Source organism: Lynx rufus, unplaced genomic scaffold (assembly GCF_022079265.1).
Source record: "Lynx rufus isolate CCGP_SWC_20201006 ecotype Redwood Valley unplaced genomic scaffold, mLynRuf1.p SCAF_8, whole genome shotgun sequence".
Lineage (NCBI taxonomy): Eukaryota > Metazoa > Chordata > Mammalia > Carnivora > Felidae > Lynx > Lynx rufus.
In genome coordinates, this window is record NW_025814896.1 from 73,634,244 (window position 1) to 74,108,669 (window position 474,426).

The following is a 474,426-nucleotide window of genomic DNA, read 5'->3' on the forward strand; positions in this document are numbered from 1 at the left end:
TTATGACAAAGTTAACAGGGAACTTGTTAAACCTGAGTTCTGAGGAGGGCGTTGGCGAACTTTTTCTGTAACGGGCCAGAGATAGCAAATATTTTAGGCTTTGTGGTCCAGACTCTCTCTGTGGAAGCTCTGCTCATTGTGTAATATAGAGGCAGCCATCGATGGCGTGTGAAGGAATGGGTCTGGTTGTGTTCCAGTAAAACTTTATTTATGGACACGGATGTGAATTTTAAGTCCTCTTCATGTGCCACATGATATTCTAATTTTTTTTAAATATTTGAAGTGTAAAATGTATCTTATATAGATCATACAAAAAAGGACAACAGGCCAGATTTGGCCCATGGGCCAGTTCAGTGATGCCAGCATAGATCCATAGATCATGGATTAGATATGCATGTTACTTGCCTTTTTTTAATCTGGGTATATTGACTGCATAGCACTTGTATATTTTCCTACATAAAGCAGCAAGGGATGTTAGTATTATGGGTTTTCGGTGAGCTGTGCCCATGCCTAATGTGATGTTAGTCCTGCACTCCACAGTTGACTGGCATTGGAGCTTTCTGGTTACTCCAGAGACTTTGCCATCCCTCACTCCTTCCTCTCTCATGCACTCAGGGCCATTTATCTCAGTGTGACACTCCCTTGTCCTTGCCTTACATAAGATTGGAATCATGTCTCAACAGATGATCCTGTCACCAAAATGTTTCATTAAGAAAAAGCATCTTGAAAAATAATCAGGATTGATTACAGCCTACTCTTGACAAAGCCAGCCAGATGGCAGGCAAGACTCACTCAAATGGAAAATAGCCAGCAATTCCAGAATCCCATAAAAAATGTGTATGCATGGGATATTTTGTACATAACTGCAGAGGTTGACCAATCCCTGATTACGAAACTTCACTTTGGTGGTACTGTCTCTCCTTACTATTCTTGCTGAGGATCTGCTGAGACCCACAGCGGGGAAGACGATGGGCAATGGAAGGAAAAGCAGCTGCAGCAGAAGACTGGCTTCTGTGGGTCATCAGGGACTAATGTCAACAGGTGTGATCAGGGAACCCCAACAAGACATGGTGGATGAAGCTACAGGCCATAGAGGATCATGAGTGTCAATCGTATCATGGTAAATATGGGTTTAAAAAAAAACGCTGCACACTAGTATTTTGAGGGTTGTACACATTTACCTTTATTGCTATAATGTGCTATTTTGCTTTAATTTTTAGTGATGTGGGTGGGTGATAATACTGGCCTCTGTATATCTGAAAAGTGAGAAGTAAGCAGTAACAAAACTGTCAGGGTATGTGATGGGTATTGACTGATTAAAGGTCACTTTTGTCTCGACCATTTCTGAAGTTGGAATGCATCTTCAGTTGATGGCCCCTCAGAGTTGTGTTTTCTTGGGGGTACTTGGAGTGATGATGCTTTTTATAGTTCCAGTCGTCTTCAGTGGATGAAATAGAGTGTATCAGACTGGGTGGTGGACACATTGTTATCACCAGGTGTTTGGCACTGTTAGGATTGGTTGTGTATGGAGGATCCCATGCTATTTCCCTCTGGATACATTATTTTCATTTCTTAGTTGGACTAAAGTATTTTCTTTGGTTTAGTGGTAAAATTCATATAGGAAAAGTAGGATTAAAAGCTTGAGTATCTTCCATTATTTAAACTGATTTTTTCAAGCATGACCCATAACCCAAAAAGCCATAAGAAAAAAAAAAGGAAAAATTATACTTCAAAGCTCAAGATTTCTGTCACCATTGAGAGTTATAGTGAAACCTTTCACTTTCCACTTCCCAACACTAACAATGACATTATCCTTTTTGAAACTTAAAGATGTCCCGTCTTTGGCTGGTAGAAGCCCCTTCCAGTTGGCTTCTGAGTCCTATTGATATAACCCTAGTAATCTTTGATCCTTTCTTCCCTCTCTGGCCTGACAAGCTGTCCCAGGCCCAATCCGGTACATTTCTTGCCTCAGACCTGCAATCAGAAGTCCCTCTAAGAAACCCTGGTTTCTTTTAGTGGAAAATGATATATCAGAACCACAATTTATATGCTAGAAATGCTCATTACTATTGGGTTAATCCTTTTTTCTGTGTGTATCAGTAGATAAAAATAATTCATGAGTTCATACTGCAACTCAGGATTGCAGTTTTTGACTTAACATATTCTATATTATGTCATAATCTTTTCCACCCAGAATCAGCACTCAACGATCAGGGGGCAAAGAATCAGAATATCCTATAACAACTCATGTGCTTTATCACCTATTACACACATATACTCCTCCGAGTAGCAATACTCATACCGCCACCAATACAATTACTGAGAGCAGTTGGTTGTGGGGTTTTTTTGGTTAAACCTTTTTATGTTGTGATAATTGTGCATTGATTCACATGTGGTTGTAAGATAGAATTCAGTGCACTTTAGCTTTGTCCCCTAATGGTGACATCTGTAATGTAACTGTAATAGAGAATCACATCCAGAATAGGACACTGATGCAGCCAGGACTCAACATTTCCATCCCTGCAGGATCCCCTCCTGCTGCTCTGTTACAGCCATACCTTCCAAGCAACCACCAGTCTGTTCTCAGTTGTTAAACATTTGTCCTTTCACAAATGTATCAATGGAATCACACCGATGTAACATTTTAGGACTGGTTTCTTTTCCCACTCAGCATGATTCTCTGGAGATTGTTCCAGGTTATTGTGTATCAGTAGTCACTTACGTTTTGTTGAGGAGCAGAGGTACGACTGTACCACAGTTCGTGGATTCACTTACTGAAGGACATCTGGGTCGTTTCCAGTTTGGGACTATTATGAACAGAGCTGCTATAACCATTCATGTGGGGCTTTTGGTTGTGGACATAAATCTTCATCTCTCTGGAATAAAAAAACAAAAAAAAAGATGCCCAGGAATGTCAAGAACAATTTTTAAAAATATTTTGTATGTGCTCTCTTCATTCCCCGCCGCACCCCTACGCTAGGTCGTTTGTAGCTAGCTAGGTCGTTTGTAGCTACCGTCTGGGCAAATAATTATTCCGCCCTCTCTCTCTTAATCCTTAGCTCTACAACTGACTATTTAACGCTGGCTTCATTTGGTTGTTTGGAGTGCGTCTGTTTCTAAGTAAGTGTCCCCCTCCTGCCACCCTCACCTCCCCTTATTTTCCGCCAGTTCTGAGTCAAGCACTTAAAGTGAAATGCCCTTTTGATGCTTTGAGGACTGAATAAAGATTTCCCAAGGGAGAAATCACTGCGCGTTCAGAGTTTTTCAAGATTTAGACCCACCTTAACTCAGGCTACCCTAAAAAAATGAGTTTTTTAAGTTAAAAAAAAAAATTCCAACAGGGTTGGCTGCGAGAAAGAATGCTACATCCTGTTTGGGGCTTTGAATGCTTCTTTTGTAAAAGGTCAGCCTTCTTCTGAAAGAAGGGATTCAGGAAGTGGAACTGGAGGGGCCTCCTCTCGCCCTTTCGTTTAAATTAGGGATCAAGCCGTGTGAGGTGCTAAGCTTCTCTTCCCTGCTGTGGAGGGTGTATGTTCACTGCAGCGGAGGGAGGAAGCGCCAGCCCGGAGCCTCCTGTGGGCTGGGCTGACGTGGGAGAGGCCGTGAGAGGGGGCAGAATTATGTGGCACAATTCAAGAGGCTCGCTTGCGCTCTTTTCTCCGCAGGGGGCGCATAGAGGAATGCCCGGGTTTCCCGGGGCACGTGGGGTTCGTTATCGGGGCTGTCAGCCTTCCTTTCAGACCTGCGGTCAGCTCTTCTCTCGGGGCGTGCTTGTCCTTGTGTAGCTCAGCAGCGCGGCAGCCAGAGGACACCTGTGCTCCCCTGGCCGCCCTGCCCCCACAGGCCTGCGCCCGCCTCGGTGCGCGCACACGGTGATGGCGGGGGAGGGGCGGGGAGGGGGGATTACGTCATGGCCACGAGAGTTGTGTGGGCTTGCGCAAGTTTCCACTCGGCCTTCCCTTCGCCCTCTGGATATTTATCACTCGTTGGGGGCCGATTGTGTCTGGGAGTGGGGATGCAGGAGGAGGCCCGGCAACGGGATTTCCAGAAACAGATTCTTTCTCTTGCACAAGCCCGCCAGCCCCGTCCAGCCGGGACTTTCTCCGCCGGGCGCGGCATCCTGCATTCCGGAGTCTGGGCGTTGGGTGCTCCCTGGGCGCTTTCTCCCCCGGAGCTGAAGCAAGCCTTGGCTCACAGCATTTCCTTGGAGAATCCACTCCGTTTTCAGTCGCAGTGAATTGTTTCCAACGTCGCAGGCCGTCGATGTTTTCATCTCCTGTCCAGGGCCTCCCTCTCAGGGAGAGGTCTGTCACAGTCTTCATTAAAATGGCCGTGAAGAGCGTGCATCTGAAGCAGTGCTGCAGATGGTGTACAGGCCCACCCCTTTCCTGCTGCCACCGTTACACGTCTGTCCCATCGCTCCCCCTGTCTTTCCTGGGTGCATGTGATTTGAGTCCTTCATGCGGCTTGCTTGGCCTCTGCTCTTCTGGGGAAAGGGCGTGGGCTCTGAGCCCAGACTGGCTGGGGTCGTGGCTCCTTCACCAGCCAGCCAAATGACAAGTGTTCCTCCCTGGCCGCCTTTGCAAAGCTCCTACTAAGTGCCATACACGTTGGGGAGCAGCTCCTGCGGACCTTACAGTATGCTACCCTCCTCACCATCTGCTTCATCTGAGCTGGCTCATATATACATATACGTATACGTATACATCATATACGTATACGTATACATCATATACGTATACGTATACATCATATACGTATACGTATACATCATATACGTATACGTATACATCATATACGTATACGTATACATCATATACGTATACGTATACATCATATACGTATACGTATACATCATATACGTATACGTATACATCATATACGTATACGTATACATCATATACGTATACGTATACATCATATACGTATACGTATACATCATATACGTATACGTATACATCATATACGTATACGTATACATCATATACGTATACGTATACATCATATACGTATACGTATACATCATATACGTATACGTATACATCATATACGTATACGTATACATCATATACGTATACGTATACTACATATACGTATACATACACATATACATACATCCCGAGATTCGGTGTTTACGTACAACACCCAGTGCTCATCCCCACAAGTGCCCTCCTCAATGCCCATTACCCATTTTCCCCTCTCCCCCCCGCCCCTCCCATCAACCCTCAGTTTTTTCTCTGTATTTAAGAGTCTCTTAATGGTTTGCTTCCTTCTCTGTTTGAAACTATTTTGTCCCCTTCCCTTCCCCCATGGTCTACTGTTAAGTTTCCCACGTTCCACATATGAGTGAAAACGTATGATATCTTTCTCTGACTGACTTATTTCACTTAGCATAATACCCTCCAGTTCCATCCACGTTGTTGCAAATCGCAAGATTTCAGTCTTTCTCATTGCCAAGTAGTATTCCACTGTATATATAAACTACATCTTCTTTATCCATTCATCAGTTGATGGGCATTTAGGCTCTTTCCATACTTTGGGTATTGTTGAAAGTGCTGTTATAAACATTGGGGTACATGTGCCCCTATCAATCAGCACTCCTCTATCTTTTGGATAAATACCTACTAGTACTATTACTGGGTCATAGCGAGCCTGGCTCTTTTTACCTTTACAAGGGGATAGAAGGAATGGGGCAAAGGCCATTGCACTCCAAAACTCAGTTCCCCCTCTCACGTGAGGTATGCTGCCAACAAGAGGCTTCTTTGGATTTTTTTTCCTAAAGATAATTTTATTACAGTGTTTCACAGTTCCGTGACAGAAAATCCACATCCAAGTGGTGCAAATACCAGGGAATTTGTCAGCACACCCAACTAAAACATCCCAAAGTAGGGCTGGTTGAAAGGTTGATTTGCTACCAAAGTTCTCTATCTTACTGGGACTCGATTGGATACATCTTTACTGTCTCAGCCCCATACCCGGCCATCATCAGTTTTGGCCTCAGGCTGTTTTCCCTCCTGATGATGGCAGCTGCCAAGGTAAGTTTCCTAAGAGGAGGGAAAAGGCTCTTCTTGTCCCAAACAGAACAAAGTCTGTGTTTCACTCTGAATAGATTAACGTATGTTTTGCGTCCATCCTTGAACCACATCTCCTACTGGAGAAATCACCTCAAGCAACCAGGGTGCCCTCCTGGTCTATCCAAACCGCAGGTCATTACAGAAGGAACATGGATGGTTGGGCCCTCAGTGTCCCTCACAACATCTGATTAAGAAAAATATGCCAAAGAATAACAATATCAAAGGGTGGCTTAGGTGAGGTAGAGTGGGGGGTTTGATGGAGGATGAGTTTGGGGGTGCTAAAGCCCCCACCTTCTTCCCAGCCCCCCAAATACTGCCTATTCTCCACAAGAAAGTGTTGGCTCCCGAAGGGGTGGGATCAGAGAAACAGCCACTTATTCTTTGGAAAGGAGAAATGCTGTCTCTAGAAGGACCTCCTCTTGAAGTTAGATTTGAAGCTGTTCATATCTTAAAGCACCGTTGCTAATGTGTCCAAGGTTGCCCCTGACTTTGCACTTGTTAATACTGCTACTGGGTCTTCCCTCTTAGGTGCTTGTTTGGGGTGCACCTGGTTTCGGAGAACAGATGCCAGTTAATGAATAGGAAGGGCCTGTAAGAGTCTGGTCCCACTTGCTACTATCTGGGAAGGAACCCTCTCCAGCAGTCACTGGGGAGTTACTTCAGACACTGGTAAGCTCAGGAGCAAAAGAAGCTAATAGGGTGCTATAAATTCATGAATTAACCAATGCTTGCTTATTATAAGGAAATGAATTTTTTTTCTTTTGAAATACAGTTCTCCAAAAGGTGCTTGTTATTTATGTGAGGAGTCCTGAGTGCCCGAGTTAATGGTTGGAACACCATTTGGCCAAGATACAATCCGCCATGGGTGAACAATGTCCCTGGGCGCCCCGCCTCTCCATGGAACAGTGCCTTTTTACTCAGCACTCTGTTTCTTACAGAGTCCTCATCATCGACAGGAGGTAAAGTTCCCCAGAGTATTAATGACTTAAAAGGCCAAGAGTCTGTCGTGTGACTGAGTTGGGGGTGCTGAGGCAGCGACCAGGGGAAGCCATTGGCTGGGATAAGAGAGCTTGGCAGAAGTGGGTTCCACTTCCCTGGGTCTCTGGAAAGGAGAGAAGCTGGAGTGTCTGACATTCCTCAGTTAGGAGGGGAAAGGGTTTAAATTCCATAGGAAAGCAGTTTGCAAAGATGAACCGGTCTTTACGTTATCTTTTTAATTTCAACACTTGGCATTTTTGTCATCTCTCTATCACTTGCCTCTTGGGGAGGTGCCCCACCGTGGGAACATAACCAGATGGCTCCCATTTGTGTCTCAGATCCTTGGGAGCTGAGACCAATGAAGGGCCTGTGTTCCACCCCACGGCTGTCTTGACAGCACCTGGGGCCCAACAAAGAGGAGTGCCATTTCTGCACTGGCTGTGACTGACAGCCAGCATTTGCTGAGCTCTTCCTGTAAGTGTCAGACCCTACCCTTAGCAATTCACATATGATGACTCATGCGACCTCACAATGACCCTGGGAGGTAGACACTTGTTACCAGGCGAGGTATTGTTACAGCTCAGAACACAACTGTTGCTGCAGGGAACTAAAGACAGTGAGCCAAGCCAGAGCTGGTAGAGAGCCGAGACCACAGCATCTCAGAGTGCTCTGGAGCTCTGACAAGGTCTGGCTGACCCCATGACTGACATGTCCCCCTGCCACATCCCCATGTGGCTGTGTTATAATCTTCAGCTTATAAAAAGGGTGTTTGCCTGGGATATCACCAGCATCCCGCATGGCCAGCCCAGGGCTATGTGAGTGGATGTGTGCCTGTGAACATATGTGTTTCACCCTTTGTTCTTCTCCAGATGGAATGACTTTGTCTTGCTAGTGACAACAGCTAGCATTAGCTTCATGCCAGATAGTGTGCTAAGCACTTGAGCTATTTCTTGGAATTCTCACGGCAACTCTGTGGGGCAGTGTTTATCGTCTTAGTTATACAGTGGAGGAAAGGAAGATTTAGAGAGTTAAGTGCTTGTGTAAACAGCAGCTGGAGACTCAGATTCTGACACGCCTTTTCAGAGGCCATACTCACTCTTGGACTGATCGCCTTCCTGATGTCCCTCACCTAGGTTGTAGACTGAGAAACAACTCTCGTGGAACCAGCACTAGCCAGTGGGGGACAGGGGGCGTCTCATGCGTGTAAACCATCCCCCTAAAGGTGGGCTTTTAGTGTCAGTCCACTTAACTGCTGCCCAAGCCTGGATCCTCAAAGTCTCAGCCCTTCTCTGGCTCCTCAGCACCCATGTTCCTCTAGAGTTAGATGTGCAAGTGGCAAGGTTGTTCTCAAAGGCATGTGCTACATATCTGGAGGGTGGTTGATGCTTGGCTCAGCCTTACAAATCTACAGCTGCCTAGATTTGGGCTGTCCCCGTGCTGAAGTCCTTTCTGGGTCAAATTTAAGGTCAGAAAAAGGACAGGGGGACATTATAAATATTTGGAAGGAAAGAAGAGAAGAGCGAAGAAAGGGTGGAAGGAACCTCCGACCAGCTGAAGTGCCACCTCAGAAAGGTGGCAAAATAAATGATAGCTCAGCATCAAACCCATGCCCATGTTTCGTACTTAAAACAAGAAAAGAGAAAAGATTAGCTCAGTCTCCGTGGACAGGTTTCTTTCCAGACCAGAGAGGTGGAGACAAGCTGTGGGAACTGATGGGCTCCAGCTGACATGGGGCCCCATCCTCATTCCAGCTCCCTGACTGGCCACAGGGCCCCTTTGTTCTCTGACATCTGTCTTTTCTTGTTGCTCTGATTCTGACTCTCCCTATTGTCCACCTTATTCCTCGACTGTCCTCCCCATGTGTGTAAAATCCTCCACAGTTAAACATCACACGTACTTATTCCGTATAGTATTTTCACTTAAATTTGTGTCACATTTTGTTATATTGCTACACTTTGTGATGCTTATTTCAAGGGTGATATATAATTTTCCGCTGGTCAATGCACCAGTAGTTATTAACACGTTCCTCAAATTCTAGGTTTTTAGCAATAAGATCACTCCCTGCCAAAGAGATTTGTATTCCTAAAATTATGGCTCTGACTTGATTCTTTCCAAGGACAGTTCTCTGGGGCCATTAACTCCCTCCAGGTAGGGCCACTTCGCAGACCATATTCTCCTATAGCTACTTCCCTCAGTGCAGGGTACACACCTCCGACACCAGCCTCTTTCCACCTTGTGGAAGCATTCTCTCAGGGGATTTGTTGCCCTTTCCAGCTTGGGACCTTGATCTCAGCCACACTGACAGCGTTAGTAACTTTATATTTCAAGAAATTGGGACTGGGTCTCGCTCCCTAAAATCTTCCACGGTCTTCATGCAATTGTTATCCACAACCCAACAGATTTTAAGACTGCATCAATAATTCCTCTCATACAAACACAGAAACAGTTAGGCTTCATCCTGACACACATCTTGCCATGTTTTCTTGGGAATCACTCGGAACATATTTACAGATTTTGCTTCATTTTCCTATTACCTCTTTCTAAACTGTCTGTACACTTAGTTAGTAGCTGTAAACAAGGATAACACTCTTGCTACGAATGGGATTGTTTTTATTTGCAGGAAGTGTAATATGCCATCTCAAGCTTGCTGTGAGGGTCTTTGACTACCAGCTAGGGTAAACTTGCTGTCCTGTGTTTGACATTTCTTTTTCATTTTGAGTAAATTTTCAGTTCATACCTGGATCACGAGGCTTCTGAGTCACGAGCCACAAAACCAACTCTGGCTAGTTTAGCAGAAAAGGAACTTATTAACACCTTCAAAATCTCTAAGGGGCCAGAGCCCCAGGCTGAGGGTTTTATAGCCAGGAGTGATGCCCAAAGCCCTGCTTGCGGGCAGGCTCCTTGAACTTGCCACTGGGCAAGGACCCACAAGTGCCCAGTCACGCTGCCTCGGGAACTCCTGTCCTGCTGTCTTTGGTGACAACATTTCCTGCATGGGCTCTCCTTCATATCGCCACTTCCGATTCACAGCTGTGCCACCTGCATTTCATTCCTGACTGGGGCTCTAACGCCAGGGAGGCTAGGGAAAGGCATCCTACTTCTCTCTAAAGGCAACCCAGTTCTGTCTAATTCTGCCTCAAGAGGTGCTGCATTCTGGGACACCTGGGTGGCTCAGTTGGGTAAGCGTCCGACTTTGGCTCAGGTCATGATCTCATGGTTTGTGAGTTTGAGCCCCACATTGGGCTCTCTGCTGTCAGCGCAGAGCCTAGGGTCTGCTTTGGATTCTGTGTCTCCCTCTCTCTCTGCCTCTCCCCTGCTCGCTCTCTCTCTCTCTCAAAAATAAACATAAAAAAAAGAGGGGGTGCTTGGGTGGCTCAGTCAGTTAAGCTGCCGACTTTGGCTCGGGTCATGATCTCATGGTTCGTGATTTCGAGCCCCGCATCGGGCTCTGTGCTGACAGCTCAGAGCTTGGAGCCTGCTTTGGATTCTGTGTCTCCCTTACTCTCTGCCTCTCCCCTGCTCACACTCCATCTCTCTGTCACTCTGTCTCTCTGTCTCTCTCAGTGTCTCCCCTGCTCACACTCTGTCACTCTCTTTCTCTCTAAAAAATAAATAAACAAAAAAAAATACAAAAAAAGAGGTGGTAGATTCTGTAAACATAGGAACATGGTTAAAAAACTAGGTGGCTGTATTAGTTTCCTTTTGCTGCTGCAACAAGTTGCTATAGGCTTATGGCTGAAAGCAATTCAATTTTATTATCTTACAGTTTTGTGCATTAGAAGTCAGACACAAGTCTTAGTGGCTGAAATCTAGGTGTTTGTGGGGGGGTGCATTCCTTTCTGAAGGCTCTAGGGGAGAATCTGTTTCCTTCTCTTTCCCTGCCTGCATTCCTTGGCTTGTGGCTCTCTTCTTTCGTCTTCAAAACCAGCAGTAATGGATACAAGTCCTTCTCAAACACAGCACTCTGAATGTCTACATCTCTCTTCTACTTTTAAGGACTCATGTGATAATATTGTGCCTGCCTGTATAATCCAGGACAATCTCCTTATTTTAAGGTCAGTTATTTAGCAAACTTTATTCCTCTGTCATGTAATGTAACATATTCCTAGGTTCTGGGATTAGGATATGGATATCTTTGGAGGGTCATTATTCTGCCTATCACAGGTGTCAAAAAAAAAAAAAAGGCAAATATCTACCACAACATCCGTAGCCTATTTATTTATTGAAGTCATCATGATTTTGTTATACATTGAAATACTTTCTCTAGATTTGTAACCTTTATCAGTCATAGAGAATCAAACTATTTTCCCCAGTCTGCTGTTTGGTTTTGGTATGGAATTGAAAAATGTTTAATATTAAGATCCATCCTTTTTTTTTCTTTGTGACTTTATTACTTCAACACTGATGACGTTCATCTTTCATAGATCCAATAACCTGGTTATTTCCTGCTTTTTCTTTAGTGCTTACACTTTCATAAATTCTTCTGAAGTTTATTTTGCTGTCTTTTATAAGGAGTACCTCTAACTTAGTTGTTTTTCCCAATTTCTAGCCAGTTATCACAATACTATGAGTAAACAGACTTCACTTCTCCTCTTTGCAACGTTAGAACTGTAATGTTTGATTTTTTGACATCTAATATTTATTTTTTTTTATTTTTTTTAAAGTTTATTTATTTTGAGAGACAGAGAGAGTAGAGGAGGGGCAGAAAGAGAGAAGGAGAGAGAGAATCCCAGGTGGGGGATGGGGATCAAATTCATGAACTGTGAGATTATGACCTGAGCCAAAACCAAGAGCCAGACGCTTAACCAACTGAGCCACCCAGGCAACCCCGAGCCTCTAACATTTATTAAACACCAAGTACAGTTAACATTATCTAACTTTTGTCTCATTGCAGAAACACAAGGTGAACCAAGGCCCCATGTGTTTAGTTCAGTGCCTAAACTTAACATATAGCAAGCACTCAGTAAGCATTTGTTGAAGGAAGGAAGGTGTATTAATAATAAATTTAAATTTCAGTCAGTTCTTATTGATTTCACAAATCCACCCTATAACCCTCTTTTCTGCATTTGGGGGCCTATTTCTAGTTTCTTAACTATAGATGTTTTTCCACCAGCACCACACATTCTATTGTCATTTTCTAATCCCAAGGGTTTAATACTGTTGTTTTCTTACCATTTTATTTTGTTGACATAGTATTTGATCAGGTTTGAATATCCATGTTCAGATTTGGAGCTAAGGAGGAATGAGAGAGGTGGTAGGCACGTGCCTGGTGGGGTTTGGACAAAGCTTTCAATTCTGAAGACTGTGATGGTCACAACTGCAAAAGAATCTAATAAAAAAGTCCCCTGAGTGACATACCTGTTGATAACTTCACTCACTAGTATAGAATTTTTCTCTCACAATTGAGCTTTGCACAATCATGTGCAATTTGAGAGGCAGTGGGAGAATAAACAGCCATTTAAAATGTAAGCACTTTTGGGGCACCTTGGTGGCTCGGTCAGTTAAGCATATGAGCTCAGGTGGTAATCTCACGATTTGTGAGTTTGAGCCGTGCCTTGGGTGCAGAGCCTGCTTCGGATCCTCTGTCTCCCTCTCTTTCTGCCCTTCCCCTGCTCGTGTTCTCTCTCGCTCTCAAAATAAATAAACTTTAATTAATTAATTAATTTAAAAAATGTAAGCACTTTTTTCTTCCTTCCCAGAAGGGTTTCTATTTTGAAGTGAAATTGTTTCTAGTGCCCTTTTTTGTTCCTGTAGATCCCAGCACAGTTAGAATGTTTTTAGCAATCCATGACAATGTCTCATTTGAAAAATTCCAACTCAGTACAATTTAAATTCTCTTGCATTGTTTTACCTACCTAGTTGTGAGTCAACAAGCATTCATGTATTCCATGTACCACTGGTATTTGTTTTTCATGAAAGTGAAGGAAGGGAGAATCTGAACAATCAAACGTGTGCCTCTGCTAGGTCAGCACAGATGTGGAACCTCAGACTGGTTAGTCCTTCATTTTGTATTTAATTAATAGCATCTAGCCCACAGATAGATAATCCACAGGATGATGAAAACTAGGGAGGACAACCTGTGGCCTGCTCAGCTTATTTGCAACTTCTATTCACAAATATATATGGGGCGCCGGGGTAGCTCGGTTGGTTAAGCGTTCGACTTCTGCTCAGGTCATGATCTCACAATTCACGGGTTCAAGTCCTGCATTGGGCTCTGCGCTGACAACTCAGAGCCTGGAGCCTGCTTCGGATTCTGTGTCTCCCTGTCTCTCTGCCCCTCCCCTGCTCTCTCTCTCTCAGGAAATAAATAAAACATTAAAAAAATTTTTTTTTTTTTAAATGAATGCTTTAGGGCACCTGGGTGGCTCAGTCGATTAAGCGTCTGACTTCTGCTCAGGTCTTGATCTTACAGTTAGTGGGTTCAAGCCCCGCGTCAGGCTCTGTGCTGACAGCTCAGATCCTGAAGCCTGCTTCGGATTCTGTGTCTCCCTCTCTCTCTGCTTCTCCCCCACTCATGCTCTGTCTGTCTCCCTCTCTCAAAAATAAGTAAACATTTAAAAAATACATTAATTATACTTTGGTCCCAGGTATAAATAAAATAGCTCTCTTAGAAAATGTAATAAGAATAATTTTATGTTTTAATTTTTGCATTTATCTTAATTTGCATTTTTGATAAAATATATTCAAATTTTGTATGCTTTCAATACATTTATATTTTACGTTCAACTACTTAGATCATTACTATCAATAAATTATATGAAAAGCTTGATGGTAACATCAAAATTAGTAATTTTTTTTTAACGTGTATTTATTTTTTAGAGACAAAGTACAAGCAGGGGAGGAGCAGAGAGAGCAGAGAGAGACACGTACACAGAATCTGAAGCAGGCTCTAGGCTCTGAACTGTCAGCACAGACAGAGCCCGACACAGGGCTTGAACCCATGAACCATGAGATCATGACCTGAGCCGAAGTCAGATGCTTAACCAACTGAGCCACCCAGGTGCCCCAAAATTAGTAATTTTTTAAAAAAAAAAGATGAGAAAAATATATTTTATGGAAAAAATATATACCTTATCAATTACATATATTTCAACGTTATTACTCATCTCAACATAGCCAGTCCATTAAAACACTATCCAGATATGTAGAATAACACTAACATTGAGTTATCTTGGATATTGTGGCATGCTTTTGATGGTATAGAATCCTAAGGCTTTGTGCATATTTAAAAAATGTTGTCCTTGTGGAGGTATATTTATCAAGGGAGTAGGATAAAGCATATTTTATCTATCAATATCTTAGACTGATTTATAACTTTAAAAAATCATTTCAATGATTTTTGGGCCTTCATTTGCACTCTTGCCCCAAGCCCTGAAGGAGTTGGGGGCAGAACTGTTTGGGTCTGTTGAGATAAGTATATGTTGCTTTCTCCTTTAAATTGTGGGAAAATTTAAGGTGGGAAAACCTGAGGGAAACCTGGGTGGCTCAGTTGATTAAGTGTCTGACATTGGTCAGGTCATATCTCTCCCTTTCCAAGTTCAAGCCCCGTGTCAGGCTCTGTGCTGAAGGCTCAGAGCCTGGAGCCTGCTTCAGATTCTGTCTCCCTCTCTCTCTGCCCCTCCCCCACTCATACTCTGTCTCTGTCTCTCTCTTGCTTAAAAATAAATAAACATTAAAATAAATAAATAAATTGTGGGAAAATGAATTGCATCTACAATAATATTATTGAACAAAATTTGTGTTCATAAGATGAACTCAAATTAGTCATGATGTATGATTTTGTTTGCTTTTACATTACTACATATGGTATACTAAATTTGATTTAGGATTTTTGCAGTCACATGGGAGTGAGACTGGCATAATTTTCCTGTCTTTATATGTTTGTGGTATGACGGTCTGATAGCTTTATAAATGGGTCAGAAAGTATTTTACCCATTGTGCTTTATGTTGTTTCAAACTTTAACATTAGGTCTATATAAGTTTAGAATTTTTATATATTCTTGATGAGTTGAAGTTTTTAAATAATATCTATTTACCTTCTGTCTAGTAATGATTTTGCCTTAAACTTTATTTTGTCTGATATTAGTTTTGTTCATTTGGCTAGTATAGAAATTTCATTTTGCTAATATTTGCCTACTGCATATTTTTTAATTATTGTTTTCCCCTGGTCTATTATTTTATGTTTTAGGTGTATCTTTTATATATACCATATACCTGGATTCTTAAAATTTTAAACCGGTGAACTCCGTGTTATTTTAAAAATTAATCTCTACACCCCACATGGGGCTTGAACTCATGACCCCAAGATCAGAAGTCACATGCCCTACTGAGCCAGCCAGGCATCCCTGGTAAACTCTGTTTTTTTGTTTGTTTGTTTTAATTGGAGAGTTTAAACTCTTTGTTGTAACTACTCGTGTATTGGATTTATTTCTACCATCATAATATGTGTCTTTGAAAAACAAAATCTCTCTAAGTGGCTGTATTAGTCTACTCAGGCTACTATAACAAAATACCACAGACTCAGTGGCTTAAACAATAGCAGTTAATTTTCTCACAGCACTGGAGGCTAGAAGTCTCAGATCAAGATGCTCTCGGTGAGAATTCGCTTCCTGGCGTGTAGACAGCCACCATCTTGCTGTGTGCTCACATGACTCTTTTTGTGCACACAGAGAGGTGTGGGGAGCTTTCTGGTGTCTCTTCCTGTAAGGACACTAATCCCATTGGATCCATCCTACCCTTAATTACTTGCTTAGAGGGCTCATCTCCAAATATAGCCATACTGAAGGGTAGGGCATAAACATATAAATGAGGGCTGGGGTGGTACATTAAGTACATACCAGTGGCATTCTAGATTACCTCTCTATATTCCAGAGTTCTACTTCTCTCTTTGGGTATATGCTCTATTCTGGAAGATCTTACGTTCTAGTGGGGAGACATAGACAATTAACACAATATTAAATAGAATATATAGTTATATTAAATCCTGATACAGAGGCACCTGGTGGCTCAGTTGGTTAAGCATCCAACTTCAGCTCAGGTCATGATCTCACAGTTCGTGGGTTTGAGTCCCACATCGGGCTCTGTGCTGACAGCTCAGAGCCTGGAGCCTGCTTTGGATTCTGTGTCTCCCTCTTTCTCTGCCCCTCCCCTGCTTGTACTCTCTGTCTCTCTCTCTCTCAAAAATAAATAAACATTAAAAACAAAAATTTTTTTAAAAGTCCTGATATATGCTGAAGAAACATTCGAGAGTTGTATGTATTTGAGAGGGGGTTGCAACTTAGGGGGTCCTGGAAATGGGGTCCCTCCGAAGAAGACATTTGAGTAAATTTCAAAGAAGTTAAGGAAATGAGCAATGAAGATAAGTAGGGAATTGTTCCAGGAAGAGGGAACATCCAGGGCAGAGGTTTTGGGGATGAAATGCTCCTGATGTGTTTGAGCAACAAAGTAAGGCCAGAGTGGCTGGAAAGAAGTGAGCAAGGGGAAGGGAAGGAGGAGGAGGTAGACAGGTAAGAGAGGCTAGGCCACAGGCAAGATAAAATTAGTACAATCCACCCACTTTGCAATCCAAACCATGTTTTTATTTCAATAGGCCATGGTAAGAACTTGGACTTATATGCTGAAGAAGAGAGGGGATCATGAAGGATTTTGAACAGAGAAGTGGTTTGGTTTTGTAACACAGCTTAATTCTAGTTGCTGTAGGGAATATCAACTGGGAGGAGGTGAGGCTGAGCAGTGAGGTACATACGTAGACCCTGGAGAGAACCGCCATTCTAGTGAGGAGGATCAAAGCAGGCTTTGGGCTTTTTCTCTTAACCTAGAAGTTACTTCAGTGTGTTGGAAAGCTGAGAGAGTCATCAACACAGAGAGAGGCTGCTTGACTGCCTTGCTGCAGAAATGAAAGGGGTGGGTCTTGGAAGGTTGAAGTCTCTGATGGGTCCAGTAAATTTAGCCTCCTCCCAACCATGTTCCAAACCAATGGGAAAATAAGAGGTATGTGGAGAAAGGCCAAAATATCAGGTATGTTACAGGGTCAAGGGTAGGTTAGAATAAGTGGCTTTATGTTGGGGCACATGGGCTTTGTAACGGAATCTGAGCATTAGACAGATGTACCTACCAGTTACAGAAAGTGCTGGACTTTCTCAGGCCTCATCCTGTGAGGGCAAGGCATTGTTGTGTTTTGTTTTGTTTTAAAATGTTTATTTATTTTTGAGAGACAGAGTATGAGCTGGGGAGAGGCAGAGAGAGAAGGAGACACAGAATCTGAAGCAGGCTCTAGGCTCCGAGCTGTCAGCACAGAGCCCTATGCGGGGCTCAAACTCACAAGCAGTGATATCATGACCTGAGCCGAAGTCAAACGCTTAACCACCTCCAAGCTCCACACAAGCAGACTGGGTTTCTAAGAACAAAATGGGTAGGGAGGGGCTGAGCTGAGCTTGAATTCAGACAGAGATCAAAAACGATACTAATTTAGCTCCAAGAAGAGGCGGGGCGGAGGGAGGGTACATGTCCTCTTAATATTGCCCAACTTTTCATTCTGTTGACCTCTCAGGTTTAATGACTGATGTACTGTGTAATTTAAGTTCTTCAGAATAGGCACTGTGATGTAAATATGTTCTTTAATCTACACTCTGTGAGTATTCAATTTTCCTAATTCAGGAATACACTCCATGGGTCATTTTGCTACTAAAAATGCTTCAGCTCTCTTAATCTCTGATTAGCAACAGAGGCTCTGTTAATTAGACAAATGGATGTCATCAATCAAATGAGAGGTATACAAGATGTGGGTTGGAAATTACAGACAATTCCACTATTACCTAAACAGGTTTTAAAATTTTAGTGATAGTGGATCATAACTCATTGTACAACCCAAATAAAAATTTCATGAGTTCATACTGAAACAAATAAATAAAGTTCTCCATTTAATGGAAATTAAACAATAAAGATAAATGATTGAATTAGAAACTCATCAATGTTACCCAAAATAGTGGGTGAGTTTCTGACAAACTGTATTTTTACATAGTCTCAAAGGTCTTTCCTGGACATTGTTTATTCATCCCGTGAGAGGAAAGTGGTGACTTCATAGTGAAGAATCTTGGAGTGCCCCATTGTAACCAAGCCGTCAAAACTAATATCACCCAATATTGGGGAAAACCAATATCATGTGCTTCCTGATATGATGCATAGCATCATTTCTGTAGCACCAAAAATATATAATCTTAATTTAATCACAAGGAGATATCAGACAAAGCCAAAATGAGGAATATTCTACAAATGAACTGGTCTTTACTCTTCAGAAATGTCAAGGTTGACAAAGGCAAAACAATAACTGAGAAACTGTTCCAGGCAGAGAGATTTCATGACCACATGCAGTCTGTGATCCTGGAATGGGTCCTGGACCAAGACAAAAAAAATAGGTATAAAAAACATTACCAGGGGGCACCTGGGTGGCTCAGTCGGTTAAACATCCAACTCTGATCTCGGTTCAGGTCATGATCTTGTGGTTTGTGGGTTTTAGCCCCGAATTGGGCTCTGTGCTGATGGCATGGAGCCTACTTAGGATTCTGTCTCTCCTCTCTGCCCCTCACCTGCTTGTGCTCTATCTCAAGATAAATAAATGAACTTAAAAAAAAAAAAAGAACATTACTGACACGATGACAAAATTTGAATATAGACTATGGATTAGCTAATAGGCAGGTGTAAATGTTAAATTTCCTGATTTTGATATTAGTACTGTTCTTGTGTAGGAGAATGTCCTTGTTCTTAGGGAGAAAAAAAAACCACTCTTGAAATCCTTGGTGGACAATTATTGTGCCTGAATCGACTATATCTTGTCACCATAATATTGTCATATTTGCATCTGGTTAACCTTCCATGCAGAGAACAGAGATGGGACTTCATAGATCCCAGAACAGGTTGTAGGACTGTGTCATGCCTGCTTGGTAATCAACATTTCCATGAGTGGAAGAATTCTATCTAAGACTCACTTTCCTTATAACTTGGTAGTGAGGTTACAGTGGAGGCCACAATTATTGGTGAAAGGAGTCAGTTATGAATAACAGCATCGCTTTATATGGGTTTTCCACAGCTGTTGAGTCTGTGATCCACCAGGGGGTGCAGCTATCTGGGGAGAGGTCAGCAACTCTTCCGGGAGGCTCCTGCTCCTGTCCTTGTGGACTAAGCCAGTTTCTTTGGGTGTCCTCGAGACCACAGGTGGGCAGGGGGGTGGATTTAGCAAAACTAAGGGCACTGATGCTACAGGACCCTCACTATTCAGCTCCCTTCCATGGCCCTATATCTAATTTTGTAGTCATCATTTTATGTTCCTTTTTCCTTAAACTGCTCCCTCCCTACAAATTGTGTAAGATTCAGGTCCCCCTAACCCTGCTGGGTAGTTTAGGTGTTGTCTTCAGAAGGCTCTGAGATGGATCAGAACTGCACACGAAGCCCCAAGGTTACTCTACACAGAGCTGGAAATTCACATCTGTCCTGTTTCCAGCCCGCATTTAAGTCAGTCACATTGTCTATCACCAGAGGTTCTTTGATGAGGGCAAATGCTGACAGTAAGATATGCCATACATAAAATGCAAACATTATGAAGAGGCCCCAGATGTGAATATAAATTCTTCGTCTGTTACAAATTGTCAGGGAGAAACGAAAGTTTAAAGAATAGACCTAGGGATATGGTAAAGTCCAAAGACAGTAAAGTCCAAAGGAATTAAAATTCGAAATCAGATAACCCTCCCCTTGAGTCAAAGTCCAAATAAATGGAAGTCTAAAATTGAAAACAATACATCTCTGCACCCCACTCCCAATTCCTAACAGCTCCCTGACAGATGGAGGTGTCTCCAGGCCTGGGTGAGTTGAGGCCCTTGTGGAAACTCTAACTTGGGCCATCTCTACCAGGAACGGAGGCAGTTCCACAGGGCACAGCCTTGGTTTCCAAATTGAGGAAATTAGTGACTCTCCAATCCTGGATCCATTTTCCCAGGAAAAATAAATAAATACATAAGTTCTTAGTGTTGACGGAGATCACAGCTGAGAAAGTGGTATCTAAGGAAAGGAAGATAGAAGAAAATACTTCCTGCCTCTGTAGTGGACCCCAAGTTCTAAAACAACATTCTGAAGGATCAGAGGTCCTGTGGAGCTGCAGGAGAACAGATGAAAGGTTGGAAATATAGTTAGGCGTTGCCTTTATTCAACAATTTACTGTGACCCATGGTGCCATACACTGTGTCAGGGTCTGGGGTGCAGTTGTGAACGAGGTGGGACTGTGCATCCCCACATGCATGTGGTCAGATTTCGCTTCTGGCTTGGAGGAAGAACAGCTTTGCCAGAACAGGATATCATCGAACTCATCTCTCCCCCTGCCCCTGTAACCAGGAATGATAGTGCATCCTAATTTTATACCAGAATAATCCACAAAGAGAGCACCTATCTAGGAGGAAAAAGGGAGAGAGTCACTGGGTGAGAACATACAAATAAAGAAGAAAAGCAATTAAATATTTGTGTCTTCTGACCTTCTAAACACTAAGCTGTGGCAGCCTGAGGGGGCTTCTCCAAGATAAGGTGTGCCTCTGTCCATCCTGACACCGATTTTCAGGATAGGGGTTCTTTATTACAGATCTTATTAAAGAGATTGCCTGCTTTACTCTTAATTTACTATTGTAAAAAAATGACCTTTTTCCAGACGCCTGGGTGGTTCAGTTGGTTAAGCGTCTGACTTTGGCTCAGGTCATGATCTCACAGTTCATGAGTTCAAGCCCTGCATCAGGCTCTGTGCTGACAGCTCAGAGCCTGGAGCCCACTTTGGATTCTGTGTCTCCCCCTCTCTCTCTGCCCCTCCCCCTCTCACACCCTGCCTGTCTCTCTCTTTCAAAAATAAGTAAACATTAGGGGCGCCTGGGTGGCTCAGTCGGTTGGACGTCTGACTTCAGCTCCGGTCATGATCTCACGGTCCGTGAGTTCAAGCCCCGCGTCAGGCTCTGTGCTGACAGCCTGTTTCAGATTCTGTGTCTCCCTCTCTCTCTGACCTTCCCCCATTCATGCTCTGTCTCTCTCTGTCTCAAAAATGAATAAACGTTAAAAAAAATTTATTTAAAAAGTAAACATTAAATTTTTTTTTTTAATGACCTTTTTCTATCATCTTCCTGCTGCTTCTCAAGGGCACAAGTCATTTCTCTTAGCTCTTTGCCAGCTGTATTGCTTTGAAACGCCTACCATGTTATTGGCACTGCTCAGTGAAAATACTCCTTCTAACGCATGTGTCTCACTTGAACATTTATCCTCTGCTACACTGCTGCTCCATCTTGAATTTCTGCTCACTGATCTTGACTGCGAAATGGAGTTATAAACAAATGCAGCTGTTTACATGTTAAATCCTTTCTCTTCACCTTTTTCTGGGCCTTGGAGATACACATTGTTAGGTAACTCATCAACCAGGTCTTTAACAGGAAGGAAGTTGCAACAGTTATCTGAAGGAAAATTGGATGTTAGATGCTGGAGCATACACAGAACACAGAGAACATAAACAATTCTTAATTTACCCTTAAGACATCTGTTAGTTTATATCAGGCTTTCCATTTCCCTCCGTCCCATCCCCCCTCCTAACTGCTCTCTCAGTGTTTGTATTCCCTGTCGTCCCTGTGGGTCTTCTTCACTGGGGTAGAATGCCCTGCTCCCATCCTTATAGTCAGGAGCTTGGGCAAGGTGGCTTTTTGCACCAGAACACTGTTGGCCACGTTGGTCAAAATGAACCAGCGCCCACTTCTATGTGTATCTACAGGAGGCTTGCAATGAAGAGGACACAGAATGACCTCATTTCTTGGCCAGGAGGAAAGGAAAGTAATATGGGTAATCTCTGTAGCAGCACCAAGGGATAAATCTCCACGTCTTTCCAATTCTCTTAGGAATCTTTATCTGTACAAAGGTAGTATGATAGAACCAATTAAATATGGAAAGTACTCAGACATCTGGCCAGGTAATTAAAACCAGCCACTGATTCAGGCATTCTGCCGATTTCTTCAATTTCCTTTCTATTTTAGGATTCTCACCTTTCCTCACCTGCGATTGTCAAAACAGAGTGAGTTAGCTGGGTGCACTGCTCACATCTAAATCAAGGACTGTTCTTGTATTTGTAATTCATCAGCATACTTTCACATTTCTATTTTTACAAGGTCCCATGGTAACATGCCTAAAATAGGCTGTGTCCACAAAACAGTAAAACTGATGGGAAGTGAACATTTAGGTCACCCCATTAATTGGCCATTGTGACACCATTAATGATTCCCCCCCGACTTAACAGTTTCAGGCCAATTTAAGTGTTAAAACAACCTGTATCCCCAGAAAACCTCAACTGGAAATTGTTTTCCAGGATAATAAAGCCACCAAAAGAACCAGATGTGATATATAGATAGATAGATAGATAGTCACTACCATGCCTCTAGCTGAGGTATAATCAGCTAGAAAGATATAACAAAAAGAGACCCCATTCACAAAACAAAGCACATCAAGTACTAAGGAGTGCTTTTAATGTGAAATACAGGTGACCTACAAGAAGAAACCTAACCAACCAATGAAATTAACAAATAAAAATGGTGGCAAGCTGCAGGAAGTGCTGACTAAATGGAAATGAGAAGCATGTTCCTTTTGGAAGCAAAAATATTAACAACAAAAAACAAAAAATGAAACACCAATTTATATTCAAACTAGTTCATAAATTTGACAAATTTCCAACAAAAACCATGGAATATTTTTGAAAGATAAAATTATTTACCTGAGGAAGCTGATGAATAAACCTCCAATTAAGAGGTGGCATCAAAGAAATGACCATAATAATCATGATGGGTTGGAGCACTGCCATTTGTGAAAAGATATTCTCAAACTTTCATAGAGAGTGTGATACTGATGTAAATCAGTGGACATAGTATCTATTATAGAAATGGACACTATTATGCATAATAGAACCAAAATATTATAGAACAAAAATATTATAAAGAAGGCCACATGATCAATGGGAAAAGGAAAGATTATTCAATAAAGGTTTGTAAGGAATGTGAGTAGCCTTAAAATTACCTATTCAAATCTTCCAACATTGTACACAGCAATTAGTTCTAAATAAAGAAAAAGGTTTTTAAATAAAAATATATCAAAATAGAAGAAAATAGAAGTGAATTTTTATTAGACCTCTGATGGAAGATGAGCAATGTCAAGGCATATAAAATAAATATGAATAGGGGCACCTGGGTGGCTCAGTTGGTTGAGGACCCGACTCTTGATTTTGGCTCAGGTCATGATCCCAGGGTCATGAGATTGAGCCTCGCATCAGGCTGTGCACTGAGCATGGAGCCTGCTTCAGGCTCTCTCTCTCTCCCTCTCCCCCTTCCCTGCTCACCTGTGCTCACTCTCTCTCTCAAATAAATAAAATTTTAAAAATTAAAAAAAAAGATATGAATAAAAACCTAATACTCTAAATGCAATAAAATAAAACAAAATGCAGATGACAGAGGAAAACTATTTCCAATGAAAAGGACACATAAGGTGGTTCACACTTGCTAATGACTAAAATATACTTAAAAACCTGTAAATAAAGAAAATTCTCTAAAATCTCCATATGGGCAAAAGACTTGAAAATGAAATTTTAGGGAAGAATTGAACTTGTCAACACATAAGTAGAAAAATGTTCATCTTCATTAGTTGCAAAAGAAATAGAAAGACAAGTTATAAAGAGATTCAAATTTAGCCTATTAGCAAAGATTCTTAAAATGTTAATCAATGCTAGTGATACCTTAATGAACCTGGAGTTCTCATAAATTTCTATGGGCAGCAATCCCTTTGGAAAACATTTAGACAGTACATATCACACGTCTGAAAATGTTTATACTGTTTGAAGGAGAATTTCATTTTTGAGGATCTAACACACAGATAGAAGACTTTTTATATAAACAGATGTATTGCATCATCATTTACGAAAGGATACAATAAAAAAATATTGAAGTGTTGGTGTGCCTGGGTGGCTCAGTTGGTTAAGTGGCTCTTGATTTCTGTTCAGGTCATGATCTCTCAGTTTGTGGGTTTGAGCCCCACTTTGGGCTCTGTACTGATAGCACAGAGCCTGCTTGGGATCTACTCTCTTTCCCTCTCTCTCTGCCCCTCCACTGCTTGCAATCTCTCTCTCTCAAAATAAATAAATAAACTTAAAAAAAAAAAGACAATCATCTCTTTTAAAAAATGTCAGAGTGTTCACCTCCAGGGAAATGGTTAAGTAAACCTTGGTGTATTCAGATAAGGGATACATATACTTTGTGATTACAAAGTTTATGCATAGAAAAATAATAGTTATGGGGCATCTGGCTGGCTCAGTTGGAAGAGCATGCGATTCTTGATCTCGGGGTTGTGACTTCAAGCCCCATGTTGGGTATAGAGATTACTTAAAAATAAAGTCTTTAAAAAAATTTAAAAAATAGTTGTATTAGGATTGAATGGTGAGACTATCAGTGGATTTTGGTTTTATTTGGTAACTTTTAGATAATGCTTCCTAAATTACATAGATGGTTTTTCTTTTTGCAGAAAAAATAAGATATACAAATAAACAAAAAGAAAAACATATGTGAAATCTTATCACCCAGAGGCAATCACTGTTAACATTTTAGTTCATGTCTTCCCAAACTTAAACAACTTACTTTATATTTTGAATAGGTGGCACACCAATATGGTTTAAAAACCAGAAAGTATAAAAAGGTATACAGTGAAGTTTCCTTCTTGTGCTTATTCCTTCCAACCCCAGGGTCAGTTTCCTACTCCTGTTCTTAGATTTTTAAATCCATTACACATACACGCAAATACAAATATAGATTTTTTCCCTTTTAACCCAAAGAGTAACATACCATACTCGCTGTTCTGAAATTGTTTTTTTTTAATTTAATATTGTATCAGGGAGCACTTTCGATATCAATATTATAGAACTTACTCATTTTTGAATAGGTACATAGCACTCCATTGTGTGGACATACTGGAGTTTATTAAACTAGTCCACTGTTAATGTCCATACTCTTTTTGTAGGTAAACTTTTTCTTTTTTTTAGTTTTCTACAGTTTCATAATTACCTTTCGTAAATTTACATTTTAAGAAAAAGGAAACTTTGGAGTCATAGGAATCTAAAAAGATAAGCCCAAACCCTGCAGAAACCTGCTACCATGAAGGCAACTCAATGTTCAGTGACATGGTATTATGACAATGTTCTGTGGAATAATCTGTCAGCATTTTCCGAAATAGGATTTGCAATGCCTAGAGCACCAGCCAGCCAGGCTTCCTGGTGGAGATGTCATTGAGGACAGGGCTGCACTGGGTGACATGTTTTTAAATAGCTCAAAGGCCAAAGCACAATGCAGGGTGTCAGGCATCATTCTGACATTTCAGCTGGATATAAATTTAGACCTGAATCTTCATTAAAATGAAATGTGTACACAGTGATGCTGCCCTTAGAGGAAACCTAGAGTAAATGCCATGTGTAATTAAGAAGGTACTTTGTTACCATGTGTCCAAGCTATCTATTGCTGTGTAACAAGCCATCCCCAAACATAGCAGCTCAACAACAGCTTGTTTCTTGTCATAATTCTGTGGGTTGACCTCCACTCCATTGGGAGGAACTTCTGCTCCATGTTGTCTGGCTGAGGTCACTCATGCTCTTTTACTCCATTGACAGCTTGGTTGGAGCTGGAAAGTCCAAATGGCTCCCATGGTTTCCCTCCATTTGGCCTTTCAAGGGCTCTAAATGAAGCATTCCAAGAGGACAAGACCCCATGTGCAAGTACTTATTAAGCCTCTGGTTGTGTCACACTTGTTAATGTCCCATCGGCCAAAGCCAGTCACATGGCCAAGGCCAGAGTCAAGGGCTTGAATACACAAGGGTGCAAATACCAGGAAATATTTCACTGGGGGCACCAAAGTAACAGACTGCCATACCATGTTTTTCTCTAATATTTTGTTTGAAAGGATGGGCTTATTTTCTTTCCCCTCTCTAATAAAGTTGCAAGTAGGAAGCAAGTAGGAAATAGTACCAGAGATCACACAAGTCAAGTTTCTCTGACTTTAAAAACCATTTGTCAAAAATCTTAGCGTGCAGCCAAGTAATGTTGATTACAAAGTAAAATGTGTAAACTGCAGCATAATTTTAGAAAGTGTCAGTTTATCCAGTTAATGGGAGACAAGCTTTACTATATAGATGGGTTCTTTTGTCTCTCCTTGCCCAAGGTTCTTAGGAGGATCTCTGCCTGTGGTTCCATATTTCTCTGCAATTTCTGCCATCAGGCTGAAGCAGGGAGACATGAATATGGATGGATGACACAGGGCCAACTGTCATGCTATGAAAGGGCTTCAGTCTCACTGATAGTAAGTAGAAAAAAGATGAGAAATGATTCTATCAAAAGCAAAGCATTTTCAAAAGCAAACTCAAAAAACAATGCTGTGTAGAAGATAAACAACTAATTAGCTGAGGGAAGCTAGCAAGAAACTTGGGATTTTGTAGATAAATTGAACTGTTTAGAAGGAAAAACAAAACAGATCAACCAGATCAACAGACTAACTGAATCTTGACCAGCTGGGAGCAGGCATGTTGATATGGAAAGTTATTTTGACAATTAAAAAAATTAATGACAGTGGAAAGAATGAATGTTGAAAGAACTGCTTAAACCCTGAGAAAGTTAGCAGTATCAAGAAGGAAAGACAAAAGGAGGATAGTAATAAATTAAAACCAAGCATCTCCTACAAATATGAGAAGATTAAACTTGTTCATGAAGGCTGTGTAATTTGGAATGATAATTTGTTAAGGCAAAAACTAAAAAGATTCTAAATGACAGTTAAACAAAATGAAGTGATTCATTGATCAAATTATTTGATTGCAACAGAATGAAAAACTGAGCAATCTGAGTTTTTCAAAATGTTTTTTCATTTATTTTGAGAGAGAGAATGAGAGTGTGTGTGCACTTGGGGTGGGGGTACAGATAAAGAGGGAGAGAGAGAGAATCCCAAGCAGCCTTCATGCTATCAGTGCAGAGCAAGAAGTGGGGCCCAATCTCATGAATCATGAGATCATGACCTGAGCTGAAATCAAGAGCCAGACGCTTAGCCGACTAAGTCACCCAGGTGCCCCAACAATTTGACATTTTAAGCAATAAGCCAGATATCCAAATTATACTGCTTAGCCCCAAAGTATTCCTCCTTGTCTGGGGTTGGCCAATACCAAGTACCATGCTTCTTCCTAAAAAAAGGTGAAACAAATGTTTCGATGAGTCTTTAGCTCATGTAGTTGTTGCCATGATGGTGGTTTGGTGGTGAGTGCTGATTTATTGAATGCACGATATGTGCCAGGTACTGTGCTAAGTGTTTTACATGCTTATTCTCAGTTTATCATCATCCTCATTTTACAAATAAAGAAACCGAGACACAGGGATAGATGTTAACTCCCTTGGTGAGAGTCACATGTTTAGTAAATGGTGGCGATAAGATCTGACCCAGGCAGTCTGACTGCATCCCCAACATTCTACTGATTTCAGAGCCCTATTAAAACAAAGACTGAGTAAATGAACCTGGGGTTCCCATAGCAACCAAAGAAAGGAATCTGAAGAGTTGTTGACATACCCATCTCAATACATAATCTGCAACTCTGATTTTCTTCTTTCTACTCCCAACCTTTTTTTTTCCTTCCCTTGGTGCTACTTTTACAAAGCACACAAGCTATCCAAATAATTCACTCTTTAAACCAACAGGATACTAGAGAAATGTAGCCCTGTAGATGTCATTTATTTACACTTTTTTTTTCATGTAGATTTGGTAAGGAAATAAACTCTGAATGTTCCATTTATTTAAACAGCACAGAGTTAGGACACAAGCTAGATCCCTGTTTTAAAGACACAGTCCTATGTCGCCATCTGGAGGAAGATGTATAAAAACCTCCTTTATCTGTATTTGGGCTGTCAGTCTTTAGCACCTTCATGACTCAACTGCAGATTATTATTTATTATGTACAGAGAGATAAAAGCAGAATTAAAAAACAAATTCTGTAGTTTACTTCATTGCATCCCAGTATGTCAAGAGGTCTAAAAACTATAGTTTAGAGAAAGAAGAGTGTTACGAAAAGTTGATTCTCACACTTTTAAGGAAAATGTGTGGTTTTCATCAAGTTCTAATGTATTGAGCTACTTTTTCATAAAATACTCCTGTAAGCACAGTCCTTGCTTTCTAAAGGTTTATGTTCAAGGAGGAGATGAAAAACCACATCTCTTTCCAAGGCTATTTCTGTTGGCATGAGGCCCCCTCTGTTCCTTTAGAACACACTTAGCTCTTTGCTGGCAGGACCCTGTCCATCTGGCTCACTCTATCCCTAGCAACCAGCAAGGTTTCTGGCCTGTCTTAGGCACTCAGTAAACACTTGTCAAGTGAATGTTTTCTTTTCTGTGTTCTCTTAATTAGCCTTTTCTGTATAACTGTGCAGATAGCCTAGAATATACCAAAACTCTTGGTCAGGCCCTGCCTGCTTGTTTTTTATCAGTGAACAAAATGAGATTTCTCCAAGGCAAGTCAGCCTCCAGGATTAAAAAAGTAAATGCCCCTTGATTTTCACAGGGCCTAAAATTCCATTATGAGCAACTCGCCTTTTTGAGTGTTACCCTTTAAGAATATCTTATGAAAATGTCACACTTCCTAGGAAAATTAACATCTTGAGTACTGTTAACTCTAATTTTGTCTGGGTCAAGGACAGCCTTAACCCCTGAGTACTCTAGGGACTGTGAAAGACGATTGATTGAGGTATGCGAAGAAAATACTACAATAGTATATGTATATAATTTATCTTTCTGTGTTTCCACATACATTGGCGTATTCACTCAAAAATTTTTACTAGTAAGTTTGAAGACCAACTGGTGAAGACATGACTTTGGAATTAGGCCTCAGTGTGAAGTTCTTTAACCTCTTGAAGCCTTTATTTCCTCTCTCATAAAATAGGGATAATAATTTTACTTTTGCAAAGTTGTGGTGAAAACGGAAAGAACTGCCTGTGAAGTGTTCTGCCCTGGGCCTAGAAAATCTTAACAATTCAGTAAATACAGTTGGCTCATAGGCCTGTGACCCGTGTGATCACAAAGGGTCCCATGACCAGAAGGGGCACGAGCTTGTTTAACGCTGTGCTGTCACTATGTGGAAATTATTCACAATTTTTGACCAAGGGCCTCGTATTTTCATTTTGTCCTGGGCCATGCAAATTCTGTAGCCGGTCGTGGTAAAGGGTGATTTTCACTGTTGGTCTAGCTAAGTTGCTGCCCTGGTTTTCTTGGTTATGGTATGAAGGTTCATACTCTGGTTCACATCACTATTTAAGCTTCTTTGGGCCACCTGAGATGCTCACGGAAGATGAGCAGTCTTTTTTTTTCTTCTTCTTCAGATGTAATTCACATACCATAAAACTTAACATTTGAAAATATACAATTCCACTGTTTTAAGTCCCCCCCCCCAGTTTTATTGACCTATAATTGACAACACAGTTTTAAGTATATTCACAAGGTTAACCCAGTCTTTTTTTTTTTTTTTTCAACGTTTATTTTATTTTTGGGACAGAGAGAGACAGAGCATGAACGGGGGAGGGGCAGAGAGAGAGGGAGACACAGAATCGGAAACAGGCTCCAGGCTCTGAGCCATCAGCCCAGAGCCTGACGCGGGGCTCGAACTCATGGACCATGAGATCGTGACCTGGCTGAAGTCGGACACTTAACCGACTGCGCCACCCAGGCGCCCCAACCCAGTCTTTTTAAAGAGCCCACAGTGGGAGTGAATAGTTCAACTCTGCCTTGTTTTCACCACTCTCTGAAGTAGGATGTCAATCAGTGATGTCAAATGACACGACTTCCCTGAAATACATATTGCCAAGAACAAACTAATGCTTTGAATTGGCCATAACGTTTTAGCGGTGGAAGAGGTCCTACAGGTCAGTCTGGCTCCTTCACTTTACAGTTGAGCAAACCAAGACCTGAAGAGACCGAGTGCCTTGTCCAAAGGCATGCAGAAAGTGATTAGGGCAGGACCCCAGGTCTTGTTTCATTCCGTGTGCCCCTGGCTCAGTAATTCTGCCCCCCTCCCCATTCAGATTGTTCACCTTTTGTCCAAGGAATAAAAACTCCTCACTAAAATGGAAGATCAGGTTGGTATTTGTAGGCACCAGAAGGGCCCTTCACAAAAGTAAGTTTTTTAGTTTCCTTTCCATTAGTAAAGTGTTTTCAGAAATCCGGGGTTTCAGGGGCCAAGCCATTTGATTTTAAATGTGTCTGTGGTTTCCTAACTCCAGGGCACAACTTCTTGGTTCTGAGGACTCTGCTGCTGTTAATTTGATGACATAGTACGGTGCCGTCTGTGTACAATTTAAAACCTTTTGGGCTACATTCAATAACGGTAGCAACTTAATGAATTTGTGGCATATTATTCAGCTCATTGAAGTCTTTGCATATAAGTAATGTTGATGCTTTTAAGGCCGTGGAGAATTTTTACATTGATGCAGCATCAGTTCCAACATATTCTACAGCTTTATCCGGAAACTTTGGTTCCATGAACAGATGCCAAATTCATGGCCAGGCAGCATATAAACACAGCAATAGTAACTCAGGCAATCACACAGGCTTGGGCATAACTAAGTTAAAATCTTATTTTAAATTCTTTGGTGGGAAACTTCTGTGGGCAGAAGTTTTAAATGTTGGTTATATTTACTATTATTGGCAGATATTTTAAATGTTGGTTATATTTACTATTATTAACAATAATAAACATTTTGGGTATTTACTATGCTCTGGGTATTCTCAACACTGCATGCATTATGTCAATCGCTGAATCCTCACATGTTTATGAAATGGTTATCAGTATTATCTCCACAACTTGCCCAGGGTCTCATATCCAGATGGCAGAGCTGGACATGAGTGCAGCCATCTGACTCCGGAGCCTGAGTCCTTAACCATCGTGCTGTATTTGCTGTTTCTCGTTGGAGGAAATAATAACCCAAGATTTTACTTGACCCATTTTAATGGGACCATAATAACAAAACACTGTGCACAGGGAATGGATAAACGCCTTCAGATGGAAATAAATCCAAAAGAAGATTCTGTAGAGGATGCTGTTTTTCTGATGTTCCACTTAGAATCTTGGCTGTGACAATCAGAGAGGAGGGGTCCTGTCCAGAGTCCTGGCTCTAACAGTATTCAAAGCAGTTTTTTAATTGGAAATATGAAACATATGGAACATTTCAAACATTAAAAAAGCAGAATAGGGGGCACCTGGGTGGCTCAGTCGGTTGAGCATCCAACTTTCACTCAGGTCATGATCTCGCGGTCTGTGAGTTTGAGCCCCGCGAGGGGCTCTGTGCTGACAGCTCAGAGCCTGGAGCCTGCTTCAGATTCTGTGTCTCCCTCTCTCTCTGCCACTCCTCTGCTCATGCTCTGTCTCTCTCTCTGTGTCAAAAATAAATAAACATTAAAAAAAAATTAAAAAACAGAATAGTATCATGAACCAACTTGTAGCCATAACCCAGCTTCAGTAATAACCAATTTAGGGCCAATCTGATTTTACCTATAGCCCCACCCACTTCTCCCTATCCTCTCCAGATTATTTTTAGCAAATTAAGCAAATTCAGACCTCAAAACTTTTCCCACATAAATCTTTCAGCATGTGTCTCTAAAAGATAAGATTCCTTTTAAAAAGCATATCATACTGCCATTATGACACTTAAAAATTAATACCTTTAAAACCATCAAATATTAAGTCACTGCTAACATTTCTATGGTATCTCATAGAGTTTTTTGTTTTTTTTGTTTTTTTTTTGTTTTTTTAAGTTTGTTCAAATCAGAATCCCAATAAGCTCCATGAGACTGGTATGTCTTTTAAGTATCCTTCTAATATACAGTTTCCCCTTCACCTCTCTCTTTTTTTAATGCTTATTTATTTTTGAGAGAGAGAGAGAGAGAGAGAGAGAGAGAGAGAGAGAGAAAGGGAGGCACAGACAAAGGGGGAGACAGAGAATCCCAAGCAGGCTCAGCACTGTGAGCCCAGAGCCTAAGGCAAGGATCGAACTCAGGAATTGTGACATCATGACCTGATTGGAAATCAAGAGTTGGTTGCTTAACCAACTGAGCCCCCCAGGGACCCCTCCACCTCTCATTTTTATTTCTTGTAATTGATTTTTTAAAATACCAAAAACAGGTTTTCCTTGGGAAATGCCAAAAGTCTGGAATTTGCTGACTGTATTCTGGTCATATTATTTATTATGCTCCAATATGACAACTGAAAACATTTGAATTTTTTTTTTTTTTTAACTTTAGACTCTATCCTCCGGGACGTGTCCATTTTATTCTTTTCATCCTTAGGTATCCTTGAGACTGTACAGTTGATCTTCCATGTTTTGAAATCTGTGTAGTTTTTAATTTGCATTTCTCTTATTTTGACCATTCCTTTTTTCACATGATTAAGGGCTATTTTGATTTCTTATGTGAAGTGCCTACTCACTTTTTTCCATAGAGTGAGGGTTCTTATTTTTGTCAAAATATTTTATCAAAATTTTTATCAAAAGAAGCTCATATATTAGAGATATTTCCCCTTTCTTTGTGATATTGATTACAAATATTTTTCCTAGTTAATAATTTTTCTTTTCACTGTCATATGGTATTCCCTGCCATGCAAAAAGTCTTCATTTTTTTGGTAATTGAATGCATCGATTTTTGCCTTTTTTAGTTCTGGAGTTTGCATCATGATCAGAAATGTTGCTCCAAGTTGTAGATGAATTAACTCATGTTTTTGTTTTATACTTCCACAGTATTATTTTTCCATTTATATATATATATTTTTTAAGTTTATTTTTATTTATTTTGAGAGAGGAGAGAGAGAGTGAGAGAGCACAAGCTGGGGAGAAGCAGAGAGAGAGAATCCCAAAACGTCTCAGTTCTGAGTCGGTTCTGCTCAATTCTGTCAGCGCAGATCCCAATGCAGGTCTTGATCTCATGAACCATGAAATCATGACCAGCAGGTGTGAGGTGTAAGGATTGGATCAAATTCTATCTTTTTCAGAACACGTTGTAAAATTCAGGACTTTATAAAAATAACAAAGGGATCTATTCGGAATGCCCGGAAGCACATTCTCTGCTATATTCAAAGTAGATAGTGAAAGACAACAGTAGAGTTCTGTTCCACTTCCAGCTCATCCTTACTGAGGAAATGGTGCTAAGGCCTAGCCTAGCCCTGGAGGCCGGGAGAATAATCCATGCTCTGCTCTCCTCGGGTCTAGCTTCCTCTTCTGTCAGATCTGACAGAATTTGTCACTGTCTTGTCCTCTCTAGGATCACTCTCTTGTCCTAAGGACAGTTACCCTGTGCAGCTCTGTGCTGGGAGTGTGGTTTCGTTGTTGCACAGGCCTTCCCTGGAAGCTATTCTTCACATTTACAAATGCTGATGCTCAGTTCATGTTTAAATTTTTTTTTTTTTCAACGTTTTTGGGACAGAGAGAGACAGAGCATGTACGGGGGAGGGGCAGAGAGAGAGGGAGACACAGAATCGGAAACAGGCTCCAGGCTCCGAGCCATCCGCCCATCCGCCCAGAGCCTGACGCGGGGCTCGAACTCACGGACCGCGAGATCGTGACCTGGCTGAAGTCGGACGCTTAACCGACTGCGCCACCCAGGCGCCCCGCTCAGTTCATGTTTAGTATGGAATTTCTGTCAGTTGATCTTTGCAAAGGGCTTTGCTTACCTCCCTGTTGTACTTGCTAACCTGAAAAGTGGTTTTGCCTCTGTTTGGGCCTTAAGAAATCTCTAACCTGAGAGTGCTTGTACATCAGCATTCTCTTGGCAGGCTGTATTCTCTCTGGTGAGTGAGGGAAAGGAAAGATTTTATTTTGCTACCTTTTGTGATAACAACAGCAATAATAATGATTAAAATGTATCGAATGCTTACTATGGGTAAGGCACCAGGCTTACCCCTAACACCAGCTGGGGCAAGGCAAGAATACTAAAGGGGTCCATGCTATATGTCTATACACTTAAAAGTTAGATATTGAGTAGACTATCACATATGTTCTTTCCTTTTACCTTGTCAAATGTGCCTTCATAATAACCTGGAAGGACAGATTTAAATGCAGAATTCTTAGAATTCCTTGAGTTCCATGCCAGAAGGTGACAGTGTGAGAAGAATTCGTCCCCTGCCTCTAGGCTGCCTCTCTTCTCATCCTACCTCCTCCTGTGTCCACGATGGGCCTTGCATACAAGTTTGTGGACATTCAGCCCATGTACCCAAGTTTCAGATACATGCCTTTCACTCCACAAATAGCTGTCCCTTCGGGTCATCCTCTGACCCAGGAGAGTACACTCCAGCGGAGCAGTCCAAGGTAACCCTATAAGTGGGCTCAGGGCCATTTGTGTTGATAATTCCAGTGTGTTGGATACTTGGAGTATGGTCTAGAAGAGATGGGGGAGGTGATGAGTTCTGGGTGGGCATATCTTTGTATTCCTGCAAAATCTGCTCCACAAGGAAAAGGAGAGTCCCTATGAGACTCCAGGTTGCTTTATATGTATTTAACTCATTCAATCCTTAACAACAATCCTATGAGGTAGGTGCTATTATGTCCATTTTACCAATGAGGAAACTGAGGCTTAGAGAGATTAGGTAAACTGCCCAAGGCCAAGAGACTATTAAATGGAAGAGTAAGGATTACAATTTGGGCAATCTGGCTCCAGAGCCTTGTCTTCTGAACTGAAAGGATTTCCCCCTCACACTGCTCCATGATACTTTCTGTGTAGCATTATTAATCCCTCCCCATAGCAGTACTAAGGAGTTATCTGCTTGACTATACAAGTACTCAACAAAGTTGTTAGGGATCTTCATCCTTGACCATCACTTGAACCTCCTTTACTAATAAAATTAAGGTATCTCTAAGATATTTTTCAGCTCCAGAATCCTGTGATTCTAGACATGATTACAAATTCCCCTTCAGTGTAAGCTTGAACAATGCTCCAGAAAGTGTACCTGAAGGCATTACAAAACTACTAATAATTAATAACAATAATTAGTAATAATAATTGTTAAATTATAATTATAGGATCCTACCTACCATTGAGATTACTACATATTTAAAACTTTGAAACACAAATTAACATCTTCTATAGGAACTTCTCATTGCTCTTAATAGGAAACACTGCAAAAATTTTACAGAAGACATATTAATTAGCCTATAGGGTCTACTTAGGAAGAATATATAATGATGTCAGATACAGTGACCCACATTTAACAACTAGATGTTACCCCTATTATAACTGACCTAAACCATTTCAAGTGTACTGAAAGTATGGCATATATTATTTGTTGTATGACTAATTTTTCATAGTCTCTCTTTGAGATTAGAGATCTCATACAAAAGTTTCAGTGGAGGCTTTAGTAGGAAGGAACACTGCAACTGAATTATTACCAGGAATAGAAAAAAAGAATTATACCAGGACCCATGTTTGGAGTACGGAATATCAAATGTGCTCAAGTTGGATGTCTGTACATTGCAAGTTGGTCTTGAGGTAAACTAGACTTTACATAGAATCATAGCTAATTACAATTTGAAAGACAGACTCTCTCTGGGTATCTGGGAATGCTTTTTAGAATAGTTGCTTTTCAAACATGGATTGAAGAGACCTTTTCCTACTTGTCTGATCTAGTTCTTTCATGTTATCCTTATTGAATAGAGAATATAGAGAAACTCTACCTTTAATGAAAAATCCTGGAAACTTTTTATTGATTTGATCTTAGACTGTAGTGTCTATTACAGCTCAATAGAGCTTCTTTATCCTTTGTTAGAAGTGTTTGAAAAGAGGTGGGGAAAAAACTTGAGAAGTTCTTTTCTCCACAAATGACTGATAAATTCCTATTTCTTTAGCCTTAGAATTTGTTCCTTCTGATGTGACTTCTATAGTTTACCCAAAATGTTTGATATTCCTATAAAAATATTTAACATAGGGTACATTCTGGATGATAGTCTAAAATGATAAACTTAAATTTTAAAATCAATCTTTTCCTCTGTAAATAATAATATCTTCTCTAAAAATGAGTGACATTTAAGGAGTTGCATGGAAATGGTTATTATGTACAATACACAGGGAATCAACATGCAACAACCAAATAAAATAAGTGAAACGCTGATTTTATTTTTATTAGTCCTATTGAAATTTACATACTATAAATTCACCCATTTAAAATATACAATTCAATGGTTTTTAGTATATTCAGAGTTGTGCAACCATCATCACAATGTAATTTTAGAACATTTTTATCATCCACCCCCAAATCCCATACCCATTAATAGTCACACACATTTCCCCCACCTACCCATTCTTTCTTGTAGAAAGCCAGTACTCTACTTTATGTTTATATAGATTTGCCTCTTCTGAACATTCCATCTGTAAATAGAATCATCCATCATGTGATCTTTTGTGATTGGCTTCTTTTGTTGAGAATATTTTTAAGGTTCCATGTTGTAGCTTGTATTAGTACTTCATTCCTTTTCATTGAGGAATAATATCTCATATGGTTATACATATCTTATTTGTCAATCAGTTGATGGACGTTTGGATTACTTCCACTTTTTGGCTATTTATGAGTAATTCTGCCATGAACATTCATGTACAAATTTTCATGTGGATGGATGTTACATTGCTTGGTATATGTCTAGAAGTGGAATTGCTGGGTCACATGGTGACCCTATGTTTAACTTTTTTGAGGAATTGCCCAAATGTTTTCTAAAGCAGCTGCACCATCTTATAGCCTCACTAGCAACATATAAGAGTCCCAATTTTTCCACATCCTCTCTGATGCTTGTAATTGTCTTTTTGATTACAGCCATTCCAAAGGGCGTGACGTGGTATCTCATTGTGGTTTTGATTTGCAGTTTTGTGGTGCTTAATGATGTTGAGCATCTTTTAATGGCCTGTTTTTAAATCTTTTACTCGGTTAAAAATGTGGACTCTCTGGGGCTCAGTCGGTTAAGTGTCCAGCTTCGGCTCAGGTCATGATCTCACCGTTTGTGAGTTCGAGCCCTGCACTGGGCTCTGTGCTGACCACTTGGAGCCTGGTTCGGATTCTTTGTCTCCCTCTCTCTATGCCCCTCTCCCACTCCTTCTCTGTTTCTCAAAAATAAATAAACGTTAAAAAATTTTTTTAAATGTGGACTTTAACCCCATTAGTTGATAGCTGGTAAAATATCATTGTCAATTTTTAGTAGTTCATTTATGATGAGATCAAGACTGCAAAGTCTAGCTCTAATAAATTGGTTAGCTTTTACAAAGAAAATGGTAGTTAAATAGCTACACTCATTGGTCCTAACTCTGTTGTGATCTGACAGGACTTTGATCTTGCCAGTTAAGAGGGTGTGCGTGTATCAACCAAAGGGTATGTCCTAATGACTCCAAATATTATTCCAATAAAAATGTAATTTATTATCAACACATATTTTCAAGAGCAATGACCTATTGTTTTATTGAAAATGGTACATGCTCATTTCAAACATTTTTGAACCATCAAAAAGATATAAAGAAGAAAGCAATAAATTGTTATAAACCTCACTTTTCCAGAAATAACCAGTTAGGTTTTGGGGAAGTATAATACTTCCAAACAGATACAGTTAGATTCAGGGTCAGATGGTTGAATGGGTAGAAATAATTTCATGAGAATGGGATCATATTATATCTGCTTTTTAAAAATAAAAAGGTTTTAACTTTACTTAACAATAAAAAAAGAAAAAAAACACAAGTGAAACTGAGGAATGAACAGAGAAAACTCTTTCTCTATAAAATTGATTCAAAGCTCACCTCCCATCTTTTTATCACGACTTCTCTAGTTCTGACCCTCTTGTTCACTTCTCGAGTTGCTGAATATCATCAACAGAGTTTTTTCATAAAGGACCCATGAGTGTGATAGTAGAAACTACTGAACGGCAACATTACTTTTCCACTGTTCAGTATAATAGTCCTGATTTTATTTATTTTTTTAAGTTTATTTATCTTGAGAGAGAGAGAGAGAGAGAGCGAGTGCTCACATGTGCACATGGGGTAGGGGCAGAGAGAGAGGGAGAGAAAGAATCCCAAGCAGACTCTGTGCTGTCAGTACAGAGACCAACTTGGGGCTCAAACTCATGAACCATGAGATCATGACCTGAGCCAAGATCAAGAGTGAGATGCTCAACCAACTGAGCCACTCAGGTGCCCTTAATACTCCTGATTTTAAATGTACACATTGCCCCCAAGAATACAGTGTTTAAGCATAGCCTCCCTTGCAGCTAGATGCTAAGTAAGTTCTGGCCAATGAGATATAAGCAGAAGTGTTGTATGAAAATTACAGAAAATATCCTTAGAGAGGATATGCCCATCTTCTGCTCTTCTTCCTGCTAGCTGTTACCGCAAATGTAAACACTGAAGTTTGATTTGTCATCTTCAACCATGAGGTGGAAGATCTGTACTGAATGTAGTATAACAACAAGATAAAAGGATTCTGAGCAGCCGACCATTTCCTTAAGCTGCTATACCTCCAGACTTTTTATGAGAGAAACTTTTTATTTTTGTTCTTTTTAAAGTCAATTTTTAAGGAATTTCACATGTGATTCCTTCTACTGCCAATCACTTTGGTTCCTCCAAAGTCAGAATCATAATCTTCAAAACAGCCCCTTTAAAAAGAACTTTTGTTCAATCCGCAATTGTCACTGTCAGTCAGTCCACAATTGTTTCTTTTGGGCTTCTTTTGATCTCCACTTGAAAATGGACATACTTCAAAAATTCCCCCCTGTAATCTTTGGAATCCAATTTCTTCAAGCAAATTACTTTAGGGCCCTAGAAATCAAACTGTAGGAAGCACATTGATTGCTATTTTGGCAAATGACCTAAAATATAAGTATTCTTTAATTGTTTTTAATGTTGAAAAGTCTTGTTACTTCCACTCTACCCCATGGGCCTAGCAGAAAATGTTACAGGTCTCATTGTCACCACTGCAATAAACTTGTGATGGAAGAAGCATAACTTGTATTTCAATGTAGCCACAAAATCTCTACCTTTTTAAATGGCTTATTTGGGGTCCTTAGTCATTTGCCATTAAAATTCATTATAATTGTCACAAGTGCTAAACAATGCCATTAGGTTCTTTAATGCTAAGAATGTCTGTTGCCTTTACACTTACACAATTTAGCTGTGTATAATTCTGATGTTATACTTTGCTCCTCTATCAGTATATATAGATACTATTTCATTTTTTCTGGCATTGGAGGTTGCAGGGCAGATAGCTGAAGCCAGCCTAATTTCTTTCCGTACCCATCCTCCATTTTTGTTTCTGGCTAGATCAAAAAACATTCTTTTCCAATCTTCTATTAAAAAAAATTCAAACATGAAGAAAAAGTTTAAAAATAGCTAGATTTAGCAATTGCTAATATTTGCTTTATTTGCTTTATTTCTCCTTATGCATATGTGCATGTGTGTGTTTGTATGTATACAGATAACACTTCTTTCTGAATCTTTTGAAAGTAAGTTGCCGACATAACATTTTACTCCTAAATACTTCAGGATATATTTCCAAAGAATAAGATTTTCTAAAAAATAACGAATTCCCTAATATCCTCTAGTGTCCACTTTGTGTTCAGATGTCCCCTATTATTCCTTCTACCCACACTATCTTTTGTAGCCTTAAAAAATACCAAAAGGACCCAAGATCTAATCACATTGTATTTAGTTTTTGTGTCTCTTTAGTCTCTTTTAAACAAGAATAATTCTGCACTTTGTTTTGTATTTTTTTGTTGTTTCATACATTTACTTTTTTTGATGAGGCCAGACCAGTTGTGTTGTATCCTCTCCTATCTTCTGGCTTTACCTGATTGTTTCTCCTTGTGGTTTCAATTAACTTGTTTGTTCACCTATCCCATATTTTCTGTAAACTGAGTTAGGTGTTAAGACATGATTGGACTTGGGTTCGATATTATTTGGCCAAAAATATTTTATGCAGTATTTCATATTGCATCATATCAAGAGGTAGAAGATGCAGTTTGTTCTGGTATTGGTGATACTAAACTGTTTTTTGTGTGTATGAAAAATAACTATATTTTCCAAAACAAAACAAAAACTTAGTAAGAAAAGTGACCCTGTTTTACAGTTTTGCAAATCTCTGAATATCTGGTTTAACAGAAGATGGAAGGAAACTTACATCTGCCTTGGCAGTCAGTCCACTGAAATATCACATATCATGCAGCCTCTGGAAAACATCACTACACTCTCCTGCAAGAATGAGATTTCAAAGACCAAATAGTGTCTTAATATTAGTATGGAAATAGTTTTGACCTTGCGGACCCCTTAAAAGCCCCTCAAGTACTCTCAGGGGTTCCTGGACCACACTTTGAGAACCTCTGCTTTACATTCAACAGACTGAGAAAAAAATTTTTTATACTAAACTGTTTTTTTTAAGATTTTATTTTTAATTAATCTTTACACCCAATATTGGGCTCAAACCCACAACCCTGAGATTAAGAGTTGTATGCTCCACTGACTGAGCCAGCCAGGCACCCCACTGATACTATAATTTGTTTGAGATTTTGACCTCCAGATCTTTCCATTTAAATGTACATAATCTGTGAGTGACTCTTTATTTCTTTTTTTTTTTTTAATTTTTTTTTCAACGTTTATTTATTTTTGGGACAGAGAGAGACAGAGCATGAACGGGGGAGGGGCAGAGAGAGAGGGAGACACAGAATCGGAAACAGGCTCCAGGCTCTGAGCCATCAGCCCAGAGCCTGACGCGGGGCTCGAACTCACAGACCGCGAGATCGTGACCTGGCTGAAGTCGGACGCTTAACCGACTGCGCCACCCAGGCGCCCCTGTGAGTGACTCTTTAGCATTACTCTTTCATCTAATCATTTTAGTGTACATTTACGACCTTTGTCTGCATCAATTACATCATTGAATAATTTTCTAAATCTACCATTTTTCTTACATTTATTAGCTGGTATCCTTAGGTAAATAGCTTTCCTTTATCAACTGAGGATAAACCTCAGTTCCCCCCAAAACACACAATAAATGCTTAAACATTTCCCTTTAATTACTAATTGGCAGAGTTGGTGCAATAGTTCTCTCTAAAGTTCATGAATGATTTTGAAGTATTATTCTTGAAGTTAAATAATTTTGCCTCCATGGAGACTTTATCATCTTTTTTTTCCTGGTATACACTGTATGCCTTTAATGTGCAGATTCAGTTAATATATTACTTTATTTCTGAATACTTTTTCTGTTCCATTTGTTGACTTTTCTAATTTAGGAATACCAATGATCTATATGCTGGATTAGCTTTGCTCTCTTAAGCATCATCTATTTCATTTTTTTAATGTTAATTTATTTTTGAGAGAAAGAGAGACAATAGCGAGTAGGGGAGGGGTAGAGATAGAGAGGGAGACAGTGAATCCCAACCAGGCTCCACACTGTCAGCACAGAGCCTGATGTGGGGCTTGAACCCACAAACCATATCATGACCTGAGCTGAAATCAGGAGTCAGACATTTAACCGACTGACCCACCCAGGTGCCCCTCATTTCTCTTGAATCTCCTTTTTCTCTCTGCATTTCTTGTGATAATTTCCAGTGTTTTTTCCATACTGGTAATTTGATTTCCTTTTTTTTTGTTGTTGTTCTGTTGTTTCAAAGCTATTCACTAGATCTGAAACTGTGTTTATATTTATTTTTTTAGCTTGGCTTTTATTTTTAGTATCCATCTTTAAGCTCTTGGTATTTTGTTATTGTGTTACTTTTATTATTTAAAATAAATTAAAGTTTATTTATTTACCTTGAGAGAGAGAGAGAGAGAGAGCACATGAGTGGGAGGGGCAGTGAAAGAGGGCAAGAGAAATCCCAAACAGTCTCTGTGCTGTTAGCATGGAGCCCAACTCAGGAATATCTCAGTAACCAGGAAATCATGACCTGATCTGAAATCAAGAGTTGGATGCCACCCAGGCACCTCAAGCTCTTGATATTGTGAGTTCATACTATAACTAAATTCTTCGTTGGTAGACAATCTGCTTTTTTGACATAAATTTTCTTCCAGATGGGGTTCTACATAATGTAACTTTCAGGATCTTGTTTGCATTGGTTATGCCCTGTTTTGCTGCTTGTTTGGTGGGACAGCTCTTTCCAGAATCATTTATTCTGATACGCTGTGCATGAATTTTTGACATACTTCCTACTTTATCTAGGAATAAGTTGATCTTCTTAGAGTCATAGTTTGGTGGCTGGGCATTGTTTTGTCTACTTTTCTATAGTCTAATATTGGAAAAGGATGGAGTAGGGACAAGGGTGAGATCTATTGGGATTCAGTATAGCCTCTGCTAGGGGACAGGCCTTTGCTCTTTCTTGAGAGCCTATGAAACATCCTGTTCCACAGCCCTTTCCATTCAGCCAATTATGTATCTTAGTTCCATATATTTTGGCTTATTCCCCTGGCTCTGCAGTCCCCTGATAATGGGCAGGTCCTGATGAAACTTTTTATTCCTATTGAAGACTACTGTTTTTATTGTTTTTCTCCTTGTCAAGGAAAAAAAAAATCAACAGCTCTCCATTATTTTAAGGATATAGTGGAAACCTCTAGGTTCAGCTCCATCCACAATCTAACCTTTCAGGTTTATGTCCCCTTTTCATCTTACGTGAATTCTCTCTCACATGGATTCTATTCACTGTTTCTAAATCTATGTTTTCCTACATCTATCTTTTTATTCCATAGACCCATGTAGAGTGTTGTTTATCTTGATTGATCTCAGTTCTACCCGTACTTCCTATTTCCTCCATGAAGTCTTTCCTGACTTATTATAACTGGAAAAGCTCTTCATCTTTTGAATTCCTGTATAGAATCTATTGTCTCTACATAATTCATTGGCAGTGTTTTATGGTAAGGCATTACTGGTCATTTATATTTTTGCTTATGTCTTAAATCTTCTTCAGGAATTTTGTTTTTGTTCTTGGTAGTGCCCTTATCTGCACAATGCCACCTCACATATTTGTAGATTCCTGTTCCCTTAAAAATAACATTGAAACCAATTCACATCTTCATTGTTGCAGGCAGCAACTGCTCTTCCAAACTCTGGCACTTCTATTCTTCTGGAGGTTTTCCTACTGCTCAGAGGGCTGTATTAAAACTTGAGGTAGTTGGGGGCGACTGGGTGGCTCAGTCGGTTAAGCGGCCTACTTCAGCTCAGGTCATGATGTCACGGTCCGTGAGTTCCAGCCCCGTGTCGGGCTCTGTGCTGACAGCTCAGAGCCTGGAGCCTGTTTCAGATTCTGTGTCTCCCTCTCTCTGACCCTCCCCCGTTCATGCTCTGTCTCTCTCTGTCTCAAAAAATAAATAAACGTTAAAAAAAAAAAAAACCAAAAACTTGAGGTAGTTGAAGAACTAGTTAAGTAGTTGCAGGAGAGCTCAGAGAGGAAAATAAACGATATGCTCCCAATATCCCTTCTATCATCCTTTGAGTCTTTAGTCACTGGAATTTTGAAATCTCTTTCCACAGGTCTGCTGTGGTCCCAATACGAAAATGGGCTACTCCGGAATTCATAGTTCACTTTGGGCAGTGGCATTCACAGACATCCGTGTTTGAAGGCCAAGGCTGGTTCTCACCTTCCCATTTTCAAAATCTGGTTGTCCTTCAATTCCCCAATCCCGTCGTAATTTAGGAGGTAGCTCTCGGAAGGCTCTGGTTAAGGCAGAGTGAGCCCACATCCCCCAGCATTTTTCTTAAATGTGGCAGCACCGCACTTTAACAGATTAGAACCCATCTGAACAAAAAGGAAAACTGAAGTAGGAAACAAACTTGGGCTCCAGTCGGCTAGCTAGAGTAACCCTCAGGCACTGGTGCAGAAGAAATTCTCGAGGCGGGCCATAGAGATTATCTCTACTCCAACTCCACTGCTCTTCTCCATAGATACACACGCACGCACGCCACCGCCTCAGTCACTTAGGGATCGCAGGGCGGTTGACAAGCGTTCGCCCTTGATGCGCCTTCCTCTGCTCAGCGGGAGAACAGGAGGCACCACCGACGCCGGTAATGGCCTCCGCACGGCCCCCTCTGGGCGTGCGGAATCCTGGGACTTGTGGTCCAGCTCCGAGGGCTCCCTAACCGAGTAGGCATTGAAAGGACTACAATTCCCAGAATGCATCGAGGAAGGGAGAAACCTGGGCGGGGAGAGAGAGGGGCGGCCCCAGGCTCTGGGGCGTCGCGGTTTCCAAGCGCCGTGATCTCGCCTAGTAACCGGCCGCCGCGGTTCCCGAAAGCTGCGCTGTGGCCCCGCCCCCGGAGCGCCCGCTGGAGGAAGAACCCGTCTCCCGCTGCGCCCCAGTGACGAAGCCCATCCTCGGGTGCGGGAGGTGGGGAAGGGAGGGCAGGCAGAGGATTTCGCTCGCCCGTGCGAGATCCGGGACGTGCTGGCGGCGCCCGCTCCGAGCAGAGGTTAGAGGCGGAGAGAGCGGGGATGCTCTGCAGTCTAGGCTGGATCCGGTGTGGGAGGAGTGCAGGACGTTGACAGGGAGGCAGTGCGCGCGGGTCGGGCTGTCCCTGGGGGCTGGCATTCCCTCGGACCTGCGGCAGCCGAAGCTAGGGTAGTGTGGGCGCACGTTGTTGGGGGGTGGGGGGCGCGGAGTGCGTCCCGGCCCCCACCCCCCGCCTGGCTAGAGGCTGACCTTTGAGCCCACGGGTCCCCGTAGCTAGTTCAGACCTTCGTGAAGCGGGGCACTCGATTTTTGCCACTTGTTAATTATTTAATTTCTTCGGGACCAGGAGCGTTAGTAGGTAGCGCTTTCCTGCCTCCAACTGCACTAGTGTCTCGTTTCCTCCAATTCAGAAAAATCTTTCATGACGCTTGCACTTGGAGTTGCTGATTAGTGAGAACTGCTAAGTTTTTCATGATTTTTTTCGGTCAAGAGAGGTTTCACGGAGGATGTGATTTTAAAATACTTACATGACAACTAATTGAAGCATCTAAAAAAATGACCGTTACATATTCACCCTGATTTAATGGGGAAACAGCAAGTATTCTCTTCAATCATATCAGCAACCAGAAGCATTTGGGGCATATTTCATATCATTAAGGAAATGGATCTGGAGGGAGAAGGAGAATAGTTGACAATTAAAAAAACAAAAAACCAAAAACCTTGGTTTAGTCTGGGGATCATTTTCTTGGACTGGTGACTTATACAAAAAATCTGTTTCTTTCTTCCTTTCTCCTGCATCCTGGGTATAGACTGTCAGTTTCGGATCCAAGGATGGTGATGGCAAAGCTTACCCGGGTTCTCTGTCAAATCAAAGCTGTCACAGAATAAATCCCGTTGCCTGCTGCGAAGCCCCCACGCACTGCAAACTTCAGTGAGCGAACTGGGTAATCAGTGTTTGGATATGCAGATCCCTGATTTAAAAGGCGGGGTGACCCCCCCAAGAACCTCTCCTGGGGGACGAAGCCCGCAGGTGCAGTGAGGCGTGTGCGTGCGGGTGTTGGCGCCCGCGAAGACGCCTTGCCCGGGGAGAGGGAGCCGGGGCGCCCGGCGGGGTCTGGCGGCCGCGCACTGGCGGCTCATCTCCGGCGGCGGCGGCGGATGATGGTGGCGGCCGGCGCACTGGGCTGTGTCTGTGCGTCGCCGCGGAAATCAGCGCCCAGCGCTGCACACTGAGCCCTTGCAGGTCCTCCGCAGCCGGAGTCTTGGCGAGGACAGACCCGGAGCGCAGGGGCCGCGGACCCGCGCGCGGGGGGGCCGGGGGACGAGTGGGGTCGGCTTATCATGGCGGATCGGACAGCTCCCAGCTGCCAGCTCCGGCTGGAGTGGGTGTACGGGTACCGGGGTCACCAGTGCCGCAACAACCTGTACTACACGGCCGGCAAGGAGGTGGTCTACTTTGTGGCTGGGGTCGGGGTGGTTTACAACACCCGAGAGCACAGCCAAAAATTCTTCTTGGGACACAACGACGACATTATCAGGTAAGGAGGTGGCCCGAGGTGGTGGGGAGGGGTTGGTATGGAGATTGGAAGCGTGGGGAGAAGGATGACCAACCTGGCTTTGCTGGGGTCAGATCTAGGAGCCCTGTGGAGTAAAGGATTCTCTCTGGAACTGCATGGAATTACATGGCTAGGGCACACACAGGGTGGGGGGTGAAGGTGGGGAGGGAGAGATTTCTTTCCTCTTTATTCCTCTGGAAGTCTTTTAAATCTCTAAGGAGTTGAGTGTCCTGATGTTTTTTTTCTTTGGTGCTCATTCCTGCTACAAGTGGAAGGATCCTGGGTAACCATCAAACACTTCTTCCTGCCCTAACTAGGTAAATGTAGGACCAATAATCTGAACTGTGGGTGTCATCTTTGGCAGGCTCCTCAGTAGGTTCCTCAACAAGCAAGAGGATTTTAAAAAATCTAGAAGAAATTTTTGCTACAGGTAATTTGGAATCTTCATCCCAGATGCTTTGAAACTGGAAAATTTCTGCACTGGGTGGGGAGTTTGTTCTCTAATATTTCAGTTGGCAGTGTTTTAATGCAAAAAAAAAAAAAGCATATTTATACACTAAATGGATGCTTCCACAACATCACTGAGGTTATGAAAGGCTGGCAGCTGCAGGACCACAAAATCCTACCAGTTAGTCCCCAGAATGACCAACATCTGCCGGTGAATGGCCAAGACTGATTAGAAAAACATGACTGGATAAATAGCCTTTTTAAGGGGCCCTCCCCATCAAATTTTAGAGGGGCATATTTGATTCTTGGCCCTGTCCTCTCATCTCTGGACCAGACGCATTTTCCTCCAGCTCTTGTCAGCTGCTTGTGTGACCAAACAAGGTGTGGTCCAGATGCTGTTCACAGGGAATCCCATGCAGCCTTGGGCAGTCAAGGAAGATTTCCATATGGGAGCCTCACCCACAGGGCTATTGACTTGCTGGGGGCAGACTACAACTGACAGCGACCATATTTGTCCCTTCCAAACTTGTATGTTCACTGATGTAGAACTTCTATCACATTTTCAGAATATTACCACTGTGCTCTAAGTTTGCCTTGCAGAGTGAAATAAATGGTTATGTGGCATAATGTAATGGTTTTGATTTCTCCTTGGGGAGAATGGTTCAAACATCTCACTGCCTCCCCCAATGTTCTGCTTATTCTAGAGCCTTTTTTTTTTCTGAGCCCTAAAGTTGAAAAATTGTTACAAAATGTAAAAACTTAATATTTACAAATACAGTAAGGTATATATTTTAAGAAAATCTTTTGACTTTTAGAAAATGAAGATTTTAAGTACTAGGAGCTCTATTCTTCCCAAGATTGGGTGTTACTGACATGTAAAACTTTCTTCGTGTCACATGTGAGAAAATCGCTTTCTTCTTTGCTCCTTAATACAATAATGGTTGTGATTGGGGCATCTCTCCTAGATCTGTCCTCTGATTGCCAGGCTGATGATTAAAGTCACAGGTGCAAATGATTAAAAGTGACTGGTGAAAAGGTTAGATGTTTAAAAATTTAAACCGGTTATGTTTTCTCTCTGTCTTTCTTAATGCGGTGCTTTCCATTACACCATTGAAAGAAGATGTAGCCCTTTGGGGGAAGGGAGAGAGTGGCAATTAAACAGAAAACTCCCTGGGGTTAAATGATATTATTGTGACAGTTCACTGAACTACTTTGAGGATTGGAACTCTTCATCTTAATTTTTTTCTCTGATAGGAAAAAAAAATGAAATGCACTGTTGAAGCTGAAGGTGGGAAAAGGGTGGAGTTGCAGTAAACCTCTGTTCTGACAGACAGCTGGACTAGAGGGGTTGCGATGATCTATGGCTTAATTAAACACTCAGATTTGAAGAAAAGGTGAAGGAAGTTGTTTATATGACTGGGTTTGCAGGAAGCCTCAAGTGATGCAAAGAAAAAAAAACGATTTAGCTTCTGTCTATTATGAAGGCAGTTGTATCTTTACACTGAATAGTGGCGTAGTGGTAAGCCTGCCTTCAGAGACTGGATTTTACTGCTAAATGTTTCATGATATTTGGGTCTGAATATGCACAGGTGAGCAGAATTCTTTAATATCCACGTATGTGTTTGCACATAGAAATAAAATTAAGTCCAACAGATTAAAAAACACAAACCACAGATCATTATGTAATTAAGAGCTGTAAAATTAGACTGTTTATGCTGTTACTTTGCTTTATCATAAATATGTATATATGATGTATAGACATATATATGTATGATATATAGACATATATATATAGACATATATATGTATATACATGTGTCTATATATACATCTTTTTTTTGGTGAATGCAGTACACAAACCATGTTTGTTTTTATCCTTAGTAAGTGAGACTCTAAGGTGCCATTTCTTTCATAATTTTATTCTCAGAAACACATTTGATATTTCAAATTAATATTGTAAATTGTTGGGAATATTCATGTATTAACTTGTGGATTTGGACAGGAAAATTATACTCTTTTATCTTTATGAATTTCAACTCTGCGCGTTCCTGTTCTACTACTGATTTCCCACTGAACATATTGCAGTTAGCTATTGAATGAGGAGCACTATAGCTAAGGTTTTAATGCAAAAGTGTTTTGGGTTTTTGGAAAAATTACATGAATGTCCAAGCTCCTAACTCTTAATTCCGAAAAATGACATAATGTTAAGTAATTGTCTATTTAGCTTTTGCCTTAGCTTGAAAGATATATTCATAAAGCATGTATTTCCTACTGCTTTATTATGCAACTTTCTCTAGAATATTAACTAGAAAGCAGCCCAACAAATATTGATACCGCATTCCATTTTATAAAAATGTGTGACCTCTGAGCTCACGATGAACTTTAATAATAATGTAGGATTTGGCAGAGCTCATTAGAGCTTAAGCGTATGTGTCCTCCTGTTGTGACAGACTATGTGTTTAGGTCAGATTTTTTAAAGCGTTGATATGTGAAGCATAATGTGATTTATTGGATGTGGAGGCTTAGTTTTATTCTTTTGAATGATTACCCTTCAATACAGATAACAGATTAGAGGATGATGCCATATTTTAGCCCTGATAACACTGTGACGGGACAGGTAAATACTAAACGCAGTGTTCGCTCTCAGGCTAACAACAGGGCTCAAATCAGGCTTACAGGCAAGGCTGGTAATAGAAACTGGAATAATTACTAACTTGGTTTCTACTTCAGGGAGCAGATCATGACACAGAAATGGAGTAAATGAAAGAAAAGGTCATGAACACATTTGCTCTTTGTCACCTCCCTTCCATTTTCAGTGACTCCATTTAAGACATTTGTCTCCTTACTCTGGATTGGTATATTGTTTCAGACTAGTTCCCTCTGTTTTTCTTTTTCTTTTTTTCCCCCACTCTCTTTTGCAAGGGAGGTTTTTCTGCAGTACTCTTTTAGAGGGAAGTGTATTGACTTTGACTTTGCTCACACTCACTTATGAACCCCACCATGCTGGAGTCATCCCAGTGAGGGGCTTGACCACTCAGGGCTTTGTTTATTTGTGAAATGGAGGTAATAATACCTCAATTGCAAATTGTAACTTTTGGAAGTAATGTATGCAAATGGTTTAGCCTGGGACCCGACCCTTAGTTGGTATTCCATAAATGCTCTTGGTAGTGGTGGTGGTGGTAGTATTTGATCAAAAGCACACACTTAAACCACAAACAAAACAGATTCTTCATTGTCCACAGGCTGAAGCTCAAACTCCGTAGCTTTCCATTCCCTGTGGCTCTAACCCACCTTTCTACCCTTATTTTCTCTTTTTAAATTACATATTGTTTGCTTCCCACTTGCCATTTAATAAGATTACTTTGTCCCTTCCTGCCTCACAATGGAATGATTTATCTTCCCGTCAACCCTTCTTCCCAACAATGGCACAGTGATGGGTTGTCAGATGGGCATGATTTTAAACTTCGATCTGCCACCGGTTGGGTGACTTGGGGAAATGACTAAACCTGTGTGAGCTTCAGCCATTATCCGTAAAACAGCTTCTCATCTATAAATTGGGGATTTAAAGGTATCTACCTTGTAGCTTGTGGCGATTACATACAAGGTGCCCCACTGTGTTTGGCAAACAGTAAGTGCCCGCTGCAGGGGGCCTGTAGTCCTGCACGGCCCCATCTGCTTTGGTTTTACCACTCCCAGGAGACCTTCTACCATCCCTAGATGAAGGGGTGCCTTGCATTCCTAAAGTTTTGCATCTTTCGTGACCAGTACTGCTCACTTAATATGTATCATTTAGTACCATTCTTTCCTTCTGAATATTTTCATTGATAAGTGTATATAAGATCTTTGAGGATGAGAATCAATTTAATAACCAGAGCCAACATTTTTTGAGTGCAGACTCAGCACTAAATGTGTGTATAGATTTACCTTAACCATCTTCTCAACAACTTCCTGACATCAATACTGTTGTTACCCCAGTGTACTGATGAGGAAACCAGGGCACAGAGATGTTGAGGATCTTGCCCATGGTCACTATTTAGCAGGCTATCAAATGGGAATTGGAACCCAAATCTGATTCCAAAATTGCTTCACTGTTTTACAAACTCTTTATTTTTCTCAGTTGCTGTGGTCACTACCACTGTGCCTTGTTTCTAATGAGTACTTAGGGAGCTTTTTGCTTCTTGTAACTCTGTTTATCAGTCCGGTGCTTTATTCAGGAGCATTTGAAGCAGATTGCTACAACTCAGTCTAGAAATGGAACCATGTTCAAGTTCACCTCAGGAACATTACCAGCTTTGAGACAATGACCTGAAACAATGATCTACTGGAGGTATTCTTTAGAAATTAAATTAAGTCTCAATTGTGATGTGGCTGAAATAATTGGTGCTGCAAACACAGTTGAACTTGCTGAATTTAAAAAGAGGGTTCTAACAGCTATGGCTGGGTCTAGAGTGTTGAGTAAACAGGTTCACATGAAGGCCTGGAGATGTGATTTCATATTCATTGACCAGTTTGAATAAGGGAAGCACGGGGGTAACTATAAAGGATGAAGCCCATATTGAGTTGAGTGCCTGTTTTGCATCAGAATATATATATATATATTTCATCTTGCATTTCCCTCTCCCCCAATTCTGAGATATAGTCTTCTCGTTTCACTCTGAGAGGGAATGGCTCTGAGAGGGAAGAGGCTCTGAGAAGGAAAAAGATTTAAGCAAAGTTATCTCGGTAGTACTATCAACTATTTGTTGGATCCTGTTCATTTGCAAGAGCATGAAGTGAAAGGTTCTGATGGAAGTTTATGATCTGTTCACAAATGATCTTATTATTGTTATTCTTACTAATAAGCTATAGTATATTTGGTGATTTTTATTAATATTTATTTATTCTCTAAATTGGGTACATTTTACTTGTTTATTCATCAAAAACTCATTTAATTTCTAGAAGGTACCAGATGCAGGGAGTGCGTCAGTGAACAAGACCACATTCTTGCCTCCGTTCTGGTGGGGGAGGCCAACAGTGAAAGAACAAGAAGACATGGCGAATAGAGATTGTAAAAAGTGCTGAGAAGGGAATGATCATAGAGAGGGGCTGGGTTGGTGGGTGCTACTTGTCATAGAATTCCAGAGCTGGAATTCTCTGTTCTCTAGGGAGATGGCATTGGAGCGGAGACCTGAAGGATGAGATGGGGCAGACAAGTGAAGATGGCATGGCAGAGGAGAGGTTACATACAAAGCACCAGGGTGGGGAGCAACGTGGTATACCCAGAATTCTGGTGTAGATACCCAGAGAAGGATCAAGGTCGTTGTAATTCTCATCCAGGTCATTAATGCCTCAGGGGTCTTGGTACCATATGTCCTAGATTTCCCTGGACAGTCACAAATATTCCATTCAATTATTGTGATAGATATCTTTGTTCTTATCATATCATGGGTGTCTATTTTTAATTCAGAATATATGACTATGTTTTTATTTAGAAAATATGGTTACTCCATAAAGGGTCATTGTTTGAAAAACGTAATAGCAGAATATACTCTCTTACAAAGAATGATATTGGTCCCACAGGCAATGGCCAATTGGAATGTGGATTATACTGTGGTAATTGAAAAACTGTCCCGTGACAGCATCTCTAAGCAGAGTTGTCCTAGGGCCTCTCCTACCCACCAGGATTTGGATCTGAACACTCTTGCAATGTAGGTGACATTTTTGCCACCAAGAGAAGGAAGCTGCTGGGAAAGCTGACTTGCTGGCTTTGCTTCTGGGACTTCCTCTTCCTGAAGCCATGTGGAAAACCATCCGTAAGCCACCAGACTCTGTACAACTTCAGCAGTCAGGCTCCTCTTGTAGGTTTAACGCAAGTTTGTCATATGTGGATTGGTCTTAAGTGTAATTAAAATGTTTGAGAGCAAACATTTCTTCTCAAATATCCTTGTTCATAGGAGTCACCTGAGCACTTGCTAAAATCTAGATTCTGAGTCAGTGAATCTTATATGAGGGCTGACAGTCTGCATTTCCAACCATCTCCCAAGTGATGCCATTGTTTCTGGTCCACAGGCCACAGCAAGATTTTAGGGACCTCACTGGTGTGTTTCAGAACTCAGTTGACCAGTGTTTTTTTCAACCCACGTGATATTTTCAGCTGGTGAAATAGACTTTTTAAAAAAAGTTTATTTATTTATTTTGAGAAAGGGGAGAGAGAGCACTCACACGTGCACAGGGGAGAGGCAGAGAGACAGAGAGAGAGAGAGAGAGAGAGACAGAGAGAGAGAGAATCTCAAGCAGGCTTCTCACTGTGGGCGCAGAGCCCAACATGGGACTTGAACCCATGAACAGTGAGATCATGACCTGAGCTGAAATCAAGAGTTGGACATTTAACCAATTTAGCCACCCAGGTAGCCCGTGAAATAGACTTTTAATAATATATGTAATCTATACATTTATTAAATTCTTAAATTAAGAGAATTGATGTTTTCATTAAGGTGATTCCTAGCCCCGTGTTGTAAATTCTCCAGAAAGAACCAAGCAGGCACTTGTTGGCTCAAGTTAAGGAAGTGGTGAGCTTGTCCCACTCACCAGGCAGTGGAAGAGTGTGTCCACTGCCTTCATGTAGACATACGTTTTTCTAGTCTCTTGAGTATATACCTAGGAGTGGACTTGCTGAATCATATGGTAACTGTGTGTTTAACTTATTGAAGTCCTGCCAGATTGTTTTCCAAAGCGATGTGTAATCCCACCAACAATGTCTGAGAGTGCCAGCTCTTCTGTGGCCTTGCCCACAGTTATGTTCTGTCTTTTTTGATAATAGTTATCTTCCTGGGTGTGAAGTGGTATCTCTCTGTGATTTTGGTTTTCATTTCCCTGATGACTAATAGTACTGACCATCAATTCATAAATGTATTGATGATTTGTATATTTTCTTTGGAGAAAATGTCTACTCAAATCCTTTGTCCATTTTAATTGTTTTTTATTGTTGGGTTGTAAAAGTTCTTTATGTATTCTGAATATGAGTCCTTTATCTGCTATGTTATTTGCAAATATTTTCTCCCATTCAGTGAGTTGTCTTTTCACTTTCTAAATGGTGTCCTTTGAGGCACAAAGTTTTAAATTTTGATGATGTCCAATTTCTTTTTTTTTCTTTTGTCCCTTGTACTTTTGGTGTTAAACTAATAAACCATTGCCTAATTTAGGGTCGTGAAGATTTAGGCCTGTGTTTTCTTCTAAGAGTTTTAGCTTTGACATTTAGACAGATGATACATTTTTAGTTAATTTTTATGTATTGTGTGAAGTAGGGGTGTCTAGCTTCATTCTTTTGCGGGTGGATATCTAGTTGTCCCAACACTATTTGTTGAAAAGCCTATTTTTTCCCCATTGAACTGCCTTGGACGGCTCTAACCTTTGAATTCCCCTGGTAGAGGGCCCATTGTTTTCATTTAGAAGATACTGAACATTTGGAGACCCAGAAACCGTGAAACAGTCATTAAAAAGATTAACCCAGAAGTAATAGAAATCTGAGGCTTTGGTTGCTATCCTGTTTGAAAAGATGGTGTTAGAAACTATAAGGATATTAAGATTTTTAAATATTTAAAGAATATAACTATATTTATACTTTGAGGAACCAGTGCAGTAGTTAGTAACTGCTGGTTTAGGAACCACCGACAGTCTATATATACGTTAGCTTTGTTTACTCCCAAAGATTCTTGCTTTTTAAAAATGAATTTTCAGCCTTCATCCTTGCTGCTCAAGACAGATCTATTGAGGCAGAAGAAGGGAAAGCAGAGGGAATAGTCAGAGAATGTGAATGTGCCCCTTGACCTCTACTCCTTTTTCAGTTCATTCCTTTTTTCCCCCAGTGGGAGGCAGGCACCTGGATGACCTAAACACAGAAATTGAAGTATTCCACAGTTACCCCCTGGTGTGTTTGTTTGTTTGTTTGTTTGTTTGTTTGTTTTTTGCCACCTCTCTTCCCATTAGCATGAAGGAGGGGAGTGGCAGGCCAGCAATACCTCCCTGAGATGAAAGAATCTTTCTCCTGACTGGCAGTACATAATACGTTGGTCAGAGAATTTTTCTAAAGCTATTGAGAATTGTTTTAAGGTATGAGGATTCTTGTTAAGTTTAGCTGCTACTCAACAATGTCATTAAAACATTTTTCTGTGTTCATTGTGAATTGATTCTATTGGTAAGATGAAAACAACATCCACAAATGACAGGATGCCTTCTAAATAAGCGATCAGTTGCAAGACTGAAACTTTTTCAAAGAAATCCAATTAAGGAGAGGATCATAAGGTGACAAGAGAATCTTTTGGAATTCAATTAGAGGGAGTGTGGCTGACCTTTTAGGCATTGTGCGGTTATTAGGGAGCTAGTCTTTCCCTAGTTCTTTCTCTTGTAAGAATCACAGGGATTCATACCTCTGCCTCTCTCTGGATAATATATGCTTTGATTTTTTTATGACTGCAGACTGTCTTCTTAACTCAATGATCCATTTTGCACATAGTCACCCCTCTCCAAAATTCATCTGGGCCCCTCAGCACACATGACTATCCAGCTTGGGGTCCTATAATACCAGTTGAATCGATTGAACTTTTGAATCTTAATTCCAAATTCCCAGGAAAGAGAATCTAATTGACTTAGCATTGGTCACCATGTCCACCCAGTCCAATCAGCAGTAGCCTAGAGGGTGGGACCATGTTTCAAAGGGCTGCCCCTTTAATAAAGTTTGTCTAAGACAACATCATACTCAATGGGGAAGAACTGAGAGCTTTTCCCCTAAGGTCAGGAACAAGACAAGGATGTCCACTCTCATCACTTTTATTCAACACAGGACTTCAGCTGGAAGTCTTAGCCAGATTGCAATCTGACTAAGATTACAATCTTAGAATACAAAAAGGAATAAAAGGTATCCAAATTGATAAGGAATAAATAAAATTTTCACTACTTGCAGATGACATGACACTATATATAGAAAACCTTGAAGACTCCACTGAGGAACTATTAGAACTGATAAATTCAGTAAAGTTTCAGGATCAAAATTAATACACAGAAATAGGTTGTTTCTGAAATACACTAATAACAAAGTACCATAAAGAGAAATTAAGGAAATAATTCCATTTACAATTGCACCAAAAATAATAAAATACCTAGGAGTGAACTTACCAAACAAGTGAAAGACCTGTACTTTGAAAACTATAAAGCACTGGTGGAAGAAACAGAAGATGACAAAAACAAATGGAAAGACATTCCATGCCATTGGATTGGAAGAACAAATATTGTTAAACTGTCCCAGTAACAATACTGGTAGTATTGTTAAATACTACCCAAAGCAATCTACGTATTTAATGCAGTCCCTATCAAAATACCAACAGCATCTTTCACAGAGCTAGAACAAACAATCCTAAAATTTGTGTGGAACTACAAAAGACCCTGAATAGCCAAAGCAATCTCGAAAAAGAAAAAACTGGAGGTACCACAATTCCAGACTTCAAGTTATGTTACAAAGCTGTTGTAATGAAAACAGTATGGTACTGGCACAAAAATAGACACATAGATCAATGGAACAGAATAGCAAGCCCAGAAATAAACCCACAATTATATGGTCAATTAATCTTCGATAAAGGAGGCAAGAATAGGTAGTGAGGAAAGGACAGTCTCTTCAACAAATGGCGCTGGGAAAACTAGGCAGCAACATGCAAAAGAATGAAACTGGGCCACTTTATTACATCATACATGAAAGTAAACCCAAAATGGATAAAGAACCTAAATGTGAGACCTGAAACCATAAAAATCCTAGAAGAGAGCATAGGCAGTAACTCTCTGACATTGACTGTAGTAACATTTTTCTAGTTATGTCTCCTGAGGCAAGGGATATCAAAACAAAAATAAAATATTAGGATTACCTCAAAATAAAAAGCTGTACAACAAAGGAAACAACTAATAAAACTAAGAGACAACATACTGAATGGGAGAAGATATTTGCAAATGACATATCTGATAAAGGGTTAAGTATCCAAAGTATATAAAGAACTTATACAACTCAACACCAAACCCCCTACTATAATCCAATTAAAAAATGGGCAGAAAACATGAATAGACATTTTCCAAAGAAGACCTACAGGTGGCCAGTGGACACATGAATAGATGCTCATCACTCATCATCAGGGAGATGCAAATCAAAACCATAGTGAGATGTCATCTCACACCTGTCAGAGTGGCTAAAATCAAAACACAAGATAATGAAACACCTGGGTAGCTCAGTCAGTTGAGCATCTGGCTCTTGATTTTGGCTCAGGTTATGATCTCACAGATTGTGAGTTTAAGCCTCACATCAGGCGCTATGCTGACAACATTAAGCCTGCTTGGGAATCCCTCCCCGCCCCCCCTCTCTCTTTCTCCCCCCCCCCCATTCAAGGTCCCTCGCTCTCTCAAAATAAATAAACTTAAAAAAAATTCTCTCTCTCCCTCTGCCCCTCTCCCCCACTTATACTCACTCTCTCTCTAAAAAAGCCCAAAAAACAAAACAAAAAGGAATAAAAACAAACAAACAAAAAAAACACAAGACAAAACAAGTGTTGGTGAGGATGTGGAGAAAAAGGAAGCCTCATGGACTGTTGGCAGGAATGCAAACTGGTACAGCCACTGTGATAAACAGTATGGAGGGTCCTCAAAAAATTAAATATAGAACTATCCTATGATTGATCTAGTAATTGCACTACTGGTATTTACCTAAAGAATATGAAACACTAATTCACCAGGATATTTGCGCCCCTATGTTTATTGCAGCATTATTTACATTAACTAAACTGTAAGAGCAGCTCAAGTGTCCATCAACAGATGAATGGATAAAGAAGAGGTGGTATTGAGATACAATGGAATAGCATTCAGCCAAAAAAGTAATGAAACCTTGCCACTTGTAATGTCATGGGTGGATCTAGAGGGCATAATGCTAAGTGAAATAATCCTGTCAGAGAAAGGCAACTGCCATATGATTTCACTCATACATGGCATTGAAGGAAGAAAACAGCAAGCAAAGGGGGGAAAAGGAAAATTAAAACAACAGACTCAACTATAGAGAACAAACTGATGGATACTAAAGGGGGGTGATTGGGGGGATGGATAAAATAGGCAAAGGGAATTGGGATTATACTTAATCTTGATGAGGACTAAGTGACATGGAAGTATTGAATCACTGTACTGTACACCTGAAACTAATACAACAGTATGTTAACTGTACTGGAATTAAAATTTAAAAAGAAAGATTGTCTAAGAAGGGAGGTATGGGCTGAGAAGGAATAAATGGCAGCTCTCCTAGAGGAGGTAGGTAAGAAAAGGAGGCAAATGATTTCTTGATAGATAGAAAAAACAGGAGAGTGATGAGTCGAAGGTGAGAAAAGGCAAGGAAAGAGGATATGAAGAGGGCTTTAAATACAAAATATTGGTGATGAAGGGGCACCTGGGTGGCTCAGTGGGTTGAGCTACCGACTCTTGATTTCAGCCCAGGTCGTGATCTCAAGGCTGGGGGATGAGCCCCGCATCGGCTCCATGTTGACTGTGGAACCTGCTTGGGATTCCCTGTCTCCCAGTCTCTTTGCGCCTCCCCCACTTGTGTGTGCAGTTGCTTGCTCTCTTTCAAAATAAATAAAATTTAAAAAACCCCAAAATATTGGTGATATGATACATCATGGGATTTTCAATTCTCATCTGAGGTGATGCCAGGGTGTGCTTAGGGAATGCTGTCCGATGGCTGGCGACCACAGCCTCGGAGGGTAAAGTGGACATCAAACATTTTCCTCCTGGAGTGTCAGTACTACTATCGAGGGTGTTGTCTCCCTGCTGGGGTCTGGTGGTAGAAGGGAGAGGGAAGTATATGGGAATGGGGGCTGATGCCAGCAGGTACCAGCGAGGTGGCCAGATGGCACTCATAGGAGGGGCCGGTGCAGCCTGCAAGATGATGGAGGTGCAGCTCTTTGCCAATTGGTGAAGAAATATTTTCATACTATTTACCTGACACACATACTGTTGCACATCTGCTGAACACCAGCCCTGGCCATGAGTGACATGAGTGGATCCTTAGATGATTTTGTGAGGTTGGCCATCTAACAGGTACTGAAAACGAATCTTCCTAAAGCCAGACTTGGACTCTGCTTAAGGCTCCCTGTTGCACAGGACAGGGTTCAGACTTCTTTCGCAGAGTCTCCAAGGCTTATAACAATCTGGTTCCTTGCCCCTCCTTCAGGCTGATATCTCTCCCTGTCCTAACATCCTCCAGCCACAACAAACTCCTTGTTGTTCCCTGAGCCTGGCTGCCTATTTTGTGTATCTTCGTCTTTGCATGTGCCATGTTGGCTCCCTGAAATGACCCTCACTTCTCTGCTTGTACAGTCTCTTTCTTCCTTCAATCTCAGTGTAGTGTCCTCTCCCCCAAAGCCTTACCTGACACTAAAGGGCCTATTTTAGGCCCTTCTTTCTCTATACATCCAGGCAACAATGCAAGTACCTGCCTTCTGGAGTCATTGGATTGTGTTGTGTTTGTTGGCTTATTCATCTCTCTACCTTACAGATCTTGACTTATAGATCTACTCTGATCTGAGTTCTGAGTGTGTCCCCTTGTGTCACATGCGTTGTGGGCTTAGTAAGTGCTTAACATATTTTTACTTGTGGTTCTTCATATCTCAAATTATTTGGAAGGAGTGAGGTGTAAAACAGATATTTCTATAGAACTCATTCCATACATACTTTGCAGAGAGAAAATCCTGAAGATATACTGTCAGCTGGCATGTAGAGGCAGGATGCAGAATCTTGTTTTTAAAAAATATTTGGGTGACAATAGTGACCTTCACTGTTCTTAAGTCAGACACCAAATCCTATTTATCTTCTTCCTCCTACTGTTTTCCTGGTCTAGATGGAAAATCTAGCCATTGAAGACATAACGTGTTTTTCTATTGAAATATATCCATGGATCTTATAATGAATGAAACACTTTTTTTGAATGACTTAAGATTTTTGACTGTGTTATGAGGAAAATCTTGATTTATATCCCTTTAGCTTTAGGAAACATCGTGATCTTTTAAGCAACTTTTGAAAACATGATGGAATGCTTGTAAGAAACATGTTTGCAGAGATTGTAAAGTAACATCTGCTGGCTCTTCGTTCCCACTCCAGAAGAGTTCCCCCCCCCCCCAAATACAGAAGTAGGTGTTCAAGGGCAGGCCTCCTGGGGCAAGTGACTTTTGAAGGATGAAGAGCAATTTGGCAAGCAGGTGGAACAGGACTAGGGAGGGAAGGAACACCAAGGAGGGCACAGCTTGTGCAGAGGCCCAGGGGCTTGGGAACAAGGTCTCCTGAAGGGAGAGGCAGTGGTTCAGTATTGCTGGAGTGAGGAAGATGTCGCGGGAGATGAAGCCGGTTACTGGCCTGGGACTAGATCACGAGGGCATTTGCAGTTCCCCCCACGAATTATGGGGACCAGTGGGAGGATTTAAACAGGGTGAGACAAGGCCAATTTACATTTTAGGAAGATCACTGAAGGCAGAGAATTTCTACTTTATTTATATTAACCTTTTCTTTGAGATTCCTCCCCACTGAAGGCTTTTTTCCTTCAGTGCCAAACTTCTCAGAAGCGGGAACACGGCATCATACGGGGGATGGAGTCCTGGGGGATCTAACACAGCACTGGCCCTGTCTCTAGCCAGATGAGTGAGTTTAGGTATGGTGCTTAATGTGGGCCTCATCTAAAAATGAGCTGGCAGACTGTGTGATCTCTAAGACCCTTCTAAAATCTTTTCTAATCAAAGTGCTGTGATTCGGAGTTGTCTCCATTTACTGCCTTCATATCCTTACTCACTCCTTAATGTAAAGAACTGGTTTCTCCTTCTACCAGCCACTGCAGTCATTTCTGAAGCAGCCCCAGTGACCTCCAGTGCTGAAGGAGGCCGCATCAAGCTTAACCTCTTCACACCATTGGGTACTGCTAGCCAGCCTCTACTTGACAGTCTCCCTTTTCTGTTCCAGAGGTTGTAGCCCCTGGTTTTCTCTTATCTCTCTGTCTGACCTTGGTCTTCTCTTCCCTAAACCCACCTTTTATGTGTAAGGACCCTCGACATTGCTCACCAGGTGTTCCTGCCCCAAATGCATGATCTGAGGGTAATCATGAGGAATACAAAATAAAGGACTTTCTTCAACACGGCTGGCCTGTACTTTGCAAAAAAAAAAAAAAAAATGTCATTCTCATAAAAGACAAGAGATTGTAGAGTGGTTCCATATTAAGGGGGACTAAAAAGATCCACCGTAGTGCAGTGTGAGATCCTGGATTGGAGTGGGGAGGATGGTTACAAATGATGGTATTGGGATAATTGGTGAGATTTGAAGATGGGACCACATTTTAGGTACTAGCAGGATTCGACTCTAGCAATGCGGTTATGTAGGAGAAAGCAGCAGGATTCTACTCTAGCAATGCAGTTATGTAGGAAAAAGCTTTTGTCTTAGGAGATACATGCTGGACTATTAAGGAGTGAAGAGTCATGAAAGCTGCGAATTGCTCTCAACCATTTAAGTAACAGCAGCAGCAAATATGACAACAATAATGTGTCTGTGTGTGTTTGAATGTGTGTCTGTGTCTGTGTTCCTCATGGCATCTGTTCTTTCCTCTTCTTATTCTATGCTCTTTCCCCAAGACCTCTTACATTGCCTCCTCCCTGCCTCCATTCTTGCCCTCACATTCTGTTCTCAACATGGCAGCCAGTTGATCTGGTTGCATTAGGAGTCAGGTCATGTCAATTCTCTGCTTGGAATCCTCAGACTACAAACCAAAGTCCTAATAATGGGCCTCTAAGCCTCTATGGGGGAATTTGGCCTACTGTTGTTACCTCTGTGATCTAAACTATTTTTTCCCCATGCCTTGCTTCACTCCAGCCTCACTGACCTCTTGACTGCTGCTTGAAAACCCAACTGCTTCTCTGCCACAAGGCCTTTGCACTAACTGTTCTTTCTGTCTGGTTCCTTCTTCCCCCAGACATCCATGTGACTTTACTCATCTCTCTTAGTTCCCTGCATCAATCAGTGAGGCCTTCCCTGATTACCCTATTTAACATTCAGACCCCTCTCCAACACATTCTTTATTATCCATCCCTGTTTTATTTTTCCCCTTAGTTCTTATTTATTTTGTTACTTGTTGTTCTCTTCACTAGAATCTAAGCTCTCTTTGGGCAGGACTGTTTTGTTCACTGCCCTGCCTGCAGTGCCCAGATTGGTGCCTGGTATGTAGAAGATACTTAATAAGTAATTTTTGAATGAATAAATGAACAAATTGTGTTTTCTCATTTAATATAACCCCTTTGGAATTTCTGCTTAGAATAGGACTTCTTTTTTGGATCCCCTTTGATAGATTGTGAAGCCTATGGATTCCATCTTAGAATAATGGGTTTGTTTGTTTTGTTCTATCCTTTGATCAAAGTGTAATATAGATACTGAAAAGTTCACATTTGGATCAGTCTTCACAAACTAATGCACCTATAAACCTCACCCACATCAAGAACCAGAACATTACCAGCACCACAGAGAACCTCTGGTGCCCTCTTCCAGCCGTAACCCCCATTGCAAAGGTAACTTCTATTCTGACTTTTAACAGGGTAGATTAGTTTTGCCTAATGTACTTTATTATTTTTTTTTTAATTTTTTTTTCAACGTTTATTTATTTATTTTTTGGGTCAGAGAGAGACAGAGCATGAACGGGGGAGGGGCAGAGAGAGAGGGAGACACAGAATCGGAAACAGGCTCCAGGCTCTGAGCCATCAGCCCAGAGCCTGACGCGGGGCTCGAACTCACGGACCGCGAGATCGTGACCTGGCTGAAGTCGGACGGGACGCTTAACCGACTGCGCCACCCAGGCGCCCCGCCTAATATACTTTAAAAAGGAATAGTACAGTATGCATTCTTTTGTGTCTGGCTCCTTTCAACCAACATTACATTTATGAGACGCATCTGTGTTTCTACATGATTATTCTCAGTTCGATACTATAATTTATTGATCCATTCTACTGTATCTGGGCACTTGTGTGGATTTTTGTTTCTTTTGGCTACTTCGCCATTCTAGTACAAGTAAACATATACATGTAATTCCACACAGGAGTGGTATTTCTGGGGCCCTGGGTGCACGATAGGTCAGTGTTGCTAGGCCCCCCATACAGTTTTCCAGAGTGCATATATCAATTTATACTCACACTATCACAGAATAATGTTTCTTAATGCATATAATATAATACATAAGGAGGATTATAAAGAAAATGAGCTGTTTTGAAATATAGTTATAAAACTGTTTTTAATATGTCATGGTGTATTACATGTGCTTTATTAACTCACACAACTGAAAGGTCTAGCAGTCTTAATAATTATGGATTTCAAAGTAGTGATGAATATACATGGTGTTTTAGGGATCTGCTACAGCTTTAATGTAATATGAAAATATCTGTGATGTTATTGGTCTCAGGGTGACAGGTGCTGCTAATACTACTCTAATTTGTTGCCTATATTCTGAATGATAGGCAATACTAAAGTCTGTTACAAGCTGGTAAAAGTAAAGATTTTTAGTAGTTTTTAGTCGGAGTACATAAACCTTCCTGAATTCTATTAAGGGGTATTTGGACTCCAGGTTAAGACCCTCTAGCTTAGAGGAACGAAAGTGATTTACAGCAAAGATCTCTTGAGTGTTTACTATGTGCCATTCACTGTGCAAGGTCCTGAAGGCCCATCAGTGAAAAATATGCATCTCCTCTCAGGAAATTTATGATCATGAGGGCAATATTCATAAATGAATGAGCGACTGGATATGGTGTGTTTAGTTCTATGATAGGTAGCTCAAAGTATATGAGAGCCTTAGGACATACACCTAACTCATTCATGAGAGGGGGTGGTGGTCAGAGAAGGTTCTCTGGAGGAAGGAACATCACTATATTTAGGCTTTGGGCTGATTACTATACAGTGTGGATAATGGATTAGTGTAGAGAAGAGGCACTTGAAGTTATTCAGGGGTGAGATCATTATGGTGGTATGCAAAAACACAGTGAATATATTCTGGAGATTCTAGATTCCTGGTGATTGGAGATAGGCAGTGGGAGAGAAAGAAGGTGTAAGGAAATGGTCTAGTTTCTGTCTTAGTCACCTAGTTGGAGGGTGGTTATTATTTACTGAAATAGATTGAGGAACAGATTCAAGGTCAGGCGGTGACGAGTTCAGCTTTGGACATAGTTAAATTGAGGTGTCTGTGGGACATCCAAGAGGTGATTATACATATGTATGGGTCGCTTGCTTAGGAGAGAGCCATGGGAGTTGCAGTGAGTATGTAGGGGTGGATGAGGTGTCTCAGAGGCCACAGGGAGGAAAGAGAAGAAGCCAGGGTCAGGATTTGAGGACAATCAACTTTAGTAGATCAGCAGAGAAAGAAGTGCTTGTGACAGATGGGAACAGTCACAGGGGTAGGAGGAAAACCAGGTAAGAGGGGTGCCCTGGTGGCCAAGAGCAGACAGGGTGTCAAAGAGACCTCAGCAGTCTGGAAAAGGGCCCCGTGTACTGGCTTTGAAAGATCAGTGTTGAATTGCTTTTACTACACCAACAGTGGAAATGATTATTTTTCTCTGGGTTGTACTTTTATCTGTATTTTAAACTTTCTGTTATAGCAGTTAGAATTCAAGGGTCATTTGCTTTTAGCTCTGCTTTTCTTCTTACATCTTCTTTATGTATTTTGCTCATGCTCCAGTGAGTTTTATGCTGCAGTGATAGTAAGCAGTCATCTCTGCTTAATGACTTCTGTCCTATCTGGAGCAGACTCTAGCTCTCTCTCTCTCACTCCCCCCCCCCTTTTTTTTTTTACTATACGAGATACTATTATATTGCTTCTTGGTAAAAAGCCTTCCGGATCTATTCTGCATAATAGACATGAATGCAATCACTTGGGCCAGGCTATGTTTATCTGTCCAGAGACTGCCCTGCTGACAATGAATTCATGAGTCATCCTTCTTGCCTGGAGTAACACTCAGCTTTTAGTCCATACGATACAATGTAATGGAAGAGATATAAACTCCAGAATGTTTTATAATTATTTTCATCCTGAAATGTCACTTGGATTTTTATATAATCTATAGGAGGAAAGTGAGAGGATGTTCAATTAAATAAACATGTGTTTAGTGCTCACTGTGTAAATGACAGTGTGTGGGCCTCAGCAGTGACATTTATCTAAGCAGGAAACATTGAGTGCCTCTCCCTCCCCGTCTCATCTCCATTATCCAGCCGGCCCCAAGTGAGGTTCCTCATGTCCTCTCTATCGTGCTGCTTCCGCCCTAGTTCATACCACTGTTAACTTTTGTCTGGACAGTTGTAGTGGCCTCCTTGCAGGTCTGCTTGCCTCTGCTGTAACTCCCCTACTCAATCCTCTGTTTAAAAACCTGGCTCAACTTTTAAAAAATACAGATTTATGAGCCCGCTTCTAAAAATTCTGATTTAGTAGGTCTGGCTAGGAGCCCTCCCAAGAAATTTTAAAGAATTTTCCCCTAGAAATACAGATGCAGGTGTATACAGACGTGCACACATGCACCATTTCCTTGCTCTCTCCATTGAGAGGACTGGCAAGCAATGACACACCGATAGCAAGAGCACATCTGGCACCCAGAACTTGTTTCTAAATACCATTCCCACTCCCCCCTCCCCCCTACCAAAAGTGAGAGTTTTTTTTTTTTTTCAAAAAGAAGCTGAGTCTAAGCCTAGGGCAGGGAAGATGAGTTTGGAATATCTTCTTGTGCCAGAAAGTACAGCAATGCTCAAAGAATAGGGGAGATATTAAAATGACATAGGAGCCAGCTTAAAGGAACTTCTATTGGCCACATCTGGGAAAATTTGAGCATGAATTATAAACCATTGAATAAGATAAAAATGCCTGCATCTGTAATGTTATTTTAAATTTTTTTTCAACGTTTTTTTTAAATTTATTTTTGGGATAGAGAGAGACAGAGCATGAACGGGGGAGGGGCAGAGAGAGAGGGAGACACAGAATTGGAAACAGGCTCCAGGCTCTGAGCCATCAGCCCAGAGCCCAACGCGGGGCTCGAACTCACGGACCGCGAGATCGTGACCTGGCTGAAGTCGGCCGCTCAACCGACTGTGCCACCCAGGCGCCCCTGTAATGTTATTTTAACTAATGAGGAGAAGAGAAAGCTCTTATTCTTTTTTTTTTTTTAATTTATTTCTGAAAGAGCAGGGGAGGGGCAGAAAGAGAAAGACACAGAATCTGAAGCAGGCTCTATGCTGTCAGCACAGAGCCCAATGTAGGGTTCAAACCCACAAACCGTGAGATCATGACCTGAGCCAAAGTCGGACAGTCAATCTGCTGAATCACCCAAGCGCCCCAAGAGAAACCTTTCTTTCTTTCTTTCTTTCTTTCTTTCTTTCTTTCTTTCTTTCTTTCTTTCTTAAATGTTTTTATTCATTTTTGAGAGAGAGAGAGACAGAGAGACAGAGAGACAGAGCATGAGTTGGGGAGGGGCAGACAGAGAGGGAGACACAGAATCCGAAGCAGGCTCCAGGCTCTGAGCCATCAGCACAGAGCTCGATGCAGGGCTCGAACTCATGAACCTTGAGATCATGACCTGGGCCAAAGTTGGACGTTCAACCGACTGAGCCTCCCAGGCTCCCTGAAAGCTCTTTCTTGAGTAAAACATCAACTATTAAATATAGATGGAATGATGTATTTAGAAAATCAATAGATGTTATAACCAGTGATGAAAGTTTGTTGAAGAACATGATGTTTACATAGTACTTCACCACAAGATACTTAGTGTAGAAAAAACTTGGCAGACACCACCTTAACCAGATGATCAAAGTTAACATTAATTATCAAAGTTAAAGCAATAATTAATAATCAAAGTTAATATGATAATAATCAAAGTAGCTAACACAACAATGACACAAACCAAGTTATAAAAAAAAGAAAAGAAAAGAAAAGAAAAGAAAAGAAAAGAAAAGAAAAGAAAAGAAAAGAAAAGAAAAGAAAAGAAAGCTTCCCAAACTGGTTCTGGGTTCCAGAATTCCTGCACAATACTAGCACTGAGATTATCCTTCAAAAGCACTGATCTGATCTGTTCCTGCCCTGCTTCAAAATTCCCGCTGGCTCTGTTGATTCTGGAATGGGATTCAAACACTCGAGCATGCCCACCCCCTACCTTTTTGCCATCGTCTCCTACCACAACTCCATTACCGCCCCTTCCCCACCTTTACTGCCATCACATCATACTCTTTGCAGTGACTCAGATGGTTTGCTCTCCGTTACTGCTCATGGCATTGCTGCTTAGAATGCCCTTCCCAGTCTGTCTGTGGGGCAGATTCATATTATCCAAGAGGCAACTCCAGCACACCATCTCTGGGAAGCTGGGGCTTCAGAGCTGGTCAGACCTAGGTTTGAATCTGTTTCTACCATTTATCGGTTGTCACCCAGCCAGTCTCAGCTTCTTTCTTGAGACCTGCTGGTAGGTTACTGTGAGAATTCAGTGAGATAATGCATGTAAGGAACTTTGCAAAGTAAATTAAAGAGAAATAGAGAAAAAGAGAGCTCACTAGGTGCTGAGTAAGTTTTAGAAACCCATACATGTATTTTACATATAAACATTTTCCTGATAATCCTGCAAAAATTTAAAGGTATAGTCACATATCTCATAATTAACAGACCCAGTTTGGAACTCATTTCTATTGGACTCCAAAGCCACACTCTTTCTGTTAGGTGGAAACAATAAACCAGGAAGGACAGGAGAGAGAGTCACAATCACCTTAGCTAAGTAGCCGAATGTGAAAATGTTAAGTAGAGTTGGAGTCTCTAAGTCACCCCTTCATGGGAGCGTGGACTGGTCAGAGCAGGTAGGCAGGTGGAGACCCAGAGTAGACAGTGTGTGAGTGGCTGGCAGAATGGATGAGGGTGAGAGTCCTGTCACAGACACTGACTGAGTGCCTGCCAGGAGACACTTGTGATTACCATATTTGCGACATCAAAGGACAGCACGTGAAGTGAAAAGGACAAGGGCTTGAGATAGAACCTGTGAGACACCCTTACCTTCAAGTTAGGAGCAGAGGACAAGGGGCACAAAGGCACGTGCAAAAGAGTAGGCAGACAAGAAGAAGGCAGGGAGTGCAGGGACTGGGGATCAGATGTGTTGTGGAAGGGCTCTTGCTGAGGGGATGGCAGAGGGGTCCGCTTTGAAGCTCAGCAAAGAAAGGGACCAGGATTAGTACTCAAAAGAGGTCAAGGGGAGAGCATTTTCACTCTAGTAGGGTGTGGACAGGACCCAGATGGCTAGAGCAATGAGTAAGAATAAACATGTGGAGGCAACAGCAAAATGTAGCCTAATTAGGGTACATACTTGGGCAGACACTTCCTGGTACCTGGGAGATTAGAAGAGCCATCTTGCTCATAGGCACCTATTCTGGGAGATAAACACCCCCAAGATGCTGTCTGTTTCAGTAGGGAATACTGAATGAAGGTACGAGTGACCATCAACTGTGTCTCTTCCTCCCAAACTGTCCTTAACCAAGAGGCATATCTGCTTCAGTGGAGCAACAAATCAGAGACTTGAAAATCCATGTATTGTTTTCTTTAGGACAGGCTTGTGATTTCATAGGCAAATATTATTTCAATTCAAGACTTGTACAATATTTGATTTAAATGCTTTAGAGAAAAGGAGAAAAGAAAACAGTTTTTTGTTGTTGTTGCTTGTCCTTATAGTCTGTCAAACTGCAAAGACTAAATTAAATTACAGGCTCAAATTTCACAAAATTCAGAGCTTATTAAAGAGAAAAGTAGAGGGGCGCCTGGGTGGCGCAGTCGGTTAAGCGTCCGACTTCAGCCAGGTCACGATCTCGCGGTCCGTGAGTTTGAGCCCCGCGTCGGGCTCTGGGCTGATGGCTCAGAGCCTGGAGCCTGTTTCCGGTTCTGTGTCTCCCTCTCTCTCTGCCCCTCCCCCATTCGTGCTCTGTCTCTCTCTGTCCCAAAAATAAATAAACGTTGAAAAAAAAATTTAAAGAGAAAAGTAGCTTTTCTCTTTAAGTCATTGCTTTTTTTTCTTGTTATTTTACAGATGGAAAATGATTATCTGCTTACAGGTATTTTGATTCCATACATGTCCTAGTTTCATCCAAATCTCAGAAGCTAATTCAGCAGCTTGGTTTTTCCTTCTGGGTGCCACAAAAAAGTGGAAATCATATTTCTAGCAATAAATCAATGAAAGTATCAAGCAGTAGCATGCCGTGAGGGATCTCGCAGAGGAGCCATATCAAGGAGGCAATCACTCAGGAGATCTTCCAGAAGAGCTTACAGGTTGTCAGTTAGTGGAAGTCTGAGTTATGTTTCTCCTGCTCTATGTGCATTTCAGAGAGACTGCAATATAGCATTGTATATTTTCCAAAACCTGTGCTCATTTGAAATGAACACAAATCCTTGGTCTTTTCCCTTAAACATTTTTGGGAATTGTAATTACAGGATTTTGAAAAGTAATTTCATGAAGTATCAAGGAGATACACAATATTTTGATAAATATGTAAATATATAAAGAGTAAGTAATAATAATTATAGAACTTCACCAAATGTCTCCATTATGTAAGTGAATAAAATGCTTCATTTGTTTTCATAATAAGGCCACCCTGTACAGTGACTTGAGAGTCTAAGGTCTTCACATGTTCAGAGCAGTCCTCTTTTTTTAAATTTTCTCTTAGAGAGCTAGAGAGAGAGAAAGAGAGCACGTGTAAGCTGGAGAGAGGGGCAAAGGGAGAGAGAATCTTAAGCAGGCTCCACACTCAGCATGTAGCCCAAAGTGTGGCTCAATCCCATGGCACTGGGATCATGACCTGAGTGGAAATCAAGAGTCAGACACTCAACTGCCTGAGCCATTCAGGTGCCCTGCCACTTTACTTTTCTTTCCCACAAAAGAAGCACATCTACCAAAGGGCATCTTTCTTTTCATAACAAGTGTGCTTTCTGAATAATAAGGTAAAAGGTCTGCTAGATTGATATTTGGGTAGTGGCGGATGAAAGCCAGAAATTATACTACAAGACAGAATCCCAGAAATTCACAACAGTTCAAATTAATAATGAGATCAAAAACTCTATTTAAATAAAATTAAATTAGTTTTGTTCGGGGTTCCAAAAACCCTGATATAGGAGCTAAACAAATATTTGTGAAATGACAGAAAACCAAACTGCTAACTCTTTATGTATTTCTGCTATAACCTTGCTTATTGCTATGTTATGAAAAAACTAGCATGTATGTCTAAAGCTCACACAATGAATGATCTTTTCTTTTTATGTTTGTTTTTGAGAGAGAGAGGGAGTACAAGCAGGAGAGGGGCAGAGAGAGGGACAGAGAATCCAAAGCGGGCTCCTAGCTGACAGCTGTGAGCCTGACATGGGGCTTGAACTCACTAACCAAACCATGAGATCATGACCTGAGCTGAAGTTGAACACCCAACCAACTGAGTCACCCAGGCGCCCCTAGTGTGATTGGTTTTATGGCATGTTATTTATCCTTGAGATATGTGGGGGGAAAAAATCTTTGAGGCATATGTGGAAGAATGTTAAAGAGTTCTTGTTTTCATTCCTGTACTTATTTTAATCCTATTTATTCATAACTTACATTATAGAAATTTATCTAGGATTACTACTTCATATTGTTACCTGGATTACAGAACTGAGCCACTATTACTCATCCTAATTTTGTGCCTGGTTATATTTTCTATAATTTATAGGTTAAGAATACTTCATTTTAATATATGCAAGGTGTTCCAGTAATTCTAGAGAAAACAGATTCCTTTCAGCACAGTTTATTACAAAAATTGTAAAGGGCAAATTGTTTATTGATTTTTGGCAAGCTACCAAAAAGAAATTACAGCTATTTGGCAGAAACCTCAGGAGAAATAAACAGTAAGATGACATAAGATATGATCAAAACTGTGATTCTTATAGTGCGAAAGAAAGACTCAATAAAGATTTATTTCCTTTTCATTGTCCCCATGCTTTCAGTTGGCATCATTTTTAAATGAACCTTAGTTGAAATTACAAAATAAAAATCACAGGTGCTATTAGAAAGTCTTAATAAGAACTTACATGTATTAGGCAAATATGGAATCTGGTTTTGGGTTTTCTTCTTCTAGCTGAAGGGTCAGAATCTCTTATTCATCATTGTCCACACATGCCCAGCACAACATCTGGCACGGGGCAGACACTGAATATATTTTTTCGACTAGAATGGACTCAGAGGCCAGAATCTCCCTGAATATGGATATCAGAAGGACCCTTGGGCTTCTAGTTCATCAATTCAGTCTCTGTTTTGTATTTCTACATTTTTTTTAATGTTTATTTACTTTTGAACGAGAGAGAGAGAGAGACAGAGCATGAGCAGGGGAGGGGCAGAGAGAGAGAGAGAGAGAGGGAGACATAGAATCCAAAGCAGGCTCCAGGCTCTGAGCTGTCAGCACAGAACCCAATGTGGAACCCACAAACCATGAGATCATGACCTGAGCCGAAGTCGGACGCGTAACCGGCTGAGCCACCCAGGCGCCCCTCTGCATTCCTGTTGATGGGCACTTTTATTGTCCACTGTTGCAAGCAATACTGTAGCACACATCCTTATATCTGCTCTCTAGAGTATTTCTGTAGCTGACATATATAGTAGAGTGGCTAGGGTCAGAGAATGTGTACTTCGTATATTGTGATAGATACTGGCAAATTACATTCCAAAAAGAGATGCACCGATATACATGTAGGAGAGTGACCTTCCTCTGCAGCTTCTACTGATCTGGCATGAGATTCACTTGAACTCCTCTGAAATCAGAACGAATGTAGACATTTTATAATTTAAGAAAGTGAGACATTTCTGGGTGAAGGTAAACATAAAGTTTCTTCTTTTCTGTTTGGTCCCTTTTTTTGAGAGACAGAGACAGAGCACAAGCAGGGTAGGGGCAGAGAGAGAGGGAGACACAGAATCCGAAGCAGGCTCCAGACTCCCAGCTGTCAGCACAGAGCCCGACATGGGGCTTGAACTCACAAACCATGAGATCATGACCTGAGCCGAAGTCTGACGCTTAACCAACTGAGCCACCCAGGTGCCCCTGTTTGGCCCTTTTAATGGTGATGTCTACATGTATAACATGTGAAGACTCACAGAAATAGATTCAGTTAAAATATTTAATAATAAATATTCAAGTGTTTTTGGCTTGATTTAATATTATTTTATTGATATCATAATATTATAATAAGAATTTATTTATGATATTGTCTGCAGAATACTTCTACTAATATATATTGTTGATGGAGAGAGAAGATAAAAATCAAGTTTTTGTACATGTACTACATTGGTTAATAATACATTATTATGTGCAAGCACATTGCTGGGCATTTTGTGTACATTATCTTATGTATTCTTCATAACAAGACTTTAAGATAGATGCTCCTATTCCCCTTTTACTGAAGGAGAACGTGAGGCCTAGAGAATTTAGTAATTTGCCTAAGAACAATAGCTAAAAACTGTCAAGTTGGGATTCAAACCCAGCCTCTCTTACCCCAGGCTCCAGTTGCCTAGTTTATCATTTACCTAATTGCCTGGCCTTTTCAAAAAAAAGTTTTTAAAGATTTTATTTTTAAGTAATCTCTACACCCAACATTGGATTTGCACCTACAACCCCGAGACCAAGAGTGCCATGCTTTACTGACTGAGCCAGCCAGGCGCCCCAAGGATATTTTCCAAAGAAAAATACTGGCATGCATCTAATACGAATACCCATTAAGGATACTTCCTCATGGCAATCAGAGTGGTCCCAGTTGAGGAATCTAGGTCTCCTCTCCCAAGAACTTGCTGGGCTCTAGGTCCTGAACAACTTTTTTCCTTGATGGATCTGCTGAAAGCAAAGGTAACAATCCCCATCACCTATCCCTTGAACAGGGCGCCCATTTGCTTTACCCAAAAAAGACATTGGTGATGACAGAAACACCGTGCTTGGGCACAGAGCAGGGCCCTGCTGCAGTGAGCTCCAAGACAATTCAAAGGTGTCCCTGCATCCCACATTCCCTGGCCCTGCGGCCCAGCTGGAAAGCCTGGGTTCTGGCTTCTAGACGTGGCCTAGAGAAAACTCGGGTGACATGCAGATTGATAATCCTTGTCTCCTGGGACTGGATTCATTTTTTAGACCCAGAATAGCTGACCTGGAAATCTACCATTCAGAGTGGTTCCATGGTCACTTATTCAGCCATCAGACCACACCCTGAAATACTTGCTCCTCTGGTAAGCCATAAGGAGTTGATGTGGGCAGCTAGTGGTTGGCATCACCACCACTACAAGTTTGTGATGTTTTCAGACTTTTGGGTCAGAGTAACAGGACCTAGTTTAAATTGGCCTGAGGAAATAAAGGATTTTAGTACCTTATGTCACCGGAAAGTTCCAGATTGGTGCTGACATCAGGGCCTACAGGGACTCAAATGACATTGTCAGTACTCTGTTAGACTCTTTGTCCAACTCTTGGCTGTTTCTCTCTGGCCATTGGCCTCCTTCTCCTTTTGATGACAAATTTCTTCCAAGCCAGGGGAGTGGGCAGAAGTGATGCCATGGCCATGGAGGGCTGCAGATTTTCGGCGTCTCAGCTCTGAGACCTCAGAGGAAACAGGGAGTTTTTCCCATATCAGATTATAACATTGCAGGGGACACTCTGTGATTTGCCTTGCAGGAGTCATGTGTCCATCCTTTGGATCTAGAATCTAGGTATCATGGTTGTTTAGCCAGTGTAAGGAATTGTGATTGACAGTCCCTCCAGAGCTATGTGGGCCGGGGAAAGGTTAATACCTACAAAAAGGTAAAAGTGTTAGTACCAGAAGGAGAAAGAAATGTTGGGTTGCCTCTCCAACATCTTTCTAATTTAAGAATAAAAGCCATTTTTATTTTATTTTATTTTGTTTTGTTTTATTTTATTTTATTTTATTTTATTAAGCCATTCTTAGTCAAAGGGCAGACTGATACGGGCATGTGTAATAGGGAATATGAAACCTACCACTGGTGTGGAGGACAGGGCTCACTTGCTTGGTTTAATTCCTGAGAAATAGACCAAGGGATGAGGGAGTTTGGGCACAAGCTTATTCTTGTCAGGGCTCTAATGGAGTAAAATGGAAGCTGCTTAACAGAAAAGTACCTTTACATTACTGAGCAGAAGTGTCACAAGGAACTTTAGTTATTTTATGCAAATCACAAGGGAACAGAGAGGATTAAATTAGCGGTTCTACATCTAGGGAAAAAAATAGGATTGGGTTTAAAGAAATTCACAAAACGTAGGACAGATGCTCTGCAACACACAGTATACCCACAACCTGTCCCCCACCTCCTTATTAAACTTTAGGTTCACTTTTAAAAATCGCTGAAGCTATTTTGTGGTGTCACATTTAAAATTTATTTTTCAGGGGCACCTAGGTGGCTCAGTTGGTTAAGCATCCAACTCTTGGTTTCGGCTCAGGTCATGATCTCATGATTCATGAGTTTGAGCCCCACATCGGGCTTTGTGCTGCCAGTGGGGAGCCTGCTTGGGATTCTCTCTCTCCCTCTCTATCTGTCCCTCCCCTGCTCTCTCTCTCCCTCTCTATCTGTCCCTCCCCTGCTCTCTCTCTCCCTCTCTCTGTCTCAAAATAAATAAACTTTAAAAACAAAAACAAAATAAATAAAATTTATTTTTCAGTTCAGACAGAATGTTATTCCATGTTGGCACACAGTAGCCTAAATGTTTTCCTGGTTGATCATGCAAGGTTTGGGATGCAGAGTGTTCTGTGCCATTTATTGTTGCCTTTTAGCTAATAAGTACCTCCAGTTTGCTTTCTGAAAAGAAAGGCAACAAGAGAGTATCAAAAACAGGATGTGAATTTTGTAATCAAGTCCCAAGAAATAAAGGCAATGGACCTTTAGGGTCTCATAATGATGTCTGAAATGTTTTAAGTGTGTGTATCCCATGGTGAGCTGCTTTTAAGGAAAACTTTCACATCCTCTGTTTGTAACTTAAGCTTCCAAAACTTTTTTTCCGCTTCCCCACCTTAAGGATGAGTTCATTCTAGGGCATCATTTCACCATGTCTAGCAGCCCAGTTACCCTGTGTTTTCAGTTACACTGTGTTTAAATTACACACTGTACTTAGATTTGTCAGGAACCTCACAGAATCTCAGGTCTTCTGTTTTCTAAGAGTTGCTCTCTTTCCCCATTATAATATCTATATATGCTCATTAGACACAAATTTGAAAATAAGACAAGAAAGAAAAAATTGCCCATAGTTGGACTCCAATGTCTGTCTAGATTTTTGTAAATGTTACAGTTTAAGTATATATATATAAAAGGCACACAAATTGTCAGTGGAACTTAGTAAAGTGAATACACCCATTTAACTACCCTAGAGATCAAGAAATACAACATTGCTATGCTCCAGAACCTCTCACCTGCCCCTCCCATCTTTATCCCTTCTTGAAGATAACCACTGCTCCCTCCCTTCACGTGGAGATGTTTCACTTGTCGAGGAACGTTATGTAAAGTGAATCATCATACAATATGTACTCTTTTGTGCAAGGCTTGGCTTGCCCAGCAGCTTGTCTAGGAGATCCATCTATGTTGCTGCATGTGGAAGTAGCTCACTCTTTTTCATTGTTGTATAGCATTCTATTACATGAATATAATTTCCTCTGTTCACTAGTGGACATCTGGGTTGTTTCCAGTTTGGGGCTACTATAAATACTACTCCCATGGACATTCTTTTTTTTTTTTTTTAATTTTTATTTTTGAGAGAGACAGAGCATGAGAAGGGGAGGGGCACAGAGAGAGGGAGACACTGAATCTGAATCAGACTCCAGGCTCTGAGCGGTCAGTAGAGAGTCTGACATGGGGCTTGAACTCAGGAACTGCAGGATAATGATCTGAGCTGAAGTTGGACACTTAACTGACTGAGCCACCCAGGTGCCCCCCATGAACGTTCTTATATATGTCTTTTGGAGGATGAATGTATGCTTTTCTTTTGGTATGTACCTAGACAATAGAGAAAGCATGTGTTCAGCTTTATTTAATACATATGCTACTTAACAGGTTGCCCGAGCGAGTGTGTTAATTTATGAATCAGCCATATATAAGAGTTCTAGTTTCTACACATTCTAGCTAATGCTTTGTATCATCTGTCTTTTTCAGTTTTTCAGTTTTAGCCATCTTTGTGGGTAGCAGCACATGGTACTTATGTTTTCTCTGGTAATCAATAAAGCGAGTACATTGTAGTCAGAATAATGTCGTTCAAAAGATGTCCATGTTCTAATACCTGGAACTTGTGAATCTGTGACCTTCCATCACAAAAGGGACTTTGCAGATGTTAATTAAATTAAGGAGCTTGTTAAAGCTCAATCTTAAATTGAGGAGCTTGTTCTGGATTATCCCAAGGGGCCCAATGCAATCATAAAGTCCTTACATGTGAAAGAGGGTGGCAGGAGAGTATGGGAAGGGAGTGTCATGGAGGAAGCAGCCATGTAGTGTGAGAGGCCCTGAGTGGCTGTTGTTGGCTTTGAAGATGGAAGGGGCCCACTAGCCAAGGATGGGAGGCAGCCTCTACAGAGTTGGAATGAATTCTTCGCTAGAGCCTCCAGAAAGAACACAGCACTGAGGGTATCTCAATTTTTGCCCATTGAGGCCCACTGTGAACTCCAGACTTCCAGAACTGTGAGGTAATACATTTGTGTTGTTTTAAGCCACCAAGTTTGTGGGAACTTGCTGTTAGGGCAGCAATAGGAAACTCATGTAAGCACCTTTTCATATGCTTGACCATTTGGATGCCCTCTTTTGCAAAGTGCCTGTTCAGGTCTTTTGAGCATTTAAAATAACTGATTTTCTTTTTCTTATTGATACACAGGAATTCTGTATATATTCCAGAGATGAGACCTTTGTCAAGTCTGTATTGCAAATATCTCCTTCCATCCTGTAACTTGCATTTTTACTTTTTTTTTTTAAGTTTTTAAACATTTTTAAAATTTATTTTTGAGGGACAGAGAGAGACAGAGCTCGAGCAGGGGAGGGGCAGAGAGGGAAACACAGAATCTGAAGCAGGCTCCAGGCTCTGAGCTGTCAGCACAGAGCCCAACACAGGGCTCGAACCCACGAACTGTGAGATCATGACCAGAGTTGAAGTCAGACGCTCAACCAACTGAGCCACCCAGGCGCCCCGCATTTTTACTCTTAGTGGTGCCTTTTGATAACCACAAATTCTTAATTTAATGAAGTCCAATTTATCATCCTTACGCTTTATGGTTAATACCTTCTATGTCCTGTTTATACAAGTTTAGGTCCTGATTTTATGTTGTTTACAACATAGATTGCTTAACTATTTCTCTTAGGTGGTTTCTTTTCTTTTCCTTTTCATAAATGAGGCTCCAATGAGCACTTTTATATAAAAGTCCTGTTCTGGATTTGGGATTATTTACTTAAAAAGTAGAATTATTCATTTATTGCTGTTCGTGTTGTTATTTTCTCTGAAACTTTTAGGAACTTCTCTTTATTCTTTTCATGCTGAAATTTAATAATCATATGCCTGTTTAAGTCTCTTTCTATCCATTGTTCTAGCCTCCTCTCTTGGGACCTTTCAGTTTGCATACTCATGAGCCTCAGTTCTGGAATGTTTTCTTGCATTGTTACTGTGATAATGTCTGTCATTCTCTCTGATCTTTTTTTTTTTTTCCCTCCAAAGTCCTTTTTAGTAGTTTTGAGACTTTCTATAGATTCATCTGTGAGTGTAATTATATTTTCCTTATCATTGTTATGTTTCCCATTTTCTGGTAGATTTTTTTCAGTTCTATCTTCTAAAACTTCTATTGAATTTTTATTTCGGTTACCATATTTTGTATTTTGAGAAGCAATTTTAAATTTACTGAATGTTTTCTTTTTATAGCTTCTTGTCCTTTTTTTAAAGATTTTTTAAAAATTATTGTTTAGAGAGAGAGCACAGGGGGAGGGGCAGAGAAAGAGAGAGAGAGAGAATCTCAAGCAGGCTCCATGCTCAGCACAGAGCCCGATGCAGGGCTAAATCCCACGACCCTGGGATCATGACCTGAGCTAAAATCAAGAGTCAGATGCTCAACCGACTGAGCTGCCCCAGCATCCTACAGCTTCTTGTTCTTGTTTCAGTATATTCCAAGCATTTTCTCTTATTTCTCTAGGGATATTAATTATTGTTTTTTCTTCTGTCCCTTTCATTGTCTCTATTACTTCAGCATATTCCTTTTTTTTCTCTCTATGTATTTGTATTGGTGTTTATCTTTTAGGTTCGAGGCTTTCATCACATGTTGGGTAACCTTTGGTTCCTTTTATATTTAAGAGCAAGACTCTGAAAAGCTTAGGGGAAGCTCTGTCGGGGGGTGGGGGGTGGGCAGGGCTGTTCAGTGGCCTTACCATGGGGTGCTGAGGAGGTAAGCCCGTTGTTTTCATTGAAGGATGATAAAATGTCAGAACTGAGAGGTATTTTCTCTTGCATTGGCCAGTTTTCCCAGAAAAGTACCTGAATCTCTTGCCTGGGGGTGGGATAGGTGGGCCCTGGGCCTATCTGCCAGGATTCCAATAGCCAAGTGGGGAGGGGTTTTACAATTAAGCAGACACACTTAACCCTCTGAATAGGCGTCAACCCTCTGCCCCGCTGGGCAACCTCCCCAGAGAGTAAACCTCTAGACTTCTGCTGGGTGGGAGGAGGGTATCTGGTGGTCTAACTACTCTCTAGACAAACTCTCAGCCAGTCCTCCTCTTTTCCCTCACCCTCATTCCTGCCTTCAGGGTGATCTCACACTGCTAAACCCTGAGCCTTTCCAGATTTCTGGCTTCCTCCCACTCCTCCTCTCCTGCCCTGTAGGCTTAGATTTCAACTTTCTTAAGGCTCTCAAATCAGTTACCACTTTATCATTTGCTTTTTGCCCCCTCCCCCTCCTTTTTTTAAAGTTTCTCTTGGATATTATTTCCTTTCCTGTTCTCTTTGTGAGTTTGTATCTTTTAAAACAAGTACCTATCTTTTTAGTTTGGTTTTGCGAAAAACATAGATGAATACTTTAAAACTAGAAGTCTTGTGCTGGACTTTTTTTTTTAATGTTTTATTTATTTTTGAGAGAGAGAGAGAGAGAGACAGACAGAGCATGAGCAGGGGAGGGGCAGAGAGAGAGAGGCACAGAATCAGAAGCAGGCTCCAGGTTGTCAGCACAGAGCCCAACGCGGGGTTCGAACCCACAAACCATGAGATCATGACCTCAGCTGAACTTGGACACCCAGCCGACTGAGCCACCCAGGCGCCCCAAGGACTTTAAATGCCAATGACTGTATTTTTCATTTCTACAAGTTCTATTTGGTTTTCAGTTTTCTGTGTTCTGTTTTATTCTCTATTATTCTTGCCATGTGGTAATTATACCTCCTTTTATCTTTTTATCGACTTTAAGTATATTTAGAATCTTTTAAATTGTTCTATTATTTCCAAGTCTTTGGGTTTGTGTGTGTGTGCTCATCTCGTTTGCTCTGTTTCCTGACTCTTCCTTATGGTGGTTTGTTTCCCTTTGTGGTATGTTTTTGGTGGGAGTATTGTTTTTTCTGGAAGTCCTGCCTGTCCTGGTTATGGAGACATCCCTACCAAGTCAGCTTAGCCTTTGCTTCTGTTTGGCCAGAATGTGCCCTATGGTTTCTCTTATTTCTGGGCCTCTCTGTATACATGTGGTTTCTGGAATGTTCTATTTTCTCATCTTTGCTTGGCTCTTACTCATCTCTCATGTCTCAGTTTAGAAATGATTTTCCCTGGGACTCTTTTCCTGATCTCCGTTCCCTATATTCTCCCTCAGTAGCCTATACTTCCTCCATCATAGCACTTCTTACCCTGTAATATAGTCACACATTTATTTCTCTCTCTTCTGCATGACTAGACTAAATTCTGGGAGGCCAGGATCATGTTATCTTATTCACCATTAAATGCCCAGTTCCTACCAAAATAGCTGGCTGAAACCAGGTGTCAGTAAATATTCTTAAATGAGTATGATGCTGTATCTTATTTTAAGAGGCTTTGCAGGAATGGATTACAGGTTGGTCTGAGAGCATTGTTCTTTGTCCTGGTTTCACTGCACTCTAAATGACAGTCCTTCATAGAACAACATAGGGTGATTCAGGGAGGCTACTGTCCAAGCAGAAACTGTGCATGGCTCATAGGTTGCCTTTTGGAGCTATAGACTTTCTTCCTGTTGTTATCACTTCCACATAATAACACATAAATGGATCCCATGCTTGAAAACAAAAAATTGTGGTGGAATGCTTGGCACTCAGCGTATGGTACAGCTTTCTACATGGCTCACTCTTCCCACCCACCAACAAAACCTCTCAGAGGGCATCACAGGGAGAGCATCCTGCAGTTCAGTGTGACTGCAGCCCTGGAAGATGGACAGACTGCTGACACTGACCAACTGCAAGCCTGCAGCAACCTCAGGCAGGTCCCCAAAGAGCACAGGAACCAAACCCTGCAGTGTGCCCACTACAGGCAAAATGGGCCATTGCAGCTAACTGGACTGAGGGCAAACTTGGCTCAGACAACACAGAAGAGCACAAGCAGACCACATAGGAGACATCCCCGGAGTGCCTGGTTCTGGTGCACTGTGCTCCAGGGAACCACAGGGTCTCTTCTTCATAAGGCCACTACTTTCAAGATGGTGAAGATGTAGCTGACTTTCCTAATACATAGAAACAGATACGGAGTTAGACAAAATGAGGAGACAGAGGAATATGTCCCAAATGAAAGAACAGGATAAAACCACAGTAAAAGAACTGAATGAAACAGAGATAGGCAATATATGCCTGATAAAAAATTCAAAGTAATGGTCAGAAGGATACTTACTAGACTTGAGGAAAGAATGGAGGATCTCAGTGAGACTCTCAACAGAGATAGAAAATATATAAAGGAGCCAGTGAGAAACGAAGAACTCAGTAACTGAAATAAAAAATACCCTAGAGGGAATCAGTAGGAGATTAGTGAAGCAGAAGAACAGATCAGTGGTCTGTGTGTCTCACTCTTATGCACAATGAAACAGCTTCCATTAAGTGAATGTTTTCAATTCATCTCTCATTTATGAAATGTGTGACTATAGAACAGCTGTGTAAAAACCTGTTGTAGTTATAGTGCCCTCTTTTCAGGTAGTAAGAAATGACACATTCTTAGTAGGTAAATAATAATGAGCATATCTGATAATTAGGCCCACAGTTTGCAGTGGCTTTGACTGGTACTTCTTATAGCTACCCTCAAGACTTGAGTTTAGGAATACTGCCTACTGTGTGTGTGTGTGTGTGTGTGTGTGTGTGTGTGTGTGTGTGTGTAAATAACTAAATGAATGAGTGATTTGAGTTTTCTGGAGTATTTCTTTTGGTAATACTAGAATTAAGAATAGTGGTGGTAACTTGTAAGGTTGTGGAAGAAAACTGTAAGGATCCACTTGTTTTGGAAGTAGCAGTAATATTTACTATTGTTTATTGAGCGCTTAGTATGTGCCAGGCACTCTTCTAAAAACAACATGTGTGAACTCATTTAAGTACAAAGAAAAATTGGATTTGCATCAGTAAATCTTTATCATCAAGCTGTGATGTGAGTGCTCAGGAAAGAGCCTTCAGAATCTGTTTGGAATTGGAGACATTTTAATTACATCCAAATGTTAGGCTGTGCTAAGGTGATAATTGCTGCTGTAAATCCTCTGACCGTGTTCTAGTAATTCCTAGTAATGGTAGACTGGGCACTTCGAGCCAATTCTCCCAATGAAGATAACTAAACAGTTAGATGAAATAAATAAATAAAATCTTCTGAAAAGCATCACAAAGTTAGTAATATAGTGAATAGTTACTAGAGCTGAGATTTCAGAGAAGCGGAGAATCCAGAGAGGGTTGCTGTTTTCTCCCTGGGTTATCTCTAGAGGAGTCTGAGAAGCTGGGCTTTTGGAGACCATGCTAAATGAAGAATATCATTTAGAATTTCTTTTAGTGTGGGTCTACTGGTGGCAAATCCCTCAGTTTTAATTCTAAAGGATATTCTTTAGGCAGAAGGAGAATGATCCTAGTTGGAAAGCTAGAGATAACAAAGACTAGTGATACATATGTGGATAAATAAACATTGACTATATGAAACAATGGTGGTAATATCTTGTTAAGTTTTAAGAATGTGTGTAATATTTCAGGGCACCTGGTGGCTCAGTCAGTTAAGTGTCCAACTTCAACTCAGATCATGATCTCATAGCTCATGAGTTCGAGCCCCATGTTGGGCTCTGTGCTGATAGCTCAGAGCCTGGAACCTGCTTCAGATTCTGTGTTTCCCTCTCTCTCTGTCCCTCTCCTGCTCTCTCTCTCTCTCTCTCTCTGTCTCTGTCTCTCTCTCTCTCAATAATAAATAAATTTAAAAAAATTTTAAAAAGATTATATGTAATATTTCAAAAATGTGTAACAACAATAGTATTTAAGTGAAAGGGGCTAAATGGACTTAAAGTCTTCCAAATTTTTTCTGGAAAGTGGGTGAAAGTATGGATTAACATTAAGCTTTTAGTGATGAAGGGTGTATGTTGTAATTCCTGGAGTAATGACCAGAAGAATTACAAACTAATAGAGCATAAAATAAATGTCATGATAAACTTCTGATCTTTTCTAGAAGATGTATTATTTGCCAACCTTCTTGCCAACAAGAAACTAGCCTTCTTGTCTTCCTAGTGCTATTTTCTTTTGCATTTAAGGAAATAAATTTACATATGTGAGAGAATAGTTCCTTAAATTTTACTAAAGAGGGTCAAAGAAAGTTGCAAATTAATGTATCCATTTTCTTTTCAGAAATTATTTAAAATAAGTGGATCCTTTCATCTTGCTAACTGCCTGTCTGTCCTAAATGTATTTCCCTAGACTTTGAGAGTTGTTTCTATAACCGCTATTGAAAAAGAGTTGATAATTTCAACTCTCTAGAGTCTGGCAACCTCAAAGTCTCTGTAGTAGAATGTCCCCTCCCGTCTTGTTTTGTTGTTTTATTTTTTTCTAAAGTTTATCGATTCACTTTGAGAGAGAAAGAGAGAGAAGGAGAAAGAGAGAGAGAGCATGAGCAGGGGAGAGTCAGAGAGAGAGAGAGAGAGGGAGAGAGAGAGAATCCAAAGAAGGCTCCACGCTGTCAGCACAGAGCCCAACACAGGGCTGAAAACCATGAACCTGAGATCATGACCTGAGCTGAAATCAAGAGTCAGATGCTTAACTGACTGAGCTGCCCAGGCGCCCCTATTGTTTTATTTTAAATCAAAGGTTTTTGAGAGAACTTTCTGCTGACATTCCTCTTCCCATCACGCAAATCTTCTACATGATCCAAGATTGAAGCTTGAAGTCATACAAACAAAATTAGGTGTAAAACTTGGGGAAACTTCCTTCCCTCCCTCCCTCCTATGTTCCTTTCCTTTCTTTTGAATGGTTTATTAAAATTTTTAAGTATAGATGAGGAAATAAGACAGTTAATTCTCTTTAGGAGTCAGCAGGATTCATTATATGCAAAAAGATCGAGATTCAGGCTATGATTCTGAGCCATTGTTCTGATGTATTAAAAGTTAGTAATTCAAAGTTAGCCTAATTTTCGCTCTTTCTCACTTTCTACCATTTTATAGTCAAATTGGCCTCTGTTTTAGATTCACTTGGTATTTAATTTGATCCATCTTTTTAATCTTTGAAAATTAATTTTTAATTACTTAACTAACACATGAATACATTTTTCTTTAAACTTAAAACATCCCAGATAAGGCTTTATTTTCTATTCGTGCTCTGCCTCCAGAATCTCCAGAAGTTAACCACTGCTATGAGTTTGATGTATATCTTTTTAGATCTTTATATTCACATATCTCCCTAAGAATTGACATGGTTCTTTGTGCATCGATTTTTCTTCTCTTTCTAAATAAATTCCCCTGCTGATAGACATTTAGGTTGTTTTGCTTTGTAAACAGTGTTTTGGTAAATACTGTACACATGGGAGAATGTACTTCTAGGGAAGTATCTAGAAGTGGACCTGGGCTACCTGTTTTCATTTGTGATATATTCTGCATAATTGCACTACCAAAAGGCAGCAGGCTAGAAGAGGACCCATTTCCCCACACCTTTCCCATATACGACACTGTCAAATGTAATTCTTTTTGCCAAATATAATTCTATTGGGGTATCTTTTCTTACATAAAGAAGTAAGCCTGTGAATGTTCCATCTTTTCCTCTCACAGAAAACCGTAACAGCTAACTGCTCCTCATGCCTTAGAATTAACAAGACTTCAGAAATGGTAGATGTGCACATGAGCCACCCCCCAATTCTTTCCCCTGCTTTGGAATGAAGGGACTGTATTTACTAATAGACAAAGAAATAGAATATATTTACTGGGACCAATGGAAAGAATGGAGGTGCCCTCTGTGTCTGGGGGAGCCCAGACATACAAACTTCCTGAATAAAGAGAAGAGATGAGGCTTAGCCTGATGAATGGTGATCAATGATGTTTTAATTAATCGGGGAAATTCTGAGTTCAGTAACCAGTTATCTTTGAGGTTTATGCCGGTGAAATTAATCCCAAGTTATTTTAAAACCTAGATTCTCAGCTTCTCTGCTTTATGATTTTAATTCCTGGTTTATTCGCCTGAGTAGTGTAGCTGAATGACATTGAATCTCATCATTGTTATGAAATTGAGAAGTTGTTTTTCATACAGCTATTTCATCTGAGAATATGATTTTAAACAGATTACAAATGTCATTGATACTCTGAGTATGTGGAGTGAACTTGTTCAGTGTTATAAACTTGAATTTTGTATGATTTTGTAGACTGGAGAGTAGAACAGTGAATAATATGTGTTTTTAAAAATAAATGCTGGGGCGCCTGGGTGGCGCAGTCGGTTACGCGTCCGACTTCAGCCAGGTCACGATCTCGCGGTCCGTGAGTTCCAGCCCCGCGCCGGGCTCTGGGCTGATGGCTCAGAGCCTGGAGCCTGTTTCCGATTCTGTGTCTCCCTCTCTCTCTGCCCCTCCCCCGTTCATGCTCTGTCTCTCTCTGTCCCAAAAATAAATAAAAAACGTTGAAAAAAATTAAAAAAAAAATGCTATTGCAAAAATGCACAAATTAAGGTGCCTATTTCTACTAACCTTGGGGAAATATCAGGGATTTAAAAAAATGTGGTTACTTCCATGTTTATGATTACTGATAAGAAAGTCAAATAAGGTATTATCCATTTTCAGAGGAATTTACCAGTTTTATCTAAAGTATGCTTTAATATATGAATGTACCTGAGATACCAAATATTTGCTTCATCATTTTGAAAACCACAATGGCATAAAAGTAGATATTTATGAATCACATGCAATTTGATTGAAAGTGCTTCTTTTGCTAATATGAATCATAAACTCAGCAGATATAGCTTGACCTTAATTTGTCTGAGTTCTATTATGGAAACATTTAAATGGTTTTAAAAGACTAGTTATAGGCACCTGTATTGTAAATTCAAAATATAAAGTCTTTTTCAGTTTTTAATTTTGAAATAATTTCTAACTTACAGAAAAATAGCAAGAATAGCCCATGGATTTCATCCATCTTCAGTATTTTGACATACCGGTTTTCCTCTTTTTTAGATACATATTAATGTTGCTTTTTTTCCCTGAATCATTTGAAAGTAGGTTGCATACATTATTCCTCTTTACTCTTAATACTAAAACATGCAACTTCAAGAATAAGGATATTCTCTTACATAACCACAGTATAGTTATTAAATTCAGGAAATTTAATATGATATAATACTTTTATCCAGTCCATATTCTAATTTAGTCAGTTGTCCCAGTAATTGCCTTTAGGGCAATTTTTTTCTGGTACAGGCTCCAGCCCACATCATGTATTGAACTTAATTGTCATGTCTCTTTTGTCTCCTTTCATCTGGAGAAGTATGTCAGCTGTTTTTGTTTTTGTTTTTTGTCTCTTAGGATACGGATGTTTTTGTGGAACACAGGACAGTTATCTTACAGAATGTCCTTTCAGTTGGGTTCATGTGTTTCCTTGTGATTAGGTTCAGTGTATGCATTTCTGGCTGGAGTACCTCAGGAATGATATTGTATCCTCCTCGGGGCATCACATCTGGAGGTGCCTGATGTGTATTCACCCATTATTGGTGATGTTAAGTTTGATCATGTTAAAATTGATCGTTAAAGTGTTACCCATTTTCCGTGCTGTATATTTACTGTTTTTCCTTTTGTAGTTAATAAATAATTTGTGGGTAAACACTTTAAGACAATGTAAATATCTTAGTCCTCATCAAGCTTCTCTCACCCCCAAATCTGGGATCCATTGCTACTAATTTATGTCTGAATTGATAATTTTTAACTCTATCATTCCTTCTATGTTTTATTAATCAGCATTCTGCTATAATGAAATACTTCCTGCTTTTATTTTATTTAGTTTGATGCTCAGATTATCCCCAGGTAGCTATTTCCTGCATCCTTTTCACATGCTCTTATAATTTTTTAATACTTTATTACTCTTTGGCATAATTAGCTATTTGAGGTCCATCTTGTACTTTCCATGCCCCAGTACTGGAATCAACCATTATTTTCCGAAGGAGCCCTTGTCCTTTTATTGGGGACTGGAATTGAAAGTCCAAGATTGTGATCACTGCTGAACTTCACTGCCATTGCTTCTTGATCTTTTCACCAGACAGATATGGGAAATAAATATACATACATATTCTCATAGATGCAGCTAAAAAATGAAGATATATTAAAAATCCTGAATTTATACTGATACTTCCAATTCCAACGTAGCTCCTACCCTGGGTTCCTCCTTGTCTTCCCCCATTCCTTATTTGTATCTCCTTCCTTCCATAGTGAAAACCTGGCTCACAAGAAACATTTAGTCCTTTGATCAGGTCTGCAATACATATAAAATAGTTTCAGGACTGCTATATACTGACTAAAAAACAGACCTACTGAAAAGAATTCAAATTATTTGCAATTATTTTACTTTCCTTTATATTGGAAGTAGAGTTCTGTATTCAGAAGTTACTTGGGTAAGTTCTGTTTTTAAAAATTTAGCATGGTAATGTTATTCATTTTAAATATAGTTGGGTTCATTTATTTTAATTTGCATTCAGTTTTAGGATCTTCCCCACCTCTCTGTTGATCTAATTTAATTTTTTGAATATATAGAACATAACATGATTTTATTTTATTTTTTAATTTAAATTTTAGTTAATATACAGTGCAATTTTGGTTTCAGGAGCAGTAATGTGACTTTAAAACTTGACTATAGAAAACAGTGTATACTCAGAAAAGTATGACAACTTCTTTACTTTTTTATTTTTTAAGTTAGTAATCTGCTCTTAAGGAATATTGATAATTTAAATAGAATAAATAGCATAGCATAATGATAATTTAAAATCAAGCAAGGCTAAAGGCCTTTGTGTTTTTTGATCTGAGTAGAGGATATTGGTGTCTCTTCTCTAAGTCATAGAAAAAATGTAGAAGTGAAATACTAGGAGCCTAAAAAACTGAATGTAGTTCAAAATGGTTAAGGTCCAGATTGGGAATAACATTAATTTCTTTGGAAAAAAGCCTCAGGAGGTTTGGGGACTCTGAAGAGCCATGGTGCTTTCCCGGCTAGACACTAGGGGGCGCGTTGGCTGAGATGCACTTGCAGGCCTCCTCTCTCAGGCTGAGTGTGGGAGGAGAGGTGCAACATCCCCAGCCCTGGAGGCCTCCCAAAACTTTCTTGGTGGTTCCGTGCTGTCTGTTAGATTGACCCAGGAATGAGGCGGAAGTTGATAGGGTAATTCTCAGGCCCCCGGTTCTTCTTCTTTGATCTTATCTGCGTGCTTTTTTAGTCCATGTTTTATTTTCCTTAGTTTGCAAGAATGGCTGAGTTAAGTAATCTGTCCAAGGTCATAATTCAACCTCACGCTTTTTAATGCTTTCATTCTGCCATTTAAAAAATGTTGTAAAGAACAACCATGTATACTGTGTGCCTGTCTGCATGTAAAATTAGATTGACTCCTAAAATTTCCTCATACCACACAAACTGGCACAAAGTGGCCATGGTAGAAGTATTATTAGTCATCCATTATGAAATCAGAAAATTCTAACTAGAGCCAATTAAAGTAAATATGGAATTAATGAGATTAGACCAAGAGGAAAAAAGTGAAATTTGTAATTAACTCAACATCTGATTCCCCCAAAGTAATCATAAATAAATTCATTATTCCTGGTTGCCTGTAAAACCTTGGGGCACTCCACGTGTATAAGGAATCTGAGGTACATTAACCTTAATTGCACTTGCTTGCCTCTTGTTGCTTATGTAGGCTTATTTGCATTGCTTACATTAATGCTTAGTCATTCAGTGGCTAAAGTGATATCCTCTGGCTTTCACTTTGAGAGAGACAAAATGGAATTGTGCCCTCATCAGTAAATACAAGGATGAACTGAAAGATGGACTTGATTTTTAAGAATATCACCTATCTCATCAGTGCAGTGACGAAATAATGTCCTCCCCATAGCAGAATTGAACCCAGGTTGGGGAAATGGGGTAACAAAAGGTCAAGGTGGCTTTTTCAGCTTCTATTCAGTGTATGAGTATAAGAGACACCAGATTCTCCTATTTAACTCTTCTGTTTACAAAATTGCTTATGGTAAAATTCATCCATGAGTGCTTGCATAAAGCTTTTACAGGATTTTCTTCCTCTGGGGTTGTTGATATTTGATTACTGGGAAATGGTGAAGTCACACATATGAATGCTTAGCTAATGTATGTGTTGGCAGTGTGTATTTGTTTCTTTTTTTCTCTCACTTTTATTTTTGCCATCTGAGTATTCTTTCTGTTTTCCACTTTATTATATAGTAACATTTTCTGGATACCTTACTTTGAGTGGAAAAATTACCTGTATTTTAGATCCAGGTGATTACAGAAGTTTTAGAAGCAGTAAATATTTTATTATAGTTAGCCTCTAAATTCTTATGTGTGATTGTGTGCGCACATAAGCATACCTTTAGAAATTATTTACAAACATATTTATAAGAACAGAAATGCTGTTAGATCTATATTTTTGGTATGGTTTGTCCTTATTTTAAGTCTTTAACAGTGGCTTAAAATTATTATGAATCAATTATGCATACTTGTAATCTTTAGCATTTAATTAAATATCTACCCTTTTGAACTGCTCTCTGATTACTTTATTGTATTAATTCTTTTTTCTCTATAAGTTTAAGGGAAAAAACATTTTATACATTCTTTTTTGTGTAGGTACTTAATACTCAATTATTATTTTTAATTCTTGGCCATTCTTTATGCACATATATTTTACTTCCTTTTTTAGTTTACCTTTTATTTTGAAATAATTTCAGACTTACAGGCATGTTCCAAGATTAATACAGCGACTACGCATATATGCTTCACCCCCATTCCCCAAATGTTAATATTTTGGCACGTTTGCTTTAATATTTTATCTTTTTCTTCCACCTCCTCCTTTCATCCATTCTTTCCACCCTGCCTCTCCCCTTCCTTCATCTACCTCCCTTCCTCCCTCCATACCTACTTAGCTATGTATCCAGCCATCTGTTCCTCTACCCATAATACACACACACACACACACACACACACATGCATACACATATATACAAGTATGTATATGTATATACATTTTTGGAGCCATTTAGAATAAGTTGTGGACCTGTTCTATAGCTCTTTTCCCTGATTACTTCAATGTGTAGTTACTAACAACAAGGACTTTTTTTAAACCTAACTACATACATTTCTCAAAATGAGTGAATTAACATTTAAATGACATTATTCTCTGATCTACAAATCTGATTAACATTTTGGCAGTTGTCCCAATAATATTCTTAAGAGCAAAAGAAAATCCCAGATCACGTGTTACATTTATTTAATTTTAATGTTTATTTATTCATTTTGAGACAGTGGGAAAGGGGCAGAGAGAGAGAGAGAGGGAGGGAGAGAGAGAATCCCAAGCAGCCTCTGCACTGTCAGCACAGAGCGCTATGGAGGGCTTGATCTCAAGAACCAGGAGATCATGAATTGAGCCAAAATCAAGAATCAGATGCTTAACCAACGGAGCCACACAGGCGCCCCATCTTGTGTTATATTTATATATCAAGTCTCCTTTGTCTCCTTTATTCTAGGACATTTGCTCCATCTTTCCTTGTCTTCCATGAGCTTCACATTTTTGAAGTATACAGGCCAGTTCTTTTGTAGAATGTCTCTCTCAGTTTGGCTTTGTCCAATTTTCCTCACAATTTGGGTTATACATTTTTGGCAGAAATATCACAGAAGTGATATTATATTCTCTGTACCTGTTATCAAGAGGCACATAATGTTGATTTGTACAATTACTGGTGATGTGAACTTTGGTGACTTATTTAGGTGGTACCTGTCAGATTTCTCATATAAAGTTACTATTTTATCCTTTGTAATTAAGAAGTATCTCTTGGGAATATACCTTGAGCCTATGTGAATATGTTTCTCATCAAATGTTCACTCGGGAATTTAGCATCAATTGATGATTCATTACTATGATGGTCTCCAAATGGTGGTTTTCTAATTAGATTCTGGTTATTATTTTGAGTATAAGTATCCTTTATTTAGCTTCAGAATTCTCTCATAGTTCTCTTAAAAATTTTTTTTTGTTTTTATTTATTTTTGAGAGAGAGACCGAGAGAGGGGGGGGGGGTGGGCAGTGACACAGAATCGGAAGCAGGCTCCAGGGTCTGAGCTGTAAGCACAGAGTCTGACATGGGGTTGAACTCACAAACTGTGAGATCATGACCTGAGCTAAAGTCAGATGCTTAACCAACTGAGCCACCCAGGCACCTCTCTCATAGCTCTCTTAAGTCAACACTATGCATTATTCTATTTGTGCATTACCTGGTGTTTACCACAAATAACTTCATGACGAATGCTTTTTTTGATGATAGAATCATCTGTTCCCCTTTATTTGTAATAGCCTGCTTTCACATCATTTTGTCAAAATTACTCTCCTTAAGTGAGGTGATCATGGTAGGTTTTTGTAGAGCATCTATTTGCTGTCACTGTTTCTTTGAAGCATCTCGAATCCTCTTCAGACACTGTTGTTGTGACAAAGTATTAACTTGTGCAGCATAAATACAGTTTAGCTCAGTATTAACATGACAGTTTGACAATTGCTAACCTCTTCAGGATGCTGTATCAATGAAGAAGAATCTGCAGCTAAGAAAATCCTAGATTCTCAGGGATCCACACAGAGATACTTTTGCAGTTTTATTATATGGTGATAAAGTAGAATCTGCTAGATAAAAATAAATAAATGTATGTAAGTATTTTTATCAAGACTGGAAAGCATATTTTATTTCATCTAAAAAAACACCCAAGCTTATACTTTTAGTCTGTAGTCTAAAAAGATATTTCACATGCAGATGATTTTATTTCTACTGTTTCTATTTTAATTTAGTTCTGTGTAACGCATATTTATTGAATAGCCTGCCTGGGCCTGTGCAGTAATTAGTAATGTGAAAAATAGGTATGTATATGTATATGTATATTATACACATTGCATGTATAACATACACACAGACACACACACCACACATATATACAGGTATGTATACATATTTGTATATGTATAAACATATGCAATTGTAGGGGCGCCTGGGTGGCTCAATCAGTCAAGCATCCGACTTCAGCTCAGGTCATGATCTCACAGTCTGTGAGTTCGAGCCCCACGTTGGGCTCTGTGCTGACAGCTCAGAGCCTGGAGCCTGCTTCAGATTCTGTGTCTCCCTCTCTTTCTGCCCCTCCCCTGCTCATGCTCTGTCTCTCTCTGTCTCAAAAATAAATAAAAACATTAAAAAAAATTAAACACATGCAATTGTGATAGCTTTAACTTGCAAAAAAATATTTAAAGAAATATTTTTGATTGATTTTTTGTTTCAAGTTTTTATTTAAATTCTAGTTAGTTAGCATATAGTGTAATATTAGTTTCAGGAGTAACATTTAGTGATTCATCCCATACATATAACCCCCCATGCTCATCACAAGTGCCCTCCTTAACACCCATCACCCATTTAGCCCATCCGTCCCCATCACCCCTCCAGCAACCCTCAGTTTGTTCTCTATAGCTAAGAGCCTATTTTATGGTTTGCCTTTCTCTCTCTCTCTCTCTCTTTTTTTCCCCTGTGTGCTCATCTGTTTCATTTCTTAAATTCCACATATGAGTGAAATTATATGGTATCTGTCTTTCTCTGACTTATTTCATTTAGCATAATATTTTCTAGCTCCATCCATGTTGTTTCAAATGGTAAGATTTCATTCTTTTTGATGGCTGAGTAATATTCCATTGTGTATATATACTGAAATACTTTTCATTTAATGTTAAATTCCCTTACAGACATCTGTATGATATTGCATTCTGGAGAAATATTCTTTCAAAGATTATGGAACTGTCTTCTAGGCAAGTTTTTTACATTGTTCAGGAATGGACATCCTGAAAGGTAACCTTGTGGATGAGATCATATTTGAAGGATTCTTCCTGACTTGTGATATTCCGTTTTAGTTCTCCTCCCTAAGCAGATCAGAGAAACAAATTTTTTGATGACTCACTGGTCTTTGAGAACACTGAAAACATTTTGTTTAGCTTCAGCTGATCCCAGCAATGCCACTCATTTATATTTTAATAATATTTATATCACTTATATTTTAATTAAAAAGATTCAGCAACTATCAAAGAATCAGACTGATTTAGCATTGTCTTGGCTTCTTATATTGCTAGAACTTACTGAGAGATATGGCATCTCAAGGATTATATGCAAGGACCTACTAAGTTTGTCCTCACTGCTATTCTTGTCAGTGGGAGTGAAGGCATTCTGAACTGACTCTTGAAAGGTTTTCAGTGTGGCAGGCAACACAGCAATTACACTTGTAAATGGTTTATTTACATTAAGTAGATTATATTTCATTATTGTATAGTCAACTTGTATAAATATCTGTCTGTGAAGTGTCCATCCGAATTTACTTTTTTCATGGAAAGCAACATAGTAGAGATATTAGGAGTCAGGAGACCCAGACTCTAGTCCAAGATTTGCTGTTAACTTTCTGTGTGATCTTGGACAAGCCACCATCTCCTGTCAATCTGTTTTCTCATTTGCAAAAAGTATAGATTAGATCAATTCTAAGGATTCTTACACCTCTTTTCTAGTTCAATATTTTTATGTAATTGGTTCTACTCAAAATTATATCTTTTTTCTCAGAAAATGAATGGAACTTTGGTTTCTATGCATATGAAAATCACACAAAATATTCTCAATCCAAAGTGTGTGGCATATTGGTTCCAACAGAAGTATGTCAGATTTATATTTCCATAATGCCAGCACATGTGGATAACGATGACTTAGAATCTTAGCATGACATGGAAAAATGTGGGATGGTTGTAACAGGGTTACAGGGTTGTGCCCTGTTGTAAATAGGGCTCAAATAGCTTCCCATTCAATTTCCTGCTTCTGATCACAGAGCTAGAGTTGATACAAGCTTACATATCTGTGAGAGTGGCAGGGATGTTGTTTGCATAAGATTTTGATTGTGCAGGTCTTAACTTTTAGCTGAAAGCTGGGCATCTGAGAACCACACCAGCCAAGAAGCTGGGAAATGACTTATGCTCATTAATAAAAATATAATGTACAGACAAGCTGGTTGAGATACCAGAATCTGATGGGACTTTGTAAATAAACTGGCAGAGATTTATATGAGTCAGCCTAGCTGCATTATGCACCTGGTGGGTTGTCAGGAAGCTTCGATGAACTAGTGATGTCAGGAGACTTCACCATAATTCTAGGCTTAAATATTGCCATAGAGGGTTCTGCAGAGGACATCTGATTTCACTTCAATTTATCTATCAGAGATAAAAGCGTCGGGTGCTATGGGACTAGGCCTGGAGGTAGAGAGTTTAATACCGTGCACCTGATCTACCATGGATTCTTATTCTTGAGAAATACTTAGGTATTGGTTTAAATAAATGTAAGAAATGTAAATCACAAAAGTAATACATGTTCACGGTAGACATAAAACAGTGAAAACTACTGAAGTGTATAAAATGAAAAGTAAGACTTCTTACTTTTGGTGCAGTGCTGGTTAAGGAGATGGTGAATTATAAATAGGGTAGCAATATAATTTATCATCCAAACCAGGACACTTTGAGAGACCCTAATAATTACACTGGAATAAGATATCAACTGGGACTATCCACACATATCATCACTCTAGGTTAACTTGGGACTACTAGCTATCCTGTTCTGTTCCATGGTTCCTGGCTCCTGTTGAATTACATGGTTATGAACTCTGCTGCATCTGGGCACTGGCCCTAAACTACAGATTCTTTTCTTGCTCTTTGGTGTTTCTAATAGGGAATCTGCATTAATTCTTAGGATAACCTACTAGCACTCAGAGCTCAGACTCTTACGTTTCCTTAACTCTTAATGCAAGAATAGTCCACGTTCCTTCTTTTCCACTTTCACTTCCTCTTCTCTCTTCAGTCAGCTCCAGTTGGGCATCTCTTACCACCATCCATCAAATCTGCCCTTGTTAATGTATGTAATAAAGGTATGCTTATAATTTCAGTATAGTTAACATACAGTGTTATATTAGTTTCAGGTGTGCAGTATAGCGATTCAACAGTTCTATATGTGACCCAGTGCTCTTCATGATAAGTGTACTCTTAATCCCCTTCACCTATTTCATCCATCACCCCACCTGCCTCCCCAGTGGCCAGAGAGCTTTGAAAAGAAGGTACTTTCCTATTCAAAATTGGCTTGAGGCATCACACTGCAGATAGAAAAAAAAAAAAATCCAAACTCCTTGCGTGGCTATCTGGCTTTTTGTTTAGCCCCTTCTCTTGCTCTCCTCCGATTGCTGAGCACTGACAACTCACTGGTTTTGTTGGTCCTCAGAGCCACCAAACTCACCCTATGTCATGGTCTTTGCACCTGCTATTCCTTCTGCCTGGGTTTTAATGCATGAGTGGTTTCTTCTCATTCAGGTTGTAGCCTAATTTCATCTCCTTGAAGAGGACTTTCCTGACTTTAGATAGTAGTAGTCCCTGTCCAAATCAGTGTTTATGCCATTACTTTATGTACTTTCTCTATAGGGTATGTATCTATTGTCATCTTCCACCTCCTTTGCCTACTAGAATGTAAACTTCTTACCAGCAAGGATGGTGTCTATTTTGTTTACTTTCGTGTCTCAGCACGTAGAACGGTGCCTGCTGCATGTTAGGCACTTGATTCTTGTTGAATGAACAAACACGGGTCACTCTGACCTGGGATGACTTGTGTCCCAGGCAGCTCTTCAACATCATGAGTGACCCATATTCATTTCAAAGCCAGCACTGTTTATTGTTCTGTCTCCTCTATCTCTTGTTCAGCCCTGCATGGTCTTCTGGCTGCGGGCCTTTGTAAGCTTTGTACATGCTTTTTCTTGTAATGATGTCAAATCATTATCTTCCCCACAGTGTTTATGTAGAGAGTGGCCCACTTGTTAAGACACCACTCCAGGCTGTTTGCTCCATTAAGCTAATTTGAGCATCCACGTAGTCAGTTTGAAAATTGATTCTGTAACTCCCCTCACCTATTCCTAAAGAGTTTTCATTAACTCAGCACTTTGTGGAGATGACAAAAGAATTAGTCAAGAGAAACTGAGCCCTGTCATCCATCCTGTGTAATTTATTGTGCTATCCTCATGGTATGCTACAAACTTGGCAGTTCTAATTACAGTTGGGGTTTGCTACCTACTCACCAGATTATCCCTAAGGCCCTTAACCTGCACTGGCCAGATTAAGTGTTCTTTGGTATTCTGGTCTCCAGTTCTTTTTTTCAGCATGCTCATTCTCTGTCATCTTCTGAGTCACCACGTCACTTTTTTTTTTTTTAACGTTTATTTATTTTTGTGACAGAGAGAGACAGAACATGAACGGGGGAGGGTCAGAGAGAGAGGGAGACACAGAATCTGAAACAGGCTCCAGGCTCTGAGCTGTCAGCACAGAGCCCGTCGCGGGGCTCGAACTCCCGGGCCGTGAGATCATGACCGGAGCCGAAGTCGGACGCTCAACCGACTAAGCCACCCAGGCACCCCACCACGTCACTTTTAATGCCCCAGGCACCATTTCTTACTCATACCAGAACAGATGCATTAATTGTAAGTATCTCATGCTCTGTCTGCAGTTATGCAAAAACCAATATTTAAACTATGTAGCTTTTCTGCCTCAACTAATCTTTATCAAGTATTTATCAGCTGCATTTCTATTGCAAATAGAAATATGCTAATTACATAAATAAATGCAAATGTAGGTAATTCTGGATGCAGGATGCCTTCTGTGAGAATGAATTCTCTTAATGACATTTTCAGAATGCCTTCTATACATACGTGTGTGTTGTGCGTGTATGTATATATATGTGTGTGTTACACACACATAGACACATATGTAGTTGGGGTTGAGACAGTTCCTCACAGTTGTCCAATAATCTGTTGACTGATGTAGTGTCCACACAGTTTCCTTGATGTACAAAATGACCGCACACTGGGCAGCAAGACTGCAGCCTAGTTTTCTACTCTGATGGTTTCATTTGTGTTGCCTCTTCAACATGAGGATTGGAATTGAATTGACTAGGCAAGCAAAGCTGAAAATTGAATTAATTTCAGGTTTGTAATGAAAAATGGGATCTCTCCTACTCAGTGTTAACTAGGACCCTGTGGGCTATACAAATGAAATTGACAGTCTCTCATTAAAATGAAATTTTCTCCAGTGAAATGTACTGGCACTAAGTAGTGTCTGAAATGCTTTATGCTCTAGGATCACAGTTGCCATAAGGATTATAAAACTGAGAGCGGTCTTTATGAAATACATAGAATCCACAGCATTTATTAAATTCGGTACAGTTTTGCCAAGTATTAATGGAATTCCTCCTCTGTGCCAGGCACTGTGCTAGGCAATAAGAATTAAGGATGGTCACGAATCATGAGTCTTATCATTGAAGGGCTTCCAATCTAATGGGAGAAATAGCTATCCGTAAAACCAAGTTCTAGTGTCTTGCTTAGTGGTGTGAGAGAAGTCCTGTGGAAATATGGAGGGAAAGGGGAATTAATTCCACCTGCTTGTCTTGGACCAAAATGAAATAGGTAATAATAGATGTGAACTTCAATGAATAACACCAGCCAGAGAATGATCATCCAGAACTGTGGAAATTACCAAACATTCCGTGTAAAGTAAAATACCGTGGGACCAAGTTTAACTTTAACTGTGTTTTGTTACCTTTAGAGAGATTTCAGAATTTCATTCCAGGATAAAATTTTCCCTGAACTGAGGCTACATTTTTGTTCATGAGAATAGCGAACATTTATTGAATACCTACCATGTGCTGGATGCCTTATGCACCTTCCCAGATACTACTCAACAGAAGCTCTGTAATGTAGATAATATTATTAAAATAGTTTAGATGGGAGAGGTCAATAGGCTGGCATATAGGAGGTAAATGGCAGAGCTGGGCTTCACACCAGGTCTGTTTGACTTCAGAGACCATGCTTCCTCCCCCAGCCCCAAGAATATGGTCTCTTTTACACACAGCTGTTATACGTGTGCCTGCTGGTTGATGCAAGTGATGCTGTAGGCAGAATCCACGTGTACTATTCTGGATTAATTTAACCAAATGTTACATTTGGCCAAGTCTTGGAACCAGGGTTTCCAATATTTTGTTGGCTCAGTGATCTGAGAGCTCAAGTACTAATGGCTCAGGACAGGACAACACTGGCCTATTCCTCTGTCCCCTTGTAAGAGGGCAGCTGACTCATGGAAGGTGAGGCCCAAATGCTCGAGAGTAAAAGGGCCCCTCAGCGATCCCAGCCATGCTGCCTCAGCAAGGGTCAGCCTTTGTGAACTAACTGTGCCACTAGAGGCTAGGGGTCTTTCCAGGTGCTGATGCTGCAGGCCTCTGGCTACACTAAGAGAAACCTTTTCTCTCAAGAGAAGCTAGAGGTACAGTAAGTGACCTAAGTTCTTAGGGATCCGAAGGCACCACTTAGCCGTGAGGCCCAGTATGTAACCCAAAACTGGGAGGACCAGTCATGTCAGAGAAGCTTCAGAATTGCTTTTTCCGGGGCATATTGTGTGCCTACCTCTGTCTGCCAGTATTCTCAGCCAGGCCATCATGCTGCTTATCTCACATCCATAACTGAGCCTGGTCTTCCTCTCCTTAGCCCATAGCCAGGGATGACTCCTCCCTTCCTCCCCCATCCCTGCAGATCATGCCCGAAGGGCGAGCTTTCTTCTACCTCTCATTACTCAAGACAGCAAAAGGCATTGCTCATATTTAGAAGGAATTGCGGGCCTAGAAGATTTATGAGCTGATATCTCTGTCTGTAGGCATAGCATCATTAAATAACTGCCTCCCATTTACATTGTCTAATCTCTCAGATCTCCAAGGGAGGAGCCATATCTCTGTCCTCTCTTGTTTAGTCTACAATATTTACAACTGGGAACTTCTTTCTTGCAGCTGACTTAAAGTCTGCATACTTTATTTAACATTCATATCTCTATTCTGTGCTCAGAAGAGATGGATAGTCATAATTTGTACTTCCGCTAAGCAAAGTTATCCCTAAATTTTTCTCTCAGAGGCAGCTCATTGTGGTATAAGATCATAAACTTGGGTGTCAGATCTGGATTCAAATCTAGTGCTGCTGCTTACCATCAGTTTGCCTTTGTGCACAGTTTAACTCTCAGTTTCTTCATTTGTAAAGTGGGAAAATATTAGCTACCTCACTGGATTAAGTATGAAATACTCCTTCTGATGACTGACACAGCCTCTTTTTATCTTGTTGCTTTGCTATCCTCAAGAAGGTGGCTGCTCCTGCTCTGGGCTTCATGTCTGCATTCCGGCCAGCAAGTAGGAGAAAGGGGGGCAAGGCCCTTCTCCTCCCGGTAGAAACAGTCCTGGAAATTGTAGGACTTCCATCTTCACGGTGTTGGGCAGAGCTTGGTTGCAGGCTCTCACTGGCGCCAAGGGAACCTAGGAGATATAATCTTTATTCCTGGCATTGTGCCCAGCTGACACTTGGAAGTCCTATCTCTGAGAAAGAAGGGAAGTAGCATAGGTTGAATTCCCCAGGGAGACAAACTTTAGGTTGTGGGATATTTATTAAAGAAGGGTGCTCTATGTGTCAGTAGTGATTGAAGAGAGGCAGAAAGAAGAGTCCCTGACAGCCTCAGTGGGCCACACAGGTTGCTTTAGAGATGAGATGGCCAAGCCTTTATATTCCTGTATTGATCAGTTGTTGGTTATGGCTGGCCTGGCAGTAGGTGTGACCTTGGGCAAGGCAACTCTTGTCAGTTAAAGTGACCCCTGAAGACCGGTAGCTGGAGGTTGTCTGCCAGCAGCACTACCAGCAATTGGGCCCACACGTGCTTTATGGAAGGGGATTCTGGATGACTTCTCTTGTTGTCTACCACAGGGAGAATGAGGGAGCTAGAATATCTGCCACACTACATCACAGAGTGGTTGTGAGGAACACACAAAATGTCGAGGGCTTTTGCAGAGGACTAGACTTATGGTAAGTATCCAGTCAGTCCTAGATGTGGTATCAGCATTTCCCTAAGTTATTTTTTATTTAATTTTATTTAAAAAAAAAATTTTTTTTAACGTTTATTTATTTTTGAGACAGAGAGAGACAGAGCACAAGCAGGGGAGGAGCAGAGAGAGAGGGAGACACAGAATCTGAAACAGGCTCCAGGCTCTGAGCTGTCAGCACAGAGCCCGACGCGGGGCTTGAACTCACGGACCGTGAGATCATGACCGGAGCTGAAGTCGGAGACTTAACCGACCAAGCCACCCAGGCGCCCCTCCCTAAGTTATTTTAATGGGATGTTTTTCTCCCATAGCATCCTGTGGGACTAAAAAGAATTGACCATCCCTAGTCTAATGATCAAATTTAGGAAATATTGGGTTGCATAATCTTTGATTTCTGTGGTTGATGTTTAGTCAAGGCCTCTTCTAGTGAGTTGCATTAGAAAAGAGTGTTTAGGGACATCTGGGTGGCTCAGCTGGTTAAACATCTGACTAACTCAGGTCGTGATTTCACAGTTTGTGGGTTCAAGCCCTGCACCAGGCTCTGTGCTGACAACTCAGAGCCTGGAGCCTGCTTAGGATTCTGTGTCTCCCTGTCTCTCTGCCCCTCCCCTCACTGTGCTCTGTTTCTCTCAAAAACAAATAAACATTTAAAAACTTAAAAAAAAAAAAAGAGTGTTTACATTGCTTTTGATTTTGGTTTTCACCAAAGTGGAAATTCAGAAAGAGCTTTTCTAAACTTAAGATTCTGTATCATTGATATGCATTGTTTCTGTTAGCAAATGTGTAACATAGAAATTTACTGAAAATAAGATTAGGAAATGAAAAAAAAATCATTCGTTAAACAAATACTTATTGAGCATGCACTCTGTGGGTGGGTCTGCCCCAGTCGTGCAAGCCAGGATCTCTCTCCTGTGCTCTGCCGTGCTTTCCTATCTGGTGTCAACTGTTTCCACTTCTGCTCTCTGTAGGGTGTTCTTGCAGCAGCCAGAGTGATCCTTTAAACGTTTAAATCAGTCTTCTCATTCCCTTTGTTCTCAATCCTGCGATAGCTGCCCAGCGTATTTCCAATGAAATTCAAAGTATTGGCCATCTCTTGCCAGGCCCTGCGGTTCTGGATCTTGGCCACATCTCTGATCTCATTTCCACCCAGCCAGTTTGCTCCAGCCATGCCGGCCTCTGTCGTCTGGCAGATATCCTAGCAAGTTCCTGACCCAGGACTTCTGTCCTTGTTCTTCCCTGTGCTGGAATGCTCTTTCCCTCTGTCTGTGCGTGGCTTGCTCCCCCATTTCATGCAGGTCTCTGTGCCCTGCTACCCTATCAGAGAGGCATTTCCTGAGTCCTCTGTCTAAGGTGTACCATTTGTCTCTCTGTCTCCCTCTTTCACCCCACTTTACTTCTCTTCATGGTGCTTATTATTTCCTGAAATTGTCTGTTTATTTGGTTATTGTTCATTGTTTGTCTCTGTAACCAGACTGTAGGATCTGAGAGAACAGGACTTTATTTTTCATACTGCTTTTTCCCCAGAAGAGTGTCACCAAGCAGGCACTCAATACATTTTTGTGAATGAAGGAGTGAGTATGCTAGTTTCTGGGAATTCAGTGATAACTAGGACAGTTGTGGACTCTGCCTTCATGGGATATATAGTCTACAACCAAGGCCTATTCGAACGGAAGGTGCAATGAAAATGATAGAATTTTCTCTTGTAGTATATTATAGTACTCAATAATTTTAATAGAGCTTCTAATGTTGAACTATCCTTGTATTCTTATGACAACCCTACTTGGTCATGATATACAACTTTTTATAGAATTTTGTTTGCTTATTTTTGAGAGAGAGAGACAGACAGACAGAAAGAGAGCATGAGTGAGAGAGGGGCAGAAAGGGAGACAGAGCATCCTGAGCATGTTCTGCGCTACACTGGGAGCGCAGAGCCTGATGCAGGGCTCAAACTCCCAAGTCATGAGATCATGACCTGAGCCAAAATAAGAGTCAGATGCTTAACCAACTGAGCCACCCAGGCACCCTGATGTACAACTTTTTAAAATGCTCTTCTTGGGTTTGCTATTATGTATTTTATTTAGTATTGGCATGTAAGAACAGTTTTCTGTAGCTTTCTACTATCTTTATCCAGTTTTGATAATCATTAACATTGTCATGGTTATATCAGCCTCATAGGAGGACTTGGGATACTATCTATCTACTTCTGTTTTCTGGAACAGTTTAAATAACATAGGAATCCCTGTGTTATCTAGGTTTGGTGAAACTTGCCTATAAAATTGACTTGATATCTTCATGTTGGGTAGAAGTTTGATTATCTTTATAATTTTTATGATTTTTGGCCTATTCAGTTAGTTTCATTTTTTGAGTACATTTCTATAATTTTATTTTCAAGAAAAGGTTTCATTTCACCAAGAGTTTTGAATATATTTTACATAATAAGTTCCTCAAGTTTTCTTGTATCTATAATTGTGTCTCCTTTATCATTCCTAATATTGCTTATTTGTGTTTTCTTTCATTGGCTTTAATCAAGCTTGACACAGTTTTACCTACTTTGTTGTTATTTTAGAAAACCACCTTTGATTTTATTAATCAGGTCTGCTTTGTTGTTGTAACAGTTGTTCTTTCTCTATTTTGTTGGGGGCCTCTTTTTATTCTACCACATTTGTGAACATAAGGATACATGTACTTCTGGACACAGCATTGCTGTCTGCCTCCATCCCTACCCGTAGAGACCTGGCATTACCACAGTCTCCAACTTCCTTCTCTTTGATCTCAACACTTACAGAAGGGAAGTTTCCCAGCCCTGAAGACGCATTTGGTGGACATCTTAAGGTTTTAGCATGGAGCCAAATGTCTTTTCACTGTCGGCTAAGTATTGGGGTGGGGGACTTTGTTTTGCAGGAGGTCATTTAATGGAGTATTTTGATGACTCCTGCTTCCTACCTTTGTTTGACTCTAAGCTTGAACTTTTATGCCCATATCTAGTTTGCAGTTTTTTGCTTCAGGTTCCATGTAAATTTGAGCCCTTTGCTTTCCGTATTCCAGATATGCCTCAAAAGGTTTAGTCTACTATTAGCACCCTTTTTCAGTATTTAATGTTCAGCAAAATAAGACTCTAGTGTGATCTTTTTTATTTTTATTTTATTTGAGAGAGAGAGAGAGAGAGAGAGAGAGATAGCATGAGCCGGATAGAGGGACAGAGGTAGAGGGAGAGAGCGCAAGAGAGGGAAGGAGAGAGAGAGACAGCATTAGCTGGACAGAGGGACAGAAGGAGAGGGAGGGATAGAGAGAGAGAGAGAGAGAGAGAGAGAGAGAGAGTGAGAGAATCTTAAGCAGGGTCCATGTGCAGCGTAGAGCCAGGTGTGGGGCTCAATATCATGACCCTGGGATCATGACCTGAGCTGAAATCAAGACTCGGATGCTCAACCGCCTGAGCCACCCAGGTGCCCCAACTCTAACATGATCCTGACAATGCAGAAAAAGCTCTGGAAATCAGAAACACAATTATTGTTTTTGTTGTGTCCTTAAGAGGCCTCATTTAACTTCTTTTGTTGTAATTGGCTATTTGGGAGAGACAGAGTTGTGAGTTCCATCCAGCAACTAGAATCCTTTACTCACCCTGAGAGTGACAATGACTCTCAGTGCAGTGATTCCAGTGGCAGAAGGAGCTTTCTCCATGCTTGGGATATTGGCATGGAATGTTATATTAATGCAAACTCACTTGGAAGTACTCACATTTTCTTCAGTGAAGAAATTATTTTATAGTATGATTTATTTATAGGTTTCTATTGCCTTCAAAATAGACTTTCTAAATGCATTTAATAAAATGATTGGGCAATATTTACATGTGAACTAATACTAATAGGAGTTCTATTTTCAAATCTAAGCTTATAACTAGGAGGAAAAATTATTTTAATGCTTAAATGAAAAGATAACCTGTAGTTTATCACGTAAACATACAAAAGATTAGAAATTTCAACTTGAGCAGACTTTCCTTTTTTTCTCCTCATTTAGACATGTTGGAATAAGAGTTCTTTTCTATTTATATGTACCTGGGAATCTCAAAATGTTTGATTTGTTTGGGATTATGTCAGAGTGTGCAAATCCAGCATTAATTTTCAAAAGAAAATGAGATAAAATCAATTTAAGACGACAGATGAAAGGTTTGTGTTAGATCCCAGTAAAGCTTATTAAGTGCTAAAATGTATTACTAAAGAAGGTTCTGAAGAGAGAGAGAGAGAGAAGATAGTTTTCTGTCAGGAAAGTTCCATACCCGCTCCCAAGGTGGGGCTGAATCATAATTTTGACTCCTAAAGCTGCTCTATTCCCAAGTGATGGTAATGATCATAGTCCATTTTTTTTAGTCTGCTTGAGATGTGGAAACCAGGCTCTAAGTCAGGTCCCATGTATCTCTTTTTATTGTTTTCAGAGAGAAGAGAGAGAACTGAAATATAATTAGAAGTGCATTTTAAATAATAAAATTTATATTTTTTAAATGTATAAAAGATCCTACTTTACACTCTTTATAATTGCGATGATAAAAAATGGTGACTACTTCATGCTTTTACCTGAGAAATAACAGAGCTTTGGAATTTGATTTCTTTAAGTACAGTGTAATAAAATCTGAGTAGGTGTTCTAAATGGTGGAGCCAATAGGTGAGGAAAACCATTGTGGTCACAGTCTCATGAGGTCATCAGTGGTAGAATTCAGGAAGAGAATCCAAGATCTTGACATGTTTCCCTTAGCCTTGTCTGACGTGGCACTCTTTGCTCTTTTAGAATATCCTTTAAAAAACCAAATCTTTACAAAAGTTGAAAAAGTTACACGAGATGATTGTAAAACTTTCAAATAATACAGAAACGTACAATGTGGAATGAGACTCTCCTGTACCCCCCAACTCCTGATCTTGTTTTTCAAAGGTCACTGTTCTTCAAGTTGGGAGTATATCCTTATAGGCAGTTATCTATGTGGATGCCAGCATATATGCATTTAACTGAGGGATGTTTTGTTTTTTACGGTTTTTCACTGTTATAAATATTACACAACTAAGAGCCTTTTAACTCAAATAGCATAATATTTATTGAAATGTAATTGGAAATCAATAATTAATTAGATATGATAAAAATTATTTCAGTCTGTGCCACTTAAGCCTGAACAATTTACTGGACTAGGCTGTTGAAAATGACATTTCAAAAACCAGAGTGATTTAATATCCCTTAGTATTTAAAGTGCATTGGCAGAAATGATGGGTATAGCTTTAGGTTTACACGAGTAGTTGGTTGACTGTACAGGAAAATTATTGACTTTCGATGCAGAGAACTTCTTTGCATGTTCTTGCTCTCCAAAGAGGGCTGCTCTGGGTGAGTGGTTCAAAACGGCTCTTCTTCCTATGCTCTCTATTTCTTTTCCCCAGAAATTAAGGAAATGATAATACCGGAGATCTGGAGAATTCAAGGTTAAAAAAAATACACAGTGGTTATGTCTTTCTCTAAGATAAGGAATAATAATTACAATTCTTTAGGAAAATACCACAAATCCTACCTAGTTTTCCAGTGGAATAATTGAACCATAGCTTTAAATATGCAATGGTGATCTGAACAAGGTATTTTCATGGAAACATGGTTAAAGGATGGTGCTTAAGAATAAACTGCATTTTTGCTTGTGCATCACATGAATAGTAGTTTAAATTCTGTGAATGCTGGAATTGTTGCAGGAGTATGGTAGATGGTTGGTTCTTGCCTCTAAGCAGTTGGCATGCTACTTGATTATAAAGGTCCAAATCCTATACTTGTTTACAATTTTTATTTAGGCAGTAGGAAAGCAATGATCATCTTTGATATTATGGGTTTGTATTTAAATTTTTTTAAGTTTATGTATTTATTTTGAGAGAGAGAGAGAGAGGAGGAGGGGCAGAGACAGAGACAGAGAGAGACAGAGAATCCCAAGCAGGCTCCCCTCTGTCAGGGCAGAGCCTAATGCAGGGCTCCAAATCACCAACTGTAGGATCATGACCTGAGCCGAAATCAAGACTTGGATGTTTAACCTACTGAGCCAGCCAGGTGCCCCGTATGTGAAATTTTTAAAGGTAATACTAGTGTATAGTTTTCTGTACATGAGGAGATACTACCAAATAATAAAAACGATTTGCCTTTATTGATTGCTAACTATGTGCCTGCACTTCTCCGAGCACTTAAGCATTGAATGATCCCCAAAACCCTACTAGATAAACCTATATTATCCTCACTTTACACATGAGGCATAGAAGGGAAGTATCTTACGCAAGGAAAGAGAGCTAGTGAGTGGCGGGACTGGCTAGGTGGTTTCTTAATAAGAAGATGCAGCTTGTGACTAGGAAATGGAAAACATTTTCATTCCCATAATTGGCTCACATAGAAATTAAAATATTACCACCATGCTTAAACAAAATGTCTGAAACTCTTGCCCAAATGATGGCAGTTTTCCTCTACTGGTGAACATTTTGAAATATAACTGTATCTGGGCAGTAGTGACAAATTATTGAGGTTAGTGAATCCTAAATATGTTTTAAAGCTTATATATATCTAATACTAAAAAGCATACAAATGTTATAGTAAAATACATGTATAAATTTACAAACACATTTAAAAATATTAAAAAATTGGTTCATATTGAGTTATCTTTGCTACTTTTAGTAATAGTACATGTAACAAAAAGGTTATGTCTTTCATGCCAACAGATTGCATTCTATGTTGTATAGAAATCAGGCATAAAATAATAAAACGTTAAAAATAAATCTGTGCTTTTACCAACTTATATTCTAAATTTCTGTATCACCTAATAAGGGTCCTTCTGCACCTATGTTAAATTTTAGCTCAAATATTAAATTTTCTTTTGTTGCTAATCTTGTTTGATGATTAGTTTGGTAATTAGTTTCCTTTGGTATTCCTCTAGTAAATGAAACCTTTAAAATATTTATAAAGCGTCATTTCATTTGTTGTGAAATATTATTTGGTGTTTTAAAAATCAAATTAAATATTGGGAAGCATGTTAAAAATGAGATGTTAGAATAATTGACATAGTGTTTTGAAATATTAGGAAGGTTTCTTAGGGAAATTGAAAAAGACATGCATTAAAATGCTTTTCCCAAAAGATTGGGATCACTTCTTTTTTCTTGATCAAATTCAGGGTCTTGCTTTTAATTTCAAAGGTCCAGTTCTTCTTGCTTCTAGAGCCCACCTAAGATACATGCACTGATCGTCCATTAATTACTATGGTCTTCTGGATGCTCTTTCGACTTCTCTAACAAGTAAAATGAACATGTCTAATCAAAGCATAAGGGGTTACAAATAACTCTACTGGATCAACTTGAATTTTTTTTTTTCACTAGGTTCTGTCTTTCTGTCTTCTTCTCCAAGATGCTTCACCCTTCCTGCCTTCATTCATTGCTCATCTCCCCAACCCCATCTCCATTTTGTAAACTCCTTACCTGATTAAAAGCCATAACCTCCACTATTGAGAATGTTTGCAGGGGATATTAGAGTGTTCTGATTAATTAATTTTAAGTTAATTGAGAGCCTATATATATATATATACATAAAACTTATTGCAAAAACCAGGTTTGAAGTTTTTCTAAGCTGTATTTTTACATTCTTCCCCAAGAAGTATATTTACTGAATATAAACATAAAGGTTATTATCTGTAGGTTGAGACAATATTATGTTTCAGACCTTTACTACCATCTGTCTATTGTGTAACCCATGGTAAGCCCCAGGTGTCTCATTTGTAAAGAGAAGATGAGGGTAGCACCTGCCTTAGGGCTGTTGGGATGATTAAATGAAATAATCCATGTAAAGGGTTTAGCATCCTGCCCAGCACACCGGGAAAGCCCAGTAAATTATAGATATTTTTATTGCTGTCAGTGACCGTTAGCTTTCTCCCTATGTATTATTCTACATGATGGGGAAGTTAATATATGTATATATGCGGGCATACGTTATGTCAATCAGTAAATAGTAACCGAGGAGAGCCTTATACTACATCATATCCTACATGTTACATGGAAGGATACTTTTTTACAATGCCTGAGAAATGTCACTTACAGTCCTCCTATCTTGTCTCATGAAACAAGATATTATTCATATATGATAGCATATGATATATATGCATATTTTTTGTTATGGATGATATATAAGTATGTAATGAAACAGTATAATATATTGCAAGCAAAAACCAAGCTTAAGTCTATATTTTAAATTTATACCTTATAATCTTCTCTTTAGTCAATATTTTCAGTAATCCTCTGAACATCACAAATAGTTTTCTGTATCACCATGTGGTCAGTTTGTGTCCAGCTTGTAAAATCTTTTTTCACATCTTGAACAAAATTATATTTGATTTTAGGAGCTTTTCTAACTAGAAAGGAGATGAAATAGAGACATATACCTGTTCTTAATCTAATTTTTAGAATGTAGTTGAATGTGGGTATCTGGTGTTGCACACAAAAATGTCCATAAAGTTAGTTGCTGTTTATAATGAATTGAGGCTAGCTTGACCCAACTGTGACAGAGTCATATACACTGAAAAGTTTTGAGGCTTGATTTTTTAAGTTAGTTAGTTAGTTAGTTAGTTAATTAATTAATTAATTAATTAATTTAGTGAGAGAGAGAGAGGGAGAGAGATAGAGAATCCCAAGTAGGCTCCATGGTGTCAGCATAGAGCCTGACGTGGGGGCTCGATCTCATGAACAGTGAGATCATGACCTGAGCCAAAATCAAGAGTTGAACGCTTAACTGATTGAGCCACCCATGCTCCCCAAGGCTTGATTTTTCAAAAAAAAAAAAAAATAGTTTTGGGGAAGACAAGCCTTTTAAATATGATATTAAAATTAGTCATTTTTTTACCACCCTAAAAATATTGACTATTTTTCATTTTGTATAAAATGAAATATGTCTCTGTTGGCATATATCATAATATAGTTGTAATGGGACTGTGATGCTATTTTATATTCTGCTATTTCATTTAATATTAATATAAGTAAATTCACATTGCAACATAATAATTTTAAATATTTGCATTCTAGTGTATCATGTTCATGTCCCATAATTTATTAAGCTGTTTCCTTAATGTTCCACCTTTATGTAGTTAATGTTTTTAAATCAGTTACCAGCAATTAACTCTATTATGGCTCTCTCTTTTATGTTAAATTAGGATAAATAGAAGTAGAATTACCATGTGAATTAGCATAAATAGTAATAAAGCTTTTGCCACACATTACTATGTTTCTAAAAGTGTTGTAATGTTTTACTATACCACCAAGAGTGAATATGTATAACCCTGCTTTGGCATCATTGGATATTGTATTTTTTTGCACTTTAGGAATGTAACATAGCTTTTAAAAATATTCTAATTTTGCGAATCAGGAATAAAAACACCTTCAGTTTTCTCTTGACCTCTTCTTGGGCATATTGTTTGTCCAGAATCCCTGTTCACCTTCAGAGCTGTATCATTTCTTGAAGTCCTTTGTCATGTTCCAGGCATTGTACTAATAATGCTCCCAGCAGCCCCATGAGCTAGCAATTCTTATGTCCTCATTTACAGATGAGGAAACTGAGTTGAAGGAGAAGTAACTGGCTCAAAGTTACCCAGCTAAATAAGTAGTAATTAGAAATTTGAACTCAGGCCATAGGATTCTAAAATTAAAACTAAAGTCTTCCTCCACATGTACAGATTTTGACATTGGTTCCATGTAATGCAAATATTTGCAGGAGTCTTTGCCCTCTTAAATGTTTAAATGTGTTCATTTTTAAAAATGCAATCCTTTTCTTGATGTCTGTTGCTTCAAAGCTAAGAAAGTTATTATCTTTAACATATCTGATAGTCTGCATTTTTTGCCAGTAATTTCAATTATTGTATTTATTTAAGATTTTGTGATTCCTCTGTAGTTCATTTTGGTGAATAGATGCTTTTGAACTCCCCTACCCAACATAATGTTTTAAACAATCCTTCCTTATTCTTTGTCTTAGAAATAAAAATTTATGAACTGTTAGTTTATGTGTATATATTTCTGTCTCTATATTTGGATTATTTCTCCACTGTCCATTTTTTCTCCTTGCTGTATTTGTCACTTATTTCTTGTTCTGGTGATTGGTTATGGTTTCGATACATGTAGACTACCATGCCAATTTACAGAATTTGTGTATTTACAGTTCATCATTGCTTTTGGGACTCTCTTGCTGGGCCACAGTGAATTAGATTCCTGGATCTTTTTGTTATTTTAGCTCTACTGTGGTCTTTGTCGAGTCAGACAGAAGACAACAGGATGGTTAGTATGTCATAGACAAAATTCTGTCACCTTCCTTCCATCAAAGATGCTATCTTTCCTCAGCAGAAGTAGGGAGTGAAGGACAGGGCATATGTGGCCTGGACACCCCTTACCACATTGTCTTGCTTATTCCAAATTAGACTTAACGTGACAAGAACTCACCTTTGAGAGAGCACTGCACCAGCGGTAACACGTAGACCTTGGACTGGGTGGAATTATTTTGGTTTCTTTCTAAAGACAAGTTCAATTTTGAAGGGCCTCACTTTTTCTAAACTAAGACGTAAACGCTACATAACATGTTATTTTAATTTTAGTTTTAAAAACTAAGATCATGAAGAAATGAAGCATCTTGATGAAATTTTGGGGGAATTTTCTATAATTTTACCTCAATTTGTCTATTTTGCACTGTCATGATTAAGATGACTAAATGTTGTGTAGATTATTGCATAATTGTGTCATTTGTAAAAATATAAGCTATTAGAGGTGTAAACAGAATAACTGTTGGGCTCAAAACCTGCCTCTACTTCCTGGCCTATCTAAACCTTCTTTCTACCACCACCCTTCCAAAATTAAATGCAACTCTAGCAGCCTTGCAGAATAATGTAAATCCTGGTTATAGCTTTCCTTAAAGAGGTTATACAGAGCTTTACACAGTATACCATTGAGCAAAATATCCTATTTCATCTGTCTTCCCAAAGTGCTTCCCCGTCCCGCTCCTCTTTGTTCACCATTCACGTTTGTTCCTATCATATCCTCTCTCATTCTCACTTTCCCTCTCTTCCCCCACTTTCTCCATGGCATCTGCTTTTTCCTCCTTTGTTTCTACTTCTTCCCTACAACTCCCTCCTGCTCATGAACCTCCCTGCTGGGTGCCGCCTCCTCGGAAGTATAGTCTGGTTTCCAGTTTTACCTGCTTTTCTCTGAGGAGAAGCAGAGCAAACCTCCTGGATAATAAAATCTTCTGTCTTACAGGGATGGAGCTAGAATGTATTGTGCTAAGTGAAATAAGTCAATCAGAGAAATACAAATACCATATGATTTCACTCATATGTGGAATTTAAGAAACAAAACAGATGAATATATGGGAAGAGAGGGGGAAGAGAAGAGAGGGAAACAAACCACAAGAGACTCTTAATGATAGAGAACAAACTGAAGGTTGAAGGAGGGAAGTGGGTGGGGAATGGGCTAGATGGCGGATGGGCATTAAGGCAGGTACTTTGTGATGAGCACCGGGTGTTGTAAGTGATGAATCACTGAATTCTACTCCTGAAGCCAATATTGCACTGTATGTTAACCAACTAAAATTTAAATTAAAAGCATATTTAACTAGATGAAACAAACAAAAAATCCTCTGTCTTATTAAAGAAGTGACAAAGAACATTAATAAATATTCAGGGAGACTTGGTTTTATAAGTGATCAGCCCACATAAGCCAGTTGCTTCCAGGAAGAAGCCAGGATGGTTGCGACCAGGAGAGAGGAGCTGGTTGGGCCTGTGCAGCAGACACAGGGAGCACTGGCTAGGATTAGCAGTGACTGGGGATGGAGTGGCTGTCGAGAGTGCTGTGGTAAAGCAGTTAACTGAGAGCATTTAAAGAACCTTCTGTTTCTCTAGTATAATCAATTTGAGATGTGCAAGGTTGGCAACAGAGAAGGTGAGGTGACTGGACCTTGTGGCTCCTCTGCTTTTCCTAAAAGATTTCTCCCTGTACTGCTTGAAGGAGGCTGCTCCCACCTTAAGTCTTTGGTTCCAGTCTTCCTTTGCTGCTCTTGTCTTCATTACCCTATGGCAGTAAAGAATGTCCTGGGCTGAGGTGTCAGAGTGCTTGGCAACAAACAGAATTTATTCTTGGTAGTATAAGCAGAAAAGTCACAGGTATTGGGATGTTCAGTGAGTCTCTAGAAGAGCCAGAGACCACACAACTCAGAACAGAGCCTAGCCACACTGGGCTCTCCCGCTCAGTTGCCATATTGGACTCCTACCCATGCCTGTAGTGAGTTGTGGTGAAGGAAGAGTCTGTTGTGCCCTCTCAGGGGACATCGGGGTGAGTGAACAGTTTGCACAAGATAAAACCCACCACACACATATCAAAGTCTTTAGATTCCTTCCTCTCCATTAGAGTAAGAATTTTCTGGCAAATAGTATAGGTCACCATCGAATCCAGATTTAAGTGAAGAAATAGAGCAAACAATTGCAATTACTCCCAGTTGCTAGAGAGTTGAATCGAGAAGCTCTGTTAAGACAACTGATCTGTAAAGCCTAAGTTAGAATCATGTTCTTCCCTTCCTTTAGAACGCTTTCCCACAAAGATTCTCCAAGCTTATACTGGCCAAGTGAAACTTGTTCAACTTTTACAAGTTTGTAAGTTTATAAAAGTATTGCCATTCTTTTGGCGTGTTAGCCTTTTTCTCTAGATTTTACTTTTTCTTTGGTCTCTAGTACAGTTGAGATCAGGCTGCGATTGTGGGTCTGTAAACAATGGTGCAGGTGTGGGTGGGACATGAGAAGACAGGTCCTCTTTGAGGGATGCATGCCTCAGGTAAGCTCTTATCTTGTCTCCAAGCAAGGCAGATAGTGCCAAAGGAGACCCATCTGGGCTCCAAGAAGTCATGATTGTGGAGGGGAGAGGGCTTTGGAGAAGGTCACTCAGAGGCTGGTAGTGCTCATATTGACCAAAAGCTCTCATTTTCCCATCAATATCCTAACTTTCATATAAAAATTTGGTTCCCCCTTGGTTTGGTCCTTGTCAACAACAGAGATGAAAGAAAGGAAATGAAACTTTATTTGTACCTAAATGTCAGGTTTTTTTGAGAAGTTCAAGAGTATTTATATTTTAAAAGGGAACCATAGGAAGATTGAATTGTGAAAAGACTTTAAAGTCACATAGACCTGAATCTGAATCCTGGCTCTGCATGTACAACCTATGTGACCTTGGGAAAGTTCCCTTACCTTTTCAATTGTCAGTATGCTTGTGTGTAAAGAGGGATAAGTATCTGTATCATCTGTATCCCACTGGAGTGTTCTTGAGGCTAAATGAGTTCTTGTGTAAAGTAGCACATAGTAATTGACCAAGAGATAGTAGATAGTAGTCATTCAATGGTTAATAAATGCTTATGGAATTGAATGCAATTTTTTAAATGCAATTTTAATTATAAAGTAGACCAACTTGCTAATGAGGAACTTAGAGTCATATGTATGGAGAGGTCTCTTTTGGTTTGGGGGGCTTTCTTGAGGTCTCTCAGTTCAAATTTTATTTAAGGTTTACAGTACCTTCTCTAAGGTAGCCCATGTGTTTAAATGGAATTTGTTCAATGTCTTTGAAATTTAGTGAAATGATCAAACAACAGTTTTTATTAGAAAAATAAATGGTTTGGGGCACCTGGGTGGCTCAGTAGGTTGAGCATCCAACTCTTGATTTCGGCTCTGGTCATGATGTCAGGTTCATGAGATTGAGCCGCTCACCATGCTCTACACTGACAGCATAGAGCCTGCTTGGGATTCTCTCCCTCTCTCTCTGCCCCTCCACACTCCCTCTCTCTCCTCCTCTCTCTCTCTCTCTCTCTCTTTCTCTCAAAAATAAATAAACGTTTAAAAAAACTGGATATTTGGCTGCTTTTACCACTTTGTAGAGTCTGACAGACTGGTGGATCAGTCATGATGTTGAAAGTTCTCAAAGGTGCTATTTCTGTACTTGTTTGGTTGTGAAGTGGTGATGAGTGTTAATTGGCTTTTTCTTTTTAATGATAAGATTTCTTTTTTTTTTAAGTTTATTTATTTTGAGAGAGAGAGAGAGCAGGCAAGCATTAGGGGGCAAGGGGCAGAGAGAGAGAGAGGGAGAGAATCCCAAGCAGGCTCCATACTGAGCCTGATGTGGGGCTCAAACTCATGAACCATGAGATCATGACCTTAGCCAAAATCAAGAGTCAGCTACTTAACCAACTGAGCCACTGAGGCACCCCTAATTGGCTTTTTAAATAGGACTAAATAGTCCTTTTTAAATAGTCCATCTCTTAGTCAATTAGTATAAAAAAGCTTTAGAACACAGAATATCTACAAAGACCATGATTTCTCTGGATCTTGAACATTAAATTCAAACAAGCTTCAGAGTATGTGTTTACCTCATTTTTTCAAAGCTACATACCTATTTGTATTATATTATTTTTACATGATGACAAATGTAAAGGTAACCTATACATTATTTGTTTGAAGAATGTCTTCCCAAATTTTAAATAGATAATAATATTAATTTATGTATCTTAAAACTCATTAATTACTATCATCTTAAATAGTAAAGATTGAATAATGGGCAGTTATTTCTAACAAGCCAGATAAAAAAACTGGGTTATTTTCTGTGTGTACAATGGCAATTTAACCATTTTATGATAATTTATCTCCCGCTGTTTTTCCACACATATACATATTGTTTTCATTGATACATTAGCAAGTTAATTAGGTTAAACATTTTATATTGTGCCCAAGAGAATGTTTGGGTAATTAATTTCAGATTTACTGTTGGTGGGGGTGGGGGGAAGCATCTTCATCTTGTGTTGTACTCTGAATAATGGAATACATTTACAAGGAGTGAGAAATATAAATGATATTTACATACTATTCACTTTTAATCTGCGTATGCATGACCACTTTGTTCTTTGTCATCACTACCCATTTTAAAGCTAAAAGGCCTGTTCTTGGGCACCTGGGTGGCTCAGTTGGTTTAGCGGCTGACTCTTGATTTCAGCTCAAGTCATGATCTCATGATTTGTGAGTTCAAGCCCTGCATCAGGCTCTGTGCTGACAGTGCAGAGCCTGCTTGAGATTCTCTCTCCCTCTTTCTCTGCCCCTCCCCCACTTACATTCTCTCTCTCAAAATAAAATAAAATAAAATAAATACAGACATAAATCAATAAGTAAATAAAGGGTCTGTTCTTATCTTGTGTCATGACATTCAGATATGAACATTTGGGAGCCAAAGACATAGTTCTAATAGACTTGGAAACAAAATCAAAGTTAGTTATATTTAAGAAATACTTAGCACCAGGCTTTGCCATGGTTGATCAGTCATTCCCAGGTCAATATCAGTACCCCATAATGTATGATGCAATTTATAATTTAAGTTTTAAGCTTTAAAATAAATATTAGCTACAGGCCTAAGTTACTACATTGCAAAAGTTTCTTCTGTACAAAAATAATATTGGTATCAAAAGAGTGGGGTATGAAGGGTTCAACTATATTTTCTGCTTTTCTTGAGTTGTGTTTGGGAACACAGATGAGGTGATGAGTAGATGCCTGATCAGGAAGTGCTATAGGCTGAATGTTTGTGTCCCCTGCAGATTGATATGTTGAAGCCCAGTCCTTAATGTATTAGAATCAGGAGATGAGGCCTATGGGAGGTGATTAGGTCTTCAGGGTGGAGCCATCAGGAATGGGATTCGTGCTTTTGTAGTCCCAACTGTCACCCCACTGCATGCTATTTCAAGTGGGCCTTTTTCTCATCTCTTTCATCTTTTATCAGCGAGGTGCTCACATTCAGTTCAGTGAGTGATTTCATTGGTAGTTTGCTAAGATGAGATGAGTCCTAGCTTTTGTTTTTGTTTTTCACATAAATCAATGCACCTTCAAGAGTAAAAGAAATCCAGCAGTATCGCCCCCTTTTGTATCTGTCATAGAAGATTATTCATCATTGGTAGAATTCTCTAGCAATACAAACCCTGCAGTTGGTCAATGTGTCCCCATCTTTAGTTCCAGTTAGTGCACTCTATAATTAGAAGGAAGAATTGCTAAGAGACTATAATAAAATATTTATCTTAAACAAACAAAAAGCCACACAAGTACCCCTTTTGTTCTTCTCTATTTATGTGCCTACGTAAAGCAAACATACCCGTGATGTTAGCCTGTGTGCTAGAGCCAGTGAAAATTGAAGATTTATATAATAGAATTATATTAAAAGTTCCATACTGTCCATCCTTCTGCTTGCCTTCCCCTCGTTAAGTCCAGCCCTAGGTTCTATCTCAGGTAGCTTGTGCCCTTGGGCAAGTCATTTCTCTGGCTTTGGCTTATCTATGAACTGTGAGTGTGGGATGAGATTGTATTTGGGTTTTCTTTTAGTTCATATTCTATGGAGTAATAAGTCTTGTTTCACCCAGAAAATCCCATCAGATCTCTTTAAGGTCTAGCATAGAATTTTTTACAGGGAGCTCTTCAGAAGCTTCCACATAAGCAGACATCAGAAGTCACCAGGACCTCCCAAAGTCATCCCCATTCTCTTCAACAATCTTTTTAAAGTTCAGAAATGTGATTTGTAAGAGGAGTAATAGAAGGAAGTTTAAATTACAGCACTGATGGGAAACATTAATCTTAAAACCATGTATTTCCTTACTGCTTTTCAACATCTAATATTTCCTCTTATTTCTGTTGTGTTGGGCAGAATGAAAAATGGATCTTGATACGTTTTGTCCCTTCACTTCTAGCCTACTTTGTTAATGTCCCTTGGGCTGTCTCTTTTAGTATTGGTGCCAATTTCTCTTTTTAGTAAGTTATTATGCACATCTTTGGGGATGACTGTCAAAATGCTTAATAAAAAGTTTATATCTAAGCTAACTCTTGCTTTGGGGCTTTGAGTAGGGAACTGGTGACCCAGCAATACTATGCCTACATATTTACCTAAGTGAAATAAGGACTTCTGTTCACACAGAAACCTACGTCACAAAGTTTATAGCAGCTATATTTATAATTGCCAAATACAAGGGGAAGAGTCAACTAAAAAGGGGCAAAGACAGAACTGTGGAGGGTGGCAGAACTGTTGTGTGTGTGTGTGTGTGTGTGTGTGTATTAATGTTTATTTATTTTTGACAGAGAGAGAGAGAGCGAGCAGCAGAGGGGTTTAGAGAGAGGGAGACACAGAATTTGAAGCAGGTTCCAGGCTCTGAGCTGTCAGCACAAAGCCCAACACAGGGCTCAAACTTTTGAACCACAAGATCATGACCTGAGTCGAAGTTGGCACCCAGGTGCCCCAAAACTGTTATGTATCTTGATTGTAGTGGTGGTGGTTATATGACCACAGGTGTTTGTCGGAACTCACATAACCATACATTAAAAAGGTTGAGTTTCCCTTTATTAAATTATAGCTCAATTTTTAAAAAAAATGAATTAAAGTTACTGTTAGAAAAGGATCTGGAAAGACAAGAATATTTCAACTATTTATTGAGGTGTTTTTTTATGCCTGATACTCTGTTGGGCACTTTGGGATAATATAGAAATAAAGATTTTATAGACAAAGAAGTCATTGTTCACAAGCAATTTATACTTTATTTAGGAGATCAAAATTTAGAATTTTTAAAAGGTATATTATTAGGACACAAAGATTTATTGGAAGCAGTCACTTTTTGCTGTTGTTGTTGCCAGACAGCTGGAGTTAATATAGGAGTGGGAAACCTGAAACATGGTTAAGAAATAAACAAGACATAAACAATGTTTAAAGTATGGCATCTGGGTTTTTTTATATGTTGGTTTAAATTTTTTTACTTTTCAACCTTGAGGGACAGGAGAGAAGAACCAAGTCATAAAATAAATAATAAAACACAGATTAGCCTTGTTTTTCTGAAAAGGTACAAGGTCAGTATTTATGAATTTAATTTTGGTGACAACACCACCTTTGATGACCTTTATTTCAAAGAACATTTACCTTACGAAGCATATCTATGTATATTTAATTTTTCTGTGCAATTTAAGAAAGTTGAATGATTACTATAAACACTAAATCCTGTTGAACTTCCTCACGCACACTCAGCACAGGCAATTATCATCTCAAAGACTTGGAAAGACTGCTGGTTGCCTACCAAATATCTTTTCTCACCCTCCTTAGCAACAGAACCCCATTTTTTTCAGGGTAGCAATGTATCCCTGAAAAATGGCATTTACCAGCCTTTATTGGAGTCAGACATGGCTGGGTGACACTGCATTAAGTATTGTGTGGATTTCCAGGAAGTCACTCATGGGGGAGCTGGCTCTGCTAGGGTGGTAAGGGCCATGGGACCTCTGCCTCTCCCCTCCTCCTGCTGCCTGGAATACAGGCATGATGGTTGGAACTTCAGACTAGTTTACTTCTCTCCCCCTGCCCCCTCGATGAACCCCTAGGGCACCACACTGTCTCCACACTGAGAGAAAAATTCTTTTTTTTTAAATGTTTATTTTGAGAGAGCCAGAGAGGGAGAGAGAGAATCCCAGGCAGGCTCCATGCTGTCAGTGCAGAGCCCAGTGTGGGGCTTGAATCCACAAACTGTGAGGTCATGACCTGAGCGAAAATGAAGAGTCAGTCACTTAACCGACTGAGCCACCCAGGCGCCCTGAGAGAAAAATTCTCTACTTAACAGTTGATGAACAGTCCTCATCACTGGTTTCCTTTAAATGGCTCTTCGACCCTCTCTCTTCACCTGCCATGGCCCAGTAAACATGAAAAAAGCTGATCCTTACTGAGCATTTAATACTTCCCCGGCAGTGCACTAAACACATTCCATACATCTTTTCATATAAGTCTCACGTCCCTCGGAAGCAAATCCTGTTAGTACCAACATTTCACAGATAAAGAAATTAAAAGGCCAGGACAGATTACCTAACTGGCCCCATAGCTTCGTTGCACAGCATGGGAGCTGGGATTACAGCTGAGGCCTCTTTGCTTCCAGACTGGCCCATAACACCATGCTGCCCGTTCATCTTCACTCAAACTTTTGTTACTATAGATCATTTAAATACATTAGAGACACCAATTCAGCACTGCAGAATCTATCCGTCACCTCTTTCTCTGCCACTGAGTATCATTAACCTATATTTTACAATTTTTTTTATAGCAAAAGTCTAAATTTGACCACTTGCCAGCTGTGTGACTTCATTATTAAAATATTAGTTCTCAATCCTCTTCTCTGGCAGAAATGTCTGAGAGTATATGTTTAAGGGGTGGAGAGGAGAGGGCAAGAGTCAACTCAGTTCTCTTTAATCCAAACCCCTTCCTCTACACCCCTCTGACTCCTTAAACTGGTCCACATGCTCTACGAGGGATCCTGTCTGTCTAATGTTTCCCCATAAAACCTTCTTAATGCCCAGCAGTCCCCTTTTCCTTTAAGTGGAGTAAGGTCTTGGTTTTCTATAAACATTTGGTGAGCTCAGGAATTAACTTTAATAATAAAAGGTACTAAGCATTCTTACATGACAAATGCCATATTTGTTGTGTTTTGTAAATGCCTAAAGGAGGGTCACTGTGTCAGTAGGTTCCAGGACTGGAACTGGCTCTATTATGACAGCAGCTAAATTCAGAATGCTGATTCACTTGTTAACTCTGCTTTGACCACACCATCTGCCATTGACCTATTCTTCTTTAAACTCCTTCATCAATGATAGCCTTTACCCCAGACTTTTGCCATATCATTCAGTTATTTGGCAACTGTGCCTGTAGGTTGGTTTTCCTTCTTCAACGAGGTTGTAAGTTTCTTGAGGGTATGAAACTAACATAGTGAGTCTTATCAAACACACATTTAGCTCACATATCCTGGAAAGAGAGAGGGTGGGGTGGAAGCACGGCTGGCCTCCTACCACTCCCTGCAAGGAGTGTATATCCCATGGAATGGTTTGGTTTCTTCAGGGGACCTCAGCACTGTTACAGAGTCATATACACCAGCCACATGCACTGCTCTTCCTGATGGTAAGCTAAGGGACTGACTAGAGCAAGATGTCAAATCCAGCCCCTTGTAGCAGATGTGACTCCACATATTCAGTACTTGATAACTGAGTGAGCCCGATTCCCTGGTCTCTGGAGGAAATAGTGAGGAAACGGAGGAGCAGGTTAGTGAGGTACATTTTCAATGTTTAAGACAAATGGTACTCATTTGGCTTCAGAGGAAGCTGCTTCTGTGGAATTTGCATAATTTCTATTTCATGGACAAACTTAATCAGCAGGTTGCAATCGTCAGCATTAAAAAACCAACACTAAAATGTAGATGAGATGCTCTCATTATCTAAATTTATTCAAAGCATTGGATACTAGATAAAATTATAAAAATAAATGAAACTTCTATCTTTCTATGTATGAAAGTTTAAGGAGATAAAGATTTCGAAAGATTCCGAAAAAAAAAAAAAGGCAAGTATGATACATAACCGATCTCGTGTATAATTAAAACCTCTAGGGTATCATATCTATATATGACATCTCAATATCTCTATATCTATATCTAACTTTAACCAAAAGTAGTCCCCTTGGGAATCAGTCTGATTAATGGATTCTAAAAATGACTGATGAGAGAGAAAATATCTCCTCCTGAATTTCCTATTCTCTTCAGTTCTTACTTATTACACTCAAAATAACATAATAAGGGCATAAAAAAGCTAAATGACCTATTTCTTTAGAGAATCTGTTTCTTAAAGGAGAAATGAAATATTCCCACTTCAGTTGGAATTCACGTTTATGTGATTTGTGCCTTTTTGAAGAGCATTGAGTAAATTGAGAGTTTTCGTTTTGGTTTTAGTGGATTTTTTGGTAAATTAAATCCTGTTTGAAATATGCTTGGAGATTTCACTATTTTAAAGGAAGATTTTAATCCTTTTATAAGAAAGGTTGAATATAATAAACATGCCTGAACACACACACACACACACACACACACACACGACTATCATTGGCTCAGCACCAAAAGACTCAGTTACAGGGCTTTAAGCATACTAGGCATACTAGGCACAACCCCACTTAGAAGAAATTTTCAGTTTGTGTTGTAGTGACATGATGTGAATGCATAGAACAAGCCATTTTAGAGCACCACCAGACCATATAGGATCCAGTGCAGGAGTAAGTGATTCAGACCAGCACTTTTTGCCTTTATTATGCTTCTTACCCTGACGCTTGAGTTATGAGGTGGGAGTGGGGGGCTGGGGTGGTCATAAGGGGGGAGGGGAGGTGTCTGGGATCTTTTTAAAAGGTAAAATCGGTCTGAAGGGGGACCCGAGGCTCTACATTTATAAAAAGCTTCACCTGTTGTCAATGCTACTGGTCTGAGGACCACGCTGGGGGCTAGTGTAGAACAATAATAACCATAGAAGTTCAAAGAAGGAAGAATTGATATGGTCTGGCATGGAGACCTCTCTCTGATCCTCTTTACCTTTAGTAATATGAATAGGTATAAATCAAATAAATAAAGTACTGAACTTTAGATTCTGAGTTAATTTTCTACATTTGCACCACAGTTGACTTTCTGAAAAATAATGGTATTTATTTGATTGCCCTATTTTTGAAAACATCTTTGGTCAGTCATTGTAAATCTACATTTGTGCATCACATCATGCAATGTAATCATGGGTCTGGATGTCTTGTTTATTTAGTGAGAAAATAATTTTAATCTCTAAGTTTATAGGAAATCATTTAGTGACTTAGAATTTTCTTGGGAGTTGTTTGCAGCTTGGTTGTCAGTGTTCTGAAGTTTCTTAGTGACTGTCTCAAGGATTTTGGATCATGTTCACATTTGATTTCATTGAACATGATTGTCTTGGGGAGTGCATGGCATTTCAGGCCCAACTGTACAGTTAGAGGGCAAAGGTTTCACATAAGACCACCCTTACCTCTGACACCAACTGCCAAGTTTGAGGGTTCCCAAAACCACTCTGTTTGGATGACTAGCTAGAAAGACTCATAGAACTCCCTGAAAGCTGTTATACTCACTGTTCTATTATAAGGAAAAGATACAGATTAAGATCAGCCAAAGAAAGAGGGGCATAAGGCAGAGTCTAGGAGGTTTCTTTTTCTTCCTTTTTTTTTTTTAAATGTTTTTTATTTATTTTTTGAGAGAGAGAGAGAGAGCATGAGCAGGAGAGGGACAGAGAGAGAGGGGACAGAAGATCCGAAGCGGGCTCCATGCTGATAGGCTAACAGCTGCAAGCCCGATGCAGGGCTTGAACTGATGAACGGCAAGATCACGACCTGAGCCCAAGTCGGACGCTCAACCGACTGAGCCACCCAAAAAAAATTTTTTTAATGTTTACTTATTTTTGAGAGAGAGAGAGAGACAAAGTGCAATCAGGGGAGGGGCAGAGAGAGGGAGACACAGAATCTGAAGCAAGCTCCAGGCTTTGAGTTGTCAGCACAGAGCCTGACACGGGGCTCAAGCCCACAAACCAGGCAATCATGACCTGGGCCAAAGTCGGATGCTTAACAAAGTCCACCCAGGCTCAGAAGTCTAGGAGGTTTCTAAATGCAAAGCTTTCATTGTCCTCTCCTTGTGGAGTGAGGGCATGTTACTCTTTGGATATTGATGTGTCACAATACATACAGAATGTTGACAACCAGGGAGGCTCACCCAGGCTTCAGTATTCAGAGGTTTTACTGCGTCTCCATGATTCATTGAGTGATTGCCCATGTGTTTGATCTCAGCCTCCAGATGAACTGTATGACCTAAATCCCCATTGTTGGTTGTATTGTTAGACTCTCTGAATGACCCAAGGCCCCCAAGCAGACAAAGACATTCTTATAAGGCATGACATTTTAAGGGTCCAGAGATTATCCCCAGTAGCAGAGGGCACATGCCACATCTTTTTGGACAAGACCACATTTTTTACTACACCTGGGAGTATTTAGATTCTACATATAAGTGAGATCTTATGTTAGTTGTCTTTCTCTGACTTATTTTGCTTAGCTTAATACCCTCTGGGTCCATCCATGTTGTTGAAAATAGCAAGATCTCATTCTTTATTTTATGGCTGAGTAGTATTCCAGTGTGTGTGTGTGTGTGTGTGTGTGTGTGTGTGTGTGTGTGTCACATCTTCTTTATCCATTTTTTTTTATCCATTCTTCATCCATTAATGGACACTTGGGTGGCTTCCATATCTTGGCTATTATAAATAATGCTGTAGTAAACATAGGGGTGCATTTATCTTTTTGAATTAGTGTTTTTGTTTTCTTTGGGTAAATACTGAGTACTAGAATTACTGGATCATAGGGTATTTCTGTTTTTGATTTATTGAGGAAACTCCATACTGTTTCCACTGTGGCTGCAGCAATTTACATTCCCACCAACAGTACATGAGAGTTCTTTTCTCCACATCCTCACCAACACTTGTTATTTCTTGTCTTTTTTATTCTAGCCATTCTGGCAGGTGTAAGGTAATATCTAATTGTGGTTTTAATTTGCATTTTCCTGATGATTGGTGATGTTGAGTGTCTTTTCATGTGTCTGCTTGCCATCTGTATATCTTCTTTGGAAAAATGACTGTTCAGGTCCTTGGCCAATTTTTTAATTGGATTCTTTGTTTTTTTTGTGTGTGTTGTATAAGTTCTTTATGTATTTTGGATATTAACCCCTCATTTGCAAATATCTTCTCCATTCAGTAAGCTGCCTTTTCATTTTGTTGATTGTTTCCTTTGCTGTGCAAGAGCTTTTTATTTTGGTGTAGTGCCAATAGTTTAATTTTGCTTTTGTTTCCCTTGCCTTAAAAGACACATTAGAAAAATGTTGTTAATGGCTGATGTCAAAAAAATTACTGCCTGTGTTTTCTTCTAGGAGATTTATACTTTCACATCTCACATTTAGGTCTGAAACCATTTTGAGTTTATTTTTGTATATGGTGTTAGAAAATGGTCTAGTTTCATTCTTTTGCATGTAGCTGTCCAGTTTTCCCAGCAGCAGTTATAGAAAAGACTGTATTTTCCCCCATTGTATATTCTTGTCTCCTTTGTCATAGATTAATTACTTATACAAGTGTGAATTTATTTCCAGGCTCTCTGTTCTGTTCCATTGATCTGTGTCTATTATTATGACAGTACCATGCCATTTTGATTACTACAGCTTTGTAGTATATAAATCTTAAAATCTGGGATTGTGATACCTCTAGCTCTGTTCCTCTTTCTCAAGATTGTGTTGACTATTTTGGGTCTTTTGTGGTTCTATAGAAATTTTAGTGTTTTTTTGGTTCTAGTTCTATGAAAAATGTTGGCATTTTGATAGAGATTACATAAATCTGTAGATTTCTTTGGGTGGCATGGACATTTGAACAATATTTGTTCTTCCAATCCATGAGCATGGAAATGTCTTTCAATTTGTTTGTGTCATCCTCAGTTTCTTTCATCAATATCTTATAGTTTTCAGAGTACAGGTCTTTTACCTCCTTGGTTAAATTTATTCCTTAGGTATTTTATTATTTTTGGTGCAATTGTAAGTGGAATTGTTTTCTTAATTTCTCTTTTTGGTATTTTGTTATTAGTGTATAGAAACACAACCAATTTCTGTGTATTAATTTTGTATCCTGTGACTTTACTGATTTATTTATTATTTCTAGTAGTTTTTTGGAGGAGTTTTTAGGATTTTCTATGTGTATTATCATGTCATCTGCAAATAGGGACAGTTTAACTTCTCCCTATCCAATATAGATGCCTTTTTTTTTCTTTTTCTTGACTGATTGATGTGGCTGAGATTTCCAGTACTATGTTAAATAAAAGTGATAAGAGTGGACATCCTTGTCTTGTTCCTGACCTGAGGAAAATCCCTCACTTTTTCACCACTGAGTAAGATGTTATCTGTGGGTTTTTCATATATGGTCTTAATTATGTTGAGGTATATTCCCTCTAAACCAGCTTTGTTGAGAATTTTTATTATGAACAAATACTTAATTTTGTCAAATGGTTTCATTGCATCTATTAAAATGATTATATTATTTTTATCCTTCATTTTATTAGTGTAGTATATCATATTGATTTATTTGCAAATATTGAACCATCCTTCCATCCCTGGAATAAATATCACTTGATTGTGGTGAATGATCCTTTTACTGTATTGTTGAACGTGTCTTGCTAATATTTTGTTGAGGATTTTTGCATCTGTGTTCATCAGTGATATTGGCCTATAATTTGTGTGTGTGTGTGTGTGTGTGTGTGTGTGTGTGTGTGTGTGTGTATGTGGTGTCTGTCTGGTTTTGGTATCAGGGTAATGCTGGCCTCATAGAATGTATTTGGAAATTTTCCCACTTTTCCTATTTTTTGAATAGCTGAGGAGAATGAGTATTAACTCTTCTTTAAATATTTGGTAGAATTCGCCTGTGAATCCATCTGGTCTTGGACTTTTGATTATTTGTAGTTTTTGATTACTGATTCAATTTCATTACTAGTGTTTCTTTCTGATTCAATTTTGGAAGATTTTTTGTGTCTAAGAATTTATTCATTTTCTAGGTTGTTTAATGTTTTGGCATATAATTTTCCATAGTAGTCTCTTATAATCCATTGTATTTCTATGGTGCATAATGTTATTTTAGTATTCTCTTATTATCTGTTTAGTCTGCAGGATCTGCAGTGATATCCTTTCTTTCATTCTTTATGTTGATAATTTATTTTTTTGTTGTTGTCCATTTATTTTGAGAGAGAGATCATATGCATGCATGCGAGCACAGGATGGACAGAGAGAGAGAGAGAGAGAGAGAGAGAGAGAGAATCTCAAACAGGCTCCACGCTCAGTGCAGAGCCCAATGCGGGGCTCTATCCCACGACCCTGGGATCATGACCTGAGCCAAAATCCAGAGTCAGATGCTTAACCAACTGAGCCACCTATGTGCCCCTATATTGATAATTTCTGTTCTCTCTTCCTCTTTTTCTCCCTCTCTCTTAAATCAGTATTTCTGGTGGCTTGTCATTTTTATTAATCTTTTCAAAGAACCAACTTTTGAACTGTTAATTTTCTGTATCATTTTCAGTTTTCTGTTTCATTGATTTCTGCTCTTACCTTTGTTTCTCCCTTCCTGCTTATTTTTGGTGTAGTTTGTGGAAGCCAATTTAAGGGTAATTTATTCCAATATTTTCAATTCTTTCTGCTTGCCATGATTTAATATTTAGGTAGTTCTGAAAATTTGTAACTTTTGAGAGCTTTTTCATTTTCTGATAGGTGTGTTCATTCATCTTTAAAAGAGTGTTATCTACTCCCTGTACACTGCTTAGATTTTTAAATAGTAGACTTTTTTTCTATTTAAATTAGCAATTCACATAAAACTTCAGTGAGTAAAAAATTTTCCACTTGATAATTATTTAGGACTCCTACATTTTTTTTTCCTGCAAATGGAATCATTAAAGAGAATACTACTTTTGGAGACATGGCAGTGAATAAGAAACTTGGCCCAATATTAGGCTTCAGATGTCATGAAAATTCCATGCGAATCTGTAATAAATGATTAATCTCTGCCAGTAACATTAATACTTAGATTTGAGTTTAAAAGAATATCTTGAGTTCACTCCTAAATTGAGTTAACTTTAACTTCAATTAATAACCCTTCTGTGAGTTCCTGTCAGCCCTTCTTTTCTCCTTCCCTCTGCAGTACCCATGTCTCAGCCCATAGCTAAGACCATTGTATCCTCTACCTGCAGACTATTCTGGCTGAGCTCCTGAGACAACTCTGATGGAGGTAGTTCTAGCCCCTTTCTTGGCTCCCTGAAACCCCTGCCTATGGGCTTGTGTATTGTTCCCCACTTTCATACCTGTGAGTTGAGGTTGCTAGTATGTACTCCATTCTTAAGTTCCCTTTAGGAACTTGTTAGTTACCTTCTATAAAATGTTAAAACCAAGAGGGTGAGGCTGGTGAGTCTGAAGACGTATCTTTTGGCTTTGGCCACTTCATCATGTAACTTCCAAATCTGTGTCTTTAGTCTTAACCTCTGTGCTTATTAGTTATCTTCCTTAATATGGGACCTTGCTCCTGGGCCTCCCCTAGTACCTATGGCATCGCTAAACACAGCTGATCCTTCCTCAGTCCTGCTTGGCTGCCTAGATTCTGAAACATTGTGCCTAGCTGTTCTTCATCTACCTCCCCATCTGTCAGACTATAGACCCCAGGGAACCTGGTTTCCTCTCCTCTTCCTGCCTGTCTGTCCCCCACTGTGAGCCCCTGCAGTGTGTGCATAGCTCCTAGTCCATGTGAATGAAATCCCAGGCTGAATCACACCTTTCTGTGCAGTCTTTTCACTTCAAGTAAATGGCATTGCTTTGCTATATCCTGAGAAATGGTCCTTCCAAACTGTTTGTACAACTTTAGAATTTTGAAATCTAACGGTGTACTTTGATGTTGACATTACAATAATGTGTCAGTTGTTTAAAATTATACGGATTTTAAAAAATTTGTTTGTTTATTTGTTTATTTAGAGAGAGAGAGGGAGAGCAAGTGTGAGGGGAGAGGGACATAGAGAGAGGGAGACAGAGAATCCAATGCAGGGCTCGAACTCACAAACCTTGAGATCGTGTCCTGAGCCGAAATCGGATGCTTAATCAACTGAGCCCCCCAGGCGCCCCTATTTATACTGATTTTGTATAATCTTTTCATGCATATGAGAATTTAATTTTTGTGCATTTATTCAGGTATGTAAGTGTCTGATGCCCGTACCCAAAAGAGATACTCAATAAATATTGTTTATTTTAGTTTCCTTTATTATGTGAGGTAGGAAGGTCTCTCAGGAATTTGCAATGGATAACAAATCCCTTTTCATAAAAAGTAACTTTATAAATATTTTGTTAAAATATAATAAAATACTCTAAGCATTGTATAACCCAACATACTAGTCTTCTCAAATCTAATATTTCAGTAAACACAAGCTCAGAATATTTGTAGTAATGATAATAATCCTAAGTTAATTGATGAAAATTTTTCATCCATATATGTTCATTACTGGAGGAAAAAAATAAACCATTGTCATTTCATAACATATCATAATCTTCCTGGCTTAATGAGAAAGAACATTCTCCAGAGAGCCAGAATGCCTCAGTGTATAGTGAAAGTGTGTAGATTGAAAGAACAGTGCCCTGGCATCTTCTACAGTCAGGAGGAGAGTATCTGCTGTGGAATAACTGAAGAGGACTTATTAAAGATAACCCCAAGGGAGAAAAGTGAACCCAGGAATGTTAAAATTACTGAGAATGCCAAAACCAGGAAAGCAAGGCTGGTGAGACTGGATGTATCATTTGGCTTTGACACTGGCATGACCTTCATCATGTACCTTCCAATCCATGTCTTCAGCCTTAACCTCTCTCCAGAGCACCAGACAGAGATTTCCTACCCCTTGCTAGACCATCTGAAGCTGCTCAAATCTCAGTCTATCCAAAATGGAAGTATTCATTATTTGAGCAGTTTTTCATCAGATCCCACTGTCTGTCAGGCACAGTGAACAGAAGAGACATATTCCCTGCCTACAGTTCATCGTCTCTCCCCATTGGCTTCCTTCCTGGGTTCCTTTGCTGTCCCACCCTGAGAACTGTACTCCATCCCATCCATTCCTCCTGCTGTTCGTCAGTCGGCTGATCCCATCTGTGAGGTCTGCCTCCATGTCTATCCTCCCCTTTGTGTCCCTGCCCACACTGCCCTGGTTCAGTGGCCTCCTAATAGTTTTTTTAAAAAATTGTTTTTAAAAATTGTGGTAAGAACATGTAACACGAGATCTACCTCCTTAACAAAAATTTTGAAGTGCATATTACAGTATCATAGGCACAGTTTCGTCCAGCATGTGTCTAGAACTTGTTGATCTTGCATAACTGAAACTGTGTACCTGTTGAACAGCAACTTCTCATTTCTCAATAGCTTTCGGAAAGGTCCCAGCATCCCCTCTGTTGATTGTTCATTCTCCTGTGCTTCTTATGCATCCCTTAACTCACTGTATTTGCTTGTTTGTCTGTCTCCTGAAGTATACTTTGGATGATGTGACATTACAGACTATCTTATTCTTCAGTATATCCCCAGTACCTCCCACAGTGGCATTCAGTAAGTATTTGTTGAATGAATGAATGAATGAATGAATGAATGAATGAAAACCAGTTTCATTCATGTCTTGGTAATGTGATTTAGTGAATATAGCATGGTATTTGAATTTGAGTCCCCTCCTTACCTGTGTTGTGATCTAGGCCTCACTTTCCTTATATTTATAATGAGTATGTGGGGCACCTGGGTGGCTCAGTTGGCTGAGCATCTGGCTTTGGCCCAGGTCATGATCTCGTATCCATGGACTCAAGTCCTGCATCGGGCTCTGTGCTGACAGCTCAGAGCCTGGAGCCTGCTTCGGATTCTGTGTCTCCCTGTCTCTGCTCCTCCCCTGCTTGTGCTCTTTCTCAGTCTCTCAAAAAATAAAATAAAACGTAAAAAAAAAATTTATAGTGGATATGTCAATACTACATCTTGTCCAGGTTGGTGTGAGGGTTAAAAGTATAATATATATACTTAAGTGATATAATAATATCACTTAAAAAATTATCAAGCTGCTTAAATGTTGTTATTAATACACAAAACATTTTTTCAGTGGCCTCCTTCTTTCTATTTTATTTGATTTTTAAAAATCTATTTGTTTATTTTAAGTAGGCTCCACACCCAATGTGGGGCTTAAACTCATGACCCTGAGATCAAGAGTTGTATTTGTCACCAACTGAGCCAGCCAGGCCTCCTGCTTTTCAAATTGAAATTTTTCAGTATAGTATTTATGCTAAGCATGGTTTGATGGTCAGCTTCTTCTTCGTCCTACATGCATGTGAACTCTGTCTATACTTCCTGGTTCTCATTTCCTGTACACTCTGGACACCCCCTGCAGGTAGGTGCATGCCTCGGTATCTTTGCTTATCTTGTTTCTCACCCTCACTTGTCTTCCCACCCCACAGCCTTTACCTAATACAGCCCTCCTAGGTCTAACTTAAGTGCCACTGTTCCTGAAGACCTCTATATCCTTCTATTCTTTAGCACCATTCAACACCTTGATTATTTTTCCTTTTATTATACAGCCATTGGTTCCTGTGTTGTCATTAATGCTATTCACAGATATTCCAGTTGTCTCTCCTTCCTGGCACAAGGTCTGATTGCACCTCCCCACCCTCTTAGAGTTAGGTATGGCCATGTGACTTGTGTTAGCCAATGAAATAGGAGTAGAAGTAATATGTGTTGCTTAAGTTTTAAAAGCCAGTGGTACTTTACCATGTTTTTTTCCTTCTGGCATGTTCAAGATAGTGGCCACTTGATCAGCCTAGTCCCTGAGAGAGCCCTTCTGCTGGACTCACAATAGCCAGGTAGCATGAAGAAGGACTAAGCCACTGAGACTATAGAGTTCTTGGTTACTGCAGCACAACCTAGTCTATCTTATACCTTGTTTACATGCATGTTTTTCTTACTGAATTTACATGTCTTAAAGTCAGGTTCTTTAACTCGCTGTATACCCACACTTACTTCTAACTTCCCTGTACCTAGTGGGTACTCAACATAATTACACTTGAATCTTCCTGGAATCCTGGAGAAAGATATTGGGGAAGAGCTGTGTGTAAATAATATTTTAGAGTATTACATTATATTTAGAATATTCATAACATTATGTTGGAGTAAATAGCGTATTTCAGAATCTTAGAAGGAAAGAATTTTGGGGAAGAGAGGAAAAGCTCCAGGGTGTAGCCATAGAAATAGATGAACTCTGCCACAGGGTTAGCCATATTGTCACTGGGGTGTGTCAGCTTTGTGCTTTTTAACATTGGCAAACAGGTTCTAGAAAGACACTTGAAGTTTTAGCTGTATCCCAACATATTTTCCATGAAATTATAAGATGTACATGCCATATTTTATTCTCTTGCTTTTTATTTCTAAGTACATTTTTTCATTTCTAGGTCAATCAGTAATTTGCAGCGAATTTTAAAGTCATTAGTATAAATTAATGCAACAATGTTGTACGGATACTTTTTCCTAGATTTATTAGTGAGAAATCTTGTTTTAACATTAATTTACAGATGTATTTTTTTCATAAAGGACCCGAGTCATTCTAGTTAGATAAATATACAATTTCAGTAGCATTAATAGGACTATTCATTTTATTGGCACGAAAAGAAGACTGGTGGTTCACATCACTTGAGTTTCAATCAGTCATGTCTATGATTCACTGGTATACCTTCCAAGCAGCTGAATTTGGGCCTCCATGCACAACTCTGTAATCCATTTTTCTAGAAGAGGAAATACTTTCAAGCAGTGAAAATTTGCCCCACCTCGACTCCTGTCACCAGTATTACACTCTCCGAAGGGATTCACTTGCAGCCTTTCTCTCTCTCTCCTGCCCTCTCTCTCATCCGTGAACTCTATGTATGTAGATCATATTTGAGATTGATAACTTCCCAGAAGATACGTTTTTATTTAAAGAATTTTGGCATTTATTTTTAAACATCAATAGACTATTTGAAATCTAATTTATATTTTTAGTTAGAAATCTATTGTTCTTGTTTGTTTTTTCTTTTTACTTTTTTTCCCTCCATGTTTCCAGTTACACACCTTTGCTCTTTTTTTTTTTTTTTTTTTTGAAACAAGGTTCTGCCTGGATCCATTCGGAGCAAGTGTCTCAGAGTAATATCCTCTGTTTTCAATCAGGGAGTCTGGTCGAGTCCTTGTGACTCTGGGATAAGTTTTGCCATAAGGCCCCTCACCATTTGGTTTCAGAAATCTATTGTTTTTATTTTATTTAAATTTACTGCTGAATCAATTCCACATACCATGATGTCATCATCCATGCTCTTGTGGGTAGATATATTGACTGCTTTCTTTCTTTCATTTTTCTTCTCTTCCTCTTCCTCTTCCTCTCCTTCTCCTTCTCCTTCTTCTTTTCTCGGTACAGCCATGCCCAATGTGGATGGAATCCCACAATGTAATGTTGAATGAAAGAATGTGAGTCCTAGAAAAATACATATAATAATACACCATTTAAATAAAGTTCAAATACAAACTTGCATACATGCATAATCAAACTATATATTAAAAAGACTAATGAATGATAAAGACAAAATTCAGGATACTGGTATTTTCTTGGGGAGGGAGGAGATGTGATTGGGGAAGGGTAGGCAGGAGCATCATTGTTTGGTAATGTATTTCTTAAACTGGATAATGGGCCCATGGGTGTTCATTTTATTGTTTATGCCTTATATATACATATTATATGTACATATGAGTATATATATATACATATTTATATGTTTGAAATATTTTATAAAAAAAATTATTTTCCCTTGTAAGCCATGTGCATAACATCAAAATTAAGGATTTTGGTGCTGAGAAGTAAAATAACCCTTTGACAAACTAGATTTTTAGGAAACCTTCTTAATTGACTGTTGGCATCCAGTAGATACTAAAAGAAGGATAATATAACTCAGATTATTAAACAACATCCCACAGGCCAAATCCAGCTGACTGCCTGTTTTTGTATGGTCCATGAGCTAAAATGGTTTTTGCATTTTAAAGTTCTTTTTAAATGAAATTTTCATTTTATAGAAAATCTTTTTTAGATGTTTATTTATTTTGAATGAGAGAGAGAGAGAGAGAGACTGTGTGGGCATGCAAACAGGGGAGGGGCAGAGAGACAGAGAATCCCAGGTAGGTTCCAGCTGTCAGTTCAGAGCTCGGCATGGGGCTTGATCTCACAAACCGTGAGATCATGACCTGAACTGAAATCAGGCATTGGATGCATAACCAACTGAGCCACCCAGGTACCCCTAAATGAAATTTTCATTTTGAATGAAAAAGATCCAGAGAAGAATAATATCTCATGACCTGTGAAAATTTTATGGTATACAAGTTTCAGTGTCTGTAAATAGAGTTTTACAGGAACATAGATGTGTTCATTCATTTACATATTGTTCTTGGCTGCTTTCACACTACTATGACAGGGTCAAGTAGTTGCAACAGAGACGCTATGGCCTTCAAAGACTAAACTGTTTACTATCTGACTCTATAGAAAAAGTTTGCTGGCCTCACATGTGATGGAAAGGAAACTGGTGTGGAGAGGTAAAATTAATTGGTTCTAAACTCACTTTGAATCTTGGCTCAGCTCCATATTATATGGTGTTCTCTGCTCCTCAATAGAACTTCTTTAAAAGGACAGTCAGTGTGAAAAGCACTTGCAAACCACTGGCACACATTAAAGGCTTAATTGTTTCTTTCCTTTTGAGATCAAAGTCTGTCTTATAATCACCTGAGGAATCTGAGTAAGACTTTTCTTGATTCCTTGCAAGTTTATATTAGTCATGTTTGGATAATTTGCATCTATGGACTGAACTTAGACAAATCACTTTATATTTTGAGCCTCACTTTCCCCATCTGTAAACTAAGACCATGACAACTATCCTCCAAGGTTATGGGGGGATTAGCAAAAGCAATCGTTGTTAGTTCAAGTCCTTTGCTTACAATCTGGTTATTTATATGGTACCTTTTTCCAGAGAGCATGTCATTCATTTGAAATCCAGCCTTTTTTTGTTTTGTTTTTGTTGTTGTTGTTTTGTTGTTTTTAAGGCCAGCAAGGGAGATGATCTAGAGGTATAGTGGTCAACCTGATCTAGGGCTTTGCCACTAATTGGGAGATTTTGGGCACAACACTTAACTACTCTGTGCATTTTTTTTTTTTTTTTGTATTTGAAGAAAGATCAGATAGCTGCCTAGAAGGATCAAATAAGCTCAGGACTTAGGTGTTAAAGGTATCCCCCACTATTCCATCGAAACAAAGCTTGAATTAAGGCGTATACTTTAGCCAAAATTTTTGGGGGGAGTACCCGTTTTAAAACTATGGACATTTTTTTTTATCATCAAACAAGTCCTAAAATAATCACCATATTCAGAGACCCCCACCACAGGGTGCTTTCATTATTCTTAAAACTAACGGACATCACTTTGCCTTCCAAGATGGTAAATTCTTTTCTGGGCCTGTTGACACAGCCCTTGCATTCTCATTGCACCCCCTGACATATCAGATATTGGGATAGGGAGATAGATGGACCACCATTCTGGACAGAGTGCAAAATTTTTGGCCTCAAACAATTTTTTTTTTAATTTTTTACCCTTAGTGGATAAAATCAGATATGGTAGAATGTGAGGGAGGTAGAGTACTCTGCACAGTACATGTATAGGACCCGTAGTTCCAGGCCAGCTAGACCCTTCTTTTTTTTTCTTTTAACTTAAATTTTTTTTTTTTTTTTTAGAGAGAGAGAAAGAACTGGGAAGGGAGAGGGACAGAGGGAGAGGGAGAGAATCTCAACCAGGCTCCACAGTCAGTATTGGAGCCTAACACAGGGCTTGATCCCACTTCCCTGGGATCATGACCTAAGCTGAAATCAAGAGTCAGATGCTCACCCAACTAAGCCACTCAGGTGCCCCCAAGCTAGACCCTTCTTGGAGGTTAAACCTGACCATGCAGGCAAAGCCTCTGGAATAGGAGCTGGCAGGGGACTCCCATTGCATTAAGGATTGAGGAGCCAAAATAGAGTTTTCCTTCATGTACTTTGTTTTCTTGAATTTACTTAACCCTGGACATTAATTTCTGCTCTGTAAAAATTGCTCATTAGAGTTGAAAATCATTTCCCATGACATATCTGAGATTATGAATTAATGCAAGTGGGCTAGGTTGGCTTGGACACTGAAAGGCTGCTTGCATGAATTCCTGTCTCTGGAGGGAGCCTTCTTTTAAAGTGGGAGTTTATTCATGCTTGACTCTTCTCTTGATTCATCCCTCTGCTCGGAGAAGGGCACGATTCCTTTCTGTAGAATAATACAATATCGACAAAGCTATTTTTCTCCTGGATGAACCACTTGTGCTGAACTAATATACAAAAGAAAATCATTGACCTTGAATTAGGCTTGTTTGCTGTGTTCTTGGCTTTCAAAGACCCTTTCTTCATCTCCGTTTAACATTTTTGCTATACAAACTCTTGTAAGGAATCTAATATGCAAGTTTTCAAAACCAGTATCACAAACATGGTTATTTTAAATTTTGTACCTAATTTAGTCATAAAAGCTTGAGGCCCCATGAATTAAAATGTTATGCCATAATTCCCAGAATGGCACTTACAAAATTGGATTTTAATCTTCTGGATAATTTTAAATAAATATTTTGGGGGAACTATTAATCTCAAGTACAAATTGCATTTTTCATGATCGTTCTTCTCTGCAGAGTTTATGACAGGAGTTATATGCATGAAGGGTGCCTCTATCATTTATGTATTCGCATACCTGTCTTCCTCTTATTCAGACATTTAGAGCTATGTGTGTAGATGTATTTACTGATTGAGCAAGTATTTATAAAGCATCCATTAGGTGCCAGGCACTGTGCTGATCCAGTGTCACTGATGAGAAAACAAACTAAAATCCCTATCCTCTTGTAGCTAACATTCTTTAGAAGTAATGGTAGAATTATAACGAGTCATCCCTAGAAGAGAAAGAATGAGAAAACATGTTCATTTCAGTTTTTATTTCCCACATCTAAAAACCAAAATAAATAACTTATCTTACATGTTTAAGGCTTTGTATTTAGTTCACTAAATTTAGTGATAATTTTAGTGGTCACTTATAACTTCTATTTGTTGAGTGCTCATTGAGTCCCAGACCCTGTGCTAAATGTTTACATTTACCCCATTTAACAGATAAAAAAAAAATTGAGGCTCAGAGAAATTACTTAACTTTTGACATTCCTATAGTCAGTAAGTGGTAGAGTTGAGATTCAAACCAAACACAGGTCTATAGGACTCCAAAGTCAGAGTTCTTATCCATCACGCACATTTCTTCCATTGAGGGTCACAGATCAGGAACTCAAATCAATGACATTACAATATACACTCAGAACAAGATCCTAGATGACCACCAGATCTAGAAATCACAGAGTTCACAAAAACTTGATATAAGTTGGGCATCATAAGTTAAAGATATGAAAATAAAATGTGATTCACCTAAGCCTGTATTGAGCATTTCCCATGCAAGGTACAGTGCCATGCAATGTGTGTGTGGATGAAAACATGTGAGTCTGTGTGTATGAGGGTAGGTGGATGAGTGTATGTAAGGGGGTCAGTGTGTGTAAGTGTATTTGTATTTGTGTGCTTTTTATGTGTAGTGGATGGTGGCATTATGAAATAATAATCAATAATCAGACTGTCCTTGTATAGCTCACAACATGAGATGCATGTTCAAAATAGGCCTAATTATGATTCTAGATAGACTGTAGTAAGTGAAGCAGTGAAGGATTACAGAGTGATTTCTAAACATTAGCTAGGAGTAATAGTGAGATTGCAGAAAAAGGGACAGATTTCATATTTTTAGTGATGTGCAAGATCCGATAACCTGAACAACTCTCCCACTGAGAATGATTGAAAATGCTAGATAAAATATTTAAAATATATTTTATTTTATTTCATTTTTTGCTCCTGGACTTCTTATTTTCACATTTGATTTTTTTTTAATTTAGTTAGCATACAGTGTGATATTGGTTTCAGGAGTAGAATTCAGTGATTCATCACTTACATAAAAAAAACCAGTGCTCACCACACCAAGTGCCCTCCTTAATACCTATCACTCATCTAGCCCATCTTCCCACCTCCCTCCATCAACCCTCAGTTTGTTCTTTATCACTAAGAGTCTCTTGTGGTTTGTTTCCCTCTCTTCTCTTTCCTTGCCTTTCCTATGTGTTCATCTGTTTTGTTTCTTAAATTCCTTATATGAATGAAGTCATATGGTATTTGTCTTTCTCTGATTGACTTATTTTGCTTGGCATAATACATTCTAGCTCCATCTATGTTGTTGCAAATGGCAAGATTTCAATTTTTTGATGACTGAGTAACATTCCATTGTGTGTATATATATATATATATATATACCACATCATCTTTATCCATTCATCAGTCAATGGACGTTTGGGATCTCTCCATAGTTTGGCTATTATTAACAATGCTGCTGCAAACATTGGGGTGCATGTACTCCTTCAAATCTTTATTTTTATATACTTTGGATAAAAACCTAATACTGCAATTGCTGGATAATAGGGTAGTTCTATTTTTAGTTTTTTGAGGAAACTCCATTCTGTCTTCCAGAGTGGCTGCACTAGTTTGCATTCCCACCAACAGTCCAAAAGTGTTCCCCTTTCTCCACATCCTCGCCAACACCTATTGTTTCTTGTGTTGTTAATTTTAGCCATTCTGACAGGTGTGAGGTGATATTTCATTGTGGTTTTGATTCGCATATTGTTTTCCTTTTATTCTCTATTTTTTATGGTTTTTAAAATTTATTTTATTACTTTTTCAATTATTTTTTTTTACTTTTTACTATTATTATTTTTATTATTTATTTATTGTTAAGTTTATTTCTCTATTTTGAAAGAGAGAGAGAGAGAGGAGAGAACGAGCCAGGGTGGGGCAAAGAGAGAGGAAGAGAGAGAATTCTAAGCAGGCTTCATGCCCTGCACTGAGTCCAATGTGGGGCTTGATATCATAACCATGAGATTACCCTGAACTGAAATCAAGACTTGGACACTTAACTGACTGAGTCACCCAAGTGCCCCTATTTTTTATTTTTATATATACATTTTATATATGTACATATTCTTTTAATTTTTATTATTTATTATTTTATTTTATTATCTAAGTTCTTTTAATAAACAGACTAAACACACCCACGATCTACTTTTTTTGTTTTTTTGTTTGTTTCTTTGTTTTTTGTTTGTTTTGTTTTCTTTTCTGGGCAAAATGATGAAATGGAGAAATCACCCTGAAAGAAAGAATGGGCAATAGAACTCATGGCCAGGAATTTAATCAACACAGATATAAGTAAGATGTCTGAACTATAATTTAAAACCATGATTATAGAATACCAGCTTGGGTTGAAGAAAGCATAGAAGACACCAGAGAATCCCTTTCTGCAGAGACAAAAGATCTAAAACCTAGTCGGGTTGAAATTGAAAATGCTATAACCAAGATGCAATCTGAAATGAATGCCATGATTGTGAGGATGAACAAGGCAGAGCAGTGATTCAGTCGTATAGAAGATAAAAATTATTGAATATAATGAAGCTGAAAAGAAGAGGGAAACAAAGGCAGAATATCATGATACAAGACTTAGAGGACTCAGCAACTTATTAAAGAGGAATAATATTTGTATCGTAGGAGTCCCAGAAGATGAAGAGGAAAAAAAAGGGGCAGAATGTTCATGTGAGCAAATAGATAAAAACTTCCCTAATCTGGGGAAAGACAGAGACATCAAAATCCAAGAAGTCCAGAGAACTCCCATTAAATTCAACAAAAGCTGACCATCACCAAGGGATATCATAGTCAAATTCATAAAATACACAGGTAAGGAATCATGAAAGCAGCAAGGGAAAAAAAGCCCTTAACCCACAAAAGAAGAAAGATCAGGTTCATAGCAGATCTGTCCACAGAAACTTGGCAGGCCAGAAAGGAGTGGCAGGATATATTCAATGTGCTGAACAGGAAAAATATGCAGCCAAGAACTCCTTATCCAGCAAGGCTGTCATTCAGAATACAGGGAGAGATAAAGAGTTTTCCAGACAAACAAAAACTAAAAGAGTTCATGACCACTAAACCAGCCTTGCAAGAAATTTTAAGGAGGGGGATCTTTGAGTGGAGAAAAAACAAATGAAAAAAGACCAAAAGCAACAAAGACTAGAAAGGACCAAAGAACATCGCTAGAAACACCAACTTGATAGGCAACACAATGGCACTAAATTCATCTTTCAATAATCACTCTCAGTGTAAATGGACTAAATACTCAAATCAAAAGACATAGGATATCAGAATGGATAAAAAAAAATAAGATCAATCTATATGTTTCCTACAAGAGACTCATTTTAGACCTAATGATACCTGCAGATTGAAAGTGAGGGGATCTGTCATGCTAATGGGCATCAAAAGAAAGCTGGAATAGCTATACTTCTATCAGAAAAACTAGACTTTATTTTATTTGTTTGTTTATTTATTTATTTAAAATCCAATTTAGTTAACATGTAATGTAATAATGGTTTCAGGAGTAGAATTTAGTGATTCATCACTTACATATAACACTCAGTGCTCATCCTAACAAGTGCCCTCCTTAATGACCATCACCCATTTAGCCCATCCCCCCACCCAACACCCCTCCAGCCACCCTCAGTTTGTTCTCTTTATTTGAGTCTCTTATGGTTTGCCTCCCTCTCTGTTTTTATCTTATTTTTCCTTCCCTTCCCCTATGTTCATCCATTTTGTTTCTTAAATTGCATATATGACTGAAATCATATGATATTTGTTTTTCTCTGACTGACTTATTTCACTTAGCATAATTCATTCTAGTTCCATCCAGATTGTTGCAAATGGCAAGATTTCATTCTTTTTGATCGCTGAATAATATTCCGTTGTGTGTGCATATGTTATCCATTCATCAGTCAATGGACATTTGGGCTTTTTCCATAATTTGGCTGTTGTTGATAATGATGTTAATAAACATTGGGGTGCATGTGCCCCTTTCAATCAACATTTTATATCCTTTGGATAAAAACCTCTAATATTGCAATTGCTGGATCATAGGGGAGCTATATTTTTAATTTTTTGAGGAACCTCCATACTGTTCTCCAGAGTGGCTGCATCAATTGGCATTCCCACCAACAGTGCAAGAGGGCTCCCCTTCCTCCATATCCTTGCCAACATCTGTTGTTTTCTGAGTTGTTAATTTTAGCTATTCTCACAGATGTGAGGTGGTATCTCATTGTGGTTTTGATTCGTATTTCCCTGATGATGACGAGTGATGTTGCACATCTTTTCATGTGTCTGTTAGCCATCTGGATGTCTTCTTTGGAAAAGTGTCTGTTCATGTCTTTTATCCATTTCTTCACTGGATTATTTGTTTTTTGGGTGTTGAGTTTGATTAAGTTCTTTATAGACTTTGGATACTAACTTTTTATCTGATATGTCATTTGCAAATAGCTTCTCCCATTCCATTGGTTGCCTTTTGGGTTTGTTGGTTGTTTCCTTCACTGTGCAGAAGCTTTTTTATCTTGATGAGATCCCAATAGTTCATTTTTGGTTTTGTTTCCCGTGCTTCTGGAGACAAGACAAACTAGACTTTATAACAAGGACTGTAACAAGAGATGAAGAAGGGCCTTATATCATAATTAAGGGGTCTATTCATCAAAAAGATCTAACAATTGTAAATATTTATGCCCCAACTTGGAATCACCCAAATATATAAATCAATTCATAACAAACATAAAGAAACTCATTGAAAATAATACAATAATAGTAAGGGACTTTAACATCTCACTTACAGCAATGCACAGATCATATAAGTAGAAAATCAACAAGGAAACAATGGCTTTGAATGACACACTGGACCAGATGGACTTAACAGATATATTCAGAACATTTCATCTTAAAGAAGCAGAATACACCTTCTTCTCGAGTGCACATGGAACATTCTTGAGAATAGATCACATACTGAGTCATAAATCAGCCCTTGACAAGTACAAAAATAACCAGATCATACCATGCATATTTTCAGATCACAATGCTATGAAACTTGAAGTCAACCACAAGAAAAAATTTGGAAAACCTTCACATGCGTGGAGGTTAAAGAACATCCTACTAAGGAATAATGGGTTAACCTGGAAATTAAAGAAGAAATAGAAAGAAATACATGGAAGCAAATGAAAATAAAAACAAAGTCCTTTGGGATGCAGCAAGGGCAGTCCTAATAGTAAAGTTTATTGCAATTCAGGCCTATGTCAAGAAGCAAGAAAGGCCGTAAATATACAATCGAACCTTACATCTAAAGGAATTAGGAAAAGAACAGCAAGTAAAGTGTAAAGCCAGCAGAAGAAGGGAAATAATCAAGGTTAGAGCAGAAATAAACAATATAAAAACAAAAAAAACAGTAAAACAGATCAACAAAACTAAGAGGTGGTTCTTTGAAAGAATAAACGAAATTGATAAACCCTAGCCAAACTTACCAAAAAGAAAAGAGAAAGGGTCAAAATAGATAAAATCACAACTGAAATGGAGATATCACAACCAATACCACATAAACACAAACAATTATAATAGAATACTATGAAAAATTATATTCCAACTGGAATTATGTTCAAACTGGGCAATCTGGAAGACATGAACAAATTCTTTGAAACTCAAAAAGTATCAAAACTGAAAAAGGAAGAAATAGAAAATTTGAACAGACCCATAACCAGCAAAGAAATTGAATCAGTATTAACAAATGTCCCAACAAACAAGAGTCATGGGCCAGATCCCTTCCCAGGGGAATTCTGGCAGACATTTAAAGAAGAGTTAAAAACTGTTCCAAAGAAAAAAAATTAAAGGAAAACTTCCAAACTCATCCTACAAATCCAGCATTACCTTAATTCCAAAACCAGACAAAGACCCCACTAAAAAGGAGAAATACAGGCCAATATCTCTGATGAACATGGGTGCAAAAATTCTCAACAAAAAACTAACAAACCGATTTCAAAAGTACATTAAAAGAATTATTCACCATATTCAAATGGGATTTATTCCAGGACTGCATGCTTCAATACTGACAAATCAATCAACACGATATACCACTTAATAAAAGAAAGGGTAAGAACTATATGATCCTGCGAATAGATTCAGAAAAAGCATTTGAAAAAATACAGCATCCATTCTTTATTTTTTTTAAGCTTATTTATTTATTTTGAGAGAGAGAGAGAGGGAGGAAGGAGCAGAGAAAGAGGGAAAGAGAAAATCCCATGAGGGTCAATCCCACAAACTGTGAGATCATGGCCTGAGCTAAAATCAGGACTTGGATGCTTAATTGACTGAGCCACCCAGGTGTCCCCAGTGTCCATTCTTTTTTTTTTTTTTTTGAGACAGAGAGAGACAGAGCATGAACGGGGGAGGGGCAGAGAGAGAGGGAGACACAGAATCGGAAGCAGGCTCCAGGCTCTGGGCCATCATCAGCCCAGAGCCTGACGCGGGGCTCGAACTCAACGGACCGTGAGATCGTGACCTGAGCTGAAGTCGGACGCTTAACCGACTGAGCCACCCAGGCGCCCCAACCTAGTGTCCATTCTTGATAAAAACCCTCAACAAAGTAGGGGTAGATGGAACATACTTCAATATCGTAAAACACATTTTTAATTTATTTCTGCATAAGCTGGTAAGTCAAGGAATGCTTAGAGGCCAAAAATGAAGTGGAGGTCAAGACCCAGAGAGATTAGTCAGTATTCAAGATGATCTTTTCTCTGGGGCATGTGCTAAACTCTGATGTTCTTGAGCTTCCATTTGGATGACCTCATGGTGACAGAGGAAAAATTGTCTAATAGCAGATGCTGGTGTAACTAGAACCCCAAAGACCTGGACCCACATTGTAATAGTAAACTAGAAACAAAACAAAACAAAGCCAATCCCTTGCATAAGAGGTTAGTAAGGAAGAGAGAAATAAAATCTCCTTTTTGAAAATTTATGATCATGTGATGGCTCTCATATAGGCTTAAAACACAAATTCACACTGCTGTGCGGTCTCACAAAACCTCACACAGTGATCCTTGGACAGTGGTGTTCCCAAGTGCCCAGAAAAGCAAGTATAAGTACTCTAAAGGAATGTACTTTTTCCCTGAGTCTCAAAGAAGTCCCACAGGTAAAATTCCAAGAACCACGAAGCTTCAATAAAAATAAATAAATAAGTAGGGGCTCCTGGGTGGCTCAGTTGGTTAAGTGTTCGACTCTTCGGCTCAGGTCATTATCTAATGATTTATGAGTTCAAGCCCCATATGGAGTTCCACACTGACAGTATGGAGCCTGCTTGGGATATTCTCTCTCTCTGTCTCTCTCTCTCTCTCTCTCTGCCCCTCCCCTGCTCACACTCCCTCTCTTTCAAAATAAATAAATAAACTTAAAAAAAGTTTTTAAATAAATAACAAAAATCACAATATATATAAGAAAATAAGACATCATAAGTGGAGATAGGAAAACGTAGGGAGTAGAATAAGGTCCATGAAGACTTTATATATTAAAAATGAGTATGATTAATGTTTAAAGAAATAAATAAGGAATTAAAATATGAATTAGGAGCAAGACACTATTTAAAATAACTAAGATTTGAGGGGTGCCTGGGTGGCTCAGTAGGGTAAGCATCTGACTTTGGCTCAGGTCATGATCTTATGGTTCATGGGTTCTAGCCCCCCGTCAGGCTCTGGAACCTACTTCAAATTTTGTCTCCCTCTCTCTTTGCCCCTCCCCTGCTCATGCTCTGTCTCTCTCTATCTCTCAAAAATAAATAAATGTTAAAATTTTTTTCAAATAACTAAGATTTGAAAAAGAACCAATTAGAGCTTTGAAATAAACAGCAGAATAAACACAATTGGATAAAGAAGGTATATCTGAATAAATGGTTTAGGACAGAGAGGTTTAGAAATGCCAAGAATAGAGTGACAAGTCTTATTAGAATTATGTATCTGGTGAGACTGAATTTCAAGATCAGGGACAAAATAAAGAATTTTTCAGGTAAAACAAGAATCTTTTCAGATCTCCACTAAAAGAATGTGAGGGATATACTTAAGATAGAAAGAAAATGATCTGAAACTGAAGTGTCTTAGAGGCAAGACAAATGTGAGCAAAGTAATTGGTCAATGTATATGTTTACAACTAAATAAACATTGACTGCATGAAACAATAATAATAACGTCTAACTTGTAAGTTAAAAAAAAAAAACAAAAACTAAAATAATGGTAGAATTAGAATGTGAGCCAGGACAGACAGGAGTTAAAAAGTGTTCTCAGGTTCTTCCATGATTAAAGAAGAAGGTACAGAAAACTCTTTTAACTTTAGATTTTTGTAAGAACATATGTTAACATTTCTAGAGTAATCAGTAAAACAATAGAATGGAGAAGTAGAATGAGAAAGAAACACACTTTAAAAAGATTAAAAAGGGAAGAAAAACTAGAAAACAAAAAAAGGATGAATAATGCATAAAATAAGTGGCAGAAATAAATCCAAAAATCTCAGTGATTATATGAAGTACAAATAAGCTGAACTTTTCCAGTTAATAGATACAGATTTTCACTTGAGGTTAAAAAAATCCAGCTATATCTTTTTTGAAGAGATACCCCTAAAGGTTAAGAATGCAGAAAGGTGGACGGTAAAGACAGGAAAGATATACCAGGCAAATTCTAGCCCAAAAGAAGCTTATGTAACTCAATATCTTATAAAATATAATTTAAAGTATGATCAAATACTAGGGATAAAGAGAGTAACTACATGATGATACAGTTGTTTACCAGGAAAATAAAAAGTTCTAAGCTTGTATGTACCTAATAAAATAGCCTAAAAAATGTAAACCAAAACTCAACAGACCTACTTGGAGAAATTGATCCATTCACAACCAGTGGGAAATACTGGCACTCCTTTCTGTGGTTGATAGATCAAGCAGTCAAAAAAAAAAACAAAAAAAAAAAAAACCAGCAAAGGAAGGAGCAGCTTGAAAGCCTCTTCTTTTTTTTTGGTCAGTCTTTTGAGAGTCCAGTCATCAGAAGAGTACTCCTCCTTTCTTCTCTTTTAGCCCTGCGGAGTCCAAGCTATAACCAGTCGTTTCCCTGGACTGAAGGTCAATAGTGCTCTTTGGCACCTGGTCTGCTAGAGGCAGAGGCACTAGACATTTGCCCAGCAGTTTTTTATGGAGATCATCCCTTCTCTATCCTAATTCATACCCACATGAAAAAGCCAGTTTGCTGATTCTGGCCCCTTCTAACTGGGCCTCTGGGATCACATATTCTTGTTTTACCATAGAGCACAGGTGGTTCAAAGATAGATGATCCCAAACCCCATTTTGAATTTTTTAAAATGTTTTATTTATTTTTGAGAGAGAGAGAAAGAGACAGAGCTCTAGCAGGTGGGGAAGGGGGGTGTGGGCATAGAGAGATGGAGGAAGGAATCTGAAGCAGGTTCCAGGCTCTGAGCTGTTAGCACAGAGCCCAACGTGGGGCTTGAACCAATGGACCATGAGATCATGACCTGAGCCAAAGTCAGATGCTTAACCGACTGAGCCACCCCGGTGCCCCCTGAATCCCATTTTGATCTTTCCAGCTGTTGCCCACATTACATTGAAGGTGTCGGCAGTGATGAGAGATAATGGTAGTGGTAGGGGGCATTGCTCTGCAACCATCTCTACTCAGTAGAGACAGATACACATGCAGATCTTAAAAAGATTTTAATTAGTCATTATACCAAGTTCAGTGTTAGCTCTACAATGATAGAATCCCAGCTGTTCAAAATTGAGGGTGGTGGTCAGGAGTCAAGCATGGACTTGCCGTTCTGGCAACATATGGGACTGAGGTGACAGACACATACCTTCTCACCCTTCCTGCTCCTCTCCAAACACCTAGAAATGCTGGAAAAAAACCTAACACCCCGGAGTAAAGATAGAGAAAAACTTGAAAAGGAGGGAAGTCAGGAAAGGAAGAGGAATAAAGTAAAAACAAAGGAAAGTGCTGTCAACAAAGCATAAAATAAAAACAAAGCTCTAAGTGCAAAAGTTGCCATAGTTCCCAGATGCTGAGGGGTTGGTCTTGGTAGCAACGTTTCAATGAATGTAAATTCTGATTACAGTCAACTCAGTCAATTAGATATGCAGATATGGCCTTTATTAGGAGAGAGTGGGGCTTCAGCTCAACCTAATGCTTAGCCTTAGAATAGACTTGAGAGGTTGGAGGTTGAGAGTGGCAATAAAATTTGGGGCTCTTTTCTAGCTTTATCTTTGCCTCATGTCTTCATCAAGCCACCCCTTACTCTTCTCCAGCAATTCCAAGTCCCCACTTATGATTTGGGCTTAATTATTTACTTTAGACACCAACTGATGAAGTGATCTTATTAAATTTGCCATTGTTAGGGTGTCTGGGTGGCTCTCACAGTGGAGCATTCGACTCTTGATTTTGGCTCAGGTCATGATCTTGCAGTTTGTGAGATCAAGCCCCGCTTTGAGCTCTGTGCTGACAGCGTGGAGTCTACTTGGGATTCTCTCTCTTCCTCTCTCTCTGCCCCTCCCCCCCCTCATAAATATCTCTCAAAATAAATAAATACACTTTAAAAAATGAAATAAATTGCCATTGTCAATGTGTTGGAGAATACCTTGCATTTTGACCCAGCTGGTTGGGAAATTAGTAAGTCAGAGGTTAACTCTGCATGCTCAAAGAATCAAAACAAAGTTAAATTAGTCATTTTATGGCACTCTCACAGGGCTGTGTGACTCTGTAATTTAAAAAAATCAAAACTGGCCACTTTTCCATTTAGATAACCATCTACATGGAGGAAGTACTTCCAGGGTTCTCCTTATCTTGTAGTATTATAATATCATGGATGTGAAATACATCTGGTTACCTCCCCCTGCGGTTTTGACTCTCCAGTCACGAATGAAGCACCATCTGAAACGCTTGGCAAAGAGCATTTTAAGGAAACGGAAATGACGAAATCATTTAGAATTCAACAATGCAACAACAGGCTGTTTAATACAGCCTTAGGATCTTGTGGCTCAGTTGGCATGGTGTTAACACAGTCATGAAGCTTGCCTTCCACCTTTCAGATCCCTTGAGAATATAAACTAGCAAATGAAGACTTACCCTGAAAAGAACTGCATGCTATTTTACAATAGAAGTAGAATATTCCAAGAGCAGAACAGATAGAGGTAGTAACATTTTGCCATCTGGCAAAGCCACTAGACCAGATGGATTCACTAATGACTTCTCTAAAGTATTTAATCAGACCTTACTGAAACACATAATCCTAAATTAACAGGACTTCTGCCAAATATAGCCCTCAATGCTTGAGTCATGCTCCTTGCTTGAAGAGGAAAAAACAAGATGAATAGCTCCAGAAAGCTGGGTTTCACATAGACCCCTTTCATTAGTGAAACTTCTCATTACCAAATTGTTGCGTTGGAGTCTTAAGGCGGTATTTCTCCTTTTTCAAGAATGAATTGTAAGACAAGCCATGCTGATCAAATTCATTTTATCAGTAACAATTGTACTTGATGAGAACATCTGGGGGTTGATAAATCTGACAGAGTCATCAGATATCCCTTCCTACTTCCTGCCTGTGGAAGACTTCTAAACCACCAGATACATTCTTTTTTGCATAAGTGAATCCATTTTTATTTCTCTGTAAGTGCTTTTTTGTTTTTGTTTTAATTTTATATTTGTATCAAAGCAATATAGATACACAAATCAAAGAGTACAGAAGGTAATTTTCATTACATAATGAAAAAAATGTAAATGTAAAAACAATGTAAATGAAAAAAAATGCCTCTGCCTTACCCTTTCCCATCCGCAATCTACTTTCCAAAGGAACACTTTTAACTCTTAGGACTGGTTTTTTTTTCTGATGGTTACCTCCACATCTCAAAACAGTGGGATTAACTGCTATTTTGTGCTTAATCTATTTTAGATATAATCCATGATTGACTTCCTTCTAAAATACTTGAGGATGTAGTTTACATATACCATTCTTATATTCCTTTCCTTCTCTTACACAAAGGGTTATTTTACTTTTAATACTCTTAACATTTACCTTTGTAACTTTAAGTTATATTTTTATACCTTTATTTTTGGGGTCATCAACTTTGGACAGTATCTCTTGGCTGCCACCTTTGTATGGTGAAGATACTGATGTGAATACTCTAGGATTCTTTCAGTCACTGTAATGTTTTTGAGTCATCCATGTTGACATGTATGTCAGTAGTTCGTTCTTCTTTGTTCCTGGGAACTATTCCACTGTATGAATGTATAATAATTTCTTTATCCATTCACCTGTTGATGGCCATTTTGTACATTTGTATAGGTCTTCAGATGCACTATTTCTCTTGGGTAAATATATGGAAATGGAATTGCTAGATCATATAGTAAGTATATATTTAACTTTATAAGAAACTGCCAAATACTTTCCAAAATGATTTATTATTTTATATTCCCATCAGCAAAGTATGTGCATTCCAATTACTCTACATCTTTTGCATCACGTAGTAATGTCAGTCTTACTAATTTTAGATGTCTTTGACAATGTTCAAGTGTTTTGGCCATATTTTAATTTTGGTTTTCTTCATACTATTGAATTATAAGCATTCCTCTTGTATTATGGGTAAAAGTCCTTTGTGAATTTTCTTTTCCAGTCCTTGGCTTGCCTCTTCCTTTTCCTTTTCCTACTGGTGTCTTTCAAAGAGCAGAAGTTTTAATTTTAAAATCCAATTTATCAATTTTTCTCTCTATGGCTCATGTTTTTTGTCTTCTCTAAGAAACGTTGTCTTTCAAAGATTCCAAAGGTTTAGCTATGTGTTTTTTTTCTATCAGTTGTAGACTTTTAGCTCTTATACTGAGGTCTCTGGTCTTTTGAGATAATTTTTGTGAATAATGAGATGTAAATGTTAAGGTTCTTTTTTTTCCATATGGATGTCTAATTGTTCCAGCACTATTTGTTAAAAAAAACTATCCTTCCCCCTTTGAGTTATCCTAACACCTTTGTTGGAAATCAATTGACCATAAAAGTGTGGGTCTATTTCTAGACTCAATTCTGTTCCATCAATCTATATGTCTATCCTTACGTCAATACTATACTGGCTTAATTCTGACTCTTTCCTATAGAGGATTTACACAGAACTTCCCCTTCTATTAACATTTTTACTCAGATTTATTGATTTCAGTAGTGGAATCTAAATTATCTGTTGATCATGAGCGGATTAGATTTTCAAAGTCTGTTCTTGTCTGATATATTTTCTCCTTAGGATAACTTCTTTAGAATACCAATCTTGTCCATTTTATGTGGTTCTTAACTGTTTAATTCTCAGAGGGTAGTCTTATTTTAAAATTTTGCAGGTTAGTTCACAATAACTTCTCTGGGGACTAGTTTCCTTGGCTTAGAATGTCAATCCTCAGGGGTGAAGGACAGGCTTCATATGTGTTTGTTTTGAGCAGATTCTATCACATAGCAGTTAATTAATAATAATATCTATTTGGTGCTCACTAGGTTTTAAGCACTACTGTTTTAATTACTGCCTTAGGATTTATTAAATCCTCACAGTTATTCCTACCTTCTTTCAGGTAGGTACTGTTATTATTCTTATTTTATGGAAGAGAAACTGGGGCACAGAGAAGTTGAGTAATTTGCTGAAGATGATTTGTGAGGAACTTTATGTGCCAGTGAGTAGAGGAGATATGCTTCAGTGATGTATTGATGACTGTTTAACAACCAGCTCTTAGAAAAAATGTACGCATATGCCCTCAAAGGTTTGTGATAAATTTTACTGGTAAAAATGATGGGTGGCACACAGTTTATAAGTAAAAAAATATATATAACCATCTGTTGTAAATCCCATACAGCCAATCGATTCCCTTAGAATGCTTTCATTGATTTTTGTTGAACTCATGTATCTGTGGCCAAACTTTGCAGTTCAACTATGATCTGACAAAGTCAGACAAGGAATGAATGCTTGATTACTATCTGGTTCAGAAAAGAAGTCTCTCACATCATTGACAAATGAGTGTAGTTCTGACATAAATGTTGGTATTTTCGACTATGTTACTAAGACAAAAGTGAAACCACAAAGACATATATCAGAACTTGAATCATTTGCCAATGATATGAGTGACTCCTTTGCTGAACTGGATGATATTTTTTGAATACTGGAAGAATATTTCTCATTTTTTGTGTTATTCAGAATGTAACAGCTACAGACATGACACCCTTTTAAGTTTATTCTGCATTATTAACATTTTATCTTTCTATGTCTTAAGTGCAGACAACCAACAAAACAACAAGTCAATCCTTAATTTGAAGTGTTTGTTGATTTCCATGATGTAAATGCTCCCGTAGCGGTACGTCACTCTATAGTATTTCTACCATAGAGAGAGGATAGTGGTAAATAACCTCAAGATAAAGTCAAATGTAGTAAAATAATTAGGAAATAATTAATTTTAGTATATATATTTTTGTTTTTAATATAATTTCTTTACTTGTAAGTTTATATAATTTACTATCTAACAGTGGTCGTGTTTAACAACTGATTCTCAGAATTGCTAACATTTAACAGCTCTGGCTGGTCAGTCTGAGCCGGCTTCAGCATGCCACTGCACGCTTTGATCCCAGGCAGCAAAACCACTATGCTCTTAACCACTCTTTGATGCGGTATTAAAGTATTGCTAGAATATGCTTCCATACCAATACAGGTATGGTGGTACTAAGCATGCAAGATATGTTGCATTTCTTCATTTTTCTAAATTGCATTAATTCCTATTAGATGTACCACTCATCAAGGTTGTTGAGAAGTCCAATGTGAGGGACCGTCATGTTCAGTCGTGGATTATACAGGTACCCTGAGGCCCACACAGGTCAAGAACATGGCAATGGACGATTGGTAGTCTGTACGTGTTGCCATCACTTCCATTCATCCTGCTCAGGCCCACCTGGGAGGCAGGGCCCTCCCTCACAGTCCCAGTGATGGTACTCCAGTGCTAAGGGTATCCTGGGGTACAAGGACTAGAGCACAGCCACCTCCGTTTGTGGCCACACTACCTCCAGACGACTGTGTTCAAATAAAGCCTTCCTTTGCCTTTTCTTCCTCCAGTGCCCATCCACTAAGGCTGGCCATTCTCTCTCCAGCCCAGAAAGCAGCCACCTCGCCGCTGTTCTCAGACAGTTCAGCCCAGTCACCAGGATGCACTTATGCCTCAACACTGGCAAACTTCTCTCAGTGTTATCTGTAGGGTAGACAAAGAGAAACCTTTCATGCTTTCCTGGTGAGGGTACTTTAAAAAAGAGATAATAACGTAAATTTATTACTTAGAGAATCACTGAAGCAGCCTGGGCAAAAATGAAATGAGGCTTTAAAAAGTGAAGTCAGAATAATGAACATTTTTCAAATGCTGGACTTGGAACAAGTACTCAAATATAATTTTTTGCCTTTAGGAATGATTAGTGTTGATTAGTGTTTTCTCTTTAACCTATATAAGCAAGCCTCCTTTCCACAACCCTATTAATTCTCATCTTCTCCTCAGACAACATATTTGGAAATCTTCCTAATTTCATTTGACATCAGAAAGACATGGTTTTGCCCTCCTGGCATGCTGGAGAAACAAATCAATTCCTTCTCCCAGATAGGGTGATGAAAGTCCTTCTCTGCAGTGCTTTCTATTGCTATGGTAACAGAAGATGGGATTTCCTAAGGGAACCAGATTTTTATATACACAGAGAAAAGCAGTTCTTTAAAAGCTTGATCCCTTTTTTTGTTGCTGTGTGTATAATATAATCAATGTAATAAACTGAGCACCAAAGAAAAAACAGAATGACACCAACCCTTTTTATATAGGTGTGGAATGAGACCTTTAGTGAAAGAGTCAATTTTTAAAGTTTTAATATTGTGGCATTGCTATTAAAACGATTTGAAAAAAAACAATTTGTAAAATTGCAAGTTTTCTTAGAAAAACAGAAGAGATGGGAATTTATGGTCTCTCTAATGGCAGATAGACTTAAAATATAGGTAAACAGCATCAATACTTTCTGTCACCAAGACTTACAACACTGTGATATGGTAAAGAAGATGTTGGGAAGTTCAACGTCAAACAGGTATTTTTGTGTAATGTTGGTACTTTCCACTTCTGTCATTTTCTCCCTGGAAGTACATAATAGTTGACCATTTCATAGATGAAATCTTATCAGAAGGAACTCAAGAGGCATGATTCTTTCCGTGACAGACCCTTAATCGGATAAGGGGACCTAACCTCTTTTAATCCATTGGCTCATCTAAAGGCATTACTGTAGGGTAGCTTTTTAGGCTCACGGCACTTCTGTGGAAGGAGCAGATTCTGAAGTATGCAGCAGGGGGTGGGTTTGGTCTTGATGTGAGGAAAATGCTACATATATACACATCTGTCACTTGAATGCCTCTGAACTAACATTCCAAACATGGTTTGGGATTTAAACAAAAGCAGATCCTGCTCAAAATGACTTTTCATGAAATTCTTGAGTTCCTGAATGCAAAGATGTGAGAAAGGACTAGATACTTTGATGGTAACTTCCAACCTGCTTATGCTGTCCCTGCTTCTGCAACTGCCCTATTACAGATACCTTTAACACTATGCTCTTGCAAATGCAGGGATTAAAGTTTGTTGGTTTTCCCCCCGGAAAAGGTTGTTTAAAAGTGCTGTTGAAATGATATGACAAATTTAAAATAAAAATAAAGTGCCACTTGGCTGTGCTCTAAAAGATACATGGATACTGTTGTTCTCTTATCAGGTAGCAGGAGTGATGTTTCTGGGGAGCTGATCGCGAGGTAACAAACGGCAAAGTGAATAAAGTCTGTGTTCCCTGTTCTCTTTATTCTTGATATGGACATGGATAAACAGGAACATTGGGAGTCATTTTAAGCAATCAAGTGGCATGTAAGCCAGAGAGGTCAGGTCAGAGACTCTCGGCTTACAAAAGGAGAAACTGATAACTGAAAATGTATGCAAACAGCAAAGGAGGAAGCTAGATCGGTGAATATCATGTGCTAGGATGAGAGGATATCAAGAACAGCATAAAGAAACTTCTGGCAAAAAATCCAAAAATGAAAATTTCCAATGTGAACTTTTTAATGAATGTGATAAATTTATGGGCTTTGGTATGAGGGAAAAGAACAATTAATAACCCGAGTAAAAATACTTGAAATCCATAATGGAATGTTTTTGGGTCACACTACTAACTGAGTAAGACTGGGAAGTTATTTTGAAGGCCTCTTTAAAGATTTGTTGAGGGCTCCTGGGTGGCTCAGTCAGATAAGCGCTGGACTTCAGCTCAGGCCATGATCTCACAGTTCATGAGTTTGAGCCCTGCATCAGGCTCTGTGCTGACAGCTCAGAGCCTGGAGCCTGCTTCAGATTCTGTCTCCCTCTCTCTCTGCCCCTCCCCTCCTCGTGCTCTGTCTCTTTTTCTCTCTCTCTCTCAAAAACAAACTTCTAAAAATTTTTAGAAAAAAAGAAAAAAATATATTTGTTGAAAGCTGTCTCTTTCACTACCCCCCCTCCCCCCCCACCCCCCCCCCCAATTCAAGGAAGTGAGAAAGGTCAGGAATCCTGACATTATAGTAAGGACAACTGCCTGGAAGAGTGATTTTTTTTTTTTTTAATTCTGAGTGCTTCAGGACCCCAGGAGTTTACCAAATATCTCAAGCATTTTAAAACAGAAGAAACAGGGGTGCCTGGGTGGCTCAGTCGGTTAAGTGTCTGACTCTTGATTTCGGCTCAGGTCATGATCTCATGGTTCGTGAGTTCAAGCCCCACATCGGGTCCTGTGCTGACTGTGCAGAGCCTGCTTGGAATTCGTTCTCTCCCCCCTCTCTCTCTGCCCCTACCTCACTTTCTCTCTCTCTCTCTCTCAAAATAAATAACTTTTAAAAAACTTTAAAAAAAAAAAACAGAAGAAACAGAAGCTGTGATCACAGCAAGAGTTTTGTTTGTTTCTTGATAGCGTCTCTGACCATCTAGGGGGAAAACACTCATTCCTCTTCATTTTCTAGTTCCTGTATAGAACTTACTGTCAATGTTGTCTCTTTAACAAATGGTGCTGGGAGAACTGGACAGCAACATGCAGAAGAATGAAACTAGACCACTTTCTTATACCATTCACAAAAATAAACTCAAAATGGATAAAGGACCTGAATGTGAGACAGGAAACCATCAAAACCCTAGAGGAGAAAGCAGGAAAAGACCTCTCTGACCTCAGCCGCAGCAATTTCTTACTTGACACATCCCCAAAGGCAAGGGAATTAAAAGCAAAAATGAACTATTGGGACCTCATGAAGATAAAAAGCTTCTGCACAGTGAAGGAAACAATCAATAAAACTGAAAGGCAACCAACAGAATGGAAAAAGATATTTGCAAATGACATATCAGACAAAGGGCTAGTATCCAGAATCTATAAAGAGCTCACCAAACTCCACACCTGAAAAACAAGTAATCCAGTGAAGAAATGGGCAGAAAACATGAATAGACACTTCTCTAAAGAAGACATCCAGATGGCCAACAGGAACATGAAAAGATGCTCAACGTCGCTCCTCATCAGGGAAATACAAATCGAAACCACACTCAGATATCACCTCACACCAGTCAGAGTGGTCAAAATGAACAAATCAGGAGACTATAGATGCTGGAGAGGATGTAGAGAAACGGGAACCCTCTTGCACTGTTGGTGGGAATGCAAACTGGTGCAGCCACTCTGGAAAACATTGTGGAGGTTCCTCAAAAAATTAAAAATAGACCTACCCTATGACCCAGCAGTAACACTGCTAGGGATTTACTCAAGGGATACAGGAGTACTGATGCATAGGGGCACTTGCACCCCAATGTTTATAGCAGCACTCTCAACAATAGCCAAATTATGGAAAGAGCCAAAATGTCCATCAACTGATGAATGGCTAAAGAAATTGTGGTTTATATACACAATGGAGTACTACGTGGCAATGAGAAAGAATGAAATATGGCCCTTTGTAGCAACGTGGATGGAACTGGAGAGTGTGATGCTAAGTGAAATAAGCCATACAGAGAAAGACAGATACCGTATGTTTTCACTCTTATGTGGATCCTGAGAAACTTAACAGAAACCCAATGGGGAGAGGAAGGAAAAAAAAAAAGAGGTTAGAGTGGGAGAGAGCCAAAGCATAAGAGACTCTTAAAAACTGAGAACAAACTGAGGGTTGATGGGAGGTGGGAGGGAGGGGAGGGGAGGTGATAGGTATTGAAGAGGGCATCTTTTGGGATGAGCACTGGGTGTTGTATGGAAACCAATTTGATAATAAATTTCATATATTAAAAAAAAAAAGAACTTACTGTCAGTGTGGAGAGGCAGTATGGCAGCCATGATTGGTGGCATCATTTGCTCCCTCTTTGGCAAGCACTTTGTTAGTGAATACTCTGCCACGTGAACTCTGCCTCAGGAACTATGTGTAGAGTGATGGAAAGAGCCCCTGCCCTCGTGGATCATACTGTCCAATCAGATCCTCTTTTTTTAGCACTTAGGACTCTAGGTGTGGTGCTAACTTGAGGGGGGTCTCCTTGGTTTCCCACTAAAAATTGGGTTAAGGCCATCTTTTCCCAGAATCAGGCCTCATAGGCTTTAAACTCTAGTGCTACAAGTTCTGTGACTTTAAAAGTTGCCCAAGCAAAAAATTTCAGTCAGCTCTGACATGCTCAGCCTTTTCCTTCGCTTTTGGCATTTTCAACCTCTTTACCTCTTTCCCTTAAATATCTCTTAACTGATCCTTTTTTCTGCCCCATCTACCTCTTCTTACCTCACTATCTGTCACCTGTTCCCTTCCTGGCCTCATGGCCTCCTCTCCTAACATTTCCCACCCATCTGTCCTTCCCACTGCCTCACTGATGTTAGAGTTACCTTACTAAAATATGTACCTGTTCATGTCATGTCTTCTAATAATTGTCAGTGGTGCCCTAACTTCCTGGCCTGCTTAAAAAGGCTTACAAGGCTGCCCTGGCTACCCATCTCATTTTCTGCTATTCTCTGCAAGACTAACTGTGAGTACCATCTTTTCACCTGGATGCCCTCTGCACCTTTTATGTATGTTATTTTTCTCTGATTGTCCTTATAAAGATTCCTGAGGATACATTTGCCAGCAAACACTTGTTAGATGGCCACTCAGATCTGGGGCACCCAGGTGTTTCTTATCCCAAGCCTCTTCTTACCAGTTTTTAGAATTCCCTAGATCTGTGAGGAGGGGCTTCCTCTGGGGAGAGTGGTGGAGGGTAGTACCAGGGCACCTGATATCTGCACTCTGAGCTGCTCTGGCGCTCAGCGCCTACCAGTGCATCCCCTCCCTGCTGGTGCATCTGGGTCTGCACTCACTCCCCCCACGTCGTAAGCCGCAGAGCACACCTGCCCCTTGTTTGCCGTTATGGGAAACGTGCACCACTCCCACCCCGCACAGGCTTATGGGCATCCAGAGCCCATTCACAGAACATTTGCTGATGGAGGGGGCTGGGGTGGAGAAGCCAGCTGACCCATCGCAGAACACTGGCAGAATGCTTGCAGAACGCTACCTCAGAGAGAGGGAGACCAAAGCCCTGAGAATGTTGTTCAGGGAGAGGCTCAAGGAACAGGAAGCACTGATCTCCTGGGACAATTCTAGCCACCTTACTGCTGCCAGGAGAAACCACTGGCCCTGAGGATGTACGATGATGGTGCATTCTTGTTGCTGTGGGCTTGGACCTTTGCACTTGTTGGATTGGGCCCCAGGGACCCCTGCAGAAGAAGATTGCTGTCTGAGCCCTTCTTCCTCCTGGAAGGTGGTAGACTTGTGGCTGGGGTATGTGCATTTCACTCCCTAGCTCTGGCCTCCAGCAGTACCTCCCAGCCTTTGGGCCAAAACCAGGTCCCCAACACCAGGACTGGCCCCTGGGACAAGTGCCCTACGTTGCAACTCTGAGTGGAGGGGAAGGGGCAGGAGGCATTGTGGAGGATTGGGGTTTGGCTTGACAGGTGATGTGAGCCAAACTTCTTATAGATTAATCCTTCATGAGGGGCCTCTGGCACCTGGGGCTCCCAGGTATTACTCCCTGTACTCCTCCACCGCCTCCTGCAGAACTCTTGAGCTCCCCTTAGATCAGACTTCTGGCAAGAGTAGTTGTGGCAGCAGCACTTGGGGCCTGATTTCTGGTCCTCTGGGCCCCTGATGCTCAGTGCCTCCCAGCCATCCTCTCCCTGCCCCTGCATCTAGCCCCATAATTGCACCTTCCTTCCCCACAGTGACAGAGCACCCACTGTAGGCTCCACCTGCACTCTATTTGTCTAAGAAGACAAAAACCCCATGTAGCACCCAGCCTGGGAGGAGAGTGCAGATAGAAGGCACCTCCAGTCTAGGGAGCAGTTCCAGGAACAAGGACGTGTGCAGTGACAGGTGTTGGGAGCTTCCGGGAAGACCAGCTGCACTCCAGCACCAGGGTGCAGGAGTCTGGGAGGACGCTCAATGCTGAAAGGGGATAGTACTCCCGGTCCCGTGCAAAAGACACTAGGTTTGGTGGAGGCCCAGGAAGGGAGCTTGGTGGAAAGAGTGCCGTGGGGTATAGTTTAGGGGCTTGGTTGCTGCAGAATTTGTGGAGAACACACGTGGGCCCTGAAAGAAGCAGGAAGTAATTTGTGTTTGAAAAAGGCACTGTATCCACCTAGCTGTGCATATGTTAATTGTATCTAGATGTCAGTTACACAAAACAATGATGATAATGATACTTGCTTTGAGTGCTTACTCTGAGCCGGGTGCAGTGCTGAATGCTCTGTGTTCTGTATATTGTCTACTTTTATGTAGTAACTCCATTTTCTAGATGAGGAACCTGAGGCAAAAGAGATCAACAGGCCCAAAGAACCAGAGGTCATAGGGGCATTGAGTGCAAATTCAGGTATCTGATTATAGAGCATTTACTTGTATTAAAATCATGCTGAAGTTGAAAAGTAAAAACAAAACAAAACTCTGCTAATTGTGTAAATAGATGCTGAAATCGGAAAAAGAAAAAAAATTCCGCTTCTATTGTGTAAACAGTAATCTGCTACTTTTTCATATAGGTATGTGCGCTTTTGTTTTTTTCAATTCCCAACACCTATTTTTAGAAAGGCACAACTTCTTTACACAATGATTATATAACATGAAGAGTCCTTGCTCATCTAGGAATAACAATAATGACATTTCCCCCTCTGGACTAGTACAGACTCCCTGAAATTCTTGTTGGCATTTGACAAAGTTTTATTTTGACTGGACTACAGAGGAAAAATGTTACAAAGACCACAAGCATAGTAATTTGTGGTTCTCTTGGTGTTACAGTGATTTGTGTAAAATAGGAATTGTCATTGAAAATGCATAATCTGTGGTAACAGACACAGAAACAGCACTTGACTCTGGGACCCCTTCGTGGTTTGAAATCCTAATGAAGTTGGGATCCAGCACTTGTGCAGGCAGGTTTAATTAATTCTGAGCAGCACATTGTCTCCTAGCAACAACGTTTTTTTCCCCCTCAAATTAAAGTCAAAAGCTAACTTGAAAAAGCTGAGTAATACTTTGAAAGTCATTAAGTAAATATCTTGACATAAAACAATTCTAGAACCATGTAGGTTTTCTAATCCTGGAATTATAATAGTGTCTGATTTTCAAGGTAACCAAATGGGTAAAATCAGATGAAATTATTGTTAAACTGTGCTAAGCCTCTCTTTTCCATTCAACATTTCCATCAGACCAGTCAGGTAACTTACTACTTTGAGGACAGTTCAGACTTTTTCTCTTGAGATTATCTTGCTAGATGATTGAGAAATAAATGTGGATAAAAGAAAATCAATATTTTTCCTAACTTTGTTCAGGAGGAAATGAAAAGAGGCTTTTTTATTTTTCAGCCTTGCCTTACACCCAGATAAAACTCTTGTTGCAACTGGCCAAGTTGGAAAGGAGCCATATATATGTATATGGGATTCCTATAATGTCCAGACTGTGTCTATTCTTAAGGATGTCCATACACATGGAGTCGCCTGCTTGGCTTTTGACTCAGACGGACAGGTATGTATCTTTTTCCATTTCTGTTTTCTGTAATGACTTCTCACGAGTCACCTGGAGTTACAGTGCATGAAGCTTATAGGCTCAGAAAGTCTACTAACCCTTGCCACCTCCCCTTGTCTGCCTCCTAGAATCATGTCGGATCCTTTTCCAAGCTGTGGCACTGATACCCAGCTCTGGGTAGGCCCCAGTTTTGGTTCCCCCAGTCTTAGCGTTGGTTGAAAAGCTTCCAGAAGGAAGTCATGAACTCATGCTAATTGGGTCCATCGTGACCCAGGTCCAATGTTAGCTTCCTATTTGGAATTAGTGTTGGCCCAAACGTTTTTCATATACTTCAAGCCCTGAGCATCTCCTTGGTTCCTTTTGCTTTGAGAATGTCCTCTCTTGATAATTCACCACCTCCTAATAATTCACTGAGAAAATTCTCTTTGACTTTTTAAGTTCCTCTTCTAACTCCTCCTTCTCCCTACCCACTCCCCACAGTTCAAGCTGCCACTGATTCATGAGTGTTTGTGAGTATCTCTATAGTGACCCTTACATGCATTCTCCCCTCCCATTCTCTGCCACCATCCTGTAAGTTACAAATCCATGTCCTGCCTGACATTTGAAGTATCCTCTGACTGGTCTCCACACAGTTTCTTGCTAATGTATTTCACCAACTAGAAAAAGTGTGAGAGCATTATTTTAAAAACAACCAAAGCTTGGAGAACTCCGTGAATAAGTCTATAATTTGTGTCTGGGTGTTGTAGGCTAACTGACTCTTCTAGCCTTGGCTTCGCTATCTCCTTGAAGTCAGATTGGACAAGGCGGTGAGATTCCTCTACCAGACCTTGCACTTTGGCTCCTCCAGCCCCTCCCTCATGCTGTGTTTCTCCATCTCTGGTGCCCTACTCACCTTCTTTGCCCCTTAAAATGATTCATTCTTCGAAGACATTTCAAAGGTCTTTAAGGGACATACTTCATGAAGCCTTCCCAGGACCCCTAACAAGCTTTCTTTCTTGCCTTTGACTTCCAGCAACCCTTGGCAGAAAAGGTTTGTTAACGTTACAGATGTCAGTTACATGTCCATTTTAAAAATATGTTACAGAAAGGGCAGTGCACACAGAAAGGCACCTTTCCTGGCTTCCACTGCCTCCACCTCTTAACTAGGGCTGTGACTTTTCCCCAGCCTTCTCCATGATCCTGGGCCACCCTTCCTCTGTATTTCTGCCAGTTAATATTTCATTCCAGGTTTTGGCAAATTTCAGCGTTCATGTTGTAAGTCCTTGCTGTGTAAAGACCTGTGAAATTCTTCACAGAGGCTTGACAGGCCTGAGAGTTTGGGGCAAGTTGAGTGGATCACGGGACTTGAGCTGGTTTGAGTCACTTTTTAAACAGCTTACTTAGTGTTTCCTGCTGTTTTGAGAGGTTAATGATCACTATTGCATTTTTCTTTCTTGGACTAGCTTCACTACATATGTAGACCCCTGGAATGTATAGTTTTTTTATTGTACTACTCTAATCACATCTACTTTAGTTAGGATAATGCATCCATTCCACTGTGATTCCATGTATAAGGAGAAATACCTGGGTAGTCACATTTGTCCAGATTTGTAGTTCCGGACTTCCTGACTAAATCAATGAATACCAGAATGCATATACAAGTCTAAGTGTAAATGTATGCTTAGATGTGTACTTATATGCACGTTGTCTGATTGTGTTTTTCTAGCAAACATTGTCAAAAATGTGTTCAGAAGCATCACAAGAAAATGCCATGCAGCAGAAGGAAATCCAGCTTTAATGTTTAATTCTTTGTCCATGTGATTTGTGTTGGAATCTTACTTGTTCACTTGTAGGTTCCATTTGGAAGGGTGACGTTGGGGGTGGACTGCATGGCACTTAACTGTCAGTTGAGAAGAATAACCTATTTGCTTGCTGTGATGAATTTCTTGGCTTGTTGATGCCTACTGCTTCAGATCTGCCTTATTCCTTGGACAGAGTTCACTGGAATCAAGTGATATTTAGAAAATGACAAATGGCCCATCACCTCTCCAACAACAAAAGGCAATAGAAATGCTTTTTAGGTAGCTATGGGGCCTGTCACTGTCTACAAATGAACAAAATAGATAACTTTTGGCTTTTTTTTTCCATCAGGAAATGTGGATTTTACTTTAGTGCCTGTGTTTATTAAAAAAAAAAAAAAGGCAAAAGAATAAGCCAAATGAAATTCACCACTTTAAGTTTTTTTATATGGATAAAAATGCAACCACATATTACAGTTTTCATTGCTTGAATGCACAATTAAAACAGGGGAAAAAACACCACAAAGACCCTCTTTCTTGAGGGCATATTTTTAAAACTTCCAACTATATATTTTTTATACTAAACATTACTAATAGAAGCCATCTTTACTGAAGAAACCTGAGTAATCCCTGCATAACAACACATATATACATGTAGCTATATGTGGCCATATGTCATCCCACATATATGTACACAAACACACACACTCAAACATAGTGAAACACATAAGCTCAGATACTCTTAAACTTGAGTGACACTGTATTTTCAAAACACTTTGACTTACATCATTTCACTGATTGCATTGACCCATACAATAATCCTACAAGGAAGACATAACAGATATTTTGCATTTATTTTACAAATGAGAAAACCTAATTTAATGAGGTTAATTAATTTTTCAAGATCTGGTTCCTCACAAGTCAAAACAGAAGCCAAATCTCATTACACCCATTCCAGACCTCTATCCATGACACAGGGCTGTTTCCTTAGGTGTGGCATCCTACTAGGTCCTCTGATGTTGGTGTTTCTAATACATATTTTGATAACTTTTGATGTTGTGTATACTTAAATGTGTTGAATTTTCTTTTTCCTTGAGAACGAGTTCTGAAATGAACCCAAAGAATGTAGACTGGAAGATGAAGTACCAGATTTCTTTTACCAGCAGTATATACTCTCTTTAGTCACCTGAAATGTTTGTGAAACTATGAAGATTAAGAATGAATGTAACGTTCATTTATGGGTTTTTCTTCCCTATGTGTTCGTCAATCCCTTTGATTTTAGCAGTTGGGCAAGGCTTTTAGATTATGGAATCCTAGATTATCTTTAATCTCACATTAACATTTTAAATTTAAAAATTAAAAAATCTGAACCTTGTCTTCAAGTTGTGTTCCTCTGATTTCACCTGGTTAAATCAGAGGCTTTGTGACAAACGAGTCACAGCTTTTGGTTTTTGAAATTGTAGTATATGCTAATGGAAGTCATCTGTGATGCCTTTAGCAGTGGACTTTAAATAGATTTTGAGAAATCATTTGTTTTTTTTTTTGTTTTTTTGTTTTTTTGCATACATTCAATGCCTGGCCCAGAATAGGTAATCAGTGACCATTTGTTGAAAGAAGACATGGATAGTCAGGAATGTGCCTGTCAGTTTCAGCTATTAAATTATTGTTCTTATTCTTAGCGTTTGGCCTCTGTGGGACTGGATGCAAAAAACACAGTATGCATTTGGGACTGGAGGAAGGGAAAACTTCTGGCCTCAGCCACCGGCCACTCCGACCGGGTAAGAAGAGCTTGTTGGATCAAGCCACGCAGTTTTTATAACTATGAGCGAATTGTGAAGTAGCTTCCCAGATTTGTACTATTTTTAAAAGTAAATTCTCCATGTAAAGATTTCTCCTACATATTCAACCTAAAAACTGACTTTAAAAACAAAAATCAATTCCTGACTAATAGCTGTGTTGGCATGATCTCTTCTGGTGATTGGATGCTTTCTTTAAACTGTTACTACCTTTCATAGGCAAAGCAAATTTTTGATATTGGCATCTAGCTTCTTCATCATAAAGTCAAAATAGAATTGAATTTTAAATTGTAAAGTTTTGATGTATTCCTTTAGAAATGGAATTAGTTGTTAGAAAATAATACTCACAAAATATGTTTACAGGTGTATACATTTTAACTTCAAATGAGTATAATGACAACTTAGGGATTTTTGTTATATTTGAGAATCTTAAGATTGTGCCTTGCTTATCATATTGAAGTTAGTGTGCTCAGAAATAATTTCATACAGTCATAGCAGGCAAGGTAGGTTATGAAGCAGGTCAGAAATCTATTTCTCCATTCTCTTGCATAATTAAAATAATGTGACCACTTTATTTTTTATAATTTCAAACAAAGTGAATTGGCATGATTATCTTACATTGATTAATAGTTTTGTATTTCTTCTCAGTGTAAGTGAGAATGAGGCCTGAATTAAATATGAAATTCATCATCTCTTCCTTAGTGTGAACTCTGAAAAATTTTTTTCAAATGAACAGTATATTCATTGAGGGAGAATCATAATTTTAAGGTGACCCGATAGTTGTTATGGCACATTTGAGCAAATTGTACTCAAGGATTAAGTTCTCAGAAAGTTCAGAAATGACCAGCCTTGGAACTTTAGTGTTGGAGGAGCTCCAGCACCCTTTTGTTCCCAATGGTTCCTACCCCTGGCAACATGTAAGAATTCCTTAGGGAGATTTTATAGTGCAGTGATGCTTGGGCTCCGCTCCCAGATTATTAACTTACTGGTAATTAATCAGTATTAACTTAGTACTTAATGAACAGTTTGAAAATACTTGTAATGCTCACATTTTGTATATTACTGTTTCTGCTTATGTGATAATCCCATCGTATCATATAAAGTAAGTTGAGTTAGACTAGATCAATGTGAATTTATTTCTTACTGTTTTGTTCATGTACTTTATACCTTCCACTTAGAAGTAGATTATGAAAAGTACAATGCTACTCTAGTGCAAATGTATAATTTTCAGATCCTAGAATGTTTTAATGAAATACTGTTCTTTTTGAACACTGTTCTTCCAGACTCCATGATTTGTCTGGGAGAAACACAGTGTCTCCCAAAACTGGGAGAACACAGTTTTGTTCTTTATTACTGGTGCCAATATGAATTATTAATGTCTCCTTATGGGCAAATGATTATCTTCAAGATTATTTTAGTGGAGAAAATACTTAATCCCTAGCACTCATTTTTGTAATTGAGTGCTCATAACACTCATTGCCCTCATAACAGAACTGAGGTGGTGTCATGTATTTTAGAGATGATGAGACTAGCCTGAGGTTGCATAGCTAAAATGGGCACTGGACCTTATTGAAACTTGGTACTTGGACCAAGTGCTCTTTCTTAGTGCTGTTTCTGTAGTCCTCCTTTTCTCTCTGATGATTGATCCATATTGCTCCTTCCTATGTGATGAGAAATTAGTGTCATGAGCTCTTTATCTGGCTTAGACATTGGCCCTAACAATTACTCTTTTTTTCTATTCGAGCTTCACAGAATGCGGTCCTTGGACTGACTGCATCAGAATCTCTCGGGGTCTGTTTAAAAATGCAGCTGCATAGACCAAATTTCAGACCCACTAGATACGAATCTTTCAGTTTGGCTGGTGAAATATGTATTTTGCCACAGGTGATCTGACCCTCAAGGTTGACCGTCTTCTCTTCCTTGTTCCAAAAATGGAAAAAGAACTGCCTGCAAACCGTCTAGTAGCTTTCCTTAAAGAACATTCAGTAGTGTTAATGGATATGTTTTCAGTTCCTTGGGGAATGCAAAATAGAATAGTATTTTGGGTCAGATTAAAATGAGAGGCTAAAGGACTATTTTTGGTGGGCTAATTTAGGTGCCAAATAAATGCCCCTGCCCATGATTACAAGAAAGTGTTGGCCACATTGAATTGCATTTGACTGTTAAACATTTTCCTACTCCAAATAAAACACTTCATACTTCTTTTGATTTTTTATTGTAAAGCTATGTCAAAGTATGTTACTAGCATTGTGTACAGGTATAGAAAAATTGGATCAAAAAATTATTCTAAAGCATTCCAATTTGTTTACTCTGGATGAACCAAGTTAAAAATATGACACCAGTTTGTCTCATTGATTGTGGTTAATTATTATTTCTTTATTCAGGTCTAAGGTAAGTAGATAGGAGGCAACAAAATATGTGTTAGCAATTCCTGAACCAACCCCAGAGCCAAATCGCCCATTTTTCAGTCCATCCAACTAACAGTGTATTCTAAATTTTGGATAGAGTCTTGGCATTTGAACTGATATCTGAAAGAAGGCAAAAACATATATTACCAACAGAGTAATTTTTAATTCTTTTAAACAGATTTTTGATATTTCCTGGGATCCATATCAGCCAAACAGAGTGGTTAGCTGTGGAGTAAAACATATAAAGGTAATGTGTTAATCAAATGCTAAACCAAATACCCCTAGTATTTCAAGGATTGCATGCTTTAAAACAGTTCTGATTTTAATATTGTAAATTAAGTTTTTACATTTTGATGAATGTTTACACATACTGCATATCAAAACATTTTCTGTCATGTTGAGAAGTTATTTTAGAAGGAACAGCGTTGGGTTGGACATAAAAATAGAGGGATACACAGTACGAGCCTACCTGAGCCATTGATTTTTAAATGCCTCTGTCTTCCCCTAGAGTACACAACCTCAAATACCACAGGTAGCCCAGGACCTACCTTTAGCTATTTGCTTCTTTCTACTTTGTTAAATGGGTAGCACAGTTAACACTATTAACTTTCTTTGCTCCAACATAGCAGAAATTTCCTCTGGACCCTGGGATGTGACCCAGAATCTTCTGTCTACAGATTTGTACACAATAGAGATTAAAGTTCATAACTGAAAGAGTGTGAGGATTACTTGCTTGACTACAGCATGTTTGGATCTCTGCTAGTACCAAATTGCTGCATTTTTGTATGAACGGAATAGGTATCTGTATTATTTCCCCAACCAACTCCTCCTGTTTCCCTGTTCTTTTGTTCTTTTTTCAGTCTCGTTTTTTATGATCCTTCCCATTGTTCTTACTTAATTGTTAGAAAGGGACAGATGATCAGATGTCCAGAAATAAATATAACAAGAGATATGCAAGACTTGCTTAAAGAATATTACAAAACTTCACAGAGGAATACAAAAGGCTTGAACAAATGGAGAGACAACCTTGGTTCTGGATGTGAAGTCTAAAAATTAAACACATCACTTCAATTATATTCAGTGCAATTTCAGTTAAAATCTGAAGAAGTTTTGTTATTGTTATCTGACATTTCCTTTTAAATTATTCTGAGTTAGTCTAGATGGATAAAAGAATGAGAATAACCAAGAACTTGAATAAAAAACGGATAATGAAGAGGAAAATACTGTATTTACTAAAGCATATTACGAAACTAAAATAATTAAAATGTATCAGATTGGGATAAGGATAAATAACAATACCCCCCCCCAAAAAAAAAAAACAAAGCTGAGAAATAGAGGTTATTATGTGTAAGAATTTAGAATATAATAGCATCTTGACCAGTGGGCCCTAGGACAGTTTGTTATCTATTTGGGAGAAAAAAGTTATATATCATTACTTCATACCGTACATTAAAATAAATTCTTTATGAATTAAAGAGTTAAGTGTTTAAAAAACTATAAAATAATTTTATGAATATCTAAGTAAATGTTTGACTGCTCTCAAGTGGGTGAAAGGCCTTTCTGAATGTAGAAGCAAAGTAAGAAACCATAAAGATAATATTAAAGATTCAATTATATAAACATTAAAACTTTCTGTCTACCTGCCCCCAACTGCTAAGAAACAAGAGAGACAAACCACACATGAGCAAAGTATAAGCCACAAGCGTGTTAGATAGAATTTTGGTTTGTTCTTGAAATGTAAAGACCTTCAGCAAACCTGTACAATGGAGAAAGGACATGTATAATTGACAAAAATGGAAACGTTGGCTACCAGATAGATGAAAATGCTAAATCTTCTTAGTTAGAAATAACAATTTTTAAATAACAATGTTTAATCCATCAGAATTAGGATTAAAGTGTATCCAGTGTTGACAAAGATTTAGTGACTGAACACTGTCAAACCTTGCTGGGGGAGATGTAAATGAGTACTATAGATGAGTATTTCTAGTCTTTCAGTCCAGAAATTTGATAATATCTATCGATAGCTTTAGAAATGTTAGTATCCTGGGGTGCCTGGGTGGCTCAGTGAGTTAAGCCTCCGACTCTGGCCCAGGTCACAATCTCCTGGTTTCCGGGGGTTCGAGCCCCACCTCTGCCTCTGTTATGATGGCTCAGAGCCTAGAGCCTGCTTCAGATTCTGTGTCTCCCTCTCTCTCTGCCCCTCCCCCACTCGTGCTCTGTCTCTCTCACTCTCTCTAAAAAGAGTAAACATTAAAAAAAAATTTTTTTTAATTAAAAAAAATGTTAATATCCTTTGAAGTAGTGATTTTTTTTTCAGTATTAGTATATGTGCTGCTGTGAAGAGAACACAGCCCATATTTTCATATCTTGGAATTTATCTCAAGGAAATTATTAGGAGTGTGAACCAGGATAGGTTCATTGCTGAATAACTTACCAACAGCAAATAAAACCAGACTAAAGAAGGCCTGAAGCCACCAAACCGCCCCCAGGTGGTTAAATACAATATGGTAGATCCATAGGAAGAAATACTATACAATCATTATAAGTCATGGTTTAGATGATTATTTAATGTTATTAGGAAATATTCAAGATTTATTTACAGTCTACTAGGTGAGGTAATTTTTTTTTTGATTTTTTTCTTTTTACTTTAGAAGTAAAGTATATTTTTGTATAGGAAATAAATTGGAAAGATACCAAAAAATGTTAAGCAGTTAACACTGGCTATGGAGTTTATGATTAAATTGTCTCTTTATTTTTAAAATTATTTTACAATAACATATATTTTTTCCAAAATCAGAAAAAAGTAATGAAAAAAAAAACAGAAGAAAAAAGATAAGCGTATAGGTTCTATTATTCAAAGGTATCAAGTGTCCTACCAATAATTCCCTTTATAATTTTTATTAATCAAAGATATATATCCATCAACATGAATTTCTAATCTGTCTGACAAATGGCAAAGGCACTGAATTGTTCTTTTACCCACAAGCAAAGAATTATGTGAGTTCATGATGAGACTGGTTTCCATCAGGTGATGGCTTTATGGAAGTCTAGGACTCTGATCACAGGGCCATCATCCAGTCTGCATATTCTACAGTGAGGAAGCCAAGACCCGGGCGGTTATTTGACTTGGAATCCTCTTTGTATCTCCTGCTTGTCTCTGGGAAAGCTGTTCAATCTCCCTGAGGCTGAATTTCTCTCCCAAAAAACACCCCCATGAAACCAGGGGTTTGTGGATCACTACTTTATGAGTGTGTTAAGAGTTACATTACACAGTGTGTGAAACCAGTAGGGGCACAATGTTACTTTCTTTTCCCATCTTCTGGGATCACAAAAATGGTGGTACAGATAAGATTTAAACTCAGTCTCTGGCTCCCTATGTAGAGGTCTTTCCATTGGAAATTATTTCTTCAATAATCTATTTTGGCATGATTTTCCCCCAAAAAACAAAATATTAAAAAAATAGATTAGCTGCTTAACTGATGGAATTCTCCAGCTTCTTCCCTGTTTGTTTTCATCCTTGGTTAACTCTTCTAATCAGTTAATTCCAAAAACAAAGACATATAAAACCCAGGAGCTTCATTTGAAAACACTAAGAGCTGTTTATCCCATTAAATTTGTTAATTATGGGGGCACCTGCGTGGCTCAGTCGGTTGAGTGTCTGACTTCGGCTCAGGTCATGATCTCACTGTTTGTAATTTCTAGCCCCACGTTGGGATCTGTGCTGACAGCTCAGAGCCTGGAGCCTGTTTCCGATTCTGTCTCACTCTCTCTGCCCCTCCCCCACTTGCACTCTGTCTCTCTCAAAAAATAAACATTTAGAAAAATAAATTGTTAGTTATGTTTTAGCAGACAGGCACTTTTTTTCTAAGCAAAATTAAGTATTTTTACCTCAAATGGAATAATCTCCCAATGCCCATCTACCCATCTTTATTAATTTTGTTTAGAAAGAAATCCACAACAGGGGCACCTGAGTGACTCAGTCGATTAAGCATCTGACTTCGGCTCTGGTCATGATCTCGCGGTTCGTGAGTTCGAGCCCCACATCAGGCTCTGCACTGACAGCTCTGAGCTTGGAATCTGCTTCAGATTCTGTGTCTCCGTCTCTCTGCTCCTCCCCGCCTTGTGCACAAGTGCTTGCGCTCTCTCTTTCTCAAAAATAAGTAAAAACTTAAAAAAATATTTTAAAAAGAAAGAAATCCATAACAAATTTTAGCAGGCTTCCAACAAATATTTTCACTATCTTTATTTTCTACAAGCAATTCCAGGATCCCCACTCCCCACCCCCCCCCACCCCCGCCCTGCAAAAACCTACCTAACAGCAAATGAATGATTCCAGTCACAAGCTGAATGCAAAATCTTTGATGTACTCCAAGAAAATATGTTTATGTGGCATTTTTGTAGCTAGGGTAAAATCCTTTGTGTTTTTGCAAATCCCCAGTGTTGGCAGACAGGCAAATAACAATTATCTGAAATGAAAGCTTGAAAACAGTAGCAGTTGATCATTGTCATGCTTGGTTGGTTTTACAGCAAATGAGCCTACCAGGTTTGTGGATATTGTTGATCCTTCTCTAGTCTCTAGTCACAGACAGAAGGGACTTTGGAGATTACCTAGGGCCAAATGATCTCCAAGGTATCTGCCAGTTCTAACAAAATTTGCATTACAATCTGGGAATGGAGACTGGGAAAGATAAACTACATCTGTTCTTTTGATGTGGATTTCCTGGTATGTTGCTATCCAAAATTGTCACTGTTTTCCAAACAGGAAGCGCTTTTCAGGAACTGAGAATTCAGAGATTTGCCATTTCTACAAAAACTCTCATACCTATCCTGGTGTTACATCTATATGTGCCTTTTTAGAGAGTCATTTGATTATTTGGAATGTTTCATGTTGGCCTTGTTCCGTCTGACTGGGTGATTTCATTAGAAACCTTTGTGTCTGAGAATAATGGTCTCTCTATGCTTTGTGGTTTTTCATTAGAATATTTCAGTAACTCACATCAGAGGTGCACATTCTAGAGTTAGATAAATAATAACTGCAAAGTAATTACCCTTCTTTAGGAATAATGATTTTAAAATTATTGTCCTTTTAATCTTCGTATATGGTGAGAAAAGGAAACATCTGCCTTTGGGTTTTGGCATGTTTATACTACCAGTAGGTGTTTACATTTAATAGTTTGTTCAGGTTCAAAATTATTTTATTTTTTTTTAAGTTTATTTATTTTTGAGAGAGAGAGCGATTACAAGCAGGGGAGGGGCAGATAGGGGGACGGGTCAGAGGATTCAAAGTGGGCTCTGTGCTGACAGAAGATAACCAGATGCTGGCTCAAACTCAAGAACCGCAAGATCATGACCTGAGCCAAAGTCCGACGCCCAACTGACTGAGCTTCTCAGGCACCTCTGTTCAGGTTCAAAGCTAATACTTAAATGTTTTCCCAAAGCTAATACATACTCCTCTTTTCCCCAAATCTTTTTGTTCTTTCCGTATTATACTTGAGTACCTTTTCATAGAAATAGTAAATACCCAAGAAACAAATCACTGGAGTTGACAGAAGAGAGAAGAATTGCTCCTTAATGAGAGAAGAATTCTATATTGTCTCAAGTGGTTGCACACCTGCCTCTCATCCTCCATAAGGGCCGTCACCTCCATAGCTGCCAGAGTCCTACACCTCCAAGGTAGTACAATCAGCCCAGAACTCCTTCCCTCAATACTTAACTAAGAGAGCCACCATTTTTCCTCTCCTAAGGCACAAAATATTTGGCTTGTCACTGATTTTTCCTCACACATTTGTCACCTGGACTTGCCTGATCCTGCTCTCCTAATCCCAGATGCACCTTGTTTCTCACCGCTGATCCAAATCCTAGCTTTGCTCATTCCAGTTAATTCAACATGGTTCTCTCTGAATTTTCTTGGCACTTGTATGTAGTCTAAATATGCTGCTTTGAAATTATTTCTGGTTTTATACGTATCTTCATTAGATTCAAAGTTCTCAAGGCAGGGGTGCCCAGGTGGCTCAGCTGGTTAAGCATCTGACTCTTGGTTTCAGCTCAGGTCATGATTTCACAGTTTGTAAGTTTGAGCCTGGAGTTGGGGTTTGCACTGACAATGCAGAGCCTGCTTGGGATTCACTCTCTCCTCTCCTTTTGTCCCTTTCCTGCTCTCTCTCTCCTCTCTCTCTCTCTCGTTCTCTCAAAATAAATAAACTTTTAAAAATGATTGAAATTTCTCAAAGCAAAGATCAAGACCTCAGTATTTTCTCATGTATAACCCCCATTGAATCCTTACCTTCAACAAACCATTTAGGCCCCCTTTCCCTCACTTCCAGGTGGGGATGATAAGAATAGCTGGTTTAGCCTGTTCTCAAGAGTATTATGAAAATCAAATAAATGTAAAGAGCCTTTATAAATGTTGAGGGGCTATATACTTAGCAGTAAAGTTATACCAGTTCATACATTTTAAAAACTATGGCAAAAAAAAAAATACTTGGGGCGCCTGGGTGGCGCAGTCGGTTGGGCGTCCGACTTCAGCCAGGTCATGATCTCGCGGTCCGTGAGTTCGAGCCCCGCGTCGGGCTCTGGGCTGATGGCTCAGAGCCTGGAGCCTGTTTCCGATTCTGTGTCTCCCTCTCTCTCTGCCCCTCCCCTGTTCATGCTCTGTCTCTCTCTGTCCCAAAAATAAATAAACGTTGAAAAAAAAAATTAAAAAAAAAAAAAATACTTAATTTCTGTATAGCCACAGAAGTCTACTTGTTGCTTTCTATAAAGTGGCTCAAGCTTTATGCTTAAGGTCTTTCACATGATAAATTATTCAGTGAAAATTGAAAAGCTTAGTTATTTGGCTATATGGGAAGATAACTCATTTAGGAAGCTTTTGAGTAAGATTTCTACAGTGAAGATATATAACATTTCAAGTTAGAAACACATGATATCCAAATACATGCATACACACACATGCACGCACACCAAAAAAACATCTGGAAGATACATCCATGTGTTAACAGGAGGCTGTAGATACTTCATTTTTCCTCTTTATACTTTTCTTTATTTCTAAACTCCTCTACAATGAACCTATACTGCTTTTGTAATTTGACCAAAAGTTAAAGACATGATGATTCACTCACTTTATTCCAACTCTGAGAACATTGAGCTTTTGTATTTAATCACCGTTAAACAATTAGCAAAGTTTGGAAATTTTGGAGCTTGGAAAGTTTTAATAACACTGCTAAAAGTGTTTATTGTGCTGCTAGTAGTTGGCTAAAAGGTTTTGCGATTCCATTGGTTGCCACAGAACAAGTTAAATTACGTGTGCCTAGTTCAGCTATAGCAAATTATATGAAACGTACTCAAATGTAAGCAAATACCAATGATGTGATGCATCAGGATGAATACGTTATTTTTGGATCTATGTATTTTAATCACTTTACAGTTTTGGACACTCTGTGGAAATGCCCTGACTGCAAAAAGAGGGATATTTGGCAAAACAGGGGATCTTCAGACCATCCTTTGCCTTGCATGTGCCAAAGATGACATCACCTATTCTGGTGCTTTAAATGGCGACATCTATGTCTGGAAAGGGCTCAATTTAGTCCGCACCATTCAAGGAGCACACAGTGTGAGTATGCCCATGTGGAAATTTGGTGATTATTAAATAAGTTGATATCACAAATAAGTGTGTTTTCCTGTTGTATTAAAATCAGCAGAACTCTGCTGAAAACTACCTAAACATTCATCAAAGATTTCCCCAATTATAGCTATTCTTGTTCACCTTAAAAGAAATAGTTCAAAAGCTCAATAATTTAATTAACCTTCACCTCAATCATTGATTGGTTGATTAGTGTTATTCATCCACATCTAGAAGAACAGGACTGTTTGATCATCAGTTTTATCTTATAGATCAGTACTTCTCAAATTTTAATGTACCTGTGAATTTCCTGGGGATCTTGTTAAAAATGCACATTCCGATTCAGTAAGTCTGAGATGATGCCTTTGCTGCTGGCCTGTGGCCCATATGTAGACAACTCTTGTTTTTACATTTGTTAGTAAGGGTAGATTTTCTGCACTCTGAGTAAGTAACCTCTAAATCCAAATCACAAGTTCTTAAAATGCAAACAGAAACCATTGACACACTTCTTTTTTGATGATCTGCTCTGTAAGAACATGGGCAAACTTTACTTCTGACCATTCTGCTCTCTTTTGACACCTATGATAATGGTTACACTGCTGTATCTATAGATGATAAAATGGAAATGCCCAGAAGAATGGGGAGATGTGAAAGCTAAAGCCTATTATAGTAAATGGAAATTTGGTAAACAATTTTTAGAAACTCACCAGACCTGTAGCTTAGGTCCTGACTCCAAATTGGTCCCCATTACTCTTAAATAAAGAAAAGTTTAAGCACATCTTAGCAAAAGAGCTGTAAAATTTTAGATCTTTCATTGGCTTGTATGTTGAACCAATTTTCTTGGCTTCACTAATTATGAAACCGATCTTGAAACCATTCAGAGGTCAGCATTTGTCCCCATGCATAAAAGCAGCTGCCTTAGTAACCTCATTTCTCTTCACACTGGATCTTAGGTCAACAGTATATTCTTAACAGCACTTCTCAATAGACCAGGTAAAATATTTTCCTGTGGAGAAGCATCTTTAAGTTACGGGACTATTTCAGGTGTGGGAAAAAAAAAAAGCATCTTCATATAATGCTTAACAAATTAACACAAATGTAATTTGTTTTCAATTAGGCTCAGGTGTTGCCTTCTTGAACTCATTGAGATGCATTTCAGGCACCTGTGTACCAGTAAAAGTGTTTCTGTTCCTAGCTCAAATATCTTTGCCTGATTATTTTGAGAAGTGATTTATATGAAACACCTCTGTTGTTGTCTTTTCTTTATAAGGATCAGTTGTCACCTAAAGGAGTTTGATCTTCATATCTACTTTAACCAAGGAATTAGTGAATAATATTTTTTTCAAATTGCCATCAGTTTAGTAATGGTAAAGGAGCATTTGAACTGATTTGCTTTGGTGGTAGTCATGATTAATTTTTACTTTAGCCAAAATGAAGGATATTATAAATGGCTACTTGTTCTATTGTCAGGATTGCAATAGAGAACAAGGTTTTTTGTTTGTTTGTTTTTTTACATTTATTTATTTTTGATAGACAGAGTGAGACAAAGTGAGAGCGAGGGAGGGGCAGAGAGAGAGGGAGACACAGGATCAGAAGCAGGCTCCAGGCTCTGAGCTGTCAGCACAGAGCCCGACGCAGGGCTCGAACCCACAGACTGTGAGATCATGACCTGAGCTGAAGTTGGACGCTCAACCGACTGAGCCATCCAGGTGCCCCGAGAACAAGGGTTTTTAAAAACATTTTTGTTTTTGCTTTTTTTTTTTAATCATGAAGCTCCAACTATAATGACTATTTAGAATCCTTCAAGTATTGAGTATAATCTGCCTTACTCAACAGGCTGGAATCTTTAGTATGTATGCTTGTGAAGAAGGCTTTGCCACTGGTGGACGAGATGGGTGTATTCGATTATGGGATACTGATTTCAAACCAATAACCAAAATTGATCTCAGGGAGACAGAACAAGGATATAAAGGTAATGCATGTGGTAATAATTACCCATAACTCTAAAAGTGTTAAATAACAATGTGAAGTTCTGTATTTGTATTTGTTTCTGTACCCATCTTATTCCGGAAAGGATTTAAGGCAGTTTACATAAATGGATTGCATACACGATCAAAAGTGTGTTAAAAACAAATGGATACCCCTTCTTTCTCATTTGCATGAAGGTATCTGTGTGTACTAGCAATGGTCCTGCTCCAAAGATCAATAACATAATGAGAAAACCACCGAGTGGTATCTTGGGAAATGAGACTTTGAATTATAAAACTGGGAAATTCTGGACAAGTTGGTGACCCTAAATGAGACTGCACCCAGCCTCTGAAAATAAGTAAATAAATAATTGCTAGGTAAAACAAGACCAAAAAATTAGCTTTAAAGTAGTATCTATCATAGTAGTAGAAGTTAACTTGGGATCAGGGCTGGGGACATGGATTCAAATCCAAGTTTTGCCTATGATAGATTTGAGTCAAATGTTTAAAAATCTCTGGGTCTCAGTTTTCTCCTCTCTAAGATGAGGATAATACTAGCAACAGCCACGTAGAGTTGTGTGAGGATTAAAAACATGTACAGAGTGCTTAGACTAAGTCATGGTATAATCAGCCCTCAATAAATATTAGCTATTATTACAATATACTGAGTATGTGTACCAGGCAATACAAAACAGTTTATATACATTTAAATTTTCATCATAGGTACCAGGCAATACAAAGCAGTTTATATACATCTATTTAAATTCTCATCATATTATAATCTCATCCTTACAGACAAAGAATTGGGGTTTGAGAGAATTTAAAGTGGAAATGTAAACAGAAAAGATACGATGAAGTCCTAGGCGATGTTGGTACACTAAGTATGTGGAGAGGGGGCTCTACTATTTGCTGCAGAGGGGCCCCAGACGCTACTCTTGGCTCCTCCAGCCATCGCTGAGGGAGGGGGTGCTCAGTACCGTGACTTATGCTGTCCACAAGATGAAAACTGACTCACTGCTCAGGTGAAGGTGAATTTCTCCCAGTGCTGAAATGAGAGAGAAATTTCCCAAGGATCTTCCTAGAGAGTGTTCTGTGACAGGAGACCCAAGTCCTCAAAAGGCCCGAAGTGAGCCGTTACTCATCATGTTCTTTTCCACGAAGCCCCTTGATGCAGGCTGACAGCAGTGTGGCTACAGAGGTTTCTTCAAAGGCCAAGTGGTCTGGTGGTGCTCAGAGCTCTCTGCTGACCTGAGGTAGATTCCAGAGGACTGAGAGAAGAATACTACCTATTCTTTAGGCCATCCTCCTTGAATAATATTGTTGTCAACCAAAACTTTCTTGAAAATTATGCAGTACAGAAGTGAGCTGGATCTTGTACTTCCTATATGTACTCAGAGTCCGGTTTCCTAAAATATCTTTTAAATACAAAAAGCTAATCTGGAGATTGGATTGTTATTTTCTTATGGAAGCTCAGGATCATGTTTGGATGCATTTCTGAATACCAGGTACAGGGGTCACCATACCAAGTTGTAAAATGTAGTGTCCACTTCATTGCATTGACAAGGAGACAGTTGAGGCCCTTTAGTTCTCTGCCATAGTGCATGAGCCAGTATAACTTTATTCAGAAAAATACTTAAAACAGATATGAGTAAGCAAGCATCCATAAGAGCAATGTAAAAAATATTGGTAAAGCAGCCAAAAATGTTTGACTTTGAATCATGAAACTTCTTGGTATATATTTCAAGGTAAATGGAGAGAAAATCATGTACTTAGACAAGAGATGAGTTAATTTACTAGGTGGGATTATTGACCATAAACTGGCTAGATGTTGGGGAGCATAAACCAGCAATGATGATTCCTTTTTGGCACTTTATCCAGCTCATCCAGAAACTATATCACAAAATTAAAAGATAGATTTTAAAGTGGCTTTCATAGCAGAAGCCATACTTACCGTGTTGTACTTTTCTACCTGATACTGAGTCCCTGACTTAAGGGTCTCAAAGGAGAGTTCACAAGCCAGTGCATAATGTGCATCCAGGTAAGTGGGGGTTTATATTGATTGCATGGCCAACTCCTGTCCCTGGAGTCAGAGGAAGATGGTCAGGAACAGCCTGCATTTTTTTCCACTCTCAACAGATTCCTACATACATGTCCCTGCCAAGGTCAAAGCAGATAGAGGTGGTGCATGGTAGACAGGAAGTGTGCCTGTACGTCATAAATGTGGCCTGTGGTGCCTGGGCTTACAGTTTATCAGGAGACAGACTGGCATGCATGCATTTGTAGATGGATGACCAGTGAGACAAGATCCCTATTTCCATGGGAGTAATGGACTGTGCTTTCAAAGGATCTTAAAGACCATGCTGCAGTTTGAACCCAAGGGAGCCTTGAGAAGTTGTGCCATTCCTCAAATGGCAGCCACTTTCCTGTCACCTTCTTGATTTTTACAATCACTGCTTACTACCAATACTCTTATTTTCTCAATATTTTATTTTAAATTTATTTTATTTTATTTATTTACTTATTTTAATGTTTATTTAGTTTTGAGAGAGAGAAGAGAGGGGCAGAGAGAAAGGGAGACAGAAAATCAGAAGCAGCCTTCAGGCTCTGAGCTGTCAGCACAGAGCCCTACGTGAGGCTTGAACTCACGAGCCATGAGATCATGACCTGAGCTGAAGTTGGACTCTTAACCGACTGAGCCACCCAGGCACCCCCAAATTGATTTTCATACATCTCTTTTTTTTACTTCTCCTTACTATAAACAGTAAAACACTTTTTAAAAAATATGCATCCTTTATAAAGCCTTCACTACTTTTTTAAACGTTTTATTTATTTTTGAGACAGTATAAGTGGGGGAAGGGCAGAGAGAGGGGAACTGAAGATCTGAAGCAGGCTCTGTGCTGACACCAGCAAGCCCAATGTGGGGCTTGAACTCATAAGCCCTGAGATCATGACCTGAGCCGAAGTTGAACACTCAATGAACTGAACCACCCAGGTGCCCCACCTGTCACACTTTGACAGTGTTGTAACAGAAATCCACTATGTACTGCCCAACTTGAAAAGATTTTTATTTGAGTCCTCTCTATCTTTTTTGGTGAGTGGGGAGGTGAGACTGACTAAAAGTTAATAAATATTGTTGCTCTTTTCAAGGAACCAGCTCCTGGTTTCTTGATCTGTTCTATTGGTTTTTTAGTCTGTTTCATTTATTTCTGGTTTAGTCTTTATTATTTTCTTCCTTCTACTGGTTTGGAGTTTTGTTTGTTGTTCTTTTTCTAGCTCCTTTAAGTGAAAGGTTAGGTTGTTTATTGAGATTGGTTTTTTTTTGTTTTTTTGGGGTTTTTTTGCTTTTTGGGTAGACCTGGAATGCTATAAACTTCTTTCTTAGAATAGCTTTTGCTGCATCCCAAAGATTTTGGACCTATATGTTTTCATTTTCATTCATTTCCATGTCATTTTGATTTTCTCTTTGATTTCTTGGTTCACCCATTCATTGTTTACTAGCATGTTATTTGACCTCCCTGTATTTGTGTTCTTTCTAGATTTTTTCTTGTGGTTTATTTCTAGTTTCATAGAGTTGTGGTCACAAAAGATGCGTACTATGACTTTGTTGTTTTTTAATTTGTTGAGAGTTGTTTTGTGGCCTAATATGTGATCTATTCTGGAGAATGTTCCATGTGCACTTCAAGAGAATGTGTATTATGTTTTAAGTTGGAATGTTCTGAATATTATCTGTTAGGTCTATCTTGCCCATGTGTCATTCAAAGCCACTGTTTCCTTGTTGATTCTCTGTTTGAATGATCTGTCCATTGATGTAAGTGGTATGTTAAAGTCCCCTACTGCAACTGTATTACTATTGATGATTTCTTTTTTGTTTATTATTAGCTGCTGTATGTATTTGGGTGCTTCTATGTTGGGTGCATAAATATTTACAATTGTTATGTTTTCTTTCGGGATTGTGCCCTTAATGACTATATAGTGTGGTCTTTGTCTCTTATTACAGTCTTTGTTTTAAAAAAATTTTTTTAATATTCATTTTTATTTTTGAGAGAGAGAGCATGAGCAGAGAAGAGGCAGAGAGAGAGGGAGACACAGAATTTGAAGCAGGCTCCAGGCTCCAAGCTGTCAGCACAGAGCGTGACACAGGGCTCGAACCCATGAACCATGAAGTCATGACCTGAGCCAAAGTCAGATGATTAACTGACTGAGCCACCCAGGCACCCCTTATAGTCTTTGTTTTAAAGTCTATTTTGTCCAATGTAAGTTTTGCTACCCCAGCTTTCTTTTTACTCCCATTTGTATGATAAATGCTTTTCTGTCCCTTCCCTTTCAATCTGCATGTTGCTTTTAGTTTGAAATAAGTCTTTTATAGGCAGTATATAGATAGGTCTTGTTTTTTTATCCATTCCATCACCCTATGTCTTTTGATTGCAGTGTTTAGTCCATTTATGTTCAAAGTAATTACTGATACGTATGTACATAATGCCATTTTATTGCTTATTTTATGGTGGTTTTAGTAATTCTTCTCTGTTCCTTTCTTCTCTTGTTCTTTTGTCTCAGTTTGTTGGCTTTCTTTACTGATATACTTGGATTCCTTTCTCTTTGTTTTTTGCATATCTATTAGTGGTTTTTTATTTGTGGTTACATAGCATCTTGTACATAGCATCTTGTGCGTAGAGCATCTTGTGCATTGATTTGTGGTTACATAGCATCTTGTACATAGCATCTTGTGCATAGAGCAATCTATATTAAGTTGGTAGTTACTGAAATTTGAATCCATTATTTACTCCTGTCCTCTCCTCAGGTTTTAGGTGTATTGTTTCATGCTTTATATCCTTTTATTTTGTGAATCTCTTGACTAAATTTTTTTTTAATTTTTTTTCAATGTTTATTTATTTTTGGGACAGAGAGAGACAGAGCATGAACGGGGGAGGGGCAGAGAAAGAGGGAGACACAGAATTGGAAACAGGCTCCAGGCTCTGAGCCATCAGCCCAGAGCCTGACGCGGGGCTCGAACTCCCGGACCGCGAGATCGTGACATGGCTGAAGTCGGACGCTTAACCGACTGCGCCACCCAGGTGCCCCAGAATTTTTATAGATATACTTAATTTTACTCCTTTTGTGTTTCCTACTCTTTGCATTACTGCTTATGGTCTTTCCAATCAGTCCCTTTTAACATTTCCTGTAGCACTGGTTTAGTGGTTGTAAGTTCTTTTAACCTTCTCCTTCATTTAAAAAAAATTAATGTTTATTTTTGAGAGAGAGAGAGAGACAGTGTGAACAGGTGAGGGGCAGAGAGAGAGGGAGACACAGAATCTGAAACAGTCTTCAGATTCTGAGCTGTCAGCCCAGAGACTGACGTGGGGCTTGAACTCAGGAAATGCAAGTCATGACCTGAGCTGTAGTCAAATGCTTGACAAATTGAGTGGCCCAGGCACCCCAACTCTCTCCATTTTGAATGATAGCTTTGCTGGATAGGATATTTTTGGCTTTAGGTGTTTTTTTTTTTGTTTTGTTTTGTTTTGTTTGCTTTTTTGTTTGTTTTTCAGCACTTTGATTATATCATGCCACTCTCTTCTGGTCTGCAAAGTTTCTCCTGAAAAATTAGCTTATAGTCTTACGGAGTTTCCCTTGTATGTAACTTTTATTTTCTCTTTCTGCTTTCTTTTTTTATTTTAGAGAGAGGGAGTGCAAGCAGTGGAGGGGGAAGAGGAGGGGAGAGGGAGAGAGAGAGATTGAGAGATCTAGAGATCTTAAGCAGGCTGCATACTCAGCACAGAGCCCAACACAGGGCTTAATCCCATAACCCTGGGATGATGGCCTGTGCCAAAATCAACCAACTGAGCCACCCAGGCACCCTTCTCTTTCTGCTTTTAAAACTCTCTCTTTATGACTGCTTTTCACCATTTTAATTACAGTGTGTCTTGGTGTGGACCTCCTTGGTGTGTGTGATTTTGTCAGGGCCTCTCTGTGCCTCCTGGATCTGGATTTCTGTTTCTTTCTCCAAACTGAGGATGGTTTCACCTATTATTCCTTCAAATAAATTTTCTGTCCCCTTTTCTCTCTCTTCTCTGTCTGGGATACCTATAATGCAAATGTTATTATGCTTGATGGTGTCACTGAGTTCCCTAACACTATTTTCATTTTTTATTATTTCTTTCTTTCTCCCATTCAGCTTGCTTGCTTGCTTTCCATTACTTTGTCCTCCAGATTACTGATCTATTCTTCTGCCTCCTCTAGTCTGCTATTTATTTTTTCTAGTGTATTTTTAATTTAGTTATTGAGTTCTTCACCTCTGATTGGTTCTTTTTTTGTTTTTGTCTCTTTAAGGGTCTCACTGAGGTCCTCCATTCTTTTCTCAAGTCCAGTGAGTATCTTTGTGACATTTACTTTAAATTCTATATCAGGCATATTACTTATCTCCATTTCATTTAGCTCTTTTGCTGTGATTTTGTTCTGTTCTTTCATTTGGCACTTCTCTGTGTCCTCATTTTGTCTAACTCTCTTTATCTATTTCTCTGTGTTAGGCAAGCCAGCTATTTCTCCTGTCCTTGAAAGTGGTGGCCTTATGTAGAAGAGGTCCTTAGTACCCTGAAGTTTAATGTCCCCTGTTTTCCAGAACCTGGCACTTCAAGGGTGTCTCCCATGTTGTTGCATGTGCCCTGCTGTTGGGGCTGAGCCACTTTTGCTTTCATTTTTGTCATCTGCATTAGGTCTCTTTGCCTGTTATAAGCAGTGTTTGTCCCATATGTTGTTAGTGGTCCTGTCTGGATCCTTCTTGGGCTTGAGTTCAGTCAGACCAGGCATTTACCAGAGATGCGGTAGCAGTGAACTGCAGAAGAACATGGGGGTGGAGTGCATGGTGTTAGCAAGGTCTGCTTGGGTCTACTGTGGAAGGGAACCTGGAGCTGAGGCCTTTCTGGAGGGGTAATATCCACAAGGGAACACAAGGGTAGGATGCAGTATTAAGCAAGGTAGGTAGAAATGTTCGTGCTGTTCTGGTTCCTGCAGGTGTCCATGTGTCTGGTTTGGGGATGGATGTAAGAAATAGTGCCTGTGTTCCTGGAGAAGTCGCCCAATGATCCTTGCGCCTCCTGCATGCTCTGAGATTAGTAAGCAAATTTCCTTCCTGTATACCACTGGCATTCTTCAAACTGCTCCTTTCATGCTATATCTCCACAGGGCTGTTTGTTGTGCTCTTTAAGGATGGGGACTCAGTTTCCTCTCATCCTCCTGGCTCTCCCAGAGCCAAGCCTGCTGATTTTTAAAGTTCCAGGTTTTAGGCCCTACTGATTGTAAGAACTCACAAAATTTGGCCCCTCTGGTTTTTGAAGCCAAATGTTATGGTGATTGATCTCTCAGTGGGTTCCCTGGTGTCAGAGTCTATTTTTCTGTTTTCTGTTCCTGCAGTATCCCTCCCTCCCATGGACAGTCTTGTGGGTCCATTTAGCTCCCAACCACATCTCTGCTCCTCCTATCCTCTTTGATGTGATCTCTTCTGTATATTTAGCTGAGGAAAGTTTGTTCTGCCAATCTCTGGGTCCTTTTCTGGGTTCCTTACACTGATGTAGGTATTATCTAGTTATATCTGTGGGTTGAAGTGAGCTTAGGATCTTCCCACTCCACCATCTTCCCCAGAAGTCTTCCACTTTAACCATTTCTAAGTGGATATAATCAGTGGCATCATTTAAGTCCATTCACACTGTAGTACAACCATCATGACCATCATCACCAGAACATTTTTCATCTTCTTAAACTGAAATTTCATACCCATTGAACAGTAACTCTCCTTTCCCCTCTTCTCTTGGCCCCTGGCAGCCACCGTTCTACTTTGCATTTCTATGAATTTGCCTGTTTTAATTACCTCATATAAATGAAGTCATACAGGATTTTCTCTTTTTTGACTGACTTCTCTTAGCATGTCTTCTCTTAGCAACATGTCTTCACATGTTGTAGCATGTGCCAGAATTTCCTAAGGCTGAATAATACTCTGTTGTATATACTACATTTTGTTTATCCATTCATCTGTGAAGGATACTTGCTTCCACCTTTTGGCTATTGTAAATAATGTGGCAATGAACATGGATGCATAAGTATTTCTTTGAGACCTTACATTCAGTTCCTTTGAATATGTAGATAGATAGATCTAGATAGAAGTAGAATTATTGAATCGTATGGTATTTCTATTTTTAATTTTTTTGAGAAACTGCCATACTGTTTTCCATAGCAGCTGCACTATTTTACATTCCCACTAACATGGCACAGAATTCCAATTTCTCTACATCCTTGCCAAATATTATTTTTTTTTACTAGCAGCCATTCTAATATGTATGAAGTGTTATGTCATCATGGGTTTGATATGCATTTCCCAATGATTAATGATGTTGAGCATTTTTTGATAAGCCTGTTGGCCCTTTATATGTCTTCATTGGAAATTTCTGTTCAAGTCTTTTACCCATGTTAGAATCAGGTTGTTTAGTGTTTTGTTGTCATATCTTAAGAGTTCTTTATATATTCTAGATATTATCTCTTTATCAGATACATGGTTTGCAAATATTTTTTCCCATGCCATACATTGCCTTTTCACTATGTTGATTATGTTCAAAAGTTTTTTTTTTTTATTTTGATGCCCAATTTTTTTTGTTACCTATGCTTTTGGTATCATATCCAAACAGTCATTGCCATAGATACTGTATCATGAAGATCCCCCCCCCATATTTTCTTACAATATTTTATGGTTTTACCTTTTATGTTTAGATCTTTGATCCATTTTGAATTAATTTTTTTTTTTTTTTTTTTGGAAAGAGAGAGAGAAGGAGTGAGTGAGGAGCGGAAACAGGGAGAAAAAGAATCTCACAAGGGGCAGAGAGAGAGAGAGGGAGAAAGAAAGGAAGAGAGAGATGCAGGGTTCACTGTACATGGGACTCATGCTTACCTGAAGCAGTGCTTGTGCTCACCCGAACAACGCAGGGCTCAAGCTCACCAGGGGTGGGGCTGGAACTTACTAACTGTGAGATCATGACCTGAACTAAAGTCAGATGCTTAACTGGCTGAGCCACCCAGGTGCCCCTTGAGTTAATTTTTGTATATGGTATAGGGCAAGGGTCTAACTTCATTCTTTTTTTCTCTAAAAAATTTTTAATAACCAATTTAGCAGTGAAACTTGACCTGAACTTAAATGAGGCTCTTTGTCTTCATATGTGTGAATATTCTTACACATCACTACAGAAATATTTGATTTCAAGGTGCTGCCCCAGACCCCATTGGATGTATTAAATGAGTCCAAAACCCAAAATTTTCTGAATTCCACAATTCCAAGTGCAACCTGCCCCAAGGAATCTCAGATATATGGGATAGTGGAACCCCTAAATGCTTTTCAGTGAAAAATTCTGGAATTTGCAAGCTGGTAGAGACATTGGATTTTGGAGTGTAGAGCTCTCACCTTATGGATGAATACAGTGAGGTCAGAGTCCTTGGCATTCAGCTAATTGTAGGATTCAGGCTCTCACTCCTATCTCACTTTAAACTTAACAATGCATTTTGAGTTTGATCATTTTTAAAACAAATTTATGATCTGCATAAAATAATGAAGCTTAAATGACTTACAGCGATACCAAAAAAGCCAAAAATAACTCTTAAGGCAACCAAAATGAATTACATCAATGGTAATAAAATACTTGGATATAGTGGTTGTAAATGATTATGTCTAAAGAAATAGGGTAATTATTCACACAGTATAGGATGTATTATATATTTACTCATTGAATAAACATTTATTAAGCATTTACTAAGTGTCAGATACATGCCTAGCAACTGGATGAGCTCATCTAAAAAGCATGTTTCAGGCATTTTACTTAGGAATTTTTTGTGTATTTATTTTAACTTCAAACACATATTTGTTGAATCGTAGCTCTCTCTAATAAACTATATAAACTTCAAATCCAGAGATGTCTTGTATTAGGTTAGGCAGCATTACCTCAGCATTAAGCAAGAGTAGGAGGCTCATGTCCCCTTACAAGATAACCCTTTTCATTACTTCTGCTGCCCCTTTGGTGGCCCGAACCACTGTCTTTAACATAGATTTCTGCAGTTGCTTTATATTTATACCTCGTGTCCCTGCTTCTCAGAATAGCAGCTACAGAGATTGTTCAAAATTTATGTGAGCCAGGGGCACCTGGGTGGCTCAGTTGGTTAAGCATCTGACTTCAGCTCAGGTGATGATCTCATCATGGTTCATGGGTTTGAGCCCTGTGTTAGGCTCCACACTGACAGAGCAGAGCCTGCTTGGGATTCTCTCTGTCTTCCTTTCTCTCTGCCCCTCCCTGACTTGGACTTTCTCTCTCTCTCAAAATGAATCAACAAAATTAAAAAAAATCTTACATGAGCCAAATCACATTATTCTTCTCGAAAAAGAGTCAAAGTCCTCCAGATGGCCTACGAACTCCTCCCCTTCATGCCTTCCTCCTTCCATTCTGCCCTCTGCCCTGGCTGCCACTGTCTCCTGTGAACTCTGAGCTCCCAGGCTGTTCTCTCTGCCTGCAACACTGTCCCCAGGGGTCTGCGTGACTACTGCCCTCCTCTTTAGGACTTAGCTCAGATGAACCTGTCCTAATGTCTTATTTAAAATTGAAATCCCCTCAGCCTCTACTCCCCCAGGCACTCCCCATCTCCTTCTGCCAGATGTCCTTCTCACCTTGTAACAAACAATATAATTTGCCTTTTATTATGTTTACTGCTCTTGTCTGTTTCCACAAGAGCAGGAAATTTTGTTCACTGATGCTTCCTAAGGGCTTAAAACAGTGCCTGGCACCTGCAGGTGCCCTGGAAATAGCTGCCAATGAGGGAATGAAAGGTGCGTTATGTGAGTGACTGGGGTGCAGAGCCTTGGGAAGGAGCACAAGTGACAAGGATACAGAGGGGGACACAGAGCTTGGTTCCTTTCTTTGGTCAGCCTGCTGTATTCAAGCTTAAGCCCTTAAACACCAGTGGTCGGAGGTCAGAGAAAGGTTTAGGGAGGCACATATCATGCCCATCACCTCAGATAGGTCACCCTGTTCTGGAGCACAGAGGGAAGGGTGGAGGACAGGATTGAAAGTGGCAGTCCAGGTTATTCTTCCCCACTAATCTTAATGCCCTTTGGCTTCCTCAAAGTACACTGAGGATCATAGAGTGAAGTGGTTCTCAGTCATGGCTGATTCTGTCTGCTAGAGGACAGTTGGCATTGCTTGGAGATGTTTTTGGCTGTCACAACTGTGGAGTGCTACTGGCATATCTGAGTAGAGACCAGGGATACTGCCAAACATCTTACAGTGACACCTTGCAATGATCACCATCACGAGGAAGAACTATCCAGCACTCAATGTTAAACAGTGCTGTGGCTGAGCAGACCTGGTATAGAATATTTAAGAGACCAACTCTCAAACCTGCGAGCACCCTGGTTTACAGTAGAAACAGAGAAAGCACCTTCTTTTGTTCTGGTGGTTCCTTGGCTGGCTTTCTTACCTCCCTCTGTCACCTCTCCCCCTGTCTGCCCACCATTGTCCTTGGGGCCAGGCCACCTGCTTCACTGTTGTTCTGCTCAAGAACTGGAGGTACTACAGGAGACCAAGCATGAGCAGAAGGTGGGATGGTGAAATAGGCCGCCAGGGGACATGTGCAGTGTTGTTTGTTCAGACTCAAGGTGGAATGTGCTGTCACACGAGCAGAAGCTGACTGTCTGGTTTGTTCTGATAGTAATTCCCCTGTGAACACTCTTCTTGAACATGTCTTAGATAAAAACCAGCCTGGGAGTTCCTTTGCTGTGTGGGTTTGGTCATGTGTTTCTGCCTTCAGAGGTCCTGTTAGGCTGTGTGGATTCTTCAGAGTTCCTATGGCCACAGGATTTGGAATTTTGCAATAGCCAAGGATTTAGTAAAGAGTAACTTTCATTATGAAGTCTGTTGGAATTCTCAGGCAGAGAGCCCTTAGAGACATGAGCAGCCGGCCATGAGTCCTTCCTGCTGCAGGAAGCCTGCAGACTAATTTAGGACTAGCCCCTGCCCAGCCTGTGGCAAGGCCTGACAACTCATGCAGCAGCTCCCAGTGTCCATGGAGGCCTTTGTGCTAAGTGCTCTGCAGGATCCCATTTTACATTTTTTCAAAATTTTTATTTATTTTTGAAGGAGAGAGAGACAGAGTGTGAGGAGGTGAGGGGCAGACAGAAAGGGAGACACAGAATCCGAAGCAGGGTCTAGGCTTTGAGCTGTCAGCACAGAGCCCGACGTGGGGCTCAAACTCATGGACCACGAGATCATGACCTGAGCCAAAGTTGGTGCCCAACCGACAGAGCCACCCAGACGCCCCTGCAGGATCCCATTTAACCCTTAACCGGGGGTCTCCAGGCATGGCAGCTCCCAGGGCATGAGATCTGTGTGGTCACAGGGCCCCCTTCTCAGAAGGGCTCAGCACTTGGTTGAGTGCTTTTCTGTGGCCATCTTTGAAATTCTTCATGATTTTTTTAACAAGGGGTCCCATGTTTGCATTTTGTGTTGAGCTCTGAAAATCATAATACCAGGCCTGTCACTTAGTTGTCTGTGCTCACAAATCCCTGGAAGATGCACACCTTCCCTCCCCCTAGTTTCCTCCAGGTTCCCAAACTCTGCCTTCAGCATTATTCTTAGGACATCAGGAGTCCCTGGCCTGCTCCAGACCCCTTTGGTGGCCTCAGCCACTTTATCCTAAGATGAATCAAGGGGCATCAGAGGTCCTTGCTGTCATGTCCCCATCCTCCCCCTACATTCCCTCCAACTGAGTGAATTCTCTCTTGTGTTTTTGTTTTTTTTTATTACCTTTTACCTCTTTACTTAGCGTGCTCCTTAGTAATCCATCTTTAATAAGGTTAGGTTTATAGGTGAAAGCCATCACCATATCTTGTTTCATTATTGGTACCATGTCCTGGAAGCATATCCACGGAGAAGGGCATTACCTTTGTGGGGAAGAGTGTTTGCTCCAGACTTGGTCTGCCCTAATCCTCATTTTTGTTCTCTGTCGCATGATCACTCTGGGACTTTGGGCTATTAATATATATGGTCATTGCTGTAATTTCATCATTTATTCAACAGGTATTTACCGTCCCCATTTAGGGCCTGGTGCTGTCCATGGGGCCTCCTCCCGAGTCGTGAACATTCCCAGCATATATGTGCGATTCTGGGCACAGGCCTGGGTAATGCCAGTGAGGATCATGCCTGCCCATTTACACAGCGGCTTGTTTGACTCAGAATTGACTTCTCATCATTGCACTTTCTTTTGCCTTCTGGTCATCAGACTTGGACTCTCTAATCCGCTAGGGCAGAGTTTTCCAACCTGTACCTGAAAAACCATTGCATTAGAATCAGCTGGTGATGTAGCTGGAAATCTGAATTTTCAACAATGGAACTAAATCTGATAACACACGCTGGCTTGGCAACCACTTGGTAGTGGTTCTCAACAAGCAGTCCTCTGCCCTGGGGTGCTAAAAGTACCTATGCCTAGCCCCACTCCCGGCCAACCAAGAGGAATTTCTTGTTGGGGCTTAGGCATCCATATTTTTAAAAAACACTTTTATGGGGCGCCTGGGTGGCACAGTCGGTTAAGCGTCCGACTTCAGCCAGGTCACGATCTCGCGGTCCGTGGGCTCGAGCCCCGCGTCAGGCTCTGGGCTGATGGCTCGGAGCCTGGAGCCTGTTTCCGATTCTGTGTCTCCCTCTCTCTCTGCCCCTCCCCCGTTCATGCTCTGTCTCTCTCTGTCCCAAAAATAAATAAACGTTGAAAAAAAAAAATTTTTTTTAAAAACACTTTTTACGTAGCCTGCTTGGGATTCTCTTTCTCTCTCTCTCTCTCTCTCTCTCTGCCCCTCCTCTGCTCGCATGCTCTGTCTCAACATAAAAATAAATAAAACATTTTTAAAAAATGCTTTTCTTGTAGATTATAATGCACAATGAGGACCGAGCAACTGCTCTTGTCCCTTTGCTGTATAGCAGACCTACGAGCCCTGGATTTAAGAACACAAATATCCCCCCACTCCCCCATCCACACACACACTGTCTTCCCTTCTTGGACCAAATAATTGGGGGAAAAGACCATTTTATTCCCCAAATAGTTTGTTCTGTCTTTGCGTGTTGGACCATAGCCTTTCCTTCCACCAGTCTGTGGTGCTAGCACATCAAAACAACAACAGCACCTAAGATATAACACAAGGAAGTAACTGCAACTTCTTTGTAGCTCCTGGTGTTAAATCTTCCTGGAGCTGGACTCGAACTGCACATACAGTAAGGTGCATTCCACTGAGACTAACAAAAACTTGCTGGTTAAGGTAACAACTCAGATTTATTAATTTCTTAAGTGCCAAACACTAGGTGAAGTGTTTAAATATATGATTGCATGGATTCCTCATAAGAGTGCTGCAAAGTATGAGTGCTGATATTCTCTCCACTTCACAGACAGGGACACTGAAGATTTGAAAGATTAAACAGCTTGCCATGGTCACAGCTGGGAGGGGTTGGGGCTGGCATATAAACAGCCCAGATACTCAACCACTTGGTGAACTAATGGAAAATAAGTAGTGTCCTCTAGGTCTGTATGGATATTCATGTACTCATGGACTAGATCTACCCCTGCCCTGGTTTCAGGACATGCGCCAAAAGGATTAGAAGGATGCTGTTTACCACTCATTCTCTGCTCTGTGTATGAAACTGTGCGAAGGGTTGGCGAGATTTTGGTCTTTGTTGTAGATTTTTGTTTAGGTGGGTGGTTGCTCTTTACTGCCATCTGCTGGCTATCTGGACCAAGCACAGGCCAGAGCCCCACATTTCTCATAGAGTGCCCAAGAAGGCAACCTCACCAATTCACAATGCCTTCGGCCCATACTGTCAAAAGTCTCTGAAACATACACTTGTCTAGAAGAAAAGAGAACTGTGATTTTAAATACTTAGGATGGTTTTTCCTGGAGCTCTCTTTATTATTAGTGGATTTCTATCCGTATTTAAAATAATAGCTTATGTTTTTCTGACTCCCATAACAGAAGACAAAAAGCAAAAATAGCTTAGTCATTTCCCAATTCAATGGCAATCTTGGCCAGTCTGGCTAGGAAACCACGATTACATTACTGTTCTCTGCATTTGTGTCAGAGAAGGTAAAACCGAGTCTTAGTAGACAATAGAAGAACAATACTGTCAGAATCCTGTCAGGGATCTGCCACAACACCAGGGACTCTCCAGAATGTACCCAGAAGAGACTTCGCTGTTCTCTTCACCAGTCTTGCATGCAGAACAGCAATTAGGTTCAGAAATGATGAAAATAGGATATTATTAGGAAACTTGAATACAGTTCTATGCCTGCTGAGGTGTTTTCAGGAAGTGATTCCTATTTTAAACAGTTACCTTGGATGTCAGAGTGGTCCAGTATCCTATCCATTTTTTTAGGTAGACTCCTGGGATTGACCTATCTGATGTGGCAAAACATAATTTATCTGTTGGAAGAACTAAGTATTTGTGGAGAGACTGAGTTGGTCTCTGAGAGAAAATGTTCACATCTCATTAAGTTTATATTGCAAACAATGAAAATGTAACAACGCCTTTCCTCCTTCTTTCTCCTCCCTCTGCCCATATTTAGTCAGAAATTATCCATATCAACTTTATTCTATTGCTTTTGCCTTCTGTAAAGCCTCTCCCATATGTTGATTAGTTGAGTGGAATCTTTTTTATCAAATGAAATCTTCTATGAAACAAATTGTGAGGTGCTGAGGGAAAACAGAGGTGGGATCCTCAAACTCTGACTCTTGGTCTCTTGATTTCCCACCCTCTCCTTGCCAAACCCTGTAGGCCCTATGGAGGAATCCAAGAACCCTCTGGACACAGTCTGAGAACACAGTGGGCACTGTATAACTTGACAGGCTCATCAGTCTTCATTGAGTTGGAAAGTTTTTCTTTGTTCCTAAACCTCTTTTTAAAAGACAAATCAAACATTGTAAAAATGTTAACATATGTCACTTCCAGGTGGCAGATTGTTTTTTATAATCTTTAACCTTTCTGAATCTGTTCCCCAAAATAAGTAGGTAAAAGAATAGTCGGGGTGGTGGGGAGAAAAAACTGTTTGTATACTGGACCAAATAAAATGCCAGATCTCTGGGAGAAATTTCAGTTTTCGAGCCATGTAGCCTCATGGAAGAGGACGTGCTGTTGGAGGCCATGGGGAGAACTGGCATACTCAGGCTTACGGGACAGCCACAGGTGCCAGGCCTGCTCAGAAAGGGGGAGTCTTGAAGACAGTGGAATTAGGAGGGGATTGGGGTTTGGCTCTTTCAATAACAGTTAAACACACTGCTGAGACCTGTGCGTATATCTGTACGTGTCCATCATTTTTGTTGAGATGTAATTAATATGACATCATCTCAGGTGTACATAATGATTCAATATGTGTATATATTGCAAAATGATCACTGCAGTAAGTGTAGTTAATGTCTGTCACCACACAGTTACAATTCTTTTCTTTTACTGCGAACTTTTAAGATCTACTCTCCGATCAAGTTACAGATACACAACACAGTGTTGTGAGCCTATAGTCATCATGTTGTTTGTTACATTCCCAGGACTTAACTTATTCTAGAACTCTATGTTTGTATGTTTTGACTACCTCTTGCCTACCTCGCACCCCCACCCCACACCTGAACAACCACCAATCTATTCCCTGTATCAGTGAATTCGGGTTGGCTTGTTTGTTTTTTAGATTGCACATACAAGTGACTTCATACAATATTTGTATTTCTCTGACTTATTTCACTTAGCATAATGCCCTCAATTGGTGTCTCCTTTTTTATGGCCGAATAATATTCCTGTGTGTGTGTGTGTATGCATGTATGCCACATTTTCTTTATTCCTTTATCCACCGATAAACCCTTAGCCCGAACATGGAAGCAGCCTATTGTAAATAATGCTACAGTGAACATGGAGTTTCATTTTCCTTTTGAATTAGTGTTCTTGTTTCCTTTGGGTAAATATCTGTCTGTGGAATTGCTTGATCATGTGTTAGTTGTATTTTTAATTTTTGAGAAACCTCCATGTCACTTACTACAGTGGCTGCGCCAGTTTACCTTTCCGCCAGCGGTGTACAAGGGTTCCCTTTTCTCCACATCCTCACCAACACGTTATTTCTTGTCTCTTTAAATGATAGCCATTGTGCAGTGGTATCTCATTGTGGGTTTGATTTGCATTTCCCTGATGATGGGTGATATCCAGCACTTTTTCATATATCTGTTGGTTATCTGTAGGTCTTCTTTGGAGAAATGTCTATTCACATTCTCTTCCCATTTTTAAATTGGATTCTTTATTTTATTTTATTTTTTTGCTTGAGCTGCATGAGTTATTTATGTATTTTGGATATTCACATCTTATCAGATATTTGATATGCCAATACTTTCTTCAGTAGGTTACCTTTTCATTTTGCTTTTGCTTTTGCTTTCGTTTGCTGTGCAGGAGCTTCTTAGTTTGAAGTAGTCTCAGTTGTTTATTTTTGCTTTCGTTGCCTTTACTTTTGGTGTCAGGCAAAAAAATCATTGCCAAGAGTGACTTCAGAAAGCCTACGTTTCCTTCTAGGAGTTTTATGGTTTCAGCTCTTATGCCCTTTTTTGTTTTTAAATGTTTATTTATTTGTTTTGAAAGAGAGTGTGTGTGAGAGTGTGAGTAGGGAAGGGAGAGAGAGAGAGAGGGAGAGAGAGTCCCAAGCAGGCCCCATACTCAACATACCACAATCACCATGAGATCACAACCTGAGCTGCATTCAAGAGTCTGATGCTTAACCAACTGAGCCACCGAGCTCATATATTCTTGAATCCATAAGGAGTTAACTTCTATGTACGGTGTAAGATAGTGGTCCAGTTACATTCTTCTGTGTGTGGCTGTCCAGTCTTCCCAACACTCACTATTGAAAAGACTGTCCCTTTCCCACTGTCCCTTGATTCCTTTGTCATAAATCAATTGACCATATATCTATGGGTTGCTTTCTGGAGTCTCAATTCTGTTCCACTGATCTGTGTATCTCTGTTTATACCAATATCATACTGTTTGGGTTACTGTAGCTTTGTGATAGAATTTGAATTCAGGAAGCATGTTGCCTCCAGCTTTGTTCTTAAGATTGTTTTGTCTATTCAGGGTCTTTCGTGGTTCCATACAACGAATTTTAGGGTTGTTTATTCTACAAAAAATGCCATTAGAATTTTGATAGGGATTGCATTGAAACTGCAAAGTGCTTTGTGTCATATGGGCATTCTACTTATTTTAACAATCTTAAATTTTTTCAGTTCATAAGCATGGAATATCTTTCCATGGATTTGTGTCATCATCAGTTTTTTTCATCAATGTCTTATAGTTTTTAGTGTACAGGTCTTTTACCTCCTTAGTTAAATTTATTCCTAGGTATTTATTCTTTTTGATGCAATTATAGGTGGGTTTGTTTACTTAATTTCTCTTGCTGATAGGTCATTTTTAGCATATACAAATGCAGCTGATTGGGGGTATTGATTGTGTCCTGCAACTTCATTGAATTTGTGATTAGTTCTAAATTTTTTGTTATCCTTTAGTGTTTTCTATATATCAAATCATGTTATATGCAAATAGTGACAGTTTCACTTCTTCCTTAACAATTTAGTTGCCTTTTACTTCTTTTTTTTGCCAAGTTGCCCTGAGTAGGACTTTCAAATACTACACTGAATAAATGGCAAGAGTAGGCATCCTTATCTTGTTCCTCATCTTAGAAAAAAGCTTTTAGCTTTTCCCCATTGAGTATAATGTTAGCTGTATACTTGTCGTATGTAGCCTTCGTTATGTTGAGTTACATTCCCTCTTTGTGTGCTTTGTTGAGAGTTTTTATCATAAATGAATAATGAGTTTTGTCAGATGCGTTTTCTGTATCTATTGAGATGATCATATGACTTATATCCTTCACTTTGTTAATGTGGTGTACCATATTGATTGGTACATAGATGTTGTACCATTCTTGCATCCCTGGAATAAATCCCTCTTGACCATGGTGTAATAATCTTTTATGGTATTGTTGAATTTGATTTGCAAAAATTTTTTCATGACTTTCAAATCTATGCTTATCAGGCAAGTGGCCTATATATTTTTTTAATGTATATAATTTACTGTCAGATTGGCTTACATACAACACCCAGTGCTCATCCCAACAAGTGCCCTCCTCAGTGCCCATCAGCCAGTTACCCTCTGCCCCACCCCCTCATCCACCTTAGTTTGTTCTCTGTATTTATTTATTTTAATTAATTTTTAAAATTTACATCCAAGTTAGCGTATAGTGCAACAATGATTTCAGGAGTAGATTCCTTAATGCCCCTTACCCATTTAGCCCATCCCCATTCCCACAACCCCTCCAGTAACCCTCTGTTCTCCATATTTAAGAGTCTCATGGTTTGTCTCCCTCCCTGTTTTTATATTATTTTTGCTTCCCTTCCCTTATGTTCATCTGTTTTGTATCTTAAAGTCCTCATATCAGTGAAGTCATATGATATTTGTCTTTCTCTAATTTCGCTTAGCATAATACCCTCTAGTTCCATCCACATAGTTGCAAATGGCAAGATTTCATTCTTTTTTATTGCTTAGTAATACTCCATTGTATATTTATACCACATCTTCCTTATCCATTCATCCATCGAGGGACATTTGGGCATTTTCCATACTTTGACTATTGTTGATAGTGCTGCTATAAACATTGGGGTGCATGTGCCCCTTCAAAACAGCATACCTCTATCCCTTGGATAAATACCTATTAGTGCAATTGCTGGGTCATAGGGTAGTTCTATTTTTAATTTTTTGAGGAACCTCCACACTGTTTTCCAGAGTGGCTGCACCAGTTGGCATTCCCACCAGCAGTGCAAAAGAGATCCTCTTTGTCTACATCCTCGCCAACATCTGTTGTTGCCTGAGTTGTTAATGTTAGCCATTCTGACAGGTATGAGATGGTATCTCATTGTGGTTTTGATTTGTATTTCCCTAATGATGAGTGATGTGGAGCATTTTTTCATGTGTCGGTTGGCCATCTGGATGTCTTCTTTGGAGAAGTGTCTATTCATGTTTTTTGCCCATTTCTTCACTGGATTATTTGTTTTTTGGGTGTTGGGTTTGATAAGTTCTTTATAGATTTTGGGTACTAACCCTTTATCTGATATGTCATTTGCAAATATCTTCTCCCACTCCATTGGTTGCCTTTTAGTTTTGCTGATTGTTTCCTTTGCTGTGCAGAAGCTTTTTATTTTGACAAGGTCCCAATAGTCTATTTTTGTTCTTGTTTCCCTTGCCCCTGGAGACGTGATGAGTAAAAAGTTGCTGCGGCCAAGGTCAAGGAGGTTTTTGCCTGCTCTCTCCTCAAAGATTTTGATGGCTTCCTGTCTTACATTTAGGTCTTTCATCCATTTTGAGTTTATTTTTGTATATGGTGGTAGGAAAGTGATCCAGGTTCATTTTTCTGCATATCGCTGTCCGGTTTTCCCAGCACCACTTGCTGAAGAGACTGTCTTTATTCTATTAAGTATTTGTCAAAGATTAGTTGGCCATATGTTTCTGGGTCCATTTCTGGTTTCTCAATTGTTTCATTGATCTGAGTGTCTGTTCTTGTGCCAGTACCATACTGTCTTGATGATTACAGCTTTGTAATATAGCTTAAACTCGGGCCTGTAAATTTTTTTGTGAAATCTTTGCCTGGTTTTTATATCGAGTTTATTGAGGCCTCATAAATCAGTTTGGAAGGGTTTCCTCCTCTTATATTTTTTGGAAGCATTTCAGAAGGATTGATAATAATTCTTTAAATGTGTAGTAGAATTTGCCAGTGAGGCCATTTGATACTGGGTTTTCCTTTGTTGGAGGTTTTTGATTACTGATTCAATTTCCTTACTCAGTATTGGTCTGCTCATATTTTCTACTTCTTCATAATTCAGTCTTGGTAGATTGTATGTTTCTAGGGATTTTTCCATTTCTTTTAGTTTGTCCAGTTTGTATGTATATATCTCTTTATAGCAGTCTCTTACAATCCTTTGTATTTCTGTGGTATCAGTTACAAGGTCTCCTCTTTCACTTCTGATTTTATTTAAGTCTTCTCTTGTTTCTTGGTGAGTTTAGCTTAAGGTTTGTCTATTTTGCTTTTCTCTTAACAAAAAAAACCAAACAAACAAACAAAAAAACACCCAACTCTTAGTTTTGTTGTTATTGTTGATATTTTGTTGATATTTTCTATTGTCTTTTAGTCTCTTAATTTATTTCTGCGATGCTCTTTATTTCCTTCCTTCTCCTTACTTTGAGCTTCATCTGTTCTTCTTTTTCTAGTTCCTTGAAGTATAAAGTTAGGTTGCTAATTTAAGATCTTTTCTGTTATTTAATGTAGGTTTTTATCTCAGTGAACTTTGCTCTTAAAACTGCCCTCGCTGCATCTTAAAGGTTTTGGTATGTTGTATTTCTATTTTCATTTTTAAAAATTTATTTTGATTTCTTGTTTGACCCATTGATTGTTTAGTAGCATGTTGTTTCATCATCACATATATGTGAATTTTCTAATTTTGTTCTTGTCATTGACACCTAATTTCATACCTTTGTGATCAGAAAAGATGTTTAGTATGATTTCAGTCTTCTTAAATTTGTTAAGAATTGTGGCCTAATGTGTGATCTATCCTGGAGAATATTCCATATGCACGTGAGAAGAACTCACCTTCTGTTGCTTTTGGGTGGAATGTTTTTTAAATGTCTTTTAAGTCCATCTGTCTAATGTGTCGTTTAAGGCCATTATTTCCTTATGATTTAATGTCTAGATCATCTATCCTTTGAGGAAAGTAGGGTATTAAAGTCTGCTACTGTATTGTATTGCTGTACATATTTATCCATTTAGGTCTGTTAATGTTTGCTTTATATATTTAGGTTTTCCTGTGATGTGTGCATAAACATTTACAAATATGTCTTCTTGCTGGATTGACACCTTTATCATTATATAATGACCTTCTTTGTCTCTTACTGCAGTCATTGTCTTCAAGCCTATCTTGTATAGGTATCCCAGATTTCTTTTGGTTTCTGTTTCCATGGAATATCTTTTTCTATCCCTTTACTTTTAGTCTTTGTGTGTCCTTAAATCTGAAATAAGTCTGTTGTAGGCAGTGCATAGATAGGTCTTCGGGCTTTTTTTATCCATCAGCCACCCTGTGTCTTTGGATTGGAGAATTTTTTCCATTTACATTTAAAGTAATTATTGATCGGTATTACTGTCATTTTGTTCATTGTTTTACGACTATTTTGTAATTCCTTTGTTCTTCTCTTGCTTTCTTCCTTTGTGATTTGATGATTTTCAGTAGTGGTATGCTTAGATTTCTTTGTCTTTACTGTATCTATTACAGTTTTGCTTTGTGATTGCCATGAGGCTTTTACAAAACAACTTATAACAGAATATTTTAAGTTGATAATAGTTTGAATGCCTAATAAAGCTTAACATTTTTACTCCTCCCTGCCCCCCTATTTTGTTTTTGATGTTACAACTTATTATCTTTTTTCTTTTGTCCATTAACAAATTATTATAGTTATAGTTTTTATTACTTTTGTCTTTTAACTTTCATACTATCTTTATATGTAATTAACCCACCACCTGTACAACATTAAATTATTCTGAATTGTACTCTATATTTGCCTTTACAGATGGGATTTAAACTTTCTTATGTTTTCCTATTATTGATCAGTGCCCTTTTATCTCAACTTGAAGAAGTCCCTAGAACATTTCTTGTCAGACTGTTCCAGTGGCGATGAAGTCTTTGAACTTTTAATTGTGTGGTGAAGTCTTTCTCTCTCTTTCAATTCTGAAGGACAACTATTACAGGTAGTATATTTTTAGTTGGCAGTTTTTTTCTTCAGCAAGTTAAATATATTGTGCCACTCCCTCTGGACTGCAAGGTTTCTGCTGAAAATCTGCTTTAAGTCTTAAATTGTTTTTCTCTTGCTGCCTATCAGATTCCTTGTCTTTAACTTTTGACACTTTAATTATAATAAGTCATAGTATAGGTTTCTTTGGGTTACCTTATGTGGAATTCTCTGTGTGTCCTGGATCTGGATGTCTGTTTCCTTCCCCATGGTAGGGAAATTTTCAGCCATTATTTCTGCAAATGAGTTTTCTGCCCCATTCTCTCTCTCTTCTCCCCTAGGGCCCTTATAATGCCAATGTTAGTCTACTTGATATTGTTGCATAAGTCCCTTAAGCTGCCTTCACTCTTTTTCATCCTTTTTTCTTTCTGTTGCTCTCACTGGGTGAGTTCCACTGCCCTGTGTTTGAGTTTACTGATGTTTTTCCTTCCTCATCTAGTCTGCTGTTGAACCCCTCTAATGTATTATTCAGTTATTATATTCTTCATCTCTGTGATTTCTCTTTCGTGCTTTCTTATAGTTTTAATTTCTTCATTGAAATTCTCACTTTGTTCATGCTTTGTTCTCCTGAGTTTGGTAAGCATCTGAATGGCTGTTATTTTTGAACTCTTTATCAGGTAGATGACTTATTACCAATTCATTGTGGTTTTTTCTGAGATTTTTATGTTGTTCTCTTGAGCATATACTTCTGTTTGTTCATTTTTTCCTTGACTCTCATTCTTGGTTTCTCAGCTTTAGATAAAACAGCCACCTCTCCAGTCTTAAAGAGATGGCCTCATGTAGATGAATCTTATTGGTTTTTTTTTTTTTAAGTTTTTTCTTTGTAATGTTTATTAGAGACAGAGCATGAGTGGGAGAGGGGAAGAAAGAGAGGGAGACACAGAATCTTAAACAGGCTCCAGGCTCTGAACTGGACAGAGCTGGACATGGGACTCGAACTCACTATCTGCCAGATCTTGACCTGAGCTGAAATTGGATGATGAGCTGACTGAGCCACCCAGGAGCCCCTGAATCTTACTGCTTAACGCTGCCCTAGCTCTTGATTGTCTTTCAAACCTTTATGATGGTATAAACAGCCTACTTCGTTCTTTGTCACTTCTGGTAGTTGAAGGTAAGCTAACACCTGTCAGTGTCCCAAAAGGTAGGATCTTAGCACCTATATTCAATGTGACTGGGAGCCAGACCTCAGACAGCAGCTTTTAAAGTAAACACATGTAGGGGCACCTGGGTGGCTCAGTTGGTTGAGCGTCCGACTTCGGCTCAGGTCACGATCTCGCGGTCCGTGAGTTCGAGCCCGCGTCGGGCTCTGGGCTGATGGCTCAGAGCCTGGAGCCTGCTTCCGATTCTGTGTCTCCCTCTCTCTCTGCCCCTCCCCCGTTCATGCTCTGTCTCTCTCTGTCTCAAAAATAAATAAATGTTAAAAAAAATTTTTTTTAAGTAAATACATGTAGCTATTTCAGAGAAAGAGCCAGAGATGGGCATTTTTGTTTGTTCTCTCTGCACTGAGCCCTGGGGTGATAGCTAGTTAAGAATTTTTTGTTTGTTTGCTTACCCTGCCATTGCATCTGTGAACACAAGCTCTGGTGGCTTTCAGAACCAGGTTATCAAGAGATGTATCCTTTGAGGGCAAGGTACAAAAGCTGGGGTCCCAGACCTGTGCATAAGCTCCTTTCTTGGAGACACTGATGACCTGGTAGGACAGAGGGACAGTGTAAAGATGGTACCCACCGGCCTCCCTGATCTCTGGAGAGGATTGCATTCAACCTCTAGATGTGTATTTATTTAGAAGTTGGCCCTTCAGGCCACAGCTTTGAAGATAAAGTAATTGGCCTTTTCTACAGAAAGATGGTACCTCAGTCTTCTTTGTCTCTGCTGCCTTAGGGGGTAGTTGATTAAGAATGGTTTCTCAGATTTCTCCATTTGCCTCCGGGTGTTGTATGTAAGTGATGAATCACTGAATTCTGCTCCTGAACCTAATATTGCACTGTATGTTAACTAACTAGGATTTACATAAAAGTTTGAAAAGGAAAAATAAATAAAAGTAAAATATATTTTATAGATAATGGAAATTTTATCGTGAACTGGACGATACCAAATTTTGTCAAGTATGGTTATGGTACTATGGCTATATCAAAGGTCCATATTATTAGAGATGCCAACTAAAGTATGGGAGGTACAAAATTATATGATTACTGAAATTTTCTTTTAAAAGAAAAAAGAAATAGAGGCTTATGTGGGAAAATTTGATAATTATTAAATCTGAATGAAGGATAAAAAATAAAACTGTTTTTCCATTTGTTACAGTCCTGTAGGATCAATGAATGTAGGCACTGCTGGCGGAAAGTTCAAGGGGTGACCCTTGGGCAGTAGCCACAAAAACCATGGTGTCCCTTGTATCTTTCCTAGAGATAACAGCAAGCTGGAAGGCAGAGGGAAGTGTCTATGTGGCACCCTCCAGCCTCTTCAGTCTTTGCAGAGTATTTCAGTAGGCCTCTAGATGTGTGTTAGGTTAGATGCCTGCCCTTCAGACTGAAATTTTAAGCAAATAGGCCTGTTTCACAGAAAGACTGGGTATTTCAGCTACCCCTGCACCAGACCCTGGAATATAGGCACAGTGAACCCACTGTTTTTCAGTTTGCTATAACCTTGTGGATCTTGTGGATACAAGCCCTATTGGCTTTCAAAACTAGGTATTTGGGGGGTTCACCTCTCAGGTGCAGGTCTTAAGTAGTGGAGTGCTGGATGTGGTGTTCAAACCCTCCACTTCTCAGAAAGAAGCTCATAGTTGTGAGCTTCCCAATCGTGGGTTACTGGCCCAAGGGTGGGATTTATATTGAGATTATGTCTGAGCCTACCCTACTCATTTAGATGTGAGGGTGTGTGTGTGTGTGTGTGTGTGTGTGTGTGTGTGTGTGTGTGTTTTGTTGTTTGCCTGATACATAGGAATTGTTCAAGTACTTTTGGATTTCTTTCAGAGGGAATTGTCCCATATGTAGCTGTCGATTAGGTGTGACCATGGGAGGAGGTGAATTCAGGATCCTCCTACATTCCATCTTGAACCAGAACCTTGTATATATCATTTTAATTGATTTTTGGTGTCTAAATGTCTGCTTATAAATGTCTTGCTCCTCTTTAGAATGTAATTTCCAATAGGGCATGGGCTGGCTTGTTCACTGTTCAAGCTCTGGTCTTGGGCACATGGTAAGCACTTAATAAAAATTGTTTGAATGAGTGAGTCAATATATCCCTCCTTTAAATGGTTTCATTGAGGATGAGGATATTCTTTTATTTCTTGGTTATCTCCAAGGACACAAGAAATGTTTGTGATTCTAATGTTTTATTTTATTCAGCCATTTTCATTGAGCATGTACTACATGTCAAACACTGTGGTAGGTACTGAGGATACAACAGTGTATAAAACTGAGAAAACTCCTGTATTCACAGACATTAGTGAGATGAAACGGACAATAAATATAATAAAAAGTAAATTATTTGAGATTTTACTGATACTGCAGTGGAATTAACATCCCTCTTTACTTCCTGTTTTCTGAAGAACAAGGTGTTGTACCTCTTCTGGAATAAAATCATAGGTGATCCTAAGGGAGGATCTGCTGGGAGGACAGCAGGGAGACAAATTGACTCCCCTCCTGGAAGAAACTGGACTGTGTTAATTAGAGAGTAGTAACTAAACCTCTAGAAAAGCGTGAGAAAGAGATGAGGACAAGAAAGGGACAGGGCAAAGAGATTGTTGCTATAAGGCAGAGTTGCCTGCCGCTAAGCTGCCCGCCCTGTCATTCTGCAGTCTTCCTCTGGCTGCTTTCACCACGTCCCTGTCCGTCCCAACCTTGAAAGCCTGTCACGATGTTTGCTAGAAAGGTTTTGAATGACCCTGAACTAACCGTTGCCAAGGTATCTCTACTTACTAAAAGCAGGAATAATAAATCTGCCGGTGTGCTTTCTCCTTCCATTTCAAGACATGTAACTGCATTCAGAGCAAGGGGTAAAGAGAGTTACTGCGTGTAAAAACAGGCTTGTGCCTCAAAAAAAAAAAAAAAATACTTTTTTTTTGTAAATAAATGCATCATCTCATCGGATCCTTTTAAGGCCACTGTGAGTTGATTAAAGTGAGGATTACAAAGTGTGCCCATATACCCCCAGTTAACCCTTCTTTTGTCCCAGCATCCCATTTGCTTTAGCATTTCTCCTGGATTTTTTTTTTATGGACTTAATTTTTTTAGAGCAGCTTCAGGTTCACAGCAAAATTAAATGGAAGGTATAGAGATTTCTCCTATCCCCCCTGCCACCATATATGCCCCGCCTCCCTGACTATCCACACCCCCCACCGGAGTGGTACCTTTGTTACCATGGGAGAAGCTACATTGATGCATCATCACTCAAAGCCCGTAGTTGGCATTAGAGTTCACATTCAGTGTTGTATATTCTGTGCATATTACATGCATAGTAACATGTATCTACCATGATAGTGAAGAGTTTCAGGGCCTTGGAAATCCTCTGTGCCCTGCCTATTCGTTCCTCTGTTCTGGACTTTTCATTTTGTAATGCAGTGTCACTATAATTTTATCTTTGAAAATATTTTGATAGAACTTTTTATTTTAACATGGTAAAGCTGCTTTCTTGGGGAAAAAAATAAACATTTTTGAAGTATGTAAATTTAATTTGACTTTCAAAGTAGTCACAATTTGGATGATAAATTACATGGTCTCCTTAATTATAGTCTGCATTTAATGCAGAGAAAAACTGGTCTCCAGAGAGAAAGGGACACTCCTGGTGTGTCTGGCCAATCAAGTGTAGAGCAGGACTAAAGACCTGTGCTCTGACTTCTGGTACTTTCTACGCCGAAGACACGAAGCCCACTGGGGAGACGACTCAGATCTCAAAGCTTACCACATCCCTGCCTTATTTACAGTACTTATGAAAGTGGGATTCTATCTGTATTTCTAATTCAGACCTGAGAAAACTCACCAAGTGAATAAATAATGTACCTGGTAAGCAACAAAACTGACAAGAAGTTCAAGAGATCACAAATCAGACAGGCAAATAAAGACCTGCCTGGAGAGTATGAAGTACTCCTGAGGTGGAAGAAAAGAAGTACTGTGCCTTTAGAGAGCATTGTATAAAATGTTAAGTGGGGGAAGAATAACATCTTCACTGACAAATGTTTGATGGTATTTTGAGACTGAAATCAGTTTCATTTGCATATTTCTGGGACATGGTACATCTGTTTATCCAGCAAAATGAGTCTAGGTTCTGATCATAGTAAACTTACCCGATATGACAATTAGCCATTCTGGAGTATCACCCACATAGAATTTTAACATAGTGTTAGGGGTGCCTGGGTGGCTCAGTCGGTGAAGCTGTCCGACTTTGGCTCATGTTATGATCTCGCAGCTCATGAGTTTGAGCCCCGCATGGGGCTCTGTGCTGACAGCTCAGAGCCTCGGGCCTGCTTCTGTGTCTCCCTCTCTCTCTGCCCCTCCCCCGCTGGTGCATGCTCGTTTGCGTGCGTGCTCTCTCTCTCTCTCTCTCTTTCTCTCGCTCTCTCTCTCAAAACTAAAACTAAACATTAAATTTTTTTTTGTTTTTAAGTTTTAATACAGTGTTAGCATCCTAAAGACTGAAGTGACTGTTAACTTTTCCGTAGTAAATCAGAAGTACATTATTTCAAAAAGGGATAGGTTTTCATAAAGTCCTATTTCTTCTCATACTCATTTTAAGATGTAGTATTTCACATGCATCCTGATGTAAAAACACATGGTTATCCTAAGTCAGACAGGAAAGAGTGACTACTCATGTGTAAAATCCAGATGGTGAGGGGTAAGGAAGTGGTAAATAATACAGGATGGCGTGTGGTGTTGGTGTTTCTCCTTCAGGAGTTTTTAAGATGTGTTACATCAGATGCTATCCTGGTGAAAGGACATGTAGGTGTTTTCCTTTCTTCGTCAATGGTGTGAATACACGCTTTCATTTTATTTAATTGCTTGTTTCCCTCAGGCCTCTCCATCCGGAGCGTGTGCTGGAAAGCAGACCGCCTCCTAGCAGGGACCCAGGACAGTGAGATATTTGAAGTGATTGTGCGCGAACGAGACAAGCCAATGCTGATCCTGCAAGGCCACTGTGAGGGGGAGCTCTGGGCTCTGGCCCTGCACCCCAAGAAGCCCCTGGCTGTGACGGGAAGTGACGATCGCTCTGTCAGGTGAGGCCTTGGCATTGGTGGTCGTCATGCACTGACTGCCTTGGGACAACACAGTTACTGTGCCCAAATTTGCTTGTTACGCAAGAGACAGATAAACCACAGTGTAGAACCACACGTGTTCCAAACAGAACATTGAGACACTGAGCCCAACCACACTTGGCTTCTTAGCATTTTGGTGTTGCCGCCTTTCTCTGGCTGTATCTTAAGTCGTGAAAGTGCTCTGAGTGAGTGAAAATACACTGCTTCTGGTTAGATAGGCTCCCAGTTCTCTTTCAATCAAAGATGAGAGCTCAGCACATTCATCTGTGCTAAGATCATATTTGCCCCTCATATGCTGGGTCATCTGCAGGGGGCTGCACATGGCATTTCCGTTTTCTCCTACCTTCATCTCCACTGGTGAATTCATGAACTCGTCTTCAAAAGAACTTAAGTTCTGATTTTCAGAGTTGCCTTCAGTATGTGAGTAAACAGTTCTTTCTTTGCAAATTCTCGAATGGAATTTTGGACATTGTCCTCAAATCAAAGTAAAGTGCTGGTTCCTGAGAAAATAGGCAATTTTATTAGGGCTTCAAGGATTCTTGCTGTGGATCATTTGTTATTCTTTGAGAGCACAGCATTGCATAAAATGAGCAATACGAGGACACCTCTGATGTCCTTGTGACTGTTCAAGGACTGAACACTGGGTTTAGAAGTGTGTGATGAAGTTTGTTACACTGACTTCAATATTTTTGTATTTACTGCTGACCTTTAAATGTGCCCAATGACAAGCAGGCCAGAAAGAGTGTATGCCGGTGGGAGGGAGAGGCTGGTCCATCAGTTTGTTGATTGATTACTGCTTCTGGGCTCTAGTAGCTAAATTAGAATTTTGTAGACTAGAAGCAGGTTCCTGCTTCTCCCTTGCTCTTACTCTGTATGTCTGTGAATCTGATCAAGACACGGTGTGCTCATTACTGAGGTATAATTTTAAAAGTAAATCCATTTTGTGATCTTTACCAGGCCCTGAAGCCCCATCAATCTAAAGATCAGTGAAAACACAGTGTGTCTCCATGTGGCATCAATGTTTATTTGGCTTAAGTTTCTCTTTACCCAACTTCCTCCTCTTCTCTTCCTTTTCCTTCCTTTACTCTGAGCTTTCCCCGAACAGGCAAAATGGTACCACCAACTCAAACACCTGAGATACTCGATTTATATTTATCCAGGTAGAAATGATTTCAAGAAAGTCTTTGGCTTTTGTATTTTGACAAATTAGTTGAGTCTCAAAATTGCAAACATCTCCAAGGAGCCCTGGCTGTCAGAATTTGTCTTATTCCTCTTAACCATTAATTTGGCTCAAATGACAAATGTTATTTTACACGGAGTATTGAAATTTAAGAAGGGTCTGACTCCTAATTTCTTGAGCAAGATCAGCTTAGTGACTTTATAGGATGGTACAGTCTACTGGGGAGTGATGGTTTCTGCATGCTAGTAAAGCAAAGCTTACGTTGCTTAAAATAGTACAAGGCTAAAAGCAGCATGAGATTATGAATAATGGACGAGGTATTGAAAGACTACCATGAGCTTTAGGCTGAACAGTGCAGGCTGCCTAAGGGATCAGTAAGCTCTTCACTGTGCAACTCTCCATTTTAAGGAGCATGCCCCCGTCCGTCCTGATGGCAGAATGCATTTAGAGAAACCGCACCACATGTGTGACTTATTCTTGCTTCCCTATGGCGGAACTCGAGATTCTCTGTCCCCTCTGGCAGATACTAATGTTTGTATGTTAAGAGAAGCCTGTCTTAAGAGTACTAACAGATAGAGGTCAGTTACCCAATCGCAACTGACATTTAAATGCTTATTTGCATCTTCAAATACGTAGTCCACGTTCACTTAGTCTGAGGTGCCTGGATTAGGTGTTCCAGGAGCTGCTGCAAACTGTGTTAGGGGCACGTGCCCCTTGACCTCCATTTCTCCAGCAGTAGCTGTGCCCATCAGCCAGGGGCACTTAAAGTATCTGCCTCAACCAGGGCGAGTGGATCTATCTGCAGTGGGACACCCAGAGGCCTTGTGAAGCATGACAGCAGGTGACTGTAGACAGATACTCTTTCTTGCCAGGGAGGCCAATAAATGTAATGTGTGTTTCCATTTATCTGCACTTAAATAACACAGTTATTAGAAGGACACTCATATTATTTTAAACAAACTAACAATAACACCTAGTAGTACTTCTTTTTCTCTAAATGTTATTAACAATTCTTGGTATAAATAAAGAACAATGTTTAATTTCCAAAGAGAATAGCAAGATGTTGTGTGAAGTAGTGTTTAAAATGTCTTTATCTGATTAATCTCAAAATCTTTGGAAATGGTTTTCTGGTCTTAGAGTTCTTGCTGGGGATTTCAAATGGTGCAAATGACCCAATGATAATCTAAACACCTTCTTAGATTGCCAGACATGCCATGAGGAAGGACACTAGTATGAAATTAGTGCGTCCTGTGTTGTCATCATCATCAGAGTGGTGAACAGCCTTCCAGCCTAGGGCTGGCTGATGGCTGAGAAACTGGTTTTGTTTTTACTTTGTCCTTGTGCTTAGGCTATGGAGCCTGGCTGACCATGCCTTGATCGCCCGCTGTAACATGGAGGAAGCAGTTCGCAGTGTGGCCTTCAGCCCGGATGGATCTCAGCTGGCCCTGGGCATGAAGGACGGCTCTTTCATTGTTCTCCGAGTCAGGCACGTGCTGCTAGGGAAAATGATAATCAGAAATTCTCTTGTGTTAAACTAGTTCTCCTGGTCACAATGTATGCCTGGACTTTAGGAAAAATGCATTTATTCTTTCAAGTAGGAACATTCTAGATTCAGTCACCGATCTGTAATTCCCAAATCCAAACACTCTGAAAATCCACCGTTCTTTGGCAACTTCTTTGACAGCACGTCTTGACCCAATGAACTGATCTGAGACTGTTTATTGCCTATTAATCTCCTAGTAGGAATAATTCTCTATAATGTGATTCACTACAAAAATATTAATGTTTTTAATATGGGGTGTTGCCCTAGCTCCTGTGGAGGGTATTACATAATATATTGTATATGAACCTTTCTAAAATCCACTGAATAATGAACTCCTAAGCTCATCTGGTCCCAAGGGGGTTTGGGCTTCTAGGAAGCCAAGAAAAGAGAAAGAAATGAGAAAGCAGTCTCTAGCAGTGCCAGATTTTTAGAGGTGAGCTTGAGTCAAAATTTCTTCCACCTATAATGAAAAATAAAATGGGATATTTCATATTTATTAACACGCTATATTTACTGGACAAAAATTATGACCCACGCTTGTAATTTCTCTAAATAACACTGGTTGTTTTTTATGGCTTCTACAATTTGTGATTACAGAAAGAAAATGCAGCTGTAAATTAGATACTGCATGTTTTGCACATAGAAAATTCTATATAGGTTTGAAAAATGATCTTGGCACAGTTTATTACACTAAATTCTCCTTACCAACCACACATAACTTAATGCTGGGTTGATGGGCAACGTTTTCTTTCTCTGCTTAGTGATGGTATGGAAAGATGGCCAGTTACCAGATTTTCTTTTCTTTTTGATGGATTTCCCAAGCCAAAACAAACAAAAATCCAAAAAACCTATTTGATGACATTAGAGTAAACATTATATTATATAATATATTGCTATTAACAAGTGATAGCTGGTGAGGGGAATTACCACATAGAAGCACATATTTGCCATCATGTATGCACTGATTGTGTTGGCAGTGGGTGAAGTCTTCGGTGCTGGCCTAGGAGACTGCTAGCCACAATTCTGTCTCGTGGTGGCAGCTTTCAAATGCAGGCAGCATTTCTTACCAGAACCTGATCGGAAAGGATACAAAATATTCCAGTGACATGACGTATGCATTGTTGACCTTTCCTGGTAACAATTAAATAATGACATAAGAATTTAATATTTAAAAAGAAATTTTCCTCTTATGCTTTTTGGACTTGCTCTTTTTTGCAACAGTAAGCATCAAGCTTCACAGCCACTGGTTACTTGATCTTAAAGTATAAAAAAGATGGTTGATGTTGATGCTACCCTTGGTGGACGTTTACCTTTCTCCAGGGCATGTTTTGAAAACAATTTTACAAACCCCAAATTTTTGAAGCACAAAGTTTTAGGGGAAAATAACAATTAAACATGAAAGCAAATATGCATTTCATTAAATTTTGTTTTGTTTTGTTTTTACTTTGGAAGCCCAGATAGTATTTAAAATGTTGGTTAATTTTGCCTAAATTGGCCACAAACTAAGTAAATAGTTTTATATTTTTCCCCAAAAGTTATTCCTTTAATTCTTACACGTGTTCTCTCTCTTTTGAAACATTTTTTTCTCTGACATACAAATTTTAAAACATGGCTTGGGGTTCCTATTTCTAGATTTGCTGCTTATCACTTTTTATTGCTGGTTTTTATTCTTATAGAGATATGACAGAAGTGGTTCATATCAAAGATCGAAAAGAAGTCATTCATGAAATGAAATTTTCTCCAGATGGCTCTTACCTCGCGGTGGGATCCAATGATGGCCCAGTGGACGTGTATGCCGTTGCCCAGCGGTATAAGAAAATTGGAGAATGCAGCAAGTCGCTTAGTTTCATCACACACATTGACTGGTCTTTGGATAGCAAATACTTGCAGACCAATGACGGCGCGGGAGAACGCCTGTTCTACAAGATGCCATGTGAGTCACGCAGGCCCTGGATGGTGGTGAAAATCAAAACTTTGAACCAGAGTCAGCAAATGTATGAGAATGTCATCATGACCTCAGGGCAAGGAATGTTTTCAGAAACACGACCCCCCAAATCTCACACTCCCAAAGAAAAGATAACTAAATTGGAACACGTTAAAATTTTAAAAAATACTGCACAGTGAAAGAGATCATGAAAACATGAGGCGCAGACTGGACGTAAATACTTGAAATGGTTATAATGGGCAAAAGATATATACTTAGAAATTAAAAGAATGCCTAAAGATAAGTGAAAGGAAAAATAGCCTAGAAAAATACTAAAAAAAAACGCTAAATATTTGAGGATCACAGTCCTTATTTACTATGATGATTTTATTCCAAAATCTGTGTTCTTCATAATTGGAAGCCCTTAAGGTATTATTTGGTGAAATATGCTAATTAGGATTTAAAAAACACAATTTCTATTTGTGACCTCCACTGTCTCTTTTAGAAGAGATTCATCAGACTTTGATAACATTCAGTAACATTTAGTTTGTAATACTAAAATGGTAGAAATAAAAGACAAGTTTCTGTATTGTAATCTGTGACTAATGATTTTTTAATGTAAGTGGAAAAGTATAATATTTAACATGAATCTTGTCCTCAAGTAATTATATTTCATCTTAAAATTTTTATTGAATAATTAATTTATATGTAAAATAATATATACCATCTAATGTAACTTCAGCTTTTTAGAGTTCTCTGCCCTGTCAAATCATTAGCACACCATTACTAGGAACATATTTCTGTGTGTCTACTTTCTTTGCTTGAAATTATTTCATATATATTTTCTGTATGTGAAAAATTAAGGAATACACATTTCTCACCTGCAGTAACAAAGTAAAATCCTCTCAGTGATAATATCACAATTTGCTATCTCATTCTCCCGTTAGTGAGCATTTAGGCTTATTTCCTGTTTCTTTGCTGGTACAGACCGTGCATCTCGAAATATCTTGGTACAGGTGGGATTTTCTCTTCTGAGTCACTTCCTTGGACGATATTCTCCAAAGGGGGAATGCTGGGTCAAGGACTGTGTTCTGTCAACTCTCTCATTTTATGGTCATCTTAATGAATTTTTATGTCATGCTGTTCCAGTCCAGAATTTCTGCATGCCAGTTTGGCAGTGCACCAGTAACGCATAAGAGCACCTACTCTCACAGATGATTCTTTATTTGAAAATATTTATTTTTGAAGAAGAAACTCTGAGGTGGTACACTAAATTGTCTTGATTTTGAATTTTAAAACTGTGTATGGCTGGACATTTTCCCAAGCATTTCTGTATCAGTGTGGTTCTGCCTTTGCATGCCCTCTGGGGACATCCCTCACCTGCTTTTGGTACAAGCCGGGAGTTGCCACACATTTGAGAACATATCGAGCACACTGTCAAGCTATTTTCCCCAACCACTTACAGTTTTCATTTTCTAATGCTTTTAAATTTAAAATCCATTAACTTTTCATACTAATTTTTGAGCCTAAATTTTTTTTTTAATTTTTTTTTTAACGTTTATTTATTTTTGAGACAGAGACAGACAGAACATGAAGGGGGGAGGGGCAGAGAGAGAAGGAGACACAGAATCGGAAGCAGGCTCCAGGCTCTGAGCCATCAGCCCAGAGCCTGACACGGGGCTCGAACTCATGGACCGCAAGATCGTGACCTGAGCTGAAGTCGGACGCTTAACCGACTGCGCCACCCAGGCGCCCCATTGAGCCTAAATTTTAAAAAATCACTTCTATGGTTCCTTGAATCATGAAAGGTAGAAGTCCAGAATAAACTTAGAAATCAGGCAAAATGTTGGTGACTAAATGTGATAACATATGATTGCGTAAAAGTCAATATGACTTTCAATAATCAAAGCATACCAGCTGTGTAGTAGTTTCAGATATTACATTGAGTACAGTGATCATTTTCTTTCTTGTCTCCGTATCTGAGTTTTGATCATACACTTTCTTTAAACCCTGCTGGAAGAAAAAAAAATCATAAATTTGGTAAAGAGATTAGAATCTACAGTTTCCTTGATTTATGGAAGTTTTTTTTTTTTTTTTAAACCCTCATATAGACCTCTATATGGAAAAGGAATAAAACAAATTAGAATATGCTTTTTATTTAAATGTAACATTATGTTGCTATGTATTGATTATTTTCAGCTGGGAAGCCTTTAACAAGTAAAGAAGAAATCAAAGGGATTCCCTGGGCCTCCTGGACATGTGTGAAAGGCCCCGAAGTGAGTGGAATTTGGCCTAAATACACCGATGTCACTGACATCAATTCGGTGGATGCAAATTACAACAGCTCAGTGCTGGTGTCTGGAGATGATTTTGGACTGGTTAAATTGTTTAAATTTCCTTGTCTCAAGAAAGGTAAGGCCAAAAGAGATATTTCATTGAATAAATATTTAATCTAGAAGGTGTACACAGTGTAAACCAGACTATTTGATATTCTAAAATTACTAATTTAAGGCAGAATTTGTTCACAGTTATTACTAACCAGTTTGTAATTCATAAGCTTCATGTTTTACATTTTAACCAAATCATAGTTTGTTTTGTTTTTATTTATGTGAATAAATACTCATAATTTAAATCACATATTACATTAAAATATTGTAATTAAAATTCTCTTAGGCTTCACTGCTAATTGTGCTTATACATGGAAAGCAAAGCAAAATCTTTTTAGATAAAATCTAAAAGTGAATACTCTGGTGATAACACAATTCGTGGACTGCTTGTTGTAGTGCTTATTTTGCAAACCCAATTTACATAACTGGTGAAATTTTTGAGAGTGAAGATTGGTTCAAAAGAACTCTTCCTCCTCTCACATTTTGTTGTTTTGTCTTACTGTTGTTAAAATGTTGTCGCTTTAATTTTTGTTGCACCTTTAGACTTTGTGGAATGTGACTGAGTTAACCATGTAATGACCCTGTCTTCTTTTTCCTTAAAAAGTTTAGACAAAGCCCATACACAGGCTTTTCTGAGACTCCCCACTAGCACCCTGAAAATCAGATGTTTGGAAAGTAATCATCAGGGACGTGTTATTGCTTGAAAATTCATTCACTTGAACAATTTTTAAATTAAGAAAGGGAAGGGATGGAAAAATGTAATCAGAATGTCATTTTCAGCTAACTGGCAGTTTTGAAGCAGCAACAGTTATGGTAGAGAATTGAACATAAAATGCACAGCAAACCATCATTTACGCTCGACAGCATGGCCATCAGTTTAAAATGCTTGAGGCACAAAATTACCTCCCCTGCCTAATTCACACTCTCCTCTCCCTAATGGGCTTTTTGAGTAATAGGGTGTGTCCTGTTGGATTGAGTAATGTACTTGCAGAACGTGAGTTAGGCAACCGGTCTGGGAACTGAGAAGAAACGTACATCCCTGAGGCCAGAAACAATACTGTTGGCCTCACATGTGAAGACTAGGAAAGAAGGTAACTCACCCAGAATTGTTATTTCCTGCGTATTCCCAAGCCTTGTAGAGTGGATTTGGGTCTAGAAATGGAGATCCTGAATGTATTGATAAGAATGGGGGAAGGGGGGTGGGAGGTGATGAATAGTGTTGCCTGTCCAAACAAGACCCCCTGATGGGTAAACTGACCCTGAGGATGATGGAACCCAGGAGACACCTGCAGAGTAAGGGGAGGTTGACTGCTGAGTGATGGTATCATGGGAATAATAAAACCCACCTCAGCAATCTGTGGAACTATTCGTATTCTCATAGCAAATTTACTTGTTCTACTCTTCATGGCAAGTGGTTTATAAATCTTGCAATTTGTCTCAGAGCCATTCAGGCTTTTGTGGCCTTTCTATGCCAGAACTACTGGCAGGGAAGTTTCTAAAGGGGGATTGTTGAAGGGAATGGTGACAATTGGTAGCTCTTGTCTCCCTGTAGCCCAGCGTATCAGTGGTGGGTAGTCCCCCAACTTTTGAACCTGTAAACAGCCAAGTATGAGAAGGGGCTAGTGACCATGAGAAGTGTAGAGACTGAGCAAATATTATAGTTCTCTGTGATTAAATCAAACTCTCAACCAAGTTCATTGACACATTTACAAGTACTTGTGTATAGGATTCTGCTGTATAGTATTGAGACGTAAATGTTTTGCAGTTAATGAAAATGACTACAATGGTTATTATTTTTACATGGTCAAACCAATTTTTCTCATTTCGTTTTGACAGTTTTCAAATCTTTTTATATACCTAGTATCAATCCTGATCATTTTCCCTGGTGTCGCTTAGACTACATTCTGTTTAACCATCATCGCACAGACACTTCCATGAGGTAAAAATCCAAAGCCTAGCTCATTGACATTTGCCGTGTCTTACCACCCCTTCTCCAAAGGAAGGCTCAAGGCTGAGGATCTCCTGTTTCACCTCTGTGCTGCTGCCCCATTAATCCTTCACACAAACGTGCACATGCACACACACACACACACACACACACACACACACACACACACACACTCATACACACTCCTTGAAGAACTCCCAAGAAAAATGTCCTGGATGTTGTAAGACATGAGTTGCATAAGGTCTGGGCCTTGAAGGAAAAAGCATTGGCCTCCAGTAGAGCTTGAACGAGCTTGAGGCAGTACAGAAACAGAAAGGTCAAGGTGGCCACAGCATGGTGAATGAGGGGAGCATTGTGTACTCAGAGTCTGCAGAGGGCAGTGGGGACTATGTCACAAAGGCCTTGTAGCCATTGTGAAAAATTTGGGTCTTCTTTTAAGTGTGGTAGGAAACTATTGAAGATTTAAAATGGAGGAGTGACATGACCCATCTAAGTTGTTAAAAGACCACTTTGATAGCATGTGGGATGAATTAGGGAAGTGAAGGCTCCAAGTAGATTTTCACATAAGTCCAGGTGAGAGATTTTGTGGCTTGGACAAAGGTATTAGGAACAGATGTGAATACAGGTGCATGAGGTTAGGAAACAGTGTCAAGGTAGAGCTGAAGGTATTGCTGATGGATTTGGATGTGGGAATAGAAGCAAAGAGCCAAGGATGAGTTTTGGGCGTGAGCAGTGGGGGTGTGGATGATGACACCACTTATGAAGATGGAAAAATGAGCAAGGAAAAAGGTGTGTGTGTGTGTGAGAGAGGGAGAGAGAGAGAGAGACAGACAGACAGACAGACAGACATGGGGATAAGAGAGAAGGGTAAGGGGCACTCCTTGGTCTGTGCTGTCCATGATAAGTTTGAGGCGCCAGTTAGATATCCAAGTAGACATGGCACACAGGCCAACTGCAGTCCAGGGAGAACTGAGAGCTGAAAAATGAATGTTCAGCAATTGAGGGCATATTGACAGTATGTAAAGCCGTGGGAGAGAGGACCAGCAGAGAGATAAGAGCCTTCCCTGTGGTTCAGAGAATAAAGAGAGGCCTTAAAAAGTGACACTATCCTAAGGAAAGCCTGGGAAGAGATGGATGTGGTTTTCATGTATTCAATAAATATTTGTTATGTGCTATTCTAGAGGCTGGAGATACATCAGTGAGTAAAACAAGCACAAATCCCTGTCCTCATGGAGCTTTTGTTCTACTGAAGGGACACAGTCAATAAACAAAATGTAAACACATCTGGTGAGAAAGGCTATGAAGGAAACAAAAGCAAACAGTAGCAGGAGCGCTCAAATCGGGCAGCTTGGTGGTATATTTTAAATAGCATGGTCATTTTCACCTTCATATAACTTTATTTTTTTAATATTTTTTAATGTTTATTTATTTTTGAGAGAGAGAGAGAGAGGGAGGGAGGGAGGGAGGGAGGGAGGGAGGGAGGGAGGGAGACGCAGAGAGAGGGAGACACAGAATCCAAAGCAGGCTCCAGGCTCTGAGCTGTCAGCACAGAGCCTGACTCAGGGCTCGAACTCACAAGCTGTGAGATCATGACCTGAGCTGAAGTTGGACACTTTATTGACTGAGCCACCCAGGCGCCCCACCTTCACATAACTTTAAATCATTACCTCTCCAATGGGTATTTGAATTTTAAACATGTTTTAGTTGAACAGGTGGCTTTCTCCCCCATTAAAGAGGCTCCATTACAGGGCCTGCAATAGGTAGAATGATTTCTGAAGGAGGATTGCTGGCCCCTGAAATCTCCCGTAGCCTTTGGAGTATGAGGCCTCCACACGATAGCATGGACCCTGCTTACTTCCCTGACTTCCTTCATGCTGCCGTGTACCAACTACATACTGGATACTTTACTGCAGTAGTTCAGCTACAACCATAAGTGCAAATAGCTTTTCTTCTGCATTCATGACCTTGGGGATGGTGTTTACTAAGTAAAGCAATCAGGGAACCAAATTTAATTCTTCCAGCTCTACATCCACATGACCCTGAACAGTAATTTGACTGTTTTTTTTTTTTCCCACAGAATGATTCTCTGTTTCCCTATTGCAAAGGACCACCTGTCTTATCTTGTATTTAAATAAGAATGTGTAAGATAATCATGCTTAAGCATTTTAGTTGCAGAATCAGTGAAGCAGTAGGCATTACTGGAAAAGGTTCAGATGTGTCTTCAGCTGCAGGACTTAAATTTTAAGGCCATTTTTAGCTTAATCCATACTGGAATAATTGAGATAATTTTTGGAGGCTTTGCTTGTTAAGATATATAATACTGAAAATTATGTTTTCTAATGTATTTAAAGATTTCACTTTTCAGCATGAATCAGAATGTAATATTTTAATCAATGAATTGTATTTTTTGCATTACTAATCTCTTCAAAATATCTTTTCAGGAGCCAAATTTAGAAAGTATGTGGGCCATTCTGCACATGTCACAAATGTCCGCTGGTCCCATGACTTTCAGTGGGTATTGAGCACAGGAGGGGCTGACCACTCAGTTTTCCAGTGGAGGTTTATTCCAGAAGGTGTCAGCAACGGTCTGCTGGAAACTGCACCCCAGGGTAAAACCAATTATAATTTTTCAAGCTTTTTTTTTTTTTTTGGCAATAAAAATTTCAAAGAATGTTCTAACATCTCTCCTGGACATAAAGAGTTAAAGCAATTTTTGAAAAATTCATCCCTATAATAAATTTTAAAATTAAAAGTAAAAACAAAACTTTTGAGTTATATGTGAATTAGTTGGTTAATTTCCTTCAAAAGATTTTGTTTATACCAGATGCCAGTTGAAGATCAAAGGTTTACATGAAGAATTAGCCTTTGAGAATGTCAGGAACAAATCTACCTCAGCCTCCTTAGGACAACTATAACTGTGGTGGGTCTACTCAGGCTGCAGGGGGACAGAGGGACAGAGTGACCTTAGGAGTTGGCTCCAGAGTGAAGTTCAAAGAATGGTCCACAGTTGGGACTGAAGTCTTCCAGTTCACTGGATATGTAGTCTTTTAATTTACTGTCATGCCAGCAGGAGTAATCAGGTAATAAAATTTGAAACCATGTGAGGAAATGTTTTCATTGGGACAATTTCTGCAGGGGTTTTGACCCTGGCAATTACTGCCACTTGGTAGATGTGGCAAAGGCTAAGAACTAAGTGGTTAGATTTCCCTTTATTTCAGCCTTCATTTTGGTAAAACGTTCCCCTGGCCTTGCCTTTTCTCTCTTTCTCTCTGTTTCGTTCTTTCCCTTTCTCTTTTTCTTTCTTTCTTTCTTTCTTTCTTTCTTTCTTTCTTTCTTTCTTTCTTTCTTTTATTCTCTCTCTCTCTCTCTCTCTCTCTCTCTCTCTGGCCCTTTTCAAAGCAAGATTTAAAACACAAAGATTTGTTACAGAAGTGTGGCAATGAGTTCTGTCTGCTGGGGAGGAGTGGGGGAGAATTGCCCAGGTCTGTTAACACTACTGTAAGGGGTGAGATGATGTGCTGAACTTAACCAAAAGATGGAAGGGATGGTGGCGGGGGGAGACGTTTTAAGAACCTACATCAAAGGAAAACTAAGCTATATTGATTTTTTTAATTTACTTTGCTAGAAGAAAGAAAATATTTTAAATAAATGTATAAGCTATTTTGGGTCTCAGAACTTTTGCTTGTTTCTCACGGGTTGTGTTTCTGCAGAAGGTGGCACTGATTCTTACAGTGAAGAGTCTGATTCGGATTTATCTGATGTGCCAGAGTTGGACTCTGATATTGAGCAAGAAACTCAAATCAATTATGATCGCCAGGTCAGTAAGCAGAGGGCCTCCTAACAAATGCCTTACAGCCCAGAATGTCGATCTCACTGGATTTGGATGTTGCACTAAATATGGCTGGTACTTGAGCAGAAGAGAATCCAGACAAGAATAAGGAAAATTACCTACTTCTTGTCTTTAAGCACAGATTGAAAATAAGGCATTTACCCATTCACATTATTAAAAAAATTTTTTTAGTGGAAAGTAGTACCAAATTTTTAAATTGAACCCATGACAGAGTTTTCTGCCTTTCGAGCGCCTAAAACTTAAAATATTTTTTTGCAGAAAAATGTGCAAGCAAGCTAAAGGATTCTTAATTTTCTTAGCAGATCTGAAAGCATATGTTTTCTGGGGTGCCTGGGTGGCTCAGTTGGCTAGGCATCCAACTCTTGGTTTTGGCCCAGGTCATAATCACATGGTTCATGAGTTAGAGCCCTATGTAGGGCTCTGTGCACTGACAGTGTGGAGCCTGCTTGGGATTCTCTCGCTCTCCCTCTTGCTCTGCCCCTCCCTCATTCATGCACACACTCTCTCTCTAAATATAAATAAATAAATAAATAATAAAATTTTAAAGCATGTTTTCTTTACAGAATTGGTAGCTTTAAAGCCATGGTAGTTTTCAAGATAACTAGCATCCTGGTTTCTCTCTCAACTTCCGTATACCGTTATCCATTTAATTGAAGTTAAAACCCAAATACAATACGTATGATCTCTCCAGTCCGAAATTATCGCTAGTAGAAAAGTTACACAATTTCAAAAAAATTGGGTCCTAGTTTTTTTAAAGTAGACATTTCATTTTAGTGCTGAACAGTGAGTGTTAAAGAGAACATTCCTTCATAGGAATCTGGAGACATCTCACCTTTTTTATGGTTGGTAACTGAAGGTGTTCTATTTTCTTTCTTGTCATATCATGAAAGTATGTGAAGCAGACTCTGTCAGTGAACATGGAGTAAGATTTCTGGTTTCAGACATAGCAAATGTCACTGTTGCCCATGGAGACTTACCATATAGGCCTGTGGCAGCTGCTGTGTATTACCTGTCTCTACAGGGCCGGATCCTGCTCTGTATATACACCAAATCCAACCTCACAATAACCCTGAGATGTTAACTATTTTGCCCACGTCCACCTCACCCGTAGTACTGAGATAAGAATGAGGATCTGGGCTGCTCTCCAAAGCATACATTCTGCATATTGCTTGGCTTTGCCACTGCGTAAGCACTGAAACTTTCCAGATGATAATTATCACTCATTGATTTAGTGTTTGAAAAATTAGAGGCAGTCTGACTGATGGTTTGGGTCAACTTCGTGACTAAGTCAGCTTGACCATGTGTTGATACAATGAATTATGCAACAAAACTAAAGATGAGGATTGAAAAGAAATTATTAACGTAGAAATATATACACAGTGAATAATGTTATGTCCTCATATCCAGGGGACATGGAATTTAAGCAAAGTGAACATAAAATTTAGGAAAAAAAGAAAAGCAATATCTTAGTTGGGATTTTTTTTATGTAATAAAAGGTGTTAGTCAAAGAATGAAAAGACTTGACTATACTGAAATCCATGCCTAGGATTTATATATTCTCCCTGGTATCTTAGTTTCTGAAGCTTTTGTCTATATTACTTGATTTACATTATTTTTTTGTTCTTGAATTACTCCTGAGCAGAAAGTTTTATTCTATTCTACAAATGAGAATCTTAGGTCCACAGAGTTTATGAGACTTGTTCCAATAACCTGTAGAAATGCCAAGACCAGAATTCAGTGCTCTTGAGGAGTTGATGAGCTGAAGAAAGCATCATGGACTCAGATGGATAATTAGCTTAAGATTTTACAAGCTTAATTCATTGTATCTGCAGTAGACAAAGCAATAATGAGGTATCTTCTGAATCCTTTTTTTTTAATTTTTTTATTAAATCTAAAACAGACTTAATTATAATATATCATCTTTCTAGTTACATAGCTTTATCAAATGAAAATTTTCCCTATGAAGATGAGCAATTACTAATAGATTGTACTTCATTTTGAATGTGTTAAATTGATATCTGTTGATAGTAGGGCATATATACATGGTAGCAAAACAGACTAATTTTTTATCTACATTTAAATTGTAGGAAATGTTCTCTGAATCAGCAGCACATTTTAGGTCCTAGGTTAGACCAAACTTTGCTCTAAATCTCAGAGTCTAATCTGTCAAGATGCATAAGATTATGACGGAAGATAATTCCAGAGAGTGATCACCATGATTCATGAGGTCTGTGTTTTGCAAATGAATCAAGAGATTTCTCACCTTAGAAAAAATTACAACAAAATATTTTATTGATTTTTATTGATGATTTTATCAAGTAATTTCCTTTCTTATTTACCAGAAAATTAATACCATATTTTCTGAATATGTATTATTTAAACTTAAAATCTTGAACCCCAGTGATTTAAAAGATATTTCAAGTTAGTTTTGTTCATTAGGAAGTAAAATGCAGTCTCATGTAGGTATTCAGTTCTGTTTATCTTTTCAAAGAAGCCACTCTTGTCTTTTCTATTGTCTGTTTTCTATTGTCTATTTCATTTATTTCTAATGGTTTAAAAAAATTTTTTTTGATGTTTATTTATTTTTTGAGAGCTAGGACAGAATGCAAGTTGGGGAGGGCCAGAGAGAGAGGGAGACACAGAATCTGAAGAGGCTCCAGGATCTGAGCTGTCAGCACAGAGCCCAATGCTGGGCTCAAACCCACAAGCCATGAATGAGATCATGACCTGAGCCGAAGTCGTCACTAAACTGACTGAGCCACCCAGGCACCCCTCTACTCTAATGTTTATTATTTCCTTCCTTCTGGTAACTTTGTGTTTAATGTATTCTTTTTCTTGTTCCTTGAGGTACATTGTTCCGTTGTTTATCAGAGAGGTTTTTTTTTCCTTAATGTATGTTTATATAGCTACACACTTTGCTCTTGGAACTGCTTTTGCTGTATCGCATAAGTTTTGTTACATTGTTTCCATTTTCTTTTGTTTCAAGATATTTTCTATGTTTCTATGTTCTTCTTTGATCCACTGGTTGTTCAAAAGTGTGTGGTTTAATTTCCACATACTTAAGAATTTTCCAGCTTTCTTCCTGTTACTGATTTTACTTTCATACCACAGTGTCCAGAAAATATACTTGATATGATTTCTATATTTTTCAATTTATTGAGACATGTTTTGTGGCCTAACATATGAGGCATCCTGAGAAGAATATGTATGTTGCTACTGAGACATGGAATGTTCTGGTTATGTCTGCTAGGTTACTTGGTCTGCAGTGTTCTTCATCTGCTGTTTCCTTATTGATTCTTAGTCTGGATCATCTATCCATTATTCAGAGTGACTCTTCCCGACTATTACACATTGATGTTTATTTCTCCTTTTAGTTCTGTTAGTTTGTGCTTTATGTATTTAGGTGCTCTGATGTTGGGTGCATATTTAAAACTCTTATATCTTCTTGATGAATTTGACCCCTTTATCATTATATAATGACCTACTTTGTCTCTTGTGACCATTTTTAGCTTCTCATGTTCTCAAAAACTTGATTTCCTACAGTTAAAGACCTCCTGAGAATGCCAAGATATTAATAATTTTGAAACCTGAAGAGTCTCAACTAAATGTTTCTGCTATGCTTTAAGGTTTACAAAGAAGATCTACCTCAGCTAAAGCAACAAAGTAAAGAGAAAAACCATGCAGTGCCCTTCCTCAAAAGAGAAAAGGCTCCTGAGGACAGCTTGAAACTCCAGTTCATACACGGGTGGGTGCCTGTCACCAGCCTTATCAGCAGAGCAGTGGGGTCCTCTCTTCTTGGTGCTGACCCACTTCAGGCTGGCTCTTCTCTCCAGTGTGTACTTACCTGAACTTGATATTTTAACCATGATTATCTGTCCAGTATTCTTAGTTGGTGTTCTCTGGCCATAACAGTGTGTGTATCTAGATGTTTCCTGCTTCAGTGACTTCCATGATGGGTATGTTTCTGTGGCCCATTGTTATCATGCTCCATTGTCTCTGCCATTGCTGCTCCCATTATCCCCATATCTCCTGTTCTATTTAGTTGGCTCCACTCTGACAGTATTTCCTTTAAACAATTTTGCTCACATATGGCCAAAATAATTTTGAATTTTGAAAATCATATCATACACAACCTATCACCCTTGAGGTTGACATCTAAAATTTTTTGGGGTGCCTGCGTGGCTCAGTTGGTTGACTGTCCCAACTCCAGCCCAGGTCATGATCTCACAGTTCATAAGTTTGAGCCCCACATTGGGTTCAGTGCTGACAGCTCAGAGCTTGCTTTGGATTCTGTGTCTCCCTCTTTGCCCCTTCCTGGCTCATGCTCTCTCTCTCTGTCTCTCTCCCCTTCAAAAATAAATAAACATTAAAAAAATAAAAAAAAAAGTTTTTTTCAACATAAGGTTAAATGATTGTGAAGAATATAACATCTAGTGTTTTATTAATACATCATTCATTTACGTGGATCAGTTGGAACCTAAATGTCATTGATATTTGTTTCTCACCATCATCAATTTTAAAAATACATGAGCTCATATTTCTGTTCCACTTCTCCCATAGAATATTACATGAATATTACACTAATGTAATATTTTTATGCTTGAAAGCCTTTTGTTGATCACCCTATCATACCTTCTGCGAGGGAAGAAATGTATATAAGTGCAGTTTAAATTTAATTCCCTGCAATCCTAAGTCTCTAACTCGTGTTATCTAGTATGGTACCCACTAGCCACTGAAAGCCACTGAGTGCTTGAAATGTGGCTAGTCTCAATGCACACGTGTTGTACGTGTAAAATGCACACTGGATTTCGAAGACTTAGCATGAAAAAAGAAAGAAAGAGATTTCATTAAATGTTTTCTATTGATTGCATGATAATACTTTAGACATAATGGGTTAAAAGTTCTTAACATTTTTCATCTGTTTGTCTTTATCTTTTTTTAATATGACAATAGAAAGTTTTCACTTACCCACATGGTTTGCATAATATTTCTATTGAACATTGCTGCTATGAGTGTTAATTTTTTTCTGGATTGAATTCTTATTACAACTATTAGTATTACAAAGTTTATCAGACCAACATAAATATAGTACAGATTCTAATAAGTAGTTACTAAATGTAAAAAATTTTATTGGAAAAAAATTAAGATTTTTTTCACTGAGTTCAGATATGCGTGTGTGTGTGTGTGTGTGTGTGTGTGTGTGTATTATTGCTAGATTGTGACAGTTTAGCATTGGTTCTATTCCCATTTTTCATTTTTTAATAGTTACAAGCACAGAGAGAGTTTATTTACATGAATGAGTAAAAGAGAATGGAAGCAACTTTATCATAGCAATGTTACTCAATTCTTTAATTTTTCTTGCAATACAGATGATCTATTTCATGATTTTGATACATCACACAATAATATAGTTTAATCTGCCACCTGTCAATTCAATCAAATCACTCTTCAATTTTGTTAAAAGCAAAGAATTGGAAATGACTTGACTTACAGAAGAATTTCATACCTAGTTGTTGGAATTATTCACTTTCAACATCCACACTTGAGTTTGTTTTGGTGTCCCTGGATGGTTTGATGCCCCAGGGTAATACACCACAGTGAAAGTCCAGGTGGACAAGAGGAATGACTTTCTAACATGAGAGGAAGGTGATTGAGAAAGGGGAGGTGAGAAGGGAAACCTCCCCATCGTAGATGTGTTCTCAGACTGGTCAGTTTTAAGAAAGAGCACATACATACAGGGGCACCTGGGTGGCTCAGTTGGTTGAGCGTCCAACTTGGACTCAGGTCATGATCGCACGGTCTGTGAGTTTGAGCCCCGCGTGGGGCTATGTGCTGACAGCTCAGAGCCTGGAGCCTGCTTCAGATTCTGCGTTTCCCTCTCTCTCTGCCCCTCCCCAATATGCTCTGTCTCTCTCTCTCGCTCTGTCAAAAATAAATAAACATTAAAAAAAAAAAAGGAAAGAGCACATACAGTAGTTGAGGATCTAGAAACAAGTTCTGTTAAAATTATCAGCACACATTAGCCCTGTTAGAGAGTTGCCACATGTCCTCAGACGCCCTCACACCCGTGTTGAAGACGACTGTCCTAGGCAGCTATGGAGATCCCTGGGATTCTCCTTGTGCATGTCCATATCAACATGTTAGCTTTACCTCCTGACCTCTCCTGCTCTGTTCGTTCACTGTTCATTCAACTACCATGCATGTCTTGGACCTGTGCTTCAGTTACAGGGGCTACGACTGTAGAAACAATCTGTTCTACACGCAGACCGGAGAAGTGGTCTATCACATTGCTGCAGTTGCTGTTGTGTACAACAGGCAGCAACACTCCCAGAGGCTGTACCTGGGGCACGATGATGACATTCTCAGCCTGACCATCCATCCAGTGAAAGACTACGTGGCCACCGGGCAGGTGTGTAGTTCTCCTCTAGGATGGTGGTCTAGCCCAAGAGGATTTCATTTTGAGTCCACTTTACATACTAGTTCAAGAAATACTTGGTAGAAACAAACAAGAGGCAATAAGCTGAGGATTCAGTAAATGCTGCGTCATTTCATGATAGTAGAAGAATTAACCAGTACATTACACAGCACTGTTGGGAAGCCTCTGAGAGATTTCCTTCTGACATGAGATCCATAAATAGGATTAGCTAAAACTAAAGTAAGTTCCATGGATGCAGTCTTAATATATTTTCCTCATCACTGTATACCCAGTACTTCGTATATCCTAGGTAACCAGTGAGTGTTTATTGAATGAACCATCTTTTAGTGCTAGTATAACATCTAGTGAATAGTTATTTTTATAAAACTTAAAGTCATGCATTTTGCCTAAATCATTATTTTATATTTTAACCGATATATTGGCTAACTTTGCTAGCCAGTGCATGTGTGTATACTTAATACACCACATTCTATACTGTATTGGTGTGAGGCAGACCATTGACAAACCAGTGCACCAGTAGCCATTCCAGGGGTAACTGGGGCTCCAGACACCAGTGAGGCAGTTGGCTGGATTCTGCCCAGTTATGTGCATTGTTTTATGTCCCATTTTCCCTTTTATAGTCACTACACCCAACAAGGTTCTTCTTTCCCTTACAATTAAGTGAGGAAAACCACTTTATTAAAATTTTGTTGTTGGGGATTAGTGTCAGAGAAGCTTGTATTCCCTCAAGGAGAATCCATCCTACCAACAGGTAGGCCATGAAACTGTCATTTCCTGGGAGGAAAAGCAGAGCCAGGCCTTCTTGGAATGAGTAAAATATTTGAGATGGTGAAAGAACTCTGAAGATATTGCTGTAACAACACACAGGTGACTTGCTTGACCAGGAAGTGGAATCTTATGCGGAGTTGGAAAGGCAGGAGAGAAAAATCTAGAACTCATACAAAAAGCACAGTGGACGTTTGACTTGCAGTTTTAAAGTACCTTGCCTGGGAGCCATGTACCAGGTTAGGCTGGGCTGGCCCCCAATTTGATGCCCAGAACAAGCCTCTTAGACTCTTTGTACCTCAGTTTTATCATCCTGAAAACAATGATTTCCAGGTGTCTTCCTGCTCCCCAAATGTGTGGATGTCTGGGCAGCACTTGACTCTAAGGAACTCTGAAAGTGATTCTAAGGCATCATTCTTGTTATGATTTATAAGTGGTTAATTACACTCATCCTATTATTTCAGGTTGGAAGAGATGCTGCTATTCATGTGTGGGACACACAAACTCTAAAATGTTTGTCACTATTGAAAGGACAACACCAGAGAGGAGTGTGTGCACTTGATTTTTCAGGTAAGCACCAGTTTTCTGCTGAAGTCATTGATGGTTCTGCTTTACTTAGGGCTGGGTTTGTTTTGTTTTGTTTTGTTTTGTTTTGTTTTGTTTTGTTTTGTTTTACAACCTCCTATTTAGTTGAGTTCTGTTTGTAATAAGGTAAGTAAGCCCTTTGTATGTTAGCTACCCATTCTTAGACTGGAAATCAGATATGTGAATACCTCACAAAAAAAATATGTGGCCTTTGGATTATACGAAACGCCTTTCCCAGTCTTGTTCATTTCCTCTCTCCCAAGTCATTACCCAGAGCTCACACTGTGTTCTGCATTTGCTTGAGCAATTTGAAATCCAGAGCAGCTGTTGCTGTAGATAGTTTTAGTTGCAAACGTCTGGCAGTGACTCAGAACATCAATTTCATCTCTCCAAAGAGGTGGGAGCACAGCACTTGCAATTTAAAATATAAAGAACTAGAGGGAGGGCTGCAAATTCTCTGCAAAAGGCCACTTGACAACACTCGTGTTTTGAAAATAAATTTCATATTTGAAAAATAGAACTGGATTTTCCATCTCTTTAATTTAGAATTTGAACGCAGTGCTAGTAGAATACTAACTGATGAATGTAATTTTCTTTAGGGTGAGGCCGTTTCTTTAAGCTAGAAAGGAGAATAAGGGCCTGTTACAGAAAGTGTTTTTACCTAGAATTTTTAATCCCAATAGTAGAAGTTAGTTCGGTAGAAAAAAAAGTATAAACTTTTTACTGAAAACTGATACTGTAATTTCTTTATTTCTAAATCCCATTCAAATGTTTAATATGTGCAGTGTGTGTAATGGTAGTCATTAAATTCCATTTCTCCACAACCGCATTCTCTTTCCTACATCCCTCACTCTCTACTCTCCTTGCTCAAGCCCAGACTCCCTCTCATCTCTGCCATATTGGTCTTTGATTCCATTCCCATGTTCTCTGGTCCATCCTACCCAGTTCTGGAATCTTCTGGAAGCACAGTTACATTGCCCCCCTGTAGACTCATGTCAGTTGACTGACTCAGGGCCGAGCCCTTGGTTGGACATTCATGACCTTCCATGATCTGGCTTCAACCTTCCTTAGCAGTGTTTCTACCCACTTACCCATTCGTGTTCCTTTACATCTCCCTAAATGCAGGACTGTCCTTCTTTTTGCCCGTGTCCCTTTGTTCATGCTGCTGCCATGTGTCTGTTCAAGTTCTACCATCCTTTAAGACCAAGCTGAAAGTTTCTCCTACAGCCTTCCAGGGAGAAATAACCTTGTCCCTTCTTCTGCATCTCTTAGCCCATTGTTGTCATTGCTCTCATGCTACCTGTTGGAGTCCATGTGGTACAGTAGCTGTCTGGGTCAATGTTTCTCATTCAATAAGCTACTTGGGCAGTAAAGCCCATGTCTCTCTTCCCCACTGCACATATTGTAGTGCTATGGACACAGAAGCTCTTCCAAAAATGTGAAGGCATGAATGGAGCTTTGCCTAATATACTTTGTCTTGCCTTTCACTATTACTACTGGTACTTCACATTGTAAACTGTGTTGGGGTGAAAATTAACTTAATTTTTTCACCTATAGCAACATGGAACGGTTTGGGGCAATATTTTTGTGACATGCACATCCTCACATACTGTAAACTACTGTAGAAATCTGAATTGTTATATCATATTAGAAGTTGCTCAGTACTCTCTGTGGTTATTGAACCAGTAAAACTTAAGGCTAAAGAGTTCCTACTCCACACTGGCAGGCATGTGAGGTCGAGAAAGCATGTGAATACCGAGGAAGCGAGAACAGTGGGAAGCCCAGATAACACACCAAGTCACAGCAAATACAAAGTCCTAAACTTCCAGAAGTTTGATGGACATACAGTTTTAAAATGGAAGTGTCATACATCCTTGATAAAGCAGTAAAATCTAAAAGGAAATCATAATTTGAGTTCAAACATGGTTCTCTTCTAAGGATGTGAGTGAATTTCTTCTGCTTTTTTCCCTCAATAGCCAGACCTCCCTTTTCCTAAAATTAACTTTGCTAGCCAATACATATGTGTATACTTAATGTAAAAATTGTGTTAATAAATATACTCTGAAAAAGTAGTAAGACACCCATTAAAGTAGCAAAACTAAATAAAATAATAAAACCTAATTGTGCACTAAATTATGGAGAACCTAATATACAGTATTCATATTTTTGGCAACATTAAAAATTGACTCAGTAACTCCAGCAGACAATTTGACAGCATATAAGAAAAGCTGTAATTCAAAATGACAAGTATGTTGACTGTGTGTATTTCATACATATTTCTATGTATCAAGTTAAGTGAAAGAGAAAAATAGAACTCAAAATAGCATCTATTCACTGATTTCCACTGAAAATGCGTGTATGTAAATTAACATATAAACAGAGGGGCAGGAAATTTAGAATAATATAAATAGAATTTAATAATCATTAGAATCTTTTCTCTGTAAAATTAGTTTCTTGGTTTTTACATTTAGATACATCAAAAGGTTACTTACATACCTTTTAGGGATGGCATTAGAGGATCAAAGACATTGAATACAGATACACTGGTACCCAGTAACTTGACCTCTGTATTTCCAGGAAGTTCTCTCTCTTCCGTACCTAGTAGTTTGTAGAAGGAAAGATCAAGAGAGTTAAGTGAACTTTGAAATCTTTCCCTCATAAGGTAGCCCCTCACACCAGTTGCCTGGGGAGAGAAACCAGATGTTTTAGAAAGAGGTTGAGAAGCTGATTCTGTCATTGCTTCTAATTCCCATTTTGGGCAAATAAAGGAATATTGTGATACAAATATTCTCTGCATAAAAAGGATATTTCAATCTCAACAATATAGTCTCTGTTGCCCAGATAACAATGACTGGGGTGGTGGTGGGGGGAGGGTGAGCCATATTTCTTCAGCAACGATGTACTGGAAGCCCTATATCACCTTACCAGCCAAGAATGGGAGATCCACAGAGTTTGGTGGTTTGGCTGTGGTAAAAGTCAAACCGTGGCAGATCCTGAGCTAGAACCCACATCTCCTGGCCTCAGTGCAGGGAAAAGGCCACTAAGCCTGGGGTTGTGAGCTGGCAGAAGCTGTGCCTAGAGCCCTCCCCGCTGAGTCCTCTTGTCTGCTGCTGCCTCTGCGCTCCACCAGGGCTAGTGTGAACTCTTAGCATGAGAGTCCTACCTGGAGCCCTCAGTGTCACCGACTCCGCCCAAAGGCACGTGCCTCCACCTGCCCCATCCCCATTCGCCAGTGTAAAGGTGGAATGGACAGGTGGTACAGAGAGGCTTCCACATGAACATCCCCCAGTGAAAAGAGAGTCTTGTCCTAGAACAGCCTCAGATCACACATGTATGTGAATTGGAACAGGAGCAGCTCTACCTTTCTTTTGAAAAGTGATAGAAAAGTGAGTAGTCAAAACAGGAGATTATTAAGATTTCCCTATTTAACCATGTGAACAGGGCACCAACATTGGTCATAACCTAGCTGGTGGCACCATCTGTGTACTCTGGACCCCATATCCAGCCATCTCTTATAAGCCAGCTCGTTTGAGGAGGTTCTGTGGAGACCTGATAGTACATTTGCCCCTTATTAGAAAAAGAAATTATCATGGAAATACAAAACAGGCAAATGATGTGAAAAATAGACAACAAATAAGCAATTATACATTGGGGTTTAGATTAATCTATACTTGCCACTGTTCCACAGCAAATGGAAAGACATTTTTAATGAAAAGCATTTCTTACAATATAATCCGTAACTCTCTGTGAACAGGAATGAATGAATTTACATTATCTCACTTAATTGAGTGACTCCTTAGCTTTGTGAACGTATTAGCATTGTCTAGGGAAAATGGGCCCATCTTTGTTTTTGTGCTTACAAGATAGAAGGTGCTTCCACATGAATAGAAAACCAGAGTAGAAACAGAAAGGTTCAGCCATATAAATCTTTTTTAGTTTAATATTATCCTCATATTTTTTAAAATCTTCACTGAATAATACTCATTTCCTCAAGGACACCTCTAAGACTAACTGGATTTCACTGTGTTCAATTCTGAAAATCTATGCATTTTTTATGAGCCCTGAATGCAAGGACCAACTTGTAATTGGGTAGAAATTCTCTCTTTCTAATATGCCCTTTACTATTGACATTAAGTACCTTAGAATTATTTCTGGACTTTGTCACTATCCATAATTAATACATACTGTGACTGGAAAGATTTAAAAGGACATTACCTCGACTCTAAAAACATGGCAAACCCCCCCCCCCAAAACCTCCAACTGGTCAAGGAACAATGGATTTTCAAAGCTAAAGCCAAGTCTCTTTGGGGGGAGGGGTTGGGGTGTGAAAACTGGGAAAAAATAAAAATGTAGCCAATCCTATTTCCAAACCAGGCAGAAATAGCCTCCACCTGCAGAATTTTAGAAAAGGTCACTATCTTAAAGAAGAGGTGTGATTGTAGAGGCACCCCTGGATTTGTGCTATTTCTTTGTTTCTCGTCATAGTCACAGACTGGGGTAGAAAGCTGTATAATCGTGAAGACGAGCTGATGGGGCCTTGCAGAAATTCCAATAAAAAGCCAAAAAAATTAATGTACCCTGAGAACTTCTTTAAAAGACATAAAACTTGAACTGCCATTTTAAATGTGTGGATGCTTGCCATCTAAGGACATATTAATAGAGCTACACAGGTTACAAAGGAAAACACAAAAGGTAGACTTAATAAATGGAAAAAAGACACTGAATACCAGTGCCATGTTTTTTAAAGAACTGATCATTAAAACAATTAAAATTTGTATAGCTAGATAACATAGCACATTTCTTTCCCTTCATAGCATCCATACACGCATTCTATCTTTATCTCCCTCGTCATCCTCAGTGTCACCAATCTCCTCCACGCTCATTGGAAACTAGCTTAGTGGGAGGATCACAGAGGAAATGTGATATGATTACTATAAGCCTTAGCAGAGCTTATAATCTAAAAACAGAGAGAGGAAGCTCCAATCTGTCAATCAAATCACAAAAAATACAGAAGCATGCTAATACAGAAGCACAACCAGGCCATCCCAAAAGGTATGGAAAGAGTGAGTAATATTGGTAATGAATAGGAAGCCATTACCAGTCCCCTCTCCCAAACGTATAGAGAAAAGAGGCCTTGAGGACACCAGGGTGACTCAGTTGGTTAAGGGTCCAACTCTTGAGCTCAGTCAGGTCTTGATCTCAGGGTAATGAATTTGACCCCCAACTCTGTTAAAAAAAAAAAGAAAAGAAAAAGAAAAAAGAAACCTCACACAATTTAAAGCCTGATAACGGTTCAGCGTAAGGACATATCATTCATTGTGATTCAGAAGACACATTTGTTTATAGTAATCACCTGATGATCATTTAGGACTTGTGGAAAGCATGAAATGTCTCTTCTAATACTGAGCCTAGTAGCTCGAAATGGTTCATGTAACTTCCAAATCCTTGCCTCATACTTACCAGCAGTCCAGGATTGAGGAGGATCTGTTAGTGAAGCCAGGCTCTTCCTTCCTCTGACTCTGCTCCTTCCTCTGGAGAAGGAGCAGACCATGGTTCCCGGTAGCTTGGGGAATAGTGTCTGGCCCCAGTAAGGGCACTCACAGTTTGGGCATTGGTTAGCACTTGGGGAGCGTTGCCAGATGTAGCAAATAGAAATACAGGAAGTCAAATAAATTTTAATACAAAGTATGTCTCAGGCCATATAAGTGTAAATACATAATTTAAATATTACATGGACCTACAATAAGAAATTACTCATTACTTATCTGAAATTACAGTTTAAGTAGGCTTCCTTTATTTTACCTGGCAACTCTAATGTGGCATTGACCCCAGACTTGGAAATAGTTGATCACATACTTGTGTTTCTTTATCCTCTCATATTGTGGGTCCTCCGTAGACCAGGAAGACACTCTGTTCAACTGATACGTGTTGAGTCTGGTCACCTATATCCTAACCAGCACGAAGCTAGGGTAGAATCGCTGACTCCATATACTCCTCCTATGAATCTGGCTTGTGAGGAGGCAGCAAAGGAAAGACTGACTTCACGGCTTCTTTGGTCTTGAAGGGAAAAAGCAAGTTAACAATTTTGGTTTTCAAATTTAATTGTACATACAAAGTATTTTTTTTAAGTTTTTTTTCTTGGAAAACAACCCAAGTGTCTACATTATAGTAACCATTGGTAATCTTATAAATAATATTTAATACTAAGGGAAAATGTTCACTATATAACAATTGAAAAAAGATCAGAAAATAGGATGTTCATTATCATCCTGGTTTTGTTTTTCAAAAGCACATTTATGTAGAGAAAATGACAGGAAATACACCAAAGGTAGGCCTATAAATTGAGGTGATTTATAAATTTCCTTTATCTATATTTTCTAAGTGTCCTATAACAAGCCTACTACATTTAAAATAGGGAAACAAAGAGGTTAGGATTTTTTAATTATAAAATCATCTTGTGAAAGAATTTTTGAGATTAAATTTATTTTCTACAAATGCTCTTATCTTGGAGGTTTAAATAGAACCCAGTTTTTTTAAGCTGAAAATATAGTCACAAAGCCAAATGGTTCTTTGAATAAATGTCATGAGATTTGTCATAAAATAGACAAGGTTTTTGAGATATAACTGAGAGGCTTCTCCCGGCTCCGTGTCTGACACTGGAATGTTAGATCAGTGATTTAATTCATCAACCAGTTGTTGTACGTTACGAAGCTCAGCTATCACTGTTACACATTTCATTCAGTGAGGTCCCTTCAGCATATGATACTTCTAATGTATTGGAGCCTAAATAATATTCTTAAGATCAATTTTGTATTCATCATTACAGTGAATGAAATGTTTTGGTGTTTCATCGAAGAAATGAGTCACTTGACATTTGTGTTGTTTTCATACAGCTGATGGAAAATGTCTGGTGTCGGTTGGTTTAGACGATGTTCACAGTATTGTGTTTTGGGACTGGAAAAAGGGAGAAAAGATAGCCACCACAAGGTAAGAAGGTGCTGAGGTCTTGCAGCATCCTGCTGATTATCTTGCTCCAGTAAAGGTCACTAGTTTTCATTTTCTAGGGAGATTTCTTTCATCTTCAAACTCAGATGGAATTCACACAGAAAGCTTAACACCTGAGGGAAAACATACTGCAATATTTCCTGGTGACAAACCTGACTTACAGCAGTTAATGTTTGTTTCAGGGAACTGGAAAATTCTGAAACACTTTCCGGGGAGTTACTTGTCACTTGGGTTTTAGTAATACATGTGCTGTCTTTATCAAAGCTTTTTCCAGCAGTAGAAAAGCAGCTTTTCTCAGACTTGGGCCTTGTCCCTTGTTTTTCTACAGTCTTGCATCTGGTGAAGGAGTGTCAATGTCACTCTAGTCAGAGGTACCATTTGTCATGAAGCTGTCGCATGCTGGAAAAGGAGGCCCCATCGTGTGCATCTGCCACTCGCTTTCAAAGCAGGCAAATTGTTTCCCTAATCTCCCTGTCTTATAAATAGACTTTTCTAAGACCGTCTGCTGTTTATAGACCACCTGTCCTCCGTTACCCCAGGCTCCCTCCCTGCTGAATCAGCCTGAAGTCTCAACACTACTTTCTACTCCTACTTACATAGGGCTTAGCTGTGTGCCCAGCCATGATCAGAGGTCAGCACAGTTGGCAGCCAAGGCCCAGTGATCGAATTTGTTGCCCAAGACAGGTTATCACTTTCCCTCTCCACTAGTTCTTGTCTACATTAACCAATTTCCCTTCTGTCTTTCGGTATAAAATCATTTTTAAGTTAATGGCTTTGAACCCCAGTATTCACTTTGTAAATTAATACTTCCCTTCACAATATTACATAAGAAAAAAAGGGTTTTTTGCAATTTGATTTAGTAAACGAAAATCTCTCCGTTGCCGGGGGACTCAGAGGAGGAGCAGATGGAGCCCTGAGGACTCCAGCTGACTGTCTTAGGAGAAAAAGAAAAGCTTTTCTGATAAGTGTGGTTGAGATTAAATTCTTGGCAGCAAAAGACAGCTCCCAAATCTGCCTGCCCAAGTGGGCCTTCCTGGTATCTGTCAAGTATTCCTCACTGTTCTATCACCCCCAACTGGCACTCGGATTCCGCTCTTAATTAGAACTCTCCTTTCCCTTTAGACTCATGTACTGAATTTTAGTTTAATATTTCTGATAACATACCAACTGCAGTGCAGATTATTGCAGGCAAAGCCTTTGTCTGCATCTCCAAAGCAACAGAAAAGCAATTTTCCTGCTAAAAAAAAACCCTGTGCAACCTTCTGTGTCTCCCCTGTTGTATGCCAGAAACATTCATAGAAATGGAAGAAAGAAATTTTTATTAATATGTCAAAGGTATCTATTCGATATGCTTGGTAGTGTCACTTCTATTTAGTTAACACAAAGTGACTTAACATCATTATGTTAGTAACACACTTTATTTGTGGAATTGCTCCCAAGCCTTATGTCACATTCCTAAAACAGGACACCTGCAAAATTGCCCTCCAAGAATATTTTTGCATTGTAATATTAACCAGGGCTCTTTCCAAGAAGGAATGTCAAGGATTGCTAAAGTTCTTTGAAGACTACTAGATTTTAAAATAACAAATAAGTAAATATTTCCATAAATGCCTATTTCCATCACATTTACACATATTTATATGATCATATAAATATACACATAAATAAAAACCTATTTATGACATTAAGTTACATACTTAAGCAGATAGAAACATTAAAAACTGAGGCATAAGGGTGTCTGGCTGGCTCAGAGTAGAGCATGCAACTCTTGATTTGGGGTTTATAAGTTTGAGCCCCATATTGGGTGTAGAGAGTACTAAATATATATATATATATATATATATATATATATATATATATATATATATATGTATGTATACACACACACACACACACACACACACACACACATATGGGACCTGAAAGAAGTGACAAAGGAAAACAGGTGATACTTTACTGATGGTACCTTACTGGCTTCAAGGAGTCTTCTTGGTTCCTGAGAGGGCTTAATTTACTCTTAGAAAGGCCAGATCAGTGACACCCCTCCTTTGCACTTTTGTGTGTCAAATCATTGCCAGCGTTGGGCACTAGCAAGGCTTAGCAGTGAGCCTGCTTCTGGCAGCCGGCACTGCTTTGGCCAGACGGTCTTCTACAATAATCCCTCTCTCCCAGGATGTGAGAGTTCCCTGTGGAGGGATGGACAAGTCAGTAGCCATGATGGTGTCACCACCAATGCTGCAGGTGCCCAGTGGGAAGGTGTGCCTCCAGAACAACACTGCACTCTCCAAACCCACCCCTCCGTTGTGAAAATGTTTAATCGAAGCTTCTTTTTTATCAGCTCAGAGAAATTAGAAAAACTCAAGATTGGCATGTAGAGATCTTATTGCACGATCTCTCTGAGACTTGATTAAATCTCTTGGAACAATTTTTTTTTTCCTCTTTGTTAACTTTCATAAAAGATTTCAGTTCCCTCCATTAAAAATGAATTTTTAAGTCTTTTTTTTCCTTTTGAAGTTTGTTCATGTTTTAGTGTAACCTACAAGTAACCCATTTAATAACCAAAGTCAATCTCTTACGGGCCGTGATTAAATGGCCTAATGTCAGGGTCAGAGATGAATAATGAGATAATCTGGTACCTTTCTTTCCCTTTACTTGCATTTCTAATGCACCAGTAATAGGGCTATGGGGGACAGTGGCTAATTATTCTTGATATGTTTCATCTCAAAAGTTTGAATGCAGTAGATGAAAGATAGAGTTATCAAGGTGCCTAACAAGAATAATTGGGCTGTCAATGTGAAATAACTATGCTACTGGAAAGCCTGGGACACCATGTAGGCCCAGGATGAGCAGGTGTGTATGTACTTCCGTTTTAGCTTTGTTGCTTTATTTATTATAGGTCCCTACCTTTACACACCTTTAGTGAATATGACGAAGCCTCCTGTATACCAAATTGGCACATTTCTTTTCTCACTTTCCTTTTTAAAAATGTGTATTTTTTTTTTAGAATAACATTTCTTGAAGTGAAAACAGAGAGTTTTCAAAATAGTGTGTGATCCTTACAGAAATTCAAAGTCCAAAAAAGCACTGAGAAGAAAATGAAAATCACAATTACACTGCCCACGACATAGCCAACGTTTTAGCATACATTCTTCGGTAAACATTGGTCTAGTATTTTGATCCATTTTTATTCATAGGTGAGATTGTATAAACACAAAACAGTGTTCATGTCTGTACAGGGAATGTAATTCGTTATACCTGCTCTCAATTTTCCTGTCAGTTTTCTCTAGCATCTTTTCTTTAAAGTTTTTATTAATGATTTAGAATCTGTGGGGATTTTCCTCCAATCAAGAAATCTTTGGATGCTTAAAGTCTCTTAGGGTTATCTGGTTTATTTGTCCTCTTGGTGTTCAGCACATTTTCTCTTCTTACATATCTAAACTTGTATCTCTGTCTCCTACTTGTTTCTAATACTTCCAGTGATGTGTCTTGGCCTTAGTGTCCATGCTTCACTTTGGACTTTGATACAAACGAAGGGAGAAAGTTCAAAAATCAATTCCTTCTCCTTTCCCTGCCTGTCATTCTGGGGTCCATGCAATGGGTATGGAGATGTCTGTCCTGTTCTCTTAACTTACTATGGAAAATTTCAAAGGTACGCAGAAGTGGAGGAAACAGCATAATGGACTCCCTTCAGCCCTGTTGCATCAACCTACAGATGGTACAGATCTCTCCCCCCTCATTTTTTTCTCTTATTACTTATTTGCTAAAATGTTTTAAAGAAAGTTTAAGACCACTTGTCATTTGACCTGTATATACTTCATTAAGCATTTCTAATTTTAAAAGCATATTTTTATTTTATTATTTAATTGAAGTAGAGTGTACAATATTATGTTAGTTTCAGGTGTACAACATAATGATTTGACATTTATATACATTATGAAATGCTTACCATGATAAGGGTAGTTATCTGTCACCATACAAAATTTTTAAAATATTACTTTGTTTCTTGCTGTCCTTTGCATCAGTGACTTAGTTATTTTGTAACTTTAAGATTGTACTTCTTAGTCCCTTTCAGCTATTTTGCTCATTCCCCACCAGTATGTTTTCTGTACTTATGAATCTTTCTATTTTGTTTGATTTGTTCATTTGCTTTGGTTTTTAGATTCCACATGTGAGTGAAATCATATGGCATTTATCACTGTCTGACTTTTTTCACTTAGCGCAATACCCTTTATGTCCATCTATGTTGCCACAATGACAAGATTTCATTATTTTTAATAGCTGAGTAGTATTCCAGTGTGTGTGTGTGTGTGTGTGTGTGTGTGTGTGTGTGTTTGTGTGTGTTTGTACACACCACATCTTCTTAATCCATTCATGTATGGATGAACACTTGGGTTGCTTCCATAGCTTGTTTATTCTAAATAAAGCTGCAGTAAACATAGGGGCACATATATCTTTCAGAATTAGTGTTTTCATTTTCTTTGGGTAAATACCCAGTAGTGAAATTACTGCATCCTATAATATTTCTGTTTTTAATTTATTGAGGAACCTCCATACTATTTTGTCAACAGTGGCTACACCGATTTACATTCCTACCAATGATGCATAGGTTTCCCTTTTCTCCATATCCTCACCAGCACTTGTTATTTCTTGTCTTTTTGATAGTAGTCATTCTGATGCGTGTGGGGTAATACCTCATTGTGGTTTTGATTTGCATTTTTCTGATAATGAGTGATATAGAACATATTTTCATGTGTCTGTTGGCCACCTGTATGTCTTCTTTGGAAAAATATCTATTCAGGTCTTCTGCCCATTTTTTTTAAAACTTACTTATTTATTTTGAGAGACACAAAAAGTATGAGAGCGGGGAATGGGCAGAGAGAGGGGAAGAGAGAATCCCGAGCAGGTTCCATGAGGTCAGCACACAGAGCCCAATGCAGAGCTTGAACTCAACAAAACTGCAAGATTATGACCTGAGCCGAAACCAAGAGTTAGATGCTCAACCACCTGAGCCACCCATTCACGCCTGTCCATTTTTTAATGGGATTTTTCTATGGTGTTGAGTTGTATAAGTTCTTTATTCTGGATATTAACCTCTTACTGGATATGTCATTCGCAAATGTCTTCTCCCATTCACTAGGTTGCCTTTTTGTTTTGTTGACAGTTTCCTTTGCTGTGCTAAAGCTTTTTATTTTGGTGTCTTGATAATTTATTTTTGCCTTTGTTTCCCTTGCCTGAGGACACCTATCTAGAAATACGTTATTGAGGTCAGTGTCCAAGACATTACTGCCCATGTTTCATTTTAGGACTTTGATGGTTTCAGGTCTCACATTTCGGTCTTTAATCTATTTGTGTTTACTTTTGTATAAGATATAAGAAATTCCTTTTCGTGTACCTTTCCAATTTTCCCAGCACCTTTCATTGAAAGGCTGTCTTTTATCCATTATAAATTCTTGCCTCCTTTTTCATAAATTAATTGACCTTATAGGCATGGATTTGTTTCTAGGCTCCTTATGCTGTTCCATTGATTCATGTGTTTGTTTTTGTGCCAGTACCATACTGTTTCGATCACTATAACTTTGTAGTGTATCTTAAACTCTGGGATTTTGATAACCTCCTGCGTTGTTCTTTCCCAATATTTCTTTGGCTATTCAAGGTCTTTGAGGTTCCATACAAACTTTAGGATTATTTGTTGTAGTTCTTTGAAAAGTGCTATTGATATTTTGATAGGGATTGCACTGAATCTTTAAAGTGCTTTGGGTATTATGGGCATTTTAACAATATTAATTCTTCCAATCCATGAGCATCATGTATTTTTCCTTTAGTTTGTGTTGTCTTCAGTTTCTTTCATCAATATCTTACAGTTTTCAGAGTGTAGTTCTTCAACCTCTGTGGTTAAATTTATTTGTAGATATTTTATGCTTTTTGGTGCAATTATAAATGGGATCTTTTTAAATTTCTCTTGCTGCTGTTTTGTTATTGGTGTATAGAAATGCAACCGATTTCTGTGTATTAATTTTGTATTCTGCAACTTTATTAAGCTCATTTATTAGTTCCAATAGTAAGACCATATATGAAACACCCACGGCTAACATCATACTGAATGGTGAAAAACTGAAAGCTTTTCCTCTAAGATCAGGAACAAGACAAGGATGTATACTCTTACCACTTTTATTCAACATAGTACTGGAAATACTAACTGCAGAAATCAGGCAAGAAAAAGAAATAAAAGGCATCCAAATTGGTAAGGCAAAAGTAAAACTGTCACTATTTGCATATGTCTTGATTGTATATAGAGAAAACCCTAAAAGACTCCACCAAAGGTTCCTCCATGTCTTCTCTTTGCCAATTAAAGCTGCTGTAAACATCCATACAGATTTTTGTGTGGATATAAGTTTTCAAGTCCTTTAAGTAAATACTGAGGAACACAATTGCAGGGTATCATGGTAAGAATATATTTAGTTTTGAGGATTTTTTTTGTTTTGTGTGTGTGCGTGTGTGTGTGTGCGTGTGTGCACACGTGCGAGGTCGGAGGGGGGGTGGTTCATTGCTTTTTTTAATCTAAATTTTAGTTAGCTAACATATGGTGCAATATTGGTTTCCAGAGTGGAATTCAATGATTCATCACTTACCTTCAACACCTAGTGCTCATCCCGTCAAGTGCCCTCCTTAGTACCCATCACTCATCTAATCCATCTCTCACCCACCACTCTCCATTAACCCTCAGTTTGTTCTCTATTGTTAAGAATTGGTTGTGGTTTGTTTCCCTCTCTCTTCTCCCCCGCCCTTCCCATATGCTCATCTGTTTTGCTTCTTAAATTCCACATATGAATGAAATCATACGGTATTTGTCTTTCTCTGATTGACTTATTTGGCTTAGCATAATACATTCTAGCTCCATCATTCTAGCTGCCATCTAGCTCCAATACATTCTAGCTGCCATCATTTCAAATGGCAAGATTTCATTTTTTGATGGCTGAGTAATATTCCATTGTATATATGTACCATATCTTGTTTATGCATTTAACAGTCAATGGACATTTGAGCTTTCTTCATAGTTTGGCTATTGTTGATAATGCTGCTATAAAAATTGGGGTGCATGTACCCCTTTGAATCTGTATTTTTGTATCTTTTGGGTAAATACCTGGTAGTGCAATTGCTGGATTGTAGGGTAGTTCTATTTTTAACTTTCTGAGGAGCCTCCATACTGTTCCCCAGAGTGATGGTACTAGTTTCCACTTCTACCAACAGTGCAAGAGGTTCCCCTTTGTCTGCATTCTTGCCAACACCTGTTGTTTCTTGTAGTGCTAATTTTAGCCATTCTGACACGTGTGAGGTGGTATCTCATCATGGTTTTGATTTGTATTTCCCCGATTATGAACGATGTGGAGCATCTTTTCTTGCATTTGTTAGCCATCTAGATGTCTTCTTTGGAAAAGTGTCTATCCATGTCTTCTGCCCACTTCTTTACTAGGTTGATTGTTTTTTGGGTGTTGAGTTTGATAAGTTCTTTATAGATTTTGGATACTAACCCTTTATCAGATATGTGGTTGTAAATATCGTCTCTCATTTCATAGGCTGCCTTTTAGTTTTGTTGAGAATATGTTTAGTTTTGTAAGAAACAGCCTGTCTTCCAAGGTACCTGTACCATTCTGCATTCCCATCAGCAATGTACAAGAGCTCCTATTGCCCCACATCCTCCAGCATTTGGTGACATACACCAATTACTTTAAAAGTTCATCTTTTCCCCCTTGATTTGAGATCCTATCTTTGTTATATACTACATTTTAATATTCATTTGGGTCTCTTTACACATGTTCTATTTTGCCATTAGTTTATCAATTTGTGCACCAATACCCCACTGTTTTAATTATGGAGGCTTTATAAATTATATTAATATCTAGGAGAGCTACTCTTCCCACTTTTCCTTTTTAGAGTTTTCCTGATGATTACTGCTGGTTTATTCTTCCATGAGAACTTTAAAATCAAGGAGTCTAACCCCAGATTAAAAAGCAAATAAACACCAAAAGCTCTTTTTTTATTGCAATCAAGTTGAAAAAAATTTTTTTAAGTTAGGGAGTATTTACACTTTTATGATTGAATTTTCCAACCAAGAACATAGAATGTATTACCATTTTTTAAGTCTTTTTTTCCATCTTACAGATGTGGAGTTTTGTTTCACTCACTTATATTTGATACAAATTTCTTGTAAATTTATGCCTTAATTTTTTTGCTGTTTATAGAGTCATTTGTTATTACTTTCTGGTTGTTTTTTTTGTATATATTAAGGTTATTGATTGTTTAATTTTATACACTGCAGCTTGACTAAATTATCTTGTTTGTCATTGTTTTTACATTACTTCTTTTGAATTTCCTAGGTAAATAATTATATCATCTGCAAATAGAAATAGTATTACCGCTTCCATTCCAGCTCCTAAGCCTTTAATTTTAAAATCTTACCTAATTGCATTTGTTAATATGTTCAATACAAGGCTAAATAGCAGTGGTAATAATCTTGTTCCTGATTTTATTGGGAATGACATTAAGTAAGAATCTGACTTTGCGTTCACACACACAAAAACACATCTTGAATAAGCTACCGTTTCAGCACTTTATTCTTCTAAAGGATAATGGCGCATAACATATGGAGAGTCAGCCTGTGTATAGTTATTCTTGAATGAATCTGGGTTTTTCAATGAGAGCCAAGGACTTGAGGGAAATATAAATGTCTAAGAGATAAATCTCCATTAATTCCTACTTTACTGAGTGTGAATTGACTATTTTCTAATCACACATGAGTGTTAGATTTTTGTAAAATAACTTTTCAGTATCTGTGAAATGACATAATTTTTCTTAGGCATGTTAATATGATGAATTGTACTATTTGAGTCCTTCATAATAAACTACCCTTGCATTCAGTCATAAAGTCTGATTGTTTGATGTGGTAGTGGATTTTCTTGGCTAGAATTTTATTCAAGGTATTACTATTTATATTCATTAGAGATATTGGTCAGCTGTGCTCTTTTTGTTAACTGTTTTAATTTACATAATGAAGGTTTTGTCATAATATACCAAAGAAGACCATCAAATAGTCCATTAAATCCATTAAAATCTATTAAGTCCAGTAAATCCTTAAATTCTAATGTGATTATAGTCTATAGCAAAATTTTCCTGGCGCTATGGAACACCAGGTCTAAAGCTCCAGGTCTACAATCAGTATTTTTTTATTTGTCCTTCTGTATCTTTGGTTATCAACTCGTATTTCTGAATGCAGAGCATCCTAAAGTACCTTGAATCAACATACAACATCCTTTCTCTCCCCATTGGTATGAGCCAAGGGCTTCCATTCCTAGTTAATAATTTCTAGCTGAACTTTCATATAACCTAAAGTTATGCTGCCCACAGCAAAGAACATTATATTTGAAGCTTCTCATTAATATGACTCCAGTATCTTCCCCTTTTTCCTGTACAAGACCTCTATATCCTGAGAATTACAATCTTATGCTGGTGGCATGAATTTTATCTTGTGGAGACATTCTGATCCATTATAAATACTTTGTTAATTTGTTTAAAACATAACTGAATACACTTTGGTAGCAACATTAGAGTAAGAAGAGAGGGCTCAAACGTGCAAAGAAAAGCAAAGCTCGTGATTTTAATATAGACCTCATGTGTATTTTAAACTATTTTCTAATTTACTTGTCCTGTTACATGTGTTTGATGAAAGTTAAACCAAATGTATACTTTTAATAAAACTCTGTATCAGTGCTTCCATGAAAACTGGATTTTTTTTTCTTGTCGGTCTCTTGCAGAGGACATAAGGATAAGATATTTGTGGTAAAGTGTAACCCACACCATGTTGACAAACTGGTTACAGTTGGGATGAAGCACATCAAATTCTGGCAGCAAGCAGGTACTGTTCTTTGGGTTTATCGTTTATGTGGTTGAAGAGCTTTAAAAAAAAACAAACAAACAAACAAAATCCAACTGAAAAAAAGGCCACCACCACTACCGAGCAATTTAAAATTAAAATGTGTCAGGAAGACATGCTATCCCATATTCACTCGGCTACTTGATGTCTAAGTTTTAAAACACTTTATATGTTGCTAAGCATGTTTATCGATAACTAGAAAGCTTTGGGAAATGTTCTACTGTGAAAATAATTATTTTCATAGTCATCTGTTCTGAAAGCAGTCATTGTGTTAGACTACTGAGCAGGAAATAAAATAATCACTTTGATTGGGTGGATAAATTTTTCACTACTTTGAAGGTTCTTTTATTTATCACTGAATTTAACACATGAATTAATCCCTGACACTATACACAGTAGGTGATCCGAATAAATTTTTATGCATCATAATGTTGATAAGGATGAGTAAGTAAGCATGTCAGAACATGCACGCACATTTTATTTTTCTCACTAATAAACCAGACCTGTTATTGGGATTGTGAATTCTTAGTATTGGCTTTGATACCAGGCTTAATCTTACACTGAACAAAACATAAACAACTCTTCCAGTGCTTTCTACTTTTAAAGAAGAGACAATGGCATCCAACATGTCTGGAGAACCAGCCTGTGCTTAGTTTTCTGGAATGGGTATGGGCTTCTCAATGCTAGTTGGGAAGTGCAGGGAAATGTGAACATTGCAAGGACAAATCTGAAGTATGTACCTTTTCCTACACAGTGATTCATTCTCTTACCCTAAAGGTCTTATGATAATAATTGAGGTAAGACATACGTAACATGTTTACATTTTACATTCCTGCCAGTGCTGTTTTCATTCTCCTTGGTCAGCATGCATGTAGACTTTCCTAGTTACCCCTGGCACTTAGTCACTCCTTCCTCTGTCTGGCACAGAACTGGCACTGAACCTTGGTTAGCCACGTGTCTTGTTGGACCGAGATGGCGTCCTCTCTCCAACCAGAACCTAAATCCATCGAATGAAGAAACTTCTTCTTCTCATCTTTATACCCCATCATCAACCACTGTATCTGCCGCAAAGGAGGGATTCAGTAAACATTGAATTAATGAATGTGTAAATGAGAAGCCCTCTTAAAATATTTTTATGACTCTTCTGCCATATTTATACATCTGTACATATGTATATATAATGTAGACACCCTGGGTTTTCATTGAAGACAGTCATTCCAAATGCTCATAGAAGGTGTCAGTTTTTCAAAAAATAATACATATTCTTGGTCCACTTCAGGTGGGGGCTTCACCTCTAAAAGAGGAATTTTTGGAAGTGTTGGAAAATTGGAAACAATGATGTGTGTTTCTTATGGGCGAATGGAAGATCTAGTGTTCTCAGGAGCAGCTACTGGAGATATTTTTATTTGGAAAGATATCCTCCTACTGAAGACAGTGAAAGCCCATGATGGGCCTGTGTTTGCTATGTATGCATTGGATAAGGTATGACATATTTTCATCATTAGCTTTCAAAAATTATAAATTAGTCTTTGGAAGGCCCACGTCAACAGGATGCTTGTTTCTAAAACCAGTCCTATCTGAATTGGGAAGTAGTTGTCATGAATGTAAATGAGTACAAATATTTTTAAAATTTCACTCATTTATAATTATTTCTTTACATGCAGTTTCTCTCCACTTTATTCACACTCCTTCTTTGTGGCTCTCACCTCTGAAAATCCCTTAAGAAGTGTTGGGATAATGTACACACCCAGTAGCAGATGAGTCCTGAGGAATATTTCAGCACTCTCTTCCCCCTTTGTACACAATAAGGAAAGACCTCAAAGTACCGACCGGTTCAATTATTATCCTGCTCAGCAATCTGACCAAAAGTCAAGTTGATAACCAGTTTGTTCCTGTGTGGACAGGTTCAGCTTTCACAAGAGTGTTGGAGTGAAAGCTTTTCACTGGCTGTATAAGGGTTTTCCAGAGAAACAGAACCAGTGGGACTACAGATTACACATACACGAAAACCAGATGTACTGTAAGGAGCTGGTCCATGCAGTTATGGAGACTAAGAAGTCCCACTCTGCCCTCGGCAAGCTATAGACCCTGGAAAGCTGGTGGTATGATTCACAGCAAGTCCAAAGGCCAGACAACGAGGGATGCCAGTAGTGTAAATCTGTCTGAGGGTGGGAAAAGATGATATGATTCAGCTCAATCAGTGAGACAAGAAAAACAGGGATGAATTCCCCCTCCTCTGCCTTTTTTATTTGGGCTCTCAAAGAATTATCCAATTCTCACCCACCTTGGGGAAGGCCATCTACTTTATTGAGTCCACCAATTCATCGCTTCTCGGCCTTTTGGCTAAGGCCAAGTGTGTTGAGTCCACCAATTCAAATACTGCTCTCATCTGGAAATACCCTCACAGATACATAGAGAAATAGTATTTGATCAGAGCACCCTCTGACCAATCAAGATGACACAAAATTAATCATCACATCTGCTATATCTCCACTTAAGTTCACCTTTGTCCTGATCTGTCCAGCTACCTTCCTGCCTTGCAGCGATTTTATTTGTTTGTTTTTAAGAAAGATCACACTGTCAGTACTGCTAAAATACTTTGTTCAACCCATTTGCCAGAAAAACCTGTTTTTCAATCACCGCCAGCTTGCTGGTGGTACCAGTTTATCTGTATTCTCTGACCTCCAAACAGTGGAGGCCAACAAACCTAAGCCAGTCCTCATTTTGCATTTACCTGTTCCCAGGAGGGAACTCCTGATCCAGGTACAGAAGTAGGTCCTCATTAGATGTGCAATTATAATGGTTGTTTTAGTGGTTAAGCTGTTGCTTATTGGCAAATTTGTTTTGTGTGAAAGTGCACATTGGATAAGATTAAGGTAGAATGCAAAATTTGTGCAGGTCTAGAAGTTCATGTGCAATAACTTGTTTGAACTCTTTTATTGCTTGGTAAGTTAACCTGAAACATCATGGAAAAGATGAGGATGACACAGCATAATAAACCGGATTTAAGTTTAATTTGGGAATTAAATCTTCCCTACAAACCTGTAATGAGAATACAGAATTTAAGGTAAAAAACTTTAAAATATTATTTCCACGTGAACTTCGCTGAAGTAAAGTAAACTAAGTCTCCAAGAAAACAATGAATTACTGAGTATTTTTCATCCGAAAAAAGGATTTTCCTAAGAGCAGTTTGGTATATGTATTTGCCGGAAAGGAAAACTAGTAAAGCCAAGAAATCATAAGCCTAGAAGACAATAAAAACCACTGTTCAGTAAAACAAACAAACAAACAAACAAACAAATACTGTTCAGTAAAACAATATGTTAGGCATTTTACTTTCCAGGTTTTATAAAAATTAACCTGGAAATTGATGTTCACTGAACAAAATAGGATAGTTTTGTTACATGAACTGCCTAAGTTACTCTTAGTAAATAATGGTGTTCTCTCCTGGAAGTAAGTGTTTAATTTTAAAGTATTTAATAATCATTTTTAATTGTAACATTAATTCCAGTTCATTCACTAGGAAGAGATGAGGTACCAGAAACTCTGCCAGGCTTTCAGGCTGGTCCTATTCCCCAGGTACCCACATTGAAATAGGGGGCTGGGCACAGAAACGGCCATCCATGACCCGGGGTGCCAAGTGCCAACCAAAGGTCTGAGGAAAATGTCAAGAATACACAGTGAGAACATGCTATCCACTGCAGAAGTAGGGGAGCGTGCTTCCAGCCAATATTATATTAATATTCTATGTTACTAGGTTTTTCAGTCTCCTATACTTAGGAAGAAAACACAGACAAAGCTGCTTTTCCCAAGGGGGACCCCTTTTGAGGCCAGGTGGGTAACTTGTCATTTTGATGTATATTTAATTCTTCCCATGTGTGTCTTTGCAGGGTTTTGTAACAGGTGGAAAGGACGGAATTGTGGAGCTCTGGGATGACATGTTTGAAAGATGCTTGAAGACTTATGCCATTAAAAGAGCAGCATTGTCAACCAGCTCAAAAGGTGCCACTCCCAAATACGTAATAGGAATCTTTCTTTTCATAGGAATGGAAAAGATGGTACCAACGTTCTTAGACGACCGTTACCAAATCACTTCTCCTTCTTCTGCATTTAGAGCTCCTAGCCCCTGGTAGAAATATCAAGGGGGATTGCCTAGTATCTGCTTTTGAACTACAAAGACAGAATGTATATAATAATCAGGCTTCTTGTTGTTGTTCTACTAAATATAATATTTGCAATATTAAGTACTGTATTTCCCCCCTCAGGCTTGCTTTTGGAAGATAACCCTTCAATTCGTGCCATTACTTTGGGACATGGGCATATCCTGGTGGGAACAAAAAATGGGGAGATCCTGGAAATTGACAAAAGTGGCCCAATGACACTGCTCGTTCAGGTACAGTTTACAGATTCTAAAGCACAGTTCCCATCAGAGCCGGGACTAGGGTGAGGCAAGGAGGCCACTTAGGGTTCAGTGTGTAAGTAGGTACTCAGTCTCAGGGTTATGCAACTGCTGTGTTAATTACCTCTTGCTGTATAATGAATTGCCACAAATTTAGCAACTTAAAACAATACATGTTTATTTGAAGGTTTTTGTGGGTCAGGAGTCCAAGTGTGGCTTAACTGGGTCCTCTGCTTAAAGTTTCACAAGGTTACAGTAAACGGCTGCAGTCTCATCAGAGGTCCACCTGAGGAAGGATCTGCCTCCAGGATCACTCATGTTGTTGGCAAAATTCACTTCCTTGTTGTAGGACTGAGGGCTCCATTTCTTAAAAAAAAAAAATTTAATGTTTATTTATTTTTGAGATAGAGTGCGAGTGGAGGAGGGCAGAGAGAGACACAGAATCCAAAGCAGGCTCCAGGCTCTGAGCTGTTAGCACAGAGCCCAAAGCAGGGCTCAAACTCATGAACCATGAGATCATGACATGAGCCGGGGTCAGACGCTTAACCAACTGAGCCATCCAGTGGCCCCAAGAGTGCTTCATTTCTTGTTGGCTGTTGGCCAAAGGCCACCTTCAGCTCCTAGAGGCTGCACACAACCTTGCCACAGGGGATTCCCCAACATGGCTGCTTGCTTCCTTGAGGCCACCAAAAGAAAGAGAAAAAAAAAATAGGCAATATGGTCTTATATGACATAATTATATCATCAAATACATGTAATCTTGAACATCCATATCCTTTGCCATATTTTATTGGCTGGCAAATAGCCACAGGTCATGTTACACTCAAAAGGAGGGCTTACGCAGGAGTGAAAACCAGGAGAATCATGAGGGTCACCTCGTGAATGTGTCCATTGCATTCTTTTCTCTGGTCACTGATTATTACTATCCCTACCACATGCAGAGTACATTCCTCTCCCCCAGTGTCCCCAAGAGTGTTATCCCATTACAGTATCTGTTCAAAGTCCGTAACCTCATTGTCTAAATCAAGTCCAGCTATGGACGAGGCTTTTTAGGTATATTTCTTCTCAATCTCTCAATCTAGAAAACTGTCAGAAAAAATTATTTTCTCGACTCACGCCAAATCTGCAAGTGTCTCCTTAGATTTTATGCCTCAGTCTAGTCTCAGTCTTGAGGCATGTAAATGTATGACCTACTTCTTACCCTCCCTCTCCCCTCAAGAATTATATGCAGGTAAAATCACATTAAAATAAACATCAACAGAGTCTTCAAAGATCAGTGAAGTGAAAAAAATCTCACTTGAGGGGGTGGGAGTGTGTGGAGATGACAGATAGTCCTGCCCAATTTGGTGACGGATGGACCTTATTTATGGGTGGAAGAGGCTCGTGGAAGAGGGTGGGGGTACATTCAGAAGGTGGAGTGAAAAAAAATACGCACTGATTATATAAGTTTCAGGACTTCTGTGGGTCCAGTGGAGGAGCTCCATCTCTGTCTCCTACAAGCTTGCTATGTTAGAGATGAACCCCAAAATCCCACTGAGAGTGGCCCTCTGATTTGCTGCACCTTGGAGACAGGTGTGCACACATAACCATGGTTTAGAACACTGTGAGGTTTTAAAAATGCATGTACCCAAGCCCCACTCAGTATGTCCCGAATAAGAATGTGTTTAAAAAAGAATTCCGTGTTAAAAACAAACCTCCAAAGCTCTGTCGCTGATTGTGCCTCGGAGACAGGATTGAGAATGTGCTGGAGGTACATCCAGGAGGTGTCACTTCTCTGTTCTCCAGCTGATCTTGATTTTGTTTCCTTCCTGATGAATCTCTTTTTCTTTCTGGCCATGACCTCTTATTGAATTTTATTGAAAAGTGACTATTTCTTTCTAATGCCCGAGTGTTTGAACTTTAATTTGTTTGCACACATGCTATATTGCTAAATATTTGTTCACATCCTTACTATATTATGACTTAAACAATACTGTAAGATTTAAATTCTGTTTTCTAATTTAAAAAATATTACAGTTGAGCTTAATTTCATTTAAATATCTTTTAAACTTGAAAATAAAAGCTTTTAGCCTTTCATTCTCTATAATTCTGTTCTTTCCCCTATTTGTTTCTGTTGCTCTAATAATAAAAGCAGCCACGAGTACCACTTACTGAGTGCCTACTATGTGTCAGGCAATACTGTTGCACAGAATTTATTTCTCCACAACAGATTTGCTCAGTTGAAATTGTTTAAAGGATGAGGGGCCCACTGCCCAGTAAATTGTCCACATCCATGTGCTAAGAACTATAGAGCTGGATTTCAAACCAAGGTTTGTCAGATACCAGAGCCTTTCCTTTTGCACTACACTGGGCTGTTCTCCAAATGTCTCAGCATGGAGACTGCCAGAGAGCCATGCAGAAGGCGTGGCCCCCTGATCCATGGGCAGGCAGTAATGCTGGTGGAACCTTCAGAAAAAATGTTGGTTACCACCATCTTGTCTCCTTACGCTTGTACCATTCTTTTCCTTTTCTGTCAGCATCTCTCTTTCCTCTTCTTGTCCATCACTCCTTCGCCATTTCCTCCTAAGCAGAACTAAGTAGTTCAATTCAATCAGTGTTTGTTGGGCTCCTGCTGAGATCAGCCTTGTGCTACATGCTGTACACAGTGGAATAGGGCTTCCTATCCTCTTGGGTCTCACAGGCCTGCTCTGAGAGAGGTTGGACACTGAGGGAAAGTTAAGGAACAGGAAGCATGATTAAGACCATCAACTACCCTGCTGTGGGAAGATGTCAGAACCACTTTGCCAGTTTCAATAACATGGCAACTCAATGTCACTTGAAATAGATTCCTTATTTTTTTTAAGAGAAGGCAGTCTGGGTTGGGGGAGAGAAGTGATAGGAGATGAGTTCTGAAAACTCCCATTGTGTATTCTTTGAATATAATCGACTCTGAATTATGCACCTATTTACTACCAGCTTTATGGGTGATCAGTAGGAAGGTAAGATTCCAAGCTCATTCCTCTGCCACTTGAGATACTTCCAGCCTGTCTTGCTCACTGTCCATTCCTATGTTACACAGAAATTTAGTCCTGTCACGTTAGGGAAATATGATGTCTAAGTAAATATATGAGACAGTTGTTGAAAAGGATCTCAGAGGTGTGTCCTGTCCTCAAGCCAAATGTAAAAGGAACTTGGTCTGTGAAATGGCTCCAAGCAGATCCATTCTGGGGGAACACTGGGGTTGACACCTGACCTGTCCTCTGACCATGACCTTTGTGGTAGGAGGCTTCAGATGGGAAGACAACTAGAAAACTAATGAGGTGCTCCAGATGCAATATATTCACTCTTTGGCCCTTGTCAGCTAGTTGAATGTCAGCTCTATTTGGAACTTTGTATCTTCTGCCAAATTACTCTTTTGCTCAAACAATTTCCCTGTTAAACCAGAATCATCCAGTTTCTCTCTGGAAAGCCACCTGTTCCCTGAAGCATTCCAAGTACAAACACCTTTCACTTGCCTGTATGGTCTTCCTTTTTGCTTTACTAAGCAAAGCCTTTTTATAATTAGCCACTAAAAGCAGAAATTCAGTGAACAGTCTGGTCTCTTTTATTGTTCTGTGCACTAATCTGTTCTCTACACTGCTTTATCAAGTAATAAATTGTAGGAATCAGAGTCATTTTCTTCCTAATTGTTCATTTTTAAAATCATTTTATCTCAATATTTCTAATCCAGTTAGGTGTGTTTGTGATATGATATAGGTATATGGAATTGGTCCAATGTCAATTAAGCACCTTTCAGTTTTCTGATATACACTGGGTAGAATAATTTCTGAACCAACACTGAACTTGAGTTATTCCCAGGACGCTTGATTTGAAAACTGAGCTCTCTTTACTTTTGTTTTGCCAAATATTATACATTCACAGGACTAAAATGGAATTAAATGAACAAGAATATTGCTCTGATAGAGATAGGTGGTACCTATATCTTTTAGAAAATGAGTTTATCGAAAAAGGTGTTTTATGTCATGATCAAGCTGTTTTCCAAGTATATTTGTATCTATATATACTGGGTTAACTCAATATCAAGCAAGAGGATAAAATGATGGCATTTCCTTATTCATCCAGAGGTTTCTAAAAGGAAAGATGTTTGGCCTCATATGAACAAAGCTTATGAGCAATGAGTCCATGTTTTGCTTTACAGTGAATGCTTCAGCATCATGTAGGACCAGCTTTAGACTCAAGTTCAGATGAAAAAAAAAAAATTAGTGCCTTCATCTTGGCTCAAGGAAGCTCAAACTGTGAGCTGTTTAAGATCCTCTTCGGCTGGGTATGCAGCGCAGTGCCACCAAAGGGCTAGCCAGGAAGCGTGAGCCACGTTTGTCTTGCCCTGTTTCCTCTCCCACAGGGGCACATGGAAGGAGAAGTGTGGGGGCTGGCAGCTCACCCTCTCCTGCCCATCTGTGCAACCGTGAGCGACGATAAAACTCTCCGGATATGGGAATTATCCTCCCAGCACCGCATGCTGGCAGTGCGCAAGCTCAAAAAAGGTACATGCAATCACCTTACACATCTGTAAAAGTATTTACAAACAACAGAATGTGGTGTGTTCGTTCATTCGCTCAAGTAATATTTCCTGAGTGTGCCTGTCACATGCCCCCAGATCTGCAAGGGAATGGGAATTCAGTGTTCTTCGCTACAGACGTAAATTCCAGAAGGATGGCCTCATCTACTATTTCCTTCATTTCCCTTGCATTGCACAGACGTTTGCCACCTGGGGGCAATATGTCCTTCTTCTTCTCATGGAGAGCTATGGGAATCTGTTGAAACACATCAGATTTCCAGAATGCTGTTTATCTTTATGTCTAACAGACTCTAACAACTGATTTTGTTACTGAAAAACAAAAGTCAGTTTTATTAAAAAAAAATAGTTAATATCAAAAAAATGAGTAAACCTGTATTTAACCCCTATGTGCACCAGAACAGAGAGGTATACCAGGAAGTACAAGTTAGTGAGTAGCTGCTATGTGTCAGGTACTGGGGATCCCACAGTGAGTGGTCCCATCTCTAGTGTCAGAGGTGGACAAGAGTTGAACAGAGCCCAGCAATAGACGGTCCATTCAAATACAGCAATCGGAGGAGAGTCTCAAAAGGAGACCATTTGTTAGAGGAGTGGGCAGAGTGGTGAGAAGTGACCAGGGATAGTGCAACACCAGTAACAGCCTGGTGCCTTTACCAGCCCTGGGCCTGAGGAGCAAGAGGAGAGAGAGAGCAGTGCCGGAACTTTGAAAGTTAGAGCTGTATGAGATGATGGGGCTGGCAGGAACTAGGACCATCCGTCAGCCTGGGGACGCAGCCAGCATGCAGTGGGCCCACAGGAAGGCTGCTGGGGGGGCACATACCCCAGACTCTCTGTTCTCCCTTCTTTCCTCGTTCCCTCCCACGAGCCTCCTGTCCATGCTCCCCCTTGGCCAAAGGCAATCAAAGCCAGAAGGCAAAGGAACCTGTCGATGCCATCTACATAGGCCTGCAGAAGACACAGAGTGGGGTGGAGAGTGCTGTGGAGAGACTGGTGAGACTCAGAGGAAGGCATGCTGCCAGGGACAACTTCATCAAGGAGGAAACATGAGAGCTGAGGCTCAGAGGATTTGTAAAAGTTCTCAGGAAAGGATGCGATTGGGGTCTGGCCCTAAAATACTTGTACCTGGTAGCTTTACAAGTGAGAGAGATGTGGAGAATGTACTCTAGGGGGATAAAATGAGAGAAGATGTCAAGACGATAGTAACAATGGTGGCTAATATTGTTGGGCCAGTGACTACTAACAATTTGCATTTGGTCTTGCAATGCTAGTAGGTGACGGAACTGAATTCAAACCCAGGCAGCATGGCTTCAGAGAGCACACCTGTGGCTACTGCTTGAGGCTGTTTTTCTCTGCCATACTATAGCCTGTCTTTACAGTGGACTTGTGGACCCTTAGTAAGTGGTGGAGCCGGGATTCAGACCCATGTCTGAGTCCAAAGCCTGTGCTGTTAAACCACTACCTGATTGAATCATTTGACCACTAATTTATACTGGGAAAATGATACACCAAGACCTCCTTGTGAGTGACTTCAATGTCAGACAGTGGGCTTTATTCACTAGGTTAAGTCTTAGTTCAAAAGAACATCTACTAATGTATCTTAGATGGGCTGACCTTTCCACCCAGTTTAGAAAGCTTGTCCCTGTGTAATTATTAATAGCTTTTCCTTTCACTCTCAGAAGTGTCATGGTTTGTTCACTAAAATATATGGCTAACCTAATCTTGATGACTCTCCTCAAGGACAGGTTTGTCTTTTGTCCTCTTGGCCCTAGCACCGTGCATGACTCATAGCAGTACATAAATAACTTATTACTGAGTGAATGAATGAAGATACAATTTAGATAAGTCAATTTGAAGTTACTGGTATAACATGGCTTTCAGCATACCATGAACAGTGATGGAGGGGAGTGTGTGGAAGCTGACTTTGGAATGCCTTAGCACAATGCTGTGTGACTTTTCCATGCCCGGAGCTCTGCTTACCAAAGCCTTGACAGTAAGGTGGGGGGGGGGGTGCTATTCTTAAACAGATATCCTATTAAATACCACTCCCCCAACAGAGTCCATACTCATTCAGAAATATCTCCCTATGACCCTGCAGAGAGCAGTATAAAACATTGCTCATGGAGCCCTGTCAGCCCATACTGTTTAGTTTTGTAGACACCTCTTGAGAGAGTGTTACCCAGTACAAAGAGGCAAGATAAAATCTTTCACCTGTAGAATCACACATTATCATCCGTGGATCAGACTTGGAGTGACTACAAGATCCACAAGGTCTCTGAAGCAAGTTTTGGGTGTAGGTCATGATAACCAAAAAACAGTTTCTAGAAATTGAATTCCAGAATTCCCATTTGTAAGTATCATCTCTTTTCTTGGGAACAAAGATACTGGTTTTCTTAATCTTTCGCTCCTTTCATCCGTTGACTCCATGTGTCTTTTGAAAATCCCAGTATTCAAGTAGTAAGAAATGAATGGATAAACCTCAAAGTGAAAATGTTTTGTTTTGTTTTTTAGCATTCTGATCTTCGTCCTTGGGTTTGAAGGGAAGATATGTTTTTTAAATTGTTTTTAATGTTTATTTTTGAGAGACAGAGACAGACCCTGAGTGGGGAGGGGCAGAGAGAGGGAGACACAGAATCCGAAGCAGGCTCCTGGCTCTGAGCTGTCAGCACAGAGCCTGACGCGGGGCTCGAACCCACGAACAGCGAGATAATGACCTGAGCTGAAGTCGGACGCTCAATGGACCGACCCACCCAGACACCCCAGGAAGATATATTTTAAATGACCAAGTTTTAGTTTTCCTCACAAGTAGTGTTAAAGGCACAGTAACATGTCTATGCATAATGCACATAGGCACATTTCTCCATCTCTTCATTGAATATGTTTGATAGTAGAATCCTGGTTAATAACTGTTCTTTGTGGATTCTTTTGTAGGTGGAAGATGCTGTGCCTTCTCACCTGATGGGAAAGCCTTAGCAGTTGGCTTGAATGATGGGAGTTTCCTGGTCGTAAATGCTGACACTGTTGAAGACATGGTCTCCTTCCATCACAGAAAAGAAATGATCTCTGATATTAAATTTTCAAAAGGTAAAGATTAAAGCAGAAACTTTCTAGAATGTGTTTGGGGCAAAAATTTATGAGAGTGGACTCTTTAAATACTTCCTTGACCTTTTCCCCATTTGAAATAAGTTCCTGGAAGTAAATTCTTGTCTAAAATGTTTGGGTGTTAATTGCATGTTTTTCTTTACAGATACAGGAAAATACCTTGCCGTGGCATCCCATGATAACTTTGTGGATATTTACAACGTACTGACAAGCAAACGGGTGGGCATCTGTAAAGGTGCTTCTAGTTATATTACCCATATTGACTGGGACTCTAGAGGTAAAGTATGTTGTGGCTTTCACGACAAAATTTTTGTTTCAAAAAAGTCAATATCCATTCATACATGTTTCCAGAGAGAAGAACAGTGGAGCTTTAGAGAAAGACAGAGTGGAGAACCCACAGCAAATATAAGCAACTGTAATTTTACAACGCAGGGGCACCTGCTGTTAACATTTTGTGTAGTTTTTCTGTCTTATTACCACCACCACTACTCCTACTATTATGATTGTTAATTCAAGCCATTGAGTTTTAAGACCATTGAAGATACACGATGCCTTCTGTTACCCTGGCAGGCCACCACTTCACCTTTGGGTTTGGCGTTCCTTGTCCTTGCCTTGTATCTCCTCCTTACTGTTTTCCTTTTTCTACCAATGCTTCACCTCCCCGAGAACTGCCCAAGAAGTCTCTAGCAATTTTCGTCTTCTGACAGAGGTAGAACTCTGCACGCAGCTCACCTGAAGTTACCCTGCTCTCCAAAACTCCCAGCCGACCCCCTACCTCCTGCAAGTCATGCCCACAGATGCCATGGGAATTTGCCTGTTTATTTAACAAATCTAGTTTCTACATGTGCAAAGTCTTAAGGCAGGAAATGTGGATGATTCAGAAGTGAGACACAGTTCCTGTAGTAGTCCACAAGAGTTTATAATTTAGTGGGGGAGACATACTTGTGCTTGAAAAATATAGACGCCCAAATGTTAAGGCATGGGGACAAGAACTGGAGAGTCACAGGGAGGTGTTATGCAGGGCCTCTGAGTGGGCCATGTCAGCATTCAGCACCCAAGATGGAGCATCATTGCCCCAGGGGGGGTCACTTTTAAATCTCATCCCAGGGACTTAGCTGTTGTTAGAGTTTGGAGTAGGCATTTAGGAATGGGCAGGGTCCCAGTTTTGAAAGGAGTTTTAGTTGACCATGGTAGAAAGCACCAAGCCCAGTGGTGTCTCTAAGGGAGGAGCTCACAACAGGGGAATCCATGGAGCCTCACAGAAGCAGTGTCCTTTAAGGTAGATCTTGAAAGATGACCAGAAGTTCACCAGATGGTGAAGCATTCCAGGCTCAGAAGGAACATGACATGTCAAGATGAGGAGGTGGGAGAAACAGGGGAAATTAAGAAATAATAATATTGAGTGACTAAGGGCGAGAAGAGAGATGAATGTGGAGGGAAAGACCAGGACAGGATGCAAAGGAACCTTTACCTCCTACTAGGAAGCTGAGCACTGAACTTTATCCTGGAGGTAATTAAGTAATTCTAAAAGATTTAGAGGTGGGGCAGGAGGGGGGTGTTCTCTGCCATCTTTGGAAGGATGAATAAGCCTGGAGTGGAAAAGCAACTAAAATCAGCCAGGAGAAAGAGGTGCTGAGATCTTCCACCAAATAGAGATTATTTCAGAGTTGCCAGAATATTTTATTTCAAGTATTTTTTTTGAAGTACTGGCCATAGACTGATCCTTCTGCCAAGCAGGTATTCATGTGTAACTGTACTTGATGCATTGGAATTTGGACTTTATTTGAGCCTTACAACTTTCAGGCACTTTATATAGTGCAATAGATGGAAGAAAGCATGCTCTTTACTGCGAGAGGTGCAAGTCCCAACAAGGGCAAAAGGGAGATCAGATAAGTCTCTCTCACTTTCATGTCGGAGCCCTCCCTGCCAGACACAGCGCCGAGGGCTTAGGCTGGCATTTGTGATCAGAGGTGACACTGGTGGCCTGACAGTCCTCTAGGAACCATTGAGGCCAAACAGATAGAGGGAGACAGCTGCTTCTCAGCCACACTTCTTGGACGTTCTCTGCTTCATTGTTAAAAAAAAAAAAAAAAAAAAAAAAAGACAGTGATTTCCCCTGTAAATTCTCTTGCTAATGTCCCGATTTATGTCATGTTGGGAGGAGAATTTAGAACAGGCAGGGGCAGCCTTATGCATCTGTAGAATAGAGTACGGTGTGTTTTGTTGGGAATCCAACACCCACAAAATACATAGCACAATATGTGAAATCCCACCATGACAGTGGTCACTGGAGGCTACACTTGGTTCTTATTTACATGTTACATATTATTTATAAGAGAAAATGGGACATAGGAAGAATCAATTTCAATGGGGAAGACTCTTTTACATTTGTTTTAATTTTGGTAAAATACACATAAAGTTTACCATCCTAACCATTTTTAAATGTACGGTTCAGTGGCATTAACTGCATTCATACTGTTGTGCAACCTTCACCACTGTCCATTTCTATAAACCGAACCTCTATACCCATCAGACAAGAACTCCCCTTTTCCCCTTCTCCCGGACCCTGCTAACCACCATTCTACTTTATGTCGCTATGAATTTGACTCCTCGAGGTATTTCATGTAAGTGGAATCATATGGTATTTGTCTTTTTGTAACTGATTTATTTCACCTAACATGATGTCCTCAAGATTAATCCATATTATAGCATGTGTCAGAATTTCCTTCCTTTTTAAAATTTTTAAAATTTATTTATTTATTCTGAGAGAGACAGAGACAGTGCAAGTAGGCAAGGGGCAGAGTGAGAGGGAGATAGAGAACCCCAAGCGGGTTCCTCTGCTGCCAGCACAGAGCCTAACGCAGGGCTCGAACTCACAAAAACGCAAGATCATGACCTGAGCGGAAACCAAGAGTCAGACTCTTAACTGACTGAGCCACCCTGGCACCCCCTCCCCTTTTTTAGTATTAAAAAAAAAAAAATTCTTGTTTATTTTCCGTCCTTTTTAAAGCTGAATAATACTCCAAAGTGTGTATATGCCACATTTTGTTTATCTACAGACAGATACGTGTGTTGTTTCCACCTTTTAGCTATTGTGCATAATGCTGCCATGAACGTGAGTGTACTAGACCCTGCTTTTAATTCTTTTGGGGCATCTACCCAGAAGGGGAATTGCTGAATCAAATGGTAATTCTATTTTTAACTTCTTGAGGAGCCACCATACTATTTTGCACAGCTGTTGTGTCACTTGACATTCCTACCAACAGGGCACAAGTGTTCCAGTTTCTCTACGTCCTCACCAACACCTGCCATTTTCTGGTTTGGGAGGAGGTCTTTTTTATAATAGCCATCCTTATAGGTATGAAATGGTATCTTATTTTGGTTTTTATTTGCATTTGGGGATTTTTTTTTTAACCTGCAAATGTGTAGGTCCTGTGTTGGATGTTAGGGCTATAAAGAGGAGTAAGTCCTAGGTGGAAAGAACAGGATCTTGGCCAGGATCAGTGGGTTGCAATCATGGAGGCGATAGTCTTTATATATAAAGGCCCCCAATGTAGAGCCATCACTTTGCAGGCAGAGGAGCAAACCTCACTATTTCCACAATTTTGCCCTAAGCCAGCTTCTGTGGTCCAACCAGAGCTCAGGGTGATAGAAAAGGCACTGGGAGTAAGGAGGCCGAGGTCTTTGAAAACCTACCTCATCTCCTGTCCTATGTGGCCCCTTTGGTCAGGTGAGAGCATCAGACCAAATGTGTTCTATGGACGGAGAGGAAAATAGAATACTTTTGATTTTCAGGGAGGAGTTATATTACCTGGAGAATCAAAGCAAGTATGCCCATGGACCTTCCCTGGTTTAACTCCAATTTGATTGCCATGAGGCATGTGTCATGTTGGTATTGTGCTCCTGATATCCCAGTTCCCAAAGTGGCTGACCTCAGGAATGTGCCATACTGCCTCAAGACCAGCCTAGTTTTTCACAGCAGGGCCTTGAGGGTCCGGTAAGGGCAGAGAGCAGAATTTAGGAGCAGGGTTCTATTTCATGCCTTTGATCTTGTCAAAAATAGTGAACACATTTGCTAGAGCCAGCTGGCTCATCAGGGGTGGGGGGTGGCACAGCCTTTCGTGTCCATGGCAACCATGGGTCCTAAGGAACCAAAAAGCCCATCAGCCTTTTGCAGGAATGTCAGCTGCCCCTGAATGAAAGCTGCTGAGAAGGGGGAAAATGTGGAGAGAGAGAAAATTTGGAAGAATATTTCCTAGTTGATATTAGTTCATTGCTAGAAATATCAGGACTATAAGTCCAGTCAACAGTTTGGGCCATAATAGAACTCTCATTCCCATTTTCATTGCAAATGATCTGATGTATTTGGTACATTTAGTATGAATTTTGGAATTGTTCTAACTTAAAAATTATATAACAACTAGAATGATGGGTGTGAATCATTTCGTGGATTATATAGCTCTATCCACCTTCAGGGTGTGTGGTTTCCTATACCTGCTTAGTAGTGAGGACATCTGGCTCTTCTGATTCTCTTCCACCTTGTGAGTAGACATTTCTAGTGAATAAAAATGTGACACTTCTGGAAGAATAGAGTTATTGTTACTAAGTGGCAATTATACATGGATTATACAGATTTTTTGCTCTTTGCTTCTGTTCTCAGAATATTTCAGTGCCTTTATGACAGAGCAGAGGCAGCAGAAAAAAAAGAGTGGTGACCTAAATATTTTCTGTGTGCTTGAAAAAAAAAAGTAGTAACTGCAGTAAAGAATATGGTAGGGGGTTGGGGTTGGGGGTGGGAATCATACCCATAATTCCTCTTTCCTAATATAAGAATAGCTGCAGTTTTAAAAATTTCTTCACATCCTTGGTTGCAAGGAACTCAAACCCACTCAGCTTAAATTTTCTAAATAATAGTAAAGAATGAGGTTATTTGGAAGATATAGGGATAGCTCATAGAATCTAAGAGCAGGAAGCAACATCTCCTGAGGAACTGGCTTTAGGAATGAACCAGAAAAGCAAGCAGGCACTTCCCTCCTCTCTCTTCTCCTGCTGTAAGGCAGCTCATTTCAGAGTCTCCTGCTCTCCTGGGTCTGGTGTCTGTTTTCGGCCCCTGTCTCTGCAGGACAACTTTCCTTCATTCATTTGCACGTGGTCTGTTCTGTTGCCCCCCAAAGTCACCCTAAGTTCCAAAGTCCATCTTATCCCAGCTAGGCACCCACTGATTGAGTTTCCCAGATCCTAAGTTTCCAGGAAAGAGAATTTGAGTGCCCACTCCCATCTGCAGCCTGACTGGGTCAGGCTCTGGGAACGTCTGGGGCAGCGTCTTCTACCAGAGGACAAACACAACCACAGGGGTCCAGGCAAGGTGGGAAGGAAATTCTCAGGGGTGGGACATGAGCCAGGTTGGTACCCCACAGGTGTCTGTGGTGCTACACAGCATTCTGGTGCCTGTGTCTTGTGTTTAGATCCTCTAATAATCTTGCAGTCTTAAAGTATTTCACTTTACTATTATGATAATTTTGGAGTTTTCTTTAAAATACTAAAAAATACTTTCTGGGTCTATTAGTTCATTGGAGAAATATTATTCATTTTCTTACAATACTAAATAGCCAAAGCTAATTTAACTACCTAGTTTGTTTGTATATGTTCAACCATAAATTCTGGGAAATGTGCCCATTTCAAAAGAAACTTTTTCAAATTCACTTGCTCCTCACAGTCGAGGCCCCTCATCACCATATTATAACCCAGCAAATTAGAAACAATTAAGGTTTTCAGTTACAAAATTAGAGAGCCTTATTTTTAATTATTCACTGAGAAATAGACCTGTGACTTCTGAAGGTTAGCCAAACTAGATTTCAGACCCAGGTGGCACCCACTTAAACGTTAAAGACCATGACGAGTTACTTTGATATTACTTTTGCAAGAAAGACATTTCAAGACTACTAGATGTACAGAGTTAGGGGGAAAAAGAGAGCAGGGGAAGAAATAGTATGATGTAAATGTACACTGAATTTTTTACCAATGAAGTATTGGGACATCTGCTTCGAAATCATGTGGGGTGAAAGCCTTGAGTGGAGGCTCATGAAACAGGGCTGGCCATGTGCTAATAACTGTTGAAACTGAACATTAACTGGGCGGTAGGGGTTTTTTATATTCTTCTTACTTCTATATGTGTTTGAAATGTCCCATGATTTAAAAATGCTGAAAAAAATACTGGAGTGTGTGTCTTTTGAGTCATTTAAATTTCAAGCCATAAAGGATCAATGAGGTGTAAAGAGGAGAATCAGGGTGTCCATTCTTCCTCAACATTAATCATAGTGATTACTAGATTTTAATTTTACATCAGACCGAAAGACTGTTTTTGCTCAACGTGTTGTTTTGGGAAAATCTTGGATTTCTTTACAATTTTTCAAGTAAGATAGGGGGAGAGGGCAAGCATTTGTATGTTGTTTTATGTGTCACTATCTTCTAGTTTCTAGGCTTTAAAGTACAAATTTAGAACTTAGACCTGGGTAAATGTGAGTGCTTACCACAAGGTTCTCACTTGTGATGCCACAATTCTTGCCAAAGCAGTTTCCTTTTACTACACATTTGTGCAACCAGGAAAATGAGCAAAAAGCCTAGATTTAGTCAAGCTTTTGAAAAACAGATATTCCTTTTATAACAGAGTAAAACCTAGCAGGCTTGATTCTATGAGGGGTGTGCAAGGTCAGATTTTATGAGGCCCACATTAAAAAATCCATAGCTTTGGGGTTTCTGCCCTGCCATATAGTTGACTTTACGTGCACTTCTGGATAATCCAGCATTCGTTTGCTCAGTTTATGAGCCTGATTAAAATGAATCAAAATAGTTGCAACCATGCTTGTATCTTTACAACAGAAAGATAAATGCAGATGTTAATTGTCTTTTTGCTTCATTCTATCATACTAGGAAAATTATTGCAAGTTAATTCGGGTGCCAAAGAACAACTCTTTTTTGAAGCTCCGAGAGGCAAACGGCATATAATAAGACCTTCGGAGGTAACAGTCATACACAGAGCTTTTTAAAAGTGTTTCGTGAAGATTTAATATGTGCATTTTTAATAAAGCCTGTCCATTATTATCCATTAGTATGGGTTATATTTAGTGTACCTTTAAGCTTGATTGTTTCTTAAATCTGAGTGCTTAATCTGGTTCCCTACATTCTGAGAACCTACGAATTCACTGGTCTGCTGATGGAGCATTGGACAGTCAGCCTTGTGCTTAATCTTCCTCTGCTGCAAGACAATGACTAAGCTTATAATTTGAATGCTACATATTACTTCTTCCATTGGACATGCCCTGTCCCTTGGTGCAAAGCTTTCTGTGAACATAAACTTTTGAAACTTACTTTCTCAGTAAGTATTTGTAACAACACTATCTTCTGCGGTAAGAAAAATTACTTTTTAAAACAAAAACTATGTACAACCTGACCATCCATTTGTATCAAACTGTTTCCCTTTTCCCTGTTTTCCTCATGTCTTTGGCCACATACATAATTTGTTAGTTGTTGAAATCAAAGCCTCTATACAACTTTTGAATCCATAAACTAATGCCTTTCTAAAGGCTAAGGTGCTTTTGTGGCCAGGGTGCTTTTGCTTCTTCCAGGGTCTGTATGGAGGTTCCACAGAGTGAACATGGATGGCTGAAAGGTGGTTGCCTGGTTGAGCATTAAGGACCTCTTCTTAGCCCCAGGAGACAACCTGAGTCATTTATTTGCTATATAACCTTTGATGAACGAAAAGGAAATAATTGCTTCCTTAGAGGGAAAGGTGTCAGAGGGTACACCACTGAGGGATAGGCATCTGCCTCTAACTTCAGTCTGTCATTAAGAGAAACCATCCCATCATTGCAAAGTACTCCCAGAAACATTGGGATATGTGCCCATTCATAATGTTTTCATGATTTCTAAAAGAAGTCTATGTGCGGTACTTAAGAAGTATAAGTTGTTAGAGATGATGGCATTATATTAATGGAAATTGTTTGCTGATCAATCGATCTCACTCCCAGATTCCAATGTATTTATCTCTGATCAGTCGTCATTCTAACTTTTTTAAAGAAACTTCTGTAGCCTTGAGTAAGAGATATTTTAAATTAAGTCCTTTATTCACTGGACACTTCGTACGCCTGTGTTATTGTCTTGTGAACATTCTTGTGTGATGGCTGTCAGTCTCATTTTATAGACAGGGAGATTAAGCCTCCAGGAGAGTAAGAGGACCATGGAGCTGTGGTCCCAGTCTCGAGGGGCCCACGTGTGACTACTTGGCAGCCTAGACCATGGGGCCTTTTGGATTTTTCCTGTGTATTTAAGCATCATTTTACATCACTTCATCTGTGTTTTCCTTCATGTTCTGGTGCCCCAAAATAAGTGCACTAAAATAAAATTCAGTCGAACCAAATGGTGGAGGGGGAAGGATACCAACTTGGGACCAATGAGCAATTACTGTGTTTAAGAATCTGCACAAGAGGAAAATTTGTGTTATAAGAAGGCTTCTTCACATACCAGACTCTGGCTCTGAAGAGTTCATCTGTCACTCTGAGGTACACAGTTGGTATTCCAGAGGCTGATCTCTGGTGCTGCTGTTTGCGGAGGCCATCCAGCTGATGTTTTCACGCCTGGGATTCTCTGGTATTGCCACCTAAGGGCACTGGAGACGCAGCTCAGCATTTCTTCCACCAGTAGTGTCAGGCCCTTCAGCTACCTATGAAGGATGAAAAAATCCTCTTAAAAAAAAAAAAGTTTATTTATCTTGGGGGAGTTGGAGGAGAGAGAGAGAGAGAGAGAGAGAGAGAGAGAGAGAGAGAGAGAATCCCAAGCAGGCTCCACACTGTCAGAGAACAAAAATGTTCTTGCTATAATAAAGCCAGTGAGGCAGAATTGAGTATTGTTTTCTTTTTTCTTTTTTAAGTTTATTTATTTATTTTGAGAGAGAGAGACAGAGAAAATGAATCCAAAACAGACTCCTCACTGCTGTGCAGAGCCCAACACTGGGCTCGAACTCAAGAACCACAAGATCATGACCTGAGCCAAAATCGAGAGTCAGATGCTTAAACAACTGAGCCACCCAGGCACTACAGAAACCCTTTTCAAAAAAGGGTGTTTTTTTTTTTTTTTAACAGCCATGGTGAAACTAATACAAACCTTACTCGGCAAATTGTTAAGTATGACGAATACTAAAATGCCCATTTAAATCCATCTGGTACAGCACAGCACAGTCAAAGCAGCACTAGACTAGGAGGCCGGCTCTCTTGAGCCCATTTCCCTCTGGCTCCTAAACCAGATGTGATTTAAGTGACCCACCTCTCTGGATCTTCCTTCCCCTGGAAAATGATGATGGTAATGACACATCTGTCCAAGGCAAGGTGCTATGGAAGAGACCCTTTGAGGACCCCTCTTCCATCTAAGGTTCAGGATTTTTAACAAGTTTGCCCCTTTTGGGTTTTGTGGGTTAGAGGGATCATTTTTTAATGCTCCCTTTTAAATGCAATTTCTGTAGCTTCCAACAAATTGGGTATTTGCTTGGGGACCTCAGTGTCCAGATCTGGCCAAGGATGATCTGCTGGGGTGATCTCAGGGTGAGCAATAACAGCTCACCCCCACCCCAACCACCCACTTTTGTGCCTAGATAACGAGGTCAGGGAAACTTCCACCTAGAGCGCTGGCACTGGGGATGGACAGGAAAGTCTCAGAAACAGAATCTGGAACGTGGAAGGGAGTCAGTGGCCAGAAAGCCTGCTTGCAGAACCAGCAGGAGCGTTTGCCTTCTCTTCCTGCAAAGGCCAGTTTAGTGGATAAGAACCCCAGAAAATGGAGATGATTGCTGAGGAGGCACCTCAAGTCAACTCAGTCTGTGGTCCTGCCTGAGGCACCCCAAATCACCAGGGCCAGCGCTGCTTTTTGGTTCCAGTTCTGCATGGTTCCAGGAGGAGCACAGAATGTTAAATGAGGAGAAGTTTGAGTGACTAAAATACATTTAATACCTCCGCACGTTATGACTAAAACCCAACTGCATCTTTATCTTGCCATTTCTCTGTAATGCGTAGGTGCGTTAACAGATCAAATCCCCCAGGAAAGTCTAATACACAGTGTTGTTACTATTGTTTATTTTAAAAAGGAAAGCCTAGATTATATCAGGATTTCGCCTATATGAATTTCAAATCTTTTGTCCATGAATTTCAAAGAAAACAGTTTTAAAGGATAGAATATAGTCATAGTAATGCAATATGAACAGCTCTTCAAGTTTGTAAGGTAGTCTCTCTCTAGCATACAGGATATTAGGCTAGCTGCAGAATCTTATTACTCATTCCTTCTAGAAAGCACTCCTTCATAAAAAGTTACATCTTGTGAGTTTTTAAAATAATTTGCTAAATAATCAGCCCCATTGATCAATGCAGCTCAGTGGTTCTCATTTGGGAGCAATATTGCCCCTTCCCCCAGGGATATTTGCCAATGTCTCGGGAGAGCTTGGGGAGGAGGGCTGCTGACTTCCAGTGGGTAAAGGACAGGAATGCTGCTAAAATACTACCATGCACAGGACAGCCCTTGACAACAAAGAATCAACTGTCCTAAACCATTAATAGTGCTGACACTGAGAAACCCTGATCTAGCTTATGGCTTAAATGATGCTAAAACCTAAAGAACTAAAAAACTATTTTTTTAGATTTTCTATTCTATTCTATTCTATTCTATTCTATTTTTTGAGAGCCAGAGAATGAGAGAATCTTTTTTTTTTTTTTTTAATTTTTTTTTTCAACGTTTATTTATTTTTGGGACAGAGAGAGACACAGCATGAACGGGGGAGGGGCAGAGAGAGAGGGAGACACAGAATCAGAAAAGGCTCCAGGCTCCGAGCCATCAGCCCAGAGCCTGACGCGGGGCTCGAACTCACGGACCGCGAGATCGTGACCTGGCTGAAGTCGGACGCTTAACCGACTGCGCCACCCAGGCGCCCCTTTTTTTTTTTTTTTTTTTAATTTTTTTTTTTCAACGTTTATTTATTTTTGGGACAGAGAGAGACACAGCATGAACGGGGGAGGGGCAGAGAGAGAGGGAGGAGAATGAGAGAATCTTAAACAGGCTCCACAGTCAACTCAGAGCCTGATGATAAGGCGTTCGATCTCACAACCATGAGATCATGATCTGAGACGAAATCAAGAGTCAGATACTTAACTGACTGAGCCACCCAGGCGCCCCCTAAGAAACTTTCTTATTGTCAGATTTCCACAATTCCAAAATAATGATTTTATACATAGAAAAATGGTTATCTGACTGTAGTGTTTACTTAGATAATCCGTATGCCACTTAAAAACTGCATCTTAGAACTTACGCACCTCAGATCACAACACAATTGCCTAGTGCTGGCAAAGTCATCAGTAAGAACTATTCAGCTGCATTTTTTATTGCTGTTTATTTTTTTTAAAATAGTATGGCATAAGGAATATAGTCAGTCATTGGTAGTGTAACAGAGTCACGTGGTGACAGGTGGTAGCTACACTTTTGTTGAGTGTACCTTAATGAACACGTAGACTTGTCGAATCATCATGACGTACACCTGAAATTAATGTAACGTTGCATGTCAACTACAATAAAGAAAAAGATCTCTAGGTTGTGCAAAAATATATTGATTTCTTTCCTTCTTTTTAAGATTGAGAAAATAGAGTGGGACACGTGGACCTGCGTGCTGGGGCCTACGTGTGAGGGAATCTGGCCTGCACACAGCGATGTGACTGATGTAAATGCTGCCAGTCTTACCAAAGACTGTTCCCTCTTAGCCACTGGAGATGATTTCGGTTTTGTTAAGCTTTTTTCATATCCTGTCAAGGTAATACTGCATGTTTATTATATTTACTTGCTCAGTCTCATTAATAACCTAAAATCTATGCATAGTATCTAAATGGATATTTATTTTTATTTTTTAAAGACTTTTTTTTAAGTTTATTTATTTATTTTGAGAGAGAGTGTGTGAGTGGGGGAGGGCAGAGAGAGAGAGAGAGAGAGAGAATCCCAAGCAGGCTCTGCGCTGTCAGCATGGAGCCCAACACAGGGTTCGAACTCACGAACCATGAGATCGTGACCTAAGATGAAACCAAGAGTCAGAAGCTTAACCTACTGAGGCAGTTAAGGTGCCCCTCCAAGTGGATTTTTTTAAATATAAGCAATCAATAATGTTATCTACATCACCATTGTTATTTATGCTATCTAAAAACCTTTATGACACTGTTTACTACTAGGTGTCAGATTCTCATGATATAGAATTCCTCCTTGAAAGGCCTTCACTGGTCATCAAATCCAACATCTCACAAACTGCAGAGGAAGAATTTCTTTACAACATCTTGGGCCAGTGCCTTCCAATAGGTACTTCCTTGGAGAGAGGAAGGTCTTACTACCTCACAAAGCAGCCCAATTCATTTTTAAATAGTTCAGTTATTAAAACGTTTAGCTCTATATACAGCTGAACAGCCTTCATATGGAGCAAGATAGTCCTCGACTCCCTGAAATCTCAGTTTCTCCAGCCTAAACGTGTCCAGTTCTTCAGCCATTTCCCACAGGACATGGTTTCCTGCTGCCCCTCCCTCTAGGCACACTCCATGTTATCAATTCCATTCTAAACTGTCTCCTCTGAGAAGGAATTCACCATCTCAGATGTAATCTGACGAGTTCAGGGTCAGTGGGAATTTTACCTTCTTGTTTTGTTTTTGTATTTGTGTTAAATCAAACTAAAATGGCACCAACTCTTTGGGCTGCCACACTATGCAACTGAATCCTAGATTTCATTCTAAAGAAATGTTCAGCTTATCCCTCATCTTGTCCTTACACAATTGATACTCTAAATTTGAGCACAGAACTTTATATTTGTACCAAATAAGATTTATCTTACTTCACCTCCTTGTTCTAACCTGTCAACACGTTTTAAGTACCTTTTCAAAATGTTTACTTTCCCTTCCAGCATCATGTCATCTTCTCATTTCACAAGAGTAAGTTTTAAATCACGGGAAATAAAAAAAGACCAGGACAACCAAACATCACCGTCAGGAGCCCTATTCAGTTATTCTGTTTATTAATGTACACATTGAGTTCTAGTTCTTCAGTCAGGATCAGACATTTACATTTACCCGACTGTGCTATCTTGGAGCTCATGTTTCTATCCTACTCCGGATAACACATCATTAATGATTTGGCAGATATCTTGCTGAAAGCAAGCAAGCAAATCTCCCCTTTTAATAAACCAATCGGTAAAAGACACGTATTTCACACTGAACCCTTGTTGCTGTCTAGTGATCATTACTTCCTTTTCCAAGTGCTTATTGACCTTTTGTGTAATAATTCACCCTAGAATTTTCCAGGGATTGCATCAACTCATGAATCAATATTTGCCAGAGTCTGCTTGTTTTCCCTTTTGGATACAGGAACCTTTTTGTGTTTGAGGCCACCTCTCCTGGCTTCTAAACTCCTCAGCTATTCCTGACTTTACTTGTGTGGTCATGTTAAAAGAACCTGCACTCAAGCACATAGTTCTTTTTTGCCCTTTCTGGTTTGAAGAGCATTCTCTTTACAGAGGAGATAAGTAAATCTCCTTTCCGTTTGTATGAAATCATGTGATCTAAGATGTGTTCTAACTTTTGCCTATTTTTTTTCTAGTCCTCCCTGTATCTTTGAATTCTTTACAGTTATCTTAGTTTTTGACTTTAGCATTCCTGAAACTATATTAAAGTTTTCTGTGCAAGACTTCTGCGTTCATCCTTGGTTATCCGCTCCTCCATCATTTGTGCGCTTAAGACGTTGAACACACCAGTTCCCTCGGCAGCAACTTTGGTTTCCTTAAATGCCTTCCTCTTTAATTCTTCATTTGTTAACATCCTGTCAGGGTATGATTTTGGTAGTTTTTCTAAGATACGCTTCTGAGTATATCCAGTGTTCCCTTCATTGTCCTTCCCATCAATTCACCATCACTTATCAGCACCCCCTTCCTGTGTGGTCATAGTTCAGTTCTCTGTAGCACTTTTCCTTCCTACTTTTACATTTTTTGGAAAAAGATTGCTTGCAGGACAAGTCAAAAAGTTAGTGATACCCTGGTTTTAGTAAATGGGTTGTGGCAGATCTTTAAGTAGCTAAAATCCCCATGGTACAACTCCATCGTGCTCCTGAGCTACATTTGTTGTTGGTCCTGGGAATTCATCATCTGCATCCCCAGCCTGCCCAGGTAGGCTGTCTATAGCAGAAATTTCAAGCTGTGTTCCTCCAACTCCCAGAGTTCCAAGGAGGCTCCTCAAGGACAACCTCAACAAAGTAGGGGCCAACTGAAGGGGCTCTGGGACCCCACCCCTACTACCCCAGAGCCATTCTGCATTTTATATTTTATACATTGAGTTTCTGTATAAGATTTTTTTTCCCAACATTTTGTTATGAAAATTTTCAAGCATACAGGTAAGGCAAAAAATGATACAGTGAACTCCTGGAGTTCTATACAGAATTCATAGATTCTATACATATTCAAACTTAAAATTTTTTAAAAATGTTTATTTTTGAGAGAGGGAGACAGAGCACAAGCAGGGGAGGGGCATAAGGAGAGGGAGACACAGAATCTGAAGCAGGCTTCAGGCTCTGAGCTGTCAGCACAGAGCCCATTGTGGGGCTCAAACCCACAAACCACAAGATCATGACCTGAGCTGAAGTCGGAAGCTTAACTGACTGAGCCACCCAGGCGCCCTGATTCTATATATAATTCAAAGTAAATTGTAGGGGTGCCTGGGTGGCTCGGTTAAGCGTCCAACTTTGATTCAGGTCATGATCTCTCAAGTTGACCAGTTAAAGCCCCACATCGAGCTCTGTACTGACAGCTCAGAGCCTGGAGACTGCTTTGGACTCAGTGTTCCCCTCCCGCTGCCCCTCCGTCACTCACACTCTGTCTCTGTCTCTCAAATAAATAAACATTTTTAAAAAAATGTTTTTTAGGGGCACCTGGGTGGCTCAGTCGGTTAAGTGGCCGACTTCAACTCAGGTCTTGATCTTGCAGTTCATAAGTTTGAGTCCCGCATCAGGCCCTGTGCTGACAGCCCAGAGCCTGGAGCCTGCTTCTGGTTCTGTGACTCCCTCTCTCTCTGCCCCTCCCCAGCTGGCACTCTGTCTCTGTCTCTCTCTAAAATAAACATTAAAATTAAAAAAAAATTTTTTTTAAACAAAGTAAATTGTTGATATAAGGATACTTACCCCTAAATGTTTCAGCATGTCTATCATTACCTGTAGTTCAACATTTGCTTATGGTGTTTTTATTTTAAGTTTATTTATTTCGAGAGAGAGAGAGCAGGGGAGGGGCAGAGAGAGAGGGAGAAAGAATCCTAAGGAGGCTCCACACCATTAGCGCAATGTGCTTATGGTGATTTTTAAGTAAAATTTATATATAGTTGAATTACACAGTTTTTTTTTAAGGTTCCTTTTGATGAACGTTGACAAACACATGCACCTACATAATCCAAACACCTGTCAAGATACAGATTCAAGATATAGATCACTATCATCACCCCAGGAAGTTTCCTCATGCTAAATTCTGGGTCAATCCCCCCACCCCCCATCATTCTCACATGAAAAGACTATTCCATTGTTTTCCACAATAGATAAGTTTTACCTGTTCTAGAACTTCATATAAATGATCAGGTAGGTACTGTTTTGTGTCTGGCTTCTTTCATGCAGATAATGTTTCTGAGATTCCTCCTAATAGTCTGTTCCTTTTTATAGCTGAGTGGAAGTCCATTGTATGGATAGAACGGAGTTTGTGTACCCGCATGGCTGTCAAAGGGCATATGCTTTTCCAGTGTTTCGTTGTAAGAGAGCTGCTATCAACATTTTTTGGACAAATCTTGTGGACATGTTTTCTCCTTATGTAAATACATAAGAGTGCAATTTCTGGGTCATAGGGGAAAATGCATGTTTAACTTTTTAAGAAACTGCCAGACCTCTTTCCAAAGTGGTTGTATCATTTTATATTTTCATAATGAATGTAAGAGAGTTCCAGGTGCCAACATTCAGTATTGTCACACTTGCAAAATTTAGCCGTCCCAGGGATCTCACTGTGTTTGCAATTTATGTTTCCCTGATGACTAGTGACGCTAAGCACTTCTTTGTTTCCTTACTGCGCATTTGTGAAGTGTTCATACAAATCCTTTGTCCACTATAATAAGTTGGATTGTTTCTTGTTATTCTTGAGTTCTATGTAAGATTTGATGCAAGAAAGAGTTTCATAATTTAAAAGCATTTGAAAACCACTGGTCAATGTAAACAACTTTGACAGTGTCACTTCTCTTCCTCTTCTTAACCTGATTTTTCTGGCACACTTTTGCTCCCAAATACGTGGACCCAGGCTGATGAATAGTTCTAGCTTTGTAGTCCTCCTCCTCCAATGCTTTGAATCTGTTGGACAGAGCTCACCGTCTGTTATAGACTGAATGTTTCCCCACCAAAATTCATGTATCGAAGCCCTATCATCCAATGTGACTGTATATGTAGAGAGGGCATTTATGGAAATAATTAAGATTAAATGAGGTCACAGGGTGGGGCTCTGATCTGATAGAATTAGTGTCCTTCTAAGAAGAGACACCAAAGAGGGGCGCCTGGATGGCTCAGTCAGTTGAGCATCCGACTTTGGCTCAGGTCATGATGTCACGGTTTGTGAGTTCAAGCCCTGCATCACGTTCTGTGCTGACAGAGCCTGGAGCCTCTTCAGATTCTGTGTCTCCCTCTCTCTCTCTCTGCCCGCCCCCCCCCCCCCGCTTGTACTCTGTCTCTCTCTCAAAACTAAATAAACATTAAAAAAAGAAGAAGAAGCAGAGACACCAAAAAGCTCATATTCTGTCTCCATGCGCACTGAGGAAAAGCCATAAGCACACTTTCTATGTGCTCATGCATGGTATGAGGCCAGGAAGAGAGCTCTTACCAGGAACCAAATTGGTCTTATACTTTCCAGCCTCTTCCCAGAACTGTGAGAAATGAGTTTCTGTTGTTTAAGCCTCCCAGAATGTGATATTTTGTTAGGACAGACTTACCACTTTAAGACACCATCCCACTGTAGTGTTCTAACATTGAGTTCTATGTCATCAAGTCTTAATGATACTTATGAGATCTCAACACCACACCGCAATCTCTTTGCCCAAAATTCAGGTTGCATTTGTTAGACTCTAATGTCTTATCTTCTTCTTGACCCTTTTCCCTGTTCTCCTTTGCTAGGAGTTACTCTGTCTCTCTTCCAGGCAGTATTCTCTCAATGACAAAAAGGTGTTCTTTTCAGTTTAAAATATTCTCAATGAGGTCATTAGTCCCTTGATAATCACATTATTGCCAGCCTCCATAAAACAGACTCTCCTTCCCAGAGCCCACCCATTTTTCTAGTACCTTAAATCATGTATCACAAGACCCAGTTCCATCCTTGGACACCTGGCCCATTACTCCCATAGCCTCCCTTCCCTTGCAAAGCTGTGCCTCTCCACTATACCAGAGCGGTTAAAATGCCACCATGTCATTTACATGTCTAAAACCCACCCTCAAGTTCTCAAGTCTCCTCCCCAGAAAGTCAAAGACTCTGGAGAATGGTTCTTTAGAGAGGAACCTTCTCTCTGTTAAATGTTACAGACAGAGAAACTGTAAAACGTTGTGAATGTGGGAGAGGATACATAGGTTTCCATCAAACTCTCAGGAATTTCTCACCTAACAGCAGTTAACACCCAGCCTTGTGGAGACATTCTCTGTTCTTTCATGACTCAGTGGAAGAGGAAAGTTGTGGTAGTGAATCTCTATGAGTGTTACAGAAATGCGTGGTTTGACATGATGACCCAGAAGGACAGCTCATCTGACCATCTGTGTCACGTCTTCACGAGACTCCTTCCACAGGTCCTAAGGGAGCCACCAAACATCCCTGCTGGCCTTTTCCTCGTGGGGGAGCAGCTGGTTTCCTAGAAACTTCTAGTAACTGCAAATTCCCTTTATTGTTCTACCCAGCAGTTATCTTGTTCCTATTCTGAGAATCTTGAATCCCCCTCTGCTGCAAGAATCCCAGCTTTGTTAAATAGCTTCAGTGACTCAGAATTTTTTCCTCTTTCTCCTCTGTTCCTTTCTTTTCCTTCACAACCTGATTATGATCAACTTAGGATAATTTTTCTCTGAACTTTTGTTTTTGGATTTCTTCTTCCACCCTGTCTAGAAATCCTGTAATGCTTTAAATAAGTCAGGGCTTGGAGAGGCATTTTTCAGGCTCTTTTACTTTTTCCTCCTCAAGAAACCGGCTTGTGTTTGTAGTAGATATAATGGGTAGGTTCCTGCTTCCAGCTGGAAGACCAGCAGGACACATGGCTGCAGCCACTATGACTGTCCTCTTTGTTTCCATGCCTTCTGGATCTCACATAGTCACGTAGTGGTTTCCCTTGGAAATCCTTATTTTGCTCTGCCTATTTTCTAGCAAACTAGTGGCTCTGGAGGGCTTCCTGAAAATATGGCCTGCCTATTTGCCTCCCTAACCTTTCTACACTCACTACTCTGCGACAGAGTGGGCATTTCCACTTTGCTGTCAGGTAGATGTCTGCTAAATACAGAGAGATCTTGAGTAAGAGAATTTCAAAGTCATGCACTCTGCTGCACCTGTCTCCTGCCATGTATCTGTGCTGGTTTCGGGTTCCCTAGCATGCCAGTCCAAAACCCTCTGGAAGTCTCTTCCGTTATTGAGTCAAGTTTTCAGCGGGGACACTGATGGCCCTCTCACAACCTCAGAAAGAACATGTGGCTACCCACATTGCTTAAGGTATTCTCCAAGAGTCGCTGAGAGGATGGAAAAAAAAAAAAAAACTCCCTCTTTAAATGGTCTCACTGGAGCTGTTTTTGCCAGGCTATGGCTCATGAGCCAGAAATGGAAGCTGGTTTCTGGTGGCAGCTTCGGCTTCCCCCCACTTGTCAGGATTGCACAGTGTGAGCAGCCAACTGCTATTCCACCTCATCCTTCCCCACCTGGAATGAATGTTGTATGGCCCTGTGTGCAGTGCTGAAGAGCTTTCCATAATTACTAATAAACCGGACCTTTTATTTGGTTTGTTGAAAAGAAGCTTACTAGGACACCTGGGTGGCTCAGTCAGTTAAGCGTCTGACGTCAGCTCAGGTCATGATCTCTTGGTCTGTGAGTTCAAGCCCCACATCGGGCTCTGTGCTGACAGCTCAGCCTAGAGCCTGCTTGGATTCTGTGTCTCCTTCCTTCTCTCTCTGCCTCTCCCTTGCTCGCATGCGCGCTCGCTCTCTCTCTCCCTCTCTCAAAAATGAACATTAAAACATTTTTAAAAAGAAAACTAACTCACTTTGTTTTAAAACCAATTATTTGTGTTTCCAGTGTCCAAATTTGTTTCAAACATCTGTGGCAGCAACTGCTGTGTTTGTTTTAAATCTTACTTGAGGCCCCAGAATTAGAAGAAGTCCCTTGCTCTTCTGTCTTAGCCTGGGCTGTGGTACAACTGTGGGGCTGTGGGGATTACTGGGAAGACACTTGTGATGTCAAATGTCAGCCAGACTCACCATCAGGAGTTTACACAGGAGACCTATGGAGAATGTACGTTTCATATTTGAGAGAAACAGAATCAAGCTGCTTCTATTTCGTTAGGTTCTCAGAAATAGGTTCTGTAATCTAACATTTCATTTGTTTCCTCACAAACCACCTACTGAGGACCCATGATGAGCCAGGTAATGTTTTATTAAAAAAAAAAAAAAAAAAAAAAAAAGAGACCTAGTTCCTGCCCTCATGGAGCTTACCCTCTAAAGAACGGGAGGAAAATTGCTGCTTGGATGAACTGCTTAATTGGTATCCACTAGAAGCCGCTCTGGAAAATAATATGGATGAAATAGTCTGGAGACAGGAGTCATGAGACTGGTTGGGGTAGTCACCAGTTCCTGGGCTTTACAGGGCCAGCATGCAAGATTCAAGAAGTATGTGGGGCACAGCGCACACGTCACCAACGTGAGGTGGCTGCACAACGACTCTGTGCTGCTCACAGTTGGTGGTGCCGACACAGCCTTGATGATCTGGACGAGGGAGTTTGTGGGGACCCAGGAGAGCAAGCTGGTGGACAGCGAAGAGTCGGACACCGATGCCGAAGAGGACGGAGGTGAGTGAGCCCCATGTGCCGGCTGCCCCTTCCACACATCCCACCCCACCCCCCAACCCCGTGCCACTGCCGACCAACCCCATGCCCATCTCTTTCCGTTGTTTGAGGCTATGACAGTGACGTTGCCAGAGAGAAGGCCATTGATTACACCACCAAGATCTATGCTGTGAGCATCAGGGAGATGGAAGGCACCAAACCTCACCAGCAGCTGAAAGAAGTTTCAGTGGAAGAAAGGTATGGTGTCACCAGGTTTGCATTTATTATACCTGATTTCAACAAGAGTTCATTTTCTTTGCCCTCAGAGTTGTTACTTAAGCTAGTCTTTTGTGTCTATGCGCAGAGTGTTAACCTGCATACAGAGTTAAGCCGCTGAAAATCATCCATGGCCCTCGATATGTGGCAAAGGGTGGGTTACACTTTGCAGAAGTTGGTTGTGGAATATGACTTGAATAGACATGAGGTTTGATTGGACCAGGCTTATCCTTGCCCAGAGAGGATGTCAGGGTAGCCTATGCACTGTCTGAAATGTGATGGCCAACAGGAGACGTGCTGATCAGCAAGGGAGGGTAGGCTTCTAAGGTCCAGAAGGAATGTCTGTGGGTCCTGAGAAATAACCCTCTGTTCGAACCAGAGTCTGTGATTACACGGGGTCACTTGGTGGTACCATCTCATACTGTGTTTTCACCTGCCCCAATTTGTTCAGTTGGGTTTGGTGACTCCAGACCTAACCAATTTGATTTGGCTGCCTTGGGATTCTTATACAGAAAGAAGGTTTCAGATGTTATTTTAGGCCTTTTTGATATGTTATTGTAAGTATCAATAAGAGAAATAGCCAAATATTTAGGCTTTTTTTGGAAAAAAGCTCATCGTTTCTACAGTTATTTAATTTACCATATTCATACTAGAAAGGATAAATACTCAGTAAAAACTCTCACATCTGAAGAGAATTTCATGGATCCCAAAGATGTTTTGCCATGGGTTGGTTGTTCACAGGTACCCTGGGTCCACTATAAGAAATGAGATTCAGGTTGTTTTTTGTTGTTGTTTTGTTTTGTTGTGGTTTTTTGTTTTTTGTTTTTTGTTTTGCATTCAGCATGGCTTTCTTCCTAATAGTAATTATTTCAAAAATTTATTCTATCACTTTTTACTAGTATGTAGGAATATAAATATAAAGAAGTAAAATATTTCTTCCTCTTGCCTCAGTTCAGTGCCACATGTTAAAATAAGCTTGATAGGGGCACCTGGGTGGCTTAGTCAGTTAAGCATCTGACTTTGGCTCAGGTCAGGATCTCGTGGTTGAGTTCCATCTTCGCATCAGGCTCTGTGCTGACTGCTCAGAGCCTGGAGCCTGCTTCAGATTCTGTGTCTCCCTCTCTCTCTCTCTGCCCCTTCCCCACTCGTCTCTCTCTCTCTCTCTCTCGCTCGCTCGCTTTCAAAAGTACATAAATAAACAAATAAATAAATCAGCTAGATAAAAAGTGGGTGTGCTGTAGGCAAAAAGAGGGACTCTGATGCAAAACTCCCTAACTCATCCCTAGCATCTTTGTTAGATGTCACTACGAAGGTTCAGAATTCTCTTTTGATGAAAAAAAATTATTGAAATTTTCTTTTTGCAGTAGTCTATAAATTACAGTTTATCTTGCTTGCAACATAGTTTTTTAGTGGTCACAAAGATGAAATAATTTTAAAGGACCTAATTTTAAGAGTAAAGAAAAAAAACCCATATGCATGTTAGTGCCTAAATAAGCCTCCCCCTTAAATAATGAACTTTTAAAAACATTTGCCCTAAATTAAACATTCTTTTGAAAAAAAAATTACCCAACCTCTCCAATGTCACATAACATTATGAAATGAGTTGACTTGGCTATTATTCCAAGGTTGTTTCTGGCTGATTTGTACAAGCCAGTGCTTTGTCATGCTGAGACTTAGGCCAGCCACTAAGATTTAGAAATCTAAGCAAAGTCCCTGGCTGCCAGAGGGCATTGATGGGGAGTGACAGCTAATGGGTACCAAGTTTCTTTTTGGGGTGATGGAAATATTCTAAAATTATAGTCATGATTGTACAACCTTTTACATACTAAAAAAAAAATCAAAACTGAATTATATGCTTATAGCGGGTGATTTTCATGGCATGTAAATTATATCTCAATAAAAGTTGTTTAAAATGCAAATAAATCTATCTATCTATCTATCTAAGCAAATTCACAATTCCAAACACTGCAGCTGGTTTCTGACCTAAACTGAGGGTCATCTTAACCTTTCTGTGTTGTGATGTCTCTTTGGGTAGGTCTGTAAAGATCTCAAACCTGTTCAGCTTAGGAAAAGTTATGAGAGGTGAAGGTACAGAGGACCCTAAGAATTTTCAGTCTTAAACTCCAGAATTCTGAAGCGACCTCATCACATCAGTTGGGGAACTTGCTGTACATACATTAGCATCCACAGGATTGACTTTCTTATATATACAAAAGAAAACTAAATGCTGCATGGTATTAAGAGATACAGGGGTAGGCCTTTCAGTACTCTGTTGGCATTTTAAAAAATAATTCACACCAGGGTGTAGTGAAGAAAACATGTAGCGAACAAAACATTTTTTGAGATAAATATAGGGTCTGGAGGAATAATCAAGCCTTCTTTACAGAAAGCAACATCCTTGATAACTTAAAGGCCTTGATAGCTTCAGTTCCTAGAGTGGGCTGTAACCAGAGAGCAGGGTGCCAGCTGCACAGCATGCTGGGAGCAAAGCTCGACCACAGCAGGAAGGGGTGAGCGGGGAAGGAGCAGCAATTGGTGTCTGAATCCACAGCCTCCATGGAGGCAAATCCTAATCAGAACCAAGAATCGTCAGTCTCCACCAGTCCTCCTCAGTAATTTTAGGGGAACTTGAACCTCAGAGATAGGATGGTAGACAGCATCTAAACTGCAAAAGAGGGAAGAGGGTACAGACAAGGTGGGTGTTCAGAGACTTTGTGAGAAAGCAGGATGAGAGAAGGAAGGCGGGGTAGGAAGGGCTCTTGGCAATAAACTGGGAAGACACCTCACCTGAGTCCTCATCTGGGATAAGAAATGGGCTCTGTGGATTCCAGCATCCCAGGCAGAAGAGAGAGGCAGGGACAGAAATGCTGGGGTCCTTCAGACCACAGGAGTATGGGGGTCAGGCAGCACCTGCCTTTTCCCTGACAGTATTCAGGACTGTCAACCCTGACACTCTAACCTTTGACTGCTTGACGCCCTCCTGCGTGGAGAGACAGAGGCTTTTCTTGACCTGTCCTTCATTGTTCCCTCCTGTGTGTACCTGACGATACCTACGTATACCTGTGTGCCTTTTCTAAACACCTGGGCCAAGACAAGTCCCAGTAAGACTAACAGGAGACAAACACTTGAGGATTGCAAGAGAAGTGAGCTTGGAACAACCACTCAATGCACGGACTTACTTTGCCTCTTACCAGTGTTCCAGAAAGTTCTACTCCCGGTTTAAATCCTTTTCCTCTTTAGAACCATGTGATGAGCACAGGATCCATCATACTGAAAACAGTGCCTTGCAGACAGCTGTACATTATGCATCGGTTATTTTTTAAGCAAATGCGTTTCTAATTCCTAACATTTCAGATAGTCCTAAATTGTTTCTAATTAGACTCAGTTATTTGGTTTTAAAATAGCTGTGAGGCTTTGGATTGTGCTTCTTTATACAATGTCTACACACACGAGTTGTTATTTTTCAGAAGTCGTAAGATCTTTAGTTCAATTCTTCTGAGAAGTGGGAAAGTGGAGAGAAGCGTGTAATTGCTCTCAAAAGAATACTGAGTTTTACCTACCAAGCATGTAATCCCTTGTGGGTGTGTACCCTGGTCACCCACTTCAACTTTGCTCTAGCACCCTTGCCTCTTTCCCCTAGCCACACTTGGCTAGCCAGTGCCCAACTTGGCTGAACCCTTGGGTAATCCTGCTGGTCAGCTGCCCATGTGTGGCATGTGGCTGAGGAAAGCTGTGGAATCTTTTCCAGTGCGGGGAACCAATGCTTTAGGCCTTATCTGGACGCTCAGGCCTGCCCCATAGTGCTTTCCTCCTTCCCCTGCTGTTTCCAATTCTGGTCTACAGCAACCTTTCCAAACCTCTCATGTCTCTCAAGTTCCCACCTCTACCCCGACACAGCTTTCAACTTTTGACCTCATTCCTACTTGGCCATGTTTTCTCAATATTACAGCTGTCGCGTCCATCCGCAAACTTAAATTATTACTTAATAAGTACTTGAAATGCCAGTTCTTTTTCAGAAAAGGAAAAACAGGAGGGGGGAGATGTAGTCTTTTAGAGCAATTTAGCGTATAAAATGCCTACCACTGTCACAGCACAAGGGATAGTACCCAAACACTGGGTTCTTACTTTAGTAAAAAACACTTCTTCTGAACTCATCAGGTGACACATCCCTGAAATTTCCTCAGCATCAGTACTAGAGTTGCCTATAAAATTAAGAAGTTTCTTTCACCACTTTACCAAGGACACACCAAGTTTATATGTCATTTTTTTTTTAATTTATAAGGTAGGACTTTTAGTTTCAGGGAGCTCCCAACACAAACTGGCCTCAGCAAAAGGAACCTATGGGCTGAGACACCTGAAATCCATGGATAGAGTAACTTTAGGTGTCACTTGATATAGAAACTCATCTTGCTATTCTCTCTGTTCTCTCTCCATATTTCGGTTCTGCTTCCTCTAGGTTTTTGCAATTCAGGCAGCAAAACGACTGCAGTGCCTGGACCTTACAAGTGTCTGTGGCTCAAAAGAACTGCATCTGATAAGTCCTCACAAATGTTTTATGATGTGCTACTGGCTCTGGTGGGTCACGTGACCGCCCTTGAAGCAGTCACCGGTGACCTATAAAATATGAGCCATTTATTGACTGTTCGTAATTAGTCACATGCCACCTGTAGACTAGCGGTGTAATCACCTCCACCAGAAGTAAAAGTCCAAGGTGGCTAACAAAATTTGATTTCTGGATAGACCCAAAAGAACACACGTCTACTCCGCTCCACCTTTTTTTTTTTCATATGCACACTCTTGAAATGCTCTAATTTAGGGGTGCCTGAGTGGTTTAGTCCGTTAAGAGTTTGGATTCTTGATGTCAGCTCAGGTCATAATCTCACAGTTTGTAGGATCAAGCCCCTCACAGGGCTCTGTGTTAACAGTGCAGAGCCTGCTTGAGATTCTCTCTCTCTCCCTCTTTCTCTGCCTGTCTCCTGGAGTACGTGTACTCTATCAAAACAAATAAAAATAAACTTTAAAAAAAGTTCCAGTTTAAACTATCTACATGAATGATTGAAAATGCAGGTAGCCCCTCCACAAAGAGTCTTGGTCAGTTACTGTATCCAGCTTCACGTCCAGAATCTTAGGGAGTTGTGAAGTCTTCTCATCCAGGTTGGGATAAAGCTCTTCACAGTCCTGTGACTAATGATAGTGTTGACCACCATCACATACCAAATAGACGGTGGTGAAGAAAGGACAGAACGAGGATAGTTTGTTGGTTTGTTTAATTGCCATTTGGAAAGAGAGAGAGTGAGACACAATATGTAGTAGTCACTGGTCCATGTCCATATAATCCTTTGCTGGCTGAGATGGTCACAGACTCCTGCCCTTGCCATGCGCATTCTTGCACAGCTCGACAGCAATACAAATGTTGGAAGATGTCAACAATCGGAGGATGTAAAGCTTGTGTTCGTGATGACAAAAGATACACCAAGTGAAAACATAAAGTAGGAAGTGACACAATGTCCTCTAAGAGAACCAGCTTCCCCAAGCCTCTCAAATACCTCCTGGAATGTAAATGATGCCCCTGTGGGGTAAGAATTCTCCCAGGCCAGAAACTCCTTAGTCATTCCCATGGGAGAATTGAATCCTCCCACCCTCCCCTGAATTCCCTCCCTACCCACACCGGCTCTTGCAAAAACTCTTTCTCTGTGCTTGGCACTCCCCAGATGACTATGACCGGTGCATACAGTCAGACAGGGAGGGGATGGCCAGTTTTTAGAGACATCTCCCAGATGGCCCAAGCTTCAGGTCCATCTAATTCCATTTTTACCATTTACCTTCTGGCCTAAGATTTGGCATTTCATAGCACACCTTAGCAAGAAAAATACTTTTGACATCTCAGACTGGTAACTACTTGAGTTCTTAAAGTATCAGGTAGTTAAACTTCATAATTAATTATCATATCAATTAAAGAAAATAACTGTTTTCTTTTTAAAAATCAATTAAATTATTTTTCATTCTTTCCTCATTTTTTTTGATGATAAACTGAGCACCAGCTAATTGTTCACTGTTGGTATGTATTCCCTTTTAAAAGCATACTTATTATTTGTATAACCTTGAAGTAATAGTATAACCTTTTTAGGTTCAGCTGATTCTGATGGTCTGTTATTGTTGTCATTGTTTAATGTTTAAATTGTGACTGTGTGGTCTTTAGCAGACCTTTCTTTGGGTTGGTGTATGTGGCCTTTCCACAAACACTATCATGTACTTCTGAAATCGTCCTTGTTTTTTGACAAGAGGTCCCATGATTATCGTTGATTTTCCTGTCCCAGCAGGGAATCTGGTTTCTGTGAGGGCACATTAGTTCCCCATAACTACTGGAAGTTGCTTAAATTATTGCAGACCTAAAACAGAAAAAGAAAACACTTTTTTAAAGGTCATCAGGTATACTGATATTTTATTTTATTTTATTTTATTTTATTTTATTTTATTTTATTTTATTTTATTTTATTTATGTTATTTAAAAAATTTTTTAATGTTGGGGCACCTGGGTGGCTCAGTCGGTTAAGCTTCTGACTTCAACCTGGTTCATGATCTTGCAGTTTGTGGGTTCGAGCCCTGTGTTGGGCTCTGTGCTGACAGCTCGGAAACTGGAGCCTGCTTCTTTTTCTGTGTCTCCCTCTCTCTCTGTCCCTCCCCCATTTGCCCTCTGTCTCTCTCAAAAATAAAAATAAACATTAAAAAAAAATTTTAACAAATTTTTTAATGTTTATTTTTATTTTTGAGAGAGAGAGAGAGAGACTCTCTTTTTGCCTTGTTTTAATAGGAGCTTTGTCATGCTATCTTTTCCTCATATACTGTATTTCTAAAGATTATATTGGATAGCATGTTGTCTAAAAGATGAGAAAGCTTCTTTTCCTTTTCTGGTTTTGATTCTTGGTTCTAGCTCTCTAGCTTCAAAGAATGTAAAAATGCAGGGCAGCTAGTATCTTAGAATTTCTTAGAGTTAGTGGACAGTGAGAGGTATAACCTAAGTCTTTTAGGTTTGACCCAAGCCCTCTGTTGGTTGTGGCCCCAGCAGGAGATAAAGCACTCTGAAAAGAAAGTAATGTGGGGAGAGTTTAATGAAAGGACTAGTAACAAAGGTGTGGGCAGGATTAAGAGACAATAGGGATGGGGTAGCACCTCAGAAATAGCAATGGCTGGAAGCCATCACCACCCTTGGGTCTGAAGGGGTCGGGGGGAAGCTGTTGCCAAATGTGGGGAACATTAGCTGTAGGAACAGACTACTTACAGGAGCTGAGATCTGAAGGGGAAGGTTGAAGGTAAGGGCAAAAGAGTCTATTGATGTCGTCCCTGAAGGCCAGCTGTGGAGGGCACAGCGCAGGAGGAGAGAAGGGTGGAGAGTAGACATGGAGGGGTGCATGGAAAATATCCAGCTCATGCTCCTTACTTTTTTTTTTAAATGGAAACTGATATTATTATCACAGAAAAGAACCTCTTGCCATTTTAACATTGAACAGTAATTCCTATCATTTATAAATGCCTTTGAATATATACTATCAATTAAAGATAGGACTAGATATAACCAAATCGATATCAAGAATCATTAGAGACATTTAAAACTCTACCCAATTTAAATGGATCAGTTTTGATGACCCATAGTTTTACACCACTGTCTAGGGGTGCCAGAAGAATTAACTTATAGAAAACATGAAGTACACTGAGAATGGTAACTTTTTTAAACTGATATTTTATATTAACATTACATTTTTGTATTCTCACATATCTTCAAAAATAATGTGTAAACATCTTTGGCCTATGTCCAGAGGTCTTTATTTTCACATTAAGGGAAAAAGCAAATTAGAAACTTAAAACTGTGCACATGTCTAGTGCAAATACCCATTTTTTGTAAGGGTCAAATTATCGTACAACCCAATTTTGGATGTGTGATCACCACAGCGGTGGATCACAAAAGCATCTTTTTCATGACGTATAGATAGGATCTAATAATGTCTCCATGTGGCATGTGGTCTATTAGTAAAATCCGGACGAAGTGACCAGCCACTGGTCTTCCAAGTTTCACCTGGTTGGGCCATGGTTCATAATTTATTTTTAAATATGTACTGTTTGATACACTTAGCGCATCTCCTCCTCCCCCAACTGCTTAGATTAACCATCTGAATAGGGAACAGAAATAATGGAGATTTTTATTTGATATATTTAGCTATAACATGCATTCAGACAAAAACCTAACTCTGTGATGAAAGAGACAAAATAAACACCAATTGAACTATTTTAATGGAAACTGGCATATAAAGATTCACCAACTTATGTTTTTCTAAGTGGATGTGATCATTAGCTCAGGGGTTGCTTTCTCACTGCACCTCAGTCAGCAGTCTGTATGTTTTCAAGGTTCTTCAGTAATAAGTGCTGAGGCTTGCAGCTTTTGGCTGCTTGTCCAGGGGTAAAGAGAAGAATGTGGGATTAACCCTTCCAGGTTCTATCTTTATAACATTATGTTTTCCACCTTTTCCTTAAAGAAGGAGAGGTTCGAAACCTTCCCCCTGACCTCTCACCTCAGAAGCTGCATAAGTTATGGCCACAAATCTGAATCCCAAACCGACCTAAACCATGTTTTCCCTTCTACAGCAGAGCCCTAGGCTTGCTCTCCCCTTTCCTGCCTGTCTCATACTGGGAAAATCATCTCTCCCTTTAAAAAAATGTCCAGGGACGCCTGGGTGCCTCAGTCACTTAAGCGTCCAACTCTTGATTACAGCTCGGGTCATGATTTCACAGTTTGCAAGATCAAGCACCATATTGGGCTCTGCAGTGACTGCTAAATAAATAAACAAATAAGTAAATAAATAAATAGATGTCTGAGGTAGAAAAGTTCACTTTTAATACTGATATTATATTGTCTTAGCACCAGTTTAGTGTAGCTTACTTAGGAATTATGGATAACTAGAAATTGGGACATTTCTAGTTGTGGTCATCATTTTATTAAACGTATTTAGTCTAGATGTTGAGCTGTTTTACCTGGGACTAGGTAACAAGCACACAATCATGTTGTAAAAAGAAGTTTCAAGAAACAGTGCTTTCATACTTGTATCAAGCAAGCTTTGTGTCTTAATTAAATACTATTTGTTTTCCAGAGAAGGGGTATGGAATATAATTTAAAAACTGTTTTTAAAGTTGAATATCACCTTTAGTGGGATGTCTCTAAATAATATCAAATTACAAGGTCCAGCTGCTGTCAAGGGAAATATTTAGTACACACACATATACATATATATTTTTTCATTTCCCTGTCATCCAGTATTGGGTAAATATCAACATACCTCTTTTTTGTTTTGTTTTTTTCCTCCAGTTTTATTAAGAAATAATTGACATTACTGTATAAATTTAAGACCTGCAGCACAATGGCTGATTTACATATATTTTGAAATGATTACCACAGTAGGTTCAGCTAGCCTCCATCCTCTCATAGAAATACAGCAAAAATGAAAGAAAGAAGAAAAGGGAGGAGAAAAACCTACTCCTTGTGATGAGAACTCTTAAGATTTCTTCTCTTTCCCATTTTTCATACAGAGGTATTCACTATATAGTTCCACATGCTCCACGTGATATCCCTAGGACTTACTTATAACTGCAAGTTTATACTTTTGATCACCTTCTTCCAGGTTCCCTTCATCTCCCCCTCTACCTTTAGTAACCAAAAGTTTGTCTCTTTTTCTGTGGGTTTGGTTTGTTTTAGATTCCATGTAAAAGTGACAGCACCTAGCAAATGCCAGGATTCCCTCGGTTTTTAATGGCTGAATAATATTGTGTGGTTATACCACATTTTCTTTATCTTTATCCCTTGAGGGACACTTAGGTTGTTTCTGTGCCTTGGCTATTGTAGATAATGCTGCTGCGCACGTGGGGGTGCACATATCTTTTTGAGTTAGGGGTTTTGGCTCCTTTGGATATAATTCCCAGATATAGAACTGCTCAATCATATTGTAGTTCTATTTTTAATTTTTTTTGAGGAACCTCCCTACTGTTTTCCATAGGGCTGCACCAGTTTGCATTCCCCCACAACAGTGCACGAGGATTCTCCTTGCTCCCCTTCCATGCCAGTATTTATCTCTTGTCTTCCTGATGATGGCCTAACAGGTGTGAGATGACATCTCATGGCAGTTTTAATTTGCATTTCCCTCATGCTAGTGATGTTTACCATCTTTTCACATACCTATTGACCTTTCATATATCTTTTCTGGAGATATGTCTCTTTAGGTCTTTAGCCCATTTTTTTTTTTAAGATTTTTGTTTTTTGCCACTGGGCTGTATGAGTTTTTTAAAATATATTTTGTATATTAACCCCTTATCAGATACATGGTTTGCAATTATTTTTTCCCATTCCGTAGGTTGTCTTTTCATTTTTTGATGGTTTGTTTTGCTGTGCATTAGCTTTTCAATTTGATGTAGTCCCACTTGTTTATTTTCTAGTTTGTTGTGCTTATGTTCTAGCCAAAAACTCATCACCAAGACCCATGTCAAGGAACTTTGTTGTTCTGTTTTCTTCTAGGAGTTTCAAGGTGTCATGTCTCCCTTTTCAGTCTTCAATACATTTGAGTTAATTTTAGAGAGTGGTATAAGATATGGGTCCAGTTTCATTCTTTTACATATGAATATCCAATGATCCCAGAACTATTTATTGAAGAGACTGTCTTTTCTTCATTGAATATTCTTAGCTACTTTGTCAAATGTTAGGTTGACTACATATGGTTGGGTTTATTTCTGGGCTCTTGATTCAGTTCCATTGGTCTGTTTATCTGTTTTTAAACTGGTACCATTCTGCTTTAATGACTGTAGCTTTACAGGATAGCCTGAAATAAGGAAGTGTGATGCCTCCTGCTTTGTTCTTTTTTTTATCAGGATTTCTTTGGCTACTAGGGCTCTTTTGTGGTTCCATATAAATTTTAGGAGGGTTTTTTTCTACCTCTGACCATTGGAAAAATGCCATTGGAATCTTAAATAGGGATTGTTGCATTGAATCTATAGATGGATTTTGGTGGTATTGACGTTTTAACAATATACTTCCAATCTGTGAACATGGGATACCTTCCCATTTATGTGTATCTTCTTCAACTTCTTTCATCAAGGTCCTAGACTTTACAACATAGAGATTTTCGCCTTGTTAGTTAAATTAATTCCTGAAGTATTTTATTGTTTTGATGCTAGTGTAAATGGGATCAATTTAGCACGCAGGTTTGGGGTGCCTGGGTGGCTCAGTCGGTTGGGCGGCCGACTTCGGCTCAGGTCACGATCTCGCGGTCCGTGAGTTCGAGCCCCGTGTCGGGCTCTGTGCTGACAGCTCAGAGCCTGGAGCCTGTTTCGGATTCTGTGTCTCCCTCTCTCTGACCCTCCCCCATTCATGCTCTGTCTCTCTCTCTATCTCAAAAATAAATAAACGTTAAAAAAAAATTAATCTCTTTATGTCTTTTTCAGAAAATGTGTTGTTATCACATAGAAATGCCACTGATATTTTGTATGTTAATTTTGCATCCTGCAACTTTACTGAATTCATTGATTGGCTCTAACAGGTTTTTGGTGGAGTCTTTAGTATTTTCTATATATAAAATCACGTCATCTGCAAATAAAAACAATTTTACTTCTTCCTTTCCAATTCTCATACATACATACATTTATTTATTTATTTAGCTAATTGTTTGTGGCTAGGACTCTCAGTACTGTGTTGAACAGCAGTGGTGAAAATGGGCATCCTTGTCTTCATCCTGAACTCAGAGGAAAAGCTTTCAACATTTCACCATTGAATATAATGTTAGCTGTGAGCTTGTTCTGTATGACCTTTATCATGTTCAGATTTGTTCCTTCTGTGCCTAGTTTGTTAAGAGTTATTATGATTGGATATTGAATTTTGTCAAATGCCTTTTCTGCATCTATTGAGATGATCATATGATTCTCTTCTTTCATCCTGTTGTGATGTATCACACTGATGATTTGCATATTTTGAACCATCCTTGCATCCCCATAATAAATCTCACTTGCTCATGGTGAATGATCTTTTCAGTGTGCTGCTAAATTCAGTTTGCTGGTATTTTATTGATAATTTTGGCATCTGTATTCATCAGAGATAATGACCTGTTATTTTTCTTTTCTAGTGGTGTCCTTTTCTGGTTTTGGTATCCAGATAATACTGGCCTTGTAAAAAGAGTTTGGGAATGGTCCTTCCTCTTTGATTTTTTGGAAGAGTTAGAGAAGAATTTGTGTTAATTCTTCTTTAAATGCTCGGTAGATGTCACTAGTAAAGCCACCTCATTCTGGGCTTGCTTTCATTGGGATAATTCACATATTTTTCAGTAGAAATTTTCAGTTACAATTTTTAATTTGAAATTATTCTCCACTTTGGCCATTTTTAAAAGTAAATGTTGGGGCGCCTGGGTGGCTCAGTCGGTTGAGCGTCCGACTTCAGCTCAGGTCACGATCTCGCGATCTCGCGATCTCGCGATCCGTGAGTTCGAGCCCCGCGTCGGGCTCTGGGCTGATGGCTCAGAGCCTGGAGCCTGCTTCCAATTCTGTGTCTCCCTCTCTCTCTGCTCCTCCCCCGTTCATGCTCTGTCTCTGTCTCTGTCTCAAAAAAATAAATAAATGTTAAAAAAAATTTTTTTTAAAGTAAATGTTAATTGGTAACAGTTTTTTATCAACTCTGTTCAAACATTTGAAACCTTTGGCATCTTTGAATTCCTCTTGTTTTTTGATTCTGGAGTCTCTAACTTTTACAGAAAGAGTTGGCTCAGTGAAAGTCAAAGCAACACTCCACTCCCTTGGGGTTTCCTTTTATATCTAAAATCTCAGTAGATGTCATGTTTATCTAGAAAGTGGCTGGCTACATTGTGACAAGGGCATGAGAGAGTCCTTGGCATTAATCCCACTTCTGACAGGAATCTGCTTGGTCATCACAATAGGACAGTCATGCCAATGATGGAAAGATGACAATACAAAAGTTAGAGATATACAGTTTCTTTAATTTTGAAGTACTGGAAAGCTTTAGGCATGGTTACATAAGGCAGGAACTAACAGCATTTCCTAAGCCCAGTGTTAAGGCTTCCCAAGTCCCCAGAGTGCCCCAGTGAGACAGACAGCCATGCTTATGAGGATTTTTTTCCAAGTAGAAGAGGCTTCCCTTAATGTTCTCCTGGGGTTTTATTTTATACCTTTTTATATTCTCTCTCCGCCCTAAACACATACCCAAATGTTGAGGATAGTCTGAATCCATGCCTGCAAGCTCGGGAGGTATAACCACTATAAAACAATTCTCACACACTGCAACGTGTTTACATGAGTTCAAGGAAACTGACTTTGGCTTTACCAGAATCTTGCCTCAGCATGCTCTGGTTTCAGGTTGTGTGAGGTTATCTCCAGCACAGTGAGATAGGGTCCTTGGTCATCCTTCTGGTCTACGTGTTGTACTTGCCAAGATCTTTGTTTGTCCTTGTTCTTTTTTGCCAAGTCGAGATTGGCTTTGTGGGGGGGATGACCTTTTTGGGTTTCACTTTATTATTCTCCTCCTATTGGTTGGAGGCCTTAAGAGTTGGGAAACAAGCCTTTGTTGTTTGCCAGATTTGGGGCATAAAGCTCCTCTCCTGCAGCTAGGATGTCAACTCCGTGAAAGCAAAATTTCTGATACACTGACTTTTCTCCAAATTTGATAACAGTGCTAGCGTTCAGTAAATGATTGTTGATTGAGTGAATAAACTCTTTAACAATTTAACAAGATTTAGGTTCATTTCTAGTCACTGATAACCACTGGTTAGGTATCAGAATCTGAGATTTTGTTGGCATCTTGCTTGTATACCCATAATCCAGCTTGGAAATTTCTGCCTCTTAAGCGTTTGGCACCCCTGGCTATCCTTCAGCTCTCAGGTTAGTCACCATCTGGCTCCTGCCTTTAGGCAATTCCAAACAATGGCGTAAAATGGAGAGGCCCTTACTCCTAGTACCTGCAGCTTTGAGGGTAACTGTCCCCTTTTTCTGGCAGGGAGTGTGTGACATAGGTGATTAGAAGGGATCCAGGGGACCAGGCACCTCCCGTCCTCATTCATATGTGCTGTGAGCTTCCTTCCACGTGGGTGGATGAGTGATGCCTCCAGTAGTCCCCCCCCCCACAAGGACTTGTCCCCAGGCACCAGGGGGCCCCTGCACTACTCACCCCCATTTGACTAACCTCAGCTGTCAGCATCTCAGTATCTTTCAGTCACCCCCACTTGTGGACCTATAGGCAAACCAGGATCCTGAAGGGCGATCCTCTCCTCCCCATCTCAGTACCCCCCCCCACTATGAAGAGATGGTTTGGGTACCCCCAAGCATGTATGAGGGGATGTTTGGTTCTCAGCGGAATCCCTCTCCCAGTCCTCCCTGATGCACAAAATAATGTCACCCTCCATCCATCTCAGCCACCCAGTATGAGGAGACGCTGGGATGGCATTGCCAGAATTATTCTTAGCAGAGAATTATAACGAAGGAATCTGTGAATGCTTCTACATTAATATTTTAGTTCCTCTGATGCATTTTTAACTTTCAATCTTATGCCATATGTTCCTTAGGAAACCAAGAAGCTTTTACCAATCCACAATTAGAAGCAGATTCTGAGCCTTTTATAAATGTTGGTTTCCTCATCTCTGAACTGATGGATCCCACCACCAAATGACCTCAAGACTGCACTCCAGCACTTGGGGTTTACAGACCTTTTCCTAAATTGTGCTTAGGGCTGAACGGGGAAGGGCCTAAAATCTATCTTCTCCTACTTTATCATATCCCTTCTGAATCCACTTGTATAGATTTATGAACTTAAGCAAAAAGAAGATCCTATAAAGAAAACCATACATTACAGGTTTATAAAGAAACATATAGGAAATTTTATTTTTGTTTCATTGTTTTAGCCCCAAATCCTTGGATTCTTAATATTTTGGTCCTTGTATCAAGATATTTAAAGTTCTGCTGGATTGTAAACTATGTGTATGGGTGTCTTAGTTCCTTAAGGGTCAGCACTCTGACTGTCATGGTTCTCACCATGTGCCTAACACAGTGCCTTGCTCATAGCACATAGTAAACAAATATTTTTTGAATGAGTAGATGAACGAATGAATTTACTTAGCCTGCTTCTCTTAATATATACATGAATTAATCTGTTCTCAAAATGCTCTACAAATCCCTTTTTGGTCAACAACCACATTTACCTTCATTTGGTTGGCACCGAAGGGTGATCTCATCTTTGTGGGGAATGGTGTGACCCATGTAGAATCTGGCCATGAGACTGCTCTTGGTTAAATAATTTTATCTTCGTACCATTTGTCTGTTAGGAATTAAATGTCTGTTTGGTTTAAATCTAATAACCTAAGGCAAAAAGAACTGAAAAGTCTGTGTTATTGTAGCCATCCCACCTATTTTACATGCAAGGCCTTCTTTGTCAGCGGATTTACAGTGAAACAAAGATCATGCTCACAAGTGACGAAGTGTAAAAATATAGCAAAGATTTGATAGAGTTCCCTGAATTGGAAGAAACCACCATCTCTAGGTAATCCCAATTTTTCTTCTAACCTTTTATGCTATATTTAGGGAGAAAAACCTGCCCCCAGTTTTTAAGAGATGCTGTATGTAATCAGTCACTGCCCATTTCACGTCTGCCTGAAGCATGATGAGCTTGACAAATCAGGACAGTTCTCCCCTCCATGGAGAAATACACGACTAAACAGCCTGGCACTTCCCTTTCCTTGCTCCACTGGCCTCACAGAGGCCCTTTGTCATCATTGATCAGTGGCTGCTTTGTGAGCTCGGATTGTAAGGGCTGCTAAGAACTGACAATCTTGCTAACAGGTGCTTCTAAATTTACTCTAAAATTTACCATTTTGAGATCTGTCAAAACCACTACATCCTATCCTAAACTTGGTCTGATAAATGGGGAGGAACCTCTGATTCTACATTTCATTCCAATCTGTGATGATGGAGTGATCTTAACAAGCCCGAGTTCATACAGACACCCGCCATTGCCTGTCTGTTGTGTGTAAACTAGGCTCAAACTTTCCTCCAGGACAGCAAGTGCAAGCATACAGGGCACACCATGACCTCGGCAAGGTGTGACCTCATTCACCCAGAGCTTTTCTCTCTAGGCAGAGTTTTTCTGTACTCTGCCCCTTAATTCTGTAGAGTTCTGCACTCACAGCTGCTCTGAGTAGGTAAAAGGTAGCAAGTTTCCTGTTCTCTAATAGGGTGGAAGGAAGTGAAGTTACAATATCTATTAAACCACCCACATGCTGAAATTAACCATTTCAAAGGCCTGTTGTTTGGCTATGTAACTCTGCCGAAAGCCGAATAGTTGGTTTTTTAAAGGGAATTTAAAGCTACCTTCATAAATGACTTTCCTTATTCTCTTGATTTTACGTATTGTTTGAAGCAAAATAATGACTTCCGTTTAACTGATAATTTTAGGAGTTAAACCTGCCATTCGTGAAAGAGTAGTTTGTTCACTTTTTATCATAAAAAGAAAATGTGCCAGGGCTTGAAAATGCAGAGGTAAAGTGACTTTTTTGAAAGATTAATAGACCCAGGAAATCATCTTCTTACAGTGTAATCAGTTGACTCAAACCCACTTGCTCCTGGGGATAAAGAATGCATCACACACAGGTGAGGGATTTTCTGATGAAAGGGAACTTCTCTTACAAGACAGTGGCAGGATTGGAAACAGTTATTTTTATCAAGTCTCTCAACATCTCTCAGATCTCCATTTGGAGGGAGTGGGCGCTACTGGGGTGGTTACTCTCCCTTTTTTCTACTCTTGTATGGTCACGAGGTGGTAACTGGGGAGGTGTTTGCAGAAGCAATTGTTGGGGTGCATGATTTGCCCCCCCTTGAAACCGTGTCCCTGACTGTAAGGTTTGGAGTATCTGGGTGTTTTTGTGGGTGTGTGTAAAGCATATTGGCTGTCTCTTTAAGCAGCCCCACCCCAATCCTTTGAAGTTTCCATCATGCTCCATCTTCTCCCCCTCCCTGTCCCTGTCAGTTATCAACTTCCTGTCTGAGGAGTTCAGCTAATGGTCAACTTGGCTGAGCTGGCTCCTGCCAGCCATGGGTTACATCACCATCAGTAGCTCTCCTCTCCCTCAGTGACTTAAACGTCTCTCCTCTAGATTTCTCATCCCCGGTAATCCTAATCTTGATCCTCATTAAAGCATCCTATATGCCCTGATACCTCCATTTCTTCTCTGCCTGAATGCCACTTTTCCAGTCTTCTTGGCCCTTCATTCCTGTATTTCTCCTACAGCACATACTTCCATTCTTCTGACTAGAAGGTCACACTGGTGCAGATTGCCCTCACCAGACTCCATGTTGCCAGCTACACTGAGGTGCTCTCCACTGTTCCTTTGTTTTCTTTCTTGTCTTTGATTGGCTCCCTCTGCCAGCCACTCAGCAGTCAAACACAATTTTGCCCCTTCCTTACCTTTCTGCCCAACCCTACCCCTCCACTCTTGGTAGATGGCTTTTCTCTCCTACTTTATCAAGAAAACAGAAGCTATTGGGCATGAACTCCATCTTGGCACTTCTTTATCTCTCCTCCATCTTGTTTCCCATCTTCCAACCCATGTAAACCATTCACATCCTTTCCTCTCAGAGAGATGAAGTCCTCCTCCTATTCAAGGTGGGTTCCTCAGCTGGTTGCTTGGACCTTAGCCTCCCAGCCATCGGTGCTCCCTGACCATTGCTCTCCTCTCCTATATCTCCTGTGCTGCTCCCTCAGGATTCATGTCCTCAGCCAAGAAATGCATTTCAGTCTTTGCCGTCCTTACCAAACTCTGTTCAGGAAATAAGTAAATCCTTTGATCCAAACATTTACACACATATTCCAACCCTTACCTTCCTTCTCCTTTCCCCTTCACATCCAGGCTTTACCAAATCTCTCCTTCACTCTCTAGTCCATTCCATCTGTCTTCTGTCCCTGCCATTCTGCTGGCATGGTGACTTTCTGATTCCCAAATCTTCTCTTTGTCTTGTTAAAAAGGAAGAACTTGTTTCTTCTGGAGTAGCATTGTGCAATAGAAATACAATGCAAGCCACATAGGTAATTTTTCTAGTAATCACATTTAAAACATTTAAAAAGTTAAAAGAGATGGTGACGTTGATTTTAACAATGTGTTTTATTTACCCAATGTGTTAAAAATATTATTTCGACATGTCATCGTGAAAATTATTGAGTCATTTTATATTTTTTAAAAATTATTTTTACTGGGTCTTCAAAATCTGGTATATATTTTACAGTTACAGCATACCTTAATTTGGACGAGCCACATGTAGCCAGTGGATACCATATTGGATAGTGAAGTTATATCTTTTTAGAAACCATCTTTCCTGGCCCTCGTCCTACCTCTTCCATCATTTCTTCTCAGTGTCCCTTGTCTGCCTCCTCTTCTAGCCATTCACATATTGTTGGGCCTCAGGCTTGCAACTCTCTTCCTGATTAATCTCCTGTATTTCACCCATTGGCTGATGATTCTCTGAGTCCCACCTCTGACTTGCACTTCTAGTGAGTAAAGCCAGACCATAGACGTCTGAAGTTTGACATGGCACCATCTTACAACCTCACTCTTCTCCTGCCAGGTGCCCAGGCAGAAAACTGATATTCCACTTGCATTCTCTTCCTCCTTCAACCCCTAGATCTAATCAATTCAAGAGTTTTTGAAGTCTACTTCACCACTATTTCTTTAAATATTCACTTGTTTCCTTCTCTACAACCATTGCTTTAGTCAAGATCCTCATCATCCCTCCCTTGGATTATTAGAGTAGCCTCTTCAGTAGCCTGCCCACCTTACTCGTAGTTCCCTCCTTTCCATCCTTTATGACCTCAGTTTTTCACCCTCTCCCCCAATAAATTGATACTCATTTAAAATGTCCAAGTCTGGGACTGTATCCCCATTTTTTCAAAAGCGTGGGGAGATGAGACTGTGTTATAGGCTTCAGTCCAAAGCATTTTCAAGATGGCAGGCTTCCCTGAGGGCATCCCATAATTCTCCTGTCTGACTCTTTTCCTTCCACTCCACTTTACTACTGAGCAGCTCTACAGGAGGTTCTGGAAGACATAGGAATACATTTAACAGAATCCAGTTCCTTTTGTTTTGATAATAGAGATCTCCCATGGCTTTGTAGCATTTTCCTCAACATGGATTTATCCTAAAGCAATGATTCTTAATCTCTTTCTCTCTCTCTCAAATCATGTACATCTTTGAAAATTTGTTTAAAACAGATTTTTGTTTTAAAAAATCTGTTTAAAATCTGTTTAAAAAATCTGTTTAAAAAATCTGTTTAAAACAGATTCTTGTTTCCCCCAGAAAAATGCACAGGTGCAAACACAACTAGGCCTGAGTACCTGAAGCCCACCTGGGCTGATAGGTCTTGCTGGAAGACAATGTTGAAATAGTGCTCAGGTCATCTGCTGGCTCCCACCAAAAGGGATCAAAAGTTTAGTTTCCCAAGATACTTTGAAAACCTTTGGAGCATTTTATGGCCCATTTTGGAATCTGAAGAAAGCTATGTTTCGAACTCCGGGGACACTTTGAACATTGTCTGACTAACAACACTGAAAACAAATCTAAACTTGCATTTCTTGGCTAAATATAGCTGATTTTCTCCACACCAACACCCCTCTTTATAGAAGCTGTTTGCAACAACTTGTTTCTTACTAGCTTTCTGAACCTCACTCTCCAGTTGGCTTTCGTGTTGTGCTCATCTGGGGTTGTGACTGATTTTCATTACATCTTCAGTCGTTTCAGAAGCTTCCCTAAAAACCTTGGCTCCGAACCCTCTCCTGTGCATCTCAGGTAATCATGTGCTCTGCTCTACCCTTCATTCTGTTATCCCAGCACCCTGGGGAGGGGACAAAGAGGGGCAAACACTGGGCACTAGCTACCTCTGGTGGCCTCTGTGAGGTGCAAGCCCATGTTTTAAGACCCCACTCATCTTTAAGTGAGCCTAAGCTTTCTCTTAAGCAGCCCAGCTGCTGAACAACAGGAGTGCAGCGTGGACTGACCTCCTCATGGTCCTTCCCTGCCCAAGAGTGTGCTGTTTCCACAGAGGACATGGGGACATGAGGTAGGGACTGTATCCACGGGTAGGGGTGCGTCTTTGGCAGCCTGCACCCCTGGCACTGGACAAGAACAGTGCTGCCTCGTTACTTAACACCAAGTCACATGCTTGAGTTTGCAGGCCTCCCCTTGGCTTCTTGCCTCTACTCTCTTCCTTGGCAAACTGCTCTTGTGCCCTCTTGGAGCTCAAGCCAGTCCATAGTCCTCTCTCCTGATTATCCAATTTGTTTGCTCTCTTGCCAGATTCCCTTCTTAAGTTTCTTGCCCAGTGGAAACTCTATTTCTTCTTTGTTTCCCTGAGTGACTTCAAAGTTCCCCTTGCCCCCAGAGGTCCCTTTGTGTCTCTGCCCCTCCCCCAACCGGGGCTCCCCACCACCTTACCTATCAGGCTCTTAACCTTCCTGAGTTCCACCCCCCCCCCCCCCCCCCGCCCCCCAGCGCTAATCCTCACTGCTCTCACTCCCTTCCTGGCTCTCCCGTCCTGAGTGCCAGCTGGGGCAACCAGCTATAAAGAGTTTATTGGACTGAAAAGTGAGTGAATGTTCTCACACACCCTGCTCTTTCCCACCTCAGCAAAGCTTTTCAGAGTCACATTTCCAATGGAATCTGAATCTGGAAGGATTTAGATCTGCTGAAAAATGCCAAACCTCCAGCATTTGGCTGCGTTTGAGATTTTTGGCAGTTCCTCCCACGTCTGATGTTACGAACACTGTTTACAGATGCCTGGAAAGAAGCCTTTAATGCTTGTATTGTGTTTTAACTTGCTTTCCTTTGGAGGCAGGGAATTGTCAAGTAAGTATTCACAGCACTCTGGAAAAGCCCAGGTGTTCGATGAGCATCCAGTACTAAGCGTTCATGCAGAATCCACAACCGCGAAGGGTCTATACTTAACAATCCGCTGAATTTGCCACCATGCAGGTTTCTTCCTTTTGCCCCTCTCATCTTCAGTTTTGAAGCAATACAGCCATAAACATATGCTTGTGAAATAAGAAAGAAACATTCTGAGATTGCTTTACTTTTCAGTTCTTAACTGAAAATCAAGGTGAAAAAAAGCATCGGATTGCCTTTATGTGTATATATATACAATCTCCTGTATATATAAATACGCAGTGTTTGTGCTTGTATGCATACCTCGTATACACTGTATAATATGTGACATATTATACAACCTGTGTGTACCCTGGGAACAAGCCCTGCGTTTAATCTCCAGTTCTGCCTTTGAACCACGCTGTAGCCCCAGTGTACTGCTCCCATCTCAGACCTCGGCTTGCTTTTGTCACACACTCAAACATTCTTAGGTGAAAGAAGAAACCCACGGATTTCATTTGAAAGTCCCACTAAAACAGAAGAAAGAGCAGATGTCCTGGGAAGTGATAATTAATGTGAAGGAAGTGTCTAATTGCGAGAACTGGCATGCCCCCAGCCTCCTCGTTTTGCTCAATTTGGCAGCGGTGACATCAGCCGGGGGTGTCGTTTTGCAGAGATGTGCTCACTCCCTATTCTTCAGTGCAGATAATAATACCATTTGGTCCAATTATCACTTATGATTACATAACATGTTTTGATTGAAGACTTTCTCAGAAAATAAAGGTAACTTGTTTTTCCCCAGCCTGAAAATGCAAGCCTTTCCAGCGGGCAAGCTGCCCTACCAAGAAACACTGGGAATTAGTAGGCTAAATTATGAGTCGAACTGGATTCGGAAACAAAGCATCCATTGTGCATAACTCCCAACGACATCCAGGAGGATGTTATTGTTTTTCTGACAACAAGTTTTCCCCCAGCACACTCTCAAATAAGCAGAGTCCCCAGGCGCATCCGCAAAGGCGCGGAGAGCGTGCGGGAAGCATTGACAAGGCTTCCTTTTTTCTCCCTATTCTGTAGGCGCTTTAGTGCAGAGTTTGCCCAGAGACGCCAGGGTATGAGCTTTCTGAATTTGTAGACTGGTGCACTCTTTCATTTCTGTTTTAGTTCTTTGCTGGCATGCTCGGGAAGCATGGTTTGTGCCACACAGGAATGTCTGTTCACTTGGATAATGCTTGTGCATGAATGAGGTGGTTGCTAATGCGGCTCTAAACTGTACTAAGTTTCTCACTTGGCTTTGTTTGCTGCTTACAAGGGGATCAAGGTAATCCTTTCTCTTTGCATAGCCCAAGAGCAATAACTAATGGATTTGCAACATGCAGCGGGACCTGCTACAGGTCTCCCTTACCCATTTCCTAAACTCCAAGAAGTCTGATTTAAGGGAGCCCCGTGTTACAAAGCCTTGGCCTGTTCATGTAAGAGTAGAGAGCTTACCCATTATAAAAACTCTTTCCTAAGTTTGGAGGCCCAGATCCAAGACTGAGAAGGGAAAGGCAAATTTTGGGATGATGATAGCAGTTTAATGTAGACCATAACCCTAAGGTATAGGGCAGAGTGGGTGCTCTTTCTGTCTTTTATTCCCATACTTCCTACTTGCCCTTTTGTGTAGCATAAATGACCTGGGCACTTGGCCAGCCGAGCCTTTTCCCAAACCTGGCTTGTAAGGCCCACTTCACACCGCGGCATGATCTCTGACCACCTAATTCTGAACAACATAAGCATATCCCTGTGTGAAAAATGGCCAGTAGACTCGGGAAGCACAGCCCCTTCCTTCTCATTCTTAAGCTCCTCTTTAGTTTTAAAACAAGCCTCTCTGGCCCAGGCGTTCTTCCTGGCTCCCAGGAGGTAGAGGGACTGATCCCTGACTATGATGCCTTAGGTGTGTGAGGAAGCCCACCCCAACACCAATAAATCCAGGCCCCATCACATGGGACCCTGAATGTCAGAATCTACTTTTTCTGGGGGAGCGAGGGAGGGAGCAGGACCAAACAAACCCAGTGGAAGGTCCTCGGAGTGGGGGACAAGAGAGAGGGGAGCCTGGCTCTGGCCTTAGCTGAGCACACTGGACAAGCAACCTTGCTGCCTTTTGTTCAACACTGTGTTTTTGTTTTTGTTTTGTTTTGTTCTGTTTTTGTCACTCTCTGCTCCAGACCGCCTGTTAGCAGAGCAGCCCCCCAGCCTGAGAAACTCCAGAAGAACAACATCACCAAAAAAAAGAAACTGGTTGAGGTGAGAAAGTTAAGCTGTTTTGGTCTTCGTCTAAGATCAGTGTTCTAAGACCTGCCCAGTGGACACTATCATCTGCTTATGGCGAGATACCTTCAAGTAAACTTGAGTGCAGTTGATGGGTCTCTCTTGTCTCCTCTCCCTTCTACAGAGTGTTGTGTCCCCCATCCCAGAATCACACCCACCGGGTCATATTCCTTCAGCCCTGCCACCAGGTCGTGTCAGTCCTGACTTGCAAATGTCCCATGTCCTTCAAACCTGTCTCCTTTCCCCTAGACCAGTTCCACTCAGGGGCAGGGAAGACACAGGGAGAATGCAAGCTTGTTCTTTGTCTCTAACGTTGTTTGAGCACCCACCATGAGCCAGGTACTACGTATGTACTTTCCATGAAGTATTTCATATAATCTGTCAAACCCATGAGGAAGGTACTGTTATTTCCATTTTACAGATAAGGACAGTAGCTCAGAAAAGCTAAGCGACTAATTAGGTCCTGTGCCCAAGATCTCCAAGCCAGGAAGTGCAGGGAGATTTAAATTCAGTTGTTCATACTTGAGGATTGCAGCTTTGTGGACCTTCTCTTTTCTAAGAGAGGCCTCTTAACTGTTGTATCTGCCTCCAGAGTCCCCTCCCTCTCTGACACATGTCTTGCTTCCCACAGAATTAGCTCTCTCAAATAGAATACTTCACACTTCACCTCAGCTTTAAGACCCAGGAGATTCCCACATTGCCTGTGGGATTCAAGTGCATGGTTTCAAAACCTGACCCAGGAGCCGCCTTTGCAGCCTCAGCACCTGTGATTTGCCACTGCATCTCAAATCTCCAGCCCCCAAGCCCTATACCTAATGTTTTCTGAAGCTGCCATGGGCTTTCAGGCCCCTGTGTTTTAGAAGTCTTCTCCTCTTCTATGCCCACACCCTGGTCTTTCCAAGCTTTTCTCTGGCATCTTCTCAGTGTAGTCTTCTTGATTCTCCTCATCCTGAACATTCCTACACTCCCTCACACACACCCCTCACCCACAGCCCTTGTTACACACACTACTGCCATTATTTCTTACTCATCTGTCTCTCCTACCACACTTTGAACTCACTAAAGACAGAAGAATCCATCTTAAAACTTTTTATTAGAAAAGGGGAACTAACTGGGGAATTTATCATGAAACAGAGCACAAGCCAGAAGATGCAGGATCCGGAAGGTGAAAAGCCATCATAAACCAAGATGGCACCACTCTCTGCCCACTGCGGTTGTCTGTCTGATGCATTCTTCTCTTTTTCTGCACACTTCCTGAACTATTTTGGTAGACAAATGGGTATGACCCAGCACCTGAGTTTATATCTCCTCACTTAGTTAAACAGCCCAGCCTACCAGTGTCCTCAATTCTTAATTCCTGGGAGAAACCATGTGACTGGCCCAGCTTGAGTCAGTTGTCCACTGGGATGAGGGGTCACATTTTACATAGACAGTTTCTGGGAAACACGTGAGGGTAGGGGAAGGCTGAGATGAAAGGAGGAGAAATGTTCTTCAGGCAAGGGCTATTTTACAAAGCAGAATTATAAAGGTAGGAAAGCTCATGATGTATGGGCTAAATAGACAATGCAGCTTCACCGAGGGTATAGAAGATGTGTGAGTGGAAGTAATTCTGCCAACTTAGGAGTTTGGGCTTTATCCCGAAAGCAGTGAAAGTCAATGAATGTTCTGGAGTAAGGAGGGGTGGTTGTATTTTAGGAGCTTTGGGGAAAGAAATCAGGGAACCTAGAATCAGGGACCCACGTCTTCTTAACCTTGTATCCCACTAACCAACACAGTGCCTGGCACAGAAGTGCTGGCAACAGGAAGTGTGCATCAAATCGCATTAATAGCTGATCCTGAGCTTAATCATGGAAGATAAGACAGGAAGAAGAAAAAGACTATAAACCCAGAACAGCATCTAGTTGTTGGGGGGAAAAATGCAAATTATGTTGAAACTCTGTAGGGCAAGCACCAAGCAACAGAATGAACATGGCATTTGCCTCAGTATCCGGCCCCTGCCAGGCCCAGTGGCATTTGCGGGAATCAAAGCAAACCTCCAGGCCACCATTCAGCTCCCCTGAAGAGTGCCTGCTAAGGGACAGACATACAACTTCTAGGTGACCTTTACAGGGCTTCTAATCAGTAGACCTTGACTCCCCTGCAGTGCCTGGAAACCTATCTAGCCTATTTAGAAAGTTCCCTGTAATTCTGTGTGTTGGCCTGTCCCCCTAGTTTTTCAGGGAACTAAAGAAAGGGCTGCGTTGTAGCCTCAGCTAGTCAAGAAGCAAAATGCTTTTTGTGGGGTATTGGCTGTCTAACCAGCCATGCGGTTCCCATGAGGTAAGTGGCTGCTCCCAGAGTGTGGGTTTGTGCCTCTGCGCTTACTTCCTCTGAGAGCCGCTTTTATCTGTGTGTGGGAACGTAGGAGCTGGCTCTCGACCACGTGTTTGGCTACAGGGGATTCGACTGTCGCAACAACCTGCATTACCTGAACGACGGTGCGGACATCATCTTCCACACCGCGGCGGCTGGCGTGCTCCAGAGCCTCTCCACGGGTAACTCAGCCCGAGAACCCCCCTCTGAGGACAGGACCCCACTTTAGTCCCTTTGTGTGTACTCCCCCACTCTGGAGATGCCCCCCAAACTGACGCATTCTTATCCTGATAGAGCCCTTTCACTCGATTCCAGACTGGTATCATTTGGTCCTAGAAAGTGTGGAGGCCTCGTTCAAAGGTCACAGCCATCTTTCTTTCGAACAACACCCTGCTGTCAGCCCTCTGAGGGAGGTGTCCCTGTTTCCCATCAGCTGCTCAGATGCTGGGAGGGATGGACAGAAGCCAGAAAGAGAGTGTAGGGAGTGGAGAAATTCCTTGTGGCAGGTTACCAAGAACAGAGCACAGGGGAGATTTTCTTGCTAATTTGTTAGGGGCGACCAATTTTTTAGTAGCTCAAATTTTCAAGTTTTGCTTGTTTTGAGTAGTTAACCAGATTTACCATAAGGATGAGAACACTTAAACTGTAAGCACCCCAAAGTGTCCCTTAACTGGTAGGGTGAGTCACATGAAACAAATAGTTTGAAAAGAAACACTGCAAGGCAAAGGGAGCATGTAGAAATGAATTTGACACGTACCTTTGCCACCAGATTTAAATATGTTAACATCTTGCCTTATTTGCTTTATATCTTAAAACAGATCCCCTTTCTTTTTTTCAAATTTTTATGCTCCTTCCCAATTCCACACACTTATTTAATGCATACATTTTTAGACAGGGAAGTCACTGAGCACATAACGATCTCTTTTTGGGGAGGAGGACCTTGAAATTTTCTATACATTTTCTCCTTTTTTTTTTTTTTTTTAGACATACTATCATTTTAGCAGCAATGTGCTGTTTCCTTGTCTATCAGTGCCATCCCTTACCTCCTAGTAGTGTTGGCTACTTGGATGGGTTTACAGTGGTCACTTTGGAAGTCAGCAAACCCATTTTCCATAGTAGATAATAAATACTTCCTGTGATTTCTTCTATTTTCTGTGTTACATGTCGAGTTTGGGCATTTAGGGGGTGAATACATCACCTGTGCCATCCAGTAGGCTCCCAAGTGGATTGGCACTTTGAGAAATAACGATGGTTTAAAAGAGATACCCGAAGTATTTTCTTATTCCACAGACTTCCCTTTCAGATGAGTAAGTGGTGCCATTTTGTTCAGTTAAGTATTATCTCCATTATCACTTTGGACCCTGGAAGCCTTGCACTTGGACTGTGTTCTGGACCCACACAGGCTGCGGGAGGGATGGCAGGGGAGCTGGTGTGTGCTAGAGAATAGATACCAGCTCTTCTGCCAGGCCTGGAAGAGAATGTGTAAATGTAAAAAATGATCTCCCATCTCCCCAAGGATGATTCTAAAATTGCGAGCCTGTGGCCTTGATCTCTCACTTTGACAAGGCATTTCCAGACCCTATGTAATCCTTCAAGTTTGTCCTGAGAGGTCTCGAAGACTCCCCTGCTCACTATCCCGTGTCTTCCCCCTAGGGAGCCAAAGCTTCTACCTGGAGCACACGGATGACATCCTTTGCCTCACGGTGAACCAGCACCCCAAGTACAGGAACGTGGTGGCCACCAGCCAGATAGGTAGGAGGGTCGTGCCCTAGCTGAGCTTTTTCCCAGCTGAGCAGGGACATTGACTTAATAGCAAATATCTGGAAAGGGGGTTGGTGGGTTGTGGACATATACCCATTCTGGACATTGCTGTTCTTTTTTGAGCACTCAGTATATCTGTGTCATCTCAGTTGAAATAGCCAGTGATTGTTGATTCTTAGGGATCATAAAGTCAGACCAGAGCCCGATAATCCAAATAAATGGATGCCCCTATCCCTGTGGACTTGTGGAGAATAATTTTTCACCGGCCAGGTGTCAGTTAAAGAGCCCTGTGTCCGAAGCCTGGTGATTGTCCTTGGCAAGGGTAGCTTGTCTGTGTGCCCAGCTCTTCTGCACCCTAGCAAACTGCCAATAACAAATGTGAACTGATTGACACTTCACATTTGTGAAAAGTTGTGTGTGTGTTTTTTGAACTTTGTCGTTTCAAAGGCAGTTTTTTATGAACATACCCTTCTGCTTGTTTTCATTGAACCCATGTCCATTTTTAAATTTAATTTGGAACTTCCTGATGCTGGTGTTAAGTGCTTCACTATCAGAAACATGACTTATTTTAGCTATTGTTTTCCCTTGACGCTTCCTCATTGCCATTGCCCACCCAATGCAGTTGATATTACGGAGACCCAAGGTAAGGCTGTTCCATCCGTGAGTAGTTTGAATCTTCACAGCAAAATCGTGTCGCTGTATCGTGTTTGCTGCTTGTATCTGGCCAAACTGCAGATACAAATCACTGATCTCAGCAGTTGCCTCTGTGTAAACTCCTCCACAAGTGTGTGTGGACATAAACGCTCTTAGGCCTCTGGCTCTAAAAGCACAACAGATGTTTCTCGTTGCTTCACCTCCGGCCAGGTCAGGCTATAGGTCTCTTAGGCCCAGTAACTGTAACACCCCCAAGTATTTGTCTTAAAAAGTCTTCTGGGTGAACGTAAGCTTTGCCTTGGCCCCGCCATTCTTCAGCCTTAGTTGTGTGTCATGCCTCCCACATTCAGGAACAACACCCTCAATCCACATCTGGGACGCCATGACCAAACACACGCTCTCTATGCTGCGGTGCTTCCACTCGAAGGGGGTGAATTACATCAACTTCAGCGCCACTGGGAAGCTCCTTGTATCGGTGGGAGTGGACCCTGAGCACACCATCACTGTCTGGCGTTGGCAGGAAGGTAAAAGGAGCCGGGCTGTCTGTCCATCTGGGAGGCTTGCTTGTGTTGCGTGCTGGGCTCAGACTAGATGGGCCTCACCCCGAAAACCATCAAGGGCGCTGCTGCTGGGTCAGCCGAAATGGGCCATCTCCGGTTCCTGGAGAAGCTGCCTATCAGGTCCCTGGACTCCATGGCCAGGGGAGTGCTGTGCTAGCTAGTGGAGGGTCTGTGCACTCTGGAAAAGTGCCCCAGTGCAGGCAGCCTTCCTCCTCACAAAGAAGACCTCAGCCTCCCCCTTTTCCATCTTAACTCCCTTTCTACCCAAGTTTCCTTGTCCTTGGTATTCCTTCTGTGACCTCCAGATCCTGGCACAGCCTTATCACCCTGGTTCCCTTATTCCAGAAACTGGGACAAGATCTTACCACCGTAGTCTCAAAAACACTTTATATTTCGCTTTTGTGAAATGGGGATTCACCTTATAATCAAGGTTTACGTTTCCCGTAACAGGATTTCTCTCTTGCCTTCGCCCGACACACACACACACACACACACACACACACACACACACACACACACAGGCTGCTGCTAAATTTATGTTCATGTTAGAATCAAAGATGTGTAATCTTTCAAGTGTATTCTCAGGTTGGCAGAACAGATCCAATTAGTTAGGACGTTAATGAGGTCTGTCTCCGGCAGGGCAGCCTGTATCTAGGGCACTCAGAGCCAGGTGCGCACAGAGGTGGCTCTTCTCCAATTCAGGGCTTCTAGAGACCCATTATCTCAGCACCTCCCCATGGAGGGAGCTGTAAAGAGATGGCAGCTAAGTTCCAATCCCTCCTGAGCCCCCATGTGAGAAAAAGAGGTTGGGGACCTGCAGACATTTATAATGAGATTCCTTTATCATATTCAGTCCCTTTCTCATTTTCTTGTTCATCAGTGCATTGTGTCCAGAGGGCCCCACAATCTATGTTTTGGGGATGCAGCTTCATTTCTTGTCCTGTCGAGTTGGCCTGAAATAGACTCGGCCCCGGATGAGACGCTGAGTGTCTTAAACAACAGACTCATAGCCTCGTGGTGTTGAAAGGACTGGAGAAGTCTTCCCGCCTGGTCCTGATCCGTCCCATGGGGCAGTTCCTACAAGTGCATTCCTGACAGGCTGACTCCCCTCCTCCACCAAACCCTTGCAGGGCTGTGGCCTGCATCACTTCCCAAGGCAGCCACCCCCTGCTGGAAATGTCTCATAAAGCCCTTCCTTATAAGAGAGCCTAACTTGCTTCCTTATGCCTTTCTTGTACTGCACTAACTCCGCTTCTGCAGTGGCCAAGACCAGGTCTGTGCCTAGTTCCTCGGAAGAGGGTTAATCCTGTTGGGCCCTGTGCACAGGCTAGTCTTTCCAGGCTCGCTGTCCTCACTTCTGCCATCTGTTCCTCTGGGCAGTTCCTGCTCTGGACCTGCCCCAGCACAGACCCCTTCTCACCCTGGGCCCCTTTTGACCGCCGCAGGGCAGACTGGTGGAGCCAGGACTTTTAAACCAGCTTCTAAACATGGTCAACAGATGCCTTCTCTTTGGTAACTTTCTTCCCTTGTCTTTGCTGGAATCGGCCCGTGGCTGTCTGCAGAAGGGTTCTGAGCCATTGATATCTAATGGTATGTCACCAACCACCACCTCTCCTGAGATGGTTGTGTGAGGGCCTCCCTTAGCTTCAAGTTCTGCTTATAAATGAGACAGTTTTGAGAGAGGTTTATATGCGTGTTACTCTTCTTTTGTTAAAGGACTGTTTTGTCGAACTCCAGGTATGTATGTGTGTGTGTAGTTCACAAACAAAGTTGAGTAAGAAATGAGCTTATTATGTATAAAATGAATGTTGTCAGGTCCTAGATACTTGTATGAAACTTGTTCTGAGCAACGTGGAAGCCAACGTAAGGCAGGATACAGGCATCTCCACGGTCAGAAGTGTCCATAGATTAAGACCAGGAAAAAACAAACACTTGCTTAGAAGAAAGTGCAGGGGCGCCTGGGTGGCTCAGTTGGTTAAGCGTCAGGCTTTAGCTCAGGTCCTGATCTCAGGGTTCGTGACTTGGAGCCCCGCCTTGGGCTCTGTGCTGATGGCTCAGAGCCTGGAGCCTGCTTCGGATTCTGTGCCTCCCTCTCTCTCTGCCCCTCCCCTGCTTGCCCTCTGTCTCTCTCTGTCTCTCAAAAGTAAATAAACATTAAAAAATTTAAAGACAGAAGAAAGCGCAAAATAAAACAGCATACCCCCCTTGGCTCCCAAGAATGATCCTCTATGTCTTTAGTGGCATCCTCTATGTCTTTAGTGGCCACTCTATGTCTTTAATGGCCACTTTAGTGGCCATTCTTCTGTAATCCAGTCATTGGAATCCTTTTTCTGCTGGGGAAGGGAGAGTTGTTTGTGTTTTCCTTATGTGTAGTTTTTTACTGATCTGGTTACTTCTTCATCTCCTGTAAGTGTTGTAATTGTTTTCCCCCAGTGTGGTATTTGTCTCTTAACTTAGTTTACAGTATCCTTGAAGAGCATGGGTTTTTAAACCTCTGAGCTCTCAGTATGGATGTATTTTCTGGTAAGTCGAACTTTCCATATGTGGAGAGAGAATGACTGTTGTGAGAGGTGACATGCAGCAAGTCCTGGGAAGGGCCTCCAGGAGGATGAGTCTGAGATGCCAGGCCAGCTATGCCAGAACCCACCACCACTCCACTGGGGAGCCACTTAAAAACAAACACATAGTGAAACAGAAAAAGGGGATTAAGAATACACTGACCATGATGAGCACGGAGAAATGTTTAGACACCATATGAGTCACCATATCGTACACCTGAAACTAACATAACACTGTACGTTAACTATACCGGAATTTTTTAAAAAGGTAAATGATGAGGAGGGGCAGGGAAAAGTACACATGAGGTAATAGGGGAGATAATTAAGAGGAAATGGGAACTAAAACATTAAGACTAAGTTAGAAGAAAATGGAAAGAAAAGTTTAAAATAAAAATTAAAAACTCGAAGGCAGAAAAATAATGATGAGGTAAAAACAGATGGGTTTACAATATAGGCTGAAAGACAACAAGGCAGGAGGTGTAGAGGGTGGTGACACTAAGTGGATATTTGCGGAGAAGTCGTGGCACCAGGCTCGGCTCCTGGGGGCTTTGCTTGCACCAGATCGCTTAATCCTCACAACACCTTATAAAATGGGAACTGTTATTATACCCAAATTACAGATGAGCAAACTGAGGCACCGAGAGATGACAATAATTTTCCCAAAGTTGCTCTACAGATAAATGGTGGAGCTGGGATTTGGTGGGGACAAAAGTTAAAAAGCAAATGAATCCAAAAACATAAATGAATGGGCTTGAGGAAAAAAAACCTGGTAATTAAATATTAAAGGTAGAATTTTTAAACCTAAAAGCCATGAAAGACAAAGGAATATGAAGGATTTTTTTTTTCCTTAGGAAAGTAAAAGCAGAGAATCTTGGAAAGAAATTAAGAACAGTCTAAAGGAATGCGAGTCTCTAATTACACTCGAGGGGAAGGTTCAACTTCTGGTAGGCAGGAATCCTGTGATGAGGTCAGAGACAGGAGATAGGAAGATGAAGGGTGTCCTTTGTCCTTTTCTGATATCTGGAGGCTTATATCTTCAGGGCCATCCCTTCCTGCACATTCATGGGTGCCTGGATGTGGCTTTGTGGGGGTGGAGCGAGATTGGGGTTATGTTAGCAGCACCTGCTGTCTGGAAATTTCCCAACCTCTCTCTTCCCCACCCTGGGGGTCATGCCTGAGGCAGGGAGGGTACCGTGGAGGAAGAAGGAACACCTGAAGTGTGCCCTGGGCTTTGCTGGATGGAGAGCCACCCTGAGCTCAGAGTGTGGGAGGACCCACCTCACCAGACTCTCTCACCCATACAGGCGCCAAGGTTGCCAGCCGAGGGGGTCACCTGGAGCGCATATTTGTGGTGGAATTTCGCCCTGACTCGGACACGCAGTTTGTGTCTGTCGGGGTCAAACATATGAAGTTCTGGACCCTGGCAGGCAGTGCCCTGCTTTACAAGAAAGGGGTCATTGGATCCATGGAGGCCGCCAAGATGCAGACGATGCTCTCCGTGGCCTTCGGTGCTGTGAGTTCCAGCAGAAGCTTCCTGAGAGGGGACCCTGAACCCCAGGCATGGGCATGGAGGGGGGCACAGATAGCCACAAAGCTACAAACAGCAAGAAAGCTATTTCCACATTTTCACCTTTATTGGCTTACTTGCAACCTTTATTCCTTTATCCCTTTCCTTAGCAAAGAAGGTCAATTTGAGTGTGTTTCTCTTTCTCTAGTTCTAGTTCCCTAACCAAGGAGCAGGTGGCTGGGAGGGGACCCTCTTGAGAGGTGCGGTGAGTGTCCTAGTGTGGAAGGTGTCCCTTTGTTTACAGAACAACCTCACTTTCACGGGTGCCATCAACGGAGACGTCTACGTGTGGAAGGACCACTTCCTCGTCCGACTGGTGGCCAAGGCTCACACGGGCCCGGTCTTCACAATGTACACGACCCTCCGGGATGGACTCATAGTGACCGGTGGCAAAGAGCGGCCGTAAGGCGAAACTCCTCTGGGAACAACTGATCTTGTCTTATTGAGCTGGGAGAAACTGACAGAAGCATCTCCCACTGGGAGAAAACGCAGATTTTCTTTCCCCCATCTTGCCTGCATCAGGGAGACGAGTCTGCCATCTCTCCAAGAGGGCCCTGGGCAAAAACCTTCAGAGTACAAGTCAGAGAAGGAGAGAGGTGGTTTAATGGTAGTGGAAAATCCAGAGAGGTATTCTTGAATAGACTCGAGTGACTATGCTCTTCATCGAGTGGTACTTCCCGTAGGTCTCGGGGACGGGAGGACGGAGAGGCGGGGAGAGAAGGTGCCCTGGGGACAGAGATGTAAGAAGGAAGCAGAGCAGCAGAGAAACGTTTCTCTTCGTGTTTGATCTGATCAAGACACGGTTTGGTATTTTAGATCGCAGTCCTCTTTCCTCCTGCCATAGTGGCATTTGAAAGTATTCTAGTGAAATGGTTGTCACTACCCGTCGGCAGGGCCAAAAAAGAAGCCACCCTGGAGGGTCTGTCCTGCTGGGACCCGGTGGCCTTGATGATAGGGACAGGGGACATGGAGCATCAAGGGCAAGTCTTAGGACAAGGCCCAACTTGCCAAGGTCCTCTCACTCCTTTTTAGGACCAAAGAAGGAGGTGCTGTGAAATTGTGGGACCAGGAGATGAAGCGCTGCCGGGCCTTCCAGCTGGAGACGGGGCAGCCGGTGGAGTGTGTGCGCTCTGTGTGCCGCGGCAAAGTGAGTGGGCGGGCCGGTCTTTCCCCAGCTGTCCCTACGGGGCTGGGCCCGGAAGGGGCCCAAGAGAGAGAAGGAGTTCAGCCATACTCTTTCCCTGTGCCCGGGTGCTAAATCCTTAAAACAGGCTTCCAAGGTGCTACTTGCACTGCGGTGGGAGTCGGCTTAGCAGGGTCCCACAGACCCAGGCGCAGACTCTTCTGAGTCAGCACTGGCTGTATGACCTTGGGTGTGTTACGTACCCTTTCTGTGCCCAGGTGGGTGGTTGTGAGGGTCGCGTGCGTTATAATGTGCGATGCCTTCCATTATGCCTGGCTCAGAGCCGCATTCTGTGGATGTCAGCTGCTACTGTTATAGATGTGATTATTACTGTAGGCACAGAGATAGTAAATAATTTGCCATGCTCACGGTTACATGGTCAGTAAGGGGGGACAGTAAAGGGCCATCAAACTGTCTGACTCAAAGCCATAGGTTGTCAAGTCCTACCTGGGCTGAATATCAGAAACAACTGTGGAGTTGTTTCTTGTTGTTGTTGTTTTTAATATATGGCTGTCCACGTACTTACCCAGAGCTGCCAAATCAGAGTCTTAGCCATGACTTGTGTGTTGCTTTTCTTCTTTTCTTTTTTTAATTCCTCAAGAAATTCTGAGGTCCTTAAAAAAACAAATCTTAACCTCTGGTTCATACCCTGTGTCTATAGTTTTGAATTGTTAGCAGTCTAAGAATGTGCCTTCTGGATGTTCCCCATTGAAAAAGGCAGACCTGACTTAGAGTCTCCATAATTAGAAATCGAGAGCTTTGTTTTTAGATAGATAAATACCAGTCATCTGGTAGGTAGGCAGACATCTGGGAGATGAAGGCAGAGGTAGGCCCAGAATGTGGAAGTCCTCGAGAGATGGCTCGTTGTTCAGTGCGAGGAAGAATTTGGGAAGACATTGAACGTCCAACAACAGAAACGGACTACCCCGCTCTGTCATGAGCTTGCCGTCAGTGGAATGTTTTGGCAGAGACCAGATGATGGGAGTCTCTGTGCCGACACTCTCATCCATGGCTGAGGGAGAAAAGGAAAAGTGAGGAGGTCACGGAAGGGCGGGCGATTTTGTTGTTAACAACACAACCTGTCCCGGCTCTTCCGGCGTTAATACCATTGCCAGCAGGGGCCACTTTCCCACGTTGCTCTAATAGTGTTTGCCTTTAAGTTATTATTTAAAATACAAATCTTATTTTTTTTACCTATTTTCATCCATTTGCCTACCAATCTTCTCACCTACTAGATTCCTAATAGATCATAAAAATGTTTCATTTTAAATTGTAGCAAAATATAAGTAACATAAAATTTACCATTTTAGCCATTTTTAGGTGTACACTTTAGCGGTATAAAGTACATTCCCACTGTCGTGCAAACATCGCCACCATCCACCCACAGAACATTTTGCTTCTCGTAGAACTGAAACTCTGTAGCTATGAAGTCCTCACTCCCCTTGTCCCTCCCCCTCCGCAACACTCAGCAATCACCGTTGGACTTTTCTTCTACATGTTGGACCAGGTGTGCCATAGGAGTACTATCATACAGCGTCTTTTTCCTAATAATGTTTTTATGACAACAGGGGAAAATTTTAGTAGGAACCAAAGACGGAGAAATAATTGAAGTTGGTGAAAAAAATGCCGCTTCTAACATCCTGATTGATGGGCACATGGAAGGGGAGATCTGGGGTCTGGCCACACACCCCTCCAAGGACATCTTCATCTCTGCCAGCAACGATGGCACAGCCCGCATCTGGGACCTGGCCGACAAGGTGAGGGGTCCACTGTGCTCTGATGCCCACAGGTGGGGCCTGGCCAGAGCCCAGAGTGAGGACGGTTGGATCCAGAGTTGGGGGGTGCGGTGGGTCTGCAATTAAGTTAGAAAGCCTGGTGATGAAAGTCCCACTCACACACGCCCAATCTGTCTGTCTGTTAGCTGCATATACCCACGTGTAACTACAGGACAGGAATAATCTGGAAATGAAGTTTCTTTGTTGTAAAAAAAATCCACAAAACCTAAAAAATGAAGAGATATGTCTTCCCTGGATGGGAAGACTAAAAATGACTTAAAATTTCAAATGTTCCCAAATAGGACATTTCAGTCAAAACCCCAACAAAGTTCATGGGGCCCCTGGGTGGCTCAGGCGGTTGAGCATCCTACTTCAGCTCAGGTCATGAGCTCAGAGTTCCTGAATTCGAGCCCCGCATTGGGCTGTGCTGACAGCTCAGAGCCTGGAGCCTGCTTCGGATTCTGTGTGGCCCTTTCTGTCTGCCCCCTGCCCCACTCGTGTGCGCTCTCTCTCTCTCTCTTTCTCTCTACTCTCTCAAATATAAATAAACATAAACAAACAAGCAAAAAAATAAATCCCCAATAAAGTTCCTCTTGGAGTTTGGAAAAAAAATAATTTAAAAAATTCATCTTGAGTAAAAAAATAGCAGGAAATAGTCGGGGTTGGGCCCGGGGCGGTAATTGTTACCATGTCGTATCTGATATTTAAAAAAAGTAAGTTCTAATCATTAAAATAGTTGGGTTCATTACAAAATAGCCAGTAAATATTTCAGTCATATTTTTAGTGTGAGGATCAGACTCACGGTATAGTTGTTTTACTCAAGTTACTTTTCAAAATTGTTTGTATATTATGAACACTGGCTATCATTTATTGAATACCTGCTATACACCAGATGCTTCATATACACGATCATTAATGCTTACAATAACCTTGCAAGACTGGTATTGATATCACTTCTTTTCAAGTGGGAAAATTGGGGGGGGGGGTGCCTGGGTGGCTCAGCTGGTTGGGGTCTGACTTCAGCTCAGGTCACGATCTCACGGTTCGTGGGTTCAGTCTGCATACCGGGCTCCACACTGATGGTGCGGAGCCTGCTTGGGATTCCCTCTCTCTCCCCACTCTCTCCCTCTCTCTCTCCCTCTCCCCCTTTCATGCTCTCAAAAATAAATAATAATAACAAAAAGTTCAAATGGGAAAATGGGGAAGTAACTGACACAAACACACCCAGCCAGTAGTGACAGACACGATTCAGGATTTGAACCAAGAGATGCCAAAGCTTAAACTCTTTTCTCTGAGCAAGAGGTCAGCAGTCTAAGACTGGAGGATCCAGTCGGGCCTGCCGCCTGTTTCTACAAAGTAAAAGCATGCTCACTGTTTACATAGTGTCTAGGTTGTGGGAGATCATATGGACCACAGAGCCTACAATGTTTACTGCCAAACCATTTACAGAAAAAGTTGACCAACCTCTGCCCAAGCTGTTCTGATGAAAACGTACTGCCCGTCTTGGTTCCTCAGGGACAGTTACTATAAGAAGCAAGACGTTTGGAGGCCCAAAGTGGCAGCAGAGACGGCCTGACTGCTCTGGTCTGGGTGCAGGATTTCCCTTGGAGACCAGCCAAGAAGGCCTAGGGCTTAGGTCATGCTACTTTGTATCTATGTAGAAACTGCTTAACAAGGTGAACCTGGGCCACGCGGCCAGATGTGCAGCCTACAGCCCTGACGGGGAGATGGTGGCCATTGGCATGAAGAATGGAGAGTTTGTCATCTTGTTGGTGAACAGCCTGAAAGTCTGGGGGAAGAAACGAGACCGGAAGTCTGCTATCCAAGATATCAGGTACATAGCAGGTCGTCTGGGCAGGGAAAAGAAGGGCACCTCCTTCATTCTCCTTCTCTGTGGTTACCTTTCTGGAAGGGTCATGACTGGAATGAAGAATTCAGTTGTGGGAGGGTCCCTTTCAACGATCCAGCCGTGGAAGGAGACTCCCTCACACATTAATTCCCAGACATGTCTTTGCTAAGTTCCACGAAGAGTGTGGTTAAAAACTGCGTGTACGACGCCATTCTGCATAAGGCTGCGTGCATCCACTCCCGTACTTCCATGGGATTGGATGCAGAGAAATTGCTGAACTCCCTAGAATGCTAACCACGTGTGAGTCATGAAGTGAGATCTCATTGCCTTTGAGCTTGGGAGGCCCATTCCAGAGCAGACCTGACTAGCCCGTCTCACAGACCATGCTCTTGGATTGCTTTTTCTAGAATCAGCCCAGACAGCAGATTCTTAGCCGTTGGTTCTTCTGAACACACAGTTGACTTCTATGACCTCACTCAGGGCACAAGCCTGAACCGCATTGGCTACTGCAAAGATATTCCAAGCTTTGTCATTCAGATGGATTTTTCTGCGGATGGCAGATACATCCAGGTATGTCTCAGCTTTGCTAATATCTGGGGCAACCAAGAATCATCACCATTATCGTAACAGCAACAGCAGTGGCTTATATTAATTGAGGGCTTGCTTTGCGCCAGGCTGTGCACCCATCTCCTCTTTATAGGAATGTTTCCAGTATTGCAACTTTTCCCCTACCTTATAAATGAAGAAGCAGGGGCCTAGAGAACTTAAAAATGTTGAAGAAATAGAATTTTTAAAGTAGAGTTGTCCTTCAGTAAGAGACGCAGGCAGCTCAAGCCCTGATAACTTTAACCCTCCTTTTACTTCCTCCCTTTGAAAGCTTCCTAACCTCTGGTTCTCCAGGGCTACACCTAAGCCCACGTGGCTTCTCATATTTAGTCATTTCACTTGCAAGTCTGGGGGGGGGGGTGTGTGTGGCCCGTCCACACTTGGGGTCTGGATGCCAGACACCAAGCCTGGAGTGGGGGCTCCTCACTGGGTCCCAACTGACAGGTTGGAAGGGATAGAGAGGGGTCCCACCATTGGGACTTACAGCTGACAAGAGAACAATGTCTTGTCCAGCACTCTGAACAAATATTGTGCATTAGTGAGCTGGCCTGGAGTGGATAACACATTGTGAAATGAGAGGGGACCCATTCATTGATTATTTACTGAACCAGGCGCTGTGCTAGGCTTTTGGACGGACAGGATGGGCCTGGTCACTGCTCTCCTGTAGCTTCCCTATAAGGGAGAAGACAAGCATCGAACAGATAACCACAAAATATACCTATAATTACAAATTGTGATTATGTGCTGCAAAGGAAAAGTACAGGGTGCTGCGGGAGCATTTAACAGTCGCTGAATTTAGATTCACTGCCTCTCCACACAAGTGATATTTAAGCTGAGGCCGGTGGGATGTGTAGGAGTTAGCCAACAAAGAGAGGTGGGAACATTGTTCCGGGCCATCTGTATGAAGGCCCTGAGGTGGGAAAGATCTCAGCTTTCCATGAAAAGCAAGAAAACCTAGGGTGGCCAGGCTAGAGACACCCACAGGAGTAGATGGGGCTGGCGATTTTCTAGAAAATGCTTATCTCCCCCTAGAACATTCCCAAAGAAGCAAAGGTCAGGTCCTAGATGGTTCCAAACTCAGGTACATCGGTTGCCGTCTGTGAGAAAACTCACCTACATCTGTACCAAAGGATCTATTTGTCCAAGAACAGGGACTCCCAAACTTAAGTGAGGATCACAGATCACCGGGCGGCTTTGTTAAAACACAGATTGCTGGGTCCCACCCTCAGAGTGTCTGATCTGGTAGGTCTGGGGTGGGGCCCAGGAATATGCATTTCTAACAACTTTGCAGATGATGCTGAAGCTGCTGGTCAGGAACCACATTTGGGGAACTGCTGCCTTAGGATTTTGGAAAAGAGCCAGAAAATGAATGGAAAACCGTCCTGCTCATGTGAATTTCGCTATAGGCTGACCACAGGTTTTGCAGCCGCAAGCTGAACTTGGGTTTGTTGAAGAGTCCTAGGGATCCAGAGGCTTGGCCAGTGTTCTGGGGAAATAGTACACCCAAAGCGGGGCCCTTTGGCCTGGAGAGAAAGCTGATGGACATGGTTGCCTCTTTCTCCTCGCAGGTGTCAACAGGAGCCTACAAGCGCCAGGTGCATGAGGTACCCCTGGGGAAGCGGGTCACTGAAGCCGTGGCCATTGAGAAGATCACCTGGGCCTCCTGGACAAGGTGACTGGAGGAAAACACTTTTTTTTTTTTGTAATGTTTATTTATTTTTGACAGCACGAGTAGGGGAGGGCAGAGAGACAGACACAGAATGCGAAGCAGGTTCCAGGCTCTGAGCTGTCAGTACAGGAGCCCGACACGGGGTTTAAACTCACGAACTGTGAGATCATGACCTGAACCAAAGTCGGATGCTTAACCGACGGAGCCACCCAGGTCCTCCTGGAGGAAGACACTTCTTAAGGAAAAGATCACAAGGAAGTTTCTTAGGCCAGATTCAGCCTCCAAGTTTGTATGTGGCCCAGATGTAAAAAAAAAAAAAAAAAAAGCTCAGAGATAGAGCTGTCTTGTCTTTGGGGACTGGGGGCTGGGGGCAGGAGGCTTCTTGAACCTGGGCTTTTGAAATGCAAAGCCCTCCCTTTTGTGTAATCCCTTGGTCCTACATCTGCAAACTCACCCAGCATGTTCAAAGGGAAATTACCTCCCAGCTTTTGGCTCAGCCCTGGTGCACTGCAGTGGAGGCCTCCAGTCGCCAGGAGGGACAGGGACGGGAGGGTGGGAGGGCCGGCATTGCCACTTAGCAGGATAAGGAGCAATGCGTTGCCAGTTCAAGGGAAAGGACACCACCAAGCTGTGAGCTTGAAGGTGCCCAAGCATATACACATCCAAAAGGACTAGAGGGCGGAGGGAGTGAATCAAAAATGGAGGGAACTTTTCTCTTGGGGTGCAAAGGAGGGGGGGCAGAGCAGAGCAGTAAGAGCTAGGTCAGTGCACAGGGGGGCAGGGGACAGAAGAGACACATGATCATAGCCAATGATGCAAAATAGCCCTCTCTTCTCCTTATCCCTGGGAGGGGACACCTGACCACAGGAAGCCTTCTCATGCATCTCCTTCTGACACCTCTTCTTACTCAAAACAGCATTCTGGGGGATGAAGTCATTGGCATCTGGCCACGAAATGCGGACAAGGCTGATGTCAACTGCGCGTGTGTGACCCATGCTGGCCTCAACATTGTCACAGGAGATGACTTTGGGCTGGTGAAGCTCTTTGATTTTCCATGCACAGAAAAATTTGTGAGTCTTCCTCAGAGGAACTCCCTACACGGCCTCCAGGCTCTTTCCTGTAGTCTGCAGGAGGCAGTGGCCATATCTAGATGGCCATCGAGAATCTAGAGCAAGAGGAATCTTGTTCCAGTCCTGTGGAGATTTGGGGACCCCTAACTTTTGCATCTCCCTTTGGAGGGGAAGTTCTGGAAGCTGGGAGAAGGGAGGTTGGGAGGGGTACAAATTGGCCATCCCAGGCAAGAATGGGACAGGAAAACCCATCAGTGAAAGGCTAAAAGAAATGTGCAGACGAAATGGGAATCCCAGGAGTGGAGGATTCTGGGACGGGGAGATTTGAGTCCTGGAAGCAGTCTGTGGTTTCCAGGAGGAGCAAGGTCTCAGCGGTCTCCATTCACTTTTGCTCACAGGCCAAACATAAGCGTTACTTTGGCCACTCAGCTCACGTGACGAACATCCGTTTCTCTCACGATGACAAGTATGTGGTCAGCACTGGAGGAGACGACTGCAGGTATGAACATGACTCACCTGCTCTGGTTCCCCGGGCCTGGTTGTTACTCCCTCTTCCTGTCCCCACATCAGGTGTCCCATGGGACACAGGGAGGGGCTGACGTCATAATGACAACAAAGACTTGTCATGTATGGTCTGGTGACTCTGAACCCAGGTCTTGAAGGGTCCGTGTCCCCAGTAGAGCTGTCCTGGGATTGGTGAGAAGGGGAGGACAGGATTCCTCCTCTGAACATTGCTGGGTGGAGGGACAGATGAGTAAGGGACTCCAGGTGGCTGATTTCAGTAGGACAACCCAAGGCATCATTGCATATAATCAGGTTAAAATGGCCTTGATCCATAGGTCTTTTAACTCATAACTTCCAGCTGATCACCAGGGTTCTTAAGATGGGTGATTAGGGGGGCCTGGGTGACTCAGTCAGTTAAGCATTGGTTAGGTGTCCCAACTACTGATTCTACCTCAGGTCATGATCTCACAAGTTGTGAGATCAAGCCCCATGTTGGGCTCCATGCTGAGCATGGGGCCTGCTTAAGACTCTCCCTCCATTCCACCCCTGATGGGGAGCACTCGTAGGTGCTCTCAAAATTAAAAAAAAAAAAAAAAAAAAAGCCTCAGTCACCGTGAGAAACAATAAGGGTGTCACCCAGTTTTACGTGAGATCTGGTGAGAAGTCAAGCCATTAGGCCCAGTGCTAGTTAGTAGCAGGAGATCCTCAACCAGCTATTTGGACTGGGCTGCTTTTAACCTTAACTGCTGCTGGTGTTAAACAGGCACATGTTCCGTGCGAGGTGTGACTGGCCTTCCAGTGATTTGGAAGGACCCTTACCAGTCTGCTCCAGAGATGACATCAGCCTCTTCAGCCTTTCCAAGAAGGCCACTTTCTCTTGTCCCTCCAAGTGCATTCCTTATTTGGATTGTGGAGGAACAGGACAAAGTCATTCCTGAATCTCTCATTCTCCACCTCTAATGTAGTTGAAGGGCTTTACTGCAACATGAATATAGGTTTCTGTTCAGCCCAAGCAAAACTCTTGGGGGGGATAAAGAAGTGTAGCAATCCCGATATATATGTATTTTTAAAGTTTATTTATTTATTTAGAAAGATAGCCTGGGAGGGGCAGAGAGAGAAGACAGAATCCCAAGCGGACTCCGTCCACACTGTCAGTACAGAACAGAGCCTGAGGTGGAGCTCAAACCCATGAGCTGGAAGATCATGACCTGAGCCAAAATCAAGAGTCGGACACTTACTTAACTAACTGAGCTGCCCAGGTTCCCCCAGATATTTTTAGTGGTCTGAGAGAGGTTGTGGAAAAGGCACCTGTAGAGAATGTCAACCCACTTCCTATCCAAAAGCATGGTGTAGAAAATGGCCCCCAAGGACGCTGATAGCCCGTGGGAGAGCACCATCTCCAGTCCGCTGTGCCAACAGCAGCTGGCACTTAGAGCCCTTGAGATAATACTGCCAGCAGCTCCCTGTGGAGTGGAAACACCCATTGAAAGCAGCACCCGCCAGACTGTGAACCAGCCAGCAATAAGTGAATTGAGATCCGAGGTGACTTTTGATTACGATGAAAGGCTTAGAAGTAACCTTTAAAATGCAGGACCCCTAGGCCTTTGTAGTCCTGGGAGCCTATTCTGATCCCTGGCTCTATGTTGAACACTAGAAAGGGTTCTCCTACTCAAGTGGAGTTGATAAAACCTTTTCAATAGTAACAAGAGAGATAGTGTGAAGTCCAATTGCCAAAAGTCCTTACATTCAGCACATTCAGGCTGCTGAGAACCAAACAAAACAGAAAACAAGAACTTTTTAAAAAAGCAATAGATCTTTTTTTTTTTTTAATGTTTATTTGTGAGAGAGAGAGAGAGAGCGCACACGAGTGGGGAAGAGACAGAGGGAGACACAGAATCTGAAGCAGGCTCCAGGCTCTGAGGTGTCAGCACAGAGCCTGACGTGGGGCTCAAACCCACAAACCGTGAGATCATGACCTGAGCCGAAGTCAGATGCTTAACCAACTGAGCCAGCTAGGCGCCCCCCAAAAACAAGCAATAAATCTTTAATTGGTGACAAGATCCCTGATTTGCCTTTAGAAGTTGAAATGTCCAACACATATCAGCTAAGCTGGACTCGAGAGCACTTGGTAAGATTGTTTTTTGTCACTTGACAAAGTTATGATGCCCAGCCACGCAAGATGATGGTCTGATCTGCCTTTTCAGTGTGTTTGTGTGGCGATGCCTGTAAATGCCGGAACCCTCTTTATTGCTGCTGCTGCTACCACCCAGCAACTGCAGGGGCAGTGACGAGGCCCCTCGTTGCCACCAGCTGCTGGGAAAGGCCTACGCTGCGGGCCGCACAAGTTCCAAGTGCTAGTGAAGTGGGGTGACTGCTCCCAGACTCTGGAATCTCCAAAACTGTGATGCCAAGAAGGTCAGTTCTAAAATGTTAAGAGTGCTTTCCTCTGTTCCTGAGACTATACTGACCACAATGACAAAAAAATCCTGCTAATGTAGCCCACCAACGAAATTTAAAGCCTCAGTTACCCTGACCAATATGTAGCTTTTAATTTGCATCAAAACTTTTACAAAAGATGTTTTGCTATTATGTTTCTATATACTTTAAAAATGTTCATTTTTACAAATGAGTTGAACAAGACAGCTTAATTTAGATGCGCCTAAAGCACTAGAAATATTGATAGCCTCAGTTCTCCACATTTAGCTTTCAAAACCAAATGAGCCATGTACAAACAAGTTGAGAAACTTAATTTTTTAACGTTTCATTTGCAGAGTTTTATATCCATTAAGTGCCTTTGAAAGTTTCCAGTTGTGTGGGCTGCTGTCTCCCCTCCCACAAATTATCTCCTTTCTACATATGGTGCTAAAACTCCAAAACTGAGGAGGGCTACAGGACCCTTAACAGATTCCTGGTCTGTCACCCATGTCATGTGTTTATGTCGAGGCTTCCTAAATGACATCAGTTCCCTGCTTGAGAAGTAGTGGCAGGTGAGCAGCAAAGAAACTTAAATTCAGGAGGGAGGGGGTAAAAATGGGTTTTCACTGTTTAGTGCCAAACCTACAAAATCCAAAATAGAAGTAAAATTAACCTCTACTACAAAATAGTAGGAAAAAAAAAGAAAGAAAAAAAAAAAGCTCAAGTGGGTCTAGGATTAACGAACTCTTAATCCTAATAAATGCGGGGACCCAAGGCTGCACTGGGTCTACCACCCAGTGGGGCTGACTTGACACCACGGATTTGTTCAGGTGAACTGATCTAGGTCAAGTCCAGATAAAAAGGAAAAAATCTCAGAATTCCTAAGCCCAAGCAATATTTGGAAGATTATTCAACAAAAACAGGCTAGCTTGGCATTCGTCAGAGCTGGCTAGATGACACAATGTGACCTGGACAGTATTAACCAGACGACATCCCTGACCTGCCTCACTCCTACTTCACACTTGGCTCACCACTGACTCCAGGAGGGGCTGACAGCACACACCGCGAGGAAGGCTGGTGAGGGCCTGGGGACTCTGAGCACACGTGCACCCATCAGTCCTTCCCATCAGTGAACCAAAATTCTGGGTCTTGAGTTTCTGGCTATTTGCAGTTGTCAGTTTAGTGACAGTGAAATGAAGCATTTTCAATTAAACAGATTACTAACATTTACCCCAGAAGTGCTTCAGCATTCTAAATGGATTAGATCACCCATGAAGCTATTTTTATATGCCAAGTTATGAATGCCTTACATTAATCCCTTGATAGGCTGTCGGGTCCCCAGTTAAGAGTCCCTGTGCAGTCCTGATTCTGTTTTCTGTAACCATGTAACTGGCGATGCTGAGTGATGACCATGTCTGCCTATACTGTACCACCGACCTTTCATAATAATCAGATCTTGTATTGAAATAACCACGTGGAAATAAATTGATCAATGAGGCTATGTACAACTATATTTAAAGAGCAATAGTGTCTGTGTCAAGAAAACTTCTTAAATCTTATTTGTAAACATTTATATGGTATGATTTTATGTTTATCCTGCACTGTGTTCTATATGTTAAAATATTGGTGCATGAATTTATTTTCAATTAGCAAAGTATAAAAAATACATAATTTGAAAACATTTTGTATGTGTCAAATAAATTTGATTATGTAAACACAGCTGCACTACGCACTGGAAAGCTTTCTAAGAGTACAAGCCACGGCTCACTAGTTGAAGCAAAGTCTACTGTGTGTATACTTTTAATCTGGTGCAGTTTCATGGAGCCAAAATACCAAACATATTTTGTCTATAAGCTTTATTGATACTTTGCTTTTACAGTTCACAATGCATTCCACAGATTCAGTACAGCTTAAACCACAAATGTATAAATCTTCATTTTATAATTTTTTGCATAACAAGGTTTGATATTTGCAAACAACGTTTTTGGAAGCATTAGATTCAGTCCATAGATTCAGAGTCTGTGACAAAATGAACTACAGTAAGTCTGTGCAATGAAGTTTATGCTGAGGAGTTCTATGTGCATGGCATCGTTTCATGTTGAAAACAGATGGTAGTGCTCCTAGAAATAGATTTTCTTTTTCTAGCTTATGTGCTTTGGAACTACACACGTATAACCAATGACTCTCTGAAATATCAAGCACTGTGGGGTAGCCGGAAGGTAAAGGTCTAAGCTTTGTGAAACACTATATATAGATATATATATAATCTATATTTACTTATATTGGCAATTAATATAACAGTAAGATTCACAATACACCTAGAACATACCAGAAAGGCAAGCTTTTTCACTCTTGCTTTAGTGGTATGATCTCGTCTAAACATTTCATTTCAGAAAATCTGCATCAATCTACACAGACCATACACAGTGCACAAACTGTGAAAAGGATTATTTTTTTCAGCTTCACTTTCTCTGCAATTCCCAAAAAACAGCAAGACTACCTGCAACAAAGTGTAATATACAGCTTTCTCAGATCTTTTTCTATTCACCAGTGCCTCGAATCGGAAAAACAAGTATGATTACGGTTTAAATCCATACATAGCAGCTTACAATACTTAAGATGATGAACACATGGCAGTCAAGACAGGTAATTTTCCTCAGACACCGCATTGCTAAAAATAAAGATCTGTGAAACTGCAATGTCAAGGTTTCCTTCTTCCCTGACCCTCCCCCATGTAATCAAACGAATATCCCCTTTTAAAGATAAACTATTGTTAATGATTTCTGGCTTTTTCATTCAGCTTTGCGCTTCAATCCAGGGATTTTCGCTTGGATTCTACAAATGGAAAGGTTGGGACAAAAGGTCAATATAAATATTTTTAAATTTTAAGTATTTTAAAACGCTATCCTTCAAGAACTACTTGTATATTGCTCAGCTTGTACAAGAAATGAATCTTAAGGCTGTCAAACTACAAGCTGTAATTATGCCACTTTGCCTGATGAATTAGATTTAAACAAAGCCTTAAATACAACAAAAAGCAAACAGAAATCAACGATTCCAAATGTAGAGAAAAATTGTGTGGCAATACTGTCGCACTTTTTAAGTGTGATTAAGATTTGCTACCCATTATGTCTAGAAGATGAAAATACAAAGTCCAGTACACCTTGTCCTTAGTAAAAAAACAAAAGTTGCAGATTTTAAGTACTTACTTAGCCATAGCATCTTTAACATTCTTGTTTGCAAGTCCTAGATAATGATCTATCTGCGCCTGAAAGAGAGGTATAAAGGAGTTACTAGAAAATTAACGTTGGTAGAGTCTTATTAACCGTTACTCTGTTCCAGCAAATTAAGGGCTTAATAAAGGCTTAAGAAACCACATTTTTCATATTTATAAGGCTATGGAAACTGGCAATAATACATCTGTTTGAAGTAATAAAGTGAGACTTGTATCCTGAAATCTATACTTAAGAAATTACCTGATGCCGTTCATAAATAACAGGAACGCTGAAGAGTGAAATCAGAGCTGAAAAAGGAAATACACAGCCTTTAAAATCGACTGGGAGGGTTTAGGGAACAAACACGGAAAATGGTAAACTCTTAAGATAGCTAGGCAGTGTTCCTAACGAATGAATAAATACACAAGGATCTCCTGGAGGCACCTGCTGGTGGGGAACCACTGCAGAGCAGTGAGTGAATTAACCAAGGGATGCTGCAGGAACCACTCCTAGCTTAAAATCACGTCACACAGACCTTATAAAATACAGGCATCCCAGGTTAGTGTGATTTATGCCTGCACCATCAGATGAGGCCAGCCCCCATCTGGTTTATCACTATTAACTGGAGCATTCTTCAGGAACTAAAGTAGCAATTCAATACACAGTATCAGTATCAGCAATTTAGCTGAAGAGATCACAACCTCAAATATACATCCTGTCTTCCCCACAACATAAGAATTCTCTCCACTACAATGTCTCTTGGGGTGCCGGGATGGCTCAGTCCGTTGAGTGTCTGACTTTGGCTCAGGTCATGATCTCAGAGCTTGTTGAGTTTGAGCCCCTCATTAAGTTCTGTGCTGACAGCTCAGAGCCTGGAGCCTGCTTCAGATTCTGTCTTCCTTTCTCTGCTCCTCCCCCACTCTCACTCTCTCTCTCCCCAAAATAAACAAACATTACAAAAAAAATCCTTTAAAATGTTTTTAAGCTCCTACACACAATCATCTTTTATTGTACAGTTTTTCATTCAAATAGTTTTATAGACTTACCCAAAATCAGTAGTGTCAGACCATTGAACAAGGCACCAACATAGGTAAATACCCACATCAACACTGCAAACTGTAAGAAAATAACATTAGCCTATTAAAACCACAATTCACATGAAGTTGAAGCTTTCAAATAAAAGCATCCCATCTAACGGCCAACCTACTAGAGGCCTAATCGTTGGAGATTTGGTACATATGGAGATTTCATCTTGAAGTCACCAGTCTCAATTCAAAATTTCAGAATCCTAATTAAAATAGATTTGATTCATTTTGTCTGGACTACACTACCAAGTAGTTGATTCAATTTTCTCTGAGATCAGAAAACATGCCAAAGGTATACCTTCCTCCTTCAACTTTAATACAGCATTTAGCTTTTACATGGGAAGACTGAAAAGGGATGAGAATTTGCTATTAAACCTGATTTTAAAGCACTAAAAAGTACTTCAGATCCACATGAGCTGAATAATTCAGACATTAAAATCTCAGACATCTGAATAAGTAACAGTGAGGCAGGAGTACTTATGATCATTGAGAATGGGTTTCAGGTACCAAAATTACCAGCTCCGGCATTTTATAAAGGAACAGAAGCACTGGCTGCCGAGTGATACATGTTTTAATAGCCACAGTTAACCCTGGGAATGAGGATGTCTCAAACTTGTATATGTATTAATAAAACTATTATTATTCTTTTGGTCATTGTTTTCTTTATTTAACAAACACCAATATAGTTCTTACTATATTAGTGCCAGACACAGTTTTAAATGCTTTACAAATATTAACTCATTTATTCCTCTTAACTTGATGAGGTGGGTGCTATTATTACCACAGCAGATACAGACAACTAGAGAATAAAGAGTTTTAATACCTTGCTAGCAGTCAGATTTCACTGTCCTCTTTACGGGTAGGGGACTGCAGTGAATTAACTAAACTCTCCTACTTCAGTAATCATGGTCTTAAAATCTAGGTGTGTGTGTGTGTGTGTGTGTGTTTTAAATCATCAAATAATCAGTAATACCTTTGCTTTCTATTAAAAGCCTTCATGTGTCTGGCATTAGCTCTGCCCTAGTCAGCAGGTAACACAATATGATGCCACCGTCTACAGTGATTAGTCAGGGACAGACAACAGCCCTCCATCTCCTAGAGGAGGGATCAGCACACCTTTCCTTTCAAGTAAGATAGTAAGATAATAACCATGTTTGCTTTTATGGGCCATAGTGGCGGGGGGGGGGTGTCTTTCATATATTCTTGGAATGTTGTCTCTGAATAGTTTTTGAATATTATCCTTTAAAAAACATAAAAACCATTCTTTGCTCTCAGGCTATATCAAAACCCGCCATGGGTCAGACAGTAGTTTGCAGACCCTTGAACTGTCTTCCTCCAGATACTCATTCATTCAACAAAATTCGATCGCCTACTAAGAGCTGAGTACCACGCAGTAATTAAGGTGTTGAAGCTCACATTTACTACAGGTTAGGAATACAATCTGGATTCCTCCACCAACTTCAGTTCTACAAATAGCAACACTCTGGTTACCTCTACAACTGAATTTAATGTTCAAGTGACCAAATGCCAAGCATTCTTAATATCTGCCAACTGAAAATCAAAAATTAAGTGCTACCTTCCCCCTCTCCCACCACCCCCCTCCCCACCCCGCCTCAGTCTTAGCAAGTGCCAAGGTAAGAAAGGTCTGCAGCATGACTCCAGTTAGCAAGGCTTTTCCGTCTCGGAGTTTTACAGACTCCTATTGCAGAAGCTAATTTTAACTTCTGCATTTAAGCAAGTTTGCTAAGGAACATTTTCATGTTTTCATCCATCACTATCGACAAGTCTAAAAGGGAAAAGCATCAACCTTCCACATTTTAGAATAAACTGCTTTAGCAGTAAAGACACCTTTGTCATGACAGAATTCAGATACTAACACACACACAGGCTAAAAATAAGTCCTAATTTGGTCATTAAGTCACCCACAAGGCTCCACTCCCAGGTCAGCAAAGAGAGAAGCCCAAGACTTCACACCTAGGCTATCTAAGGGACTCAAATGTCACTGGACTTGCTTCTTGCAGGACACTCTTCCTAAAAGCCACATTACCCAAAGGCAAAGAGAAGAACAGAGGGAGAACTAAATGTGGAACAAGTGACCGACAGGCATGAAGAAGCATGACTAAGGACGGAGGCAGACAGATAGACATGCACATTCTCCCTCTCGGGGAGGCATGTACACCCTGGCTCCACAGAATATTGCCGTGCAAGTATGTCAGGCCAATGTTGCCCAAATTTCCCATTTTGAGAGAGAAACCAGAAATTCACATTTTTATGTATCACAGAATTTTTAAATATTGCAAAAAATTTTACATTTCAGGGGCTCCAAACAAAAATGTTAAGTAAGGTTTTCCAGAGAATACACCATCAGAAGAGAAAGGAATGGTAGTTAAGGACATGCATCTAGCAACTGCACAATTACTGGAACTGTTATATAATGAAAGCAACTAACTTTTTTTTTCCTTTGGCAAATATATTAGGTCAGTTAATCTCATCACAATGCCAAAAGTTAAGTGCTATTATTATCCCCAAAGAGCAAACCAAGACAAGGAACAATTAAGCAAGTTGCCAGACCAGAGGTCACAGTGATCTAAAGTTTATCTGACTCCAGAATTTATCTGCTGTGCCATACAGTAAAACCGCCTGCAGAGTAACCATTAATGGAAATTTGTCACGAATGTGCATGCTGTCATTTTTAAACTCAAAATTATTTGACCTTTTTTTGACATCTACAGCCTTATTCATTGGTATCGCTTTGCCTACATTTTCCCTAGCCCATTTCCCAATTTTTCTGTGAGCCAGAGAAAGCAGAAACTGTCAAAATGTGTATGTTAATAACTATATAAGAGCCCAAGAGCTAAATTTCAAAGTTCTTCTGGGTCAGCTATTTCTGGAGTGCAGACCTTTTTTGGCTCACTTTCAGATTTAAGAACTGTATTCTGGAACATTATGAATGCCTGATGGTCGGACAACTATAGCTAGAAATTTTCTTACAATTTTAACATATTTTCACTGAAAGTCACGGAACTGTCATACTGAATCCAGGCTTTATCACCCAAAGCTGTGTTACAGAAAAATAAGAACCTTTGCCTAAAACACATGGCATCTGGTAAATAAAATTATTAGATTTTTTTCTTGAGATTTGAGGTTTCAAAAGCCAGGATCCCACTAATGAAACTTGGAGCCTTACTCATGAAACTCCAAAGCTGAGCCCAGTAGGGACTGTCAAATATCCTCCTTTTACAACAGGCCTGGTGGTAGTGGGAGGAAGGAGTGGGGGGAAAACAATAGCCTGGGGCTTAGAGTTTAATGCCACAACTTTCAAAACTGTGATTCTCCAGGCAATATCCACAGATATCCCAATATTCCTTCCTTTCCCCAACCCCCCTTCCTAGTAACGAGTAAATTTTATAGCTCCCAGGTGGTTCCAATCTGCAGCCCAGACTGAGAACCACTGTTTTAAAATGAACCCGATCAAAGATCCCTCACACATAAGAGCAATCACAGAATTAAACCTTAACTAGGTGGTCTAAATATGTTCAACTACCTTAAACTTGTTTTCTTGTAGTCATGGATCTTATTTAAAAGTTAACAAATATCAGTGGGTTAATAAAATTATCCTGCCTCTTTCTGACTTCTCAGAGACTAATAAAGTACACCAGGCTAAGAAAAGGCTACATACACAGCTTTTGCTACTTAATTTTACTACAGAACATTCCTCCTTTGCCTTCCTTTCATTCATTCTCCTTTCCCCACCTGATGTCTGGCACTCAATGGAACAAACCCCTTTAAGAAATATAACCTTTAGGGGCGCCTGGGTGGCCAGTCGGTTAAGCGTCCGACTTCAGCCAGGTCACGATCTCGCGGTCCGCGAGTTCGAGCCCCGCGTCAGGCTCTGGGCTGATGGCTCAGAGCCTGGAGCCTGTTTCCGATTCTGTGTCTCCCTCTCTCTCTGCCCCTCCCCCGTTCATGCTCTGTCTCTCTCTGTCCCAAAAAATAAATAAACGTTGAAAAAAAAAAAAATTTAAAAAAAAAAAAAAAAAGAAATATAACCTTTAAAACAAATCCTGAACGCTGGACAAAACATTTGGCTGCAGTGAAAAACTAATGTTTGAAATAAGTTCTACTGAATGGAATTAGATATATTTTGTTAGTAATTCTGCCATATTTGACTAAAATTAATCCTTTGGGAAATATATTGTTGCTACATCTGTGGACATGTGAGATCTTCTCTAGGACTTAGAAGCTTGCAATTCCCTGCAAAGGAGCAAAACAAATTGAACTACTGCCCGGGAATTTAAAAAGGAGAAATTGCAAAAACATGTCTTATTTGTATCTGTCCAGGTCAACTGCCAAAAGGAGTCTTAGGCCAGGCACAAAGATAACCACCATCTCACATCAGGTCTTTTTCAACAGGCCTGATTGCTCATGAACCTTGAGAGTTTTGTTTTGTTTTTAATCACATTTGAAAGAATAGGCTCCTCTCTCTCACTGTCAAGGAAAAAAAAAAAAAAGTAATGAGCAAAGGGATGAAAAAGTTTCACATGCTAAGAATAGTGGCTCTAAAATTTTCTAAGGAAGAAGGTTTCAAATAAAAGTAATGGTAACTGTGACCCAGAATCTAGAAATGTAGATTATATAAATTTGAGGGCACCAAATTTATGAAGGCAGTGAGTTATAGAAAAACCTCTTTCAAATTTTTGTTTGAAAACTATTATTTTAAATATGCCACAGAACTTGATACCGTGTGTATTTAAGAACTACATTTAAGAACTTGTAAATGAGACTCCCACTCATTTTCTTGAATTTAGGGTGGTATCCGTTTTCCTAATGATGAATCATACAAAATCAAAGTAATTCCAATTAGAAGCTGGTGCTTATTTTGGGATGAGCACTGGGTGTTGTACGGAAACCAATTTGACAATAAATTTCATATTAAAAAAAAAAAAGCTGGTGCCTCTAAGTTTTTTTTTTTTGTTTGTTTAATTTTGAGAAAGAGTGTATGCACACAAGCAGGGCAGAAGCAGAGACAGACAGAGGATCCAAAGCGACTCTGTGCTGACACCCAACGTGGAGCTCAAACTCAAGAACCATGAGATCATGACCTGAGATGAAGTCAGATGTCCAAATGACTGAGCCACCCGGGTGCCTGTGGTACTTGTAAGTTTTTGAAAATTCAGTGTTATTTAACAAATTCATCTGGAAACTGGAGAGACCAGGACTATTTATTAGCAAACTTTCAAAAGACTGAAAATCTAAATATAGGAAATACAATGAATCAGTCTAATAGGGCCAACATTTCTCTTTTATACTGAAAAAGTAAAAAAAAAAAAAAAAAAAAAAGAACTGCTTGCTTTAGGGAGAGAGAATAGGGCTCCCTATTAGCTGCTGTGGCTAAAAGGGAAAAAGTAATAGAAGGAAAATCATTTTCTTTAAAAAGAAAACGCTCTCTATATAAACAAAAACTGTGGAGGACTAAGAGTGGTAAATGCTCAAGAATCTATCTATAGAAAAGGAATACTATTAAGTATTTTTTATAAAGAGCCAAGAGTGTCAAGATTTTTGTCAGCTTTTTTCAATAAGAGACATTTTAGGCAAGTATCCTGTGTTTCAACATACAGTACCCTTATTCAGTGGAAACGAACAAATGGAATGTGTACCACTCACATACAATGACATTAAGATTTTATTTTAATTAAAGGGGGTCAATTTTTAATTTTAAAGGGGGTCAAAGGGTAAAAAGAAAAAGTTTATTGGCTTTGGAGTTACCCTACTTACCCCAGGACAGGAAACAAAAAAGAAAGAAAAGGTTTAACTGAAGTCCCCCAAATAATAGAACCACCAGGCTTATCAAGGAAGACCCTTTGTGTGTATTATCAGAATTTACAACTGAATTACCAAGTGCTTCATACCCATCACCTTCGCAAAGGTAGGGAGAAAAAGACACACCCTGCCTTTTATTCTTTTGCCTCAACAGGTTTTGAGACCTAAATGCAAACAAAGTTCATTCTATATGTTAGTATATTGAAGCACCAGTTATTTGTTTGGAGCCCAGAAGAATCACCACCTGGGAAGTCATCAAGCAGCTTTCCTTGAGCTCTGGGATTGCCAAAAAACACTACTAAAGGAAACCATTCAAGTAACTTTTCTTTTTCTCTTTTCAGAAGTACTGCTAATCTGTAAGGACAAAAAGTAGTAAACTATAATTCTAACACATGTCCTTTTTTCCCCCCAACATTAAGAAACAATGTTTGTTTTAAAAAAATAAAAAACGCTCATAAAAATAAAGTGTTTCACAAACTAAATCTGCCTCATTATGTGCCATTTTCTGCTACAAAGTCACACATATAACAAAGTCACACATATAAAAGTCACTGAAGGCAAAAATTTATCAAGTTCAGTTTCTCTCGCTTATGCTAGCTCCATCATGAATAACATACCTGCTTAAAAAACAAAACAAAACAAAACAAAACAAAACAAAACAAAACAAAAAACCAACGACCTGAGGTAATTTTCAAAGGAAATTAAAAATTGAGCTTTAACAGCAAAATGAAATAATTCATCTTCTAGAAGTAACTTATTCATAAAATTTCCTCATCCTATTTTCACGTATCTGTAATTTAAAAGGTGTTTAGAGTATTTCATCAAGCCTCCTCTAACGTTTTCATGCTCCTCTAGCCTTTGCCAAGTATTGCCACACATAACTGTCTACGCCTAGAAATGTATATAGATGACAATAAAATCTGAAAGAACAGAATTTTCTTTTGACTAAAGACATGTGGAAACTTTCAATTAAAATTTGTAAAAACTGGAACATAACACATCATTCTCAGATCAATTTGTTTTATTTTTAAACAGATTTCTTTAAGAACATCTTTTAGACATACAGAGCGCTGCCTTCATGGCTAAACTGTGTAAACATGAAGGATGACTTTTGGTTTCTATCTGTTGCAATTTTTATTAAGTCTATAAAAACAATGACTCTCCTCTATCAAGCTTCATAATGCTTTTGTTTGAAGTCACCCCCCACCACCAATTTTTGACTGCTAACTTCAGAGATGGTCCTTTGCTGTTTGAAACTTTTATCACTACGTATAGTGTGTTTTCTCAACCAGTTCCCACCCACAACCACTTCCTCTTAAACCACACTAGTACCTTTCTCCTCAATGGTTCACATGTTCTACCCCAGCTATAAGCTATATATAGCATATATCACTTCAATGAATAGGAACTGGCTTTTTGTGGCACTCATATGTACAAGGTTCTATTCCACTTACTCCAAAGGATTTTGTTATTTTTTCCCTTTGAAAGTAATTAATCAAACATCCCAAATAACACAGCCATCATAGTTTCATTTACAGACTGACATCAGATAATATCAAAGCACTACTACAGAATGTCACTAAAAGCAAGCACTCTATAGATACAAAAGAAATATTAATAAAAGGAAACTAAATGATTTTCCATTAATGCCGTTAGTAAGTAACTGAGATTCCCAGTCCGAAGCTGAAAGGACACAGCTGAAAATAATGTCCATCTACTGGCTTATTAAAGCTAAGATGTTTGTCAAAAGCACTGAGCATTTAAACCTATTGTAACCTGTTCAGAAATTGCTTCACTGAGTCAAAAGGCCCAATCGCAGTATTGCTATGATATCCTTGGTCTGCATGATAAATTGCTATCTCGTACATATCTCTCACCAAAGAAAAATTATAAATACCACCGTAGTACATTTCTACCCAGGCTTAGACTGGAAATGAGTCTATCTTAAGCATGATCACAGACAGTAAAACACAAAACACAAATGGTAAGTTCTATGTAAAGAACTCAAGTCTCAGTGCTTAGAACTCATGTTACAAGGTGATTTAGTGCTTGCTTTGAGTCAGTGAACTCCAGGAAAGTTTATTTGCAAGGTGAGACTCTAACAGTCACTCTAGCAAAATCCAAAAACTGAAGAAAGACTTCCAGTAATTACTAACTGAAGATTAGTTGAGGTGTTCCAAGTATCAGAACTTTTCCAGAATAAACATTTTGGGAAAGAGTCCAAAATATAAAATAGCTTATGTGTGTATATAAATCACACATAAGCTAAGAAATTAAGTGCTAGACTCTAAAAGAAAGGCAAAGAGATTAAATCACATTCCGGTATCAAATCTAATCTTCATTCCTACAGTGAAAATTCCCTTTAATGTTCTCACTTTTTTTGTTGTTGCATTTTTTAAATTTAATTTTTTATTTTAATTCCAGTACAGTTAACATACACTGTTATATTAGTTTCAGGTGGACAGTACAGTGTTTCAACAACTGTATACATTACTCAGTGCTCATCATAAATGTATAATTTTCCCACTTCTCATCTTTATCATCTCCAAAAGTATGAATTTCTAACTTATTTTCCTTTAAAAAAGAATAGTACTTTCTTCCATCTCAAATAGTTGATTGGATTCTAATTTTTGACACTTAAGTTGACAGTACATCTTTGTCATTTGATTTCACTACATACTTGTCATTTACTTTTAATATGGAAAAGTAGAATTTTACACTCCAGTCTTTTGATATTGAATTCTATGTCAAAAATGAAGAGCAAATAAACTTACCTTCAGAGAATCAACTAAATCATCAACTAAAAAGAGGCGTCTCAGTTCTTTTATCGTGCAGTTCACATGACCAAGAGCAGAATTACTGTATTTCTGAACCAACTCCTCAGATATAGCGACTTCAGATTCCAAATATGCCCTGGAAAACAAAACACATCCTGTCACTGATCAGAGTGATTTTTCCTGGATGTCTGTCAATCAGCAATTACATATCTGTAAAAAAAGACATTAACAAAATACTTTACCATAAAAAACCTACTCTTTCTAAATGAAGCACAATGTAAAAATTCACCAAGCAATGGGTAGATTTCATTGATATGCACGCTGTCAGCTGATGAGCACAGAAAAAAGCATTTGCTTTCAAGTCAGACTGATCTGGGCTTGAATCTTAAACTCTGCCACTTACTTGTCTTGTGTCACTTTGGAAAGTTACTATCATGAGGAGTCACTGAATAAAGTGCTTCTTAACACAAGCAGGCACAAAGAAGCACTCAATAAATGGTAGTTATTATTAGGGACTTGGTTTTTTTCTTCAAGCTGACATTAGGCTGTCATTGGGTTTTCCTAACAAAGATTCTATCTGTTCCCAAATACTACACTCTCGCAGCCTAACTTTCAGGGGAAACTACCCAATATCTCAAGGCCCAGGCTGTGAAATGGCTGCCGGAAGTATAGTGCTAATGCTAGTAAAACATTATAGTTACTGCCCTTTTAGATGCCCTAATCTATACTAAGATAGCTGGAATTGTTTTATTTAAGAAGAGAACTGTAATGAAGAAGAAAAGTCATCTGCAGGAATGCAAGGAACTGTTTTATCAGTTATTGTTTCAAAGCAGCCATTTTATCTTGGCAGAGTACAACCGATTCAGAAATGCTAAGAACTTTTCTATCTGTCAGAAATAGCTACTTACAACCCCAGTCTCTCCTCATCACTCCCCCATGTCTATGGATACTAGCTACTCATACTGGAAACAACAGTCCTCTGATAACTCCTTATCCTATAGTTTCCTTCTGTAGTATGTCCCAACTATGTCCCTTCATTTTTACTCACGATGCTAGCACTCTAGTTCAAGTGTTCATTTATTTACAACTGGGGTATTCTTATCTGTCTCCAAACCAATCTCTAATCTGTCTGCATCCTAATCCATTCCTTCAGCCAATGCCAGATCAGTTTTATTTGAGCTATCCTAAACAGTGCTATTTAGATTGACCTCAGGTAGGAGTTAGGACACTTGCTACTATCTAGATAAGGTAACTTTGTGAAGTCATTTGACTTCTCAGGGTCATGATTCCCACTTGAAAATTAAAGAAACAGACCTTCTTAAATCTCTTCAGGCTCCAACGTTTTGTGATTCTATGGTTCCAAATTTTCAACCAGAGCTCTCCTCAGCCTTTCCAACCTGATTTCTCACTACTCACTATGATGCAGCCAAATATGAGCCATTCATCAAACATTTTTTAATCTTACTGCCTTTGTTCACCATATTGTTTTCCCAATCCACACTGCTCTCCTCTCACCTCTAGTAATAGCATATCTAGTCGGTTAGCCTGTCTGAAATCTCACCCATACATGAAGCCTCCGTGGCTCTTTCTTCTCTAAGACACTATTATGCAATTCTAATGCACTCTTTTGTAGCTTTCTTTTGAAGCAGTATTATAGTATTGGCCATATCCAGCCCTGGAAATGTGTATACTTGTACATTTTCCCTACTAAAGTATAAACTATTAACAACCAGGAATATATCTTTATTACAATGGCATAGCACTCAGCCAACTTTTATTGATTAACCAGCAAATATCAAATTGTTATTATCAAGTTAAAAATTATCAAAGACTCACATCTACCCTTAAATCAGCAATAATTTATTTGTATAGCTTTAAGAAACACAGAACAGAAGCAGATAGAGCTTGAAGTTGGTATTCTGTTCCTTTGTACCACTGCTCTTATCCTTGCTGAAGACAAGATGCCTGGCAGGCAGGCACACATGTGGCCCTCTCAACCAACGAAGTACCATGGATACTTACATTCATTCAACCGGCACGGACGTGATAGTATAACCCCACGCCAGCACTGCCAGCATCTTGTCCAGTGACCATAGGTATCAAATACAATTGAAGGGTGCCACTGCTAGCAGTGTGACTGGGAGGACTTAGAAAAACTGTCCAACAGGATTAAACTGGCATGTTGGCTGAATTTATAATGACTATAAAAAAGGCTTCTGAATGAAAAATAAAGTGTTTCTAAAGAAATAAAGAAGGAAATCACTAGGTTTTTTCCCCAAAAGTCTTCTTTAAAATCAAACAACGTCTGAAATTTATATCGTAGATAATTTAGAAGTTTTGGCTTGATAATGTTTTTATATATTTCAGTATAACTAACTAAAAACCATATTCCTCTATGATTTATGGCATGATATGGCTCTGCCATTTATTTTGAAGCTGCAATTTCAAGTTACTGAACTTCAAGTATGTTTCCCTCTCTGTGAAGTGAATAATACCATCAGTCTCATTGAGTTTTGGGGAAAATTCAGTCTGTACATAAATGGCTAGGGACATAAGAACCATTCATCAATGTTGGTCTCTCCCTAAAACTTATGTAGCATCATTACTTAATACGAAGACAGCTAGAGAGAAACAAATAACCAGTCTTTACAATAAGCAAAATGATGGAGCTCTCTTCTGTAAAGTGTGAAAATCAGTTTACATTTACATATTAATACCAACTAGATAACGTTCTAGGTAGTTACATACTCATTCATGCCCACATAGATACTTGCCTTACCAAATAGTTTTTTAAATATTCAGGATCCATTTGAGAAAAAAAAAAATTCCATATACAAAAACAATCAGAGACCATTTCAAAGCCATATTTAGTGAGATAGGAAATCAATCAATCCTCAGATCATTTGGACCTAGTGTTAGAGAAGCCTTCTTCAAAAAGTTCCATCTTGAAATCAAACACAGAACCAAATAAAAAAACATAATATATAGGGTCATCTGAGAAGCTAAAAAGGCAGCATCAATGGGCACAAAACCCTAGAAAGGGCACATGAGAGAGAAGATAAAGATATGTGGACTTCATCCTGTAGTGAACAGGGAGCCCATATGCCTAAAAATACAATAAAAGTGGTATTTGAGAAAAATTAATCTGACAACATCCATAAAAGTCAAAGTAAACCAAAGTAACCAGAAACCAATTTGGTAACAAGTGAAGTCCAGCCAGAGTAGGCAAACTTTTTTGTAAATATTTCAGGCTTTGAAGTCTGTATGGTCTCTGTCACAAGTATTTAACCCTGCTATTAGAGCATGATGAAACAGCTAAGTGATGGAATATGGGTATGTTCTAATAAAACTTTATTTACAAAAGCAGGCAGCAGACTGGATTTGGCTACAGCTTATGGACTTGTGGTCTACACTGAGGAAGCAGGGGGGAAACAACACAACATAGTTATCTTCTTTATGTGAGATGCTAACAAAGATAACATCAAAATTGGGAGCCTGACATGAGGATAATAGTGGTGTACTGATAGAAATTGACAAGTCTGAGAAAAAAAGGTTCATTTAAAGACATAAGGAGTTAGTGGTTGTCAGGAGCTGGGTAGGAAGTGACTACCAATGGGTACAAAATATCTTTTTGGTGTGATGAGAATATCTGGAATTGGATGGTGATAGTTGTACAATTCTGAGAACATACTAAAAACCACTGAATTTTATAGTATGTGAATTAAATCTCATTTTTTTTTAAGTGAGGGAAAAACATGGTAAATCTGAAGTGAGGGCAGAAGACCCAAACTGAGGTTTGTCCCATTACCAGTTAGATATGATGCTAGAGTGTACTTGTAAAAAATAAGGGCAAAAGATGATAGTTTAGAGACAAGAAGCTAATACAGATGCTCACCAAAGGGTAATACAAAAGTATGCCTTAGGGAACAAGAAGAGGAAACTAGATAGAGAAGGGATGGTAAGACAGCATTATATAAAAACATACACTGTTGGAAAGAAAGGTATTTCTAATATCAACATGAAAAGTATGCAATAAAGAAAATATAACTTTCATCAATCCTTACCATGTTAAAAAGATAGCTTCCAAAGTAAAATTAGGGAACCAATACCTAGTTCTAATAAATATATATTACTAACACACAGCAGAGTTAAGCAAGTAACACACAATCCCAGTTTTCTCCATCATGAGCCCGTGAAATGACCTTTAATCTCAAAAATCTCAAAAGCAGATGCTTTTGGAATAGGTTTTGAGCAAAAATCTACAATTATCTTTAAACAGTAAAAAATGCATGCCTGTAATTCTACAAATAGAATGAAGTCTCAAAATTAATCCTGTTTACAGCGTTGCCAACGTGTGCCTTGTTTTCCAGACATCTCACCTGAATGGGTGGCCTTCATCTGATTTCTGGATAGCTTGGATCACACCCTTATATATCCTAAAGCTGATAGTCACAGAGAGCAGGGCCAAGACAATGTAGGCCGTTACACTCACAATGCTGAATACTGTCAATGAAAGCAGCAGGAACAAGCTGGCACCAAACACTACTCCAGTCTTCTTAATGTCTCTCCAGTAGAGGAGGTCAACAACTAAAAATTAAAAAAGAAGAAATCTGAAATTAGAACATTATTTTATCCATTTGGATTTGGCACACTTATATTTGCTCCACCTATAAAAATAAAAAGGTCTCTAAAGTACAATCAAAACCTAAATTGTTAAAGAAAAATGAACTTTGTAAGCTGCATTTTAAACCCATCTAAGTTGTAAATTAGAATCATACCTACATCGATTTCTATTTACCATCAATTTTTCTCACACAAATCTATTACCCTCATGTCCAAATCAGTCTGGCTAGACAAGATTGTTCCATTCTCAAGCCCAGTACAGCAGACTTCTAATCCAAAACAAGGGTTCTTAAAAACCATCTTGAAGGCTTTCAAACTTTGACAATGCAGGATATAAATACAACTAATTGAAAAAAACCTTAACACACACTCACTAAAATAATAGATACTTCAATGATGTAAAAATGTATTTATCTGCAGAAAAACCACTAACTCAAAAAATATTAATTAAAACTACGAAAAACTACGCATAGGTGTTCTACAGTTCTTCTTTTAAGAAATCTCTCTTTGAGGGGCACCTGGGTGGCTCCGTTGGTTAAGTGTCCGACTTCAGTTCAGGTCATGTTCCTGTGGTTTGTGAGTTCGAGCCCTATGTCACAGCTCTGAGGTGTCAGCACAGCTACTTGGGAGCCTACTTGGGATTCTCTGTGTCTCCCTCTATCTCTCTGGCCCTCCCCTGCTCATTCTATGTCTGTCTGTCTCTCTCTCTCTCTCTCAAAAATAAACATTAAAAATAATCTGTCTTTGGGAAACATAATAAAATTGTAACCTAACCTGGCTATCATTAAAGCAAAAATTTCCTATAAAACACTAAAGACAAAGGGAAACAGCTTTTGGATTACCTGAAAAGCTACTTCTCTGTGAGTGTAGATAAATATAATGCCATAAAAATTTAGGTGTAAAGAAAAAGAGAAAAACTAAATGTGCTACACTGTTATATAATGTTTATTAATAGTAAGGAGTCAGACAAAGCCAAACTTAGCAAGTTTGCTCTTGGCCTATGGTCAGAGAGCCACTGGGGATCAAATAAGCATAGGCCCACATTCTTAAGGTCAGGTTATGTACAACCCACAGAGAATTCTGCAGTGTGCCCAAGAGCTCTTGAATTCACAGGCAAAACATAATTTGTCTATGGATTGTGAACAGGGGGAGGGGTGATATTCTTACAGTAAAATAAATATGGATATATTCTTGAGTAGAATTTTTAATTTTTTAACATTTATTTATTTTTGAGAGACAGAAAGAGGCAAAGCATGAATAGGGGAGGGGCAGAGAGAAAGGGAGACATAGAATCTGAAGCAGGCTCCAGGCTCTGAGCTGCCAGCACAGAGCCCAACATGGAGCTCAAACTCACAGACCGTGAGATCATGACCTGAGCCGAAGTCGGAGGCTTAACCGACTGAGCCACCCAGGTGCCCCTTCTTGAGTATAATATTAAATATCCATTAGTTAGTTAGTTGTTAGTTTTTAAGTGTATTCATTTATTTTAAGGGGAGGGGCAGAGAGAGAACCACAGGCAGGCCCCCTGCTATCAGCATAGAGCCCTAGGCAGGACTCAAACTCACAAACTGTGAGATCATAACCTGAGCTGAAATCAAGAGTTGGACAATTAACTAACTGAACCTCCCAGGAGCCCCTTAAATATCCGTTAATGTTTAATGTAAAGAAGGTAACAAAGAAAAACCACATTTCCAGGAGCTGCTTTGGTCTTGAGGCTCTCTAAAGTATGTAACTGTCCTTTACTGTTAGCAGTACTTCTGTGGGGAAAATTATGCATGTGAAATGTGAAATGTAAAATGTTAAGATCATCTTGAAGCCCTGAATTCCTGTTAGTATATATATACCATGAGTACTGATGAACAGATTTTAAATGCCCATCACAGTCTCTGACACACAGTGGGAGCTCAACATTCATTATGGTTGGGAAGCATTTATTCTACTCTCCTAACCATGATTTGATTCAAATGCTATTAATTTAATATTCTATATATGATTTACAGCTTTGTTTTCAGACTTTGATTTCATTTATTCATTTTCCCCATCTCAAGTTCATTCCAACCCTGCCTAAAACATCTGCATCAGTTTTGTTCTATTCAACTTGTTTCTACTATTGTACCAATATATTAGCACAACTGAGAAATAACCAGATCTTGAAGCAGTGTACCTATGCTATCAAAATGATGTCATGAATAATATCATACTGAATAAAGAGATAGCAAGTGATGCTAGGAGTTTTATGACATTCAGCAAACATTTATTGAGCTGATACTGTTCAAGAAATTCAACCTAGTAGAATGAAATAAAAACCTAAAAGTGGGGATGTGGACTTCTCTTTAACGCCCTGTCTAACTCTACAACACTACAATTCTAGGAAGATCAGACATATAAAACAATGAAAAAATAATAAAATAACTATTGCACCACCATGAGAATTCATCAGTAAAATAAAAAAAAAAAAAACTGGAGGAAACTTTAAAAGACTGTGAAAAAGAAACTGAGCTGGGTCCTAAAGAATGGGGAGATATAGAACATATAAACATGCAGGCCTCACTGCAAGTCTCTGCTAGGAATGGTTCTCATAATTAATGCAGTTTTTTAAAACAGGGTACAGTGAAAGAGTAGAGAAAGCAAATGATAAAGACTGCCCTTGGTAATGTAATTCTTTCCTGTGAGGCTCCCCTGTGCCCCAAGCCAAGCAATTAGACTCTAGTGTTGTTATCACCTACACTCCGTACATTAGCTATACGACCTCAGGCAAGTCACTAAAATCCCTCTGTACCTCGTTTCTCCATCTATAGAATGTATATACAAATAGGAATGATCTTATTGAGATATTGTGAGAATTAGGTGAGAAAATGAACTAACAAAATTTTTCATTAATAAGATAACAAATATAATGGACATAATATAGTGCACAGCATATAATAAATTCTTAGTAAATGTAGGGCTGTTATCTGCTGTTATTATTATGAACACCATCACAGTCACTATCACCAATCTTATCCAGGTGTTAAATATGAACAAAAAGAAAAGAAAACTTCAACCTTATGGTTAACTTGTAAGTTAATGAATTGTATTGCTGTTACTTTATGACAGCATGTTACTTTATAACCCACACGGAAAAGGATTTTCAAACTTATCTAAGATTTCACTATTACTGAACAAATAAAAAGCATCCTAGAAGAATCAACAAGTACTTTATTTTTCTACTAAAGCACTCAAATTTTTAGATGAACAAATGCTGCTTTATAAAAATGTAGGATTCTCAATGTGTTCCAACATTTATTAACCTTCAAAATCACCATTGGTGATAAGCTAAAATAAATGCATATATCTTCACTATTCCTTACCATCATTAGAAACTATTCAGTAAGACCTGATTTTATTAAAAGGAATGATTTCAGATTTGAGATGTACAATATCAATGACTAACCAAATTACCTAATATAAGAGTTACTGTCTGAACAGTTTCAATGACTAGATAAGAATGATTTCTAATTGGTCTATAATTTCTATATAGATATGGCGGAAGAAACTGCCCGTGGCTGGGATTCAAGAGAACCACAATCTAGTACTGGCTCTGCAACCATACAACTTTGGATGAGACTTCAAGTTCTCTGGAGCTCAGTTTTATCATTAGTAAACAGGGCATTAGATAAAAGATTTTTCTTTTCCCTTCAGAAACTAATACACAGTTAGTACAAAGATATACATCAGTCCCAAATTCAAATTCCCAATCAGTGGGTCTGAATTAATGAGATTTTATTCATGTACTATCTGTGTCAAATATAAATTTTAAAATATCTTGTTTTTTAGATCTAGATTTTCAGGAGGGGCTTAAATATGTTTATTCATACCAGTCTTTTAAAATGAATCTTAACAAAAACACTTTGCTTTTATAAGTGTCAAACAACATTAAAACTTTAGGAAAACAATAAATTCATATTTCTACAATTTTTCAAGCAATTATAAACCGTATCATTAAGGTCACAGTATGAGAAAGGCTAAAAAAAGAAAAAAAAAAAAAAGAATGGAAAGCTACAAACCTTTTAAGGCTGACAGACTGAAAGATGTTTCAGAAATCTCTTCCAAGTTGCTGGTCTACATTCTCCACACCTCCCTTTATTTCCAGAGTCAGTATGTACCAGGCACTTACATTGTGCTAAATACTATCTATAGACTATATAACATTATCTCTTTCAATTCTTAAAACCCTAAAAGGCAGGCTTTCAGACAAGAAAGTGAGAGCCAAGCTCTTATATATGACTGGACGGATATCACTTAATTAGTAAATGGTAAGAACACCGATTTCAACACAAACTTCCTATTGATAAAACTCATATGCCCCATGTATAATGCCAAAATGAGGGTTCAGCACATTAATGTCCTTCAAAATGTCATGCATTTGCACACATAATGAATAAGCAGTGTTGGCAAATAATCACATGTGAGATGAATAACAAAGGCCAGGAAAGTCAAGATAAGACTAACAAGAGATGTTGTTAATCAATGAGACAAAAATTTTAATGTGAATACTTAACCAACAGTTAAATCCAAAAGGGAGGAAAGAGCTCTATTCCAACATACCTGAAGGTACCTTCCCATAGTAGAAAACTATAATTAATCAAGTTGTGAAAAACAGCTTTTAAAAGCCATGTGAATCTAATTAAGTAAAATTAGAAAATGCATCAATGCAAAAGAACATTATGTAGTCCTTAAGTACAGTGATGCAGAACTATATCACCAAAGAAACATGTCCATATTGATAAGTAGAAACAAAATGCTAAAAAAGATTCATCAAGTAAAATTTTAAAAACTTAGGGTAACCATGAAGTCTGAATGGGTATCTAGCAAACACAGTTTTTACCCCCGGGTCTAGACTTGCTGCTTTATTCCTTTCTATACCATTTGAAATTGTCTCCCTTCAATGGCAAACATGAATTACTATTATACTTAAAACTTTAGCAGTATATAGCTAAGTTGTTAACATGGGGCTTTGGGCTGAACCAAGTCAATTTCCCCCAAAGTTCATCATCTTGAAATAGTCATGTATAAGGTGTAGTAGTATTCAGTGATTACAGCCTAAAATAAATTTAACTGCATGAAGGTACAGTAAACCCTAACCTATTAGTTTCCTTCTGCCTATCATGATTCCTAGAAATAAGGTCTTTTCAAAAACTGGAAGAGCTTTGAAAATCACACATGCAAGCCTCCACATATTACATGAACATATGCAAATAGCTATACAAGAATACTCAAAAGTAGATATTTTGAAAGCTTTGTTGAAATAAGCCCTAGGGATGTGGTGGTGGAGCTGCAGACCCTCAAGGCACTGAGGAGGAAAAAAGGGAAGAAGAGCCAAGAGAGTCAAAGACAACTAGGTACTGAAAGTCACACGGAAGACAAAAATTAATATAACCTACACTAGGAAGGGCTGAGAGGCAGTCTACACTGTTACCAAAGTCATTGGGCAAAATAAATTTTGTGCAAGAAATAAAATTTGTGTAAAGAAATTTTAAAGATTGTTAATGAAATTGCAAGGATGAAAAAATATTAGATTATAAAAATATTAGCAAACAGGGCTGCCACCTTAAGTGACATTCTTCAGTACTTCTAGTCTCTTGGATTTCCTTAAATTGGTTTTAATGAAGAAACTTTGGAAGATTAAGTTTATCCAGGATTGTTTATTTTCAATTATAAGGGAGTAGTCACAAAGTTTTAACAAAATTCTGAGAAATATATTCAAATGCTATTGTGTCTAATATTCATCAAAAGACTTATATCCATTAATTAATTTAGACTATAGACCAATATCCCTTATGAATACAGACACAATACCCTCAGCAAAATACAGCAAACTGGATCCAGCAACAAATAAAAAGCTTTATATACACCATGGCCAAGTGGTATTTATCTCAGAAATGTAAAGCTGGTTCAACATATGGAAACCAAGCACTTTAACACACCATATTAATAAATAGAATTAAGGTTAAAAAACTGCATGATCATCACAACAGTCAAAGAAAAAGCATCTGACAAAATCCAACATCCTTTCATTATAAAAACACTCAACAAACTAGGAATCGAAGGAACGTCCTCAGGCTGATAAAGAATATCTACAAAAACCCTACAACTTACATCATACTTACTAATGAGAGACTGAAAGCTTTCCCCCTAAGACCAGGACAAGACAAAGACACTCATTCTTTCCATTAGTCAACACTGTCCTGGAGGTATGAGGTAGAGCAATCAGCCCCCCACCCCCAAGAAAAAAATAAAAGACATCCTGATTATAAAGGAGAAATTAAACAGGAGAAATTAAACAGGAGAAATTAAACTTTCTATTTTTATGTATACAGATAACATGATCTTGTATACATAAAATCGTAAGGAATCCACAGAACAGCTACTAGAATAAACAAGTCCAGAAAGGTTGCCGAATGTAAGATTAGTATCAAAAAAATCAAGCATACGTCTATAAAAGCAATGAACAACCTAAAAAACAATTAAGAAAATAATTCCAGGGGCACTTGGATGGCTCAGTCAGTTAACCATCTGACTCTTGATTTTGGCTGAGGTCATGATCTCAGTTTGTGAGACTGAGCCGTGAGTCAGGCTCTGCGCTGACAGCACGGAGGCTACTTTATTAACTCTCTACCTACCTCTCTCTCTCTCTGCCCCCTGCCTCTTTCTCAAAATAAATAAACAAGCATTAAAAAAAAAAAAAAAAGAATTCCATTTACACTAACATCAAAAAGAATAAAATACTTAGGAACAAAATGAAAAATGAAAAAAAAACCCAAGACTTAGAAACTTAAAACTACAAAATATTGTTGAAAGAAATTAAAGATTTAAGTAAATGGAAAAGACATGCTACGTTTATGGATTAGAAGGATTATTAAAATGGTAATACTCCTCAAACTGAACTACTACATACAGTGCAATCTCTATCAACACCCTAAATGCCTTTAGCAGAACTTGGTAGACATCGTATGGAAAAATGCAAGGTATCCAGAATCGCCAAAACAATCTTGAAAAGGGACCACAAAGTTGAAGAACTCATACTTCCTTTTTCCAAAACTTCTACAAAGCTAAAGTAATCAAGTCAGTGTGGTAGCGCCACAAGGGTGAAGGACAGATCAATAGAATAAAATTAAGAGTCCAGAAATAAACTCTTAGTATTCATGGTCAGTTGAATGACAAGGGTATCAAGACAATTCAGTGGAGAGGAGACTTTTCAAGAAATGGTGCCGGGACAACTGGATAACCAACTGCCAAAAAAAAAACCCCAAAAAACCACTATTTCAAAAGAGTAAGAAGACGGCCCACTGAATGGGAGAAAATATTCACAAACTGAACATATGATAAGGGGCTTGTGTTCATAGTATATAAAAAACTCTTACAACAATAAAAGATAAATAAGGCAATTAAAAATGGGCAAAGGATTTGAATAGACATTTCTCCAAAGAATGTATACAAATGGCCAATAAAGCAATGAGAATATGCTCATTACAAAACAACATCATTAGTTATTAGAGAAATGTAAACCAAAACCATAATCAGATACCACTTCAGACCCACCAGGATGGCTAATATTAAAAAGATGGACAGTAACAAGTGTTGACAAGAAGGTCCCAAAGACTGGGACCTTCTTAAATTGCTGATGGAAATGTAAAATTCAGCCATTGTGAAAAAGGTTGGCAATTCCTCAAAAAGTTAGAGTTACCATACTACCCAGCAATTCTACTCCTAGAAATTTCCACCCAGAAGACTAGAAAACATGTGTCCATACAAGAACTTATGTTCATAGTAGCATTATTCATAACCAAAAAGGAGGAAACAACCCAAATGCTGAAAAACTGATGAGTGGATAAACAAAATATGGTAGATCCATACAATGGAGTATTACTGGTCCATAAAAAGGAATGAAGCACTGATATATGCTACAACATGGATGAACCTTGAAAATATCATGCTAAGTGAAAGAAGCCAAACACAAAAGGTCACACATTATATGTTTCTCTTTATATGTAATGTCTATATGTAATATAGACTAGGTGATGCTATAGAGACAGAAAGTAGTGGTCGTCAGGGGCTGGGAGAAGTAGATGGGGGAGTGACTCTAATGGGTATGGGGTTTTGGGGGGTATGGATAAAAATATCGTGGAATTGAGATAATGATGATGATTACACAATTTTGTGAATATACTAAATATCAATGAATTTTATACCTAAAAGAATTTAGAAGTAAATTTAAAAAATTCTTGTTTTAACATCTGTTTCTCTATTAGGTTGTAAACCCCACAAGACAGCATGTTGCCTTTATTTACCATATCCCCAGAGCTCAGCACAAAGCCTCAATCAACTAAACTTTCAATAGATATTGCTGATTGATTAGAATGAATGCATACTTTATGCCAGTTTAAAACAAACTGGCATAAATTAACTTACTCAATTTTTTGGGGGGGCTTTGGATTTCACATTTGTTTTATTTAAACTACTTTCAGATATCTATACTTATTCAGTAACAAATAGCATTGCTGTCTGGTAACTTATAAAACAGCAAATACTGTTTTACAGGCTTTTCTCTTCTTACTAGACCCTGAAGGACTGATGAATACCTCTCATCTTTAAATTCCCATTACCTGCTTCATTAATATTTGCTGCATTGTCTGAATACAGGCCAGATTATTCTTAGGAACAGAAACATTTAAAGACTATACTATTTTCAAATTAAAATAAAGGACATCTTTAAATAAGAACTCTAAGTTCACTATAATGCTGATTTGGGGTTCTTCTGTACTTATTAGTTCTGTTTATGAATAAAGAGTTTAATGGTCTCTTTATTCTTGAGATACCAAAATTAAGACAAAGGGCTTGTGCAAGAAAAACTTAATCTTTCATGGATTCTGAGGTCTCCTTCTACACTGCAAAATAAAATGTTAATCATGCAAGGTAACCTACTGTAGCCTTAACTTTACTCTTTTATAAAATATTCATGAGGGGCGCCTGGGTGGCTCAGTTGGTTGGGCGTCCGACTTTGGCTCAGGTCTCATGATCTCATGGTCCTGAGTTCAAGCCCCGTATCGGGCTCTGTGCTGACAGCTCAGAGCCTGGAGCTGCTTCGGATTCTGTGTCTCCCTCTCTCTCTGCCCCTCCCCTGCTCATGCTGTCTCAAAAATAAATAAAAATATTTTTAAAAAATTAAATATTCATGAAATATCCTTTTAAAGATCTGAGATTAATTTAACAGTGCCTTTCCTCTTATAACTGTGGGAAATGCTTATGGATTGCTGTACCAAAATAATGCTGATTAACTTCAATACATTCTGGTTGTTTAGGAAAAAAGTGATTTACTCCCTGCAGTGCCTACCCACTTTTATTTTCAAAATAAAAATGTGAAAACTTTTTAGTGTTTTGTGCAGTGGGCAGAGCAGCAGCATCTTTATCAAACTAATATTTTTATTTAAAAACAACCTCTACACTACAATCTTTTCTTCAAAATAAAAACCTCTGGCCCAATCTAGAGTAAGAAGAGTTGCTTGCCTACACTGGGTAATCATAGAGTGTCATCTGTCAGAGCTAAAAATAGTGCTACCGTCCATGCCTTACATGCAAAAGTCATCCAGTTACATTTTGCCTCAAATCAAATTCTTACTAGCTCTTCCTTGAATAGCCTGAAGCCAGGTTTCAATTTTAAAATGTCTAGGGGGGAAAAGCTGAACTATTTGGTCCTAAAAATACTGTTAGGTACAGGGAATGGCTGGGCAGGACAATGCCTCTTCCTAAGCAAAAGCAAATATTAAGTTTTCTTTAATAAAGTCAGGCAGTTAAATAAGAAACTAATAAACATATATTAAAGTTATAATAAAAATTGTTATTTTTGACAACCATAAGCTTTATATAAATCATTATGTATTTATTAGGAACCACAACTTTAAATCAATTTCTTCCCAATTGCCAGGAAAAGCTGACTCAAACTCAGAGTTGATCATTTAGCCCTATGTAATAAGGTTTTACCACCACCAAGTGAGCACTCACCAAGCTAATAAATGACAGGTGGAGGTCCAGAAAAAGATCTGTGCAGAGCGGGAACTTAACTCTTTAAACAAAGACAGTTAAGATGGGCTTGCGTCCTATTTCTTCCTTCGATTTACCATCAGTATGACCTAGACTAGATCACTTAACCTGGTTTCCCCATGTATAAAATTAGAAAACAGACATCAAACTAAGTAGTTAGTTGAAGCCGAAAAGAGATTTCACAGATGAACTAACTAGTTCATTAGCCAACAGTGGGGCAAAATGATCCAACATAAAGCCTCTTTTACAATAAAGTGTTGAATATCTCATGTAATTTATTGAATACTGTACTGAAAGTGAAAAACAGATTGCTTGTGTAAGTTGCTTGATGAACTAACTAGTATGAGACAAAGTCAAGCTGGGCAATCAAATATTACATGCAATGCTTATTAACTAAGCCCAGATTTTTTTAGGTGATTCAACTTTCTCTGAAAGCACTGCTAATGTAGTTTCAGTGAGCAGTTCAGATTGATGGATCCCTACTATTGCTACCAAGTATCTCAACCAAATAGTTGGCAAAAATACTAGCATCTCTCTTGGCCATCTCCTCTTCCTATAACTAGAGTTTCTGAGAAGATCTCACACAATTTCAGGTCCTTGTCTCTTTTATCATTAAATCTTTCCTGCTTTACTTCCAACAACATTACAGTATACTGACCAATTTCAACCACCACACACCTGCAGAAAAAGCATTTCAAGTAAAATCAGCATAAACTCTATACCTGCTTTTTCTATAATAATTTAGTAATCCCTTATTCTGAGCAAGGAACTGTTCTGAGTAATTTGCATACATTATCACTAATCTCATTCCTCTATTAAGTATTTACACATGAGGCAGGTGAGGCTTAGAGGTATTAAATTATTATGTAAGGTCATAGATTGAAATTCAGCTCTGACCATGAAAGTCTCACTTTTTCAACCATACCACATTTTGTGTTTAAAGGAATATGTCAGTACTCGTACAGGCCTCATTTGTAAGTTAAATTCACCAATTAATTAGTTCATGTATCTTTCAATACTTCCTTTAACCCCACATTCTATTTCTAGCTTTATTAAAAGGCAAAAAATACAGCAGAAGATAGATTCTAATTTCCCACTTCCAATTTCTCTAAACCATGATAATTTTCCCTCCACAGGAAAATTTATATAGCTAATTCCATTTTCTCTAAGGTAAAGCTAAATAAATATCTTCTCTCTGAGCATGTTAAATTTACATAATCCTAACCAATGATTCACCCTGCCTGCACAAACTTAAACAATTCCCAGTTGCAAAGTATGTAAAAATAAGGACTCTTCCTATAAAACACCTGAGTTCTGGTAACTTTGGTAAGTATGGAGTCATTATTTTAAATTACTAGAATTGATCCAGACGTACACAAATGTAAACCTAAAATTAGAACAGACATTGGTTCAATGCATAGTTTACTATAGTTTAAATTTTATTTCTTGTTGGCATCTGAGCATTACAACATTACAAGAAATAGGAACCAAACCTTAGGAGTAGAAAATCACTGCTCAAAATTCTATTTTCTACTAATAAACTAAATGGAAAACACACTATTCCCTAACTCTAGAAACTTGAAAATCTTAACAGACTGGAATGGCGAAGGGCACCCAAAGCAAATTATTAGTACAAGGAAAGAAAATGAACTTCAGTAGTAGGTAAGCCAATGATATTTAAATAGTCCCTGACTTAGATGGTTCTACGTTGGACGGTGCGAAAGCAACGCATATTCAGTAGACACCATACTTTGAATTTTGATCTTTTCTTGGGCTAACGATATGTGGTATGATACTCTCACGTGATGTTGGGCAGCAGCAGTGAGCTGCAACTCCCAGTCAACCATGGGATCACGAAGATAAGCAACTTACACAAGCAATCTGTTTTTCACTTTCAGTACAGTATTCAATAAATTACATGAGATATTCAACACTTTATTGTAAAAGAGGCTTTGTGTTGGATCATTTTGCCCTACTGTTGGCTAATGTATATATTCTGAGCATGTTTAAAGTAGGCTAGGCATTCTGGAAAACACTATGGAGGTTCCTCAAAAAACTAAATATAGAACTACTCTACGACCCAGCAACTGCACTACTAGGTATTTATCCAAGGGATACAAATGTGCTGTTTCGAAGGGACACATGCACCCCAGTGTTTATAGCAGCACTATCGACAACAGCCAAAGTACAGAAAGAGCCCAAATGTCCATCAATGGATGAACGGATAAAGAAGATGTGGTATACACATACAATGGAGTATTACTCAGCAATCAAAAAGAATGAAATCTTGCCATTTGCAACTACATGGATGGAACTGGAGGGTATTATGCTAAGCGAAATTAGTCAGAGAAAGACAAATAACATACGTTTTCACGCATATGAGGACTTTAAGATACAAAACAGATGAACATAAGGGAAGAGAAGCAAAAATAATATAAAAACAGGGAGGGGGACAAAACATAAAAGACTCTTAAATATAGAGAACAAACAGAGGGTTGCTGGAAGAGTTGTGGGACGAGGGATGGTCTAAATGGGTAAGGGGCATTAAGGAATCTACTCCTGAAATCATTGTTGCACCATATGCTAACTAACTTGAATGTAAATTAAACAATAACTTTAAAAATTTTAAATCAATTTTTAACCAGTAAAAAAAAATAATAAAGTAGGCTAAGCTATGATGGTTAGTAGGTTAAGTGTATTAAATGTATTTTCAACTTACAGTATTTTCAATTTATGATGTGTTTATCAGATGTAACCCTATCATAAGTCAAGTAAGATCTGTACTTCTATAACCATTTATACCTATCATTCACACTGAATATAAATGCTCAATGAATAAGTAGCTGATAGTACAGACGATTAAAGGAGGTAGTATTCATATCAGAATACTAAATAACATATCTTACATTATTTTAGTTTATATGAGAAAAATACACAATGGGAGCATACAACAAAGAACAGCTATAATTCCTGTTATTCTTATGAAAATCATAATTTTAACAAGTCTGTAGTTTGAGAGTAGAAATTACTGAATCTATGTCAATGCCTAGCTTTTAACAATGGACCTGCAGAGATACCATTATCGTTTGCTAATTTTTAATCTTTAAATTGCTTTGAGCTCCTTAAGTAAATGCTATATAGAATAAATATAAGATGGTGGTGATGAAGTATTTTAGGAGAGACAACAGTATTTTAGTGTCTATCAATACCTAACATAAATGTCTGATGGTTGATTGGACTGAAATGTGAAAGCCAGTTTACACACACACACACACACACACACACACACACACACACACACACACCAGTAACAAAAGTCAGCATTATCTATGATGAAGTACAGAAACAAAAAATTTGCTCTCAGAATACTACTTCAAAGATGCAAAGAGAAACACTGGTTAAATTAAATTTAATAACATAATTTAGCCTAAATTCTAGCATGAGATGAGTTAAACTGAAAAAATAACAAGGGAACCTAGAGATCAGAATAAGAATTTTATTCAACGCTTAAGTATTTTTCCTATATTCAAGCATGTAATCCAATCTCTAAGGACAAAGAGAAACTATACTCCTGGCTCACAGAATACTCACTAGGCTTAACATTTTGACAATACTCAACAACTAACCACACCTACCCTCTTTCACTGCTAGTGTGAAAGATTACTGCCTATTTTATTGCAGAGTAAAGACCATACAAAAAAGAAATATACACCATGTTCAATAAGATGATACAGCCTATTAAATGAGCAAAAATCAAAACATGGGTCAATTTACATTTTTCAATCTTCAGTTGTTCAAGTACAAATAAAAATTGTAAAATAAAAACAAAAGCCCCATGCCATCAGCTATGTGGTCCTGAATAATTTAATCTCTTTACTCTTCTTGGTTTTCTTACCTATAAAATGAGGAAGTGAGAATAAAACACTAGTAAGATGCCTTGTCTGCATTTTTCAAGAATATATGTATAGGGTTCCAGGCCAGGAATAAACCCAGCTGAACATCACAGCTCTCAGCCAGCCTCTTACATCACTGAGGTGTACAGAATCAACGAAGAAACCCAACGATGAAGCCACCACTGTTTCTGCCTTCACGGAGTTCACAGGCTAGATATACATGTAAATCTAGAGACACATCTATATACATCTATACACCTATCTATAGATATAGATCTCTTGACCTTTTCTAGCTTCTAAATTCCACAAAGGCAGAAACAGAGGTGGCTTCATTGATCAGTCTCCTTGTTGACTCTGCACAGCTTGCAGGAACACTGGAGAACCTCCACATGGGAGGATAAGTAAAGACCACAAGGAAGACTGGGGCTTTGGTAAGTAATACTTGGGCAAAATGAAATGGGAGAAGGGACATTCTAGACAGAAAAAAGACAAGCAAGTTCAAAGAACTAGCATATTTAGGGAACACGTCCTTCAATGTGTCTATAGACAGAGCAATGAGAGACAGGATTATAATAGTTAGGACTAAACCACAGAATGCCTTTTGAAAGTCCAGGATAGACAGTATGAACTTAATTTGAAAAGTAAAGAAAAACTCCTTAAGTGCTATGATTATAGCGACACTTTAGGAAGATTAACTTGGCTGCAATACATAGGATTTACTGGGAAAACCAGTTAAGAGTCTTAGTAAGGAATTAGGAATACCCAAACTTGGATAAATAAATAAAAGAGAGAGGGTATTTCCACCAACGCTCCCACATATCCATAGAAGACTTTAAACCACAGATAGAGGAAAGCATTTGCAAATTTATTTTTTAATATAAACCTGGTTCTCATCAAGTGATTTAACTACTTAAAACTGACTATCTTAGAGTTAAAACCATCAGAAATGCATATGACCAAAGCTTCAGGACAGACACTTTCATACATTTGTATAATAATTATTATTTGTATCCTCTTTCTGGAGGGCAATTTTGCACCATGAACCAAAAGCCAAAATACTATAAACCAGCAATTTGGAAATAATCATGGATAAAAACAAAGATTTATATTCACTTTAGCATTGTTTATACTTGCAAAATCATGAGGAACTTGAATACTTAACTAGGGGAGATTAATTGTACATACTTAGAATACTATAGCCATTAAAACAATATAGAACATTTTTTAAATGAAAGATATTTCCCCATTTAGTGAAAGATTACAGAACAAAATGTACCATATGTCCCCCAACGCATACACAAACACACCACTAAAATAAAACACCAAAACAAAACCACTCCATGTGAAACAACAGTTTTACTCTTTAAGACACCTAATACAACAAATATGTATATATCTGTATATTTCTCTTATATATATATATCTGTATCTGTGTATATACAAATATAGTGTTGTGCTAAACCAAGATGTGAAAGAAATATCCAATGACTGCCTAAACGTTGGGTTTCAACTAAATTTAGAATGGAAAGCAAGGACCTTCCTCCCAAAAACAGGTCTCAAAATTGATTAACTCCACAGTTCCCTTCTGAGGTACTTTTTGGCTTTCACAGGAGTTAAGGGAGGCATTTATTTCACACAGCAAGATTCTTGCTCCTCTCTACCTGAATGTCAGTATGCACATATAACTGTACCCACATATTGGGTCACGTGGGTGGCTCAGTTGGTCAAGCGTCCAACTCCTAATCTTGGCTCAGGTCATGATCTCACAGTTTGTTGAGTTTGAGCCCCACGTTAGGCTCTGTGCTGACAGTGCAGAGCCTGCTTGGGATTCTCCCTCTCAAGAATAAATAAACATAAAAAAAACCTTAAAAACAAACAAATAAACATACCCACATACTTAGTTAACATTAAGCCTCCAAAGAAACTGAAAGTGGTTTATCAGAAGTAAAGACCAGGGGGCCAACAAGAACCTCTGCAAAGAAGTATGTTCCACAAGTGGGCCAAAAGCAGTTCGTCTTAAGATCTAATCAAATTGGATTTTAATGCTAGGAACACTTCTGTCCCCACACTACAGAAACTTCTCTCAAAGATCGCCTACAGCGTGTTAACTGCCAAATTCAAAAAGCATTAGTAACCAAGGACAGTGTTGCACATGTTCCTAAAATTCATTCAACAGGGTCTGCAACCATTTCTCAATCTTCATAGTAAACAGCTTTTCTGTAGTATTTAGCCATTCCAATTTCCAATTCTTTATCATTAAACCGGACGTTTCTCTGAGCTTCAGAGAAATTCTGTAGTCGTTTCAAATTTCAAGCTTTTCTAAAACTGAACTTGGCATCATTTGTGCCTATTTCCATGGACACTAAAAAGCACTGGCACTGCCAAGTCTCAACGCGACTGAATCTCATGTTGTCCTTTGAAAACCTCCCTCATTCTAGTCCTACAAATCTATGTCAGATGTCAAGTATTACTCGCTTGAGTTTCTCAAATCTGTCACTTCCTTTTCATTCCTATTTCAGGCCAAGTTCAGGCACTATTTGCTTTAAATCTGGGCACAAATACAGTCATCCTAACTTCTGCCTCTAAGTACTTGAATTTATCTTTTACAGCACCCCAAACCAGTCTTTCAAACCGGATAATCATTTTATCATTCTTAACTTTAAAACTTCCAAAAGCTCTTTATTTCCTTTATGATAAAATCCAAAAGCCAATGTCCTCTGCAATCTGGTCCAGGGTATCTTTTCATAAAGACAGAGAACTTCAAAACTGGAAGCCTAGAAATCATGCAAATGAGGAAACTGAATCAAGACCAAAAAGGCTAAGTGCCTTACTCTGGCCAAAATTAAATTACCAGACCAGAAACTTAAAAACCAAGATCAGTATTTCCTAAATTTGCCTGATTATAACATTACTTACACCAAGATGTTTAATATACAGATTGCCAGACCCTTCCCCTGTCAATTCTGATTCAGTAGGTCTGAGTACAATCACAGGACTCTGAATATTTAAGAAGCACTAGGTGATTCTCTCTCATCTTCAGGGAAGTTTGAGGAAACCTGACCTAAATCTTGCAAATCTTCTACATTCTTTGACTGTATCAATCTTACCTTTCAACTACTGTCTTATAAATACTGTTCTATCCAAAAAGCTCTACTCACTTTCACTTATACCTTGTTTAGAGGTTATATCACATTTTTCCACCCTACCCAACCCTCAAAACCTACTCATTCCTTCCTATTCTAACCTCTTCAAAATCTTAATCAATGCTTTCCATATAACCCCAATAATCAAGTACCCATATGGATCTCAGGTATTATGTAAGTATGGTGCTAAGAATAGAAAACTGAAGATTAAAAAACATATAGAAGAATATAAATTATTACTATTGGTCTTGGCCTGAAAGATAAAATGCCTTACTTTGCCTAATCGACAAAAACAACCAAACAACTTTTTAAAACACTGAAATCAAAGTATCTCTCATTTTTGTCACACTATTCTACTTCATCATCGTTATGAGGCCTGACTTGTATTTTAACCCTGGCACTTGAGGTAGGGAGGGGAACAGCAGAAAAAATATGGACCCAAGTATTTTTTTAAAATGTACCTAGAGTCTAGATTTGAGCCCAGATCATAAAATGAAAAACACTCATTTCCTCACATATGAGGAAAACTCATTCTATGGCAGATTCACCTCCTCACTGATTTCCATTTAAGTTGTAACCTATAATCTACAACATTAAAATTAGCTGCTGATAAATAATAAAATAGAACTTCACCAGTAAATCAGAAAGACAGGTACCAAGCAAAAAAACAAAAAAAAAACCAAAAACCAAAAACCAAAAAAAAAACAAAGACAAGCACTAAAATATTAAGCCATTCCATTTAACATACAACATGAGGCTCCCGGAGAGCTCTAAGAGTAAATATAATTTTATACTGAGTATCTAAAAATAATCAAAATAAATCTCTGGCATAATATGGGCTATACTGGATCTTAATTTCTCCTGTGTCAAAATGTCCCTAAATTCAGCAAGTAAATAACTTAAGATGTTATTAAATGGTCTAAGATGTAAATTATTAATACAGAACCTTCATATCTGCAGAGTAGGCCCTGATACAACTTTTTCCCTATTTTTAAGGCTTGTTTTATTGTACTGTTATCACTACTAACAATTTAATTATCAAAAACTAGTGTATCAATTCACCTTTCTTTTGTAATGCTAATGGTCAGAAAGATGAAATAAAAATCATTCTTTTCCTTAAATTCCCATATAAAGAAACCATAAAGGTAAAATTACAAAACTGTATAGTTTTCTATTCTTTAAATTATAACTAATAAAAATATTTCTAATGTCTGAGTGTGAACTCAATCTCAAACTCACCTTTTCCCCACCTTTCTTTATTGAACCAATTTTTAAAAGGATGTTATGAACATTACTGTAATTAGCCCCACATATTGCTTTTAGAAACATTATTACCAATCCTGCTAATAATTCTGCCATAAAAGGAAATAACATTTTTTAGAAACTATAAGACTTGAATATGGCCAGAAAAAAAATTGTGTTTAGTAAGGTCTATGTGGACTACTTAAAAATAGTTCTAATAATTGTTAACAATTTATTATGAGTGGTCAGATATATAGCCTACCACCTTCTCTTTTTTAAAAAAATGGGACATTTAACCCATTTTTAAATATTTTTAATATATTAAATATTTTTATTTTTAACAATATTTTTTAATAAAGTATTTTTAAAATATTCATTACAGTCAACATTTTATCACTTATGGGCTTAAATTCTTACACAATGACCCACTGAGACTTGAAAGGATCTGCTGGGCTTTCAAGGGGGAGGAAAGGGGATCAAGATCCCTGATTGGTTACTACAAGGACAAAGGTTAACAACTTAAATATAGACATGCATTTAAAACTACTGTGCATACATTTTAATGATTTCAAGATACATAAAAATATAATCTACTTAAAAAGTGAATGGTAATGACTTTAAAGGTTTAAACAGATATCCAAAGAAGAAACAAGCTTATTGCAAACGCAGTATTCTGCTACCTACAAATCTTGGATAGAATTTCAGCTACACCAAATCAGCTTAAAAAAAAAAAAAAAAATGTAGTCACAGAAAATGTCATTATGTAATGCAAAGATAGCTATGTACATTTATCACACCAAAGTGACCAACAAATGAAATATGTTAAAATTATATTGTTTACAATGTGCAAGATTAAAGAATAGAACCTAATCAAATACAGGGCTGTGAAGCCTAAATCAAATGCCAGTGAAACAGAACAGCATGACATTTCCTCATACACAACCAAATATAAAAACACATACCAAATAGCTGTTTTAATCCTTTACTCCTAAACCTTTCATAGGTTTCATTTTCAATCCAAAATGTGTCTAAAATTGCAAAGTTTATTCATAGAAACATATTACCGGTCACACGAGAAAAACTGAAAAGAAGATTAAAAAGCAGATATACCCTTATCCTTCCAATTTTTCTTCTGACAGTCCATCTCTTGTCACGATCTGCCCCCTCCAGATGCAATTATCAATTATGCATACCAACAGAAAAGCTGCAACTGCACAAATCTACCCTGTGAGACATGAAATATCCGTTTCCTCAACCGAAGTCTGCAGTCTCTGCTGCACAACTGCAGCAGGACTGAAGTCACCTGACGTCTTCTGGGTGTGGAACAGTCTGACGCAGTGCAATCTGTAACTAGGCTACTAATACTCAGGCACTACCGCCTTCTTCCTATGTGTTTATTGTTCTAGTCTTTTGCTTGTTGCTCATACCAAAGGGAGCTACTTTTGCAGGGGGAGGGGAGTGCTACCAAAGAAAGGAAAGGAAAGTTGTTCTTGTGACACAGTTAACCATTGATTATATGTGAAATGTACTTACAGCCATATGCAAGTTTTTTTCTTTTTGTACATGGGTGAATTATGCTGCTGGTTTTGTCTCATTTAAAACTCTAAAATCAATAGTTACCTAATAAGATAAAAATGGACTGATCCAAAGAAAAGTAATAGCTTAAATTTCAACCCTGGGAAATGCTGAATCTCTTCTTACTTTCTCCCGTTTATTAAGGCTTAGAGCATTCAGCATTTTGTATCCTTATGAGGGTATAAGTACAGAATCACAAAGTCAAATTATTAATGTTTACTCAGTGTATGCTACTTCAAAAGAAAAAAGGTTTTATTTTATCTCGGGAGTCTCATCTTTCTAATGTAATGTTCTTTAGTTTTTCTTCTTTTACAATTATGGAAATCCAGACTTAAGAATATACATTTATTCCTAATCATCACCTGCTACAACTCAATCTTTCAATAAATATCTATCAAACATTACTGCAGGTACTATTAATAGACCCAGCTTGAAGAGAAATATTCATGTGCTAATTATATCATTTGCCTTGGGAAAATGACCTAAGACCAAACCAGAATTGAACTGAAAAATACAAAAACAAATCTATACATAGAATTTCTGAAATTTTTGCTCAACTATATAAAACTGACATTCATTCCAGTGCAGAATATTATGTCTTTACAAATGTTCCACAACTGGCTGAACTGATTCAGTGTTTAACCAAGCAAAGGGCAATACATAATGAGAAATCAGCTAAAACATTTTAAAATGTGTAATATAATGAAGTATTATAAGATATATAGTCTATGTACTATACTTCTTAAGACTACATAGCTACACTGAAATTGGTATAATATTTTCTGGAACTTCCTGTAAAAAACTCTGCAAAATCCTTAGTATCAGAAGTGGCCTGGTCAATGACTCAGTTCTTTCACTATCTGCATTTCTAACTCCATACATAAAAAAAGCGAAGTAATTTTTAAAGAGAGTCTACTATTCTAAGCTTAAAAGTTAATACCTAACTTTAAATTTTATTCAATGGACCTATGCATAATGGAGTATTTGACAACTCTGTTGCTAAGTTATACTATGGATAAAAAAGTCTGGCTTCTCCAAAAAATAGTTTGAAATCTCAAACTATTCAGTAAGTATAAAATATTTCCATAATATTTATTTTCTAACAATGAATCCTTTGAAACTGAAGACATGTAAATACTTTTGCATTAGAATAAAGCACTCAAAAATAGTACCCAAACTGTTTTCAAGTCAGAGATTACTACACAAATAGGAGAGAGGGGGGAAAAAAGATTTCTTGAGACAAAGGTATTTACCATTTATACTTTTCACCTGCGCTGGTACTTGATTTGACTCAAGATATTTAATAACAGTCTCAGAGAGCAAGAATGTGTAATAATAACCATTTACCTACACATTAAATACACTTGGGGCACCTGGGTGGCTTAGTCAGTTAAGCATCTGACTTAGGCTCAGGCTGTGATCTCACGATTCCTGAGTGAATTCAAGCCCCACATCGGACTCTGCTGACAGCTAGCTCAGAGCCTGGAGCCTGTCTTCGGATTCTGTCTCCTCTCTCTGTCCCTCCCCTGCCCGCACTCTGTCTCTCTCTCACAAAAATAAATAAAACATTAAAAACAAACAAACAAACAAACATTAAATACACTTAAAAGCTCCCCTGGTAGATTAAAAGTCAAAACAGGAGCCTTAAAGTTTGATCTTATATAATGATATCTAATTCTTTAATTATTAAGATCTTTGCAATTGAAACTACTAAGTTTACAGGAAAAACTAACTCATGTAAATCAAGTGACATTTGCCCATTTCTTTCTTAAAAAGTTTTAAAAGGGTTCAGTTTGGTTAGCTAAGCAAAAAAAGTGATTAAATACACAATAAATAATACAAATCTGTTAAAAATATAAAACCATATGGGCTATGCTTATAGTGAGGATCAAATGAGTTAGTGTAAGCAAAAGGCCTTAGGACAGTGGCCTGACAAAAAGTAGGCCCTATATAAGCCTTAGACATTATTGTTATGCTACAAATAATAGTCAAACTAGTAGGGACAAGGTACATAAACCACATCTAAAAAAGCACATATATTAAGCCATTCAATTCTAGGGACTAACCCAAAACCTTTCCAAACAAGCGCAAGCACATGCGCACACACATGCACACACATACTTTGCTACACAGTTCTATTATACTCCAGCTCAGAAAAATTTTTATAGGGATAGTTTATAGGTCCAACATTAAATCCCAACATAACAGACAAATAAAGGACATAAATCTGTTAGAAACTTACCTTCATTTATTTTGTTTTCCTTCAAATATTTAATATTTCGTTTTTAAAAAATGAATACTTTCAAGGACAATTTTCAAACATAAGAGATACATCCCAACTTGTAAAACAGCACTTTGATTATTTGGGACAGAAACCTATTTTTTCTTAAAAGTAAAGGCTTTCAAAGGAGGGGGCCACAGAAGATTCCTTTATTTACAATGCAAGTAAAATAAAAGTGCAGTCTAATTTTAAGTCTTATAGCATATGCAGAGGAGTGGAAGGCATTTTCCTCTTTAAAACTCAAAATCAGCCTTACACAGAACTTTTGAAATAAATTGTTCAAAGTTCATATTTGGCAACTTCCCACTCCTCAATATCCACATCCCCAGTACTTCTTCCAAGCATGAGAAAAATAAATGAAAACCTGCCCAAGCATAATCCTAACTTCTTCCTAAAGGATATCATGCTCTAAAATTACCTAGATTTCTCTTCTCCTCATACCTCGAATAAAAACTCTCATTTTCTTAGTGTACTTAACCTCACCAGTAGGAGAATCATATGATTAAATCATTTCCTGCTAAAGAATAAAAATTCCTTTCTCTGTAACCTTTTAATGAATTGTGTGTGTGTGTGTGTGTGTGTGTGTGTGTGTGTGTGTGTGTGGCTTGCATCTGTAAGTGGCAAGATTTCAGACTCAAGACTGTATTTTGGAATAGGCAGCAATACCTAAGCAGTAAGTCCACTCCAGCCGGCTTTCCCAAGATATTCCTCCTTTTCCATTTCTTTCCTTCCTCTACTTCTCAATCCCAGAAAAAATCAAGTTTTTGTTTTTTTTTTCCCCACAATATTTAGAAATCAAGGGAAATAAATGAAAAAGAGGTAGTCATTTAGATTTAAAGTGTTACTAAGTTGGGGATTGCTAGTATACCATTCTTAATAGCTAAAATAAGTATTTCTACTTTCTATAAACAGAGAACAAGATTCTTTTTTTTTTTAATAAAGAAACAATTACGGTTACACAGGAGTTTCAAACTTATTTAAAAATTTAATAATTCTGAGCTATACAAAAATATGAAACTAACCATATGTCCCATTACTGAAAGGTATTAACCAATGTTGCTTAATACCATACGCAGTAACATAATGCCCTCTATGGACTAAATTATAGCACTTCAACATTAACTACTAAATTGAATCTTAAGACATGGCAAAATACTTTAGTCTAGAAAAATGAATGACAATACAACTTCAAATGGGAAAAAAAAGAGCATTTGAAAGTCTACAATTTCATGTAATTTGCTAAAAATGAATATGAAAGTCCACAGAGAAAGAAATTTAAAGTGATACTACTCAGAACTAAATAAATGCTGGCTTCATGTATTATAATCTAAAATAAATATACAAATTCCAAAAGATCCAAAGCATTTCTAAATTTGGAATTAAAAAATTAATAGTCACTAGGCTCTGGACAAATGTTTTAAAACTTTTCAGTTTTCACTAAAGTAAACAGGTTTAGGGGAATCTTAAAGGTCATTCCATAATGTTTAAAATAACATGATTCAAGCATTGTCTGATTCAACACAATGTGTCAAAATCCTTTTATAAAGTCATTTGTTAATGTAAACCAAATATCCACAACTCACTAAATTTCTCTGATCATCTGAATTTATTCCATATGGTCAATTACAGAACATTCCATAGACCTCACTTTCTATATACAACACTAGATGGCACCAACACCCATAGTACAGTAGTAGACTGTCTAATTTTCTAGGCATGCAATCCAACAAAAACTATGTTCTTAATTTTCTGGCTCTTTCTGCCTGACAATAGGGAACTAGAGATCAGAATATAACTTCAATAGAAAACAACTCCACCATCAAGAACACATGTGGAATAAAGGGATCTCTGAGCAGTATTCAAAATAAATTTTAAATAGGTAAGAATCAAGTATAAAAATAAAACCATACATACATACATACATACATAATTTTCCTCTGTGAAAACTGAAAATGTCCACTAAAATATAAAATAAAATAAAAATTGTTTGGAAAACTGTAACATAACAGGAGTTTGCATCCATTGTACAAAGAGCTCTCATAAAATCAGAAAAAAGATGAACATCTAAATTTAAAAATGGGCAAAGGGTATGAACAGGCAATTCACAAAAGACATAAAAATAGCCAATAAACACATGAAACATGTTTACTTTTACTAACAATCAAAGATCAAAACTTCAAGATACCACTTCAACCTATTAAACTGGTAAAGGTTTTTCTTTTTTTAAGTGCCAAATTCAGAATGTCTGGAAGGATATCTAAGAAGTAAGTCCTCGCACAGGACTCCGAAGGAGTACAAGGTAGCTTGCTGAGACAGGAAGAAGACTTAGTGTCATAGGGCTCTTTGAATTTTGTATAATATGGAAGTATTACCTATCCAAAAATAAATAAATAGTATCAACTGTAGGTGGTAATGGAGAAATGGATGTTTTCTTACTCTTTTGGGGGGGAAAAATTAGTACCATTTTTCTGACAGCCAAGTTTTGTCAAAACTCTTAAAAATGGTCATACCCATTTACCTAGGGTTTATTTCTAGTAATTTATGAAAAATAGTAATTCAGATATGTAAAATATTTAAATATAGGTTAACAGCAGCCTTATTTATAGGTTAAAAAGTTGGAAACCACCTAAGAATCCAACAATAGCAAACTAGTTAAATTATATACAATACTAATGAAATGTAAGCATTAAAAAATCATGCAACAGCAGAATAAGGACATGGAAATGTCAGCATTATATAAGATACTGCTGATTTTTTAAAGCTATAAACAATGTGTAGACTATGATCCCTATTTGTTAAAACACATTTTTTTTACTCCATTCATAAAGTATCTATATGCATTGAAAATAGACAAGAAGAATATATTCTAAAATACTAACAATTACTATATCTGGGCAATATGATTACAAATTTTTTTCATCTCAATAGTTTTCTCTACTTCTCAAATTTGTACAATGAGCATGCATTACTACAGAATGTTTCATGTATCATTGATCTGACTTTACTGATAGCAGGTCCTTCAGACAAATTCTAACTACTAAGCTCAAACAGATTAAAACATTTGCTTAAGGTATACAGCTATAATCCATAATAAAGCCAGGATTAGAACTCAGGTCTGTTAAGATGCCCAAAATGAAGTCCTTCAACCACACTACTGTCACCTAACTTTTATAGTACATATTTCATAATTATTTTCAATCTGTACTGGGCTCATAGTGAGCACTAAATAAATCCTCATTAATTTGATATTTGTTTAAGTCACATTTGTTGAAGTAAATATAATTGATTCTTTTATTAGCAACAGCACATTTCTAATTTAGCTATATTTACTAACAGATTCCCAGCTAAAGGTATTCTACTCAATTTGTTAGATTAAGCGTGTTAATTTTTCAGGGTACTTAAATTTCTTCTTAAAAAAATTTCTTTTAATGTTTATTTATTTTTGAGATAGAGGCAGACTGCAAGCAGGGGAGGGGCAGAGAGAGAGGGAGACACAGAATCCAAAGCAGGCTCCAGGCCCTGAGCTGTCAGCACAGAGCCCTATGCGGGGCTTGAGCCCACAAACTGTGAGATCACAACCTGAGTCGCTGGAAGTCAGACGCTTAACAAACTGAGCCACCCTGGTGCCCCTAAATTTCTTACTTTTATCAGATTAACTGCTCAGTGTCAGAATCAAAGTCCAACTAATAATTATCAAAGTATCCTAAATATGCTTACTAAAAATATATTTAAACCAAAATACCAAACCTTAATATCTGTAAAACTTTACTGAGAAATTGCAAAGGCTATAAATTCCTAAATTAATAATAAAAATGTTAAGTTATAAACACTATCTAAAGAAAGCTCTTATTCATGAACACATTTAAGAAGCATATATAAATCTGCAAACGATAATTTTTAATTCTTTACCTAGATAAAAGAGCCCCTTTTAAATGAGTCCTTTATTATGGCAATACTTTATTATGGCAATACTACGTAGATATCACATACTTTAAATAAAATGAAAAAACAATCACGTTGTTGGTGGTTTACACTTCACTCACCGGAAGTTCTAGCAGGTCAGCAAAACAATCTATACTCTAATTATGAACTAAAAATACTCTGTGCATCATTGGCAAACCAACAAACCAACAAACATAGTAAACAATCAATGTCTTTGAAGCGAAGATGTCAGTGGTTTGGATGAGAGACATTAGCACCTTTCCTTACCAACAGCCTACCAACAATAAAGATAGCAGCTGTTCACAACAGGGTTATTCAGTCTCTACATGGAAGCAAAACTGTTACCTTCATTTTGATATCCCTACATATGGAAAATCATGTGAGAAAAATGTACATGGTAACCTAACTTTCTTGACTTTTAAAACCTGTCTTAACATTGGTTACAACACAACATGTATGTAATAAAAGCACAGCACCTCAATTGCTTCAAAATTTAGCATAATAAATGCTCATTCCAAAATGGAAAACGACTGAGAAGGGGAGAAATCCCTTCTAGGTTGGAATCCGTTATTCACCTGTTGGGAAAAAGATTTTCCTTGTGGAATGATCTTCCTTTTGGAATTAAGTTAAGATTACTTAAGAAAGTATAATTATAGCCCAATGTCTGGAATAGAGATGTTCAAAAGTATTGTGCTTACTATATAATTTGCTATGTAACTTCGAGAATAAGACTAAGTCCCACACAGTGGTGCTGTCATTCATAAAATGGTTCCTTCTTTCTCATCATAGAGACTATGTCAAAGTGCTTGATGTTTAGAAGATTTCCCATAAATGGCAGCTCCCTTTTCCAGATAAAATGAGAAAAATTCAGCTTTTCTCAGTCTTTGAAAATTCTCAAGTTAAAAACCTCCTAAATAGAAAGAAAACTTAAAACTGAAAGAAAACTGAAACAAATTGATCTAACTATATTTCAAATGAGAATTATAACCACACTGAAGGCTGGGGAAGAGAGAAGGAAGGGGGAGAAAGGAGGGGTAACTAATCCAAGTAACTTGTACTTGACTATATACATTCAATCTTGGGCAGGATTGGGGTGTAGATTTGCAAAATAACTTTGAATTATTTTATTGTGTTTACTATAACGATATTAGAAAACATTCTAAAACTATCTTAGAAATATTAAACGATCAAGTAAATGAGTAAATGTGTTAGCTGCCAGGGTTCTCACTACAGAAGGAACATACAAATATGAAAGGAGAGAAGAAAGAAACAATCTTCTGGAAATAGACTCTCAACTAAAAAGAATCAGGGATCCTTCAAGAAATGATTGATTTCAGGGCTGCGGTAGAACAGACATAGATGAGCCTATATTTTGTTAGGCTAGAAAGTCAGAAGAGCTTCTCTCTCCATCCCAAAAAGGATAGCTGCACATCCTTGGGCCAACCTGAACAGGGCCCTTCTAAATCTGCGACAATTTATAAACAAAACAATTAATGAATTATAATTCAGTAATGAATTATAAACCATTAGGGGGAAAAGAGAAACTTTTAAATCCATATTGGTAATTAACTAACTAATCAAATCACAGAAAAGCAGAATGCTAACAGTAGCAGAATGCCATGGAATGACTGAGAAATGTGAAGGGAGTGTTGGAATTGAAAAATTATCATTTTGCAACCTTAATGGTAAACAGTGACACTAAATCTAGGAGGGAATTTTGATGGGGAGCAGGGTATCTGTAGTCTTGAAATGTCACCCCTCCGACTGCTTATTAGTTCCAAGGGAAGAAGAAAGCAACTATACAGTAAGGAAATGAGGGCCACCTTAACCAGATGATAGAAATTAACCGCATCAATGAGGGACTTAATGAATAGTGGGTACCGGGGCGCCTGGGTGGCGCAGTCGGTTAAGCGTCCGACTTCAGCCAGGTCACGATCTCGCGGTCCGTGAGTTCGAGCCCCGCGTCAGGCTCTGGGCTGATGGCTCGGAGCCTGGAGCCTGTTTCCGATTCTGTGTCTCCCTCTCTCTCTGCCCCTCCCCCGTTCATGCTCTGTCTCTCTCTGTCCCAAAATAAATTAAAAAAAAAAAAAAATAGTGGGTACCTTCAGATATGATACCATGAGAAGGGCAAGGGGTACTACACATCTTCATTTTGGCCATGAATCCAAAACCCCAATCGAATCTCTGACAAACAGCAGACAAATGTAAAATAAGAACATTCTATTAAAAAGGGAGATTGGGGGGGGGGGGGAGGGCGCCTGGGTGGCTCAGTCAGTTGAGCGTCGTCTTCGGCTCAGGTCATGATCTCACTGTGAGTTCGAGCCCCGCGTCAAGTTCTGTGCTGCCAGAGAGCTCTATGCAGCCTGGAGCCTGCTTCAGATTCTGTGTCTCCCTCTCTCTCTGCCCCTCCTCTGCTCATGCCCTGTCTCTCTCTGTCTCTCAATAATAAATAAACGTTAAAAAAAAAAAAAATGGAGATGGGGAAGAGCCTACACTTAAAAAATGTTAATGTAAGGGATAAAAACTGGAAATGTAACAGACAAAAGCAGCCAAAAGCAACATGACAACTAAAAGCAAAATTTGGCCCTAGACTGGATCTTGTAGTAGATGACACTTATACAGGACACATTAGGTCACAGACACACTGGAATACAGATAGATTAGAAAAAGTACTTTCTCAATGTAAATTTATGAAGTTAATAGCTGTACTGAGGTTATATAAGAACATGCCCTTTTTGAAGAACTTAAGGATAAAACAATGTATATAACTTACTGTCAAATGGTTCAGGAAAAACACCTATCAACTCCCTCTGCTCTCTTCTTTATATTCAACTTAGATGCCACAGTCCATCACATCAAACTACTCTTACTATTTATTAATCCTCAATTCCTTTGATTCACTCTCCTTCCACTGGGCCGTCTAGCAAAACAGAAGCTTGAATCAATATAAGCATTTGCCCTCCCTGAACCTATACCCAGGATGTTGGGCAAAGTTAGAGAAAAGTCACTCTACCATACAGACTTGTATGGACTCAACCTCCAACCCTGACTGGACTCTTAATACAATGCCTCTCTCTCCCTAGTCAGACCTCCTCCATCCAAGCATGTTCTAGTTCATTCTCAGCAAATGACCTAACATACTGCTTTAAATAAACATAAACCACCATACACTCCCTCAACTTCCAGCCACAAAACGAGCAGTATCAACACCCACAGTTTCCCTTCCATTCACTACAATATCTTCCAAAACTGTTCCTCTTCTATATGCCAATTCCTCCACCTGAATTCTGGATCTCATCCTACCCCATCCCCTCCTGACTTTCTACTACCACCTTTAGACTTTCATTGCCATCTTTAAAAAAACAAAAAGGTTCTTCCTCAAGTCTATCCTCTACCTCATTCATGCCATCACTTTCTCCATGATCTCAAATTTCTCAAAAATTAGCATTCAGCATCCATTTGCTCAAGTGTCATTCCCTCAGCACCCCTAGCCCTGCCCATTTACTCTACCTGCCATTGTCATGCCAACACCTTCCCTACTTTTTAACAAGTTCTCAATCCTTATCTTAACCAAGCTCTATTGCATTTGATAATGCTGTCCAATCCTTCCACCTTTAAAGCTTCTCTTTTTCTTGGCTCTCCCTAGTCAGTATCTGTGGTTTTAATTACTATCTCTGAGCCCATGATAAACAAACACATATAGCCAAGGTCTCTCAAAAGCTTTATATGTACAACATCCATCACTTCTTGGATACCTCATAGGCACTTTAATAGCAAAATATTCAAAGCTGAATTTTTCATCTTCTCTCCTTAAACCCACTTTATTCTCTCATGTTCTCTAACTCAGTTTCTCATACCGCCATACGTGTACTTGAAAACACATGGAACCCAGGGTTCCTGGAGTTATCTCTAACTTCTCCCCTTATCCTTCATGTCCATATCCAATCAAACATCAGGTCCTATGTCTCCATGCTCATCCCACTGCCTTATTTATCATCTCCTCTTTCTTAAATTATAGCAACAATCTCTAACCTCGTCTCTCTGCCACTAGTACTGCCCATCTCCAACATATAAGTATACTCAAGAAATAGGGAGTAATCACTACACATTTTCATAGAAAACACAACTAAATTAGAATGCTAAATAAAAAACAGGTGCAAATCACTTTACACAAAACAAGTGTGTAAGAATATAGCATCAAAAGAAAAAAAATGACAATCCCTACTTTTCAGAAGAATTCATAACAGCATACCTCAATTTACACTTTTCAACAAAATACTCAATATGCGTGACTTTATACCTATTACTGGAAAATACACCAGTATATTGAAATATTGGAGACTTGTTACAGAAATGTTCCTTCATAAAAATTTAAAATCAAGTAATTTCTAGGCAAACAACAGTAAATGCATCTGGAAATATTTTGTTTTAGTATCTCCTAATCTCCATGCTATGAGGAAATACTGAAGGAAAAGAAAAGAAAGACATGAAGCCAATTCTAATAAAATTTTCTAGTTCCATGGTGCAATATAAAAAGGAGCAATAAATAATTGTGTGGAAAAAGTTATGAGCAAGGACGAACAGTGAGTGCAAAAAAAACAAAAAAAAAACACTGAACTTCTGAAACAGTAGTAAAGAATTCTTATCAATGTGATATATTAGATACTAAGAATGTAATATACCACACAAAATGTAGTGGAATATTCCGTAAGTCAAAAGCTAGCAAGAAAGTACAAAACAATGTATGGACTGATTACCTGAAGTTTTACTCAGCTCTGCTGAAAATAAAGCAGATGGTGATCTGTTCTCTTGTTCTGTATCAGAAGGGGTTTTTTTCTCAGCTTCTTTCACAAGAACTTTGGGTTTCACTATACTGCCTATTTCGGTTTGAGTGGCCAAAGCAGAAACATCTGGAGGCAGTAAGGGCACCTTCAAAATATCAGACCTATCTTTGGAGAGTTCATCTGGGACATGGACTTTATCTTCATCTTTAGGTTGTACATTCTTGAAAGAAAGGTCATGGGGTAACTCTGAGCAAGGTAATGACCCAGCTTCATCCTGGACATTAGCGATCTCACTTTTGTGGGATACTTCTAGGTCAGGGGTTAATTTAGGAGGAGAATCAGTTTTAGAACTGACAAATGTAGGGAACTCATCTATAATCTCAATTGGAGATGAATCTGAGAATGTTTCACTCTCTCTTATTTTTGCTTCCTTAGCAATAAATAAGCCATCATCTGAATAAACTGCAGCACTGAGCTCCTTCATCTGCAAAGGAATTTTCTCCTTTTGGGTCAGTGTTGAAACTTCATTGGGTAAGAAGGTAGTGTCTAAACTGGGCTGAAAAGATTCCAAATAGGGCTTTCTCCCCTCAGGTGGTAGTGAAGCACTGAGTTTTTCCTTATGTTCAGGTTCTATCACTGACTGGGATGAAGTCTCAATCAGATTTTCTCTCACAAGTATCACAGCTTCATCCTGTTTTTGTGGAACTTCAGGTATTGAATCATCACTAAATAAGTCAACTGGTTCAGAATCAGGTGAGGAATCTTCAACTAACTCAGAATGATCAGGCACTGGCTGTGCAACTTTTGCTATTTCTGAGTAATCAGAGAAATCTGAAGTTGGTTCAGTAGGGAGCTTCGTTTCTTTAATTAAATCACATGCAATAGATATATAAGGAGCTTCTGTTTCTTGAACAGCTACCTTAATACTTTCAGGCTCTTTAATTTCTTCCTTTATTCCTGATACATTTTTTAGTGATACATTCATGGCCTCTTCATACGGTGGGGGATTTTCAAGCTCAGGTTTTATGCTTTCGTAATTAACTAAAGAAGGAGCTTCTAATTGTGAAGAAGTGGGCTGCACTGCAGAAGCACCAGCACTAGGAACTACAGAATTTAATGGTGCTTCCATAACAATATCAGGCAAAACTGGTGACGGAGTAGCTTCAGATTCTTCAAAGGATGGGCAAAGCTGTGCCACAGGGTAGAGGGACTCCTGCATAGCTTCTGATGTTTGAACCAAGTCCATTTTTGTTTCAAAAGCGATCTTCGTGCCTGTAGCTTCATTCAATTCACTTTCACATGCTTCCTGTACTAAATCTGGGGTTAGACCTTCAGCCATGTTTGCCACTGCTTCCTCAGTCACCTTTGACAAATTATCTGTTGTGACATAATCGGTCTCAGAATCCTGTGTTGCTACAAGGAAAGGATTTGATGCTTCGGTACTAACATTCTTCTCTGTTACAATTTGGGCCTTTTTTTCTTCTATCTTTTTTTCATCTGTCTTATTTTCTGAAGTATGATCTGCCAACAAAGGAAAAATGTTTGTTGAAAGGTTTTCAGCTGCTGTCGGGTTAAAGGGAGCACATGTGATATATGCTCCTGAACCATCTTTTACAGCTTCTGGTGTACTGGGAAAAGAAATATCATCATTACTGCTTTCACTATCTTTTTCACGATTTGTTGGTTCAGGGCTATCAGCAAAACATTTCTTATCCACTTTACTCTCCAACTTGCTCTCTATATTAACTTCAGCAGCCAACACATCACTATCTTGCTTGCTTGTATCTCTCACGTCCCATACTCGTTCAAATGGCTTGAAGTCTGCGTATTCTTCCCTCATAGGAGCTTCTGCTGCAATTCCCTTTTCGTTAAAACTATCCTTTGTTTTTTCTGGAAGCATAACTTTGTCCTCTTCTTTAACTGATTCAGTAAGGGCTACAGGTAACTCTTGTTGATTTCGAAGGATATTATCACTAACTAAATCCTCTTTTTCATCCTTATTCTCTTCCCTAGGATTTGCTATTATGGCAGACTCTGCTTTTGGAGAGCCACCGAATGATACTCTCATTTCTGAGTATTCCAATTGTGAAAACTCTGTTAAATCTCTGTCTATAAATGGATTTTTTGCCTTCTCTGTGAACTCTTTAGAAGCTTCTGCTGATGTTTCTTGAAGCGTTCCTTCAGTGGGTAATACTGCTGATAAATTACCAAGATATTCATGTTCTTTAAAAGAAGCAGCTGAGAGGGGAGACAGAGAAGGAAGAGAAGCAGCAGTTTCAAGCAGGACAGATGGAAAATCCTCTTGACCAGTGGAAACAGTGTTACCTGGCTGCTCCTTCAAGTCCATAATTTTTTCTGTGACCATGGACAGAAAGGAAAGTTAGAGAATGCCAGCGTTCTCAGAGTTAATGCAAGTTTTATGACAGATTCAAAATACTATTAGTAAAGAGTTACTGTTAACTAAACTTAAATGTAAATAACAATAAATAATAATCAAGTAGTCTTGAATCATTACGGAAAGAATTAAAGCTATTGTCAAAACGTGCATGGCTACAGAGGCAATTGCATGCTATGAAAAGACATAAATCAAGTCTAAGAAAAAAACCTCAAGTATAATCAGTTGAGAAAAGCTACTTCTAACTAGAAGAGGACAAGAGAATTGAGAAGAGGGTGTGGCAGTATAGAAAAAGCACTGAATAATTAAATGCGATAGAGTGGCATTCATTTCTATGAAAGCCTTTCAGCCATAAGCAAGTAAACTGTATTTGGAGAAAAGGACTAATCAATATACAAATGTAAATCAAGGGTCCAAGAATTCCTTACATATAACCAATTATTAATCATGTTCTGCCCATTTGTCTCTTGGACATAGCATATAAAATGCAAATTTCAACTTTTTCAATAGACAAACATTCTTGGAACCATGCTAAATTTTAGTAACTGAATCCACTCTGTACAGAGTTAATAAAACTAAAGAGTCAAAGTTAGAATACACAGAAGATAAAAGGCTAGCAGAAAGAACTTGCCTGCAGAGGAGTGTATCACAGGCTCAGATGCAGCAGGAAGAGCAAAAAGTGTCTCATCTGAAAAACAAATAGAATATAACCTCAGCAGAAATAAAGACAGAGTTTGAAGGAGACTAAAGATAAGAGGAGCAAGCAAGGGTTCAGTTTGTAATAAGTTAACACAAAACTTTTATAAAGAAAAAGCCAAGATGGAAAGGAAAAAGTAGTACCATTAATTTGGATTAAATTATCATTATATATTTATATTATAAAGATGATTAAATCATATCCACAGAACCTATCGTTTTTCAAGAGGCAATAACATGTTTATGTTAAAGAATTTCATAAACCAAAGTAACCTTAAGATATTATTCTCAGTTAACATGACATCCAAAGCTTTTATTCACATTTTCAGATAGGTAACTTATTTGCCCTAGTCAAGCCTAAAATTAAAAAGATGCATGAGTAAAATTAATAATTACTTTTGCTTAATCCTTTTTTATTGGCATATGTTCAGTTCAGAAGAACACTTTCAGAGAATCATGCTTATTTTCTTATATTCCAGGTTGTCTACCTAATTTAAAGAAAACATTCTAATAGTCACTGTGCACTATTCCTTGAGGATATTAGTCCTATGCGCCACTGTCCAAATTGCAAAGAAAATACTAATTATCATTAGGAAGATAATTATTATCATCAGTCTTGTTTTGTTTAAAATTAACACTGAGGGATACTTGTTATACCAAGTTCTTTGCATGCAGGAATTCATTTTACTCCTTATAACTCTTTGTTATAAGTGGGGTTAAGATCCCCCATTTAACAGATAAAAAAAACAAAATGAAACAAAAAACACAACTGACTGACAGAGGAGTAACTCACTCCATCTATAACTAAGTAAGACTCAGGGCAATGCAACTCCAGAGCTCATTTTCTTAGCCACTATATGCTATATGTTACGGACTTAATTTTTTTTGTGTCCTCCTCCCCAAAGTTCATATGTTGAAGCCTTAACCTCCAGTGTGATAGCATTTGGAAATGCGGCCATGCAGAGAGGTCATTAGGATTACATGAGGTCATGAGGGTGGGGCCATGGCTGATACGGTTAGTGCCCTTATAAGAGACACCAGAGCTTGTTCATGCCTGTGTGACAACAGCTCCTCCACTTCCCCCTTCCTCCTCTTCTTCTCTAAGCAACATAAAGAAGCCATGTGAGCACACAGTGAGAGGACAGCCACCTATAAGCCAAGAAAAGAGGCCTCAGAATGAAACCTACATTGCCCATATCTTGATCTTAGACTTTCCAACCTCCAGAGCTGTGAGGAATTAATTTCTGTTGTTTAAGCCACACAGTCTGTGGTACTCTGATGTGGCAGCCTGAGACGACTAATGCAGTACCTATTGGTATATTAAGCTTACACAGCATCACTTTATACCTGCAGCTGGGAGATCTTGAGCTAAAGGTCTTCTGTGGTTTATACTAGAGAAAGGCCTCTAGCAAAAAACAATTTGAGATAGCCTGAAGAATGGCAGGAAGGTATTCCTTTAGTGGAGAGAACCTAAAAAATTTGGATATTTGTATCTGGAAGGACAAACTAGGCAAGGTTGATCAACAACGAAACAGAGATGTGACTATCATTAACGTGGACATACCTTCTAAGGATATTCCCCTTGAAGAATAAGAGAGTTAAATTCACAATGCCGTATAAATTTTAGATAAATCCATACTGGACATGACGTCATATCTAAAGGATTCTTAGATAGGGTGACGAAGGGAAAATTCATTATACGTGTTTTTTAAAAAGTCTCCTATAACCTAGAACAATAGGTTAGATGGGCAACTCATCCAAACCAGTAAGACATACCACCTTATGAGATTTTATAAAACATACACATATAGACACTTTTTTTTTCTTTATGTTTATTTATTTTTGAGAGAGAGCAGGAATGGGGGAGGGGCAAAGAGCGAGGGAAACACAGAACCCAAAGCAGGCTCCAGTTTCTGAGATGTCAGCACAGAGCCCAAAGTGGGGCTCAACCCCACAAGCAGTGAGATGGTGACCTGAGCCAAAGTCGGAAGCTCAACCAACTGAGCCACCCAGGCGCCCCTGTGTGCACCTTTCTTAAAGATGACTTGCTATGTGATCTTATTTGTTACATAGTTTCTCATTTGTAAAATAAAGGAATTTGAAAATTCCTTTCAGCTAAAATAATGAATTATAATCTTGTATAAAACTGAGACTTGGGGATCAAAGAGCAAAACCAAATAATTACATAGCTACTACATCTAAATAAAAGGTAGCAAATCCTTAACAAAATGGCAGTCTTCTTCACTGAGTTAATATAACTGAAAGCCACAAATGCAGGTCAGTCTTCTTGGAAAGTGAATTCAAAACATGTTACTGATTACTGTTAAAATTAGAGGGAAAACAAACTACAACTAAAATTTTGTGCCAAAAACTTAAAGTATTTTTTAAATGTATCCTTATTCCTATCTAATACCAGAACCTCTCTTATAGTAAAAACTATATTCCTGGCTCTTGACCAATTGAGAAAGTTTATAAACTGGTATTTCAAATATTCACTAAATTTTGAAAAAAAGAAAAACTGTACATTGAGATTCAATCCAAAATTAATCATGAAACAAGTACTGCATTTCTAAAAGCAGTTAGCAAAAAAAAAAAATTTTCAGAAAAGATCACTATCATTTGGCCCTCAAGAAGAAGGACAGTTGTTCTGACTTCTCCTGAAGCAATCATGGATCATGGGATCAAACTGCCTGGGTTCAAATCCCAGATTCATCACTTAAAACTGTGCGACCCTGAGAAAAGTTATTACTTATCCCCTCTGTGCCTCCTTTCCTCATTGGTAAAATAAGAATAATAGTACCTCCCTCAAAATGTTGTGCAGGAGGAAGAGGAGAACAATAAGAAACAGCTTGCCCTAAGTCTCAGGGCTAGGAGGCCAGAAAGCCAGTATGCAAACATGTCTAACTCTTAAGTTATGTGCTTTATCTTTGGAGGGATGAGTTTATAATATAATTGCAACTGGTGTGAAGTCTTCTTTCATAATCAGCCCCTCAAGTTTGATCTCCTGAAATATGATAAATTGTCATCCAGGAAATACCCTATAGTTATCTGAAATATTTGGTTATTTTCTTCTACTTCACAATACAATTAACATTTAGAGAGACGGTAATGCCGGCCAGGCATTTTTTTCAGATGCTCTTTCAATACTCAAAACCACCCTATGAAGTAGGTACTACTGTTATCCTCATTTCAGAGATGAGAAAACAGGCCTAAGAGTTTAGATAACTTCCCCAGAGTTACAAAACTGAAAAATGATGTATCTGAGACCTGAATCCAGAGTATACAGGTCCATGCTCTTTTCTTTAACTACCCTGCAGTACTTTCTTCCTGGACTTAAGTTTAAAAATTTTTATAAACTAAATTAAGGATGTTAAAGAAAAATTTTGATTGACAACACTTACATATCATAAGCTACCAAATTTTTAAGACTAAAATGCCTACTAATTACTTTCTTCTTTTGAAAAAATTACTAATTTTAGGTTAGTCTTCCTTTTTCTATAAAAGACCCTAACTTTCACAAGTGAATAAACTGCTTTATAATATGGGACACTGTATTAAAAGTATAATATTCTGAATTACTGAGACATGTTATGTACATACTTATATTACTGGTCTTACAAAAATGGTAAACAAGTCCCCCTCTTTCTATGATCTTTGTCTATGACTATGTCAAATTCTAACTGTTGGATGAAATTGAAACTTTATTCATCAACTTTATTTGTGCTATTTTGAAGAAACAGAAAAAATAACACTAAGGACTTAATTATACATACACTAAGTAAAAACACAGTGGCATATTTAAATGAACAAAAACAAGTTTTCACTAAATAATACACAAAAGGGAAGCCAGAACTTTTCTATTAAGTCTCTCTACTCTGCCATCAAATTAATATTTCTAACAGGACAGTTCTATTTATTCTCTTGCTCAAAACATTTAAAAGCTCCCAGTTATCTGCTGAATTATACCTGAAACTCTCAGATAAGGTCCTGTACCTTACGGTCCTCACTTAACTATCTAAACTTATTTCAACAATTTCTCACATGCCATCTATGTTAATCAAACCTAAATAATTCTTCCCAACCAAACCCACGCCTCCACCTCCTGCATATCTGAATGCTGACATCCACTAAAACACAAATTTACCATATTCAGCTTTACTTTCTTTTTAAAACTTATCCTTATTTCTGTTCATTTTCTATAACATTTCCAGTTATCTAAGCTCAGAGAATGAAGTAACTTATTCAGTCACATAGCTAGTTAATGACAAAGCTAGAAAATTATAATTAAACTGTGACTACAAACAGATATACATTTATTTCCTTATTACCCTCAGTAAAAAGAACAGAATCACTATACTTACGACAGTATGAAAGATGAATACCATTCATAAAACTTTTTCCAAATGAGCTATTCCTCTTTGTTAGCCCTGATGCTAGATTCATTTCCTTACCTAAGCTTAAATCTAGAGTGTAAATTTAGACTAAAGCTTCAGGGCTATATGCTTTGAATACTAATTATTTCCATCACACAAGGATCAGTTTCAACATTAAAGTTCACGAAAGAGATTTATTTTTTAAGTCACTTTTTTAAAAAGTAAAAGGTGGGTGCCTGGGTGGTTCAGTTGGTTGAGCGTCCAACTCTTGATTTTCAGCTCAAGTCATGATCCCAGGGTCATGGGATAGAGCCCAATGGCTCTGTGCTGAGTATGGGGCCTACTTACGATTCTCTCTCCCTCTGCCCCTCTCTGCCACTCACACTCTCTAAAATAAAAATTTTTTAATTTAAAAACTTTTTTTTGAATATTAAAAAGTAAAAGTGGTATGTCAGTTTTGAATTTATTACTGGTCAATTCAAAATATGCTATCACGATCTCACCAATGTTCACATACTCTTATACTAAATATTTTCTTTGACATGTTCATTTCAAAACCAGTTTTTCAGCCAAAAGTATAACTGGTCAGTCAATAAAAATCATAAGTAATTTATAAAGCACAGGAAATAAACTTCATTTTAAAGTCACAGAAAAAAACTTTTGCTAGGAGAATAATTATATCAGACTAACTTGTCTCATATAAACAACTATAAAACTGGGCAAAATATATGAAGCAACTGTCATGAGACACTGGATAACATGAAGCACATGAACATGAAGGGTATAATTCCTGAGAAGAGGAAAGCATGCCAGATGATGCCCTGGCTTTCTACTTGAAGGCACTCTGTCTACAGCACATGGAAAAGGAGCCCAAGAATACTAACACTCCGGCCAAGTTGAGTTAACAGCTAAGCTGTCTGGAATTTGTGGGGCAAGGTAACATACAAAGGAAAACTTCACAGAAAAGGAGCTCCAGAAATCTGGATAGAGATTCCTTTTAAATCTCTGGTTGAACTATGAAACACATATACAGCACAAGACCTACCAAGGCCAAGCAGAGAATCTATGAAAGAGTTGTGAACTAAACGTATATTCTGGAGGTCAGACTCTGTACTGGAAGACACAATCGAAAGTTTTTGATAAGCCAGAGTGGAGAGATCTTGCTGAACACCCCAAGTATAAAAATGTGACCTGAGGAAAGGCACATCTTAAGAGGAGGATTACTTTAACCCTGAACTAAAGGTTACTTGGTCTAGACTTAGACCACGAGTTAGCAAAATATGGCTCGTGGGCCAAAGTTATATTGGAAGACAGCCATGTCCATTTGTGTGATGTATCCTCTATGGCTACTTTGGCATTACAAGGGCAAACTTAAGTATTTAGGAAAGAACCTACATGATGCACAAGCTTAAAATATTTACTGCTTTACCCTTAAAAAAAAAAAAAAAAAAGCCAAGCCCTGCTCTAAACCCTAACTTTAAAATCAAAGTTTGAAAAGGTCAAGATGATTTGCCAGCAAACTGACTTCCAGAACAACACTAACACCAAATCCATGGCAACCAGTGTAGAATAAAATATTATTGGACATGAAAAGAAAATATGAGCATAAGTAAGAGAAACAGCCAATATAAACAAAGAAATAATGTAAACATTGTGTTCATAAGCACTAAAATGAAAATTACAATAGCTATTAAAATATTCCTACGTAGATACAGTAAAAGATGGACATAACAAGTGAATGGAGAGAGACTCCTGGAAGAGAAATATAGAAGAGAGAACCAAATGAAAATCCTAGGATTGAAAATTATATTAAGTGAAAGAAAAACCCCCTAGATGGACTTAAAGCAGACTGGGCAGTGGAGAAGAAAAGGTCAATAAGCTTAAAGAAAGATCAACAGAACTATCCCAACTGAAGCACAGCATGGAAAAAAAAAGAAAGGAGGAGTCTCAGTGACCTGCAAGACAATCAAGCAGTTAAATTATATGTAATTGGAGTCCCTAAAGAAGGCAAAAGTGACTGAAGCAGAGGAAGGGAGGGAGGGAGGAACAAAGGGAAAGATATAAATGGCCTAAAATTTGACAACTGTGATGGAAAATACCAAATCCACAGATCCAAAAGGCTCAGTGAACCCTGGGTAGAATAAACCAGAAAGAAATACATTGTAGAGATCAAACTGTTGAAAACTAAAGATATAGAAAATCTTAAAAACAAAGGAAATAGGCAGAGAAACAGCAATAAGAATGACCTCAGCTGCCACTGGAAACAATGGAATACGGAAGATAATATCTTTATATGATGACACATCTACCAACCTAGAATTACATACAATCATTATTCACTGACTGCTATTTGTCAGATTGTGTACTAAACTGATATTCCCCAGATCAATACTTAGCAGTGGTCATGTGCAGAGCAGCCCAACATTCCAGTCATCTAAAACACGTTCCCAGGTAACGTCAAACAAGGTAACCGTATGCCTTCCTGTTTCAGCTCTCATATTACAAATATGTGTGCTTTCTGCAGTTTATTTAGTGTCATACACTAAATTTTTGTGATTTGTTTAAAATGGCCACTAATAGTGCTTAAGTGCTAGCTAGTATTCTTAACCACAAGAAGGCCATGATGTACCTTACAGAGAAAACACGTGTGTTAGATGAGCTTCATTCAGGCATAAGTTATAGTTCTGTTGGCCTTGAGTTTAATGTTGATAAATCAACACTATATATTAAGTAACATGTCTTTAAATAGAAACACACATGAAACAAAGATATATTCATCAGGTAACAATACTGTGACTAGAGGTTCACAGGAATCTAACCCTGTATTTGCCCTTGAGGCAATGATTCAGGATTTGCTAATTAAGTGTTTTCTTTGACTTTAGAGAACAGAACTACCATGAACAATAAGACTGACTGTATTCATCAAAATTACCCTTCAAAAATACAGATGAATAAAAGTATTATCAGATAAACAAAAGATGAAAACAAAAACTGAAAGAAATTATCACCAAGAGACCTGTACTACAATCAATGTTAAATGCAGTTCTTCACACTGAAGAAAACTGATACTAGATAGTAACCTGGATCTTCAGGAACAAATGAAGAAAAACAAAATTGGTAAATACCTGAGTAAACACAAAATATTCTCGTTCCATAATTTCTTCAAAGAAATGATGAATATCATAAAATGATAAATATATTGTTATTCTCATTTCTTAATTTCTTTAAAGAATAATTGATTTCTGAAGCTCTAATTACTGTATGCAATATATGTGGAAGCAAAATATAGGACAATAAAAGGACAAAGAATGGAAGGAATATAGAAAAGTATAAAAGAACAAAAGCAGAAAAGAGACAAAGAGAAAATGAACATGTTTTTTAAATTTTTAAATGTTTATTTATTTTTTGATAGAGACAGAGCGCAAGCAGGGGAGGGGCAGAGAGAGAGGGAGACACAGAATGCCAAGCAGGCTCCAGGCTCTAAGCTGTTAGCATAGAGCCTGACGCAGGGCTGGAACTCACAAACTGCTAGATCATGGCCTGGGCTCAACCAGGTGGCTCAACCAACTGAGTCACCAAAGCGCCCCAAGAAAATGAAGATTTAAATGAGCCATATGAATAATTACACTGAATGTAAATGGATCCAATTAGGAGGCAGAGGTTTTTAGACTAGATAAAAACCATACTTTGGCCCTTTACAGGACACACTTTAAATATAAAAACATAGGTAATTAAAAGTAAAAGAATGTAAAAGGATATATATATCATCCAAACATATACCCTACAAAATCTGAAGTGCCTAATGTTAATGTTGAGCAAAGCAGATTCTAAGACAGAGTATTACCTTGAGATTACCAGAGATAAAGAGGGGCATCAGTTAATGATAAACAAGTAAACAGACATAACACTAAATAGATACACCAACGCTAAAGTGTATGGGAAATATATGAAGCAAAAACTAAAGAAAGACATAGACAAATCTACAAATTTTATTTTAAAATTTTAACATCCAAGTCTCACCTGACAGACTAGTCACGCATGCACATACACACACCAATCCAAGAATACAGATGATTTAGACAATACTATCAACGAACTAAACCTAACTGACTTTTATAGAGCACTATAACCAACAACAGAATTCACAACCTTCTCAGGTACACATGGTACATTCACCAATTTAACCATTTCTGGGTCTATAAAACAAGTCTCAGTAAATTTCAAAGGACTGAAATCATGAAGTATATGTTCTCTGACCACATGAATTAAACTGAAATTACAATAAGACAAAAATATCTGGAAAATCCCCAAATGTATGAAAAGTAAAGAACACAATTCTAAATAACACAGAAGAAATTAAAGATTCAATTTTAAATTGAATGATAATGGAAATTTGTGGGATATAGCTAAAGTAATGCTCAGAAATTCACAGCTCTAAACACTTTGAGAAAAAAGAGTTATATTCAAACTTTAAAGTTTCCATCTTAAGAAACTAGAGAAAGAAAACCAAGTTAAACCCAAATAAGTAGAAGAAAATAAATAATAAAAATAAGAGCAGAATCCTGTGATACAGAAAACAACCAAATAGAGAAAAATCGGTGAAACTAAAAGCTGGTTCCTTGAAAAGATGAAGATAATTGACAACCCCTAAAATGATCAAGAAAAAGAAAAGAAAAGCAAGTACTAAAAATAAAAGAATTATCACTAACGATCATAAAACCATAAACGATTATGAACAAGTTTATGCCAACAAATAAGACAACTTAAATGGGTGGACAAATTCCTTGATGTCCACTCATCAAGAGGAAAGAACATATTCCTTGAAGGGCGTACACTTCCAAAAGTGACACAAGCAGAAATAGAAAATCTGAATATCCCTATATCACTTAAAATAGAGTATATTTACAATTTAAAACCTTCTCCATAAAGAAAACTCTAAGCCCAAATGGCTTCACTGCTACACTGCTAAACTCTGTAAATATCTAAAGATGTTTATACAAATTCTTTCAATGTATAAAGAGCAAACACTTCCCAAAACATCTTCTATAATTATGCATTAGTACCAAAACTAAACAAGGATATTACAAGAAAATTAATTTACAAAAATTATTCGTATAAAACCTCTAAACAAAATTACAAAACACTGCTGAGAAATTATAAAGATCTTAACGGAGAGGAAGAGACATCATGTCCATGGACTGAAAGATTTAATGTTAAGTGTTAGGAAAGAGTACTCTATGCTTCCTGTGTTTTTGCACATTTTATAAGCAGAAGGATTGGGTACTGAACACCTTTGCTCCTGACTATCTTTTCAAAGATGTTTATATACAGAACAATCCTGGAGACAGAGATATGTGTCTTCCTTTTGAGCACCAGGCATACTTATTACATCGTACAATTCAGTTTCCGTAAGTTCCTTTCCTTATTCAGCCCATGGCAAGAATAAGTGTCACTTGGCACTCTCCAGTGTTGCTCTATAGGAAATGGGGAATAGGGAACGTGCACAAGAAAATGCTGATATTCCAGCTATTTACATTGCTGAGTAATAAAGTCTTCTATCTCTGACCCAGGTATCTGTGTCTTCTGCCAGCATTCAAGAAACTACGGCAGACTATCCTGTTAGCTTGTTATAATGCTTCAAACCCTCAAATGTCAACATTCCCCATATTGCTCTTTATTTTTTTTTTCAACGTTTATTTATTTTTTTGGGGACAGAGAGAGACAGAGCATGAACGGGGAAGGGGCAGAGAGAGAGGGAGACACAGAATCGGAAACAGGCTCTAGGCTCTGAGCCATCAGCCCAGAGCCTGACGCAGGGCTCGAACTCACAGACCACGAGATCGTGACCTGGCTGAAGTCGGACGCTTAACCGACTGCGCCACCCAGGCGCCCCCCATATTGCTCTTTAGACTCAACACAATACCAATCAAATTCCTAGCAAACATTTTGTAGACATGATCAAGCTGATTCTAAAATGTATATGCACATACAATAGACATAGAAAGGGCAAAACTATTTTGAAAATAAAAAGTAACACTTGGAGTAGGCACACTACTTGATTCTAAGACTACTTAAAGCTTGTAAAACTATACCAATCAAAACAGTCTAATACTGGCAAAAGGACAGGAAAAATAAATCAACAGAACAAAACAGATGTATGTCTGGTCACTGATTTTCAACAAAGGTGCCAAAGCAATGAGAAAAGATAAATTCTTTCCAAAAGATAATCTGCCGGGGTAACTGGATATCTTTATGGAAAAATGAATGTGGATCTGTAACACTTCCATGGACAAACATTAATTCAAAATGTGTATTAGATTTAAACATAAAAGCTATTTGGGGCACTTGGGTAGCTCAGCTGGTTAAGCGTCTGACTTTCCCCTCAGGTCATGATCTTACAGTTCATCGGTTCTACACTGATGGCTCGAAGCCTGCTTGGGATTTTGTCTCTCCTTCTCTCTGCCCCCCCCCCGCCCCAGTTGTGCTTGTGCGCGCACGCCCTCTCTCTCTCCCCAAATAAACTTAAAAAAATAAAAAAAAATTTTTTTAATAAACATAAAAGCTAAAAGAAAGCTTCTAGAAAAAAACAGAATATTCACAACCTTGAAGTAGGCAAAGATGTTTTGGACAGCACACAGAAAGCACTAACCAGATAAAAACAGAGAGGGAGGCAGGCAAAACATAAGAGACTCTTAAATATAGAGAACAAACTGAGGGTTGTTGGAGGAGTGTTGCGTGGGAGGGATAGGCTAAATGGGTGATGGGCATTAAGGAAGGCACTTGTTGGTATGAGCATTGGGTGTTATATGTAAGTGATGAATCACTAAATTTTACTCCTGAAACTAATATTATTCTATATGTTAACTAACTTGAATTTAAGTAAAATCTTGGAAGGGAAAAAAAAAATGTATCTGTAATCTGCCAAAAAAAAAAAAAAAGCACTAACCATAAAAGAAAAAAACTGATAAATTAAAAGACTTCTTCAAAATTAGAAAATTACACTCATCAAAAGAAACTATCAATAAAAATAACAGGAAACCATAAATAAAATTAACAAGCAAGCTACAGATTAGGAGAATATATTCACAATGCATACATCTGACAAAAGACTTATCCAGAGTATATAAAGAACTCCCTACAATAAATCAGAAAAAGACATTACAACGCTATGTAACAGCAAGCAAAAGACACATCACAAAAGAAAATATACAGGTAGCCAACAGACATGTAAAAGTCCTCTCATTCATTAGTGATTTGGGAGATCTAAATTACCACCACAATGAGAAATCATTACATACCCACTAAAATGGCTAAAGTTAAAAAGACTGATATCAAATGTTGTTGAGAACATGAAGCCACCAGAACTCTCGTATATTGCTGATGGAAGTGGAACCACTTTGGAGAACTGTTTGGCAATTTCTTATAAATATATACTTAGCCCATAACTTAGCTGGTTACTCAGTTGGTTACTCAATTCTACTCTCTTTACCCAAGAGAAATGAAAACATATGTTCACAGAAAGGCCTGTATAAGAATGTTCATGGCATTCTTTTGTTCATAATAGCCAGAAGCTATAAATAATCCATATGTCCATCAACAAGTGAATGAAAAATTAAACTGTGGTATACTCTTATCATGGAATACTACTTAGTGGTAAAAAGGAAATTACTAAGACCTGCAACATCAATGGTAAATCTTAAACACATACTTAATGCAAGTAATCATAGGAGAGTACATGCTGTATGATTCCATTCACATGATGCATTTTGCCTGTTACATAGCATCATGTGAATAGGAACAAACAGGCAAAATTAATCTGTGGTGAAAGAAATCAGAACAGTATTGTTGGAATTGGGGAGTTGGAAGAAGGACAGAACAAGAATTCAACTGAACTGACTACTAAGGGCCCAAGGGATCTTTTGGGGATGATATAAATGTTCTACATCTTGACAGCAGTGAGTCAATGAGTGGACGCACTTGTCAGAACACAAAACTGTTAAAACTTAAGATCTCTGCATTTTATTGCATGTAAATTATATCTTAATAAAAAACACAAAGGGGTGCCTGGGTGGCTCAGTTAGCTAGGCCTCTGACTCTTGATTTCTGTTCAGGTCATGATCTCCTGGTTTGTGGGACCAAACCATGTGTCAGGCTCTGTGCTGACACTGTGGAGCCTACTTCAGATTCTCTCTCCCTCCTCTGCCCCTCTCCCACTTACACATGCATGTTCTCTCTCAAAATAAATAAATAAGCATTTAAAAATAAAAAAATAAAATAACATTAAAATGAAAAAAAGTATATGAGCATTCTTCAACAAATAAATTTTGGAGAGACAGTGCACACAAACAAGGGACAGTCAATAAGACTTATAAAACAAATCAATCCATTTTATTATTTTTTTAATGTTTATTTTTGAGAGAGAGAGAGCATGCACGCGCACGCACGCATAAGCAGGGGAGGGGCAGAGAGAGAGACACACAGAATCTGAAGGAGACTCCAGGCTCTGAGCTGTCAGCACATGGGGCTTGAACTCATGAGCCATGAAATCATGACCTGAGCCAAAGTCAGAAACTTAATTGACTGAGCCACCTAGGCGTCTGAAATCAAACCATTTTAATATGTAGACCTTCAGATTCTGATTTTTTTAAGTTTATTTATTTATTTTGAGGGACAGAGAGAGCAAGCAAGCACAAGCAAGGCAGAGAGAGAGTATCCCAAGCAGGCTCCCTGCTGCCAGTGAAGAGCCCAATGTGAAGTTTGAACCCATGAAACCATGAACCCATGAGAGATTATGCATGACCTGAGCTGAAATCAAGAGTCAGAGGCTTAAGCAGCTGAGCCACCCAGGTGCCCTTGGATTCTGATTTCTTAAAACACTGTGATAAAAAACAAACAAACAAACAAACAAACAAAAAGACCATTTATGACATATAAACACTAGCTGGATATCTGAGGACATTAATTTTTGTTAAATATGTTGGGGAAACATTTGATTATTTAGTGTTGCGGTTATGTTTTGCAAAGTAGTTACAATTTGCAAAATACATAATGAAATATTTATGAGGGTGTGGGATTGGTAGGATTGACCATGGGTCGATGGCTACTGGGGCTCAGTGACAGCTAATCAAGTTTCTTTCATTATTCTGTCTCTATGTTTGGAATTTTCCATACGAGAAGTATAATTTTTAAAATCCCTTCAAAAAAGAGATATGGCAATGTAAGCACACTAAAATTCTATATACTGAAGCAATTTTAATCAGTTTTATCCACAACTCTTACAGCAATTAAAATATGTATATTTGATTCTATCAATGCTAACTAACTATAGCTCATGCTGAACATGTTTCACTAACAAAATTTTAGTAAGGTCAAAAGAAAGCTTGGTGGGATAAGAATGAGTAAATGAGAAAGTATGTTGGTAAAAGGTAGTTTTTCAGTCCTTGTTCAAAGTGATATCTTAAAGCCCAAATCCTTATAGTATATCTGTATTATGTAGTGTAGAACGGCCTATAAAACATTACATAATGAAATATATGATGTCCTAAGTTCTGATTTTCATAATTCACCTTATATAAGCAAAAGTACCTAAGTTTTCATCAAATTGTTTTGTATAAAAATTAAAATACCAGAATATCAGAACTTGATAGAATAGTAAACCTTTCTATAATTTAAAAATGATGATTAGTTGAGACTGAGAAGTTTAATTTTTTTTATTTTAATGTTTATTTATTCCTTAGAGAGAAAGAGGCAGAGCATGAGTTGGGGAGGGGCAGAGAGTGAGGGAGACAGACTCCGAAGCAGGCTCCAGGCTCCGCGTTGTCAGCACTGAGCCCAACGCGGGGCTCAAACTCACAAACTGTGAGATCATGACCTGAGCCGAAGCCAGAGGCTCAACCGACTGAGCCACCCAGGTGCCGCGAGACTGAGAAGTTTTAAAGGCATGGTTTAAGCATGTTTAACAACTTTCTTAGAACAAAGAAAAAGAAAATTTTTCAAAAGGAAATTCCCTTCTTTTCTGAGATCAAAGACACCAGTAACTTAAAAAAATGTTTTTAATGCTTTAGGTTGCTTTACCTAGCACTGTCAAAACACTAATATAAGTAAATTTAATAATGGCACCTTCCAACTACTCAAGTTTACAAGTCAATCTGTGAAACTGAAGAAAAAATATGCAGACTGACCTAGAACTCAATTAAGGTTCTCTTTTCACAAAAGCTGTTGACAAGTAGGTAAGTTTATGACTATCCCTATAGTACAATCACAAGGCTCCTCCAGTTTTAAGACAGCAGAAAATTCTTTACAACTAGGAACTTGTGTTTTTCCCTTAATCTGCTACCTATGCCTCTCTTAAGTACAACCTCTACTCATCTTTTTGTCCCCATATTTAGCCCTAAGCATTGCTTAAAAAAAAAAAAAAAAAAAAAAAAAAAAAGGAAAAGGAAAAGGAGTAGGCTAATTTTTTAACTAATGTTGAACTTCAAGGGAATACTAACATAACCAAACAACCGCTAAATTTGTTTGAATAACAAAACTTTATAAGCCTTCTTCACCTATGGTAACAATTCCATCAATGGGAAGAACAAACTATTAAAGAAATCATGTTTTTCCTTAAAACTAGAGGACCACTTAAGGCCCTCTCTAAATATAAGAATTTAGAGACTGCTAAAACAATAGTCCAATATTTAGTAGCCATAGCTCTATACTATGAGAGTATAGAAAATGTTTCTCCCCTTCTCAAAACAAGTTTTTGTTTTTGTTTTTTTTAGAAATAAAAAAGCAAGATTTCTTTCTTTACCTGTCTATCTATAATTAACTGAAAAGAGGGGTCCAAATATCTATATAACCCAGTATATCAAGTGTCTTATACTAAGCAGGCTAGAGTATTTAATAATTACTTTTTAAAGCCTGTATTTCACATAATTACAAACTAATTTTTAAAAATACAGGTTAAAAAAATACAGGTTAATAAAAACCGTGTTTGTAGAAAAATACATAATACTGGTCCAAAAAAATATCAATTTTCCCCTAAATTAATGATTAAATGTAATGTAGCCCCACTGTAATTTCAACAGAGGAAGAGGGAATTAAATAAACAAATTTTAAAGATCAGGTAAAAAGCAGATAGCCAGAAAAAATAATTCTGGAAAAGCCCTATCAGCTATCATTTCATTGGAAAGTTATAGCAATTAAAACAGTCTGATACCTATACATGAAAAGACAAAGAAATGGAAAAGAAGAAATATTTCACCGATAATACAAGTATATGACAAAAGTGGCATATCTAAATAGTAAAGATGGATGATTCAACAAATGGTGTTGGGACAAATGAGATATCATATTGAAAAATAAAATTATATCACTACTTCACTTTCTACAACAAAATAAGCTACAGATAATGAAAGGATCAAATATTAAAATGAAATCATAAAAATCATGGAAGTACTAAGAAAAAACATGGGAGAAATTTTTACAATCTTAGAGAAGGCCTTTCTAAGAATTACATTAAACTCAATGACTCGTATGATTCAAAGGCATAAAAGAAAATGATACTTAAATGTGATTACTTAAAATTTCTGCAAAAAATATACTGAAGGTCAAAATACAAACAACAAATCATGAAAAAAAGTTTTCAGGACACAACAAAATGCTAATTTCCTTACAATACATCAAGTGTTCCTACATCTGTAAGAATAAAAACCCAAAAGAATAAGCAAAAGCTGTGATCAGAAAAAAGTTACTGGCACCTATGCCAAAAAATACTCTGAAATGTAAATTAAAAAAAAAGAAAATTTGCTAAACCATTCACTAGATTACCAATACACTGTGTTTATAAAGGCATAAGGAAAAAGGTACTTTAAACACATTATTGGTGGGAATAGAGGTTGCAGTAACTTTGCAATACAATTCAGCATTACTTATCAACATTTTAAATGCACATACCCTTTGAACCAGTAATTCTACTTGCATGAATTTATCCCACAATATATATATAACAGCATGTATTCCCAAAGAAATATATATAAGTGCATAGCAACATTATCTGTAACAAAGTTGAGAAACAACCTAATTAACTATCCATAAGAGACTGATTGAATAAAATATGGAACATCCATATACCTTGTATATGTAAATAAATGCTTTCATTCATATGATTTTTATTGAGAATATATTGTACTTCTAGGACTATACATCCATAATATCAGTTTACATCCATAATATCAGATCCATTCAACAAATCTCTGAGTGCCAACACCACATCTAATGCACTGTGATCAACAGTAAAGATATGTCACATAGTCTTTTTCCTCAAGAGAAAAATGTTCAGGGGCACCTGGGTGGCTCAGTCAGTTAAGCGTCCGACTTTGGCTGAAGTCATGATCTCACAGTTCCTGAGTTCAAGCCCCGGTATCTGGCTCTCTGCAGTCAGCAAAGCCTGCTTGGAATCCTCTGTCTCCTTTTCCCTATGCCCCTCCCGTGCTCACTCTCTCTCAATCTCTCTCTCAAAACTAAACAAACATTAAAAAAATATATTTTTAAAAAAGTTATATAGCCCCTTTCCTCAAGGAGCATATAGTCTGGCAAAGAATAGAAATAAGTAAACATACTATTACCATATACAGTATGATACATATATAGAATGTTATTAGAATACTTAAAAATAATCACCATTTAGAGGTGTCTGGGTGACTCAGTTAAGCCTTGGACTCTTGATTCAGCTCAGGTCATGATCTCACAGTTGGTAAGACTGAGCCCCACACAGGACTCTGCACTGACAGCACAGAGCCTTCTTGGGATTCTCTCTCCCTCTCGCTCTGCCTCTCCTCGGCTCACATGCGCAAGGGTGCACTCTTCTCTCTCTCAAAATAAATAAATAAACTTTAGATCTACTTCTAAAAAAATAATAATCACCATTCCAAAAAACAAAAAAACCAACCACTTAAATGTAAAATTATTAACTCCTCCTTTAGAGTTTAAAAGAATGATGAAGCCATCAGTGTGAGAAGACCTCAGCATCAGTAAAGCTGCGTCCCACCATTTTGCATGCCTATGTCCTATACTAGCTAACCACAAAAGTCACATTTACCCATATAAACACTGATGAATTATGGTCTGCCCTTACAGTTCTCATTACTGGTGCTGCCACACCCAGAGGGACCTTCTAGGGTCTATATTTAGAAAAGGAACAAAAAGTATCAAAGAATATAGTATAAGAGTGATGTGTCTACAACACTGACTTCTACTTAATTAGAAGTTTCAGTAAAGGATCAAGAAATATCATCCACTTGGTACCTTTTCCTGGGCTATCAAAGTAGCTTTAAAATGTGCCATTTAATTTGGGGCCTTGTATCAGCAGTGTTTCAAATAAACTGCTTTTAGGGAGATTATGAAATAACTACATATAAAACAGAGCCAATTATTAGACAATAGATAATATACTTGCTCCTTTTTAGAAATATTTCATATAAGATAGCAAATCTTCTAAGTTTAGAGGGATATAGTGCTAAAATAGCATGTTTTTAAATACTACTACTCATACTGAGGTTATTTATCAAAGGTACAAAATATATTCATCATTTCATTTTAAAATGGTTTGAGGGAGGGGCGCCTCGGTGGCGCAGTCGGTTAAGCGTCCGACTTCAGCCAGGTCACGATCTCGCGGTCCGTGAGTTCGAGCCCCGCGTCGGGCACTGGGCTGATGGCTCAGAGCCTGGAGCCTGTTTCCGATTCTGTGTCTCCCTCTCTCTCTGCCCCTCCCCCGTTCATGCTCTGTCTCTCTCTGTCCCAAAAATAAATAAACGTTGATAAAATGGTTTGAGGGAGTCTGGCAGTTACTAAAAACGATTTGGCATTTGACGTGGAGCTTCCTATGAGCCAACCTAAAACGTAACTTAACTTATCCATAAGGAGCATACCACCGTTACCAATTTTTATTCCTAGTCCAAAATTAGAAATGGCTTAACAAGAGTAACTATTCCGAATCTGTAAATTCATCAGTTCTTTACCTTGATTCCAATTTCAAAGTAGGATGGGGAATGGATAGGGCATGAGAGTTCCTTCTTTAGAGGCACCTGCTTCCTAGAAATGCGTATCACTGTTCAATTAGCCTTTGTATTAAGAACTAGTACTTAAGATTTAAACTATACATCACTCAAAATCTTTTAGCATTTCTTTTTTTTTTTAATTTTTTTTTCAACGTTTATTTATTTTTGGGACAGAGAGAGACAGAGCATGAACGGGGGAGGGGCAGAGAGAGAGGGAGACACAGAATGGGAAACAGGCTCCAGGCTCTGAGCCATCAGCCCAGAGCCTGACGCGGGGCTCGAACTCCCGGACCGCGAGATCGTGACCTGGCTGAAGTCGGACGCTTAACCGACTGCGCCACCCAGGCGCCCCAAAATCTTTTAGCATTTCTACTATGTGCTCCTATGCCAATACACATGATCATATAATAAATGACTTCATAAAAGACTAGTAATTTTTAGTCCCAAGTCATAAACTATACTTATGAGCAATATTCAATTCTATATAAATGTCCACTGCAATTAACAAATTTGGACAGTCTCTGAAATTGATTTAGTAAGCCCCAACACTTTCTTTGCATTTACATCCCCTGCCTCCAAGCTCTATCAATTCTTCTTTCATAAAACCTTTTTTTAACCTAACTATAAAAATTGAGATTTGCAGCCAAAAAAATCCTACTTCTTAGAGTTTCTTATATTCTTCCCTTCTATTCCATTTTCACTGACTGAAGGTAGTAGTAAACTAGTGCAGGCTCTACTCACCTCTTTCAAAACACCTGCAAAAGCATTCTAAATAGTTCTGTTTTTCTTTCCAACCTAACTTGAGTACTGTCGTTAATTCACTTTTCTAACACCGCTTTAACAATGGCATGCCTCAGTTCAATAATCTCCAATGGCCTCACAATGCGTAAAGCAGTAATTCAGGACAAAAGAGAAAAATAATGAAAGAACTTTTACATTTTGGAAACAATAACAAAAACATTTTTTGTTTGATAATATAAATTACCAAAACCAAGAGCAACTGTGGATGGCAGAGCATGGATAAAAACAGGATAATAAAACCCCAATACCTTAATTTAGTATTCAATACCCCTCAGAATCCAGATCTACCGCGAGTTTTCAATCTTAATTAACACTGGTTTAGAACATGCCCAAAGGCCAGTGCAATGTCATTGTTAATGATGTTTACATTTCTCTCAATGCAATTTTTATGCAGCATTTCCCTGGAGTACCTTCAAAGCCCATTAACCAAGCACCTTTTCAACTTGAAGCCAAATGTTTCTCCATGGAAAATGGTCAAGTGAGAGGCTTCCATCTCATTTCATTACTGTACAATGGGGATGTTCCAAGAACAGTAAACAACAAAATTCAAAATTATTCAAAAATAATGTAAACAATGTTAAATGCACAAGTGTCAGGAGTCTGCCTAACTCAGTAAATATAACCCTCTTCCCATAGGGCTGGTCTGTTTTGAACCATGCTCTGCACATCTCTCACCTTGTCTTTACTCACATCAGTCCTCTTGGTTCCCCTAAATCTTCAAACTGTATTTTTGTTTCAAATCACAATATAATTATTAAAGAGTATATTTCTAAAATAATTTAAAAAAAACACAACTTTTTACAATGGCCTATTAGAGACCCCAAATGAGCTAAGTGTAGCCCACCTCCCCACCCTCACGTTACACCACTCTCTTTCCAGCTTTTTTCATTAGCCTTACTAGACTTTCAAACACCCAAAGCTAATTCCTGCCTCAAGGCTTTTGCCTCCTTGAGGGTTGCTTGGAAATTTTTATCTGCAGCTTAAAATCTCACCTCCTCAGAAAGGCCTTTCTCAGTGCCACACTACTTAAAAGGCACTCCCCCCCCCCACCACACCTCAGTAATTTTCCATGCCATCATCCAATTTATTTTCTCGTAACACTTACCACTATTCTGAGTTTCTTATTTATGTACTTATTATCTATACTCCCTGCATAGGGAGCATATGTGTCTTGTTCATTGCTATACCCTCATAGCCCAGAACAGAACCTGTCTCAGTTGAATGAATGAATAAACTGTTAAGAACCTGAGACTCACTAAAATGGTTTAACTACCCATGACTATAATCGTGATGTTCAGCAGTTCACTAAGGCAACTAAAGTTTCTAAACAGGTATCATAAATACAGAATTAGGGAACCATATAAAGGTAAGAGTCCCTGAGTAGGCAATATCCTTTCTCCTTTGTCTTCCAAACTTAGTATTCCAAAAGTCAAAATTCCGAGAATGCTGTCACCTCCTGAATCCCGAATGTTCAAAGATCAGAACCCTTCTCCTGTTTCCATATTGGAATACAAGACGACAAATTAGTATGCTTTTGTTAATCCTTAAACTGCCCATTTGCAAATTTACTACTTTATATTATTCTACCTCACTTTAGTTCTCTTAAATGTGTTTTTGACTCAGGAAAAGAAAAAAATCGTGTTACTCCTCATCTTCTAATATCTTTAGTGTAATGATTATTGTTTTGATTAATGCTTTGGGGTGTGTCATCAAAATGTTATTCAGAAACATCACAAATGGCTTATTTTACTGCTGTGGAGAAACGAACTGAAAAATATATGTATTTTCTGTGATCTCAGATTGATTTTCTTCTTCTAGAAAACGAACTATTTCTAAAATCCGATAAAGCTATGAAGATTTCTCAGCAGGCAGTTAAACTACCTGATTCTTGCCCTTTTATGCATTAAGAAAGATCCTACTGCTGGTGGGACACTTTGTCCCCAAAGTAACAAGCTACATGTTAATAAACTAGTAACTTGTCTAATAAGATTTAACATCTCTAACAAACTTGATTTTTTTTCTCTTCCAAAATAAACAATTTCCCAAAATGAAAAGGGTAATAAAACAATGTTCCTTAAAAAAAAAAAAAATACAATCAGGTACTAAAGTGAATGAAAAGATTTGGAAACTATTTATAAACTATGCAGATTTGTCTCTGTCGACCTAAAACATAGAACTTCTAAGAAATAGTATTTCTAACCACTACAAGAAAACATCTGTCTCAAAACATTGTATTAAAGGCTCCTGACAAATCTGCCACAAATTCAATTGGCCTATTCGCGGCAAAAAATCCACAGGTTTCCTCTTCTTTAAGAACGTCAACCATTTTGCCTTTTTCCTCTACGGATTCATTATAATGCATCAAGAGCCTAAACCACAGCAACAGCAATCCGTCTCATTCTGCAGCTAAGACCCTGGCAGAACTGCTCCCCTAGGGCCACAAATGCCCAGATCCCACTTCCCAGGCTCGGTTTAGCTAGGGAGTCGCCACATCACAACCCGGATAAACTGGGCGGTGCCAGGACTTTGCCAGAACTCTGGCCTTCCCAATTCTCCACGCGCCACACCACTGGAGGCGCTCTCCCGTCACTGCAGTTGGGTCAGTGTGGATGTTTTCCACTGGGCCAGCTCCCCACCAGCGCCAAGAATCGAGAGGGAGGGGGATGAGGTGCTAGGGGGCCACCCAAGCCAGGGAGGTGAGGAGGGGGTCCAGGGCTCAACGCTGGCAAACAGACTAGCAGCGAAACTGCGCCTTTTCCCTAGGAATGACCCAGCCTGGGAGACAAAAGATTAAGGGCGCCAAGGCCTTTCCATCCTCACCCGGGAACCTAGCCAGCCCAACGCACAACCCTAGTTCCTCGATACAAACCCAGCTCCTACTAGGGGTGGATGCCTAACTTCCGGGACGCAGAGGGATAGGGACTATGGGGAAGAAGCCGGGAGCCGACGGGGTGCACGTGTTCCCCGATACCGAGACAGACAATAAAGAACAAGCCCGGGTTTCCTCGGCCGCCCCACCCTGCTCCTGGCGGCTCCCACCAGCGGGGGCGCCTTCGCCCCAAGGTCCACGGACAAAGCCCCTCGGGGCCGGAGAGGAGGGCTCCGCCCGAGGCATCTGGGGGTGCACACAAAAGACAGAGGGCGCGAGGGACTGCGCGAGGAGTAAGGGCACGGCACTCACCCACTGAGCCTGAGGAGCCCCTGCGCTTGGGCGCGGCCGGGGTGGAGGGGGGCGCGGCGGGGGCCGGGGCGGGTGGGGTCCACACTGGCTCGGCCTGGGGGCTCACGCTGGCCGGGGGAGGAGGAGGAGGCCGGGCCGGAGGCTCATCGTCCTCGGGGAGCTTGGAGGGCGAGGCTGCGGCAGCGGAGGGCAGGGATGGCGCGGGCACCGAGGGCGACACAGGGCTCGGGTCCCAAGACGGCGGCCGCTCCGGGGCTGCGGGGGGCGCGGCCGGCAGTGGCCCCCGGGGCGCCGGAGGCACGAAGTCACTGCCGAAGTCCAGCAGGGGCGCGCCAGCGGCGGGGGCGGTGGGCACTGGGGCTGCCGACAGCCCAGCGGCGGGCTTCCTCTCCAGCACCTCCAGCTCCTCTAAGTCCTCGTCCTCGTCCTCCTCGTCTTCCTCCTCGTCTTCCTCCTCGTCCTCGGGCTCCCTCACGAACTGGTACTTGAACGGGGGCTGAGGCCGGGGTGGGCTGTCCGACGACGAGGAGACCAGAGGCGACTGGTCCATGTCTTCCATGGCTTGCGGGTCGGAGATGATGCTGCAGCTGCTGGCTCCACGGGACGCTTCTCTTCAGAGCCGCGGGCGGTTGTGGGGGTTGGGGAGGACTGAGAGGGGCAGGGCCGAACAAGCCCAGGGACCTGCAGTGGCGACAGCTCCCGGAACAATGAGACTGCTCCTCCTGCCTCCGCGCCCGTGATGCGCCACCCGCCCAGTCCCCAGTTGCCGCCACCGCCCAGACGAGCGAAGGAGACAGGCCAGCAGATTCTCCGCCCAGTTTGGCGTGACTTACCCTCCCTGGCGGGGAGAGGCAGGGTCTGGCGCGGGAGGGAGAGAGCCAATCGGCTACGGGATAGAGACGATGGGCAACCAGCTGGCCCAATGGGAAGAGAAAGAGAGAAAAGTGGGTGGGGCTTTTTGCACTTCCTCTCTCCTACCGGCTGGGGTGGTTTCGATGGGTGGGGCTTGGACCTGGGAGACCCACCCTTCACCTTGGGTACTTGCGGGTTGGGCCGGGGTCTCTACTTGTCTTGGAGCTGGAGGTCTGCCTGCGGCCCTAGGGCTCCATAAGCGTGCGGTAGGGCTGGCGGTCTGCCCTGAAGGGTCTGAGAGGTTCTTGGCTCCGCACCCCCGGAAGGGCGTTATCCTGGGGGACTGGGGGTGGTAACTTTCCTCCCAGGAAAGGAAAATCCCAGGGTTGAGAAATGTACTATGAAGCAGGCCCTAAAGATTTATGTATACTAAGAATTAAAAATTTTTGAAATAAAAAGATTACATTTTTTCAAACTTAAATTACCAGACCAACTCATCACTACTACCTGCAACCTCCTTAAAAGAAAAGAAATTTTTTTGACAGCTTTAAGGTTGTTCTCTATTCAAACTGCAGGCCCTGGATGAAGTAGGCAAAGCAGAGCTGGGCTTGGACAGTCTGGAGGACTAAAATCATTTCAAACTCGTCTCATCTCCTTCCAGGACGGTTTTGGGATCTGCCTGCTGCTGGACTCACATGGTAGAAAGATGAGTCACCCAAAGAGAGAGAGAGAAGAAAGTGGAAACAAAACGATGCCTTGGAAGGCAAATTTGATTCACATTACATTTCAGTCACCTTAGGCTCATGAGTCAACATTTCAGATGATTCAGGCCTTCTGGGAGTCAGGAAGCCCAGTATTGGCTTTGATATGCTGAAATGAGCATGATCCCCATTCTACTTTTTCCAAAATGGGAGAGGGAGTTTGAAGGAAAGTGGTCACAGAACATACAAGTATCAGCCTGCAAAGGGGTTAGAGTCCCTTTTATGGTTCTGGTATATCTTACAGAAATATTCACTGCATTCCTACTGTGGAGGCCCTGGAGACAGGATGACCTGCTTGCAGATTGCTCACAGTCTAGGCCTGCCCTGTCCAATATCTTAGTCACTGGCCACTTGTGGCTAATGAGCACTTGAAGTATGACTACATGAAATGAGATGTGCCATAAGTTTAAAATGCACAGTAGATTTTGAGTATCAGTATAAAAAAAATTAAAACATCTCAATTTCTGTATAGTTACATTTTGTAATTGATGCTGTTGATGTTGATGTGTTGGAAGAAGTATATTAAATTGTTTTCACTTTTTTTTCTTACTTTTTAAATGTAGCTTCTAAAATATTTTAAATATATGTATGATCACGTATTTCTTTTGGGCAGTGCTAGTCTAAATAATTAAGAAATTCTGATTGCCATGGGGAATCATTAGGGTTATTTAAGTAAATTCTTAGCTCAAACTAATTAATATTACTCCAGGCTTAATTTAGGTATTAAAAAGGAAAGGCAGTGGTTAGGGAAGAAGGAAGGAGAAATGAATAGGTGGAACACAGATTTTTAGGGCAACAGAATTATTCTGTATGATACTGTAATGGTGAACACATGACATTATACTTTTGGCAAAACCCATTGACTGTCCATCACAAAGAGTGAACCCTAATGTAATGGAGGTTAGTTAATAATATATCAATACTGGTTCATCACTTGTACCATACCAAGATGTTAGTAATAGGGGATGGTTGGAGAGTGGGCATGGTACTCCCTGTACTTCTGTTCAATTTTTCTATAAATCTAAAATTGATCTAAGAAACAAAATGTGTTAATTCTTTAAGAAGGGAAGGGTAGAACGAGATTTCCTGGGAACATACCTGATCCGGTTAGCACCACGACATTCAGGACCTGGCATATCCATTCCACAAAGACCAACTGGTTTTATTCCTACAAAATGGCTGAGGTACTTTGAGTTTATTTGGTTTTTATTTTGTGTCATTTTTGAAGAGTAGGAAGAGAAACATTAGTGTAGAATTTGGGGGTGGAAAGTTTAATACCAAACTAAAAATTTTAAACAAAACAGATTCCTACAATGATTACTAAAAGTCATGTTTCAAGTATTCGTCAAAAATTATCAGAAATGTATATGATCTTCAACCGCATACACATACAAAAATATACTAGCAAAATTTTATGGTATGAACTTTTTCTGTTATGTAACAATTTAGCTATCGGTAGTTCAGTCTTCACTGTACTGTTTTCCCCACTATAATTGTTCTGAAACTCCTTAATAGAAAAATTTTACAGTTTTCATATATTATTTGTAAGTTGCTTGCTTATATGATATCTCCACATTCATATATATGTGTGCCTGCTATTACTAAAATAGTCTCAAGGGAATATCTTTAATTTATTAAAAGTGTCATAAAAGGATAATTATGGAAAGTGGTAGATTTACAACTTTTATAATAAATGGTAAATATTGAAGCAATAATATAAGCACTCTCCTCTGAAGCAGAAGAAAAATAACAATCTTATTGAGCTCAGGGACTTCTAAAATGTAAGTATTTGATGGATGAATTAAGGGTAAAGAGTTTACCCAGTGTTGGTAGAATGATCAACAAAGGATAAGGAAAGGAGACTGTTGCTGATATACCAGAATCAAAAGTAGAGTTAGTTACACATTAGGATAACTACATATAAATATCACTCTCGCTAACAAGAAAATTCTGATGGGCATTTGAAATGCTTAAAGGAAGAATGTAAATTCTTGATCATAATAATAGTTAGAAAAAGAATTATTCAATTAATTACTTTTGAAATTATCTTACCAGAAGTAGAAGATTAAAGTTTTCAGATACCACAAGTTAGTAACTGTTCTGTTAGAACACTACAAGAAATCCATTCATCCTGATGGAATTATAGAATCTCAGAGTTGGAAGGAATCTGGGAGATCAGTTTGACCAATTTCCTTACCATTACAAGAATTCCCTACAGAAGGTTTTTTAAAGTTGACCATCGGTGCTAGATTAAAAACAGCCACAAACTCTTTGCAACAACTCCCATTCAGAGGTAGGGTCAGTTTCCCCACCCCTTCTGAGCTGGCCTTGTGACTTTCTTGACCAATAGAATGCTCTGGAAGTGAGTTCCAAGCCTAACTAGCAAAGGCACTGCAGCTTCTATTCTCACTGTCTTGGAACACTGAGGCTAAAGATGAGATACACATGGGGAAAGAGACCTAGCTGACTCTCTGGGAGCTGAGGTCCCAGAAATGTGAGACCATTTCAGATTCTTCAGCCAACCCACAGAATCATAAAAAGTAATAAATCATTGTTTTAAACTACTACCTTTTGGGATGGTTCATTACAGAACAAAAGCTAATTTAAACATCATCTGTTTTGTGCTTTACTCATTCGTATATGAAATATTTATTGGGTATTTACTCTTCATCATGCACATGGAATACAGCACTGAACAACTCAGCACAAATGTGCCTGGACATTTTCAGGGAGACTCACCACTTAAGGAAATATCCCGTCCTGTTTCTATTATATTATACCTTATTGCAGAAAGCTCAATTGATACCTAATCCATGTACACAGAACAGGTTATTTGTCCTTCTATCATGTATGCCCCATGAAAGAGTTAAAAGGCATAGGATAGCTATATTCTTGTCTACATATGTAGAGTGGGTTCAGCAACCACAGGAGAAAGATGAGAGGTTAATTCCTGACAAACTTATATCAAGAGCTGTGCACAACTTTTTTGTCTACTGGAAATGACTTGCCAATATTCAAGATCACCACTGAATTACATTCAACCTTTGTCTTTAAAAACAAAACAAAACAAAACAAAACACAAAAAACCTGAAACATCATGTTGGCAGTCCTAAGGGGAAAACTAAAAACTTGCTGTGTCATTGTCCCTACCATTTTTCATGAAATGCAGTTCATGGCTCTGGTTAACATCTTGACTTATACTAAGTTCATTCTAAAATGAGAATAGAAATAGAAGTATTATAAGATCAACATCTTCAGCCATGCTAGTTAAGCGTTGAAAATTAGTGGGACACCTGGGTGGCTCAGTTGGTTAAGCGTCCAACTTCAACTGAGGTCAGAATCTTGCAGTTCGTGGGTTAGAGGCCTGTGTGGAGCTCTGTGCTGACAGCTCAGAACCTGGAGCCTGCTTCGGATTCTGTGTCTCCCTCCCTCTCTGCCCCTCCCCCATTCATGCTCTGTCTCTCTTTCTCGCTCTTTCTCTCAAAAATAAACATTAAAAAAGAAAAAAGAAAGAAAATTACTGTTGGACCTAAAATCAAGTTTTTAAGTTCCAAGAAGAAATCACATAAAAGCCAAGTGAAAGTCATAATTAAAATTGAACCTAGTCTTTCTCCTTTAACCTTCTTTGGTCCTCCACATTAATACTGCATTCCCTTAGGCTAAATTCAATATGCATCATTTCTCTGGTGAAATTTATTGTGATCTAATATAAAAACTATTTTTGATTCAGAAGAAAATTAATTTTGATCTAGCAGCACAAATCCAAGCAGAGAAATTCTTAAACCATCTTAGACAAATAAAAATCTATCCTCATGAGAAAAAAGAACTACAGAAAAGAGTTCACGAAATGATCTCAGTTATAAATAACTCATTCCAGCATCTCACCTATTCTTCCTAATACCTAAAAACTGAAGTATAATTTCTGCTGTTTTATTTTCAGTGGAAATAGAAACCAGGTAGTCACTAGCTTTACAATAAACATGACTCATTTACTCAACTAAAATCTATTGAGCTTCTAGGTTCTGGTGATAAAGGGTAAATAAAACACACTTCTTACAATCAAGGAACATATAATCTAGTTTATAGAAAAATATATAGGTATGTATACACATATATGTGTAAACATATTCATATATATGTGTACATATGTATGTGAATATATAGAATATACATATATTAATATAATTCATACTATAAGTATATAATATGTATATTATATACTTACATAATTAATACAATATAATTTATACTATATATATATATGTATATATTAGAGAAAGAGTGAAACAGACATATTCCAGCAGAGTTTGGGAAGGCTTCATAAAAGGTGCTACTCTTTTAAGGTAAAGAAAGAAGGGAAGGCATCTAATGAAGGGAAAATAGCACCTATAGAGGAAGAGGAGTTAAACTCCAATATAGATTCAAGGCATAGAGAGACATCAGGTATGGTTAGAGAAGTAGAAAATGACTGAAGATAAAACCAAATAAAGAAATCAAATACAGACTATGAAGGGTCTCAAATGTCATGCTAAAGAGTGAAGCTATTATTCTCTACGTAAAGAGTTATTAAAAGTCTTTAAGCAAAATGGGGACACCTGGGTGGCTGATTGGATTAAGCATCCAACTCTTCATCTAGGTTCAGGTCATGATCTCACAGTTCCTGGGATCAAGCCCCTCACTGGGCTCTGCTCTTACAGTGCAGAGTCTGCTTGGGATTTTCTCTCTCTTCCTCTCTCTCTCTGCCCCTTCCCCATGCTCTCTGTCTCTCTTACTCTCAAAATAAATAAATAAACTTAAAAAAAAAAAGGCTTTAAGTAAAATGGTGAGATGACCTGATTGCTAATTTACAAAAATAGTAGTGATAGTGTTATAAACATAGATGAGTATGGATGCTAGAATAAGGAAATAACATTTAGGATGCAATTATATAATATTACAGGTAATCTTTGCCCAGTAACTTCATTATAGCTACTATAGTTTAAGTGAAACATAATTACTGCTTAGAGTTTGGGCAAAAATTGATGAAAGCGTGAACCAATAGTTTAGGAAATAGGAGAAGATAAAATTGAAAAACACTGAAGAAGATGAATTCATAGAATTTGGTGACTAATAGGATGGAGGGGCTGATGGAAAAGAAGAAGAGCTGAAATAAGCTTTATGCTTAGGTGGCAAGGTATATTGGTGCTACCATGGTGAAAGCAAAGAAATCAGGAGAGGAAGCACAGAACTGGTGAGTAATGCTGGGGAGAATATAATGACCTTAATTTTTAAATACATTGACCTTGAGTTGCCTTTGGAATATTGAGTAGAAACAATCAGGAAGCAGCTGCAAAGCCAGGGCTGGGACTTAGGATGACGTTGTAGTCTGGACAGCAGGTACCTAAGTGTTAGTTAAGTTTTATGGGTAAAGTCTTGGGGGGAAAGTGTGGGGTGGGGGCAGTGGAGCAGGTTGATGCATATTGTTTGCTATTCTCAGAGAACAGGGCCTAGAAAGGAGCCATGGGAAACACCAACACGAAATATCTCTGGATGTACTAGAACAATGCTATTTCCACATAATCTTTACTTTTCCTGGGCAAAACAAAAAACCTCCCTTTTGCTTTTCTTCATAGGTCTAGTTGTTCAGTTTCATTTTATCTTCTCCATCCTCTTTAAATATTAAACTCAGAACTCCAAATAGTATTCCGGTAAGTACTCAATATAATTACATTTAGCACTAAGTAATCTATAGCAGTAGGGACAATACCAATAATTTAAACCACAGATAATCCTTAAACCCTCATTAAGCTGGTAGCGCCAGCCTCTTAGCCAAAAACAAGTAGTAGAATTGCCTGGTGGTCTTTAACCTCTACGTGTAACTGACCACCCTCTAATGAAGGTGCTGAAGAGAAGGAAATGGTTGAAAGAAAAGCAGTAAGAGATTAAGCAAGCTCCATTAAATTAAAAAATTAACTAGACAATAAATGGTTCTTTTGTATACTACTTCTATTTATGAGGTATGGGATTTTTTCTTTTAATCAACAGATCTACATTGCTCATACTCAACTTGTTTTCTGCTTTCCAGAGAACTCAGAAATACATTCATCACTGGAAATGCCATAATATATTGCCTTGCCTGTGTCTTTTTTGAAACTCTCTTTCCTTTTATTGCTACAGACTCACTGTGATCTACATTTCCATCTTATCTTAGTATTATTTATTGTCCTAGGTGGAAATTTATCCCATCAGGTGGTAAAAGAAAGGTAAGTCATTTGTGAATAAGGACCTAGCATAGTCAAATACATAGAGGCAGGGAGTAGAACAGTGGGTCTCAGGGGCTAGAGGGAGGGGCAGGCAATGGGGAGTTAGTGTTTAATGAGTAGACAGCTTCAGGATGGAATTATGCAAAATTTCTGGAGATAGATGGTCATGGTGGTTGTACAACAATATGAATGTACTTAATGGTACTGAACTGTGTACTTAAAAGTGGTTAAAATGGTAAATTTTATGCCATGCATATTTGACCACACTAAAAAATTTTTATTGCAATTATAAAAAAATTAACATAAGTTAGAAGATAAACTTGAAAAATCTCCCAGAAAACAGAAAAAAGAACAAAAAGATATATCAACAACAAACAAGTAGAAATTAAAGGTTTCTTTTTTTAAATCAATATCATTTACAATAGCATCAGAAAACATGAAATATTTAAGGATGGATTAAACAAAATATGCCCACTACCATTACACTACAAATATTGCTGAGAGAAATTTAAAAAACTAAAAGGACTTCAACTTTGATTTCAACATTTATGAGAAAGCTACAATGATGAAGACAGTGTGGTACTGGCATAAAGATAGACAAAGAGATGAGTGGGACAGAATAGAGGGTCCAAAAAATAGACTCAGAGACACACACATATATAGCCAATTAATTTTTGACAAGAGTACCAAGGTATTTCAATGGGATAAAAATTGTCTTTTCAAACAAATGGTGCTAGAACAAATGGATATCCATATACAAAAAAAAAAAAGAAATCAATAAATAAAAAAATTTGGATTCTAATCTCACATGCAAAAAAATTAACCCAAATGAATCATGGGCCTAAATAGAACGGCTATAAACTATAAAACAATAAAATTTCTTGAAGCAAACATAGAATAAAATCTTGGCAAGGATTTATAATAAACGCTTTTGCAAGTATAAAATGGCACAATAACTGTAGAAAATCATCTGGCAATTTCCTATGAAGTTAAACATACCTAATCACATGACCCAGAAATTCCATACTCGGGTATTTATCCAGAAGAAATGAAAACCAGAAATGACCTATATGTCTACCAACTAGTGAATAGACCAACAACACATGACTTTGGAAATCCACTCAGCAATAATAAGGAACAAACTATTGATGTATATAGCATAAAAGAAACTCCAAAGAATTATATTAAATGAAAGAAGCAAGACACAAAAGCCTACATTCTATATGATTCTGTTTATGTGACATTTTAAAACAGGCAAAACTCCCAGGGGGTAGGGAAGGGAAGGAGGGTGACTGCAGAGAGGATGAGGGAATTTTGGGGGTTTGTTTGGTTTTTTTAAGTTTATTTATATTGAGAAAAGGGGAGGGGAGGGGCAGAGAGAGAGGAGAGGGCAAGAATCCCAAGCAGGCTCCACACCATCAGCACAGAGCCCAGTGCAGGGCTCAAATCCATGAACCACGAGATCATGACCTGAGTCAAAGTCAGAGATGAGGGAACCTTTTGGAGTAATAGTGGTGAAGGCTATACAACTATATACATTGTCAAAACTCATTGAACTGTACAATTAAAATGAGTGAAATTTATTGGGTAAAAATTTTATCTCAATACAGATGTTTTTTTTAAAAAAAGACAAAGATATAATACAGAGGACAAAAGATAGGAAAGTTAGAAGATCTCAAGGATGGAACTAGACGGTATTATGCTAAGCAAAATTAGTCAGTCAGAAAAAGACAAATATCATATTACTTCACTCATATGAGGACTTAAAGACACAAAACAGATGAATATAAGAGAAGGTAAGTAAAAATAATATAAAAACAGGGAGGGGGACAAAACATAAGAGACTCTTAAATATGGAGAACAAATGGAGGGTTACTGGAAGGGTGGTGGGAGGGGGGATGGGCTAAATGGGTAAGAGGCATTAAGGAATCTACTCCTGAAATCATTGTTGCATATGTTAACTAATTTGGATGTAAATGAAAAAAATAAAATTAAAAAAAAAAAAGAAAGAAAGTTAGAAGATCAGTTTGGAAGGCCTATGAATCACTAACAAGAGATCCACAAAGAAAGACCAGAAAAAACACTAAGTTTTCTATTAATCTAACTTGCCCTCTAGAAAGGTGAACTTGCAGTACAGTACTACATGCTCCATGACAGAGCATTATTTAAGAGTTTACATTTTAACTCAACCTTATAATTGTGTGCAGATTGTTTGAATGTCAAGAAATGTTTTAAGACTATTTCTTAGTTTTCCTTCTCTAAATCAATCACCCTTTATCTCTATGAAATTGATAGTGCTGTAAATACAATCTAAGTCTACCTTAAGTTCTTATTTAGATCTTAGAGTTGGGTTTGGTTGCTATTTTCAGATGACTATGTAAGGTGCAATTTTTTTTTTTTGAGTTCTATTTTTCTCCTGCCGCCCCCCACAAAATTGAATTTATTTAAACTAAAAAACAAACAAAAAAATACACAGTTCACCCGTTTCTCCCACCCCTCACCCCCACCTCTGGCAGCTGCTCATCTGTTCCCTGTATCTATGAGCTTGGGTTTTGTTTTGTTTTTTTAGATCCACATAGAAGTGAAATCATATGGGATCTATGTGTCTCCCTCTGACTCATTTCACTTAGTGTAATACCTTGTAGGTCCATCCATGTTCTTCAAATGGCAAGATCTCATTCTTTTTTGTGGCTGAGTAACATATATATACACAGACAGACCACATCTTCTTTATCTATTCATCTATTCTATCTAATCCTTGGTTTATTTCTATATCTTGGCTATTGTAAATAATGCTGCAGTAAAAATAGGGGTGCATATATCTTTCTAATTAGTGTTTGTGTTTTCTTTGGGTAAATATCCTGTACTGGAATTACTGGATCATATGGTATTTCTATTTTTAATTTTTTGAGGAACCTCCATACTGTTTTCCACAATGGTTGCACCAATTTGCGTTCCCACCAATAGTGCATGAGGTTCCTTTTTCTCCACATCCCGCTAATATTTATTTCTTATCTTTTTGATACTAGCCATTCTTATTGGTTTAAGGTGATATTTCATTGTGGTTTTGACTTACATCTCCCTGATGATTAATGATGTTGAACATCTTTTCATGTGCCTGTTGGTTTTTTGCATGTCTTCTTTAGAAAATTACCTATTCAGATCTTCTGCCCATTTTTAATTCAGATTGTTTTTTGCTATTGAGTTATAGCAGTTTGTTTCTATATTTTGGATATTAGCCCCTTATCAGATATGTGATTTGAAAATATTTTTTCCCATCTGGTAAATTGTCTTTTCATTTTCTTGATGGCATCCTTTGCTATAAAGAGCTTTATAGTTTAATGTAGTTTGCACTTGTTTACTTTGCTTCTGTTTCTTTTGCTTTTGGTGTCAGTTTCAAAAAAAATCATCACTAATACCTAAGTTGAGGAGTTCACCGCCTATGTTTCTGCTAGGAGCTTTATGGTAAGTCTTACATGCAAGTCTTTAATCCATTTTGAGTTAAGTTTTATGTATGGTATAAAATTGTAGTCCAATTTCATTCTTTTGCATGTGGCTGTCCAGTTTTCCTAACATCATTTACTAAAGAGACTGTCCTTTCTACGTATATTCTTGTCTCCTTTGTCATAAATTAATTGACCATATATAGTGTGGGTTCAATTCTGGGGTCTCTATTCTGTTCTCTTTATCTATGTGTCTGTTTTTATGCCAATACCATACTGTTTTAATTACTATTGTTTTGTAATATAATCTGAAAATCGGGGATTGTGATGCTCAAAGAGATCCACAACAAAACATTATGATTAAAATGTCCAAAGTTAAGAACAAGAAGAGAATATTAAAAGCAGCAAGAGAAGAACAACTTCTAACATACAAGGGAAACTTCATACAATGAATCAGATTTTTCAGCAGAAATTTTGTAGACCAGAAGAGAAGGGCAAAATATATTTAAAGTGCTAAAAGAAAAAACTTCCAGTCAAGAATATAAACCATCACTGGAAAGGTAAATATATACTAAAGGTAGTGGATTGATCACTTGTAAAGCTAGTATGAAGACTAAAAGACAAAATTATAAAAATGACTATGATTACTATAATTCTTCAAGAGATATACAATAGAAAAAGATGTAGAATGTGACATCAAAGCAAAACCTGGGGGGAGGGGTGAGAGTAAAATTGTTGAGTTTTAGAATGGGATCAAACCTAAGTTGCTATCAACTTAAAATAGACTGTTATAGATACAAGTTTTATAGGTAAGCCTCATGATAAACACAAAGCAAAAATGTATAGTAAATACACAAACAATAAAGAGAAAGGAATATAAGCACACCAGTAAAGAAAGTCACCAAACCACACACACACACACACACACACACACACACACACACACACACAAAGAGGGAGAGAGAGAGAGATAGAGAGAGATTGAGAGAGCAAGGGAAAAAGAAAGGAACAGAGAGGAACTACAAAACAGCCATAAAACAACAGAATGGCAATAAGCACATAGCTACTAGTAATTACTTTAAATGTAAATGGACTAAATTCTCCAATTGATAGAGTAGTTGAATGGATAAAAAGACAAGTTCCATCTATATGCTCCCTACAAGAGACTTATTTTAGACATAAGAACACATACAAAGACTGAAAGTGACAGGATGGAAAAAAAAAACATCCTATATAAATGGAAACCAAAAGAAAGCTGGAGTAACTATACTTACATCAGACAAAATAGACTTTATTTTTTTATATGTCAGATAAAATAGACTTTAAAAGAAAGACTGTAATGAGACAATGAAGGGTACATAATGATTAAGGGGTCAATCCGACAAGAGGGTACAACAATTGTAAATTGTAAAAGAGGGTATTAACAGATAAAAACAAACTATTAATAGACCTTGAGGGAGAAATAGCTACACAATAATAGTAGGGAACTTGAGTACACCACTTACATCAATGGATAAATCCCCCAGATGGAATCAATAAAGAATCATCAGCCTCAAATGACATATTAGATGAGATGGACGTCAATATTTACAGAACATTCCATCCCAAAGCAGCAGAATACACATTCTTCTCAAGTGCACAAAGAACATTTTCCAAGATAGATCATATGTTAGTCCACAAAACAAGTCTTAATAAATTTAAGAGAATTGAAATTATATCAAGTATCTTTTCTGAACCAGTGGTATGAACTAGAAATTAATTATACAAAGAAAACCAGAAAATTCACAAATATGTGAAGATTAAACTTGCTATGGAACAACCAATGAATTAAAGAAGAAATTTTAAAAGTAAATAAAAAATACCTTGAGATAGATGAAAGCAGAAATATGATGTCAAATAGGATGCAGCAAAGCAGTTCTAAAAGGAAAGTTAATAGTGATGAATGTCTACCTCAAGAAAAAAGAAAAGTCTTAAACCACCCATCTTTGCACCTCAATGAACTAGAAAAAGAAAAACAAATGAAGCTGAAGTTAGTAGGAGAAAATAACAAAGATTATAGCAGACATTAGTGAAATAGAGACTAAAAAGACAGTAGAAAAGATCAATGAAATGAAGAGGTAGTTATTTTAAGAGATAAACAAAATTGACAGAGCTCTAGCTAGACTCACCCAAAAAAGGACTCAAATAAATAGAATCAGAGATGAAAGAGATGTTACAACTGACACCACAGAACTACAAAGGATCATAAGAGTCTACTATGAACAATTACATATCAACAAATTGGACCACCTAGAAGAAATAGATAAATTTCTAAAAACATACAACTTATCAAGACTAAAGCATGACGAAATAGAAAATCTGAACAGGGGACACCTGGTGGCTCAGCCGGTTAAGCAGCTGACTCTTGGTTTCAACTCAGGTCATGATCTCACAGTTTGTGTGCTTGAGCCTCACATGGGGTTCTGCCCTGATGTGCAGAGCCTGCTTGGGATTCTCTCTCTCTCTCTCTCTCTCTCTCTCTCTCTCTCTCTCTCTCTCTCTCCTGCCCCTGCCCTACTTGCTCTCTCTCTCTCTCTCTCAACATAAATAAACTTTAAAAAAGAAAGAAAGAGAAAGAAAGAAAGAAAGAAAGAAAGAAAGAAAGAAAGAAAGAAAGAAAATCTAACAGAATAATTACTAGTAAGGAGATTGCATCAGTAATCAAAAAATATCCAACAAACAAAAATCCAGAACCAGATGGCTTCACTGGTAAATACTATCAAACATTTAAAGAAGTACTAATAGTAATCCTTCACAAACTCTACCAAAAATAGAAGAGGAGGGAAGTCTTCCAAACTCATTTTATTAGACCAGCATTACTTGGATACCAAAAGCAAACAAAGATTCCATAAGAAAAGAAAATTATAGGCCAATATTCCTGATGAACATAGTCACAAAATCCTCAACAAAATATTAGCAAATTGAAGCCAGCAAAACATTACAAGGATCATATACCATAATCAAGTGAGATTTATTCCAGGGATGCAAGGATGGTTTAACACAGCAAATCAGTCAATGTGATATGCCACATTAACAAAATACAGGATAAAAGTCATATTATCATCGCAATAGACATAGAAAAAGCATATGACAAAATTCAACATCCACTTATGATAAAAATTCAACAAAGTAGATATAAAGGGAACATACCTCAACACGATAAAGGACATATATAACAAGCCTACAGTTAATATAGTCAGCAGTGAAAAGCTGAAAGCTTTTCCTCTAAGAGCAGAAGCACGACAAGGATGCCCACTCTTGCCACTTTTATTCAACATAGTATTGAAAGTCCTAGCCATAGCAATTAGGCAAGAAAAAAATAAAATGCATCCAAATTGGAAAGAAGAAGTAAAAAACTGTCACTGTTATAGATGACCTAATATTTTATACACAAAACCTTAAAGATTCCATCAAAAAACTGTTAAAGCTAATAAATAAATTCAGTAAAGTTACAGGGTACAAAATCAATACACAAAAATCTGTTGTGTTTTTAGACACTAATCAGAAAGAAATTAAGAAAGCAATCCTATTTACAATTACATCAAAAAACAACAACAACAACAAAACAACCTAGGAATAAACTTACCCAAGGAGGTGAAAGATCTATATGTTAAAAACTGTAAGACATAAATGAGAGAAATTGAAGATGGCACAAAGATATTCCAGGCTCATGGACTAGAACAATTATTGTTGTTAAATGCCAAAGCAATCTACAGATACAATGCAGTCCCTATTAAAATTTCAATGACCTTTTTCACAGAAACAGAACTAACAATCCTTAAATTTGTGTCAAAGCACTAAAGACCCTGAATAGCCAAAGCAATCTTGAGAAAGAGGAACAAACCTGTGCAATTTTTTTTAGAAGACACCATTTATTATTTAAAATAAATGTTTCTCAAGCATACTGTACTTTCATTGCTGTTGCCCTGAAAGCCAGCCATTCATCTTTTTTTAAAAACAGTTTTATGGAGATATAATTCTCATACCATAAGATTTATGCAGTTAAAGTATGCAATTCAGGGGCACCTGGGTGGCTCAGTTAAGTGTCTGACTTCACTTAGGTCATGATCCCGCAGTCCGTGAGTTAGAGCCCTGTGTCAGGCTCTGTGCTGACAGCTCAGAGCCTGGAGCCTGCCTCAAATTCTGTGTCTCCCTCTTTCTCTTCCCCTCCTCTGCTCACACTCTGTCTCTCCCTCTCAAAAATAAATAAACATAAAAAACATAAAGTATGCAATTCATAAGACATACAGATGGCCAATAGACACATGAAAAGATGCTCAACATCATCCATCATCAGGGAAATGCAAATCAAAACCACAATGAGATAGTATCTCACACTAGTCAGAATGGCTAGCATCAAAAGGAGAAGAAATAACAAGCATTGGCAAGGATGTAAAGAAAACAGAACCCTCGTGCACTGTTGGTGGGAATGCAAATTGGTGCAACCATTGTGGAAAACAATACAGAAGTTCCTCAAAAAGTTAAAAATAGAAATACCATATGATCCAATAATTTCACTACTGGGTAATTTCCCAAAGAAAACAAAAAATATTACCTGGAAAGGATATATGTTTATTGCAGCATTATTTACAATACCCAAGATATGGAAGCAGTCCAAGTGTCCATTAATAGGTGAATGGATAAAGACGATACACACACACATACACACACGTACAATAGAGTATTGCTCAGCCCTATAAAAAAAATAATAAGATCTTACCATTTGCAACAACACAGTTGGACCTAGAGGTTATGCTAAGTGAAATAAGTCAGATGGAGAAAGACAAGTACCATATGATTTCACTTATAAGTGGAATCTAGAAAACAAAACAAATGAACAAACAAACGCAGAAACAGACCCAGGGGCACCTGTGTAGCTCAGGCGGTTGGGCATCCAACTTTGGCTCAGGTCATGATTTCTTGGTTTGTGGGTTCAAGCCCCATGTCAGGCTCTGTGCTGACAGCTTAAAGCTTGGAGCCTGCTTTGGGTTCTGTGTCTCCCTCTCTCTCTGCCCCTCTCCCCACTCATTCTCTCTCTCTCTCTCTCTCCCCATCTCTCTCTCAAAAATAAAGATTAAAAAAAATTTTTTTAAAGAAATAGACTGATAAATACAGAACACAAATTAATGGTTGCCACAGGGAAGAGGAAGGGGGAATGGGCAAAATGAATGAAAGAGAGTGGGAAGTACCATCTTCTAGTTATGGAATGAATAAGTCATGGGGATGAAAAGTCCAGCACAGGGAATGTAGACAATGGTACTGTAGCATTGCATGGTGACATATGGTAGCTACACTTGTGGTGAGCATAGCATACAGAGAAGTTGAATAACTATGTGGTATACCTGAAACTAATATAACATTGTGTGTCAACTATACTTCAACAAAAAAGTGTACAATTCAGTGCCAGCCACTGTTCACCTTTGTACAAGGTCTGAATACGATATGAAAGAAAAGACAATGTGATTCTGTAGAGCAAGATTTTAGAGTCAGTTCTGCCATGCTTCAGCAAAGTGACCTTCAGGAACATTTGGGCCTTGATATCTCCACTGTAAATCAGGGAGTTGAACTAGATGACTGCCCTAGCTCTGATCTACCTTCAAGATTTTTTTTTTACTGTTGTTTATTTTTAACCTTAATTTCTCTTTCGAGCCAACACCAAATATTGGGATGACCAGCTCAGAAAGATCTATTTTACAAAAGGACATTTGCAACAATGCTCTAAACTAAAGATGGTGCTGGCAGACTTATTACAGCATTCAGAAGGCTTTATAAATGTAACAAGATCTTTTAGAGACTTTTTAGAAAGAAGGCAATTTCCTTTTACACATTTCAATGTCAAAAAATAAAGAGATAGAAGATAGTCACACAGTGTGTTTAACTTAGATGAGCTTCTTTCCTCAAACTTTATCTTTCTCATTTCTAGAAGCAAATATGAAACTATGTAGAAAGCTGAATAGACTTGGAAATACACTCAAGTAAACCATAGTAGAGTCAGTGACTCAGCCAAATTTCTTAAGCAAATATACTGCCTGCAGAATTTTTATTGAAGTAAAAAATGGAGAGTCACCATAAAGACCTAGTTGATGTACAATATTTCGTTCCTGAAGATTTTAACAGTATATTATTTCATTTATCTCTTTATTTCAAATAGAGTTCAGGTTACATTTTTATTTACTTTTATTTTTTATTTTTTCAAAGTTGCACTTTTATTTATTTTTTTGGAAACTACACTTTTAAATGAATTTGCACATATTCCTAAAAAAGTAACATGGGATCTCTTAGTAAGTAATTAAGTGTTGTTTTGAGTTGAATTGTATCTCCCTCCAAATAAGTATTTTGAAGTTCTAATCCTCAGTACTTCAGAATGACCTTATTTGGAAATAGGGTCATCACAGATGTATTTGGTTAAGATGAGGTCCTACTGGAGCAGAGTGGGCTCTTAATCCAATCTAACTGGTGTCCTTCTAAGAAGAAGAGAAGACAAAAACACATAGAGAAGTTGGCCATGTGAAGACAGAGGCAGAAATTATAGTGTTGGAACCACAGCCAAGGAATACATGTGGCTTCCAAAAGCTGGAAAGGGAAGAGTGGATCCTAGAAGATTCAGAGGGAGCACAGCTCTGTCAACACCTTGATTTCCTACATTTAGTCTCCAGAAGTGTGACAGAGCAAATTTCTATTGTTTTAAACCATCCAGTTTGTGGTACCTTGCTATGGTAACCATAGGAAACGAATCCAAATATACAGCCAAATGTTACACATGTATGCGCGCACACACGCGCGCGCACACACACACACACACAAAGAGAACCCTCATTTTAACCAAATTACTGGATTTCTAAAAATCTAAAATAATGATGATTTGGGGATGTGAACTTGAGTTATTAATTATAGTAATGTATGATGCCTTATAACATTTACACAATTTCTTTAAGGTACTGCATTTCCAAATATTTTTAACTGTAAGGGTACTAAGTAAAAATAAAAAGCAAATATTTACAACGGAGAAATAACACAGTACCTTTGAGAGAAGCAAGGCAGCCTACTCAAAAGATAAAAACTCAAAGAAAAACAGCTACTAGAGAATTATTTCTTTTTTCTTTCTCTCTTTTTTCAAGAGAACTATTACAAAATGGGCAGCTGAGTTACAACACTTGATATTACTAAACCATTCAAGTCTCAAAATAAGAATTTGACAGCAATAATAATTTCATAATTTTATGATGAAACTTAGATGGAAAATTTTCACAAGACAACTTTAGATACGAAAACAATGAGCAAGAATGTGATAAACAATTTCTTTCATGTCTACTGATACTAGATTTAGTATCTGAATGTGATTAAATTTTTTTGGAGAAAAATTGAAAACTTTACATTAAAAGAGATTATAGGGAGGGGTGCCTGGGTGGCTCAGTCAGTTGAGCGTCCAACTTTGTCTCAGGTCATGATCTCACAGTATGTGGGTTCGAGCCCCGTGTCGGGCTCTGTGCCGACAGCTCAGAGCCTGGAGCCTGCTTTGGATTCTGTGTCTCCCTCTCTCTCTCCCTCTCCTTCTCCATCTCTCTCTCAATCTCTCTCTCTCTCTCTGTCTGCCCCTCCCCACTAGTGCGCTGTCTCTCAAAAATAAATGTAAAAAAAAATTTTTTTTAAGATATTATAGGAACTTATAAAGAGGAGACTCAATATCATAAAGGAGGTGATTAGTCCCAAATTGATTAGTATGCTCAAGGGAGTTCAAATAAATTCCCAAGACTTTCACATGAAGGGTGACGAGAGGTTTACAAAATTTACACTTAATGAGTAGTTGAGAATAGCAGTCTCCCTCAACTCCCTTCCCTTATCTGGCTCTGGGAAACCACAACCCCAGTTAAATCCAACTCTGCCTTCTCTAATTTTGCACCATCAGAGCTGAACGTGGCTTGAGAAAAACACACCACGACGCTGACCAGTCTGAATTCACATTCATTATCACTAATCTCACTAGGCTGTCAATCACATTAGGTGTCTGACTTCATTGGAAATGTTCTTGAGAGTCATGAGCACTGCAGAGTCTTAATTTGCAGATGAAGATTCAAGCATGGCATTCCTGCCTGTTATCTTTACAGGGTCATACTGATTCTTCTAAGCCTTACAGACAGTTTATAATCACTCTCCATATTTAGATCAAAACCTCTCCAAAGCAATAACCCATTTGTCCTATTGCATTCTCAAGCTTCATCCAAGCTTAGTTATTAACTTTACTTTCATCTCTTTTGCCACTTCCAACAGAGCTCTGCCATAATAGCCCACGTGGATGACCACCACCTAGGAAGACAGCATTCAAAGGAGCAATACAATTACCAATAATAAAAAATTGGAAGAGAACATATTGGCTTAATTTGAAGCCACAATCCTTTTAAAGAATCTTGTATTCATAGGTAACTTCCAAACCTAAAACTTGTGAGAAAGGTGGCATTTACCAAAGGTAAGTCCTCAAAATAATGGCTGCAAAAATAAATGACAACCAGGCCCACCAGCCCAGTTCAGATCCACTTAGTTCTGCAGCCCCACAAATGAGCTGCACCAGCACATTTGTCAATCCTGTTAAGTATGCCAGCAGCATATATTCGAAAACATGTTAAACAGGGGCGCTTGGGTGGTTCAGTCACTTAAGCATCTGACTCTTGATCTCAGTGTATGGTTTGTGGGATCAGGCCCCCGCATTGGGCTCTGCCCTGCCAGCGAGGAGTCTGCTTGGGATTCTCTCTGCCCCTCCCCTGCTCACTCTCTGTCTCAAAATAAGTAAATAAACATTTTTTAAAAAATAAATAAAAAGAACATGTTAAACATTTTGTAATCACTGTTTTGAATACAGCCTTCACTATGACAGTGAAGGTAGGAGTAAAAAGCATAGATTCTAAAGTCAAACTTACTTAGGTTTACATCCCTACACTACCACTTACTGGGTTTGTGATTTTCAGCAATTATCTTCTCTGTGCTTCATTCCTCATCTGTAAATGGGGATAATAATTGTGGTCAAACTCATAGGATGGTTTCAAGAATAAGTTGAACTTTAAGAGTATCTGGCACACAAAAGTACACTATACAGGTTAGTTTTTTTCATAAACATTCTTGAGAATTTTCATGCAGAGAAATAAGAATTTAAGACAGTACAAGTTCTGGGGAGTTCTGAGAAGGTACTGCTAGACTTAGATGGATGGATGGATGGATGGATGGATGGATGGATGGATGGGAAGGAAGGGAGCTAGGATTGTTCTGTTTTTATCTTTTCTTCCCTTCCCCTATGTTCATCAGTTGTGTTTCTTAAATTCCACATATGAGTGAAATCATACGATAATTCTCTTTCTCTGACTGACTTATTTCACTTAGTGCAATACATTCAAGTTTCATCCACACTGTTGCAAATAGCAAGATTTCATTCTTCTTCATCACCAAGTCATAGTCCATTGTATATGTATGCCACATCTTCTTTATCCACTCATTAGGACATTTGGACTCTTTCCATAATTTGGCTATTGTTGACAGTGCTACTATAAACATTGGGGTGCATGTGCCCTTTTGAATCAGCATTTTCGTATCCTTTGGATAAATACCTAGTAGTGCAATTGCTGGGTCATAGGGTAGCTCTATTTTTAATTTTTTGAGAAGCCTCTGTACTGTTCTCCAGGGTGGCTACACCAGTTTGCATTCCCACCAATGGTGCAAAAGTATTCCCCCTTTCTCTGCATCCTCACCAACATCTGTTGTTTCCTGGGTTGTTAATTTTAGCCATTCTGACAAGCGTGAGGTGATATCTCTTTGTGGTTTTGATTTTCATTTCCCTGATGATGAGTAATATTGAACATGTTTTCATGTGTCTATTAGTCATCTGGATGTCTTCTTTGGAAAAGTGTCTGTTCATGTCCTCTGCCCATTTCTTCACTAGATTTTTTGGGTTTGGGGTGTTGAGTTTGATAAGTTACTTATAGATTTTGGATACTAACCTTTATCAGATTTGTCATTTGCAAATATCTTCTCCCATCCTGTTGGTTGCCTTTTAGTTTGTTGATTATTTCCTTCATTAGGCAGAAGATTTTTATCTTGATCAGGTCCCAATAGTTCATTTTTGCTTTTATTTCCCTTGCCTCTGGAGACATGCTTAGTAAGAAATGGCTGCAGCCGAGGTCAAAGAGGTTGCAGCCTGCTTTCTCCTCTAGGATTTTGATGGTTTCCTACCTTACATTTAGGTCTTTCATCTGTTTTGAATTTATTTTTGTGTATGGTATAAGAAAGTGGTCCAGTTTCATTCTGCACATTGCTGTCCAGTTTTCCCAGCACCATTTGCTGAAAAGACTGTCTTTTTTCTGTTGGATATTCTTTCCTGCTTTGTTGAAGATTAGTTGGCCATACATTTTTGGGTCCATTTCTTGGTTCTCTATTCTGTTCCATTAATCTATGTGTCTGTGTTTGTGCTAGTACCACACTGTCTTGATGATTACAGCTTTGTAATACAGGCTAAAGTCTGGGATTGTGATGCCTCCTACTTTGGTTTTCTTTTTCAACATTACTTTGGCTATTTGGGGTCTTTTCTGGTTCCATACAAATTTTAAAAGTGTTTGTTCTAACTTTGTGAAGAAGACTGGTGTTATTTTGATTGGGATTGCATTGAATGCGTAGATGAACATGGATGCAAAAATTCTCAACAAGATACTAGTATATCGAATCCAACAATACATTAAAAGAATTATTCATCATGATCAAGTGGGATTTACTCCTGGGCTGCAGTGTTGGGTCAATATCCACAAATCACTCGACGTGATATATCACATTAATAAAAGAAAGGTTAAGAACCAAACAATCCTCTCAGTACAGGCAGAGAAAGCATTTGACAAAAGATAGCATCCTTTCCTGATGAAAGCCTTCAAGAAAGTAGAGATAGAAGGAACATACCTCAACATCATAAAGGCCATATATGAAAGACCCACACCAATATTATCCTCAATGGGGGGAAAACTGAGAGCCTTCCTCCTAAGGTCAGGAACAAAGATGTCCACTTTCACTACTGTTGTTCAACATAGTACTAGAAGTCCTAGCCTCAGCAGTTAGACAACACAAAGAAATAAAAGACATACAGTTTGGCAAGGAAGAAGTCAAACTTTTGCTCTTCACAGATGACATGGTACTCTTTGTGGAAAACCCAAAAGACTCCACCAAAAAAAATACTAGAACTAATGCATGAATTCAGCAAAGTTGCAGGATATAAAATCAACATACAGAAATCAGTTGCATTTCTATATACAAATAATGAAGCAGCAGAAAGAGAAATAAAGGAATCGATTGCATTTACAATTGCACCAAAAACCATAAGATACCTAGGCATAAATCTAACCAAATAAATCTTCTTGAAGAAGACACAAAGAAATGGAAAAACATTCTACGCTCATGGATTGGAAGAACAAATGTTAAAATGTCTATACTACCCAAAGCAATATACACATTCAGTGTAATCCCTATCAAAATAATACTAGCATTTGTCACAGAGCTAGAACAATTTATTATTATTATTATTATTATTATTATTATTTAGAGAAAGAATCTTAAGCAGGCCTCATGCTCACTGTGGAGCCCAACGTGGGACTCAACCCCATGACCCTGGGATCATGACCTGAGCTGAAATCAAGAGTTGAACACTCAACCAACTGAGCCACCCATGCGCCCCTGGGATACTCTATTCTTAAATAAATTTACTTTTTGTTTATACTGGTTTGAAATAAATTTCTGTTGCTTGCAACCAAAAAAGCCTTGGCTAATGAAGCTACAGATATTATTATATTATCTGACTATATTCCTTATTCAAAAAATATTTAATTTAAAAATTATTGTTGAAATAAGTTCTGCATATAATGATTTATGTTTTTCACATCAAAATTCAAGACACCTCATATTTAATGCAGAGTAAAACAACAGTTCAGAATTTTAACACTCAGTCCCATGCCCCTTAGAATTTTTATAATGGAGGATCAGAGGACATGCAATAAGACATAGATTTCTTATGTTTACTTAAGAGGCTTGAACTAAAAGTATGACTTGGTATCCAGAGAGTAACTCAACCTTTTCCACAGGCCTCTCCACAATGCCATAAAAACTCCTGACCTAGAAAATAATGCACAAATGTAAAGCATGCGGTTCCAAACAGTTCATGCATGCTTTGAAGCCAATCCATGGATACCAGTATATGACAATGGGTGGTGAATTTGCATACCTGAAAGGACTAAACAATCATACAGTGGTTCTAAATATCATAGTGTGTGGCATAGAAAAAAGTGTTAAAAATTTAGATATCAGAGCACCTTGGAGGCTCAATTGCTTAAGCATCCAACTTCAGTTCAGGTCATGGTCTCACAGTTTGTGAGTTCTAGCCCCCTGCTGGGTTCTGTGCTGATAGCTCAGAGCCTGGAACCTGCTTAAGATTCTGTGTGGTGTGTGTGTGTGTCTCTCTCTGCCCCTCCCCCACTTGCACGTGCTCTCTCAAAAATAAACAAACGTTAAAAAAACTCAGATATAGAAGAGATAAATGGGTCTGAATAATTTGAGGAGAATTTTGGAGGAGCTGAGAAATTAATTCACTCTCAAAATACTACTAGGATTTGGAGGGCGCCTGGGTGGCTCAGTTGATTGAACGTCTGACTTAGGTTCAGGTCATGATCTCACAGTTCGTGAGTTAGAGCCCCATATCGGGCTCTGTGCTGACAGCTCAGAGCCTGGAGCCTGCTTCAGATTCTGTGTCTCCCTCTCTCTCTGCCCCTCCCCACTCGCACTGTCTCTCTCCCTCTAAAACATAAATAAACATTAAAAAATATATATTAGTAGGATTTGGGGACAAAAGGGACCTAAAAAATAGAGCGTGGACATAGTGTTGAGAAGAGCAAGGCATATTGGGGAACCAGGTCTAATTGGAGCAGGAGTTTGTGTTCAATATGGACAGCACCCAGCACAGAGTTTGGGACTTGGGTGCTCAACTAGTAATAATAATTATTGTTGTTGTGACAATTAGAAGAGCAAGATAAGGTTATATGGTACGTGAAGACCATATTCTTTTTTTTTCTTCCAAGATTTTATTTATTTATTTTTATATTAATAAGTTTATTTAACAGATCTGAATGTATACACATCACATATATATTACATAACATATCCACCATTAGATGTAAGAAATTGCTTATAAATAATTTATATCCACTAAGCCCACAGGACCCACTCACCCTTCTCAATGGGCACCTGCAGTCGTGTCCTGCTTTTTTGGTGTCTCAGAACCATACTAAATGCACTTACTTTTTAACCTCTAGGAAGTAGCTATTTCTCTGCTGGCACAAGCCAATATCCTAAGTGTTTATATTCCTTACCTTATAATATGGGTAGGTAACTTTAATTCTATTAGAGGTATGCATCTTTTCCCTCATGCGCTAGTGTTTTTCTCTGTTGAAAGAAAACCACTGAATTCTAGGACTTTTTTGACTCCTAAAACTTAACCCCTATCCATCTCATTATGTATTTTTTCACTTGTTTTAGAAAAAAGAAGAAACGCTGGATTAGTGTGTAGTTTTTAGCATACTAATAACACCTGAGCTTTTGGACAAGTTGTGTGAATATTACAAGTGGTTCCCAAAGTAGACTAGGTTATGAAGAAAAGACATGGTAAATTTCTCCTACTACTTTGCCTTATATCCAGATATCCATAAGTTCATAGTTCATAACCTTTACTTGATATTTATTACTTGGAAAAAAGTTGCCAGTTAAGAGATTATCATTGATATCCATAAAGAAAGACTTGGACATTTGTAGGAAATCCATTAAACTACCCAATGTAAACTTTTGGTTACTTTAGGGTTCTGGGATGGTTTCATTATAAAATATGGTCATTTAATTCTGTATGCTTCTTAAATTTTACCTCTCTGGTACATACCAGAATTTTATTCCTTATAGCCATATATGTCAGCAACATATTCAATGCTGATAGGAATAGATTTGGACCATCATGTAACTGGTATGTCTAATTTGGACAATAGCTACTCTCATTAATGGACTGACTTTGTTTTGAGAAACCTTGGAGAATTTTTCTTTTCAAATTTTAATTTAAATTCTAGTTAGTTAACAGATAGTATAATACTGTTTTCAGGAGTAGAATTTAGTGATTCATCACTTACATGTAACACCCGGTGCTCAACAGAACAAGTGCCCTCCTTTTTTTTTTTTTTATTTTTATTTTTATTTTATTTTATTTTATTTTTTTATATATGAAGTTTATTGACAAATTGGTTTGCATACAACACCCAGTGCTCATCCCAAAAGGTGCCCTCCTCAATACCCATCACCCACCCGCCCCTCCCTCCCACCCCCCATCAACCCTCAGTTTGTTCTCAGTTTTTAACAGTCTCTTATGCTTTGGCTCTCTCCCACTCTAACGTCCTTTTTTTTTTTTTTTTTTTTTTCCTTCCCCTCCCCCATGGGTTCCTGTTAAGTTTCTCAGGATCCACATAAGAGTGAAACCATATGGTATCTGTCTTCTCTGTATGGCTTATTTCACTTAGCATCACACTCTCCAGTTCCATCCACGTTGCTACAAAAGGCCATATTTCATTCTTTCTCATTGCCACGTAGTATTCCATTGTGTATATAAACCACAATTTCTTTATCCATTCATCAGTTGATGGACATTTAGGCTCTTTCCATAATTTGGCTATTGCTGAGAGTGCTGCTATGAACATTGGGGTACAAGTGCCCCTATGCATCAGTACTCCTGTATCCCTTGGGTAAATTCCTAGCAGTGCTATTGCTGGGTCATAGGGTAGGTCTATTTTTAATTTTCTGAGGAACCTCCACACTGCTTTCCAGAGCGGCTGCACCAATTTGCATTCCCACCAACAGTGCAAGAGGGTTCCCGTTTCTCCACATCCTCTCCAGCATCTATAGTCTCCTGATTTGTTCATTTTGGCCACTCTGACTGGCGTGAGGTGATACCTGAGTGTGGTTTTGATTTGTATTTCCCTGATAAGGAGCGACGCTGAACATCTTTTCATGTGCCTGTTGGCCATCTGGATGTCTTCTTTAGAGAAGTGTCTATTCATGTTTTCTGCCCATTTCTTCACTGGGTTGTTTTTCGGGTGTGGAGTTTGGTGAGCTCTTTATAGATTTTAGATACTAGCCCTTTGTCCGATATGTCATTTGCAAATATCTTTTCCCATTCCGTTGGTTGCCTTTTAGTTTTGTTGGTTGTTTCCTTTGCTGTGCAGAAGCTTTTTATCTTCATAAGGTCCCAGTAATTCACTTTTGCTTTTAATTCCCTTGCCTTTGGGGATGTGTCGAGTAAGAGATTGCTACGGCTGAGGTCAGAGAGGTCTTTTCCTGCTTTCTCCTCTAAGGTTTTGATGGTTTCCTGTCTCACATTTAGGTCCTTTATCCATTTTGAGTTTATTTTTGTAAATGGTGTGAGAAAGTGGTCTAGTTTCAACCTTCTGCATGTTGCTGTCCAGTTCTCCCAGCACCATTTGTTAAAGAGGCTGTCTTTTTTCCATTGGATGTTCTTTCCTGCTTTGTCAAAGATGAGTTGGCCATACGTTTGTGGGTCTAGTTCTGGGGTTTCTATTCTATTCCATTGGTCTGTGTGTCTGTTTTTGTGCCAATACCATGCTGTCTTGATGATGACAGCTTTGTAGTAGAGGCTAAAGTCTGGGATTGTGATGCCTCCTGCTTTGGTCTTCTTCTTCAAAATTCCTTTGGCTATTCGGGGCCTTTTGTGGTTCCATATGAATTTTAGGATTGCTTGTTCTAGTTTCGAGAAGAATGCTGGTGCAATTTTGATTGGGATTGCATTGAATGTGTAGATAGCTTTGGGTACTATTGACATTTTGACAATATTTATTTTTCCAATCCATGAGCAGGGAATGTCTTTCCATTTCTTTAAATCTTCTTCAATTACCTTCATAAGCTTTCTATAGTTTTCAGCATACAGATCCTTTACATCTTTGGTTAGATTTATTCCTAGGTATTTTATGCTTCTTGGTGCAATTGTGAATGGGATCAGTTTCTTTATTTGTCTTTCTGTTGCTTCATTGTTAGTGTATAAGAATGCAACTGATTTCTGTACATTGATTTTGTATCCTGCAACTTTGCTGAATTCATGGATCAGTTCTAGCAGACTTTTGGTGGAGTCTATCGGATTTTCCATGTATAATATCATGTCATCTGCAAAAAGCGAAAGCTTGACTTCATCTTTGCCAATTTTGATGCCTTTGATTTCCTTTTGTTGTCTGATTGCTGATGCTAGAACTTCCAGCACTATGTTAAACAACAACGGTGAGAGTGGGCATCCCTGTCGTGTTCCTGATCTCAGGGAGAAAGCTCTCAGTTTTTCCCCGTTGAGGATGATGTTAGCTGTGGGCTTTTCATAAATGGCTTTTATGATCTTTAAGTATGTTCCTTCTATCCCGACTTTCTCAAGGGTTTTTATTAAGAAAGGGTGCTGGATTTTGTCAAAGGCCTTTTCTGCATCGATTGATAGGATCATATGGTTCTTCTCTTTTTTTTTGTTAATGTGATGTATCACGTTGATTGATTTGCGAATGTTGAACCAGCCCTGCATCCCAGGAATGAATCCCACTTGATCATGGTGAATAATTCTTTTTATATGTTGTTGAATTCGATTTGCTAGTATCTTATTGAGAATTTTTGCATCCATATTCATCAGGGATATTGGCCTGTAGTTCTCTTTTTTTACTGGGTCTCTGTCTGGTTTAGGAATCAAAGTAATACTGGCTTCATAGAATGAGTCTGGAAGTTTTCCTTCCCTTTCTATTTCTTGGAATAGCTTGAGAAGGATAGGTATTATCTCTGCTTTAAACGTCTGGTAGAACTCCCCTGGGAAGCCATCTGGTCCTGGACTCTTATTTGTTGGGAGATTTTTGATAACTGATTCAATTTCTTCGCTGGTTATGGGTCTGTTCAAGCTTGCTATTTCCTCCTGATTGAGTTTTGGAAGAGTGTGGGTGTTCAGGAATTTGTCCATTTCTTCCAGGTTGTCCAATTTGTTGGCATATAATTTTTCATAGTATTCCCTGATAATTGTTTGTATCTCTGAGGGATTGGTTGTAATAATTCCATTTTCATTCATGATTTTATCTATTTGGGTCATCTCCCTTTTCTTTTTGAGAAGCCTGGCTAGAGGTTTGTCAATTTTGTTTATTTTTTCAAAAAACCAACTCTTGGTTTCGTTGATCTGCTCTACAGTTTTTTTAGATTCTATATTGTTTATTTCTGCTCTGATCTTTATTATTTCTCTTCTTCTGCTGGGTTTAGGCTGCCTTTGCTGTTCTGCTTCTATTTCCTTTAGGTGTGCTGTTAGATTTTGTATTTGGGATTTTTCTTGTTTCTTGAGATAGGCCTGGATTGCAATGTATTTTCCTCTCAGGACTGCCTTCGCTGCGTCCCAAAGCGTTTGGATTGTTGTATTTTCATTTTCGTTTGTTTCCATATATTTTTTGATTTCTTCTCTAATTGCCTGGTTGACCCACTCATTCGTTAGTAGGGTGTTCTTTAACCTCCATGCTTTTGGAGGTTTTCCAGACTTTTTCCTGTGGTTGATTTCAAGCTTCATAGCATTGTGGTCTGAAAGTAGGCATGGTATAATTTCAATTCTTGTAAACTTATGAAGGGCTGTTTTGTGACCCAGTATATGATCTATCTTGGAGAATGTTCCATGTGCACTCGAGAAGAAAGTATATTCTGTTGCTTTGGGATGCAGAGTTCTAAATATATCTGTCAAGTCCATCTGATCCAGTGTCTCATTCAGGGCCCTTGTTTCTTTATTGACCGTGTGTCTAGATGATCTATCCATTTCTGTAAGTGGGGTGTTAAAGTCCCCAGCAATTACCACATTCTTATCAATAAGGTTGCTTCTGTTTATGAGTAATTGTTTTATATATTTGGGGGCTCCGGTATTCGGCGCATAGACATTTATAATTGTTAGCTCTTCCTGATGGATAGACCCTGTAACTATTATATAATGTCCTTCTTCATCTCTTGTTACAGCCTTTAATTTAAAGTCTAGTTTGTCTGATATAAGTATGGCTACTCCAGCTTTCTTTTGGCTTCCAGTAGCATGATAAATAGTTCTCCATCCCCTCACTCTCAATCTAAAGGTGTCCTCAGGTCTAAAATGAGTCTCTTGTAGACAGCAAATAGATGGGTCTTGTTTTTTTATCCATTCTGATACCCTATGTCTTTTGGTTGGCGCATTTAATCCATTTACATTCAGTGTTATTATAGAAAGATACGGGTTTAGAGTCATTGTGATGTCTGTATGTTTTATGCTTGTAGTGATGTCTCTGGTACTTTGTCTCACAGGGTGCCCCTTAGGATCTCTTGTAGGGCTGGTTTAGTGGTGACAAATTCCTTCAGTTTTTGTTTGTTTGGGAAGACCTTTATCTCTCCTTCTATTCTAAATGACAGACTTGCTGGATAAAGGATTCTCGGCTGCATATTTTTGTTGTCTAGCACCCTGAAAATCTCGTGCCAATTCTTTCTGGCCTGCCACGTTTCAAAAGAGAGATCAGTCACGAGTCTTATAGGTCTCCCTTTATATGTGAGGGCATGTTTACCCCTTGCTGCTTTCAGAATTTTCTCTTTATCCTTGTATTTTGCCAGTTTCACTATGATATGTCGTGCAGAAGATCGATTCAAGTTACGTCTGAAGGGAGTTCTCTGTGCCTCTTGGATTTCAATGCCTTTTTCCTTCCCCAGTTCAGGGAAGTTCTCAGCTATAATTTCTTCAAGTACCCCTTCAGCACCTTTCCCTCTCTCTTCCTCCTCTGGGATACCAATTATGCGTATATTATTTCTTTTTAGTGTATCACTTAGTTCTCTAATTTTCCCCTCATACTCCTGGATTTTTTTATCTCTCTTTTTCTCAGCTTCCTCTTTTTCCATAACTTTATCTTCTAGTTCACCTATTCTCTCCTCTGCCTCTTCCATCCGAGCCGTGGTGGTTTGCATTTTGTTTTGCATTTCCTTTAAAGCATTTTTCAGCTCCTCGTGACTGTTCCTTAGTCCCTTGATCTCTGTAGCAAGAGATTCTCTGCTGTGCTGTATGCTGTTTTCCAGCCCAGCGATTAATTTTATGACTATTAATCTAAATTCACTTTCTGTTATATTATTTAAATCCTTTTTGATCAGCTCATTAGCTGTTGTTATTTCCTGGAGATTCTTCTGAGGGGAATTCTTCCGCTTGGTCATTTTGGATAGTCCCTGGTGTGGTGAGGGCCTGCAGGGCACTTCCCCTGTGCTGTGGTGTATAACTGGAGTTGGTGGGCGGGGCCGCAGTCCGACCTGATGTCTGCCCCCAGCCCACCGCTGGGGCCACAGTCAGACTGGTGTGTGCCTTCTCTTCCCCTCTCCTAGGGGCGGGATTCACTGTGGGGTGGCGTGGCCCATCTGGGCTACTTGCACACTGCCAGGCTTGTGATGCTGGGGATCTGGCGTATTAGCTGGGGTGGGAAGGCAAGGTGCACGGCGGCAGGGGGGGCAGGCTTAGCTCGCTTCTCCTTAGGTGATCCACTTCAGGAGGGGCCCTGTGGCAGCTGGAGGGAGTCAGATCCGCTGCCGGAGGTTTGGCTCCGCAGAAGCACAGAGTTGGGTGTTCGCGCGGAGCGAGCAATTTCCCTGGCCGGAACCGGTTCCCTTTGGGATTTTGGCTGGGGGATGGGCGGGGGAGATGGCGCTGGCGAGCGCCTTTGTTCCCCGCCAAACTGAGCTCTGTCGTCCGGGGGCTCCGCAGCTCACCCTCCCTTTGTCCTCCAGCCTTCCCGCTTTCCGAGCAGAGCTGTTAACTTATGACCTCCCAGACGCTAAGTCGCGCTTGCTGTCGGAACACAGTCCGTCAGGCCCCTCCGCTTTTGCAAGCCGGACTCGGGGGCTCTGCTTGGCTGGCGAGCCGCCCCTCCGCCCCGGCTCCCTCCCGCCAGTCCGTGGAGCGCGCACTGCCTCGCCGCCCTTCCTACCCTCTTCCGTGGGCCTCTCGTCTGCACTTGGGTCTGGTGACTCTGTTCTGCTAATCCTCTGGCGGTTTTCTGGGTTATTTAGGCAGGTGTAGGTGGAATCTAAGTGATCAGCAGGACGCGCGGTGAGCCCAGCGTCCTCCTACGCCGCCATCTTCCCCAAGATTTTATTTAAATTCAAGTTAGTTAACATACAGCGCAGTATTGGTTTCAGGAGTAGAATGTAGTGATTCGTCACTTATATATAACACCTCGTGCTCAGCACAAGTGCCCTCCTTAATGCCTACCATCATTTAGCCCATTCCCCCACCCAACACCCCTCCAGCAACCCTCAGTTTCTTCTCTATAGTTAAGAGTCTCTAGTGAAGATCATATTCTAAAGGATTTGGACTGTCAGAGAAGTTAAGACTTTTCAAGTCATTGTGTGTTTTTAAACAGAAAACAATTTAATTCAGTGAAACTGTTTGGAACACATAAAGAATGACTTGGAGAAAGTAAAGAGAGAATGGGTAGTAAGGGTATTCATTGGACTTTATAGTACTAAAGGCAACTAGTATTTTAACAAGGGTGGTAGAGTAGAAATAAAAGATATATTGAAGGGACTTTAAAAATATGGAAAGGCTGGGGTGCCTGGGTGTCTCATTTGGTTAAGTGTCTGACTTCAGCTCAGGTCATGATCTCGCAATCTGTGAGTTCGAGCCCCACGCCAGGCCCTGTGCTGACAGCTTGGAGCCTCGAGCCTGCTTCAGACTCTGTGTCTCCTTCTCTCTCTGCCCCTCCCCTTCTTGCACTCTGTCTCTCTCTCTCTCAAAAATAAATAAAACATTAAAAAAAATTTTTTTTAAATACGGGAAGACCTCAAAGACTGATTAGTGAAATATAGGGGATAAAAGAGAGGGAATAGCCAGAAAAATATTTTTAAATATACTGTATTATTATTTACTTATGAAATATTACTAAGTAAATCTATTTTATAGATTCTCCAAGTGTTGCCCTACTGGAATATTTGTTCTGGGTAAAGGGTACAAACATTCTCAAGGAAGCCACCCATAGCTCACAGCAAAAAGAGGCAGAGAGGTGACGTAGGAGGGAATCAGGTTTCTCTTCAGCCATGAACAGCTTTTTAACTGAATGTGTAGGTGGTGATAATGCTAAATGTACCACACAAAATCACAGATTCTTTTCTCCTCATAAGGAATGCCTATGATATACGTGCCAGCTACCAGCCATTTTCAGCCTTGTCTATGCTTTTCACAGCTTCTGCTATGTAGATGAAATTTTAAATGAACTTGTAGTAGGATCCAAAACATTCTCGTACTGTGTTACACACGATTCATGGTAGTTGGAGGTTTTCCTTCTCTCTTGCTGATCACAGTGGGTCTGTTGCTGCTGGAGCTCAGCAGAAAGAGAGAAGATAATACAGTACTTCTTGGTTGCTAAGAAAAATAGGGGGGAGGGGCGGGAAATTCCAGAAATGAAAGTCATAGAAATCATTCCCGCAGTCAAGGTGTACTTTAGTCAATCACAGGGTAGCACAGTTAATTGTCCTTGGCACACTGTAGCATCAAAAAGGCAACACTGGCTTATGTTTTGGTTTTCAGAAGGTAGTGTAATCTGTAAAGAATGTGGCACAAGAAGTCAGACAACATGGGTTCTGATACCAGATTTATCTTTCACTATGGAGATGACCTTGAGCAAGACAATTAATCTTTTTTTTCAAACCCAGCCTACAGCAAGGTATCATTTGGGGAATAAATGAAATTTTGTTGTCAGACCTGTTTGTAAATGTAAACCAGTACAGAAAAATAAAGTATCGCTGGGATTTTTTAGTTTTGTTTTATCTGTGTTGATCCTGACTCCCAAGAACAAGATCTATGATTTAGACTGAATTGGTTTTCTTTTTTTTTTTAATAATACATATGGTAAAAACTTAATTATTTTTTTTTTAATTTTTAAAAAATGTTTATTTTTGAGAGAGAGAGAGACAGAACATGAGTGGGGTAGGGGCAGAGAGAGAGGGAGACACAGAATCTGACACAGAGCCTGGAGCCTCTGAGCTGTCAGCACAGAGTCCAACTCGGGGCTGGAACTCAGGAAAAGTGAGATCATGACCTAAACTGAAGTTGGATGCTTAACCGACTGAGCCACCAGGCGCCCGCCCCCCTTTTTTTCTCATAATTATTGCTTTTCAACTAAAGATGCAGGGAAGGGGGAAACTCTCTTGTAATGTAGTTGGCTAATAGGAAGGAGCTGTAGTAGGCAAATGAGTGTCTTGCTATCTCATCAGGGCAGTAGTAGGAGAAAGAAAGAACGTAGGAATGAAGAAGAGAAAAAAAGTTACTTGAATTTCTAATAATATCCTGAAAAACACATAGAATTTAGTTTCTTTTTCTTTTTTAATGTTTATTTATTTATAAGAGAGAGAGAGAGAGAGAGAGAGAGAGACAGAGCACAAGTAGGAGAGGGGCAGGAAGAAAGGGAGACACAATCCAAAGGAGGCTCCAGGCTCTGAGCTGTCAGCACAGCGCCCGACACTGGGCTGGAACTCACCACCATGAGATCATGACCTGAGCCAAAATCAAGAGTCGAACACTTAACCAACTGAGCCACCCAGGCACCCCAAGTATACATCTTTTAAACATAAGAACATTTTCCTACATAACCAAAATAATAGAATCACAGCTGACATTAATAATTCCTTAATAATTCCTTTTTAAATTGAAGTATAATTAACATAGTGTTATATCAGTTTTAGGTGCACAATATAATGATTCAACAGTTCTATACATTGAATAGTTTATCATATCATATCATATTTGGACATTTTTCCAGTTGTCTGCACAATGTCCTTTATAGCTGGTCAGCCCAAACCAGGATCCAGTTGAGGATCTCACATCACATCTGGTTGTCATGTACCCTCAGTCTCCTTAAAATAAATCAGTCCTTATATTCATGAAACTGAAATGTTAAAGAAACAGACAGAGACAACTGTCTTACAGAATGTCCCAATTTCTCAATCTGTGTGATTGCTTCCTCAGGGTATCATTTACTTTCTCTTTTCCTTGTAATTCCTGTAAACCTGGAAATTATGACAAAAGGCCCAATTAGACTCAAGCATTTTTGGCAAGATTACACCATACGCTGTATCATGTACTTCATGTTGCATCACATCAGGAAACACAGCATAGCTGACTACTGGATTAAGATGATGACAGCTCGACTCCTCTCCTATGAAGCTACTTTTTTTTTTTTTCTCCAGTGGAAAAAAAGTAACCTGTGTGGAAACGGGGGGGGGGCGGCACATGGGGGGATACTTTAGGAAGGTTCTTTTCTTATTAGCCATTCTCCTAATAGTTTTAACACAAACTGGTAATCCTTGCTCAAGCAATAATTTCATTAAGGAACTAACCATTTTTAACTGTGTATATAACTTCCTTCACCTTGAATAAAGACCACATTTACCTTCCTGATTCCTGTTGAATGGAAGAAAAGCATGATGGCTGGAGCTCAATCAACCATTTTGGACCATGAGGTGGAAGCCACATGCCGAATTTGGTGGAACACTTAGAGAGAATGAACCTAGGTCTCTTATGATCGTGGAGCTATCAAACTAATCTTGATCTACATACCTCTAAACTTTGTTTATATGGGCGAAAAATGTACTATCTTTTCCAGCCACTGTATTTTTGGTTTTCAGCAGTTGAACCAAATTCTAACTGATGCAACAAAGAAGAAAATAAACAAGAAAACAAATATATATTTACAATTTTGGTAAATGTTATTTAAAAAATAGAATGGGGGCTAGAAAATAGTGGGGTACTTAGATCGGGTGATGCAGAAAGGCCACTTCAAAGAGGTTACATTTAAGTTGAGAGTGCAATGCTGAGAAAGAACAAACCGTGTGAAAGCGAGGGAAGAATCCTAAACAGAGGAAACCATGTGTGGAAAGTGATGAGGTGAGAAAGGGCTTGTTTGACGTGTTCAAGGAATTAAAAGGAGGCAATATGGCTAGAGCTTAATGGCACCAGACATAGTAGGACAGGTTAGCAGGTGCCTCATCATTCTGGATTAGTAAGTCGTGTTAAGAGTGGGTCACAGTTGGAATTTTTTTCAAGTGTAATGTTGAGGAGAACATTGATTTATGTTGTTAGAAATGATTGGGGCGCCTAGGTGGCTCAGTCCGTTGAGCGACTAACTCTTGATTTCGGCTCAAGGTTACAATCTCACGGTTTGTGAGTTGGAGCTGCACATCCAGCTCTGCACTGACAGCAGGGGCCTGCTTGGGATTCTCTCTCTCCCCCTCTCTCTCTGCCCCTCCCCTGCGTTCTCTCTCTCTCTCAAAAATAAATAAACTTTTTAAAAAAGTGAAAGCCTCATTCTTATAAAAAAAAAATTATTCTGACTGCTGCGTGGAGAACAAATGGAGGGCATCAAAATTGGAAGCACTGCCACCAGAAAGGAGGCTGTGGTAGAGGTCTGGGCAGGAGAAGATGGGCTACTGTGGCAGCACTGGGGAGGGGGAGGAAGACAAATGAGAGACGGATGTGAGGGAGGAAGGGCAGAACTTGCTGCTGGGTGGGATGTAGGAAGAGGGAAGAATCAAAGATAAAACTCCAAAATTCTGGCTTAAACAACTGGATAGGTGGGTGTGCCTTTCTCTGAAGTGAGGAAGACTGGGGAAGAAGGGGTGTGAAGCAGGGAGAGGAAAATAGCACAGCAGAGACGTGGGGAGTCAGGATTCCATTCCGGGCACATGCAGTTCACAATGTTGAGGCAGAGGTGTCCAGCCAGCAATTTGATATAAACATCCAGAGCAAGAGAGCGCTTCCAGTGTTTTCTAAAGCTCTACATTAACAAATTACCACCATCGATACTTTTTAAAATATATATATACCTTGGTCACTCAGTACTTAATCAAAAGAAAGAAACCACACTAATGAATCTCTTTCCAGTAACATTAACTTAATAATGGTTTCAGGCAATGAATAAATAGACCCATGTTTATTATCTGGAAACATTCTAAATGTTAACATGTCAATTAAACCAAAAACTACTTTGCTAATTACTATTGGGTGTCATTTTGGTAAAATGATATGATAGATTACCTTCAAGCTTTATCTGTTTTACTTATGACATACTACATGAAATATTAATGCTTGATTTAAAAGATCTGAATTAGGTAAAATATTAATTAATGATAAACCATTAATTAGAACTTTGAAATAGTAAAGTGTTTTTTTTTTAAGTTTATTTATTTTGAGTTAGTACCTGCATGTGCGTGAGTGGGAAAGGGGCAGAGAGAGGGAGAGAGAGAATTCCAAGCAGGCTTTACGCTGTCAGACCAGAGCCAGATGCCAGACTCAACCCCACGAATGGTGAGTTCATGACCTGAGCCAAAATCAAGAGTTGGACACTTAACCAACTGAGCCACCCAGGCACCCCACAAAATGTATTTTTAAAAGAAACTTGCAGAGTCCTCTCAGGTATAGACCATCTATAGCACTTTTGCAACAATAATTAATATTTAAAACAATAACACAGGAGTTTTTAAATCATCAAAGAATGAATTGAATATTTATACCAAAATACCAAGACTGGGAAAGTATGATTATTTACTTAAGAAATGCTCATCAGTGAGAAATAAAAAGAGTTTTCTAGTTGGTCCTTAGTTAACAAGAAACAAAATTAATTATAACATAAAGTTCCAATTAATTGAGGTTTTTCTCATTTTAAATCATATATTTAACCGAACATATAAATTACGTCCTAATAAAAATTTCCTCTTTAGGAAGAATCATTTATCTGAAAGTGATTTGATACCAAATTAGATTATTACAGATAAACAACTTTAGTTTTTCCATTTAGAGTGCATGTATTATATTCTATGGATTTTTAAATAGTGCACTCAAAATAAGCCAGTAAGCATCTGACGGAAAGAATGCAAATGAAATCATAGAGATAAGTTTAGCTAGTATATTACTGATTGATATCTTTAGCCTGAAAAAGCCAGTGGTTCTGCTCTTACAGAATATCCTCTTTATCTAGCATTCTATTGGCAGAGTTTCTTCATACTAGAATCCACCATCATACATCCAATTCATATAGATTTTACTAAAACATCTATTTTTATTTATACCACATTTTCTGCATCTGAAAGGTTTTTTCAAATCTCACTCATAATTTCTGTATTTCATCCATTTGCCTTCTACCACTATTTGTTAGCATGATGGGTGTGTTGTACTTCCTCTATAAAGTACTGCCTTTACAGGCATAGTCAGACATTTAAACCAAAATGAAATCAGGTAAGACTACCTCGAGGAAAATTAATGAAAATGTCCACCAGAAGACATGTAAAGAATGTTCATTAAAGCTTTATTCATATCTAACACTTTAAATATAAAAAACCTAATGTTCATCAACAGTAGAAATGGACAAATTCATAGAATGGAATACTATACAGCAATTTAAAAGAACAAACTACAGCTACACACAATATAGGTCAATCCCAGAGAACTGCTATTGAGCAGAAGAAACCAGACACACACACACACACACACACACACACACACACACACACACACACCAAAATACAGTAACATAGTATAATTCCACTTACACGAAGTTTAAGAAAAGACAAAACTGATCTATGTATTAAAATTCAGAACAATGGTTGCAGGTTTGAGGAGGTGTTATTGGCTAGGAAGCAACTCAATGTGGCCTTCTTGGGTGCTGGAAACATTCCATACTTTGATCTAGGTGGTGCTTATACAGTTAGATATACACATATACACACGTGCATGTAGAAAACTTTAAGATTAGTGCATTTTAGGGGAGCCTGGGTGGCTCAGTTGGTTGAGTGCCTGACTCTTGGTTTCAGCTCAGGTCATAATCTCACAGTTTGTGAGTTCAAACCCTGTGTTGGGCTTTGTGCTGACAGCACAGAGACTGCTTGGGATTCTCTCTCCCTCTCTCTCTGCCCCTCCCATGTGTGCTCTCTCTCTCTCTCCCTCTCTCTCTAAAAAATTAATAAATAACTTTTTAAAAAGATTAGTGCACTTTACTAAATGGATATGTACCTCAATACTTTTTTAAATTCAGCAGTAAATTATGGTACATCTTCCAATAGACTCATAGAACTTTTAATTTTAAAGGAATAGAACTACATGAATTGAATGGAATGACACCCAAACATATTTAGCAAAAAAGGCATAATAGTTTGTTTAGCATGATCCCACTTGTATGTGTTTGTGAGTGCGTTTGTGTTTTAATAGATATATGTATGATTGTATTTGCATAGACAATTTCTGGAAAGATATATAGAAAATTGTTGATAGCAGTTACCTTAGACTATTAGCATATGGGACTAATGGTTAGATTGTGTACATAGACTATTTTTTTGTTTATACTTTTTCATACTTTTGATATAATTTCTAACCTAATTTAAAAGCCTTCTTTAGGGGCGCCTGGGTGGCGCAGTCGGTTAAGCGTCCGACTTCAGCCGGGTCACGATCTCGTGGTCCGGGAGTTCGAGCCCCGCGTCAGGCTCTGGGCTGATGGCTCAGAGCCTGGAGCCTGTTTCCGATTCTGTGTCTCCCTCTCTCTCTGCCCCTCCCCCGTTCATGCTCTGTCTCTCTCTGTCCCAAAAAATAAATAAACGTTGAAAAAAAAAAAAAAAGCCTTCTTTATATTTTCCTTGTTTTTAAAATTGCATAGTTCAAGCCATATGAAAATTGTCATGTTTTTAAGTCAAAAAATGAGAGAATACTGAGTTTTATAATTCAAAGTAATACAATTAACACAAAGAAATATATATGAATGATATAAAGAAACTATATAAAAACATTCATTTAGACATTACTAATGTGGAATTTGAAATAATTTGCATATCAACATAAAGAATACAACTCAAAACCAATACAATTTGATTATATATTTGAGTTTAATATTTGCTCAAAAGTAACTTTTCAAATTGATTATAATTTGTGATTATATTATTCACATACCAATAATTTCTAATAGTTTCTGAACCTATATAGTAGTATTACAGAAATATGATGAAAATGCTATGACAATGGAAAATCTGGGGGCAGATTCCAGTTCTTTCACTGGCTATCTGATCTAAGATAAGCTGCTTGATTGCTCTGAACTTTAATTTTCTTTAGTATAACATGGAGAAAATAATGCCTGACCTATAAGATTACACAAAGGATTAACTTACTGATGCACGTAAAAGCTGTTTGCAAAGTATAAAGCACTACCCAAATGTAATCACTATTGTTTTAAATGAAGAAAGGAAATAGCCCATATTTGCTTTGAAGAGATCAAGTTTGTACTACCCATATTGCAATTTATGTTCTTCTAGACCAGCCGTTCTCCTTGATCTCAGAATCTTTTCACACCCTCTCTGATGTGGATTTTGGTTATAAATACTTACTACAATATAAATGTAAACAAAAAATTGTTTAATATTTATTTAAAAATAATATGAATATACCCATTCATGTTAACATAAATAACTTTAATGAGAAATAGCTATTTTTTATAAAATAAAAATTAGAAGAGAGACATCATTTTTGTTAATGTTTATTTATTTATTTTTGAAGGAGGGAGAGAGAGAGAGAGGGGGCAAGAAAGAAAGAAGCGAGAGCAAGCAGGAAAGGGGCAGAAAGAGAGAAAGTCAAAGAAAGTCAGGCTCCACAATGCCAGAGCTGGGCTCAACGGCAGGGCTTGAACTCATGAACCATGAGACCATGACCTAAGCCAAAATCAAGAGTCAAATACTTAACCAACTGAGCCATCCAGGCATGCCAAAAGACATCATTTTACATTTTTGCAAAGGTTTTGAAGTCTATCTTAATACAAGACAGTTGGATTCTCAATTCTACTGCATTCTATCTGTTACAACATACTGTTTTGGTTGAAGAAAATTTGGCCTCACGCAGTAAGTAGCTGGAAAGGAAGGAGTATTTTAACAGCCTTTTCAGGTAATTATTGATTTAACTATTTGATACTATATCAAATAGTAATAGTGGTTCCGTAAAGGTTATTTACAAAGAATCTGAAACCAATGAACTTGGTTCATTGCTTTTTTGTAAAAAGTTATTATCAATGAACTGCTCCTCTGCTATATTAAAATCCACTGGTCTATCTTACACTTCTAATGGCTCTTTCACCCATCCGTAATTGGGTAGCAATATTCATTGGTCCTACTGAATATATCAGTACATAGACTTCAGGTCTTTCTGACACACTTCCTTATATAATACTAAAATATCACATGAATTGATATCACTACTCATCTTGCCAAAAATGTCTTTTAGTAGTGGGAACTGTCAAACTCACAGTGGTAGATACAAGTTTACCAAAATTCTTATTTTTGCTTAAAAACCCAGAGTTCAACTTTAGAAAATACTGTAGTGTTTTCTCCCCCTTAAAATGACAGGCTCACTTCACCTGCTTTTCTGAAAACTTCTATCAAACGCCTAAGTTTAATCATAGTTTGTATTTCAGTGATTCTTTCAAGTAAACGTGATGTTTCATGGAAACAAAGTGACTAGTTCAGTTTGCACTCAACTGAACTGCACTCATGCTTTTCCTTCGGACAATCGTTGCATTCTGTACCTCGTATACAGCCACAGAGCTTTCCGCGCACTTCCTGTTTGGCCACCCAGTTTATTAAAAGTACAAATTTTCAGGGCACCTTGGTGGCTCAGTTGGGTAAGCATCTTGACTTCAGCTCAAGTCATAATCTCACGGTCACTGAGTTTGAGCCCCGCGACAGGCTCTGTGCTGATAGCTAGAGTCTGGAGCCTGCTTCGGGTTCTGTGTCTCCCTCTCTCTCTGCCACTCCCCTGCTTGTGCTCTGTCTCTCTCTCTCTCTCTCTCTCTCTTAAAAATAAACATTATGGGGCGCCTGGGTGGCGCAGTCGGTTAAGCGTCCGACTTCAGCCAGGTCACGATCTCACGCTCCGTGAGTTCCAGCCCCGCGTCAGGCTCTGGGCTGATGGCTCAGAGCCTGGAGCCTGTTTCCGATTCTGTGTCTCCCTCTCTCTCTGCCCCTCCCCCGTTCATGCTCTGTCTCTCTCTGTCCCAAAAATAAATAAAAAACGTTGAAAAAAAAATTTTTTTTTTAAAAAATAAACATTAAAAAGAATTTAAAAATACAAATTCTCAGGGGTCAAGATTTAACAAAACATAGTAATTTTTACTGCTTCAACGAGGACCTTCCTAAGTGAAACTTTTTTTTTTTTTTACTGTGAGTACAGAAGCAAAGAATACAATGACAACTAGCACCCCTTAGAGCCACAGCTTAAGTTTCGCCAAGACAACCACACTCCTCTTTGCCATTATGTGTGCAGAATCGGTACACAGCCAGGGAGGAGAATGGCACAGACAAAAGGCAAATAACATGTTAATAGCATTATTTGGCAAATTTGGACCTTTCAGACTCTCTGAAAGAGTCTCAGGAGCATGCAGGGTCTGGGAGGCCACACTTTGAGAACTGCTGAGCTAAGATGATAGTTCAACTGAAGATGATGGATTCATTTCACCTAGCTCAGAGCCAACCCTAAGGAGGCTGATGAAAATAGTTAGGATATATAGTCCCAATCTTTATTACTGAGATGCAAACATTGCTTCCCATCCCTGTTAGCACCCTTCTGGAAAGTTAAAATTAACGTTACTTGGCCCTCTGCACCTCTTTCCTTACAAAAAAATCAGCAAGTCCCTGTAATAGCCTAAGTGATCCTCTTAATTAGTACGTTCAATCTACCCATTGTCTAAGAGCTTGCTGAAAATGTCTGCATGGCCTGAGACTACCTATGCATAGTTCATTACTATTAGGCAAATAGAGTTACAACGCATAGGGGAATGTGGGGTCTACTTTTTACCTTCCTTCTAGGACAAGAGTAGTTTACTCTTCCTCTAGAAAAATTAGCCTGTGGGTTTTATTTAAGACACTCAGGACAGACTTCTGCTTCCCCCACCCAACCGTTCTTCCAAAAATAATAGTTGAAGTTCTGAGATAGGCAGTTCCCAAGAGAGGCCCAACTGGCATTCCTGGTGGCCTCCAGGGCCTGCAGCCCCACCCATCAGCCAGTCTCTGCCCAGACTCAGTGCTCACTTACAGAGCACAAGAAGAAGGGGTCCAGCCCAGAGCAGAGAGGAATCACGTCAGATTGCTGTCAAAGAGGATGAGGTTGGAGAAAGGCACAGGAATATAAATTTAGCCAAGGAGTTAAGGAGGGTGACAACGAGGGACCAAGAACTAGGAGAAGGGAGGAAGAACAAAGAGGAAACACTACATATGGGGTAGAAGGAACACAAGAGCAAACTCTTTAATTTAAAAGTTTTGTCCATTTGTTTATATAGGGGCGCCTGGGTGGCTCAGTCGGTTAAGTGTCTGACTCTTGGTTTTGGCTCAGGTCATGATCTCACAGTTCATAGCTTAGAGCCCCACATTGGGCTCTCAGCTGACAGTGCACAGCCTGCTTGGGATTGTCTCTATCTCTCCCTCCCTCTGCCCCTTCTCCCCCTCCCTTTCTCTCAAAATAAATAAACTTAAAAAAATAAAAATAAAAGTTTTGTCCATTCATTTATATAATTCCGATGATGGAGACTGTATGTGTGACAAATTGAGAGCTTGGCAATCACCATTAACCAAGGCAGAGAGACATGGAGAGCAGGGATCCTCAAGCCTTGGCACTAGTGACCTTATGAACAGGGTAATTCTTTGTTACGGGGGCTACGCTGTGCACTGTACGATATTTAGCTGTGCACTGTACGATATTTACCCACAACATGCCAGTACTACTCCCTCCCAGTGGGGACAACCAAAAATGTCTCTGGAGATTGCCAGATGTCTATGGGGAGAGCAGTGAAGTGAGTGGGCAAAGTTGCCCCTACTTAAAATCCACTGGTCTGGATGTATTATTATCTCAACCTATAAAACTCTCCATCCCTTTCAGGGCACCTGCATGGCTCACTTGGTTGAGCGTCTGACTTCGGCTCAGGCCATGATTCCATGGTTGCTGGGTTCAAGCCCTGCATCAGGCTCTCTGCTGACAGCTCAGAGCCTGGAGCCTGCTTTAGAGTCTGTGTCTCCCTCTCTCTCTGCCCCTTCCCCTGCTCATGCTCTGGCTCTGTCTCTCTCTCTCTCTCTCAAAAATAAATAAACACTAAAAAAAAAAACAAAACAAAAGAATAAACCCTCTCCATTCCTTTCACAGACAAACAGTATTCTGATTTTTTTTTTTTTAGTGTTTATTTTTATTTTTAAGGGTGGGGGAGAGAGAGAGAGAGAGAGACAGTGTGAGTGGGTGAGGGGCAGAGAGAGAGGGAGACACAGAATCTCAACCAGGCTCCTGGCTCTGAGCTGTCAGCACAGAGCCCGACGCAGGGCTCGAACTCACGGACTGTGAGATCATGACCTGAGCCGAAGTCAGACACTTAACCGACTGAGCCACCCAGGCACCCCTTCTGATTTTTTTTTTTTTAATGGGACTTTAAAACTCTAAGCTCAGGTTGAGTTCCTGGGAATAGTTTCAAATGCTGCCTAGTTTCTACAGTAACAACTAATCAGCTACCAAGGGACTCCCACTGGTGATGTACAAGATATAGTGTCTAGGCTGGAGTCAGCCATCCTGTGTCCTATTGCTGCTCTGCAATTAACTCCTTGCACCTCAGTTTCATCATTTCCCAAGTGGGTGCAAGAGCATTTCACCTACTTTCTGATTATAAGGATACAATAAAAGGGGATGTAAAAGTGCTTTGAAAAGTTAGGAGAAACTATAATCAGACATAATTAACTCCTCATGACCTTTGCAAAAAACGGAAGCCCATTAACAAATGACTTTAAAGTGTTTGATGCCTTTTCCCACTTTTAACTCCTTATGGTTTGCCTTGCCGGTATAGGAGTAGGGCCATTTGCCACTAAAATACCAGTCACTTAATTGCTACTGCTAGTGCAGAGAATGAGTGCGATCTGATTCTATGAAAAATACTGCAGGCAATCGTTGACTCCAGACACTTCATTTGTAGATTAGCTCTTCCTTGCAAACACTAGTCCAAACGTTTCACCATAGTCCCTACATGGCTGCCATGGCTGTACTTGTAACGAAAAAAAAAAAAAACCCAAAAAACAAAAACCCCACCCTGGCATCTTTTGAGAGATTCTGTGGATTTATTAACGAAGGCAGGGAAGCAATTGGAAAAGTCATAAACAGTTCAGGAGAGGGGAGTTCAAATAATTTTGTGACAGAGAGGTGTTGTAGTGACTAAGTTAGCTTGAGAATTTTAGGATCCTAAAGAAGAGAGAAGAGCAGAAAGCAAGTTGGAAGATTGCTAAGATAAACTCCATTTACTTGAGAACTTTCCAGAATAGAATTTTCCAGAGTAAAAGAAAGTAGAAATGTTCACCATCTTCCTCCCCCTGCTTCCTGCACTAAATGGTTCCCATCAATACCCCATGTCATTAAAATATTCTTCCTTTGTATGGACGTGTACAACTTATATAAACAATTCCTTATTGGAAATGCGCTGTTTCTAGCTTTTCCCTTTCTTTCTTTCTTTCTTTCTTTCTTTCTTTCTTTCTTTCTTTCCTTCCTTCCTTCCTTCTTTCCTTCCTTCCTTCCTTCCTTCCTTCCTTCCTTCCTTCCTTCCTTCCTTTTCATCTTTTTCTCTTTCATTGTAATTATAAATAAAACTGAGTAAATATCATCAAAAAATTGTTATACAGGGCAACTGGGTAGCTCAGTCAGTTGAACATCTGACTTCAGCGCAGGTCATGGTCTCACATTTTGTGAGTTTGAGCCCCACATCAGGCTCAATGCTGTCAGCACAGAGCCTGCTTCAGATCCTCTGTCCCCCTCTCTGCCCCTTCCCTACCTGCACTCTCCCAAAAATAAATAAATATTTTAAAAATGTTATATATATTTTATATATATATATATATATATATTTCCTTAGATGCTGTGGAGTTTCTGGGTGAGGGAGGGGCACATTTTTTAAGATTTCAATTTTGATAAGTTTTTAAGGATTCCTTCTCTTTAAGTATCATGGTGCCATCTCTCTGTTCTAGATATATCTGTACCATTTAGCCCTTGAGCACATACCTAATGATACTTGATATACATTCTAATTTTGAAAGTATCTGAAAGAATGCCTATGTGATCTTCAAATTTGAAAAGTCTCTAAATATAAAGATCATGATAATAATCATTCTTTTTCTTTTTCAGGATCACCATTTGTGCTTTAGATATGTTTATTTCAAATAATCAAAAGAAAAATTTTAGTGTTCTTTCTGTAACTCTACCCATGAAAAGCTTCACCAGTTGCTGGGCTTCCTTAATGTGTCCTCTTCAGTTGCCTCCTCTAATTTCCGCCCCTTCCCCATACAATTATTTATTTCTGCAATTTTATTAGGCAATTCTATCAAGAGGCTAAGGCTGGTTTTTACATATTTTAAAATTAATTACAAGCCAGAGCTTTACTGTATATACCATGCAACAAAACAAGACCATTCTAACTAGCCATCTTTTCTATCGAAACCATTTTTATTCAAATGTTTGTTTGAGAGAGAGAGTGCATATGCTAATGTGCATGTGGCAGGAGAGGTGCATAGGGGGAGAGAGAGAGAGAGAGAGAGAGAGAGAGAGAGAGAGAGAGAGAGAATATCCCAAGCAGGCTGCACACTCTCAGCACAGAACTCAATGCAAGACTCAATCTCACAAACTGTGAGATGATGATCTGAGCCAAAGTCAAGAGTTGGATGCTTAACCAACCGAGCTACCCAGACACCCCTAGAAACCATTTTTAAAATAGAGTTTCTTGCCACATGTAAACTTAGATGATCTTTTTCTTTCCTGCCAGAGGTAACCTTTAGATCAATCTCATTCTTTCTTTCTTTCCATAAATTATCAAACAGCCAAGAGTATTCATTCCATATCCTAGTGAGCATCTTGTCATATGAAGCCGTTTATAATGTCTACAAATAACTCTATAGGAAACATAAATATGCAACAGCATAGCATTTGGTTGTGACTCTTATAAGCAACAGTAGCAGTAGCTCAGTTTTCATGCGCTGTCCAAACAGTGAGAGCAAAAGGCAAAAGGGGACTTTGGCAGCAAGTTGGTACACCTAAGGGAATGGCTGAAGACTTCCCCAGTATTTTCTGGGAAGAATTCTGGGAATTACAACACATTGCTAATACATGCCATTTGCATGAAGCTACATTGTTATGTCAATATGCAAAAATACCAGGCATCAATTAGGTGCAACTTGAAAATACAGTTTCCAGAATTCCCATTTGTCTTCCAGCTGCTCACATCGATGGCTTTCTGGAAACATTTGCTGTTTCAATTTATTGAAAATCATCAGCTCACAGCCTGACGCACAGGTGTTGGGAACCAAAAAGAACATTAGAAATAAGGAGCGATTTTCTTCCCTTACAAGCAAAGAGACTGATAGATTTGTCCAGGTCACTCACTGGTAAGTGGCAGCACCAGGACCTGAGCCTCCATCTCTGACGTGAAATGTGGTGCACCACCCACATGTCCACGCTCCCTAGGGCCACCTGCCCCAGCCACATCACAGGGTTACATGAAATCTAAGGTTAGGCCAAAGCCACAGCATGTCCCCAAAGCAACTCACATACTTACACAATCAAAGAACTTATGTGGCAACTAGTAAGCACAACCTAGCCTTCTGGTCAATTTTAAGTCCTTTCTCTCTAATGCACACATTCTTGTATGTGATATGTGTCAGGAATTCACCTGTCTTCCAAGCTGTTGTGGTAGTTAGTGATTCTAAAGCTAGCTCATAGATGACTATCATAAAATAAGGAAACATCAGTGTAGAAATATTTTTGCCCTATTTTTCTCAGACGGAAGGATGTAGATTTAGAAATGATATTCCAGTTGTTCTTCTACTGGAATGATAGAGGTGAGGCTGCAATAACCAAAAAAATAATTAATTTCCTGTTACTAAATACATTTTTGCTCTGTAGGAGATTTTAGCCTGTCTTCCTTTAACAAATATTGAAAACCTGCTAAAAAATACTCACTAGAGGGGCGCCTGGGTGGCTCAGTCGGTTTAGCGTCCGACTTCGGCTCAGGTCACGATCTCACGGTCCGTGAGTTCAAGCCCCGCGTCGGGCTCTGTGCTGACAGCTCGGAGCCTGGAGCCTGTTTCAGATTCTGTGTCTCCCTCTCTCTGACCCTCCCCCGTTCGTGCTCTGTCTCTCTCGTTCTCAAAAATAAATAAAAAAACGTTAAAAAAATTAAAAAAAAAACTCACTAGAAGGGGCACCTGGGTGGTTCAGTCAGTTGAGCGACCAACTCTTGATACCAGCTTGGGTTGTGATCTTGCAGTCATGAGATTGAGCCCTGTGTCGGGCTCTGCACTGAGCATTGGGATATTCTCTCTCTCTCTCTCTCTCTCTCTCTCTCTCTGCCCTTCTCCCTCTAAATAAGTAAACATTTTTTTAATACCTGCAATATACCATTTTTGGACATACAAAATCATAAAAAAAAATGAGCTCGACTGTGAAAAGATTTGCTGTCAAGTAGGGACACTATTTGTAAACAGAGTGGTGGTGATAAGTGGTGAGGGAGCACCAGGCAGGCTGAGAGCAAAATACAGGCTGGCATACCTCCCCCACTCCCAGGTTGAATATGTGTGATATTCTTCTGACACTCCCAGCTACCCAAGAACAAAGGAAAGGGGTTTAAGTGTTCACCATGGTGATGTGGGAAACTAAGGCAAATGAAAAATTTAATTCCCTTCTGCCTACAGCCCACGGACAAGTCCTTGAAACCAGCAGAATGACTTTCCTCCAGGAGCTCAGCTGCCTTGATAATGACACTTTGCTAGGGGCAAAAGAGAACCTTGCTTACCGTGGTCCCAACCTCCAGGATCCTGTAAATCTACTCTCTTTATCTCAACTGCCCCAGGATATATGCTGGCAATCATGCTCCAAGCTTAGGCCCCCTGATATGCATCATGACTGGGGTTTTATTAAATGGTAATAAATGGAATCCCCTAGCAACAGCTAGCCCCTCAAGGTCCTGGAAACCTTGCTTCCAAAATTCCTTAGAGACTAACTCTATCCCTGACCCCCTCCCAACCTGAGAGCATATAATGAGTTACCTGTCAGAACTCCTGTGCAGCTTTAACCTGCCCATGGGTCCTGTCCCCATGGTTTAATAAAATCACCTCTTTGTACCAAAGATGACTTCAAGAATTCTTTCTTGAACCCACCATCACCCCCAAACTTCATCAGTAAATGCTTAAAGAAGGTACATGAAAAATGCTGTGGGAACTTAGAGGGGGAAATTATTTCCATTGAGAAAGATTCCAGAATAAAGTGAAACTTAAGGCCACTGAAAGAGAGGTAAAGTTTGAATAAGTGGGAAGACAGGAAGGGAATTTTAGATTGAAAGAGTGGAATGATGATAGAAGTAGAAAAGGCCAGCGCAGGTACTGATGAGGGAGCATAAGGCAGGCTGAGGGACAAGCACAAGCTAGCACAAACCCCCTTCCCCCAGGTGAGATATGTGTGATATTCCTCCTCAAGTAGGCCTGGCTGCCTAAGAACAAAGGAAAGGACAGAAAACAAATGAGTTAAACTGATAGAGTCTCCATCAGCTTACAAACATCTTAGTAATATTACAAGAAAAGGGCAATCTTATCAATAGCCTAATCTCCAGGAACTCTTTACTGTCTTAAAGATAATGCTTTGCTAGAGGGAAAGACAACTTTACCTTGACAATAGCTAGGTCTCCAGTAATCTGTAAGTCTTCTTTAGCACATGGAGGGATGCCTGGGTGGCTCAGTCAGTTGAGTGAGTGACTTTGGCTCCCAGCATGATCTTGTGGCTCATGGGTTCGAGCCCATGTTGGGTCCTGTGCTGACAGCTCAGAGCCTGGAGCCTGCTTCAGATTCTGTGTCTCCCTCTCTTTCTGCCTCTCCCCCACTTGTGCGCTCTCTCTCTCTCTCTCTCTGTCAAAATTAAATAAACATTAAAAAAAAAGTCCTTTAGCACACAGAAATCCCTTCAAGAAGCTTCCTCTTGACTTTATCTCCCTCAACTCCACAGTCACTCTTCACAACCCCAGGGCAGATCTTTCTGCCCACAGGTCCTGAGCTTTAATAAAATCACCTTTTTTTGCGCCAAAGACATCTTCAAGAATTCTTTCTTGGCCGTCTGCTCTGAACCCCCAACACCACTCCAAAACCCCATCAGGTACTGGCAAAAAGAGAGGTTGAGTTCCACCTGAGCAATGGGGATAAGGATGGGACACATAAAGTGGAAAATAAAGTAAAAATATCAACTGGAGCCAGTAGACCTGGTAAGAAGTCACAGATCAGGATGTTCCAGGCAACAGGTGAGGAGAGTCTGTGTTAAAGTGTTGGAGAAGTGGATAAAGTACACCAAAGATGGCTGATGGGGCTAAAACAAACTCTGGTCTCTAGCTTAGGGACCCCTCCTCCAGGTTCTTCTTCCTTTGTTTGCTGGGCTCGCAACCCCCCCCCCCACACACACACAAATATGGAGGCTTATAACTATAAATTACCCTTCCTGCTCGCATTCGGGGCTCAGATCTTTGGAGAAAAGGTCTCCTCTGAGCCCGCCGGTGTAAAATAAATCTCCGATCCACCAAGATCTCCGAGTGGCGCTTGGTTTTTCCGTCAGCGTTCCAGCCTGGTTCCGTAACAAATTTGATCCCCTGACCGGGAAACCCAACCGCACTGGCCCATTGTTACCACCAGTTTGGGAGAATGGTGAGGCGGTGACGGAATGAGGAATCACAAGGGAGAGTGCGCGCCCTGCCTGAATTTTGTCAGTCTCCTGCTTTGTCACCTCGGGCCAGCCCCGCTCTGCCATTCCCATCGGACTTGAGACTTGGCAGGTGAGGACCTGGACCCGACATCGGAACTGGTAAGGTTGGGGCCCAATCTAGTCAGGCCCACTTGCAAGAGTGGAAGGGGAACCTGATCACTCCCCGAGATTTCAGAAGTCTCACAGGTAGGAATTCTGTGGGAGGGAATGTAATAACCTCTGGTGTGTATGTGAATGTGAATGTGCAACTCGGTCTAGCTTGCCTACTGAGTTCAATTCCGTGGCTCCACCGGCGGGAGCCCTTGGGGTTTCCAGGGTCCCACGGAATCTGATTGGGCCCGTCTGCAATTCCATGATGGATGGTGCTCATCTGTGGCAATATCAGAGTGGTTTCTGATCATGGGTCACAGGGCTGGGACCTGTGGGGCTGAGCGTCACCTGGGTCCCTTCGGACACGGCCAGACGGGCAACTGGCTGGTCTCCTCATTGGAGGGGGCGCCCCTGTCCCTCTATCTGTCTTTGTGACTCCACCTCATGGGAGCATTGTGGGGTCGGGGCGGAGCAAGGAGAGCCAAGCAAAGGTTTTAGCCACTATCCGGAGACTCACCCAGGGAGCCAAAGAAGCAACCCACCGCTCCCCTAGTGTTCTGCCTCCTCATGACTCATTAGGCTCCCTCCCCCTTTCCTGAGCTCGAAACTCTTCCCCATCTGTCTTGCCACTGCCGCTGCCACGGAGCTGCCGCGGCAGCCTCCCATCTCTCCTCCCCTTCCGGGCCAGAGAACCCTCCACCGCAAGGACCACCGGCCAGACTGCACCCTCGGCCAGGCTCAGGCACTCTCCAGATGCCAGTCCACGTCTGCTGGTATCAGAAGGCTCTCTGGGGGATCAGAGCAGGGGGCTGAGAAGGCCATAAATATGAACCTACTGCAAGGAGAAAGGACATTAAAAAGAATAAGTGTCCCAACAAGGCAAAGTCCCAAAACTCCAACCAAAATCAGGAGGAACCTCGAGAAGGAGACCTTACTGGTCTAGCCGAGATAGAACCAGACTAAAAGGGGACACCGACTCTCTCTCCCTGTTCCTCTGCTTAATAAATGTGAGGGATTATCCCTCATTTCCCAGGTGAACGGCTATAATTAGAACCAACTGTGGTTAGTCTACCTCAGGACAGGGTCTTTAAGGAATATTCCCAAGCAGTTGCTGCTTCTGCCTTCCCCTCCCCCTCATGTTTCTGCACTAACTTGGGTGTGGTCCTATACCATCCTCAGTGTCTCAGGCACCATTGGCTCCTCCTCCCACCCTCCAAGTCAAGGAGCAAAGTGCACCCCCCTTGGACCACCCATTTCAGATATCTCCACTGGTGCCCCAAATGAAAATTGACAATGGGGAAAATTGATTGACTTTTAGGTGGATGCAGGTGAAATATATTTGATGTTTAAACTAATTTAAGTTTATTGGACCTGTCTTTAAAGGTATCGGCAAAGGTCAAATAAGTTCATGTTAGCTCTGTTGCAATTTGTTAATGATAGTTAACTTTGCCTGTCTCAAAGTTTTCACGGGTAATTGTTAACTTTCAAGGTCCTTGGTAACCTGAAACTTTCCAAATAGGATGGAATGCTAAAGCTTTGATCATTGAACATACGTTTGTGTTTTTAACTTCTTATTGCTGAGAAATAAAGGCTATTCGGACCTATTGGAAAACATGCTTTGTACTTAATTGGTTCATGAATTTACTATCTAAAAAATTATGATGTAAACACCTCTCAATTGGTTACTAAGTCCTCAACTGGAGGCTAAGGTTTCCTAAGAGTTAAAATTCTGCTAAATGTACTTAAGACTGATGAAAATAAAGAAAGCAACCCTGTATATAGGAAAATAGGAGATATATAAGAAAGATATAAGGAATGGAAATACAGTTTCGTTGAGGGTAGAAGAAAGTAATTTTGTCGTAAATGAAACTGGTTATTTGGAAAGAAATGGCTTTGGGACAAAATTTGGAAGCAAAAGAAAGTTGTAGAAGGTTGAGATAAATGGAGTTTTAAAAGTACACTGGTATAAGGTTGAAATTCTGCTTTTCTCTCTGCTCAAATGACAACGTTTTCTTGAACTGTTGATCTGCTCTTGATAAGACAATGCAAACAAAGGTTTATCCTCTGGGAAAGTCAGAGTTTTAGGTCTCATCTCTATTAGGTCTTTGATTAGTTAAAACTTCTCAATGTTAAAGGAGCTAGGTTTTGATAACAACTGTGTAATGCTATACATTCACCTTTGGGATCTTTTATTGCCACTTTGATGGAATAAATAAAATTATAAGATTTGTAATGATCTGTAATCCTATTTAGGATGCACTTATGACTTCTGGGGTTTTAACAAACTTCTCAGGATTTAAATGGTAAATGAAGTCTTCTTGACCAATTAGGCCCTTTTATTTGGGATGCTGTTACTTGGAAAAGCACTGTCATACGATGATAAACCTTAAGTTGTATTGCACAGGTAAATGCTGTAACTGCCCTAATATATGCAATTCCTAAAGTTTTAATGTTTTGATATAAGGTCATAACATAATATTCTGATTACTTGAGATGTTATGTGTCACAGAAATAACCGAATTTTTTTGTCAATTGCATCATAATGAACTTTCATCAGATCTTTAACGATGTCTATTTCTGAGATTTTGTCATTTATAATTGTTCTTATTCTCTCACAAAATGTGTTTCTTGTTCAAGGAGATTTATAAAAAGGACTTTGGGTATAAATACAGGTATTCAACATCTTTAAGATTAATACTAAAATGGGTAAGAGTTTCCAGAACTAAAAAGCTGCATTCAAATTGAACAAGAATTAGGAACATGGGATTAAATGAACTGAGGTAGATGATAGTTTTGTGATTCTTGTTGAAAATATTGCTGGTTCTCTAATGTTTCCTCTTCCAGATTAAGGAAACTTTCTCTTAAGATATCTATGATATACAAAAATGTCATAAAGTATGCATTTGTATACTGAAGCATTTATCTTTTCTCTCTACATAACTCCCCTCAAATTCAAAACTCTCAATGAGTATTCTTTCTTTCATGGCAATTACAAATGTTTGCATAAGTTCATTAAGAATTTGTTCATCTTGTAAAAGGTCACCATTGGAAATACTGGTTATTTTACCAAGGCTTTGACTGGAATGTCATATTTGAGGATGACATTCATAGACTCAGATATAACCAGACAGACTTAAGGAACTTAAGGTTCCTTAAGCCACTTAGGGTTGGCTTTATAAAACATGGAGCCATAATGTTGGCTTGGTGCCTTGCTTACAGAGTTCCAGCAGCCTCACCAGGTAAGTAAAGAAGGTCACTTCCTGGCAGGTGCAGGAACCTCAGGATATCTTGGGCACCTCATGAAGAGGAATTCACCCAATTCTACAGGTATTGCAGACCTGTCTGATGGCAAGTATTTGGTTTGGCTTCTGACCTGGAGAGGCTACTAAAATTTCAACCCAGAGATCCTTATAAAAGGTTCCAACAAAGCAAACTTTAAAAGATCCTCATGATCAATCGCTATTCTTGCTGAACTTATGTAAATAATTAGGCCAGATTTGTTAAGACTGGATTTGTTCTACAAGTGCACTGGTCTCAATTTGGCTATCTCTGGAAAGCGGGAGGTGGGGGGGCTTAGAGAGAACAACTATATTTCAACAATACACCATTATGGATGTTAAATTCTAGTTATGATTGCCTTTAAATGTTTGTTGTTTGCCTAAACTAGACAACTTGAGGTAAACTTCAGAAAATTGTCACAGTATTTCATGTATAGGCAATCTTATATGCTTGTTATTCTATGAGGATAATAATAAGACCCAATGGGCATACGATTATTTAAACAACTGGAAAACAGGATGGATCTCTAAATATGCAAACCATATCTTCCCTAAACCTGATCTGACAGTTACCAAACACCCACCTCTTTCGAAGATTTGGAGATGGACTTTACAGATATACAACCAAATAGAGGACTCAGTTTTAGATATCACCCCATGGGTCCATTACTCCAGAGTTAAGAAGGCCAACAGAGGAACCCTCAACCTGGTGAAGTGATCCAGATCCAGTCAACCCACTTAAACGGACCCTCAAAAAGACACTGGCCCCTGAGATCTCCAGCCCTGCTCCAGCCACACCCTGGAAGCTGGCTGTCCTGCACATGGCAGAAGCTTGAGGAATCAACATGTGGACTGAGCCCAGGGGTTTGGATACAACTCTGCCAGCCCTTGCCCCTTATTGGTATCATAGTCCTGATCTTAATTCTTACTGTTGGGCTGAGAGAGACTGCACCAACAAGCTGGACATGGGACAAAAGATGCATGCTGGGTCTCACATACTTCATCTGGATGGGAGGATTATTAAGTATTGCCTGTATATTATAACTTCTCTCACCCTCACAATTGCCACTTACACACTTTGCCCCCAGGATTGTTATACGACAATATGGGGGGGTCAAGGGCGTTCAGTGCCTTCATCTCCCTCCACAAAGATTGCTACAAGGGAAAAACACCCACTCTCTATCAGTCATCCAGTGCCCCAAGGACTAAGTATTGGACCACAGAGATAACCCAAAATATCAGGAACACATGTCACAACAAGGGCCTCCAGAAAGGGAAATGAGCTTGCTACACTTACCTTCCTCAATGGGGGATCTTGGACGGGGGAGGGATGCAAGACAGGGCCCTCCAAAACGTTATAAAGGATACCCAGGACAGGGTAATACAAGCCATAAAGGCGACCACTCCCCCGGCAGCCTACCAGGGTTTGAACCTTTCGGCCCTCATTCAGATGCTTACCAATTCCCCACTCCAGCGTTGGGCCAACACTACTCTACAAGTCCTCATAAAATAGATAATCACACCCAAACCTGCTGGGTGCGCTTGCCCCTTAGCTGGAGGGCTTACTTAGCCACTCCTATCCCTTTGACCTGGGAAGCTCCTGAAAATCTCAAAACCAACACCTCTGTCTTAATTGGACCTCTGGCCACTGGGATCCATCTCACAAATGCTGACAATCTAATCTGTACAGTCCCTGAAGGCATGAATAGTACCTCTATACGGAAGAAATATAACCTTAAAGAGAAATACAACCCTATGTTCAACCCCTGGTGTGTTCTGTGTTCTAATTTGGCCTACCGATGCTTAGAGGCCAACTGGACTCAGATATGTTATCCTGTTTTCCTAACCCCAGAGATATCCGTGTACAATGAAGATCAGCTCCTAACAGCCTCTAGCCACAAGTCCCAGGCTAAACGGGCAATCCTGCTATCCATTCTGATAGGAGCAGGAATTGCGGCAGGAATAGGAACTGGAATAGGGGGCATAGGTTCATCCATAGGACTATGTCACAGACTATCTCAAGAGCTAAATGAAGACATGGAACAAGGGGCAGATTCTCTGGTAACGTTACAAAGCCAAATAAACTCTCTGGTGGCAATGACCCTCCAAAATAGGCGAGCCCTTGACCTCCTCACTTCAGAAAAAGAGGGACTTCATCTTTCTGGGGGAGGAATGTTGCTATTTCGTAAACCTGTCAGGAATAGTTACAACTAAGGTTAAGGAACTCAAGGAAAGAATTCAACATAGACAACAGGAAAGTATCAATCAATGGAAAGGATGGGATCTCACAGATTGGGCATCCTGGCTTCCTGCCCTGGTGGGGCCCCTCCTCTCCATAATTTTACTTGTATCCATTGGCCCCTGTATACTGAATATCGTGGTACACACTGTTGCTCGCCAAACTACTGCACGTATCTTAGCCTTTCGAGCGTACTAACCTGTAAAACTGAAAGGTGATGCCTACTCAAGGTTTTTTTTAAAAGGCATGAAAGGGGGGAATGTTGGAGAAGTGGATAAAGTACACCAAAGATGGCTGATGGGGCTAAAACAAACTCTGGTCTCTAGCTTAGAGACCCCTCCTCTGGGTTCTTCCTTTGTTTGCTGCATGTGTGAACCACCCCCCCCCACTCCATCCCCACACACACACACACAAATATGGAGGCTGATAACTATAAATTACCTTCCCCGCTCGCATTCAGGGCTCAGATCTTTGGAGAAATGGTCTCCTCTGAGCCCGCCAGTATTAAATAAACCTCGGATCCACCAAGATCTCCGAGTGCCACTTGGTTTTTCCATCAGCATTCCAGCCTGGTTCCATAACAAAAGTAGCATCTTGGAGGTGGGTGTGGGGGATACAGATAAGGTTGTGGGCACAAGAGCTCTGGTGGAAGAATCTAGGTTTGGCAGCTGATAGAACTATTTGGCAAACACAAGGGAAGAGCCACAAAGACTGCCAAGGCTTCAAATCTCAGTGCCTAGGGAGATGATGGGAAAACCCAAACCAATCTTGTTATTTATGGAGGCAGAAATTTATACCAATGCCAGTGAGAAATTAACTGTGTCTAGGGGGTTGACTCATCATGAAGGAACAAGTAGTATTTCTTCTTCCACCTCTTGGGACGGCAAACAGGGCTTTGTTTCCTGGAAGGCTAGGCTTCCTTGCCCCAGGGGAGGGGGAAGTGACCTTTGTTTTTTCAAGTCTGATCTACTGAGTCTGTCAGGTGACCTAGATGAGTAAAGAGCCCAAGTATAAAAACAATTTGTGGTTCAGTGGGAACCTTGAGGGCATGGCCAGATTTTCTGATCTTTCAGTGAAATCTTTTGGTCTTAAAAAGGAAAAAGAGAGGAAAGCAATTTCTTTTGGAAGAAAGGGATGTTATACTTCTTTTTCTATATTTGGAGTTCTCAAAAGGGTACATTGTCTCCATCTTCTTTTAAGCTACAGCACACAAGAAAAGGAACAGCAAATTTACTTTGTCTAAATTAAATGGCATATATGCAACACAGAATTATATGTGTGAATACACAGACATTTTGAATATTAAACATTTCTGATTATTGTATTGTGAATCCAGAGAGTTTACTTATTTCACCTAGGTGATAGAAAAAAATGTATGGAATGCCCCTCACCTTTGTGCTAATCAAGAATGCTAATTGAATTTATCAGGTATGGGGAAAAGGAGACCTGAACACACTTAAATTCTTCCTTTTTCTTCATGCTGATTTTAAATATGACAGCCATCTTATTCTCCATAGATGGGTAGTTTACTTGGTAGAAGGCTTAAATTGAATTTCAATCTTTGACATAATCATATGACATAAGCATAAATGTGCAAAAATTTGTATCTATTATGATTCCATCTGTAACCTCAGAAACTATGAAGATTATTTCTCATTGGCTCTACCATTTCCTGGTTTGGAGTACAAATATAGGAACCAAGATGTATTTGTCTGATGCCTTGATCTCCCTTGATTTCCATAAAAGCAACAGTAAATGAACACTTCTGTAAGTGTTTTTTACACACTCAGAAGTTACAACCCAACTGTTAGTGGTGATACATTTATCCCCCAAAAGTCAAGGACTCAAGAAAAGCTAAATCAGGAGCAACCACCAAAAACTAAACTACCACACTCCCAAATAAGCTCCTTCAATGGGCAATCCCCTGGCAGGCTGCCTTATTAGCAAACCCAGTCTTGTGATTAGCCCCAGTTCACCCACTCCTGGCCAGGTGTTTTTTTTTTTCCCTTTCCCTATGGGACAGGACTGCTTTGGTGCCAGCAGTACTCAAGGTCACACTGGTTATGACAATAGTCATGACTTACGGCAGATGAGGTCTGCTGCTTTCATGCATAAATGTACTCCCTGTTGGCATAACAACCACTTAAATTGATAACAATCCTTCTAGGAGACCAATCTGTAACATGTTTCAAGAGCCTTGCTTGTCTCTATCCTTTGATCCAGTAATTCCACTTAAGAAAATAATCCTAAATTTTGGCAAAGCTCACTAAAGCAGTCAACAGCTCCGCAAATACGTCCTGTACTGAGTACTATACATCATAAACCAGGATAGGCGTTGGAAATAATAAAATCATGCCTTGACCTTGGGGATTTAACAGTTGACTTGAAATGTATTTTTATCATTTACTGAATGCCTACCATGTGCCAGGGACTCTACCGGCATTTTTATGTTTTCTCAATCATTAAAACGTGTAAAGTAATACCACCCACATTTCACATTTTGTGATTAAGTAACTTCCCTAAGTCATGCAGCTAAGTATCTTTTCTGAAATTCAAACCTACATCTAGAGATCTCCAAACTTTGTGCTTTACCCACCACACCTTGCTGCACTATAATTTAAAATGACAGTAACAACAATCAACATATCAATAACTACCAAAGGTAAACAATCAAGAGATAAGTAAATAAATTAGTATCAATAGATTGATGTGCAGCCACTAAAAGTGATGCCTATGACAGTTTGTCACAACACAGAAAAATGCTTGCATGTAAACATAAGAATAAAAGCAGGATGTGAATTTCCACATGCAGAATGATCTAAAGTATGTTTAAAATAGATGCACATACACGTGCTCTCTCTCTCTCTCTCTCTCACACACACACACACACACACACACACAGAGGAAGGAAACACACCAGTTTTTTCTTTTAATAGGCAAACTATACCTTCACTTCAATAGTACCGAATTAAGAGGAATTGTAAGGGGAAAAGCTGTGCTTCCATGTGTAATCCAGATAAAGCAGCCCACCCAAGCCTACAGAATTCACTTTTTAAACAGGGCACTGGATCCGGGGCACCTGGGTGGCTCAGTTGGTTGAGCGACCGACTTCAACTCAGGTCATGATCTCACAGCTTGTGAGTTCGAGCCCCACATCAGGCTCTGTGCTGACGGCTCAGAGCCCGGACCCTGCTTCGGATTCTGTGCCTCCCTCTCTCTCTGCCCTAACCCGCTTACATTCTGTCTCTGTCTCTCTTCAAAAATAAATAAACATTAAAAAAAAAATTTAAACAGGGCACTAGATCCTCTCTTTTCTAACGGCCATGCAAAATTTCCTCACCCTCCTCTCCTCTTCCCTCTACCTGACCTGATAGTCAGGGTTCTTCATAGAAATAGAATCAATAGGATGTATAGAGAGATATATAGATTTATTTTAAGGAAATGGGTCATGCAGTTGTGGGGGCTGGCAAGTCTGGATTCTGCAGAGCCAGCTGCAGGCTTGAGACCCAGGAAAGAGATGATGTTTGCAGTCTTGAGTGAAAGGCAGTCAGGAAGCAGCAATGCTTTCTCTTGTGGGATCTCATTTCCTCTTCAGGCCTTCAACTGATTAGATAATGTCCACTCCCATTATGAAGGGCAATCTGCTCTACTCAAAGTCTACTGACTTAAATGTTAATCACATCTAAAAAGATATTCACAGCAACATCTAAACATATTTGACTAGAGGACTAGGCTCCAGTCAACCAAGCTGACACATAAAGCTAACCATCATATAATCCTTCCCCAATCTACACAGAAAAAAAAAAGAGAGAGGAGAGAGAATTTGTATTTCAGAGCCTGTAATGCATATTAGTAAAGGCCCCAGCCCCTAGCAATAGACATTATGAGATGTGAATACCATCTTGCTATACATTTATTGGATCATAACAAAGTGAATTTGTAGCTCCTCAAGATTTACAAAATATGTTCATGGATACATCTTGTGTGATCTTTACAACAATCCATTACTGTAGTCCTCATATGGCCAGAATTAAGGCCAGAGAATTATTTTCACGTGTCCAGGACTGTAGAGTTAATAGATAACAGAGCCAAGAAGTCGGGTCTTCTGAAATCAAGCTCCTTGCATCAAATATATACCACAGACAGAAGTCCCACAGGTCCTCAAGGATAGCAGCTCTTTAACTTAATTCAATTTCCCAATTAATCTATATTGAAAACACATAAAGATTAAGTTACCTGGTTTATTGCCCAAGATGGAAATATAAAGCTATGTGACAAACAATTTTACGAGAGGGAACAGGAAGACTTGCGTGTTTACAGATGATGAAGCAGGAAGTAGAGTTCCCACCTATTCTCACAGCAGCATCCTTGCTCTGTCACAGGAGCCCTAGTTCATGACTATGATCAAGATCTTCTAACCCCAGGGGCACCAGTCGGTTAAGCGTCAGACTTCAGTTCAGGTCATGATTTCACAGTTCGTGGGTTCAAGCCCCATGTCAGGCTCTGTGCTGACAGCTCAGAGCCTGGGACCTGCTTCCGATTCTGTGCCTCCCTCTCTCTCTGCCCCTCCCCCACTTGCACTCTGTCTCTGTCTCTCAAAAATAAATAAACGTTAAAAAAAATTTTTTTTTTAAAAAGAAATAGCTTCTAACTCCTCTCCTTACTTCCTTCAACCACTGTGTAGCCCCTCAGGGTAGGGTCCTTAACATAGGTCCATTTTAGTAGCATGATCCATGTATGCTCCTATATATACACTTTTCTTGGGTGAGGGTCCATAGTTTTTCTCACAGTGTTTGGGAAGCAAAGCAGGTAATAATGACTACTTGGATTTGGTGAAAGTGAGAAAGAAAAGAATCTTCTGAAAGCAGAGGAACAGAGACAGAGGGAGGAACTGGGAAGAGGAGAGACAGCTAAAAAGGTGGAGTTATGAAACATTGGCACCACCTATCAGGAAGGGATCCTCATTAGGCAATATTGTTTTAAGGAGAAGCTTATCTGGTTGCCCATCCTCTGGCCAGAGGACAGCATAAGAATAAGGTTATCTTTGGGGTTCTTTTATCTCAGGATACCTCAAAGAGAACAAAAGGGTTCAGAAGAACTGAATTCATAGCACATTACTTATCACTAATTTAAGCAGCAGTATGAATACTAAAACCCAGCACTACAATAGCCCATCTAGCATTAAAATACCCACCCCATCCAGGACGGCACTGTTAAACCCTACACTCTGGGCAGGAAGTTCTCTGCTTTGGTACTGAAATCACAGAACCCGGAATGTGTCTTTTCTGCTTTTCCAGTTCTTTCTGGTCACATAACATTTTTATAAACCCAGCCACTTTCTCACATTATCTGCATTAAGGGACCTATCAATTGCATATCTTTCTCTTTGTCTGGATGTGCTTAAAATTCAGTGTTTCAACAACAGAGATGTTCTACAGTATCAAGGGCATGTCTAGTGCTTTAGCTATTTCTGGTTTGAGTTGTCATTTCCTAAATCTGTGAAATGCAGAAGCACTTGAGGTACAAGTCTCCCCCAGGACAAAGTGCTTCTGCTGGCCCCTGCTACTCCGCCAAGTCCTGTGGTCCTGCTGCCAACGGGTCTTATTCCAGGTATGTGGTAAAAAGATGCCTCCTGGGACACCGGAGCTTGGACTATTTTCCCCTACCGTCATCAGTGACTGGGGAGGGGCAACTGCCTGAACCCTCTCCCTCTTCCCTGCCCTGAGAAGCTGTCTGGATGCTTCAGGGATTGTCAAAGTTGAGAAAGGCTGACTTTTTACAAACAGCAAATGTTTTCTAAAGAGAGATTTTTCTCAGTTCTTGGTGGATTTGAATATATAAATATGGATCTGGAGCTGCCTTGTGGGGAGAGTGGGGCATGGGTGGAGAGAGTTTAGTTCCTCTGCCAGGAAAAGTCTAGGTGCTAAGAACGAGAGACGCAAAAGGGCCACAGAGATACCCTTAAAAAAAAAAAAAAAAAAAGAAGAGCAAATGGGGCACCTGTGTGGCTCAGTTGGTTGAGTGTCCAACTCTTGATTTCAGCTCAGGTCCTGATCTCTCAGTCCCTGAGATTAGGCCCCGAGCCAGGCTTAGTGCTGACCACACGGAGACTGCTTGGGATTCTATCTCTCCCTGTCTCTCTGCTCCTGCCCTTGTGCGCGCTTTCGCTCTCTCTCTCTCTCTCTCAAAATAAATAAATAAACTTAAAAAAAAAAAAAAGAAATACCCTGAAATGTCCCTCACATACAGCGATCTAAGACATTTTAAGAACATGGAAGACTAGTATTCCATTTAATAGTACTTCTGTTATTAAAAAATAGTATTCGTAGGCTTGCTTGGGTGGCTCAGTTGGTTAAGTGACTCTTGATTTCTGCTCAGGTCATGAGCTCACAAGCTGAACATCGAGCCTGCTTAAGATTGTCTCTCTCTCGGGGTGCCTGGATGGCTCAGTCGATTGAGCGTCTGAGTTCGGCTCAGATCATGATCTCACGGTTTGTGGGTTTGAGCCCCGCATCAGGTTCTGTGCTAACAGCTCAGAGCCTGATGCCTGTTTCAGATTCTGTGTCTCCCTCTCTCTCTGCCTCCCTCTCTTGTGCTCTGTCTCTCTTTGTCTTAAAAATAAACAAAAAAAAAATTTTAAGGTTGTCTCTCTCTCTCCCTCTGCTCCTTCCCCAGCTCAAACTCTCTCTCTCTCTCTCTCTAAATAAAAAAAAAAAAAATGAGTTTGTGTTAGTATAGTACGACCCCACCTTCTCCCCAAACATGCACACTCACCTCTGTTTCCAGCAAACACTTGACAGCCTGACTGAATATGGAAATCAAGGAAGTGGCTGATTTCCTTCTCTGAGGGAAGGGTGATGCAGAGGAAGAAGATATTGTCCATAAACTGCACTGATTCAAAAGAAGCAGAAGCTGGAGCTAAAAGTGACAAGGAATGAAGCCACCTTTCCCTCCCTGTCCACCTGGAAATTCCCCCCAATCATCCGTGAAATGTGGGAAAGGCATTTGAGCCTATTCTACGCGGCAAGGAGACTGCAGCCAGTGGTTCCAAAAAAACCTTCTCCAGGCCTGACCTTGAAGCCAATTGCCTACTCAATCTGTCCTCTTAGATGTCTATCAGATAACTCCAGCTTAAAATGACCTAAAACCAAACCTGACTCCATCTCCAAGCGCATTCTTCCCTTAATCTTCCTTATCTCGGTTATCAGCCCCATATCTACTCAGTAGCTCAGGCCCCAAACTGCAAGTCAGCTTTGGATTCTCTAGCTCGTCCCCCACAGCTAAGCCACCAGCAGGCCCCGTCAGCCCCACCTCCAAGACATATCCTAAGTCTGAGCATTTGGAAAGAAGACTTCCACTTCCTCCTTTTGACCTGAAACTTTCTAATTGATGAAGTTCTTCTTTCCACTTATCTCTTAACTCGGGTAAAAGATCCTAGGGGCAAAGCATCCCCTCAAGCACTGACTGCCCTGAGCCAGCAAGACCCCACCTGTGATTGACTCCAAGACAAAGATCCTCCTGACCTTTACTGCCCTCCGGCACACACCCACTGACCTTTGTCCCACATTTTCCTTCCAGAAACCTGGTAGTATTTTCAGGACTTTGGAGACAGTCTTCAATATGCTAGCTCCCACTGTCTTCCTGGTGTTGGCTACTGTTTCCACTGATCCCACCTAAGTATCAGCCACCGTTTCTCAACTGAATTAACACAATCCTGCCTCTAATCTGGTGCCAGTGCCCTTTTTACTACATAGCAATAGCAGCCAGATAAGACTACGTTTGTCCAAGTCAGAACCTATGACCCTACCCTTTAAAATCATCCGTAGCTTCCCACTGCAATTCAGACTCCTCCCCATGGCCTAAGGGGCCCCATGTGTTGTAGCCCTGCTCACCTCCCTGACCTCATTTCCTTCTCTTTCTGAACTCTTGGGATGTCATGCACACTGGCCCCTTTCTACACACACACATAACACACGCACACACACATGATGTTCCTTCTCGCTTCAGAGCCTTTGTACTTGCTACTCTACTTTTTTCTTTTTCTTTAATGCTTATTTTTTGAGAGAGAGAGAGCACACTAGGGAGGGGCAGAGAGAGAGAGAGAGAGAGAGAAATCCCAAGCAGGATCCACCCCGCTGTCTGCACAGAGCCCAATGCAGGGCTAAAACTCACAAACTGTGAGATCATGACCCAAGCTGAAATCAAGAGTCGGTACCTGACCCACTGAGCAGCCCAGGCGCCCCTGTACTTGCTAGTCTTCTGCCTGGAGTGTGTTCCCCTAAATTTCTGCCAAGCTGCTGCCACCTCCAAACTTCTGCCCCCAGTCACTCTCTACCTTTACTTTGCTTTATTCCTAACAACTCTTATTGTTTGATTACACAGTTTTCATCTTTCTCTCCACATTAGAATATGAGCTCCATGAAGGGAGAAACTCTTACCTTCTGCTCCTACAACAGTACCTGGCACAGAATAGTACTCAGTAAAGCCTGTGGAATGAATGCATCTGAGTCTCCCTTGTTTCCTGCTTTCTCTCTGCCCCAGACCAGCCTGAACTACAGCATCTGGTTAAAGCCTCACTTATTACAGTTTTGTCATTTGGCGGTTCCTCTAAGTCGGGTAAAATGGACACAGTTTCATGTGGATGCCCTGCAGGCTCCCGGAGGCAAAGCAGGGTCCTCACTAGGGCTGGCCAAAGCCCTGGGGAAATTCACACACGAGGGAAGTTTCATTCTTTCCAAGTATCCAGTTTTGAACCTTTTCAAAACCTCACAGAAAATTCCTGCTCCTGCCATTTTCTTTTCTCTTCAGACCTTTCCCAAAGGGTAAAACATTTTTGTTTGACCCTTAGTCACTAATCACTATTAATGACTACAAAGTTTATTTTTTCAGTTATCAATGCATTGTTGCTTACTGAGTCTGAGAACTGACATAAATAAATGAGTGTGTGTGTGTTGAACAGCAGATGATGAGGGCCTTGCCTTATTCTGATTGATCTAATAGCTTGTGATGCATTTCAAGAGCCTGCTAATTGCCATAATAACTCTTATAGTAAAAGAATGTTGCACATGTTTTTTACATGAACAGAATTCATATGTGTTCTTAGTAAATACCTGTAAATGCTTATTCAATAGATTCTGCAGTTGAAGTGCTCACAAGTACAACTGAAACGCCATTGAACTCAAAATGGCAAAAAGCATGTGTCCGTGTTTGTTGTTTTATTTACACATACACACAAACCTTGAATAAATGAACCAGTAACATCCTTGGGCCCCAAGAGACTGTTCTTCATTCTCCTGATATGCCAGGAAGGCATATAGTTGAGGGAAGTTATATATAGTTATATATAGTTGAGGGAAGTCCTGGCTCTCATAACCCCAAAGTTATGTCCCTGCTCAGCTTAGAGGTGCCGTTTCTCCTGGAGCAAGCCCCAACTCATTTCCCACATCTCCCCTGAGATCTGGGGCATGCCAGAACACCCACAGCTCTCCCCCACCCAGACCAGGGGAATTAGGAGAGAGTCAAAGATGAAGAAGGGAAGGAAAGAAAGATAAATTGGTAAGAAGAAAAAGATGAAAGTTGAGCACCTGGGTGGCTCAGTCGGTTAAGCATCTGATTTCAGCTCAGGTCATGATCTTGTGGTTTGTGAGTTTGAGCCTCGCCTCCGGCTCTGCACTGACGGCTCAGAGCCTGGAGCCTACTTCAGATTCTGTGTCTCCCTCTCTCTCTGCCCCTATGCCCTGCTTGTTCTCGCTCTCTCTCTCTCTCTCTCTCTCTCTCTCAAAAATAAATAAATAAATAAATAAATAAATAAATAAATAAATAAATAAAACATTTGAAAATTAAAAAAAAAAAAAAGGAAGAAGAAAAGGGTAAATGTGGGCAATTCTTCCTTTTCCTGATTCCAGCCAGAGAAAGACAGTCTGAGGGCTCTTCAACCTAACTCTCCTTTAAGATCAGTCAAGGAAAAAATGTATTTCATTTAGATATGTGTCTGTGGTCTGCATGGTTTGTTTTGTCTAAGGAGAAAAAGAATTGGGGTAGCAATCATAAAGGAAAAAAATTCTTGCTTTTAATTTTTTTTAAGGAATATAAAAGGGAAATGGAAATACCATAAAAGAGTCCATTCTCCTGCAATCACTAAAATCCTACACGCATGTGTCTGGGTAGCAGAGGAGATGGAGTCACAATGGATGGAGTTATAATCTGTCTGTCTCTCTCATTCTCTCTCTCTCTCTCTCCCTGTTGTGTAAGGACACAGCCAGAAGAAAGGCATCTGCAAGCCGGAAAGAGCGCTTTCACGAGGAACCAAATCAACAGCACCTTGATCTTGGACCTCCCAGCCTTCAGAATGGTAAGAAATAAAGGTCTGTTGTTTAAGCCATCCAGTTTATGGCATTTTGTTATGGCAACCTGAGCTAACAAAGACAGTGTTTTATGTGAATTCATTCAGCAGAGATTTACTGAGCATGGGCAGGTACTGCTCCAGGGCTGTGGAAGAAAGCATGGGTAAAGTGGATGAGTGAGATTCTACCTTCATGGTGGGACTTTGACTCTAACAAGAAGATTAGCCACAGACAATAAGCAAGTAAACAAACAAGTGCATTTTAATTTTTTTTAATGTTTATTATTGAGAAACAGAGAGAGACAGAGCATGAGCATGGGAGGGCCAGAGAGAAGGGGAGACACAGAATCCGAAGCAGGCTCCAGGCTGTCAGCACAGAGCCTGACACAGGGCTCAAACTCACAAACTGTGAGATCATGACCTGAGCCGAAGTCAGACGCTTAACCGACTGAGCCATCCAGGTGCCCCACAAACACATACATTTTAGATTAGAAGAGCCATGAGGAAACACAACAGGGAATGCAATGCAGAGTGATAGGAAGGGCCACTTTAGATCTGGTGGTCAGAGAAAGCTTTCTGGGAAGGGAACATTTGAGCCAAAGGGTAAAGAAGAGCCAACTAAGAGAAAACTTGGTGGAATAACATCCCAAGTACAGGATCATGGTGTTAGTTTGTGCCTGTGTAAGACCTGACAGTTACCTGTGAGTTAGTGCAGGCAGGGAATGAATAGACTTAAGACAGACTTCAGTATTAATACCCAGAAATTGAAGTAAGAGATACATGGCAAGAAAATTCAGGGGTGCCTAGATGGCTCAGACAGGTAAGCTTCCAAATCTTGATCTGAACTCAGGTCTTAATCTCTGGGTTGTGAGTCCAAGCCCCACATTCCCCACATTGGTCTCCACACTGGGTGTATAGCCTACTTAAAAAAAAATGGTTTCATGGGGCACCTGGATGGCCCAGCAGGTTGAGTGTCCAACTCTTGATTTTGGCTCAGGGCATGATCCCAGGGTCGTGGGATGAAGCCGCAGGTCAGACTCCACACTGAGCGTGGAGCCTGCTTGGGATTCTCTTTCTCTCTCTCTCCCTTTGCCCCTCTCCCCTGCTCATACTTTCTCTCTCAAGAAGAAAAGAAAAGAAAAGAAAAGAAAAGAAAAGAAAAGAAAAGAAAAGAAAAGAAAAGAAAAAGAAAAAGAAAAAGAAAAAGAAAAAGAAAAAAAGAAAAAGAAAAGCATCAGATTTTAAATACCAATGAAAGAACAATGGTCTCAGAATGACCCTCTACTCCACACAAGGCATCCTTGTGTGGGCAAATTGCAAAGGGGGAGTCTGGACCAAAGCCCTGCATGGTGGCTGTGGTACTTAAGGGAGATTACACAAGGGACATGGTATCTTACCATGTCTTAAAGATAGAAAAAAGTTTGCCAAGCAGACAAGAGGCCGAGGGAAGGCCTAGACAGAGGGCACTTCATGCACAGAGTAAGTCAAGGCCACTGAGAAATATAATATGGAAGTATTTGCAAAACATGAATATGAACTAGAATGCGACCAAACAAGGACAGGGGCACCTGGGTGGCTCGGTTGGTTAAGCGTTGACTCTTAAGATCCGCTCAGGTCATGAGATCAAGCCCCAAGCTGACTCTGTGCTGATAGCGCAGAACCTGCTTGGGATTCTCTCTCTTCTCCCTCCTCTCTCTCTGCCTCTCCCCATGCGTGTACTCTCTCTCTCTCTCTCTCTCTCTCTCTCAAAATAAATAGACATTAAAAAAAAAAAAAAAACAACTACAGGACAGTGTTTTTAAACTGTTGGTCTGAAATCAACTTAGTGAGTCCCTGACTATCATTACTTTAAAGTGAAATAGAACATGTGAGAAAACTTGGCTGTGGACATTTTGTCTGTTACTGCATATATAAATATTTGCATGTCCTGGTTTGCAATGTAAACTATTTCTTGCTGGAAATCACCTTTAAATAAGCATTTTAAAACACTGCTCTATGCAGGTTTTACAAGGATATGTAGCAGGGATATGTATTCAAACAGTATTTCTCAAATTTCCCTGAGGATAATACCAGTTCAGAGTCCTTGTTGGAAATACAGGTTCCTGGGCCCCAACCTAGACTCATAGAATCAGAATGTCCAGGGGAAGCCTGGTAGTCTGTATTTTAATGGGCATCCCATATATTTATTATGAGGGAAACTTAGGAACACTGATACTCTGACAGCAGACTAGAAAATAGGTTGGAACGAGAAGACCCCGAGGTGGAAGACAGCTACTGGTGTCTGAGAGACGGTAAGGCAAGGGAAAAGGAGGAGGTGGTGACTGCTGAGACCTCTAGAAGGTGGGCTGTCCGATGTGGAGATGTGGGTCTCCAAGGTCTGTCTCTTGGATGCCTGCATAGATAGTCACAATAGGGGAAAAAAGTAGGTATCAGGGAAAAATAATGAGTAGAGTTTTGGGACATGGTGAATTTGCAGTGAAATCCATAATGAAGTGTAGGCATTAGGACATACAGCACTGGAGCTCAGGGTAGGGGTCGAGGGTGAAGATAAGAATTTCTGAGTCACTACCATGTGGGTTAAAACATGAAAAATAAAATTCCCAGGGAAGCAGGTGGGGTCTGCCCGGCCAAAGATGACAGGTGGAGGACTTGCGGCACTCCCTACTCTTGCTCATTGCTTCCATCTCGCATCATTGCCCTCCATGAGAGACCCTTCACTCAGTCCCCTTCTCTGCCTAACACAACCTCACAAGCTATCTGTCCAACTCTCACCCCCAGATGGAACTAACCCCAGCACTGAGCTACAGTATCCCGTTTGCTGACAGCACAGAGTCCAATGCAGGGCTTGAACCCACGAACCGTGAGATGGTGACCTGAGCTGAGGTTGGACGCTTAACTGACTGAGCCACCCGGGTGCCCCATTTCTGATTAGGGTTAGTGGTGTCCCGTTTTCTTTTTTCTCCTGTTAGAGGTAGAAACATTTCTGGATTTCCAGCACCTAGCACAGAGTAGATGCCTAATAAATGTTTGTGACATCGTGGTGAAGATTTAGCGGTAATTCATCAACTTGAACTTAAAATTCTAGCATTTAAATGGTAAATGAATCTATTCAAACAAGAGCTACCAAGCTATTATAAATTATTGCTGATGATATTTTTTTGACACAGTACCATCTGGTTTTTATCTTCCTATTTCTAGCTCAAGGTTCCCACATTTTATTTTAACAATAGCTATTCAAATGTATCTCTTTATACCATTGCATAGCGCAGGAAAGTCATACATTAAAGTCATGGGTGTGAGGTTCATTTCGTCTTAACACCTAAACTATTTTGGGCTAAATCACTCATGTATTCTTTGATCAGAAATGGTGTGTACCTTGTGCAACCCCAAAATTAGTTATTTCATTTAAAAACAACATTTTAGGGGGCACCTGGGTGGCTCAGTCGGTTGAGTGTCCAGCTTCGGCTCAGGTCATGATCTCACGGTTTGTGGGTTAGAGCCCCGCTTCAGGCTCTGCGCTGACAGCTCAGAGCCTGGAGCCTGCTTCTGATTCTGTGTCTCCCTCTCTCTCTCTGCCCCTCCCCCATTCATGCTCTGTCTCTCTGTCTTAGAAATAAATAAACATTAAAAAAAATTAAAAAAAAAAGAGGAGCTTCACTTCATGCCTTATTCAGTTACCAGTCACATCAAAAGTTCAGAAAAAATAATATAATTTCTTTACCAGTTTTCAAACCAATAATGAGTTGTTTCCCCATCATCTTCTAAATGTGACCAGTTTTTTGAGCATCATTATAAACTCATAGACTTCAACATATTTGATGTTTCCACCTATTACCACTATTATCCCCCCTAATGCTCAAGTAGTCACACCTTTGGCCAATGGGAACCTCTCTAGATTGGTTCTTGGGCTCTTTTGGAGCAAGCCTAGTAGTCTTTGGTAACTTCCTCAACTATGTGACAGGATGCTTCAAGTCTCTCTTGTTCACTTCCTGCCCCAGACCTGAATCAGCCTGGCTCCTTTTAATGGGAGATTTACAAGACCTTTAATGGGAGAATTACAAGACCTTTATCAGGGCTCTGGGGATGTTCACTGACCCTTGGTTGACCTGACCTTGACTCTGAAGTTTTAAATTTCTCAGACATACTAGTTGCTAACAGTGCAGACTCCAGGGGTAGACTGACTGCCTGGGTTTGAATCACAACTCTACCACTTATTAGGTATTCACTGGCCAGTTTATCAACTTCTCCATGCTTCAGCTCCTTCAATTATAAAAGGAGAATAATAACGCTACCTCAAGTCATAAGATCCTGGTGAGATTGAAATGAAGAAATGTATGTAAAATGCCTCGAATAGAGCCTGGCACAGAGGGCTGTGTAAAAGTTGGCCACTAACATTCTTACTACTGGGGGGCTCAGTCAGTTAAGCATCTGACTCTCAATTTCAGTTCAGGTCATGATCTCATGGTTCACAGGTTCAAGCCCCATGATGAGCCCCATGTTGGACTCCACACTGGCAGCACAGAGCCTGCCTGAGATTCTTCCTCTCCCTCTCTCTGCCTCTACCCTGTTTGTGCTTGTGCTCTTTCTCTCTCTCAAAATAAATGAATAAACTTTTAAAAAAATTCTTATTACTCATTTCTTTGTAGCCTTGTCATTTTGCCTGCTCACACCGTAGGTCATCTGGGATGTAACACAGACTAACGTTTTATTCATATCTAGTGACACAGTGATTTATTAAAGAAAATTATTCTAACATTCCATCTGCAGCATTGGTCCCACTAATGTGTAGCTCTAAGTGATGCAACACTCACACATATTAGAACATTTCCTATAAAGGAATCCAAACTCAACAAAGCTAATGGCATTCATAAAGTTCCCAAGCACCCGTGTACTTCCTGCTTTTTATGCTCCTTTGGAAAGGGGTAAATTGGCAGAAGCCTGGCTGGGAGTGGCCCAACCGTGGAGTTAAGTTCTTATTTTGCACTGGGGGCCTTGCCAAGTCACATTTGTCTGGTCATTCTTAGTTGAGCACAGGGAGCTATCAGAGATGGCATTCCCCAAAGTCCTCCAGCTCCCTTTTTAATCAAACTGGGAGAGCTTCAAGACGTATTGCAGGGGCGCCTGGGTGGCGCAGTCGGTTAAGCGTCCGACTTCAGCCAGGTCACGATCTCGCGCTCCGTGAGTTCGAGCCCCGCGTCAGGCTCTGGGCTGATGGCTCAGAGCCTGGAGCCTGTTTCCGATTCTGTGTCTCCCTCTCTCTCTGCCCCTCCCCCGTTCATGCTCTGTCTCTCTCTGTCCCAAAAATAAATAAACGTTGAAAAAAAAAAATTAAAAAAAAAAAGACGTATTGCAGATCACATAAATCTTAACACCGGTCCTGCTCTGGAAGCTCATCCTTATTAAAATCTTGATCCATTTAGCCATTTGCAATACAACTCTTTCTTCAGGTTTGAGAGGTTAAAGGCTTCAGGGCTGCTACCACTGACTGGTCAAATAAAGACAGCGAAAGGGAAGCAGAAGCCCAGGGGGCTGGTTCCTTAGATCTCAACAAAGCCTCCTGGGACCTCTCTGAACCTGAAGATACTACAGAGCCCTAATGTGAACAGTCTCTCAAGTGGTGATGCCATGAGGTCTTTAAGACAAAGACATTTGTTTGCAATTTTACACACTTGCATCACTGACATATAATTGCACTGTGACTGCATCAGCCCTGGCCAGAAATTCCCAGGATGCTCCAAGATCTATCACTGCTTAAACAAAAATTTACTCACTTGCTTTAATTTTTTTTCCCTCTTTTTGTGTCTTATTGCATTGTCAACATTTTTCAAGTAGCTGCTTGTCAATAAGATGACATGCCATTCAGATGACATTTGAAGCACTTTAAAAATAATGATTGTAACACAAATGTTTGTCAACAGGGAAGTTGTAGACAAAAAATGGTGACTGACATAATGGAAACTATTTGGTCACTAAAAATAATAAAGTGGATCTTTAGGTATTGATACTTAAAGATATCTTTAGGGGTGCCTGGGTGGCTCAGTCGGTTAAGCGTCCGACTTTGGCTCAGGTCATGATCTCACAGTTTGTGGGTTCAAGCCCTGCATCGGGCTCTGTGCTGACAGCTCAGAGCCTGGAGCCTGCTTTGGATTCTGTGTCTCCCTCTCTCTCTGTTCCTCCCCCGCTCATGCTCTGTCTCTCTCTCTCTCTCCTTCAAAAATAAATAAAAACATTAAAAAAATTTTAACAAAAAAAGATATCTTTAGGTATTAAGAGAACCAAAAGGAGTTTCAAAACATTATGTATAGTAGGATCATATTTTAGTAAGATAATAATTCTTATACACCTTGGTATAAAAATCTGAAGAAAGATAGCTCAGGCTGACAATAGGGGCTATTTTCAGGGATGAAATTATAATCGATTTTTCTTATATATTTCTATACTCTTTAGAATTTCTTATGAATAAGTATTACTTTTTCAATCAGAAAAAAATATTTTTAAAAAACCAGTGTTATTATAATATGTGCAAAAGAGCAAAAGACTGTATCATTAATTTTATTAATTATATATTAATTTTAATATTATTAGTGAGATTTTTCATGGTAGTTTCTCAGTTGAGTAAGCTTCTGTGAAAATAGCAGTTATTATTACTATAATAACTGGTGTAAAAAATAAACTCAAAATGGATGAAAGACCTAAATGTGAGACAGGAAACCATCAAAACCCTAGAGAAGAAAGCAAGCAACAACCTCTTTGACCTTAGTCACAGCAAGTTCTTGCTCAACACATCTCCGAAGGCAAGGGAATTAAAAGCAAAAATGAACTATTGGGACCTCATCAAGATAAAAAGCCTCTGCACTGCAAAGGAAACAATCAACAAAACTAACAGGCAACCGACAGAATGGGACAGGATATTTGAGAATGACATATTGGATAAAGGGTTAGTATACAAAATCTATAAAGAACTTACCTAACTCAATACCCAAAAAACAAATAATCCAGTGAAGAAATGGGAAGAAAACATGAATAGACACTTTTCCAAAGAAAACAAAAGACACATGAAAAGATGCTCAACATCACTCATCATTAGGGAAATACAAATCAAAACCATACTGAGATATCACCTCACACCAGTCAGAGTGGCTAAAAGTAACAACAGATGCTGGCGAGGATGTGGAGAAACAGGAACCCTCTTGCACTGCTGGTGGGAATGCAAACTGGTGCAGCCGCTCTGGAAAACAGTATGGAGGTTCCTCAAAAAATTAAAAATAGAGCTACTCTATGACCCATCAATAGAACTACTAGGAATTTATCCAAAGGACACAGGAGTGCTGATGCATAGGAGTACATGTCCCCCAATGTTTGTAGCATTGCTTTCAACAATAGCCAAATTATGGATCAACTGATGAATGGATAAAGAAGATGTAGTTTGTATATACAATGGAATACTACTTGGCAGTGAGGAAAAATAAAATCATGCCATTTGCTGCAATGTGGATGGAACTGGAAGGTATTAGACTGACTGAAATAAGACAGTCAGAGAAAGACAAATATCATATGTTTTCATTCATATGTGGATCTTGAGAAACTTAACAGAAGACCATGGGGGAAGGGAAGGGGGGGAAATAGTTACAAACAGAAAGGGAGGGAGGCAAACCATAAGAGACTCTTAAACACAGAGAAAAATCTGAAGGTTGATAGGGAGGTGGGGGAGAGGGGAAAATGGGTGATGGGCATTGAGGAGGGCATTTGTTGGGATGAGCACTGGGTATTGTATGTAAGCAACAAACCACGGAAATCAACCGCATAAACCAAGAGCACACTTTACACACTGTATGTTAGCCAATTTGACAATAAATTATATTTAAAAAGATTACTGTAATAACTGGTATAGGAAAAAAAACAGTATAACTAACCCTCACTGAATCCAAAACAGTTTAGTATAGGGTTTTTTGGATTGTTTTGTTTTTTTTTTTATGTTTACCAGCTTATGAAAGGATGTGATAACTACGAATCAACAGCAAGATGAAGAGATACATAGGGTGAGGACCAAGGAAAAGAGTACACTGCCCTCTCCATACCTCTAAACCACAGTACTGCAACCAGCTACTCTGATGCCTAACTCAGTTGAGCCCCCAACTGAGGGCTCAGAATGGCTCAGTGCTCAGAATGGTCATAAAGAATAGAGGCTGACAGGGGTGCCTGGGTGACTCAGTTGGTTAAGCAATGGACTCTTAATTTAGCTCAGGTCATGATCTCACAGTAGTGAGCTCAAGCCCCATGTCCTGCTCTGGGATGAGTGTGGAGCCTGCTTGGGATTCTCTCTCTCCCTCTCTCTCTGCCCCTCCCCCACTTGCACTCTCTCTCTTTCTCTAAATAAATAAATAAACGTTAAAAAAAAAAGAGCGAGAATAGAGGCTGACACCATTTGTCAAGCAAACACTCTATTTTATTGGAAGTCCACATATACACATACATTGCACTTTACAAAAAAAGCATCTATCTGGATCTCTTGCTTCCCTCTAATTCAATATAGGAGGGTTCTAAGGGAAATAAGAGGACAATGTCCCCCTTCCAAATGCTGGGGCTGCCCTGTGCATCCCCAGGCCCCTGGCCCCATGCACAAGAGGTGGGGTTAGTGGAAACCCCGCTGGCAGCCAGCATGGGGCACCCAGAGCCTATCCAGAGCCCTCATCATCACCCCAGGAGAGGCCTCTGCCAGGACATGAACACACTGAAGCACAGCCTGAGCCCTAGTTGGACACAGAGACAGGCACCTGCCTCAGGAGGAGGAGACAGGGTACCCAGGTGGTTGTGGTCAGCCTCACTCAGGGTCAGGGTCAGGGTCAGGGTCAGTGACAGTCTGGGCTTCAGTCCCAGCTCCTCCTCCTCCAGGCAGGGTATGGAGGCCAGGCCTTGAAGAAGTTAGAAATGTAGGTAATGGTGAGGCCAGCCACCAGCATCCCCTGCAGGAGGCCAACGAGGACATAACTCGATTGGTGCTTATGGTCACACACACGGCTGTAGCCAACATAGGGTGCAAAGGCCACAAGGAAGAACTGCACTGTGGGCCCCAGAAGCTGTGCTCACTTGGGGCAGAGCCATGCCTGCCTGCGCATAGAGCACCACAAACATCCCAAAGGAGGAGTGTCCGGAGTAGAAAGACATTCTGGACTCGGTGATGTTACTAGGCTTTCCCTGCACATCTTCTCCACATGCAGGTAGACAGAGCAGTTGAAGTGGCTCAAGTCAGGGTCACACTTAGCCAGGAAGTTGGGCCACAGATGGCCTATCGTGACCTTGGCCAGGTCTGCCAGTGACTGACTCATTGCAGCCCTGAACAGGAACTTTCTCAGCACCTTATAGAAGTCAGCCACTCTGTTGTTGAAGTTGGAGTGGGAATAGAGGCAGTCTGTGTGCACCAGGCAGGCCTCCTTGGTTGAGACAAGGATGATGGTGGCTGTGATGGTGACCTCTGGCCATGAACTCATGGGTGATGGTGTCTGGACAGTAGGGGTACTGGATGGAGTCTTCTCTGCAGTAGAGGCCGTGCTTATATGGGGCGTTCACAAGAGTCAGGATGGCAAAAGGCAAAGAGGCCCCATTCCATGCCACCTCCATGACCCCCGATGCCAGTCCCAGTGCATCCCATAGCACTCTGACCGGCCACAGGGTCACATGGCTGCTGAGCCAGTAGTATATGCTTTTACATATTTAAAACCAAATGGAATTTAAAACTCTGGTATCTGTAGAACAATGAACAAACCATACTTATTCATTAAACATGTATTTCCATTAGAAGTATGTGCCAGGCAATGTGTTAGGTGTGTAAGAACTAGGTATACAGTGGGAGAAAAGATAAACTTGCTTCAGAAGATGGCAGAGGAGGAAGATCCTGAGCCACCTCTTCCTACAGACACACCAAGGCTACACCTTCATACAGAACACCTTGCTCCGAGAAAACACCTGAAGACAATTAAAAAAACAGTGGTGCTGGTAGGCACCGCTTTTCTTGCCCTCCTTCAGCCTTCCTGGCCAGACACTGGTAGGCACCAATTATGACACTCTCCATCACCTTGTTAGCACCACTGGCCCTGCCCTGGCATTCCCCTGTGGACCCATCCTGCCCAACATGCCCACTGTAGGTACCCCTCCAAAGAGGCTCCCATCCTGCCACACCCAACAGGCAGCCTTGGCCAGGACCAGTACCCCTCAAAGGTGACACCTGCCCCAGAGAGGAAGAGCAACAGTAATGGCCTGGCCTCATGGTCGGACCATACCATGGGCTAACGCCACCTACTCTCATGCCTGCAGCAGCCATAACTGGGCCTCTAAGCCGTCCAGGCCGGGGCCAGTCCTGCCCACCAGTGTGCCTGCAGCAATCAGCCCAACCACAACAGGAGGGCTCACGCAGCTCATATAGGAAACACTCCTGGAATGCTTCATTCTGGTGACTGGGAGGATTGGGCTTCTGGGCCCCACCAGACTCCTATGTAAGGCCACCACCTTCGAGACCAAGAAACATAGCCAACCTACCTAGTACATAGATATCAACAGTACAAGTCAGACAAAATAAGGAGACAGAAGAATATGTTCCAAATGAAAAAAAAAGAAGACCGGAAAAAAAAGAAGACCAAAAAAAAAAAAAAAAAAAAAAAGAAGACCATGGAAAACAAAACAAAACAAAACAAAAAAAAACCCACAAACAACAACAACAACAAAAACCTAAATGAAACGAGTTCAAAGTAATGGTCATAAAAATGTTCACTAAACTTGGGAGAATAGATGAATTCAGTGAGATATTCAAGAAGAGATAGAAAATATAAAAAATAACCAATCAGAGCTGAAGAATACAATAACTGAAATGAAAAATATACTAGAATCCACAGCAGATTAGAAGGATGCAGAAAAACAGATCAGTGATCTAAAAGTCTATGTAATGGAAATCATCCAAGCTGAACAGCACAAAGAGAAAAGAATTTTTATTATGTTTTAACATTTTAATTTATTTTTGAGAGACAGAGCACGAGTAGGGGAGGGACAGAGAGACAGGGAGACAGGGAGACACAGAATCCGAAGCAGGCTCCAGGCTCTGAGCTGTCAGCACCAAGCCCTCTGAGGGGCTCGAACTCACAAATCGCAAGATCATGACCTGAGACGAAGTTGGAAGCTTTAACCAACTGAGCCACCCAGGTGCCCTTAGAGAAAAGAATTTTTTAAAAAATGAGGATAGGTTAAGGGACCTCTGGTACAACATCAAGTGTATTACCATTCTCATTTTAGGAAGTACAGAGAGCCCTACACAATCATGAACCCAAAAAGACCCACACCAAGACACCTAATAATTAAAATATCAAAAATTATAATGAGAGAATCTTAAAAGCAGCAAGAAAATGTAAATAGTTACATACAAAGAAGCATCCATAAGGCTATCTGCTGATTTTCAGCAGAAATTTTACAGGCCAGAGGGAGTGTCATGATATATTCAAAGTGCTACAAACCCACAACCAAAAATACCCTACCCAGCAAATTTTTCATTCAGAATTGAAGGAGAGACAAAGTGTGTCCCAGACAAATAAAAGTTAAAGAAGTTTAACACCACTAAACCGGCCTTATAAAAAATGATAAAGGGACTTCTTTAAGCAGAAAAGGAAAGGAAGTAAGAAAATTATGAAAGAAAAAAATCCACTGGTAAAAGCAAACATATAGTAAAGGCAGTAGATTAACCACTTATAAAGTTAATATGAGGGTTAAAAAACAAAAGCAGTAAAACCAACTGTATCTACAATAATTAGTCAAGGGATACACAAAATGAAAAGATATAAAATATGATATGTATATGTAAAATTATAGTGCTTTTAGAATGTGTCTGAGCTTACATGACCATCAACTTAAAATAGACTGCTATATAATAGGACATTACATATAAACCTCATGGTAACCACAAAACAAAAACCTATAATAGATCCACAAAAAGTAAAGAGAAAGGAATCCAAGCATAACGCTAAAGAAAGTCATCAAATCACACACATACAAAATACAAAAATAAACACAACATACAAAAATAAAGCCAAATGGATTAAAGACCTTTATACCTAAAGGTATAAACTTAGACCTTATATAAAGATACAAGACCTGAAACCATGGAACTCCTAAAAGAAAACATAGGCAGTAAACATTCTTGAACATTGGTCTTACCATTGTTTTTTTGGATCTGTCTTCTCATGCAAGGGCAACAAAAGCAAAAATAAACTGCTGGGACTACATCAAACTAAAAAGTTTTGCAAGTGAAGAAAACCATCCACAAAATGAAAAGACTACCTACTAAACAGAAAAAAATATTTGCAAATGACACATCTAATAAAGCGTTAATATCCAAAATATATTAGGAACTCATACAACTCAACATCCCCCAAAAAACCAATCTGATTAAAAAAAATGTGGAGGATCTTGACAGACATTTTTCCAGAAAAGAAATACAGATGGCAAACAGACACATTGAAAAGATGCTCAACATCACTAATCATCAGGGAAATGTAAATTAAAACCACAATAAGATATTACCTCATACCAATCAGAACAGCTAGTGTCAAAAAGAGAAGAAATAACAAGTGTTGGTGAGTATGTGGAGAAAATGGAACCCTCATGCACTGTTGGTGGGAATTTAAATTGGTACAGCCATTATGAAAACAGTACAGAGGTTATTCAAAAAATTAAAAATAGAAATACCATATGATCCATCAATTCTACTTCTGTATATTTCCCAGGTGAAAATGGAAACACTAATTTGAAAAAATATATGCACTCGATGTTTACTACAGCATTATTTACAATAGCTAAGATATGGAAGCTACCTAAGCCTCCATCAATAGAAAATGGATAAAGACCAGGTGGTACATATATACAATGGAATATTACTCAGCCATATAAAAGAATGAGGTCTTATCATTTATGACAACGTGGATGGAGCCAGAGGGTATTATACTAAGTGAAATAAGTCAGACAGAGAAAGACAAATATCATATGATTCCATTTACACTTGGAACCTAAAACAAAACAAAACAAAAACAAACTCATAAATACAGAGAACAAACTGGTGTTTACCAAGGGGATGGTGAAATGGGTAGAATAGATGAAAGGCATTCAGAGGTACAACTTTGCAGTTATAAAGGAGATAAGTCACAGGTATGTCAAGTACAGCACAGAGAATATAGTTAATAATGCTATAGTAATGTTTTATGATGATAGACTGTAACTACATTAATCATGATGAGCATCTCTTGATATACATAAATGTCAGATCATTGTGTTATACACATAAAACTACTATAATATTATCTGTCAACTATATTTCAATAAATAAAAACAAACTCAGTTTCATACCATATTGTGGTATGAACCAGCCCTGTGCATATCCTGAAGCATTGTCAGAAATAAACTAGAATTATTGCATGTGAATAAATAATAAGCAAATAAGTTAACTGTACTTCTACTCAAATTTTTATTACTAAGTGAATTTTTCCTTTCAATAAGGGCTAAGTGACTAACATGCATTATCTCATCAGCATATTCAAATTTCACAAAATCATCACTCACTGTGATATATAGTTTGATACTTATAAATAAAATATAAAATAAGAAGAACAGTAATAGACGAGAAGACTTATCTTCTTTCCTGTTAGTGTTTCAGTCATAGATGTGACCTCTGGATACTAAGGACATTTTTTAAAAGTCTCTGGTCTTATTTTGAATTACAAAATTAACAAATCAATTTTAAAAAATCATTAATACCAACTTCCTTAAAAATGAGATGTTTTAGGGACACCTAGGTAGCTCAGTCGGTTAGGCATCCGACTTTGATTCAGGTCATGATCTCAGTGTTTGTGGGTTTAAGCACCACATCAGGCTCTGTGCTGACAGTTTGGAGCCTGGTGCCTACTTCAGATTCTGTGTCTCTCTCTTTCTCTGCCCCTCCCCTGCTTGTGCTCTGTCTCTCCCTCTCTTAAACATACATAAAAAAAATTTTTTTGGGGGGGGGCGCCTGGGTGGCTCAGTCCGTTAAGCGTCCGACTTCAGCTCAGGTCACGATCTCGCGGTCCGTGAGTTCGAGCCCCGCATCGGGCTCTGGGCTGATGGCTCAGAGCCTGGAGCCTGCTTCCGATTCTGTGTCTCCCTCTCTCTCTGCCCCTCCCCTGTTCATGCTCTGTCTCTCTCTGTCTCAAAAATAAATAAAACGTTAAAAAAAATTAAAAAAAATTTTTTTTTTAAATGAGATGTTCTTATTTCATAACCTACGGTTCCAGGGGCACCTGGGTGGCTCAGTGGTTGGGTGGCTGACTACAGCTCAGGTCATGATCTTGCCGGCTGTGAGCTCCAGCCCTGCGAAGGGCTCTGTGCTGACAGCTCAGAGCCTGGAGCCTGCTTCCATTTCTGTGTCTCCCTCTCTCTGTCTCTCTCTCTCTCTCAAAAATAATAAACATTAAAAAAAAAATTTAAACATAACCTATGGCTCCAATCATGTCCACATTCTTCAGTCCTTCCTTTCGAACAGATGACAATTTAGGGGACAAGGGAAGGGAGCATGAACGTGTCAAGTGGAATAGAACTGAATTTAATATTTGCAGAATTGGACTTCCTTGCAGATGCTCATCTGCTGTTACTCTAGGCCAAGGTTCAGCGGACTTTTGCTATAAAGGGCCCAGACAGTAAATGTTTTGGGCTTTGTGGGCCAGGTAGTCTCTGTCCTGATGGGGTTCAGGACACAATGCTCTAAAATACGGCGCCTTGGCCTATCAAATATCTTAAGCTGAAGACATAATTTAAAAAATGGCAAGAGCAGGAAGGTCCCTCAGATCTCCCCCCACTTGTATTTCTTTCATGAAACGGTCATAAAATTTATTTCCAGGAGGAAAGGAGACATTCTTATCACCAGCAGCAGGGAATGTAGGACCAAGAAGCCTGTATACATAAACCTTGTTAAACTAACTCTTACCTTCCTAGTTACTTCTTCCCCCTTTACCACCTCTAGCCAAGCATCTCTGTCTCCTCAATTCTTCACAAATTTACTGGGTTTTTGTCTCAAAGTTGTAAAGTCTTCCTACTCTGGTCACGCCGGGTCTTCATTCTCCTGTGAAATCTTCCATGTAAAGATTCGATAAAGCCTGTATGATTTTCTCCTGTTAATCTATTAATCCTAACAAACATCAGTTTAATTTGCAGACCTAATCAGGGACCCTAAGAAGGTCAAAGAAAACTTCTTCCTTCCCTACCATCAAAATGGCTTAACCCTGCTCTTGTAGCACAGAAGCAGCCATCGTCTATATATAAACAAATGGCCATGACTATTTTTCAATAAAATGTTTTTTACTGACACTAAAAATTTAATGTTATATAATTTTCACACATCATGAAATCCTCTTCTTCTTCTTCTTCTTTTTTTTTTTTCAATCCTTTAAAAATGTAAAATCCATTCTTCGCTGGCAGGCCTTATAAAGATCAGGCGGTAGGCAGATGACCATGGCCCTAAGTTGGTGGCCTCTGCTCTAGGCCAGCACTTGATACTTAGAATCTGTTGCTTCTCTGGAGTCCTGGAATTGAGGGCTAGGGAATAGTGGAAGGAATCCAAGATATTTGGAAACAAAACATCATAGTGTTACTTTTCTGAAAACAAATTTAAGGGGTACCTGGGTGGCTTGGTTGGTTGAGCAACCAACTTTTTTTTTTTTTTTTTTTGCAAGCGTCTCTCTTTTTTTAATGTTCCTGAATTTTATTTTATTTTATTGTTTATTTATAGATAGCTTCTTAGCCTTTTGGCTAAGATCAAGTGTATTTATTTATTCTGACTGGGGCGGGGGGGGGGGGAGGGACAGAGAGAATCCCAAGCAGGCTCCTTGCTGTTAGCAAAGAGCCTGACATGGGCTCTATCTCAGGAACCATGAGATCATGACTTGAGTCGAAATCGAGAGTTGGACGCTTAACCAGCTGAGCCCCAGGTGCCCCTTAAGCATCTGACTCTTGATTTCAGTTCAGGTCATGATCCCAGGGTCATGGGATTGAGCCCAGCATTGGGCTCCTTGCTGAGTATGGCATCTGCTTGCAATTCTCTCTCTCTCTCTCTCTCTCTCTCTCTCTCTCTCCCCCTCTCACCTGCTCTCACTTCTGATCTCTCTCCTTCAAAAAACAAATAAAATTTAAGCAGCTTCATTAATCCAAAAGGTTACTATCATAACACCTGTTTTTAAACCAAGTTTAGAAAGCATTTAAAGAAATAATGAGTTTTTAAAAGGCAGCTCTAGGGGCATCTGGGTGGCTTAGTTGGTTAAGCATGGGACCCTCGATCTCTGCTCAGGTCAAGATGTCACAGTTTTGTGAGTTCAAGCTCTGAGTCAGGCTCTATGCTGACCTCGAGGTGCCTGCTTGGGATTCTCTCCCTCTCTCCCCGGTTTGTGCTGTTTCTGTCCCTCTCAAAGTAAATAAATAAACTTAAAATAATAATAACAATAAAATAAAAGTCAGTTCTGAATGAAAGAGCTGTTCATTCTTCCCCATTTTTCTTGCTGGACATGGGGGAATAGTCATTAAAAAATAAAAACAAAAACAAAACTTTCCCTAATTAATAGGTAAGAAATTCCATATCCTTGTTATTTTCATTTAATTTTCTTAATTACTACTCATATGGAATTTTTTCCTACTCATAAGCCATTTATATTTCTCTTTTTGTTAATTGCTCATTGCCTTTTGCCCATTTTTCTATTAAAATATGTTTTTTTCTAATTTATTGTGAGATCTTCATGTTGCCATTAACCTTTTATCTCTGTAAGTGACAAGCATTTCCCTATTCTCCCTTGCTCTTTTATTTTGTGTAGGATGTTTATGATAGTTCATCTTATTATAGTCAAAAGCAATCTTTCCTTTTACATTTTCTTTTTTAAGTTTTTTTAATACTTATTTATTTTTCAGAGAGATACAGAGAGGCAGAGTGCAAGCGGAGAGGGACAGACAGAAAGGGAGACACAGAATCCAAAGCAGGTGCCAGGCTCTGAGCTGTCAGCACAAAGCTAGATGCGGGGCTCGAACTCACAAACCATGAGATCATGACCTGAGCCGAAGTCAGATGTTCAAATGACTGAGTCACCCAGGCGCCCCACATTTTCTCTTTTTTATGTTTAAAATGAACTTCCCCATTTCAAGATCACATAAATATTCAATTATATTTTCTACTATTTGGGGAACTGCATTCTTTAATGTTAAGCTGCTAGGATTTGGAATTTAGCTTGGTGTATATGCTGGGGAGCTACAGTAATATTTTCCCAGATAGCTCACCTATTTTCCTCTCAGGATTGCCCCACTTGGGAGAGGGCTCACATTCCTCTCAATTCCTAATTGTTCCCTTTGCCCCTCATCCCCTATGGTTCTTCTTTCTTTCTCAAAGCATAATTCTCTGTGTAATCCCCTCTATTGTACCACACTGTAAGCTCCTTGAAAGCTGTCACTGAGTTTTATTCATCTTTGTATCCACCAGAGCCCTCATCCAGGGCCTCACATTTGTGGAAAGAAAGAAAGAGTGATGGCAGCTCTGAGCCCTCCCCCCATGCCTCTGCTCCTTCTTCCAGAGGGAGGGCAGATCAAACCTCACAGCGAGGAAGGGACCGCCTGCCCCCATGCATCTGGGGGATTTGCGGTAGCCACAAGTCCAAGGCAGCTCTTATTTAAACACAGCTGGTATTTATAGAAAGAGGTCATGTACTCCAGGCTGAACAGATACTGAAGTGAAGAGAGATGTCAGTCAGGCTCTGGGTAGACAAAGGGTACTCTGGGCATCTACAGCCCTCATGTCTGTATCAGGAATGTCCATGCCACTCCCTGGACAAACACAGATCCCAAGGCAGGATTCCTCCCCCTGACCAATTATGATCACAAAACCAGAGATTGTGAGATACTTCTGAGTGACTCAGGAAAGGCTACATGGGGTGCACCCAATTCGGAACAACCTCATCATGACTTCTGCTACCTTAGAGCTTGGG

At 39.5% G+C, this 474,426-nt stretch overlaps 2 protein-coding genes, 1 non-coding gene and 1 pseudogene across 8 annotated transcripts; 1 reads left to right on the top strand and 3 right to left on the bottom strand.

Annotated features, from left to right (window-relative positions):
- Positions 1-39,055: 39,055 nt before the first annotated feature.
- LOC124504482 (small nucleolar RNA SNORA1) lies at positions 39,056-39,158 on the bottom strand. The gene has a single exon (XR_006960455.1). It is a non-coding gene; the product is annotated as a small nucleolar RNA SNORA1 (small nucleolar RNA).
- A 6,719-nt stretch (positions 39,159-45,877) lies between these two features.
- Positions 45,878-317,868, top strand: EML6 (EMAP like 6). Of its 4 annotated transcripts, XM_047068059.1 has the most exons (43): positions 45,878-46,074; positions 157,666-157,825; positions 161,283-161,381; positions 163,986-164,054; positions 171,231-171,416; positions 173,262-173,397; positions 202,309-202,510; positions 205,078-205,215; positions 206,949-207,205; positions 209,396-209,608; positions 213,973-214,140; positions 215,242-215,348; positions 219,008-219,126; positions 221,604-221,790; positions 223,047-223,152; positions 230,061-230,154; positions 239,982-240,082; positions 241,380-241,582; positions 243,991-244,102; positions 244,366-244,493; positions 248,881-249,022; positions 251,983-252,135; positions 252,299-252,430; positions 259,084-259,172; positions 263,816-263,992; positions 272,096-272,297; positions 272,405-272,546; positions 294,786-294,794; positions 295,681-295,759; positions 298,188-298,317; positions 299,789-299,887; positions 300,519-300,539; positions 300,901-301,074; positions 304,973-305,181; positions 305,480-305,637; positions 306,268-306,382; positions 307,987-308,175; positions 309,855-310,027; positions 310,450-310,612; positions 312,217-312,320; positions 313,234-313,387; positions 313,786-313,886; positions 316,096-317,868. In XM_047068059.1, exons 1-43 carry the CDS (start codon positions 45,878-45,880, stop codon positions 316,118-316,120), a joined length of 5,922 nt encoding a protein of 1,973 aa, XP_046924015.1. In that variant the 3' UTR covers positions 316,121-317,868. The 4 variants fall into 4 exon arrangements, with proteins under 4 accessions (XP_046924015.1, XP_046924013.1, XP_046924012.1 ...); XM_047068057.1 differs by lacking the exon at positions 300,519-300,539 and having other exon boundaries at positions 299,789-299,893; positions 300,886-301,074; XM_047068056.1 differs by lacking the exons at positions 294,786-294,794; positions 300,519-300,539 and having other exon boundaries at positions 299,789-299,893; positions 300,886-301,074.
- A 279-nt stretch (positions 317,869-318,147) lies between these two features.
- RTN4 (reticulon 4) lies at positions 318,148-391,030 on the bottom strand. Of its 3 annotated transcripts, XM_047068063.1 has the most exons (9): positions 390,255-391,030; positions 367,793-367,849; positions 364,740-367,121; positions 333,583-333,790; positions 329,201-329,339; positions 320,568-320,637; positions 319,783-319,829; positions 319,516-319,574; positions 318,148-319,141 (listed from the first exon to the last, which is right to left on the bottom strand). In XM_047068063.1, the coding sequence occupies exons 1-9, from the start codon at positions 390,811-390,813 to the stop codon at positions 319,099-319,101; spliced, it is 3,564 nt and encodes a 1,187-aa protein (XP_046924019.1). In that variant the 5' UTR covers positions 390,814-391,030; the 3' UTR covers positions 318,148-319,098. The 3 variants fall into 3 exon arrangements, with proteins under 3 accessions (XP_046924019.1, XP_046924017.1, XP_046924018.1); XM_047068061.1 differs by lacking the exons at positions 364,740-367,121; positions 367,793-367,849 and having other exon boundaries at positions 390,255-391,002; XM_047068062.1 differs by lacking the exons at positions 364,740-367,121; positions 367,793-367,849; positions 390,255-391,030 and adding an exon at positions 353,295-353,355.
- Positions 391,031-465,185: 74,155 nt separating this feature from the next.
- Positions 465,186-466,024, bottom strand: LOC124503912 (phospholipid phosphatase 2-like; annotated as a pseudogene).
- Between the last annotated feature and the right edge of the window lie 8,402 nt (positions 466,025-474,426).

Coding starts and splice junctions, on each gene's coding strand:
- RTN4 (XM_047068063.1), bottom strand. CDS start 390,813: ATGGAAGACATGGACCAGTCGCCTCTGGTCTCCTCGTCGTCGGACAGC. Junction 367,122..367,792: donor TGTGATACACTCCTCTGCAG/GCAAGTTCTTTC, acceptor CCATGGTCACAG/AAAAAATTATGGACTTGAAG. Junction 320,638..329,200: donor ATTTAGTTGATTCTCTGAAG/GTAAGTTTATTT, acceptor ATTTTCTTACAG/TTTGCAGTGTTGATGTGGGT.
- EML6 (XM_047068057.1), top strand. CDS start 45,878: ATGGCGGATCGGACAGCTCCCAGCTGCCAGCTCCGGCTGGAGTGGGTG. Junction 161,382..163,985: donor CCACCGGCCACTCCGACCGG/GTAAGAAGAGCT, acceptor TCTTTTAAACAG/ATTTTTGATATTTCCTGGGA. Junction 171,417..173,261: donor CCATTCAAGGAGCACACAGT/GTGAGTATGCCC, acceptor CTTACTCAACAG/GCTGGAATCTTTAGTATGTA.